Source organism: Apostichopus japonicus, chromosome 8 (assembly GCF_037975245.1).
Source record: "Apostichopus japonicus isolate 1M-3 chromosome 8, ASM3797524v1, whole genome shotgun sequence".
Lineage (NCBI taxonomy): Eukaryota > Metazoa > Echinodermata > Holothuroidea > Aspidochirotida > Stichopodidae > Apostichopus > Apostichopus japonicus.
In genome coordinates, this window is record NC_092568.1 from 31,943,059 (window position 1) to 32,519,774 (window position 576,716).

General features: G+C 37.2%; 16 protein-coding genes, 2 long non-coding RNA genes and 2 pseudogenes across 32 annotated transcripts in view; 10 read left to right on the plus strand and 10 right to left on the minus strand.

The window, feature by feature from the left end:
• Window positions 1-13,478: 13,478 nt before the first annotated feature.
• LOC139971604 (kanadaptin-like) lies at window positions 13,479-29,166 on the plus strand. 2 transcript variants are annotated; one of them, XM_071978228.1, is made up of 14 exons: window positions 13,479-13,687; window positions 15,052-15,881; window positions 17,865-18,033; window positions 19,959-20,087; window positions 21,650-21,719; window positions 22,698-22,840; window positions 23,226-23,386; window positions 24,268-24,337; window positions 25,761-25,950; window positions 26,300-26,402; window positions 27,068-27,281; window positions 27,915-27,976; window positions 28,236-28,470; window positions 29,008-29,166. In XM_071978228.1, the coding sequence occupies exons 1-14, from the start codon at window positions 13,609-13,611 to the stop codon at window positions 29,055-29,057; spliced, it is 2,505 nt and encodes an 834-aa protein (XP_071834329.1). In that variant the 5' UTR covers window positions 13,479-13,608; the 3' UTR covers window positions 29,058-29,166. The 2 variants fall into 2 exon arrangements, with proteins under 2 accessions (XP_071834329.1, XP_071834330.1); XM_071978229.1 differs by having other exon boundaries at window positions 13,480-13,687; window positions 27,915-27,968; window positions 28,234-28,470.
• Window positions 29,167-29,385: 219 nt separating this feature from the next.
• On the minus strand, window positions 29,386-37,896 carry LOC139971605 (protein FAM98A-like). Its single transcript, XM_071978230.1, has 11 exons — window positions 37,741-37,896; window positions 37,195-37,343; window positions 36,499-36,633; window positions 35,336-35,418; window positions 34,305-34,496; window positions 33,809-33,925; window positions 32,792-32,891; window positions 32,391-32,473; window positions 31,375-31,462; window positions 30,745-30,792; window positions 29,386-30,488 (listed from the first exon to the last, which is right to left on the minus strand). The coding sequence occupies exons 1-11, from the start codon at window positions 37,776-37,778 to the stop codon at window positions 30,244-30,246; spliced, it is 1,278 nt and encodes a 425-aa protein (XP_071834331.1). The 5' UTR covers window positions 37,779-37,896; the 3' UTR covers window positions 29,386-30,243.
• A 6,181-nt stretch (window positions 37,897-44,077) lies between these two features.
• On the plus strand, window positions 44,078-298,285 carry LOC139971612 (uncharacterized). 9 transcript variants are annotated; one of them, XM_071978246.1, is made up of 109 exons: window positions 44,078-44,225; window positions 47,186-47,403; window positions 55,218-55,279; window positions 57,803-57,898; window positions 59,080-59,163; window positions 61,179-61,271; window positions 63,559-63,782; window positions 68,995-69,203; window positions 70,901-70,992; window positions 71,719-71,850; window positions 72,402-72,713; window positions 73,069-73,353; window positions 74,081-74,174; window positions 75,458-75,663; window positions 85,105-85,266; window positions 88,588-88,743; window positions 92,001-92,330; window positions 93,175-93,318; window positions 94,225-94,464; window positions 94,987-95,127; window positions 95,661-95,984; window positions 96,898-97,218; window positions 98,505-98,816; window positions 99,731-99,892; window positions 101,789-101,932; window positions 102,940-103,266; window positions 104,823-104,984; window positions 105,374-105,568; window positions 106,627-106,953; window positions 107,499-107,639; window positions 108,453-108,617; window positions 109,535-109,861; window positions 111,086-111,241; window positions 112,494-112,658; window positions 113,393-113,719; window positions 114,433-114,588; window positions 115,049-115,213; window positions 117,905-118,231; window positions 118,874-119,032; window positions 120,475-120,642; window positions 121,550-121,876; window positions 141,021-141,176; window positions 142,195-142,371; window positions 143,592-143,672; window positions 144,441-144,581; window positions 144,988-145,164; window positions 145,723-146,019; window positions 157,662-157,780; window positions 160,844-161,051; window positions 165,213-165,416; window positions 166,152-166,271; window positions 167,966-168,086; window positions 168,786-168,991; window positions 169,382-169,524; window positions 170,168-170,354; window positions 171,824-172,129; window positions 172,701-173,027; window positions 173,598-173,921; window positions 174,675-174,995; window positions 175,885-176,211; window positions 177,024-177,172; window positions 177,630-177,816; window positions 178,338-178,640; window positions 179,162-179,488; window positions 179,946-180,254; window positions 180,714-180,929; window positions 181,496-181,618; window positions 181,842-209,567; window positions 210,208-210,378; window positions 210,991-211,173; window positions 211,777-211,947; window positions 212,489-212,839; window positions 224,585-224,812; window positions 225,649-225,786; window positions 228,905-229,063; window positions 231,073-231,285; window positions 233,594-233,701; window positions 235,645-235,665; window positions 238,935-239,129; window positions 240,070-240,195; window positions 241,038-241,340; window positions 241,828-242,151; window positions 242,703-242,891; window positions 243,111-243,248; window positions 243,735-244,067; window positions 245,019-245,327; window positions 247,494-247,627; window positions 248,386-248,584; window positions 249,269-249,397; window positions 249,962-250,159; window positions 250,622-250,924; window positions 251,741-251,934; window positions 252,448-252,580; window positions 253,768-254,088; window positions 254,533-254,847; window positions 263,765-263,931; window positions 270,982-271,144; window positions 274,526-274,713; window positions 276,424-276,571; window positions 277,072-277,392; window positions 278,170-278,370; window positions 279,222-279,281; window positions 282,641-283,108; window positions 283,758-283,863; window positions 288,460-288,665; window positions 289,651-289,980; window positions 290,521-290,739; window positions 291,962-292,020; window positions 294,869-295,008. In XM_071978246.1, exons 2-108 carry the CDS (start codon window positions 47,334-47,336, stop codon window positions 291,992-291,994), a joined length of 49,467 nt encoding a protein of 16,488 aa, XP_071834347.1. In that variant the 5' UTR covers window positions 44,078-44,225; window positions 47,186-47,333; the 3' UTR covers window positions 291,995-292,020; window positions 294,869-295,008. The 9 variants fall into 9 exon arrangements, with proteins under 9 accessions (XP_071834347.1, XP_071834348.1, XP_071834339.1 ...); XM_071978247.1 differs by lacking the exon at window positions 291,962-292,020 and adding an exon at window positions 293,387-293,409 and having other exon boundaries at window positions 294,869-295,004; XM_071978238.1 differs by lacking the exon at window positions 291,962-292,020 and adding an exon at window positions 295,883-298,285 and having other exon boundaries at window positions 44,079-44,225; window positions 294,869-295,017.
• Window positions 130,937-137,279, minus strand: LOC139971608 (uncharacterized). Of its 2 annotated transcripts, XM_071978233.1 has the most exons (3): window positions 136,803-137,279; window positions 133,669-135,679; window positions 130,937-133,607 (listed from the first exon to the last, which is right to left on the minus strand). In XM_071978233.1, exon 2 carries the CDS (start codon window positions 135,671-135,673, stop codon window positions 133,691-133,693), a length of 1,983 nt encoding a protein of 660 aa, XP_071834334.1. In that variant the 5' UTR covers window positions 135,674-135,679; window positions 136,803-137,279; the 3' UTR covers window positions 130,937-133,607; window positions 133,669-133,690. The 2 variants fall into 2 exon arrangements, with proteins under 2 accessions (XP_071834334.1, XP_071834333.1); XM_071978232.1 differs by having other exon boundaries at window positions 130,937-135,679; window positions 136,803-137,275.
• On the minus strand, window positions 298,077-311,827 carry LOC139971613 (activator of 90 kDa heat shock protein ATPase homolog 1-like). Its single transcript, XM_071978248.1, has 10 exons — window positions 311,670-311,827; window positions 307,863-307,942; window positions 307,144-307,254; window positions 306,379-306,464; window positions 304,934-305,054; window positions 304,321-304,406; window positions 303,089-303,232; window positions 302,339-302,440; window positions 301,370-301,421; window positions 298,077-301,146 (listed from the first exon to the last, which is right to left on the minus strand). Exons 1-10 carry the CDS (start codon window positions 311,747-311,749, stop codon window positions 300,974-300,976), a joined length of 1,035 nt encoding a protein of 344 aa, XP_071834349.1. The 5' UTR covers window positions 311,750-311,827; the 3' UTR covers window positions 298,077-300,973.
• Window positions 311,828-313,017: 1,190 nt separating this feature from the next.
• LOC139971614 (uridine diphosphate glucose pyrophosphatase NUDT14-like) lies at window positions 313,018-318,815 on the minus strand. Its single transcript, XM_071978249.1, has 6 exons — window positions 318,631-318,815; window positions 317,883-317,978; window positions 317,358-317,401; window positions 315,983-316,047; window positions 315,384-315,591; window positions 313,018-314,426 (listed from the first exon to the last, which is right to left on the minus strand). Exons 1-6 carry the CDS (start codon window positions 318,772-318,774, stop codon window positions 314,174-314,176), a joined length of 810 nt encoding a protein of 269 aa, XP_071834350.1. The 5' UTR covers window positions 318,775-318,815; the 3' UTR covers window positions 313,018-314,173.
• A 6,405-nt stretch (window positions 318,816-325,220) lies between these two features.
• LOC139971616 (uncharacterized) lies at window positions 325,221-328,675 on the minus strand. The gene is made up of 3 exons (XR_011794434.1): window positions 328,380-328,675; window positions 326,741-326,801; window positions 325,221-325,534 (listed from the first exon to the last, which is right to left on the minus strand). It is a non-coding gene; the product is annotated as an uncharacterized lncRNA (long non-coding RNA).
• Window positions 328,676-339,900: 11,225 nt separating this feature from the next.
• Window positions 339,901-357,517, minus strand: LOC139971617 (cytochrome P450 3A4-like). The gene is made up of 13 exons (XM_071978251.1): window positions 357,254-357,517; window positions 354,225-354,321; window positions 353,330-353,382; window positions 352,014-352,110; window positions 350,381-350,497; window positions 349,450-349,538; window positions 348,021-348,169; window positions 346,842-346,969; window positions 345,273-345,419; window positions 344,489-344,709; window positions 342,983-343,120; window positions 341,176-341,338; window positions 339,901-340,257 (listed from the first exon to the last, which is right to left on the minus strand). Exons 1-13 carry the CDS (start codon window positions 357,304-357,306, stop codon window positions 340,183-340,185), a joined length of 1,527 nt encoding a protein of 508 aa, XP_071834352.1. The 5' UTR covers window positions 357,307-357,517; the 3' UTR covers window positions 339,901-340,182.
• An 8,210-nt stretch (window positions 357,518-365,727) lies between these two features.
• On the minus strand, window positions 365,728-380,116 carry LOC139971619 (cytochrome P450 3A11-like). Its single transcript, XM_071978252.1, has 13 exons — window positions 379,951-380,116; window positions 378,522-378,618; window positions 377,614-377,666; window positions 376,674-376,767; window positions 375,622-375,738; window positions 374,538-374,626; window positions 372,454-372,602; window positions 372,191-372,318; window positions 371,139-371,282; window positions 369,967-370,187; window positions 369,667-369,804; window positions 369,006-369,168; window positions 365,728-367,587 (listed from the first exon to the last, which is right to left on the minus strand). Exons 1-13 carry the CDS (start codon window positions 380,001-380,003, stop codon window positions 367,513-367,515), a joined length of 1,521 nt encoding a protein of 506 aa, XP_071834353.1. The 5' UTR covers window positions 380,004-380,116; the 3' UTR covers window positions 365,728-367,512.
• On the minus strand, window positions 379,843-379,941 carry LOC139972686 (U2 spliceosomal RNA; annotated as a pseudogene).
• Window positions 380,117-384,735: 4,619 nt separating the features above from the next.
• Window positions 384,736-386,795, plus strand: LOC139971527 (uncharacterized). The gene is made up of 3 exons (XR_011794413.1): window positions 384,736-385,137; window positions 385,872-386,045; window positions 386,448-386,795. It is a non-coding gene; the product is annotated as an uncharacterized lncRNA (long non-coding RNA).
• A 5,869-nt stretch (window positions 386,796-392,664) lies between these two features.
• On the plus strand, window positions 392,665-426,915 carry LOC139971620 (spastin-like). The gene is made up of 12 exons (XM_071978253.1): window positions 392,665-393,366; window positions 401,228-401,311; window positions 407,687-407,770; window positions 413,025-413,182; window positions 414,254-414,416; window positions 416,970-417,109; window positions 418,211-418,358; window positions 419,554-419,645; window positions 420,419-420,541; window positions 421,636-421,786; window positions 421,990-422,030; window positions 423,636-426,915. The coding sequence occupies exons 1-12, from the start codon at window positions 392,988-392,990 to the stop codon at window positions 423,759-423,761; spliced, it is 1,689 nt and encodes a 562-aa protein (XP_071834354.1). The 5' UTR covers window positions 392,665-392,987; the 3' UTR covers window positions 423,762-426,915.
• LOC139971621 (RNA-binding protein PNO1-like) lies at window positions 425,440-433,027 on the minus strand. Its single transcript, XM_071978254.1, has 6 exons — window positions 432,802-433,027; window positions 431,471-431,620; window positions 430,075-430,158; window positions 429,772-429,832; window positions 429,225-429,413; window positions 425,440-427,759 (listed from the first exon to the last, which is right to left on the minus strand). The coding sequence occupies exons 1-6, from the start codon at window positions 433,009-433,011 to the stop codon at window positions 427,692-427,694; spliced, it is 762 nt and encodes a 253-aa protein (XP_071834355.1). The 5' UTR covers window positions 433,012-433,027; the 3' UTR covers window positions 425,440-427,691.
• A 1,080-nt stretch (window positions 433,028-434,107) lies between these two features.
• On the plus strand, window positions 434,108-449,658 carry LOC139971623 (KICSTOR complex protein kaptin-like). 4 transcript variants are annotated; one of them, XM_071978257.1, is made up of 12 exons: window positions 434,108-434,252; window positions 436,022-436,281; window positions 436,864-436,943; window positions 437,520-437,607; window positions 437,986-438,040; window positions 439,249-439,327; window positions 439,923-439,999; window positions 441,134-441,240; window positions 441,705-441,876; window positions 442,477-442,612; window positions 446,233-446,502; window positions 447,269-449,658. In XM_071978257.1, exons 2-12 carry the CDS (start codon window positions 436,056-436,058, stop codon window positions 447,344-447,346), a joined length of 1,368 nt encoding a protein of 455 aa, XP_071834358.1. In that variant the 5' UTR covers window positions 434,108-434,252; window positions 436,022-436,055; the 3' UTR covers window positions 447,347-449,658. The 4 variants fall into 4 exon arrangements, with proteins under 4 accessions (XP_071834358.1, XP_071834361.1, XP_071834357.1 ...); XM_071978260.1 differs by having other exon boundaries at window positions 434,139-434,252; window positions 436,150-436,281; XM_071978256.1 differs by having other exon boundaries at window positions 434,142-434,336.
• A 5,550-nt stretch (window positions 449,659-455,208) lies between these two features.
• On the plus strand, window positions 455,209-476,810 carry LOC139971624 (ras-related protein ORAB-1). The gene is made up of 7 exons (XM_071978261.1): window positions 455,209-455,378; window positions 457,514-457,586; window positions 459,168-459,215; window positions 462,828-462,875; window positions 466,104-466,199; window positions 466,643-466,774; window positions 472,563-476,810. Exons 1-7 carry the CDS (start codon window positions 455,365-455,367, stop codon window positions 472,758-472,760), a joined length of 609 nt encoding a protein of 202 aa, XP_071834362.1. The 5' UTR covers window positions 455,209-455,364; the 3' UTR covers window positions 472,761-476,810.
• A 5,342-nt stretch (window positions 476,811-482,152) lies between these two features.
• On the plus strand, window positions 482,153-493,171 carry LOC139971625 (uncharacterized). The gene is made up of 4 exons (XM_071978262.1): window positions 482,153-482,513; window positions 483,622-483,685; window positions 485,294-488,920; window positions 489,874-493,171. Exons 1-4 carry the CDS (start codon window positions 482,394-482,396, stop codon window positions 490,170-490,172), a joined length of 4,110 nt encoding a protein of 1,369 aa, XP_071834363.1. The 5' UTR covers window positions 482,153-482,393; the 3' UTR covers window positions 490,173-493,171.
• A 2,197-nt stretch (window positions 493,172-495,368) lies between these two features.
• Window positions 495,369-503,507, plus strand: LOC139971628 (spermatogenesis-associated protein 17-like). 2 transcript variants are annotated; one of them, XM_071978265.1, is made up of 8 exons: window positions 495,373-495,958; window positions 496,385-496,607; window positions 497,457-497,560; window positions 497,700-497,823; window positions 498,599-498,787; window positions 499,984-500,132; window positions 500,591-500,720; window positions 501,265-503,507. In XM_071978265.1, the coding sequence occupies exons 1-8, from the start codon at window positions 495,891-495,893 to the stop codon at window positions 501,346-501,348; spliced, it is 1,071 nt and encodes a 356-aa protein (XP_071834366.1). In that variant the 5' UTR covers window positions 495,373-495,890; the 3' UTR covers window positions 501,349-503,507. The 2 variants fall into 2 exon arrangements, with proteins under 2 accessions (XP_071834365.1, XP_071834366.1); XM_071978264.1 differs by having other exon boundaries at window positions 495,369-495,958; window positions 500,591-503,507.
• Window positions 502,141-514,723, minus strand: LOC139971627 (arylsulfatase A-like; annotated as a pseudogene).
• Window positions 514,724-515,088: 365 nt separating this feature from the next.
• On the plus strand, window positions 515,089-554,683 carry LOC139971629 (magnesium-protoporphyrin O-methyltransferase-like). Its single transcript, XM_071978266.1, has 4 exons — window positions 515,089-515,710; window positions 532,389-532,604; window positions 542,564-542,770; window positions 550,638-554,683. Exons 1-4 carry the CDS (start codon window positions 515,369-515,371, stop codon window positions 550,821-550,823), a joined length of 951 nt encoding a protein of 316 aa, XP_071834367.1. The 5' UTR covers window positions 515,089-515,368; the 3' UTR covers window positions 550,824-554,683.
• A 5,771-nt stretch (window positions 554,684-560,454) lies between these two features.
• The window catches only part of LOC139971630 (WD repeat-containing and planar cell polarity effector protein fritz homolog), a 25,354-nt gene continuing 9,092 nt past the window's right edge, over window positions 560,455-576,716 (plus strand). Inside the window, exons 1-19 of the mRNA XM_071978267.1 lie at window positions 560,455-560,626; window positions 561,533-561,643; window positions 562,106-562,150; window positions 562,901-562,942; window positions 563,405-563,475; window positions 564,326-564,385; window positions 565,388-565,508; window positions 565,916-566,052; window positions 567,987-568,064; window positions 568,745-568,845; window positions 569,140-569,202; window positions 569,605-569,707; window positions 571,103-571,139; window positions 571,955-572,025; window positions 572,518-572,568; window positions 572,929-572,997; window positions 573,533-573,624; window positions 574,158-574,256; window positions 575,179-575,284. Of these exons, the coding sequence (XP_071834368.1) occupies window positions 561,580-561,643; window positions 562,106-562,150; window positions 562,901-562,942; window positions 563,405-563,475; window positions 564,326-564,385; window positions 565,388-565,508; window positions 565,916-566,052; window positions 567,987-568,064; window positions 568,745-568,845; window positions 569,140-569,202; window positions 569,605-569,707; window positions 571,103-571,139; window positions 571,955-572,025; window positions 572,518-572,568; window positions 572,929-572,997; window positions 573,533-573,624; window positions 574,158-574,256; window positions 575,179-575,284 (1,410 nt within the window). The 5' untranslated portion in view covers window positions 560,455-560,626; window positions 561,533-561,579. The remainder of the gene's footprint in view (window positions 560,627-561,532; window positions 561,644-562,105; window positions 562,151-562,900; window positions 562,943-563,404; window positions 563,476-564,325; window positions 564,386-565,387; window positions 565,509-565,915; window positions 566,053-567,986; window positions 568,065-568,744; window positions 568,846-569,139; window positions 569,203-569,604; window positions 569,708-571,102; window positions 571,140-571,954; window positions 572,026-572,517; window positions 572,569-572,928; window positions 572,998-573,532; window positions 573,625-574,157; window positions 574,257-575,178; window positions 575,285-576,716) is intronic.

Sequence of the window (576,716 nt, forward strand, 5' to 3'; positions counted from 1 at the left end):
ACTTCTTTTGAAAGAAAATACAGTACGACGAAAGTTTATCAATTTTGTTTGCTTACATATTTTGCCTATATAGTCTGATATTTCGGTACGGGTGGAGCACAGAAGATTTGCTACAAAGAGAAGCTATGGAGCACAAATATTCAGTTTGTTCCGACAAGAAGGACAAAATTGAACCATAAACAAATACAATCGAGAAATCATTTTTGTTACCGATAGTAGAGGTATACCACGTAATAGAAGAACGTTTCTACTTTAATGTGGTGCTAACCGGACATGCCAGTAGACTCCATAACTAAAGTTAATCGATTTTGAAAAAAAAAAAACATTTTTTGGATCATTACACATTAGATATACAGAGCGTTTAGAGGGTTCCCGGACAATTCCCCCCTGGACGATTTCCCCCCGGACGATTACCCCCCGGACGATTCCCCCTCGGACAATTGCCCCCCGGACAATTCCCAACCCGGACAATTACCACCCGGACAATTGCCAACCCTGACAATTGCCCCCCGGACAATTCCCACTCCGGACAATTCCCACCCATGACAATTCCCACCCATGACAATTGTCCCCGGACAATTTCCCTCGGACAATCCCCTTCCTCGGAAATTTCGACGATTGATTGACAGCCGATGTAGGCGGGTTCAAGGCTATTATTCCAGTAAAAACGAGGGTGTGCAACAAGAGATTTCAGTTTTGGTTTCGATGACAATCGTAACCTATGCATTTATGCGGGCGGAGAGTGTGTATGCGTGTATGCGTGTGTGCGGGGGGGGGGGGGGGGTGTAACGCCTCGCTTGTAAATACGATATCTCAGGAAGTGAAGCATTGACCAATCTAATATTGGTGTATATGAGTATTACATTGGGTAGAAGAACCCTTTTGTTTTGTGGGTAGGTCAAAAATCATTTTGAGTCACCAGGGGCCAAATAGTAAAAACCTTGTAAAGACGATATCTCAAGGATATAAGCTTAAACCAATATCATATTTAAGTTCGTGAGTAGGGGACCACATTTACGAGCAAAAGCCTCTAGTTTAATGTGGAGGTCAAAGGTCATTTGGGTTCACCAGGGGTCAAATAGTGTAAACCTTGTAAATACGATATCTCAAGAAGGGAATGTTGAACGAATCTCATATTTAGTATGTAGTTGTTACACGTTCAGTACAATATTTTATTGAGATCAAAGGTCATTTTGAGTCGCCAGACGCCAAGTTGTGGAAACCTTGTTTATAAGCTACAGTATATCCCACCGACCAGCCTATCAGATAACATGTGCGTTACGCCTCGTACGAATAGGGGGCTATTGGCATTGGAAATGAGCTTATGGGCATCCGTAGAATCTAAAACTCAAAAACTGTAAACTCCAACATACTTGCATTTGCTTAAACCTGCTGCTTGGAAGCCTTACTTTGCGTGCAAAAGGTGTACCATTCAGACAACAGAGGATAGTTGTAGCCTTCCTGGATTACAAGCTGGGATAGGGGACCAAATGGAATATTTTTGCCACTGACTTGAGACTTGAGTTGAGCCCACTCTTTTTGAATTTCCTCCTTTATTTCTTCAAGCCATCTGGGTTGTTCTGATCATTTAGCAGCAAAGTACTACAATGATCAGCCACCCTCCCAATTTCTTCAACACCCGATGAATTCAAAGTTTCGTCTTTTCTTGCTGGCCATAATAAAGGTCAACAATTTGGTAACAGAACTGAAAGTTTGTGGACAAAAGCCGAAGCTATGCCTCATATTACTGACTTGTGAATTAGGATACAAAGTTTTATTGACATGTCAGGGAGGCCTTTCTATTCTGTGCAAAAAATATATTCTGTAAGAAATATATATATGCTGAACAAAGTACGGAGCTCTGTAAGTGCCAAACCAGATGTTGGTGTTTCAGTAACTTCAGTGAACAGCTTATTCATTATATTGGCAATAAGTGTGCAAGTACAATGCACTTTCTTGCTCAGAACCGAAATGCAGTTCAAAGTTAGTGGTTATGCGACATCACATTGCATATGATATTACGACGATACGATCGACAGCATAGCCTACTGTATCTAGCCGGCTTAACAGTCCCATTAACATATCATATAACCAGGGAGCTGTTAGAGTAGCAGCTCCCTGGTATAACATAGGTAACATATACGTATAGCAGCAGTACTGCAATCATAGCGAGTAGCGCGTTAGTAGGATAGTTGGTAGTGTGATGTTAACGTTAGACTACTCTAAACAGCATACATATTACTTACACTAGGCTAAGACTTAGCATATATTCCACTATTTGCTCTTCTCTAACCACAGTCTTTCAATAATTTGTTGCACTTCTGCAAGGACTCAATACATCAACGGAAAGAAAGTGGATGTGAAGAAAACAGCAATATGATGAATAAGCTGGTCACTGAAGTTACTGAACAACACAACATCTCAGTTGGCACTTACAGAGCACCGTACTTTGTTTAGCATATATATTTTTCTTACAGAATATATTTTTTGCACAGAATAGAACTTTGTTATTAGAGAATATATACAAAGAATAAAAATTTATTTTTGTACAGACAAAAACTTTTTCTATAGAATATATATATTTTCTGTCACAGAATTTATATATTTTGTTAGAGAAAAATATTTTTCGGTCAGAGAATTGACATACTTTTTGAAAAGGATATATATATTTCTTTAGAGAATACCTTTTTTTTTCTCTTAGAGAATAAATATATTCTTGGCAGAGAAAAAATATTTTTTGTGCTAGAGAATATATCTTTTTGACAGAATATTTACTATAAGACAATATATATTTTTGCACAGAATACATATATGTTGTTAAGAAAATACTTTCTGTACGCCTGGAGAAAATATAAATATATACTTTAAGGGAATAAATATAATTTTCAGGGAATGTATATGTGTAAACAAATATGTCTAAAATGTATTTTTGAAGTTAACCATGTATGTATTTCGCAAGTACAGCATATATATATTTGTACGTATATATTCCGCTTTCTCGCGCCATAGCAATTGTCCGGGGGAAATTGTCCGGGGGGAAATAGTCCGGGGGGAATTGTCCGGGAGGGTTATTGACCGGGGGGTAATTGTCCGGGGGGAAGTCGTCCGGGATGGGAATTGTCCGGGGGAAATTGTCTGGGGTGGGAACTGTCCGGGGTGGGAATTGTCTGGGTGGGAATTGTCCGGGGGGTAATTGTCCAGGGGGGAGTTGTCCGGTCACCGTTTAGAGATGTCCGTATCTGAGTTAAAACTTTAAGGCCACTTTTAGTCAAGAAATCATTTTTGTTACCGATAGTAGAGGTATATCACGTGAAAGATGAACCTGTCTACTTTAATGTGGTGCTAACCAGACATGCCAGTAGGCTCCATAACTAAAAATTAATTGATTTTGAAGAAGAAAAAACAATTATCAATATTTTAAAACGTTTAGGCCACTTTTGGTCCAAAAAATCGGCTTTGTTACCGATAGCAGGTATAACACGAGAAAGAAGAAATTGTTTTCTTTGATTTGATGCTAACTGGACCTCCTTACTAGGTCGAAAACTCAAATTAATCGATTTTGAAATAATAATACGTTTGGATCATAACACATTACCGCGCGTTTCGAGCTAATTTTTCCATTTGCATCCCACTCCTGTTAGGATCGAACGGTTTGTAGCCATCGAATTTCAATAAATCAAAGTGTTACTGGCTGTTTTTTCATACCACGTGTAAGAGGAATAACTTAACATCGTCATTGTACCCCTCTTGACTGTTGCATATTCTCATAAATTAATTGTTTAGACATTTGAAGAAAAAAAAGAGAAAAAATGGTATAAAAATTGCCGCAATTTACGCTTTTCTCCACAAGATTTGGTAGGATCACAAGTTTCAGTTCAATATGGATGTAGATTTCGTCCACAATTAAATTCCAAAATTATATTACATGAAAGAGCAACAACTCATCTCTCATATGGTGCAATTATTGGCATTTTACAGTATTCATAGCGTTAATTATTATCGCTTTAAAACAGGTACGAAAAAGTAGCAGTCTTGTTATTGTCCGCTAATTTAGGCTGCCCTCAGTAGCTGCTGGGGATCCACTTTCCCGCCACAGTGTACCCAGCGCTCGTCACAGTGTACAAACATCAGTGGCCAACGGCGTGTAACGTTGATGTATACACTATTGGCTGCTGTTAGTGGCTGCTCTTAGTGGCTGCTAGGTTCTTACGCGTCACGCTGTGAGTACAGTACAGTATGTCCAGTATAGTAAGTGAACAACTTGCTAGCACTCACTTTGGTATAGAGTAAATAAGAAGGAATTCCACATCATAGTCTCCAGAAGTTTAAATTTAAAAGGTTTGCAACTTTCTCAATACACTATCTAAGGAAACGTTCATACAAAATGAAAGTCATGGTACTTAATTCGAATAAGCAGTGGTTGAGGGAGTCACTCCACCCTATGATGTCATCATACTGACGTCAGGGAATTCCCCGAATTTCCCTGAACCATCCGTATGCACGATCGTACCAGACACTGCCTTAGGCTGAGTACAGGGAGTTGCCGTTTAGAATGGCAACTCCCTGTTACGGGTAAAGACGAACTTTTTAAGTCCAGCGTGAAGTGCACAGAACTGTCGGCTTTGTATGACCTGACGTGATGTGTCATCGGTATTTCTGTTCCATTGAATGCTTTACACTATAGACATACATATTTAGTTTCATCCCATCAAGTAGTTGACAAGAACATATGCATGCACAAGAGTTAGAACCCTTCACGAATCTACAATATAAAATACAGTTAACATTTAAACACTTTTTTTTTCGTGTCTTGAGATATTATCATATATTCGTGCCGATATGCATGTAACTGCCACAGAAGAGAATTTGTATTGTACTCAGGATACGACATTTACCTATATCACGTTTTGAGCTTCGCAAACATATACAACACCAGCTAAACTGCTAAAGTTCATTAGAAAGAAATACATTTGCTTTCAGCCTCGATCAGGTCATCAAACTAGTTCATCAAGTTTAAGCATCAATTGACATAATTAGAGTAATTAAATAAACACAAACTTTCGTAAACTATAGTCAAAGATGCTTGTTACGTTTATAGCATTATCGCATATCAAGAAGTCTCGTGAAAATGTTTATCATATAGCATAGATATTATGTTTCATGAGTTAATCATAGCTACTATACAAGGACGTGGTGTTTATATACGGTTTTGCGCTTTGAGTGGTATGTGGGGTGTTGATGTTTGGACTGCTCTGCGATGTGATCAGATGTATGAGAACAATGATATTTAGTATGTACGTCGTGTAGCTGTGCTGTACTCAAATTTGTGATATGTTGAAATTCTGTAAATATGGGACTTTTCAAGATGTATAGGTAAATTCAGTTACATGAGATGTTACATTCAGTTACATGATATATTGCATTCAGTTACATACGATGTTACATTCAGTTACATGAGATGTTTCATTAGTTACATGAGATGTTACATTCAGTTACATGAGATGTTGCATTCAGTTACATGACATGTTGCATTCAGTTACATGAGATGTTACATTCAGTTACATGAGATGTTTCTTTAGTAACATGAGATGTTACATTCAGTTACATGAGATGTTGCATTCAGTTACATGAGATGTTACATTCAGTTACATGAGATGTTTCATTCAGTTACATGAGATGTTATATTTAGTTACATGATATGGTACATTCAATTATATGAGATGTTACATTCAGTTACATGAGATGTTACATTCAGTTACATGAGATGTTGCATTCAGTTATAGGAGATGTTGCATTCAGTTACATGAGATGTTGCATTTCATTACATCAGATGTTACATTCAGTTACATGAGATGTTACATTCAGTTACATGAGATGTTACATTCAGTTACATGAGATTTTACATTCAGTTACATGAGATGTTACATTCAGTTACATGAGATATAACATGCAGTTACATGAGATTTTACATTCAGTTACATGAGATGTTACATTCAGTTACATGAGATGTTACATGCAGTTACATGAGATGTTACATTCAGTTACATGAAATGTTACATTTAGTTAAATGAGATGTTACATTCAGTTACATGAGATGTTACATGCAGTTACATGAGATGTTACATTCAGTTACATGAGATGTTACATTCAGTTACATGAGATGTAACATTCAGTTATATGGTATGTTACGTTCATTTACATGAGATGTTACGTTCAGTTACATGAGATGTTACATTCAGTTACATGAGATGTTACATTCAGTTACATGAGATGTTACGTTCAGTTACATGAGATGTTACATTCAGTTACATGAGATGTTACATGCAGTTACATGAGATGTTACGTTCAGTTACATGAGATGTTACATTTAGTTAAATGAGATGTTACATTCAGTTACATGAGATGCTACATGCAGTTACATGAGATGTTACATTCAGTTACATGAGATGTTACGTTCAGTTAAATGAGATGTTACATTCAGTTACATGAGATGTTACATGCAGTTACATGAGATGTTACATGCAGTTACATGAGATGTTACATTCAGTTACATGAGATGTTACGTTCAGTTAAATGAGATGTTACATTCAGTTACATGAGATGTTACATTAGCTTACATGAGATACGTTCAGCTAATTCATAATCGTTGGTTGTTTATTTTGATGGATACCCATAAGCTTGTAGCACACATTCTCATTAGATATTCATAATTATTAGTTGAAACATTGAAATTACAGGCAAAATTGTCCATTGTACGTAGCGTTTATTCATGGATGTGGGATATGAATGTAAGGATTGATGTATATATAGCCATATACAAGATAAGCTGAATGACAACATTTTCCTATTAATCACAAACATAATTAGAATTCTCGACAAGCTATGTATAAGGGCTCATTAAGTTACGACTAGTACGTTAATCTTTTTGACTGTGTAGGCTATCTTAGAATTCTTGTTTTCCTTCTATGTCTAGACATCAACAATATACCAACGAATACTCGAACGAATGAATAGGCCCACATACAATGACTTTCATACTGCCCCTGGTTGAACAAATAAATTTGAGAAGTCTATTCTCTCCAGTCGGTTCCTGTAGTCTTTCGAAATCTCCTTTTGTACATGACCTTCTCATCAGCTGGGAGCAGGATCCAGTACAACTGTTAGGTATTAGTTTGACTTGCAACAGAAAATGCATGTATATTTCGGCAAAACTTTCCACCGAAATATTCCCAAACGTACTTTAAACTGTAGGCCTATGTATATGATGGACATACTCCGATAGGCAGGAACCTAATTATTAAGGCATTTAATATTTTCACAACTTGTGTACCTCTTTCAGACTCTGCCAATCTTTAAAATAAATAAATATAAAAAGATTACGAAACAATTTCTTAAAACCCCCCAAAAAAATGGTAAGTTATAAAAGCAATCTTTTAGTGTGAACTGGCTAAAATAGTGGAGTTTACTACTAGCGCCATCGTTTTAGCCTTCGGGCTCATAGTCTGCAGTGTATCTCATTGGTAGACTCAGATAGCCTCTGTAATCTCTGTGTGAATTAGCTGACTTATAAAACAGGTTAATACGGAAACACAACGGCCTATTTCATTCACAGTGGCTGCTTCGTTTAGTCATCAAAATATCAGAATTCATCATTTGTGATACAACAATTATAACACTGATACATCAGAGTAACAATAATGCGGTTTTAACTTGTCCTTCATCTATAGCTTCATGGCACATTACCATTGACCAATTGCTAACTTCAGACTACAGATACATCGGTACATTTAATTCTTTATAAAAAGCAACAATTTATTTAAAACAAATTACTGCACTCTCATCGATATTTCATTTAATTACTAATTGATATTCTTTAAATTCACATACAACTGTCAACAGCAAAGAGCGAATGATTTAGTATCAAGCATGCCCACTGTTATAAAGTATCAGTAAATTAATGAATGGGGGAAATGTCGATGTAGTATTGACACGCCATTCTTTGCCGATATAACATTGCTTCGTGGTTTATTATACAGGAAGACTTGATTTACCATGCATGAATATTCATCGCTAATTAAAGTTGACTACCTGATCTGTAACATAACAGCCGGGTTTTGGGAGTCGTAGGGCGACGTTAATACCGAAGACAGCTGAATGATCTTTTAATTAGCCTAATTAATCTTGCTGGTATTGTAATTGTATTAAAGATGATATAATGACGTGTTTCGGAGATAATTTAATCTTGGGTCAATGCACTTTTATTTGTTATCGTTTTTTTTTTCATCGCGAGACTGTTAAATTTGCATTTTCATGGGAACCTTTCTACTTAGAGTGGATCATATTCTCGTTTGAGATGTTCGGTGCTTGTTTTTGCACATAACAATGTGTCTATTAATCATGAAAAATGATAGGGATATTGCATTTTATATAAATGCACATGTGTTTAATACTCATAACTTAAAACTGTTGTTGGTTTTGCTATATACTATTGACGTGAATGTGCTCATTATTATCTCAAGTACACACAGTGTTGGGAGATATAGTTAATTCAGCTGAAGGAGGAAAATATCTCGTACGAGACTATTAAATCCCTAAAGAAAAGGAATTATAGAATCTTAGTCTCGATGTATAGGGACTGGGGGTGCATGAGAGTAGATCTGTTAAGTCCTTGGTTTCTCGTGCCCAGGAATGATAGAGTCACAATCTCGATGTTTAGGAACTGGGGGTGCATGAGAGTAGATCTGTTATGTCCTTGGTTTCTCGTGCCCAGGAATGATAGTCACAGGCTCGATGTTTAGGGACTGGGGGTGCATGAGATTAGATCTGTTATGTCCTTGGTTTCTCGTGACCAGGAATAATAGAGTCACAGTCTCGATGTATAGGGACTGGGGGTTCATGAGAGTGGATTCGTTAAGTCATTGGTTTCTCGTGCCCAGGAATTATAGAAACACATGAGTCTCGATGTATAGAGACTGTACGGATTGAGAGTGGGTTTGTTAAGTCCTTGGTTCTTCTTGTGTCCAGGCTCTATCTTGAGTAATTTTTCTTAAATAGTATATCACAGACAGACACATGCCGGTATGAGTACACTCTTTAAGGTATCATGATATTGAGTATGTATTTAGTTGTTATGTAAAGAGTTATCATTATGTTGTATGTATAGTTTATGTGTCCTGATTTAAGCTTTTAATCACGCGTTCTACAAATCATATTCGTTCTGAGTTTAAAGTTACTGAAATCTATTGTCGCTATATAGCTTTACAAAATAGACTTATATACACGTATACTTTTATATTTATATAAATACCTAGACCTATATATACTTTAACAAGTATACTTTCATAAATATGTAAATACCTATATATTACTCTTACAAGCTAAAAAGAATTGGCTTCCGAAACGGCTCCAGAAAAACAAGAGACGGCCCCCGAAAAACCGGTGACTGCGGCTTCCAGAGGGGCATTCCCAACATAACGATGAAATCATTTCATCTATTCACGCGTTACAACTCGTTTGCTTCAATCTCTTTCATCTCTTTCATCTTGATGAACCTTGCTTCCGATGCACGGTATCTTCTATACATCTAACACTCTCGATAGTGCATTTGTGGGTCTTGTAACTATTGCTGGTTTGGTACTATCAATTAGTGTACAAACGGGAGCGCTAGGATCCTAGCGTGTACGAGTATACATTCCCTTCTGCAGTTTGTGTACCATGTAATGTGGAACTCATGTACTGTCTTGGAATATCCAAATATATATATATATATATATATATATATATATATATATATATATATATATATATATGTATATATATATATATACATATACATATATATATATATACATACATATATATATATATATATATATATATATAAATGACTGCACGTGATGACTGCACGTGGTGTATCTTCACATGTCAATCATCACCGAAATCGGGATTTGGAATATGTTAATGAGCTAAATCGATGATATGTCGATTTAAATAGGTATATGTCAATTTGAGTTGCTAGAAACTGGTATAAGTCCAAGGAAATTGACTTCTACCGATTTATTTTACATATCATCGATTTAAATTGGTATATGTCGTCTTCAATCGGTAGGCCTATATGTCGATTTAAAATGCTATAAGTCGAATTAAATTGGTATGTAAAATTTAGGAAGAGTTTTACATTTGTAGAACCAGATAAACGAACAAAATAAAACGAAACAGTTGATGAAAGTCATAGTAATGTATATTCAAACGTTTTCGAAGATTTCACATCTTCCTCGTCAGGAAATAGATAATAATATAATCTCTTATGTATAGTGCATGCGAAAGTTGTAGTATTAATGATGACTATGTATGTTCAAAGATATAGGAGGTTCTAAAATAAGTTGAGTATAAATGACGATCCATGTTGAAATAGTTGATTGTTTAAAACGGGTTTAAGTTTCTTGATGTACAGTGCCTCCTTAATTTTAATTTCAAAGTCTGTATAGCCGCTGTCTATGACACTAAAGTTGGTGATGTTAGCTGATCGGCAGTCTATACAGTGAGTGATATGCTCATAGATTGCAGATTTGTCAGATAAGTGCTCCTTGACCCTTGTAGCCAGATGTCTTTTAGTCTTACCGATGTAAGTTTGGTTCTTATCACAGGAACCTTCAAATGAATAGATGACATTGGCTTTAAGGGCCATGGGGGTCTTATCTTTCAAGGAAAAGTAATTACTGACTTTAAACGTTTTGAAAACTATAATACACTTCTTGTTAACGCCTCTAAAATGTTTAGTTAAGGATCTCTTGAAATTTAGTGAAGGGTGACCTATGAATGGAATGGTAATCATGTACTTACTGTCATCATCCTTATCCTGATTATCCACTTCAGAACTAAGTTTCTTATTGAGGAATTTGTATACACACTCTTCCAAAATCCTGCTGGGATAACCATTATGGTATAAAATCTCTTTTAATTTGGAGACCTCTGTATGGAATAAGGACCAATTGCTGCACACAACAAATTATTGACACTATGGAGATCTCAACGACACCCAACACCAGACTGTCTGATCAACTGCAGCCACAGGACCCTAACTATAAAAGAGGAAGAAGCACTCCGTTATGGCCTGAAGCACCACATCCTGCCCCGTTCATTAAACGAGATCGATGTGAAAACGGCAGTGGAGAAGCAGGTATACCACCTAAAGAAGGAGACTGGGGTTCTACCCGCCCAATTCCTGGAAGCAGTCAGACACTCGACACTGAACTTTTTGAACTCTGCAAAGCAAATATGCCGCAAGAAACAAAACAGAGAGTTACATAGGACGTTACAGTCTTTAAGCAAGGATGACAGCATCAAACTATGCAAATTTGATAAAGGAAATGGTTTGCTTATAATTAATAACCAGGAGTATTATGCTAAACTTGACACTCTGGTTTCGGATCAAGCAAAATTTAAAGAAATTAAAGTAGACGAAGGTAAAGTACACCCTATTATATCTAAAGAAAATTCGATAGTGAGATATTTGAACAGAAAGGTGAAGAATTTCCTGCCTGATATTATTTTTAAAAACCTTATCCCTTCTGGCAGTCAACCTGGGAAAATCTATGGGCTGGCTAAGGTTCACAAAGAAAATACGCCACTCAGACCTGTTGTCTCAATGATCAGTACTGCTGAATACAAACTTGCAAAATTTCCTCCATAAAGGGAAATTATACTGTCAAATTGATGGGGTAACAATGGGTAGCCCTCTGGGTCCAGTTCTGGCTAATTTTTTCCTTGCTCATTTAGAAAACATTTTCATGACTCATAATACTGATTATGGCCCTGTGTTGTACCTCAGGTATGTGGATGACATTTTCTGTGTGTTTAATTCTTTGGATCATGTTCACAGTTTCCTTGGTTTTCTTAACCAATTACATCCAAATTTGAAATTTACCCATGAAATTGGACCGAAACATCTTGCTTTTCTTGACACAGAGGTGTGTTTACCCTCTGAAACTAACTCATCATACAGTTCAATGGTCTATCGTAAGCCAACTAATACAAATGTAATTCTCAATTTCCATGCCATTTGTCCATGGGTTTGGAAGATCGGCTTAATTAATTGTTTCCTTAATAGGGCATTTGTCAGCATATTTGCTTTGCAGAGTTCAAAAAGTTCAGTGTCGAGTGTCTGACTGCTTCCAGGAATTGGGCGGGTAGAACCCCAGTCTCCTTCTTTAGGTGGTATACCTGCTTCTCCACTGCCGTTTTCACATCGATCTCGTTTAATGAACGGGGCAGGATGTGGTGCTTCAGGCCATAACGGAGTGCTTCTTCCTCTTTTATAGTTAGGGTCCTGTGGCTGCAGTTGATCAGACAGTCTGGTGTTGGGTGTCGTTGAGATCTCCATAGTGTCAATAATTTGTTGTGTGCAGCAATTGGTCCTTATTCCATACAGAGGTCTCCAAATTAAAAGAGATTTTATACCATAATGGTTATCCCAGCAGGATTTTGGAAGAGTGTGTATACAAATTCCTCAATAAGAAACTTAGTTCTGAAGTGGATAATCAGGATAAGGATGATGACAGTAAGTACATGATTACCATTCCATTCATAGGTCACCCTTCACTAAATTTCAAGAGATCCTTAACTAAACATTTTAGAGGCGTTAACAAGAAGTGTATTATAGTTTTCAAAACGTTTAAAGTCAGTAATTACTTTTCCTTGAAAGATAAGATCCCCATGGCCCTTAAAGCCAATGTCATCTATTCATTTGAAGGTTCCTGTGATAAGAACCAAACTTACATCGGTAAGACTAAAAGACATCTGGCTACAAGGGTCAAGGAGCACTTATCTGACAAATCTGCAATCTATGAGCATATCACTCACTGTATAGACTGCCGATCAGCTAACATCACCAACTTTAGTGTCATAGACAGCGGCTATACAGACTTTGAAATTAAAATTAAGGAGGCACTGTACATCAAGAAACTTAAACCCGTTTTAAACAATCAACTATTTCAACATGGATCGTCATTTATACTCAACTTATTTTAGAACCTCCTATATCTTTGAACATACATAGTCATCATTAATACTACAACTTTCGCATGCACTATACATAAGAGATTATATTATTATCTATTTCCTGACGAGGAAGATGTGAAATCTTCGAAAACGTTTGAATATACATTACTATGACTTTCATCAACTGTTTCGTTTTATTTTGTTCGTTTATCTGGTTCTACAAATTGGTATGTGTCGATTTAAAATGACATTTACCGATTTATTTTGACATATCATCGATTTGAACTGGTATACAGTAAGTCGATTTAAATCGGTAGAAGTCAATTTAAGCTGCTGGAAACTGGTATAAGTCGAATGAAATTGGTATATGTCGATTTAAATCGGTATAAGTTGATTTCCCACGATTTGCGACTGATGGCCCGCCATTAGGCGTCAGGTATCAAATTGTTGATCTGTGTAAACGACTGGAAACCGTATCGGCCTAACCTAGATAACCAAAATGGCGGCTTCCATGAATGAAAACATTGTATCCATTACAAAGAATTAATATTTACTTAACTACAACATTTATAACCGTTTCATCGCAGAAATTCTCAAATCTGGGTCAGTATGGATGTACGTGAAGAAATTAACCAGAGTGGAGCAGAACAGGTTCTTGAACAAAAGACCCAAGAAGGTTTAGCAGAAGGTTTGAACTTTGGTGCTGTGTTAAGGCTAGGCTAGGGCCTAGGCTAGTAACAATAACTCACTAAATAATACCAATGGAGCAATCATGTAGGCCTTAGCTTAAAAGTTAGCCTAATGTGTGTATACCACAGGAGTAACACATGCAGTACTAGAGTTAAATAGTAGGGCACCCAGCACTGTTATCAGCCCAAATGATACAATAGACATCATTCTTGATTTCTAATTTCTAACTTGGACATGAGCCCACACTCCACAGTAAGTGTTGGTTATGCAAGCCTTAGTGCAAGTGGGTCTAACAACAGAGATTGAAGTAAACTGTTTTAGCTTTGTTATCATTGAAGCTCATATTGTAGAGACTAGGGAGGGACAGACACAGGAACCAACATAGAGAAGACTACATACAGTCTCTGTCTGTAATCAACTGAGTCTATTCCAGCTCGCCTGCAGCTTTCACATGGCCTGATGTAATGTATTGATATTGCGATCATAATGTAATTCACGTAAAAGTAAAGAGCGACCTCTTTCAGATCAGCAATAAACATGGCGACCTCCGAAAAGATCTGACTTTGTTTATATCTACGTAAATAAGACATATACGTAAACATCAAACGTTACACCTAAGGCAGGCTGGTATGACTTAGCATCACAACACATACATTTACATAATAATACACACCAACAAGACAATAGAATAAGCAACAACCTAACTATGCATAGCAATAATACATACCAACACAATCTAATGTGAACTTCAAGTAACATGGCTATGTGAAGCCTAGGCCTACAAAAGGCTATAGCAGTAACATGGAACATTGAATTATGGTGCCTTGAATTATGGTGCATTGAATTATGGTGCCCTTAAGCTTAAAGCCTAAGAGATCATCAGTATTGTCCCCAAATATGCTAGAAAGTAAATATGTGGTCAATGATGCCAGATTTGAAAGAGGGTTGTACTGTCACCTTGAAGGATTTTATACTCAGTCATTGTGATATAATTTCATTAATTTTTGTAATGTCATAACAACATGTACATATATATATTTTATTTCATTTATGCAAAGGCTTTTCATTTCAGGGAATAGTTTAGTGTTGAACTATTATGTAACAGTTTGAAAGGCTCTGAGTTTTGTCTCTTATGAAATGTTTCTTATGGTTTCTGTGTACAAAGATGTGATCTACATCTTTGGACTTGTATAGAAATTTGAACAGTTTGCACAGTGTTTTGCCAGGAATTGCTAGATAACCTATTCCTTGCATTTAGCTATCAGGTTCAATTAATTCCATTGAATTCTTGATTGCATAACAAACAGAGATTCCTTCATTGCAGACATCTTAATATCTTTCCCATATATATTTCCTCTATAGCAGCAGAAGCCAGGGATGAACTTGTGCCAGAAAAGAAAACAGAAACCCCAAGTAATGTGGAAAGCTCCGAAAATGATTCAGATACTCAGGTGAAATCAAGTGAAACTCCCGTGCTACAAGATGAAGAGAAGAATACAACCACTGTCCAACCTACAAAACCAATCCTCAAATCTAGTGTTTTACCTTTCAAGTTACCCACACTCCCATTTAAAAAAGCACAAAAGTCACAGTCTAGTGAAGTGACAAGTTTGAACAAAGACAAATTAACTGATGATAGCTCATCCAATGAACCAAGGAAAATCTCTAAGGCCAATTCTGATTCCTCTAAATTGATTCCCAAAGCAGATTCAAGTGCAGTCAATGACAATTCTGTTGAGAACGCAGAGAAACAAGATGTTCCCGAAAGTAAACGCAAGACAGATAGAAAAAGGCAGTTACTCTCACCAGCTGAAAAACTCAAAATTCCCCCTCTTCCATACAAAGACCCATCTTGGGGAGGTATTCCAAGTAAGAACTACAGCTTGGAAGTATTAAAAAGTGGCAAAATCGTGGAAACAGTTGATCTCCGTGTAAAATCGTTCTATGTTTTTGGAAGATTGGAATGTTGTGATGTAACACTGGAGCACCCATCTATTTCTCGGTACCATTTGGTGTTACAATACAGAGCTGTTGGAGATAGTGAACGTGATCCAGGATTTTACCTTTATGATTTAGCCAGTACGCATGGATCACAGTTTAATAAAGGACCCATGAAAGCAAAAGTTTACTATAGGATAAGAGTGGGACATCAGTTCAAACTCGGAGGAAGCTCCAGAATCTTTATCTTACAGGTACATTACAAGTCGCCTACTTCTCCTCTTCCCCCTTATTGGTTTCTTTTCTTTCTTCTCTCCACCCTTTGTCAACTAATCGTCTTGCATTAATCTCTTTTGTGTTCACCCTGCTCATTAACCTATCTGTATTCTGTGTTTGTATTTTGTCCTTTGTAGTTGCTGTTACTTGTCATTCAGCCTCTGAAGAAGATCCAGCTAGGATCAAAATGTTAGGCCCACTTACTATATACACAAGTCATTTATGTCTTATTTTTTTTTTTTTTTGGGCAATTCTCCAAGGTCTGTTTTGAAAATTAAATTCTCTTACATACTGTGGCCTCATTCACATATTTGTTTTTCCGTGTTCTACATCCATGCAGTATTTATTGGGACTGAACACTACCCGCAGTGTTCACCAGTAAGTACATTATCAAGATGAATATTTATTGTTTGTGCAACATTTAGCTAGTGCCGCAACTCTCAATCTTAAGGTATTTTACCAAAAACAATCGCTGTTGCTTCGATTCTTAGAAGGATGCACAATAGGAAAGTTGATTGTTTGTTCCAAATAGATGGAATAGTTGAGGCAAATATGATACAATAGATTGTGAAAAGAAGAAACATCACTTAGTTACACTTGGAGATGAGACAACATTTTAGCTCAGGTTTCGAGTAAACTTTGTGTTCTTTAGTATTCCACTAATGCAGATCCTGAGTTATCATGGTGTAATTAAGTGTTCAAATCTTGGGTGCAGTTGTGGAAAGTTCTGAATTTTTTGTCTATTATATATATTATGGTATCTGACACTGCTATACATTATAACACTTGTATAGCAATTTGCTTAGCATTTTGCTATGTGATACTTGTTATGTAGTTCAGTTTTTTATTCTGAGGCAGAAGGAATCTATGTGAGTGGTGGTGCTGTGTGTGTGGCACTTGCTTGTTAACACCGTAATTCAAAGAGTTCAAGGTGGATTAACTTCATAAATTTGGTATGTGGATCCATCTTATTTGAGTACAAGAACCCTTTTCCTTTCTATGAAGTTCAATGGTCATTTGGGGTCAACAAAGGTCAAAGTATGTAAACTTTGTAAACAAGATAACTCAAAAAGTACATCTTTGTTGAACTTCATTCATGGTATGCAGATCCAGCTTGGTGAGTGCAAGAACCTGATTGAAATTGGTTGAGGTCAAAGGTCATTTGTGATCAACATTTAGTTCAAAGCCTGAAAATCTTGTAAACACGATAACTCAAGAAGTACATCTTTCTTGAATTTCATACTATGTATGTAGATCCAATTTGGTGAGTGCAAGAATCCTATTGAAATTGGTAGAAGTTGAAGGTCAGCAGGTGTCAACGTTTGCAAACCTTTTAAACATGATAACTCAAAAATTAAAGCTACAGTTAATCTGCGAATTCACCAATGATTTCGTTTGGTGAACATAGTTTGGTCAGATTCAGTTTGGTTTTGTGAAGGGGCTCTATAAGGCTTCGACAGAACATACAGTCATCCAGGAAATGAATCTGCCTCAAACAGTGGATAGCCTTGCTGTAACCCACTCACAAGGGCTATTTATTCATTCATCAACGTGTCTATATTTCACATAGGGACACAGTTCTTTCTGGATATCGAAACATTTTGGAAGAAAAATTCTTAACTGTAAAATCCTTACCAGTGAATGAAATGGTTGATGCCCACATGGGAGTGCTACATATAAGAGCTGGAAATCTCTGATCTTTTCTGTTTCTCACTTAATTCTTGGACAAAATGTAACTCACTTGCTCTACATTAGTCAGATAGTTATGTTTGATTTTTGAAAGAAAAAAACACAATTGTGCTGTACATTAGTCAGATAGTTATGTTTGATTTTTGAGAGAAAAAAAACAATTGAATTGAACAAATTTGCATAAAATGTTTGTTTGTTTAAATTATAAACAGGGACAAATCTCTTGTTTAACATATTTTGTGAAATTGTTTCTTTCTTTTTTCTATGTAAAGGGTCCTCCAGAAGATGAAGAAGCAGGGTCAGAACTGAGTGTGACACAGCTGAAAGAATTAAGACAAAAACAACTAGAAGAGCAAGAAGAATTAAAAAGGAAGCTGAAAGAGAGCAAGATGGAGACTCATGAAGAACCAAAGGAACAGAGAGGAATCAGCTGGGGAATGAGTAAGTCTGAAAAGAAGCTGCGTTGATTTGACCACAGGAGATAGTTATTTCATTTGTAAATATTTTTTCCCTACCCCTTTCCCTTAATCCTGTCATTGTCCCTCCACTTTTCATCTCCTACCTCTCCTCTTCCCCTGTTGGTTTCTTTCTTTCTTCTCTCTTTCTCTTGTTTACTAATCCCCTTATATCTATCTCTTTGTGTTCACCATGCTCATTAACCTGTCTGTATTCACTGGCGGATCCAAGGGGGGGCCAAGGGGGGCCATGGCCCCCCCCAAAGGTGAGCCAAAAAGTGTTTCCGAACATCCGCTAAATCATATGATTGGAAATTAAAAAAATCGAGAGGAATAGCAGTGGTAGACTAGTCTAAACCTTTTCGTTTTCTGGTTTAAAATTAAATGCAGAGCTCCCAACTGACCCGCAATTCGCGGGAATTAGACCCGCATTCTAACACCCAACCCCGCTGACCCGCACAAGCGTCCGAAAAAAACCGCATTGTAATTGTCAAGTATACATAAAAAAAAATGCATCAAATTTTGACTTAGCAACCATCATTTCTTTAGCATTTAGCATAATAGAGTATAAAACCTCCTTTACAGCATCATTTGAACCTCAAATTAGCCGATAATTCTTTTCATTGGGGCGAGCAGCGAACATTTTCATGCCACGGGAAAGAATGAATTATCACCTACTATTCAATTTATTGATGTTACACACAAAAAAATGCATATTTCTCAGAAAATTTTGGGTGACAAAAGCCTTTCTAAGTGCCACCATTTTACATGTAGGCATCACCAGGATTCCAAAAAAATTCAAAAGGGGAGGGGGACACCCCCTCCCCTTATACCCCTCCCCCAGGACGGCGATTCGTGGTATGGACCAGCATTTGCCTTCTCAAGAGTTGGGAGCTATGTAAATGTATGAGCATGAGGATTTACAGTTTAACACCATTTTGCAGTTACAGGCTGGTTGTAAGAAATTTATAACCTATGAGAAATAAAATTTCTTGAGAAAGATGATCCCAACTTTGTTTTATAAATATTTTAGAAAATTACACCTGGGAAACATTTTTTTTAGAAGTAAATTAACATCACCATTGTACACTTTTGTCGCACCAAATTGCATCTGAGGGCATTCAGCAATAGAAAATTTTCCAAAGGGGAGGGGGGCACCCCCTCCCCTTAGACCCCTCCCCCATATCACTCTAATGCCACTTTGGCCCCTCCCAAACAAAGGCCCTGGATCCGCCAGTGTCTGTATTCTGTGCGTGTTTTTGTCCCTTCTGTTACTGTTACTTGTCATTTAGCCTTTGAAGAAGATCCTGCTAGGATCGAAACGTCAGGCCAACTTACTTTTACACATTGTAAATATTTTGACGAAATTGAAAGTACCAGTGACTGATCTCAAGATATGTAGTACCAGTGTTATATCTAATTGTTTATCATGCATATTTAGTTGATTTTCTATTCATAAAGAGTGCCACATATGGCCTTAATTCTTAAACCAACTGCTTTTACATGCATTGCAGATTTAGGGGATTTGCCAAAAAAAAGGATGAAGATTTCGAGTGCAGTTGTGCAACTGTATATTCCCATCTGAAAAGAAAGATGAAATTGAAAGAAAAGTTAGAAACGGCTGAAGTTGTTGCTAACTACTGCATCCAGATTATTCTCCGAACGTTTGTGACCACAGAGTGTAGCAGTCCAGTATTTGCAATTCACATTTCGGTTTTGTTCAGTTTTTCGGTTTCTTAAAGTAAAAAATAGTACCAAAACTTGGTCGGAAAAAATGGTTTCGGTACTAAAACCGGTTTACCGTGCAAGCCTAAGCAGTATGCTAACAAGGCTAATACATTACGAATACTGTCTATGAAACGGGGCTCTAATAGTTTCCATCTAACGTTTGATATTTCTTTTCTCTTGCAGGAGATGATGCAGAAGAAGAAGAGATTGACATGGAGAAGAATCCTTATAACGTCATGAGTCAGGCTGAGAAGGAAGCATCTTATGTCAAGGATCCTAAGAAGACTCTTCGGGGATACTTTGAACGAGAAGGTATGTGTAGAAGGGAGGCCGTCAAGGTCGTCGATATTTGCCACAAATACTAACATGGTTAAGTTTCTAATAGCTTTCATAGATGCTATCCTACCTGGAGGTTTTGGAACTGTCCTATTAATTCATTAACATTGGAGAATGTGTAATAATACGAGATTTGCTTCTCTGATCTCTCGTTAATTAAGGGGAAGAGATATGAGGATGACAGTAATGCGATTTGTGACATTTTGTGCATACTTGACATGTTTTTTTATTTAAAGGTTCTAGCATATTTTGAGGGCAATTCTGGTGACATTTTACATCAGCACCATGGAGACTCTAGGACCCTTTTGTAGCTACTGTATAAATGAACAACAATATGGAGATCTGAAACAAGTGAATGTGCTAGTAGTTAGCAAAGCTTAGTTAACATTTGCTTTGCCATAATTTGGCTACTTATCACTAGCAAAACCAGTATGGTATAGTTTGGACCTCAGTTCTATGCATATCTGTGGATTTGACCATCTATGAGCTTAGCAGAGCATTTGAAGCATTGCTGCATTTGCTTTATTAATGTCGTAAAGACCGATCATACAGTGGACCCACACACACACACAGATTGAGTGAATAGAGCACCCAACAACTGTTTCCTGCTAACGACCGGAGCTTGTTAAGTTCACATGCAACTTGATTACCTGTGATTGGTTGCATTTATTTGTTAACATGTGGTCAAGTTTTATTGTGAAACACTGTTCACTGCTGCCTGCCAGTCTGGAGAACTGCTACATGTCCGGTCTCTTGTCTGAAGCCAATGGGACTCAAAACTGACAAAATCTCGATCTGTCGTAGTCTTAAGCACACGCTCACTGCCAGACTATCCACAGTTTTCCACATAGCAACAGTTTTCCACATAGCAACAGTTTTCCACATAGCAACAGTTTGCCACATAGCAACAGTTTTCCAAATAGCAACAGTTTGCCACATAGCAACAGTTTGCCACATAGCAACAGTTTTCCACATAGCAACAGTTTTCCACATAGCAACAGTTTTCCACATAGCAACAGTTTTCCACATAGCAACAGTTTTCCACTTAGCAACAGTTTGCCACATAGCAACAGTTTGCCACATAGCAACAGTTTTCCACATAGCAACAGTTTGCCACATAGCAACAGTTTTCCACATAGCAACAGTTTTCCACATAGCAACAGTTTTCCACATAGCAACAGTTTTCCACTTAGCAATAGTTTGCCACATAGCAACAGTTTTCCACATAGCAACAGTTTGCCACATAGCAACAGTTTTCCACATAGCAACAGTTTTCCACATAGCAACAGTTTTCCACATAGCAACAGTTTTCCACTTAGCAATAGTTTGCCACATAGCAACAGTTTTCCACATAGCAACAGATTTCCACATAGCAACAGTTGAGTTATGATCAGTCAGGCAGTGATTGTCTGCCTTTATGTTAAATGCAACAAGACATGACTAAAATATTTCACCTACTGTAGTCTTTACACATTCTTATGGTATGTTTAACATATACACAAGTTGTTTTTTTCTCCCTACTTCCTCTCTGTGTGTAGGGTTGGAGCTGGAGTATAATGTGGAAGAAAAAGGCAGTGGATTCAACAAGCAATATGTGTGTAAAGTGGAGTAAGTGCAACCCTGCTAATGACATTCATGTTCTCACTAAAATGATGATCTCTTTATCTTGACAGATGTTCTGTGACTTCTTATATGTGTTTCACAAAATATGTTAAATATAAATACTCCTCCCTTAAAATATTCCCATGCATTCTCTCATGTAAAATTTCAGTGAGTTGTATTGTTTTTTTTGGGGGGGGTGGGGGGGAAGAGAGAAAATTGATATTGTTGCTGAAGCGATTAGTGGAGTCTTTGAGTTTTGATGTTTGAAAGTATTTAACTGCTGGATTGGAGTAACTTTTTGTGCATATTCCGAAAAGCAACAGTTTGAAATGGCATACAGACAGTGTTGCATCTTAGTAGTAGAGACTTAAAGATATGATGAAATGTTTGATATGTTGTGGGTCAGTTTTGTTTTTGACACAACAGCGTTCTTAAAGGGTGTGAAGACTCGCGCACAAAGAAATGTCTCATGCCAGTTATCTGACCTAGCTTCCGAATGAAGTGTTAGACACCACCATCGATCGCAGAAAATACACACACAGCTTGCTACCATCGGTAATTAGACACTAGTGTACGGTCAATACATACGGTCAATACCCACAACACAGTGTACATAGCAGTGATGGACATAACAGGTCTAGATAAAAGATAACTAGGTATCACGTTTCATTACTGTCTGCATTTTGTAGTGACAAGAAGAAAATTTCACTTGCAAGCAACGGAAAGTTAACTTTTTCAGAGTGCGGCACGCCGTTTGGGGCGAGTCTTTAATGACTTTAAGTCCATATCTTGTCTACTCAGTTCTCATCGGTTCTGATAAGAAGATGAGGAAAATTTCCTGATGTTTATGACTGCAAATAATATCCACAAACAGTGTTGTGTATGCCCAGCCAGCAGAGATTGGCAAGAAAATTAAAAGGTGTTTCTGTAGTGAAGGTTTTCCAAAAATGGAGCAAACTCAAATTGTTCCTTTACTTTTTGTAGACTTCCTGTTGATGATGCAGAAGGAGACCCCATTACAGCTGAAGCTGCTGTATCAGGAAAGAAGAAAGAAGCTGTCATTGCATGCGCCGCGGAGGCATGCAGAATATTAGACGCTCATGGAGTACTAAGACAGGCCGTACATGGTGAGCATATTGTATAAAATCACGGCCATCATTTGAATCTGTTTGATTGTATTGTTGAGAATTTCAGAGACTTTTACAAAATATAGAAGTTTGTAAAATTACAGATCTGTAGTACCAATTATAACATTGCAAAGTCAAAAGTTGCTTTCAGTTTTCGGAAGCTTAAAAGTGGTTCAAAACTCAAGTCGCTTATAGATGTAAACAAATCAAGAAAACTTTGAAAAGTGTTGGAAATAACTGTTTAATTTTGTAATTTATTTCCTTTACCACCAACAAATTGTATCTGAATCACTTGTATATGTAAACAAAATGTCATTAATTCAAAGGGGATGAAATATTTGAAAATATGTCTCGGCCTGATTGTATCTTGTTTTCCCTGGAACAGAAAGCAAACAAAAGAAGAAGAAGAATTGGGCGGACGATGATTTCTACGATAGCGACGATGACTCGTACCTGGACAGGACAGGAATTATTGAAAAGAAGAGAACCAAGAGGATGATAAAAGCTGGAGTCATCAAACAAGAGGTTGACACCTACGATAGTCTGGTTAGTCAAACAGATGCCTCTTTTATTAGGGAAATGTTTAATATTACGGAAGTTTAATAATACGGAAGAAGATGCAGACTACTCAAATCAGAGGTTGACATCTACGATAGTCTGGTTTTCAAACAGATGCCTCTTTAACTAGGGAAATGTTTAATATAACGGAAGTTTAATAATGAAGAAGATGCAGACTACTCAAATCAGAGGTTGACATCTACGATAGTCTGGTTTTCAAACAGATGCCTCTTTAACTAGGGAAATGTTTAATATAACGGAAGTTTAATAATGAAGAAGATGCAGACTACTCAAACGAGAGGTTGACACCTACGATAGTCTGGTTAGTTAAACAGATGCCTCTTTTATTAGGAAAATGTTTAATATTACGGAAGTTTAATAATGAAGAAAATGCAGACTACTCAAATCAGAGGTTGACACCTACGATAGTCTGGTTAGTCAAACAGATGCCTCTTTTAAAAGGGAAATGCTTTTTTTTTAACTCACTCCCTATGTGGTAGTTTGTGTATTGCCTCTTGATGCTGTTTAGATCGTTGCTCTTGCGGTGTTGTTGTTAGTGTTACATAAAATATATAATTATTTTACTGAAAGGAGTTTACATCTTAATTTTCTTCAGGTAAAACATTTTAGATCTTTTTTATATACATTTTTATATTTTTTCATATGTAAAACTGTTTTCCATGATTTTGTATCATTTCTACTACAATGACAAAAACTAAAATGCCATGGACAGACAGAAGATACAGATAGTTTGACTTAAAATTATTTTGTTCTTGCATTTGAACTCTTATACAACCCGATAAACATGAATAATAAACATCTTCCAGTTGTTAGTTAACCTTATTAATACGCTGGTGGTTCATTTACAGCTGGTCAAACTATCAAATGTCGACGAAGAATTGAAAACAACACAAACGGAGCTGGATACTTTGAAGCAAGGTAAAAGTATTTATTGTAATAGAAGAGTAGAGGTAAGGGTGACTAAGTTGACACAGATCTTTTGAGCAGAGTTGCAAATAAATGGCCGATTTGTAAAAAGGTAATGTGCAGTTTCTGCTTTGATTTACTAATGGGTGGCATCTTCTTATAAAGATTCAAGTAGAGAAATGATTGGATTGAATGGAGTTTTAGCTATTGACTACTGGCAAACAATTCCTGTGCTGCAAATCTTAATAGCCTTTTCTTTCTTGAGGTGTCAGTTAGGAGAAGTTCAGAACAATACCTTTGATACTCTGTAACAAAGTGTCACATCATATCATGTCATATCATCTGGAAAGTATCAGGGAAGAGATTTCAAGCGACCTTTAGCTTATCTTTAACCAGTTTCGCGGTATGATTTAGGATCCTGAGATCCCTACTTTGTATCCCAGTCTGAGTGATACTACCAAAACTACTGCCGTCAATGGAAAGGATGAAATAGAGCAGTTGAGATTAATGTCATATTGATGATTTACATGTCATTGTACGTCAATGAGAGTGGTTGATGGAACCTGAAGGGTTATTGATTATTAAGGTGACTTTGATCTTCAATGAGAGTGGTTGATGGAACCTGAAGGATGAAATTATTAAGGTGACTTTGATGAAAACATTGTCACAGGGGCAATAAGGTGATATATAAGTGGAACCGACAATGTTATAGCTTCAATATTTTTTTATTTTATTTTTTTCTTAGCATAAGGGTACATCCCAGCAGGGTGGGTTTGCCAGGTTTGAGGCAACCTCCCATTATTTTTCCTAAGTAGTTTCCTTCTCTCTTCTAAAGCTTCCAAATGTTTGTGCTGCTTGTCTTCCATTTCATTTGTTACTTTAAATTGATATTGACTCTATTATTCCTCAAATGTTCCAATGCACCTGCAGGAGCTTTTATCATTCATTCTCTGGTTCTTACAAATGTCACCCCACCCCACCCCCCCCACCCACCCCCAGTTTTGCTATAAAGTTTGTCACTGGAGGGATAAGGCGGTATACATGTGGAAATATTCTCAACAAATTTATAGCTTTCATCATTCATTCTTTGTTTCCTGTAAGTTACCTTCTCCCCTCCCTCCTATGATGGGGTCTCCTCCCTCCTACAATGGGGTCTCCTCCCTCCTATGATGGGGTCTCCTCCCTCCTACGATGGGGTCTCCTACCTCCTCCGATTTGGTCCCCCACTCCCTAACAGTGAGATTGACCACATGTCAGTTTCTAAATGGTTGCAGAAAAGCATGATCATAAGAAGGCAAGTCCTTGTCTTTGGGAAGCTTGCCATGTTTCTGTGCTTGACTCATGTGAAGCACCAATGAGAGAGGTTAACATGGATTATTTCCTCTGATTTCATAATATATTTCCTCTCATGGTTGTGTTTGCTGCTACTGTTCAGATCAAAGTACCGGTTCAGAAGAGGATACACTCGACGCATTCATCAATCAGTTGAAGAGCGGTAAGACGGTGGATAAAACCAAGAGAGCAAAGATGAAATTACGGGTGATCGAACTCAAGAAAGAGCAAACCAGATTACAGAGGCTCATCAAATTGGTACAGCCTGCTTCTGTTACTCTGGGCATCTCGGAGTGAGTTTGACCTCTTAACGTCCTCCATTACTCTTTGACGTTACTGTAGAATAATTTGATGGTGTTTCTAATAACTACATATCTGTTTGCTTTTTGGCCTTCCATAACGCCAGGGAAATGAAGAACTTTGCACATTTGAACTGTTAAATCACTGTAGTTTATTTGTCATTTCTGTAATTAAGTTCTTTTCTTCTCTAGTCAACATAACTACCGAAATTATGTTTATAATCAATTTCTTAAAGAAAACGGAAGCTGCTATGCTTGATGTGTTTCACAGAAACTCATAATGAAAGTTGAGACTTCAACATTGTCTTCATATACACATATATATTGTCATTTTCTCATAAAGGAATGATAAATCACAGAGTAAGTTCGCTGCTCTATCCCAGAGGCTACCAATGAAAGGATTTATGAAAGGACGGAAAATACCCCAGTCGAAAGGGAAAAGTCAGGTAATTGAACATTCCTTTAATGTAATGAATGAGTGATTCATCTGAATATATATACAAGTTTCATGCTGTAAAACTGTATATATCTATTCTAAAATAGACATTTATAGTAACCAGAGCTAGTTCATTTGCTGGGGTCAATTATCTCAATTTAGTAGAAAATACATTGTTTCACAATTAATTCAGCCTTAATAATAATTTCATTTTACAATATTACCCCGGTCAACGATATCCTGTCAAACATAGAGACAATCCCTCCACATGGCAGCAGCTAAACAGCACCCAACATACAGTTTATCTCACAGGTCCCCATTTATACACCTGGGTGAAGAGAGGCAATGGAGATAAAGTGCCCTGCCCAAGGACACAATGCAATGATCTGGCCAAGACTTGAACCTGCAATCCTTAGATCACAAGTCCACTGCCTTAACCACTTGACCACAACTCCCCCACAACGCCTTCACTTTTTTTGAGACTTTAAGATGTTTCCCTTCCTCTACCTGTTGAACAAATTTCTGTTTTACACCACAATGACCATGGTTGGTCGATACATTAGTATTTTCAGGAATTTTAAGATCTTTCCGTCTTCTTCTCGACGAAACAATGAAGCCTTTTTAACATCCTTCGGAAATAGTTGAATTTCATTATTATTTGATTACGATCAACAGCTCAGCTTAGCTGACTCTAGTACTAGTCCAGCACCTTCCATAGTAGGAAAGACCAACAAGATGGAGGAAAACGAAGAGGAGGAAGATGATGATGATAGTGATGAAGAAGAGGAGGACAATGATAAAGAAGAGGTTGCAGAAAGAGGAAAGATGAGCAAGGCAGGAATGATTACTACATCACAAATACCTCAAGAAATTACAAAATCTGACACGGGTAAGGCACTTCTATCGGCCATCAAATCAGTGGCAATAAATATTGACACCACTTTCCACCTTCAGTTCATTCCACCTTTAATGTAGTCAGGCCTGTATCCAGGAATCATGAGCTGAAGGTGGCATCAGCAATTTAAGGAGGGGCAAAAATACTGGTGTTCTGTAACTTGTAAAGTATGTTGGTGGTACAGATTGGAGGGACGGGGGGGGGGGGGGGGGGAGGTGGGAAGAGGCTCCTTACTGTCCGCCTGGGTACTGGCCTAACTAGTGTTATGACAAGTTAGGACACAAGTCACAAGATTCAAAAAAGAATATTATATTTAAATTTATCTTCTCCAAAACATTTCTTAGCATTTTTTCTTTTGACCAAATCTCTTGGGAAACGTCCCAGAAGGACTTTGAGTGTAAAAATAAAGAGTATCGGCTAAAAGACAGTCGAATAATATTTACAACAGCCTGTAATGTTTTCAAAATTTGATGTGCATCAGTATTACAGTTAACTTTTATGCTTTTCTATTTGAATCCCTAAGGTATTGACAGGGACTTAAAGCCTGACCTAACCTTTAATGCCATTTTTAGGATAAGGAATTAAAAGAAGGAAACATGTTTTTTTTTAACGTCAAATTTCTTGCAGATTTACCTACAGCAGCAGCAAATCTTAACAGCAGCAAATCTGAACAAGAGAACAAGCAAAAGGTAAAGGATTTGGAGATGACCATGGTAACACAATTTTTTTCTATTGGCATTTCCTTTCCTTTTTATTGGGGGGGGGAGGGTGAAGGGGTTGCTTGTGGTTCAGTAACGATTTTTAAAGAGTACTCATTAACATGAGCATACATAAACATTGGCTCCCGTCTCCTGTATTCAGGAGGAGATTTATATTACTGCTTTCTTTTTTCTATGGTTAGTTCACCATTTTTCATTTCCAATATTGTGTTTTATTAATTTTCTCCAGATATCAAATGAGAAAATGCAGATGGAGACCAACAAATCCGTCAGTTCCAAACCACCAAGAGTCAGTCCCACCCAACAAAGAAGACCAAAGAGGGTCCTTGGACCACAAATGGGCCCCCTTATCAAGTTTAAAGAATTTGTCAACCGTGATGAACCAGAGAGCAGTACATCATCCGATGGACCTGATGCCAAAAAGAAGAAAGATGCAGACTTTGCTGACTGGATTCCACCTGATGGTAAGAATGTTGCTCTCAAAAGTCCAGAAGGTCAGAAAAAAATATTAGTTGTATAATTTGTATATTTTGTTGTGAAGCACATCCCTTTGAAATTATTGAATATTCGCACAGCTTTCCTTCCTTGAAGATCGTTCCAATTATCAAATTTAACCCCTGCAGTACCCCAGTCAAACCCACTTCTTCCTCCTCCCCCCCCCCCCCCTCGTGTCACACATCTGCCTGAATCGAGCAGCTATGGTTGCAGACTTGTTTGTGACACGTCACAACTTCCATCACAAAAAAAGTCTTTCCCTTTTACAGGACATAAAATATTGGATATGGGTAGAAGCTGATAGTATGGCAATTTGGGTGCAACACATTCCGGATTATACCATTTTTTAATATTGTTTTTTTGTTTTTTGTTTTTTTGTTTTTTGTTTTTTGTTTTTGTTTTTGTTTATTGTTTTTTTAATATTGTAATATTGTTTAATTGTATATTTCAGAAATGACAAATTACAACACATTTTTTCTTCACAATTTTTTTTCTTTCCTCGGCAGATCAAAAAGGAGATGGTCGGACGTTCTTGAATGAAAAATATGGATACTGACATTGAACTTATGATAAGATAATACTGAAAACTCTTACTTGTTAACAGAATGCCACTGCAATAAATAAATGAACAAAACTTAAAAATCGTTCAAAAACATTAATGAAAATCATGTGTTATTGTACTTGGATTTGTTATCAAGTCATTGATTGCAAGTAGTACTGTTCTTGTTCCTACTGGCTATTCAATATGCGACCTATTGTAGGAGAAGATAGCTATTTCAAGAGAGGCTCTACTCCTCATTGCTGAAATTCCAGCAGTAAAATTTCAACAAGTCCTCAAAACCTGTTATGCCTTGTTTAATAATCAATAAATGATTCATAAGGAGAGTGAGCCATCATTTTATACCATGTTCATAAAACAAAAAACATCTAGCCACTAATCAAATGTTCATTTGTTCACGCAGCAAATATTACTTCCTGCATCCTTATTCGGAAAACATGTTACAGCTCTGTTAATGCTTGGTTCCTCAGTTCAGTATTTTAACTGAACAACCAGAGGAACACAATTTCATTAGTCTGACACCCCAAGCCGCTACAAACCGCTTAAAAGTCAACCTAGGTTTTGATGATTTTAACACAAGATCACAACATCAATGCACATCTGTGCAATGTGTACCAATGAAAACAGTGATTTAAAGATCAAAATAATATTACAAAGGTATCTACTGTAAACAATCTGCAGTGGTATACATAAATTTATATCTGGCTTGAATTATGAAGACCTTTTCTTAAGTTGGGAACCAGTCCTCAAAAGTAGATATCAACATATCTTAAATCAAATAATGCCTGTTAACTTGGACACCTTACTGTTACTTCATTTGCTAAGAACGTTTGAAATACTCAACACAAACATAAATATTATCTTTATTATCTCCAACATGTAAGTTGATAAATTTATTAAAAGTAATATAATAAATAAGACTTTCAGGTTTAACTTAGTATATAATAATGTCAGAATCAACCAAATTGTTCCAAGGATTTTTTTTTTAAACTCAAGAAGTTCAAATACATGGGATTTCTTAAACCCCTTTGTTTTCTTCTATTGGTTTGACCTTATTTAATCATGCCAATGCATTTGATGCAAATTTTAATTTGTGGTTCCTTGCAAAGCTACACAAATTCTTGTTTTCTATACATTGCTACATGAAGTTTCATTTCTAATGTGGAACAAGTTTTCACTGCAATCAATACCTTCTTCCCCTTCGCCCACCTCTTTGATGTCCACCTCCTCCCCTATACCCACCGTTGTGTCCACCCCTCTGGTAATCAACACCACCACCACCCTGGTAAATGCCACCGCCACCACCACCACCGCCACCACCTTGATAGCCATCAGCTTGGTATCCACCTCTATCCTGGAAACCACCTTGGGAGTTGCCTCTGTCTTGTGACCAACTGCCTCTACTCTTGTCACCTTGATTTGACCAGCCTGCCAAGAAAAGATTAAAATACATTAATGAGGTATCAATGATGTTATGAGCAAAATGTTTAAGGAGAGTGGTACATCTTAAAAGTCACTTCTTAAGATAGAGTTCAGAAACTCTTCACTTTCTCACCACCACTACAAGCAATAAGGCTTTTCTCCTCATTATGAAGTTTTCTTGCACTATGAAAGGCAACCGTTCCAATTTCCCTTGTTCTCATGTCTGTTTACGAATATACATTTTATACATCGAACAGCTTACCTCCTTGAACTCGACCACCACGTCCCCTTCCTCTGCCACGACCACCACCTGATGAATGGAAATTAATGCTGACATAGATCCCAACGAAAATGTTTTTTTTTTTTTTTTTGATAATATGAAAGGCTCAGAAAGTGACTCATATCATATAAAACACAAACAAAACAAAGCATACCGAATGATCCTTTTTAACTTATTCTATTGTTGACACTTTTTTTATATTTATCATTATCCATTCAAGTGATTTGAAAAAGTGCATTGGCCAATAACATAGCATGTCACACACAAGGACTATAAACTAAAGTGATTTGATTTTCTAATTAAGTGACTATTATAGTACCTGAACACCATAAACCAACAACTACTACCACAGTCGTAAAGTTCCCCACAAGATAAAAACATCTCGGAGTTTCTTGAGAAACTATAGGGCTGTTATTTCATGATTACACTATTAGCCTGGAAGAGAGCAGACAATACAGTGATATGGAAAAAGCTGAATGACCCATAACCTTCACATCACATCTTGTCGCAAGCCACACTTTAGCTCATTTCACCCTTGGTACACAAGACTAACCCATATGTAAATAGTACTCCCTGACCTCCGACCCCTATTTCTTTACATTAATCTCTAACCTCTTGACCCTTCTGTCCTCTTCATGAAGGATGGCATCTCAGGAGGAGGTGGAGTTGCCTCGGTTGGCCGTCCGCCCCTGTCGGGTACCTATAGGAGTTATGGGTAACATTACCTAATCAATCTAATAGCTGGATATTTAAGTTGCATATTTTAAATGTAACTAATAATCCCTTGTGCCATAGAAAAAGTTTCATAAAAGAAACTACCGCATTGAGGCAAGATAATAGATGTAATCAAAAAGTATATTTTCTGTTTAAATTTTTTTTTTCTCTTTTTGGGCTAACAGCTCAGCTTTGCTGCATTTTCTTCTCAAGAATACAATAAAAATTTAGGCTGAATTTTAGTCTTGATATGTTATAATCCAAGAAAAAGGAAAATTTGAGAGCAAGTAGTTGTTCTATAGTTATTCCAGTTTTCAAGATATTAATATAATACAAATCTCTGGAATGCTCCGTTACAGCTAAAATTGGTGATAATGTCGGCTCTTCGGTGGTGCAGGCCAGAAAGTCAATGTTAATCCATTATAAAGTCTAATAACTCAACCAAAACCATTTCTTTTAAATTCATATAACTAACAGAGCACCGTTGGATGACATTCAACATCATCTGTCCTTGACAAATATGTAATACATTGCAAACTTGTCATTAGGTGCCACAGAAATCTTCTAATAAATGTTTCTCATTGAGTTTGTCTTGAATCAGACGAACTGACCTTATGGTCCTCCATTTATTAGACTAAGTAGTCCAGTCACTTTGATTGATGAACCTCAGAAGTTTAAAGGGTCATTTCTCAAAATTAAAAAGTGGTATACAAAGTACAACCTAACCTCATAGCGTTTTCTATAAACTGTATACAACATATACAACATATCAAAATGAACTGTATACAACATCAAAATAAACTGTATACAACATATCAAAAATTGTTGGCCTAAAGTCATATTTGAATTAGCAATAAAGAACAAAAAGCATGACATCCATATCGCACTTTGATTTCCGAATATGGGTTACTTACGGAGCCAATAAGTACTTTATTGATTGGACATTTAGCACTTTCTCTTGCCACACCTGAACTTGTCTTCTTCAGTTTTGCTAAATCTGTCAAGAAACAGAATTGATTCAACCGCACAATAAATCTACAGCGTAAGAATGAGTGTGGGGAGGGGGGGGCATTGATCTTAGCAATCATTGGGAAATGGAACTGCAATACTTGATGATAATAAATCAGCCCTCATTCTTACATGCAAATAATTTGCTTCGATTTACAGCAAAGTCTCTCGCACATATTAAAAGTTTGACATTCAAAATTCAATTTGCTTACAATTTATGTTGTGCTATTCTGTTTGCTTGGTAGGGAAAATTCCTGTTGACAAAACAAAGAATACAAATTTTTTTATGTTTAAAGATGATAAATACCGTCTCGTGCTGCCATCAAAGATGCCAGAGTTATGCCGCTATCTGCCTTCAGTGCTTTCCTTTTTGGCTGGAAAGTTGATGCTAACGTGTCTTCCTTCCCCTGAAACAAAAATGATGGATCAATATTTATGATGACACAAAACCAGTGGTTGATTTGAAATAATCATTTGTAGCAATGTAATCTGAGGAATCTGAGAAGTATGGGATTCAAAGCTTGGTCAAACAAAGTATGCTGGGTTTGTAAGTTTCACAAACAGAAACATCTCTCAAATTATTTAACAATGCAAATTGCAAAATGAGCTAAACTTGCTTACTTGACTGCTGTTAGATATAATGGCCTTTGGTCTATCCTCCCCTCAACCCCCTCCCCCTTCCTCAATATATGTATTTGTCTGGTATTGTAATATATGTACGCAATAATTTAACCTCCCACCACGTCAATTGGTGTACCAATTCAGTGCTATTTGACATAACTGTATTGCTATTCTTCTATAAGTAAGAAGTGTAATGATATTTTAATCTTTTATACCGCCCTCTGTTTTGTATGTTATTGCACAATCACCTTGGATCACAACCTGTATCTAACAATGCATCAACAAATTTTCAAATTGTAAATCCTTGTCATCTGCCTCAGTGATGCAAGAAGTAACCTATTTGTCTTCAACAATATACACACCAAGTCTAGTTTAATTTTTCATTATGAGTAACATATGTTGACTATGTCGTATTGTGTAGCATGGAATCACTTCACATGTGTTTATCGTGTAAACTTCCATATCATTGCAGCAACAAAATCGGGGAAGAAGAAGTATCTTTACATGATGTGTTTGTGAGAGAAACAAAACATTCCAAACCAAAGTATTTTCTATTGCTGATGGGAAATTTGCAAGATATTTAACTGGTTAGACTATACCCCATAACTTTAGTACTGTCATCAGACCTTTGACCCATGACCTTGTATTGACATATCTTCCTCTGGGATATACTAAAGTTATGATGAAGTGAATCTAGACTCACCTTGGCTCTATCAGACCACCTGAAGGACTGTACTGTTACGTCTAACCTCTTCAGCAACATTTTACGGCGTAACGTGTACTCATTCCTCATCCTTTCGTTGATCTTTGCTAGTTTTGCCTGAGTTGAGGGCAGTAAACAGAGATACAGAACTACAAAATCCAGTTTATCACTTAACAAAAAAAAACACAACATTGTATCTTTTTCAACAGAATAGACAAAAAGGTTACACTGATCAAAGGTACACATATCAAGTAAAAGCTGTATGAATTATAGGTCAACGTTGTTGGTAGTTAATATTACAAAACTGAAACAAAATTTGTACGAAGGGTTAACACATGACCGACTAAAAATTTACTATCATACCACTGATGCAGCAGAATTGTAGTACATTTTGGGCTCAACTTTTTGTGCAGTGATATTGTACATAGAGTGCTGCAACACAATTATTTCTTTAATAGGAAAAGTTCAAAAGTGTAGATCTTGCAGGAATACTCACCCACTGTTGTTCGCTGAGATTGGACTTTAAAAGAGGCGTCCCGACACCATGCTTGGATTTAGATACTGCAGCTCTAGCTTGAGATTCTAACTTTGTGAATAACATCTCCGCAGTGATGTTCGGTGGTGGTTTGGACAGTTGCAAAGCTCGACAAATTTGCCTTAAGTATTTGCTAGAGAGGTCCCAATGACTCTGTAAATGAACAAATTTCATCAACCATATGGGATTACAGATTATCCATGAACTCACCAAAATAGATGTGTGATATTTGTTTGAAGAGTACAGAAATAAACTACCTACAATAAAGACAATAAAGAAACATACACCAGAAGGATTGAAGTGAATTCTCTGCTCATTAAATATAAAAACATTGTGCAGAAACAAATCCAACCAGTGTCATTACCTTATGTGATAGAAATGAAGATAATTATTATTTGAAAGAACCATGGTTTAAAGATCTTGTCAAGAGTGGTTGGATGCCATCTTGTCCAATGTTTAATGTCATAGTGCTACAAAGAGGCAAAAAACAGCTTGTTTCCTTTCTTTGTCTGTTAATATTATCACAGGGAAAGGAAGAGTGATTTTATGGAATTTAAGTCCTCACATGTTAGCAGAAGCAGCACCTACTTGCTCATGCAATCTAACAGAGGAGCAAATAAACTCTAGATAGATAGAAACATTGAAAATGTAAGCACAAGTGGTCAAGAGATATTATTAAAATATATAAAATATCATTAACTTGGTATCTCTTAAATATGAAAGGAATAAGCCTGAGAGGACAATTGTTGAGACATTCAAGGAGCAGTAGAAAACTTAAGTTTGGGTTACTTCTACTGGACAATAAACCAGTCATGACTAACAGTGCATTTGCAAAGAAAGCTCCACTTGTTTCTAATAGCTATCGCCAAGCTGTATTGGTGCATCATGATTATGTGGAACTGCAAATAAAAGATAAGGAGAAAAAGACAATGCTAGTCATTGACAAACATAAACATAATGGTAAACTTTGACAGAATATTGGTGTTGCTTACATCTTCATCTGTTTCCATTTTATTCTCTGTTTCCTCCTTTAAGGCGGTAATTCTTGCTGCTTGAAGTTCTGTGGTTAAAAAGTCTAGCAAGAAAAGAAAAATGTTGGAATCCAATCTAGTCTATAATACTTCTCTACGATACATCTCTTTCATATGGATACAGGGTAAGAGCACAAAGAAAAAAACAGTCAAGGCAAAGTTAAAACAAAAGTGAAACGCTATTGGTTTCATCCTATCATCTATCATCCAAGAACTGGAAAAAGTTCTCCTGCAACATTTAAGCACCATTCTGAGTCTGATCAACAATCTCCTCAAACCTGCAGAGTATTTTCTCAAGTAACACTGTATTAGAACACACTAAAACAACCTCCTACAACTTGTTCCAAATAATTGCTAATGAGAACTACTGCATGAAATTGATTTGAATCTGAACTTTTCATCACCTAGCCACTCTCATAGTAGTAATAAGTTAATAGCATAGCCACTATTATAGTAGTATTAACACAGCCACTTTTCATAGTAGTATTAACTGTGCCATATTCATAGCAGTATTAACACTGCCACTTTCATAGTACTTAGTATTAACACTGCCACTTTCATAATAGTATTAATTGTACCATATTCATAGTAGCATTAACACTGCCACTTTCATAGTAGTATTAACACTGCCACTTTCATAGTAGTATTAACAAAGTCAATGTGTTTTGTTGAATTAACACACTTGTTACTGTTGAATTAACAGTCACTTTTCATAGTAGTATTAACAATGCCACTACTCATAGATGAATTAACACAGCCACTTTTCATTGTTAAATTAACACAGCCATTTTTCATAGTAATATTAACATAGTCACTTTCCATACTTAGTATTTACACACTTGACAGCATATTGGTTACTTTTGATATTTTGAGTTATAATTCACTATTTGAAATGAAACTTGACTAGTCATAATCATCACCTATTAACGCCTCTAAGGAGATGTTAGTTACCATCACAGGAAATTCATAAAATTCAACTCAAAAAAGGAGCACTGGTAAACCAAGAAATGCTTATTTTCAGTATGTGGTTATTCAGATAGGGACAGAAGTACAGATAAAACAATTTTATAAATTTATAATCTTTTCTATCAATTTATCCCAATTATGAAGATGACATATGGTACCTAATAGAAGCAGTCGATTTTTCTCATTTCCAAATCTATTTATCGTTTCGCCTTGTGTGAGGGATTCATGAGGACACTGGAGTTCAGACAGTAATCCACATAGCTCTAGTTCAAAGGTATCTGCTTCCTCCGCACCTGGAAAAGGAAAAGGAAAAGTTTAATAGCTCAAATAACCCACAACTAAAACTTATTAAGCATTTTTTCATAATCTTAAATTGTACTACTGTATGTTAGATACAATTTTCAATTTTGATTTCAAATTTATTTCTCATATGTTTGTGCAAAATTAATACAAGAATAACAAAAAATTACATTACAAAGGTTAACTGTCAACATATCAAGGACACTACGAAAACAGCAAGGCTAGTATCTCAGCTAGTGACCAAGTAGAAATATAAAACAATGAAATATGAAAGACATAGAGAAAACCTATAATAATAATTATTAATTTCATGCTTCAGAACAGTACAAATTTTCTACACAACTGAAGGTAGAGTACAAGTATTACAACCAAAACATGCTACCAATGACACTTTGTGCTAATACATAAATGACCACCCTTTGACTTTCTTCATGTGATGTGTTAGCCCCATTTCTTATCACTCGATAGGGCCTAGCTGCGCACCAAGTAACCTAAACTAGTTTGACCTGTAGCATCTTCCAACTTTGTCTGTTACTGCTAGTATGCAAACTTACTTGAGGTGGAGCTTACTGAGGCTTCTACATTCTCAAGCTTGCAGAGATTTTCGGCTAGCCATGACACCAAGCTTGTAAATAATGGTGAACATGGGCCTCCTTTCACTGCTTCACGGAAACTGGTTTCTTCAAGTAGTTCTCCTTGATATCTTATTTGAAGAAAAGTAAACAAAATATTGCAGTAACCTCCAGGCAGCTAAAACTAAGCAACATTGAAACTTATTTACATGCCACATGACTCAAAACAGATGATCTGTTTCTCCTGGTAATGTATATATGTCTTCTGTGTATCAGTTGACCTATACCCTGAAGGGTAGATGTCATCTGATTTGATGGAGGCTGCGGGACAAATAAAACTACATGCTGGATGAAATATTGAAATAAAAGCACATGTTGGAATGAACAAAAGATGTATTTCAATGACTAACAGTAGTAGCCTACATATGACACTCGATAGGGTTCAGTTCCACGACATACGAAATAGTGAATGAACTGTATAAACTCGATTGGAACAGTCTTATCCACGGGGATCCTTCATATTCTCACCCGAGATCTTCTAAACTATCCAGAATATCATTTTCCATCTTTTTCGGTTCCTTTAAGGCTATATGCGCTATGATTTGAAGTACGTTTCGAATGAGCCCTCACAACCTTCGTTTCGCCACCTGGTAGCAATCACACGACTGACCATATATCCGGGAAAAAATTATGCTAGATGTTGGTAACTTCTCGACATTCGAGAATTCCGTAACTTACCTATCAGTATAAAGTTTGTTAAACCGAACGAATATTATCAAGGAGACTCCCCCAACCGGTAGCAGGGGCGTAGTTAGACCTCTCTTTTAGGCAACGGGAATGTTTTTAGGGGCAGTCAGAACCTATTTTCTAAAAATAGCATTTATCTGACATTTGTTTCTTGGGAGATGGGGGCGTCGGGGGGAGAGGTTGGGACAAACATTGGTAGGGCCTACATTTTTAAGGAGGGGTCGAAATTGAAAGTTTTTATCAATTTTATGATTGAAAATTTCAACATTATCTTGCCTCCAGGACGTCATCCCCTCGGCTTTATGTTTATGAAACAAGGCTATTTTTACTGCAACAAGTTCATTGAAATCACAGACTGGGGCCTAGTGCAAGAGGCATGAATGAAAGATTTCCTCGAATTATAATGTACATGAGCGCCATCGATATTTCGCCCTGGTCGATTTGTTCGCAGTAGATGTATCTAAAATGTGTTAAATGACAAGAACAAATTATGTATTTCTTTGTGAATTATCTGTGCTGCGAAATCTTTGTGAATATAGTGCCGGCGGAGAAATACAACAGCAGAGTTTGCATAAAACGATGAAAACATCGAACAATATTGAAACATGAACATGAATCTTTGATAACTGGAACAAGAATCCTCAGCTGAAATTGTAACTTACATATTGTACGAAACTACAGCATCTCACAAAAGACTTGTTAGGGACTCTTTTGTCACATTACAAGGTGATTGAAACGGATCCATGAGCATTATCCTGTTATAACTGCCTCTCACGTTCAGTTGTGACCACGGTCATAATCGTATAAGCCGTAAGTGTGTCGCGTACACTTTTGAATAGAATTGAAAAAAAAAAAATTTTAAATCATGTTTAATCCCCCGATCAGCAGAGATTTGTTTCTTTGACAGCCAGCAAAAAAAAAAAAACGGGTAAAGGCTTGGTGCAGGGTTGTTACACTGCCATTAGTTTCCTGGTTCAAAACATCATCTATTGACCAGTACTCTCGACCTATTCAAAGTTTCTAGTGATGAACTAGTGTTGCATTGAAAAGGGGATTTCAAATGAGCCTTCTAACCATTGAGATCTAAACTCAGCTAAAATATTTATATTCCCATAATATCAGAATTTGTTTTAGTTGGTTGGGGTTCATCTCCATGGGGATGGGGAAGAGGGAGTTGAACACCCTAATATTTCCTGTTATTGATTGCTTAAAAACGCACTATGTGAGTAATGACTATACACAAGCCTGAAAGCAGATAAGTTAAGTTAACATAAGTGGTCCAAGTTCACGTGACACTTTTCGAAGCAAAAATGAATACAGCTATAGTTATTCAAATAACCGTATGTATTGATATGACAGTGTTCTATCCAACGCAACATATTATATTTGGTGAAATATTCGACATATCACGGGGAACGGAAAGTTGATGCGGGAAGGGCGACGGGAATACTTCAAAATTCCTCACCACGCTGAAATGCTGCTATACTTCAGCAGAGATATAATATGTGTTGTGTTTATTTACGCTCCGATTAGCAATTTGGAGTGATTAAATTATCACCATAACTAAACTGCGGTTGCGTTATTCCAATGTTTGCTTTGGGTCAGTGTGTTGCTGAGCTATGAAAATGTTATAAGTAAAACTTGAAATTCGGGTACAAATACTGTATGATAATTTTGCTGTAACAAATTGGCAAACAGGGCTATTTGGCTGCCTTTGAATTAAGGAAAACGTATTTCTAATATAAACTAAATTTTGAACCGTTTAGAACAAGTATAGCCTAGATAGTAAATAGTATTCCCCCCCCCCCCTCCATTAACATTGACTGTGCGAAAACACACACACACAAACGTGGTACTGCAATAACTCAGAGACGAACTGCTTTAATCACAACTTCTTCACGGTTTCAAAATTATTTCTTAAGAAAATATACATAGAATTTTTGCTTGACTTATATTCTGTAATAGAACATGTCATTGTTACCTTGAATGACTTCGTGAAATAAAACAAACTTTGAGGTTTCATTTGTGTGCTTGTCAATATAATTGTGTACAACGCAATGTGGAGAAGAAATGATAGCTCAAGATTCTACGAGTCTTATAACGCTTAACATTGGACATTAAAAAATGGCGGTTGAACCACCATGAAGTTAAATCATATGTAGTATCTGTTCTCTTTCGAGGGGAATGGTGATACCAGGGAGTTGTTCCTGGTGATACACACCCGACGATGATCACACAGTCACAGTCCGGCCAGCAAGGGGACTGGGGTTGAGAGCGGATCAGTCTTTCCTGGGCGACTTTTTTTTTTTTTAAAGTATATCAACAGAGTAGGCATTTTTGTTACTCGTATAAGGTGGAATATCGATTATCTATTAAGGATGCAATCTTGCTTATAATGGAAAGACCCTCATGCAGTTGATGACATGATAATAACACACCGTGTAGTTGTATAGAAGGTAAGCTACACAGAGTTAAAATTGCCAGGATTATCCTCTTTGTATGAAACTCTTGACGGTCCTAAACAATGTTCATCACGACTTAAAAAAGTACATATGGGTTGACGTGTTATTTACAAAAAGGTCGAGGTCAGTGTGATGGATAGATGTCAGTTAAAGTAACTTGAGAATATGTGTAAAAGTAAGTTGGCCTGACGTTTCGATATAGCAGGATCTTGAAGAAGATCCTGCTAGGATCGAAACGTCAGGGCCAACTTACTTTAACACATTCTCTTACACAGGCACTTTAGAGAGTCTAGAGGATAAGCAGTTTGCTAACAGTGCTTTCTATACTATTTATATTGTCACATTACTACAACGCATTTTCCATTTTGCATTTATAGCGCTTTTAAAATTTAAAATTTTTCACATTAATATATATTTTAAATTTTAAGATTTTGTTTGTATAATTTTCGATTTTCCATTTGCAGTTTTTATACAATTTATTGTCAGATTGTATATAACAAATTGTCTACCCTTTTTATACCTTACATAGGAGGGCGTTGTGGTCAAGTGGTTAAGGCAGGATTACAGGTTCGAGCCCTGGCCAGATCATTGCATTGTGTCCTTGGGCAAGGCGCTTTATCTCCATTGCCTCTCTTCACCCAGGTGTATAAATGGGGACCTGCGAGGTAACTTGTAAATATAGTTGCGTGCGCCGGTTTGTGGCTGCACCCTATGGGAAGTCCCACGGGGGACACGTGGTTGTGGTGCACTGTGGTGCCCCAGGAGAGATTGATTGAATTGTGCACACTTTGGTGTGTGGGTGTGACAAGTTACCAATGACCAGGGGTTAATAATAATCAGCGCACTGAGACTTAAGTGTGTATTTGCGCTTTATAAGAACTGTGTATTATTATATTACATTATCGATTTATATATTTGTATATCATGTTTGTATGTATTTTACTGTAAAGCGCCTTAGAGCAATTTCTGATTGGATAAGGCGCTATAGAAATTTTGTAAAATAAATAAATAATAAATAACAGTTTCATTTTATATTTAAGTAAAGAATAGTCACAACAGTTTAGAATAAAGGACGCATTCTCAACGCAATGTGTAGTTGCGAGCTTGCTGTATATAGAGCTCTATAAGGAATCGATATAATTTACTATACACATCGATAGTAGCGGAGCCACGACCACTGACTCAGTTGCTCCGGATCTGTCGACCACACCTTTAGTGCCCATAGATAACTTCAACAGGCATTTAATTTAAGTTTGATTGATTTATTTATACTTTATTTAGTCGAGGGTAACTCGGTAAGCCATATCTTATCTTCCCCAAAGCCCTCTTTTACGCGGAATATAGAATAACAGTTGCAACAACAACAAAAAGGAAAGAGTATAACAGAATTGTAAAACAAATATAACATTGCACGATATGAAAAAGCAGAATAAAAACTGCAAACCTTAGATGACCGAATATTGACAATTGGTTGTAGTATTAGAAAAGTAACATAGGCCTACTTAAAAGCAAACTTAATTATACTAAAATTAAGAACAGAAACACTATATAAAAACAGTTATCAGAATAGGATAAAAGTCGTTTGTATGGAATACTTGGTAACAAAAGTCACCCAAGATGGTGCCTGGGCCGCGAAAACCAAACAACTTGATTCACCCTTCACCACAGTCCCCTAACAATGAGACTGCTGTCGTACGATCAACTTTCGTTGTTAAATTAAGCATACATATGACTTATAACATTTGATTCCATGTTTGTTCAGCTGCCGGAAGAATAAGAAAACAGGCCTGGCGAAAGGTGTACATGTTTTCTTTCTGCTGCCATGGTAATAACGGAAACGGTGATTCCTATCCGACCGGAGGCAGGAGAAGGACTGTTGCGACCCCCACCCCACCCCTCTCCCAAAGCCGTTTATTGAAATGGCACTAATGGCCGTGATGGTTTATCGATGACCTTCGCTGCCGCACACAGTCAGCCTACTATAGGTCGTAATCATAGATCATTAATCTGGGTCGTAATGTAGACAAGCGCCATCAACTTTTCGCACTTTACGACATTGGTGCTAATATCAAAATGTGAGGGTTAGTAGGCTGGTAATATGGTCCCCTGTATATGGGACATCACAATCCGGTGACGGCTATTGTCCCCGGCAAAATAACTAAATTTTTACCAAGTGACCGAGGCAATAAAAGATAGAGAGAGAGAGAGAGACTGATGTGGAGGGCGGTGGAGACAGAGAGAATGTTTACAATGAAGAATTCGATATTGCAATTATTACTTATCTGCAACAGATTGAGACTTGGAGTTTGATGACGAAACACGGACATACACAATATTATAAGTAGCCTACTTGAATATCAATTAATTTGCAGGCTACATGCTAATAAAGTATATAAACACATTTAAAAAAAAAGCATACAGTTTAATCATTGTAATAATATGAGAGCATTATCAGTACATAGGGATGGGCAATCGGTAGTGCCTGTATAAGAAGCCTATAAAAAGCAAGGAATTAAAGAATTTGCTGGATAATGACATAATGATTATTTATCAAACGTAATTTCGCAATTTGCAGCACTGAATGAAAATTGATCAAATTTCTGCAATTCAACATTTTGCAGCAAATTGATGAATTATGCTCAGAAGGTAAATTATTCCAACATTTTTCAACAAAATGATAAATTGATCATAGAATTATTCTCGTTCCCATTGATTTTGCAACAGAATTATTAATTAAACTCGGATCAGGTCATCAAAATTGCAGAGAGAACTATAGAGCTTAATGCTTTTACGGCACCTCAGCGTTACCATAATATATGTACATGTTGTATATGTTACTCGGAGGCACCGCCATCTCATTCGAGATGCCTTATTGGGGGACCCAATTATCTTACTGTGATTCATGCGTGGAGAGCCAATTTTTATTGGCCCTATCGTTTTATAGTTCATTTGGAGTTCCCTAGTCAACATAATTTCCACAACCAACACCGCTACCCCACCGTCCCACACACTTGCTCATCGTTCTGCCCTTCACTGGTCCTCCCTCTCGCCGAGCCTCAACTGCTCACCACGTAAGTTTTTACCGGTTCCAGCATGGCGGTAAAACAGTTTTACCTCCATGGTTCCATCATGGAGCTATAAACCTGGGAGGTTTATAGAGCTCCATGGTTCTATACAGCACCACAGCGTCAAAAGCAAGGTCACAGAAAAAACAATTATGCATTTTGAATGAATCACAAGAAGCGGCACACATAGTTGCAAGGAGAGTGGACGAACTGATCTTGGACTTCACTGTCCACTTTCAAACACTGACTGTCTGCAAACGGTAATGTCAAGGTCCAAAGTCTGACCATACATCAAATACATTTATATAATGCACACGTGTGTAAACTGTAGACTACTACAGTTGTTGCGTGAATCGAAGAGATGAGATAATCACTCAGCACAGCCTCGGTAGGAGGCAGTGGAGAAGTTGACCTTCTGTAACCCAAGATAAATTGAACGCTTGATACCCTTGACCCTTTGGTTACCTGAGTAAAATTTGCTTTAATTTGAAGGGAAAGTTGTTGTTGCTACATAATCGATTATATAATGAAAATTATATTTGAAGATCGCGTCTAGGTTTTTTTTTCTAAGTAATGGATGTTCACGAAACTCGCTTGAGATGAGACGTCTGATTAATCCATCAGTCAAAGTTTCGGATTAACGATTTAGCCGTTTCTGATTTTCATTTTGGAATAGATCATGTACGGTAATCATCGAGTTACACTTGAAGTTGGAGTTTTACATTGACTAGAAGTTTAGGTCAGTAATAACAATAGTGAAAAGAGGTTAGCTTTTGTTACGTGAAAACCTTTTTTGAAGATTAAATCATTAACACTACAAAGTAAATACTAAAATAGCATCTAGCACTAGTTAAGCAATACTCTACTACCACTGAGTACTAATAATTACTAAGCCTATCCACTCGTCCTAACATTTTATTTTATGATTAGAAAACGGCTAATTCTATTATCGGCAAGAAATGTTGTCTTATTACCATTGTTTATTATACTGAGGCTATCTTTGCAAACTGTGATAATGAGTTTTAGGTTCATAATGAAAACGAGTCTATCAGCAACAATAGATTGAGTGTCATGTTATTGATTGGCCATGGAAGTAATTAGGCCTAGCCTAGGTAAATTAAGATATTGGATGATGTGTGAATATAAGATAATGTGGCCATATGTTTTCCTGGAAATCTGGGCATTTTTGGATGTTGAACCCCTCTCCTTCTTCATGTTGACATCAAAATAAAGTTTCTCAACACTGCTTCCAAAGGAGATCATTTGAGGGTCTCTCCTGTTTTGGTAGTCCTACATATTTTCAAATGCCAAAGGTTATCAGTTAGAACGTAGAACACCTCATCCAGAAACAAGTATTGGGTTTCCAAGAGAAATTGAGCATATCCAATGCCAAAACCTTTATGGTCATTGGAAGTCTTATTGTTCATCACTACTGTTAAGTGCAACATAATGCTTTGTGTGAATTAAAGACAATGAAACTATGCAATGATCTGGGTTTCCTTTATCTGTGAGCCATATGATATTATGACTGAAAGTTACTTTGTACTCAAATTGTAGCATGTAGTATTTACAAACAATCACTACTTAGATAAGGTACAATTATTAAAGCTGTCTCTGTAGGTGGTGGGCCAATCAGGTAAAATTGAAACTATTCCGGCCTTTCCGGTATATTCCAGCTTGGATGGTTCCTCAAACCAGGTGACATTTCTGCTGACACATTTAATCTGGGCATGGCTCATGAAATCCTGGGGCTGTCCCCAGAAATTGGGGACATTTGGTCACCTTGGCATAAAGACTACTTTCAAAACAGACCATCTCATTGACCACAGTTAATGTTGACTTTGTTTGCCTAGACCTGATATCATATTTTCAGTATAAATTTACTAAACCAAAGTTCAATTCTCTTTCTGTGAATGATGGCAGAACTTGATGTAAGTGTCTATAATGAATATGAATATAAGTAATTTGTTCAAACAAATACTTGAACAGGAGTGTTTGCTGTAGATATCTCAAACTAAAATGTGAACAAGTTACTGAGTAGCTCCTTAACTATATGAGATCTTCAATTGCTTAATATTGCTATATTGCCATTTATCAAACTCGCTATTATTGACTGTTGTGTCGGTTGCAGTTATAGAGTGCTATATACATGTGTCTTCTTATGTCCTAGCTGCGTAGGATTCTTTCATTGAGGCTGACTTTTTTTGGAATGGTAAGGAAACTAGATTTAATTTACCGGATAATAATTCATTTAATTTTTGAATCCACATTCTAGATTTAGGTTAGTAGGTCAATCATTCTTGTTTTAGATAGCTACACGGCAACCTCCAGAAGCTGATCTAGCTAATTGTCACTTTAATTTGAAAGAAGTTGACTTGAATGTTTAATGTGGATTGAGTACTGTCAATGATCTAAAATTCTTGTTCTAAATAATTTTAACTTCTTTATATTGTAACTTAGTAATCTATCATTCATCAAATATTTCCTTTCTAGCCATATGGCACACTCAAAACAATTCTGTCAGTTGTATGCTACTATGATGTAGATCATATATATATATCTCCTATAAGTCTGTAGCCTCAATGTAGTCTGAGCAACAGTAAGTTCTAAGTAATATTTATCTGATCTACTGTTTGTTACACATCTCTTGTTCTTGTGGAACCAGCACCGAAACGGTTCACATTACAATACAAGAGAAATGCTGGTACTAGGGCTTGTTATGATTTTGCCATTACATCTTTTTAATATACATCCATACAAGATTAATGGCTCAACAAGGTATATACTGTATCACATTTCCCGCTTCTGTAATGCTTGAGTGACTACTCACATGCATGTTGGAATTAATATGCTATATTGTACCAGCCTCCACTCTTGAGTGGCTTCACCTTTGTACTGTAAACTGTGTGTTCTTGTTTGTTATTATCCCCTGCAAGCAACTGATGCCTGCAGCATCCAGTGAAGGTCAGGTGATATGATAATGACTTGTCCCAGCTCCCACAGTCTGCAATGCAGTGGGGTTATCTAATATAGGATGAGAGCTATCTGGCACACAGTGAGGTTTATTTGCGATTATCGTTTCGACAGAAGAATTGAATACCCAGAGGTTTATAATCAATGAGGAAATGTACTCCTGTTTCTAGCTTCTGGTTTTCTTGAGAATTTATTGTTTCCTTTGGAGAGCTGTTTGAAGTTCAGATTCATCTTTGTAATTTTCTCTTCAATATTAACGAGTTCTTTGTTGTAGATGTTCTGAACATGCTGTCATGCTGTGGTTTCACGTGGAGCTACACCAACGATTGCTCGATACGTCTGCAAACTTCAAATTGCACAGCTGAGAACGTGTTGCGGTAGTTCAGACAAATGAAGAATCTTTAATTGATTCAAATGCTCTCGTAAAGTTTTGACTTAACGTTGAATAGTGTTGGTGGAGTGAATTTAAACCCTTATTCTTTGTCAGGTATGGACTCACTTTGGCAATGTCTCATTCATCTTTATAGTCTACTCTCTGAATTGCCTTGGAAGAGATCCTAAGCAGACTGTCATTTAAAGATACATGAAAATCTCAGTAATTAATCTAAATGGCAGGCAATATCGCAAGTTTTAAAGTTTTGTAATGTTTGAAGTTGTATTAATTGTTATGTTCATCCTTCTTAGAATTAAATGAAATTGTACTTACTTGTTTTTTTTCCATTTCAGATATTTTGGAACACAGACTATGGATATAATGGATTAATTTGGAATAAATGGATTTTCATATCAACTGGAAGATTTTTATGAAGTCGGAACAATGAGCATTATTGATGTTAAGTGCCAAAAAAACATGCTCAGATAAACTTTGAATGACATGGCAAGTGGAGCCAATCTCGTTGGACATACAGAGCCTGAAATCACCAATGTCATTGTCTTACTAGCTAGTAAGTTAGATTCATTCATTCAATTTAACTTTTTCTTATTCTTTTATTCTGGTAGCTCATGCAGTGATGTACATAGCAAGTCAAGTATAAACATGTACAGGCCTAGCTACAGTGTTAGAGTTGATTCAAAATCTTAATAAAGTCTATGCTACTCTTGTACTCTCATATCACTTTAGTTTTCAAGTCATTCAAAATGTTCTCACTTCTAATTTCAATAAATACTACATATGATGTAAGTTGACAGTTAAAATAAATAACTGTAATTGAGTAAATTTTTTTAGAATCGACCTCTCGACTTTGTGCCTTGTTTTTCGTATGATAATCTAAATATTGTTTCACCTTAAAAGGGACATACTGTTTATTCAGAATTGTGTCAGGCGATGTGACTCATATAGGAAAGCAAGCAAATTGTTCTCCATGTTGCAATTTCAAACGGCATGTCACTATCTTGTTCCTAACTCAAAATATTTTGTTTGAAAGCAACAGATTTCAAACTATTTAATGTAATGATTTTATCTTTACTCTTCTTTCTGAAGTCTTAATTGGTCTAATTAAGTCCCAAAGCTATTTCCAAAAATCATGTTTTGTGTGAAAAAATAATACAAAAATGAAAACTTAAATAAATTTCTTTTGCATTTAAATTGGTTTTGCTGAAAATCACACTGATAATGTCATACCTGCATATTTATAAGCACATGTATTTTTGCATCTAGAGCAATTGTCTGGTTTCTATGGGAACACAGCAAACCAAAACATCGACAGCTGTGTATTTATGGTTTGTTTATTTGCATTCTTCCACAACACAGTAAATACAAGCAACAGTTTACTGGTAAACCCCTTCTGTACCCTATGTGTTGATGTTTTCTAATCTCCATTGTTAGCATAGGTGTGAGCTTCAATGGAATTTGGGCACCTATAGTGGCATTGATATGAATGCATTGGGGCCCATTGCAGCTATAGTGTTAATACCAGGGATGCTGTTTACTTTTGTGTTATTAGAGGCTCAAAGAACAACTGAGGTTTAAGACAGTTATATGTACAATTTTCACAGTCTAAAAGTTCAGATCTTTTATTGCCAATATTTTCTGTTGAAGACCTTTCTTCTAAAGTATACCTGATCAAAGACTCCTTATAAATGTGGAAAAACCAAAATAACTAAAATATTGAATAATTGAAGTTACAATTTTAAAATTTTGGACATGCAATGTTTATATGTGGTATTAATGAAGACATGAAATATGAATGTACTTTCCTTTACTTTTCGCTTTGCTTAAAAGTTGGAGGGGGTCGTTCACAGCTAGAATCTTGACCAGTGACAAAGCATTGACCCTTGTGAATTACCCCTTGATGTATCTATGTTCACAAACAAAATTTTACCTTGATCAAAAAAAAAAAAAAATGGATCAAATTATTTAAAAATTTGCCACAGCTTTTTTGACTTGCACTCCTACATTTCTGCAAAGGAAAATAATCCAGATTATTACCATGAAAGTAATTTTGGTTTTATGTGCACATACAAGTCTAGAGTTTAGAAGGGAATTGAGTACATGATCAAAATTTATCCTAAATTTAAAATAAAATCTAAACAGTGAAAAGAACAATTCTGCTTTCATTTGTAGTCAAGGACACAATCCACTGAAACTACTGAAAGAAGGAAATTAGGGAAGAAAAATATGTGCAAAATAACTTGAAACATTCATAGTGATCATCAACATGAATGTTGTACGCTCACTAAAACATTCTATAGAACTAAATCTATGTCATACACATTCCTTGTTATTGATTCTGATGTGACATAAATAGCGATAATATATGTTACAGTGTGAAAAATAATCCCCCATTGGACCCATAGTAATGAAACCCTTGATTTCCTCCTAACTCTATTTTCCAGAAAGCCTTGTCTTTTGTAATATAGTCTATTGATTACTTTTGTGCAGCATGAGTAACTCCATTGAAAGGATAAACCTCCTAGGTACTTTGCCATGTGGTTGTTGATCCTCAGATAGTGTTACAGTAATCCAATGTTATTACCAGGGAAGATCAAACAAGTTTTTGTGGTTTTACTGGAATGGACATATTTGTGAGGTCATGCAGTAGTACCCTATGTAACCTTAGCCCTAGCAACTCCAGTTTGATAGCTAGCTAGCTCCTGCTTAGATGTACTGTATACCTAGCTGGTAGTACAGTAGTCGGTCTGTATATATACTGCATGCAGACTATAAAACCTGTCAGTATATTTCTTCTCATGCACAGCTGAACACAGTTCTTTGGGCAATTTATATGTTGCTCAGTTCATTCTTTGTGAGACTATATGTTCTTCTGTTTGGGAAAAGGCAGCGGATTAAACTTTGTCATATTCAACAGGAATTAATACGGAAAATACTCAGATTGTGGAATACTGTGACAACCCTAACATTTTTTATTCATTTTGACATTGAATTGAAGTGCATGTACACTCATTATTGTACATGAATAATATCATCGTACAGAATGTGCAGGGATCTATGAACACGCCACCGCCAGTTTACCTTTCACTGTACTTGGACGGTCATGGAATAATTATTCTTTAGCTGCAAGAAATGTTTTCTGATAGATTGAGCAGAAAGTTCAAAGGTACAGTATGTGTACATGAATTAACTGATGTGATTTGTTTGTATAAAGCTGCAGTTTGGGTACTGTTAGGTACCTTGAGGCCATAACAGTGAAGCATTTGAATCTTTAATGATTAAACTTTCAGTTTCCATGTACAGTAAATTTTGTTGATTTTCAGAGTTCTAAGTGATAAATTTGAGTTTAATTAGCCTAGCTGAATCACTAGTCTGACAGTCTTAGTTTTTGTGCAGGAGACTGTTGATATACAAACGAATCATACTGTGGCCTGTATTTATGTAGACCTTCTCAAAGTTAAAATGATTTAATTTAAGCAAACAGTATTATTTTTGTTTGTTTGTCTAGGAGTGATTAGTAAACTGTAACCTTAATTTGAAATTTTCAAGTGGCATGCTCATCCAATGGGTGTTAACTTTGGTGAAATTTAAATATTAAAAAAAAAATGAGGATTTTCTGTAGCTGTTACAGTACAAACTAAATTATATTTATTCAGAAAAATTGTGTTTGCAGTCGCTATTCCCAACTTCCGACCCCACTGCCCCCTCCCCCCAAAAGAAAAGAACAGGTTCATCCCGTTTCACAATGGTGACAGTGAAATACTGTAGGACTCACTGACTGACCTAAGTTATAATTAGTTCAGTATAAATTGCAACAAATTTGAGCAAACAAACAATTTCAATTGCTGTTAAAATTAAGGATAGTTATATCGTTCTGCCAGGAGCAAGCCTCAAAAAACAGATATTTAGCATTGTGTGTGTTTCGTAAGTGATCTCACTACACAAAATTGAATGCTTGTGTTCACATAAAATATATATGCTAGTTTCACACAGATTCCTGATACTTTTTACTCGCTGTATATATGTAATATTAAATGTTAATTTGCCCCTTCCTCTATATTTTAAAAATTGGTACAAAATAAGTCTTCTTGTGTTTGCTGACTTGCGCACTTCCATTAACGTATTTAATTTAATTATATACCCCGGAGCTACTCTTACTGTAATAAATTTCGGATCAAACCAAAGACCAAAAATACTGCATATTGGGAGCTATAATTAGCAAAACTCAGACAAAAAACACACACCTATAATGAAACTAACAGGATATTGATGTTGTGTATCCAACACTATGGTAGATAAGATTTCTTGCTTTGATCCAATTGATATCAAATCTACATCCCATTTGCCTGTGGGTGCTAACTGGTTTAATTCATACTTCAAACTGCAGCCGCCCCCACACAAATGTTGCCAATATTGGACATACAGTGGACTGTATGACCGTTAGTAACTTAGTAGAATGCTTACCAAGCTGCTGCTTTGCCCTTGTGCATGGCTTGCTTACTGGTAATGTTTGGTATCGTAACCTAGATTTTAGACAGCGCTTGCTGAAAATTCGAAGAAAATAGGAAAGAAAATCTTATGAATAGGTGTGTTTCTCAGAAAATGTGGTAATTAGTTTATAAAGTTTATACATGATACAGATCAATAAAGTATAAAGGTTACAACTACTGTATCATGTTACACAATCATGAATAAAGTGTTCACCATGTTTGTTTAAGTGGAAAATGTTAGTTTTTTCATTATTTTCATGTAAAATGAAAAGAAGAACAGCTGAGAAAGAAAAATATGATTTGAAGGTTTATATTAAGTAAGATGGAAAGGTTAATGCAATTTATGTTAGTTTAGTACATGTCAGTAGTAGAGTAGAGTTTTAGCCGGAAAGAATAAGTCCATTAATGGTGTTCCCTTACCCTTTTCGCATTTCAACTTATTAAAAAAGCTTTAGTATTCATAATATGGTCTTGTATGCGACTACTGGCACAGAGAGAATTTAAGTAAAGGTAAGGTAAGTATTCAAAATGGTGGCATTTTTATAGCTATTCATTATAGTACATTTGAAGTTACAGTACTGTACTTATACATTAGTTTTTTCCACCCACTTTCATCACACAAAATGAAACAACCAAGTAATAAGAACTATTATCTTCCATAAATTTAATGTACATTATATAGTTCTAGTTTATTTTGTCAATTTTAACAAACAAAGCACTTGATTAATATCTAATATAAGGTTATAATGGATCACATTATTACAGTGAATGCCTATACTGGTTTTTATTTCCAGTAATTTTATCACAGTTTCCAGAAATGTAGTTACTTCACAGTATGTCACTTACACAACACTCATCTGCATAAACTTTAAAAACAAAATTTGATTGCTAAAATTAATGAAGATGATTAAAATTGTTAGACCTGAATAGACCTGTGATTGTTGTGAATCTAATTAATTTGGAACTTTGCCAGTAGGACCTACTGCACTATGTAAAACTGATCAAGTGATTTTGAATGTGTATCAATTTAAGTGTACTATGTCACCTTTCACAAAGTACAGCTGTGTATGCTTCTTTGACTTTGTGCATTGGTTCATACCCTCCCCATTGTACTACATACTATACATGTTGTTCAAATTGTGCAGTCTTTTTATATTTTGTGGTGGCAATTTCATGGCCTTGTATTTTTGCTACTGTACTGTAGTACTTAATTAGTGTACAACTTGAATTGAACACATACAGTATGACACCCACTTATTTGTGTGTTGAACGTTAATGTACTTTTTCATACATATGCCATGTATGCCCTCTGCTCCATGTATATACAATATGTACATTTACAGCCTACTGTAGGTGTGTCAACTATCGTTGCTTCCCTGCTGTTTATGCTTTGGTGGTTGCTATGGTTACAAAAAAACAGGGTATCAAGTACTTTCTAGTTTATTCTGTTATTGGTAAGAATATTAACATATTTAAAATAAAACAATTAAAAAAAAAATACTCATATTAGTAATATACACTTAGAGGTACAGTACAGTCTATTGTATACAGTAGCTAAATACGTATATTTTCAAGACACATAATATATTCATTAATTGAATTAAATAATGTATGTCATTTCTACAACTATTGGTAATTTCTGTTTGACAGTCCTACTACTGTATAAACAACCCTGATTTCTGTAGAGAACATATCTTGCAGAGTTTGTTGATGTTACTGGCTAACATGAAAAATTCTATAAAAGGGCAAATTGTTAATGGTTGTCCCATTGTTCGAGACGACCATATTTCTGTTAGGACAGCCAAAATCAACTTTAAAAGTCGTCTACCCTCAAATTCAGATTGCATTGTAACTAAAGACCTCCAAATAGGTACAAAGATCAATTGGTAGCATCCCCCATCAACTTTGAATTTACGGAAGTAAACAAACAAATATAATGGTAGCTAGGCCTATGATCCACCTGAAAAGAGAAAAGATTTTTACTGGCCCAAACCTGTATTCCATTCACCAAACCTTTACACATCTCTCCTACATTCCATATTGATCATTCTTTGCTATTTTGGTACAATTTTTGGGTTGCCAGAAAATTTGGTGTTCTCTGCTCAGACAATCAAATGGCAAAATCCCTTAAACATTTGCCCAGTATACACTATACTAAATATTATACGTTCCAAACTGCCTGATTAAAAAATAATTACACATCAACGATATTTGCAAACACTTTTGTTCACCAAAGACTGAACATACTTATTTGTATTTTATCCTCTCACTATATTAGCTTTCTAGGTCAATGACCTTGAAAGAGGCTACAGTGAAAGAAATTAACTGCTGCTGTTCTACTATTCTAGTTTTCATTAATTCTTTAGTGCACTATGTACAGGTCAGCTGTATCATAATGCTGCTGTGTTGAGGTACTAAACCATATAGCGCCTAGCACATAATTAGGGATCAAAGCCTTTGTGTGTGTGTGTTTTGGGTGGCAATTGTGCTAAACCGAAATAGCACTGTAAGGGCTCTAGGTGTCCACACATGAGCCCACTTTGAAGTTTTTGTTTTTCCTTCTTGCAAGAAAAGAAAAAGAGAACAAGGAGTCTGTGACATGAGCCAGAGTGATAAATGATATCGGAATGTGCTTTGTGAAGTACAGTACCTGATTCTCTTGCTTGCATGACCAGCAAGGGTCACTTAAAAATAGATGCTTGTCATTACAAATGTAGACAAAGAATTATATTTCTGATGCTGTGGAAGAACAAAACTAAACTGAAAGGGTTGGGCATTGCTAGAGTAAAAGCTAGATGAGAAGAAAGGCTTTGTTCAATAAATTTGTTTGATCAACTTTAAGATGTTTGTTTAATGGAATATTTGCATTATTTTTAAAAGTAAAGAAAGACACAGTGCAGGGTGGTGCAGCATAAAAATTTTCCTAATTTTTTGTCTTTGAAGGTTCCTTCACAAATGCTAACGATAAGCTCCTAACATTATGGAAGAGCAGATAAATTGCAATTTTGCATGGCTGTTGACAGTATACATGAAACTGTTTTTGTCATGAAAGGAAAAATAAAATGGATAATATGTTTGTCATCAGCTAAACACGAAACAGAGAGAGAGCATGGGTAAAGGAATAAGAGGTATAGAAGATGGGGATGAGGAGGGGCAGAGACGGCTACATAGTTTTAATAAAATTACTATTCCCCTGTCAGGAACTTTTGTATTTAACTGAGTGAATTCTGCATTATATATATGATTTTGATATCCAATTGCTTTCCACTTTACTTAAATTCATATCTTCTAGTGCCTGTAATAGTAAGGTGCAATATATTAGGAGAGAGAACATTTCTAACAGTTTTGTTTCGGCAAGCATTCTGGAAACTCACTTCTTTTTATTTCTTGTTTGATCAAGACAAAGATAATACATAATCTAATACTAATACATTATATAAGTGTTCTATTATAATATTACATAGTGGTTTGTATAGTTACATTATTGAACTAATTGTTGTTGGTTATTGGTCCCAGCTTTTTCTCAAGTGGTCTGAGGATGTTTCTGTCTTTAGTAAGATTCTCTTACCTGTCTCCATTTGACAAATGTGTTCTCCAATCGATGTAGCGTACTGCATAAACAGTTTGGCTTTCAGCAGGTTTATGGAAAAGAAACTGTTGTTATGTAATTTTCAATATTTGTCATGTTTCTAAGTACAGCACCATATTTTGGAAAAACATGATAACAGACCAAAACCAAACAAAAAAGCTAATCAGCACAAAATAAGTTACTGTATTGTATATATTGGAGTATATTCTCATGAAATAAGTGCTTAATTGATCTTGAAGCACTGGCCAGTATTGTCAACTTATTTAAGTTATTCTTTTCTCTTGACAGATGAACAGGAACTAGTCCAGAAGCGGACCTTCACAAAATGGGTTAATTCCCACCTTGCTAGGGTAAGACTTATAATACAGGATGGAGACTTAACAGAAAAAAAGCATAAAAGAAAGGGACTGGAGCTTGGACTGGAAAAAAAAAAATAATACTAACGCAATTGTGAGACACCATTGTACAGAGGGTCTTATAAACATCTCTAATTGGGAATTGATGATGCAAATATGTTATGAATAGGATGAGTATTTATGTAACATACCTATTACTTTCCCACAAAACTAACCATTTTGGATTCATTGAAACATACAGGACTTAGCTTCCCTCCAATTTGCTGTTAGTATTTTGACTGTCATTGGTTTGATGTAAATTCTGGAAATTTCAATTTGCTGAAATGATTTCTAGATATTATGATGAAAGGGAGGTACAATAGGTTTACATGAATTCATATAGAGATACTGTAAATATGTAAGGTCTTAGTCTAATTTACTATTCTTGTAGTCCTTTGAGTGACTACATGAAAAGGAAGTCAATTGCCAAAAAAAAAAAAAAAAAAAAAATGAATGATGTGTATAGATACTTGTCATAGAATCTTTTTGTTTAATAATTAATGAAATTATAGCAATCAGGGAAGTTAGTGGGTGCAATTTCCTTTCATAAAATAGAAGAACAACTACAGCAATATTCTATAGTGCTCGAATGTGAAGAGTTATAGACAGGCCTCAGTCTAATAATTGTTCAATATCTAAAACAATAGGCCTACTGTAGATCTGTAAACCAGGCAACGAGGATGTAGTGTAGTAGGTTATTCGGCAACTAACAGAAATTTGAATTAAATTTTTTATTCACTGTCAAAGTGGAAGATATTAGCTCCCTGGTATATGGTCAATTGATTTTGCTCTAAATTTGTTGACAGAAATTTGTAACAAAAATTTAACGAGCTTTATTTGAAGCAGGAATTATGGTTCCATTTGAAGAGTCATACAACTTAGATCTAAACAATTCCAGCATCATGTACACAATTTACAAAAGTTCCTAATTATGTGAAATTTATGTCAAAAATTTCCTCTGGTTTAAGTGATTTCTTCTTCGCCATGGTAATGTCAAACATTACTAAACTGTGATAAAATGCCACGGCAGAGTCTACATTATTGCCAGGACTTGGTGCTGTATCCAAGATCCAATACTGTATGTGGGTGTGGCATTCATGTTAGTAGTTAATAGCCTACTGTAGCTTTCAGATCAAACCCTTATCAGGGTAATGTTTCTCATGTATACAGAATAATAATTTTCATGTGAATTGTGAAATTGTGTGGGTTGAGATGTTGCCTTGATTCATACTTGTTGAACAACCAGGATCCACAGAAAATAAGAAATCATGTGTGACATTCCAATGTATGTGTCTAGTTGCAATGCATATACCATGTGTTTATGCAACCTCAGCAACATGAATAGAACACACAGTGGGGTGCATTGATAGTCTGAGACATATGACCAACTTTTAGACAGACATAGAATTTTGTTGTTGTAATATAAGGATAGCAGCTGCTTGTCAGCCTAACCACTAATGATGTCACACAAAGTAGATCTCCATTATTGAACATACTGCCATAGCTACCCTCCATTCAGTAATGAAAACATTGATGATTAGGATGATGATTCTCTGAACAGGAATGTTATCAGCGTTAAGGACTTGATAAAATGTGGGGCCCTTGGTAGTTTGTTCTAGGGGTTGATCCAGCATATTAATGGCCAGCATGGTTGAACTTAGAAAGGCTCATATGGAAGACTAAACATGGGAAAGTGTTGAGGCGACAAAGGCCGTGAGTTGTCTCATCCTGTGCTTCTCATGTTATCAATTTGATAGTGATCAAAGCAGACACACACGTTAAAATGTTATATAACTGCCAAATTTAATAATCCTGAAATGCAGCGTAATAGTCTCTTGTATAAAGGAAACCTCACATTCATCATAAGAATGTAGACACTGGTTATATTGCAGTGTGTGTGTGTGTGTGTACGTGTATGTGTTGCATTTAGAGGCATTACAATAACTAATATTAATCAGTTAATAATTATACCAAGGATACCATTGATTTTAATAATCTGATTCTGACAGCTGTCTGTGATTAATTACAAAGCGTGTTTGTTCTTCCTCTACAATACTAGGAATTGCAATGTATGTATAAATTGTAGTACCTGTATATATGTATATTTAATTGTTTGTTGTGGAGTGACATATTGTTACTTATACATACATACTGTACAGCATGTCTGCACAGTACCTGCTCCTGCTACATTGAATAGAATGGAATGTACATGGTACCAGTGTGAAATTACAGTAGCCGTCTTGAGGTCTCTGTTATTGCTAGTAACATGATAATTAGCATAAATATTGTAATGTCAACATTATCCATATCAAAGAGAAAGAACCTTTATATAGTTAATAGTTTGCATTAGTTTGTAGCTAAATTAGCTAATTGTGTGCATTCTATCAGTAAGGTCAGATTGTTAGAAAGACATATAAAATTGTCATGAATTTGTACGGTACTAGTTAGTTTGACGATGTTGTTTCTTTATTCCGATAGTATGACCCGCCATGTCACGTAGATGATCTCTTTCTAGATCTGAGAGATGGGGTCAAACTTTTGCAATTGCTGGAAACTCTCTCAAAGGAAACTTTGGTAAGTTTTTAAGTGCCCTTATTCTTTCTTCCCATAACTCAAACTGAGTCCCCATCCCTCCCCCCCACCCCTCCAAAAAAAAAACCCCACACATGTATGTTAGTGATCTGGTCACAACATACTGAATATTTCTCAAGTTAAAATCACAATTGTTCAAACCGAAACATCCTCCAATGAGATCTTTACTTCCCATTGCAAATTACAGTCTTTGTTGACTATTAAACTTAAGTGTAAAAATAGAGACCTGTGCAACCTATTTGTTGTTTATTTTGCTTGTTACCAATGCTAATGCTACTAAGAAGCTTCATTATGACCATGGTCAGGGAAGTAATGAGTGCAAAGTTCACTGCAACAGTTTGACAGTGTTAAAATAGAAGAGGAAATTTATTCAAAAATGCATGTAAAGAAACAAATTGTGAGTGATATCTTCAAGGATTGAAAAAATTCAAACATCTTCCCTTTTTGGTGTTATCCTGTAGTTTTGGGGTCATAGACTAAAAAGTGGGATGCAGCTAAGCTGCAAAGTTTGCAAGAGCTATCAAAAAACATCCATGGTAGCATGGTGAAATCATTTTTTCTTTTACTTTGTTACACATCATTTAACCTTATTTGAGCTGACTTTAAAAGTGAATAACTACTCATAGCTATTGGTAAACACAACCCCTGTGTCCAAAACAGTTAGATTTGCTTCCTTTGATGGGACTACAATTTTACAAGCCAGTCCCTGACTTCGAGCTTGTCCCAATGAAACAAACACTCTACAGGTAGGACGTATCCGTTGTTGCTGCACAGGATGTAATGTGTGAAGTGGCATACATACAGTACAGTAGAACTCCTTTTGATGTCTTTGTAATCCAAATGTGCTTTATTTGAATCAAATTCAAAGAATGAAATTTACATTTTAATATAAATGTGATGATAACAGAGAGTATGTATAGTATAAAAAATACCTTTCAACTTAAAATAAATATGATGATAAGAGGCAGTATGTATAGTCTATAAAATACCTTTTAACTTAATATAAATATGATTATGTAACAGACAGTACTATGAATAGTCTAAAAAATACCATTCAACATAAAATAAATGTATTAACAGACAGTATGTATAAAGTCTAAAAATACCATCGAGTTAATTTTGCAGCTCAAACATCCTCTCCTTTTACTTTCTTTCCAAACCAGGCGAGAGAAAAAGGTAGAAATCTGAAAAGGATTCATTTTCTCAGTAACATCAACACAGCCCTAAGATTTCTTGAAAAGACAGGGGTGAGTAAAGCTGAAATATTGAAATGTCATAATTGGCTCCAAAATATGCTAGTAAGTCAAGAAATGGTCACTGATGTTCCAACTTCAACATGCAATTTACTGCCACCCGCAAATTTCTTTTTTTCCCTCACTAAGACACGTTATTTGTCTAATTTATGACTTTTTTGTTGTTGATGTCTCAGAATAATTTGACACTCAGAACCACCAGGAGGGTACTTTGAGAAATGTTTACATGAAAATTTCAATAACTGGGGAGAAGAAAAAAGCAGCATGTTGTTGTATTGATGATACCAAAATGAACAAAAATGTAAAAATACCAGTGAAGACTGGTTTGCTCAATTTTTTGTAACAATGGGAACTTGTGAATACAAAAAATGCCCCAAAATTAGGAAGAGCAAGTTACATATTGCAAAACTGTCAAAAGAAATACTCAAAGTTTGTTTCCTTTATGACTTATTATATGCAAAAGAGGTAGCTAACAGTGTGTGCGAGGCATGATGAGTCAAAGTCCAATTGTACACTGGACAAAAGTATTCAGTTTCCACTGGGCACCAATTAAAGTATTGCTTGCTTCTCAAAATTCACAGACAGCCCTTGTACTACTTAACTGTGACTGGCGATAAACCTTGTCACAGAGCCCTGCTGCTTTTTATAGAAGCTGGGCTTCATATTGTTACCTGGGTGATGGCCTTTATATGACCTCTAAGTCAGACATATCTTAAGGGTTTTCTTTTATTTTCTCATCTGTGAATGTGATATTAGAATTTAGGTATGATTAGCTCATAAATATAAAAAAATGTGGTATTTAGTGCTGCTGTTTGAGCATACCTATCATTTTTGCACAGGTCCCACTGGAGTACTTAGTGCAGTAGGTCAAAATGTTATTAATAGAATAGTTCCATTGCAATAGGCAAGGACAGATGGGTAGACTAAAGATGTAAGAAAGTTATTTACAATGTAAGGCAAGGGTAGCACCAGACAGAAGGTTGAGTGGTATATTGTAGTGTTTACAAGGGTACCAAAATTTGGGAACCGGGCACCCGAGGCTGTAACCCGTCGGGTATCCGGGTACCCAGAAATTTGTCTATTTACCTTCTGGTATATAGCTATTTTCAATAAATTGCAAATTGAATGCTATAATATATCAAGTGTATTTTTCTCTGACAATGTTTCCATGTTCATACATGTTCGTTAATTTCAATTTGCATTTGTTTCTTTCAATTAACCTGTTTTATTAAAAATTTGTAGCTTTCAAAACATATTTAAACTTCTTAAAAAGTAAAAGAAAAGGAATATACACATTCAATAAACAAATGTAAAGGATTCGGGTAACAAATTAGGAACCGGGTAGTAGAGCGTCGGGTGGGTACCCGGGTACCCGGATAACCTGTGCAAACACTGGTATATTCCATTAACCTGTTTGAAATGTTAAAATCCATTGTGAAGTTAAGATGCATTCAGTGATCAAGTTGTGTATTTTCTGTTTCAGACAGACAATGTTTCAGTCCTGTTTTCAAAATTGATGTCCTTAAACCTGCATGGATGTGCTTTGATGAGATTGATTCCTTTCAAATATAGTTAAAAGTTACAGAAAGGGAACCAGATAGAGAAAGCTACAGTAAATTCCTCACAACTTTTGGAACAAAACAACCATTCAATGATGGAATGTAGTGTGCATGATTTTGATGCTACATTTAGCAGGGCTTCAAAATTAGGGGAGGAGTAGGATGGCTAGGAGAAATTTCTCCCCAATAGTTTTCACAGCAATGATTTTCATGCAAGTCGTGTGGTTGCCATAGGTTGCAATTTCAACACCAGTTAACATTGATTGGTCAAACCTGATCCAGGTCCCTCTTTATCTGTCATCGATATTCTGTCTGCGATTGAAAGGTTTAAGCTGCAGATTCTGATAGAACCATAAACTTCCTTATAGTTTACAGAAACCCACCCCCTACCTCTTTCCTTGTTCCGTTGCTTTTGTATAATAACACTATTACCTTCTTGCTTCGCTGCAGCTGAAACTTGTGAACACAAATTCAGGGGATATTGCAGATGGGAATTCCTCCATTACTCTTGGTTTAATCTGGAAGATTATACTGTATTTTGAGGTCAGTATTTAAGTTCTTATAGAATTTAGTTTGAATCAGTTAAATGTCTTACCCTGGATTATAAACTTTAATATGGTTCCTTTGAAAAGAACTGTTGACGACTATTGAGTCATACTGTGTGTGTTGTTCCGTACATAATCACATAAGCATTTCAAAGTTGTTTCATTGCTTGGTTGACTAAGAAGGAGCGTTTTACATGGTGACTTGAATTATCATCAGTTGGTTCTAAAAAATAAGATAAAGCCACCTACATGCAAAATGCTACTTTGAGATCAAAACTGGTATAACCCAGATTTTTGATTGGTGAAGGAAATGGAAATGAGTTAGGGTATGGGGAGAGGGGGGAGGGGAGGAGGGGGTGGATGTGGTAGGATGGGACAGGTTTTAATTACTTTCTCTTCTTAGAACTTTTTAATTTTCAATTGACCAACTTGACTTTCGAGGGAATTTCTGGAAAGACAATTATGTAACAATACATATACATGTATCTTATATCTAGATTCACTTTAACACCACAATCTAGTAGGTCTCTACGTTCAAATAATATTCTTTATAAGCTGATCATTCCACGAACACAGAGCGTCACTTTTGCTTCAAGAGCAATAAGTGTATTTGGCGCCGAGCAATGGAATAAATTACCTAACCATGTCAAACAACCTGAGAATCTTGCAATTTTTAAAAGAAAACTCAAAACATATTTATTTCCTGGCTAATCACTTATATACTCAATTTTTCAAATTTTCAATATTTGTATTCATTATATTTCATATTTTTGAATTTTCTTTTATGTTTTATATAACATTTTGCATTTTCTATTTTTCTCTTTGATTTTCATAACAATTGTATATTTTTGTACATTCATCTAGTATATTTTTCTACGCCATTTGATATCTTATTTTTAGCTCATACCAGCATGCTGGTGTGAGCTATTGTTACAGTGCGGCATCTATCACTCTATCACTCTATCCGTCAACAATTGGTAAAACCGCTCCCACTCGCACAGTGTTTGATGGAATTTCATGAAACTTGGACACAAGGACCATTGGGTATAGGGCCATCAGAGATGGTCCAAAATTTGGGGTCAAAGGTCACCTGTGGGCTGTAATGGGCCATTTTGTGGAAATACGCAAAATGCTTCTTCTCCTACAGATTCCATGGTACAATGTTGAGGGTTTGTCAGGATAGTACTATGGTAGTTTTACCTTCAGGGTGTTCATGAATTTGAGATCAAAGATCAACTAGGGGTCTTTTGTGGCCCGGGCCGCGGCCCTATATTTTCAAATTGCTCCTGTTCGTACAGTGTATGGCCAGTTATTATGAAACTTGGTCACAATGTTCCTCGGGATGAGAGTTACGAGGGGTGTTCGGAAAATTGAGGTCAAAGGTCATTTAGGGGGTCATCGGGGGTCATTCTTTGTAATATTTTCAAATATCTCAATCTCCTCAAGATTTTGATGGATCATATTCAAAGGTGAACTGATGATTGTTGGATTGTGTATGAATAAGGTGATGCCTAAAATTTTGGTCAAAAGTTAATTAATTACAATTAATCCCCATTGTTTAAAAAAATCTGAGCCTTCACTTTTTGCCAAAGCTCCTTTAATTTGTCTCCCAGTGTCTGCAGTGTTTGTTTACATTTGTGGTTAAGCTCTGCAGAGGCTGTTAGTGGAATTAAAGCTGGACTGGGAGTTGTTATTAACTGTTGAACTGTAAGCATGAGAGCCCTATAGCCAATCAGCACTTCTGATTCTAAGAAGTCTTTGAGCCTGAGGTATGTAGGCAGCTTGTGAAGTTATGTCTTGTAGGGAGTGCTTGTGAAGTTATGTCTGCTAAGGTAGAGGGGAGAAAGTTTAATAGGGTAGGTCAGTGCATGGTATTGTTTGAGAGAGTGGGTAAAATAGGATTTAAAGGGGGAAAATAGGAATTATAGCCAGTGGTGTGGCCAGGATTCTGCTAACGGAGGGGGGGGGGTATCCCTCATGGGCCCAAAATTGGTTTTGTGGGCCCTACATTTTTCAGCTCGAAAAGGTATGAGCTTCTGCACCATTGGTGCTCTAGTCTTATGAATGGTTTATTTTTTCTTTGTATTTTGTTGTAAAGTGCAACCGAAAACTTTGTTGGGGTTGCGCTATATGAAATTCAATAAATAATAATAATAATGTCTCAACATAACGATATCGCTTTCTTTTTACTGAGGTTATGTGTTGGAAAGGATCTTGCTCTAAGCTAAGACACGATTGTAACTGGTTATCTTTTTGAAACTCCTTGCATCTTTTTATCGGTCTAGATTGAGCAAAATGCAAAAGCTTTGGAGCAAGAGTTATCCTTTAGCACTGACAGTGCCAGCACTGAGAGTTCTCCCTTCACCAGTCCACCAGACTCACGGAGGGGATCTGCAACATTTGCTGCTCCTCCACCAGCCAAGAAACCGACAAAGATAAGGCCAACGAAAGTTACAGCCAAAAATGCTTTGCTAACATGGACCAAGAATGCGTTGAAGCCACAATCACGGTAAGAGTCTGTGTTTCCTGATAATTTAAGTTTTGGTATTGGCCTATATATAGTTATAATCTGAAACCTTTACCGAAATTTACTTTGTGAAAGTGATAAATTTGATAGTTTATCAGTTTAAAAAAAAAAAAAACTTAAAACAGGACATAATGTGACACATGGCAAGTTTAACTTAAGGTAGACAATAAATAATCACATTCGCACATGAGTCACATGACTGCCATTAACAGGAGAAACATTTATAATTGAAGAATATTTTAGTGTAGTAGAATTTCTATGATTATCGTGATTTTGTCAAAAACCATAGATATTTCTTTTGAAAATCCCTTGGCAGGAACAGCTATTATAATCATAGCTACCGTATCAACCTGTGGGACTATATGTTGTTACCACTTCAAACAAGTCACATATACATTTGTGTACAGAATCTGAATGGCTTGTAGTAATTACTTAGCTATTCCATTGACAGTTTTCAACTAAGTGAATCCTTGCAGCTGTTAAATACAGGCTGCCATCGCAGAGTTCCAAATTTATTTTTTAAGTCTCAACGATTGATATGGTGTTGCAGTTTGTTTGTCGCTCTATGAAAAACTTATTCAACGCAACAGTATAACCTTTGGGAGGTGGGGTATGCCATGTGATGTATGCTACCACTATCTCTTCCCAATCCCGCCCCTCCCCCCCATCCACCCCATCTCTCAAAAAGCGGTTGGCCCCTGAAAGCATATGCTTTTCATTTATATAGTTTCTGCATCACTGACGTAGGTGTTCATCTTGATCATACATGTTTGAGTCGAAAGAATCAGTATTTGAGACCCCCTCGTCAAATCTTATGTCAATATGATTGCAATTCAGTAGCTCTCAGAATTGAAGTTAGGGGTATTCTTTTATTCTATATAATACTACCTTGATATCCATTAATGGCTTGTAATTAGCTAATTATCTTAAGAGATCATTTAGCTGTGAATATTGGCAATCTTTGGGATGTTGGAATATTCTCATATTTTTTTCTTAAATGACCAAGTTGAACATCTTTAACTAGTAGATTTAGTAATAATTCAAATATGGAAGCATTATGGTGGGGATCGAAATCCATCTGTCTATATAGCTGCTACCAAACAGACTTTAAATTTTCTATTTGGATTACTAGAGACTCACATTGAGAATTCTAAGCAGCCATTGCAATATGTTTGTCTCCTCAATTGCAGGTGTTAAATTGGTAACGCCATGAGGCATGACATGAAAATCAATCATTATGACACAACTAAACTTCGACTTTTATAGTAATTTCAAATCGATCTGACTCAGACTGCTGCAATAGAAAAATGGATTAAGTCAAACAGAATCATGTTTATTCAAGTCATTCATTTAGTTAGACTCATGCTATTGATCAGAATATTCTGCAGTTCATATAAAAGATCTAGTTTTATGGTGGTGAGGATTTTAAATATTTACTTAGCTGAAAGACGCCTGGGCAGTAAGAAATAAGATCCTTTGTCTGTTAGATTACAACTCCTAACCATATTTAGCAACAAAGCTGTCATCCCAAGACTGGTTGATTCAATATATGTTATGGATAGCTTTAATATAGAGGAACTGGATCAAACCAGTACTGAATAATCTTGAACACAAACATTGCACGTGGAAGAAATTCTTGCCATGTATTGGAAGCAATAAACTACAGACCCATTGCAGTTTGAAGTTGTTAGAATTTTTGTTTTGACGGGACGGATGGGTGGGGGGGTTGTGTGGGGTGGGGGGGGGGGAGAGCAGCATTGTAGGACTTGAGTCTAGACTTACACTGGAATCCATATCAATGATACAGATTGAGACTCAGCTATGCAGATGCTAGACTCTGACCTGGTTGTTAAGAACTAGGGACTGTCCGTGTATTTCTGAGGGATGGAACAAACAAGAGGGAAGAGTTCTGAGGGGCCCTGTCCCCTTGCCCTATTTTTATGCCTTGCAAAGGCCAAAAAAGGTCCAATTTTAAGAGTTTGACTGGGCTAGTATCTGAAGCTTTATGATGATAATAAAGCCTGGTTACCAAGTCATTGGGAAACAATGATTCAAACTTGGGCAGTCAATTTGTTTTGGTGTTGGGGGGGGGGGCGTACTAAAGAAGGTATTTATTGGTACTGCAATTATGAACCAGGGATAAGGAATGTAAAATGAATACTTATATACAGAAACGTTTGATACCTTGTGGGTTCGTTGATATCTCAAAAATGTCAGTTGTAGTCTGTACTTAAGCAAATTTACCAGAGACAAATAAATCTAGATAGTGTTCTAAACCCAATGACAGAATTTACTTGACATTCTGCCACCTTCACAGACTATTCAAGTAGTGTTATAACTGTTGTAAAAAATCCTAACCAATGTAATATTGAAGGAGTAAGTGCAGTAACAAAGTCTTACAGTTTCCCTGCCAACTGTTAGTGGGTTTTAAAATAGCTACAATAACCATGATTATGTGTACTTAGTATTTGGTTATCATATTTGAACCATGATACTCTGTCTCATGTAACTGTAAATCAAATGAGTTAAAAAGGAGTATTCCGAATTTAATGTCCAATTCCTGGTTACATGACAGCTTTTTCTTGGGGGAGGGTGTGGAAGGAGAGGGGAGGGGAGGAGCAGGGAGGGGACATCTTTTGTGAGTTCTATCATGATAAGCACCTCTGATGACTTCTGCTTTATGAATCTCAAAGGTTTTACGGTAAATTTAAGGAAAAATATGCAAAGCTTTTTAGTTGTGCATTGCATTTTACATGTAGTTTCCAATTTCTAGGAAAGAAGTACTCTAACTTTGTATGCAAGGATTTCCTTAGAATTACTCATTGTTTTGCTAAGATTCCATTACTTGTTTGTATTAAAGATTTAAACATGGTACCTGTTTGTATTAAAGGTTTAAACATTGCACCTGTTTGTATTAAAGATTTAACATAGAACCTGTGTGACTGAGGATCCTTCTCAAATGCGTTAATTCATGATAAATTTGAGAAATTAAACTCATCGTTTTGATCCTAGTGGCCTATTTTTCATGTGGTCAACATAGAAAATAAGTTCTGTAATGTTGTGTACATGATTCATCTGCATGATTACTCATTTACTTGTAATGTCTACTACATGATCAGCACCTATGATGACTGAGGTTATATCTTAAAAGGTGTTATTTCTGTTGAATTTGAGGGATAAATTACTTGACTTGTTGTTTCTTGGTGGCCCTATATACACTTGTTTGAGGAATGAGGTGCATATGGTGCTGTGTACGCCTCCCAACTGAGATTCCTGAGGTGAAATAAAATTCCGAATGCTGCTTTAATCTTAGTAATAACAAACTCAGCAATGCCTGAGCTCTTAATGTAATGGTCCAATGACAGGACATTTTAAAAGAGCCTTCCAAGTTGATTACCAGTACTTCAAAGTGAATGTTCAACTCCCAGTGGTGTCCCCAAATCGAAAAGGCTGGCCAGAGGGGTGGGCTTTGGTGGAAGGGAGGACAGGATGCTGAGGTGGAATAAGTTTCCCAAAAGTTTGGTGTACCCTTGGATGCCTCCCATTCACCAGAATATAAAAATTTCATGTTAACAATGTCATTGTGAATCTTAGATGTGGTGTGCTTCAGATAAAACAGCTGTATACAGTAAGCTAGGGGTTTTTCAAGTGTGGATACATTTGTTCTGCACAAATAGCAACATGTATCTTTTTTAATAGCCTCATTTGCTCTCTGATTTGGTTGTGAATTCACAGTGTGCTGCCAGTTACCCAGGTTGTCTGAAAATGTATTTCTGAATATTAATTATGAGTCCTACATTCATACGATCCATCCCCTCCCTGCTAAGGATCCTATAAGATACATGAAGTTATAGATAAATTGAAAAGAAAAATGCATCTTTACTTGCTATATCACTGGTTACATATAGGTGGATGAAAACAAAGTAAATATGCTAGTGATGTAAGAATTTATTCGTAGATCTACATACACCTTGATTGCTCGGGTAAGGAGATGGGGAGGGGGTGGTGGGGATGAGGGGGAAGGATGATGTGAGGAACATTGTGATGTGGTACTGAGTACAGAACGATCATCAAATGCAAGTTTATAGACTAACATTACCCAAATAAACTACTTTAACTGTAAATTGCTTCTTTCACCCCTTAGCGGTTAATATTACCTCAAGGGGGACTATTGCTCAATCCCTTAATGTCACTTTATTGTATTACATTCCTTGTGGTTGCGTGGGTGTGTGTACCTTAGAAACAGATTGCTGTCAAGGTTCTCCTTTCATTTCTTGACTTATTAAGACCTTGCCACAACAGTTTGGCGTTGTAAATTTTAACACCATTGCATTGTGTGCGTGCATGGCAGACAAAATCGAGAGTAAGTGCTGCTAGAAATGCTCCATCGTTGTTCCTTGACTGAAAACATAATTTTAGATTTATCTGTGTAATTTGAACCTCTCCAATTGTCTGGGAATATTTTAATGCTTTAGGACAGGGACCTGATAGGAGAGTCCACTTAAGGATGGTATGGAGTCATAGAATGTGTACATTTTGGAAGCTCTTGTGAGATTGTTAAGAATGTTATTATTTGAGTTCTGAGAGAATGCAAAACTATGTCAGAAAGACAAAACTTCTCTTAAAATCCCTTGCCCCTTTACTGATTGCATCATTTGAAATCAGGATGTTATCCCTGGTTTTAGTTGGTATGCAAGTCCCTGGGGTTATGGCTGGCTTAGTCAATAGGACCCCCTGGCTTGTATCCCAGGGGGTGGGGTCACTGGTTCAAATCACATGATAGTGAATTGATGTTTCTTTGCCCTTAAGAAAACCATCATAGTTTCTCATAATTGACCTAAATGGTTTGCTCATTTGGCAAACCATTTCGTGTCAGTTTAGGCTGCTTAGTTTACACTAAATCTAGTTATAGATAAATTGTCTTGAGTAGAATATAGCAGGAAATTTTTTCTTTTTTTCTTGACATGACTCATACATGTGTCATAGCCTTTTCGCTTTCGTTTCTTCCACTGGTAGTTTTGTATACATGGATGTTACCCTGTCATACTATAGCCTGTCTCTCCTGACTCCTTCAAAAAGACACAGATAAACAATTAATTATGTATAAACCAAAATTAATTTGCTTTTATAATTGTGTCGATAAACAAGTTATCCAGTTCCACGACTGTTTCAACATTGTTTTGCAATATTTCAGAACTGATGCACCTGCCCAACAGATTCAGGTGAAGGATTTTGGGCCCAGTTGGAGAGATGGCCATGCATTCAATGTTCTGATCCATAACATTCGACAGGACCTTGTAGATCTGGAGAAACTCCAAGAGAGGTCCAACAGTGAGAATCTGGACAATGCATTTAGCCTGGCCGAAAGAGAACTTGGAATCATGAAATTGCTGGAACCAAAAGGTTTGAACATACGAAAAAAATCATTTAAATATTGATCTGTTGAAGCTGCACATAGATATAGTTTCCATAATCTCTGCTATTTTTTATCAGTGAAGGAAAATATATTTTTACCTTAAAAGTGCTTCACTTCCCAGACCATCAAAATTGCACCAGTATCAAAGTTGGCAAAATAGTAAGCTATTATTTTAAACAATAGTAGATTTGTGGCAAAGAATCAAACATTCAATATATTTTGCTCACTAGAAACAGTCAAAAATATTCTCCCCAGATTGAGCTTGTGGTTGTCAGTGTCCAATCATGAGTAAACATTACTTGGCTTGGTCAAAATGATACAAGTGCACAATCAGCTAGTCACTCTAAAGTTGCTCATTTTGAAAAGAATTGATTTGGGAAAACATAGTCTTAGTTTTGTTTAGAGTCAGTGTCTTAGGAGTTCCTTAAAGATTAATAATATTGTCCTAAAATATGCTAGAAAGTAAAATATAATGGCCATGCCTACTCAACTCTCACCAAGCATTTTACTAAAGTAGTTTCCTCAATGAAACAGTTACTTCTCAAAATTTAACACATCCTTTCCTCATAATTTGTTGGTCTTTGAACCAAGTTGTTAATGATTGTCATGGGTCTAGCTAGCATGGCAGGGTGACAAAACCTTTATGATATCCATAACGTTCAGCAAATATTGAAACATTTCACCAGAGTAAGGTTCTGCTTTCTTGTTAAAGCAAATGTACTTTCCTTAGTAAATTGGGTTTGTACTTTGTTCAATTTATACTATGTAAATACCACAAGTCTTTCATTATGGATAGGTGTGATTGCGTGGGTGGGTGTTGTATAAGGATCAATGTGTAGATGACCTGAAAGTGAACTTTGATTTGCACCCCACATGATAGGAACTGTGCTCCAGAAAAAGAAGTTTTATACCCCCCCCCCCAGGTGATAGGAACTGTGCTTCTGACAATTGATCTAAATAGTTTTTACAGTTGGAAAGAACTAGTGTTCCATTAAAGCTTTTCAATCTTTCGAAATAGATATATTGATAAATTGTAACAAAATGTTACCTTTATTACATATGTTTGGAGATAGTCATTAGAAAATTATCAATATATTCAATAATTAGCCAATAGCTGTGATGTCAATGGTGTCTGTTATTCAGTCTATGAATTACCCCAGTCATATAATACAGTTTTGCTATGAAATAATATTTATCCTCTGCTCAAAATAAATTTAGGGATAAAATGATTACATGTATGGCAACCACTCACCAGAAGTAGCTAGTCAACAAAACTGTTTATCGAAAATAACACAAGCATCTGCAATATGAATTCATTCTTAAACTAAATAAACCATGCCTAAAATAATATTGAGACACTTTTCTTCAGAATTCATTATTGGCTTAACAAAAATCAATAATTTAAGTGACAACCAAGACAACTTAGTGTCGCCCTGGGTCGAAAAACTTTCAATCAGTAACATCACAATTGATTCAAGTTATCAGATGTGAAGGGGTTTTCAAATACATAGGATGAAGTATGAATCTGACAATTCTTAAAGGCAATTACTTATTTATTTGCAATATGTGGAGGAGATGGTTTTGTGGCAACTGCCCAAGGTGTATTCTAAGACATGGCCGTATTTTTTCCGGAGTTTATGAAAGAGCGAGCTAGGTTAATGTCTGCCATTTTCTTCATTTATAGATGTGGACGTGGACAAACCTGATGAGAAATCTATCATGACATACGTTTCACAGTTTTTCAAAGCGTTTCCTGAAACCGGATCTCACAAGAAGGTACGACGGTCTCAACCATTTTAATTTTCATAATCTGTTATATTGTTTTTAGTTTCCTCAATCTGTCAGACACGAGATAGCGATTCACTGAGACGAAGCTATTAGTTTGATCAATTTCTCCCGCGGTCAATTTTGGTGCAGATTTTCACAAATTGCGGTGTGAGCAGTGTCACTGTTTTGATTTCTTCTCAGCAATTGAAATATTCTGGAATGTTTAGAACACTATTGTTGACAGTTGATATTCATCTATGTTTTGATGCGAAAGAAAGTGATCTTTTTCTCCTGACACAAACGTGGTGTAGGTTCAGAGACAAAAGAACCAAATAAATTGATTTCATTCCTCTCTTGATGAACAACGGAACGTAAATATAAATTTCCCCGAGTCTCTGAAAGTATACTTTTGTTTTTCAGACCAGTCGGGAAAAGAAGCCCTTAATATGTCTCTTGCAAGTCTTCATGAAACCCTTGCTTCTCACTATGATTGATTTAGACAAGAAAAAATGTAAAAAAATTGTCATTATGTTTATCACATGTGTAGTTTCCATTTATGCTTCTGTTGTAGCCTGTAAAGGAATCCTCTTTTGGTTGGAAAAGTTACTCTGTCTTTTATAATTACTGTCACTGCTTTTACAAGATTTTGTGTCTTTAATAGTAAATGAGCAGTTTTCTAACAGGTTTTGTTTGTGTTTTATCTCTTTTAATTATTGATTTATTTTTTACCATCAGAAGTCACTTGCTACATCTGAAGAAGATACAGAGAAGAGTCTGGTGGGGGAAGTCAGCGATTGGCTCTCCAAAGCAGATGCGATGATTCAAATAGCCAAAGAAAAGAAAAGATCTCAACAGGATGAATATTGGGTTAGTCTCTGACAGAGGAAATAAGAAAATTTCTCTAAAATTCTCTAAAATATCCTTTTTAATGAATAATTTTGGTGGCTCTTGAAGAATTAATGAAAAGAGTAACTGCTGGAGGCGGATGGGTGTAAACTGTTTAAAGGTAACGTTACAGTTACACAAATGTTGATAATATGTATTGTGGTTGTCAACAGCTTAGTTCTTCCCATTTATAGTTAGTTTTTGGCATCAGTTTACTTGCTTTTAGGCCAAAACTACTTCCCTTTGGCAGTTTTTTTTATTATAGTTCTATATATATTATTTCTATAGTTTATAATTTTTTAGATATTTTTAGGCATCACATAAATCATCTCTCAAAGTGACCTTTGACCCACAGAATGACCTATGATCACCTTCATAGTATACATTTTGTTAAATCAAGTGTCATTTTTTGTGATTTAAGTTATGTGATTTACTAAATCAACTTTTTGTCAGGCTTTCTTGTGTATATGTCAATGACAATATAGAATTGAGAAATCCTTCTAATATGTGGGCGTTCTCTGGTCTCCCTACAGCAATTTGTTGAGTTTCAGACGGAACGCAACAAAACTCGCAGACTGATGACAATCATCATGCAGAAAAAGGAGAAGAAGGTCTTGGTCACACTCAACAAGGAAGAATGTCAAATCATAATTGAAAGATGGACAAAGATATCCCAGCAATACTCAGAGTGGAGGAGAAGCATTGAAGAGACCTTCCCAGCAAAACTGAAGGAGATTGCCGATTGGCTGACGAAGGCTGAAGATCTTGTGGCGACAGAAGTTCAACCGTCGAAAATTGATGAAGAAACCTTGAGCATCGTAAAACGGCGACTTGTTGAACACAAGGTATAAATGGTAGCATTGTGGGGGATGTCTCCAACTATGAGATGGATATTCAGATGCTAGATCGCAGGGCTTGCATCCCTGAGGTCACTCCCTGGTTTGAATCTTGTTCTTGCCAAATAAAAGTCAGTATCTGCCAATTTTGAGGTGTTCATTTGCTTACTCCAAAAACCCTAATTCCTTAAGGAATCAAATCCTCCGTCCCTTCCACAGAGCTCTGACTTTCTACTCACTGAATTCCCCATTTTTGCCACTCCATTCCCACAGGGAGAAATAAATGTGGCAATTCTTTTATGATTTTTTGCCATGTCACCTTTCATTTTTGACTCCTAATTCTTCATTATTTTTCCTATCACAGGATCACTTTAAAGAGGGTCCGAATGTCCAAAGAAGTTTATTTCACATCAGACAGACAAACCCAAAGTCTGGTGCAAATGTAATACCTGATGAAATACTCAAAGAAATGAACGAAAGATTAGAAGAAGTTCTTCCTGCAGCAGATACAAAACTGCACAAACTGATCTACCTTGAAAGGAAGTACAGGCTACTGGCATTTGCCGTCATGGCGGAGAAGAAGCTGGAGACGTGGACTGTAAAATATGGCAGCAGAGAGGAAACACAGCAGCTGATCAACAACTATGAGGTACCACTGATCCCCTCTACAGAGGATTACTAAAAATAGGCTTGAAGAGGTCGTCAGGCCATGATCAACTCCCTCCTCATCTTTCACCCCTGTAACAAAAGAGAAGTGAAAAAACATTCTTTTGGTTTCAGTGTATCCTAGCTATTTGTTTACTTAAAAAAGCTTAATGTCTTAGCCCGGAATCATTGCGTGTGCTTTTGTTCTTAAAGATTATCAGCATTTTCCTCCAATCAAACATTTAATTGTTTAATTTGATTTGTTTTGGAATAAGTTAAAGAATCAGCACCTGCAGGCAAGTAATTTGAAATCTTTTAGCAGTTTTTAGCATGTTAAAAGTGGGACCAGTGTTGATAACTGGTAAATTAGATGAAGCACTTTTTGGATTCATAAAGAATACAATTTTGAAACAAAATTGAAATATTGATAGAATGGAATAGTGTCGATAACAATGGATATCACCTTCCTCTATTCCAGTGTTCGTATTTTAAATTATCGTATTTCCAGTTTTACTAGCTTATGAACATGGTGTGGTTCTTTCACTGTTGCAAAATTTTCTAAAAATTTTACTTGACAGAACTCAAAAGTTATACTATAGATACCATATATTTGTGCAGATAATTAACTTTTTATGTAGAAATTGTTAATTTACAATCCTTAGCCCTTTGAAACATCAAATATTCAAGTTGTGTGTTGTTATATGATTTTGTTATAATTTTCTCTCTAACAGGACTTTCTAACAAAAGCAGATTACTTTACAGAATTTGATCAAAATTTGAGAGAATTTCGTGAAAATACCAGAGGTCATTCAAGTCAAGCTTCCGGTGAGTGATAGAACTACGTTGTTTGTCGTGTGCACACTTTTACTCATGAACTGTTGAATATTCAGAAGGAAGGGCTAAACCCATCAAGTACAGAACATTTGGCAATTGTCACCTCTACAGTATGTCATTCATAATATTATAAACAACGGTCGTTTTGCTTCTTTAAGACACCCAACTGTCGTTAGCACAGGAAAATGAACTGTTGCTACTTTAAATGTTCATCTTTATTCAAAGAAAACTACTGGTTTGTAATAGTCTAAGTTGCAAGTGTTGATGAGAATGAGAGAAAGTGAGAATTTGCATATAGATAAAGGAATAAGAGGAGTCATTCCTACCACTGATTGGTTTTTGTTGTGATTGCTCTTGTTACTCTTCTCATTCCTTTGGTCAGTTAAAAAAAAACAAATTTGGGATATTCTGGAGAAAGTATTCAATGAATAAATTTTAGTTAATGTCTGATTAATTCAATATCAGTTTCAACGACATGTGAATAAGGCCCGGTCTGTATGTACATATACATATATAATAGGTCACAAGTAAACATGCATGGGTTTTAATAATAGGTAGAATCTAAGAGCCCCCCCCCCCTTTAAAAAAAAAAAAGTACTAGATATGTATTAAGAAAGTATCTACAGATTGGAAGAGTCCTGTTTGACTCAGGTAAGATATGAAGATAGTCAATGGGAGAAGTTAGGTCTTGTATCGGCTTAAAATCTGACAGACGCTGTTGTGATGTTTAAGATTCAATTCTCAATAGCACAGGAAATCGAACAATGTGATATTTTTCATGTTGATCTGCCATTTAAAGAAATTACGATGTGTAATTGTGTGAAAGTGGAAATTATGAAAGGAATAAAAAGTGAATTTGCACATGGAATGAATAATATTATATAGTTGTTCCTACTGCTTGGTTGAAGCTTCTGTGACTAATTGTTGTATTGTTTGTTACTGATTTGGTTTCTCTCTGTAACAGTTGTCTGTTATACCAAGTTCTGATTCATTTTCTAGAGAAAGTATTCAATGAGTAAATTGTTTACAAAGAAGTTATTTTTTCCCCCCATTGAATTCTTGCTTTACTCAGGTTAAGGAAAGATGGAATATTTTCTTGAATCACAAAGAAATATTATATATTGTATAGTATCCAGATTGATTGTGGTTTATTCAATTTAATCACAGATGAATAATATCCAACTCACAAACTACTAAGTCAGTTTGACTAAACGTGATAATTTTGATCATATATATAAATATTTATATATAATTTTTTTCCTCTTCTCTTTAAGATGAAGATAAAAAAGAAGCTGAAAACTTTGAGCAAGAAATGCTAAAGAAAAAGGAGTTTTTGATGGTGGAAATGGAGAGCGTAAGGCCAACAATGAATCGGGTGGTCAATGCCTGGGAGATTTACCAAACCAATGTCTCCAGTCTTCAGATATGGCTGGATGGAGCAGAAAAAGTACTTAATATTGGAACAGCTGACCAAAAATCAGTAAGTCACTTTATGAGCTTTCAATATTAAAGAGGTTTTTTCTTTCCACTTGTAATAGTAGCTTCACACATCAACAAAACTTCCAGAAACTACTCAACACAAAGTAAGCATAATGAAAATTTGCTAATCAACATGTAAAAATTCACTAGCTTGATCGACTTAACACTAGTAGTATAGTTAAATGCTAATGAAAGTTCAAAAGCTAACAAAATGCATCTGACTGCAGCTATGTCATGCACCTTGGAAAGAAACCTTTGTAGAAAATATTCGATTAAAAGCCAAAAATATAGAAATAAATAGTCATATGACAGCAGCATGAACATGATGACTAAACCAAATGTCAAATTGGTGATAGCTTGTCTTCTGTAAGGTTTGCTATATTTACTAGCCTAGGCCAATTATGTTATGATATTGTGATCAACAAGTGTTTTTTCAATTGAATCAGTAGTAATGCAAGTTTTCAGGGAACTTTAACATTAGGCCTAGCTCTAGCTAAAGTGTGAATGTACATTTTTTTCCTCAAAAATATTGGTTTTCAGCTGTATTCTATCACTTATATTGAGAAATCTGGTGTTTTCATTGTTACAATACATTTTTTATTATGGTGAACAGAAAATAATAATTCTTAGCAATATGGTTTGCAGCAAAAGTGTCTGTACTATAAGTGTATGCTAGTAAAGGTAATGATAAACTGAGGTTTGAATAGCCTTCAAATTCCAGAGTATCAAACGCTACAGTGCATTTCTGAGTCTCTGACAGTAACTTCAGTTTGCAAATGGTAGATTGTAGACCATATTCGTCAAGGCCTAGAAAGCTGTAAGAAACAAGATGCCTGATTTTCTCCTCAGATTTAACCTCCATTTTGTTTTCGCGTTGATCAAACTTTTATTATAGGTGAATCAACACAACGTCTACATGAAAATGTTCCTATTAACAATAAGTATACTCTGAGATTTTAATGTGCAAGGAAAGTGTCCTTGTAGTCTTACTAATGAGCTCTGAAATGTGATCAGTTACACTAAATTGTATTTTCTATGACTTCAACTTAAATTCCAGGAGGGTGGTATCGATATTAACCATGTCATATCTATATTGTGTTGAAAAAAACAATATCCCGCATGTCGCTTTTATTCAGTGCAAGAGGACATTTATGAAGACATATTTAAATTAAGGTTGATCTAACGCACATTCCTTCCTCGGTGATGTTAACTGAAAAGTCAAGGGCAATTTCGAAAATAAACTGGTTTATCTGTCTGTGACATGCCTAGAAGTGAGAATAAAAGTCAAGATGAGAAAGGATTTATTCAGCAGAAAACTGACTTTATTAATCAATATGGTACTTATGTGTTGCAGTTGAAAGATTTGGTGACCAAGATACATAAGGTTGGGAATGGAATTTTTGTTTTGTGGTTTGTTTGCATGCACTAGTTTTACTTTTTTCATATTCAGGAATGTTGAATTTATCATAGAACAGAATTTAAACTTGAGTCGTTCATCTTTCACAATTTTTTCCATACGTTATACTTTCAATTGCAAGGTGATATGGTTGTGTTGATGTTTTATTACACAGGTTGTCTCATTTTTAATCAGGCTACAAGAGTGTTAGTGATGCTAGTTAAATCATTTCAAGTAATTGAATAACAATGAATATTCAGTGACCTTGATGAATAATTAAATACATAAATATTCAGTACCTCCTCCAGGGTACTCTTTCATGATGCATTGTCTGGAATCTTTGTTAAGTGGATGTAAAAAAAAGCTTGCTAAAGGTATCAGATGTTAGTTGCACTTTGTCTGAAAGCCTTAGAAGCTACAACAGTTTATGGGTCACAAAATGTCTACAACACTGTCACAGGGTCGCTGAAGAAAGTTTGGTTGTTATCTTGTTGGATATTGCCTGGAAATCTTTAGAACTATTATCCTAACACACAGAACCAAAATGTGTCATTTATTCAATTGTGACTTTTGTTTGGGTTAATTTCACCATTTTAGATCGCAAATAGTCACAAGTGTTCACTTCAGAATAAACAAAACCAACTGAAAATTGTCAGTTGATTGCTTAGTGTATGATTGCAAGGAAGCAGCATATCACACCATTGTAGCTTGTATGCCGTACACCCAAATATAATGTTTTGTTGTGTAGTATTTGAATATGATCTGTTCCCCCGTGTGATATCCTTTGGTGTTAGCGTAGGTACGGGGATGTATATAGAATGAACAAAGAGGCAGAGAACAAACAAGAGACGTGTGTTATGATGCTCTCTACCTACTATGTTCTAATCTTCATATTTATCGAACCATCTTTACTACATTACACTCCAGGGCTTTGTGTTATCAAGTGATGCTTGTGTTTGCTTGCTCTAATTGGTCGGTTTTTTTGCAAACTGTATCAAGTGGAGAAATTGATATAGTCCCGCCACAATAAACAAGCTATAAATATCTGTGTTCAACACTTTCATTTTCATTCTCTGTGTTTCTGGCTACATTGAAACCTCCAACAAAAATGCTATTATGGAAGTGATAGATGTGCTTCAACACAATAAGCAGACAGTAATAATATTTCATGCAGTACATTAACGTATTGGAAACAATGATATGGACCCAGAGTTTTGTATGCACATTTGCCAATAAGGCCTAGGTATATATTGACTATTACAGTTGTGTTGTAGGCTAACTGTTGATATACGGTTTGAAAAGTACCATATTTATCTGAAAGTATTAATATTTAAGTATCTGCTGTGACACTTAATATACAACAAACGAATAATACATTCATTCTGTGGCTTTAATCTATCAGATTATTTCTGATATATTCAAGGATGATTATTATATTGTTGAGATCTTCCGGTCACTCTGTTTCTATGGCAATGCTAGTAAAGTATTGGATTCTCATATTGGGCAACAAAACTAAGAGATCATGTCTTTTTAAAGTGGTAGGTTCTAAACTGGATCAAGAATTAAAAATATTAATTGTATTAAATTTCATTGTGGCAGATAGCAGCAATGTGCAACAATATAATACTGCTTGCTTAGTGTCAGAGAACTCTTTGTATATCTTTATACATCTCTGGTTTCTAAATGTCTCCCTCTTTATTTCCCTCTTTATGGCACGGTTCAGGATCATTTTGATCAGCCCAAAAGGTGAAAAGTTTGTGTTGTGCCTCATTGAAATGCAAGCAGTTTAGTTATTTTGTAAATAACTATATGTAATCCTCTCTGAAGAATATAGAAATAGGCTCAGTGCTGTGCTATAATAAGATCTTTCTTTGTTGTTTGTAATTAAGCTTTTTCGTATCATTGTGATTTGTGAATGTTTTCATTATCTCACAGAGAACATTGTGACTTTTCCTAATACTTTCTATTACTATTTAAGTTAAAGTCAGTATAGGCCCCAAATTATAGCAAGCTGTTATTGCAAGAAGTTTTCAAAAATTACTTTCCTGGAGGTCTTTACTCTCCAAATTGTTCTCAGACATTGTAAAGGAACACACAAAGATGACTGAATGTCCCAGTGAGGAAAATTTCCTCGAAGGTTGTAATAAACAGTTTAAGAATTTTGACCAAAGGTGACCTTATATGAATATCTAGCATATTTGGGGCCAATACAGCATACCTTTAAATACCGTCTACCGTCATTATTTCTAAATGAACCAAAAGGGAAAAAATATATATGAATAATGAAACCAGATATGTAGCATAGTTCATCACATCATGGGATAAAGTCAACTAATTCCTTTAAAGCTTCTCAAATTCCTATCCAGCTGTTTGGAGCATGCTGCAAATTATGGTCATGTTTGTCAATTTTCAAAACATATCAAATGACATTTAAGTATAACATAATACCTTTCATAAAGTGTGGTATGGCTTTGTTTGCCCAGTATACTCTGATTTACTATCACAGGATGTGTAATCAGGTAAGTATCATTATCAGGTAAAACAAAATGAAACAAGAAAATTTGTGAAGTTTGCATGATTATATTTGCCCATTCCTTGATACAAAACTGCAATTGTGCATATACATTTGAAAGTGCTTTTAAAATTGGTCCGTTTTTCAGAAATATATGACCTTTGTTTTTTTGTCTTGGTGCATGCTGTACTGGGTCTCATACACCTGTTTAAATCTGTAAACTAGGAGCACAGCAAGGTTGATACTAGCCACGGTTAAATGTGATATGTTTGAATACCTTGTGACAACCCATTGTGTCATTGCTCATAGCCTAAATTGATATATAGCTTAAATTCCACTCATAGCTTCTTGCCTGGCTCAAACTGTGCTGTCGTAATGTTCTCCTCTGGTGCTATCAGTTGGGTATCAGTGGTCATGGAGTAGTGTTGATGGTTTCTGAGGAGGACAGCATTTCAAGACTCTTCAAGTCTTTGCGATCGGTCGGCTCCCAGGACCATCAGTGTATAGTCTCTGTAATGAATTTAGAGAAAGTTGCTTAGGAGTTTAGGTAGAAAGATTCTCTGGTAAGTTGAGTTTTTAATCTTTAATTAACACAGTTACAGATGGCCACTTTGTGTTTAATTTAAGGCATTCTTTAATACTGTAACCAGTCTACATGTATTGGGATTTGTTTAGGTCGTCATTACAAGGAAAAATGTTTTTGAGATTTCTTGGGGGTGGGATAAGGCGGGGGTGGGCGGGGGGGTGGGAATCAGAAATCATTTTGTCTTAGGTATTTGAACAGAAATGAATGTAAGAGAATATTAAGGAGGCTTGTGTGAAGGTTGTTTAATCAGTATAGACTATCATAATTAATGAAACAATGATGCCAGACAACCTTTGCTTCGTTATCAAATCATTTAAACTGATTTAAGATTGAGAGTGATTGGTGTCTGAAATTTACAGATCTTTTGAGATCAAGACTTCAGTAAATAGGTGAAAGAAATTAGGAAAACTCATAATTGACTGTAATTTACAGAGGAGCCATGGCATAATTGAACATGTATATTGTTATTTTACTCTATGAGTGTCGGTAGATGACACATTGGTTACCCGAATGAAGTACGTTTCTGCTCTGTTCAAGTACTGTACTACCTTCGAAAGTAGTATGGTTTTGCTCACCTTAAACTAGAACACTTAGGAAAACGAGGGGTGGGAGAGGGTGGAGGGGTTGAGAAGTTTACTGTGCATTGAAAATAACTATTCTTGAACTCGGGAGAGGGGGGGGTTAGGGAGGGGTTGGGAAGTGGTGGCACGATGACTTTCCGTGGACAGGGACAGTCCAAGGGATAATGTATGTCTCACAAATAACAGCTTTGTTAATAACAATATTTTCTTTGAAGATCCCTCATGATGAGGGAATGATTTCTATTGTGTTTTCTTGGGAGTTAAAAAGGATATATCTTGAGAGGCAACACAGCCTCCAAACAAAATAAGTGCAAGGATTAGGAATCTCTTAATCCCATGGCTGGTTATTGATTAATTACAACTTTTAGAACATCATGTATGACTCAATACAGTATATTAGTGTATTGTACCTTCAGTAAATAATTAATGTTCTGGGATCGCTTAATATCACTTGCAACTTAACTCTTAAAGGTTTGATCCCTACCATTGTAGCAGATCTTCATCTTCCACTCCCAAAAGTAATTTTGTTGACTTTAATCAACATGCCTCCAGGCCGAGACTGATTCTCCATACATTCTCAATGGAAGCTTAATTACCAGAGAAAGGACAAAAGAGAGAAAAAAAACACAATTTATATTTCACACTAGCAACAATCTAATATTTGTAAAAGTTCAAGGCAATAACTGGTCATATTTATCGTCCATCTGTAATGAATGAAATTTTTGCTCCATTGTAGGACATGGTAGAATTCACACCTTATTTGTGAAGTCACATGTGTACAGCCACTGTATAGTTACATGTAAAATTGTTACTTTACCAGAAGTTCTTTTGTTTGGTTACTGCCCAGCCTGATATATATCAACATGCCATGGCTGAGTCTTTGATGAAGCATTTTTTTGACAGGTTTTCTGCTTGATAAATTCTATTTATGGCTATACTACATTTTAATTTTTACAGAGTTGAAATTAAGTTCAACTGTCCCATAGTGGTATTGGTAAAGTGGCTTAATATGGTATAGTAGTTGTATAACCTTTCATACTTCTCTGGAATTGCTGGAATTTGTTGCAACAATTTCTGTAAGGATAGGATATTTTATTTTGGTCGGTAGTCGTCAGATTATATTAGAGTCTAGGTGATAAGTGATGTTTGCTAACATCAATCATAAGCAGTCCTGTAACTGTTTGTTGACATGCTGATGGTGGTTGCTGTTTACCAGGTGGGAAGTATCCTGTTGGAAATTTTCAATTATGTAGCACCTGGATGTAGAATCTATTACAAGAAATCTGTGAATGGAATACTCCAAAACTTGCCCACTCTAAAATATCAGCTTTCATAAACAGTAAGTTTTGATAAAGTTATTTAGTTTATAACTTTAATAATTGTATTAAGAGTTTTTTTTTGTATCCTCTTCAGAGGAAAATAGACAGACAAATTTATATAGACATAAAGCTGAAAGCAAAAACTCTGAGATATGATCATGTAGCAAATCACATAAAACAACAATGATGTAGTGAGAAGATATTCAAAATATCTCAGAATACTCTACAAATTTTTAGTATTTTTAAGCTTTTATAAAATATTGAAGGAGATGGAGTGGAAGGGGAAGGAGGGGGAGGGAGATGTGGGGAAGGGAAGAAAGAGATGAGTTAGGGGGAGGGAAGGGGAGGGGGAATAGGGAGAGGGAAGGGGGATGACGGAAGGGAAGGGAATGAAGGGGAGAGGAAGGGAAGGGGGAGGGGGAAGAAGATGACAGGAAGGAATATCTTAAATAACAGTATTTGCATCCATTGGCTTAGATGTGATAACATTTTGTGTTAACATTATGTGATGAGCTGTGTTAAAGTGGAATGCTGTTGGTACTTATTTGGTTCAAGAACACTTGTTATAAACAAACACCTTGATGATTCATTGCCTTTATAGTTTGATAGATGGTTATCTTGTTGTCAATTAACAAACTCGTTCTTGGCGTAGTGGACAACCACTTAACCAAGAAAGTACTAGTATATTTAACCTCTGCATTGAATAGTCTAAGAGCATTATTGTTTCGAGACCGTGATTTAATTTTCGTGTAGGGGTCAGGAGAGGGGGTAAGGATGTTGGAGGAATGGTAATATGGTAGTTTGGGAAGTGGGCTTAACATTAAATGCTAACTAATCCTTGCTGTACCAAGACATGGACTTTCTTATGGTCATCACTGTTGATTTTTGGGATTTATTTTTTATGGTAGTGTATTAATTCTTTTTAGTACAGTATATGTACGAGAATAATTATTGAGATATAAATGGGACTATGAGCAGATTTGAAAAGCTCTGAAAAATAGTGTTAAGGAGTATTGCCCTCCTTGCAGCACACTATTAAGATGTACAAAATCCATATCATGTACAGTAGGCAAAGAATTAATCTTTCTTGCTTCTGTTCAGTTATCTGTCAATATTTTATAGTTACTGTCATTTCTACCATTAAATTTTGGCACAGTATACGGTGTATTGTAATGCCGAAGAAGTGGAACATTTGACCTAAATTGGCCAACATCTGTGCTTTAATAAAACTTTATTGATGTAAACCTTGTAACTCTGCACATCAGCTTGATATACTGAAATTGGTGTCTGGACTTTATACTGTCAAGTTCAGGACACTTCTTGAGCCACTTCAAAACAATTTCTTGGTTTTTACCCCTCTCTTAAATACTTTAGAGCTTTTAGAAGTCATAAACAAGCAGCTGTAGGTTTTAAAGTGATTCCACAGCAAACAAAATCAGAACTTTAGATTCTAGTTTGAGATGCTTCCTTTTAGAGGTTTAAAAGAGATATAAAAACAGCAGGGAGGTGGTGAATTATAATGCTCCTGGATATGGAAGTAGCAAAAATGAGCGAAGATTTTGACCAAATGCATAAACTGGCTGGTTGACTGATACTAGAATAAGTGTCTGCTCTTGATGTATCGGTATTAAAAGCACCATAGAAAATGCACACACATACAGGTTTAACAGACCAGGGAAAATATGGAAAACTAAGTTAGTTATCTTGATAAGTTGTCGCCAAGATAAGGTTCTGTTCCTTATCAACTTTAGACAAGCTCAGCCCAAGGAATGTATTTTCATTTTATAAGCCTAATTATCATAAAGATATATGATGACTTATTGGTCCTACTTTCCAAGTTTTAAAAGTTGTAACTCTCCCTAAGGTGTGGTCCATACCACCAGGCTCTCACCAGCATGGTTGTGACCACCAAGATGTTCACTAGGTACCATGGATACTACCACTATGAACCTGCTACCATAGTCCTCACAGCCATGTGTTCCACCACCATGATATTAACTACCATGATTTCTACCACTATTAACTTGTTACCATAGTCCTCACATCCATGTGTACTGCCACCATGATACTCACTACCATGGACTCTACCACTATAAACCTGCAACCATAGTCCTCACAGCCATGTGTTCCACCACCATGATATTAACTACCATGATTTCTACCACTATTAACTTGTTACCATGGTCCTCACATCCATGTGTACTGCCACCATGGTACTCACTACCATGGATTCTACCACTATGAACCTGCTACCATAGTCCTCACAGCCATGTGTTCCACCACCATGATATTAACTACCATGATTTCTACCACTATTAACTTGTTACCATGGTCCTCACATCCATGTGTACTGCCACCATGATACTCACTACCATGGATTCTACCAGTATGAACCTGCTACCATAGACCTCACAGCCGTGTGTTCCACCACCATGATATTAACCACCATGATTTCTACCACTATTAACTTGTTACCATGGTCCTCACATCCATGTGTACTGCCACCATGATACTCACTACCATGGATTCTACCAGTATGAACCTGCTACCATAGTCCTCACAGCCATGTATACCACCACAATGATACTCACTACCATGGATTCTACCAAGTAATGAAGCTGCTACCATAGTCCTCACAGCTATGTGTTCCACCTCCATGATAGTCACCACCAGTATTCCACATGAAGCTAGTTCCTGCCATGGTTCCTGCTTCAATGGTTTCCACCATCAATTCTTTCAATCTCCAAGAACATGGATGCATCAAAACCAATCATAAGAGACCTTTTATTTTGTATAGATGTTTATGCCTTTAGCTAATATTTGAAGCATGGTTCAATATGAAAATGAAATGCACTTAGCAACCATTCTAATTCCAGTGATGTCACAATACCAAGAAATACATATGCAGTGTATGACAATGAGAACAAGTGATATGATGTCACATTTTCTTCATATCTTCTTGATTCTGAGATATTTCCACCTCCGCCCCCCCTCTCCCCCACCGCATTATTTTTATCGTGCTTTGAATATTTTCCCTGTTTTTTTCAGGAATATTTCATAGCTCTTCCAGAGTATTCTGAACAACTCAAGCTGTTCAATAACTCAGGCAGTATACTTGTACATGCTTGTCGTGAGGATGTTGCCTTTACAGTTCAGGAGCAGCTGTCACTAGTCAACAAGAGGTGGCAAGATGTGTCTGATAGAGGAAAGGTACGTAGAAATATTTAAATCTGCACGAATGTGTTATTTTATACGTATTGTATTCTTTGATTTCTATTCTTTATGACATATTTTCAGTTTGTGTTCAAAGCATATATGGTATCAAGCTACAATTACCCTACAGTTCTGCAAATCAGGTGTTGAATATCTTGGTAAGCTAAATGAACCACCCAAAACTATTTAAATTCATTTAATTTCATTTAATTAATTTTTTCATATCGTCTGTATTAAACAAGTATATCCACAAGGCCGTGAATAGCAAGGACTGTTCTCACCTTATTGGTGTCAGCCTGTCTTTTGCTAAGACAAAAAGAAAATTGCAAGACTGTCTTGCTATTTAAGTATGCATATTCATGTAGAGTGGCACAAAGAACTGTTGCCCTTGTGGCAAACTGTCAGTGTTTGCTTCAGTATAGTAACCAGGGGAAACATTCCTTTAAAGGCATTGAAGACTCGCCCCAAACCGCGTGCTGCCATCTGAAAAAGTTAACTTTCCGTTGCTTGCAAGTGACGTTTTGTTTGTGTCGCTACAAAATGCAGACAGTACAGTAATGAAACGTGATACCTTGTTATCTTTAGCTGGACCTGAGATGTCCATCGCTGTATGGTTTGTACACTGTGCTGTGGGTATTGACCGCAGCTGTATGAACTGAATGCACACTAGTGTCTAATTACCGATGGTAGCAAGCTGTGTGTGTGTATTTTCTGGGATCAATGGTGGTGTCTAACACTTCTGTTACACCTCTTTCAAAACTAAATCAGATTACCGGCATTAGACATTTCTTTTTGCGCGAATCTTCACACCCTTTAACCTCTGACACTGCAAGTCATATATACTCTATATAGGTGTGAGCTGAGTTTGCATAACTGTTGGTTAGGAAAAGTTTGTGCTAAAATCCCAAGTTGCTGGTGTGGTAATGTGAGGGTTTTAATCTGAGACTTTGCTTAAAGATATGCCCTTCAATTTGGACTTCTAATTTAAATGGATTTCCACACACACAACAATAACAAATACCTAAGAAATGGAGAAAAAAATTTAGAGATGGCATGAATATCCAAGTATTTCAAATTCTGATTTAGATTGCCCAGAAAATCGCATTAGTTTGAAATTGTTTTTCCCATAAATACCAGAAATGTCCCCTCCCCTCCCCCTCCCCCTCCCCTACCCATTTCAACTGTTGTAACACACATTACATTTCTATGTGTTTGTGACTTACACTTGTACCTATAAACTTCAAGTGAAATAACAACAACTTTTTGTGACAGATATAGTCGTCTTTACATGACAGAGTGAATTTAGAATATCCTGGTGAAGTTTACTGATTGACTCTGTGCAAATATGGTGGTTGAGCATCAGGTTAGGAGGATATTTATACCGATGTGTGTACATTAAACATTTAACAATGAAGTAACTACAGGTACTTGGCATTTCTGAAGATTGATTCTATACACTCTGTCATTAAGGATCACCCTACTACTTACAAAGTTCTGCAAACTAAACTAACACACTCCATTAGTAGCTTGAATAGGTAACTTGCCGGTGGCAAACTAGTATCTAAGTTGAAGACATTCTGAGGTAGGGGCACTCGTAAGAGTAAGCATAGCTATCGTGAAGACAAGTATCACTACTAACCCAGGAGACAGTGGTCTGTAAAGTCTCCATGGGGTGAGTTTCTGTATTGCTAGAAGTAATTACTTTAAGCATAGCTATCGTGAAGAAAAGTATCACTACTAACCCAGGAGAGAGTGGTCTGTAAAATCTCCATGTGGTGAGTTTCTGTATTGCTAGAAGTAATTACTTTAAGAGAAAAAAGTGTTAACACACTGCTTTAATACCTGTTAGAAAGTAGATAAAGTATGAGGGCCTAACCATTCAATCCTAGCAGGATCCTCTGGAGAGGGAACCTCAAATTCACCTATATAGCTGGAGAAGATCTTCCTAGGATGGTAACATCAGGCCCTGTAACTTTTAAACCAAACTATTACTATTATATTAGTTTCTCAGTTTGGGACCAACTAATGTAATGACATCAGACCCTGTAACTTTAAATTATTACTTTAAACAGTTTCTCAGTTTGGGACCAACTAATGTAATTACATCAGGCCCTGTAACTTTAAACTATTACTTTAAACAGTTTCTCAGTTTGGGACCAACTAATGTAGTTACATCAGGCCCTGTAACTTTAAACTATTACTTTAAACAGTTTCTCAGTTTGGGACCAACTAATGTGACATCAGACCCTGTAACTTTAAATTATTACTTTAAACAGTTTCTCAGTTTGGGACCAACTAATGTAATTACATCAGGCCCTGTAACTTTAAACTATTACTTTAAACAGTTTCTCAGTTTGGGACCAACTAATGTAGTTACATCAGGCCCTGTAACTTTAAACTATTACTTTAAACAGTTTCTCAGTTTGGGACCAACTAATGCAGTGATACTTGCATGGTTTCTTCCAGAGGCTTTCTAAGCAAAGAAAAAAAAGGAAAAAGTTATAAAGCAAAACAAAAAAGCACATCTAATTCCCTGGTGGAATACTAGTAACAAAAGTGCTCTAGCATTGCTCTAAGTGTGCATGTTTTTTTGTAATTATTTTGATTCAATTAAAGAAATCATGGAAAGTAGAAATCTTTCCTTTTTTTGTTTAGGGTATTTTCCATAGCAGATCTGTTTAAAATGCAAAATTGTTTCATTATTTAGTGAGAAATCAACAACTTCATGTTTTGCACACTAAGCTGTTAAGGTTTGTATTAGGCTTGATGATATTAATTAAATGACGTTTAATTTTGATTTAATTTTGACTATATGTTTGTCTCAAAGCTGAGTTCTCAATCTTTGCACCAACAAATTGCAATTTTTAATGCTTCTTGTACTATTATAGCACTTTACAGTCAAAGAGAGTCCCTGTCAGGATCAGTAAAGATTAGAACCAGTTTTGTAATTGTTGGTAATTTTTAAAGCCAAATCAAGAAACATCATGATTTGTGCATCCCTGACATCACACACAGTATAACATGCCAAGTAGGAAATCTCTCTGATGACCTTGCAAAAAGACATATACTATATAACTGAAACATGAGTTATGATAATAAAATGAACTTTGTTAATTTAAGTAAATGACATGCAACCACTGGTTATGATGTATTCATTCTTTATGGTTAGTTTATATTCTGAATTGAAGTGCTAGAATTAATGCTTAAATATGCAAGGCTTGTACTTGGCTATACAGAACATTCCCAACTTCAAAATGCAGGAAAGGAGTTCTCATTAACCTAAATTATGTAAAGCACATCAAAGTTTCTATTTTCCAGGTGTACGTCCGGGACCCTGGAACTGTCCAACAACAGAAGAAGTTTAATGAAAAGTTGAAGAACCTACAAACATGGACCTCAGAAGTACACATATTCCTCTCTAATCCTGTAGAATGCACTTTTCCTGACTTACCAAGATACCAGGAGCAGTTACTGGTGAGTGGAATATGATTTTAGAACATATTTATCCCACTATCTACTGGAGGTTTACCATAATTGCTTCGTTGACTTACAGTCTAACTTTATCATTTGCCAAAGCTACTAGAACATATTATTTAACGGTTATAAACTCATCTGCATATCCTTCCCTCTATATGGTAGCTGCGGACTGGGCCTATTATGGCACCTGTGAGTTTCCATAAAAAAAAATTGTTAAGACTCTGTGCGAGAAGGGCCCTGAGCAAGTTTACACTATATTGGTTTCAAACTATTTTGACTACTTTCGCAGAGTCAACTACTAATTTTTCAAAAGCATTTTATTTTACTTCTCATTATCTTTATTCCCCCTCCCACTTCACACCTCTTCTAGTTTAATTAATATTATTGAGCATCTGAGAATCAATATGATTGCCACCTCAGTAAGTCTCCTATTCATGAGTTCAGTTTATTTCGGTCAGTCAGTCAGTAAAAAAACAAGTTGTCATTGTAATTGTTCCTCATGTGTGAAAAATGTTTGATTTCCACCCATAGAAGTTGTCATCTTGCTTTCTGCAAGAAATCCAAACAAACAAACAACTATAATATAAACTAAAATATAACTATAGTATAACTAAAATTAGTGCATGGATTCTGTAGTTTTTATTCATACTCTTGAATATATTAATTTTGAAGTACATCATGTTGCAGTTAATTTTAAATGAATTTTCCTTGACAATTCCAAATTGAATGAGAAGATTGTATTCCTTATTATTTATGATGTATCAATTAAGTGCTGCACTCTTAGGTAGTGTAATGATGTAAACAGTCTTTCCCAAGGTAGCTAGAACAGGTTTACCTGTAGTTTTTTCATTCAGGTTTGATAATTTACTTCTAATCTCGTAGCATCTTTAGTCTCACAAGGGACTTTAATTGCATATTCTGAGCTTGTTCTCGACAGTGCACTAACAGACAGAGGGCAATGTGTTAATTAGGTCATTAGGCTATTGGTATTCATTCCTATTCGTATTCCAATTCGTATTACAAAACCTAGGAATGTTGTATGAGGTTGTTGTACATTTCTGGATGTTACCTGACATTTTGAGATGCAGTTTTCCAGCAATCTTGCTGGATTGGCATGATAAATAATTTTACAAAAAAATTAAAAACCTTTAAATCATTGTGATTTTATTTCACCTATATTGCACTAAATTTTTGGAGAAAACAAATATTTGCAAGTCTGCAAGGGTTAAGAGTTCAATAATCACTGAACTGTAGAGAAGCTTACAGAAGGAACAAAAATTTGAAGTAGTAACAACAGTAACAACAGACAGTCATACATGTAGGGAATATGTCTGTTTGTTAGTGTATTCATTGGATGCCGGACTGTGGGACTTTGAATGTGTCATGACTACATGTCTAATGTCATTACTGCCTGTAATATCAGATCGGAGCACTGTCATAGAGAAAACCGTAACATGTGGTTGCATCCTCTTAGAGGGATGTAGCAAAACATTCTGTGATTTTCTACACATGAGGATCTTTGATCCTATATCAGTCTTCAATCAGATGTGATGGAAGTGCCACAGTTTTTATTTGTGTGAGCTGTTCCTTAAATATACTCTTGTGGTTTCATATGTCAAACTATACAGGGGAACATTCGCTCAAACGTAAATGTGTGTTTGCTCTCGGAGCAGGATTCTTACGTTGGATATTAAAGAGAGGTAGAAGAGACGATGCTACAGTTGAGCTGCTTGAGGAGTCGTTGAACATTGTTACGTTCTTTAATACAAACTGTATGTCGATACACAAAATAGTGCTTAGCATAGCATGTCCAGAAGGTAGTTTGTCTGAATGCTTTATGTGTAACAGAATTTTTCTAGAATAATTATCTATGTACATCATGATATACTCTCTATTCTTATTCAAAATTTAAATAGTATTGGAAGTTTCCTTCAATATTGGATACTTTGGCACATTTTAGCTTTGTGACGAGGAATTTTAGCATTGTATGTTCTCATATGATCATAGGAATAGATAGTATGATCAGTAGGTAAGTCAGGAGGAGGGGGTAGAGTGGGGTGACATTTTGTCAGCAGGATACTCTGTACTGCTTTGCTTATGTGTGCAGCAGGATTATGGCAAAATCGTAAATTAGAGAGAATATATAGTGTCAGCCTCCATATGTAGATATTTAGACATGAGAGTTCTACTGTATCAAGTTCATCAATCAGCATACTGTATTCTGTGGGAGAGTGGGGAGGGAGGGGGGAGGAAGGGGGGAGGGATGTGAATGCAATCGAAACGGAAGGGAACCTGATAACATTGATTTGAGATGATTAAATGTGTGAGTCTGTATGTTGATTGATGGTTGTATGTCTGTGAACCAGTCATAAATAATTTAAGCTCTGTGTTGTCATACAGTTTAATGAAAAGTGAATTGTGATTTCTAGGGAATGATTTATGGTTTGAAGGATGTAGGCCTGTGTAATAGAGTGAGATTGCATGTGACAGTGGTATCATCTGCTGATAGTATTACAGCGTACAGATGACAGCCTCTATATCGAAATGAAATTGTCAGGGATGTAGTCAAGTGCACCTAATCTAAGTCAGGGTTCCAAGTCTAATGCGAATTCATCTTGTTTCGAGTCTGCTACAGCCCTGGTCTTGCTCAGCTTCAAGTCCACTCAAACCAACATTACTTTCACATTAAATAAGCAAACATTGACAACCAACCTCCACACTCTCCTCCCACCCCCATTTTGTCCATGCTGGAGCTATATAGGCTTAGATGCTCCTTTGACAGTGTTTGAAGAGACGTTGGCATAAAATACTGTTAATGTTCAACTCTTTGGTGTCAAAATTTAAATACTGTGTGTTACAATGTAACTGCAAGGGTGTCTTCCTACTGGAGATGCTTGATTGAAGGTTGAGGCCCATGTGAAAGTATATCATTGCATGTAATTATAATGTTGGCATGAAGGAGGTTTAACTCTGTTAATAAGGCATTTTATGATGAGTTTATCTTAACTGTTCAGTCTCATAAACTATAGGCTATTGGAGTACACCATTATAACTACATACATGCAAACATAACAGGTGTTATTTTCCTGTCACTATGCATACATCACATTATCCATTTAATCATCTCTACACTAATTAAATGTTCAGTGCCAGTAATGAATACTTCCTTCTGTCTGGTAGTTTGATCGTTGCATTGAACGGTGACTAATCCTAAACTATCTCTAATAATCACATGTCTGGCTCAAACATTACAGAACATGGAGAAAGACATCCCTGCTCAAGAGCAAACATTCAAAGAATTGGCCCAGTTGGTGCAAGAGGTTGCCCGAAGTTCACCACCAGAACAAGCCTCAGCCATGGTGGAGTCCTTAAAGGATATCAAAGAACCACTCGCTGAAGCTCGCAGCGAGATCCGGACCAGAGGGGCTAATGTCAAACAAGTACTGGGTGCTATGCATCAGCTAGAGACAAAAACCAAAGAGATAGACACGGTGTTAACTCAAGAAGAGCTCTTATTAGCTAACAGGGGTGACGACTTAACCAAATCAGACGAAGAGATGCAGAGGACCAGGGAGGAACGACAAGTAAGTTTGAGGCGGCGGATCAAGTCAGCTGTTAGTTTTTGGTTCTATTTAATTTGTTTTTGGCCATGAAAGGATACAAGGTGTACAGAGAAGGGCATCCTCTTACTAATTTAAAGTTGTAATTCTGAAGTCGGCTAGTTTGAAGAGCATTCTGGCCAAATATTTTCAATCATATTCTAGCTAAAAAAATTCTTTGGCCTGTTTATTTTAAGTGTTGGAAGAATAAAGAAGTACAGGATTGAATGGAATCCAAACCAATGACCCACTCTTCTCTAAACCAGTGACCCACTCTTCTCTAAACCAGTGACCCACTCTTCTCTAAACCAGTGACCCACTCTTCTCTAAACCATTGACCCACTCTTCTCTAAACCAGTGACCCACTCTTCTAAACCAGTGACCCACTCTTCTCTACCACTAAGCTATCCTGCCCTTAGTTTATCACCATTCCCTTGCTGGAGATGCCATACAACTTATATATATATGTAAACAAGTCAACAATTCCCACCAAATAAAAAGGAAAAGAGAATGTTATACAGATGTGATAACTTTCACTTCAACAAACTGTGCAAAAGTAAGTGGGCCTGCTGTTTTGATCCTAGCAGGATCTTCTTCAGAGGTTGAACGACAAGTAACAGAAAGTACAAGGGAAAAATGTATATTATAAAAAAAAATATTATTTTATTTATTTTACTACAACAAACTATTAGAAAAGTCAGATCAATAATGTGCTTTATGTATCTCCATAATACTTGTCTGCTGTAGTTTCTACTATATATTTAGTGTAATGCTTGCCTACCACAGATGTCAGTATGATGTCAGTATGACTCTTTCCCTTTGTTCACAGGCATCAATGAGCCGACTTGAGCGAGTGCAAGTCCCAGTTAAGGAGAAGACTCAGCTGGTGAAGTACATCGTCAGCCTCAAGAGCACCTACATACACACAATGGTTCTGGAAACTAATTCAAGAAAGGTGGATGACAGATATCAGGTAACTTGCCAGTCTATTTCCTCAAGATTTCTAAACTTAAAGTTTATTAAAATGAACAAAAAGTGGGAATATTAACCAAAAGAGAGTTGGATTCCTTTCATCAGTTTCAGTAGGAAAAATACCCTTAATACTCAGTGAAAAACGTTTTGTGTAATAAAAGAGGGAAAAAAGGGTAGGCCCTCTGACTGTTATGTATGAGTAATATTATTTACATAACTCAACCAGCTGCTTAGCTGTGTGAGATTTTCAAGTTTGTAAAAAAGTGACCACTTGATTGCAAAGTAACAAAATTTAACTTTCCTTTGATGTTATTTTGTTTATTTTATTTTGTTTATTTATTTGTTTTTTCACAACATATATACAACAAATGTAGCGAATACAGAGAGTCATGGAATGTGAAAGGAAGTGTATCAAGAAACCCTTGTGGGCTTATCTAGTGATACATTCCCTGTACATAGAGTACACAAATAACTTACAAAAAGAATTAAGATATGAACTAAGAAAAAGAGAAGAAAAGGAGAAAGAAAGAAAAAGAAAAGAAGGAAAGAGGAACCTCAAACTCAGTATAAGTAAAATCTCTTTAATTTGTATTTAAATGAATTTCGGGAAGGTTGTGACCTGATATTAAGCAGCCAAGAATTCCATGTAATGCTTGTATGATGTCGAAGGCTATATTTTCCTACATTGGTGTGAATGCAATTGAATTATGAGCATGGAAGTTTATTGCTCTGTTATATGAGACTGTTGTATTGTCTCGGTCATTACTCCTGTCTCACACCTCACATACAATTGAGGCTCTACATTATAGATACAGATTTACTTGCCAGTAGTTCTCACTGATTCTTTGAAGTTATTTAAGCTGAACTGGTCTGCTGAAAAGTCTTCATATATTCTTCTTCGCATCAGAAATGTTTAGCAGACAGTGAAGTCTGCCAACAAGTCCAGATCAAAACAGAAGCATTTCAGAGTAAAGAGAAGGAGATTGAAGAACTGCTTGCAGATCCAAGAGACATATCAAGTGTACTGGCTGATCCAGATTTACTGACAGATTATGAAAAGATTTGTTCACAACTTTTAGAAGACCTCCCCCCGCCTGAAAGAGCTCAAATAGAGGAAAGAATTTCTAAGACCAAAGAAAATCTAGAGGTAAGTTTCTTTTTGCTTTCTTCCTTTAAGTACACATACATGAAGAAGTACATTTATAGAGTTCATTGACAAACTTTACAGTGATACGTCAGTAATTTTACTATTATTCTCTGTTTTCTTTCTTGTGTAGAAAACTTATATAATTTATTGTCTCTCCTTGTTTGTATTTTCTGAAGAGTTAAATTTGTGTTTCAAGATAAAAGTAAGATGAAAATTGATAAATTCCAAGATATTAAATTTTTCTTTGAGTGACTGCTATCCCAGACTGAAAACATTAACGACTGGCACGTAGTTAAGGGGGGGGGGGGGGGGGCACTGGAGAAGATTTAATGGTTGTAATTACTGGTGGACCAATCTTTCCTGTTTGATTAAAGAAAGAACATTGCACCAAAGTTGCAGCATGGCACCTCAGATATAGGACATCTCGTATATGAAACATGACATACGTTAGGAATGCCCCATCTTGTTTTTACGATGTTATTGCCTTAGTTATGCTCCAAATAACTTTTTTCTTCTCAACAGGACTGGAGATCCTTGTGGAGACAGTACCAGGAAGAGAAGTCGTCTCTTAAAATGCTTCTAGACAGAATTTCAGGCAATTTGGATGAACGGCATCCTCCAAACAGCTTACAACAGGTTCAAGATCAAGTACATCGGATGGAGGTATTCCTTACATTAACTTTCAACTTTACCAGTGTACAGAACTTTTTTTTCCCATCAAATTGTTTTTTTTTTAATTTTTTTTTATAAAGTGAATTCTTTTTTCCATTTGGGATGCTATTGTTATGATATCTTGTTACATGTGTACATATTAGTGTACAACTTTTGAAATTCCACATTTTTTCTACTCATAGAACAAGTCCATTTTCCTGTATGAACTTCTTTAGTAAAAATGTCTTTCTGGACCCAAATGCATTGGATTAACACAAGGTCCCAAATTTTGTGGACAAAAGATCTGTGTGTCACAGATTAGATGCATAGACGCTCATGACTTTTTCTTCCTGACATCATTGCAGGATTTTCTTCAGAGAGGAGAAGTTTTGTTCAAAACGTTATTTTTATGAAGATTAAAATGACAGGCTCTCTATACTCTTTTCTGAGAGTTTGAAGGATTTTCAAGATACATAACGCATAGATAAGTATGTGTAGTATTAATATGTTATAATCATTTAAAAATTTTCAATTATACATTTCAGGTATCGCATGAAGCCTTGAATAAATTGGAGAAAGTAAGAGGCTCTTTGACAGATCTCAGTCAGAGGATGCAGGACAAATGTAAAGAGAGAACCAGAGTCATCTTACAGGAGGACTTGAAGGAAGAGGTTACTCTCAGCTTTCAGACTGTTTCAAGCAAAGTTGAAGAAACCCTGAAAGACTTGAAAACATTGGAGCCGAAATGGTTAGACTTTGAGCAGTCTAAAGATGCTGCCACTCATAAACTTGATGAAATAGAAAAGAGGTTGGCAGATTTGGAAGGAGTGCAGGGTGGTAACCCTGAAAAGACCATGGAGACTCTAAAGGTGAAGAAGATGTTGGAACTTGTTTCTTTCTTTCTTATGCATTAGGTGAGGGAGGGGGTGGGGGGTGGTGAGGAGTTGGTATGGGGTGTGGAGAAAGATTTTGATGGGGTTCTGCTTTTGCTGATGAATTTATCCGTAGAAATGGTTGCTTATAGAATTGGAAATTGCTGTGACACTCTCAGTCTTATGACATCATGGAGAGGAGTAATATTTTGTGTAGCTTGGCTAAGTTCTTTTACTAAATGAATATCTTTTCTGTGCATTTCTCGTTGCAACTTATCAGGTTCACACATGTCCTTGAATTGTTTTAATCGGATATATATATATATATGGTTGCTTCTACCTGGCACCAATTAAACTTAAAATAATTTACTGATCATTTTTGTAAAATCTACAACTTAGAAACTTGCAAAATGCAGGAAGACAGTGTATATGGTGCACAGTAAAATGGAAACATGAATTTTTTCTTATTTTATCATCATGTCTTTTTTTTTCATGAAAAAAGCAATCTCAGTTTGTGACAATTTGGTGTAATTTTAAAATTCTGTTCGAAAGTTTGATCAAGCATAACTTCAGCATTACGGTACCACATGTATCATAATATTATTATCATGTTAAGGATATCAACGTTTAATTTAAAGTTTAATTTGAAAGTGCGCTAGACAAGTTTAAGAGGTGCAGTTCTTTTCTGATACTTGCTGATGAAGGTGAGTGTAAAGCACTGCCTACATCTTTCAGACAATGTTCTCCTTTAATATTTCCTTTGTCAATGCATCAATGAGCCTATCATGATGATGCTGCTGATGCTTTATATGTATTCCAATGTCTGTGGACTGTTGGAATGTCTGTAAATTGTTCTTTTAATTCTAACTGCTCAACTTTTGCTGTTTTCATACTTTGTCATTGATTACAGGAACTCATCAACGACATTGACAACCAAGAGGGCTCTTTGGAGTTACTGCATCTCATCCTTTCCGATTTAAGCCGTTCCAGTACTCCTATGGATGACACAGGCTGCGACCTGTTTCCTCTGTATAAACTGTGGAAGGAACTACAGAAGAGAGCAACTGATCTGGACGCAATGTTAAAGGAAGGTGCATTGCAATGGGGTCTTTATAACCAAGCTCTTGGTGATTTAAAACTGTGGCTGAAGCAGGCAGAAAAGAGGCTGGAAAGTGAGATGCAAGGGTGTGATTCTTTGGAAGAGACAGAGAAACGAAGGAATAACATTCAGGTGTGTCCCTAAGTTTGGTTGAATTAAAATTTGAGTTTTTTATGTGATACATCATTAACTCTTGAAGTTGATTTGTGTACTAGACAGGCTCTCTGTTAGAGAAATCGCCTCCCATTAAATAGAGATTAATTTCGCATGCAGCAAAGTAACTGTAATCTTTTTCTAATTGATTTTAATAGTTTAGTTTAGTTTAGTAGAAAAAAGGATCAGGAGGGACACTTAAGTCCCCATCAAGGACCCTATAGAGAGAGAAAAAAACTGAAGTCACAAACACTCAGACCCGATAACAATGCTTAAAGTGCTTGTCCAAAGCATTCTTAAACCCATTCACACTACTTGCAAGTACAACTTTCTCAGGCAAACCATTCCACTCATTCACAACCCTATTAGAAAAAAAGTTTTGCCGAATATTAATCCTACTATGCGACTTTTGGAGTTTAAGACAATGACCTCTAGTACAACTACTGTTAGCAAACAAGAAAAAGTCGGTAAAGGATAAATTGTCGAAACCATACACAATCTTGAAAACCTGGATCAAGTCCCCACATAACCTCCTAAGCTCCAGTGTGGTGAGATTCAACAGTTGTAACCGCCTATAATACTAATTCTACTTCACATAATTGTCCTTGACAGATTTTTGGTAGTGTTTGTTCGTGTGTCTGCCCGTGTGTGCAATTGTCTGTCCACATATCAATGTCATTTCAATGTTTGTGCAAGTTGATTCCAAAATGTGCTTTCCTTGTGTTTGTGTATGATATATGTTACTATCATGGTATTTAAACAATTTCTAGTTTTTCTATTTCTGTAGTGCACCACCGTCTTGGCTAGAATCTCATTTCTTTGTTTGTTAAGGCTAACAGATTCCTATAATTTATACTCAATATATCAGTGAGAGCGTGGTGGCCAATTGGCTAAGGCGTTGGACTCGTGATCCAAGGAATGCTGGTTCGATTCCTGCCTAGTTCATTACGTTGTGTCCTTGGGCAAGATGCTTTATCTCAATTGCCTCTCTCCACCCAGGGGTTAAATGGGTACCTGTGAGGTAACTTGTCATTGGGCGCAGTATATAACTGCTGCCGACTGGAGGGATTGTCTCTGGGACAGGTTATCATTGACCAGGGGTAATATAACGTCTGTAAAGGGCTTTGAGACCTATCGCCGGTATAAAGCGCTATATAAAAAAAAAAGCCAAAACAAAAAGGAAATTTCAACTAGTATTCTCAATTTCTTTTTTATTTGAATGCCATCAGAAAACTGATTTCATGTCATTTATATTCCTCCATCAGTCTCTGCAGCATGAAAGGACAGAGAAAGAACCAGTTCTCCAAGAACTGTTCAGAATTGCCCCTCAGCTTCACCCAAGGGATGTGGTCCAGCAGGAGGTAGCGGACCTCCATGAAAGGATCAACTCTCTAGATGCCAAGCTTGCCGGAAGAAACAATCAACTCGTCGATGTTGAGTCATCTTGGAAGAGATATCAAATTGATGGAGATGATTTTAATGTCTGGCTAAAGGATGAAGAAGACCACTTGGATAAGCTGGTCAGTTCATCTGGTAGTGGTACTGAATCACAGAGGCAGAACCTGGAGGAACTGAAGGCGAGTATCTCTTGATTTAGAAACCCTCATGACAATGACACCAAAGTAGAATGGTAGAGGGCTCATGCCATTGTTGTTACCATACCAAATACCTAGCCATATATTAAAGTGCTGTTATCATGAAATAAAACATGCTCAAGAGCACTGTACAAAAGAACCAATACCTGGAATATAGAATTACCAAACTTAAGAAAATCTTAAAGTAATAACATCTGCAGTAAAAGTAAGAAAATGATATAAGACAGGGTTATAAACCACAATAAAGAACATAAAAATTTAAATATGCAAAAACATGGGCACAGAAATGTGAATAAAACAATGTAATGTGAATAAGGCCCATCCTCAAACCTAAAAAGATAAGTTTCAAATGCTTCTTAAAAGTGTCAATAGATGTGACATTTCTCAAGTAATAAGGAAGAGAATTCCAGAGTTTAGGACCTGCTGCACTGAATGAACAATCTCCATATGTTGTTCACATCATGTTGAACATGTTAAGAATTGCAGTATTTTTTTGTATTCAAATTTTCATTTTGCGAGGTCATGTTTCAGGTCACAGGAAATTATTATTTATTGTTTCTAATTTGCATGGCAATTTGAGGTTCGTTTATGGAATATGATGGGGGAAAAAAACTTGTGCTTTAAGATGCAATTGCAAATCCAGTTCACTAAATGATACCCCCCTAAAAAATCAGAAATGCATAAAGGTATGGAATGTCGGATGAAAGATTAGGAATTTAGGTCAGGGCAACTTCAGGTTATTGAAGAGCCCTAAGCAATGGGATGGTATGATAACATGGCATGTTAAAGGTGTAAGACCATATTAAATAAATGATAGACACTATAAGACAATATTACATAACACTGAAAAGGATACCAGATGTATTTATGAGCATTTTTGGTTATTTGTATCACAGAAGCTGCAAGATGTTACCTCAGAGAAGAGATCTGCTCTAGAGGACTTGATTGGTCAAGCCGAGTGCCTAGGACTGAGCTGTACCCCTACAGGACTTGAGAAACTACAGAAGTCTTGTATGGAACGACAAAGAAGATATGACAATCTTTTGCACAAAATGAAGGTAAGATGGATTCTTCAAAAGTGATGATGAAGAACTAACTGGATTTAAGCTACTTAAATAACTTTTTGAGTAGTAAATCTTGGTAAATTTAGAATCATGTAAAAGTCTTCAGTTGGTTGCTTGTCCTTTATGTGTGTGTGTGTGTGTGTGTGTGTCCTGTTGAGGTTGTTACCCAGGTGTTTGCCAAGTAATGCTACTCATTCTATGTGTATACCTGATAGTGTTGTTCATTCTGTGTGTATACCTGATGAGGTTGATCCACCTCTGTTCCTGATAGTGTTGTTCATTCTGTGTGTATACCTGATGAGGTTGATCCATTTCTGTGTACCAGATGATGTTGTTCCTTCTGCTTGTATACCTGATGAGGTTGATCCACCTCTGTTCCTGATAGTGTTGTTCATTCTGTGTTTATACCTGATAAGGTTGATCCACCTCTGTTCCTGATAGTGTTATTCATTCTGTGTGTATACCTGATGAGGTTGATCCATTTCTGTGTACCAGATGATGTTGTTCCTTCTGCTTGTATACCTGATGAGGTTGATCCACCTCTGTTCCTGATAGTGTTGTTCCTTCTGCTTGTATACCTGATGAGGTTGATCCACCTCTGTTCCTGATAGTGTTGTTCATTCTGTGTGTATACCTGATGAGGTTGATCCATTTCTGTGTACCAGATGATGTTGTTCCTTCTGCTTGTATACCTGATGAGGTTGATCCACCTCTGTTCCTGATAGTGTTATTCATTCTGTGTTTATACCTGATAAGGTTGATCCACCTCTGTTCCTGATAGTGTTATTCATTCTGTGTGTATACCTGATGAGGTTGATCCATTTCTGTGTACCAGATGATGTTGTTCCTTCTGCTTGTATACCTGATGAGGTTGATCCACCTCTGTTCCTGATAGTGTTGTTCCTTCTGCTTGTATACCTGATGAGGTTGATCCACCTCTGTTCCTGATAGTGTTGTTCATTCTGTGTGTATACCTGATGAGGTTGATCCATTTCTGTGTAACAGATGATGTTGTTCCTTCTGCTTGTATACCTGATGAGGTTGATCCACCTCTGTTCCTGATAGTGTTATTCATTCTGAGTGTATACCTGATGAGGTTGATCCATTTCTGTGTACCAGATGATGTTGTTCCTTCTGTTTGTATACCTGATGAGGTTGATCCACCTCTGTTCCTGATAGTGTTGTTCATTCTGTGTGTATACCTGATGAGGTTGATCCATTTCTGTGTACCAGATGATATTGTTTCTTCTGCTTGTATACCTGATGAGGTTGATCCACCTCTGTTCCTGATAGTGTTGGTCTTTCTGTATGTGTGTCTGATGTAGTTGTTTCTTCTGATTGTAGATTGTTCTGGTTGATGTGGTTGCTATGCCTCACCTAAAAGAGGAAATAAAACATATACCTTCATGATGCATTGTATTAGGTTGCATTTGATCAATAAGAATGAAAATAGTCTTTTTGACTTTTGAAAGTGGTCACTAGAAGGTTAAATGTATTCAATGCTTATTACATTTAGAAGTTCTTTTCTCTTTGGTTTTGTCTGCTGGCAGGAATATTATACATGATGATATGCTGAGGGGGTTACTTTCCTTCTGTCGTTAAATTGTTTTTCATGTATTTATAGGTACTGTATAGAATTGAAAATATATATTTAGCATTTGCTATTTATAATTCTGCTTTGTAGGAACCCACCTTTCACCTTGTTCAAAACTGAAACATTAAGAAAATTGAAAAGTAACATCTACGGATATTTACTTCATATTTATATCAACCTTTAAGTTAAACAGAGCTCTAGACAAGTTTAAGAGGTGCAGTTGTTCTGACACTTGCTAATGAAGCAATTGAGAATAAACCGTTGACTAAATTTTCCCCAAAAATGTTCGATTCTAGGATTTCCTTCGTCAATGCCTCGACGAGCTCAATCGGTCGCTTCGAGAAATCGAAGAAAGGCAGAACAGACTCGCGGACTCTTTCTCTTTATCCGATGTCACAGGAGATAAAGATGCTTGCGAACAGAAGTTGAAAGCAGTTCAGGTAAGCTATCATTTTACTTCATTAAAATACTTGGTGCTGCTGTATAGAATTGGACGTGCTAAACAATTTAAGTGTCTCTTTAGATTTGAAAGAAGATTGCGGAATTAAACGTTATTTCGCATTTCTCACAGGCCCAAAGCAATTTAACAGCATAGCAAAATAACTGCTATGTCTTCCCTAAAATCTTTCTGTTTTACTTTGGTTTCGCTAGAGTTTCATGACTGAGGTATGGTATATAAACAGTGCAATATGTCCAATGCAGTGTATCCTTCGTTGTAGAATTCTTGAAGCTAAGGGAAACCATGGAATGATCTGTAACATCTAGAGAGTTGTATCGATGTAATAGTCCTAATTCTAACACTATCAATCAATGGTTCAAGTTATTCTTGGCTATGGACACTGTGTTTGTAAATCTTTCAAAATAATATATGTAAGTATTTGTGAAGTATAATGTTGAAATTATACACCGAACACATGATTTTCATCATGTTAGTCATGTACTTGACATTTCCTTAAAATAACCAAACGGTGACCACTTATCCTGGACATACGCCCTGGTTCCAAGGAATATTTAGAAGAACCAAGGTCCATGTCATTTTCTCCATTTGATGTACAGAAATATCAAAAAGCAATAATATTGAGAATACTCTTTCTTATTCTTTGTGTTCCTGTTGTTTGTTTCTTTCTGTTGAATAAAAAAAATCTTTTAAAGAGTGCATGATTGGCTGGCCGTTACTAAGCATCAAACAGCTCCTGGCATATTTCTTTTCTCAGGGATCCTCTAAGGAATTTTCTGTTGTTTGGCAAGTTACTTTGGGCCATTCATTCTCTGGCCTTGCATTAGTTTAAGTCTTGCCTGAAAAGTAATTTGTTCTTAAAGTTCTTATTTGTTCTCGTTAAAAATGTGCTTTGGTCACAGATGTTATTTGTTTGTAAATGCGACTAGCTGCTTTAATTTCAGACATGAAGTGAACACATTTAATCATGTCATGATTTATAATTCATAGGACGTTGAGACGAAGCAGGACGAACTCAAGGAAGATTTATCCGCAGTCGAAGCCACCGTGAGGCAGCTGATGCCATTCTTGCCATCCGAGGTAGTGAGGACCCTGGACGCCCAGGGTCAGACATTGCACACCAACTTGGACCAGTTAGATACTGACCTGAAAACTACAGAGGAGGCCTTGAAAGAGAGAACGAGAGGATGGAATGATTTAGAGGACACGGCCAGATCTTTCAGGCAGTGGATGGAGAAGATGGATGACCGACTAAGCGCAGCTGCAGAACTGAGACAGGATTTACCTGGAAAAGTAGATCAAGATGCACTAGCGAAGGTAAAGGGGATATTTGGGGATGGAGATTGGGAGGGAAGGAGGGATGAAGTGGGATGTGAGAATCAACCGAGACAACTGGAAAATACCTGTATGCACAGTACTCAATTGGTTCTATTGGAGGGGGAGGGTGGGGATTAGGTGGGGTGTGAGAATCAACCAAGACGACTGTAACTACCTGTATGCAGAAATTGATAACTTGAAAATAAAAGTTAACATATCGTCATTGTTCATCTACTTGGTAAAAACACCCCTGAAAACTAAAGAACTAATTTCAAGTTATAAACATACAGTTAATTGAAAACAGGGAATTGTTGCCTCTTTTGATGGGGTCATATCAATTCCTTTCTTTCTAAAATGCACACTAAACATCCTTCAAAATAGCCCTCTTACTGACCAACGCGTATGATTCATCACCTTGACCGAAAATCCTGTGGCTCTGTGCGGGCAAGTTGGTTGGACTATTCCATTCATCAGGGGGGTCTTAAACGGTGTTTCTATATAATTAGGATTGCATTAGATAAATAAATTGGTAGTTACTTGCTTCAACATTTAATGATGCATATTCTACGGTAATTTTCTTGAAAATAATATTAAGTTCGATAAAACATGACGTTTTGAAAGCGAATCTCGGCTGTGGCGTTGTAGGTGAGCACTGTGCATTGCGTGGCTGTACCCTATTGCAGAGTACAGGATACACATATAACGTAACGGCGTGCCCACCGAAGAAAGCGAAACTTATATTTTTCTTAGAAGACATTCTATTGGACTGTACTTGGTCCGATTGAAGATATTGACCAATGAAAATGAATTTGACATCAATTTAAAGTTAAGAAAAAATCCTTTCCAAAACCACTTGAACTAAATTTGTCAATGAATATTCAAGAGGATGGTTACGCAAACAAAGTACGGCTATCAAATGGTGATTTTCTTCAGTATTTACTGTGTGTTATCAATGAGGATTTTGAGTTCGATATTTATTAACCTTGCATCGTAAATCACCCAAGTCTGATGGAATTTTGAACTGTAATGTTAAGAAAATAACAGAACTTGAGAGACAACATATTTCTCTGTTTAGTGCCGTTTGAACTATTTTTTTTCGGTATAAACTTTTCACGTTATGGCTGTAGGAAAGTGGTCTATATGGTAAAGTCATAGGCCTAAAACTGCGGCGGTCAAACTCAGTTCGCGTGCCGCACAGGGAATGACGCTAAGGAATTGATATGGTGTAAGGAGAATGACAAGGACACAGCCTTTATAGTGTTGCTGAATGATGTTGGAATAGATGAATGTTCTCAGAGATCATGTTATTTTTAACTAATGTACCACAAAGTGTCATAATATGTACTACCTTTTATGGTGTATCTTTGCAAATTTATTGTTTTTACAAAAGCGTTCAGTACCAGATTCTATGAATCTGAGATCAGAGATAATGTTATTTATAACTAATTTACCACAAAGTGTATATATACTAACTCTTAAGGTGTATCTTTGCAAATTTATTGTTTTTACGAAAGCGTTCAGTACCAGATTCTATGAATGATGTTTCTTCATTTCAGAGCTTGCTTGCAGAAGTCCAACAGGGGTATGGAACATTAGCCCATCTAGAGAGGACTGCTCAAGAACTGACAGCTGGGAACACAGTTGATGTCAAAGACCAGTTAGAGGCCATGATATCACAACTACAAAGTCAATATCAAACCTTAGTGGACAGGAGTAAGGTAGCTGGACAAACCATAATGTAATATTAGATAAACAAATACCTCCTCTCTGCTCATGCTAAACTACTTACCTAAGCCAAAAATAGTTTATACTGCTTTTTTCCCATCTCCATGGCCTACCTTATCCCTCTATACTCCCCTCCCCAAGTTTATTTTTATTTGAGTATATGGTTTTCTTCTATAATGTTGTCTTGGCAGATTAATATTTTAATATTATATGGTTTGTTAAAAAATAAATGCTTCCTCCATTTTCTTATCTTTTCTTGACCTTTGTGTAATATATATTAACATATAAATTGTCATATGAGAAAATAACAATTTGAGTTTGAAAGCTTTTGCTTGTATAAACGATGTGATTTGATGCATAAATATTTCTGTTTAAATGATAGGATGTTCATGACAGTCAGGAGAAGTCAGTGGTAGAATTCAATGACTACCTGTCCAATGTGAAGACATTCGATGACCTCTTGGAGTCTCTTAATGATGAATTGGTATCTCTGGAGGATGTTGCAGAAGATGATGACATTGATGGGGAGGATGTTGAAGAAGAGGATGGATTGGAGCTGAAGATCAAAAAGATCAAGGTACCCTAGCCCCCCCCCCACCCCCTCCATCCCCTCTTCTGTCATAAGAAAAGAAAGAAGCAAAACAAACACAGAAATGAACAAACAATTCTACCAAAAGCTAATGTAACATGGATAATGCTAGTCCCCTTTTTCCTTTCCCGAAAGGGGAAACTGTGGGTCACTCTTACCGACTTTGCAAAATTGTGAGGGGGACCGTGGACTGCAAAGTCGGCAATGACTATAACACGGATTGCACAGTCGATAATTACTGTCATGGTTAGACTCGTCCAACACAGCAACATACAGAAACGTTGTACTCAAAGCCAAAGTGAATTAATCAAGTCACACATATGGAGTCTATGCATACTAAGTTCTTAAATACTCCCCTCATTACCTTTTGGGAAACATTTCATACTGCAGTTTTGATTCAACTATTTACTGTAGTTCAGAAGTGAATGAATAAATAAGTTAATGACTAGTGTCAGTGAATATTGCTGTATGAGTGACTTTCCTCATGAAAATCATTGGATTTAGGTATCATGAATTGAAACTATAGATGCCACTTTTAAGATTGATACAAAATCTGCAAAAGAAATGGTAAAATGTCTTTAGTCTATAGATAATAAGCTGAATGATTGTTTGTAAAATGCTGAATCAGTAGTTTATATTGGTTAAGGTTTTTATTCTCAAGTTTTACATACCATCCATGGGAATTTTTCTCTTGGGAGGAAAAAAAAATGTTAAAGATATTCACAACGTTCTGATTGATAACACTACAATAGTTGAGAACGCGCTATGTCAGCATTTCATAGGAAATGTTCTGGTATATCATTTGCATATGTAACACCATGGAGAAGTGGTTTGTATTGAGGCATGGTGACTTAGTTGGCAATTGTACAAACAGACCATGTGAAATGCTTCCCTGTGGTGAAACACTGTATTACTAACTTTTGATTGCATTTTGATTAGTAACAGAAAGATAAACAACTGTAAGATAACATGAAAAGATAACATGCCAAAATAAAATGATGCGTTCAATAAATTTATACAAAAGCTCTTTGTTATTCATTGTACAGGAATTGATGGAGAAGATTCCCGACGGTAACAAAATACTGAAATCAACAGAAGATGCAGCAATCAGAGCCATCAACTCTACCGCATCATCTGGACATGACCCTATCACCATGGAGACGGAGAGACTGGGTCACCGGTGGCAGGAATTTAAAGATAAACTGACTCTAGAGGAGACAGGCTTGAAGGAGAAGGAGAAACTCAAGATGGAGCTGGAATCCTTGGTATTAGAATTTGCAGCATGGTTGGAGGATGCTGCCATCCAGCAGAAAGAGTTAGAGGAGAAGAAAGGCAGTACCAAGGAGAAAAAGGAAACACTTGGACCATCTCAGGTAAGTTGAGATCCTGGTCAAGTTTTGCTGATTTAATTGTAATTAATTTTGATTTCCCATGAAATAAGTGAATCTTTAATCTTTTGTATTAAAAAAAAATAAGTAAAGAAAGAAGAAGGAAGATGAAAAAAAGAAGATGATAGCTAATTGTTAATATTTGTGATTGCATTTGTTGTAGGGATCAAAGTTGGATTTTATATGCTCGTTAGTGACTTAATTTTTGAAATTCAACATGCATATAAAAGTCATTCATTACATAACCTTCAAGTGTCAGAGAATAATACATCTTGTATCTTTTGACTTTGTTTTCAATGCTTAGATATATTTGTTTACAAAGTCGTAGTTGCTTCCTGTATTTGACAGAAGATAATGATGTATAGAGTGGGGGAAATGGTTCATCCCTGCATTTTATAGCCTCAAAAATGACATTTATTAAAGATAGACAAATAAAGTTACATATATAAATATGTATTATAAAATTATCATTATTATCACAGACTTTCTATGACAGAAATGGTGATATTATCTAAAATTCTTTCACACAGGCTCTGTTCGATGACGTTCAGAAGAAATCAAACACATTAGATGAGATCCTCGAAAAATCCAGGCAACTAGGGAAGGATTCAGACAAAGCTAGAATTCAAAAGCTGGATGATGGTTACCAAGAACTTAGCGATAGCTCTCAGGTTTGTGGAAGGGTTATAAGCAAATTGATTTCTACTTTTAGTTGATTTCACTCAAGGCACTTTGCACATATTGCAAAATCTCAGTTTGGACAAAAGTTAAGCAAAGCTTCCTGGAAGTCACTTTGTAGTTTAGGAACAATATGGTACCTCATAGCAAGATCAGAAATAGGAGCACTATCTAGTTTGAAAAGAATTTATTTACTCTTAATATTGTAAATTGATCTCAGATGATCATGTTTGGTGCAAAGAAAAAAACAAAACAAAAAACTGTAAAATGGTTGAAATTGCATCACAAGATGGAGTTAAGCAATCCTGGATATCTTGTTAACTAGTGAAACAGGCTCTTAATACGTAAGTATAGGCTTATACAAAATGTTGTCAGAAAATGTTTCTGAAGTGATATATAGATCATTCTTATCATTGAAGTACTGCAATAACTTGCTTTTACTCTCAGAGAATTTCTGTGGGAGTTGTAAGCAATAGTTGTATTTATTGTGAAGAGGATGGTAATTATATGAGAGTGTAATTTATTTCCTATTTAGTGGTTAGACTTGAATAAATGACTGACTTTGAGGTTAGTAATTTGAAGACTCAAAAGATGACAGATCAATCAGAGCAGTGAAATGTTGTTATGAAAGACAAAGCAGTTACCTCAAATTAACAAGAACTTACAGAAGTGTTAATTACCTGTAAAAATCAACAGTGTATAAACGTTGAACTGAACGTAGCATTTCATTTCTTCGGATACTTCCATCCTGTAAATCTAAAATTAAACCATGTATTTATTGATAGAATTATTTTCATTCCATTTAGGCTTGCTGTGAGAGAATCGAACAAGCCATAGCAGATAGTGAGTTGCTAGACCAGCTGAGTGTGGAATTATCAGAGGACATATGTAGGGCAGAGAAACACCTCGAGGAAAACTGCAGAGTAGATTTACCGAAGGAAGACATTCAGTCTCAACTTCAGATTCTGCGGGTAAAATTTGTCATTTTTAATAACCGCAAGATCATTTGGAGAGGGCTATTAGTTTTAAAATATGAAATGCAGCGTAATTACCTTATTTCATTGTGAGCGGGCAACAGCATGATTTTCTTTTCCTGTTGGCAATTGTTCTTCATCTCATCTATAAAAAAAAGAGTGAAAGCCTTTAAGATGAAAATATGAATCAGGATGATCCCATAAAAAACAATTATTATGATGAAGAAATGAATCAGTATTATCTGATAAAAAACAATTATATTGTAGCCGCATTTTATCTTTAGCTAGTTAGCAAAGTTTGTTGTAATAGTTTGTATTCTTCTAAGGGATTGAAAAGGTGCTTGTTCACATTTTATCTGTTCGGAGTATGTTAATGAAAAGTTTTCTTTCAAAGTGATTGAGAGAGTGTATGGACATTTACTGTGTTTTAGTGTACAACAAGCATAGGGTTGGTCTAAGGAAGGGGTTTTAAAGGAAAGAAACTTCCTATATCTGTTCTTGGGAGAACTATGGTAGGTAATATAGAGATTTAATTTTGCCAGTGGCAATTAGTGAATGCTTGTTCACCCCTCTTCCTCTTGATTGAAGCTATGATATATCACAGTTAGGAAATTACCTGGGGCGGCTTGGGCGTGTTAAACACAGATAAATTTGAGTCTTTAGGAGCATTTCAACTTTTGTTTTCCTTCTAAATTTATGGATATAAACTTCATGAATTTTCACCATGCAGCCTCTATGCATATTGATTTATTATAGATATACACTCAGACTTGAATGTGTTAACTGGAAGTGTACCAAAATGGAAGTTTGGTAGTCCTCTTTTGCAAAAAGAAGAATTTAGACAATTTTAAAATTTTATTGAAAATGAGATCAAGTAATCTTCTGATCTAATTTTCTCTTCTGGTTTTGCACAGGATTTAGAAAGCTCAGTTCCAGAAATGGAAAAAGAATTGCACAAAGTTAAGGATCAGGCTGCTAAAGTGAAACCAGAGACAAATGATATTGGACGAGTTGTAATACAAGACAACACCGGCAGGTTAGAGGAAGCCTTGAACCATTTACTTGCAAAAGTGAAGAAGACCATTGACCAATTAGATAGCTGTTTACAGACTCAAAGCGGCTTGGAAGAGGAATGTAAAGTTCTTTCTGATTGGTTGGAAATGGCTGCACCAATACTGAAGGCAGCCGAGGTACCATGTGATGACGTCGGAGGCAAGGCAACAGCAAATGCAGCTGTGGAGGTAACGTTTACATTTATTATACAGGAGACTATTCTTGAAAGGTACAACTTAGTAGGACTGACATTATCACAAATTTGGGCAAAGTTAGGATAACATCGGGATGATCATTTGTATCTCAATAAATACTACTAGGTATTGAGATAAGAGCCTAGATTTGACAACGGAGATACAACAGTCTAAACTGCTTGGATTTCAATCTTGAAAAGAAAATTGTTGCTTGTAAGTGGCAGCACACACATAATATATAATTTACAATTTTGAAATCATAGGAAGCTTCAAAGTCAGCAATATGCAAACTAAAGTTCTGTTTGTTGGGACTGGCCTTTAAGGTAATTAAGGCTTTATCTTGGCAAATTTGTCATTAAGTAAATTCTGTAGTATTTGTAATCTATTTTGTAACTTACATTCTGTGCATGAAAATGTCTGTAAACAAACATGCCTTAAAATAACTTCCACCTACAAGACCTTGAAATACCTGTCTTAACTGATACACCGAAGATCAAGTTACAAGCACATCATTAAAATTGAGACTCTACAGCTCTGAAGCTCCAGCTAGAAAATGAAATAGGAATAACTCATTTTCAAAATTCAGTTTTGGTGATCTTGCTGTGCTGCTTATAAATTGGTTCAAAATAGGTCATTACACTCACGACTCCCAAATGTGATCCACTCTCAATTTGGATGTAAACATACTGTAAAACTGCACACTCATCATTTGAGTAAAGCTATGTTATGGATATAGTTACAGTGGCAAACATCAGCACATTGATCAGCTATTCAGAATTGCCAACTATTGACCACAAAGTCTCAGGAAAACCCCTGTTCTCTTTAGCTACTTAGGTCAAAGGTTCATCAGTTTGGTTTCTATTTGTAGTGATTTATAGTTAAAGAACACATTCCATAATAAAGCTTACTGGAATGTTAATGGGCTTTGTATTGCAAAATTAAAACAGAAGTAACTGTATTTGACTCCTACTTAAGCATGTTTAAATTCTGATCAAGGTTTGCAGACAAGAATGTTCCTGAAGGTTTGGATACCCTATGAAGTTCTTGACACTGGAGTGTTAAATTAGACAGTGAAATGTATTAGTTTGTGAAAATTCAGACAGAAATTTGAATATGAGTGACCTATGCTTGAATATGTAAAACATTTGGCAGCAATACTGGTGACTTTCTATCAGCTGTTAGCAACGTTTTCTTCTTTGTCATTTCTTTGATCCGTAGGATTTATTGAAAACCATACCAGCTGTCAAAGCCAAAGATAAGAGGCTGATGGGAGAAGTAGATGAGTTAATCTCTGCTAGTAAGATGGATCCACAGCAAACTTACTCTACTGTGAATCTCTGCAAGAAGGTTAAAGAGATGTGTAATAAGACTGAGGTAATATCTGTGGTTTCATATTAAACACTGTAATAAGACTGAGGTAATATCTGTGGTTTCATATTAAACACTGTAATAAGACTGAGGTAATATCTGTGGTTTCATATTAAAACACTGTAATAAGACTGAGGTAATATCTGTGGTTTCATATTAAACACTGTAATAAGACTGAGGTAATATCTGTGGTTTCATATTAAACACTGTAATAAGACTGAGGTAATATCTGTGGTTTCATATTAAACACTGTAATAAGACTGATGTAATATCTCTGGTTTCATATTAAACACTGTAATAAGACTGAGGTTATATCTGTGGTTTCATATGAAACACTGTAATAAGACTGAGGTAATATCTGTGGTTTCATATTAAACACTGTAATAAGACAGGTAATATCTGTGGTTTCATATTACACACTGTAATAAGACTGAGGTAATATATGTGGTTTCATTTTAAACACTGTAATAAGACTGAGGTAATATATGTGGTTTCATATTAAACACTGTAATAAGACTGAGGTAATATATGTGGTTTCATATTAAACAATGTAATAAGACAGGTTATATATGTGGTTTCATATTAAACACTGTAATAAGACTGAGGTAATATCTGTGGTTCATATTAAGCACTGTAATAAGACTGAGGTTATATCTGTGGTTCCATATTAAACACTGTTAAATGACTGAGGTAATATCTGTGGTTTCATATTAAACACTGTAATAAGACTGAGGTAATATATATGGTTTCATATTAAACACTGTAATAAGACTGAGGTTATATCTGTGGTTTCATATTAACCACTGTTATAAGACTGAGGTAATATCTGTGTTTTCACATTAAACACTGTTATAAGACCAAGGCAATATCTGTGGTTTCATAGGAAACACTGTTAAATTACTGAGGAAATATCTGGGGTTTCATATTAAACACGGTACAAATTGTTCTCCTTCTTAAATCTCAAAGTGGAAAGTTATGTTCAGTTCAGATAACGGTGATGTAATGTCCTCAATTCAGCACACATTTATTATCACCGTTTGAATCTCACTTCACTTTGTTTATTTATGTAGGGCCAATGGGAATGAAAATTTTCTTGGAAAAAAAAAAACTTCTTTAGGGAAGAATAAAATACATATAAGATGGTTGGTTATTTAATTTTATAAATCTGTAGATGGAATCATAATTACACTTACTCCAAAAGATATTTCTCCTCAGTGGATATTTTGACATAATCAGTGTGTTTAATATATCATTTTAGGAGTTGCATTCACAAATAGGCCAACATCTTGAAGAACATCATAACCTGAAACATTTCATGGAGAGGTTGTCCGCATGGCTGAAGTTGAAAATGGAAGAGTTTGAAACTTGTAAAGATTGCAGAGAAACTTTGGATGAAAACAAGGAAAACCTTCAGAAGATTCAGGTTTGTTGTGCCGTTATATATCTCTTTAACGTGCCATAGTATTATTACGTGACGACTGCTTCAAAACATTCCAATCGAACATCGCCAGGTTGGCATAAATGACAGGAAGGAAGTTAGAAAGTGGTTCGGATAACCACAGGATCTCAGGTGAAAGGGTTTTCTTTGTACTCTTGCCAGAATGGTGTGTTTCCAAATGGTTTTAGTCTATTTATACTTTTGGGCTTTTTTGAAAAACTGTCAGACATTGCGTTGGGTTGGGGTGGGGAAAGGCTCCATTTTGTCTTTTCTGTAATGATCCATGCTTCCTGAACTTGTGTGATTTATATAAACTTTCCAAAAGAAGTCAAAGTTGAATTGACCAAAGGAACCTTCTCCTTTGGTTTGATCATGAGTATAATTTTTCGTTTCTCCTTCCAAGGGATGAGTACTCACTTGACGTAACGTCATCATGATCATATGGTTATTGTCTCAATGTTAGGACCTGCAGGGCTTGGAGTGGATCCATTTGTTTCGTAAATATGCCCGAACTTGATCTTACTTTAAATCGAAGGAATTCTATTTCCCTCTCTTTTGTTTTTAGCATTCTTTATCTTGGAATTTCACATTGCTCTACTTAAATTCTTATATCTGATCTTGTTTAATCTTATTATATCGTATGCATGAAAATTGAAGAGATATCACATACATGAATATTCACGAGGTAAAATGACATTCTATTTTGTCTTTCATTCAAGGAGCTGATGAAAACACATCCCGATGGTGAGGCTCTCCTAGCCGAGACAGAGACCAAAGCCAAGGCGGTCTTACTCCACACTTCTCCCACAGGTCAAGAGGTCATCCGGGAGAAACTTCAAGCTCTTGGAGGAACATTGTCAGAACTAAAAGAAGACACAACATTCAAAGCTAATTTGATGCAGAAGGTGGTGTCTTTGTGGGAATCTTTCATCAGATCAGCTGAGCAGTTTGAGGAACAGCTTGGTATTGATGACGCTACCTTAAGAGCAGCAATGGGGCCATACGGGGATGAAGAAGTCCTGAGTCGTGCATTGGTTGACTTGCAGGTAATGCCCCTGAAGGGATTTTATCAGATTGCTTTGGCAGTAATAGCAGTCAATATATGCAAGTTCAATACTTGGTCCTTAGGCCATGTAACCACACAATTATGGTTTCCTCTGAGATGTGATTATTTGTCCACAAGTTAGTTTTAATCACCCTGTTGACTGAGCAAGCTATATACAGGTGAATCCTCCAGGGCATAATCTGTTTTGTCTGTAGCGGTTTTGAGGTTTATCGATTGTACGTATCATAATGTACTAAACATACTCTGGTTCTTTGTATGTAATTGTTATACATTGTGCCCATTTAGCAAAACAAAACAACTGTTTTTGGAACGTTATGAATCAAATATCGAAAGAGCTTCCATTTACGAAGCCAAGTGATTAAAGGTTGGATCCAAGAAATTTTTAATTCCCGTTGAAGTTGTAATTCTCGTTTAAACCCAAAATTATCAGATGATACGACAACATTGAACATTCAGAATGTCCAACATTTTCATAATATTCTTAAGATGATGACAGAGAGGTCATTTCATCATGAGATGCCATGGCCAGGTACAACTATCCATAGTACTCTCAACATTGTAAAAATGTGTTATGCAATAAGGCTTTTGAGGCAACCCATCATTAAAAATTGGGCTCAGTGTTACCATGGTTACAATCATATTTTGAGAAAAAGTGATGTCTCAATTGGGCAGTCGTGTACTTTCTTTTGGCAGGCTCTGAAGGCTGATGCTAGCAAACATGAAACAAGTTTGTTAGAAGTAGCATCCATCAGGCAGACACTTACAGATATCGCCGGTCCAGTGAAGGTTCTCGCAGATCATGATGAGAAATTGAGCAGGGAAAACCAAGTTTTGATTGATAAGATCAAGGTCAGTATCTATAAAGCTGTGAATACTGTTTGGTGTGTCGATAATCAATAAATTTTTGTGTTTCAGCCTTTCAATCCGGGCAATAGATCTGTTATCCATTTGAAAGTGAATATTTATGTTTTTCTTAACAGTGCTTAAAACTTTTTGAAAATCAAAGCCAGAGAAGAATTTTGGGTAAAAGTAATATTTAAAGAGAATTCCATTTGTCTATGTTTGAGAACATGTTTCATTTTCCATTTAAGTTTGCCATAAGCCTTAAGCTCTAAAATTTGGGCATAATGATTGCATTTAGGTTCTGTTCATCCGAAGGAACAGACCTTATCATTGAGTTCACTCTAAGGAACATACCTTAGATTGTGTTCACCCTAAGGAGCAGGCCTTAACTTGTGTTCACCCCTAAGAAACAGACCTTTGGCCTGTTTTGTACCTTACGTACATTTTTTTCATAATCTCCATTTAGGAGGAGCATGATCATGTAGAGAGAGGTGTGTCTGATGCCAACCTTTACAAAATAGCCAAAGAAGATTTCTGGTGTTGGTCAGAAGAAATCAAATCTTCCATCAACGAGAACTCTGAAATGAGTGGTGATAAAGGAACTCTTGCAGCTAAAATGGATAAACTTCAGGTTTGTTGTCAACTGTCTATCTTTTGTGTAACAAACCTTAAGGATAGTGATATTTTGTCACATTTTATCCAATCAAAATGTGTGAATATTTTTTTCTATTCTTTAATCAACTCTGGCTGCAGACGGAAAAAAAAAACCTGTAAAGTTTTTCTCTGCTTTGTTCTCTAAATTTTATACATGTACTGTTTTGCTTTCATCTAGAGAAGTTGTTCAAATGGTTGAAATGTCCTGGGAGGGAGGGAGGGAGGGAGGGAGGGAGGGAGGGAGGGAGGGAGGGAGGGAGGGAGGGAGGGAGGGAGGGAGGGAGGGAGGGAGGGAGGGAGGGAGGGAGGGAGGGAGGGAGGGAGGGAGGGAGGGAGGGAGGGAGGGAGGGAGGGAGGGAGGGAGGGAGGGAGGGAGGGAGGGAGGGAGGGAGGGAGGGAGGGAGGGAGGGAGGGAGGGAGGGAGGGAGGGAGGGAGGGAGGGAGGGAGGGAGGGAGGGAGGGAGGGAGGGAGGGAGGGAGGGAGGGAGGGAGGGAGGGAGGGAGGGAGGGAGGGAGGGAGGGAGGGAGGGAGGGAGGGAGGGAGGGAGGGAGGGAGGGAGGGAGGGAGGGAGGGAGGGAGGGAGGGAGGGAGGGAGGGAGGGAGGGAGGGAGGGAGGGAGGGAGGGAGGGAGGGAGGGAGGGAGGGAGGGAGGGAGGGAGGGATTTTAATAATGAAATGCAACCATTCTTTCCAGAGGAATGGAAAAGAAAGTCAACCAATCTGGAATAGAGATCCTTGAAGGTGACCGCAAACCCTACAAACATTTTCAGATTTCCACTTCTCATTCTCTAGTTCCGGTTGTCAATGACAACCTGTCTGTGATAGCTTCACGGACTGACTACTTTGTTCAATCTTTTTTTTTAAGGATCCTTAGCAATTACTTCCTGTTTCCCAGTTGAATTACCTGAATCTACTAACATGCAGGGCTCTGCTTGTATATGGTCTGACGGATGACATTGTTTACTCCGGAAATATTTTCTCTGTTTGGTATAGGATTATTTGGATTGATTGATGTCAGGGAAAAGATGCAGGAACTTATCCTTCAATAGTGCCGGGGGGGGGGAAGGAGGAAGGTTACCGAATATCGGTGCTGCTGTGAGCATCCAGGCACAATGAGTCACCTGATCAATAGTTATAGATAAATGCTGGATTTGGGTCAAGCAGAAGCAAATAGAAAGTAGAGTAATATCATCACAATTGTTTATGATTGTCACAAGACTGAGGGTCCTTCATTGTTAGCTGTTCATCTGTAAGTAATAACTATAGGGATCCTGTTTTTTTGCAAATCTGTTCATTTTTGAACCAAAATAATGGTTTTTAAGTGAGAAGTGAATTTTTGAAGGTGAGATTGAGAGAGAAAAATTGTTAACCTTGAGAAGAACTCTTTAGCATCAGTCAAGGACAGGTTCAGTCAATTGTTAATGGCTTATTTGTTTAAGTGATCGTTTCATTAATACCAGCCATGTTGTAAGATGAGGACGGCTGTTTCATACTTTTGGTATTATTTCTGTTTTGACTTCCATTTCCCATGGTATTGTTTTGCCAATTGTGTTAATGCCTGGACTTTCGTGTATGCCATCTATGTGAAGTAACAACACATTGTTAACAAATGCAGATGTACTTAATTGTTCTCTGGATCTTCTCGTTCATTGTGATTTTAAATCTTCCCCTACCTCAATTCCCTGCTACCCCCGCCCTTTCCACCCCATGCCACCCCTGTAAAGAAAGAAATGATTGTGCAATTTTAAAAATAGAGATGGAAGTAAAATTTCGATTCAGCCTATCGAAGTAAAACATTTGTGAGCAGAATTCTTTTTGTTTGCTAGTTTGTTACAGCAGATGTCAGAGAGAGAACGACAGGCATCAACACTTTATTTTTAAGCCTGTCACAGTTCAGGGCAAATTTTTAAGGTTTTTTTTTCTTCTTTCTAATCGTCCCTCAGACAGCCAGGTCTTACTTTTTGGTTGTCCAAACAAATTTGGTTGTCCGAATAAAATGCAGCAAATAACAAAGAACGACCAATATGTACACAGGAGGAGAGAAGTGTAGGTTTGGTTAATGTCACACCAGCTATGGGGACAGTGAAACTCCCCTCTGAGTGGATCATTGGCTTTCGACTAGTTCTGTTTGATTTCATAATCTCCAAAGTGATTGGAGGGCAATACCCATCTATCATTTTCACCTATTCGTGTGCATTAAGTTACATTGCAATCTGAATTTGATGTTAACAACTATAGCCGTCCGCAGGACAACCTCCGAGGCTGATATTATTTGTCCAGAATATTGACATGCTGGGTGGTCATCAGTGCAATTGTCTTGACGGTGTGTGGTACTAAATGTATAATACATCAACGAACTCACACCTATCCACGAACCTCTGTTTACAAAATGAAATGCCGATCTCCCTAGACTAGGGTGCTTAATTATCTGCTGTAGGGACTTCTGTGAAGCCATTTCTTTGCAAAAGTTTGCTAGTAAATTAATTTAACCATATCTTAACACAGTAGCATTTGTTAATCCCACCACATCACCACTTACCATTTTTTTCTATGATAATTCCTGTAAAAACCTCAGGCACTTGATTTGATCCATTTGGAAGGACTGTTGAGTCACAGGTTTTTGAAGTAATTTTGTAAGAACAACTTTATTCTATTATGGGTTTGCAGAATCTACATTCATGTCACTACCACGGTGAACATTTGATAGAAGTAACTGAAACCAATGCTACCAAGTTGATGACATACCTAACAGATACCGGTAAAGAGGCAGTCGTCTCTGAGTTGGACAGGATGAAAATTGATCTCAGGAAACTGATGGAAGATATTGTCTCATCCAAAGACAAAGTGGAAGCTAAACTGAGAGAAATTGATCAGTTTGAATCGGAAGCTAATTCTCTCGACAAAAGATTTGATGAAATTCAAAGTCATCTGGTTACTGCAAAAGAATTGGAATCTGGACTACCAGAAAAGAAGGCTCAACTTGAAAAATGCAAGGTGAGGTTGCATCGCTTAAAATTAGTTTTGTAACTCAAGAAAGAAACAGTCACATAGTTTTTGTTCCATGTAGTTTCACTGTTATTGAATTAAGTATTATCTAAAGAAAGACACTGTTACTTTGAGACACATTCACCCCACCCCCCTCCCCCCACCATCTACATTCTTTATCCCATCCTTCCTCCAACAGTCCCTCCTCCCATGTAGACAGGGAAGATAAATACAACTTATATTAGATCATATTGTCTGCTGTTTCATGAACAGTTAAGAATATCTTGGTATTATTCTGACACCAATTGCCATACCCAACAGCTTCTAACCCCTCCCCCCACCCCCCCCAAAAAAAATCAATAAGAATAATCTTTCATGAAGCTGGTACCAAAAATGATGATTAACATTTGACAGGGAATCTTTTAATCATCTGAAAATGGTACCAGACCAGCCAGATGGTTATAGCAACAGGCCGAAAGCTCCCCTGCAGCCAAACGTCTCTCTGGCATGCTTCCACTTTTAAAGAGACTATATTCAGACAAACCATTACAAACCAGGACAGTCAAATTCTCATATTTTGAAGGATGGTGTTAAACATTCTGAATTATTATCTGGGTTACTTAATATCATGTTATAATTTTTTGTTTGAAGAACGTACAAGCAGACTTGACATCTTCTCCCAATGAGAAGTTGGACATGCTGAAGGAAGCAGCCTCTCACCTCCTGAATGAAAACCCTGACCTATCATACCTGCAAGATACCTTGGATAAGTTGCTGTCTCAGTATGAAGCTACTGCAGATCTTGCCCAGGTGGGTTTTTATACTGCTTTTCATCTTGTCTGAAGACTATATTTGTATGCTACATGTAATCTAAATGGTGTTTATCGGTAAAATGTACCTATTCACGTCATCACGTCCCCAACATCATCCATCTCTGTCATCCTTCTCATCATCATCATCCATCCCCATCATCATGATCCGTCCCACATAATCCCTCCCAGTCATCATCCCATCATCATCTGTCCCTCATCATTATTCATCCCACATTATGGTTCCTCCCCTTCATCACCCATCCCTTCCCTTCATCACCCATCCCCATCATCTTTGCTCTCTATTGTCATCTGTGCCCATTTTCACAGTTCATGTACACGCATGTTAGTATGCAAGAGTTGGCTTTTGGGAAAGGGGCAGAGTCTGCTAAATGAAGGCGTTAGACTAAAAGGTGATTTGGGGGGAGTCGCCCTTCCCTCTAAGAAATACCTAGACTGAGTGTTTTTACTCAATACTGATGAGGAAAGCCAAGGGGCACAGGGGCGGCCCTGCCCGGGCCCCTGTTTTGCACAACACTGCCTATTCCTAAAGGGGCTGTTTGTCTTCTCTGAACAAGTTAAAAATAAGGAAAAGCATTGACAGGAGATTTGTCACCTCAGATTGAATATTGTTGGCATGCTTAGTCAATACATGACCTAGCTATGCAATCTTATATTAAACTCTATCTGTGTATTAAGAAGGTCATTCCAGCACATGTCTTGTAGCAGTCTTCATTTATGATCAGGTTAATTGGGACAAGTACATATTACATACCAGGACCCATACCCGAAAAGTATTGGACAGGATGGAATTGCTTGGTTTCCTATTACCAGTAATTTATATTTTCTGTACTTCACATCAACAAGGATGTGAGTGATTTTTCAAATCATATACTCCCATATTTTATGCAGTAGGGGTTTAGTCAACTTCATAACACTGAAGGTTCAAGCAATTTACATGTTACTCACAATTGGGTTCCTCTCTCTGCATTTGTCAGTGGAATCGCACAAAGGCTCCTTGTTTCTCAGACACATCAATATCATGATTTTAGTTGATAAGGTAATATTCCATGTATTATGTACATTATATTTTATGGTGATTACAAATATTATTATACATGTGTCACATCACTTGTTACAAAGCTGTTGCTAATCGCCATTGTTTACAAGAATATTTGAAATCGAAACATAATGTAGTTTGTAATTTACATGTTGTATTAATATATAAAGGTAAATGTTAAAAAAAAAATTGCCTAGCTTATATCAAAGATCATTGTGAAACTTTTTTTTTCATTGCAAAATTTTCACACGGTAAAATTCCATTCAGCCTCACACTTTACCTGCCAATCATATCCAGGGACTCAATTTCAAGATTCAGTAGTTTCATTTCCTAGTATTCCTTGCCTCTTTATTCATGGAAAGAATTGTTTGCATACAATACAGGATGCGGTCACAATGCAACAGAATGCAGTGACAACCCATGTGTTATTCCAGGAAGCTCTTCGAAGCCTGGAAGAGGAAGTCGGCGACCGAGAGGATGAGCTGAATGGAACGTTGTCATCATTGAGTGGTTCAAAGGAAGATATTGAAAAAAGATTGGTACCTGTCAAGGTATGCATGTCTAAAATATTTGGATCCTTTGAGATTGGATCTTTGATGGACACATCTGTCACACATAAAAGAAGTCATTCACATCTGTTCAGGACTCAAAGGTTGTCTTATCTGCAAAACAAAAAGAGAGGAAAATATTAGAGGTGCAAATATGACTAAAAGTTATACACGAATCAAACATGTTTAGACATACATTGCCTTGATTGAATGCAACTCGATTCAGGCGCATAGCCAAGAGGGGGGGAGGCGAAGGGGGCAGCCTCCCCCCCCCTTTGAGCATATTTTTTTAATGTTTTTATGATATCGCTAGTAATTTCAAAAGAAAATATGCTAAGATGCAACTTACAAGGCCTGGGAAGTGCCATTTCCAGCGATCTGGGAGGCATTTTCTGCCAAAATTTTCTTGTACGTTCGCGCCAACCATGGTGGCGCTACGCTTGCGATAGTTTGCAATGCCGTATCTACGGCTCTGATAGTTTGCCTACATTTCGCCCCTCCCTTGGCAAATTCCTGGCTACGCGCCTGACCTGATTCTGTTTTTTGGTTCATTTATTTTGTATGAATTCTGCGGTCTATAATTGTTCTATATATAGAAATTAAAACATATGAAATTGTGGCTGCAAACATTACAAGCACCCTTTCCTGTGGGTATAATGTAATTTAGTTTGTCCAAACTTAAGTTCATAATACATTATTTAGCTGTAAATTATTTTTTGTCCTTCCTTTGGTTAACCCCTCTGCTGCAATTGTTAGAAAACACATTAAAAATGGAATTCTATTTAATGTTGTCTAATGTAAGTTACGATAGGCCATTCATGTCTCCATCGATCACCAAAAATAATAACAATGAAAAAGGAAAAGATAAAAAAACACGTTAAAATTTTGTTTTTCCCATAAATTTTCAAAGGAAATCTTTTACTGGGGGACTCAGTGTGAGAAGAATCTAACAGAACTTGAAAAATTAAGCAAGGATGCTTGCAATTTCTCGTCTCCTCCTGGCCAAGAGGCCATTGCACATTTGTATAATCAGGTGCAAGGAAGAGTTAATGGACTACTGGAAGATTCTCAAGCCACTCTAGGAAAAATTGAGCAATGTGTGGAGATATGGTGTGACTTTGAGAGACAGACAAAGGAACTAGGAAGGTGGCTGGATGATGCCGAGAGGAGACTCGGTGACATCAGTAAACCATGCAAGGACATGGAGGATCAACAGAGACAAGTAAAGGAGGTTCAGGTAGGTGCACCCCTCTACCTCTCTCTGGTATATTTTCGCCTGCCACATCACCTACCATATTATTCAATGTCAGTGCCAATGCAATGTCAGGGGGGTGGGGGTGGGGGGGTGGAGAACCTACCATAGTTATCCACTGTGTGCATTTTATGCACTATTTTCAGGCTAGGAAATTTAGCATGTTTGTTTGCAAGATCCAAATGTCAATAAAACTTAGATCAATTTATGGCTTTATGAGAGATTCCCTCCTACCAGTTTTTATATGATTATTTGGAACTTGTCTGTGTCCCTAACATGGCAAGTTCAGAGGTAATTGGTTCAATGTACTTCTCAGAATGTTGTGCTTCACCACAGTTACTGGTTCACATATCTGTTAGTTAGTCAAAGTTTCTGATTGGATTAAGTGTTGTGATAATTCAACAAACAGGATCCATTTCACATGCTACCCTTGTTTGATCAAAAGTTGTGCAATATACATTGTACACTGCCTGTTGTTATGCAATATGTAGTGTAGTCCTTCCCGGATGCACCTAGGCATTTTTCCCCTATCTATATATAGATATTTATATATCTATATGCAAGTTCATTACCATAGCAACCTTTGTCTGCATTAAGGCAACTCGGAACAATGGTGAATAGAGTATTGCTGTGTGCCTCTGTGTTTTACTGAACCCAATGAGAGGCACAGCTTTATAGCTAGTTTAAAAGTCATACTTGTATTCAGAGATTCTAACTACAGTACATAGTGAGTCTATATAAACCAGTCGTCTGTAATATAAAAAGTCAATGTCTCTTTAAGCATGGCAAGATATGCTTGAACCAATCTTTGACTGATAGATATATGCTATGTGTATACATATACCCATGTCAATGTTGAATCAGTGCTAGTTAAATCTTTGCCCAGACCGGTATATAGCCATGTACACATAGGAGTATCCAGATGATGGCCAATACTTAGCTTTTAGTAACTCAACGAAATGTTTAGAGTATTATAGAGACTTGTGATTAGGGACCTGTCTGTGGCCTATAAGAACTGTGGTTTTGAGGATGGTGTTCCCTGGCAACTTCCTGATGTTACTTACATTTCTTTGCAAACATATTGTATTTCAAAAAGGGTGTAGGCATTAATAGGTTGGTGATTGTGGGTAACTGTAGGTAAATTTATAGATCAAGCAGGGACTTAGAGGGGGTGTAGTTGGTAGGGAATGGGAAATGAGACAAAATGTTTTGAGGATGGTGTTCCCTGGTAACTTTCTGGTGTTTAATACTTACATTTATTTGCAAACATATTGTAATTCAAATCAATAATGTATGCGTTAATTGGTTGGGGATTGTGGTTAACTGTAGCTAAATTTGTAGATCAAGTAGCAATTTTAAGGGGGTAAAGAGGGTGGGGAATGGAATATTAGAGGACAAAAATTTTCTTTTTACATCGATCTGTTCAGTTTTGCAATACTCTCAAAACAATCTTTACCATATCTTGTAAATGTTGCTACCATTTCTTTAATAGAGATTCCATGTAATTCTAGCACTTTTATAGTAACTGTTGGGTCTGTAACATGCTATGATCATGCTGCTAGGTGAGTGCGTAAAACCCACTATTTCTTTGCTAATGAGGTGTTATTGTGCAGGTATTAAGAGGAAGTGTCCAAGCATGAATAATGAAAAATTCTTTGTTCATCAAAAATTCTTAGTCAGTGCGACATGTCTGTTTACCACAGATAATAAGGACAGCTTGTAACCACAAAAGTGGTACTACTAATTGCTGTTAATGTCTAACATCCCAGTTGGCATGGTTGCTCCATGGTTGTATACCATATGGAAGCAGATAATGCTATATTTATATTAAAAATGTCAATGAAAAGTTATTCTCTGATAGCCATTGATAACCCTTGGAAACAATGAACCCTGATAACAGTTGGTCATTGGTGTCAATAGAATATATTGGAGAATTTTGTCAAAATTTTAGTCAAAGAAGGCTATAAACAGCAAATGTATTGTATCAAAATTAATGTAATCCTTCTATTTATCGTCCCGGTGAATGATAATATTTTGAAAAGTATGTCAGGTGAGCTCTTCAGGGATGTAAGTGCAGCGCAAAAAAAAAAAACCGGAAAACTATTCGGAGACCCCGGGTGAATGCCGTCCTAACACATCCTACTCCTAGCTCTGACTATTTACACACTATCGTTATGTTAGGCTAGCTCAAAAGTATTAGCGCTAACACATCCTACTCCTAGTTCTGACTACTTACAGACTATCGTTATGTTAGGCTAGCTCAAAGTTACGAATACGTCAGAGCGAACTCCGGAATAAAAAACAGTGTCATGTTTGAATGCGATCACGAATATCGACTATCATATGCGTATCTCGTAGATTTCCACCGCTCACAAATATCACAAGTGTTAATTCCGAAGCTTATGTCGAGCACCAGCAGTTAAGAAGATGTGAATTAGGCAAGGTTTTCAACGACAGAAATGAGCTATGGCTATTTGAAGTTCGCACGTACGCAACGATGTTCACATGGCACAGTGTTGTACAGTGCAATGCAATGTGTAAAAAGAAATGGTATTTTGGTTGATCGATGAGTAAAAATTGAAGTTAGCTTGCTGCAACGGGCCAGGCATGTTTTGCCGCGTTGTGTCTTTGATATTCGTACAATTTTGTGGAAACTTTATTGGAATTTTTAAAAAAACACAGATTTCCGTAAAAATACGGAAGACTTACATCCCTGGCTCTTTTATTTGTGTAATCATGCATGATGTATGTAGCCTTCGAATGGGTTACCTTAGGCTCACTGGCTTGTAAAGAAGTAGGAACAATGTCATCCGTAAATGAAAGTTTCAGTGGAAATAAACCTTCCTGCTGCTAGTAACGTTAAACTGTTAACTAAATCCATTTTGACTTCCACCTTCCTTCCTACTTATTCTTTATAACATCAGCTATCTTTGGTACTTGCGCTCTCGTCTTCAAATCTGTATAATTGTTTTACTAGAAGCACCGTGGTGTTTATTTGTCACCTGTGCATGCCACTGGGGTTGCCCACACGGCGGACGTGTGATCCTGCACCGGTTAACTGTTTAGAATATGGTACATATATCCACACCTGCTACGAAGGTTAGCCACTGGGAAGTATTGAAGGTTGGGAACATTCCAGTCCTGAAGTGTTTATCTCTCACATGCAATTCATGGTCCCTTGGACCCATTGACCCCTGACAGTTCTAGAGGTCACTGCTAGTAGAAGAAGGTGGTGTAAGCTATCATGATCTTTCTACTCCAGTGTACTCCAGTGTACCATGATATATTCAATAATTGAAATCAAATATTATTTTCAATCTTTTACCAGGAATTATATAGCAAGTAAAATTGCTATATACAACATAAGACACTCATGCACCCTCCTACAAGTTTATCTCCAAGGCTGAGCAATTAATGAATTAGACTCAATTCTCAATGTTGTGTTGCCAAGACACGTTTCATGTTGTTAGTAATAATTTACACACAAATTGCAATTTTTCACAAACTTAAGTGTTTGATGCTTACTTTACTATTTGAGAGGAAACTTCACTGAAACGTGACAAGCTATCAAGCTATACACTGTTGTGTTGTTTTAGTGTTCACTAGTTACTTTGTGCTTATACACATAGGTGTAGCTATGAAAAAAGTTAATGATTTGATGTGTTTGCATCCCAGAAACTTGAAGCTGACAATTATGTTTTCATTGTAGTAATCATAAGGTAAACCAAACATACCTTTATGGAGGTGTGAAGAATTTATGTTTTCCCACTCGATTATGTGAAAGAGAAAATGATTATTTTACAACATAACAATGAATGTACATTAGTAGCTTACTCTTCAGTGTTATTTCAAGTGGCTCCTTTGATGTCAACAATATTGCATGAGATGCAAATAGGGTAATGACCACCTCAACCAAGAACATACTCTGCTCTATGCATAGGCCTACTCTACTCTATGGGTACTCTATTCTGTATACTCTGCTCTATTCCTATGCTATACTAAGCATACTCTACTCTATGCATAGGCCTACTCTACTCTATGGGTACTCTATTCTGTATACTCTGCTCTATTCCTATGCTATACTAAGCATACTCTACTCTATGCATATTCTACTCTATGCATACTCTATGCATACTCCATGCATACTCTACTATGTGCATATTCTACTCTATGCATACTCTACTCTATGCATATTGTACTCTATGCCAGGGCTGGAAAACCTTGCGAACCTTCCAAACTAGGTTGGCGGAAATCCAGCCTGGGTCAAAAGAACAAAAGTCGGGGGGGGGGGGGGTGTGGGGGGGTCAGAGCGAAAATTTGAAAAAGAAACAACGAACAAAAAGGGGGGTTAGGTAAACCCCATTTAAAATTTTATATGAAAAGTTTCAGAACCTAAAGGAAATAAATCAGAAAGCAGTGCACTCAATTTCAATCGCAATTACAACCAGTACGGTCTTGATGTGTTCCCATCCTACTCACAATGTCAATGGCTACTTTCGCACACAACAAGGTGTATATGTGTTAGTGTTTACACGGGTCCAAAAATCTGGAACCGGGTACCCGAGGGCCGTTACCCGTCGGGTATCCGGGTACCCGGAAAAATTTGTTTACCCTCGTGTATCACGATTTTCAAGAAATTACATATTGGATGCTGTAATAAATGCATTATATTCTCTACTGACAATGTTTTCATGTTCAAAAACGTAGGCAAACCTTTTCTTTCCTACCTTCCCCAGTGTTTCATTTGTTTGATGATTCAGCTATCACACATATTATCATTTCTATACAACTTCTCTGTGCAAAGTGTTAAAGTATGGCCGCTCTCGGACAAAAGACTGCAGGGCAAACTTACAGGAGTCCACCGTTGTACCGACTGTTACTTACACATTTACACATGGCAGCAGTGTTCTAGTCGAACATGCACCTGTGCTACGTATAAGATATTATACGGAATTGCCACTCAGGTATGACGTACTAGATGCAAATGTCTGAGATCTGGTCCTACCCATGGGCAACCCTCCTTATGCTAATGTTCTGAAAGCGACCCCTCAACATATTCGAATAAACTTTGTAGACAATTTGTTAAAAGAAAAGGACTCAACCAATTTGTAGTGGGTGTTGATCCAGTGTGATGAGAAACTTTGCTGAAAGTATGCCAAGATTTTCGTAACCCAAAAAGCACAGCACATATGTAGTAGTCTTTTATGTAAGTTACAGGCTAACATAATATCACTGCACTGCAGTTGCATATTGTACACGCAATTCAGTGTGTGGCAGTTTCGAAATGGAGTATTGCCAAACCATGTTTGTTTCATAATATCGGAAGTTTCGTAAGTTTTAATACTTTTAAAAGATTATAGGAAAGATAAAATATCTTTTCATTTTATAAAATTTGATCATAATGTAGCAACTCTAACTTGTCATTTCCAAGTTTTTCATCAGTTTTGTGACAATGTAAATTCGAAAAGTTGACATGCTTCTATTCAGTTTGTCATGTGCATAGTTCAAAGATGGCATTAATAACTAACGTAAATATTGACATATTTACACATTTGGCCACCACTATTTATTCTGGTCGAAACTGTTCCAATCCAAAACAGTACTTAATATCTATATTTCACATTTATTTCTTTCAACTAGAGAACTGTTTGTGAAAATCTGTCATGATATTTGCATATAGTGTACAGTCAGCATGTACAGTATATTAAACAACATATAGTTACAGCTTTGTTACCATGGAGACATTATTTTTTATCACCTTGGACCTTTGGTAGTATGGTCAGGTATTTACACTCTTGGGAATGGAAACACAGATAATTTTGTTATACTTCTGATTTCAAGTAGGTCTCAACCTTTGAAAACTTAACTAGGAGGTTAAAGTTTACTCTGGCTGCCTAAGTATATATGATGTTCATATAAAATCCTTTCAATCTCTATTTGGTGGAATCCTGGTTGTCACATCTGTTGTTGTCCCTGGTAGGGACACACTAAGATAGTCAAATTGAGGATACAACCATTGTGTGGATTTTCTGTCATCAGCTACTGAAGACCTACAAAATAAAACAATTATTTTACGAGAAAGCTACCAGTTTCATGAAGATGTATCGTCGTGTCAAAATTGTTACTGGAGTATGTTGTCGGAGTGTGAATGATGCAGATGAAGTCATGGTGACAAACTATTGGCTCAATAGTCAACAGAGCTAATGCATCCATCTGTGTTGTTTGTCTGTCTGTCAGGGGTGTAGGAGCCAGGGGGGGCACTGGGGGCACGTGACCCCCCACTTTATTCCAAACTAGCAAATGTGCCCTACTGGCAAAATAAAATGTGCCCCTTTGATGAAGAACTGTCGTTTTGATATAGCTAAAAGCCTTTGTTAATTTTAATATTTTATTTTGATTATTTATTTTTAGTCTGTACATGCTATTTTTAAAATGGCATCCTACATCTTTTTGTAGCACGGTTAACAATAAACAATCTCAATGAATTATATCGATAGCATACTAACTCATCATATATTTAAGTGATATGGCCGGTGTGTATTGGTTTATAACGAGTAGTGCTTGTGGAATGAGAAAGTGCCCCTCTGATGTTGTGCCCCTCTTTTTGGAAGCTTCCTACCATCCTGCTGTCTGTCTGTCTGTCTATCTATCTATCTATCGATATGTCTGTCTGTCTATCTGTCTGTAAAGTATAGTTCAAGTCATGGCCATCTACAGACTACCATAGTAATGCAACTACCGATCTATCTGCCTGTAAAGTTTAAAATCAATGAAGTCAGGGTTTCTATGGTAATAATGCATCTATCTACATTTCTGTGTGTCTTTAAAATTGATTTCAATTCCATTGATATGCAAATACCCAGGCAGTATGTTTGAACAATTTTTTTTGTAGGGCTAAAATGATCAAGTGAACACAATTGAATAAGTTCAAGGTCATGTGTTGTCTCCACAACATAAACTCATTGACTGCGCAGGGCTAGGGATTTTTTTCTGGTTTTCTGGTAGAACCCTGTCGTAACATTTTAAGGTACCTTCAATTAATTATGTCATTTTAGTCCATAAATATTCAGCCAGGATCGATTAAATATGTCATATAAACTTTGAAGACTAATAAAGGCATAAATATTGTATGCTGCCATATAGAACATTTGATGCAGCTATTTACAGCTATACTTTTATGACACACAGGATGTAGCACATGCTCTGTGTTGTTCTTGTACGTCACATGACGTGGAAGTACGTCACCATTAAACCGTAGCTCACTACTTCAGTCAGGGCTTCTGGTACGTAGGCTTTGACAATGCGTGTGAAATATGCGCCGAATGTCACATAAAGAAAAACAAGTGAGGATAACTTGCAAAACTGAAATTGTGTTAAGTACATCCTGAGTAGTGGAGGGGGGGGGGAGATGTATTTTTAGACCAAGGATTAAACGGTTTATAACTTCTTTCTTAATCGACCTAAAAGCGAAAGTGAGTATAGTGGTGGTACATGTACTAAAGTACATTGTAATATAGAAAAGAAAGTTGAATATTTAGGCTCTTGCATGGCTCAGTGTAGGTAACGCCATATATTGTCTGTAGTGTATGATATTAATGCAGTATACGTGTTTACGCCCATCTGTCCCTATGCTGATCCAGTGAGAGGATCATTACTTTGCCCAGTTTACCTGCTCCGTACCAAAAATGTATCGGTCCTCACGTCCAATTTTATTGCTCAAAGACAATGCAAATGATGATATGTTCTTTATTCACATAAATTCAGCTTAGACTGGGAGGTATTTATTTCAAACATTCACCTAAATAGATCTCCTACTCCAATGTTGGTATCAGTCAAAATTAAAATCTCCCGTTGTTAGTGGAAATTTGGTTTTTTAAAAAGTGAAATGGAATATATACCATTGGAAATTTTTAATTCTGAAAATTGTCACTATTGAAATTAACTGGCTGTGGCTACCATATTGTTCTGCTTTTTTTTCTTCTCTTTTTGAAATTCGAAGTAACTTTGCAAAGAAGCTATCCTCAATCTTATATATACTGGTGAATGGATTCACTTATCATCGAAAAAATTGTCAGGTTAGCCATGTCACTTGCATAGGAAGTTGATAGTCTCTTGAGGATCTCACATTTTGAGCACAAATTTTTTTCTAATTGTTTTGTCATCAATAAACTTTAAACTCATTCATATTTGTCAATTTGGCATTCAGAAAGATAAAACTGTCAAGTTTTGTACAGCATAATCTCCATAATCTCCAAATCCATTTGTATAGCATAATAGGACATCTCCATGTAGCCAACTGGAATCCCCCCCCCCCCCCAAAAAAAATATATTGCATTTAAATCAATAAAATATTCATTTCTCTTTCATACAGTGGTAGTCTAAATTCTCGACCATTGATGATTTTTACACCTGTGAACTTTGTACAAAATACATTATGAATGTCAACTTTTTTTCAGTTGCACTAAGCTCTACACAATAATAATGCTTTATGTTGTTTAATGTTATGTACTTATGTTACTATGTAATGACACCAAGATGGGACAATTTTTGTTCATACTGTTCTTTCATGTCTTGCTTCGAAGCACTCATATGGACAGTATGAGCAGTATGAATGTCATGTTTCTATCAAAAGGTCATGAACTGTTGGTACTATCAGTGTGGGTGCTTTGAAGCATGATATGGAAGGACAGTATAGAGCCTTATTTAATTGCAAAATTCTCCCCAACTGGCTGCATAATGATATACTATCTCATTAATATTCATGACTTGTGCAATGTCTTCCAGCCAGTTGGGACAATTTCCTAATGCTAATACCTCAAGTACACCAATATCATGCACTCAAAGCACTGGTGTTGACAATACAAACAGTTCCTAACCTTGATCTGATAGGAACATGATATTGATACTGTTTGTACTGATAATACAAGTGCTTTGGAAGCAGGGACATAACACTACAGTGTAGAAAAAATTGTCCCAATTGGGTGTCATCTTCTCAGCAGCTCCTAAAAACGATCATAATACAATAAAAAATGAGAAAAGTAATTATTTTCTTTTGTTTTTCTTTTGTATTTCTGTTATGAAACATACCTATTGTAGAAAGCCATATATATGTATATAAATATATACAAGTAATTCCATGAAATGGAGAGGGATAATAATGTGCAAACTGAGTCAAATTATTGCAAACATTTATGATGCATAATAAGCACAAATTTCTTCCCTTAAATGTTAAATAAAAAACCTCATGAACTTGTTGCAGAGATATTCAGTATTGTCTGTTATTTCCTAGAAATGGTCACATACGGAAAACATTACAAGTATCAAATTAACTGCCAACCTCGACCGGTTGTTGCTATTGCACATTGTGTTCTTTTGTTTTTGTTTAATTACAATTTGTTGAAATTAAGTCCACATTCTTCATTTCAAATATTTTTTCAAGTAAAAGAACCAGATGATTAAGACAGAAAGTCTTTTCCAAAGTTCTATATATATTTTTTGTCAAGATCATACAAAAGAAAACCTAATTTATATATTGGCCGAGATACTACCCGAAGTACTGTTTGGGTGCCGTGGGCATGGGGTAAGAGGCAGGGTAGTGGGTGGGGGACTGAAGTTTGTAAAAAAAGAATGGAGTCATGATTTCCACACAAATTTTCAATACTTATGAGTTTAATCCTATTGTGGTTAATCCTATTGTGGTTAATCCTATTGTGCTATGCGATTTTGAGTAATTCATGTTTTTGGAATAATTCTTATAAACTGCTTACAGTACTTAGCATACACATATTGCATTGTATATATGTGTATCATGGTAGCTCAGCCTCAAGCAGGTACATTTAGCCCAATTTAATTTAATTTGATATGAGATCACCCTTGAGGCCAAACTTCATTCGATTGCACCCACTGTCGTTCTACTTTGGTATGCAGATATTCAATCATCATCAGTTTACGCTGCCATTACTGTACAATTTGTTATAATCAAGATTAACAGATCTGAAAGTATTAAAATCACAGTTGTAAATAGTTTGATATTAACAATATTTTTAAATTTAAGGGAATAAAAAAAAACATTATTGTACTATATATTTAATGGATATGCCATGTTTATTTTAAGGCACTTACAAAATTTACACAAAATAAGAACCGCATTGTATGTATTTACATAGTATATATAGTGTTTACATATATACATAACTTATTCAGATTATACAAACTTTAGCATAAGCATAGTACTGTACATTTGTAACTATAAAATTATAAATGAAGTAACCAGGATGAGATTGTTCATGCATCTCCCTCTCTCAACAATCTTGCCTTGTCAATTTTTAGTAAAATTGATTAATGATATATATATATATATGAATTTAAATGTCTGTTTTTTGGGGGGGGGGCTGGGGGAGGGGGGAAGGAGAAATTTACAGCTTGGAATACTGGTGAGGTGAAGGTAATATATTACAATATCATATTGATAATTTTTCATTTAGAAAATTTAAATTTGAACCATTAGTGGGAGAGAGAAAATGAAGCCCTCATTTTAATTGTATAATAAATAATTAGGAGGTGGGGGGGGGAGGGGGATATGGAATGGGCTTCAGAGATTGATATGCTACCAATAAGTATGTGAATGCAATTAGAGTAAATACATTTGTGGTCATTCGCTATTTCTTTTTGCTTTGAGTGTAAAATAAAAGTACTCAGTAGTAGCTTCATCTTACCATATCACCAATTTTTGCGCTTTGATGCGGACATCTTTAAAGAAGATTGATGATAATCTAAAGTAAGCTAGTTGGCTTCCATAACCCAAATCCCACCTGTCATCAGATGCACTCAGACTTCATGTATGATTTCCACTACAAACTCTATAACGGTTTTCTTGTCGTGCAAGCACGCCTAGGAGATGTTATCTAAATCAGTTAACGACAACAACGGCTTCAGCTTTGAATTATCACTATAGGCCTATGTATCTGCATAGAAGGCCAGATTACCTCTGCTATTCAAGTATGTTAGGGCTAAGCTCTATGTGGATGTATCTTGGTTTAAAAATCAACACAGTTTTTCAAGATTAGTATCACTGTGACATTCATACAACAGAACAACAACAACAAAAACAAAAATTCCTTTTCAAACGTAACTGGATAGCCAACATGAAATGAAGTTACGAGGAAACCCAGCAAACTCCAGATCCATTTTTAAGGAACAGACAGTGAAAATGATGCAAGATTTGATGGAAGACTTCTCCAGTTATATCAGTTAACTGTTTTCATTTGTTTGCAGTGCAACTCTTGCATCAAATAATACATATGAAGAGGTTTGCATTCTCTTCACATTGCTATGCATCAGTATTAAACTTTTGAGGGGAATAGACAATAAAACAACCGTTAATAAATTTAAAGGGGACATAGTAAAAATAACCTAGTCTGAATTCTGACAATTTAGGATCCTATAGAATTGATGCCTGCATATCAACAGGAAATAGGAAGAATAAGCTAATCAGTACTTATTTGATCATTTCAATAATGCCTTTATTCTATCAACAGCATCTCTCTGATATACTGATATAAATAGGTATAAATAACATTAAAACATTTAATACCAAGACTTAACTTATTAGTCACTCGACCTGCAGATCTCGTCCAACTTTGAGGATATATATACAACAACTTGGACTGTAAGTTTTCTTGACATTGTGTAGTTCAAGCAGTGTCTCCTGGTAATGGTGAAGCCTAAAATATGCAGATTTAGACAGTGGCAGCTCTACTGTAGGAAAAAAGAAAAATGTGGCAACATTTGTTAGTTTCCTCAGCTGTTATCTGTCGGCTCTGAATTGTTAGTTTTGAGAGTTGAATTGATTGGTTTGCCATCTTCTGTTTCCTGTCTGATCATGTATGTGCTCTCCTCCTCCTGGCGTCCTTCATCGATGGGCCTACCGTCTCTGGTCTCCCTCCGCTGTGTATACATTCCAGGGAAATGGCGGGAGACCCTTCTCCGCCACTGGTGCACCTTTGGCAGACCACTGACACGCATTTGACGACAAGATCCCCCAGCAATGTTGGTCCCTATAACCGTAATGCTTTGGGATCTATTCACCTTGGCACTAGTGTCGGCCGATTGTCGTAAATCAGGGATGCTCATAGCAGGTCTGGGCGGTAACGTCTTATTGGGTACACGAAGGTCCCGCTGAGGAGGAGGATGTTGATGATGGTGCCGACATGTACTCTGAATGGTAGAGCAGGGTGTGCTTCTAGGTTGTATGTAGCTGGCTGTGGAGTTACTGCCGAATGTACCATTCATGTAGGGTCCCTTCACTTCTTCTGTAGGGGCAATATTCGGTCCCCTCTCTGGTACAGGTGGAGGGTCCCTCTCTAACACCGGTGGAGGAGGTACCGGACGCAGATTACGATTAGGGCACCGGGAAACGGTGTCCGCATCATGCGGATAGTTGTATCCCATATTATTCATTGTCCTTGCATAGTTTCTCCTTCTATACCTGTATTTCTTAGAAATGAAGAGCAGCAGGACAATTAATGCCAGTAGCACTGCCGCTGCTATGACACATATTGTAGTCAATGTCTCATGCTCCGTTTTATCACTCGTTTTGATGCGCTGCGTCGTTCTCGATAGTCTGCTCATATGGTCATGGTCCACGTATTCCTTCGTTTCATTCTCATCACAGAAAACAGTTGTATTATAAAGGTTTTGAAAGTCAATCACATATTCCTCACAAATTGGATTTCCAGCCAGAAATATTTGCACCTTTTCTTGTGAATTTTTGTAAAGTATCTGAATTGCTGAACCAGAGTCGTCGCTCAACTTGTTGGATGTCAAATCAACACCGCGCAGCTTTGAGAAGTTTATAAATGCACTTTCCTCTATGAGGGTCATATCATTACTTCTAGCTTCGAGATACTCCAAGCTTTCATGTACGTCATACAACAAACTAGCTCTGAGATGTTGGAGATTGTTGCCAGAAAGGTTAAGTAGCCGAAGTTGAAGTTGATACTGAAACATTTTATCGGGAATAGTTAAATCTGATAAAGAGTTGTAATCTAAGTGTAACTCTTCCAGTTTTACTAAATAGACGAATGCAACTATGTTGATATAGGCTATTCGATTGTGTGATAATTTCAAGGTAACCAAATCTCTCAGCTTCCCAAGGCAGTTGTTTCCTAGATGTGTAATCCTATTACCAGACAGGTCTAAATATTTGATTCTTGGCATCCTCCTAAAACTGCTTCGGTTTAATTGGTTGATTTCATTGTTCGATAAATTCAGTAAAATCAACTTTGGGAGATTGTAACTTCCGATGGCATTCAGTCGATTAGATCTTAGCTTCAGTTGAGTTAGGTTTGTCAAATTATTAAATGCACTCGCAGGAAGAGTCTGCAGATCATTCTCGGACAAGTCGATATCTTCCAGTTTGGTGTTGACGAAGCTGTCCGCTTCAATGGTATAGATACCGTTGTTCCGCATACTCAGAAACAACAAGTGTCGATAGTTTGCGAAGGCTGCTCTATATATATTGTGAATGGAATTGTGATCGGTTTTGAGTTCTTCTACGAAATTGCAGGCTTTCGGAACATCCGAAAAGTTGCTAGATGAACAATCTGCTGACCACTTGTTCTCATTCGGATGGCTGTTGACTTTGCACAATTGCGTGCACTTTGCAGTATTTCCTGGTCTGGTAGTAGTTGGCATTCCTACAGCAGTGGTAGTCGCTACGCCAAGTAGAATACTAAAAATCAACAGTAAATTCTGTTCCAACATTTCATCTTGCTTCTTCATATTTATCTGTAGGAGGAAAGAGCAAGAGAAAAATTTTTTAACCGGACATAAGATGACCTTGTGCATTCACTAGTTTCTCTTTTGATCTTATTTCTACCTGCAGTGTACCATTAGTTAGATGACAAGCTTTTTTATTGCCTAATCGATGCAGTGCAGACCGTAGGTGTCGATGTTTTCAGACAAAGAGAATGTTTCAGGGGTTTTCCGGTGGTTTGCCAAATCTTGTATGGAGTATGAACATCTAAAGTAACAATAGACAACTCTGCTAAAGTAATTTCACAACCTGGAAAAAAGCTGTTTGTTGATCAAGCCTCTTTTCTCAATATGCTAGGGTGCCAAATAGATTATAAAAAGTCAAAGTTTTGACATCCAATGTTTTTAAAATGGTTTAATTTGTTCGTTTATGAAGCTTGTCTAGTTTAAAAAATTCAGTCATTACTTTACAGTTTTCAATGAATAATTCAGTGTTCGAATGTTGTGTAGCAGTTTTGAAGTTCCACAACTTTGTCTCATGTGAAATACTACTGGTTCCTATGTGTACAAAAAGTGCCATCAATCTTTGCATTTGCATAGCAAATTTGACCATTTTGAATACAGGTAGCGAATAGAGCAAATGGTGCTGTGAGCGATCCCACAGTGAAATAGTGAAATTGCAAGATTCTGAAAATCTTTGCAAACAATTACAGCAAAAATCCTTCAATAATCCCAAATTTGGCACATGTATGAATGAAGTATAATTACCCATGCCATCATTTAGTAAATGCCTAATAGCAACGATCATTCATAATGTTTGCCCCCCCCCCCTTACTGTCTTACATGTAATACTCTAGACTGAAAGCATTTCATAATGGTATTATGTTAGTATGAAAGCAATTGTGTATCTGATCTCGCACATCGTCAGTTCCAAAAACAAAACAAAAAACAATTAAAAAATAAAAAGCATGTAAGGTGTTGAAGTTCATTATTCTCAGTTATTTTGTAGAGCCACTGCCTAACCGTAATGCCAACCCATACTGCACTAAAGAGTAGGAACTTAATTGTATAGATTAACACATTTCCACAGTGATGGAAACTTTATTTTAATAAACGCTCACGTAACAAGAAAACATGATTAAAATGGGTGAAGTACCTGAATATAAGTTTCATCAAAGTCACAAACGTTTGGCTGCCTTGGTATAGATTTGTTTGACTGGTAGTGGTATGGTTCTAGCTATATCCAGCTATCATCAGATTCCATTTCTGTCAGTAAATTGTTGCATGCATGGTTTCAGCAACATCCGTGGTCTTTCTGCATCGGTCTGTAAAACATATAACTTGTCTCTAGCGTTACTCGCTAACAACTGATTCATTCCACTGACAGTAGACACTATCAGCAGAGTAGAACTTGCTCCAGTTACTTTCAATTTGATTGTATCATTGGTGTGAGGGAGTTCCTTTCATATATGTAATGACAGCAACAGTCATATATGGAATTAGCACTGTAACCACCTGTAACACACAGTCAAGTAGCACTGGCCTTGCTGTATATACTGACACAGGTTAAATACTGTATTTGTTGAGCTCACTGTATGCACTAGACTCCTCCTGTAACAGATCAGTGACTAAAAATAAGTCTGGAAATTCCGGGTAGCTGTAGACCTACACTTTGGGGTTGACCTCAAATGGGAAGCTTGTTTACTCTGGTGTTGTTGAGCACTGCAGCAACATTTCCACCCATTCACAGGTACCTGGAGGTCCTGCCCAGTGTTGTTCTTTGCTACCATGGGTTTAGATGTATATATATATATATTGGAATATATATATTGTAATATATATCAATATATATAATATGTATGTAATATATATAAATATATATAACTGTTGAACTGTTGTTGAACTATTGTACTAGCTAAGTAGTTCCAACTTGGTGGGTACAAGAACCCTATCGAAATTGGTGGAGATCAAAGATCATTTGCTGTCAACATAAATCATAGTCTGAAAACCTTGTAAACACAGTTATTCAAAAAGCACATTTTTGTTGAACTTCATACTTGGTATGTAGCCTAGATCCAACTTGGTGAGTACAAGAACCCAATTGGAATTGGTAGAAGTCTGAAATTCTTGTAAACATGATAGCTCCAACATTAAAGCTACTCTACGTACTCTAAGTAATCTGTGAGTTCTCTGATGCTCCTATCACGTTATCCTTGGACAAGTTGAACTCACTTACTCTACATTATTAGTCAGATAGTTAAATCGAATTTCTGATAAAATTATGTGGCAAGGAATCACAAAGCCTTCATTGCTTTTTGGATAGGAACACAAATAACAAAAAACAAATAAGAAGACCATGATAGTGATGTATTTTAATATTGTTGATGCGTTGTATTGCTCTCCAACATTCCAAGTAACAGCCATCAGGCCAGTAGTAAACTGTATGTTTGACTTGTCACAGTTTGTGTGCATTTTTTTTAAAGGTATTATACATAACTCGTAAACTTTTGTCATATTTACCAACTCGTTGTCAAAGGTATCTTAGCTTGTCAATATTTTCACAGGGTACTTGGTGGTGAAGAAGTGTAGTTTATGTATTTGAGAAAATGGGGCAGGGGAAGGGGTAGGGTCTGGGGTAGGGATTGCGTGATCTTGATCTTCAAAGGCGAACAGCTGAAACAAAACCAGACTGTACACCTTTAAATTGGATTGATTGGATCATTAGACAATGAGGCAAGTGAAATTAGACAGAAACAAAAGGGCAATGAGATGAAAGGAAGTAGCAGAGATGAACTGGACTCTGATAAGTGATATTCGATCCCTCTGGAACCCTCTTGCACTGTGAAGTTGCCGCTGTTTTTTGTACTCCACAAAATGAACTCTGGACACAGTGGTAATTTATCCACACTCTGTTTAAAGGGCATTGAAGACATGCCCCAAACCATGTGCTGCGCTCTGAAAAAGTTAACTTTCCGTTGCTCGCAAGTGAAGTTTTCTGCTTGTCGCTACAAAATGCAAACAGTAATGAAACGTGATACCTTGTTATCTTTTATCTAGACCTGAGATGTCCATCACTGCTCTGTACACTGTGTTGTGGGCATTGATCGTAGCTGTATGTATTGACTGTACACTAGTGCCTAATTACCGACGACGGTAGCAAGCTGTGTGTGTATCTTCTGGGATCGATGGTGGTGTCTAACACTTCTGTTACACCTCATTCGAAACTTGGTTAGATTCCTTCGTAGTTGTATGTATTGACTGTACACTAATGTCTAACTATCGACGGTAGCAAGCTGTGTGTGTATTTTCTGGGATCGATGGTGGTGTCTAACATTTCTGTTACACCTCATTCGAAACTAGGTCAGATAACCGGCATGAGACGTTCCTTTGTGCGCGAGTCTTCACACCCTTTGACTAAATTGTAGATTCATTGCTCACAAAACTGGGTAGCAAAATACTGCAGATTGATCAAATTGTGGTGATGTTAAAGGTTAATTAATTTGAAATAAACACGTCCGTTTGAGCAGAAAGAGGTATGTTGCAGACTTGTCCGCTGGAAGAGGATTCAATTGACACATATATACATGTAGTAAATTACGACTTTCAATCATTGACATCACATTTCCTTCCCTGTTTGTGGTGGTCAATGAAAGTGATATTTCGGAAATTGCAAAGAAGCATATCCTGAAAGGACAAGAGCATCTTTACAGCCGAAATATATGTAGTTTGTTTGCATCATTGCATATCCGGCTAACACTCTTAGTTTAAAGCCTCAGCAATATCCTTTATGGATAGTATAGAAACTATTAAAAGCATCAATTTAAAAAACCAAATTATCATAATAGTTTGTTCTTCAATCACTTTTACAATATTCTTTCTTCATGTTGGCCTATAGAATTTAACGAGAGATCTATGGAAAGGATCAAGGGTAGCATTTTGAATACTGTGGGTATCTGTGGCTGTATACTCATGAAATATCAATAGATTTCTTGACTTGAACAATTTTCACTACCTCAGTCATAATAATTCTGTTCCTATTCCACAACCCCTCCCCAAGTTGTTCAGAATTACTGTAAATTACTACTAAAATATCTTTTTATAACATAATTATGTTTCTCTATTAACCCTCTCACTTGTTCATACATGTATAGGCATCCATACTGCACGTAATTTGTTTCATTGGCTGTCGTCACCAGCCTACAGTTTCAACGATAATGCCAGAGGATAGCTTTCAAGTCTCTATTGAAACCATTCACATAAGGTTTTAACAAGCCCTTTCACTTTTAGTATATTTCGCAGAAAGCGAAACACCTACGTAGTTAGATTTCCGGAAGTGTTGGACAAAGATCAATAAATCGAAGGTCTATCTGCTTCTATTTTCGAACAGGATATGACGTCAGACTTTTGATTTGCTACGTAAAAGAGATTTGTAGATCCGTGACGTGATAGTGTATCTAATAAAAGAAATGATTGGACATGAAAGGAGCATTTAACATACACGTGGTCATCAAAGGTCGTTTCATTATATTGCCCTTCCCCCCCCAGAGCTAACTTGAATGAAATGTTTCGAAACCGACACTAATATCGCGAGTAGTTTAATGGTTGGTAAATGTGACCGGATGGAAGCGGTCTGTACATGCATTCATATGGTCTGAAACCGACTCGAATATCAACCATTATAGGCGAGAGTTATTCATACATGCCCCAAAGAATAAAATTTATCTCAAGTATTTGCAGAGGTGAAATAGTTGATAGCACAACCGGATGGAGATGTAGGGGTGTGGGTGGAGGGTGGAGGTCTAATTAATGGTCTAAGGGAAATGAAGCGTATTTCAAGTCTACCCATTTGAATTGAATCCACTCTGAAATAGTACTGCACTGTTTAAGTTTATCTCGATTTTGGCACAAGTTTGAGCAATTTATGTTTTGGAAACGAGCCGAGGACTAGAAGGGGGTGGTTTTCATAGTACTAAAAATGTTCAGTTGTTGGAGTGGTAGTCTCTCTGGTATAACCACTTAGTTTGTAGGTGGGTTTCTCACATCCCACTACCATCATTTGCTACACCTCCAACTTCCTGACCCCCCCCCCACCATATCAATCCATTCCCTCTGAGTGATAGTTCAGCAAAGTAGCATTAGTAAAATTATAATTTGACTAATTACTAATTTAGAATACACATTGTAAATGTATACCAGATTCTTCTGTGACTGTTGAGCATTTTATGTATGAAATTCACAATTAGGAAAATGATGAGTAACGTTTCTAATGGTATCAAGATAAGTACATGAAGGAGGGGTACAGCAATACACTGTGAAAGGGGTTCAAAAGGTTACCAACTTTCTTACCACATGTTCGTTTGATCATTTTTGGCAGTCATTTATCGATGAAGTCGATGGGTTCCGTTCGAAACCAGAAGCTGTGTGTACCTTATCTCAACAATTGTTAGTCGTAGATGAAGGGAATGTTTCTGCCGTGACTGATGCAAACAACCTACAACGGAGATATGACAACCTGACAGTTCAGCTAAAGGTTTGTTGTGATAGCTTCTGTACTGTATTTGAAATGTGATCAAAACTTAAATGCTGGATGTAAACATATCACATATCACATTTTTTCCATTTTTTTTCTTTTTTTCTTGTGTCATCTTACAATGTCAATTAACTGACAACTTTCTGGCACAAACTGGCATCCCTTGAAAGTTCCCTTTTTTTTTTTTGGCATTAATTTTTTTAAATTTTTTGATACCACGCGATTATATGCACAATGCAGACTATTACTAGATGAAACTAGACCAGATTTCATTCAAACAATGAAAGTACTGAAGAAAAAAGTAGGAACCTTGTCTCAGTTTTGATAAATTGTAATCTTTAATTGTGAGCAGTTCTTGGTATTGCTGTGTTCTCAACGATAGAATGTATTGTTTACTTGGCTAGGACTCCCTCTATTGTTTAATTGTTTTTAATTAACTAAATTCTCCAAGAGGTAGACCTAAATTGTGTATAAACGACATAGCTTTGCAGAGATGGAATATCCTATTTGATTCCATGCTCCCTTAATGGTGGTTCTAGGGTTAAGGGTCAGATATGTGATATGGGAGGGAATTTTATTGGGTTAAGGTTCAGATATGAGATGGATGGATACTGCAAGGGGAGAGAATTTAACCAAACTTTACAGTATTTCACAATTTTGACAGGTTTAACTTGTTGAATATTTTCACAGAAGTTGGAACCATCTGTCTTTTGCAATTTGTTAAGTGTTTCCTATCTTGTAACTTGTAAACCACTGTCTTCAAACTGTTTATTACAGGAAATAAAATTGTGGAAATGAAATAGTAGAAATAAAATAAAAGTTTTACAGAAAGTTCGGTGGTAGGTATAGTAATCTGGTTGATTGTTTGGTTTCACTTTTCTCTACAATTGGCCGTCAGATCTGTAGAGACTTTTGTAATCAGATCATATCATATATATGTTCTAACATATTATTTTGACAGTTTAATAAACTAACTATATTAACTAGGTTGCTAAGTGGCTTTCATTTTCATCTGTAGGACGTCCTACTTAGTGTGACAGAAAACATTTCCAAGCAGAGGGCATTGGAAGATAAATTGAAATCTGCCGATGAAGCTTTACAAGACATCAGTGAGTTACTAGAACCAGTTGTAAAGAAGCAGCTAGCATTTGAAGAGAGTGCCTCACAAACAGATGGGACCCCAATGCCTAGCCAGGTAAGGAAATAATGGAAAAAATAAAGGAAGAATTCATGCTAAGACAGACTGTTTCAAGACTTTTATACACTTTCAGTTTCAACAGCATTTTCCAAGGACTGAAGGAAGTTAGACAACCTGACACCAACTAAGGATTTGGCTCTTCTCCCTCCTCCCCCAGATCCCCTCCCCCCAGATCCCCACACACATACAGGTGTGTAATCTGTCCCATGTATGTATCCCGAGGACAAGAGTATATTGTGAAACAAACAAAACAGATCCAATTAAAGAAACAACAAGAAATGTTTTGGTCACATTTCTTGGTTATAGTCTATCAAAATTGATAGTAGATATCGCTTAATCCGCTCAAAGCCTGCTTCTCTCATATATTTTATAGATTTTCAACTCTCATTTTGGTTTGTCTGGTAAACTTTATTAAGCATGATGACCCTGGTTTTGCTACTGACATTGGGATGGACTGTACAAGACAATTGCATCTTGCATGATTTTTATATTGACAAATCACATTCAGCCTGGACTGTAAAACATAGTTTATAGTTAAAGATGTAATTTTTCACTTGTGTTTGATCATTTTTAGACTTTCGTCCTGTATGGGACGTCATTTAGTGCTTATGCAATTGTCATTCATGATTTTAAGTTTACAGACATGGTTCTATGAAGATTGTTACTGGCAGACTTACCTTGGAAAGGAAAATTGGATAAGACTAAAATGATACAAATTATTAGTGTTGGTTCCATATGTGACGTGTGCACACCAGTCATAGGTGTAGGCTAAATGTTGCAAAAAGTTTCGGTAATAAGTTGAAAAGTATTGTAATAATTTAAAGAAGGAGAAAATTATTCACATGTTGTCTGTGGGACTATTTAGTTCATAAGAATGCCCACATATTTCCATTACCTTCAGTTAAAAAATACTTGTATTATGACAAATCATTGTTATAATACTTTGTATGCTTCAGTGAGTAATGTTCCACCTCCTCCCCTCCCTTCCCCTCCCCTCCCCTCCCCTCTCCTCCCCTCCTCACTCCATCCTACCACCACACAAATAGTATTTATAGGCTAGACTGACTATGTAAATATTAAACAATGTTACTACCATTTTGTGAATCAGTGCATAATGTTCATAGCAGACTCTATTGTGGCTGTATCATACAGTTTTATCTATGTGGAATTCCCCCAATTGTTCCAAACTGCTTTTATTGGATCCATAATTTTGCTAGGAGACTGTGCCATTACTACCAGAGGGGAAAGTCAGCACAACCAGTGAAAAAGATGCACAACAACAGGCCTCACATGTCCAGGTAACTCCAGTTTATATTGAAGCTCAAGTTTCTTGGAGGCCAGGAGGGGTGGGAAGGGTTGTTATCATATATGACTCGTGGAGGAATTTATGATTGGAATTATCATATGGCAAGTCTTTAAAACTTTATGGGGGTGTTTATCCATAGAAAAAGGTATCATGCTTATAAACTTTGTTGCAGTCTTGCATTAAGCAGTGGTTTGATATACTGGCAAAGGCTTTACTATGCATTACTATATCAATTGTTTCCCTTACATACAAGTGATTTGTTGTTGACAAAATTAACACACAATGTATCTATTCTACGTGCTTCCATCAGTTCACATTGCCATCAGTTCACATTTTGGTATGTTAGAGATGATGGTTATTTCTCTCAGGTTGCTTGACTATGGGTCTACATATCAATTATCGTGCCTTCACATTTGATTTGCTGTGACCATGAACCCTTGACAATATGGATTTTGTCTATTCAGAAGATTTAGGGTAGTATGTGAAAATATTCATACCATTTTTAATGCATGTTTTCATTGCTCCATTCAACGGGTGGGTGGAAATGGTAGGTAGGAGGGTTAGGGTGGGGTGTTGAAGTGAGAGTAGGGGTGGGGGGTTTGGGGTTAAAGGTGGGATATCGGCTACACCATGTGCATTATTGTGGTGAATATACAGGAGAAATATTCCTTGTTGCCCTATATTGCTCTATTATTGCTCTCTTTTATTATCTGTTGAATGGAAGTCTCATCATTAATTTGATACATTTTTGTCTACACAGGCTTTACAGCAAAAAGCAGATGCTCAAAGAGAAATTCTAATCAAAACAACTGAAGATATTGATGAGAATGATGGATCACTTAGTCAGGATGTTGATGAGATCAATAGATTGCTTAAGAAAACCCACGACTGTATACAGAAGGTTAATATTACTTCCTCCTATTGTAATTAATGTTTATTGCAGTATTGTTTGTAATTAATATGGATTAATTGTGTAAAAGATGTTGATGAGATCAATAGATTGCTTAAGAAAACCCACAACTGTATACAGAAGGTTGATATTACTTCCTCCTATTGTCATTAATGTTTATCTAACTGTGAAGGTATCAGTAATCAGGATACATGCTTACAGTATTGTTTTTAATTAATATGGATTAATCTGGTAAAAGTTTTTCTTGTCTTCTTTGATTTTTGAAACTGACTTCCAATGAGAGTCAACATTGTCTGGAGTCCAATTAGAGTCATTGGAAACAATGACACCAACAAATTATTGAAAGTAGAACACAGTTTACACTTTGAACTATAATGTTAACTTTGAATATTTCCAGGCAAAGGCTCGTAAGGATATTCTTGGACAGCATGCGGAAAAGTGGGCGAATATCGAAAGAGAAATTTTGAATCTCTCAGAATGGATGGAGAAACAGAAACAGAGGCTTCAAGACGAAGAGGAGAAACCAGCTGCTCTAAATATCAATGATAGTAGTGAGCAATGTGATGCTCTACAGGTAAGCAATGCATGGTAGTGTAAAACCTCTCAAAATCAAGGACAGAACTCTTCATCTTTTAATTATATGGTTAGAAATAAACTTGTTATGAAAGAAAGAAAGCAATATTTACACTGATGGATGTATTAATCGAGTGACCACTGCTCTAGAGCTTCCAACTTGAAGACTTTCTCGAATCTGTAATCTTCATTTGGGTTATATAACCGGTCTCGTAGGTCTAGTACATGTACATGAGTATGAGTAAATGTTGTGACCGACAAAGTATAATGAATACTTTATTCAGTGAAGTTTTCTTTTAGTGGACTTAACGTTAGAATTAATGTTTTTTTTGTGTAAATCAGTTTTTCTTTCCCCTCTCTGTATGCTACCATGACACCCTGGCAAACTCCAGCCATAAAATATGCAGAGTAGAGCAGAATGTTAAATATTCTTTGAGTGAAACCAACGATGTCAACAAACCAAAGCTAGGGACGGATGACAGTATAATCTGAGGAATATTAATATAAAGATGGAAATAAAAGTGAAAAAATTTTCACATTGTTTTGTTCAACTTTTCAGCCAATACCCCCAGAGTATACAGAGAAAGAGCTCCTTCTCAGGAAACTTCACCAGGAAGAGCAACAGCTCGGTTTATCCGAAGATCCTAACTTGAACAAGCTCGATGAGGATCTGGCTGCTCTGAGGAGGAAGCTAGAGGATATGACGCAGGGTAAGCGTGTACACCACCAGTGTGTGGAGGAATACACCGCTGCTCGTACAGACTGCACGGAGCAACTGAATCATCTGGAAGAAGATATGAATGCATTGCTTGCTGACGAGACTTTAGCCGCAGAAGAGAAACTGGATTCATTGGAAGTAAGGGGAATAATATTATTTTTATTGTTGTGTTGCATGTGTTCTTCTCTGTACATGTTCAATGGATTCACAATGGTTAATATTATTCATCTTTCTTGTGTATGTACTTGACCAGTCGGATGATGTATTTTTGACTTTTTTCTTTTTATTCAAATCCTTTCCAAACAGTTTTTTTTTTAAATTTTCCCTGAATATTTGTCATCGTTTTTGTAAGATTGAGAAGTCAGAATGTTTGCTGGTGGTACTATATGTTCTTCTCTGTACTTGCTTGATAGGATCAGAATTTTTGAGTATAACTCCTGTTTCCATGAATTTTCCTGTGTACATGCTAGATCCGTGGAAACTTGGTTTTGGTCTTACTATATATATACCAGATCAGTTAAACCAGTTGCTTGGGCTTACTATGTGTCCTCCTGTATATATATATACCGGATCAGTTAAACCAATTGCTTGGGCTTACTATGTGTCCTCGTCTGTATAAACCAGATCAGATAAACCAATTGCTTGGGCTTACTATGTGTCCTCCTGTATATATATATACCGGATCAGTTAAACCAGTTGCTTGGGCTTACTATGTGTCCTCCAGTATTTATATACCGGATCAGTTAAACCAATTGCTTGGGCTTACTATGTGTCCTCCTGTATAGATATATACCGGATCAGTTAAACCAATTGCTTGGGCTTACTATGTGTCCTGTAAATATATACCGGATCAGTAAAACTAATTGCTTGGGCTTCCTATGTGTCCTTGTCTGTATAACCAGATCAGTTAAACCAATTGCTTGGGCTTACTATGTGTCCTGTAAATATATACCGGATCAGTGAAACTAATTGCTTGGGCTTACTATGTGTCCTTGTCTGTATAACCAGATCAGTTAAACCAATTGCTTGGGCTTACTATGTGTCCTGTAAATATATACCGGATCAGTAAAACTAATTGCTTGGTCTTACTATGTGTCCTCCTGTATATATATACCGGATCAGTTGAACCAATTGCTTGGGGTTACTATGTGTCCTCGTCTGTATTTACCAGATCAGTTAAACCATGGAGGTAAAAACAGACCTCCATGGTTAAATCAATTGCTTGGGCTCACTATGTGTCCTCCCAGTACATACCTGATGTAAAGTTTGTAAAGCGTTTGTTTCATTTTAAAATGTGTGGCTCCTCTGGGTATGCTTGATCAATTGAAAGTTTCGTTGGTTTTATGATAAGTTCCCAGTATATCCTCATAATCATACAAATAACGTGAACATTATGCAAACGATCACATTTGTTTGTTTTATGATATTTTTAGTCATAAGGATACTGTAGGTTAGAACATACTTGCGTCAGAAACTGACATTTCCTCAAAAGTAGAATCCTGTGTGAAATGGTCAATCAGCATTTTATAGCTTATTTCTAAATATTTAATAATAATAATTACCCTAACATTGGCAATTTTGTTTATTTTGATATGAAGCAAACAAATTAATCTATGGAAAAGCTTAAAGGATTATTTTAATTTTTATCACCCAGAATGACCGACGATATTTTAAACTGTGTAAAAGTAAGTTGGCCTGACATTTCGATCCTAGCAGGATCTTCTTCAGAGGCTAAATGACAAGTTACAGTAACAGAGGGGACAAAAACACGCACAGAATACAGACAGGTTAATGAGCACGGTGAACACAATGAGATGGATGAAAGGGGATTATAAGTAGAAAGCAACAGGAGAAGAGGAGAGGAAGGAGATAAACTGTGGAGGGACAAAGAGAGGATTAAAGGCACAGGGTAGGGAATGAACTGGAGAGGGACAAAGACAGAAAGGTGTGAAGAAAAATGGAGGGGAAGAGAGCTGTGAGAAGAAGAGTGAAAGGGGGGGGGGGGGGGGAGGGAGAAAGGGGAGAAGGAGTAGGGAACAGAGGAAAGTTAGTCATGTCCTTCCTGAATGTTCAGCCCATGAGGTTTAATGGTACGAAGGCGTTGCATCCAGAGCCTCTCTCTGCTGATTCGTGCTAGGTCAGGACGGCTACCTAAGGATTCAGTCCCCTGTAGGGACATGTCGTTAATGGTATGGTTGGGAAGGTTAAAATGTTCTCCAACTGGGGTCTCAGTCTTCATGGTGTTGACTGTGGATCTGTGACCATAGAATCGCTTCTTGAGGGTGGTTTTGGTTTCGCCAACATACTGGAAGCCGCAAACTCTACAAGAGATCAGATAGATGACATTGGTGGTAGTGCAAGTGATGTGACCCTTAGTCTTGTGTGTGAGTTGCATGCTGTGGCTGGTGATGGAATTGGATTCAACAATGTGGTGGCTGCAGACAATGCATCTCGAAGTACGATCACATTTGAAGGTACCATGCTGAATGGGTGTGGGGTTAGAAGTTAGAGGTGGAACAGCAGCGCGTACAAGAAGGTCTCGTAGGTTGCGTGGTCGTCTGTAGGCGATGATGGGTTTTTCAGGGACGGCTCGTTGGAGTCTATCTGAAGTGAGTAGAATGTTGTGGTTGTTAGAGGTGATTTTCTGAAGGGGAGGAAGATTTGGGTGGAAAGTAACAACCAGGGGCAGCTTGTTGTCGCAATCTCGTCCCTTTTTGTCCTTCACTGCCAAAGTAGATGATCTGGAAAGGGAGCGGACTCTCTGAATGGCTTCACGCACCCTTCTGGCACTATGGCCCCTGGCAATAAGGTGTTTTTCCAAAGCATCTGTATGGCGAATGAAAGAGGAATTGTTAGAGCAAATGCGACGAAGACGAAGTGCTTGACTGTAGGCAATTCCAGACTTGCAGTGACGGGGATGGCAGCTTGAAGAATGGAGATACTGGTGTGTGTCTGTGGGCTTGGTGTATAAGTCTGTAGAGAGAGAACCGTGTTCCTTGCGAACAGTCACATCGAGAAAGTTAACCTGTTGGTGAGAGTAATCAGAGGTGAATTTGATGGTGCTGTGGAAAGAATTGATGTGATTGATGAAGGTGAGCAGGCTATCCTCATCACTGGTCCAAATGAAGAAGATGTCATCAATGTAGCGCCACCAGATTAGGGGACGGCAGGGAGCCGTACTGAGCGTGCGTTCTTCAAGGCTAGACATAAACAGACATGCAAAGGAAGGAGCCATCCTGGTTCCCATGGCAGTCCCGTGTCTTTGAAGGTAATGCTTGTCCATGAACGTGAAGTTGTTTTTGGTGAGAACCTGTTGCATGAGAGCTTTGATGTCAGAGATGGGTGGACAAGGGTGGACCTTCTTAGACAGGGCTGCACACGTGGCTGCGATACCTTCAGCATGAGGGATGTTTTAAACTATACAAATAATAATTGAGGTCATCAGGATTGCTTCATTAGTAGCAACCCTTTGTCATACCTGTAAATTCCGGTTTTTGAGATAAATGCTGTGAATATCAAATTCTAGATAGGAAGTGGAAGTTCTTATTGTGATTGTATTAATAATTAAACATTAGGCGTATCCTGTTCATCACATCAGGGTAACAGAAACGCTTTCAAGTTTAATTTTTTGAATTAATGCTGAAAACAAGAATTATGTGAAGTTCTGTTTGTTTTGGTATATATTTTTTTAATATTTAGTCCTTCTCCATCAATATTTCCCCTCTGCCTAAGTATCCTCAAACTCCAGCCAAACACCAAATGAATCAAAGAAAAGAGATGGTAGTTTTCTTCATAACCCAGTGTAAGATGTGTTCCAATTGTGAATAGGTAAATGTTAATATTTAATTGTTACTGTGTTGAAAGATCAGACCAGTTTGAACGTTGATTTTCTTTTAAAGGACTGACCTGAGATAATGTGACTTCTTCAACAATCAAAAGAATCCTGGAGGTTGTCCAATGTAATCATTCCTCATTAGTTAACCTTGCTGGAGAATCAACTGCTATGGTCTATATATATTTGGTTTATATATGGTCTATATATGGTCTATATATGGTCTATATATGGTCTATATATGGTATATATAGACCATATATACAGACCATATACAGACCATATATATAGACCATATATATATATATAGACCATATATATATAGACCATATATATATTTATATATATATATATATATATATATATATATATATATATATATATATTTCTCTTTCATCTCTACATCCCATTGGTTATTGGAAGTAGGTATTTAGGTGACAAAAGCATTACAAGTTAGATGAACAACAAGGACAATTGACATGTATTCTGTTATTTTATTTGTATAGTTTATTGACCACATCCAGTCAATAAGTGGAGTCATTGAGAGGTGACTGGAATTTACCTACTATTCAAAGGTGAAGAACTATCTGAGGCTTTATGAAGTTATTGAATTAAGTAAGCTTGTTAAGAATTAACAAGGTCTGTCAGAAGGAAGGAGGGATAACATATACGTGTGTTTAATACAGTGAGCTGGAAAATGAAGACATTAGTCTGGGCTATATGTAAATGTTTTTATGTCATAATGATTTATTAGAGAAGATGTTGGATGACAGAGATGTCCTAAAGTACTGTATGTAATATTACAAGCTCCTGAGTAAGAAGGAAGGTAACTGCAGAATGTATGTATCAGGGAAGGAAAAAAAAGGTTTATATTAGAGTTGGAGGTATGTTTCTGAAGACTGTTTGCCTGAGGTTGTTGTGTCATCTAGTGCTTAGGAAAGGGTGTAAATAGGTATTATGACAGAAATAAAATATTGTTTGTAGTTTGATTCCAAACAGTCTTTAATTGTTGTACGTTTTGAAATCTTGGTGACAGTGACTCAAAAACTAATCCTTGATAGACTGAAGTGAAAAATAGTCATGGAAGATGAAAGATGGATAACAACATTGGGTTGTTTACATTGCAATGTATAGGAAATAGCAAAAGAAAATCCAAGCAGGGAAGGAAAAGATCAGATTATGAAAGTTGCTGTCTTGATATGTAGGGATGATCGAATAGCAGAGAAAAGTATTTAGTTCTCTGAGCCAGAAGGAAACTATAGCAGCTTATGAAACTTGTTGTATTGGTTAGTGAGGAATATCAAATAACCAAAGCTGTTAGTTTGCTGCCCTTATGACATAAAGTAAGGTCATGCATGCATAATAATAATCATAATCATAATAATCATAATAATAATTATAATAATAATATTTATAATAATCATTTTTTTTTACGACGCTTAAGTATAGAAAGGGTGTTTATAGGTATTATAACAGAAATTAAATATTGTTTCTTGTGTGATTTTAGACAGTCTTTAATTGTTGAACGTTTTGAAATCTTGGTGACAGTGACTCAAAAGTTTAATCTTTACACTGGAGTACTCAATAGTCATAGAAGATGAAAGATGGATCACAACATGGGGTTGGTTATGTATTGGATGTATAAGAGATAGCGGGAAAAAAAATTTAGGTCTCCAAGCAGGGAAGGAAAATATCAGATTAAGCAAGTTGATGTCTTGATTTGTCGGGAATATCTAATTTAAACCAAAGCTGCTATTTTTTCACCCTATGAGAGAAAGTAAGGAAAACAGGAGGCTTAACTGGTTTCTGGTTCATTATATACACTCTAGGCTTTATTCACTATCAAACTTGCTTTATATGCTGTTACCAACATAATAATGAACTTTGGAAAGCAGTGAAGGAATGCATGAAGTGTAAATGTCAAAGTAGCCAGTTGCAATATGCTAGTAGCAACAGGGCTCCAATGTAGGTTTAGGTAGGGTGCTAAGTTAGTATATTACTAGTGTCAGGTGCTGTGACATAGTATCTATGTTATAACATAGTTATGAATGTTCTAACCAGTAACCAAGAATCAATGATGTGTAAGAAACTAGTATGCATAGGTTATGGTGGCTTGTGAGGGTCATCTCTCACACCCATCTCTGCCCTCTTCCTTTAGCTGAGAAAGGGGCCAATACTGGGATCTCTCCCCCCCCCCCCAAATTATGTGCTGCAGGGATAACTGAGAGTTGACTGAGATTACAGGACTTGTATTACTGAGGTCACTAGTTTCAATCCAGCTGTTTGCCAATTACTTCCATCGAACCTTTAAGAGAAATTAGCATCAATTACTGTCTTTTAAAATCCAGCCAGTTCACCCCATCCGGTCGTTTCTACGCTAGTGTTTACGATAAGGGAATTACCTCTCCCGATCAATGATTGTATTGTATGGGGGCTTGTCCTCAATCAATTCTGTCTCCCTGTAATCTGAGCTGTTAATACACGACTCCTTTGTTATGCTGACAATGGCTTGAGATGCAGAGTATTGCTCTCAAGATCAGATGGGACTACTGCATCAAACTCCCGCATCTCCCCCACCGTCTGTATGTGAGTAAACAGAGGAAAAGTTGGTTTACTCAGGAGAGGCAGAAGTGTGTGTTGTAGTGATCAGTGTGCTTGTTTAAGAACGCTCAATGTTGTTGGAGCAATGTTTTCATCCGCTGTCACGAATTGTTATAGGGTTTTATTACAAGAAATGGGAGCTGAGGTTTCCCACCCAAAGAGGAGACTTCAGAGAAGTGCTTCGAAAAGTGATACTCGTGAGCATGTCAGTATGAACTTCGATAATACTTTGATTATTATTCTTCCAATGCTTGTGAGCATCAGTATAAACTTAAATGTACTTTGATTTATATTCTTCCGATACTTTGTGAGCATGTCAGTATGAACTTAAGTCTACTTTAGATATATTCTTCCCATACTTGTGAGCATGTCAGTATGAACTTCAATAATACTGTGATTTATATTCTTCCGATACTTGTGAGCACATCAGTATAAACTTAGATGTACTTTGATTTATATTCTTCCGATACGCGTGAGCATGTCAGTATGAACTTAGATGTGCCTTAGATATATATTCTTCCATACTCGTGAGCATGTCAGTATGAACTTAAATGTACTTTAGATTTATTTTCTTCCAGGACACAATATACAGCAAAATTAAATTGGTCCAGTTTTATTAATTAATCCTCAATATGTTCTTATTTCTTCAGGTATCTCTATTTGATATTATCGTCATTAATTTATTTTTAGGCAAGGAACTCTTTCATTCTATCAAAAGGACTATAAAGTCTACGCCGTGATGTTTCTCTCGTTTCTCAATGTTTATCACTTCCTGGTAGTAGTTATGTTATAATATTGTTGCTATTTCTGGACAGTAATTCAAGCTTAAGTGAGCAAGATTTAATTGGTGATAGAAACTAATTTGCCGATGGCAAACATGTTGAGCATTGTTAATTAATGGTCTCATGATTGGTATCTTTCGGGAAAGGTTTTATCTGTGTGTGTTGTTTTAATATCAACACATACTTTTGCTAAATAAGAAACTACATAGGTAAGTTAGCATATGATAGAATTTTATAGCATCTCCTATTGTTGTTCGTTTGTCCGTCCGTCCATTCGTATCCATCAATCCATCCATTTTCAATGCTAGATCCAAACAATAATATCACATTAGACTGTATTTCATTAGCTTCACAAGTAGAGTCTCATTTTAAATAATGAAGTAAATGTTGGAAACTTTTTGAAAATTTTTAAGTTGTTTCTAAGGTGTGTATTAGTATGTATACAATGACAAGTGACCAGATGGTTGAACTAGAATCATTTAGCTGCTACTAACACATGATAATAACCTTCATTTGTTGAAACAGTTTAGTGATTGTTGTCTTTATTTGATCAATTTAAATTTTATTTTGAGTAATAGGTGATAGCTTTGGAAAGCAGCAATCCTCAAAATGTAACAATAGAACTAGTATCACCAGCATGTAACAGTAAACAGAGCATTTCTTGAACAGGTTGTTAATATTCCCAATGATAAATGCAGTAATGTGTTCAAACTGTCACAGTTTTTAGTGAACAAAAGGGTTAGGGGGAAGTCATACACAGCATAATTAATTCATACTCAGTATAATTAATTAATAATTAATTCATGTGTGTGTAGCTTAAATAAACCTGCTATACCCAGTACTTAAACATATCATATGGTTTACTGTTGATGCAGCATGAAAAAATTATCTCTGAAAAGCTGCAATATCCAAAAAACAAAATATGAAAAATCAATCATGACACATCAGGTAGGTCTTATGTTAGTTATGGTTTTTGGAAAGGTGAGATAGGAGTGGCCTATTCATATGTGGTGTCATGTGTAGTGCCATGTTTGTTTACATTAGTCGGTCACTTGCGCCCTTGTTATGATCACAGTATTGTGTGATATCAACTGAACTTGTGTGTGTCTGAAATTTCTCTGTAGTAAACTTGATCTCGAAAATCGTTAACACTTTTTCCCAGGGTACCATAATGTTTGATTAATTTGTATTGCATGGGACAAAGAAACTTGCACAAAATAAAAACTTTAGCAGCACCCAGAAATGTTAGTGTGTGTATTGCTTAATGGGGAGAGTTTGAGTTTAAGTTTGATTTATTTCCACATAATATGAATACAATGGTGAATAGTTAAATTGCAAGGTAGTGGAGGATCGAGTGCTGAAGAAGCAGAGCTTTTACGAGCAGTCCCCCTTTACAAACCCAAATGTAAGAATACAACTATAAACTATATAGGACTAGTGTTGCATTTAAGTTCTTTGTTGAAATAAATCCTCAAAAACAGATATTTGAGATGTTTTCAATTCTATTTCTCTAGATGAGATCAGACTGGTGGATTGCAACACATCGCTAACCAATGAGTGTTGGCACTATGAACATATTCATAGATATTGTTACAACTAGATAGAGCCCATATTCCTGCTTTTCGCTTTGTTGCGTTCAAGCAAATTAAAACTTCGAAGACTGTTTGGTATAATATTAAGTAGATGGTTATTGTCCGTCAAAAAGCAGAACAAAATATTTGGATGCTTAACCATACAGTCTAGAGAGAAAACAATTGACTGAAAAAAAAGAGAAATTAAACCCACCATTTGCTCTTGTTTGGTAACTTTATTGATATGTTTTAGGGCGAGCTCTATTTTCTGTATTCTAGATCTATATTAGGATGCCTATGGTGGTTCATTAATTAAGTTGTACGTTTCTTGGTTGCCAAGCATCGATGATAACCTGTCCTTCATCTTACTCTAGTCGTTTCAAAGATATTACTCTGTTTTGACCATGAGATTGCAGACTGCATTTTCAGAGAGAGAGAGAGCTAATTGACTATGTTGAGGTAACCTGCCGAGGAGGTGACGTTCGGTGTATTACTGTAGGTCGGGCAAGATGTTGTGACATGATTGGATGTATTTCATACATGGAATGCTTTTGTGTACAGGTCTCTTAACTGAAAGAATTTTGTTCACCAATGAATTGCTGTTGCTGTTTACGAAAGAGAAAACCTACGCAACGAGTAAGATTAAAGTTTCTGGTAACTTTGTTTAGATTAATTGAGTTAAAAGTAAGAGTGTTGAAGGGTGGTCTCATTTCATTGTTTGGATATTAGATTCAGTTAATCTTTGTCAGTTTTCTTAAAAGTCTGAATTTCAACTGTTTACACTTGTCTACTGTGAAGCTGTCTTGTATTTCTACTGAGTTATGTTTATCGAGGGTATCAAAGGTTTTTAAGCAGCTTGTTTAGCGTTGACTTTGATGAAGTTTTCACCATACTTGTTCCATAATTAAAATCCTGTACTACAATAGGGGTCATTTAATAGCTGGTAAACTCAACTTTCATTTCATGTAATGAAGATTTGTAAGTGAAAACATTTAACAATTCTTCAGGTTGCTCTTTGTTAATTCCAGTGAATGGAAATTGTCAGCTGATAAAATGTTGAGAATTTCAGTCAAATCAAGTTATTACCTGCTGAGTAATTAATATTTGGTAAAAAAAAGAAGAGAAAAGAAGAAAAAAAGAAGCTTAATACAATCTTTGCATATTGTCTTTTCAGTGATATTTGATTTGCTGCAATAAAATTGGTGGCCAAGCGTAATAAAGGGCTTTATGCTAGGCTATACCTAAGTAAGTTTCTTCATAACTGAATGTTATAACCTGTGTAAAAGTTTGTGCATTATTGGTTAGATGTAATGTAAGAAATAACATTAAGTGTTTCTTGCTTTTCGTTAGGTTAATTAAGGGAACTTTCTCCAATATAAGATATAACCATGAAAGACTGACCTGCTATATTATAATATACAAATTTTCAAACAGGCCAAAGAAAGTTTTTGGCCATAACAAAGTCGAACGGATGATGTCAGGATTGAATTTTAAAGATTGTGCTCTACCAACCGCTTGAGCTCCATCTTGAAGTTGGTGGAGATCCCTATATAACTGTCTCTTTCCTTGAACAGAAGGGTTGAGCCTGTCAAAAGAGATACTTCATGAGGGCGTTGTGGTCAAGTGGTTAAGGCAGTGGACTTGTGATCTAAGGATTACAGGTTCGAGCCCTAGCCAGATCATTGCGTTGTGTCCTTGGGCAAGGCACTTTATCTCCATTGCCTCTCTTCACCCAGGTGTATAAATGGGGACTTGCGAGATGACTTGTAAATATAGTTGCGTGCGCAGGTTTGTGGCTGCACCCTATGGGAAGTCCCCCAGGGGACACATGGCTGTGGTGCACTGTGGTGCCCCAGGAGAGATTGTTTGAATTGTGCACACTTTGGTGTGTAGGTGTGACAAGTTACCAATGACCAGGGTTAAGTACAGCGCAGCGAGACTTTATTGTAAGTTGCGCTATATAAGAACTGTTAATTAATAATTATTATTATTCATTAAGAGTTCAACCTGGTTAACCCTCGCTCTGTTTATACCCGGAAGAAAATACAGCGATTTGCCAGGTATCCCATGATGTACAGAGTAACCAAGCCATCTTCCTTATCTTACTCCTCAAGCTCTTTTGTAAAAGTTTATTCCTTCAGCAGCTGCTTCATTAGCTAAGATAAGGTAGATAGCTTTGGTTACTTCGTAGATCCTGCGATACCGGAAAATCGCCTTTTTCCTGGGTATTAAACAAGCGACGGCTAACTAGGTTTGGACTATGTAATGTTGTGACGCAACCAGGAAATAAACCTTTAGAGATGTCTCAACAGTTTCGACTGTCATCATTTTGCATGAATTTTAACATGAAGTGTGATTTTCATTCCTCATTTAATTCAACAACTTTCAATTTCAGTTTTGTATTGTTGTGGTGATGAGAGTTTTCCTGGAAGCATTTGGTTTGTATCTGTACTGCATCATATTTTGTTTTTCGTTTCACTGTCCAAGTTTTGGAAGATAACACTTTACAAATTGTTTTGTCACCATTTTGCAGAAATACTTCTTATAATTCTTTCATAATTCTTTCCAAGGCAGAGCATTTCTGACAAATTGGGGGGGGGGGGGGGGGATGAGGGGATGGGAACTTCAAAGAAGCAGGCTCATTGACTGGATTGAGAATTACTTACAATACTAGTAATCATGAATTTATTCTTTATTCTTTTATTTATTCTAATATCTCCTGGTGATTTCAAACTTTGAAAGTAGAAAATTGGATTCTCATCTTGTAGAAAAACAAAGCATCTTTCTAGTAGTTGGGCAGCTGGGACATTTATAACACTTGTTTGCCACAAACTCACAAAACATACAAAGTTCCAGCAACCAAATGTCGAAAGTGACATGTAGGAAATGAATGAAACTTCAGCAGGATGCTAATGTATTTAATATTTATCTTTTTACATACATGTCCAAGAATGAAGTCACTACTGAATGTGTCTCTCAATGTCCATTTCACAGAGACTTGCCAAAGACAGACACAAACGGTCAGCCTCTCTTGGAGTATTGGAGGACAAAAGTCGTTCTCTAGGTCGAGCAGCTAGTCCGGAAGGAAGACTGTCCCTCCAAGAAGATCTCGGGTGAGTTGATGAAAGTGGAAACTGCCTCAATTCCAGATACTGGCTTTAATATTGACCTTTGTTTTTTGTCTGTATTGGATAGTGCGTGGGTCGATGTTTAAATATTTATGGAAATTTCCATATATATATATAAAGTCTGTTCAAAGTATCTCTTTCGATAAAGTCTGTTCAAAGTATCTCTTTCGAGATCCGGCTTTAGGAATCACAAATGATTTCGAGTTGGTTAGCATCATGTTTGATCTCAAGAGTAAGGCAAAATATGTCACCAAAAACAGAACTAGTATTCTTCGATACAGGTGACAAACGCCTACAGTGGAATTACGACCTTCCTTACCGGTTTCAAACCTCTGGACATACAATCAGCGTCCATAGCCTAGTGGTTAGGGTGTCCGCATACAGAGCGGAAGGCCCGTGGTTCGAATCCCGGTGGAGGCTGAAAGTTTTTTCACTGTTCTTGATTTTCCAACTCATTACGATTTTCATTTATATGTATTCATTTACCTTTGTCGTTTACCTCCATTGCATATATATATATGATTTCGAGCTGGTTAGCATCATGTTTGATCTCTAGAGTAAGGCAAAATATGTCACCAAAAACAGAACTAGTATTGTTCGATACAGGTGACAAACGCCTACAGTGGAATTACGACCTTACCGGTTTTGAACCTTTGGACATACAATCAGCGTCCATAGCCTAGTGGTTAGGGTGTCCGCGTACAGAGCGGGAGGCCCGTGGTTCGAATCCCGGTGGAGGCTCAAAGTTTTTTCACTGTTCTTGATTTTCCAACTCATTACGATTTTCATATATATATATATATATATATGATTTCGAGTTGGTTAGCATCATGTTGATCTCTAGAGTAAGGCAAAATATGTCACCAAAAACAGAACTAGTATTGTTTGATACAGGTGACAAACGCCTACAGTGGAATTACGACCTTACCGGTTTCGAACCTCTGGACATACAATCAGCGTCCATAGCCTAGTGGTTAGGGTGTCCGCGTACAGAGCGGGAGGCCCGTGGTTCGAATCCCGGTGGAGGCAGAAAGTATTTTCACTGTTCTTGATTTTCCAACTCATTACGATTTTCATATATATATATATATATATATATATTCAAACCTCAGGACATACAATCAGGGTCCATTTTCCAACTCATTACGTTTTCAATTATATATATTCATTTCACTTTGTTGTTTACCTCCATTTCATTAACAAAAGTCTGTTCAAAGTATCTCTTTCGATAAAGTCTGTTCAAAGTATCTCTTTCGAGATCCGGCTTTAGGAATCACGAATGACTTCCAGTTGGTTAGAATAATGTTTGATCTCTAGAGTAAGGCAAATATGTCACCAAAACAGAACTGGTATTGTTCGATACAGGTGACAAACGCCTACAGTGGAATTACGACCTTCCTTACCTTCATTGTTACTTGATCACAAACCTCCCCATGGTGGGGACAAGCCGCAATGCAAGTCTGATACGGGTTGTAGTGTAATGTGTAAATTCATGACCTTGCAAAAAGTACATTGTGCCTGTTCTGTGAACCATGATCAGATGCATGCTTCAAATTTTTGCCGATCAAGCAAAATGTGAAAACAATTGGCAAGTAGCTGTCGCTGAAAACGAACCACTCTTAACAAAACTGTTTTTCTCAGATATTTCCCCTTTATTAAAGTTCAGTTTATGATAAATTTAATGATGTTTTCAAAAGATTCTATTAAACTGATTCTTAGCAATGAAAAGTTTACTCTGAATATCAGACAAATAGTGCATGCTACGGTGAGTGACTCTTTGAAAAAATTTCAATTCAAAAATTTATAGGAGGGATTAAGAAAATAAATTGTTGGAAAGACTTATCATGATTTGAAGGAAAGCCATGTCTCAAGTTTTCTAAAAAATATATATATATATTTATACATATTTTTTTGGCAACAAGAAGCGAGATTATAAAAATGATGTCAGATGCATTATCCTCTATGTAAAAGAAATTACCTAATACACTCAAGATAAAGTTTAAAGTATGAAAAAAGTACCAAAGACCAAAAGTCTTACCTTATTTATGTAAAACTATGTTACTATGACAATGATTTGCCATGATTACCCTCTTGGTCACAAAAATATGTTTTTTTTTGTCTGCAAATTTAGTATTTTCCACATTTCAAAATTTTATAGTATCATGATGAGCATTCCATGGAAAGACCCAGATATAATAAAGATTTCTAGTTATCATTTTATTAATCTCAAACATCTAATGACTGATAGCACTAGAAATAAACAAAATGTTGCAAACTTTCATTTGCAGATGTAATGAGACATAAAAACCTGGTAAACTTAAATCTTGCAATCTTTGCTTGTATTTCATTTGCATATGCAGCCTATTGATGCAGTGATTGTTTGATCAATCGTACATATCATATGTCACCATATTGTTCATTATTATCCATGTGAAGAATTATTGGATAATAGAGCACATTTAGGTTAAGCTTTGGAAAGTACCTTATATGTCACTTTTTGATGTACCTGAGGAAACAGCAGTTAAGGTCTCACTTAAAAGCTTAAAAGCCAAAGATGAAGAACAAAATGATACCCAATGTAGCTACTTTAGTTTCCTTCCACCATCCCTTAGGAAACAATGTCTTTAAATATTCTCTAAAACTTAACTTGACATATTGTCTCTTTCAATGTCCTTAACGTAAGGAGAAATGTTCATTTCATTTCACAGAAGTTGGCACAAATTTTGAAGGAATTGTTCTTCAACATTTCCTACAAGCTGTTCACTCCCTGCTCCAATCTCTAACCACAGAAAAGGAATGGTTATAAAATGAAGTGCATTATTTTGTAAGACTTCCAGGAAACATGAATATTCATTTTGATTATGGTCGGCAAGTCTTAGAGAGTACTACAATCATACGGAATCATGTAGAATTTAAACCTTTAAACCAATTTTTCTCTGTGTTATCATAGAAATGGAGTTATATAAATTTTCAAGAAAGTAAAGTCTGTTTAACATCTGCTTCTGGTTTAGTCTTATTGTTTTTTTAAATTTGCATATTTTATTGCAGCGCCACACAAGCAAGATGGAGCGAATTCCAACAAAGGTTGAAATCACACATCGGCAGAGTCGAAGAAGTCGTCACAGACCACAAGTCTCTGAAGGAAAAGTCTGAAGATCTCGCAGAATGGTTGGCAGAGCGGGAACAAGACCTCGTCAACGAAGAATACGTTAGTCCAGTAGTGGATGGTGTGTATCACCAGATTCATCGACTACAGGTAAGGAATTAAACCTCGGTTATTAGAGGGAGACATTACATATAAATGAAATAGTCTTTGAGAGAAACAGAGGTTTTAAATTGTTGGAAGAGTTTACAAAGCAGGAGTTGTAGAGTGATCAACACTCCATATATTTGGAAGAAAATGGCATCAACAGCTGATTATGGCTGAATCTTTCACCAACTTTGATCTCTACTCTTCTAATATTGAAACAATGGTCACTAGGTGTTGTTTGCTGTGGATGTAAAGACCTGTGTCGGGCAAGTCCAAGCTTATCTGCACATTTGTATGGGACATACAGAGCCTTTTAAGTGCTGTGTTTTTAGGGTTAAAAAGCTTTTCACAAGTTTAAGTATTACTTAGTTGATTATTGTTATGGACAACTTTTTGTGCAAATTTGAGCTTCCTTTACCATTAATTAACGATTTGGGGCTAAGTTATATGAGCATGGTTAGGTAAGGGACCAGAGAAAATGACAATTATTGCTACAAAGCATTCATGGTGGGCTTTCTCTGAAAGTTTTCTTCAAGTCAGCTGTTAACGATACCAGTGATAGATAGATTACTCGTAGACATAAATACATGTAAAGGTTTACAACAAAATCCTACTATTTGCATTGTGGTGTTATCTTGTAAAAAAAAAGTGTTTTGTATGGGACATGTCTCATTTGGGTTATTTGGCAACATTATAGAGTAACAATTTAATTATGGATAATTATCAAAATTAAACTCCTTCGGTGTAGTAATGCTTATCTATGGTTATTACATCTAATCCAAAGATTAAATATGAACACTAACTTAATAATTAAATCATAATTAGCAAATTTTTTAATTACATACTTCTAGACTAAGGTTTAACTATGTCATATACATTTTCTAAAATTGTGACTCCAAACAACTTCTATGATCGTGAATTAGTTTCTTTATGTCCACATTACAAATCATTCATATAAAATAAATAAAAATTACACATATTAAATTTACACATAACTCAATACAATTATGTAATCAACACAGCTACAATTCATTGTACAATACTGCAATGGACTGTTCAAGCTCTAGAACAATAAAATTGTAACATACATGTTCCGAAGGTTAAGGTGACAAACATTTGGTGTTGTAGAGAATGATCAACAAAGTTTGGCATTTAACAATTAGAAAACATGAAAGATGACATGATCACGCGGATCAGAAACTAAGTACTCAATGAGAAAATAATGCTCTTTAAAAATTTAATTTATGTTTTGACGTAATCGAAGCATTAAAAGTGGAACATCCTGAAAAGTCAAAAATTGCTTAATGCTTGAGGAATATTCAGTAAAGTGTACAATATGGCAAGAGTCCCAAGACATTGAAAAAATGTTCTTTTGTTTACTCGATAATGTTCATACCAGCAGGGAATATGTGGCTCTCACGGTTGTTGATGTCACGGTTGTTGATGTCACGGTTGTTGATGTCACGGTTGTTGATGTCACGGTTGTTGATGTCACGGTTGTTGATGTCACGGTTGTTGATGTCACGGTTGTTGATGTCACGGTTGTTGATGTCACGGTTGTTGATGTCACGGTTGTTGATGTCACGGTTGTTGATGTCACGGTTGTTGATGTCACGGTTGTTGATGTCACGGTTGTTGATTTCACAGTTGTTGATGTCACAGTTGTTGATGACAGGTGTTTCCAGTACTTTAATTACTGCACCAATCTCAACTGTACACTCTTGTTCACTAAACATTAACATAAACACAAACATAAACATAAACACTAAACATAATAAACTGTTATTGTGCATCTACAAAAGCCATTTTTATGTATTTTACTTTCATTACACCTGATGGGTCCTTCCTAGTCACTTGTACAACAAATGTTAGGAAATAGGGGGTTCCCTCAAAATTCAAGATCTACTGTTGAGATGACAAAATCTCCAACTTTTATCACTGACAATCTCATTCATAGTACTTCTTACGTCATTACTTGCAGCATTTGGATTTTTGCATAAATATATTACAGATTATGTGCAGTCTCAGAGCATCAGGCTGGTCAAGCAAAGTAGTATTTTACATGAATAGGGCTAAGTGTTTATACTCATAAAATTGTATGTTATTGTACCTTGCTTTTTTTCTGTTCCTTTCGGTGAATGGGTGGGGCTGGGGAAGGGGGAGGTAGACTTACACTGCAAGTTTTACTGAGCAGAGTAGATGTTGCATCTTGACTCACATTGGACACATTTCTAAATGTGTGCTACCCACAACAAACAAATTTGTCCGGTGTTACTATACAAACAGTATGATGATGTCCCATACGAAACGCATTTGTCTTATACGTAACAAAAACTTGATTGATTATATAACTTAAACAAAATATTTTAGTTTAGTATAATTATCGTATTTATGACTGGTGGTACATAAAATTAGAGGTTTTGAAAATTTGAAAATGCTGTTAATTCTGGCTGCAAATTAATTCACATACAAATTTTCCAATACGATACACTAATTATAGAAATTTGGCAATATGCCATGCCAACATTACATATATTTAAAAAAAAAAATTAACTTGAAAAAGTAACTTCAGAATTTTAGCTTCAACGATTTAAGAATTAATTGGTTAAAATTTAGAAGAAGTTTGAACATCTCTGAAGAGGTAAATAACCGTGATGAATAAATATGAAATCACATTGACCCATTATTCCTCAAGAAGGATACAGCTAACCGCAACGAGTTTCCATTGTCCAGCCAGTCTTTTAGATGACTTCTTGATTTTCCCTTCTTAAATATCTCACTTGTTATGAATCTTTGTTTGAAAATAATATAGTTTTATGTTCTATTGTTTGATTCAAAGAAATTCCTTCAGACGAGCTGGAACATATAGAGATATTTCAACAGCCAACTATTACTGCTTTTTGTTTTGTTTTGTACTTCAAACAAAAAATAATTTCTATTTTCCCATCGTTTCATTTCTTTTGAGAGAAGTAATTGATACTCGCCACTAGCCTATCTATGGTAATACAAAGCGAAACTCTGGCGATGAACTATCGCCGTAAAAGGGTTGAAACGGACGTTCACAATGGCATGAGAGTGAAAGCTCAGGTTCCGGTGAATTATATCTGCAAAGAATAAAGTATAGAATAAAACTTGGCAAGAATCTGTCATTTGAAAAACACTGAAAATTAAAAATAGATTAAGAAAAAAGCATAGCAACTTTAGAAACTAGTTCGCCCTCGCAGGCATCTGTAATATGATAGCCTGTATGAACTTTCATGTTCAATGAAGTATTTGGCAAGTGTTTTGTTTCTTAATTTCCAAGAATTCTGGTATAATTTCACTTTCTTCATGCAATGTTATATCTGTGTGTGATAAACATATCTTTACTTGCCTTTCTTATATTCTGTACCTGCTGTTCCTTCATACACCCCCTTCTTACTCCACAATGCCCCCCCCCCCCACCCCATCCTCTTCTTCTCCTTCCATGGTGAAAAAGCAACCATATTAACAATCTCACCCAGTAAATGCTTGGAGAATTCTATTCTGGTATGACACCATGTTCTGTGTCATGAAGTGCAGATGTTTCCTTTTTTGGTTCATAGATAATGGCAAATTCTGACATTTTATTAAGTTACAAATGTTTGTTACTTGGTTGGTACCCCTAGACTATTATACAAAGAATTCAACCGGTTTCCATAGTGTATTTTCTTTCAATTAGTCAGTTCAACAATCAGAAAATACATAATTAACTCTATAATGTTGCATTTGTTGTGCTGAAAATATTTCCTCAATTTCAAAGAGTTTTGTTTTGCATTCAAACTCAATACATGTTAAAATGGCTTTCATACAATATCAGATAGTTTTGTAATATATTCTGTAGACTAATTGTTCCATCCATGCAAGCTTGCAACTTTACAAATACACAATGAATTAAATGTGTCATTTCTTGCACGTTGTCTGAAGAAAAGGGGAGGGGTGGGGGTGGGACAGAAAATAACATCATTATGTATTAGCCCCCATAAAAACATTAATGAAAAATATTTTGAAAGTTGTATTCCTTTTTTGAAACAAACCATCTACACTTGATTTTAGAACGTTACTTTAAACTTGTCACCTATGTTTCTTTTGGGTAGGTGCTACCATTTCTTTATCAAACCATTTGCGATTTTACTTTCTTTTGTATAGGATGTGACTGATGGTTTACAAAGCAGAAGAGCTACTTTTGGAAGAATTTGTGAAGATGGAGATAAGATTCTGGCTGAGCTATCTTCAAAAGAGAGAAGTGAATTGAAAGAGGTCTTGAAAAACATTGAGAAACAACTGCATAGATTAGATCCTATCATCAAGGAAAGATCTCAAGTTTTGCACTCTGCTCTAACTGAAAGAATGGTAAGAGCTCCAGAATGTGTGCCCCTGTTTGGACTAACTTATGATGTGTGTGTGTGCTTTGGAGGTAGGATAAGTGGGGTGGGGTGGGGGTGGGGATGTTGTGGGTTGTGTGGACCTATCTGAACTGGCTTGTGATGTGGGTATTGTATTATATTTCAATTCTCCAGGGGGTGAGGAAGGAGTTGGAGAGGATGCATTAGGGATGAACAAAGCTGAAAAATTGATAAATCTGTCACAATAATTTCTTAGTTTATCATATTCAATGCCCCTGTTTGGACTAACTTATGATGTGTGTGTGTGCCTTGGTGTAGGATGAGGGAGTGGGGATGTTGTGGGTTGTGTGGACCTATCTGAACTGGCTTGTGATGTGGGTATTGTATTATATTTCAATTCTCCAGGGGGTGGGGAAGGAGTTGGAGAGGTTGCATTAGGGATGAACAAAGCTGAACAATTGATAAATCTGTCACAATAATTTTTATAGTTTATCATATTCAGCAGGTTTGTGAGTGATTCTGTACTTTTAAGCAGGGCTCATTTGGAAATGCTAACTAATATCGATTCTATAGCAAAGCTTTATACTAGTACTTACAGTTAGAGCCTTGTATTCATACTCTAACTCACAACACAATGAACACTATTTGTAGTGATACTCAAGCTGCTTGTACTTGCACTACAAGTGTGGTGTTTTAGTGGGTACTTGTAACAGTTAATATTTTATCATATTATATTTTCCAGGAATTTTGGAAGATGTATGTAAAGTGCAACAAATGGATCACGGAGACAGAGCAAGCAGACCATCCATCGGATCCTGCACTAGAAGTATCAGATTTAATCAAACAAATCTTTGAAGTTAAGGTACATCTCGGTTACTCTTATATGATTTGCTTAAATTGTTATTGCTATTTCAGAAACGTCCTGGTATTTGTGTTTATATTGTCAATGTGTGAGGTATCTCCTATGCAAATACACGGACACAATTTTTAAAACATCTTGTTAGTTTGTACCATTAGATGTTTGATACCTATACAAAGTCTGTCTCTTCTAACAGAAAATACTATGCTGAGCCAATATCACTTTCAGATGGGAATGTAAAGAAAGTTTTGGCTAGAACAAAATTTTTTTTGCTCAAAATAATGAACCGTAAAATTTTGTCAGGTGTTATTTTCTTGACAGACAATTAAACTAATTTTTCTCTTTTTTATAGTGTGAAAGCAAAAAAAATGCTGAACTGTACATTAGTTTGATGAGTAACGATGTACTCAATCCAGTTAGATTTGTTTTAATGGATGTTTAATGTTATTAAATGACACGCATGTTGCACCTTGCATAGCAGTTAAAATAGTTAGATTCTGCATTCAGACACTTCTCTGAATTTTCTGCACTTGTTTGGCAGTTTGTCTTTGTCCAATTAATATGTTAAACGAAGGGGGCAAAAAATAATTTAAAAAAGTGTTAGTGAACTGCTAAAAGCAGCATTTTGCGTCCTATTCTATGGTTTTTCTCAACCTCACTGATTCCACGATGCCATAACGACATACATAACTAGCTTATCTATTCAAATCTTACTTCTGGCATAAAATTCCAAAAATTTGCAACTTTCAACTCTGTTTTTCTCGAAGATATTTTCCATTAGGATCCAAATAAACCTCGCCCATAATAAGAATATTTAAAAGCTACGAACGTCATTGGCCAATACGTAGTACAACACCATGCTTGAGTTGTGTAGATTGTCTATGGCCATTGTACCAGGGAGCTGTAAGAGTCCAGCTCGCTGGTTGTACCAAGTTACCAACTCGACGTTTGGAATCTATTTTTAGCAACGGCTCATAACTTAACCTGCATCTCTGATTGGTTGAATTCAAACTAGTGAGTTGGGGGAGCTGTATGCGATTAATATTAAATGTGTAATTTGTCGGAGGACTCTTTTCTCATCTGCAAATGTCCTTAATTACTCACCAATTAACGCTTTTGGCAGGGAAAAAACTCAGCTAATATCGTATTTTGCTGTTTTGTGATTGATATATGTAAAAAACTTGATCAACTTGTCAAAAAAGTGGAAACGGCAACAAAACGCAAAATGCTGCTTTAATATCTACTGATACAACCAGTGTATGTAAATATATGAGTATTAAAGGGCCTGAAGGTTGGATCCTGTCAGGATCATTTCCAGAGACTCACTGGATACTTGCCTATGTAAAAGATCCTGCCTGGATGGAAATGTAAATCCCTCTAACTATTATAAAATAAATTTACGAGTTGAAATGCACATTGCCTTGCTCAAATTTGACTCAGTCCTTAGATGAACGGAAGAGACTGTATGAGTTTGTAAAGCCATTTAAAGTGTAGTTGATCACACTGTATATATACTGAAATGTGATGAAGTTTCAATAAGAAAACTATATGTTACTTAGAATCCCTGGTTTCTTGCTTTTTGCCCAAGAATGTTTCCATGTTAGAGATAAAGAACAGATTTTAAACGCATGCTTATACAGTTTTTCACTCTGTTGTGGAAGTTATCTGTAATGCCTTTTAAATGTTTCTTTGTAAAGGCTGCTCAAGACAGAATTAGATCATTTCAGCCAGAGGTAGATAGACTCTCTGAATCTGAGAAACCAATCGTAGAGGTGTGTCATGAGGAAGACAAGGCACAGATCCAGCCAGAAGTGACAGGTACTGTGACCAGAGTTGCTTTCTGTTCAAGTGCTTTTGATTTCAACTTTTTATTATATCAGTTTTCATCAGTTTTTTATTTTATTTTTTTATCAGAATGGGTGAAAGTTGCACATCTCAACTTGTGTGTTTTGCAATGATATACCATTTCTAAATGTTTTAGTTTATGAATGTTTTTGCAAGTAACAGACATGACCCTGACAAAATAGCTGTTTAAGATAAATCATGGTTTTCAAACAAGAACATTTCTTTAAATGGAAAGGAATTTCTTTTGAAACAACAAGGCTTTGACATTTTTGTGCACTCATGGTTGCTTGCAGTAGGCAGGCAAGTATCTGTTGCAGTCAAGTTGGTGTGTGTGTGTGGGTAAGCATCTGTGAGCATGTAAGCTGATATCTCAAGAAAGTGGTGTGAAGACATATAGCATACTTGACATGTAGCTTGCCCCTATGTGAGCATAATAAGATCCCTATTATTTGTTACCATAACATGAGCATCTGTGAGCCTGTAAGCATGATATCTTACATATGGCATACTTGACATGTAGGTTGCCCCTATGTGAGCATTGAGAAAATCTCCATTGTTTGTGACCATAATGTAAGCTGTGTTGAGTAGCATTTCTGAAGCACTATTTTAAATGCCTTTGAATAACATGAAGTTCTCAGTGTTAATGAGGACTTGTCTTTTGTATATATTCAGACATCCATGAAAGGTACAGGAAGCTCCTTAAAGACATTACCGGAGTCTTGGACCGTCTCTCAAAGGCTCTTGAAGAACGTAAGAGTTTTGAGACTGATGTGTCCAAGCTGGAAAAATGGCTAGAGCTTTCAGAGCCACCTACCAGCAAGACTCCTGTACTTTTGGTACCGTTGGAAACTCTACAGCAAAATCTGAATGCAATGCAGGTGAGATTAAAATATCAGGGTTTAGGAGTAGAAGGAGAACGGAGTGTCATGAGTTGACATAAAGGTACCTAAAGATGCCAAAGGTGAAGTTTAAACATAAGGGCGAAGGGAGAAGGGGGGGGGGCAGGAGGGGACAGAGGAGATTGGCCTTGAGCAAACAGAAGGCTACCAAACTTTATTTACAGGAGTCTTAAACCTTCTCTTGAGTGCTATTACAGAATTTTAAAACTATGAGACTGACTTGTTTGTACAGTACAAGAAGTATTTGTAAAATTATCTTGTTCCTGCTGGGGATACAGAGGAGATTTCAGGATTACAGAAGAGCTTCATACTCAAAAGGAAAAAGTTTCATGATTGTTAATATTGTTGTTTTTCATCATGGTATATTAGGTTATTTGTGAAGAAGCTGAAGAATTCAACAAACTGCTTGATAACATCACCAGAGAAACTCAGGTCGTCAAGGAAACACTGTCACCTGATGAGGAGGAAAAACTTGATGAAAAAGTTGAGAAACTGCAAGTAAATTTGGACAGGTGAGCTATCAATATGTGACCAGCAGAATGAAGGAAGATTATGCTCAGTTGTGTCTTTATTTTTCAGAGATAAGGAAACATACTACTGTTATCATTAACCTGTGGAGTTTGAACATTTTTGGGTCCGTCTCATTTACAAACCTCCAGTGGCTGTATTAGCACCATATTTAGCACTATGATGTCTATGTCATTTAATATTACATAATACAATAAATTAATAAATGTGTCCAATGTTCTAAATCCGGTTAGTCATATAAAGTCCTACAGTAGTAAACTGCAGACCTAGTTGTATATATGTGTTTCATATTTCAGTGTTCTTTTTGTGTTATTTGCCTCCATGGCCTGTTTGCAACACTATAGAACGGTTCAAAGGCATTCCTTTCACATCTCTTTATGACAATATGTAGCAATGCTCCCACCATTCATTTATGTTACACAGACAATACATTAATTTACTTAAAGGATAACATTTGGGAGCAAAACATAACATTTGGAGCGCAGGTCATTGTTCTGTAGTTTAACTTTTTTAAGATGTGTTATCAGTATCATCTAAGGTGTGTAAAATATATCTGGCAGGTCTGGAATGTTCCTGAATGTGATAATAAATGATCTAAAAGCCATGTTAATTTAAATATATTTTCAGAGTGTGCAATGCTGCACTCACCAACCAGAACATTCTCTCCAATGCTGTGGAGGAACGTATCAACTATGAGTCACAGATAAGGTTCCTCTCTGAGGCATTGTCCGAGCTGGAGGTGAAGAGACTAGCCCTGAAAGATGTGTTACCTCTACCATCTGAAGCTGCTGAAGAAAGGCTTGAACAAGTGAAAGTATGTAATTTGTAACAACAAATCTTCCAGAGATTTCTGCAGAGATCTGCAATTATTTGTATCTTGGAGACTTTAGGGAAGAGATGTGATTCAAAAGATTTTTCCAATATAGCTGACAGTGAATGTTGGTTTGTGGAAGCGGCATTGCAAGGATCAATGGGACCTATCAGCAATAGATGTAGTCACAAAATTCCACATTCTCACCCAAGCCCAACAATGAATTCGTCTTGAGTGAACAACTTGATTTTCGGCACCTCTCAGGTTTTGGTGTTGAGGGCAGGCTTTTGTTTGAAATGCAGTTTTCTGGTTCTGTACTTTGGGGAGTGGGGCATACTATAGAGCTGCAATACTATAGAACTGATACGTTGCAGCATTACACACTCTGAAAATACATTTAAATGGACATGGGTTTAGATAATTTATAATCACTAAAGTCCATGTTTGGCAGCAATGGTCTAGTTACATGTGGTTTGTGATAGCATCAGTTCTCAATTAACTGAGATTTTAAGTGGAAGGAGATTTTTACTAAAAAAATATCACTGCACTCATTTCTACTGAACTGACAAACCTTTGGATGTAGTTTATAAACAATGTTTATTAAGGCTTCTATGTAATTGTCCTTCAAGACAACTGGTGCTAACATGTTTGTAATGTTTACCTTTAACAGCAAGTTTGAAATTTGTCAAATATTTCTATGAGGTTGGTCTAAGGAAGTAGTGTTAGTGAACTGGTATTCAAAAGATGCATTCATTCATTCATTGCTCTGTGTATTACCAGATATAATAATAAATACCAAATATTAAAGTGCTGTTATCATGAAATAAAAACATGCTCAAGAGCACTGTACAAAAGAACCAATACCTGGAATATAAAATGACCAAACTTTACGAAAACCTAAAAGTATTAAAAAGCAGTAAAAGTTTAAAAAAATATGCTATAAGACAGGGTTAAAAACCACAATAAAGAACATAAAAATATAAATATACATAAAAATGGGCACAGTAATGTGAGTAAAACAACGAATAAGATTAAAGCCCATACTCAAGCCTAAAAAGATAAGTTTTTAAATGCTTTTTAAAAGTGTCAACAGATGTGACATTTTTCAAGTGATGAGGAAGAGAATTCCAGAGTTTAGGACCTGCTGCACTGAAAGAACAATCTCCATATGTGACTTTGTTAGTACAAGGAATAACTAGAGAAAGATGACTTTGGGACAGTAATGCCCTAGCTGGCGTGTAGCGTTTCAATAAATCAGTCATATAACTCGGAGATTGATCAGGAGATGTAACACTCCTAGTCTCAGATTCATTATTCTACTGCCTGTTGTTTGACTAATATACTGAAAACTTCCCTGACATGATTTCGCCTACGGCCAGGAGGGTAATTAACACGAGAAAATTTAGATAATACCAAGTTTCCTTGAAGACATTAATTCATCCCTCTTTTGTGTTCTCTCTTTTTACTTAAAGAACCTCCAGGAACAAGTTTCCTCACTACAGCCTCACTTGAACAACATTGGTACACTTCAGGTGCGCATGAACTCTACTGGCCAGGTTGACCATGCAGACGATGTGGCTGGCTTAGATAGTACAATGCAGGAACTTTACAACAATCTAGAGGAAGATAAAATTAACTTTGCCAGGTCAGCCACGGCTAGACAAGAGTTTGCTGATCGTGTTGCCATCACTAGAAATAATATTGAAGAATGTGAGATACGTTTGGCACAGTTGGAAGAAAGCCATCTGCCATCAGAGGATAAGGTGGATAAATGTGAGGTAAGCTTTCTGGTAGGAGTCGGGTAGAGGGGGTAATTGCTTGGTGTGTATGTTTTGCAGTTAAAGAATGTGAAGTCATGTAGATTGCTACACCATCCAAACATCATTTTGGCATTTCCACTGTTTATTTGCAAGTTTGAAATAAAAACTGCATAAGTGATCAGGAGATGGGTTTGATGTTTTATCTTGTTGGAAAGTGTAAGCAATTTAAACTGGACTGGAATAAAACTGACATTAATGTTGTTAAGTTTTATAGATTGCTTCTTCATCTTCTGAATTTGTGGATCAGAAAATTTGTGGATCAGATGTGGAAACCTTACATGAAGCATCACCCACATGTCAGTGAAAGAGTGGGATGATTGTTAAGCTAAGCGGGTCACCAGAGTGTTTTGGTATACAAATGAATAGATTACAGTTAATTATGTTCAAGAAGCACCTGTAGCAATACGCAAAATATAGTAATATGTTTCACTTACTGCAGACTTTACTACCATGAGTTAGTTTGGATGAGATGAAAATTTACAGTCCTTTTCATTTCATTTGTTTTGTTTTTTATCTTCTTGCATTAAAGGAAATGATGAAAGAAGTGGAACTTCTGTTGAATAGCTTACCTCTTCTGGAGACCCTGACACAGGAAATTAATGAGACCTGCTCCTTTGAAGATTTGAAATCCTTAGACCAGACCAAACACAAACTCAAAAACAAGCTGGAGGAGTTGATGAGATCACTCCAGCAACAGGTTGCAGTACTTCAAGGAAACACTAGCACCAAAGATGCACTACAGGGAGATGTTGCCAGATGCCTAGATTGGCTACAACAGACTAAAGCGATGCTTGAGGATGTCAAACCAATTGGTCTAGATGTCATTGAAGCTCAACAAGCCCTTGATGAGCATAAGGTAGGAACCAATAACAATGTATTTCTCAACCAGTTTTTATATGCCCAACATATCTTTTAGACAGTTTTGTCTCCTGAACTCCTGAAAAGAGCAGAATTTTTCTAAAATGAATGCAGACCTTTCTCTACCCTTTTGTCAGAATTGTCTTTGTACTGTTGGTACTCTTCCTTGCTGATATATTTTTGTTGCATCTTTTGATGTGCATTTCCATGAACATTTTTATCTAATTTACAAGTTACAAAGTTAATTAAATTCACTCCTGTTACCTTAACATTTAGACATTGGAACTTTGTAGATTTCTGTTAGAATGTTGGACAGTGGCTGTTAAAAAAATTGCTTGTCCTGTCCCAAGTTACTCAAAAGTTACTTATATGTCAGTCTACATCTGATGGAGATGCTGCTACAATAGAAACACCATTTCCTCTAACATTTTACCATAGTGTTCAAAGATGTTTAGCTGTATAGATTTTTCCGTTTTTGGATATCAAGTTATTTGCTCTGTAAGCCATTGAAAACCCTGTCAGGAAGGTAAGTGCTTCCTTGAAAGAATTCTTCCTCAATTTCTTATAGATGAAGGAAGCAGACATTGAAGAAGGTCTGAAAAAATCACAGGGGCTGATAATAACCACTAAAGCAAAGTATGCTGACATTGGGGAGGAGCTTCCAGAACATCTGCAGGACTCCCTAGAGACAATAGATGCCCTGCACTCTGAAATATTACGATTAGAGATGGAGAAAGAAAGAAAACTGGAGAAGGACGTGGTGATGATGGAAAAATTCTCTGATTTGATAGACGACATCAAGGAATGGCTGCAAAGAGCTGATGAAGTCTTAAAAGAAGCAGCAGATGGCATAGATTTTCATCAACTTGAGCTAGAAGAAAGGAAATTTAAGGTATGTGTTTCTGAAAACAATGCCACTTAGTGATTGCCCTTTCATTTAAAAGTTTTGTCAGCAGTTTCTAGTTACTGTTTGACATAAGTTGAAAGTTTTTACTATTGGAAGAGAAAATGAAGTGCAATGGACATTTAGGACGTATAAACACACTATCTTTTTGAAGTGTTTGAATACCTTTTGACTTAGTTATGATGTTTTGTTCAACTCACTATTGTGTTCAAATCGGCTTAGTAAAAACTTGACCGCGGCTGTGAATGTAACTGTATAGCGTGGAGGGTGGTTTGGAGAGAGTGTGCACTCAAGTGTGACTCATTATCTGCTTGTGGCTGTGCTCATTAAAGCCGCGGAAAAATCCACCGGCCCGGACATGGCGGTTAGATTTGCGAGGCTTCCCTTAGTACTGAGTTTTAAAAGATTTAAAAGCTTTCAAAACAAATCTGGGCAAACTTGGTAAAGTTATTTACTGTACATTGATTTTAAGGTTATCACATTATCAACTAATCTATAGATATTATTGAAGTCTCCCAGAACTCCATGGAATAGACTGCTAGGATAAAAATGAACTGTACATGGCATGATGATGCTTAACTCCTTGGTTAGATGTGAGTTTTAATGAATTAATTATCTCATAACATAACTTTCATTTAATATGCGGGACACACTTGTGGGGTGTTTTAGATGGGCTAAACCATTAACCTTTATTAACATGTATATCGTCAAGTTCTTTTCTGTTTTGGTACTGTCTTTCAGAAGTTACAGTCACAAAAGCCTACATATCAAGCAAAACTGACCAGTTTAAATGCCCTAGCTCAGGAACTCTCACCAACAATTTGCCCATCATCACAAGAGAATGTAGAGGAGAACATCACCCATCTCAATCAGCATTTTCCAAAAACCACTGCCACTGTGGATTCAATAACCGAGAATCTGCTAAAGGCATCAGATGCATGGCAGGATTTCAACCACTGGTGTGAGAAATTAGAGGACCTCTCTCAGGAGGTGAAAGATCAGAGGAAGTTCACAGCACCACTTACGATGTCCACTACAATGAAAAATAAACAACTCACAGAGGTTAGATGTAATTTTCATCTTATTGATGAATGGACTTATTGATGAATGGATTAACTTTTGTACATAATTTAGATACAACTTGTTAGTATTGACAAACCAATCTCAAACTGAAAATATTTTGCAAGATTTGGATGGTCTAATACGTCTACTTTCCTTATATAATTCAAAGAAACAATTTTTTTGGAAAATTAGGATAGTGATCTTAGCGAATTGAGGAGTGTGCTGAAGTGAGGGTCTGGATTAGTAGGTTATTTATGTAAAACTGCTGGTAAATATTTCAATGCATTCAAAGGGAAAAATATTTATATTTTGCCAAGCAGAAAAGTGCTACCAATGGTGGATGATTTAATACATCTACTTTCCTTATATAATTCAAAGAAACAATTTCTTTGGAAAATTAGGATAGTGATCTTAGCAAATTGAGGAGTGTGCTGAAGTGAGGGCATGATTAGAAGGTAATTTATGTAAATCTGCTGGTAAGTATTTCAATGAATTCAAAGGGAAAAATATTAATATTTTTTGCATAGCAGAAAAGTTCTACTTGGGGGATAGTTTCCTACTTAGTACCTATCATTAAGATATGTAATCTTGCACGGGAATCATGGAAGTTTGTGATGAGGTGATGAAAGTTACGGGGGGCAGAGGAAAACTACTGGTGGGCTATGAAATGTTAGTGGTGGGTTGACTGAAGTCAGTAAGTGAGTGGTGGGTTGTGTGAAGTTTATGGTGGGCTGAGGGATGTTAATGTTGATCTGACCGATGATAGTGATGGGCTGAGGGATAAGAGAGGTGGGCTAGAAGTTTGATTTTCGTTGGTATTTACCTCCCAAGGGTTTTGCCAGTGTGGCAGATAGGCTGCCATGTCATCATTTTATCTAACTGTCTGCAGGACTTGAACAGCAGGCTACTTTCTGAAGAAAATGGCTTTGATCAAGTCAAAGATACTGTAGAGAGACTTAGCCATCTTGGTAATGATGCTGGAAATGCAGCTGTTCAGAAAAGAAGAGACAGTGTTGAAACTCACTTCAGAGACGTTCAAACAGGGGTCAGGAATGACCTTGAGGAAGCAAGCTATCAATTTGACACATGGAAAAAGTATGAAGATTCCCTGGAACAGACAGAAGAAAACTTACACAGACTCTCAGAAGTATCTCTTTCACCATTCAGTATAAGTGACCCTAAAGAGGATCTAATTTCGGCACTAGAAGAATTAGAGGTTGGTGTCCTGGCTGATTTGATAATCTCTCTTTGCTATTAGCTGTTAATCTTCCAGCTATTTGGTTTTTCTTTTGAAATGGCAGACAGTTTCGTGTTGATGGGTTGACATTATTATCATCCACACATCAGAAAAGAATTGTGAAAATTAAAACGAGTGCTTGAGTCTTTTAAAAATATATGTTTTCATTCATGTTTCATCTTAAAGATCAAAGGAATATTCCGTAATGTCATAGAGTTATAGGGTGTATGGGGAATAGAGTGACAATGAGGTAAGAGATAATATGAAAGGGGGAACTGTCAGATGTTTGGCTGTGTGAGTGTCTGGTGGGATGTCTATGGGAGTGGATAAAGGAATATATGTTAATGATAATATACATATTTCAATCTATTGTGGGTGATTTAAATGGCTGCATCCATATATGTTGTCATGTGGGGATAAATCAGTATTAAAATGTAGCCATTTCATCTTCATCAGAAAGAGTGGAGTGGTTGCATGCATCTAGTCATAACAGGTGACCATAATACTGTGTACACACTGTTAGATCTGCATGAACAAGACATGTTGAATTGAATATAATTTGGATATGGCTAAGCTCAGGAGACTGTTGTGGCTGACACAATAGTTGTTATTTGCATTTTATTGCCTGCAGACTTGATATGACTTCATACATCTAAAGTAATATGTTACCATCAAACCAGGCAGTTTGCTGTTGATTTTAAGGTTGTGGAAAGTTTTCTTTGAAGCGATATGCAGATTTAAGATGCTCTGCAGGGCTTTCAAGATAATATTTTGGTTCTTTCCACTCTCAGGAGGTGAAACCAACCATTCAAGATTGTACACAGGTAGTGGACACTTTGAAGAAAGCACACGATGACCTTATGTCAAAGGTTATTAAAGATCCTGTTTCCTGTAAGCCATTTGATGAAAAGTTGGAATCTTTAGCAAAGCAAGCTAAACAGTAAGTATAGTGGGATGAAAGGATGCAACCTTACTCAGTTCTATCTATTTTGCAACACGTAGTTAAATAATATGTTAGAAACAAAGCAAGACCAAACTTTCACCATAGTTTGTGAAAAGAGCATCCAGCTCTGAGATCAATATGATTGTCATGAATAAACATGATGTTATTTGCTAGTAGAGAAAAGCATAATGGTTATTTATCCACCACCTCTTCCCCACTCCTTCTCTGACTCCTTCCACCCTATCCTTTCACCCTATCCTCTCTTGCACCCTTTCAACCACTGTCAGCCTTTCTCCCCTTGCTCCCATCATTTCCTCCCAAAGTAGAGTATGCCATATTGCCTGTATCAAATGTGTTTGGGTATATAACATGTTTTTGTTTCCTTACTTTTTTTTAATAAAAGTGTATTTGGCAAGCTAATCAATGAAACCACACTACATTATTGTCTTTGCAGGTTTTCCAAACACATATTGGAAACTGAACGTGAAATGAAAGAAGAGTTGGCCGACAGAGAACAGCTGCATTCAAAGACAGAAGCTATCCTAGAGGAGGTAGTTAAGGTGCAGACTAGGTCGGACCAGCTCTGTAGAAGGTTTGAGCCGGAGGAAGAAGATGTGGCAAGGAGACAAGTGGAATTGAAAGTGAGTTTATACTACAGTCTACAAATACTTTGATGAAATGAAATGAAGGTAACATTTTGATAGAAATGGCTGTGTAGATGTGTGGTATCAATGTTCCTGTATTACACACATATATATCTTCTACTGTGGCTCTATGAAAGAAACAATATATTTTCATCTTTGTACACATCATCAGGTATTTGCAGGGAAAGAGATGGCTTATGTGGAAGTAATAGTTTACTCGTATCTCATTAAAGTTTAAAAGACAAGTAGTGACAAGAGAGATTGTACTAGCTATCACTTCACACAAATGTTTAATTAGCAGAATCATGTAATCTGCGTTCATTTTATTATCATAGGTTATGTACACTATATAATGAATAGCACACTTGATGTACTTCAAAAGAAGCAAATCTTGAAAATTTATTTGTGGTGATGTATTTTTGATAAATTGGAAACAAGAAATCACAGGGTTGGATAAAAATTGAGATAAGATAATGCATAACCGTATTACTTATTTGATTATTTTGTTTTGCTAACAGATACTCCAAGATGAGATTGAACCAGTGTTAAATCAAGCTAAGATCCTCTCAGCACAACAGAGAGAGAAATATTCTACCAAACAATCCAATCTTCCATTTGATGTTGAGGAAGACATCCTAGCCCTAGAGGCTGCCAATATTTCAATCAGTGATGTATTTGAGAAGAATTCACAAGAATTAGAAGAAGCCAGGGAACAGAGAGAGGAACTGAAAAAGAAGGTGGTCATGGTGAAGAAAATACTTGAAGAGAACACTGAAGAGATCATTATCATTGATATCCCTGCTGCCAAGCATGTGGTCGAGGTGAGGATAACGTGATCATTTAAATTTGATGTATGAGAGTGGTCAGTCGTTAATACTGCAGCAATAGCAAGTGTTGTTATTTGCAGCATCATGCTATTGTGATACATGGCTTCATATGGTTTTACTTTAAGAAAATGGTTGGAGGAATTATAGCCACATACTATCACAACAATTGAATAATAGATCAAAAACTCCACCCAAATAGTTTACAAATATAGTCATAAATATAACTGTATTTTTCTAATTCTAGGGTAGGCCAGAGATTTTGCTGCTAGAGAGTCAACCTTTCCAAAGTTTGCCATAGTGAATGTTACATTGTAACCGTGGCTGGGATGAATGTTTTAGCTTAGTTGTAAATTTTTTAGATTTCTTGCCACGTAAATTGTTTGAACAATAGATGGAAAGCCTCAGTATGGAAAGTTAGATTTTGAAACAACATAAATAACTATGTCATCTGCTAGTATAATACATTTAACATTTACAAAATCAAAGGAACACATCTCTACTTCCTACCTGTCCAGGAAAAGCTGAAGTGCCTATTAACCTTGAAGAAAGATTTTGAACCTGCACAGAAATTATCAGATGCCATTGCGAAGGAAACTGGGGATCCTCATGAGCAGAAGAAAGTTACAGAAGATTTGGAAAACCTTCGCAGAGAGGTTGATGAGGTCATAGAGAAAACTGCAGCCCAGAATGAAATATTGCAAGCTTCTTTGAAACCATGGCGGGAATTTCATGATGCACTACCCATTGTAAAGGACTGGATAGACCGGGCAACTATTGTGAATAACAAGGATTTGGTGATCAGTGATCCCATACCTGTACAGGAGTTGATTAATGAACATAAGGTATGAACATGTATGGTATCTAATAGAGGTCATCAGTATTTCCTCAAATGTTTAAGGCGCTAGAAGTTGCCTAAAGTATTAAAAAAAGTACTTTCCTTGGAGACCTGACCCTCAATATCATCCCTCAACATTTAGTAGCATGAGTGTAGTAATATGCCTCATTGAGGGAAAATACCTCGAGACTGGTAATTACGTTTGGTTTGAGAATGTGCATAAGTAATCATTATTTGACTTTCCAGCATATTTTATGCTCAATATGGATGTGCAGTAATACTCATCTTACATTGCAAATTCGTTGCCATTAAAAGCATATATCATATCTTATAAGATAACAGTTAAAGGAATCAATATTCATAGGTTAATATGATGTAAGACTTAACTATCATATTTGTAAATGTTTGGAAAATCACATTTTGGGCATATGTTAAATTCCAATATCATATTTTGTTCCATGTAGGTTGTGCTAGAAGAGCTTCCAGATCTTGCCATGAAGTTGAATGACCTCACAAGTGCATCAGAAGATATTTCAAGAGTATGCCAAAAACAACAATACATGGAACAAGCTAGTCATCTAGAAGAGACAGTCCAGGACTTGAAAGAAGCGGCTGAAGGAAGGAAACAAGACTTGGAAAAGGCTGCAAAGGATTGGCAAAATTATGATGCAGAGATTCAAAATCTCACCAGAACTATTGCTGGATGTAAGAGAGCAATTTTGTCACCTGACATGGAGAAGAAGACCCTTAATGAGCAATTGGAGATGCAGAAAGTATGCACCAATAAAGCTTTGTTAGATATGTAATAAATGTGTATATTAGCTTAGGCTAGCTAATCATCCAAGGTGCAAACTATGCAATGAATGTTTTACCTGAAAGTAGTAGCACCATCATAGCTTAATTTTACCTCACTTGACTTTTCAAGCCAATGAACCTGTTGCTATGACAAAATGTCTGTCTTTCTGTCAAATTCAGTTGAAATGCCTATAGCTCATTTACTGAGAATTGGGCATTCAGGGCAAATTAGGTCAACTGTTTCACATCCTTGATTTGGCATGAAAGTGAGGATTAAGGTCAAAGTTAATTTAACATCAAAAGTAGAGCTATGAAGATTTGTCAATGTGTGTAACTAATAACAAATTTCATTTATATTTGTATTTGTATAATTATTTCTACTTTGAAAGAAAAGTTTTTGTACTAAGGTAACTTTTTTTTATTCTGTTCTATTTCAGGTGGTTTTAGATACAGTAAAAAAGGGTGACATGGAATTAGCTAAATTGTCTGTGACAAACAATGAGCTAAGACATTCAGATAAACCTTTGGAACCAAGTGATGGGGATGATGAAACCTTCCCTCCTTCATTGAGTAAAATAAGATCGGAGCTGGACACATTGAGAGATGTTGTCTTACAACATGGAAAGATTCTGGAAGAATCCCTCATTCAACAGGTATTGACATGAGACATTATTTCAGGAAATGGAAACAGTGTCAAATGACAGTATATAGGCTATGCATCATTCATGGGTTTGACTAGCTTCTTTAGAACAAAGAATTGTATTCACGTGTTACAATGTCACTGTATTTTAATACTATCCGTTAATAGTAGATGAGTGTTTTGAACAAATCAGCAAGTAAATGCAAAAGTAGAATGATAATAAACTACTTTTGGCATTAAAAAGCAATAGATTGTATACCTAAGGATTCTTTGATCGGCAAATTCTGGGTCGTAAATGCACTTGTGCAATACTCTGTAGAATGGGTACCTGTTTTGAACGTACCTGTACGTATGTTTTATTTGTTAATTACTTTTGCCTGACATTAATACCTCCCTTGATGGACCTCCATACTTTCCAACTTTCATAAATATTCACTTGTTATTTTTAGAATGATAATAAGCTACTTTTGGCATTAATTAAGCAATAGATTAAATGCCTAAGAATTCTTTGATTGGCAAATTCTGGGTCGTAAATGCCAACATTCATAAGTATTCACTTGTTGTTTTTCTTGTCCACAGGAGGATTATGACCAAAAAATTGAGGACCTCTCAAATAAGATTAAGGAAGCATTTGACAGAGAGAAACAACTATCAGCTTTAGGTCCAGGAGATGACTTGCAGCAGCAATTGCAAAAGAGAGAAGTTAGTATCCCTCATATGGATTGTTAAATTGCACAATCTGATTAAATTTGATTAGTTTGATTAAAGTTTCAGAATATTGTAACTGTAATGTGCTTTGCAAGTTTTTTGTATCATAAGAATGTCAAAGAATAATACAACACATATCTTGTATATTGTACCCCATGCAAGAAAAGATTGGTTACTTCAATGTTTTTTTTTATACTTTTAATTCTTGTTTCTACAGAGTTTGGAAGAGGAAGTGGAAATTTACCAGGAAGAGATACTTGTTCTGCAACTTCGTAGTAAAGAACTTCAAGAAGCTTCTGCCAGACGTGAAACAGTCAGACAGGTGTCTGTGACTAAGCTTGCAAGTACCCCTAGATCTATGACATTAGGATCCCCACAACATGGTGTTCAAGCTCAGTTGGTGCCTTCAAGCTGTCCTTCTGTTATGAGACCATTTTCCCCAGAACAAGGATTAAAAAAATATCCTCTTTCATCCAGTTCTGAGGAGGAGCCGCCTGTCAAAAAGACTATGTTTAGCAGTGATTCTCAACTTGAAGATCTGGAAGAGCTAATGCAAGATGTAACCATCAAGGCATCAGCAGCTGGTAAAGAAGATGATTTGAATGCACAAATTACCAGACAACCTGATGTGACTAATCTAGAACCTGTCACTGGACCTCATGAGGTTTCTCAAACTGCTCATAAACGTGCCTCAGAGGAAACTTCCTTCAATAACTCTCCAAAAAGATTGTGTCTGCTGAGAGAGCCTCTCTATAATATTGACCAGGTGTTGACAAGCGAAGGTCCTGCCTTTGTTTTAAGACCACTCACTGGTAGAGAGCTGAGAGAAGATGACACACCAGAGATAGATTACATGCTATCCAAAGAAAGTAATGTGAGCGAGGAGCCACAGGTGAGAGGTACGCAGTCGGTGACAGAAACAAAAGCGCTGATCGTGTGCGATCCAGACTCTCGGGAACTTTTTGCTGCCAGGCAGGCCACAGACCCAGAAGACCTCTCCAAGCTGAAGAGTGGATACTTGGCTCCAGACGATGCCAACAATACAGATGTCATGAGAGTGTACAACCCAGACACCAATGAAATGACCAAAGGTGTTCCTGCAGGGTCATGGCTGGAGAAACAGGAGACCCCTCTCTCCAAAACAGACTCAGAGGCACTGGAAGTGCAGATGGAGAAAGAACCGGCCTCTGCAGAAGAAGAAGATGTGCCTGTGAGACAACAGCTTGTGACAGAAATGGGACCTGCCTATACCTTGCGCCCTCTGGGAGGAGACGGCGTTGCAGGGGATGACAGCCCTGATGTGGACTACGTACTTTGCCAGGAGACCAGCCCTCGGGATAGCCCCAAAGTGACTGGCTTGAAAGCAGCTCCATCCACTGAAGAACCAGTGACAATCAGCGACCCACATACGGGAGAAGTCTTCGTGGCGGAACCTTGTGGTGATCCTGAGCAGCTCAAGTCTGGATTGACAGCCTATCTCCCTGGGGAGGAGGAGAAGAAAGGAGTGGTGAAAGTGTTTGACCCCAGAAAGGCAGAGTTGGCAGAGGCGGTGCCTACAGAGAGCTGCAAGGAGAAACTGTCAGCAGCACCCAGTCAGCGAGAGATTCCAGAGAAATCCATGGAGGAAGAGCCAATGGATGTTTCTGACCGGGACAAGACGGAAGAGGCACCTGTCACCAGGCAAATCGTGACAGACCAAGGACCTGCTTACACACTGAGAAAGGCAGGCCAAGATGGCGTCGCCTGCAAAGACAGTCCGGACGTGGACTACGTACTATCCAAGCAGACCTCTGGTGCAGAAACACCCAATGTCACGGGTGTGAGGGCTGTGGCCAAACCGCAGCCACTTCTTGTGAGCGATCCTCAGACAGGAGAGGTATTCCTGGCAGAGCCAACGGAAGATCCCGAGGAGATCAGCCAAGGAAAGATTGCCTTTGTTCCTGACGACGCATCGAAAGACGATAGCATCAAGGTCTACGATCCAGAGAAGGGACAAGTAACAGAAGGTGTACCAACCAAGGAGTGGATTGCCCAGGACTTGGAAAAGAAACCCTCTGTTGAACAAGTCTTCACAGACCAAGGTCCTGCCTTTATTTTAAGACCACTCACTGGTAGAGAGCTCAGAGAAGATGACACACCAGAGGTAGATTACATGCTATCCAAAGAAAGTAATGTGAGCGAGGAGCCACAGGTGAGAGGTACGCAGTCGGTGACAGAAACAAAAGCGCTGATCGTGTGCGATCCAGACTCCCGGGAACTTTTTGCTGCCAGGCAGGCCACAGACCCAGAAGACCTCTCCAAGCTGAAGAGTGGATACTTGGCTCCAGACGATGCCAACAATACAGATGTCATGATAGTGTACAACCCAGACACCAATGAAATGACCAAAGGTGTTCCTGCAGGGTCATGGCTGGAGAAACAGGAGACCCCTCTCTCCAAAACAGACTCAGAGGCACTGGAAGTGCAGATGGAGAAAGAACCGGCCTCTGCAGAAGAAGAAGATGTGCCTGTGAGACAACAGCTTGTGACAGAAATGGGACCTGCCTATACCTTGCGCCCTCTGGGAGGAGACGGCGTTGCAGGGGATGACAGCCCTGATGTGGACTACGTACTTTGCCAGGAGACCAGCCCTCGGGATAGCCCCAAAGTGACTGGCTTGAAAGCAGCTCCATCCACTGAAGAACCAGTGACAATCAGCGACCCACATACGGGAGAAGTCTTCGTGGCGGAACCTTGTGGTGATCCTGAGCAGCTCAAGTCTGGATTGACAGCCTATCTGCCTGGGGAGGAGGAGAAGGAAGGAGTGGTGAAAGTGTTTGACCCCAGAAAGGCAGAGTTGGCAGAGGCAGTGCCTACAGAGAGCTGCAAGGAGAAACTGTCAGCAGCACCCAGTCAGCGAGAGATTCCAGAGAAACCCATGGAGGAAGAGCCAATGGATGTTTCTGACCGGGACAAGACGGAAGAGGCACCTGTCACCAGGCAAATCGTGACAGACCAAGGACCTGCTTACACACTGAGAAAGGCAGGCCAAGACGGCGTCGCCTGCAAAGACAGTCCGGACGTGGACTACGTACTATCCAAGCAGACCTCTGGTGCAGAAACACCCAATGTCACGGGTGTGAGGGCTGTGGCCAAACCGCAGCCACTTCTTGTGAGCGATCCTCAGACAGGAGAGGTATTCCTGGCAGAGCCAACGGAAGATCCCGAGGAGATCAGCCAAGGAAAGATTGCCTTTGTTCCTGACGACGCATCGAAAGACGATAGCATCAAGGTCTACGATCCAGAGAAGGGACAAGTAACAGAAGGTGTACCAACCAAGGAGTGGATTGCCCAGGACTTGGAAAAGAAACCCTCTGTTGAACAAGTCTTCACAGACCAAGGTCCTGCCTTTATTTTAAGACCACTCACTGGTAGAGAGCTGAGAGAAGATGACACACCAGAGATAGATTACATGCTATCCAAAGAAAGTAATGTGAGCGAGGAGCCACAGGTGAGAGGTACGCAGTCGGTGACAGAAACAAAATCGCTGATCGTGTGCGATCCAGACTCCCGGGAACTTTTTGCTGCCAGGCAGGCCACAGACCCAGAAGACCTCTCCAAGCTGAAGAGTGGATACTTGGCTCCAGACGATGCCAACAATACAGATGTCATGAGAGTGTACAACCCAGACACCAATGAAATGACCAAAGGTGTTCCTGCAGGGTCATGGCTGGAGAAACAGGAGACCCCTCTCTCCAAAACAGACTCAGAGGCACTGGAAGTGCAGATGGAGAAAGAACCGGCCTCTGCAGAAGAAGAAGATGTGCCTGTGAGACAACAGCTTGTGACAGAAATGGGACCAGCCTATACCTTGCGCCCTCTGGGAGGAGACGGCGTTGCAGGGGATGACAGCCCTGATGTGGACTACGTACTTTGCCAGGAGACCAGCCCTCGGGATAGCCCCAAAGTGACTGGCTTGAAAGCAGCTCCATCCACTGAAGAACCAGTGACAATCAGCGACCCACATACGGGAGAAGTCTTCGTGGCGGAACCTTGTGGTGATCCTGAGCAGCTCAAGTCTGGATTGACAGCCTATCTGCCTGGGGAGGAGGAGAAGGAAGGAGTGGTGAAAGTGTTTGACCCCAGAAAGGCAGAGTTGGCAGAGGCAGTGCCTACAGAGAGCTGCAAGGAGAAACTGTCAGCAGCACCCAGTCAGCGAGAGATTCCAGAGAAACCCATGGAGGAAGAGCCAATGGATGTTTCTGACCGGGACAAGACGGAAGAGGCACCTGTCACCAGGCAAATCGTGACAGACCAAGGACCTGCTTACACACTGAGAAAGGCAGGCCAAGACGGCGTCGCCTGCAAAGACAGTCCGGACGTGGACTACGTACTATCCAAGCAGACCTCTGGTGCAGAAACACCCAATGTCACGGGTGTGAGGGCTGTGGCCAAACCGCAGCCACTTCTTGTGAGCGATCCTCAGACAGGAGAGGTATTCCTGGCAGAGCCAACGGAAGATCCCGAGGAGATCAGCCAAGGAAAGATTGCCTTTGTTCCTGACGACGCATCGAAAGACGATAGCATCAAGGTCTACGATCCAGAGAAGGGACAAGTAACAGAAGGTGTACCAACCAAGGAGTGGATTGCCCAGGACTTGGAAAAGAAACCCTCTGTTGAACAAGTCTTCACAGACCAAGGTCCTGCCTTTGTTTTAAGACCACTCACTGGTAGAGAGCTGAGAGAAGATGACACACCAGAGATAGATTACATGCTATCCAAAGAAAGTAATGTGAGCAAGGAGCCACAGGTGAGAGGTACGCAGTCGGTGACAGAAACAAAAGCTCTGATCGTGTGCGATCCAGACTCCCGGGAACTTTTTGCTGCCAGGCAGGCCACAGACCCAGAAGACCTCTCCAAGCTGAAGAGTGGATACTTGGCTCCAGACGATGCCAACAATACAGATGTCATGAGAGTGTACAACCCAGACACCAATGAAATGACCAAAGGTGTTCCTGCAGGGTCATGGCTGGAGAAACAGGAGACCCCTCTCTCCAAAACAGACTCAGAGGCACTGGAAGTGCAGATGGAGAAAGAACCGGCCTCTGCAGAAGAAGAAGATGTGCCTGTGAGACAACAGCTTGTGACAGAAATGGGACCTGCCTATACCTTGCGCCCTCTGGGAGGAGACGGCGTTGCAGGGGATGACAGCCCTGATGTGGACTACGTACTTTGCCAGGAGACCAGCCCTCGGGATAGCCCCAAAGTGACTGGCTTGAAAGCAGCTCCATCCACTGAAGAACCAGTGACAATCAGCGACCCACATACGGGAGAAGTCTTCGTGGCGGAACCTTGTGGTGATCCTGAGCAGCTCAAGTCTGGATTGACAGCCTATCTGCCTGGGGAGGAGGAGAAGGAAGGAGTGGTGAAAGTGTTTGACCCCAGAAAGGCAGAGTTGGCAGAGGCAGTGCCTACAGAGAGCTGCAAGGAGAAACTGTCAGCAGCACCCAGTCAGCGAGAGATTCCAGAGAAACCCATGGAGGAAGAGCCAATGGATGTTTCTGACCGGGACAAGACGGAAGAGGCACCTGTCACCAGGCAAATCGTGACAGACCAAGGACCTGCTTACACACTGAGAAAGGCAGGCCAAGACGGCGTCGCCTGCAAAGACAGTCCGGACGTGGACTACGTACTATCCAAGCAGACCTCTGGTGCAGAAACACCCAATGTCACGGGTGTGAGGGCTGTGGCCAAACCGCAGCCACTTCTTGTGAGCGATCCTCAGACAGGAGAGGTATTCCTGGCAGAGCCAACGGAAGATCCCGAGGAGATCAGCCAAGGAAAGATTGCCTTTGTTCCTGACGACGCATCGAAAGACGATAGCATCAAGGTCTACGATCCAGAGAAGGGACAAGTAACAGAAGGTGTACCAACCAAGGAGTGGATTGCCCAGGACTTGGAAAAGAAACCCTCTGTTGAACAAGTCTTCACAGACCAAGGTCCTGCCTTTGTTTTAAGACCACTCACTGGTAGAGAGCTGAGAGAAGATGACACACCAGAGATAGATTACATGCTATCCAAAGAAAGTAATGTGAGCGAGGAGCCACAGGTGAGAGGTACGCAGTCGGTGACAGAAACAAAAGCGCTGATCGTGTGCGATCCAGACTCCCGGGAACTTTTTGCTGCCAGGCAGGCCACAGACCCAGAAGACCTCTCCAAGCTGAAGAGTGGATACTTGGCTCCAGACGATGCCAACAATACAGATGTCATGAGAGTGTACAACCCAGACACCAATGAAATGACCAAAGGTGTTCCTGCAGGGTCATGGCTGGAGAAACAGGAGACCCCTCTCTCCAAAACAGACTCAGAGGCACTGGAAGTGCAGATGGAGAAAGAACCGGCCTCTGCAGAAGAAGAAGATGTGCCTGTGAGACAACAGCTTGTGACAGAAATGGGACCTGCCTATACCTTGCGCCCTCTGGGAGGAGACGGCGTTGCAGGGGATGACAGCCCTGATGTGGACTACGTACTTTGCCAGGAGACCAGCCCTCGGGATAGCCCCAAAGTGACTGGCTTGAAAGCAGCTCCATCCACTGAAGAACCAGTGACAATCAGCGACCCACATACGGGAGAAGTCTTCGTGGCGGAACCTTGTGGTGATCCTGAGCAGCTCAAGTCTGGATTGACAGCCTATCTGCCTGGGGAGGAGGAGAAGGAAGGAGTGGTGAAAGTGTTTGACCCCAGAAAGGCAGAGTTGGCAGAGGCAGTGCCTACAGAGAGCTGCAAGGAGAAACTGTCAGCAGCACCCAGTCAGCGAGAGATTCCAGAGAAACCCATGGAGGAAGAGCCAATGGATGTTTCTGACCGGGACAAGACGGAAGAGGCACCTGTCACCAGGCAAATCGTGACAGACCAAGGACCTGCTTACACACTGAGAAAGGCAGGCCAAGACGGCGTCGCCTGCAAAGACAGTCCGGACGTGGACTACGTACTATCCAAGCAGACCTCTGGTGCAGAAACACCCAATGTCACGGGTGTGAGGGCTGTGGCCAAACCGCAGCCACTTCTTGTGAGCGATCCTCAGACAGGAGAGGTATTCCTGGCAGAGCCAACGGAAGATCCCGAGGAGATCAGCCAAGGAAAGATTGCCTTTGTTCCTGACGACGCATCGAAAGACGATAGCATCAAGGTCTACGATCCAGAGAAGGGACAAGTAACAGAAGGTGTACCAACCAAGGAGTGGATTGCCCAGGACTTGGAAAAGAAACCCTCTGTTGAACAAGTCTTCACAGACCAAGGTCCTGCCTTTGTTTTAAGACCACTCACTGGTAGAGAGCTGAGAGAAGATGACACACCAGAGATAGATTACATGCTATCCAAAGAAAGTAATGTGAGCGAGGAGCCACAGGTGAGAGGTACGCAGTCGGTGACAGAAACAAAAGCGCTGATCGTGTGCGATCCAGACTCCCGGGAACTTTTTGCTGCCAGGCAGGCCACAGACCCAGAAGACCTCTCCAAGCTGAAGAGTGGATACTTGGCTCCAGACGATGCCAACAATACAGATGTCATGAGAGTATACAACCCAGACACCAATGAAATGACCAAAGGTGTTCCTGCAGGGTCATGGCTGGAGAAACAGGAGACCCCTCTCTCCAAAACAGACTCAGAGGCACTGGAAGTGCAGATGGAGAAAGAACCGGCCTCTGCAGAAGAAGAAGATGTGCCTGTGAGACAACAGCTTGTGACAGAAATGGGACCTGCCTATACCTTGCGCCCTCTGGGAGGAGACGGCGTTGCAGGGGATGACAGCCCTGATGTGGACTACGTACTTTGCCAGGAGACCAGCCCTCGGGATAGCCCCAAAGTGACTGGCTTGAAAGCAGCTCCATCCACTGAAGAACCAGTGACAATCAGCGACCCACATACGGGAGAAGTCTTCGTGGCGGAACCTTGTGGTGATCCTGAGCAGCTCAAGTCTGGATTGACAGCCTATCTGCCTGGGGAGGAGGAGAAGGAAGGAGTGGTGAAAGTGTTTGACCCCAGAAAGGCAGAGTTGGCAGAGGCAGTGCCTACAGAGAGCTGCAAGGAGAAACTGTCAGCAGCACCCAGTCAGCGAGAGATTCCAGAGAAACCCATGGAGGAAGAGCCAATGGATGTTTCTGACCGGGACAAGACGGAAGAGGCACCTGTCACCAGGCAAATCGTGACAGACCAAGGACCTGCTTACACACTGAGAAAGGCAGGCCAAGACGGCGTCGCCTGCAAAGACAGTCCGGACGTGGACTACGTACTATCCAAGCAGACCTCTGGTGCAGAAACACCCAATGTCACGGGTGTGAGGGCTGTGGCCAAACCGCAGCCACTTCTTGTGAGCGATCCTCAGACAGGAGAGGTATTCCTGGCAGAGCCAACGGAAGATCCCGAGGAGATCAGCCAAGGAAAGATTGCCTTTGTTCCTGACGACGCATCGAAAGACGATAGCATCAAGGTCTACGATCCAGAGAAGGGACAAGTAACAGAAGGTGTACCAACCAAGGAGTGGATTGCCCAGGACTTGGAAAAGAAACCCTCTGTTGAACAAGTCTTCACAGACCAAGGTCCTGCCTTTGTTTTAAGACCACTCACTGGTAGAGAGCTGAGAGAAGATGACACACCAGAGATAGATTACATGCTATCCAAAGTAAGTAATGTGAGCGAGGAGCCACAGGTGAGAGGTACGCAGTCGGTGACAGAAACAAAAGCGCTGATCGTGTGCGATCCAGACTCCCGGGAACTTTTTGCTGCCAGGCAGGCCACAGACCCAGAAGACCTCTCCAAGCTGAAGAGTGGATACTTGGCTCCAGACGATGCCAACAATACAGATGTCATGAGAGTGTACAACCCAGACACCAATGAAATGACCAAAGGTGTTCCTGCAGGGTCATGGCTGGAGAAACAGGAGACCCCTCTCTCCAAAACAGACTCAGAGGCACTGGAAGTGCAGATGGAGAAAGAACCGGCCTCTGCAGAAGAAGAAGATGTGCCTGTGAGACAACAGCTTGTGACAGAAATGGGACCTGCCTATACCTTGCGCCCTCTGGGAGGAGACGGCGTTGCAGGGGATGACAGCCCTGATGTGGACTACGTACTTTGCCAGGAGACCAGCCCTCGGGATAGCCCCAAAGTGACTGGCTTGAAAGCAGCTCCATCCACTGAAGAACCAGTGACAATCAGCGACCCACATACGGGAGAAGTCTTCGTGGCGGAACCTTGTGGTGATCCTGAGCAGCTCAAGTCTGGATTGACAGCCTATCTGCCTGGGGAGGAGGAGAAGGAAGGAGTGGTGAAAGTGTTTGACCCCAGAAAGGCAGAGTTGGCAGAGGCAGTGCCTACAGAGAGCTGCAAGGAGAAACTGTCAGCAGCACCCAGTCAGCGAGAGATTCCAGAGAAACCCATGGAGGAAGAGCCAATGGATGTTTCTGACCGGGACAAGACGGAAGAGGCACCTGTCACCAGGCAAATCGTGACAGACCAAGGACCTGCTTACACACTGAGAAAGGCAGGCCAAGACGGCGTCGCCTGCAAAGACAGTCCGGACGTGGACTACGTACTATCCAAGCAGACCTCTGGTGCAGAAACACCCAATGTCACGGGTGTGAGGGCTGTGGCCAAACCGCAGCCACTTCTTGTGAGCGATCCTCAGACAGGAGAGGTATTCCTGGCAGAGCCAACGGAAGATCCCGAGGAGATCAGCCAAGGAAAGATTGCCTTTGTTCCTGACGACGCATCGAAAGACGATAGCATCAAGGTCTACGATCCAGAGAAGGGACAAGTAACAGAAGGTGTACCAACCAAGGAGTGGATTGCCCAGGACTTGGAAAAGAAACCCTCTGTTGAACAAGTCTTCACAGACCAAGGTCCTGCCTTTGTTTTAAGACCACTCACTGGTAGAGAGCTGAGAGAAGATGACACACCAGAGATAGATTACATGCTATCCAAAGTAAGTAATGTGAGCGAGGAGCCACAGGTGAGAGGTACGCAGTCGGTGACAGAAACAAAAGCGCTGATCGTGTGCGATCCAGACTCCCGGGAACTTTTTGCTGCCAGGCAGGCCACAGACCCAGAAGACCTCTCCAAGCTGAAGAGTGGATACTTGGCTCCAGACGATGCCAACAATACAGATGTCATGAGAGTGTACAACCCAGACACCAATGAAATGACCAAAGGTGTTCCTGCAGGGTCATGGCTGGAGAAACAGGAGACCCCTCTCTCCAAAACAGACTCAGAGGCACTGGAAGTGCAGATGGAGAAAGAACCGGCCTCTGCAGAAGAAGAAGATGTGCCTGTGAGACAACAGCTTGTGACAGAAATGGGACCTGCCTATACCTTGCGCCCTCTGGGAGGAGACGGCGTTGCAGGGGATGACAGCCCTGATGTGGACTACGTACTTTGCAAGGAGACCAGCCCTCGGGATAGCCCCAAAGTGACTGGCTTGAAAGCAGCTCCATCCACTGAAGAACCAGTGACAATCAGCGACCCACATACGGGAGAAGTCTTCGTGGCGGAACCTTGTGGTGATCCTGAGCAGCTCAAGTCTGGATTGACAGCCTATCTGCCTGGGGAGGAGGAGAAGGAAGGAGTGGTGAAAGTGTTTGACCCCAGAAAGGCAGAGTTGGCAGAGGCAGTGCCTACAGAGAGCTGCAAGGAGAAACTGTCAGCAGCACCCAGTCAGCGAGAGATTCCAGAGAAACCCATGGAGGAAGAGCCAATGGATGTTTCTGACCGGGACAAGACGGAAGAGGCACCTGTCACCAGGCAAATCGTGACAGACCAAGGACCTGCTTACACACTGAGAAAGGCAGGCCAAGACGGCGTCGCCTGCAAAGACAGTCCGGACGTGGACTACGTACTATCCAAGCAGACCTCTGGTGCAGAAACACCCAATGTCACGGGTGTGAGGGCTGTGGCCAAACCGCAGCCACTTCTTGTGAGCGATCCTCAGACAGGAGAGGTATTCCTGGCAGAGCCAACGGAAGATCCCGAGGAGATCAGCCAAGGAAAGATTGCCTTTGTTCCTGACGACGCATCGAAAGACGATAGCATCAAGGTCTACGATCCAGAGAAGGGACAAGTAACAGAAGGTGTACCAACCAAGGAGTGGATTGCCCAGGACTTGGAAAAGAAACCCTCTGTTGAACAAGTCTTCACAGACCAAGGTCCTGCCTTTGTTTTAAGACCACTCACTGGTAGAGAGCTGAGAGAAGATGACACACCAGAGATAGATTACATGCTATCCAAAGTAAGTAATGTGAGCGAGGAGCCACAGGTGAGAGGTACGCAGTCGGTGACAGAAACAAAAGCGCTGATCGTGTGCGATCCAGACTCCCGGGAACTTTTTGCTGCCAGGCAGGCCACAGACCCAGAAGACCTCTCCAAGCTGAAGAGTGGATACTTGGCTCCAGACGATGCCAACAATACAGATGTCATGAGAGTGTACAACCCAGACACCAATGAAATGACCAAAGGTGTTCCTGCAGGGTCATGGCTGGAGAAACAGGAGACCCCTCTCTCCAAAACAGACTCAGAGGCACTGGAAGTGCAGATGGAGAAAGAACCGGCCTCTGCAGAAGAAGAAGATGTGCCTGTGAGACAACAGCTTGTGACAGAAATGGGACCTGCCTATACCTTGCGCCCTCTGGGAGGAGACGGCGTTGCAGGGGATGACAGCCCTGATGTGGACTACGTACTTTGCCAGGAGACCAGCCCTCGGGATAGCCCCAAAGTGACTGGCTTGAAAGCAGCTCCATCCACTGAAGAACCAGTGACAATCAGCGACCCACATACGGGAGAAGTCTTCGTGGCGGAACCTTGTGGTGATCCTGAGCAGCTCAAGTCTGGATTGACAGCCTATCTGCCTGGGGAGGAGGAGAAGGAAGGAGTGGTGAAACTGTTTGACCCCAGAAAGGCAGAGTTGGCAGAGGCAGTGCCTACAGAGAGCTGCAAGGAGAAACTGTCAGCAGCACCCAGTCAGCGAGAGATTCCAGAGAAACCCATGGAGGAAGAGCCAATGGATGTTTCTGACCGGGACAAGACGGAAGAGGCACCTGTCACCAGGCAAATCGTGACAGACCAAGGACCTGCTTACACACTGAGAAAGGCAGGCCAAGACGGCGTCGCCTGCAAAGACAGTCCGGACGTGGACTACGTACTATCCAAGCAGACCTCTGGTGCAGGAACACCCAATGTCACGGGTGTGAGGGCTGTGGCCAAACCGCAGCCACTTCTTGTGAGCGATCCTCAGACAGGAGAGGTATTCCTGGCAGAGCCAACGGAAGATCCCGAGGAGATCAGCCAAGGAAAGATTGCCTTTGTTCCTGACGACGCATCGAAAGACGATAGCATCAAGGTCTACGATCCAGAGAAGGGACAAGTAACAGAAGGTGTACCAACCAAGGAGTGGATTGCCCAGGACTTGGAAAAGAAACCCTCTGTTGAACAAGTCTTCACAGACCAAGGTCCTGCCTTTGTTTTAAGACCACTCACTGGTAGAGAGCTGAGAGAAGATGACACACCAGAGATAGATTACATGCTATCCAAAGTAAGTAATGTGAGCGAGGAGCCACAGGTGAGAGGTACGCAGTCGGTGACAGAAACAAAAGCTCTGATCGTGTGCGATCCAGACTCCCGGGAACTTTTTGCTGCCAGGCAGGCCACAGACCCAGAAGACCTCTCCAAGCTGAAGAGTGGATACTTGGCTCCAGACGATGCCAACAATACAGATGTCATGAGAGTGTACAACCCAGACACCAATGAAATGACCAAAGGTGTTCCTGCAGGGTCATGGCTGGAGAAACAGGAGACCCCTCTCTCCAAAACAGACTCAGAGGCACTGGAAGTGCAGATGGAGAAAGAACCGGCCTCTGCAGAAGAAGAAGATGTGCCTGTGGGACAACAGCTTGTGACAGAAATGGGACCTGCCTATACCTTGCGCCCTCTGGGAGGAGACGGCGTTGCAGGGGATGACAGCCCTGATGTGGACTACGTACTTTGCCAGGAGACCAGCCCTCGGGATAGCCCCAAAGTGACTGGCTTGAAAGCAGCTCCATCCACTGAAGAACCAGTGACAATCAGCGACCCACATACGGGAGAAGTCTTCGTGGCGGAACCTTGTGGTGATCCTGAGCAGCTCAAGTCTGGATTGACAGCCTATCTGCCTGGGGAGGAGGAGAAGGAAGGAGTGGTGAAAGTGTTTGACCCCAGAAAGGCAGAGTTGGCAGAGGCAGTGCCTACAGAGAGCTGCAAGGAGAAACTGTCAGCAGCACCCAGTCAGCGAGAGATTCCAGAGAAACCCATGGAGGAAGAGCCAATGGATGTTTCTGACCGGGACAAGACGGAAGAGGCACCTGTCACCAGGCAAATCGTGACAGACCAAGGACCTGCTTACACACTGAGAAAGGCAGGCCAAGACGGCGTCGCCTGCAAAGACAGTCCGGACGTGGACTACGTACTATCCAAGCAGACCTCTGGTGCAGAAACACCCAATGTCACGGGTGTGAGGGCTGTGGCCAAACCGCAGCCACTTCTTGTGAGCGATCCTCAGACAGGAGAGGTATTCCTGGCAGAGCCAACGGAAGATCCCGAGGAGATCAGCCAAGGAAAGATTGCCTTTGTTCCTGACGACGCATCGAAAGACGATAGCATCAAGGTCTACGATCCAGAGAAGGGACAAGTAACAGAAGGTGTACCAACCAAGGAGTGGATTGCCCAGGACTTGGAAAAGAAACCCTCTGTTGAACAAGTCTTCACAGACCAAGGTCCTGCCTTTGTTTTAAGACCACTCACTGGTAGAGAGCTGAGAGAAGATGACACACCAGAGATAGATTACATGCTATCCAAAGAAAGTAATGTGAGCGAGGAGCCACAGGTGAGAGGTACGCAGTCGGTGACAGAAACAAAAGCGCTGATCGTGTGCGATCCAGACTCCCGGGAACTTTTTGCTGCCAGGCAGGCCACAGACCCAGAAGACCTCTCCAAGCTGAAGAGTGGATACTTGGCTCCAGACGATGCCAACAATACAGATGTCATGAGAGTGTACAACCCAGACACCAATGAAATGACCAAAGGTGTTCCTGCAGGGTCATGGCTGGAGAAACAGGAGACCCCTCTCTCCAAAACAGACTCAGAGGCACTGGAAGTGCAGATGGAGAAAGAACCGGCCTCTGCAGAAGAAGAAGATGTGCCTGTGAGACAACAGCTTGTGACAGAAATGGGACCTGCCTATACCTTGCGCCCTCTGGGAGGAGACGGCGTTGCAGGGGATGACAGCCCTGATGTGGACTACGTACTTTGCCAGGAGACCAGCCCTCGGGATAGCCCCAAAGTGACTGGCTTGAAAGCAGCTCCATCCACTGAAGAACCAGTGACAATCAGCGACCCACATACGGGAGAAGTCTTCGTGGCGGAACCTTGTGGTGATCCTGAGCAGCTCAAGTCTGGATTGACAGCCTATCTGCCTGGGGAGGAGGAGAAGGAAGGAGTGGTGAAAGTGTTTGACCCCAGAAAGGCAGAGTTGGCAGAGGCAGTGCCTACAGAGAGCTGCAAGGAGAAACTGTCAGCAGCACCCAGTCAGCGAGAGATTCCAGAGAAACCCATGGAGGAAGAGCCAATGGATGTTTCTGACCGGGACAAGACGGAAGAGGCACCTGTCACCAGGCAAATCGTGACAGACCAAGGACCTGCTTACACACTGAGAAAGGCAGGCCAAGACGGCGTCGCCTGCAAAGACAGTCCGGACGTGGACTACGTACTATCCAAGCAGACCTCTGGTGCAGAAACACCCAATGTCACGGGTGTGAGGGCTGTGGCCAAACCGCAGCCACTTCTTGTAAGCGATCCTCAGACAGGAGAGGTATTCCTGGCAGAGCCAACGGAAGATCCCGAGGAGATCAGCCAAGGAAAGATTGCCTTTGTTCCTGACGACGCATCGAAAGACGATAGCATCAAGGTCTACGATCCAGAGAAGGGACAAGTAACAGAAGGTGTACCAACCAAGGAGTGGATTGCCCAGGACTTGGAAAAGAAACCCTCTGTTGAACAAGTCTTCACAGACCAAGGTCCTGCCTTTGTTTTAAGACCACTCACTGGTAGAGAGCTGAGAGAAGATGACACACCAGAGATAGATTACATGCTATCCAAAGAAAGTAATGTGAGCGAGGAGCCACAGGTGAGAGGTACGCAGTCGGTGACAGAAACAAAAGCGCTGATCGTGTGCGATCCAGACTCCCGGGAACTTTTTGCTGCCAGGCAGGCCACAGACCCAGAAGACCTCTCCAAGCTGAAGAGTGGATACTTGGCTCCAGACGATGCCAACAATACAGATGTCATGAGAGTGTACAACCCAGACACCAATGAAATGACCAAAGGTGTTCCTGCAGGGTCATGGCTGGAGAAACAGGAGACCCCTCTCTCCAAAACAGACTCAGAGGCACTGGAAGTGCAGATGGAGAAAGAACCGGCCTCTGCAGAAGAAGAAGATGTGCCTGTGAGACAACAGCTTGTGACAGAAATGGGACCTGCCTATACCTTGCGCCCTCTGGGAGGAGACGGCGTTGCAGGGGATGACAGCCCTGATGTGGACTACGTACTTTGCCAGGAGACCAGCCCTCGGGATAGCCCCAAAGTGACTGGCTTGAAAGCAGCTCCATCCACTGAAGAACCAGTGACAATCAGCGACCCACATACGGGAGAAGTCTTCGTGGCGGAACCTTGTGGTGATCCTGAGCAGCTCAAGTCTGGATTGACAGCCTATCTGCCTGGGGAGGAGGAGAAGGAAGGAGTGGTGAAAGTGTTTGACCCCAGAAAGGCAGAGTTGGCAGAGGCAGTGCCTACAGAGAGCTGCAAGGAGAAACTGTCAGCAGCACCCAGTCAGCGAGAGATTCCAGAGAAACCCATGGAGGAAGAGCCAATGGATGTTTCTGACCGGGACAAGACGGAAGAGGCACCTGTCACCAGGCAAATCGTGACAGACCAAGGACCTGCTTACACACTGAGAAAGGCAGGCCAAGACGGCGTCGCCTGCAAAGACAGTCCGGACGTGGACTACGTACTATCCAAGCAGACCTCTGGTGCAGAAACACCCAATGTCACGGGTGTGAGGGCTGTGGCCAAACCGCAGCCACTTCTTGTGAGCGATCCTCAGACAGGAGAGGTATTCCTGGCAGAGCCAACGGAAGATCCCGAGGAGATCAGCCAAGGAAAGATTGCCTTTGTTCCTGACGACGCATCGAAAGACGATAGCATCAAGGTCTACGATCCAGAGAAGGGACAAGTAACAGAAGGTGTACCAACCAAGGAGTGGATTGCCCAGGACTTGGAAAAGAAACCCTCTGTTGAACAAGTCTTCACAGACCAAGGTCCTGCCTTTGTTTTAAGACCACTCACTGGTAGAGAGCTGAGAGAAGATGACACACCAGAGATAGATTACATGCTATCCAAAGTAAGTAATGTGAGCGAGGAGCCACAGGTGAGAGGTACGCAGTCGGTGACAGAAACAAAAGCTCTGATCGTGTGCGATCCAGACTCCCGGGAACTTTTTGCTGCCAGGCAGGCCACAGACCCAGAAGACCTCTCCAAGCTGAAGAGTGGATACTTGGCTCCAGACGATGCCAACAATACAGATGTCATGAGAGTGTACAACCCAGACACCAATGAAATGACCAAAGGTGTTCCTGCAGGGTCATGGCTGGAGAAACAGGAGACCCCTCTCTCCAAAACAGACTCAGAGGCACTGGAAGTGCAGATGGAGAAAGAACCGGCCTCTGCAGAAGAAGAAGATGTGCCTGTGAGACAACAGCTTGTGACAGAAATGGGACCTGCCTATACCTTGCGCCCTCTGGGAGGAGACGGCGTTGCAGGGGATGACAGCCCTGATGTGGACTACGTACTTTGCCAGGAGACCAGCCCTCGGGATAGCCCCAAAGTGACTGGCTTGAAAGCAGCTCCATCCACTGAAGAACCAGTGACAATCAGCGACCCACATACGGGAGAAGTCTTCGTGGCGGAACCTTGTGGTGATCCTGAGCAGCTCAAGTCTGGATTGACAGCCTATCTGCCTGGGGAGGAGGAGAAGGAAGGAGTGGTGAAAGTGTTTGACCCCAGAAAGGCAGAGTTGGCAGAGGCAGTGCCTACAGAGAGCTGCAAGGAGAAACTGTCAGCAGCACCCAGTCAGCGAGAGATTCCAGAGAAACCCATGGAGGAAGAGCCAATGGATGTTTCTGACCGGGACAAGACGGAAGAGGCACCTGTCACCAGGCAAATCGTGACAGACCAAGGACCTGCTTACACACTGAGAAAGGCAGGCCAAGACGGCGTCGCCTGCAAAGACAGTCCGGACGTGGACTACGTACTATCCAAGCAGACCTCTGGTGCAGAAACACCCAATGTCACGGGTGTGAGGGCTGTGGCCAAACCGCAGCCACTTCTTGTGAGCGATCCTCAGACAGGAGAGGTATTCCTGGCAGAGCCAACGGAAGATCCCGAGGAGATCAGCCAAGGAAAGATTGCCTTTGTTCCTGACGACGCATCGAAAGACGATAGCATCAAGGTCTACGATCCAGAGAAGGGACAAGTAACAGAAGGTGTACCAACCAAGGAGTGGATTGCCCAGGACTTGGAAAAGAAACCCTCTGTTGAACAAGTCTTCACAGACCAAGGTCCTGCCTTTGTTTTAAGACCACTCACTGGTAGAGAGCTGAGAGAAGATGACACACCAGAGATAGATTACATGCTATCCAAAGTAAGTAATGTGAGCGAGGAGCCACAGGTGAGAGGTACGCAGTCGGTGACAGAAACAAAAGCTCTGATCGTGTGCGATCCAGACTCCCGGGAACTTTTTGCTGCCAGGCAGGCCACAGACCCAGAAGACCTCTCCAAGCTGAAGAGTGGATACTTGGCTCCAGACGATGCCAACAATACAGATGTCATGAGAGTGTACAACCCAGACACCAATGAAATGACCAAAGGTGTTCCTGCAGGGTCATGGCTGGAGAAACAGGAGACCCCTCTCTCCAAAACAGACTCAGAGGCACTGGAAGTGCAGATGGAGAAAGAACCGGCCTCTGCAGAAGAAGAAGATGTGCCTGTGAGACAACAGCTTGTGACAGAAATGGGACCTGCCTATACCTTGCGCCCTCTGGGAGGAGACGGCGTTGCAGGGGATGACAGCCCTGATGTGGACTACGTACTTTGCCAGGAGACCAGCCCTCGGGATAGCCCCAAAGTGACTGGCTTGAAAGCAGCTCCATCCACTGAAGAACCAGTGACAATCAGCGACCCACATACGGGAGAAGTCTTCGTGGCGGAACCTTGTGGTGATCCTGAGCAGCTCAAGTCTGGATTGACAGCCTATCTGCCTGGGGAGGAGGAGAAGGAAGGAGTGGTGAAAGTGTTTGACCCCAGAAAGGCAGAGTTGGCAGAGGCAGTGCCTACAGAGAGCTGCAAGGAGAAACTGTCAGCAGCACCCAGTCAGCGAGAGATTCCAGAGAAACCCATGGAGGAAGAGCCAATGGATGTTTCTGACCGGGACAAGACGGAAGAGGCACCTGTCACCAGGCAAATCGTGACAGACCAAGGACCTGCTTACACACTGAGAAAGGCAGGCCAAGACGGCGTCGCCTGCAAAGACAGTCCGGACGTGGACTACGTACTATCCAAGCAGACCTCTGGTGCAGAAACACCCAATGTCACGGGTGTGAGGGCTGTGGCCAAACCGCAGCCACTTCTTGTGAGCGATCCTCAGACAGGAGAGGTATTCCTGGCAGAGCCAACGGAAGATCCCGAGGAGATCAGCCAAGGAAAGATTGCCTTTGTTCCTGACGACGCATCGAAAGACGATAGCATCAAGGTCTACGATCCAGAGAAGGGACAAGTAACAGAAGGTGTACCAACCAAGGAGTGGATTGCCCAGGACTTGGAAAAGAAACCCTCTGTTGAACAAGTCTTCACAGACCAAGGTCCTGCCTTTATTTTAAGACCACTCACTGGTAGAGAGCTGAGAGAAGATGACACACCAGAGATAGATTACATGCTATCCAAAGAAAGTAATGTGAGCGAGGAGCCACAGGTGAGAGGTACGCAGTCGGTGACAGAAACAAAAGCTCTGATCGTGTGCGATCCAGACTCCCGGGAACTTTTTGCTGCCAGGCAGGCCACAGACCCAGAAGACCTCTCCAAGCTGAAGAGTGGATACTTGGCTCCAGACGATGCCAACAATACAGATGTCATGAGAGTGTACAACCCAGACACCAATGAAATGACCAAAGGTGTTCCTGCAGGGTCATGGCTGGAGAAACAGGAGACCCCTCTCTCCAAAACAGACTCAGAGGCACTGGAAGTGCAGATGGAGAAAGAACCGGCCTCTGCAGAAGAAGAAGATGTGCCTGTGAGACAACAGCTTGTGACAGAAATGGGACCTGCCTATACCTTGCGCCCTCTGGGAGGAGACGGCGTTGCAGGGGATGACAGCCCTGATGTGGACTACGTACTTTGCCAGGAGACCAGCCCTCGGGATAGCCCCAAAGTGACTGGCTTGAAAGCAGCTCCATCCACTGAAGAACCAGTGACAATCAGCGACCCACATACGGGAGAAGTCTTCGTGGCGGAACCTTGTGGTGATCCTGAGCAGCTCAAGTCTGGATTGACAGCCTATCTGCCTGGGGAGGAGGAGAAGGAAGGAGTGGTGAAAGTGTTTGACCCCAGAAAGGCAGAGTTGGCAGAGGCAGTGCCTACAGAGAGCTGCAAGGAGAAACTGTCAGCAGCACCCAGTCAGCGAGAGATTCCAGAGAAACCCATGGAGGAAGAGCCAATGGATGTTTCTGACCGGGACAAGACGGAAGAGGCACCTGTCACCAGGCAAATCGTGACAGACCAAGGACCTGCTTACACACTGAGAAAGGCAGGCCAAGACGGCGTCGCCTGCAAAGACAGTCCGGACGTGGACTACGTACTATCCAAGCAGACCTCTGGTGCAGAAACACCCAATGTCACGGGTGTGAGGGCTGTGGCCAAACCGCAGCCACTTCTTGTAAGCGATCCTCAGACAGGAGAGGTATTCCTGGCAGAGCCAACGGAAGATCCCGAGGAGATCAGCCAAGGAAAGATTGCCTTTGTTCCTGACGACGCATCGAAAGACGATAGCATCAAGGTCTACGATCCAGAGAAGGGACAAGTAACAGAAGGTGTACCAACCAAGGAGTGGATTGCCCAGGACTTGGAAAAGAAACCCTCTGTTGAACAAGTCTTCACAGACCAAGGTCCTGCCTTTGTTTTAAGACCACTCACTGGTAGAGAGCTGAGAGAAGATGACACACCAGAGATAGATTACATGCTATCCAAAGAAAGTAATGTGAGCGAGGAGCCACAGGTGAGAGGTACGCAGTCGGTGACAGAAACAAAAGCTCTGATCGTGTGCGATCCAGACTCCCGGGAACTTTTTGCTGCCAGGCAGGCCACAGACCCAGAAGACCTCTCCAAGCTGAAGAGTGGATACTTGGCTTCAGACGATGCCAACAATACAGATGTCATGAGAGTGTACAACCCAGACACCAATGAAATGACCAAAGGTGTTCCTGCAGGGTCATGGCTGGAGAAACAGGAGACCCCTCTCTCCAAAACAGACTCAGAGGCACTGGAAGTGCAGATGGAGAAAGAACCGGCCTCTGCAGAAGAAGAAGATGTGCCTGTGAGACAACAGCTTGTGACAGAAATGGGACCTGCCTATACCTTGCGCCCTCTGGGAGGAGACGGCGTTGCAGGGGATGACAGCCCTGATGTGGACTACGTACTTTGCCAGGAGACCAGCCCTCGGGATAGCCCCAAAGTGACTGGCTTGAAAGCAGCTCCATCCACTGAAGAACCAGTGACAATCAGCGACCCACATACGGGAGAAGTCTTCGTGGCGGAACCTTGTGGTGATCCTGAGCAGCTCAAGTCTGGATTGACAGCCTATCTGCCTGGGGAGGAGGAGAAGGAAGGAGTGGTGAAAGTGTTTGACCCCAGAAAGGCAGAGTTGGCAGAGGCAGTGCCTACAGAGAGCTGCAAGGAGAAACTGTCAGCAGCACCCAGTCAGCGAGAGATTCCAGAGAAACCCATGGAGGAAGAGCCAATGGATGTTTCTGACCGGGACAAGACGGAAGAGGCACCTGTCACCAGGCAAATCGTGACAGACCAAGGACCTGCTTACACACTGAGAAAGGCAGGCCAAGACGGCGTCGCCTGCAAAGACAGTCCGGACGTGGACTACGTACTATCCAAGCAGACCTCTGGTGCAGAAACACCCAATGTCACGGGTGTGAGGGCTGTGGCCAAACCGCAGCCACTTCTTGTGAGCGATCCTCAGACAGGAGAGGTATTCCTGGCAGAGCCAACGGAAGATCCCGAGGAGATCAGCCAAGGAAAGATTGCCTTTGTTCCTGACGACGCATCGAAAGACGATAGCATCAAGGTCTACGATCCAGAGAAGGGACAAGTAACAGAAGGTGTACCAACCAAGGAGTGGATTGCCCAGGACTTGGAAAAGAAACCCTCTGTTGAACAAGTCTTCACAGACCAAGGTCCTGCCTTTGTTTTAAGACCACTCACTGGTAGAGAGCTGAGAGAAGATGACACACCAGAGATAGATTACATGCTATCCAAAGAAAGTAATGTGAGCGAGGAGCCACAGGTGAGAGGTACGCAGTCGGTGACAGAAACAAAAGCGCTGATCGTGTGCGATCCAGACTCCCGGGAACTTTTTGCTGCCAGGCAGGCCACAGACCCAGAAGACCTCTCCAAGCTGAAGAGTGGATACTTGGCTCCAGACGATGCCAACAATACAGATGTCATGAGAGTGTACAACCCAGACACCAATGAAATGACCAAAGGTGTTCCTGCAGGGTCATGGCTGGAGAAACAGGAGACCCCTCTCTCCAAAACAGACTCAGAGGCACTGGAAGTGCAGATGGAGAAAGAACCGGCCTCTGCAGAAGAAGAAGATGTGCCTGTGAGACAACAGCTTGTGACAGAAATGGGACCTGCCTATACCTTGCGCCCTCTGGGAGGAGACGGCGTTGCAGGGGATGACAGCCCTGATGTGGACTACGTACTTTGCCAGGAGACCAGCCCTCGGGATAGCCCCAAAGTGACTGGCTTGAAAGCAGCTCCATCCACTGAAGAACCAGTGACAATCAGCGACCCACATACGGGAGAAGTCTTCGTGGCGGAACCTTGTGGTGATCCTGAGCAGCTCAAGTCTGGATTGACAGCCTATCTGCCTGGGGAGGAGGAGAAGGAAGGAGTGGTGAAAGTGTTTGACCCCAGAAAGGCAGAGTTGGCAGAGGCAGTGCCTACAGAGAGCTGCAAGGAGAAACTGTCAGCAGCACCCAGTCAGCGAGAGATTCCAGAGAAACCCATGGAGGAAGAGCCAATGGATGTTTCTGACCGGGACAAGACGGAAGAGGCACCTGTCACCAGGCAAATCGTGACAGACCAAGGACCTGCTTACACACTGAGAAAGGCAGGCCAAGACGGCGTCGCCTGCAAAGACAGTCCGGACGTGGACTACGTACTATCCAAGCAGACCTCTGGTGCAGAAACACCCAATGTCACGGGTGTGAGGGCTGTGGCCAAACCGCAGCCACTTCTTGTGAGCGATCCTCAGACAGGAGAGGTATTCCTGGCAGAGCCAACGGAAGATCCCGAGGAGATCAGCCAAGGAAAGATTGCCTTTGTTCCTGACGACGCATCGAAAGACGATAGCATCAAGGTCTACGATCCAGAGAAGGGACAAGTAACAGAAGGTGTACCAACCAAGGAGTGGATTGCCCAGGACTTGGAAAAGAAACCCTCTGTTGAACAAGTCTTCACAGACCAAGGTCCTGCCTTTGTTTTAAGACCACTCACTGGTAGAGAGCTGAGAGAAGATGACACACCAGAGATAGATTACATGCTATCCAAAGAAAGTAATGTGAGCGAGGAGCCACAGGTGAGAGGTACGCAGTCGGTGACAGAAACAAAAGCTCTGATCGTGTGCGATCCAGACTCCCGGGAACTTTTTGCTGCCAGGCAGGCCACAGACCCAGAAGACCTCTCCAAGCTGAAGAGTGGATACTTGGCTCCAGACGATGCCAACAATACAGATGTCATGAGAGTGTACAACCCAGACACCAATGAAATGACCAAAGGTGTTCCTGCAGGGTCATGGCTGGAGAAACAGGAGACCCCTCTCTCCAAAACAGACTCAGAGGCACTGGAAGTGCAGATGGAGAAAGAACCGGCCTCTGCAGAAGAAGAAGATGTGCCTGTGAGACAACAGCTTGTGACAGAAATGGGACCTGCCTATACCTTGCGCCCTCTGGGAGGAGACGGCGTTGCAGGGGATGACAGCCCTGATGTGGACTACGTACTTTGCCAGGAGACCAGCCCTCGGGATAGCCCCAAAGTGACTGGCTTGAAAGCAGCTCCATCCACTGAAGAACCAGTGACAATCAGCGACCCACATACGGGAGAAGTCTTCGTGGCGGAACCTTGTGGTGATCCTGAGCAGCTCAAGTCTGGATTGACAGCCTATCTGCCTGGGGAGGAGGAGAAGGAAGGAGTGGTGAAAGTGTTTGACCCCAGAAAGGCAGAGTTGGCAGAGGCAGTGCCTACAGAGAGCTGCAAGGAGAAACTGTCAGCAGCACCCAGTCAGCGAGAGATTCCAGAGAAACCCATGGAGGAAGAGCCAATGGATGTTTCTGACCGGGACAAGACGGAAGAGGCACCTGTCACCAGGCAAATCGTGACAGACCAAGGACCTGCTTACACACTGAGAAAGGCAGGCCAAGACGGCGTCGCCTGCAAAGACAGTCCGGACGTGGACTACGTACTATCCAAGCAGACCTCTGGTGCAGAAACACCCAATGTCACGGGTGTGAGGGCTGTGGCCAAACCGCAGCCACTTCTTGTGAGCGATCCTCAGACAGGAGAGGTATTCCTGGCAGAGCCAACGGAAGATCCCGAGGAGATCAGCCAAGGAAAGATTGCCTTTGTTCCTGACGACGCATCGAAAGACGATAGCATCAAGGTCTACGATCCAGAGAAGGGACAAGTAACAGAAGGTGTACCAACCAAGGAGTGGATTGCCCAGGACTTGGAAAAGAAACCCTCTGTTGAACAAGTCTTCACAGACCAAGGTCCTGCCTTTGTTTTAAGACCACTCACTGGTAGAGAGCTGAGAGAAGATGACACACCAGAGATAGATTACATGCTATCCAAAGAAAGTAATGTGAGCGAGGAGCCACAGGTGAGAGGTACGCAGTCGGTGACAGAAACAAAAGCGCTGATCGTGTGCGATCCAGACTCCCGGGAACTTTTTGCTGCCAGGCAGGCCACAGACCCAGAAGACCTCTCCAAGCTGAAGAGTGGATACTTGGCTCCAGACGATGCCAACAATACAGATGTCATGAGAGTGTACAACCCAGACACCAATGAAATGACCAAAGGTGTTCCTGCAGGGTCATGGCTGGAGAAACAGGAGACCCCTCTCTCCAAAACAGACTCAGAGGCACTGGAAGTGCAGATGGAGAAAGAACCGGCCTCTGCAGAAGAAGAAGATGTGCCTGTGAGACAACAGCTTGTGACAGAAATGGGACCTGCCTATACCTTGCGCCCTCTGGGAGGAGACGGCGTTGCAGGGGATGACAGCCCTGATGTGGACTACGTACTTTGCCAGGAGACCAGCCCTCGGGATAGCCCCAAAGTGACTGGCTTGAAAGCAGCTCCATCCACTGAAGAACCAGTGACAATCAGCGACCCACATACGGGAGAAGTCTTCGTGGCGGAACCTTGTGGTGATCCTGAAAAGCTCAAGTCTGGATTGACAGCCTATCTGCCTGGGGAGGAGGAGAAGGAAGGAGTGGTGAAAGTGTTTGACCCCAGAAAGGCAGAGTTGGCAGAGGCAGTGCCTACAGAGAGCTGCAAGGAGAAACTGTCAGCAGCACCCAGTCAGCGAGAGATTCCAGAGAAACCCATGGAGGAAGAGCCAATGGATGTTTCTGACCGGGACAAGACGGAAGAGGCACCTGTCACCAGGCAAATCGTGACAGACCAAGGACCTGCTTACACACTGAGAAAGGCAGGCCAAGACGGCGTCGCCTGCAAAGACAGTCCGGACGTGGACTACGTACTATCCAAGCAGACCTCTGGTGCAGAAACACCCAATGTCACGGGTGTGAGGGCTGTGGCCAAACCGCAGCCACTTCTTGTGAGCGATCCTCAGACAGGAGAGGTATTCCTGGCAGAGCCAACGGAAGATCCCGAGGAGATCAGCCAAGGAAAGATTGCCTTTGTTCCTGACGACGCATCGAAAGACGATAGCATCAAGGTCTACGATCCAGAGAAGGGACAAGTAACAGAAGGTGTACCAACCAAGGAGTGGATTGCCCAGGACTTGGAAAAGAAACCCTCTGTTGAACAAGTCTTCACAGACCAAGGTCCTGCCTTTGTTTTAAGACCACTCACTGGTAGAGAGCTGAGAGAAGATGACACACCAGAGATAGATTACATGCTATCCAAAGTAAGTAATGTGAGCGAGGAGCCACAGGTGAGAGGTACGCAGTCGGTGACAGAAACAAAAGCTCTGATCGTGTGCGATCCAGACTCCCGGGAACTTTTTGCTGCCAGGCAGGCCACAGACCCAGAAGACCTCTCCAAGCTGAAGAGTGGATACTTGGCTCCAGACGATGCCAACAATACAGATGTCATGAGAGTGTACAACCCAGACACCAATGAAATGACCAAAGGTGTTCCTGCAGGGTCATGGCTGGAGAAACAGGAGACCCCTCTCTCCAAAACAGACTCAGAGGCACTGGAAGTGCAGATGGAGAAAGAACCGGCCTCTGCAGAAGAAGAAGATGTGCCTGTGAGACAACAGCTTGTGACAGAAATGGGACCTGCCTATACCTTGCGCCCTCTGGGAGGAGACGGCGTTGCAGGGGATGACAGCCCTGATGTGGACTACGTACTTTGCCAGGAGACCAGCCCTCGGGATAGCCCCAAAGTGACTGGCTTGAAAGCAGCTCCATCCACTGAAGAACCAGTGACAATCAGCGACCCACATACGGGAGAAGTCTTCGTGGCGGAACCTTGTGGTGATCCTGAGCAGCTCAAGTCTGGATTGACAGCCTATCTGCCTGGGGAGGAGGAGAAGGAAGGAGTGGTGAAAGTGTTTGACCCCAGAAAGGCAGAGTTGGCAGAGGCAGTGCCTACAGAGAGCTGCAAGGAGAAACTGTCAGCAGCACCCAGTCAGCGAGAGATTCCAGAGAAACCCATGGAGGAAGAGCCAATGGATGTTTCTGACCGGGACAAGACGGAAGAGGCACCTGTCACCAGGCAAATCGTGACAGACCAAGGACCTGCTTACACACTGAGAAAGGCAGGCCAAGACGGCGTCGCCTGCAAAGACAGTCCGGACGTGGACTACGTACTATCCAAGCAGACCTCTGGTGCAGAAACACCCAATGTCACGGGTGTGAGGGCTGTGGCCAAACCGCAGCCACTTCTTGTGAGCGATCCTCAGACAGGAGAGGTATTCCTGGCAGAGCCAACGGAAGATCCCGAGGAGATCAGCCAAGGAAAGATTGCCTTTGTTCCTGACGACGCATCGAAAGACGATAGCATCAAGGTCTACGATCCAGAGAAGGGACAAGTAACAGAAGGTGTACCAACCAAAGAGTGGATTGCCCTGAACCCGTCATATTCTGTCACTCCAGAACCTAATTTGAACTTGTGCGACCAAATTGTAACAAATTTTGGACCAGCTTTTATATTGAATCCTGTTGGTGATAATGAAGTGCCATTAGATTGGGAAGAATTTGTTCTGTCCCCTAGTAAATCCCATGTTCCGTTAGTGTATGATACTGGTGATAGAAAGGTTCCAGATGAAAGGAATGTCTTTCTCCATGATCCTCGGTCTGGAAAGAAGTACAATATAGAACCAGCTCGTTTAACCGAAGATATTAGAAAGAAACCTACATTATATATAACGGATGCCCCAGAGGGTACAACCTTGCATCTTATAAATCCCAAAAGTCAACAAGAAAAGTTAGCATTTCCAATAGAAAAACAAGTTGACAAACGTGGTAATGTTACAGAAGTTGATAACTTACCCAAACCATGTGAAGAGAATTTGGAAGAAAATCAAGATGACACAGCAGATCAAGAACTTCAACAGGTTTTAACTGAGTTAGGTCCAGCTTTCATTATACAAACTTTACCTCGTGATGGTAACTTTACGTACGGTGATGGAGCCCAAGGTGGAGCATCTCCTGGTGGTGATGGAGTCACTGAACTTCCATCTGATTATACTGTTTTGCAGACAACACCCATGACCAGAGATCCCCCTCAAGTTGTTGGAAAACGTCCTTGTGTACGTGATGAGCCCATCATTATCACTGACCATTCATCTGGAGAGAGAGTGTTTGCTATTCCAGCAAAGTGTTCTGAGGAACTGGAAAGTGCACCCGTAGTAGCTACCAAGGAAGACAAACCAGGTGCTCCTCTTTGCATTTTTGACAAGGAAAAGGGACAATATTCTGTTGCCAATTGTAGCAATGTCTTGCCTTTGAAAGATGCTTTTGATTCAGGTTTTGAGATTACACCAGTTGATGAGAATAGGAAAGCTCCTGGTCTCCTGTCACCAACAGAATCCAGTGCATCTGCTTTTTCAGATGATCTTTTGGAGAAAGATTCACCAAGTCTCACTGCCGTTGAATTACTTGACCGAACACTAAGTGTACAGCCATCAGCCACTGATGAGAATTTCTCTGAAGAAGAGTTTTTCGATGCAGTCGGAGATAAAAGAACTGAGGAAGAATACTTTTTGGCACCAACACCTAGGGATGAAACAGCTTTCAAATCCAGTGGTAGCAAATTAGATGAACTGAATAAGTCTCTCGACAGCCTCAGACAGCAGGTAAGTTCATCAACTGGAAGGGTATTCAAATTAAAAATTAATTGGAACATATTGGTAAACTTCAAACATTACTCCAAGAATGATAAACTGTACACAAAATATCAATCAAGAATGTATTCTATAATACTATCATCTTACAAGGTAGTGGGGGCGGTGTGGGGGCAGTATAATATCAAAGAGAAACTGCAGATGTTTATGGATGATATGTAGCAATGCTAAGAATGTAAAAATCCTTCTGCCAGCTACTACAATAATTGATGATCTGTCTTGAATGAAAATTTGTATATCGGTGAGTTGAATGTTTCAGAGAACAGCTTCAAGTGTCTCTAACGGTGTTATGTTGTAAACAACAGATTTGACTTTGATTAAAGGTAAGTTGTTTACAAATGTAAAGTCTTTCATTGTGTATTATATGGCATGCAATGAGAAAGAAAGCCTTGATTTTTGAAGTACCAGTGTAGGTCTTTCCAGTTTTTATTTGAAGGTTTTCATTGGCAGATTTTAGAGGAAGACTTTCTGCATTCCATTAATTTGCCACTTTCTTAAGAAAATTTCCCCGTCATCTATTACAATAAAGAGGTTAAGTTTTTCCTGTGAAAAATAGTTTTTTTCTTTATTTTGACGTATTCCTTTACAACAGATGGAGAGGAAACAACAAGACCTACGGGATGCCATAGCACAACAAGAGGACATCCAGAAGAACTTGTCCAGTCTGAAAATAAGATCAGATGCTGCACAGGAGCAACTAGATGACTTCCCTGTGGCAGCTGACTGCACGCTCAGAATCGAAGACCGTATCGATGATCTCAAAGTATGTTTGTAACTTTTTGATGAGTTTTTGTCATGATAAATACATATTAATTGCCTTTATGACTGGTAAAAATTAGATACTGAAGAATATACTTTATCAGGATGACCTTGTGATGTTGTTGTTTAGGTGGGCTACTGTATAGTCAAGGTAGAAGTTGTTCTTTTTCTTAATCAAACCTCTAACCTAAATTATCAGGCATCAGATACATGTCCGGTGAAGATGGTCTGATACTCTGTCACTGTAAGCACGGAGGACCTTAGGAATTAAAACTGGTTATTCGGCAAATATTTTAAAAATAGAAATACAAAATCTAAAACTTTTGACAGGACGAATACGAAATAAAGTTGTTTCGTGACATCAAAATGAGTCATTTTTATTTGTGTAGTGGAGAGGAAGAAGTCACTCAACACATTGAAGCTCTTAGATTGGTGTTTTTAGCATCTCAGGTACCAGACAATATAAGATTGTGACAGCTGAGGTCCCACATTCTTGCTCTTTACATTTCATACATATACTGCTGTAGTAACTGAATGTGGCAAACCACAAGATATTAATGTATTGCATGTTTTATTCAGAGTGAGAGAGTTATTTTACTTTCTGTCCTCTTTACAGGATCTTATGAAGGAACTTGATGCCTTGGACAGAAACATCAAAATTGCTGAGGAGCGAGTCAGCACTCTTCATCTTCCAGGAGATGAATCACTCAAAGAAGCATCCAGAAAGACATTGAAAGATCTGAAAGCCAAACAGAACAAAATGAAAAAGGATGCTAACGATAAACTACAAAATTTACAGGTAGTTAAGTTCTCTAGTGTATCACTCTACTTGTTTTGGTGTTTGTTTTTTGGTGTTTGTGTTTTAATCCTGGTTAATCCTTAATTGTTCTTAGAGTATATATAATTGCCATGCAAATCTTCATAGTGGAGGTAGTATAGATCAGTTGCTTCTGATACGATCTGAAGTAAATGTATAACACGTAGTTGAGCTATATGAGATATATGTATTATATTATATTATATATATATATAATAATAATATCATAATAATCAGCAGTTATTTTTACGACGCTTAAGCGACCACAAATGTGGGAGAAACCTGCAAGGGCTTATGGATTACAACTTACACGTCGGGTGGCTTCCAATTCAACATTTTAACTCAAGTTTGAAATCTTTTCAATTTAGAAAGTCATTTCATATATTTCTCCATGGGGGGTTGAGGTGGAAAGGTGGACAGGATATTTTTGTGATTAACCTCACAAAAAATTTTCCTTTGTTACTGACATTGGAATGATAACTGAAGAACACTTGACTTAAGTCTACAATCCATAGCAGTTTAGCTTTGACAAAATTGTCAGCAAAATAAATCTAAATGGTCATTATCATCTTCTGTACCGATCAGGATCTCCTAAAAGAACAGGATAAGCAAATGGAAAGGCTAGAGGACTGTCGGGAAAGACTGAACGACCTGCAGGCATGGCTTCCTGAATTCCGGAGGCAGGTGACACCACTGACTGAATCAGACGAAGATGAACACAACCCTGAACTACACGGGAAGATGGTAGAAAATCAGGTAAGGATGGTGATATCTTATATAAATATTACTCGAGACAAATGTTGACATATTACTTCCACTAATTATTACTAGATGATAAATACCATTCTGGTTACAACCATCTCCCCCCCTCCCCCCTCGGCCATAATCCCCTGTCAACACATGTTCCCCTATTTGTTTTTTAACTAAACTACTACGTACAACTTTTCAGTGATTGAAATGAAGCATTGCATATTATTCTGCATTGATATCGGGGCTCGTTTTTATTATATTAATTTTTAATAGCTCAGAAGTGATTTAGAAGATTGATTAACTGTGCCAATTATTAATTGAAGTCTCATTCAGGTTTACTCAGAATGGTCGCTGTAAAAAAAAATTATCCTTTTGGTACAAGTCTAAGTCCCCACTTGTGCTTGTGAAAGATGCCCATATTTTGGAGTTAACCTTCAACATTATTTTTAATTGTTTGCCTAATGTTGTATTTGTTAGTTTTAGATCTATAACCCGTGAAAGACATTTGTTGATAGTTCAACACCTGTTGCGTTTTTTCATTCCCCAGAACCAACAGTTAGAATTGTTTCGGAAGATGCAGTGCCTGCAGAACTTACAGAAAGAGATTTCTGATATTTTGGAGGAAACAGTCACGCCACCTGTTCTGGGAGTACATTTGGAAGCTCAGTGCAGCGACCTGCAAGCAAACATGGAAGCCCTAAAACAAGCCTTAGAACAGGAGACAGAAAGTCTGAAATCTCGAAAAGATACAGAGAAGCTAGCCGAGGCTTATCAGAGTGACATGGAGAAGTTGCAGGATTGGTTGGATGAACATAGGAAAGATTCAGAGAGTCTATCCAAAGACCTACCTCCAGGAATTGGATCAGAAATGTTGCAGAAACAGGCTGAACTCCAACAGGTAAGAAGTTATACTTTTTAGATCTTGTGTTTCAGCACATTCGTTTTGTCTTTTTTGTTTGATCAATTACAGTGCGAAACGGTTGTATTTATTTTCAACTTGATTTCAATTTTCCACATGATCCTTTGATTTTGTAAAATGTATACAAAGTACACTATGGGTCTAATCCATTCTTTGTGAATTATTTCGTGATGACGGTTTCTCTTGGTACAGGTTTCAAAGTTTGAGGTATGGCTCTTACAATTTGCCAGAACTTTTTGATGCATTGCATAGCCATATGGGTCAGATATTCTCTTATGCAGTTTTATGGAAGCTTATATTTTAGACTTCATGTTCTGACATTGGGAACATCAATTGTCATTTATATGAACTGTGGCCAAAGTGTGCTTTGGTGATCATGAAGGAATGATATCAGATGGTAGGATACATTTTCAATTATAGCAGTATATATTACACAGCTGCTGGGTAGTCAACATGGATGATGAGAATAATGAAATAATACCATGAAAATCCAACCAGAGCTGGATCCACTCTTCATCAAATCCCACTCCCCAAACCCACATAATGAATGGATAATTCACATTCACAAATCAGTAATTGTAATGATTAGTAGAAAGCAGTACATTGGTGTTGTAATATGGAAACTACTGTGTTTGTGACAGTATGTAGGGATGCACCGGATCCAAAGTTTTGGATCCGGCCGGAACCGGATTTTGCCGGATAGTACATGAAATTCGGCCGCATAAAATCCGGCCGGACCAGATTTTTTCATGACACAAAAAAAATCTTTAATAAGAAGTAGAAGTATGAAACAAGGAGCAAATCTTAGGTGAGGTATACGCATATTGAAAAGAAGGTGAAATTAAGACCCCATTTATGAGATTAAATATAAATTAAACATGTTAAACCTAATTTTTCCTTACTTTGAATGTTTTTATTAATTTTTGGAAATAGTTTATATTGATTTAAGTTAATACCAACACCTTTTAAGGAATAATTCAGGCCAGATTTTGAAAAAGATCCGGCCAGATTTTGAAAAAGATCCGGCCGGATTTTTTTCAAAATCCGGCCGGAAACGGAACCGGATAATTGCTCACTATCCGGCCAAATAGTCCGGCCGGACCAGATATCCGGTGCATCCCTAGTGCCTGCAGAACCTACAGAAAGAGATTTCTGATATTTTGGAGGAAACAGTCACACCGCCAGTTCTGTTTGCTGTCAAAGCATACAAGTAGATTAAACAAAAAGAACGGTCTTATTCTAGACATTTTCGTGTAGAGACCAAGATGTTTGCCTTCTCTGTTCAATGAATGGTATTGCAAATAGTACAGTGCAGAATAGTACACTACAGTACAGAACACTGTTGCACAGAACAGTACAGAATTATGCAGTACAGAACACAACAGTACAGTACAGAACAATACAGTACACTACAGTACAGAACGATGCAATACAGAAAAGTACAGAACAATACAGCACATTACATAACAATACAGCACAGTACAGAACAATACAGCACAGTCCAGAACAGTAAAGAACAGAATCAGTACAATACAATACAGTAAAGTAGGCCTTCAGAACAGAGCAGTATAATACAGACCAGATCAGTACAGTACAGTGCAGTACATAACAATATAGTACAGAACAATACAGCACAGCACAGAACGGAACAATACAGCACAGTACAGAAAAACACAGCACAGAGCAGTACAGCTCAGTAAAGTACAATACAGTACAAAAAAATATAACACGATACAGAACAAAACAGTCTATGACAGAACAGTAAAGATCAGAATCAGTACAATAGTACAGTACATTCTAGGCAACAAAGATATAAGTTTAAGCAAAAGTGAGGATTGACAGTCCATTTTTCAAAAATTCTTCTTTTGCTTGCTAGAAAGAGTTTTTATTACTTATCACTTAATCAGACAGTTCATTCTAATTAAAGTCTGTGAAAGCGCAAGAAATTTTAGAACAAGTTTTGAATGAATGACTATGGATTACAGGTCTGTTGCAAAATTATGACTTAGTTTACTTAGTAAAAATGTAAGAAGGTATGATACAGTAGTGAAATAATTATTTCTAACATATCGTATTCTGGTCTTGAGAAAGTGTCATTTTGGAAATTGCTATATCACACAATTTTTATATGTTAAGTACTTCAATTAAAAGCTTGTGCATTGTCTGTACTGCTATTTTGATGATGAATCACAGAATGAACACACATATTAGAGTCACTGTAATTAAATCTTGAGAATCAAAGTGGGTTGAGAAAAGTGGGGTTTTACTGCATGGTGCATTTTGCTAACAAAAGCATAAAAACAGTGATAATAAGCATATACATATGTGATATTAGAATAACATTGCATTCATAATCATATTATTCCTGTAATGATTTAGTAAAAAGTTAAGTTTGATGATGATATCTAGTGATGATGCTAGTTTGGGCCAATAATGATACTTTTATGTAGAAATATTGATTATGGTTTATACCAGTGATAATCGTATACATTCCAGGACTGTTATTGTTCATGACATAAATAGCATTAATTAATTTGAGGTTCCATGATATACTTGACAACCAGTAGTTCTGTTGAGAGGCTTTCTAAATACAGAAGGAAACCATGGCCTCTGTGTCATATATGTAAATGAATAAGTGCGTCAAAATTTACTGTCGCAGAAAGTAGTAGTTGTATAAATAGTGATGATGATAGAAAAGAACAGTGATGATACAGCATTTCTCCAGTATTGATGACAGCAGTATTAATGGAGATGATGATGTGCACAATGTCTGATGTGTGTTATGAAGTGATAGTTGTATCTTTATAATTAATAGTACTGAGAACACCTGTGTTGAGAACATCTATATTGATGATAGTGCATATGTCAGTGTTGATAGTAGTATATTGGGTTAGGATAACAGTATACACAGAGAAAATATGATAGTAGTATAATAGTGATGATGATAGAAAAGAACATTGATGATATAGGATTCTTTACCACTGATGACAGCAATCCTAGTGGAGATGATGATGTATGCAATATTCTGATTTGTGTTATAAAATGATAGTATTATCTTGAACAATGATTGCACTGATCAGCTAAATTGATGATAGCAGCAAATTTCAGTTATGATAGCAGTATGTATACATATCAGAACCACAACCACAACAACATGAAATTATTTTTTTTGGGGGGGAGGGGGAACATGGTTCTCCCAGTATCCCAAGACTCAAGACTTGAGTTTTCTTGTATCCAGAGACAAAATATTAATCTTCAAAACAAAGAAGAGTATTTTTTAGAATTTTCTGAATGATTCTATCAAACCTTCTATGTACAATAATTATGTCAGACAGTTTTACTGCCATTACAACCCATACGTATGACGTTGAAAAGGTTCAAATTGTTCATCTGCTGTCAAACTAGGCTGTGTCTTCTTCAGAGAGTCTCACTTTCAAGAGGCATTTAAAGCAATGTTATACGTGGCAATGTCACATCTTATCTTTAAGAGAAAATAGTCCACACTCTTACGGGAAAAACCCTCTCAATATATTGTGCCTATCAACTCAAGTTATGGTTAATATGTAACCTATTTTGATTGGCTTAACCCTTGCTTCTTCCCTGCAGTTGATCAGAGTAGGTGGTCAGTGATGGTAAGGTTTACTGATATGTTAGTATTACTTGAAATGGGAAAGGAGGGGAGGGGGTGGGATAATGGGGAGTGGAGAATTCAGAAAACTGGTTGGGGTTGGGATCTTTCCCAACCCCAACCAGTAACTGTAACTACAAAACTAGGACCCCAGAAGGGTGCTAGTTTTGTAGTTACAGTGCTCAATTGGACATTTTTCTGTTCTTTCCATTCCATTCTTTTTGAAAAGTTTCAAAATCTATATTATTTGTTTACTTTTTCTTGATTTTTCTATTTATAATAACATTTTGAATGTTTATTTCCAAATGATGGCAGAGGTATCTTGAAGTATTGACTATAATATTCAAACGTTTTCTCAAAATGTTTTGAATTTATATTCTCAAAAGTTCCACGATTTTCTGGAAATTTTGAAATGTCTCAAAATGTCTACATTTTGTCTTGAAATACTGCATTTTATTTGGCCTTTTGATGCAGAATTATTTATAAACATTAACTGGCCAAAAAGAGGGGACAAAAGTTCAAACCAAAATGTCTCTACCTGAGAACTTTCCTGTCTGCTTAAAATTGAATTTTATTTTCCATTTTTTTTTTTCGTGATTTTTTTTGGGGGGGCTAGCTCATGTGTTTATTTCTAGACCTATTTGACTTTATTTATGATTGATAAACAATAGATGAACAAGGGGAAGCTGCATGCTGATTAAATTCTATATACCTTCTGATTTTAATCTGTCTGAAGGATAATATATCTCTTGATCAGTATAATGAATAATTGCCCTTTGTAGTTTGCACTAATAAATATCAAGATGATATACCCACAGATTTGAAGCAGTTTATTAAACCAAAAATTAAACATATACAGTAAAGTATTGACTCAAGTGGTTAAATTAGATTGCCAGCATTCTGTTAACCACACAAGACAATAGAACTCTTTCATATCAGCAATTTGCTTTGCCGCCAGTGGTTCATTGAGGGCTTCTGCTCAATCAAAATTCTCCACAGACTCTGTTTGAAAAGCCAATAATGAATAACATGTGTCTCATTTTAACAGAGTTTGTCATAGCTACCACAAGCTAGTTCTGCCCATTGTGATTTCAGCTTTTTTTCTGAGTGATATTTCTCAGTTCAAACGAAGTGCAGGGATTCCTTTTATATTCTTATTATATTATATTATATTCTTTTATTGTGCATTTGTTTGAGGTTGTAGAACTTTTGTCAATATCTTGCGTTGTGTCGTTTCTGGAGGTGTAATAGGGAAGTTGTTGCCACGAATCATAGTCGCTCTGCAGCCGGCAATCTTGTTCCAAGTCAGTTCTGTATTGTGTGTTGTGTCTCACACACACTCCATGAAGTCGTAGTGCAAAGTGCTGCATAAACAGCTACAATAACTGCTGTCAAAGATATATGTCAACTGCAGTGGCTTTTGTGTTTATGAATTAAAAAATTGGAGTTTTTGATCTTGAACAAAGTCGTTTATTTTACTTTGTGTGAGCTGGCGTGGAACTTGCTGATGAATTTACTCTAGCATAAATTATCTGCAGCTATAATGTGTCTGCATTTAATGGAATGACGGACTATGTTGACCGTTACAGTATAATGGGGAATCATTCCTTTCACTGACCGCAGGATAATGTCTGGAATCTTTATAAGTTTATTTGCTGAGAGAGATGTTTGTTGTCAACAAGACACATCATTTTCACAGAAAGATTGGATAAACATTTTTGCTCCGAAGAGGGTTTCTTGTAAATTTTTTTTATTCCGCTATGAATGGCACCAAGGCTGCTGCCCTTTATGCCTTCACACCCCTCACACCAAAGAAGAAGAAGAAAACTGCCCGTCAAGGACGCCATGTAAGCCATTTCACTTCTTCGTTGGTGCCGTAAGGATTTCGGTCAAATTAGTTTATTACATTTTCCATACTTGTTCAGATCTTTATTATATAAACATATGTTTTTCTGAATTGATGTCCAAAATAGGGTTCACCATTTATGCAGTAGGCTCGTTATATAAATTGTGATAGCTATTAATATTGTAATTGAAGGGTATCAATTGTAGTAGTCTTGCACTCTTGACAAAGTCAGGGATCATATTACACTATCATTGGGTAAATTATGAAGACTAAATTTAGTACTCATTACATAGTTATATCAGCGGAAGATAAATGTTCAAATATTTTGCTCATCATTTTGAAAGATGGAAAAAAAAAAAAATTGTTAAATTCCATAGCAGGCTGTTTTATTTAAAACCATAGTTTTCCTATCAAATTTATGAATTTGTCCGTAAACCTAGGTGTAAAGAAAAGTGCATCCATGCCATGATTCGACAGTTTATAGACACACCTTTATAGTGTAGTCAGCTTGTGTGTGTATATTTCATACACGGTTGACAGTACGTTTATGTACTGAGCATACACAACAGACATTGTTAGGTAACTCATTCATTATGATGATATGGATTTGCTCCTAGCCCGCACGCACACATCTCTGAAACTATCTCTGTGTTAATTACATCTTCTCCTACTCACCATGTGCGTGCGAGCCGGCGAGATGGGTATAAATCCTTAGATGTATTTATTCAGCCTTCAGAATTCTAGGTGCTTATGAAACTCTTGAATAAATTTGAGTGATAGTGATGGTCTATATGAAAAGGAAACAATATCAAATATTAATTTGTTGATTGCACTCCTTTTTAAACAATAAATGCTGAAAACAGATAAGACACTTGTACAGTTTAGAGAGTTCAAAGAAATTTATTGATGGGAATGCAAATCGAACCAAATGTTGCTCAGTCAGTTTTATGTCCATTAAATGTTTTTTTTTAAATGCCCGGGGGGGGGGGGAGGGAATTGCCAACAAAAACATCATGAGAGGGGAATTTGCTTAATAAGGTGGGGGGGGGTAGTACTGGCACTACCCTTTGGCCACTTTTCAAATGGAGTGAAAGAGATTTAAGAAATTTATAATAGCACATATAAGTTTGTGAAAATGATCTTTTCATTTGTTCCATAATACATTCCATTGTAAACATGTACGTATTGGTACACGTCCACACTATCCTATCCATGACAATTAATACAGTCTTTGCTTTGAGCCGTGTATGGTATATCAATAATTACAGTAACTTAAGTAAACAATACGGCTACCAGTCTGTCAACAAAGCCTGGCACCAGATTAAGGTATCACTGAATTTTTAGTTGTTCATTTTATCTTCACCAAAGAACCAACAATACCTTTGGAAAGGAAATGTGATAGATGGGATTATGGGATTATCTTAATCTCAAAGATAGGATAGACGAAAGAGGATGCGTCTTTATGTCTGGAGCCGCAATAGTCACAGTATGACATATATCATTTGTGTTTAGAAATGCACATTACTTTATGACTCACATTGCTATCATTTCAGGTCACATTTAAGGATTTTTCTGGTTGTCCCTAGGACAATCAGTTCTTATTTTTTTTTGTCCAAACAGCAAATTTGATTCTCTGAACAAATGTAGCAAAATAACAAAAGTGGCTGATATGTACACTGTAGGAGAGATAAAGGTTTGGTGTTTATAACACCAGCGTTGGGCCAGTAGAACTCTCCTTCCAGTGGTTCATATAGGCCTACCACTATTTCTGATTTATTTGGATATCTCCAAAGTGATGGAGGGTGATACCAATTTATCCTTTTATCAATTTGGGGATATTAATTTACTATGCAATCTGAATCTGAACTCGATTTTGGTTGTCCGAACAGAAATTTGGTAGTCTCGGATGACCAGAAAGCCATATAAAAATGCCCTGAAGTTGGCTAAATTTGCAATTAACATGCTTATGGCTTGTAAAAGCATTATTTTCTCCATTTGGTATTAAAGGAATAGTAATATTTTCCCTTTCCTACATTTGTAACGTTTTCCTTTTACATTTGGCTTTGAAGTAATTGTTAAATGCTGAAGACCTGTGTTGCATTGTCTTAAAAACAGCTTTGTAATACCCATTATCACTTAATGAACACTTACCAAATGTGAAGAAGAATTATAAAGTTTCTTTCTTCTTCTGGCTTTTGTTAATTCCTTTTGGCAATTTAATGTATAAACCTGCTGCCTCAAAAACCCAGATCCTCTGTTTGTTTGTAGAAAGGACATACCTTAAAGGTCATATATATGCTAGAGACTCAGATATTGGTGAAAATGCTCATATTTTCTAAAGCATTTTGCTGTCATGCTTAAGGTAGTTAATCCGCGCTGAAACTTTCATTTGTCTTTAATTAATCCATGCTTTCATTTGTCTTTAATTAATCCATGCGCTGGAGCAACTTGTATGATCAGAGCCTCTAGCAAAGTACTTTGAATTTTATTTTTAGCGTACTAATATTTGGGTCCTCCAAATGTAGTGATCGTTTGTTATTTGGTCAACAATTTTACTAAACCTGCTGAAAATATTTCTCAAAATAGGGTTTCAATTTATTGTACTTTTAAACATATCACTCTCCAGTCTCCCTCTTGTCGATTTCTAGTTCAATGAAAAGAAGATAAATAAGGGAGTAATTATTGATTCCAGCTGATAATGAATCCAGTAAGAATTGGCTTGACCTAGTCACATTCATTACAAGGAAGAATTAAACTAAGACAAAATTCAAATTACCTAGATTTTCTTTTGTAATTTAAATTACCCACCAAAGGACAAATTTTTTTTTTAGCTAACAGCTATTTGGTTATACTGACTTTGACCTCTCGACTCTCGTATTGACATTCAATCAAAAACATGGCAAGAAGTCTGTTGAGGTTTATATCTACCTCATGGTGAGAGCAAAATTGGTGATGTATTAGTTACATGACAATACAAACCACAAGGCATGAACTCGGTGTAGTTAGGCACGTTGACAGTGTCCTAGAGATCAGTCCTGTGTAGGACGAAATAAAATGTTCTGAATCATTGAAGGCAAAATACCCTTGTTTATGTGAGAAGTAACCACCTCTGGTGATGGGGGTATCTGGGTTATATTTAACTTTGATTCTCAATAGTTCCAATCTTCTTCTGGAGGTTTGAAAACTAAATGCAAACCAGATGCATTGATCATATAGACCTCAAGTCTGAGTCATTGGCTGTCATATATGGGGTAGGGGAGGTGGGGGGGGGTTGAACCTGTAGCGTTGGAAGAGTTAATGGGAAGGTGGAGGTTTAAAGAGCTTAATATATTTTTTCAGAACAAAACAGATTTACATAGTCACAACTAAGTCCAAGGAAATGACAACTTGCGTGACTTTCACTCCCTGCGTGCCTCTCCCACCCCCTTTCACATCCCATTCACCTGTCCAATATTTTTCTTGAAACTAGCATCTTTAGCTATGGTTCCATAGGTTAAAGAATTATTTAATCACTCATAGCAATATTGGATATGGCCAAAATATCATTTATATTTATGTATGTATGTATTTTAGATCCTCCTGCAAGCAGGAACACACAAAGAAGCCTCATTGGCTTATTTAAGCCGCAAGCTGACCGAAGTCAGTCTCTTAGATTCATATTTAACGTCCATGATTATGAATTGTCAATTGTCAACAACTCTGTTCTTGGACGACATACATTAATCTTGGAGTGACTCGGTCTTTGATTTGATATACAAGGAACTTAAAGAATGAAGTAAATATCTTTCAATAATCTGTCAAGTTCGACAAATGGCCCTCTTTCCACGATATAGTGATGTAACAATGGAACTAGTTTTAATATAACAGCCACCTTAGTTAGAAATTTATATACTATAACTTCTGTTATAATTTCATAAGGAAGTAATTCAAGTACTTTCATTGGCCCATATTTAGTGTGTTTTTTATTCTGATTTATCTTGGTTTATAAGTATCTTGTCACCCCCCAAAAAGAGACCCCCCAAAAACAAAAACAAAATTGTAATCCTGACTTTAATTCTTCCCTTGAACAAGTCATTACACCTTTTGTACGTACATAAAAGGTGGATGATAAGAAATGCTTGTAAATTTATGCATTAGTACGACGCAGAGATGTGAGTGTTTCGTACAGCTTAAGACTGATGTGTGTGGACTGTCTCTCTGAATAGATATTGATTTAGTTTTTCTTCCGATGCCGAGAGGAACTCTCCACGGATGTCTTCACAATCAATTAACGCCAATAATGATGCAACTAAGACCTGTACCCTTCAGAAACAATTGCTGTGATTTATCGGAAGGAAATATAGACAGTTTGAAGCACAATGTTGATAATTTTGGTTTTCCATGCATGTTTTCATTTTGGTAGTGTTGGTCTAGGAACTCCAGTTGTCCATTTAGGGATCGAGAGGGATGATTAAATTATGCACTGTAGTCTGAAAATGAGTGTAATTAGTACATATCGCAGCTTTCATGCTAAATTCAGCATCGGAAATGTAAAGCAGCTGCTCCTTCAAGGAAAGAAAATCTAATGATGTTTCAAGATTTGTTTGTTCTCTACTCCTTCTTTAGAACTGAGTACAGTATAGCAGGCATTGGAATCCCTAGCATGAGAATTACTGTCAAAAGTGATATTTAGTTACTCAAGTCGTTTGGGAATTATATATGTGGGGGAATGTTTGAAAGCTGAGAATGCATTCAGTACTAGAAACTATCTCTGAAGTTTGTCTGAAAGACTAACCAAGGATAACATAAAGTATTATTTTGTTAAGAATTAATTTCGCAGAAAATGGATCATGACAATCTGAATGAATGATAATTAGATCATCTAGCAATCGACCCAAACGGAGGTTGCAAGTAACGTCTCACATCACATATAATTATGTTAATTGTCTTTAATACACACCGTATACCGATTGTACTCCTCGGTGTGTGAACCAAACTTTACCATTACGTGTATGTACGTGTATCATGCAGAGTTTCATTTATTCTAAAGTTTGAACATTGACTAGTATACGGCTGCCTGGTCTATAGTATTATACTCCTACAGATTATGTCTGTGTGTGGTGGACCGATTTTGATTTTGTTGTTCAAGCAATCAAATATATTTACTCATTGACAAAAGATGCCATCGGAACATCAAGATGGTGAACTGTGTTTGGATATCAATTGGATTCTTTATTTGCTTGGTTAGTCACTGACAACTCAGCTAGTATTCCGTAAACCAGCTGTAGGGCCTCAAGAATCATGGAAGTACTCGTGATTTTTTTATAGCAATTCAAACAGGATGTTACATTTATTCAAGTTACATGTGGTGTGCTTGGTGATATGACAGTTTCATTTTACAGTTGGCATATTAGACGAACTTAGTAGTAAATAAATACTTTCAGTAAGGACATTTCTTCTTACTTTACAATTGGGTACATGCAATTTTCCATCATATTCTGTGAGCGTGCATTTCATTTCCTATTGGAATTTTATTAAACTATTGTGTATGTTGGGGCGGGGGGTGGTATGTTGGGGGCGGGAGGGGGAGGCCTGGTTTAAGGATTATTTGATTTTGCAACAGACATCCTGCTTTTCCAATAATCAAGCGGACTTTTTATCGAAAAACCATCTAATGAGTACGATTTGAAGGTTCTGTTCTTCATCATCAAAATTGAGAAATTGAAACGTAGTTATCCTGTTATTTTTGATCAAATTCAAATTTTCTCAGGAATCCACCTTATGCATGCACAACCAGCATCCATTAGTTGATGTCTTTTAATTTGATAGGAATGAAGAAGATGCATGTCATTAAATGTCAGTTATAGGCAGTACCTCGTTGATAATTATACTTTGGAGGCTTTGTTTTGCACTTCACTTGAAATTCCCTGTAATCATTTGACCTCGAATTGTTTTTGAAATGTGGGACAATATTTTAATCTCCTGAGCTGAGGGTGGTCGGACTGACTCACTTTAGAGAGTTATCTTCCATTTATTTAAAAAAAGAAGCAAGAAAGGAATAATTGTACCAGAGCTTCTTGAGTTGCTCGCTGGGCATATTTTGATCTCTCAGAAGGACTTACGAAATATTCAGTTTGCAGAATTTGTATCCGGAAATGCATATGTAATTTTAATGAATTTTGATCCTTCAAAGCCGAGTTCCAATTGCTAGGTATTTTTGTATCCTTCTTGGAATATATTTGTGTGTCTGTTTGTTTTTCATGTGAAATAGAAACTGGAAGAAGAGCTCTCAGCTCACCAAGAGACTGTCAGATCCGTACAAAAGAGCGGATCCAATAAGAGACGGTCAGATTCAGAGGCGACTGTTACATCTCCAGATGGAGAAGAAGAAGAAGATTCTGAATTAGCGGCACTGAGAGCAAAGTGGGAAGACTTGGTCTGTCAAGAGGCAGACAGAAAGAGGAAGTTAGATGCCAATTTGGAATACATTAGACCCAGAGTAAGTTACTTGTTTAGATACATTTAGATATAACAAGAATAAAGTTTCTTTAGTATATCTGGAACAGAGCAGATCTGCCAAACCTCCGAAGGTAGTTTAACCTGGATGCTTTAAATAAAAAATGGCGTTTGGTCCCTAAACCCCGTAGATTTTGAATCGTTTTAAAGTATAAATATACTCGTCGTTGTCACATTCTAACGAGGGGGAATATCTACACCTCGACCTCAATCTGCTTTACATTGTTTTACGGGTGTAGATTAATGAGTTTGCTTGTAGGACTTAATTGAAGATCTCATTGTGTGAGAAGATACGTAAATCTATGAACGACATGTATGATTAAAAATGCCATTGGAGTTTGAGTTTGCTGGTATGAATACAGTTCAAGATAGAAATGAAGAGCAAAGTGTTCAAGACTTTGCATGTGCATTTGAGAGAGAACAAACCCAACCAAGAACCCATACATAGTTGGAGCTCTTTATGTTAAAGGTTGGATTGTGTATCTTACAGAATGTACCTTTATCAACATAAGCCTAAAGTAATAATTCACATGTGCAGATGTAAGTAAATCAACATTTCTCCATTTGGAGCAGATAAGTTGCAGTTAATGTAGGTGTATATATAAATAATACCATTTCTAGGAATAAGAATGTCACGGAATAGACCTTAAAAGTAGGGGAAAAAATATGATTTGGATGATTTGGCTGACCACAATAACAAATTGCATATATGTTTGAATTGAATTTATTATTTAATAACTGCATAATTCGATGCTGATAGTATCTCATAGTACAAGTTCATGATTGGTTAGCTTGTAGCCTTTTTTTATGTTCTCGCAGCATTCCACACCAAAGCAATTGCCTACTCATCGACCTTTGACCTTTGACATGCCTGGTGACCATGAAGACGTCCCTGAAAGTGATGTCCAGTCATCTCTAAATGCATTGAATAACTGCTGGGAAAAGTTACAAGATCAGGTTCGGATTAATATCATGATTTTTCAATCCTCCGAATTAGCATGTATTGAACATTGCATAAAGATGAACGGCGTCTTTCTGATCCCATCAATCCACATGCTTAGGTTTACAAACACAGCTAACGAAATACTGAAAAGGAAAAGGAATGATAAAATTCTCATTTACAATCACTCTATTACCTCACATCAATCAAACTGATAACCCTTGCACTGATATTTTGTGAATTTTGCACTGTAGTTGTTCTCATTTAGAAATACATATTTAGATAGAGACACATCACTGAGAATTGCTTTGAGGAATCTCTGACGGACACTTCTGGGCAAACTACATGCACATTCCCTAATTCACACATAGTAGTGTGGCTTATATTCGAGCTACAGTAACATTTAAGTTTACCACTCTATAACTAGCACATCTTGGCCACAAAATGTTGACCACCATTCAGTTGGCAACTTTACACACATCTGATTGTCAACCAGTCCGAAAGCTTCTTTGACATATACCTGTTATCACGTCTGGTTAACTGAAGTCTTTGAAATATACTGCATATATACAGGGATGTGCCCACACTGGGCGGCCCCGCCCAGCACTAAAAATTACCGCCCAGCACTGTCTTAAAAATCATTAATCCCGCCCAGCACTATTTTCATCTAAAATCCTAACATTCCTAACAATATATTTCACTAAAAAAAAATAAAAAAATGTAAATTGTTAGCAAAACTAGTGTATGTGCTTAAAAAGCTACACAAGTGCTAGCATTTGGCATCTGAGCACCTTAAAAAATCAACAAATTTCTCAAAGGGCACCCCCTCCCCCTTAGACCCCTCCCCCAGGCACTCAGGAAATCCTGGGCACATCCCTGTATATACCTGTGATACCTTGTTGATAACTAGTGGTATATATTCCAGTTTGTTTGTGAGTATCGAAGACAAGATCTTTTGAACCATATTTTCACAACTAGCACATAGATTGTGATATACACACATTTCTAAAGATTTCCTCCACTCTCTTTCATCTTTGTAATATGTTTCAATCCCTTCATCTATTTCATCTCTGTTAACTGATGTACAGTATACACACCATATGCTACATTTTATTAGTGCCAGCCAGTGTGATGTATTTCTGTTACTCCTTGTATGGTAGTAATATCAGCATCAAAACACCTTCAATGCTTCAGGGTCTGACATCTTTGTGTCAGCTTGGTGTCCAATATTAATACTTAAAACTTGTCACACTTTAAAGGAGCTGCACTCCTTTAAAATCACTACTTTCGATTGTTAGTAATCTTTTATTCAAGTTGTGTAATTAATTGTTGTTTCTAGAAATGTGAAACATGCTGAAAAGATATCATTGGACCATATTATTGATATTTTTGTTTAATATACTACACTTTGCAACACACAGAACTGACTGAATATGAACAAGGCAATAAGAACTATTTAAAAAAAAAAAAGAGTTTCTGCACTGTACCTTTAAACTATTGGACAAGAGGCAATTCCTTCAAGTTATATTTACGGTCACTTTCATATTTTCATTTTGGCCAGCGCTTTGGTTCAAATGACAATTTTATACCCAATTATCATTCTAGTGTAAACCTATACAAGAATTCTCATCAGGTGGCCTTTGTAGCAGTATGAGAAGTGAAGACTATTACCACTTTCATAGGGGGGGGAAAGAGTTTCCATGGCAACATAGCTGCCAAGTTTATTGCACTTAATATGAAACGAACACGTACATACATTTGTTTCTTCATTTGTTTATTAGTCATTGAGGCATTGTAAATGCAAAAGATGACTGGGAGACCAGAACTCAGAGATAATAATAACCTGAAAAAGCTGAATCCTTACTCTGCTGTTTCCAACTTCATAATATATTGTCATGTGCTCTGATGCAGGTAATGTGTAAAGTACATGCTTATTAAATAGTGTTTTGCAGTTTTTCAAGCAACCCTTTCATGATGTAAAAATTAAGTTTACCACTCTGCATTTTATAGGATTTGTTTTATGATTCCATTTTCTGAAGGTACTAAATCTTAACAAAAGCCTGTTGCTTGTTTTGGAGTAACATCTTCAAAATAACCCTGTTAATATTAATTTAATTAACATTACTCCACCTTTCCCCTACATAATCACACCCAAACCTACCCAAATGGGTATTAGGCCTAATAGACCTTATGCAGGTTAAGTGTAGCCATCCAAATCAATTTATATAAATTTGACATTCTCATATGTGTATAGGCATTCCCTATATCATATTATGGTGAGTTATGAAAAGATAAGCAATGTTTACATCCATTGGTGGTTTGAACCAGTTTGGTAAAGGTTGATACAATGACACTCATGTATTGTCGTGTTAAAACAGTGAAAGAACGGCTTTTGCCAAGTTCCCCAAAACCCATGAGTGTTTTGTCCATTTTGGTAAATCTAACTTAGAAGTACAGCCAGGAGGCTCATTTTTGGTAGGAAGGGTTGTCAAAGGTAAGTTCTAAGTGTGTTTAGTTTTGGTAAAAGGCAAAGGGTCATTTGAGGCAGATATTGGTCAAGATCTGTAAAAATAATTCAACAAGCTCATACAACATGCACAGCCTGATGGATTCTCCTTCATTAAATGGTTCTCAGTACAGGGTACAGGTCACAGGTATAGGTCACATGTGCAGGTCACAGGTGCAGGTCACAGGTGCAGGTCACAGGTGCAGGTCACAGGTGCAGGTCACAGGTTTGTCATTAGTAGTATATTACTGAAACATAATCACAGCTGCATTAAAGAAGAAAAAAGGGATGATGAATCTCATACTGTATAGAAGTTGCTTTAGTAATGATTTAATTTCTATGTTTTATGGTAAAGTTCCAATGTCACTGTAAATGATGGTAAACAGTGGTCACAATCCTATACCTAATTTCTAACAAACTAAAATTCAGGTAAGTACAAAATTTGTGAACCTCATAGTCATACTGTGTGGTGAGAGATTTATAACTTGGGCTGCTCTTATGTCGTTTCTGTTGGTTGGCAGAAATTGGTGCAAAGTGCTGTTTTCCTCTATGCATCAAATTGCGTCTGATCACGTGATTGACTCAGACAAGAAAACCATGATTGTTTTGTTTTACTCTCAATTTGATAGGTTTCGGATCAACAGTCCAGACTCGAGCAGTCATATGACTTCCAGAGTTGCTACCAGGATGCACTGCAGGCAGCATCTAGTTGGCTTGACAACGTACAGTTGAAATTATTCTCAGAGCACTGGAACAAAGACACCGACTCTCAAGCAACGGAACATGCTGTGAGTAACATGATGAACTCATGAATGCATTTGATGGCTTTGTTTAAATTATCTAGACTATCTTGAAAATCTGAGCAAGTTGGTTGGACCTTTTGACCTTCACATTTTACTTTCAACATATATGGTGTGTAAATTATCAGCTAAAACTCAACCGTTAGCAATTTTGCCCAAAATAATTTTAATTTCCCAAGAAGAAAATACTATTAACCCCCAAATAAAAGGGGAAGTTAGCAAGTATTTTTTGTGGCAAGTGCAGTAATTAGATTGCTTGATATAGAGAATTTTATTTACTTTCACTCCTCGCTTACCTGTCTCCTCACAACCTTAGCACCACGTTCTACCGTGCCTGCTCTTCAACAGAATTCTGTGCCGATCATTAATCATCCACTGTGAATTACAACCTGGTCAAGTTCAAGGATGCTGATCATTTTGATTAGATTCATTTGGTGACCATTTCATGCACAGTGAACTAACCAAACCTATCGTACACTAGTTGCCCAGTGAATAGGATTTTTTTTCCATTAGCCTGGACTAAATTAAAAAATTACCAAAAGCTTGAAAATAGCTCATTATAGAAATGAAAAAAAAAACCGAAATCTTAAACTTTGAATATATACATTTTTGCAATTGGTAAAACAGTTATCATGTTTGTATGGTTGTTGATTGCTGAGCGACTTATCATCAGTTTTTGTCTATAAATTCATTATCTAGCACATTCTAGCAGATTAGACTGTTTTGTTTGTTCCGTGATCCCTCTTCTCTTTTCAAGATTAATGTTACTTTAAAGTTACATATCAGTGAAATTTTGTTTGAAAATTTCAGAATATTGATGAACTCTGCAAAGCAAAAATTGTTGATGCTTAATATAAAGTATTTCCAAAGTGATCAATTCCTGTTTCCTATTTCGTTGACTTATATTTTACAGTAAAAATAGTATGCAGTGTTCGTCTTGTTGATAGGTCAAAGGTCAAGGTAAAACCAACCAGGGTTTGGATGAACAAAACAGTGAAACGTGAAATAAACATCAATAAAATCAATATTCCATTGTGATTAGTTAAATTTGACAAATTCAAGCACAAGTGTATATATTACCACCACTGTATGCACACAGTAAATACATATTTACTGGCATGAATGGATGGAAAAGCAGGAAGATCAATGTCCATTGTTAAAATTGTGTTTTGTCAACCAATTCACAGGTTTCACGATGATTGGAAAATGGGATAAACCATTGATTTTTAAATACACATAGTGCTGTGTACGTTAGACTTGGTGGATGTTCATGTTATCACTGGCTGCATGTAGCTTTCCCTATCAGTTTTTGTGTTATTGGCAGTGTTAATACAAATCTTTACTGCAGATATTGAAAGCTTATAGTGTTTGATTTGTTGAGTCTTGCACCTTGACTGGAAAGAGCAGTGAAATTAATTTAGAAATAGCTAATGAGACCACCGTAAGTTAATTTTGTTTAATTCAAAAAGATTTCATCTGTGAGTTGATTGGAAGATTTTGTAACACTATTTGAATATACTGTACCATGTAAGATTGTGTACATGCTCTTACATGCTACATATTTGTTCAATCCTAATAATGTTTTCTCGTGATGTGTAGTATTAATGGTTGGTTTATTTTGTAAATCTTGTCATTTTTGAAGAAACATTTGGAGGGTTTGGGTAAGAGATGGACATGAAGCTCTCAAAACAATGCAAAGAATGACAGTTTAGTTATATATTCATAATCTGAATGATTAGTGAATATAATTGTGAGACTTAAGTAGAGATCTGATCGGATACTGTTCTTTATTTCCAACCATAGGTCAGCAGCCGAATGACCTGGAATCATTGAGTTATAAAATTCATGATTTGTCTGATCAGTTTCAATATTATGCCTTGATCATTCATTCTTGTGTATATATTCATTTGTTTCATTAACACTTAGATCAAAAAATCTTCTTTTTGGACAAATGTTTGGAAGGAAATAAGAATATCTCTTGTTTGGTTTTTCATCAGAATTTGCAAGATGACTTGAAAAATCTCCAGGAGCAACTAGAACAGACAACGGATGCCTGTCAGATTTTGCTCACAGAGACGGGAGCCCAGAACAGTGAATTGATCAAACAAGCCTTGTCGGATATCGGGCATCGTCTAGCCACCCTGGAAAACGAGTATAAGAAGAGGGAACAGATGTTGAGCGAAAGAAATGGAAAGCACAGAGATTTTCAGGTAAAATTATTAGCTTTTAGCCCTGTTTGATTATTTATTGTCAATTTTGTCTTGTTGCATATCAGTGTTAACAGCTAGACATCTGTATAAAATAGAAACTTATGTGGATGATTTTCCAAAACATTTTGTGAAATTTGCAAAAATTAGTACAAGCTGTACACACTCGTGAATCATATTCATGCTTGGATGGTAAATGGGTTATAAACTGTATGGATTAATCTTGCATTCTGCACAAGTTTAAGAAACAATTACTCCATATGCTCGTTTACTTTTTGTAGAAAAAATTGAATGGATTTAGAATTTAGTTAACAGTGGTTTATTGTAATGTGTATTTTCAATTTTGTATTTGTATTGCATTGCATTGTATTGTACTGTACTGTATTGAATTGTGCATTGTATTGTGTTGTATTGCATTACATTACAATGAACCAGGAAACATAATTTTTGAAGTATCTTATTTGAATATGATGCCATTCTAAGAAAGTTGACATGAAGTATTCCTATCAAGAGAAGTGATCAAATAAAAACCTAGATGATGTTTCCTTTGTCATCGAACCACAACGCATTCTTTTATTGTTGGTTCTAATATGTACCATTTAAGGCAGTTGACGATATTGCATTCCTATCAAGAGAAATGATGAAGAAACACCCCTAGAGAATGTTTCCTTTGAGCAAGTATTTGGTAGACGATATATGATCAAGATATCCTACAAGCCATTTTTTTCCAGTCTTTGTGAATCCTGCATTCTTAGAGAGTGATGCATTTTTAAGACACAGCCCATTTGTAGGTCATGCATGTTTGCATTTCACTTCTTTGAGAGGATTGTGGTCTCAGATTCCCTCCTTGTGTACATGGCCGACAACTTGTAAACAAGTACTGTTTAAATAAGTGGAGAGCTAAGTGAACTATGTGTGGGAGGCTGCTGTTAAGTGCTATTAACGTTATCTATAATATTGCAGGCTTACAATGGTGTGCATCCAAGGCTGTACTGTATTTGGTAAGATGCCAAAATTTGGACTGGTCAGAACTACTGCCAGCATCGGCAGGCATTCGTTGCCTGTCTGTGTCGTTCTATTTTCAATTATTAGGTATCAGCTGGAAAGATTGATATTGTTACCTATACAACCCTGAAATGTACACATCCAAACAGTAATATTTTAGCTAATATAGTCTGCTGGCCCTAATGGTGTTGAAATCTGAAACAAAAATGATGATTTGAATATATGAGTATCTGAATTTCACACAGCCTTGTTTGGTATAAAAAATGACATTTTTCCTAGAGCATCTTACATTTATAGTGCTACATCTACCCTTCTGATAACAAAAGTCAAAATAAATCAGATTTTATCAAGGTTTATTGATTTGCCATTTTACAATTTCAGTCAGTGTTATCAAAACGTTTGTTTCATTCATTCTGATTTTTTCCACGATGGTAAGCTAGGTTCATTTGATTGAGTTGCAGTTTGTTTTTCTGGCTTGGCTTATATATTTATTCAAAGACGACCAAACTAATTTCATCTTCTTCATGATCCATCGCTATTATTTCTGCTCCCATGGATGTATATTTCTTCCTCATACAGTATTGATTGTTGTCGTGAAACTCCCAGTTGAATGGCTGTTGAGCTAATAGGATGAGGCTACACTGTGTAGCGTGAGTTTTTGGGTGTAACAGAAAGCAGCAGCAGAGGGAGTGTATAATGCTGTATAATGGTTAATGTGTATAATCTATGTGTCACCATCCCCCTGGTCACATCTCTTCTCACTGACCAGGTTTAGCTTTAGCAATTAACAAGGTATTTTATACCTAACGTTGAAGTTTGCATGGAAAAGCTAGGAAACAGATATTATGGATTCCGGATGTGAATTAATATATTTTTTTGCAAAGCCATTGCTACATGTAAAATAAATATTGTACAAGCACAAAACCTGAATTTTGGGAAGGCAGATGGCATTGTGATGTTCTATGCCAGCAAATTCCTTTGTCAAGATATCAACAGCTTTGTCAACATTGCGATGATGTGTCACATCCAACCGAATGAATTTATTTGTATTTCAACTTTTTTGCCTAACAACCATTTGATGAATTTTTGATCCTGTGTCAACAGGTGTATATATAGTTAGTTGTCTTGTATGCAGTGTAGCCTCATGATAGGAATTAGCTATGGGTTTGCATTGGGCAGGTATTCTTCTGGAATGAATTTTATGACATTAATTAATCAATCAATATTTAAATAGCTTTAATAATGATTCTTAAATTACAATATTAAATTGTTTTGTTATTGTTTGGTTATTTTTTAAATCTTTCAGGATGAGATGAGGAAGTACCAGCGATGGATTAACGAATCTAAGGGGAAGCTGACCGTACCAGACGATCTCCATGATGCTTCACTGGAGGAAAAAATTCAACAAAATCAGGTAATTTTTATTGCTGCTAAAATGTGGGAAATATTAGAAACATATTCGAAAGCATGAAAAAGCAGTCTGTGTGCTCTGCGCATGAGTGTGTATTTTGTATCACAAAGTTGTAACTTAGTGAAGGAGGAATTAAGTGAGAAGAAAAACTGGACAAGGGATGGAAGTTCAATATAATCAGTGATAAAGCTGCAAACTTCAGATTTATAAGGATCGGAAATGGGATGATAATAATACTTATTTATATAGTGCATTATACGGGCGGTCTCAATGCGAAATGTCTGCCAGGTTTCTTCATTCTGCTCCGCTCTGTACTCTGCAATAACTGTAGTTATTTTGATTATACAATAAAAGTGGAAAGACAATAGCAAAAGAGGAATGTAGTAATAGGGGTGATGGTGGGGTCAGGGGAAAGTATTGTCCTTATATCAATTTTTAATGTTACAGCTGATAAATGATACCAATTCTTTATCTGTCAAAACTGACAAAGGCAGGTGATCATAATTAATCCTATTATAAATATTACAACGATATTTGAGAACCCTGGATGGTGTAGAATCATTTCTGTATTCAAAATTCAGGGAAATTATTAAGCAATTGTCATGATTATGCAGTGGTAATGGACATCATCTATAGTTGGTTGCAGTGCTTTTTCCTTTTTTGGGGGATAATCTTTTTAAAATTTTTGTTTTAAATTTGTATAACTATAAATAAAAACAAAAGGGAATGAAAATGAGTCTGCTTTTGCTGCTTTGTGACTATGGTTACATTTGAATTAGTTAGAGAAACAAGGCTGTTTTCTTCAAACGTAGATAATGTGATCTTAATGGCGGTTAACAAGTTGCTTGATTAACTATTTCATTTGCATTTTTTGTTTTTTAAACCAAAACTTTTTTCACAGGTAGAAGAATATTTAATTAACAACAGCAACAAACTCGCTAACACATAGTCAGATATAGTTTGCAAACAGCAAATATCAAAAGCACACCTTGCTATTAAAGAAAAATATAAACAAAATGATGTTACCCTTCAATGAGCATGGTACTTTAGAAGGGGGCTTTGTTACAAGTTTGTCTCGAGAAATACAGTAACAGGACTAAAGATTTATAATTCCATTTAATTGGCAACATCAATTTTTTTTGGGCCAGACAAGATTAGGTAAAATAAATATCTCACTTGATACGAAGGCAGAGATCATATTTTCACCAGAATAGTACAAAATCTGGAAAAACTTAAAATGAAACCTTAGGTATATAGTAGATATGACATGTTACTACTCAACATATGTACATTGGTTTAAATTTGGTTTGTTACCATTACGAAACATGAAACTATTAGACACTCCTTATACTCCAACTCGCACACTTCGTTCCTCCAACAAACTGTTTTTAACTGTTCCAAAACCACGATTGAAGAACTATGGTTACAGAAGCTTCCAATACTCTGGGTCTTATCTCTGGAACAAGTTACCAGATCACATTCGAACATGCTATAAACTTTCTACTTTCAAAAGTCTACTTAAGACCCATTTTTTCACTTGTTCTTTTGTAAATTAATTTACTTTCTTTGTAAAGCGCTTTGAGCAGTAACTTTTGTTTACTGATTTGGCGCTATATAAGTCTCATTTATTATTATTATTATTATTATTATAAAACTCCATAACTAAGTCTACTGGAAACGTTAACTGAAATTAGAGTTTCTCATTAAACAGTTGTCGTCATAAACAGGACGATAACACTACATTGAAATAATATATAAGCATATTTGTAAAACTTAAGTCCACCATCCCTTAATTTAGGCCAAAATGGAATCATTTTTGATGGAAATTGAGAAGAATCGCATCTGCTTTATTCCTCTTTTGCAACCATCCATAAATTTCCAATCTGTGTGTATTGCATGATCTAATGTGATGTTTCTTTTCCCCATTTTCATGTTGATGTGTCTAGCTCTTGGTTACAAATTTGGAGGTTAGACCAACTTTTATCTTCCTCTTTTAGATGCGAAGCATTAGTGCCCCATTTTTAGTGCCACTCTTTTTTCTCAGCTTTGCTTCTGTATTTTTTCTTCTTTTTTTTACGATATTTTCTTCGTTGGCTTGTAAGTCATTGCTTCTAGATGTGCAGCAAATTGTGTTTCATTTTGCATGAGATTTTAAGACTGCTGTCATTAAGTAGTTTCCATTCACTAGTCAGCAGAATGTTTGTGATAATAAATATATTTATCCTGACAGTGATTCCAGGTAGCAAAGCCACTGTGCTAAATATTTATCCTCAGGGAATTTGGAACAGTGTTTGTCTGGTTTCATATAGACATGGTTATACACTTTTCGTGGAAAATCAGAAAAAATTCTGTCATTGATTTCAAAGTTAAACTAAAAAACTTGCGCTCGGCTTATCACAATATTTGCTTTCATTTGTATAAATTGCGTGTAGATCAACTCCCAAAGACTTTCTTAGTAATCACAAATGAATGGAAGCCAATAGAGTATTTAATGGTTCTACCAGTAGGCTGTAAACATATGTTATTGCATGTTGCAAGTGGGGAAAGTAAATAAAACTAGAGTATAAAGCAATGAAACAGTAAGAAAAAGAAGAAAAGAGCATAACTTTAAAACGACCTTTGCCCAGAACATGAAATGCTCCACTGCTTGCCTAAAAGGTGGAACGTTCTTTGATGCAACAACAGTCACCTTTGATACCTTTGATAGTTTTCTGAGTATAAATAAAGCTTCCTTCTATGCATGGTTACAGTGCAAATAGATAGAGTCCTGTTTCTCAAAATTTGGCTGGGTTAAAATATGACATCACCGTACACACCTGAAACAATTTCTGTTTGAAACATCGCTGTACGTCATTGTGATCTTGTCTCGTCCATTTATGAGATATGCTAAGCTGAAGATTCAATTGATAGCAGTTCCCACCAAGATGTCACATCTCGATGTGTCTACTAATATCTGTATAAGGCATTGGCTACTATTATTCTTTTACTCTTTGGAAAGTCTTTTAATAAAGACTAAAGTGAAGTCTCAACTTTCTTGAAATGAAGTCTATAAGTATCTTTATTTTGCTAAATAACAAAGGAATAATGAGTTTTTAGTTCTTTTTTCTTTTTTGTGTGTATGTGCATTGTATTACTTCTGGTGGTGATGTCATTTTGCTGTAAGATCTATTTTGCACCATGGAGTCTCCTTTTCAAGGCAGAAGTATTGTAAAATGGTTTCCCTTTACTCTGTATTTGTTAAAAAATGCATTTTCCCTAGTATCGTTACGAGAGATCATTAAATTAAGACTTTATTGGATAATTTAGGGATTCATTAAAGTACCACAGATCAAGCTATTAGGCCTACACTTCATCCTATCATATTAAAGTAGACCATATTGCATTTGTATTCTAGAGATCCATCTTGCTGTCATTCTACTATTACTATGGTATGCCCCTTTGTGGTAGCTTTATAATTGCAGATATATTTAGTAAGATTGATGTTTGTAAAATTGCTCAAAATATCATCCCATTTATCCATAGCTATTAAAAAAAACAGAGTGAATTTTGTAATCGTACATGATATATGCCATAGTATTTGATAAGCTCTGAGCATATTAATATATGTTGCTAAGGGAGAAAGCTATAAGCCTGAATTAATAAAATGCATCATCTGAAAAAAAAAGCAGATCTTGACAACTTGAATTTCTCGATTGCTTGCCAAAAAGGTGAATCTTATTTGACAAAACAGCAGTCATCTACCAACCTCCATTCAAATGACTAAAAATATTACAATATATTTAAACTGTATTATTTGTAAAATTATAAAATGTATTTATAGTATGACCTTTTGTCTTGAACACTGATCAATTGAAATGTCATCCAGTCTAATAATAGCTAAATTAGTGAAATTCATTGAAAAGTTGAAAGTTATATCGACTATTCAAGGGCCGATGAGGTAACCCATTCTTCCTGTCTGGTTAAAGATTAAAACTGTGTTGTCATAATCTATGGAGAAATTTGTGTCAATTTTTAACAACTTTATAATATGAAAGTGTTTAATTTTGCTTGTTTTGTATTCGTCATGCTTTTTCATCCACTGAACCATTACACAGGTGCTGTTCCATTTCTCTTTTAGTTGTCGAATTTCATTTCTTTTACCCCCTGCACAATTTTTTATCATTTTAATTCATCATTTCACAAAGCACCCTGGCATATAGGGAGTTTAAAGTATGTTGACCCTACGAAATTCATCAGCTTGGCTCTATGTAATAGAATGTCAACTTGACCTTCCTGGTGATTGGGATTTGTCATTTAATCCATGCAGAACATTTTTCCTAATAAGCGGCTCGTAGTTAGATTAGCCTTAATTGATACTTTCTTTCATGCAAATAAAGTCTGATTGATTGATTGATAGCTTATCAATGAAACAAACATTTTGGCATGTCACTTTTCTCCCTAGACTCTCACCCTTTTTTCCACTCTGCCCTTGAATACATAATAATGTTTGTTTTGTAATCAGCAAAGATGTAGAGATAATATTGATAATGTCTTTAACCCTCTCATTGCCACATAAAGGGCTGTAACCTTAAATAAACATGTGAGTGAGATGTTACCAAACCCCAAGTGGACATATTTTGTGATCAACAAAACTTTTAAAATGAAGAAAGATTGAGTATTTACGTCACTATCAAGAAGAGTTTACTTGATGATGAGAATAGCATTAAAGCACATAGTTTTTGTAGCAACCTTATCTCGATTTATGAAGAGAAAAGAATGGAGAGATAAGATGTATCTCCTCGCCTCTCATCTCCTCCTCATCTCCCCTCTTCTTCACGTTTTTTTCCTTATGACTTCATTATCACTATCATTACAGGTTTGTGCAGTTTCCAGACTGTGTAAATACTTTTCTGTAAACATATTGTAACAGGTGGTGTGAGAGATATCAAAACGTGCCATTAGCAGTGTATTCACAGTCACATCTTATATGGACTGGGAAAGTGGTTTGGTGATTGTGCAAGCCAGATACTCTTGATAAATTGTATCTTGTGGCAAAGAGTGGACGTGATATCAACTAATGTTTCATTCAGAAGGAGCTTATAATTGCTTCCTCACGGTTTCTGGACATTTATTTTTATCTTTGCTCTTTCTTGCTTTAAAAGCTATTTTAAAGTGTATTTAGAACCATATTTATCTTGTAGTGTGGTGAGAACATGTCTTAAAGCAATATAATTTTAATCTGTTAACATCTTCTTAGATCATTGAGGAAGAAGTCCAGGAGAAGGAAGAATTGTTTCGCCAACTGATGGAGCAAGGCGAAAGTTTGCTGTCGCAAGACCCCCTCAACACTGGATTATCCAATGAGATCACAGCATTACAAACAGGATGGGAGGAGCTTATTAGACTGCTCAACTTTCGAAGAAATCAGCTTACCAGAGCAAAGATTGTCAAGGTAAGATTTAAGTTAGGGTAACTTCACTAACATTTTGGATCATATTTTTCTGCTTTCCTTAAATTTCCTTTTACTTTCCGGCAAAAATCTGATATTGTTATTTCAATTTTCCAATTTTCATCCTCCTTTTCCAAAATGAAAAGTTCTGAAAAGTCTTAATTTGTTGTTTCTGTCTGTGCTGCCATGCATACCATCTGTCTTTAATGTATCTCAATAATTTACCTGTTTTTGCAATATTCCTTGGTTGTCAAAAGTAATTTGTCGATGTTTATTTATAATTAATAATTTAATAAAAGACGCTGCAAAAATATGCTGAATTCCTGCCTAGTTCATTACGATGTGACCTTGGGCAAGATGCTTTATCTCACTTGCCTCTCTCCACCCAGGGGTTAAATGGGTACCTGTGAGGTAACTTGTTATTGGGCGCAGTATATAACTGCTGCCAACTGGTGGGATTGTCTCTGTGACAGGTTATCATTGACCAGGGGTAACATATCATCTGTAAAGCACTTTGAGACCTATCACTGGTATAAAGCGCTATATAAAAAATAAAAAACAATAAAAATCAGGGCTACATATCATTATTTTCATTGATGATGTTAAAACATGTAGATTTATACGTTACTTTGAGACGTTACTTCTTAATGATTTTGCAACACAATTAAGTGGATAGCAGGTAATGTAGTACTGCTGTCAAATAAAGGGGGAAAAAATTAGAAATGTAATTCTATGATTCCATTCTGCTTCTTCATTGTGTTGTAAAACATCAACAGGAGCTTACAAAGTTTTGTGTAATTACATCTTTTGAATATCCTTCTGCACAATCCAAGGAGAATATAGATTACATCATTGTATTAACATCATTGGTTTTCAATGATGTATGCTTCACAAAATTAATTATTTTCATGTCCTGCATTTGGTTGATTATTTTCCCCCTCAGGATCAGTACCATAAGATTCTCCAGGATTACATGGACTTTCTGGACACAGCAGAGCAGAAGCTGACCCAGACAGACATATCGGCAACTAGCGCAGCTAACCTTGAAGAACAACTCAAAAAACACAAGGTACACCACATTCCCTTATATCAATTCTCCTTGTGTTCACCTTGCTCATTAACCTGTCTGTATTCTGTGTGTGTTTTTGTCCCTTCTGTTACTGTTACTTGTCATTTAGCCTTTGAAGAAGATCCTGCTAGGATCAAAACGTCAGGCCAACTTACTTTTACACATTGTCCTACACAGGCTCTCTAGTGGATAAGCAGTTTGCTACCAGTTTTATTTTGTTTTGATCAATTCATGGCAACAGATTAATTACTTCCTTCTGTAGATGCTATCATGTTTGGTATTTTCTGGGTATGACATGAAATTTGTCAAAATTGGTAAATTAAAGTCATTTAACTGTAGAAGGATTCAAACTAGATTTTTTTTTCCCCTTCTATTTTTGCTGAATAAGTGTCACAAAAGTTACTCAAACTAGAAATATATCAGTTTTTTTTTTTCTTTTGGTAGATTATTGTGAAAATATTTAGTACCTATTACTAAGCAGCAGCCTACGGGGATTTTCACAGCACATATACGAAAAGATCTAAAATAAATGTGTCTTTAAAACCTAAGTTGAAACTGTTTATGTTTACCAGTAATTACCAGCTGATTACATCTCTTGGGGAAGCTAGCTGATTCAGTATACGAGCATAAGGACCACATAGGGCAGCCACAAAGGCAGTAAGGAACAATAAACTAATGTAAGCAGTGAAAAGTCACTGCACTTTCTGTAAAGTGTACTAGGGTTTTATCATGATAATGAGCTGCAACCAACCTTGAAAGAACCCTTTGAAGACATGTTCTCCATTACTTTGTTGTAAAATGCGATTTCTTTGTTTCAAATTCCATCATTTCTTCTCATTCAGGAGTTCTTTAGTGACTTGGATACCCACCACATCCTGATAGAATCCATCGCTCAGAAGGCAGATGCTCTTACTCAGCAACTTTTCGACCAGCAGAGAAAAAATCTCGACCAGAGAAACAGGAACATTCTAGCCAAGGCTACGGTCAAAGGTCATTTGTTGGAGGGCCTGGTCAATGAATGGAAACTGCTGGAGCGGAGCATGAAGGAATTAAAGAACTGGTTGGGACACATAGAGATGCAGGTACCAAGCAGCATCAGTGATGATACACAGGAAAGTGTACAGAAGGCCATACACAAATACCAGGTGAGAAGTTAGGCCCACTGGTGGGTCTTTGGAGCCTCACAAGAGGGGGAGAATACAGCCCCTGGGCCCAGGAAAGTGTAGAGGGGACCAGGAGAGTGTAGGTTGACTAATATTGTGTTCTCATTTTGATAATATACTTCAGGAGAATATAGATATAGAAAGGGCCTGGTGACATTATTGTTCCCGAGACCTATAACCTGTCTCTCAACACCTCGGTGAGGTCATGCCAATATACAGATATACCATGTGTGTGCAAGTGCACAAGAAGTGAAGAATTAATTGGGTTAGGTATATATAGGCTATCAGTGGTTTGCACATTGCATAGAATAGGCATGCCATGGCACTCTCAACTTGGAAATGGCCACAGTGTAATCATGGTACATTACAATCCAGCATGTGCACAAACTGGAGGATATCTACGAGAAATGTTGAACTTGAAAGAAAGTAAATTGTCTTCAGAAGGTATCTTTCATTTCTATATCCTCAGTCGATGAAGACTCTGCTGGGAGATCGTCAGCCTTCTCTACAGCAAATCTCAGATCGCAGTGAAAACCTCTTGGGGCAAGTCAACTCTCCTCAACTCTGTATGAAACAGAAATCCATGATGGAGAAATGGCAGGTTCTACAAATGAGAATCAGACAAGATTTGAACTCACTGACCAAAGAGTTAGAAGTATGGAAGTCATTTGAATCTGAGGCAGCCGAACTGGTTCCGTGGTTGGACGCAGCTCAGGAGAAGGTCAGAGAGTGGAATGACCCAGAGTATCGCAAACAGATAGGTCCGGTCACGATCCAGATTGAAGAATTCAATGTAAGCAAAACTGTGTTTTGTCATTGCAGGAGGAATGAAAAAGGTGTTGCTAGTGGTGGTAGAGGAGGGAGGTGGGTGATAGAGGGTGGAGGGGGGGTGACAGAGGGGGTGACTGGAACAGACCGATTCTAGCTGTGTCCATAGTCAGATCAGTTCAGTTAATTCCAGTTTAAATTGTACAAAAGTTCATAAAATGGGAAATTAAAGGATAAAAATTAATGATAAAAAATTAAAAATTAAGACAGGAAATTATAACCATCAATATTAAACACTCAAGGTATTCAATTTGTCATTGGTGGCAAGAAGAGGCTGTGGGGGATGGGTGGATGTTGAAAGACTGTTGTGTGCACAAGTTGGAAGTAAAACGTTGTAATTTGTCCATGATTAAATACCCATTGTGTCCGTGAACGGGAGAAACAATGGCGGTAGTGGCAGCTGGTGAAATGAATCTGTCATGGTCCAGACCGTCATAGATGGTGGAAGGTAAGTTTTCGAGCAGTGCGTCTGTTATTCTCACCTAGTAAAAGCAAATCGGTTTCCTCTTTCATCAGAAATTCCGAAAGGATGTTGATAACCATGCTTCTCTAAAGAGAGACGCTTGCATGCATGCCCACCACATGTTGAAGATGAAGAAAGTCAACACACAGCCCATCCAGTCCACTCTGAAGAATATTGAGAACAAGTGGAGTGATCTGGAACATGAACTACCAAGACTGCAAGAGGATATTCACCAGGTGTTGGTAAGGAAACCACTTCTTTAAGCTGCCTGTGATCTTGCAGAAATGCAGAAATTATTGAACAATGTGATAAATCTAAATGAAAGGTAAAAAAAAAGGATTGTTACAGTTAGGCAAGATCTTGTTATGTATAACAGCTCCTTGGGATCATCAATTGTTTACAATGATAACAGATCTTTGATAGCACGTTTCGATAGATAGATATTCTATTTTCTTCTGCAGAATGATAACTTACCTCACAGAGTAGCAATGAAGGAACTGTTAGCCTGGATTGAACAACTGACTAAGGTCCTTGATAAACTAGAAGCCAAAGATAATGCCACACTGCAAGATGTGAAAGACCACCTACAGACATACAAGGTAGGGTATTGTGTGTTGGTTTAACAATCTGAAGTCTGTTACATTGATTAGGACATGGATGTTCTTCAATGCAGAGCATTATCAATGCAGTTTATTGTTTCAAAATACTTTTCTTTGACCCATCAGAAGACCCATGCTTAGCCATCACTTGTTTTGTGTTAAATTTACTTCAGCAGCTGTTTACCTTATGCAGAAATTACTTATGCATTTTTGCCAACCGTTCGCACCCAACATAGTCAGACAGCCTGAAACACTTTCACAGTGACAAGGGATCCCACCCTAGCTGAGACACCAGGAAGTTTGGGCCCAAGAATCTGCCCATTCTATTGCTGTGACTAATGTGCAAACCAATCTATTTACATGTTAAATACTACCCTTCTTTCAGACACGCATTGACAGATTCACTTGTTATGTTTAACAGTAAAATGTATAAAATCTCTCAAAGGGCAGATACCTTCTATACGTCTTTACCTTTCAATTCTGTAGGGATACAAGGTTGACATGAACACCAAGATGCTCACCGTGGAGTTTGTGAACCAATCGGCATCCAACATGAGCCAGAACCTGATGGGTAAGAGGTATGACAAGACGGACATGGCCGAGCTGCTGGGCAACATGAACCGGGAGTGGCAGCTTCTTCACAGCAGGATCAACGACGGACAGAAACGCACCGAGCAGCTACTGGACAGATGGAACGAGTTTGAAAGGGAGCTCGAGGAATTGGAAAAATTTATGGAAGAGGAGAATAACAAACTGCAGAGACATGATGGCAAAGTCGGTCAGGTTGCATATGTCATGCAGGTGCTGAATGTGTGCCAGGTAGGTGAAAGGTCAAAAAGAATTTTTGTTGTCGTTTAATTTTTATGATATCTACCATTTTTCGATTTACAGAGTTGTATAACCTGTCACTTGATTTGAAAGTACAGTCAGGTGATTACCCGGCTATTTTCCTGACTCAAGGCAGGTTTCGGACTTGAATCATCTGTCTCGGGGAAAAACTTGTTCAAGACACATAACACGTCATGATAATTATTGACTCTAGTCTCGACTCTTTAAAACACTGTTATATTAGTTAAGATAACATTTCTTGATAGTGAAGTAATACAAGATTTTATGTGAATGTCAGGAGGACTTAAGGGGTATATTTTGTAATGCGATTTACAATTATTGAATGTAACTTTCTACGGAAGATTCAATTTAGATTTTTACTCTTGATTTATAAGTTATGGGACATTAAGAATATTAAAAGGAAACATGCTGTCACCATCATGATCCAAACTTTGATAAATTGATAAAATAACAACTAAGGCAAAGCATTCATTATATGTCTTCAGAAAATATTATAAAATATTATATTCAGTTGCTGTAGTGATTCTTTTAAGACCCGAACATAATTTATACATTAGTACATTTTGTCTTCTTTGCGGACTTAATTTAGGGAATAAAATCTTTCATAGACAGTGTCTATTACAGAATGCAACTTGGTTCTGATCGCAATGTCATGAAATGTAAACCATCTTGCCTGTAAGTTTGCTTGCCTGTGAGTTCACAAATTTTCTAAAGAAAATGACATTTTGTAAAGTTTAGACACTGTTACTTTAATATTTCTTTTTTTTTACTTTAAAAGTAAGTGCATCTTTATGAATGAATTTTACCCCGGATTTGCCTTCCATTTTTTTAACCTTTGCCTGATCTTCTTGTTGTTAGAAGTGTTTTTGTTTTCTGCCTGTAGTAAAAAGTGAGATTTGTTTCACCGTCCATTTTCTACAGGCTACCACCGAAGCTCTTCCACCTAAGAAGGAAGACATTGAACATTTGAAAGACACCGGTTCTCAGCTCACAACAGAGAGAAACATCACTGCAAGACTACTACCTCTTGATAAGTCTGTTCATGACCTAGAGAACCAAGTAGCAAGACTCAGAGAGAAGCATAACAAGGCGTTAGAACTGTGGAATGTTCACAAGACCAGCTTAGAACAAGTCCATGAGAGTATTCAGAAGGCAGAGTATGCCACCAGCCGGGGAAAAGTTGTAATGGGATCTGCTGGTTCTCTGCACGCTCAAACAAACAAGCTGAAGGTGTGTATTAAATAATAATAATAATAATTAACAGTTCTTATATAGCGCAACTTACAATAAAGTCTCGCCGCGCTGTACTTAATCCTGGTCATTGGTAACTTGTCACACCTACACACCAAAGTGTGCACAATTCAAACAATCTCTCCTGGGGCACTACAGTGCACCACAGCCACGTGTCCCCTGGGACTTCCCATAGGGTGCAGCCACAAACCGCTGCATGCAACTATATTTACAAGTCACCTCGCAAGTCCCCATTTATACACCTGGGTGAAGAGAGGCAATGGAGATAAAGTGCCTTGCCCAAGGATACAACGCAATGATCTGGCCAGGGCTCGAACCTGTAATCCTTAGATCACTGCCTTAACCACTTGACCACAACGCCCTCTTAATAATGTTGTTTTCATTTATTTCCTTAGTCTTTAGGCTCAAGTTCTACCAAAGAAAGCCTAACTAAGCAATCTATTTGTTTAAATATTGAATGCAAGTTTTGGCCTTAACCTTATATCTCAAACAAGTGAAATGAGATGAAATGTTTAAAATTACCGAAAAGAGTCACACAAATTGATGTCTATACCATCTTTTCCTTTCTTGATAGTTTTTGTATCATTTGAATCAAATTGTGTGGAGATTTTGTGATAGCAAACTGGTGCTATTCGGTATTTTCCATTTTGTGCTCTTATTAGCGCTAGCCAGATATGTCAGTATCACTATTAAACCAATGTAATCCGTGTTTTTCACTGTACACAATCACAGGCAATTCAAACATATGACAGATAGTACTCTTTGCCAAAGGATTTGTTATTGGAATCATTACTTTTGGAGAATTTGACAATGAACTTTCCCTGATATTGAAGATCAATTTGTCGACACTTCTTGCAAATTGTCGTAGTTTTTCGTGATGTAAAACGACACACCACATTTATTATATGACCTGAGCACAGATAAACACTGTCATCAATACCCCTTTTTGTTTTACACTTTTGATTTGCAGGTGTTAGATGATTTGAAGGTTTGCATCTTGGAAATCAATTTTATCACAACTTTTTAACTGTTCTTAGTGATGTCTCTTGAAGTAACATCTTTAATTTCCCTACGTCAGATAGAAGTTCTGTGTACAATACTAATTTTTCTAAGGATTTGTTGTTATTCTCTTCACTCACAGAGTGTAATCATGTTTCATTTTCTCCATCCCTTCAGCTCTATCACTCTTCACGTCACTTTTGCAGTGTTACTTTTTGTTCCCTTTTTCTCATCATTTTTGACGATATCATTTTGTCAAGCCCAGCTATCTGCACACTGAGAACTAACACTTTCCAAGCATCCATAAGTATTTAAGTCAAGAGTCTGTCCAGGGATGTCTCTATGTTTTCATAAATGTGACTTTTTTTTCGGGCGGTAGTTAAAAGCTGGCTTTTCTCAGGTTAGACGTTACTGTTTGTATGTAGTCAGCATACATTTAAATACTGAAGCCAACTCAGTTATTTGCTTAAGACCTAAACCGTCACTGTCAACTAATTTTTTTTAAAAATGAATAAAAAATTAATTAATGAAGGAATAAAAAAATAAAAAGTAAGCAATAACATTATTTTCATTATCATGAGCTTTGGCTGACATGGGACATATTACAAGCAAGTCTTATGATAAAATTAATAGACTTAGCAGTCCTAAAATGCAGATCAAGTAATTGATGACTTAATAGCTGCTAAATTTAACAGAGTATTTTAGCAGGAACATGACATCAAAGATTCTGTCCAGGGATGTGTCTATGGTTTTCATGCATGTGACTTCAGATTAATTCTGTCTAATATTTCTGAGATTTTTGTTTATATTTCTGCTATGACTGAAGAAGGATTTCTGTCATTATCCACTTTTATCATCAAGCCAGAATTGAATTGCCGGACATTGCTATGTCAGTTGAAAGTTATAGGTAAAACAATTACACTCATTGATGCAGATAACTCAGTAATACTGTTATAACATGGCAACCCTGAGATCCTTTGTTGTAAATTTCCTAAATTATGAACCGACACCTACCTATACTAGCGATAATGTTCATTCATTACATATCGATTTCGTGCTGTTTTACTAACAGAAAACCAAAATAACATTTTAATCCGGATAATAAATAATTGTGCATTTATTGATCTTTTCTTCCAAAATTTTCAGGAATCTCTGCGACATCTTCAAGAGAGCAAACATCAGCTGAAAGATTGTAAGAAGAAGAGCACGCAGCTTCAGTCAATCTCAAAAGCGACCGTCTCCGAGGTGATCAGTAAACGGTTGTCAGACGTAGTGGAAAGGTAGGCCAACAACTCTCTGAACTGTAGCCAGTGTTTTGGGGGTTTTTTAACCGTCCTACAGATTCGCTCCAGTTAACAACAATGCAGTGTTCTTGTATAGTGTATCTAACGTTGATTCTCATTTAAACAATGTGGAAGGATCTGATACTGCTCGTGAAGGGAAAAAAATTTAAAATGTAGTGTTGCAAAAAACAATGCATTGTTGGTCAAAACAATGCATTGTTCTTGTATAAGGTATATCAAACGTTTCTTCTCGTACCAAAATGTACAAGGTGCTTTGTCTAATACTACGTCAACTTTAAGCAGTATTGGGTTCTTCACATTGAATATGCAGACTAGATTAAATGACTTTTTGTCCCAGTCACTGTCACTAGACTATGGCAGCTTATAAGTGCCCTCAAGATAATATCTTTCCCCCAATAATTTTTTTTTTTCAGAAAAAAAGGTTCACATTTCAAGAGCATATCTTGTCAAAAAACTGGAAAAAAAATGAATTGGTTGCATGGTGGTATTTTGTCGTTTCAAACAAGTTTTGGCAGAATGTTAAATTGTTGACTTTTTTGCCAATGTGTAATTTAACAAATTTTCTGAAACATAGTTGAAATGACTGTTTATAACAGCTCATCCTTTCAATAATTTTCCTGAAAAATGTAATCTTTTGTAGGGTTAGATGTTCTTATCATGATGATGGCACTTTTAAGCTGCCATACAAAGCAACACATATTTTGAAATACATTCAACTGTTTTGATTGTGTCAGGTGGAATAACGTTGAGGAGCAACTTAAAGATACGATCCAGCTCTTTGAGAATAATCTGGTGATCTGGAAGCAGTTTGAGGATAACTATGGTAAAGTTGAGAGGTGGCTCTCTGAGAAGGAAGAAGAAAGTGAGGGTAAGAGGGAGGCAAGACCTGAAGAAACTGGGGAGGAGAGGTTGAAGAGACTGCAGGAGTGCAAGGTAAAAAAGATGATCTTCACAGTCATTAATAAATGTGTCCAGTTTCAGATTAAGGTCAGTCTAACCGGAGTGTAATATGTCTCAAGGAAGAGAGTTGCTCTAAATATGGCCAAAAAATGTCTTGTTGAAATTTGAGCACAAGCGCTCAATATCATTCCTGAAATATGCTCAAATGAAATTGCTAATTTGCCGATTGAATATCACCACAGACCAGAGCTTTCGGTCGAATTTGTCACATTCTTACCATGGCGTGAAGAAACGGTAAACAAACTCTGTAACTTTATTCACCAAAATTATCACCTGAAATGATACAATGTAGCAAAATACTAAAAACTATACAAGTTTTCAGAATTTGAAGAATTTTTTCTCTATTTTCATTATGTTTGCAAATAGGATATAGGCGTTTCAACTTTCTCCGTGATTTTTCTAAGTACTTCATCATTTGAAATGAAATTTCATGAGTCGAGCTAATGAAGTAGATTAATGTGGGGATTTTTGGTATGGGAACAAGCTTCAAAACAAAAAATAGAGAAGAACCCAAATATGTCAAAATTTCATTTTCAGCTGAAAAAGTAATATGGAAGCAGTATTACCCTTAAGCCCATGTTTGGATTACTGTGTCGCATGAGGTTAATCTGCTGGTTATCTTATCATCAAGTTTGCGATAAATATTTTAATCTTCAGGATCTTCTCTATGAAGTTGAAGAATACCAGGAGGTTGAGTCTGTCATGAACCTCACCCCTCTCCTGACCAGATATATGGATGATAGTACCAAGAACAATATCACTTCCAGATGCAAAGTACTAGCTCAGGTAAAAGTTTAAATGCTTCATCCGCAAGAAAACTCACCTTTAAAAAAGAACGCATTAATACCGTGTAAATACCAACGATAATGCAAGTGTTTAAAATATAATTTTGATATTGAGTGGGAATTATACGAAAGAAGTGGAATGAGTCGTAATTGTATCAGAATACAGTAGTGCAAAAATAAAGGGCCTGTGGATTTCACATTAGAGGCGCTAGTATTGCCATGGTCTTTTAGGATGCCCATTAGTTCCCCATGCAAAATAGATAAGAGTGGGTTCCGCACTATCTTTGGGGAACAATTCCATAAACTCACCTGTTCCATTATTTCAAACTTTGATGTAAAATTCAGTATCACTCTCATTATCTAGAGATACCCGCTTGAATAAAATACTTCATTGTATACTTGCTGTGCTGGATTCAAAATTGCATAGATATGAAGCAACCTGAAAGTAAATCATCTATCCTTCCCCACAAGAAAAATATGACAAATAAGTGCAAAATACAGACATACATATTCATAAAGAAATGTGATGGTATTTAATTATTGTTTGAATTTTTTTGTTCAACAGAAACAAGAAGCTATTCAAGAAACTCTACAGAGACATATTAGCACAGAAGAGGAAGATGTCTTGCTTCAGAGTAAAGTCAGAGATGAGGCTGCCGGACTCATGGCATGGTTGGCAGAGGAAGCCGCGGTTATCGAGGAGACAGACCCTAGCTGCTCTGAAAATGAGAAGACCATCAGAGAGAGAATGGCCACTTTGAAGGTACAACAATAACTACTATGTCACATTGCTCTCTTCCACTGGAAATGGCACTTGTTGAATTTCGTTGAATTATGTTTGACGTATTCCCCAACAATATTTACTTGTTAATTTGCCACATTGAATCTTATGTAACGGAAGACCACCCTCCTCGCAACAAGCAAAATATTTCTGACTTAATTTTGTGTAAAACTTATTGAAGATCGAAATTTGGGTCGAAAACCCTGAATCATGCTTATTATTCTTATACATTCATATAAACTGATTGCTAGCTTGGTAAGATTTTGTTTGAGTTTAAGGGTAAAGCATTTTAATGTTTGCAATATTCATATAGGTTTTTTTTATCCCTTCAGCAAAACTCTTCATTTCAGTGACTTGTTCTGTCATAGACTTACTTTAATTTCTAATGAAATCATCATTGAAATTATTAAAAACTAACCATGTGACAATTGTTTACTCTTACAGACCATCTCACAGACCATCATGGAAAACCAGCCAAAGTTAAATTCCTTGAACAGCAAGGGGTACAGACACAGCCTGGATGCCGAGAACACCAAGAATCTGACCGACCTAAATACTAGATGGAGCTACCTATCTTCACGTCTTTCAGAGAAGTATCGCCGACTCCAGGCCATCCTTCTCCAACAACAGAATTTCCGACAAAAGTGTGAAGCCTGGAGCTCTTTCTTGACGAGTGCAGAGGAGGACTTGGCTGTAGATATCGCAGGAAGCTATGAGGGACTGCTGGAGCAACAGAAAGTATATGATGTAAGTTTATTATGTCCTGACAGAGAATTAATGGAAGAAACTATTATAAAGCATAAAATGGATAGCATATCACTCAACAAAAGATTCAACAAGGTTGCAAAAGCATAAACTGGATAGCATATCACTCAACAAAAGATTCAACAAGGTTGCAAAAGCATAAGATGGATAGCATATCACTCAACAAAAGATTCAACAAGGTTGCAAAAGCATAAGATGGATAGCATCTCATTCAACAAAAGATTCAACAAGGTTGTAAAGGCATAAAATGGATAGCATATCACGCAACAAAAGATTCCACATGGTTGCAAAAGCATATCACTCAACAAAAGATTCAACAAGGTTGCAAAAGCATAAGATGGATAGCATATCACGCAACAAAAGATTCAACAAGGTTGTAAAAGCATAAACTGGAGAGCATATCATTCAACAAAAGATTCAACAAGGTTGCAAAAGAGGATGAGTATTACCTCAGCAGTATTATCCCCCAATGTTCAGCTCGCTAAATTGGCTAAATTTTCTCAAGATAACACTTTGAAGAGAGTTTAAGTGTAAATCATGTGAACCTTAGTTATTTAAATTTGGAGATTTTATGACAATTTTGGTAATATGAAGAGTTTGGATCAAATTATGTTCATCAAATCAAAACAGATTTCCTACTTAAATTGGGATTCATCATTTCTTTTGTTTTTCAAATATTTATATCTGATATACTCTGTAAAGATTTTTCCGCAAAACAATGGATCCTATCTAATTTTCATGGTAAATGTGGGGTGTCTTCCCTGATAAATAGTATGGACTCGTTCTTCTCTCCAACAGCTGTTTGAGTCGGACATCTTCAACCGTCAGCAGATTCTCTTCTCCATCATCAGTGATGGCCAGAGGATGATCACAGAGGGGCAGGTAGAGGACCCCCAGGAATTTCAGAACAAACTGGGATTGCTCAACGAGCAGTGGCAGAGTGTGATACGAAGAACAGGACAACGCAAGGACATCATCGACAAGAATATCAAGTACGTATCGATCAATAACGTCCAGTCGATATATTTAGGTGTCTTGGTCATGTAATATTAACTGTGAATTATGTCAGCTCTGAATTACCTGTTGTTACAAATGGTGACAAATATATTTAAAAAGAGCACCCTCTATAGGAGGATATTTTACTACTCAATGATCAGAGATTTGGTTTACCAATCTAAGATAAAGAAAGAAAGCAGCATGAATTATTGAAATATTTACTCTGTGTAAATTCATTTTTCTGACTTTTATGAGATGTCACAACCCTTGTGATGTCTTTTACTACTACTTTTTTTTAACTTTCTTTTCCTGATGTTAAACTTGTAATTTTTTACTTGTATTTTTAAAAGGTTAAAAAAAGATAGAACAAAATATGAAAACATATGACTGTCAGAATGAAGAGCAAGATATTTAAGTGATTTATCATGTCTTTTTTCCCTTTTAGGGTTTCTTAATAGTTGTTAATTGTGTAATTCATGTCATTGATTCTGTATTTTGTTTTTTTGTAGGAAATGGCAAAGTTACCAGAAAAGTCTTTCCAAACTGACTGAATGGCTGAAACACATGGAGGCAGCCTTCCCAATGTATGAAGTAGGAACAGAATCACTGCAGACACTCAAAAGTCTTCATGCACAAGTTAAGGTGAGCAATTTAGAAAGTAACCTCCCTGTAGGGAATGAAATGTGCTCTGTGCAGTACGTGGCATCGACACAAGGGGTCAGCACAGCTCGGTCCCCCATCACTGCAATCCACAATGTGTCTCAAGACAACCAGTGGGTGACCTTTCATTGTACAGCAAGTCTTGTATATAGTTGATAAACCAGCATGATGTACTTATAACACTCTCTAGACCAGGGGTGGGCAACCTACGGCACGCGGGCCACATTCGGCCCGTCAGTGAGTTTTTTTGCGGCCTGTGCGATGTCTCAAGAAAAAGAAAAAATCAATCTATTTTACATCATCACAGAAAACGAGCTAGCTGCTTAGAATTTATCGGCACTAATGATGCTGTCAGGTAGGCCTATTATCACTATTAATTATCAACTGTACTGTATTGAAATTATGTTTTTGTGAATACAGAATAGTACACACACCTATTGCTTAAAAGTCCTCGGAATCAAAGGTTTGAAATCAACAGCAGGTCGTTGGTTAGGTGCGGCCCTGTTAATCTTTCACTCCTAAAATCTGGCCCATTCATTCAAAAAGGTTGCCCACCCCTGCTCTAGACAGTCACTGGGCAAAGCGATTTACTTACCTTTACAAATGGTATTATTCAGAAGCCAGGCTTTTTGAGGAATGTGATATGTTTGCCATAAAGTGCTGTAAATATACCAAATATCTCCATATTGTTGTGACTGCAGTTTCACAATACGCAGATTTATATGTTAAACTGTGTTGGTTGACATTCTTGCAGTGACTTTGATTTATTTCAATCAAAATTTGATTTCTTATTTTTAAAGATAGGGAGGTTGAGTTAAATAAATAAGATTTGACAAGTTTATGAAATAATTCTAATTGATATGAAATTGATAAGTTTGTGTGATATTTTGTTCCATAATAATACAAAATTGAATCAAACAGAAATGTGAGATCACGAGGAATTGTCCATAATGTAATAGATAAAGATCTAATGGAAGGGGAAAACATGCTCCAGAACAAATAAAGAAAGAGGAACAGGTCAATAACAAGTAGGATTAGTATCAAATAATCAATGGATATTTTTAGCATTGTGAGTCATGGTATAAGTTTTTTTTGCAGTTTTCATGTGAATTTTTACCTTCAAGTTGTATGATTTAGTGTTTTTCTTTCTCGTTCATTGCTTCATTTAGGACGACCAAAGACAGTTCTCTATTCAAGAGGGTTCTTATCTCACTCTCAATGAAGATGGGAAAGAACTCCTACAGAATTCAAATCGCAAAGCATCAGAACAACTTCAGTCCGAACTGGACGGCATCCAGAAACTTTGGTACAGCCTAAACAGCCGCATGAAAAGGTGCGCTGCACATCTATCCGACATTCTGAAGGAATGGCACAGTACAGACGACAACATCGTAGAACTGCAAGACTGGCTGCAAGAAGTCAAAGAGGAGACCTCCAGAGAAGTGACCAGCCAGTACGACAGCCTCTCAAAACATCGCAAGGCATGCAGTGTAAGTAAAATGAAACATTGAGAGAAATTTGAATAAGTAAATAAAGAAAATCTATTAGTGTGAGATGACCAACTAGTTAATGAAGACAGTTCATTTAAAAGAATATGTATCGTGTTTTTACTCCCCCTCCCTCCATCCCTCTACCCCCCCCACCCCCCCTTATTGCTAAACACATCAGAACTCATATGTCTGTAAGTAGCAAACAAATAGGGGTTGAAGTGATGGGTCAGTTATATTATTTGAGACTCAGATTTCAATAAGCAAAATACCTTCATCAGTCCAGTAGTCATCATACTTTGTAATAAATATGTGAAAATGCTTTGATATTAAAATTATTTTGTGTTATTTCAGTGAATATTTTGCATAGGTTTGACTCAAGCATTTGAAAGCCAAAAGGCCTCTCCTTAACTGTTTTGTTCCGTCTTCTACTTCCAAACCGTGCAGAAAACAGAAAAGATATTCTCGATAAAGAAATCCGAGCTGGAGAAGTTGCATAAGTCGGAGCATCGTTTGTCACAGGCTGTTAGTCCCGATGACATTTCAGTCCTCCATGAACGCTTAGTTTTACTTTCGAAACAGTTGGATGAGCGTCACTTGCAAAATCTTCAAAGGAAGCAACAAATCACAGACAAGCTTAACGAATGGACTCGATTCTCTGACAAGTGCAAGGAAATGTTTGATTGGATGAATGGGATGCAGATGAAAGTATCACAGAATGGAGACCTAAGCATGGAAGATCTGTTGGATAAACTCAACACCGTAAGTAGCAATTTTTGGTTCTATTTTTGTCCTGCAATCATTAAGTAAGTGAACTTTTCTTAAATTGGCTGGGAGGGGGAGGGGGGTGGTGGTGGGGTCAGAGGGGGTGACCTATGTCAAACAAGCTAATGGAGGGAAGGGGTCAGGAACATAACGAGAGGATTGGTCAGTTTGATGCAAAAGGCTTATCACCTGTGTGAATATTCATGCTGTGAATATTCATAAGTATATAAATATTCATAAGTATATAGAGCAGGTAAGTAACTACAAGAATCTCGGAAAGGAATATAACAAGAGGATTTCCCAGCAGTGAGAGATGTTTCCCAATTAAAGTTTTGTATCCTGAAGTCATTAAAACAACTTATTTACAAGTGATCCTGCCTCCAATCAAGAAAATTGATTTACATTTAAGTGTTACAGTGAAATCTCTTTGTACTGGATATTAAATTTGTAGGTGTCAATTTGTTTTGAAGCCTGTCAATAGGTCAAGACAAAGGGCCATCCATTCTATCTTTCTGGTTCAAAATTATCTGTTTGCTGGTGATTATTTCCAGTTGTTAATATATAAACCATTTAAGACATTGCTGAAGATGGGCTAAAGAAACTTTGAGATTGGAATGACAGCATCGATTTTCCGTTTTCTCACTTTTTGTCTTCACAAAATGACAGACTTCAAATTTAATTCCACTTTATGAAAAATTGTTTATGTTTGCAATAGTTAAGTATCTTAATGAGGTTCTTAAATCAAGTTTAGGGCAGATTTTTCTAGTATCAGAATGGATAAATGATAAATGATGACAAGTTTAGAGAAATAGATATTTACGTGAGTTTCGTTAGACCCATACACCAGAAAAAGTACTTTAATAATACTTAATTCAACATCCGCATTTTGTGAGTGAACTGTTAGTGTCAGAATGAGTGAATGATCACAATTTGAGAGAAATCTGCAAATCTATTAAAGTGAGTTTCATTGAGAACATTCTCTTGAGTAATACTTTCAAGAATACTTTCTCCCTTAATTTGGGGATTCATTGAGGATTGTTATCATATTTCAGCTCCATCAAAATATGATCACCTTCAACTGCATAGTTATATTTGCCATCTCTCTGACATAGAGTTAGCATGACACACAATTAAATCTTACCTTATTAAGTCATTCAGGAGTTGAAAGCAGACTTTTTATAGTCACAGAAATTAGGCCACAAAGATGTTATTTTTGGATCAAATGTGTTTGGTGTCTTTTCTCTGTGAACAAAATTTGATGTAAATAGTGAACTAGCTCCACACATTCAATTCCTTTCAAATTTAATTGAAAGTACCTGTCATTGCCATGGTGACTGTCAGCTGATCATTCTAAACAGACAATCAACTTTCAAATTAAAAACAGATTTCAGGATTAATTTGTCATAATTAGCCATGTTTTTATAGAACAGCAAAAGCATAAACATATATGGATCATTGAAAAATGGTGATGTTCATTTTCATATCAGTGATACTGTAAAAGTATTCTGTGGTTTGGTAGATCCTCATTACTCAATACGACTCCATCTACCACCCATATCTTAAATTTTGTCTTTATATCATAAGTTTTAAAAAAACATGTAAAGTGAAGAAGGCCTGACCTTTCGGGTCCGAGCAGGATCTTCTTCAGAGGCTAAACTGAAATATTTACCGACACAGGATTTTTGTAGTAGGTAAGCAGTTTTCTTCTCACTTTGAAGTTAAGAAGAAAAAAATTCTCTTTGCATATGTCTCCTCCACTTGTTCCATATGTCTTTTTTATTTCAGTATCAATCAGTTTTTCACTACAAGTTGTCTTTCTTATGTGAGAATTGCACATTTCCACTTAAGTTATTTTAACAGTTATTGTTTATTGAAAGGCATTTGGTTATCTTTATCGACATTTCTTTCAAAGAAAACTAAAGTTACCAAAACATATAATATGGTCACCCATTGGTGTTATTTTTGTGACATATGTTGGGGCAATATACCTTAAGTTTGTAACAATAAGCAGCAAGTGGCAAGTGTGTTTCTAAGTTAACAAAATGAAAGCCTTTCTGTAATACTGCCACCTATGAAGAACATGTCTTCCATGAAAACAATACACTGATGCAGTAGGGGTACTCATTATCATCAACTATTGGAGAAGGAAAAATCTCAGTCTATCTAAGAAATGCGTCCGGAAATCCTTGACAAAATGTATAGGTATCATCTAACAGGTGACTTGTGTATAAATTGACACCTTGAAAATGTGGAATGTTTATTGAAGCTAAACTGACAAGCAGGATGATTCTGAAATATTATAGGATTATGGTAAATGCAGTTACCATATCGCTGACTGTAATCTCTCAAGGGGCTTGTAATAATGACTTGTTTGTCTCAAATAAGCTCCCCCAAGACTGGGTAAAAAGTACCAGTAACATTGAAGCCTTTGACTTCTGTGCATAATCATATAGGGTTTCTTAAGGTATACAATTTAAAGGGAAACTATCATGCCAAGGATTTGCATAACATCACAGATGGGAACGACTTTGTTGTGCTTGAAACAAATGTGTTCATGGGTGGAGTGAAAACGTCTGTTCCTAGCCTTCTTCAGTTTGGAACTAAGGTGCAAAGGATCTGGATTTAGGGTGTTCATATTTGACGATGTCAGACATCAGAAATTGAAATTATTAATGGTGTGAATTGTTGTTTTGTGCATAAAATAAACTGTCAAATTCTTTTGACAATCTTACTTGCACCATCAAGAAAAGAGGTTTAGGTGACACTTGTAGGTCTGTAGACAATGATATAGGCTACACATACTAACTGCACAATTCTCATTGGAATTCCACATTGAAAATCTTGGTCTCTGTAGGTGTCATAGAGTGTACAGTGTGTATATCTGTATATTTTCAATAAACACGGGCATAGTGATTTCTTCCTGATGGATATGGTGAGGTTTCATGCTTTTGAATCAAGTTTGTCATTTCTTGATCACTTTAAACATCAGTTTACCGTTATTTGTCTGTGATTTAGAACTACACTCTATAACAGGGTTGTCCAACCTTTTGCAGAGGAGGGCCACATGGAATGATTATGATGAAGGAGGGGGCCGCATGAACCCTACGCTCGATTTTTCGATTTTTTGGCCCGAAGCCCAAGGCAACAAAATGTGAGCACTGCGCGCGGAGGGCACTGATTTATTTTCCTTCCTGATAAAACAGATGAATAAAGTTCAGCCGCCCCCCCCCTCCGCTAAGAGAGTGTCACACAAACTGACCTGTATGCAGTTTTTGGACCCAGAAGGTTCGAATGATTTATTATATAGCTTCAAATTGTTATCAATAAATCTGCTCACTAAAATTTCGCACCGTAGAGCATCTCTGGCGGGCCGGACGCGACCCTGCGGCGGGCCGTACTGTGGCCTGCGGGCCGTAGGTTGGACCACCCTGCTCTATAACCATATGTACAACTACACTCTATACCATATGTACAACACAGTCATTTTTAGTAACAACTGGGTACAAAAGGAGACTTTATCATATATATAAACAACATTTTGAATTGATTTTGAGCTTGTCAATACTAAAATCCTATAATGATGTACATAGTTCAATGCAATGACAAATCAAATTTCTTTTTAACATTATGAAGTTTAAAAACAAACATTTGACCAAAAAAAAAGTCATTTTAGAGTGATGTCTTCATTTGATTAAATGTACAATTTTATTTTGTGTTTCTTGCTGACAAATGCCAAACAATGCTTTTATAAAAATTATTTTTTTTTACAAATTTCACTGATTTATGAGGTAGTGACACAGGAATCCCCAACCCTGATATGAAAGTACTCTCCATAAATCAAAATCCCTAATTCACAGATTGCTATTTTATCACAATGTTTTTGCCCAAAATAGCAAAATGTATGCATTGGTTCTTTAATACTTGAAAATTTATTGTCTTGACTCCACTAGTGGTATCAAAATATGAGAAAGTGTACCTTTGGTTCTTTCTGTGGTGATCATGGTGCCATTATAGTAGCCATTGAGTAATAGTATAGAGCGCATCAACACCCTATGCCAGCTGCTCCCTTGTCACCATTGAGTTTTAAAGAGCTAGCATTCTGCATACATATCACAACGTGACAATTTACAAGTGTGTGCATTACCCACAGCGATGAACTTATGGTTGCCAAGGGCCCCAAACTGAATATTTACTGTGCAAAAGATCTAGTGCTTTGCAAGTGATAACGATTGTTTGTGATACATTGTAACGACCGACCATGGAGCTTTAGATTTTCTTAGTGTATGCCTATATTTCTTTAGGATCTGCCTTTTATTCGCTGTGATAACCAGACTGTCATATTCACATGTTTGTCGAGAATGGAAGAGAGACTATGTACAGCAGTCGGAAAAACCTTTTGTCTAAGCAGCTTATACAACGATCAGGAATTCTTGTGAACTGAATAATGTGCGAGTGTTGTTTGCGGCATTCAAGCCTCTTCGGAATGAAAATGTTTACTCGTTCGTGTCGTTTTCTGACTAATACCCTCTATGCTACGCTGACTTGATATATATTAACTGCATTTTGTGAGTGATTAATTGAGTGGGAGGAGAATATTAATGAGCATAATTATGCAGAAAGCAAACCCAAAACCCTAGTCTCTATCACTAGACACAAATCAGACATTTTGGGTTAATTTTGATGGTGGATTGGAAATTGTGTAAATTCTTAATCGCTATACGTATCTGGCTTTAATCACTTGAAATAGCAACGTGCGCATAGTCCATTAAATCCTACAGTTTATTGTATCAAACTATGACCAACATTTTGTAGAATCCTTTGCCTTTTGAAGCATAAACTAGGTTGGTTTTGGTGTCTAGAGTAATGCAATATGTAAGGATTAGAGTTGAAGCCTATTGTGAATAGATCTTAGCAGTGTGTAACCTGTTTTTGGAAAGTTGATTCAAGTTTTAAATTATTTAATACCAACATTATCTTGAAAGGAAAATTTGTACAAAAATATCTGATAACTTACTGCATTAAGGAGCAATAGATTTTGATATCCATCAATATTCAGATTTGTAGAATTTGCTATTTCTAATTAGTTTCAATAAGATTAGAACAATTACACACTCATGGGAGAAGAACTGATAGCATTTCAGAGAAAAAAAGTAATATTGAAAAATAAAAACACTTTTAACAACAATTAAATTCTAAATCCTTCTTTAGTTTGTCAATGCACTGTTGAAATGATTTTGTCTCAACAGGTTTTTGAACAAAATCAAACATCTTTAGGCTGCTGCCATGAGATCAGAATTCTCATTGGACTTAATTCTAACACGTTTTCAGTTTGAATTTAATTTGACATATGATCATTGAGATTAATATTCAGTAACATTATTTAAATCTCTCTCTATAGGCTAACCATTTTAAAGTACTCAAGCAGATCTACATAAGTGTGAATTGTAATGTAATGTAAATAAAATCTTATATAGCGCACTTCGCGCGATGCATCTGTGCGCTTTACAAACAATCTAGAAAATACAATGACAGAAAACAATAAATAGAAAAAACAGTAAATACAAAATACCAACTACAGAAATATACAGGACTATGAGATCGAAAAACTATTAAAAGTACTGGTGCAGCGAAAAGCGATAAAACAGATTGACTACAAAATCTACAATTTGAATGCTAAAAAGTGAAAATTCCAATTGAAATTAGAACCTAAAAAAACCCAACACAACAGAACAATATATAACAGATATAAACAGGAATATGAGATCGAAAAACTATTAAAAGCACTGGTGAAGCGTAAAGCGATATAACAGAATGACTACAAAATCTACAATATGAATTGGTGATAATGCTAATTTTCTATGTATGTACATAGGTGATTAATTAATTTGTAAATTAAAATAAAAGCCAATTATGACAGGTACTAAACCTATACTCAAGAGTAAAATGTTTTATACATGTATGATCATTCTTTTGAATAATGATAAATAATAAAAATAAAAATTACTGAAAAAGTTTTTTTCATAAAAGATGGAATCTAAGTTAACCAAATAGAAATGATTTACTGGTCGAAGAGTACATGAACCCTATACGCATGAAAATACTTTATATTGATGTATCTTGATCTTTACTCCAAATTAACCTGATTTTTTTTATTCAGTCAGTCTGTCTCCCCTTCAAATCCAATCTTCTATCCAACACACGATTCTCAGTAGAATCATAATAAACAGGCAAACAAGTTGCTGGTGGTAGTAATTAATAACATATTGTGAGCAGATGTTTTGCAGTATTGGCATCAGTATTAGATCAAGATCAATGCTCGAGAGAGGGATTTGGACAATCTATGCCAGCTAACTCATACAGGACAATTCTAGTTTCTGCTTAAAATGTATAAATTCTAACCAGCTTCAATCGCTATATTTACTGTTTCAGTTTGCGATATTTGGTTCATTTGTTTACTGATCAGTCTGTAAATTTTACTTTGGAAGCGATTGACTTCTAGGTGTCCTAGCAATGGCTTTGGAGGGTAAACATATCGTAAGATTATTGTACTTATTACTCAGAGTCTCTCATCTGTGGCCAGTGATGTAGCACTGCAAGATCAACTGTGCTATCTTTAGATACAGACCCAAGCAAGTCACGCCACATAGCTCGGATCAAAGAAAACAGCAGATCTTGAAGATCCAGTGTATTGATTGATCTGTCAGAAATATGTGGAGGAAGTAGAATTGAAAATACATTTGCAGACATGTTTAATATTCTGGACGTACATTAAATATTTTTACAGCATGTAGTTCACTTTTCAATCTCTCCACGAAAGTTACCCCAGCTGAGACAAGATGAGGAAAAGTGTGTGTGTGTGTTTTCTCATCTTAAAAGGTTTTGCTGCTCTTGGAAACAGAATGGACGTATCATATTTCACAACAACATGTGACCTGACACTACAGACGATTAAAATAATAGAGGAAGGTGTCAGTGTGTAAAGAAGCTATATGTGAACTTCACTTTAGTTGAAGACAGCTGCTCAGGGGTCCAAGTTGGATCAAGCGATTTACATGTTTATATATTGTGTGCAAGAACTTGACCTGTTTACTTGTTTATAGTATGCCAGTAAGCATCTTGTTTGTGGAATAGAATTTTTAAAAAATGTTTACAACTCTGAAGGAAAAATAAAAATCTGATTTTAGATTTAATTTTATCTTTATGGAAGGATTATCATCATAGAGAGAGAAAGATGTATTTACATATTTTTTGATGGACTTATATAACTTTGTGTAATTTTTGCTGACAGTTTTCGTCCAAACCTTTTGAGCATCATTAATTGTTAAAGTGCATTATCGTAATTCGTTCACACGTAACAGGAAGTACATCTAACGGGGAGTCCATAAATAAATGTTTAATAGCAAGGTTGTTTTTTAATCTGAGTGATTTGAAGGTTTATTATGGTACGTGTAAAGGCTTATAAGCCCTTATATGGAAAGTGGTTATGTCATACGGGCGATGACTGCATTGAGCAATATTGCAAGAGTTGAGTGCTGCATATAACTATTGGTTTCACTGCCATAACAGAGAGTATTACCATAAGTCGTAAATGGCTTATAGGACATAATACAAACTCTAGTTGTGTCAGCTACTCCTATGGCAAAGACAAAAGTTTGTCAATATTTTCTAATCAATTTTTTCTAATTACTATACTCATGAAAAGAATGAACAGAAAGCAACTAAAACACACCTTGTTCGCTATTTCATTTATATGCTATGTCTTAAGTGGCAGATGTTGGAATTTATATTAGTTGAGGAAATATGCTACCTCACAAAACAACATGGAACAACTATGGAAATTATATATCGCAATCGGTCTGAAAGTACAAGATAAAACAGTGGTTGACTGAGCCATATATGTGGTAATTTAGAAGTCTCTGAACTTAGAATTCTTGAATTTTTAACAATTCAGGTAAACATCAACAGTTAGAGATGGTTTAACCTACAATTTGAATTCGATCATTATTCATATGCAATGGGAAAATAAGTGTTGCTGTGTTTGTGACTATACAATGATAAAAATAAAAAACATAAAAATGCTGGATTTCGAGTTCTGTTCAAGTGAGAAAATGGAAATGATGCCATCATTGCCATGGATGGTCATTGGGATGCATACATGTTCAACTATGAAAAACTTAGCAGCGTGTTAGTGCATGGAACATGTTACCATAGTAACGCTATGGCATTTTTCAATGTACTCCTAGCTGATGCTGTTCCAGACCATGAGGTATAGTGGTATATTTATACTATTGTGAATGTTAATTATTTAAGTTAATGCCTCCTGGCATATTAGAATAATGGAATAAATATGACATGTATGCCAGTTAGGTATATATAGTCCTTATTATCTGAGTAGCACAGGTAAATCCTTATGGCCTAGCTTTCTCCTTGAATATCTGTCATCCCCATCCCCACCCCTAATCCTCTCTCTACCTGTCCTGAAGATTTAGATGAAATCACCTCACTCATTCTTTTGATTTGAATGAATTAACAGAGAGTTGTGAGTGGTGCCTCATATTAGGTTTCTTTAGTATTTTCTTCCTCGGAATACAAAAACAAGAAGAATAATATGCAAACATGGGGTAACAACTATTTAAGAGGAATTTTTCGATTCAAATATGATAGTTTAAGAACCAAAGATTTCAGTTATAAATTTTCAAGCATTCAGGTAAGACATGCAAAATAATGTTATGGAAGGCAGATTTTTCCAAACATATGCAAAGGAAACTGAATCTTTTGAACAATTGTTATCGTGCAAAATTAATAATTGGTATTAAGACACTATTTTGAAAGGCACACAAAATGTTTGAAGTGGTAGAGAAAGAAAAAAACATTTATAGAATAACATTGTTTTTTTCATTCATACCCTCTATAGGATCACCAAGAAGAAATTACAGCTCAGGAAAGTAACAGGAATTATTTGAAAGATCTGGGTGAGAGACTGGTTGAAGCCAGTAATAAAGCCAAGGCGAGCGACATTGAATATAAACTAGCCAAACTGGACGATCAGTGGCAACAATTGTTGGACTTGAGAGAAGCAAGGTGAGTAGGAAACCGCATTTCTACATTATTCCTCCATGATTTGGGAAAGTTTTGGAATATTTTATCATCACACGGACTGCAGACATAGAAGCAGATTAAGATAAATTGTTATATGTTAATTGTAGTCTCCATGCAGCCCATCTTCATCCCTGCAGTAGCTGTTGCCAACAACCTTGAAAGTACTACCTCTGAATGTCTTCCCAATCCCACACTCCTCTGTAAAATAAAATCAGCCCTTTATTTAAGCTCCCATGTGCTTCCATCACAGACCCCCCATTAATCCCCAAGGACAACAAAATCCTTGACCATAATAATCTAAAGTGAAGCCAGTGAGCTTACACACACAGTGACACATGCATGCAATTACAGTACTACCTTCTGTTAGGCCCCACAGATAGTGGTCTGTGGTGGAATGATTTCTTCATTAGTAGGGAACTGCAAACCCACACAGTAAACACAGTCTTGATTGCAGTAGCACAGTGGTAGTATACAAGTTCCTGCAACACTGGGTTTATACTGTCAGTCACTGGTGCATTGCGTGTGTGTGTGTGTGTGTGTGTGGTTTTATTATCGTAAATTCAGTTTTCCTTGCTGGTAGCACCTCATGTGTGACTTGGCTGGTAAAGGACTTAGTACACAGTAGTCAGAATGTGTTTGGAAGCTGCTTGGATTCAAATTGAAGATGTGTTTAGATGATACAGTATACTGGGAATTTCTGTGTGTAATAGACAGGCATAGAGGGGATGTAGGATATTAGCCTGCCTGTGTACATATTTGTGTGAGGATGCAATCTCTGTTGGAGAACATTGAGAAGAGCAGAGTAGCAACTCTCCAGGGGGGTGTCCTTAGTTTGAAGGAACCTGATCATTTAGCATCTATTCAAATTGCAAGGTATGTTTGAATTAAATGTGTAGTACCAATTACTGTACATATTGCACAGCTGTATACTATATATATATATATATATTTACAGTATATATAGTTGTATGCAGTAACCATGTCCACTTAATTCATAATTGTTTGGAGGTACACACATATTGCTGTAATTATCCTTGTTTGTATACTGCGTGAATAGTACAGTTTCATGTACACTGTAGTCTAATATGTTGATGTGTATCTTGAAATTATTGTTCAAGTCATAGAGAACATCCGCATTATTTATCATTTATTTATTATTATTTAGCCTATATAGAAGTATCTGCATTATTTATTCATTTTCCATTCCGGAGAGGTGGTTCTCAATAGATTCAAACCATGGTTATTTCATGATGAGTTTTTGATGGTTGGGATATTTTGAGGCCGTAGGTTGAACCCTTGTACAACAAACACCTGTTTTTCATTCAACTGTAAAATTTATATGTCTATTTAGTACAGTAAGCATACTGTTACTAACCTACTAGTAATACAGAATGTGTACTTTTTTGATGCATGTGATTCTGTTATTGAATAATCAATCGAAATGATTCTCTTCCCTTGATCTCCCCTAGCAAACATGTATCAGATTTAATTGATTTTTCTTGTCTAGTTCCTTTGTGTTAATTGATTTGCAACCTAATATTAACACACATCTTCATTGCACTGCAGTTTATTATGTAGGTTAACTATTTCTTACTGTCAAAAAGCAATTTGTCAGCCTGTTACTGTGTTATACTGCTGGTAGAGGTGTATCGGATTACACAATAATTTTAAGAAGTGATTATTCTACTAGTAGCTCAGCCATCAAAATAAAGTAATAATTGTTTGTTTATGGTTTTGAACCAGCAGACATCTTTTAGCAGGTTTTCACGATTTCATTTCAAATTCAGAGTTTTCTCCTGTACCTTTCTGCAACATTCGTAGTCAAGTTAATTGAGACAAGCAGTCACAGCACAACAAGCCATCAAACAATGGGCCTAATGCTCCCAGATTTTAGCATATTTTTGCTAAAAAATTGTCTAAAGTTGTGACATTTACTTTTTTTTAAGGTTCTGACTGTCCAAATTATTCAAAGACATTGATGTCAGGTTAATAATTAGACAATTAAATGTGTCAAAGCCCTGGATTAAACTCTATGAGAGTGGCAAGAACCATGTAAAAGCTTGAGAATGAGTGACCATTTTCATATTTTCTTGAATATTTGGTGACCAAAGACCTTTAAAAGTCCTTTTAACTTCTTATCACTTTAAGACAAAATTATAACGCATTCTCTTGAAAATAGTTCATACATGACCATGCCATAAAAAGAATGACCAGAAACTTGATTTTAATGTGTATACATGATCAATCGTTATGCTTGATATATGCAATCAATCACGCATTTTTCAAAATAATTGTCACATTCCTTAGAGTCAGTCATGCAAAACCAGAATCAACTGAAATCAAACCAATTTGACCATGGAACAAAAATTCCTTAGTAGTTTAAAGTAAATAGCTTCCATGCACTGCAGTATGGATGCATGTGAACCAACAGTTCTATAACCTGTATATACAGTATATATATATACAGTTAATACATTTGACTGCTTCTATATAGATCCAGTAGGCATGACTGGTTATACTTAGTTATATTGTAGTGTGAGGAATACTATTTTAATATGAAATTCAAGATCCCACTGTGAATATTCAAATGAATATGTCCCTTCGAGTTGATAACTTATTGCTTAAATTTATTATTTACTTGCTTCTTGAACTTTTACCTTTACAACAACCATGTCTGACACTTGGGAATGCAGGAGTTTGCATATTATAATTATCATAAAACTACATTTGTTTTCCTCCCATTTATTTTCTTGTTCTTGTAAAAGACTCTGAATGGCCCCTAGAGTAGATGACATCCACACAAACAAGTGAAAAGCCCTTTGCATGTTTAGTTCAGAGTGAATTTTGCAATACTTAGTACTGTAGTTATCTAAATTTTCCTGTAGCATAATTTATACATTCATGAACCATCAACATACATGTGTTAGCTCAGTGGTTAGCTCAGTTGTCAGTGGTTAATGTCGATGCCTTTCAATCATAAGGTCCCGAGTTCGAGTCACTCCAAGATTAATGTATGTCGTCTAGTTACACAGTTGTTGACAATTCATAATTGACGTTAAATATGAATCTAAGAGACTGACTTCGGTCAGCTTGCGGCTTTGATAAACCGGGCAATGATGGCTTCCTCGCGAGTTCCTGCTTGCAGGAGGATCTAAAATACATACATACATGTGAGGATGTATATTTACTGGAGACGACCCATCTTTTTATCATTAAGTACTTCAGTGTGAACATTAGTTTTATCATAGTAAACTTGAAGGAATTTCTTTCTGTTGCATCTTGACATTCTTGTTGTCATGTTGCCCATAGCAACATGAAGCCTTTATGTTGATGTTTCTCAGGAGAGTGGTATGTGTACCACATTCCACGAGCCAGACAGCTATATGTTTACATTTCTTACTGGTACTGTAGCACTTTATAGTCCATCTGTTTTCCAAGCCCATCTCCTGAAAGCTTATATGTTTCCTGTACTTTCTGACCCTGTTTTTCTGAACCATGAATGTATCAGGCACTATACTGTAACTGTCCAGTAGGCTGTATTTATACCAGATCACTGGTGGGCTAATTTTCCTTTTGTTCACTGGATAATTAGTGACAGAGAACAAATAGGGCGTAATTTTCCCAATTGATGTTTAAATAGGAAACAGTTGGCGGACCAGCTTGGCCTATAACCTATGACAAATGGCTCAGAAATTTACTTGCTATTCAGGCAAAAGAAAGGAGAAATTTTGTTGAATTTTTCCTCAAAACTTGGTCTGACTAAAAACTAAATGGTTTTTACCAAAGATTATACAGCAAGTTTTTAATCAATTTAAACAGTTTAAAAATGTTCCAAATTTTCAAGCTCTTATGTCGTTATTTCTAATTTTCTACAAAAAAAATGAACTTGAAATGGCCAAGCTAATGAACTACATTGTGACAAGATTTTGTATCAAGTAATAATATTTAACCAAAAATAAAATCTACTTTTGAAGCTTTCTGAATGGAAGCTGCATACAGTCGCTCCATGGTACAGCACAGTGCATTTAATCGTGCAGACAATTACTTTGTGTAACTCAGAGTTTGTCATCAGCTGTATCTTAAAATCTCTACCAGTTCAACTGCTCCAGATTTGATACCATCTTGGTGAATGACAGCCGATGAATCATCTCTGAGTTTTATTGATTTCATTCTTTACCCTACATCCTCTTCACCTCTGGTGTACATGTACAGTAATTAAAGACAAGCCTGTATATTCGGAATAATTACATCAGATCCCGGATCTTCTCTCCCCTGTATGACGGTCTGCTTTCATTATCTTGTAACTATAATTATTCATCATTTTTGTCATCAAGTTCGTGGTTCCATTAGCATTTATCGCTGAATTGTTAATCTACAAGAGATGCTGCTGCTCCCAGCAGGTCACTTAATCATCTCAGATGGAGATGGAGTCTGTGAGAGGTTGAGGGCATTCTCCTTTATATGACCTCATCAGTGAGTTATCACTGCTCCTGGTCACAAAAATGCATGATTTTATCAATTATTGAAAGTTTTACGATGTACTGTATGAATAATACCCCAACCAGTGGTTTGTTTTGTGTACATTATCTCTGTGTGCGGTTATTCAAATTCTGAGTTTGGTTATGGAAACAAAGTTCAGTTTGGGCTGTAAAGTTGTATTAGGGCTGACTGTTTAAAGAAATTGGAAAGCGATATCAGAGGTTATGTTAAGGGTTTTTAAATTGCAGAAAAATTATCGACAAATTCACTCAGTTGCATGATCACAGAAAAACAAAATGTGTGCAGCTAGCCATTACCATGCAGTGGCAGTATCCAACATTAGCAAGTGGGGCATATATATTAATGTGGCCTTCACACAGTATGTAAGCTGATCAGTACTGTGCGTAGACTTCCAGGGAGCAAAGCTATAGTCAATGATGCATTCAATAAGATGATATTAGTACATACCATATATGCTGCATGCAAATAGGAATTACCAATATTGATGTCTACAAGTCAAGCTATTAACACTGTAACAACTTGGCTGAGTTTGTGCTTCTCATGGATCATAAAGTACAGTCCTCTGTGCAAAACATTTGTAACGTTACTCTCACTCTCATGCAAACTGAGATCAACTTTATTAAACCACAAGGGTAATTGCATGCTCATATAAAACAGGATATGAGATACAAACATTAATATACAGTATGTAAACCTAAAACGTACAGTATCAAGCAATTGTAAGAATATGAAAACATACAGTAAGCCATTTTAAAACAGGATATGAGATACAAACATTAAAGTATGAAAACCTAAAACATACAGTATCAAACAATTGTAAGAATATGAAAACATAAGACATTTTAAAACATGCAGTAAAACAATATACAAAGCTCAGGACAATGGCAAGAGAGTACAGTCGGAACAGAAGAAACAGCCAGACGAGATCTAACGTTAAAAGTCTTCATTATAAAGTTTGATGCATTGTGAAATGAATGAGGAAGAATGTCGTCTGGCTATTTTTAAGAATATATGATCTTAATTCACAAATGTCATAACTGAAATGGTGCAACCTTTCACAATAGTAGATGCAAGCATTAACAGAGAATAAATGCTCTTATGCAAAAGACAATTATCAATGATACTTTTAATGTTTTTTATGATTATCTCTGCATCTAAGCTGTTTGGTTTCTCAAGATGATATATACTCTACTCTGCTTATTGGTTTGATGCCTTGCAAACTCTCATATGAAAGCCTGGAGGGACAGAAAGAGATGGAGAGGGATAAATTTTGCCATGATTCACCGTCGTTAATCTTTCCTCACTGACTGTGATACCGTACCTGCAGTGTAGATTATGTACCATGTTTACTGTAAATGTCAATGTGTTTACAATAAATGTGAGATAATCACTCGGAGCAACATGTTGTGTAGGATATTAACATTTCCAGTAATGATGTATACAGTGTGCTCCATTCGATCTGTTCAGGTTTAATTTCAGATTATCAAAGAAAGGTTCTCTGTATCTCTATTTGTAAATGTTAAAACTCTCCACACTAACTCAGGTTCATCTATAACACTGATGACTCATTTGCATCTCTGTTGCATTACAATCCCTTCTTTCTGGCCTCCTCCTTGTTCAGTTACTAGTATTGATTCTCAGCAGGCATCTAGTCCAACAAGCCATGTATTGTAATAACTCTCATCCATTTGCTGTTCCTTTGAAGACGAATAGAGATAGCTTTAGGTATATATATTGAAGGGTGCCTTTCTACTCTCCATTCAGTAAATATAAAGTTAGAAAGGAATGTAGGCTGCTTGAGGGCCTCCCCTGAGTTATTTGGAATTGTCTTACAGACTAGGGCTCCTTCCTTTTTACACATTGCAGCAAACTGTAGACTGTGTATATGCTGGTTGCTATAATATGCAGGGCTCAGTTAAAATTAAATCAGTGAGAGATATCAATGAGGATGTCTGCATACTTGTATGATGAGTGATTTACGTATTTCACCCAAACACAGTGTAGTACTTATACTGAGACTTGTATAAAGGGAAAGGCAATTAGTGTAGTGTTACTCAGCCAGTGTGGATGATGGCATTGCCTGTATTGGACACAATTTTGCACTGAACCATTCCAGTCCTTTAGTACTGTAAGCCTTGCAGATTTAATGAAAGCTTGTAGATGCACTATGGCATTATTTTAATCCTGTATATATCTTTACCTTTCATAACTTTATTGGTGTCTGCTGTGTCCTGATCACAGCAGAATCAAGGGAAAGGTGATGCAGACAGATCCTCTCCCATCCTCTCCCCTCCCTCTCATCCCTTCCCTCCCATGCTTGCTTCCCTTGCCCACCTAGATCCCTCCCTAATATACCCTCCTAATTCCCTCTTCCTCTCCTCACAATGAAAATGGTATCACACAGATTGTTCATTGTACCAGTGCTTACTGTACTTATAGTTTAACCATTATTGTAAAAACAGTTATTTGAATTTCATATCCTATACTATTATGATATATATATATTAAATTAATTTGAAATTTATTTTGCAGAGTAAAGAAGCTTGAAGATACCTTACGAGCCGTGCAACAGCTTGAGAAGGACACCAATGATCTCAGACGGTGGTTGAGCAAAGTGGAAAGAGAACTGAGTACACCAGAGACTTATACAAGCTGTAACTTAGTAGAGATACAGGCCAAGCTGAAAGTCCAACAGGTATACATTATAACATACTATGATAGGAACCAATACCGAGAGTCAAAAACCATTTGTTACCCTGATAGGTGCTATTTAAAGTCAGTTTTAAGTTGAAAAAAATGTCACATTAAATGGTGTTGTTTTCCACCATGTTCTGAAATTCAAATCCGGTGAATGGATCAACACTGAAATATGTTTATACGGTAGTAACTATCTAATACTGCAAAATGTAGACAAAAGGAGAAATAAGAATCTATATATATATACCAGTGTTGATCATTAAATCAATAGCATCCAGGATTTATCCTTGATAGTTGTTTCTTAGATTCTATTAGAAGCAATTTATTTGTACAACAGAAAAATATTATTAAACTGCTTGTGCATTGACATACAGATAGTAGTTGATTCCAAATTAAGATGCAATTTATAATTGTAATGCAAACCTGTGTTACATTTTATGTTGTCTTTAATTTTGTGGGAATGGAAACTAGAAGCCAAGGGCTTTGAGGTTGGGTGTTAATGTGTTGAGAGTTTTAAAGGCAAATATGTGAAAGAGGAAACATTGTAGTAGGATATGAAGTATTGAACAGTCCTCCAAATGCAAGTCATGGCAGTTAATTTCCCACCAGTCATAGTGGTGAACAGTTCTCCAATTAATGCAAGTGTGTGGCAGTTAATTTCCCACTCGCAATAATGGTGGAGAACTCTTCTCCAATTAATGCAAGTGGGTGACAGTTAGTTCCCCATCAGCAATACTGGTGACCTGTCTCCAATTAATGCAAGTGGATGGCAGTTAATTTCCCACCAGCCATAGTGGTGAACAGTTCTCCAATTAATGCAAGTGGGAGGCAGTTAATTCCCCACGAGCAATAGTGGTGAACAGTTCTCCAATTATTGCAAGTGTGTGGCAGTTAATTCCCCACTAGCAATAGTGGTTAACAATTTTCCAAATGCAAGTGTGTGGCAGTTAATTTCCCACTCGCAATAATGGTGAACAGTTCTCCAATTAATGCAAGTGGGTGACAGTTAGTTCCCCATCAGCAATAGTGGTGAACAGTTCTCCAAATGCAAGTGGGTTACAGTTAATTCCCCACTAGCAATAGTGGTGACCTGTCTCCAATTAATGCTAGTGGGTGACAGTTAGTTCCCCATCAGCAATAGTGGTGAACAGTTCTCCAATTAAAGCAAGTGGGTAGCAGTTAATTCCCCACTAGCAATAGTGGTGAACAGTTCTCCAAATGCAAGTGGGTTACAGTTAATTCCCCACTAGCAATAGTGGTGACCAGTCTCCAATTAATGCAAGTGGGTGACAGTTAGTTCCCCACTAGCAATAGTGGTGAACAGTTCTCCAAATGCAAGTGGGTTACAGTTAATTCCCCACTAGCAATAGTGGTGACCAGTCTCCAATTAATGCAAGTGGGTGACAGTTAGTTCCCCACTAGCAATAGTGGTGAACAGTTCTCGAATTAATACAAGTGTGTGGCAGATATATATATACACCATAAAACAATCTTCTCTGCTTTTGCAGTTAATGTTGTGGTCAAATTGCACTGTATGAGTTTAGAAGGTCACTACTTATTTCTTCTTGTTTGTTTCATTGTTAATTTTGGGGTAGATTTTTTTTTTTTTTTTTGTTAGTGAAAGAATCTGTAACCTATTTAGGTATTGAATTTCTTAAAATACCCATTAAAGGTCAACACAACAATATTTACCATTCAATAGAATCAACAATAACCTTGAATTTCTTTAATTAGGGAAGTTGATAGATTGTTTACCTGTTTACCATTATTCCATGCAGATACTTGCACCCACTCCGTATCACAAATAATGCAATGGACAATTTATAAAGCCCTTCATTAAATTCTAAAATTTGAATACAATGTACCATTGTATAACCACAAGTCCACTGTTTGAAAGTATTTAAGAGAGACATATTAAACCCTACCATCATTATTGGTGTGTGTGATAGAGATAACTGCCATGAGCAACTTTCCCAGTTAAAAGATAATCTTAATCCATTTGGGAGATACCATAGATTTAGTGTTTCTTCACAAGTAAAGCTGAATTAGACTTGATCAAGTCTAAATATGACATCATTGAGCCACATGCACGATTGCACGTATTTCATTTTTTTTTTATTTATGTTATGACAATGTTTTATATATTTTCTAATGGAAAGATGGGTTATGCAAATGATGACTCTAAAATATTGAACCTCTTAATATGACCTAATGGTTGTATTGGTTTCAGTGTCACTGAAACTTTCTCTTGAAAATATGAAAAAAATAGTCTAAAAGAGAAAGTAAAATGTTTCAGATCAGACCAGCACTATGACATCACAGATTTACAGTGACACTACTTTTGAACTACGATATCTCTCAACGGAACAAGATATTTCATGGTTGTTTGGGGGAGTTTTTCTTGACAATACGCTCTGTCATATAAGCCAAAGATAATAGTTGGGTTGTTTGTTTCCCCTGTAGTCTTAACTGTAGCTATCATGGATGTATTAACCAGTGTAATACTTTCATGCTCCCATACATAATATTCTTTATTAAGTTTATTGCTTTACTGCCGTAATATAGCTGCAAAACTTAATTATCCTATCTGGTTTCACAACAAATGTTTTTTTTCAAGCTATAGTCTCTTTAAGTCCATGATACTTGCATGAGTGTTCCCTCCTGTGAGATGCTAAACATCTTGTAGAAAATGTGTAAATAAATATAGTAGAACTGGAACATTTCAGGGGAATTTGCAGCCTTGGAACTCAAGAAGAAGTTGCAATTTGATAAAACAAATTTTTAATCCAGAAACAGTCTCATTGTTAATGTCAGGAGTGGTAGAATATTTTGGTACTGCTAGGAATCACACTGCAGTATCTGCATAACAAGACCAAGTAGGAGTCTACATATATATTAATAAATGTATGAAAAACCTCAATTTAACATCATTTTGCCACCATAAGATTGCATATCTGATGGAAAGGTTTCTTAAAGTATTTAATAATTCAGTTAGCACTAAGCAAGAAACAAATATATAAGAATGTCATAAAAAAAATTAACTTGGATATTTAAGGCTGTAAGTTTGAAAAGGAACTTTTCCTGGATCCAGCAACATCTTATCATCAGTAATTGATCTAATCCTTGAGCTTGTTTACATTTATTCTTAAAACAGTTTTCTCTAGCCAATATTTTGTAAATTATTAAACCAAATATAAAACTGATTTCAAATGCGTAGCATCTTTATGATTACACTGTATTCATTCCTTCAAATTACATAAATTTGTTGTAACATAAATCCTGGTGGTTTTTGTCCTCTGTCGAGGATCAAATTTAATAAGCAATGATTTTTTAACAGCCAAAATATCTCATATCGTGTTGTCGTACATTTATTATCCAGGAGCTTCAGAAAGATATTGAGAGGCACAGCAGTAGTGTGTCGTCGGTGTTGAGTCTTTGCGAGATGCTTCTCCATGACAACGATGCCTGCTCTACAGACGCTGACAGTGAAGCCCTCAGGGTCACTGAGAGGTCATTGGACCACAGATGGAACAATATATGCAAATTATCACTGGAACGGAAAACAAAGTAAGCACTTACCACACGTCGTCTTAATGACAATTACTGGGGCCAGGGCTTTTAAATATTGTTAAATTTCAGCTTCATAATGTAATGAAAAAGGTTTTTGATAGGAGAAACTTAATTTACAGTAAGATTTTGCATGATTGCTTTAACATCACATTGAAAGTGTCAGTTTTATTCAGTTGTGATATATAGTCTTCCATTCTGTACTCATTAGCTTAAGTGCTTGTTGGATAATTTCATGTATGATGGAGACAATGTTGCCGGTATATGAACTAGTAGTATTGTTGTGAGTGATTAGTGATTACCAGATTAGTGATTAGTGAGAGTGATTACAGGTGATTAGTAGTGTACAGTACCAAAGATAGGGACAACAGATCTGTCAGAGTGGTATCTTTAATGAAGACACTAATACGACTTCTGTTTCAGTAAATGTGTCTTCAGTTTCATAACTGGCAGTCATCTTTTGAAAAGCATTTGGGACGCAACATCCGTAAAATCATCAAAGTTTTGCCAAATGAAGAAATAGTGCATTGCCGTTAAGGCCACAAAATTGTCTGTAGCAAGTCACATGGTTAATATGGCACTTATTAAGTAGTCAGATAGTTGTAAGTATACATATCTCCTAGACCAAGCTGTATAAAATTACGTGCAAATAAGAAATTGCTTGATCAGAGTTATGCGAAGTGACAAACCAATTCAATAAAATTAAGCTGTATAAATATCCCAGGCTAAATTTTATGTTCTAAGACTGCAACTAAAAGTAATATAATAGACAATCAAAGCTACTTTTACCTAACAAGACTATGTTACAAGATTACCTTGCAAGGTTTCCTTATAAGAGTGGCTTACAAGTCTAATACAAGATTACGTTACAAGACTACCTTACAAGATTACCTCTCAAGATTACCTCACAAGACTACCTCACAAGATTACATTACATGATAACATTACAAGATTACCATACAACGTCCATACAGACTACCTTACAAGATTACCTTACAAGATTACCTTACAAGATTGGCTTACAAGACTACCTCACAAGACTATAATTACCTCACAAGACTACCTCACAAGATTACCATACAAGATTACCTTACAAGATTGGCTTACGAGACTACCTCACAAGACTACCTTACAAGATTACCTTACAAGATTACCTTACAAGATTCGCTTACAAGACTACCTCACAAGACTATAATTACCTCACAAGACTACCTCACAAGATTACCATACAAGATTACCTTACAAGATTGGCTTACAAGACTACCTCACAAGATTACCTTGCAAGATTACCATACAATACTTCCTTACAAGACTACCTTACAAGATTACATTACAAGATTACCTTTCAAGATTACCTCACAAGACTACCTTACAAGATTACTCTACAAGATTACCTTACATGATTGACTTACAAGACTACCTCACAAGATTACCTTACTATTGCCTTACAAGACTACCTTACAAGATTCCTTACAAGATTACCAGATGGTCAGCCATCACCAGGAGCAGCTACTACAGATCTTCTGTCATTCATGGATCTTGCTGTAGAATCGCCAACTTTATATTCCAGTGGATGGAAACCTACTTCCCACAAAATGTCTTTTAATTCTTAGTACTACATGACTTTTTGCATGAGATATACATCTTTAGAACATAAAGCTCATGCAGTCGCAGAATGCCTAATTTGTTATTTTGTTATTTTTCTATCAGAATTGAAGAGACCTGGAGATTGTGGCAGAAGTTTCTTGAGGACTACTCAGGGTTTGCTGATTGGCTAACGAAAAGCGAGGATATGCTGTCACACCCCTTGACGGTAGCTCCATTTGTCGTTATCAAAGAAGAAGTGAAGAAATTTGAGGTAAAATGATTTATTTGGAAAGAGAAGCATAACTAAGCTCATATCTTGCTCAACCGATAGTCCACAGAAAATGCTTTCTGTGATTTGGTGGAGAAATTGCATGGTTTGAATATGGAATGGGCATTTTCAGGTCAGGTGTAACTGGTTTTGATAAATAAATACATCAATCAATCAATCAATCGCTTGTGTACAAATAGCATACGACTTTCCATATTTCCCAAAATGGTACTTATTTTGTATTACTCTTTCTATTTTTATCATTCCAAATTATGGAAAGTAAATTTCGGTAGTTTATTTTGAAAAAATAATTGTTATGACAGTAATATTCATTTAATATTCAATATTCCATATTTAATATATATTATATGTGTATTTATATATATATGTACACACACATATATACACTTGATAATTTGCTCCTTAATGATCAGGGCTCCGAGATTTTGACTCTACTAATGTGTTAATCAATCCCACATTTTGATTTTGAAATTATTCTACAGGCTTTCCAAAGAAAGATCCACGAAAATCTAGCACAACTCGAGATGATCAACAAGCAGTATCGTAGGATGGCGAGAGAAAGTCGCACGGACACCAATCTTCAGTTGCGTAAGATGGTTCACGAGGCCAACAACAGGTGGGACGACGTGGCCAGGAGGTGCAATAAGGTGTTACGGAGGATGAAGGCCCTCCTGACTCAGAAGGAGGAGTTTGATAGTACCAGGGAGAGCATGATTGTCTGGTTAACCGAGATGGATCTACAACTCACCAATGTTGAACACTTCTCTGAATCGGAAGTATCCATTAAAGTCAAACAGATGAAAGTAAGTATTCTGGAGTTTGAAACTTGAGTCAGTTTTGAGTATTTTACACCCTCCCCCCACAACCTCAGCTTCCCTCCCCCCACAACCTGAGCTTCCCCCTCCCCCAGGACTTTCTTCAAGTGGCGTGTCCTACATTTGAGTTCGTTTAAGTTTTAAGTATGCACTAAGATTACCATAAACGCGATCATATTTTTCTATTACGGCCAAGGAAAAAACTCACTTTTGTCGTTCAAACTCTCTTCACCTGAAGATCTAAGATAACTTAAGGAGGTCAAGAATGTAAATCATTGATACATATATTTATGCATCCAAGCATGATTATATTATATGTATCCCATCAGATCTTGGGACAGTAATGGTATCATTTTGCTAACCTTTCCTAGCCCGTGTTTAGATGGTAAGATAACTTAAGGAGGTCAAGAATGTAAATCATTGATGCATATATTTATGCATCCAAGCATGATTATATTATATGTATCCCATCAGATCTTGGGACAGTAATGGTATCATTTTGCTAACCTATCCTGGCCCGTTTTAGATGGTAAGGATTAGGATTAGTCTGATAAGGATTAGTCTGATTTCTTCAGAAACAGACTTTTAATGTCTATTCCAAACCAATTGAGACAGTTAGTCCCCTCCGACTAAAACCTGAATCCTTCTTATTTCCTTATAAACATAAACTTTCCTTTGAGGATGTCTCTCACCATCATGTGTTAGCAATTATTGTAATGTAATTGTTAAAATCTTTCCTCAACCATTTTTCTGCTTATTTTACAGGCCTTCCAGCAAGAGATTGAACTCAACAGATCCCGAATGGATGAGATCGATGACTTCTCGAAAGGACTGATGCAGAGATGTGACCCATCGGATGCAGCTACCATTCAGGAAGACTTAGATGACCTACATCGGTATGCGGATGAGGTCTTTGCAAGGGTTAGCAGATTCCAGAAGAAATTACAGAGGTTATCATTTGCAGAGGTAAATGAGAAATTAAGCTATAACAAATTTGTTTTTATTGAATTGAAACGATTAAAACATCATTTTTAAGTAATTCAATTTTCAGTGTCCATTTATCTGTTATTTTAATTTGTAATGAGTAGTTGTGGTTCTTAATGGGAAAATTAGCAAACTGAATTAATTACGTAACAGAAGAAAGGGTCAAATTGTGAAATTTTATCTCGGCTTGTGTGGGCATTGGAGCCTAGACAAGTTCTAATAAAGACTCAGTTTTGACTAATACATATGTACTATTATAAAAGTATAGAGCTGCTTGCAAATTAATAGCAAGAATGCATACATTGACTTAAGGAGTAACTGATGCAATGGGCCAGTGTTGAGGTATGCAAACTTGATGATTTTGTCCCCAGAATTTTGTCTCGTGGCAGAAGAAATCGTTGTTTTTCATCTTTTCCGAGTGTTCACAGTTATGGAACAACAAGGTCTAACTCACATATTCAGTCTGCATCAAATCACTCAAGAGAATATGATACTGTAACGAGAATCATTAATTATAACATACTTTATTTTACTGTTTTTGCTGCTACTGCATTTGTGATTAACTACCAGAGATTTTTTTGTATGCAGGTCACATTTGTTGTAGTTTGTACATGTATCATTAACTCTATAACCATATTACCAATTTCACCCCAACTTGTTATCTGGATTTCTCAGACCATTGATGTATTTTTATAACACACTTGAGATCGGATTGGTTACAGTAGAGTAAGAGTATATTTGATTTTACATTAATGTAGTTAATCATAGAGTGAATTGTGTCATTAACTTTTTAAGTATCACCAATTCTCCCAACCCGCCTCTCTCGTCTAAAGCCAAGCGATGATGAAGCTGACAGTTTTGCAGAACTTCTTCCAAGTGCTGTTCTCAGCGAGGTCAGAGATGGAGTTATTATTTAGTTGTCTCTCTCTCTCTGTCTCTCTTTGCTAGATGTTTCATTAGCTCGATGGTCCACTCTTTCCTCTCCTCATAGTCGTTTCTCGTTGATGTTGTATTTTCCTCGCTGATATTCAGGGCAAATTTTTAAAGGGTTTTTTTTTCTGGTTGTCCCTTGGATCACCAAGCCTTATGTTTCTGGTTGTCTGAAAAGCAAAGGGGTTGGTTGTCCAAAATAACAAAGACCAATATGTACACTGTAGGAGAGATGTGTGTTGTCAGTGAATAGCTAGAACACCAGCTGTAGGGGGTGATACCAATTAATTATTATACCTTTTTGGAGGTATGTACTTTCACTGCAAACTGAATTTGATGTAAAACAACTAGTCTTCCCTCGGACAACCTCCAAAGCTGATTTGGGTTGTCCGGACAGAAATTTGGTTGTCTAGGACGACCGAATGACCCTTTGCACTGGTGTTGATGAACAATGCAAATCTGGTTTTTAAGATTAAAGATTGTGTATTAGTCAAAATGTTAAGAATATGGATATTGTTAGTAGGTCCTGTGTTGCAAACTTAGGCCTTCAATAAGGGTTCGTTTGAAGCCTGACGAACTTACTAGTCTTAATGAGAAGGTTTGTGTTCATCCACAATCATCACATGGATAGGCTTACAAGTGAGCTTCAGTTGTCATCCTAACACTTGGGAATACTAAACTAAACTAACTGGCTTACCATGCTACTGTAGTTGCATGAATTTGAATAAGACACAGAAAAAAGAATGACAACCTTTCCTGACCTCATCCCTGATTTAGCATCCTTCCTCTAGCCCTGGGGTAGGGTCACTAAGATGCTCAATATTTTTACATTAGAAACTTTCAAGTACAGAATAATTAAAAAAATGGTGTTGAGTAGCATTGCTGTGATCCACTTTCCAATCCTACTCTCCTTTCAGTATTGTCATTAAGCTTATCATTATTGTCCTAAATTTTCTGGAGACACAAGAATGAATACAGGTCTATCTTTTTCTCTACTACTAATTGCTCAAATGTTCGCCCTCCCTCGAACCAGATGATGACAGATGGAAACTTTGGGAACGTTCTGTTGCAAAGTTTTTCCTAAATTTTTGGGGCCTATTTACAAGGAAACTAATTTTGACTATGCTTTTAAGTTACCAGCTATGACAAAATTTGCCATGAGTCGATCCTAATTCGCTTTAAAGATCTATTAACAGGAAACATGGGGATGAACATAGTTCTCAATATGTAACTTTTAAATTCAGGGTGAAAAAGCTTCCTAAGTTTAATGTGTTCAACATTGCATTTTGGAAAGTTGTGTCTCACAAAATTAAGGGTTTGCTTGTACACACACGTACAGTATCCTTTATCATGAAATGCACATGAAGTTTCATGGGTGTCATCCTATAGAAATTGGTTTTGTGTAAAAATAAGAGGGCCTGACGTTTCAATCCTAGCAGGATGTTCTTCAGAGGCTGAGCGTATCTTACAGTAACAGAAGGGACAAATACACACACAGAATACAGATAGGTTAATGAGCAGGGTGAAGACAAAAGAGAAAGATGTAAGAGGATTAGTAGACAAAGGATGGAGAGAAGAAAGAGTGTAGGGATGCACCGGATATCCGGTCCGGCCGGACTATCCGGCCGGATAGTGAGCAATGTTCCGGTTCCGGTTCCGGCCGGATATTTTTCAAAATCCGGCCGGATCTTTCTCAAAATCTGGCTGGATCTTTTTCAAAATCTGGCCTGAATTTCCTTAAAAAGGTGTTGGTATTAACTTAAATAAATGTAAACTATTTCCAAAAAATAATAAAAACATTCAAAGTAAGGAAAAATTAGGTTTAACATGTTTAATTTAATTTTCTCAATGGTCTGACCCACTGTTTCTAAAGATGAACCAAAATAATACTCCTTGTTTCATACTTCTACTTCTTATTAATGATTTTCTTTTGTGTAATGAAAAATCCGGTTCCGGCCGGATTTTATCCGGCCGGATTTCATGTACTATCCAGCAAAATCCGGTTCCGGCTGGATCCAAAAATTTGGATCCGGTGCATCCCTAAAAGAGTGTGTATTTGTGTGTGTATTTGTCCCTTCTGTTACTGTTACTTTAGCCTCTGAAGAAATCCTGCTAATATGGAAATGACAGGCCCTCTTATTTATACACATTCTCTTACACAGGCTATTTAGTGGATAAGTAGTTTGCTAACAGTTTTCTTCTATTTAGAAAATTTGATTATTATTCTAACAGTTCTTTCTATGTTTGAAGTTGCATGCTGTGTTGAATGTGTTCACAAATCACTGCTACATGTACTTCGACCCAACAGACTTAAATTAGAACAAGTTTACTTTCTGGATTTATTCAAAGGTTAAAACCCTCAATGTTAGGATGTATGCAAACAGTCCTTTAGATGAACCGATCGGTTGTGTATTTTGAAACTTGTGCGTTTTACTTATGTTGCCTGCTTGTTTTCACACGCATGATTCTTTGCTGTGCTATCTGTAGTCTACAAACGAGTGCATGAATATATGTAAATATTATTCTCCATGTAAGTTGTCTCTTGGTTAAGATGTCTGTTTATGTTCATTGTAAATCATATCTGATGGATATCATGCAAAGAATTCATGGGCAGTAACGTTCATACTGTATGTGCAGTTTTGAGGTGTGTTGGAAATGCCGGAATACTTCCCCTGAACACGATCCACCTCATCATGTATTACTGTCTTCTATTAGATTTAACTTTGAGAAGCACCTCACAGTGGAATGAAATGAGAAGGAAGATTTAAAAGTGTTCAATAAAATACTTCTTATACATAAAGAGTAAAGCTGCACATTCTTTATGATCAGTTATAACCACTTCCAGGAACAATGAAGAAAACATCATTCCATCATTCTATGCCCGTCTTTTATCCTACTCCATTTAGTAAAATTAAAATAACTTTTGTGTAGAAACGTTTGCACTCTGTGATGTAGACCTAGGCTACCCAGGGTATAGTAAAAGAGAATAGCAAAGCAAAGAAGACACGAACATCCCTTCAGAGTTTATTAGATATTCCTGGACAGTTCTCATCTTTTCATATTAGTAAAGACCAGTAACTCTTTGGGAAATGGTCTGCTTGGTTTGTAAAATTATAATTAAACATCCCATAATTTTCTCTGCCAATTGCATCAAAGAATTAAAAATTCAAACTCTTTGAAAAGAGGTACTCATAGTTATGTAGGTTGTTCAAAAATCTGTGGTTGAGCCACAGCTAATATATATGTTTACCAAAAGATGACACTGTGGACATTTTGTGGACATTTCAGTTATGTAATCATATTGTTTTCTCTCCGATAACAGCTCGCAGATATCGACCAGATGTCTTCTGGCGATGATGGGGGCGACTACGAGTACAGTGACTCATCAAGTCGTGATTCTAGCCCCGAGAGAGGAAACAGTCTCGACCAGGATCGTACATTCCAGCCATTGGTAGTACCACAGGGTGAAGCAGCAACAGCAGCTTATAGTATGTTACCCTCAGTCTCTCAACAACAGTCCAGTAGGCCTGGTAGCGGCACCCCTCACCACAGGGGCGACTCCGGGAGGCAGACCCCGACTGCAGGGGGAACATTAGAGTGGGACACGTCTTTCGATGGTGCCGATGAAACAGATTCCAAATGGAAGTACCGACCAAGGTTAGAGGGATTGAATCAGAAGGACTTGCCCGACTTACTCGAAGAGTGCCAATCAAGAATAGAGGCTCTTGAAAACAACCTCAGATGTCCGATGCCAACAGGACCAGAGTCGGAGAAAGAGTACGAAGAATTTGTAAGTATGAGATGGTTGGAAGTTTCCTGTTCCCTCACATTTGAACAAAGTTCACCAGACAATAGCGATAAAAAACTCTAGCTGCTCATATTCGTAGAGTATGTTGTTAGATTAAGAGAGTGATATGAATGCTAGAAGTAACAGATCGTTTACATCGTCCACATTATATTGTTTCCTCATTCATGGTTTGCTTTGTGCCAGCAAAGCTTTAAAAGCCTATTTGCACCGTAAAGACAAAGTTACAATATTTACACATAATTGAACACCCCTCAACACAATTAAGAGATCTTTAAAGTTACAACAAGTTTGCTACTATACTTAAATGATCATTTCTTTTATTTACCATTTAATCCAGTATAATTTTGTCTGTAACAAAATTTGATATTCATGTTTTACTGTCTTAATGGCAAATCTTTTGAAAATTTTTCTTGATTTCATCAATGCTGATCTGACTTTGGTGGACTAAAATAGCAGACTACATACTGTAATTAGGTTCCTTATGATCCTTGCCTTCCATCTCCTCACGTCTAGTAGGGTTCTGCTAGAATGTGATAAATCACCATCACAAATGTAGACACCAGACTTAGATACGTAAAATGTTAAATGTTACAGTCATCACTCAAACATATTGCTATCTGTTGATCCCCAGGCTTCACTTGTAAAGGACTGCAGGGTAAACATTGACGCCTTAGAGAGACATCAACCTGGAGAAGATAATGAAGATGAAGATGAGTTACTCAGGAGTAGAGCTACAGGTACAGTACCGCTCACATAAAATCGGCCGTGGCATCGTGTATCGTGACAAAATATGAGGAGACTCGAGGAGTCTATCGTGATATCGTTTCCATTACGCCTATAGCAAGTACCTAACGTGATATCGTGTGTCGCATCGTGGTCGTAATATCGTGATAATGTGTGCATCATTTCACTGGCACTGTATCTTATCGTGATGTTATCGTTATAGCGTGAATCACGTTGCAGAACGATCGATCGTTTCATCGTGATTTGAAAGAATTGGGGTAGGCTTCTTCCCGCAGTAGATGAAATCATCAATTCAACGCAATGTGCAATAGATTTATTGCAAATTCTGATCAAAAAGTTTGGTGTGTCACCAAAATTAAGTGTCAATCGACATACAAGTTTCATAATCGCAAAACTAGTACGATACGCCTAATGAACACACTGTAGGCCTACTCATCCAAACTCCTTCATACAAACCCCTTCTTTAAAAAAATAGCGGTCGCAAAATATTTTCAGTTTGAACAAAACATTCGTTCTGAACTTCTTGTATGCAAGAATATCAGCCCAGGCTTTAATTGTACTAGCAAATCGTCCCAAATGTTACGATAGGGTTAATATGCATTTGTAACGCTGAATATAGGCCCACAGTAGCTTTTTCACCGTCCGGGATGCATAGGGTGGCATACTTTAGTATGTTTGAACATTGTTTTCACGATCGAATTTTGCAAGATTTTCGAGAAAATTGTTTGCTCAAATAAGCAGTTTCTTTTGCATAGCATCAGTAATTGATATGATCCTTATGGCAACCCGTATTGACGCGCACATTAAACATTATACAAAATTGGTCATAACTTCTGTTAGAAGCTTTTTTTATTTAAATGTCATAAAGTCATTTAATTGCTTTTGGCCGGACAGTTTTGTATGGTAGCAACCTTACTTTCTGAAAATACTAGACGGTCAAGTTGATCACGAACCTCGTAGAATTTTCAAACCAGTCCAGACATGTTTAGTTTCACCAAATCCTTCATACCATGCAACAAAAGTATATTTTTTGAATATTTATGTGGTAATACTTGAATTTTTCATTTTGTTCAAACATGTGTTTAAGCATCATGTAACGTAGTTAAATACACATTCGCTCAAAATGCAATGATTAGGGGTAGACCCAGTATATTTTATGGGTTCCGGCGTGTCTACGTTCCGACAATTGTTGTTTACTCTGAAGTTCTTTTGACCAATATTTTTGACCAATATGTTTTCGGAGTTCGAACCAAATTTTTTTAAGACCCATAATTTTTTGGACCAAAATATTTTGATGACACAAATTGTTTTTACTCTAATTTTTTTTATGACCAATTTTTTTTCGGACAAGCACTATTTGGGTCATAAAAAACTCTGGGCCCTTTTATTTTTTGTTTCGTAAATAAAAATTGGCGCGTCCGAAAAAAATTAGTCCCCCCAAACAAATCAGGTCAGAAAAATTGTGGGTCCAAAAAAGTTGATTCCACAAAAAAAAATTGGGTCCATATAAAATTGAGTCCCCCCCCAAAAAAAAAATTAGGCCGGAAAAAATTTGGGTCCAAAAAAAATGAGTCCCCCCAAAAAAATCGGGTCCGAAAAAATTGAGTCCCCCCTAATAAATAGTTAGTGAGACAAAATTTGGGTCTAACAAAATTGATTCCACAAAGAAAATTTGGGTCCAAAAAAATTGAGTCCCCCCCCCAAAAAAATAACTTAAGCCAGACAAAATTTGGGTAAAAAAAAATGAGTCCCCAAAAAAATTCGGTCCGAAAAAAATTGAATCCCCCAAAAAATTAGTCAGACAGAATTTGGGTCTAACAAAATTGAGCCCCCCCCCCCAGAAAAAAAAAAAAAAAAAAAAGTTCAAAAAATTAGAGTCCAAAAAAATTGTCGGAACTTAAAGAGACGTCGGAACATAGAGACGTCGGAACAGAGTATGTCACCCTTCTTAATACATTGAGAAAATACTAGTCAAAAATATTTTCTGAAGAAAAACCGTACGATATATTTCACAAATATTGATGCTTAGATAAGTGCTTCCTCACAATCAACGAGCCGCCCCGAAATTCACTCCGCTTACGTAAAACTTCTATATATATTTATAACACATGGAAAAAACACAAGTTTTTACACACATAATTCCCGTTGACATTGTTTACGGAACATAAGTAGGTCAACGACATTCGAACTTGGCAACTTGCCCAAGTTTATTGCACCGTGGGAACGACACAACAAATTGTACATGATTGTACATTTTCCCGCCATCTGGACGCCCGAGTGTAACTTTTGATGTAATATGCAAATTATTAATGGTACTGTGCGGTTAAAACTCAACCTATTGTGACACATACAAATTTTGGGAAGTTGTTGTAGATGTTACTTTTGTATCAAATGTTAAGTACTGTATGGTACTATAATTTATAAAAGACGCTTTTCCTCAGGTGGTAGGGAAAAGGGGTATTTCGGTGAACTCGATCTCTTTGTATAGTATTTGACCATGTACTGTACATGCAGTTTCAATTCTATTTAGTAAGCTGTTCTTCGCATTTTTATCCTTTGTGGATCTTTATTGGAATAAATTCGAAATGTATTTTTGACGCCAGTATTTAACGGTAAGCATTTTTTAAATTATTGACTGAGCTTCAAAATCCATTTTCTAAAAAGTCGGTTTTCATGAAGGTTTTATCAAATAATAGCTAGGGTAGGAAAATATTAATTAACCACATAAAAGAAAGTTTTTCTATTATCCAAATAAAATACATGTTTCTCGTACTGAGATCTGAAAAAAAAACAGGCTGACGTTTTTCTTCTTTTCATGCGCTAATACTAGTTTGGAATATGTGGCAACCTTAACAAAATAATTTTTAAGGTTAGATTTCTTGAATCCGAATAGAGACTCGGGAATCAGGAAAAGGGAGGCCCCTTGCGCGGACGATGAAGATGTTTTGTTTTTAACCGGCCCTGCTTCAAAGTTGTTAGGGTGGAATTTTTTTCCCTTTTCATTCTGTTCGAACCAACGATAAATTATATAAAAAATTAACACAAGAAAGGCTTAGTAGTACTTTATTATTCTTCAAAATGTTGCCAACTATTCAAAGTAACGTGGAACATAAAATCTACAACTAACACTACTAGTAACAGAAAAGTCGCTATCCGTACGTAACGTTACTGTTGTTAAATAAAAAGTTAAACGTGTAAAGTTGTGAGCTGACATCAAAAAGTTTTCAAGGCGGAACTCCTGTAAAGATCGATTTTCGCACAGTAGAGTAGGAACTTCATGATACACGATATTACGACTTAACGAAATAGCGTGAATAATAAAAACCCAAAGCCCAAACGAAGTTACGAATTGTGTTGCGCTCAGCTTGAAATCACGATCTCACGATATAACGTGTTAGCGTGAATGTAGCAGTCATGTTTGCTATCGTGAAGGCTTGGTATCACGATATAGCGTGTGATCGTGGTATATCGTTATATCGTGGTAGCGTGTACAAATAATTTACAGTAGTCAGGTTTCACGATAGAAAACGATAGAAAAAGATAAGGGCATCACGATACACGATGCCACGGCCGATTTAATGTGAACGGTACTGTAAAAGTTAAAAGTGAAGTGCCAAAGTAGGATTCCTTACATGTGTGAAGTGCCATAGTAGGATTCCTTACATGTGTGAATTCTTTTAAATGAAAAACAAATATGTGGTTTGTGCCTCACTTGCTCAGTCACTCACATTATGTGAATATTGGATGTGAATTAATTACATATTTCTGAAACTGTGGTTACTCACATTACATGAATATTGGATGTGAAACTGGTTACTCACATTATGTGAATATTGGATGTGAAACTGGTTACTCACATTACGTGAATATTGGATGTAAACTGTGGTTCCTCACTTTACGTGAATATTGGATCTTAAACTATGGTTACTCACATTACGTGAATATTGGATGTGAAACTGTGGTTACTCACATTACATGAATATTGGATGTGAACTATGATTACTCACATTACGTAAATACTGGATGTGAAACTGGTTACTCACATTACATGAATACTGGATGTGAAACTGGTTACTCACATCACGTGAATATTGGATGTGAAACTGGTTACTCACATTACGTGAATATTTGATGTGAAACTGTGTTGAATCAGTTTGTATCTGCTTCACAATCCTTTATTTCCTGCTTCAAAATCCATCACAAACCCAGATTTTCTTGACTAGTTAGTGACAGTGATTGGTTAATATGCTCGTTGGAACAAGGATAGTTGGGAAGAATATCCACGGGTAACAATTAAGGCATTGTGTGAGCTGGGTGTTCATCCACATTCACTGTATGAATAGGGTTTTGAAATTAGCTTCTCTATTGGCTTTATAAGTATTTGGGTTAATTAAATTAAACTTTGAATGTGTAAAACATTACAACAAACATTGATAGACTTCAAGGGATGTCTTAACACTTTGGTCCTATTACATTTTTAATAAAGTCAGTGAAACTAAACCACACTACTGTAAGTTCATATATTTGCGTCTTAATACATATTTCAATATGCTAATCTGAAACTGTAAATATATATTTTGTTGTCTCAGCAGAGTTGGCAGAAAGATGGCGAGGCATACAGGATGAATTGGCGGATAAGATGAGTCATTATAAAGACAACAGCAAACAGTGGCAACAGTTTAAGAAAGACTTCAACAAAATCAACAATTGGCTGGACAAAGCTGAAGATACGCTCAACTCACAGGGTTCTGGTGTCGGTATTGAAGACCTGGAGGACAGTTTCAGAAAGTACAGGGTAAGAGAGGTTTTGATATTTCAAGAGAAAGATGTAATGGCTTTAAAGTGTGTGAAGACTCGCACAAAAAGAAACGTCTAGTGCCGGTAATTTGACCTAGTTTCGAATGAGGTGTAACAGAAGTGTTAAACACCACCATCAATCCCAGAAAATACACACACAGCTTGCTACCGTCGGTAATTAGACACAAGTGTACAGTCAGTACATACAGCTGCGGTCAATACCCACAGCACAGTGTATAAACGATACAGTGATGGACATCTCAGGTCCAGCTAAAGATAACAATTAAGGTATCACAGAAAGTTAACTTTTTCAGATGGCCGCATGCGGTTTGGGGCAAGTCTTCATGGCCTTTAATAGGAGTAACTAGTTTTGTTGCTAAGGTGACATCTGCCACATTGCAATTAATCGAGCACTATAAGAATATTCTTGCCTTATTGCAATTTAAATTGAGAAATGGAAATATCATGCATCCAAACAAAATATCAGTATGGCGGCTAGATCTATAACAGTTTTTTTTTACAGATGCACCTAGGCATGCATAGCCTAACATCCAGGCAAAATTCTCTGCTGATGTTATCGCTACTATTAGTAGGATATAAAGGAGCCCTGATAGAACCATTGTGGGGTTTGAAATTTGTGGTATGGAAAATGTACTTGAAGGGCACATCATTTATTTGATATCGCACTTGCAAAAAGCTATGCAATATTGGCAAATTGCCACGCGAATGCAAAGATTTATTGCAGGTTTAGTACACAGAAACTGTAGTAGTATTTTACATGAGATACAGTTCACAGCCTTCTCAACTGCTACATGAGATCTGATTACTAAATTATTCCTGGTTTTGTTGCTTCATTGTTGCTTCTCTGTTGTCAAATATCAATATATACCTTGAGTTTGCTAATGAAGGCATTTTAAGGAACTGTTTCATGCTAGGGATATGGGATATGATGTTTTCTACTCATCTTGTTTTTTTGTTCACAGGATTTCCGGTTAGGTTTAAACACGTGCAGGACTCTCCTTCATTCCATCAAGCTGTGCAGTAATGAATTCTTAGATCCAGAGACTGAAGAGGGCCAAGAATTACAGGAGAAACTTGAAGTGATGAACCACAGATGGGAAGCGGTCTGTCTCAGAGCAGAGACCTGGAGAAGAGAATTGCAGTTAGCCATCATGAGGAGTGAGGAATTCCACCAGAGCATCAGTGATTTGGACCGAAAACTCAAAGAATGTGAAAAATCTGTCGATAACAACGAGCCCATCGATCTTCAGGCAGACCAAGATACTCTACAAGAAGCTTATAATCTGTTTGTGGTGAGTCCAGCATTACCGCTGTATACTACCAGGATTATTCTAGAAATATAATTGTTTGGGTTTACAAGCCATGAAACCCACCATGATAGCAATATGGCAATATAACGCACAATATACCCCTCTGTCTTTTAGTGGTTGTAACATGTAAATACCCACAGCCTTCAATACGTACATTGTGAGATATTTGCCGAATGAATGTATTCTGTACCCTGGTTAAAAGGTAATCCCCCCATGTAGATACTACAGTTTGAAATAACAGACAATCCAGTCAGACTTCAACCGCATTTGTACTTAAAAGCATTATCCTTCAAGCAGACAGAGCTCATTACCAATTTAACACTCGTCAATCACCGGTAATAATTTTAAGGGTCAGAATTACCTCCAGCACAGTACTTTTGAGACGTTTTTTAGCAAACTTAAGTACAATTAAATGACAGGGTGGGGGGGGAGGGCTTAAGCATTTCTTTTACTGTAGCATTATTGGACACTTTGTTTCATCTGCTCATTTATTTGCGTTCTTACTTTTTCGTCAAAATTCAGCAAAAGAAGAAATTCCTTGAATCGTCACAGCCGAGGGTTGTTTGGATGAAAGAAATTGCAGATCAGATCTTTGCTGATGTCGACTCGGAAGATTGCAAGTCCACCCAAAAACAGCTTCATGAGATCTCAAAGAGGACGTCTGAATTACTGAAACGTTGCAATGAGGATATCGACATGCTAGAAACAGTTGTGGATCCAACAGTCTTTGTTCTAGACGAGGTGAGAGAACGAGTGTGGTCTTGTCTTCTGCCCAAATTAAAATTCAGTTTTTTAAGTAATCAAAGGCCAACCTGTTTTGTTCATTCATCAACGTTTGTATCTCAGTGTCAGGTTTGGGAATCAGTTTTATCTCTGCCAGGTTTACTGCTTGAAATCACCCTCCATTTGCGGTTTTATGCACTTCCATTATAGCACGGTTCTGGTGCACACAGAAATAACATGATGTTTTGCACATCTTTCAAGTTGGGAGATTGACATAACATGCACCTGACTGTTGTGTGAGAGTCACATGTCATGCATAGAGAGACCTACGAACACCACGTGACATGCACATGACCATGGTGTGAGAGTCACATGTCACACAGTGATCTGAGAGCATGACATAACATGCACATCACATGGCTCTTACATGTGGAAGTCACAAGTCATGTCAATATTACAGTGCAATCCTTAATGTAAATTTGAAAATATTTTAGTTGAAAAGTACATAAAAAAGAAAGCTCCATATAAGTGACCAATTTTCTCAATCCCTGTTACATCTTACAACTGGAGATGGATTTGTTTCTAGATATCAGGGATTTTTGTTGAGTTTAATTCATTTAGTAGTTAAGAATGAGCTCAGATCATGTCATATCGTTTATATGAAAATGCATTGGTGAATAGGAATTCTAACCTTTGGTAGGATCACCAGATTCATCTACTACTTCACTCCTGAACCAATCTATAGTGTACTAGCAGCTCAGTTAATACAGGCTCATTCAAGAACAAACATGCTCTTTTTTATTTATTTCCAAACTGCTTGTGTGTGGAGTTTTGAAAAAAGAATGGCATGTTGTAAATTTACACATATACCTTTTCAGAAAACTCTAAACTGTTCTCCCGCCTTCATGCTGCTTGCTGCTTACCAACTCTTCTTTATTGACTGTAGGGTGTTCCAGTGACTTTCAGAATTACATTTCCCATCAAAAAATACCATTCCAATCCTTCCTTTTCTTCTCTGACAAGAACCATGTTAAGTGCCAAAGTGTGCTTCAATATTAGCATTTAAACAATCAGGGCTACTTTACCCTGATTTCTCACCATTTGAGTAATATCTGTTTTGGTTCCGTGTAAGTCAAACTGTGTGTTTGTGCAGGTCCGTCATCATTCATGTTGTAGTCTACCATCGTTGGAAAGTTAACGTCGACTCACCAATGTTTCAAATGTGTATTTTCTCCTGTAGAAAAAGCGCAAATATCCATGGGTTGTTCGCTGAGCCTGAGTAAACATTTCTCAAAGAGGGTAACTTGTCCACTTATACCCTGCTTCAGCTGCAACATCATGTATATCATCCCATAGAGCTGATTTAACAGAAGCAACAAAAGTATTAAAAATCATAGTCCTGGTGTAGTGCATCAATTTTCATTGAATGTGGAAACAACGTTTATTTATAATAAATCATTGTGTCATGTAGTTGATTCATGAAGTAGTTTATTCATCTCCTAGATTGATCTTGGTAGTTGATTTTTTTTTCTTTCCCCAACGAAAAGGATGTAACACTGTCCTCTAGTAAGATCTCGTAACGATCTGTTCCTGAGATAACTTGTTTCTTCTGGGACAAACGTTTCGTATTTTAAGTCCATGACATTTTAGAAACAACTGGAAAGCACTGAAAAAGCAGTGAAGATTGATTGTTTATAAATTGAGAATAACATTTAGATTCTGATGCTGTAAGCATGTCTCACCTTGTACTTCTTTACTCAGCATGAATTGATGCTTGCTCCGTGTGATAAAGTTTGTTTGTTGAAGTATTACTGATTATCAATGTGACTGAAGTGACATCTGTATTAGCATGCTATGTCTGTGTTTATCTTTTTGTAAGATATTACAAACATTAATCAATAAACTAATCAAAAAATTAATCCTAGAATATCAGACTGACCGTTCACAGACGACAATTTTATCTAAGTGCTACATTTTATGTCATTCATCGTACACGCCTATATATTTATATTATAATCAGGTTATAGTTTTCGTTGATTGTTTCATAGATTTGTTTCCATATTTCACATCAAATTATTGCAAAATACAAGTTCTGTTAAGTAGCAGTAGTATTTCTACCCAGACTTTTTTTCATCAGTGTGATTGTCCATCAAAACATGAAGATTTTTTATCTTATGTTTCTCACATCACTCAACCTGTACTGTTTTAAGTAACTTGTACAGTGGTTCTGTTGCAGACTGGCACTGAAGGGAGATTTTAAAGTTAACCAAGGGTGACGGACTATTTCATTTGCTTGTAGTATGTACCTTCCTTCAAACAAATTGAAATTTAACATAAAAGTATTTTCCCCTCACTAGCAATTCAAATAATCCGTTGTTGCTAACTTCTGTGGAATTATTAGGAAGATTACAAAGAAGAGTAGAAAAATTGTTTCTCTTAAATTGAGAGGGGAATTTAAGGCTTCCAGTTGTGGCCCCCAGAGTCTTGATATCTTCTTGGCCAAATCACATTGGTATTCAGTACCCTGTATCAAGTCATGTATCAAGTATTGTGATATAAAACCTTCACAAATCACCAATATTGTTCTCGTTGGTTTTCTTTTCCCCCTTCAAATCAACCTGACAATTTTGTGATACCCTTTTTTGTTTGCATGTGTATCCCATAGCAAGATTGTTCAGCTAGACTTGTGTAAGTGACATAATAAGGTTTGTCTTGTTTGATGTGAATTTACATATCCATCTGCATAATTTCTTTTAGTTTTAGTTTCATCTTATTATTTGTTTGATTTTTTTTTCTGTTGATGTTTCTTTTATCTTTGGTCGTTTTTTAATGTTTCATTACCATCGTCAACATCTCCACCAATATTTGGAACACTGTCTAACTCCATAATTAAAGCAGACATATATGACATATATGATATATATATATATATATATATCTATAGGAAGATTAAATCAAAATCAGTACAATGTCCTTATTTTGATTTAATCTTCCTGAAGGGAATCATAGAATCATCAACCCAGGTCCTGACAATAACTCCCAGAGAATTATTACTTAACTCCATAATTATACCTAATGTTATCTAGCCACTCGTATACAACACACATTTTGTTACCAATGTTGTTTTTTAAGATGTATGTGATGTCACAGATGACATTGAGTGTTTCTGTTTAGGGGTTGATTGTTTTGCTTTGATTTGACATGCATGATTGACTTCTTAAATTTGTATTTATTTTCACTTCCTGTTTAAAGATTAATTTATTGAGCTTTGATTGCTGTGTTACTAATATTTCTTTCCGCTTAAAGATAATCAAGCAAACACTATACCGTGACTGAAATGAGTTTAACACAATTGAATTGATTCCGTTTATGATTTGCTTCTATCTATATATCTTTGCTTTTCTTTGTGACCAGTAACAACCATTTTGTTCCATTCTTTGAAAGATACCAAGTTTTGGGTAATTCAGTCCAGTAGCTTGATTTTCAAAAATGGGGATGTGCAGCTTTCATTGCTTTGCGACCATCAACTATTTTTGTTGCATTCTTTGAAAGATACCAAATAAAGCAATCAGTTAGTCTAGTATTAAACTAGCTTCTTTATAAAGTGGCTGGCCTTACACTGAAGGTCATCATTGAATAAAGAACACCAAACAAATACCAGACTTATCAAAGTATTAAACATGTAAAGCAATCACTGTCAGTGAAGTACAGGTCTCCAAATATTTTGCTTAACAGTGGTTGAATTGAGCCGCTGTTTGTCACTTTTTTGACCCGCTTGCAAACGTTGAGTTTGCAAGTCGACCAATTCCTTCTAGATACTGGCCCGAAAGAAAGTTGGTGTTTATTTCTGCTAGCTTTATGGATTTTAGAATCCTTTGAAAGTTTTGTTTCCTGCAGTTATAATGAAATAGATACACAGCATATATTCCAACTTATCAAAAACATATTCTCCAAGGTATTATTGAGAGATCTACAAACCCTAGTGTTAGTACCAGGATATGTTTCTTTTTGTAAAAAAAAAGCTGCCATATGAAGAAGTTATGCTTCTCCAAGTCTTTCAGATCTGTTGAAATTGTTTTCCATGTTGAGAAGAGGATTTTCTAGGTTCTAAATGTTGTGTAACTATTCCGTTTTGTTTGATCCACAGCCGATGACAGACACCAGAGTCCATCCAGTGCAAGCACCATACGGCAGTCTTGATTCTCCATCACCCCCTGGCTCTCCTCTTTACTCATATAAAGTGTTAACAGGTGCGTCCAGCAGACCGCTGGATGGGGATGAAGCAAGAATAGCTGCGTAAGTTATCTTCTCTAAATGACTTAAGTTGGATGTCTCAGTGTTATAGATGGAACTGTGATGTCATTTCAGTTGATGATTAGAAAGTATTATTTGGGGATGGTTAAAACTTTCCAAGTATTACACATATATATATAGATGTATATTTTTTTGGTGTGGGGAGGGAAGGAGACATTAGAGGAGACATTAGGAGGGGAGGAGCGGGGAGGAGATATTATTATGACATTATTCATAAGCCGTTTGCTTATAAACATTATTCATATTTTGCATTTTTACTCCAAAGATCTTTCTTGTGAAAAACAAACATGTTTGGAAAGAACTCACTGTTTTTTAAATTTTAATGTTGAAATTGTTCTTGCTGTCATTTTGCTCATATTTTGGCAAAATCTCTTATGATTGAAGTCTGAATATGTTTCCGTTTGATACTGTCATGGTGTTGTTAGCTTCTCATAGTGATTATGAAATTATGTGAAACCTGGATTCCAGTTGGGAGAGAGGGAGATTGTGATGCCATATGTCAGTTGTCTCATTAGAATAAATTGTACTTGTCTTATAAAGATAGTTAACATTTCATCATCGTAACTTCTGTCTGCTTGCTTATGGACATTCAACCTTGAACATGCTTTCATCCCGTCTCAATGTTTGAAAAGGATGTATCCCATTCGAGGAGGAATACCTTACGATAATCCTGAGATGGATCTGTTGAGATTTTTTCACATACTTCACTTAAATAGAAAGTAACTGTATACTTTTCAGACAAAATTGGTGTTTTTTTTTTCCTGTTCCCTTTCTTGAAATTTGAATGATTCTTTATAACACTGATCATCAAAACTGTCACTGTAATTATTTTCCATTTTTTCTTCAGTTTACTTGCGTCAACGCCCAGATATAGAAGTCGAAGGGCGTTTCTGTCCAGAGTCTGCTGTGCCGCCCTTCCTCTACAAATTTTGATGCTCCTCCTTCTGGGCGTGGCTTGTTTGATTCCATTGACTGATGACGAATATTGCTGCGAATTTGCCAACAACTTTGCCAATTCTCTTCAACCGATGCTACATTATACCAACGGGCCCCCTCCGACATAAAGCATTTATTTATCTCAATGTGGAATGAACATAACACATATCCGCCATATTTTATAAAACTGTTTCTGTCCAGTGATTAAAGCCAGTTGCTCCGTGCGGTAAGGAAACACTTTCGTCAATGAGGAATATATATAATATATATTTACATTCTATCATTCTTGTGGACAGTTGAATGACCGATAGTGGACACATTGTGTAAGGGCTTCTAACTGTTGCTTTGCTCTCTACCATCCTGTGCCTGGAATTTTGCTGGTATGAAATTTTGCTGGTATGTGCTGAACTGTTTCCTCTCTGTTCAATCAATGTAACAGTGGTGCAGTTTTAGTTCATGACATTATTGTAAACGTGAACTGAATTCAATGACAGTACTGTTTGTATTTAGCACTGTATGTATGTAAGTGAATATAGCTTATTTAGAATAATGTACAAGAAAAAAGTAACAATGTATAACACAAAAAATAAAGACCTCAGTTGAAATTCAGTTTTGTCTTGAACGGCCGACTTACCAAAGTGGTTCCTCACTTTTATGCACAAATAATATACAAAATTTAAAAAAAAACTGTTAGCAAACTGCTTATCCACTAGAGAGCCTGTGTAGGCGAATGTATAGAAGTAAGTTGGCCTGACGTTTCGATCCTAGCAGGATCTTCTCCAAAGGCTAAATGACATTGAAAAAGATCCTGCTAGGATCGAATGTCAGGCCAACTTACTTTTATACAAATAATATACAGTAAGAATCATGCGGTACAATTATTTGACTGAAGAAAGAATATTCTCTTGTAAGGAACATTTTACTTTATTTCAGCACAAAGTCAAAATTTTCTTTTTTTTCATTTTAATTATAATCTAAATCATAGAAAGAAAGCATCTGACTTATAATTTGACACCTTACTTTATACTATCTATACTTACTTTGAGAGTTACCTTAGCTTGTGTAGGGTTTTATTATGACTTCACGGTATAGTTCTGATGATAAGTATTAATCTGCTTTCATTCATTCATTCATTGTTTAAGTAAGTTAGCACCCATATAATGTATTCTATTCAACTATTAAGACATCCCATAAGGAAAGTTTTTCGCTCTTACAAAACTGGAAATTATCTTCCTTGAGTTTGCGAGCTACTAATTCATCTTTTCCATGTCTTTTATTGTCTTCTTGTTTTCTCTCTTTTTTATTAAACTAATATTACTCCTGTTTCTTCATTTCTGGTGGCATACAGACTCTTTGGAATATGTGCCTTGATAGGCAAGTTTGTTTGACCGGTAGATATCACATAAGCTACGAGTTAAATTTAAATGAGAGCTTCAGAAATAACCTATATTTTTTATAGCTTAATTAAATTATTAATTTATTAAGTAAACACATTTTAATCTTTCAACAGCACTGAAATCATAAATAGCTAGAAAATTTAAAAATATTTATCTGATCTTTGATGTTCATTATTATGTTTAATTATCAGATGTATTCTTTCTTTCATTGCTTATTTATTTAACTGCATATCTTAAGAGTTTTACCTCAAAAAAACATTATGAAGAGAAAAGAGTAATTTTAAACAGTTTAAACCTACTGCTAAGATATAGAAGTTTTATAATTATTTCATTGTATCACAAATATTACATTAAGGTACATCCCTCCTAGGTAGCACCCCAATTTGTGTATTTGCATAAAATTTGATATCATTTCTGAATTTGTGTGGTCAATAACTTGTATTTATGCCACTCTTTGAACCAAAACCTTCCTTTTATCCAAAGAATTTTGATGCATTTAAGTTGTTCTCTTGTCAGTTATTCTCAAATCAACTTTGAGATTTGTTGTGAATTTCCTTGCAAAGGAATTCTCCTGCAAGTTTATATTCCTGTCAACATTTTCATTAAAGTTTTTAAAGTAAATTTCAGTTTGAACCTGTTTGTTATCGTCATGGTTTTTAGTGCCCCATTCTATTAAGGTCATGTATTCAGATAATTTTCGGCCCCCCTCCAGCCTTATGTAATTGTGATCTAATATTGTTTAGATCTTTCAGTTTTATATCTCATTGTATTTTGTAATGTATTTCTTGATCATGTGTTTTATGTATTCAGAATGACTGTTTTTATTATGTAAATATTTATCAGAACCAAAGGATTAAATCAAGTTTGTTTGCAATAAGGTAGTATTCAAATAAAAAGAGAAACTATCTTAAAACTGATTTCAAAGTTGTGTGTTTTATTTCATTTGTTTACAGAAGTTAAGTCACACAAGGTTGTATTCATAACAGGCTACTGATAAAGGTCAATTCTGTAATGCATTTGCATAAAGATGTAGTGACCTAATTGCTGCCCTCAACCTCAGTCAGTGGGCACATCTTTAAAGGGTGTGAAGACTCACTCAAAAAGAAACGTCTACTGCCGGTAATCTGACCTAGTTTCGAATGAGGTGTAACAGAAGTATTAGACACCACCATCGATCCCAGAAAATACGCACACAGCTTGCTACCGTCAGTAATTAGGCGCTAGTGTACAGTCAGTTCAAACAGCTTAGGTCAATACCCATGCACAGCACAGTGTACAAACGATACAGTGATGGGCATCTCAGGTCCAGCTAGAGATAACAAGGTATCACTTTTCATTACTGTCTGCATTTTATAGCGACAAGCAGAAAACTGCACATGCAAGCAACGGAAAGTTAACTTTTTCAGAGCGCGGCACAGGGTTTGGGGCAAGTCTTCACTGCCTTTAAAGGCATCATGCATAGCCAACATAGGCATCACTTGATGTGATCACTTGATCACCAAAAAACAGCCAAACAAACACAAAATGAGCAAAACTGAAGAAAAAAAATTACACTTGAATTTTTCTTTATTCCTTACATTCAATAAAACAACACAAATGAGAACCAAAGCAGTAAGTAAGCTTTACAGATTACACAATCTTCTACATACATACAAACAAATCACTCCTGGTGGATGTGCTCCCTATACATATGCAATTTATTCACATTCGAAGCAAGGGTGGTTCACCTGGAAACATGACGAATTAAACTGATTGTCAATATATATACCTCTTCTTCATGCTATTCAATTAATTTCATATTTATATCATCGGAAGGTGGAAAAGGTTTTTCTTTTCATCACTAAAACAAACCTTTCGGTTCTCCTCGTTCTTGTTTTGATGAGAGAAGAAGGAGAGTGATGATTGCTCTCCAATATCTTGTTTTACTAAATTGCATAATGGTTTTTAAAGCCTCTTCTTCAAAGTGGTGAGAAGCACCAAACACAATCATCAATAACTTTGGACACATCATCAATAACATATATCATCAATAACATTGGACTTTATGTAAAGATTGTGAACGATTCAAAGTACATAGATGTAAACATTACTTGATTGTTGCTAAAGACCTGCTCACCACTTAGCCAATCACAACTTAAACACGTATGATAGAACCTCACACATATTCTCTTTTGATCTTCAAAAGCAAGGACTTTTGGCCAACAAAGAAGGAATTTTCCCTCAATTAACTTTTGTGTGCAATTATTACACCCAAGGAGCAACCCCGCATTTCCAATCAACCCAATTTTCACTGATTTTATTCTGACCCTGTCTAGTGAGCAAACATCCACTGATATAAACTGTATGTACAAATAGAAATCATGTTTTGCTGCTACCATCATGAAAAAACCATCAAACAAGATAAGAATCACATACTATGATGAGTTAAGTAATCTATGAAAAATCCTGAAAAACTCTGTCAGACATGGTATGTTTCTTCCAAGTTCACATCCACCTGTTAGCAACTCCTTATTTTTAATAAACGACTATGCAAACATCGTCACTGGACGCAAGGTACGACAGTTTGCTTAATTCATCTCAGAAATGCCTTTCATTGCACACTAACGTTCTTGAGTAAGTCCGTTTTCCTATCTTAACAATGACTGCTGGTTTTAAGCCACCTGAACTCTGTGATTATCAAACTAGAACAGATACCAGTTTTGACCTTGAACTTTGACCTTTTTGAGATTTACTTATAGTCCCCCCCCCCCTCACTATACACATCCTAACACTGACTCTGGTAAGTATTTACACAAGATGTTATGGGTGTGGCTCACTATAAGCATTCTTCTGGACATCAGCAACTTCTGATGGCTAAAAATTGTAAAAGTCAATTGATAATCATCTAACAAGTTAAGAATACTGGCCTGAGCTCTTAACTTCTACAAACCTAACTAAAAATGTGCGTTTTTGAAAATTGTACATCTATTCTACACCACATCATGACAACTTGCTAATGAATAGTTAAATAATATTTAATAATCCTTTATTTATATTTCACATAATGCAATGGGAGGATAGGGTGATTTACAAGGTATACAACTGGCAGATGTACTATGTTCAGCTGTTGATAAATATTACTGTGATCTGAGCTTGTGATAACTCTTGCTGCATCCCAATCATGTTAAAAGCTACTACAGAGTTATTATCATTGCAGCGTCCCACACTGACGTGATACAAGTAAAATGCATATGTTGTGGTGTGGAGATAGGGTGTAAAGATAAGGTGCTGACAATGGCTAATGAACATTGCATTAACATCTCTTTTAAAAGGCTATTGTCTTTCTGTTTTGTCTTCTTTTGTTTTTGTTTCTTGCAATCAAATACTGCACAGTCATTGAGATGCATTAAGCAAATGAAAAGGCTGGTAAAATGTTTCTCATCACCAAACATTAACATTCATAGCTCTTTGATATTTCCCTAATGATTGAAGAAGCTTTAAACATCTAAAACATCTCAAATGTTTTCAAAGCAAAATTCTCCTTTCCACCATGGCACCCACATAACTTTTCCACTGTTTCTATCGTTTCCATTCATTGAAGTTATTTTCTACTGGTGTTGCCTTCGTCAAAACAGACTTGCACCAAGTCCAAAGGTGCTCTTAATGCTTCTCCAGAAGTGATTCTTCCATCCTTGGTACGTTCGTTCAAAGTCATTGGCAGGCACCTCGGTCTGTCGTAGCTTTAATAAGGTGTGGTCTGGCTTCTGTTCGAATTCTAAGGTTACAGTGGAGTAGTGCTCTGTAGAGGAGGTCAAACAGAACAAAGATTAAATATGAGTAAACAGAGAAAAGTTAAACATTTTTCCTGAACATGAAACAGTCCTGAAAATATTCCAACAAAAGATAAAATACCACCACAATCAACTATAGACAAATGTTCACTAATTATTGATAAACATACAAATTTTATTAATTATGAAATTTGTATTCTGGTTACTCGAGTATATAGGAAAAAGCCTCACCGTCTGGCCAGGATTTGAACCTCCACCTTTGAACAATTTGCTTCTTTCGCTCCTGCAAGATGGAATCAAATAAAAAACTGTTAGGGCCTGAAATTTTGGATGAAATGTTGATCAAAATTAATTAGAACAAATATGTATACAATTATACAAACCAATTGGGTTAAGGGTATGCAGAAAGAGATCCTTTAGTCATACTTTTTTGTTGAAGTCTACCATGCATACTGTATAAACCTAATCGTTTAACTTTCTTGGCCTGATACGTAATACTCGTAGCGTTCAATATATTACAAGAAACTTTCAGGAGCAAAATTTGTCAGCATAGTTTAATGACAGCCTTATAACAACTATTTTTCAGCTGGAGATATTTTTGTCTTTTCCAATACACAAATCATTTATCCAAAGAGGAAGATAATATTTTTGATTAACAAATTTGAGGTTTTGATGCATTTCTCAACACTGCCTATACTACAGCATTAGCCAGGTGAGCCTTCCAATGTAAATTTTTCAGAATGATTCAGAATGATTCAGAATGATTCAGTGGAAATCGAAGTTAGACCTACCATGCACATGTATAGAAGATATAACCAACCCTAGCCTAATTTAAATTTGAAGAAACAAGGTGAATCTGCTTTCTTCATTTACTGCAGTACCAAGTCACCATTTGGAGTTTTTAAAAGAGGTATACAGAGGGAATACCAAACATTAGTAATTTGAGTAGTGGGAAGTAAGATACAATATGAAAAACAATCATAGCCTTAAAAAAAAAACTCACTCCGGGTCCAAAAAGAATAAAAGCAGGATGATGAACGATTGCCACCCCTTACATTTTTTTAACCACTTCTACTTGTCAGTCTTGCAGTTTATTATCTAAGGAATAGGATGACAGTCATTGAACAGCCAAGTCTTGTTCCCAAACATTATAGATGGCTCTATTTGTATTTGTTTGTATCTCTATTTGTATGTACTCACCAACTTAACATAAGTGCCACATACGTTCCCGTCAAAAAATACGAATTTACCACCCGGTTCCAACTCCATTGTGACATCCCCTCTGGTAAAGGCTCTAACCCTCTGTAAAATAGAAACAATAAGAAACTATTCCAATGAGGCAGTAAGATATGTCTTAAAGTAACAACGAAGAAAACACTGCTGCAGAGGTTCAAATGAAATGAGATTGCATGGTCACTTATTATTGAACATCCAAATTTCATCTCTACCTGAGTAAGTAAAACATCTTCTTATTTTAGACCTAGACTGTGGGGCCAACATTACCTTTGCAAGATTTAGGATTGCAAAGAGTATTTTAAGACAATTCACGTAATTTTCAGAATAAGAATAGGAAGAGAAACAGTAACTTGTACTGCATATTTCTATTTTATTAAATCATGGCATTTTGATACTATTATTTTCTCATGACCATCTCATAACAAATGGAACATATGAGACTTTTGGCGGCTAAAAATCCAATGGTGACAACATTATTAAAACAAGTGTCAAGGGCCGGTGGTGGCAGATTTCATACTTTAGAATCTTGTCTTGGACATAAAACAAAAACAGTACTAAAAACAATAAAACATACTTGAATCAAGAATATTTACAAATGCAATAACAAAACTTAGCAAAGAGATAGTATTCAAATCTTATGAATCCCTGCTTCTGACAACAATGAAAACAATTTAACATGTACTCTTTTTTTTTTTTACAAAACTTCAGCTTTACCTGAGGATCGGTGAAAACTTCATACAGATCTTCAGCTGAGCATTTAAACTCTTCTTGAAGAGTCAAGACTTTAGTATCAATTTTCACACCGATTCCCATGTCGGATATTTTCTTCACATTTGCACTGTTTGTGTTGAGAATCATCTGTAAACAAAAGGGAAATAAAGCTAGACGTAATCAGAGACAATGACAAAGAGAGACAATTTGGCTGCATTTGCAAATGAAAACCATCATGCAGCATTCACTGTTTCTGAAAAAACTTTTGAACGCAATTTAAGTTTGGAGAAGGAATAGCATGAAGGAGGAAAAAAAAGCAAACTTAAGATGGAGTGTGTACTTTGAAAACCACAAACTTCACCTGAAATAACCGCATGACTATTGTATCAATATGTCATTTCTATGGCAGACCATTGTTCAGTTCGTTAAAAGAGTAGTTCAGAGGTCTTTCATACTTACCATAGATAACCCGAAGCATCTAACACAACACTTCACCAAAACATATACTTACCTCATTTACAGGTTGAGTGGAATGACGTTTTGTAGTCAACCTAGGGTTGGATATGCACGCAAAGTGATTCTGTGATGTCATAGCCTTTTCAATAGAGTTTAAAATTTTTGGATGGTCAAGGTTATATTCATATGTCATATTTTTCTGTAATTCATATGAGTACATGCTTTGGTGTGAAGTATTGATTGGCAGTTTTGGGCTAAATTGCATTTAAATATGAGAAACCTCAGAACTATTCTTTTAAGTGATTCAAGCTTAAACCACCTGCTTGTATTCAGTAGACCCTTTCCTGCATTTTGGCCATGCCTATCAAGCAGTACCCAACATAGTGAGCGGTCAACTGCAGTTTCATACAGCCTTATTACAAATGTACATAATTACCATATAATACAAAAGCTTTTTAAAGCTAGATTTGAAAACATTGGTCTACCTGACAAGTTTCCCTTTTACTAATAAATAAATTACATATAAAAAAAATTCAACTTTCAATGTTTCAACTTTTTCTCTCAATCAGCCCTCATAAACTTTGAAGTATCAATCAGAATTGAAGATTACCAAACCGATGCAGAAAAGTCGCTTTAAGAGTTAACAACTGTAATTTCATATCATCATCTAATTTCACAAAACGATATGCAGGAATTAGACAAAAATCTGTCTGTTAATCAAACCAAACAAAACAAAATTGAAACAAAAATTCCACATTTAACAAAAAGTAACCTCTCACCTTGTCTTTAACCGTCTTTGCAACCTGATGACTGGGACTGTTTTCGGAGCTCTTACTTGAAGGTAAAATCATTCCTCTGGAAAACTCTGCAAAATTTGGGATGAAAACAGAAAATGGAAGCTGAAATTGCAAGCTGCTGGTATTAGATCTCACGAACAGAATATAATTTGTAATTTATAATGTTGTAGTTAATCACTACCTTCATCTCAAACTCAACTGTAATAAGAATGTAAACTTACTTCCTTCGGTACTTTGCATATCCAAGACTAACATGGTTGTAACCCATGTATTGAAAGTGCTACATTAAGTATGAAGATTACATTACAATACATTATTTACTCAAATTCACTCTTTCTACAGTTTTCTTTTTCTCTGTTACAAAAGAAAAATGTATATAGACAATGGTACTCACGTACATGCACACATGCAATTCAACAGAAAAACATTTGGCCTTCAATGTCCAGAATCATAACATATTCTTGGCATTCAGACACTGACATTTTTACAGGTTGAATGTGTACACGCAAACCAGTATAGAGCAATAGGTGCCAAAACCCAACAGAAAATCTTAAACTATAATCAGAAACAAACTAAATGTGATCCTTGTACTGACCCACTTTTAAACTGTCGATGTAGTCGCCCAATTTCTCTTTGATTAATTTGATGCCATCTTTCCTCATCATGTCCTTTAATTTATTTGCTTCTTCAGTGTTGGTCTTTACAGTTATGGTAACCTGTTGGCAAAACAAACAAGCTTAAAAACATCTTCACTGGGTAATTCAACCTTTAATACTCCTTCCATAATGATCCATCGCTGATCCCGCTTGTAAGTGGGTATACACACATGAGCAACTCATATGTGGGTTTGCAAAACAGGAACCATAGCTTATAATTAAGACACATGTGTAAACGCGCTCATACGATGTGTTGTTTGTGTACTGTTACGAAGTGTGCGTCATGTAAAGTTGCAGTGCTACTGCGCGTGTGCGTGTTTGTGCGAGTGTGCGTGCGTGCGTGAGTATGTGTTTGAAATTTGTTGTTTTCATTGGTTCTGTCTTTACGGTCATGTACCGGTATATGAGTTCAGTCGATATCAAGAACGTATTGAAGCAAGAAGTATTTTCCAGTGTTAAACCAAAGATTTTATGTAAGTTGTGCTTTTATTGATATAACGTTTATTTGTTGCATACATGATTATTTATTCTGTATGATTTGGATTTATGTATTTATTCTTCAATAATTGACTTATTCATTAATCGATTTCCTGGTTGTTTAATTACAAACGTATGTTTCGTTTTTATTTGTTTAGTTATCAGATTACCAGATAGTTACCAGATATCATAGAAAATAAACCACGAATCGACTCATTACATCTGCGTTGAATAATCTTTGGATTACAGGAATACGGAATAAAGAAATCTTTATTGATTTACAACATGTAGCAAAATGCTAAACAGTATGTGGTGTGAAAAGTACATTATCAAAGACAATTTATTGTATAAACCTTAAAGCAGAAATCAGGCTTGGACACAAACCTTTGACAGGATTTTTATGTGTTTCTGTAATGATTGTCAGACATTCACAATTAGACATCATTGATGAATTTTCTAACCTTTCTTCCCGGCAAGAGAAAAACTAGCAAGAGATCACTGTAGTCCTAAATGTCCACTGCGATTATTAACAAACCTTTAACAATTAAACAACAGGTACGGCGACTTGTTGTCTTCAAGAAGTACCCCGGACTGAAATTACAGGTCACTTGAAAGAAAATCACTCTTAAAATATGAATTTCTTCAACTTTCCCTGATCTTTCTTCCTCCGCCCCCGCCCCTCCTCCTCCTCCCCTCCCTCCCCACTGAAATCATATATTTCTAGATCATTTGTTTGACCATCAGTTTACAAAGCTACTCACAAATACAGCATTATTTACTTTTCGTTAGTTCCTTCATATTGCTGATTAAACAATTGTTAAGTTTTCAACCTGATCAAAATATTGAATTTTTAAAAGTTGACTGTTTTAGCGATCTATTTGAAGACTAAACCTTCACTTTGACTTACATCTACGTCTTCAGCATCATTCTCATCACTCAGGTTCGGGATTTCTGCTTTACCAGACAGTTTTGTTTCGCATCCATTCAAGTTACCTGCAAAAGAATTACACACATACATTAAACCAGCAGGTCACTTTTACAGCAACAAAATAGCTGAATGCTCATTCCTGGCATTAATGAAAAAACAAAAGGTTATGGTGTTGGAGAAGCTGGTTCATTTTTTTTTAAAAACAAAGATTAACACTTAGCCTAGATCTCTAAGTTTCATTGATACTGTATTTATTACCCAGCCTTGTTTACTTTACATATCAGAACCACGGCTGAAGTTGTATTTCATGAACTGTTATGGATGGTTACTGTACCAGTACATTTCATAGCAAGCAGAACCCAGAAGGTAAAGGAAGAACAATGAATGATAAACCTGTAAAATTAACATGCGGCAAATTTCGCATACTGTTCATTCTATTCCAGACTTGAAATTGTTTAACTGCAAACTTGAAATATTCAATTCATTCAATTCAATTCATTCATCCATCAAATGAGTGGTGCAGTACAAAATAACATATACTACAGTATTTGAAAATCCGGAATATGGAATGTGAGTGACTCTTGGCATACATGACTGTTCAACATTTAGGAAAATAAAAGACATAACATCATCATAAGAAGTTCAAAATTAATCTTTCTGAAAACATCTAAGTGATTGAATTACCCAGTATGCTACAAACACCAACATGAAGTGATATGAAAAGGGTGTTTTGCCATTTCCTACCTTGCCACTCTAAGGTAAGCACCCATTCATAGAAAAATATTAGTTTTCCCTTTCTATTGCTGGCTGATGCCTCTCCTTCTAACTTGCTGACTTCTGTAACTTCACATTCTCCTGTCAAAAACAAGAAGTAAAAAAGGAGTTGCCATGACTACAGAATGGACAGAATGATACATACAGTAATACCAGATACAAACAGTCGTTTATGTTGTCTGTCGGTGGTCACCTTGAATATGTATTGATCAGTTTGTTGACAAAGTGTTAATGTATCTTACTGTTTGATTTATCCATTAACTTACATTTTGAATGCTGACAAAAGTTGTTTTAAGTTGAGAGCAGCATCCCCAAAGCACAAGTTGGTTATTAATACAAATTTTACTCATTATCAGATTAATTTTCTCTAAACTGTTGTAAATATGCAATTCATTACCCTAAATGACTAACTGCATTTCAGGTACTTTGATCAAAAAATATTGACTAAACTGTGTCATTTCCTGTGAATTATTTTCATAATTATTCCTTATTTAGTTTTCAAAAATTAGATCCTAGTGTCACTTCATTCTTGGGAAACACTGCAGTACATTTGTTTGTAAAATGTATGTTGGACTTACTTCATGAAATTAGAAATTACTGAATCATTTTACAACTTACTGTGCTATGCTAGACATTACTATGAGCAAGACTAAAGTTACTACTGTTTGTCCAAGTTGCATAGTGCTTACCTTCACTGGTGACAACTTTGAGGTCTAAAAGAAGATCCTTTAACTTAGTTTTGGACCAAGCAGAAGCATCTTTCTCTGTCCTGTAAAATGAAGAGGAAACTGATACAATGAAATTCATCACTATAACAAATATTAATGACACTAGTCCCTGTCACATATTCTGTAGGTGCCATTCAAAATAGTTATTACTTTTCACATACCCCAACATTGTAGAAAAGAATTGCTCAAGTAACTGAGAAAATTGACCACAATTGTACTTGTATCAGATGAAGAAGACATACTGTACCTTATATAGTTTACTTTGCACAAGGTGCAAAATCAATGAATATATTTTGAAGACATTTGTTGTCAGTTGTATTTTATCTTATGTTCTCATTAAAGTTTAAATATTCTTGAAAAACTTCATGATGGCTTTTTTCAAACTTAGATTTTGAATATGAAAGATCAGCCTTATCTGAGTGTATCTGAAGCAGGTTAGGACTGAATTTTCCAATAGGTAAGACTGTGAGGGAAAACCAATCTTTAACTAGAGTACCAGAGCTGCAGTAGTTCACACCAGATTTATCATTTGGACAAGTGTGTCTCATTGAATGAGCCTATTGGATATTTTTAGACACCAGGAATTCATATAAATTTGGTCGCCTCCAGACACTACCTAAAACAATTTAGTGTTCGACTGGAGTAATATGATGCTTTCCCCTATTTTTATGCAACCCCTGTTTTGTGCAGTACTCACATGGAGTATTAAACCTACATCAAATTTAGACTAGCTTGACTGCACAAATATAGGGGTCTACATCCTACACTTTCTCTGAATGTCAGCAGACATGTGCATACATTAGCAAAGTATCTACTATCTAACCACAAAAACATAAATCTTGGTGAGGTCGCTCAATGGGACTTCTCCATTGAATTAACTGCCATGCGACGGAAATCAAACACTAACAGCCCATCGACTAGGTCACGTGAAATCAAACTTGCTTTAGCCGATTTAAGTTACGGTGCTCAGTTACAGTATGAACTTGAGGGTAATTATAACATCTTAAAACATCTAACCACCTATACGTGAGGGGAAAGTGGCATAATCCATATTCATGAACTCTCCCCATAGCAACTATTCTGACCTATGATCTCACAATTTGCCTGTATCTTTGCACATAACACAGTGGACTCTATTGTTTATCTGTCGTACGACTCACTAAAACAGTGGTCCCTATTGTTTTGAAGTGGAGTACCATTTCAGTTCCAGCTATCGTGAGCGTTGCTTCCGCACACAAGCCGTCAAACCACTGTAAGAACAACACATATCTTGAAATTCTCAGCCATTCGTGTGTTTAGCCATTTTTGAAGTAGTTACGATCAAATTATGAACAAGCTCTGTATATAACACTGTATGCTCAGTGCAAAGGTAAGATCTCATGTGTCTGTGCTCCTACTGGCCTACAGGTACGTTTCATTACATTATATCACATTACATTATGAGGTTGCAGAACTTGATTGCTACAATGTAGGGGAAATGCGTGAACAGTTGATATGCTTGTTATCAAAACATGCCTGTGCCTGTTGATTTGTCTATTAATTAAACTTTAAATTTTCAAATGGGTTCTTCCTATGGAAAAGAAGTACCTCATCATAATAGTGTGATCGCAGGGAACCTGTCAAAACTGAAAAAGATGATTTACAGTTGATTGTCACCATAGGCAGCCCTTTGTGAATCTAATACTGTATATAATTGGACTTTAACTTGTTAAAAAGGCCATGACACGAAAAATCCAACTAATCAAGAGTAACTTCCTCTGAATCTATCAGAAAATCTATGTTCAAAACAATCCTCATCACCTTGAAAACCTCAAGGACTAATTAGAAATTAACGTTTTAATATTCGCATCCGAAAATAGATATCTGAAAATGGGATTTCAAAACAAGACAATGATGACGTCATGTTAGGAACACAAGTGCCAAGCCCAGGCACATACCGGATGCGCGACGATCTTACCGTCACACATACACGCACATTTACACTGAGAGAACAACCAAAGTATTACGCTATATCGCTAGAAATTTCAAGTTTTTTTTACAACATGTTGTAAAATCTCCCAGAGATATGCCGGTCCGTTGTGTTGTTGGGGGCTGCACAAATGTCATAACCCATGCAATTAGCCTTCATCAATGGCCGAAGGACGGAAAAAACACGGCGATTATGACCAAGTTAGTGTGCAACACCAGCGCCGATTCACTGAGCCTAGCCAGTATACAGCTCCGCATGTAGGGAAAACTTCTTGGAAGCATACTACGATCCCTCCTTTTCTTATGAAATAAAACAAATGGACTTTAACGGGTCGACATAAACAAGTCGTTCTTCTGTCAAGTATTCCACATTTAAAACTCGGAAGACCAGAATGGAGAACAGGAAACCTCCAATGGGCAAGTGGCGATCCTTGTACTATGAATACATAACCAACACACTATATATATGGGTTGTAGTTCAACGTAACACAACACACAATACCGTTTAGGGAGTTCCGCGAATTCCAACAACACAAAATGGACTGGATTTTGTTTTAAATGCTTCGTTAATAAATTCTTACCACATTGTATGTTCCTTGCAATAGTTCCAAACGGGTTTGTTCTTTGATATGTTGTGGAGCTTCAATTTTGGCTCATTTAACAGGCTCGAACTGATACGGTTCTAACACCTCAGGTCCACCCACAACGTTCGGTTCAATATTGGCATGATCATCGCCTTCACTTTCTGCTTCAAATATGAGAAAGGGCACTCTAATTATAGCCCAATTTCACTGCCTTGTGAAGAACCACCATCACTTTGAACTTCAGTTGCCTCATTTGGTTCTAAATCTGACATTCCACGGGAAATTTTGATCTGATTTCGCGCCGACTTGTTATCGATTGTTATGTGTATTTATATACACTTGTCATACTGTAAGTATGATATGTTTTTGGAGGAATCAGCGAGAGCAAAATCGTGTTTAAAACATGACGTCACATGACGTCATGAGATTAGGAAAATTTTCAGCCAAACCAACTTTTCAAGCCCGAAGAGGGTAAAATAAATCTCAATTTTTGAAGGGAAAAATGAAATCCAAAAAGACAGGACGTTGAAATTTTTGTGTCATGGCCACTTTAACCAAAAAGTTGATAAATTCAGATCATAGATCTTGTTATTGTTTGATTGTGATTATTTATGGAAAGGTCCAATATGGCTTTAGATGAATTTTCCGGCTTTGCCAAGGGTCAAATTCACTGTAGACTACCTTGGGCAGAGATAGCATGATTGAGAAAATATCTGGAGGAACCTTAACTATTCAGCTGATTAAATAATCTTGCTTCTTTCGTTCCAATAATTATATACATTTTAACTGTTTTAGATGTTTAACTACCTTTTGAAATTGCAACTTTAATCAAGCTGTGTTTTTGCTTCAAGAACATCCTCTGTACAGAGAATGAATTTGTGGTAATGTAACCTAGTAGTTACAGCCTGAGCCTAGTTAGTTTGGTGGTTAGGATAAATAGATTTCTTCATGATTCACTGACTTTTTGACGAAAAAAGAAAATGGACGATTCGCGTTTTGGTCTTGCATTACCTATCTTTCTACAGTGATAGTAGTAGTACTACTAAAGTAGACTGACTAATCAACTGAAAAATACATTTTAGTACCTTGTCGTGCAACTGCTACATTTGTCGTTGCACGACCCGGAGTCGGACAAACTGTCATATCGGCTCTGGTCTTACCCAAAGATATAGTCGTGAATACAGAATTATGGAGTTAAACCAAATGTGACGCTTACCAGTGCCAGTTATTAACATTTGTAGCATCGGGTCTGTCCTCAACGATCCACCTTGGATCTCCTTCGCCCCACTTTGCCATGTTGCGTTTTCGTTGAGATGTGCTCACGTTGTGTAATGGGAAGCGTGTAACTACACACTTTGTTTAGCATGATCAAACTATTCACTACTGAACGAGAATTTTCTGGAATGTCGTCTGCTTCAACACAAAAACAGTGATAGTTATCAATACACTGTGTGGTATACATATGGATGTGTAGGTATACGGCAGGAATGATATAAGTAGAGAGTGTTTTGATTTCTCCGAAATGAAAGCATTTGGCTAAGGTGATGTGTAGTATCTGTTCCCTTTCGAGGGGAATGGTGATGCACATCCGACGATGATCACACAGGGGACTGGGGATTAGAGCGGATAGTTTGGTTTTTGTGCCCAGGTTCTTTCCTAAGCGACTTTTTCTTAAAAAAGTATTACAATAGAAAGTAGGCAGTAGAGAAGGGGCGCAATGGAGTATTAAAGAGAAACTTATCTTGTAACACATGGTGACTAGCCTAATAAAATTTTCCAACTTACTCTACAGTTACCAAGTAAGGCGTAAGAGCAGAGGTAATGCGGAGAACTCGCCCCACCCCGCCACCGTTCTCCTCCCTTCACTGTTTAAAGTAGTCCAACTTAATATGTTGATCATAGGCCCTATTTTCATTTGGGTCTTTTTGGGTCGAAATATCTCATTAACAAAAATTTGACATGAAATTCGATACTTTTCAAGATAAAAACTAGAAATTCTTAAACAGAATGCCAAAATTTTTATATTTTTCGACATATCATGATAAAAATAAAAATATTGAAAAGAAGTTTCGAAATAATTTGACTTTGAAAATTGTTACTTTTAAATTCAATATGCGATACAAAATTCAGAATTTTGATCTAAAAGGTTGAAAATTCATGTTGGGGGAAAGGGAACAGGGGTCTTCTGTTACCCCACCTCAAGATATGATAATGATCGAAAAGTAGAGGAAAATGATTCAGTCGGGGGATTTTTGCTCTCAGCCGGGGAAGAATTTGACTAGCTACTATAAAGAGTATACCATCCTGTTTCAAACCTTCGAGTCACCTGAATCAGACAAAGGAAATTTGGAATTTGCCCCTCAATGCCCCTACACCTTGGTAATCTATGCACGCCACTGATGTGAAACGTTAATCACTATAATAATAAAGAAGTAGTCTTCTTCAAGTAATTTACCATATATTTATCAGTCAAATTGACAAGAGCTGAAATATTTTGAGCCAATCCATAGTGCTTGGGATGCTGATGTGTCCAAAGGGGCAAAGGAATTTCCTTTTTAAAACAAAAAACAAAAAATACATATGAAACATATATTTTGCACCATTATATATTCCTTCACTTTCTTTTGCAAAGAAGAAAATACATACTTTGAACATCATTGAACAGTGCTATGGTCAGGTGGATGAAAGCAATAGTAATAGAAGCGATGAAACATTTTTATTGATAGAGCTGCACTTTTAATTCAAAATGGAGTTTTGAATCCTTTCTTATGATAGTTTGAAGTATTTTAATATTCATAACCTCTTGCATCTTTAATTTTCTTTTAATCTGTCTCTATTCTAATCACTTTTATTACTTATTTGTTTTTCATATGTTCATGAAATTGATCCTATTTATAAATTTTATATAATTTATACTGGAAATAAAGGAATTGAATTGAAACTTGAACTAGTTACAACTACAAAATGATTAAATTATGGACATATCTTTTAGACCAGCAGTCTGAAAACTTTTAGGCCCAAGATCCAACACCTTCAATGACGACATAGCCACGACCCAGAATTCCCTTCTCGGAATGCATAGAAGCTAGCTTTAACTATGAACTTGATATTAAACAAAATAACTTGATCCTCCTGTCAGCATGCTTCAAAAATTGTAAATAATTTTCTTAAGTCAAAGAAAACATTCTGTGGCTGGGCATAGTTTAGAATAGGAAAGTATCTACAGAATATCATCAATATTCATGAAGTACTTAGCTCTCCCAACAACGCTTCAATTTACGACTACTTTCTGACCATTATCATCATCATTTGGTCAGCCTTCTGACATTCTCCAGACAGGTTAACATGCAAGATAGTACTCTCCAGTTCAAACAACCTCATTCAATTTCTCTCTTGGAGAGGATGCAACCACCCCCCCCACAGGAGCATGCTTCAACAACCCCCAGACCCAAACCCCTCATTTATAAAATCCTGAATCTGCCCCTTTTCAACAATACATACAATCTTTCATCAGCCACATGAAACTTTTCACAACAACCATATCTCTATAATTACTGAATAGCATATTGGTATCCGAAAAAAATCCCTCTCTACACAGTTGTATCTTACTAAAATGAATACAGTGATGGCTGGAGACCTCTAAATTACTGCAGATATCTTCTCTAAGTTGAGTTCTCTTGAAAACAGATCTGATATAGCTCTGCTTAACCAAATGTATGATTATCTGTCTTTAATTTGGCCTCTCTGGAACCATCCTTTCTCTCTAAAGTACCACAGGAAAGCAGCAATAAGTCCAACTGGCTTTTGGAGATTGTTGTCCCATAAAAACTCATCTGCTCCATGTTTGGGTATTTCTATAACTTCTATAGATTCTCCTTCTTGCGGGAGTCCTCCACCAGTTGATGATTTCATGGAGTCTGTCACTTCAGCGTAGAATAGCATTTGTCTGCTGCCAGTCATACCAACGCTACTCCTGTAAAGACATTACAAATTTTATTTTATACCTTATATTTAAACGTTGTTTAAACATGCTCATCCAACAAATTAATTTCAACGCTAATGTTCGTCAGAGTAAGCAAGTTGGAGACAGTGTTTTTTCATACCATATTCAATGCCTATGATTTGAAAGTCTTCATTTTCATATTACTTTTAGAACAAATAAAGAGACTTTTTACACTCTCTTTTTTTTTTCTTTTTTTTTGACAGGAGACAATCTAAAAATTTGTATTGCTAAAACAATTTTTAGAAAATGGCCATTTAGCAATGTTATGAATCATTAGAACATTTTCTTTCTTCAGTAAGATTAGTATAAATTTATTATTGATTTAATTAAATGATACCATTAAATTTTAGTATTGGTTTGTACTTGCAAAACTCAATTTATGGTGTTCCTACATTCTCCATAGATGTTAAGTGTTTTTAACGACGTACACACATTTTGGTTTTGTTTCTTGTTGTTTTTCTTACTTCGTTATTTAAAAATATACAAATATATATTTCCATAAATAAATCCTTGTCATGAACAAGTGATTATGGGGACCATAACAATTCATGCAAGGTTCATAAAGTACAAGATTTTCAAGCAAATGAGTTGTGAAATGTCCTTTCACTATTTCCTAGCACAAAGAAGAATTTCTAAGTTTTGAGGTTGTTAACAAATAGTACTAATAATAATAATCAGCAATTATTTTTATGACGCTTAAGCAACCACAAATGTGGGAGAAGCCCGCAAGGGCTTATTGATTACAACTTACACATCCAGTGGCTTCCAGTTCAACTTTTTAACTTTTCAATTTAGAAAGTCATTTCAGATGGAAACCTGTAGATTGCTCTTAGATGAAAAACGCAGCTGACTATGACCCGGCCGGGAATCGAACCCAGAACCTCCCGATTGCTAAGTCTCGTTACCTCAAATACTTGTTCCTCTTACCTAACATTCATCATCTCTTTGATTTTATCTAGAGGCACATCATAACCGGTTTCTTCCAAAATTTCTTCCTTAGCTGTTTCCCTCAGTCCTAACTTTTTGTCCACTATACCAGCACAGAGTTCATAGGTCAAGCCTGACATACCTGGGTGTTCTACGGTATCGACATTTTGTCCTTCTGTGACAGCATTAGCATTGACTGCAAAGATAGCTACAACACAAAAACAGAAAAGGTCATCGAAATGCCAACAATGGAATACTGAAAAACGGAACCTGTAACATAATTAATTTCGACAAGTATCCTTAGCTGAAATTCTGTAACCACAGTATACCATCAAAAGATTATATATTTACTAAATTGTCTAGTCCTGAACCCCACTGGAATCAAGTCCACCGAGGAGGCATGTAATACTATCTGTTTAGTGATAGGGGGTTCCATATTCTCTAAAAATATATAGTTTTTTTTTTTATATATATATAAAGTTTGACCACCTCTATTGAACACTGTATATTAAATGCTCAGCAGACAATAAATTTTTTTTCTTCAACTTTCTGTGTTTAACAAAGAAGCATATTTGTTATTAGACATCAGTTTCTCTTACCTGGTCTAAACTGTCTGACGAGTATGAATACTGCTCTGTCTGTGTTGTAAAGTAAAACAGCGACACTGCATAGAAAAATGACGATGAGAAGAAGAAATGACTAATTTACAAAAATTTGTGTTATTTTGTTTCTCATCAGTTGACAAATTTATCGGAAAGTGTTGAAAAAGAGGAGGACTGGTTGACATATTAAAACAAAAAGTCAGGAGCTGTCCATTTAATATACAGTAACAACTGAGAAACCAAAAGAAAAGGTAGAATCTACCCCCCACCCCCCCCCTCTACTCCTCCAGTTTTGCGGGGGGGGAAGTGAACGACACTGAATGGATTTTAAATAATTAGCTCTTTGAATAAATTAAGTAAAATATGATGAGGAAAATAAATCCTTGTTATTACTATCCTCCCAGGAGAGATCATCTTGTCAAGGTTTACACAAAATATGTCTGCTTTTAAAGGGGGTACAAACCCAACCATCATCTTTAGCTATAAATATGAAAGAAATCTGAGAAATACTCATCCAGATAGTGAAGAAATATTGTTCCATTTGAGACGGAGATATCATAATTAAAATGTCTTGTCTGGTAGCTGTGATGTCACAGTGCCACTAGGATATGAAACCTTTTACTTTTAGAATGCAAAGAGCAGGCATGTAGCCAAGGGGGGGGGTGAAGGGGCGACCACCCCCCCACTTGAGCAAATTTTTTTTGTACGTTTTTATGATATCGCTAGTAATTTCAAATAGAAAATGCTTAGATGCAACTTGCAAGGCCTGGGAAGTGTCATTTCCAGCGATCTGGGAGGCATTTTCGGCCAAAATTTTCTTGTACGCTTAGCGCCATCCCATGGTGGCGCTACGCTTAGATAATTTCCAATGCCGAATCTACGGCTCTGATAACTTGCCTACAGGTTCGCCCATCACTTGGCAAATTCTGCGCTACGTGCCTGACGAACAGTATTGACAATGAAACCAATGCCATCATTAGGTCATTTTGATAGGTTAAATATGCTAGATACAATATTTGCAAAAACATCTCCATTACAGAAAATAAACTAAGGTACTAAAAAAACAAAGAAAAATATGAATAATTGAAGCCAATGTGGCTCAATGATGTCATACCTTAGACTTGATCAAGTCTCCCTCCTTCAGCTTGTGTGAAGAAACACTAAATCTGTGATATATGTTTGGGGAAGTTGTTGTTCATGACAATTATCTCTATCACAGAAACTAATATTTATGTTAATTATGTCTCGTTTTAAGGATTATGTCTGTGAAAGTAACAGATAACAGAACATGTTGACATCATTCTTGGAAGTCCATTTATTGGCAGATACTGTCAGATAAAATCAAAAAGAATCAAGAGAGACATGTACATACCTATCATGTACCTTCAAATAATCCCAAGTTTTAGAAACATCATTCTACAAATAAGAGAATAGAAATACCTAGTAAGTACAATTTTCTTGTGACAAAGAAAACCCTCTTTATGAAAAAAAAGTACAATATTATCCCAGGCACTCTCAAAATAGAGTACATACTTTATTAAAGTTTAGTGACAGGTCATGACCAAAACCAGGGGCAGATCCAGGGTTTTGAAAAGGAGGAGGTGTTGCCCTATTATCAGGGCCCTAAGGTCTTAGCAGTTGAATCCCATGTAAATGGGAAAGGGAAATGGTGCATTCTTATTTCTGAGATATTTAGGCTACACCTTAGGTACTTTGCCTCGTTGGCATCCCTAGTTTATAAGGGTACACAGGAGTGCAATACAAACTTGCTTGAGAAGACCTACAACAGGTGATGAAAAAGTTCATGGAAATTTAAAAAACTACCAAATACATGTATTTTACAGGGGTTCAGAAACTGTTGTATGGCATGCTACGAGATGAAATGATGATTCTCCACCTGTTTGTACTTCAGTCGAAGTGGTTTTAAGTATTGAGATGATTCACAGGAGTGAACCTGCACATCTGATATTGAGGCTGCTTGGTTTTTATTGACCTGAAAGAAAATAAACATCAAATTAACGACGGCACACTGTAGCTTTTATAAAGTCATCTCTTTTTTACATGCTTGAATTGTGTATAAACTTGTGCATCCATATTTATTGTAATTCAGGTCAAACTAAGTTAGGCCTAAGCAGCCTAAACAACCTTCCATTTGAAATTCTAAGCCTAGCTGTTTTCTTTCATCCCAGAACTAGCCCTTCTAGTCTACAGTAGCTGTGCTAGGCCTAACCAGGGGCATAGTGAGAAATTTGTGAGGGGAGGAGTGAAGCCTACAGGCAAACTATCTAAGCGTAGCGCCACCATGAGTTGGCGGAAAGCGTACTAGAAAAGTTTGGCCGAAAATGCCTCCCAGATCGCTGGAAATGGCACTTCCCAGGCCTAGCAAGTTGCATCTACAGAAAGCATTTTCTATGTTGAAATTAGGAGGGGGTTTGCCCCCCCCCTTGGCCACGCACCTGGGCCTAACCAATTGCACTCACAACAATGCATGGTAAATCCGTGAGAAAACATAATGCTAAGTATACTATGTGTAAGATCCTCCATAATATTAGGCCTAGGTTTCTCTCACTAAGCCTAGGTCTTAAGCCAGTAAGCCTAAGTAACGCTACGCTATCAACATTCACAAACCATGTTATCATGCCTACCACGGAAAATCGATCCGTTTGCTGTAAAGTAGAAGCCATATTTGGAAGAAATGAAAGTACTACGCGTGTTCTGTTGCAAACTTGCTGCCTTGGTGAGGCAAGAAATGAAAGAGAAATTAATGGTAAGTTTAACAGTAACACCATGTCATATCCATGTTTAATAATATAGGCCTAGTCCTGTGCAGTTGTACCGTAAACTCGAATCCTTGTCCCTTCGTGCAGCAAGGTTGTGGCAAAATATTGCGCAATGTCGAGGTAGCAACAAAGCAGTCGATTTTTTTCCGCCGCACATCACTCAGGCAAAAGATGACTCCAGCACCACAAACGAGAGGCTAATCCGTGGAGTTGCAGATCTCATCTCCTAGCTTCATGACTTTACTCTTGCAATACTATTACTAAAAGTAAAAGTGTGCCATTTGTTCACACAGTTAGTTTGAACTTGAACGGACTTTCCGTGTAGCAGGAGTTCACCACACATTTTTTCGCACAATCTAAGCCAAATTGACCTTTGACGTCCATATTGAACTTTGACCCTTAACAACCACATAAGAACTATTTTGAAATCGTCCCATCATTCTCTACATAGGATGTGGTTTATTGAAGGTTTCCTACATGTTGACAAGCAGAAAAAAAACATTTTTATGTTTATTGAACTCTGACCTTAGACCTATGACGTCATCAGGCACCTACCCACTAAGTTTGAACTTGATCGGACTTACGATTTGGCCTTTAACCTGAATTGACCTTGGAACCCGATTCGAAAAATCTAATCTGTCTTATTTTAAATTTCGTCTCATCATTCTCTACATATCACGTGGTTTAATTAATTCCTTTTTCTACATGCTGACCAGAAGGTAGGAAATGAGTTCAATAAACAATTTGTAGGGTTCTTGACCTCAAGTATTCATAAATAATAGCATGTTATGCAATCAATTTGGACAAGGCAGTTTCAACATCATTTACAACTTCACGATCATGAAGTTGCTTGTTACTAGCCATGATGTATTTTAATTAAAAGTAGGAAGGTTTTGAAATTTGCGAGCATGTGATTAGTAGCTAGCTACTGGCATGGGAAGTATTGACGAGATACTTAAATTCATTAACAAAAATGAAACACATTTAAGCAGGTAGTTTTTTACCACATGGAAATCCTATATTTAGTACCACCCAGGTTTGGTAAAATTGCAAACAAAATTGAGAATTAATAACTGCTTTTCTTCATACACTATATCAATGGTCTGTATTTTTGGCAGTTTGGCTACACCATCATTTGCATCCTTCGTGATCATGAAGTGCTTGAAATAAATATGAGAACAGATCGATTTTACTTTCCTGGTTTGTATTTTTAATGTTCCTTTCCTTTTATATTTGAATTGATGCACCAAGGAGGCCACTGAGAAGAGACACCCCTTTGCATATCTGCCATTTGTTACAGGACCTAGAAACTGCATAAAAATGCGATTTGCTATGTCGGTTCTCAACTATACTGAGATGCATTGTCAGGGTGGTTCAAAAATGTTCAGTTTGAGCCTTAATAGCAGACACGAGTAAGTAAATATTTCTTATTGAATGAAGGTAAAATTATTTTCTGAAGAATATATTTAACATGTAGGCTATACTATAATTAATATTTAAAAAGCATGCCTTTGTTTAATATACTTAGAATGTACAGTTCCTAAACCTGTTATTCTGACTGGTCATATTGGAAATTTGGTCATTTTACCTGTAATTACGTATTAATAAATATGTGGAAAAGTCACTACCATAAGACTGTTAAGCATGTACAGCCATGTATAACATAAAAAGCTCTATAAACATTGAGATCAAGGATCTTCAGAATTGCATTTTTTTTTTTTTTTTGGTTATTTCAACAAAATAGCTATTGAACAGAATATGCACAAGGATGTCTTGTGCATATGCTGTACAATAGCTAAATACATTGTTGCATTTCCACACAACAAAACATACTTAAAATTCAATACGTAAATCGGGTTTAGCACAAATGGAATTTTCACATGACGATTGATAGTTTTATTCTAAACATATATGCTTTAAGTTAATCACCTCATAGGACTTTGAATATAAACTCCGAAAATGATATGCACTTTTGCCAAGCTATTTACTTTCGTTGTCCATTTTTTTTTCCAATGCAGATTCCAATTAAGCTTGGGAAGAGATCAGTCAGTTATACCACACACCGGGATAAAAATTCGGGTTACCACAAGATAATGAATTACTCTCTGTGTATTTGTTTACTAATTCAGGCATTACTCTCCATTTGACACTCATTGCCTCTCACTACTTGTCTATCATGAGTTTGCTTGCGGCTTTAGCACTCACTTTGCTTTTATACATTGTAAGGATCATCTGAGACATTAAGTCTTTGAAATATTTTGCACTGTTGATTCTACCAACGGTTTCATCATTTTTGTTTGTTTTATTTTGTTTTCAAAATAAGAAGCAAAACTCAAAAAGTGGCAATTAATTATCGTTTTTTCTTCCTACTTTTGCCTATACGTTACAGATTTTTTATTGTAAGGAAATTAAACACAATTAATGGAATTCAGTAAGCACCAAGCATGTTACACCAGGGAGCTGCTACTCTAACGAGTAGCAGCTCCCTGGTGTAACTATGCTACTCTTGAATGCACGCTTGTTGGCGGAGCTTACATGGAAACTTATCACCGTCACTCCTTGTGCTTCATTCTTTGGAGCTTCTTTTTCAAAATATAAGATTTATCAGGTGTGGTTATGTATTCAACCAATCATGTATTAAACAGCATCTCATAACACTAGTCTCCCCAGAGCTACAGGATAGGTTTTCCAACATTCAGGCTTTGTTCAGATTTGACCTGTATAACTTCTATAATCAGGTATCAGGTGATTGGTTTCCTTTTAAAGCGCTTTAATCGCAGGCCATACAATTTGAAACATTCAACTTTTAACATTCGATATATTTTTATTATAAACTTTAGCCTAAGTCAGAGAAAGAGAATAAATCGTCAGCAAGTCAACTTTTAAACGCTGTATTCCATTAGGGGATGATCAGGTTTCGGAAGGAGTGACCCTCATGCACAAGAACGTTCAACAAGCAACTGACGGGAAAGACGAGTCAGCTAGGTTTATTCCTCTTAATGCTAAGTATCAACTCTCATCAACAATGGTAACCCTTTTCATTGCAGAGAAGAAAACAACCCCTGTAGAAACTGAACACAAACAAAGGAGAAGTCATACACTAGTAACCGGCCCGCTAAACCCAAATAAAACCTATTCTAAGCTAACAATAGGCACACTTGCCCTAAGAAACAACCCTAATAATCCAAACGAATGCCTCATATTCCCAAGACACAATGAACTTTACCGCATTAAAGGTAGACAACACAACAGTTTATCCTGCACCACCACAACGAAAGATAATACCCCACAATGCTGCAAGTTACAATGAAGGAAAGGATAAAAGCACATAAAAGAATTAAATAAAAGAGTTCCAACATAATGTATATATTCCCTACACTTTTATAAAGCAATGTATTGAACTAATAGTGAAACATGAAAAAATCAATGTAAGAATAAGAAAGAACACATGTATGCTGGTTTAAAGGAATAACTTAATTCTCTATCAAACAAAATGAGATTAAACTTAAAGTGATACTGGAGATCAGGTTTGTCACAACCTATACATATGGACTCACTGGACCGTCAACCAAGCAACCCCGGCTACTCTGCCCGTATAGAAGCTGAATCATCTGCACCTTAAACCGTCGTACAAACTACCTATAGTACATGGTAGTGACAATTAAATAGTATGGTAGATCTATACATAAATGAAATATCATGTACAACATGGTATACTTACCCCAAACTCCCAAAGCAACACTATATGAAGTATAAGTCCCCAAATGAACTATGTATAGCCATACAAACTAATGAACTCAGAATATGTAATTAGTGAAATTGTAGAATAACGACAATGGCTAAAATAATAATCCAAAAGTCAGCATAAAGATAATAAGCAACGGCAACGTAATAATAATAATAATATCAATGTAAGTACAAAACAATGAACATAGCAAACCAGCTTAAGTTCAAATAACAAATCTCCCTATATACACAACCCAAGCAAATGGCAAATAATGGACCCCATCCATAAGCAAATTCAGAGGCAAAAAGGCCCAAAGCCATTGAACACATTCGTTCCCACGTTCGTTTCCCACAGTATTACTATACATGTAGCATATGCATACACCGTCTCCTACACTACCTCAAGGAAGGTATAGTTTTGTTCAATTCGGAGGAAGAAGTTACAATAATATTAAATAGAAAATTTCCTCTTGAATACTGGTCCTTTTTTAACATGGTAGTGGACTATAATTTGTTTATTTTTTGTGGGGGAATGGGGAGCAGGGGAGGTGAGGAGGGTTGGGTAGCTAGATAACTATGTGACAAAAATGGGTAATCGGTGTTTTGGCATCAAAATTTCTTATCTTGTCTCTCATTGATGGTATAACGATGCAATCGTTGCAATTAAGAATAAGAGCTACAAATTTACGTTCTTCGCTATTTAGGAGTCTTGCATTTGGATCATATCATCATTGTACAATACAAATATACATAATCATCATGCAGGCTTACAAGTAAAAAACGTTTTACCAGTGCTGTGGGATTTAATTTCTTATGAAGAGTCCTGCTGGTGTAAAAAGCTGAATATAGTGGGTCTCGGACTTGCGAAGTCAAAAGTTGGATTATTTTCATTGAAAATGTAACCTGTGTGGTCCACTCCAATATGGATTGTTCTCAAGTTCCCATTAGCATGGAAAAGGTTTCGACAGGTGGTGGAAAGGTGGAGGGGGGTCACAAAAAACTGATGTACTGTAGTCTACAAATTCCAGTGATTGGATGATTATGAGCAAACCGGTAACTTTTAAATAATAAAAATTACCAGTTACTTGAACTAAACAGGGAATATTATTATATTTGTTATTAATGTATCTCATTAGCAAAATTTAGCAATGATAAGGTTCTATAGTATTATTCAGCTGCAACTTTGGGAACTTAGTAAATTTCTTCCCATTTCAATAAATGTTGAATCATTAATCCTCGTTTATAGGAATATGTGCTCTCAAACTGCATTTGATTGTCTAATGGTTAACTGTTCCTCTAGTATATAACGAGGTCATTAGTCCTTTTCATCCACTAAAGAGAATTTTGTGTCCCACAAATTCAGTGTCATACTTTGTTAATTCAGTGCAACACTTTCAAGTATATACCTATGTTCAGAAATGTTGGTGTAATATTGATGGACTAGGGTAATTAACAATGACTTCATGTCTTTCAATGGGGCCAACGGGGGGAAAGTGGAGAGGTTATGGAACCATTAATTAGTTAATTGAAGAAAATATATATTTTCTGGGGTTGATGGCAAGAGTTTCCTGTTTTTAATGGTAGGATTAAAAACTTACTAAAACTTACAGAAACTAAACTTACTTTCCACCCAAATCTTCCTCCCCTTCAGAAAATCACCTCTAACAACCACAACATTCTCCTCACTTCAGATAGACTCCAACGAGCCGTCCCTGAAAAACCCATCATCGCCTACAGACGACCACGCAACCTACGAGACCTTCTTGTACGTGCTGCTGTTCCACCTCTAACTTCTAACCCCACACCCATTCAGCATGGTACCTTCAAATGTGATCGTACTTCGAGATGCATCGTCTGCAGCCACCACATTGTTGAATCCAATTCCATCACCAGCCACAGCATGCAACTCACACACAAGACTAAGGGTCACATCACTTGCACTACCACCAATGTCATCTATCTGATCTCTTGTAGAATTTGCGGCATCCAGTATGTTGGCGAAACCAAAACCACCCTCAAGAAGCGTTTCTATGGTCACAGATCCACAGTCAACACCATGAAGACTGAGACCCCAGTTGGAGAACATTTTAACCTTCCCAACCATACCATTAACGACATGTCCCTACAGGGGATTGAATCCTTAGGTAGCCGTCCTGACCTAGTACGTATCAGCAGAGAGAGGCTCTGGATGCAACGCCTTCGTACCATTCAACCTCATGGGCTGAACATTCAGGAAGGACATGACTAACTTTCCTCTGTTCCCTACTCCTTCTCCCCTTTCTCCCTTCCCCCCCCCCCTTTCACTCTTCCTCTCACAGCTCTCTTCCCCTCCATTTTTCTTCACACCTTTCTGTCTTTGTCCCTCTCCAGTTTATTCCTCACCCTGTGCCTTTAATCCTCTCTTTGTCCCTCCACAGTTTATCTCCTTCCTCTCCTCTTCTCCTGTTGCTTTCTACTTATAATCCCCTTTCATCCATCTCATTGTGTTCACCGTGCTCATTAACCTGTCTGTATTCTGTGCGTGTTTTTGTCCCCTCTGTTACTGTAACTTGTCATTTAGCTTCTGAAGAAGATCCTGCTAGGATCGAAACGTCAGGCCAACTTACTTTTACACAGAAACTAAACTTATTAAACACCAACACCAAAAGGTCTCACAAAACTTGAAAACATATAGGTCTTTTAATTATTTAAAAGCAATTAGGCAATCGGCCTCATTCTATAAATTTTTAAAGAAAGCCCGCTCCCCCCCCCCCCCCCTCTAAACAATAATAATAATCTGAAATTGAATATTTTTTAGGCCTCTTACAGATTGTGAGGCCCTAAGCTGTAACTTGTTTAGCTATGCCTAAATCCGCCATGCACTGCCTGGAACGGATTCACCCACCACAAAATAAATCGCAGAAGCACTCGACCACTTCTATGCATATACAGCAACACGATATGAAGGCTTCTTTCTCCTCTTCAATGGGCTCGTCGGCGACGCCATTTTCTGTCACGTCAACGGTTAGGACATCCGATGATGTGGGTTGGTCTGTTATCACGTCTGCATGGAAAAAATGTAAACAATGGAATATGGTCCTTCTCTCAAATTCCCTCCCCTCTCCCCCTTCGAAATAGAGAATGTGGTTCAAGTCCCTCGGTGGGGGGGGGGGGGGTATAATCATTGGACTATAGCATGTGATAATAGGTTGGCAACGAGTTCAACATTGGATAATATTTTGGCATATGTTATTGAGATTTGTGGTTGTATTTAAATCATGCTTGGTTCTGTACGTCGTTTTTATGATATGTAATGTCAATGGTGATAGCTAGTGTAAATGATACCAAAGTAAAACGTACCTTTTGTCTCTGTTTACGTTTGCATTTAAATCATGGTTTATTATGATTTAGCCAATCATACATACATACATACATACATACATACATACATACATACATACATACATACATACATACATACATACATACATACATACATACATACATACATACATACATACATACATACATACATACATACATACATACATACATATATATATATATATATATATATATATATATATGTGTGTGTGTGTGTGTGTGTGTGTACCGTGTGACCGTGTGAGATTGTACATATAAAACAATACAACCGACACCTCTCCCGTAATAGCGGAATATGGAATTTTCTTGAACAGATATAAACTTTATTAAAGGAAGAAGTTGCAGGTTTCGTTGTTGTTTGCAAAACCTCATCGAAGTATAACAAACTTTTGAAAAACTTGTTCGAGAAGAACTTGAGAATGGAAGTATACGTTATACCTGGCATTAGTCATTCTGTAGGAATCAAGGTGTTACATTAAAAAACGGGATGGGGTGGGGTGGGTGTTAATGGCCGACATCCTTCATCGGAGACAAAACGTTCAATTGAAGGATTTCTGATTACATTCAGTCGAGGAAGAAGTAGATCGTTTTCTACTGTTTAGACCTAAACGTGACTTGGAGGTAAACTGTCTAGAATAACGTTGGTCTTCGAAACAAAATATTAGAATAAAATGTTATGAGTGGGCCTAATTCTAAAAGTGAAGTACAGTAAGAAGGATTTAGAAAGAAGGTTTTGTGTATTCTTTACAATGGACACAAACAATTAGCAATTCAGTTGCTATAAGTAAACTTACATAAGAAAGAAGAAAAACATGGTTACTTGATAATGATGATTTAAAACTAGCAATCAAACAAGGACAGCCATGCACGTGACTCCGTACCCTACCTCCGTTCGTTGTTGACTCGCTCATTCTTGCTTCTTGCGTTTGAGAACACGAAACTTCTATCTACATAATAAATATAGAAGATGTTAAAGTTACTAAATATACTCATAAGTCGGTTGTGGAGGTAATTTACCGGTAGCAAAACCAATTTCAATGAAATATTGATGGTATTATTTGAGTCGATGTGACAAAAATTCAGCACATGAAAGTCCCTATACACGTCTTGAGAAGTGCAATATTTCCGTAAAACTTTTTTATTTCTTAGTTTATTTTTTATTTAGTTTATTATATGCATATTCAAGAGGTTCAAAAAAAGTTTTCTTCAGTCGGCATTGCTCGAGCTTTTAGGAAGCCTGCGATCAGATTTCTGTTGTCTGTGATTAGTGCTAATACGATTAGTGCTAATATATGAGAAAGTATCTTTACGACGAAATTCTTACGTTTGAATACAAATAGTATAGTCTACACGTTGTTTATGTATTCAGCTATACTGTTTACGACCCTGTTTTACTACATCAAACCTAACAAGGTATTCTTTCAGAAGCTGTTCATTCATCCATGAACTCTATCTCGTGAGGTCGTAAACAAAAGAGTGAACAAAACATCGTCACAATGACAGGTTGTTATACGATGCAGTAAATCCGGAATGCTTCGCGGAATTTTGAATAGCAATTAAGGTCCGAAACTATTTTAGACGATTCTAAAGCTTTGCTTCATGTGCATATTTTGTCTATATATCTCTCTATGTGTATTTGTGCGTGGATATAGTTGTTTTGCGTTCAGACTGGACTGAAAACAAAGGATTTCCAAGTCACACTCAGACAATTAATATGCATATTGGCAATATCGTGTATATGTTAAAATGATTTTCCCTTAGTAGGCCTACTCATCAGTTTCTTTACTACTTGTAAGCCATTTTCTGCAGTAAGGCAGTAACAATCCTAACAAATATTCATGACATTGATTTCATGTTGAAGTTGACACAATTTAGTATTTTGTCATTAAATTTAATGGCAAAATACTCACTTGTTTCGTAATCATATTGAAAATTACATAAAATTGAACATTATAACTCACTATTAAGTGTGATGAATTTACCTTTCGTGTTAACATTTACATTTTGTTTCGCAAATTGAGGAATACCGTAACACACAACGGAACATCTAAATTGCCGAGATGAAAACAAACAAACAAACAACAAATCTGTATGTGACCGTTTCAAGTTTACAGAGAGGCCTATTTGCAACACAAAATGAATTTGAATGACAATTTAATGGATCGATTAATAATGAATAGTTCCTGCGCTTTAAAATATTATTTTCTACAGTTTCCATTTCATTTTCTGTCCATAATTAACATTCGATAATATATCAAACAAGCTTTCCATGTTACATCGAAGGTTATACAGTAGGCTCTATATGCAAGATAATATGGCTTCTGTATAGTACCCAGCTGCGCCATCTACCCCTCCCCCATCCCCCTCTCCTATACCCCTCCCTTTAGCTTTTGCTGGATAGCTCATTTGGCATAGCACAGGTAATTGTGTGGTCTCAGTGACTCGATTCTCGTTCTAGCTAATAATAAATGGATCGGCTTCGAAAATGCAAGCATCGATATAGTCTGATAAATGACAATACTTACCGTAAATCAAGTCTGATGAGGATTCAGTTTCTGCTGATACTGTGCAAACACTACCAGTTGGCTGGTTATCACCCACAGGGTTGTTCTCGTCCCAAATAGAATATATATACACTTAACTAATATATTGATATTCACCTAACTAATATACATGAAAGTAATGTTATAGACTACAATGCACCTTTTATTTTTATGAGTAATAAAGGGAATGACGAAACTAATCACCGATTTGAATCGGTGCTTCAAAATTATGAAAAATCTGCTTTGTTAACCAATGAATTGTTGATGGTATAGTCTGCAATATAGAGTGATGTCTGCCCGATATATATGCCTAAATATTCCTACACACACGGTCAATTGCATTGTTGTGACTCACTAGCTTGTAACCATTTCCATGTATCGCTGCGGTTGGCACTTATTATATTAATATATATGCTATGTTTTGGAAACTGAAACAATCATGACAAAGGTAGTCTATCTAAATATGAAAAAAAGGAGGGAAAAGTAGTGATTTTGAAATAGCCTATAGGAATTTGGGTTCGCGGGCCTTACGCATTATGTAAACGGCCGGCTTAAAGGCATTGAAGACTCGCCCCAAACCGCGTGCCGCCCTCCGAAAAAAAAAACTTTCCGTTGCTTGCAAGTGAAGTTTGTTTTCTTGTCACTACAAAATGCAGACAGTAATGAAACGTGATACCTTGTTATCTTTTATCTGAACCTGAGATGTCCATCGCTGCTATATGTACACTGTGTTGTGGGTATTGACCGTAGCTGCATTTATTAACTGTACACTAGTGACTAATTACCGACGGTAGCAAGCTGTGTATGTATTTTCTGGGATCGATGGTGGTGTCTAATACTTCTGTTACACCTCATTCGAAACTAGTTCAGATTACCGGCATCAGAAGTTTCTTTGTGCGCGAGTCTTCACCCCTTTATGCTAAGTTATAGCATTACGTCATACTTGAGGTGTGATAGTTGAAAGTGAAAATATTTCTGTACTACTCGATGTTCCAACAATGAATGGTGGTACTAATTTGCAGACTGACATGGCTTCGCAGATTGGGGAGTCTCTTACTCAAAGTACTAGGCTACCTACCATATTTTAAAAAAAAAAATTAAAGGAACAACTTTCAATTTTTGAAGTGCAGGTCCGGTGCAGTGACTTTGTCAGTTTTGAATTGGTATTATGGGTTGGGTCCGGCAGAATATTTGATGATATCTTATGTAGTAAAGCAAATCCCGCTTACTCTACGTAACCTATCGCATGTAATGCGTCGTACAGCTTTGCTACTTAAAATTTGTTTTCGTCCAATATGCGTGTCAACGATGGCATTGAACATTGGAATCGGCGACGTATCGCATAGACAACATTGGAATCGGCGACGTATCGCATATATATGGGTAGCCATCAGCTGTATATTCGCTGTACACGAGTATATGTGTCTGTTCACGTTAAAGCGCCCAAAATTAGCATCCATGGCATTTATAGTATTGTAACAAAATAGCTAGAGATTCTAGAGACACAACTATTATCCCCATGGAGAGAGTCCACCTAGCTGTACCTACCATAGCATAGACAATTTCCTGAGATATGCATATTGTATGCTATACTCCCACAGGTGCCAAAATGTGGACGGAAAATGTTGCCGTATTCAAACTGCATTATTTGTACTTGGGGCAATTCTCGGCTCCAAAAGTGGATTACTCCAAATTTTGTCATGATTGAACTTTGTGGTTATAGGTTCCCTCTCATAAATATTTCAGAAAATTCACAGATGAATTAGCGAATTATTGCGAAACCGAACCAGTGTTTCGGACACCACTTTTTCCGTCCACATTTATGCACTAATTTTCGTGTGGCGTAGTTTGGGGTTAAATAACAAATGTTGAAAATGATGTGAATTTTCAATACTGTCATATATAGTTGTAACAAATAAAGTATATATCAGATGCATGTCCATTCAGCCACCTCGTATTACACAATAAAGTTAAACAACATGCAAAATAGTTTCCGTCCACATTTTGGTGATGTCCGTAATATCACGGAGCAACTAATATTTTGTTACTCCCTTAACTACAGTATGTAAATGACACATTTCCACTCATCCATTTTGATTTTATAACTATTTCAGTTTTTACGTCCATGTGTGTGATGTCCGAAACAAGTTTTACTTGAAAAAAGACACAATAGATGAGCACTTCATATATTATGAAAAGTTCTATTGTTACAAACATACATACTGCACTATTCAAAACTTTTCTATCTTTACCAAATATTATAACAAAATATCCTTAAAAGTATATTCCGGACATCACCATATGTATTTCGGACATCACTTTCGTGAATCCAACATAAAGTAAAACAGCACACGTTTCAATTGAATGATTCGAGTGGTTGATTTTAGTGTGCTAGAGTACACTAAGATCCTACAGCAGAATGCTTCTTAACTTTGGTGTCATTTGACCAAATATTTATTATCTTTTGATGACAAGTATAAAAAGATGTACTACGTATTTGGGTATGAATGTTACTGGGAACATCAAGTTACTTGAATTTTTCTAGATCTGACCTCATTAACACTACATTTTTCCATCATTTAGTACTGAAGGAGTAAAACCGTTTGGTGTATTTATTTCTGACAAAGCATGTATCAGGATGGCATCACATTATACAGTACATTAGAAAGTAATGCTGCAATTGTCTACTATACAGGCTATTTGTCACAGCCATAGAAAGCCTGTTTATAGGCTAGAAAAACTACATCAAAGGACACATGGTTACCATGCATGGACTGTCATGTGATGTGTTCCAACTTCCAGGGTGGTAACAATTTTGATATTTCCCAATATCAGTTTGAGAATTGTAATTACACACAATTGGAATAGGCCTTGACGAGTTTTGTATTGGTCTACATTGGTCTACGGCACAGTATCTCAACGTCACTTTCACAAAACAAACACCGTTCAGTGTCGTCTGCCGCTCTATATGTATGAAATCAGTGTGCATCTATAACACCCTATGTCAGAGCAGTTTAACTGTTGATGGGAACTTGATGGTTTTCAAGGAAAGTTACCAGTACCTTGGGAAGATGCTAGTTAAGTAGTACGACTGTGGAACGTGTCTGGTGATCTAACCTATAAATGTTGGTCAACGACTATAACTATAATGTTAAGGTACAGACATTGCTAGGTAACTGTGTGTTGTGAGCAAGGTAGGGTCAGAAATGAGACAGTTAGGACTATCCACCTTCATAGTTTCAAATAAATGTGTGTTACACTTGGAAGAAAAGAGAGCACAGCGAAATGTTGTTTCTTATTTCATTTAATTTAACAAAAACATCTGTTACTACAGAGTCGATTCTACTTTAGCAATAGCTGTAATTAATAGTTTGCTAATTGTGATGGAAATAATAATGTCAGTTCTGATGTCATATATGTCATTTACTTCGATATATATCTGTGTATATATGTAAAACAAAACCAAAAAAAAAAAAAATTAGCTACTTTACTATCAAAGAAACATAATAAACTTAAATAGGGCCTACTGGTTACAAATTAGGTGCAATTACCTGTGACACAGTTTAGTCATTAGTCTATCGTTATTAATGGGTAAAATTGCTATAATTTAAAATCGAAATATATGTGTTCTTAAATGTAAAACATAACCAAGAGAAAAAATTAGTTACTTGACTGTTACAGAAACATTATAAAACTATATAGGGCCTACTGGTTAAAGATCAGGTGCAATTACCTCTTACACAGTTTAGTCATTAGTATATCGTTATTAATGGGTAAAATTTTCATAATTTAAAATCGAAATATATGTGTGTGTAAATGTGAAACATAACCAAGAGAAAAAATTAGTTACTTGACTGTCAAAGAAATATTATAAAACTATATAGGGCCTACTGGTTACAGATTAGGTGCAATTTCCTGTGACACAGTTTAGTCATTAGTCTATCTGTCATAATGCTCCCACCTGGAACATTGGGTTGAGAATGTCCAATTCACACACAAAAGAAATGGAGATGAACACCAATAATAGGGTAAAAGCTACATATCTAATTTATTGAAAATCTCTACATAATAATCTGACAAGAGTATAAGAAAATACTGCTTCTCTCCTCCCTAGCTGCAGTCCACCCTCTCCTCAAGTTAATTACACTCTCCCTCTCACCTTCTCTTTTTCCCCCCAATCTCTCCTCCCCAACAGGTCTGGACTTGTTGATTCCAAAAATAAATCAAAGTAAAACAATGGTGTCCTTTGTGACCATGTGACACACCATGGTCTAAACAAGGATGATGTAACAGACCCATGTCAAAGGTCACTTGGTTGTTACTATGGGCAGTTGTTTATCCTCTGCCCACCAAGGAGAAAACTATGGATGCCTTTAAGTGATACATCCTTACACCCCCATACTTCAAGAGAAAAGCTGTGTCTTTTCACAAAACAATAATACACAAGTTAGGATAATTTCCATTAAAAATAAAAAGGGAAACCTTAAAAGCAAATGACAACATTCTTTTAATTAAAAGAGTACATGTTTAATTAATGTATAAAAAAAAATACATGAGATATCCTTCCCATAAACTAGGCCTAAGAGGCAGACAGACAGTTATAAGCAAAACGATGCGGAAATGATAATCAACATATAAATGTACTACACCCCATAATGGACACCATGGCAGTTACCCATTAACAATGATAAAAACGACTATAACTGAGTCTACTTCTAGTGTTTACGAACTATAAGTACTACGATACATAACATGAAAACTCACTTTAAAACATCCTAGACAAAGCATCAGCATTAGAGTTATCTGTGCCCTTCTTATGTTGTATGGTAAAGTTATATTCTTGCAAAACTATTGACCATCGAGTAAGTCTTTTGTTATGCAACTTCATTTGGTCAAGCCAAACTAACGGTTTATGATCAGTCTGGATCAAAAATTTTCTGCCAAACAAATAAACATACAATTTCTGCACCGCCCATACAATTGCTAGGCACTCTTTTTCTATAGTGGAATACACTTCTTCCGAACGAGATAACTTCCTGCTTATGTAAATAATAGGATGCTCCGATCCATCTTCCCCTATTTGGCTAAGTACACTCCCAATACCTCTTTCGGAAGCATCACATTGAAGAATAAAATCCTTCTCGAAATCTGGACTTTTCAGTACAGGTTTGCAAGTGATCAGTTTCTTTAATGACAAAAATGCCTGCTCACATCCCTCTGTCCATTCAATAACAGTAGGCTTACTTTTCTTTGTAAGGTCTGTAAGGGGACTGGCAATTTGAGCAAAATCCGGTATAAGTTTCCGATAATACCCGGTTAATCCAAGAAACGATCTTACATCTGTCTTAGTTAGAGGGGTAGGCCAGTTAATAATAGCTTCCACCTTACACTCTTCTGGTCTTACTTCTCCACTACCAATTACATAACCTAGATAAGGAACTGTAGGTTCACCTATCCTACACTTATCAGGCTTTACTGCCAATCCTGATTTCTCCAATCTATTAAACACTGCCTCCAAATGACACAAGTGCTCTTCCCATGTCTTACTGAATATAACTATGTCATCAATATAGGCCTTAGCAAATTCCTCACATCCTTGCAAAACATTATCCACAAGACGTTGGAAAGTTGCAGGTGCGTTACGCATTCCAAAAGGCATGACTAGGTATTCAAAAAGACCAAAGGGAGTAATAAACGCTGACTTTTCCCTGGCTGCTTGAGATAAGGGTACTTGATAGTAACCCTTCGTCAAATCAAGAGTAGAAATAAACGGTGATCCACTTACGTCATCGATGATGTCATCGACACGTGGTATGGGATATGCGTCAAACTTGGTCACTTGATTAAGTTTTCGGTAGTCTGTACATATCCTAAGTGAACCATCCTTCTTTGGAACTGAAACAATGGGCGACGCCCATGGACTAGACGATGGTTTGATTATTCCTGCCTCTAACATTTGCTCTAGTTGTGACTTAATTTCGGCTCTTTTAGCCTGGGGCAAGCGGTATGCCTTTTGTGTAATAGGCACTTCATTAGTTACATAAACATCATGCTCAGTACTTTGAGTTCTACCTGGTACATCAGACAGTATGTCATCAAACCTCTGTAGAAGTTTTGCGACATTATTTCGTTTCTCCTCTGTTAACCTCTCTGAAATATTTACACTTTGCCAATCTTGGGTTCTGATTGGTTGATACCCTATCTCTGAATTACCATCACTATTAGAGTCACTTTCTAATACCTGAGCATATAAACAATGCCGTTCTACCCACGGACGAAGCATATTCACATGAAATATTCTGAACTGCTTTCTCTTTGTACCTGTGTCTATTTCATAATCTGTATCACTTATTTTATTAGTGATAGGGTAGGGTCCTTGCCATTCTGCTTGTAGTTTCCCAGATGCTGTGGGCAGAAACACTAGAACTTGTTGCCCAACCCCATAACATCTACTCCTAGCAGTTCTATCATACCACTCTTTCTGTTGACCTTGAGCAGCAGCAAGATTTTCTTGAACCATTGCTGTGAGCTCTCTCATACGATTTCGCATATCTAGCACATACTCTAAGATATTCTCGTTACGACACTGACCCTCTGGATTACATATCTCTTCTTTCAATACATCCAGAGGTCCCTTTACTTTTCTACCATAAAGTAACTCAAACGGACTAAATCCTGTGCTGCTTTGGGGCACTTCCCTATAAGCAAATAAAAGATAGGGGATATAACGATCCCAACTTTCCGGTTGTTGAGTAACAAATGCCCGTAACATTGATTTTAATGTACCATTAAACCTCTCAACGAGACCATTGGTTGGAGGATGGTACGGACTGGACTTCAAATGGTCTATTTCTAACAAGTTACAAACTTCTTTCATTAACTTTGAAGTGAAGTTCGTTCCCTGATCTGAAACTATCTCCTCAGGAATACCAACACGGGAGAATAATTTCACTAGTTCCTCGGCAATTGTTTCCGCTTCCTGATTTGGAATGGGAATTGCTTCTGGGTAACGGGTAGCATAGTCCACTACGACTAAAACATAACGATTACCCTTCTTAGTTCGGGGTAAGGGCCCTGCCAGATCCATGCCAATCCTTTTAAATGGTACCTGTATAATGGGTAAGGGGTTTAATGGGGCCTTTGTCACATCCCTACGCCCTGCTGTTTTTTGGCAGTTAGCACAACTTTGGCAGTATTTTCCAACATCGCCAAAAATGCCTGGCCAATAAAAATTATTGAGGATTCGATCTCTTGTTTTCTTGCTACCTAAATGTCCTCCCATGGGAATATCATGAGCAAGTCTCAAAATAGAATCCCTATGCTTATGAGGAACTACCAACTGATGGTATTCTTGGCTACCAGTGGATTTCTTTGACTGCCACTTCCTCATTAATAAGCCATCTTTCAAATAAAAGCATACACGGTGCTTGTCAATGTCAGGATATGGTACAACCCTGTCATACAAGCTTTTGAAATTCTGTTCATTTCTTTGAAGAAGTTTTACATTTTCAGGATCATTAATTAATTTGGGACCAGAAGGGTCATTTCCATCAACTACATCCTGAATCTCATTACTTATTTCTCCCTTTTCCACATCATGAGGTTCATCAATCGGTTTACTCTTAACCCCTGTCAAGGTAACCTCCTCTATATCTGCCTTAACCTCAGATTCTAACTCTTTTCGTTTACTGCGAGTAACTACAAATACACCTAGTGGTTCATCAAACAACTCATTTCCTAACAGGACATCTTTCTGTAGGTTCCTTGAAACACCAACATTGACCCATTTGGTCAAATACTGACACTTAAGAAAAACTCTCGCAATAGGAAAATCAATCGGTTCATTTTCTACATCAAGAAGAGTAATAGACTTACCCTTAACATAATACTTTGGGTCCACGAGTCTACAATTCACAAGTGTATGGTCACATCCTGTGTCTCGCAACATAACCACTTCTCTACCATTTATCAATCCCTCACACTCATAGCGATTAACTGCCTTATTACACAACAATGCTTGTTTCTTGTTATAACCGCTCCATTGACTGCTATTGTCCTTGTTGACTCTTTGAGGGCATTGATACGCAAGGTGAGCTGTATTACCACATATGAAACAGGCTCGGTTAGCGTTCCCCTTAACACTTGAATTAATCTTAATATCAGGTGCACTCTGTTTCACAACAGGCTGTTGGTTTGATTTTGAAGCATTTTGGTTAAATCTATATCTACTCTGAGATGGACCACTATACTTAATTCCTCTCACAGATACATACTCATCTGCAAGTTTTGTTAGTTCTGTCAATCCCTTTGGCTGTTTCTCCCTTAACCAAATACCCAACTCTTTAGGAATTTGTTCCAAAGCTTGCTCTATCAGGATTAATTCCTGGAAATCAGGGGATTCCCCGGACTTAACGCCTGCTGTATCAAGCCATCTCTCCAGAAAGCTTTTCAGCCTGACACCCCACTCTTCATATGATTCGTTATTCTCCTTTGTAGAGTTCCGAAATTTCTGCCTATAGGTTTCAGCGTTAAGCTGATATCTTGCCAATATGGCACGCTTTAGTTCACTATAACTATTTAAGCTTTCTACAGGTAAAGAGGTATATGCCTCTCTAGCCTTCCCAGTTAAACGAGGCGCAATGTGACAGGCCCACGAATCCTCGTGTATGTCATGAGCAATCATGAGGTGTTCAAATGCCCTCAAATAAACATCCACATCATCCCGGTCACTAAGACGGGGTATATCTAATTTAAAGGGGGTGTCTCTTATCGGTTTCCCGCCCTCTAAAGCTGATATACGCGCATTCAGCTCTCTGCGCTGATCCTGAATTAATTTCAATAACTCTAATTGAATTAAATCACTCGGAGCTGCATTAGCACCGGCAATTTCATGAGGGCCTCTGAGCAGATCCTCCATGGAATTGTTTGATTGGGTGGGGCCCTGATCCTCACCAACCCCTAAAGACGTGAAAGCATCCTCAAGATTCGAATTGGGTACCCCCTCATTAGCTTGCGATCTCGTAAACGGACCATTGCCGCTACCAGAACTACCTTTACTGGCCATCTTAAAATATGAAAATGAAATACAGTGTAATGACTTAATATATACTCTTAAGTCTACTGCCTAATGTCTGCCTCATACACTTAAAGGGAAGGATACTCACTCTTCCGCTTATATGATGAGCCTCTCAGTCTCAGTCTTCCAGTACACCGAGTCTGCCAGACACTTCCAATTCCACAGATTAACCCTCAGCTAGGTTGCCATCGACTACCAGCCACACCAGAAAGGAGCCTCACTCCGGTATCAAGAAAGCCAAAGCTTATAAACCCTGCACAATTGTCCTCGACATCACGCTGGCCATACACCCGTACGAAACACGCAATCAGGACCAAACTTCCAAGGACTACCAATACTCCACGTACAACATAACGCTAGACAAATATTACTTTCTCGAACGAACATGTTCAGATGTACGAGTACGTCATAAGCATGACATAATATGAACTCCCCTTCACCGTTGTGATCAAGTTCATAGTTCACAAAACGAAAGACTCACAGACTGAACAACAAAAGTTAACACCGTTGTGATCACGTTCATAGTTCACAAAACGAAAGTCTCACAGATTGTACAACAAAAGTTAACACCAGTCATTTAAAAAAAAAATTATGACCGTGTAATGATCGAAGATTTGGTGATCTATCCATGTGTGCAGTGTGTTACCGATCTCCACTGTTCCATTATATTAACTTGCACCAGAATTCGACGCTGAAGGTGCCGTTCGGCTTTACCAGTTACACTTAACAATAAGGTTCCTGGCTGTAAATCCCAGTTAGCTGCCACCATGTCATAATGCTCCCACCTGGAACATTGGGTTGAGAATGTCCAATTCACACACAAAAGAAATGGAGATGAACACCAATAATAGGGTAAAAGCTACATATCTAATTTATTGAAAATCTCTACATAATAATCTGACAAGAGTATAAGAAAATACTGCTTCTCTCCTCCCTAGCTGCAGTCCACCCTCTCCTCAAGTTAATTACACTCTCCCTCTCACCTTCTCTTTTTCCCCCCAATCTCTCCTCCCCAACAGGTCTGGACTTGTTGATTCCAAAAATAAATCAAAGTAAAACAATGGTGTCCTTTGTGACCATGTGACACACCATGGTCTAAACAAGGATGATGTAACAGACCCATGTCAAAGGTCACTTGGTTGTTACTATGGGCAGTTGTTTATCCTCTGCCCACCAAGGAGAAAACTATGGATGCCTTTAAGTGATACATCCTTACACTATCGTTATTAATGGGTAATATTGCTATAATTTAAAATCGAAATATATGTGTTCTTAAATGTAAAATATAACCAAGAGAAAAAATTAGTTACTTGACTGTTACAGAAACATTATAAAACTGTATAGGGCCTACTGGTTAAAGACCAGGTGCAATTACATCTTACACAGTTTAGTCATTAGTATATCGTTATTAATGGGTAAAATTTTCATAATTTAAAATCGAAATATATGTGTGTGTAAATGTGAAACATAACCAAGAGAAAAAATTAGTTACTTGACTGTCAAAGTAATATTATAAAACTATACAGGGCCCACTGGTTACAGATTAGGTGCAATTACCTCTTACACAGTTTAGTCATTAGTCTATCGTTATTAATGGGTAAAATTTCATAATTAAAATAAGAGCATTGAAATTCTGGTAACTGCAAAGCAGATACAGCCCTTTCTTAAATAAAAAATCTTGCTTGATCATGATAGAGTAATCCTGCTACATTTAAGCAAAAAATAATAAGAAATGAGATTAAAGTTTAGATTAAAAGAGATAGATTAAAAGAGATTTTAGATTAAAGAGATTTAGATTAGAGATAAAGATTAGAGATAAAGATAAAGAGATACAGATAAAGAGATAAAGATAAAGATAGAAAGAGATAAAGATTTAGATTAAAAGAGATTTTAGATTAAAAGAGATAGAAAAAAAAAGAGATTAAAAAAAGAAAAAAGATTAAAGATTAAAGAGTAAATGAGATGTAAATCTTGCCACCTTCACTTATAAGGCTTGGAATGGACTCCTACCTAATGCATTTCATAATTATTTAATCAGTAATTCGGATATACATCACCACAACACAAGACATGCAAATCATGCGCATTATCACAACACGAATACCTCAACAGGAATGTTAAGCCTCAGAAATCGAGCAATAAAAACCTGGAATTCTATTACTGACATTATTAAAAATAAATTATCGTGTAGGACATTTAGAAAATGTTATATTAAAGAAATAATTGCATCATATTAATTAAAATATCATATAATTGATTTATTGTCGAAACGTTTAATTTGATCTTTAATTTTTTTCTTCTCTTTTCTTTCTTCAGGGAGTCTTCTACATTGTTAAGCTATTGTATGCTTTATAGAAGACTTCCTTTCACCTTGTATATTTGCACGTGAAAAAACAAAATAAATCAAATCAAATCAAATCAAATCAAAGTTAGCATGATTTAACTTTCTTTATCTAATAGAAAATTTAGTATCTGACATTGGAGTTGTTTCAGATGTTTAATGTTTATTCAAAGACATTACAAGGCACTTCTCATGTATGTTGAAATACGCATGAAGAAAATGAGTACATTCTTGCAATGGAGGGAGCTCCCATGCAGAGTAGAGAGAGAAACATGATATAAAAATGACTACTTAAACGTACAAGTGAAAATCAAATAAATTTGAAATACAGAGGCATTCCCAAGTCTGTGAACAAGCACACGGAGTGTCTATTCTCTGGCGACGACACGAAGTGTAATCCCTTTATCTGGGCTCACTGATCTCTTCCCAAACTTAATTGGAATCTGTAGGACAATATAAGACAACAATAAACTAGTAAATCATCTAAATATGTTCCTGTCATAATTTGTTTTAGCATTCAAAGCCATGAGAATATATAATTAAAGAGCATACATTCAAAAAGTCGAACCAGATTTCCTGATTTAACTGATAGGAAGGTGTGAGCCTATCCTGTCCAAAAAGCTGCTGTCCATAAATGTTGAGGAGCATCTGCAAAACTCTGCAGCTACTTGTGACATGCTTGTTTATAACACTGTTTATACCTCAGACTGTGTAGATGTATACCTCATGCAATAACTTCCATTTATGCATTGCTGCAGTGAACAGGCGCGTAGCCAGGGGAGGGGGGGGCGAAGGGGGCAACGGCCCCCCCTTGAGCATATTTGTTTTGTATGTTTTTATGATATCGCTAGTAATTTTAAAATAGAAAATACTTAGATGCAACTTATAAGGCCTGGAAAGTGCCATTACCAGCAAACTGGGATGCATTTTTGGCCAAAATTTTCTTGTACGCAACAAATGGTGGCGCTTCGCTTAGACAGTTTCCAATGCCGTATCTACGGCTCTGATAGTTTGCCTACAGGTTCGCTCCTCCCTTGGCAAATTCCTCACTTCAGGCCAGTTACATTTCAAATATGAACTCAGAAGGCTAACAGGTATTAGGTGTTGCTGATTGTTCATATTTCAAACCTAACCTTGTTCTTCAGAGCCACAGTTTGCTGTCACTCTTGTGATATGTATTTGTTACATACAGGTTTTCATTCATCAGGCAATAGCTTTCCCTAAGGTTGTGAAATATCATCATTCCATACAACCTGGGGTTTACACTTCTATCAACATCGATAAAAGAGAATCTTTAATCGTGCTAGTTTCGATGATAAAATTCCACTCAGAAGATGATAAACATTTGCATTAATACCTACCTGTGTCTGTTCACAAGGCTCAAATTGAAAAGTTTGAACCATTCTGACAATCGCCATCTTCAGAACTAACAGAGCAAATCGCATCCCAATGCAGTTTCTGGGTCCTGTACCAAATGGCAGATATGCAAAGGGGTGTCTCTTCTCAGTGGCCTCCTTGGTGAATCTATTGAAACAAAAGAAAGGATCATTAAAAACACAAAATCAGGACGGGTAAAATGATGGAGCTGTTCACCCTTTTATTTATTTCAAGCACTTCATGATCATGAAGGATGCAAATGTGTAGCCAAACTGCCAAAATTACAGACCATTGATTGTGTACTTAAAACTGGTGTATGAAGAAAGGCAGTTATGAATTCTCCATTTGGTCAGCAATTTTACAATACCTATTAGATTTCACATGATAAAAATTTCAAAATCTAAACATTTAATTCCAATATTCAAATGCATCATAACTATTTAAGCAAATGAGCAATTATGCTAACAATTTTTTTTTTACATGTGGGAAGAGCACTAAGAGTTGCTTTACAATTTTATATTGAATTGAAGTTCTTGCCAAAACCTGGACACAATGCAACAGCTCAATCTCTTAACTGTCAAATGTCTTTTCCAATTTTCAAGAAATGGACTTTTTTATATGATTCACGGTTTGTTCGGGCTTTTTAATTATTGATTCTACTGTAACCAAGTCCTTGAAGCAACAATTTTTGTTCAGAATTTGAGTGGAGTCAGTAATTGCCAGTTCTCTGGTTAGTTGATGAGTGACGGCAAAACCAGGTCTGTGTCATAGTTTGATCAGTTCCGATTATACAGTTTAGTTTAGTACCTTCCAAGGGTTAGAAAGACACCAGAAGCTCATTTCAAACCCTATTCAATGCCATTGCAAGTTCATTACAAGTTCAACCTGGTTAGCCCTCGCTTGGTTTATACCTGAAAAAAAAAACAATTTTCTGGGTATCAGGTGATCTACAAGTAAAAAAATCTGTCTTCCTTATCTTACTCCTCAAGCTCTTTAGTGAAATTTTGTTCCTGCTGCAGCTGCTTTATTAGCTAAGATTAGGAAGACAGCTTTGATTACTTCATACATCACATGTTTCTCAGGAAAATCACCGCTTTTTCTGGGTAGAAACCAAGCCAGGGGTAACCAGGTAGAACTGGAAATGATGATTGTGGATGAACGATGGTTTAATATCAAGCCATCTTTTGATGAGTGTTCAGAGAATAACGACCTGCTCCAGGGACCACCGTTGAACGTCCTCAACTGAGGCACCAGAGTGTATCCCAGCATATGACCACTTTATGAGATACTGCGGTAAGGGAAGAAGGGCGCCATCCATCATCACCTATGAGCAGCTATAGTGAATGAATTTGATTTTATAACCATTGAAAGAACAGATCCACACACCATTTTTCAAACCAGGAATACCACATCCACATAAGACATTGTTACTCAACAGCATTGCAAAGCAGCAATTTTGAAGAACCTGGTTCCTTGTGAGGTTGTCAACCTGGAACCAAATGGTTGTGTGGCAGACATTATAACCCCTACATCATGCCTATATTTTTATTCTGTACCCTTTATATACTACTTCTATACCCAACTGAAAATCACATGACAACTGTATTACTTGAGTCATGCAAGTCCAACAGGGCTAAGGAGCAGATATCAATGTGCAGGTTTGACACAAGTGCTTACATAGCCGGTTTTCGTAGCTGCGAAGCGCATGGCTTTACCAATCTGAGACTTAGTCGAGGGATTACATTGTTTGTTTATTTAGTTCAGTATGTTTTCTGTACTGAAACATCCTACCTCTCAGGATCAAACTTCTCTGGGTCCTCCCAATAGTCAGGGTCATAGTGTATGCCAATGATGTTGTAGAAGATGTCCATTCCTTTCTCAAAATGAAAATCACCAACCGTAACAGAGTCCTGACAGACACGATCAGCCCTGTCAAAACAAAGAAAGTTTAAGAAACATTTCAGGGAATGCAAAACATGGATTGTATATGATCTTAATCCAACCTCTATGCTGAAGAATGAATTAAGTAGTATAGTAAGTCACATGATGGACAATACTGACCAATAGGAAGGAACGATTAACTAATTCAAGTCCATTAATGTTACTATTAGATTCACTCATAGAGAAAGAAATAATATTGTCCGCATCTACAGCGTTTGAATAATTAAAATTCATGGGTGGTTTTATTAAGGTCTGGCCTTGAGGCTATAACAAGATAAAAGAGTTTAAAAGAATGCTGGATGTTCACAGCACACAGTATATGCAAATTTAAACTTCTGCCCATTAGTTAATTTGCAAGACACGAGGGCTGAAAATAATACTCAAACTTTATGGAAGATGACAAACGCCTTTTGGATAGCGCAACTGTCTATTATGCTGTATACAAAAGATTTGTACGAAGATGAAAAGTATAACTCTTTCATTTGTATGTATGTCAAATATCAGACAAAAGTGCAGATTGTCTATAAGGCTAGTAGGAGGGGTGGAATACGTCTTCATCAATTTAATCTTATTATGAAAAATTACGAGAAAACAAAGTGAGGGTTGCACAACAAAGAGAGATAGAGAGAGTTCACATATGGGGGGAAAATGATCACAAAATTCACTTCTCTGACAGAAATAGAAATTCAAAAGGATGAAATAAAATTCAAAGCTAGAAACTCAGTGATGCATTTCCTCTTTAGCATTACAACATTGTCTTTTACCGTAATACAACTAAGCTAACAGCAATTACCCAACATGATGTGCTCCTGTTTCACTAATCCTGATACTGTCTATCGACTGTAGAAGTCATTTTTTATGTCAATCAGATTCACAATTTTCCCACGCAGGTTGAAAAGTGTTAAGCATACGATGAACCAATGTACTGGTGCAGTATTTTCAATCAATTTTGTGAGGTCTGTCTTTTGTGATTCCTTAATTACAAGGTTAGTTACTAACATTGAACTCAAAAATGGAACTCAAAAGCTCTTGAATGGTGATTTGTCAATTTAATCGGCCTTAATATAAACTGAATACACAAAAATAAATTGAATGTAAGTATTCAATTCAGCGCAAATTTATTTTCTCAAACTACAATACAGATGTTTTGTTTACAAACATAAAAATAAGTACATCAAGATGGACACTAGAAAAACAATTGACTTGACTCAACTCGAGTCCATCACTTGACCCGATGCACACACTATTTAAACATTTTTTCTCTCCTTTCTTTTGGCCCCGGTGATATGACTTGATCTTAAAGTGAAGCATCTCGTGACAACTGTGCCATTTTAATTTATACACAATACTACTTACACAATACCGGGGGGATATAATCTTAAGGTTTCACTCAAGAACTTGTCCAAGTACTCCATCTTGTTCACTGTGTCGTAATTCACAGAGTCACGATCGGGGGCCATTTCTTGAACTTCCTGGAAAAGCTTGTCTTGCAGTTCAGGGTGTGTAGCAAGGTTGTAGGACACAAATGATAAGGCAACAGTGGTGGTTGAATAGCCAGCTAAAAAGAAGATCAGGGACTAAAAGGAAAGAAGATGAGATTTATAAATTATTTTAATTCATAAATGAGTTTATGTCAATTCTAAATTTTGTAAAATTGTTGTCTAGTGAAATCAACCTCAAACCAGAAAAAAGCATCATAGAAAATGTTGACTCAACTGAATGAAGATGTGAATATATATCACAGTTGTGTTATTTTTATTTTTCTATATTGGAATATCACCTGTCTTACTTACAAGTACTAAAAAAAGCTTCCAAGGAAGGGGTGTGGGAAGGGGTGTGGGAAGGGGTGTGGGAAGGGGTGTGGGAAGGGGTGTGGGAAATGGGTGTGGGAAGGGGTGTGGGAATGGTGTAGGAAAGGGTATGGGAAGGGTGTGGGAAGGAGTGGGATGTAGTGGGGAAGGAGTGAGGAAGGAGTGAGGAAGAGCAGGTGTGTGTGTGGGTTCTGCATCTCACCGTTTTAACCTCACACAAAAGAGACACATCCACCCCCCTCCCCCTGCCCCCTTGTAAAATCCTGAACCCACTCCTTATGAGGATGAAATCACCTTAACACCATCACTCAGAATAAATGCAGCTTTACCTGAGCCATGATTTCTGCTTCAGTGAGTTCGGTCTTCCGATGAAGGCCCTTCTCCTCTCCTCCAGCAATCTCAGGCATATCTTCACTTTCAGCTGGACTGTCATCAGTCTCCTGGGCGTCTACCATCAACTGTAACACATCTACTCTCTAAAATAAAATTATGATCAAGAAATATATCATTTTTACAGATCTAAATATATGTAAAGTTAACATCAAGTTTCTTCAATTTTTTCACAAAAATGTGCACTTTCTAAATACACTGCAAAAGCTAGATGCGTAGAAATTAGAGAACTTTAGACAATGAGTAAAAATTTTGTCACTTCAAAGTCTTAAAGGATGACTTTAGGCATATAATCAAATTTGATATGATGTAAACACTGCTATAGTCCATGTTGTATTACTATTGCACTTTTAAATTACAAGTGTGAAATGACCCTTGAAACTTCTGAGGTTCATGCATGGTCAGAGTGACAGACCTGTTCTGAGGTTCATCAATTAAAGTGACTGGACTATATAGTCTAATACACAGAATATTATGTTAATTCCTCAGGTTCAATACAACACTCAATGGGAGAACCTATGGGCTCAAATGACATGTTTACCATGTATAACAAATTTATCAAGGACAAGTAGTGTTCAATGCCATCCTTGAGAGCTCCATGTTTACAAGCAAGTGTCACATACATGCACACACACACGCACATACGCATTACCATCCCATAGATTCCTTGTGCCCTCCGGCAAGGAATCAAACAATGGATTAACATCAACATTTATGCCTGCACCAAGGAGCCGACAACATCATCAACATACATTTAAAGAAGTTATCCCGATACTTTAAAAGTAAATATCTTGACAAAAACTATCTTGAAAATTGAAATAGCTAGATATACAAACAAAAGTAGCGATCAACACTTTCTTTTTTCTTGACATATGAAGGCTAAAATTCTGCTTAAAGTCATTCTTTAATTGCATCATAATTGCACTTATTTTGCTAAAGGCAATAAAGGCATTAACACAGGCCAAACATTACTGCTAGAGAGGAAGTAAATTTGCCTGACTTGTTTTAACTTTATTCATCGGTCTTGTTTAATGCCGAACCACACACTACAGTAAGCGCCTCCGGCAAGGCATCAAACAATGGATTAACATCAACATTTAAGCCTGCACCAAGGAGCCTACAACATCATCAACATACTTTTAAAGAAGTAATCCAGATGCATTAAAAGTAAATATCTTGACAAAAACTATCTTTTAAATTGAAATACTGTAGCTAGATATACAAACAAAAGTAGTGATCAACACTTTCTTTTTTCCTTGACATATGAAGGCTTAAATTCTGCTTGAAGTCATTCTTTAATTGCATCATAATTGCACATATTTTGCTAAAAGGCAATAAAGGCATTAACACAGGCCAAACACTACTGCTAGAGAGGAATTAAATTTGCCTGACTTGTTTTAACTTTATTCATCGGTCTTGTTTAATGCCGAACCACACACTACAGTATGTGCCAGAAGACTAGAACGATTTTGTAAATCATGAGATCTGAAGTTTGTGTTCCTTCTCACCTTGCTGGCTTTGTCATGCCTCATGTGCATTGCTTGTTGAGTAACATCCATGAAGAACTTCTTAGCTTTAGTTTGGGTAAGTCCAATTTTAAAGAAGTTAAAAATGGGAGCCACTTGGGGTAGGAATACTGGAAGTGAAAAGTGAAAAAGAGGCACTGTTACTCTTGGAACATCAGTTTTGGGAAGGGTGGTTTTAATAGAGTGGAATGGTAACATATTAACATGTCAGCTTTTCACCATTCAATGTTTTGCAACCTAAAGTTAGCTTGGAACCTCCAACAAACTGCCTTTGTGGAGATTTTGCACCCACAGGCTTAGTGGTTCAAAAATACACACATGTACTCACAAATTCCCTGCGCCCTTTGGCAAGTAACAACAGCAAAATAAATTTCTGGTCGGAAAAAGATCCCAATAAGACGTCAACATTTTACAACATTTTTCCTGAAATAGTATTCTGTTCTACAGGTTAGTATTCTGTTCTACAGGTAAGTATTTCGTGCTAATGGTTAGTATTCCGTTCTACAGGTTAGCATTCCGTTCTACATGTTAGTATTCCTTTCTAACGGTTAGTATTCCCATCTTCAGGTTCAGATTCCCTTCTACATGTTAGTATTCTGTTCTAAAGGTTAGTATTCTGTGCTACAGGTTAGTATTCTCTCCTACATGTTAGTATTCCGTTCTAAAGGTAAGTATTCTGTTCTACAGGTTAGTATTCTGTTCTACAGATTAGTATTCCATTCTAACGTAAGTATACCGTTCTAACAGTTAGTATTCTGTTCTACAGGTTAGTATTTCATTGTACAGGTTAGTATTCCTTACCACAGGTTAGTATTCTGTTCTACAGGTTAGCGTTCTGTTCCACATGTTAGTATTCCGTTCTCAAGGTTAATATTCCATTCTAGCAAAGCAACTTCTTTCCTGTTTCCTTCTAATTTGTTCCCAGCCTCTCCCTTCCCACACCCACAACCCCTGGTCCGGTTAATGGTACAAAATACAATGTGACACAAAATTGTGTTCAAACCTCTCCAGCTGATTTTCCTATTGAGTAGAATATCTTGCCTGCAGAGTCTGTTTAGGAGACCATTCTACAGAGTATACATGTACTTAATGTGATACAAAATCAGTGGTGCATATGAACATAATTTGAACCATAGAAGTAAATAACGTAATGATGCTCACATGCAATTATCACGCGAGGATTCAACAAGTTCATGTTAATTATTGCCTTTGCATGATTGACAAATGGATCGTTAGGATCTTCCTGTGAGTCGACTTGGAGGCCAAACCCTCCTTTGGCAATGCAGTCCATAGTCATGTTTCCATACATTCTGAATATAATAAGGATGGGAAATGAAAAGAGGTTTCAAAGTGACTAGAAAATGCAGATGTTTTTTTAACAAATTATTACAGTCAACTAGCACTCGATAGAGAGCACACCTCCATCTCTCCAATTTCCAACATCTTCTCATTTTGACCTTTGACTCATTTCAGTAAGTTCCTGATTTTGGGGATATGTTGTGTATTTGATATTCATATTGTGTGACCTTATAAAGTTTCATCAGTTCTTTGGGTTGTTAAGTGTACCATTGAATCACACATGTTTAAACATGAGAGAACTTAAACAAGTAGACAATGCATGGAGTGGCAGATGCCATATCCAAACTATTGGTATATGATGATTGATAACAATAATATCATCACTCTCAATCACCCACCAATGTTTGAAGAAAATGAACCTCCTATAATGAGTGACCTTTGATCATATCCAGCAAGGTTGAAACCCATCGGCCTTATGGTTTAGAAGTAGTTTTTGGAATGTTCTTTTGCACAAATTTGGTAATGGTGATCTTTCACCTCCATCACATGACCTTTGACATTTTACATTAATTAATGCACTGTTGATATGCATAGGTTTACAAAGGTTTTGAGGTTTTTCGGCATTACTCTTATTTTGGTATATACATGTAATAACGAAAATGCTGCTTACTGATTATTTGATGTTTGACCTCTGACATCATTAGTCATGAAATGGAAGCACCACATCCCATGACCATGCATACAGCCACCAAGTTTGATATCAATCGAGCCTTCGGTTAAGGAGGAGTTTGTAATAACTTTTTTGATCACATAAATTACACAAAGTACAAATGTTCACCAAGGAAGATGAACAAATCAAGATAATCATAGGTGCTAGAGAATAAATCTATGCAAAATGAGAAGGAAAAAATAATAATTAAGGCTCACTCTAAGTCATTTATGCATAATCTATAAAGATACTGAAGAAACCAATTTTGGCATAAATTGTAGAGCAAAATGATACAAGTTGTAACCATTTTGATCAACTTGAAGTGACAAAAGTTCTTTGGAGCATCTTGAATGCAAAGTCCAATACTGTACATGTATAAAAAGTTTTCCTTGTGGTATCTGCACAGTGGGTATGAGAACTAGCCAGGGCTTTGCAGTACTGATGTAGGCACAGTGAATCTGTGACTTCACTGGCATTTCTTATATAGTTTTTACTTTGTCTGTGTTGCATCTATTTACAATACGTTAACATTGGGATTTATGAGAGGGTGTCCAATCATAAGTACAAGCCATAATAACTTACTCATTGACCTCAATATCTGGATTAGTGGCTACTTTAGCCTTCATGTGCTTAATGAGGGCATCACAGCTGTCATTGAGGAGAGCAGCAATCTAAACCAAACAAAAAATAAACAAAGAACAACAATTGTACAGGGAACTGTAGTAAATACACATCTTTCGAAGAAGTATGGATAAAATCATAAAGAACTAAGAAGCTTTTATTGTATGCTCTTAATATAGCTCTTGAAGAAAAGTTCATACTCTGAACAAAGTTCTTATAGAGAACTCTCCGTGATATAGAGAATGCTAAGCAAAGACTAACATAGACTGCAGGGTGGGGTGGGGGTGGAGGGGAAGAGCTCTGATGGAGGTCCAAGTGTGATCCTATAAGCTGCAGCACTTATTTCTTGTCCTCTCACAATTGTTTTCTTAAGAGCAAAGCCAGAAAAAGGTATAAGAAATTTCTTGGGATTATTATTTCAGACCCCCCGGTGGGGGTGTCTAGTGGCAAAGTCCCAAAAGATGCCAATGTAGAGTGTGTTACAATCCCTTTGGCACTTCATACACTCCTTTTGGCATTCAAAACACCGTACAGAAAATAACAATACACTGATACCCCCTCGTTAATGATCACTCGTGCAAAGAAAAAATATATTACACTATATACCTCCAAATGTTAATGGACCATGAACATGAAGGATCTACAATTTTGAATTAAAATAATGAGGGAAATTGCAGGCTGTTATCGCAAAATCTTGTCCACCTTTGTTGAATATCAATCCTCCTTTCCCAGCTTCCTGTTGCTATAAAAACAGCCTGCTTCACGGAGAAAATTACATCGTTTATAAACTCAACAAAACGAAAGAAAAAAAAGAAAAGGATGAGAACCAATGCTTTGATATTAGTGTCTTACGTTCGCTTCCAACTATCTTCTCAGTTGTCTTTTACCTTACCGGTTTCATTTTGCTGGCACTAAATGCTGGTGTAATGGTGTTTCGTACTTGCTTCCATCTTGCACCTTCCAATCTAGTAAGTGCCTTATTCACAGGGTAATCATCAAATGCTTGTGGCTGAAGAAATGACATGTCACATCAGAATACAAGATTTAAACAAGAATCAGAAAGAGAGAACACATTTCTTGCCATGTATTGACAAATAAACGACTATATTAAATACCGATATCAAATACAAACTAAACACAAGAATAGTACTCTAAAGATGTGAGCGTTTTTTTATAAAAAATTTATGTCGCAAAGTGACAGTGCATTGTAAATTGTTCCACCAAGGTAATCATCAGGCAGAATTCTGACATTTACAGCAGTAATGACCTAGCTACAGTTGTCCTATCATGAGTTGCTGTGCAGTGCAATGTACAACACTTATAGCTGTACGTTGTGTACGACTTACAATTCTTAGTGTGTTTTATTTAAGTCAAGGACCCTAAAATAGGTAAGCAATTTAGAAAGCAAACTTGGAGTACTAGCTATCTACAGTTAAAGTTGCCTACTGGCAGGCAGTCAATATGGATCCTTTCTTTATTGTTTTGAGAATAACATCAGTTGAAGTTGACAGGTTTTGCACCCAAAGTGAGCTTGGAGGAAATATTTGTTCTGTCACAGAAGCACACTGAACAATTTCTATTTATGGTTTTTCTTCATGATTTTCATCCAATTTCCTACTTCAAACTTGGAGTTCATCTCAATATGCACACAACTAAGTTGTTGGCACATAGTTAACATCAAATCTCCTTTGGGTAAAGGTGGAACTCCAATCCAAGGTCATGACAATAAAATGAAAAATAGAGTAAAACAACATATTTTGTTGTCAGTATGCAACTATGATATCCCATCTGTCTTTTTGCTTTTAATTTCACTTTATGGTACAAAATGTGAAAATTTCAATTGTCAATAGCTCAGTAAGAACATGAAGAAATTTCTGCAAATTTCACCGGGATGCTTTAGAATACGTTCCTCTTGAATGAGTCACAAATTAATTTTTCTCTGAACCATTTGTTTCAGAGGCAAAATACTTCACAGGAAAATCTGTTTGGTCTGATTATAAACTGAAAAGATAAAGCAACATAAACCTTAAATAAACATATATAACCAAGAGCCTTGTATCCTAGATACGAAGGGTGAGACAAATACAAACATTTCAAGCTGGATTAACTTAAATACCAACAACTCTGTCAATGAATAGCTTGAACAAATAAAACTGGCTCACAGAAGTAAACGTTTGAAACTGATATCCGTGATAACGTGGGACGAAGGCCATGTTCCCATTTGTCTCTAGCTACTAACAGTAGCAGTATAACAATCTGTGTGTAGGGACGTTGTAATGTGTATGCTTGATATTACAGCTCTGTACTGTATAGCCATTTCATCGTTATAGTCTGATCAAAATGAACAGATCATGAAATATTGTGTTTAAAGTTTCACTCAAGTGAAGATTTTAAATTGACATCCTTGGCTTGATAAGTCCATGCATGCTAGTTTCTTTGACCTTTTTGTAAACCAAGTGTTAAATTAGTTAACATTGAAATGAAATGAAAAGACTGTTTTTCTTGATAACATAATGGCATCTTACCCGACGATTGTGAAAACTAGAAAACTTCCGGACAAGGATTTCTTTCAAGATGTCTGCATCGCCAATAACAACAACGGGTGAACTACCAAGTAACATCCTGTAGAAAGAAGAGATGACCAAAATTCAGACTGATTTAAGAGGGTAGGGGAGGGGTGGGGGGGTGAATAGATTTAGTTTTAGGTGTGAAGCAGACCAATTAAAGCAACTTCCCTATCTGCAGAACTTACATTTTTGCTTATATTCATGGATCATCTGGTGTCAGAAGAGATCCCATTTAGCAGGTACAAACCCCATCACAATATCTTGTATTATAAGCATTTTACAAGTGTAGATAAACCTATGTTGTTTGCAAGCAACATATTTTTGCCAGATTAATTGTTGCTTTATTGCCCCAGGAAAGATGGGCATGTGTTGCCATCATGCCACATGATTTCAAAAAAATTGTCTTTACATTTTTGTTTAACATAATTTGTTGGTTTGATAATCTCCCTGAAATGAGACAAGTTTTTGGATTATTCTCTATGTTCTGAAATCAATGCTTCATCAAAAGAAATTGAGTTTCATTCAATTCTTTTGCCCTAAATAATCTCACTCGCTCTGCTGTTGCCAGGTACAATGCATCATCAGTTTAAACTTCCTATCTTCGGGATTAAAGATGCTTATCAAGATGTGATTTAGTGCAGCTAATTTACAGCATTTGCTTTTCAAAGTTACCTTGAGCTTTGATGAGAACTTTGATAATGATGAGTACATTTAATTGCGCAGCACTACGTAATCAAACCTATGGCTGCACTGTAGAGTGCACCGCTGTAAGATAAGGTGACCAGACGTCATACATTTCCAGGGATGTACAGTCCCCTGATTACATCAACATCGTCAACAAGTCCCCTGATTTATTGGAAACAAATATGGTCAGCTTACAATATGACCTTGCACAGGCTGCATACCAGTGCATCAGTTGGGACCACAAACAATACCATGCAGGATACTGTACAGTAAAACTATTGCAAAGGTGCTTCATCTGACATGCTCCAATATAAACCAATATCCCTAAAGATGTTGGGAGTAAATCCATGTGAATACCCCTGAGGCATACTAAATGACACTTAGGCAACCATAGTCATCCATGTCTATAATGAAAGATCACACTTTGGAAGACACATTGCATGCTGTGTATAATTCTACTTCAAGGAGTGTGTCAACACTGAAGTTGACATGCCATTGGCTCAACGGGAAAAGGGACAACATACAGAGGAAAGTTGCACAAGAAGCACAAGACTAGAAAACCAAACTACAATTGCTACAGACTGACTTACCCAAATATTTTACCATGTTGCTTAGCCGACCGATGAATAAACTCTGTGAAACCCTAAAATAGGAAAAATTGCAAAATAATATTTTGTGAGTTTCTCTCTCGCAATATTTCATGGGAACTAATGTCATCATGAACCATGTCATCCTAAATTCAATGATGACATCATTTTACAAGTTGTAGTTTGAAATGTGTTTTCTTTTCTTTTTACCAGCAAGCAAGACTCTTCTAGGTTCAAGCATGAAAGACAGAAGCAAATCAGATCCTACAAATTAATGAATCTATATTTTTTATACTAACTCAGATATTTACTTGAGCATCTAATTCACTGATTCACTTTCAGAGAGAACAAAAAAGTTTAAATATGATCCTAAGGGATTTAGAACCACTGTTGTTTACCAGTCACATCATTTTGAGTCCACAGGTCGAGTCAAGTCATTGACAGTGAATTTCGTGACTCGATGGATTCTTTGACTCCAGTCACTATTTTTTTTAAGAGGTAATTAATTTTTTTTTTAAACATAGACTTCCTTCATTTTTTGAAATTGAGTGACTAAAAGTTATCGCTCATTTAATATACAACGATGTTCAAAAGGTTTCTTTACAATTTGACAAATGCATGCTATATGCCAAAGCTCCAGGTGCAGTTGTTTTGGAGAGCTTAAACACCTCTTCAGAAAATGTGGTTTTCATTCAGTTTACACAATGGATATGTCGTTGACAATTAATGCATTTAACTCGGGCTACACATGCCACATTTGATGCAAGAATAGCTCTCTTTGGAAGAAAAATCCTTGCTTAGGTCTGTACACATTTCATTCGACATTAAACACAGAAATATAACTATACTCCTTGTAACAATGCCTACTGATGTACCCCAATAACGATGCCACACATACCCCTGATATGAACTTGTGGTAATGTCCAAGGAATGGCAAGATGGTATCACATGGTATACCCCTTTGCTTAAAGTATGATTTCCTCCAGTAATCATAGCTTAAAAGAAAGAAAAAGAGAGACAAGTTCAATCATAATGGTGACATATTACATGATCAATGACATTATTAAGAGAGACCAATTATGCAATATTCTTTAGACCATTTCAAGCCAAATGAATGTGCGAATGAAGGGATTAAAGTGTGAAATAGTCAGTGAAATATTGAGTCTGCTGTTGAGATTGCAAGCTCTCCAATGAAACATGATTTGATTTTGCTTTGAAAGTTTCAATATATCCAAATACTGAGCAAACTGATAAACAAAGTTATTAACCCAGGTTGTAAAGTTCATCATGCTATGGCCAAGAAATGTGTATTATTGCAAGACTAGTGGTTAAGTCACACTGTACGCTTAAGATGATAAAGCTCTATGTACAGTAAATCATGATCCCTCAGTCACTCCTCGAAAGAAATTTGCAGTTATTTTATTTATGACGCTTAAGCGACCACAATTGCTTATTTGATTACAACTTTCACGTCGAGTGGCTTCCAACTGAACATTTTTAACTCAAATTTGGAATCTTTTCAATTTAGAAAGTGATTTCAGATGGGAAAATCGTAGATTGCTCCTGGATGACAAAGCCACCTTACTATGACCCGGCCAGGGATCGAACCCTGAACCTCCTGGTTGCTAAGCCTCATTGCTTCAAATGCCACCGCCTTAATTCACTCGACCACAGCACCGGTATTTAGACCTCAATATACAACATAGGTTACACTATAAACAATTCTTGCTAAACTTAATACAGTCATGGATTCAACTTCAAGTAATGATTGGAGGGTAGATCTTTGTGTCACTAGAATGGCTTGCTTTGTTACATAATGTTATTTGACAGAGTGAGACTGGCATTATACAGTGGTTCAAAGCATAGAGATTCTGTTAAATCCATACTCCAGCATATAGCCTTTATATTGTAGAGTTATCAAGGAAAAAACGTTAATACTGTACATCTACCCACATATATATGCGTCAGATTATTGTTTTGGTTTCAATCAAACCTAGAAAGAGATGGGACATCAATGGTTTTACTTGAATTTTCATTTGGTACAATCCTTGCAAATGGGCCATAAGTTTGTCAAAAAAGTATTATGATTGTGCGACTATATATTACACAATATTTCCCCCTAATTTTTTTAGACCGAACATTGGAATTGGGTGCTTATAATAAAGGCTTTCATAGTAAGTATATGTCATCCCATGAATCTACTGAACAAGGTCATGCATGTATACACTACAGTAATAAACATAGCCTAGGCATAACAATTGGCCAAATCAGGTACTGTAGGCCTTGAAATCTTTGAAATCTTTGAAATCAAATCATTCTATGTAAGAATACTAATGAGGTAGAATATTTTTGCTGTTTTCCACCATTATCTCTATCCTTTAATCCTGTTTCGCAATGTCCAGTTGATGAACCCAATTGTTTCTTTCTTAATACACATCTCATCACACCTTATGTTAAGCCCCAGCTGTGCCCAAGCTTAGCTTAAAGGCATTGAAGACTCGCCCCAAACCATTTGCCGCGCTCTGAAAAAGTTTCCGTTGCTTGCAAGTGAAGTTTTCTTCTTGTCGCTACCAAATGCAGACAGTAATGAAATGTGATACCTTGTTATCTGTTATCCAGACCTGACATGTCCATTGCCCGCTATGTACAGTGTGTTGTGAGTATTGACAGTAGCTGTATGTATGCTGTATACTACTGTCTAATTACCGACGACGGTAGCAAGCTTTATGTGTATTTTCTGGTATCGATGGTGGTGTCTTAGAACCCTTCTGTTACACCTCATTCGAAACTAGGTCACATTACCGGCGTGAGACGTTTGTTTGTGCGAGAGTCTTCACACCCTTCAAGGACTAACCTTATAGACATCTATAGGTAAATACCTGTTCCCCTACTGAATACAGGTACCTGGGAGTTTGGTTCAGTGTACAGTCTACTGTAGGTTGAATACAGTGGTTAAAATGTAAGTGTATTGTTCGATGAGTTATATGTTAATGTTTTACTCCTACGATCGTCTTACGACTTTCAGTGTTAATATTTTCATCCATCTATGGTAGTGAATACATACTGTATGACTACCACCATACTCTTGTGGGCTGACATTATTTCTATTCTAATTTAACTAAGACAACGGTCACACATATAAAATTGCATCTTCCGACCATCGTTTCTTAACTATAGTCCGACCATATATTAAACTAACTACGGTAGCGGTCACACATACTCACATGACTTTGTAATATATTCGGATGATCGTTGTTCGCGGACACAGGCATCAGTGAGTTAATTATGCTTTTACTATCATGCGCAGTTGCATTGGGTCGGTGAAGGGTCACGGTTTTGACAATGTTTTGACGGGTTTTTAGTTGTAAGTAGTAGATGATGTCGGTGTTTACGCTAAAATGCATTGTCGGACAACGCAATTGCGGTCACATGCACGGTTCTTCCTGCTAGTGCATGATGGTAGGACCATGGTTAATTCGGGGCTTACGATGCTAATTACCATCTTTAGTGGACGATGTTAGGACGATCGTCAGACCGTAGTAGAGAGCGGTCTCACGCAAACCGTACCATGGTCGGCCCATGGACCATCGTTATGTCTGAAAACATGTACGTGTGACCGGGGTCTTAAAATAGCCTGGCTACTTGGGTTAAGTAACTTAGTATAGCTGACGGCTACGGGATCTAATTCGTTCAGGCTACAACAAGAACGGTAACAATATTTAAGCATATAAATGAGCACAATTTAACAGTTGAGAATTGAAATGAAGTCTGAATTTGATAGGCTACATGCGTTGTGCTAGTAGGCGCAAACCATCCCGACCTGTTACTGTGTTACGTGATGTGAACGAAATTTGCCTCTGACGCAGTTTTCATTATAACTTGAAACCCTTGAAGTAGCAGTTCTCGAAGCACGTAAAATATACTCACACGCACGCTATGATGATCACAGAAGCGATTAAGACCCACGTAGTCAGCTCCATTATTGACTCTATCAGCTTTTGCTAGCTTCCTGTTCGTTTCTATCTGTACAAATGTTATGTTTTACAAATTGTGACCAAAGATGTTTCACCTTCGCATCTTTGGTTTGACAAAGTTCCAAAATGGCAAGAAATCAAACAGATTGCGTAATTATTTGTCTATATGGGTGGCATACTCCTATTAGAGTCTATATCAATCCGCCGAGTGTTCTCCTGTCTAAGTGCCAACAAGCAAAGCAGTAAGAGAACAACTTTTTTTATATGTTACCAACCATGATTTGGTTTTCATGTGGCTTGTATATTGAAGAGCATGAATGGAGAACAACTTTTTTTAATATGTTACCAATCATGATCTGGTTTTAATGTGGCTTGTATGTTGAAGAGCATGAATAGAAGTACAATTGATTTGAATCAATTGAGGCAATCTTGGACCCTTTAGGAATCCCAGGAGCAGAGTACGAAAATTGTTTACTTCTGAGTGAAGAGGTTTCTTTACAATACAAGTGACGAAACTTCAGGCTCACATAGCAAAAAAATCTGTACGGTCATGATACGGAAAATTGATGGTGCCATGAATGACCAACTTGTCAAGTACCAAGTGATGGGATGACGTATAGCTAGAGAACTTTTAGTTACATTACTTAGTTTTTAATTGTGTAAGTCAGTATGGCTTTTAATAGGTGTTTGTTACCTTACTGTGTCATACCAACTGAACTAAAATAACGTCTCGTCAATGCTTTAAATTACGGTAACCGAAAATGACGGCTGGTAGGTTTCTTGTCTAAATGATATTTGTCAGCATATCAAACATGAGGTCTGTCCAAGCTTCCCTGTCTTGAGATACTGAGTTCACAAGGTTTCCACATCTGACCTCTGTGGACCCAAATGACCTTTGACATCCATAAAGACAATAGGCTTTTGTACTCTATGTGGTACACCAACATACTAAATATCAATCTGTGCAAGCTTGCGATATCAAGATATCTTGTTTACAAGGTTTTAATAATTTCACACCTTTTTTACCCAAATTAACCTTTGACTCTCACTAAGAAAGAAGGCTGTATTGACTCGAATGTCTTGAACAGGGTCGATAAGAAAACAAACAGTTTTAAAGATGAAACTATTTCACCTTCACTGTAAGACTAACTATAACATGCAGTTAGCATTCTTATGCAACGCCATAATGTAGTGCCGGGCAGTGAAAAGGGGTCGATCTTATAGGCGGATCGAAGCAGTTTATAGGCTACCAGGGACTTAAAAGTACCTTCCTGTCAGACTGTAGGCATACCACTAATATGTTCCTCGGTTGAACCTTGATCGGATCCTATTCCGGAAAGGCAATGATACACATCCAAACAATGATTTCCTCATAATAACATAACATGTAATGCTGGTGTGTTTTTAAAAAAAATTGTTAGTCGTGTAAAGTTCGCTTTCAAGGGGAAACAGCTATTATGATCCTAGAAAGGACGCTCGGTTAGTTGAGACGAATTATACATTTTATTATAAACATTCAAAATCGATGTTTATTATGACTGACCGAAATCGTGATCCAAGATAAAGTATAGCTGTGATATTCATAAACACACATATTCACAAACTGTTCTTTAATGTTACGAAGGAGTCATTGGTAATTTTGAAATACATCGATGATTCCTATTATCCAAGTGGATAAAACTGCCAAGAAGCCATTAAATACATTTTATATGTAACAAACTGATTTCATCAAATGTTGTAATTGATATGCTTGGTAACATGAAACATTATTGACTAAATAATCTATACGGGACACTGACATGGTGTTAGAGCGTGTCAGTATGCTGCATAGTTGTATAAGAGATTTGAAATACAATCTGTATAGGCTAACGGCTAAACCTTATAGGAACCGTTTCAGGTTATTATTTCAACAACAAAAATCGTTAAAACATTAATATAACATTAATATCTCATAAAAACGTTATGACGACGTTTTTATAACACCACGTTTAACGTTATAAAAACGTATTTTAGAAGCTCTTTTAATAATGTTATGATAACGTTTTGTGTTTGCAGGGTAATGACCTAAGACAACATAAGACGTTTATTTAGCTCCATGAAGTTAAACAAATCGACCGTGTTATTGTTAATCTGTGATAAGTTATAAATATTTCCAATGAGTTTCGAAACTAAAGTCCTTGATCAAAAGTTTACATCCAATGTAGTATACGACTTGATCAGTTTGACTGTGAATAAGAGACAACCATTAAACAGTATAAACTGAAGTGTGTTATAACACCGTAACACATGTAGACCTGCCAGCATGCAGATGCTACTGTGGGAAAATTACTAACATACAAAGTCATTACTCAAAAGGTTATTTCAACTAATGAGCTTAGGAGTCTAAACCACTGTCCCTACATTTGAGTATAGTCCTACCAGTATTAGTCCAAGTATATGCCTACCTTGTAAAGATGCAGATTTTAAGCATTTTGCAGTAAAGTGTCATCCACCTTCTGTTAAATGAATAGGCTAAATTATTGGCGAAACATTTAGAGTAGTCTGGTAAGTCCAGTAAATCATTATGCATTTAGGATTGAGTGTTCAGTAGGCTATATATAGCAACTGGCCATAAATGTAACACATGTTAAGAAAGTATAACACACATCAGTTTTAACTGAACCATTCGTCGTGAAAAGTTACACAATTTCGATAAAACTTAAAATAAAATGTGGCTAAGATATAGAACTTCCAAATTTCGAGTTAACTGAGACATATCTCCACATTTCGATATATAACGTCAATAATTTATGACTTACAAAATATTTGAAAATGGACATTTCAAGAACAAATTTAAGTTTGACGTAGAAGGTAATTCGACAATAATTGAGCCACAGTTGTCGACAGTTCGAGATTAAATGACTAGTAAAATAAATTCGATTTATTTAACAACAACAAATCCAAATTTTGAGACACAAGAGTAAAATGTCTAGAAAGACCTCAAACATGAAAGAAACATACTGAAGATGTTAGAAATTTCGAGAAACGAGTAGACGTTTCATGCAAAAGACTTGAAGTCTGAAAAGAAGATGTTATTCTGTTGGGAAATGATATCAGAATTGTTTCGCTACAAGCTAAATTGGAATGCGGGAGAATGAAAACTAATCGAGGGAATAATGGCACCTGAAAACGGCCCATGGCTTGCATTTGTACGTGCACTTGAAATATGTGAAAGATAAATATGTGGATATTTAATCGATTTGAAAATCTTAATTCAAATATTTCTGGGTGACCGAGATTCAATCTTCGACATGAAGAATGTTTACAGTTGCGTATAAGCAGCAGTAACAGCCAAGGTATATGTGCGCAGATATAATGAATAAACAATTATTTCAAATGTTTAATCATCTGAACAGAAAACCTTGCTGCTTGTTTTATGGCTATCCTTTACATTTGATGCACTGCAAAATTCCACAAAAGTTGCTATTCAGATCCTTGTGCAGGAATTTTTATCATGGGGTGCTTAAGATGTGGAACTTTTTTATTAAACACAGTCCAGGGGAAGGAGTCTAAGTTTGGAGGGGGAACAGGGTGCTATATATCTTGCAATTATTTCAATTTGACATAAACAGTTAAATCAATTGCACTTTAAAAACAGGAAATAAAGTGACATAGATGCATTAGATTTAAATTTGCAGAAATTACGCAGAAATATTTTTCATATTAGGCGTCAGCTGAAATAACTAAGCTTGTTTTTGCCATTGTTTTCTCTCTGTTCACACTCTCTCTCTTCTCATGGATCTGACATTTGTCCTAACCATTCTATTCCCAATTTCTGTCGAATATACCTGACTCTGACTCCAGAACTGTGTTATTCAAACCTTGTAGCCTGGTGACCACAATTTCTACCTTGGTCATCTTGGCGTCCCTCCAGTGGCAGATCTGTGGGACGGGTTAAGTTTAAGGGGAGGGGAAAACCCCAACTAAGGTCTTTTGCATAATTAATAGTGATTACATGCAAAATAGTAACGTATTTTACATGATTTGTCGTATTTATGTCCCAAATTCTCAAGGGTGGCCCGGCGGGGGAGGGGGGGGGTGCATATCTCAACCAATTCAATGTATCATGTTAGTTTATTTTAATTCTATAGATGCCTCCAAAAGCAAACACACACATAGTGCTTCAACACATTTCATACACCCAAAGCCATCAATGAATACTGGAATGAATGTGCCGCTTAGCGTGATGCAATCGAAAACCACGGGCGCAAACTATAAAAGGAATCATGAGGTGGGAACACTCATCTTTTATACTAGACAGGGAACACCTATTCTTCGATTGGTTTGTAATGAACTTACCTCAAACCTGTTCTCGTGTTAAGAAACCAATACATTTATCATTGCCATTTAAGCTCTTTTTGAATACCACTCAAATAGAAACATAAATCTCAACGATTACAGTCCACGAGACCGAAGGTCCGCGAGACCGAAAATATAAACAGGTCCACGAGACCGAAGGTCCGCGAGACCGAAATTAAAAAGGTCCGCGAGACCGAAGGTCCGCTAGACAATAAAGGTCAATAAAGTACAATAAAGGTCCGCTAGACAATAAAGGTCCGCTTGACAATAAAGGTCCGCTAGACCGAAATTGAAAAAAGGTCCGCGAGACCGAAATTAAAAGAAGGTCCGCGAGACCGAAACTAATACTAGGCCCCACGACATCGACGTAGCCACAAATTTAAAGTGCCACTTTGGGCACATTTTGAGATTGATATGGGGGGGGGGGGGGTTCTGTTGAGATTTTTTTGAACAATGGAAGGTCCTTAGATGCGATCTGGTGCAATGTTTTGCCAGTTTCATCATTATCATATGATATCATATTATCAGCAGATTTTGTTTCCTGTTTGAACTCTTTTACATGTTCTTTTACATATTATATCACAAAGACAAACATAGTTCTCTTTTATAATGTCTCCAGTAGGATGACTCTTGTTTATTGTCAAATGTCTGGACTAAATTTGACGAAGTTAACTGATGGACAATATAAACTTTCATATTTTGTAAGACAGCCAGAATTGCAGTGGCACCCCTCCCCATATCAATCGCAAACAGGCTCCCCCTTTCAAATTCCTGTCTACGTCATTAGGATATACATTATCTCTATGGTATACAATTAAAACACTCAATGCTAATCTACGGAAGTTTAAAAGTGCCATCAACAGAAGTAAAAACTTTGCCCCATAAGGTACAAATGTATCAAAAAAAGTTCGGAACAAAAGTGCAGTCGCGAAAGATGGGGTTTCTGACTGACACTGACCGTATCGTTGACGATTAGTGTGTAAGGGGGGGGGGGGTACATGGCAGCAGTCGGAATTTTCTGGCTCCAAAACCCATCCAGTTGGAATTTTAGCCACTACACCCCCCCCCCCCCAATCATCAGGCCTTAGCTACGTCCCTGGTGGTGTATACAGGGTATTGAGATATGGTGGGGGTGGGTGGGTAGGAGGGGGGACTCATAAGCCTACGGAAGAACTTCACTTTAGGAAGGGGGCATGACGTTCTTTGCCCAAAATTTCCAAAACCTTGCCCGAAAAATGGAAGCGTCACAATAGGTTGACGCTACGGGTATTTCTTGAAGAAAAAAATACCTGTCACATTGCCAAAAACCAGAAGCATTTTTGTGTGTTTGTGCCAAAAAATGTACAAATATTTTAAAATTTTATTATGAGGAAATTGTGTCAACTGTTACGGGATAAAAGTTAAAATTTGACCCCTAATGAACTTCTGTCTCGCGGAACTTCGGTCTCGCGGACCTATTTTTAATTTCGGTCTCGCGGACCTTTTTGTAATTTCGGTCTCGCGGACCTTTTTGTCATTTCAGTCTCGCGGACCTTTTTGTCATTTCTTTCTCGCGGACCTTGTTTTAATTTCGGTCTCGTGGACCTTTTTTCAATTTCGGTCTCGCGGACCTTTTTTTTAATTTCGGTCTCGCGGACCTTTTTGTAATTTCGGTCTCGCGGACCTTCGGTCTCGCGGAATTCCCCCATCTCGATTAACACTGGGAAACATACATACAGTATTTACTGTTCAAAAAATGTGTGACGGATGAACTTGTTTAGGCCTGATAAATGTGATCGATTCTTGGTGGAACTTAGTGTCACTCTCAGGTTAGACAGGTTCAATGTTTTCTGTGGAAAGCTTGTTACGGGCCTTTGTTTGGTGCTATACCACGACGCTAAACCACTCTCTCACATTCAGGTGGTGCTAAATGGCGACAAAAACTTCACAGCCTTGTCAGACTATACTGGGTACTCTGTCCTGATGGTCAACCTATTGCCTACGTGCGCGCTCGCGGCGGAATAAAGCTGTCAACGACCCATCACACTTCAGTTCCAACAAAGAAGCCATCTCTTCAATGGGAGGGTGGGGTTACATTGTGAGGTAATATTGGTATTTAATTAAGTTTAAACGCAAAGTTGTGCTAATAATAATGGTGTATATTTTCCCCGACTGAATTAACGTTAAGTTCCAACCCTAAGTGTCAATGGATAAGGAGTGGGACTAATTAAGGAATCATTGCATTATAGTTACTCTAGATAATCAGGCTTTTATGAAATACATATCATATGGTCACTATATATTTTATTGTTATAGTTATTTTGAAGATATAAATATTATAGTTATGAAGCCAAGGAACAGCTACTTTGAAAAAAAAATTAAAACAGCTAATACGGGAACAGTTAATTGTATGCATTGGAAAATGCGGGCTCATGATTTCAAATTTCGATGGTGATTGTCAAAACGTTAATGTCTTTCTCAAAAATTCATTTTTTTTCGAATTTCGATATTATACATGTCGACATGAAGGCTCAACTTTATTTGAAAAATAATCAAGAGCGTGGATTCAGCATCCAATACGGTACGCTTCGTATTTGTCGTTTTGGAAGCTATGGTGTTGTCGAAATGTTTGAGACTTTCTGTAGGGACAAACATATATTTTGTGAGCCAGCAGCCACCCCCCCCCCTCCCCAAACTCTATCTTTGAACCCTAGTCGGTGACGCTTCTACATTCCATGTTTCATTGTAAATTACACTAGAAGGATATATTAGAAATCAGGATTTGGAATATGTTAATGAGCTAAATCGATGATATGTTGATTTAAGTTGGTAGTCAATTTAAGCTGCTAGAAACTGGTATAAGTCCAAGGAAATTGACTTCTACCAATTTATTTTGACAAATCATCCATTTAAACTGCTAGATATTGATTTAAATTGACATATGCCGATTGATTTTATATATCATCGATTTAAATTGGTATATGTCGATTTAAATCGGTATATGTCGATTTTAACTGGTATAAGTCGAATTAAATTTAAATTGGTATATGTCGATTTAAAATGACATATCCCGATTTAATTTTTTTTAGACTATCATAGTTTATTTCGTCCTCTTCAATGTCAAAATGCAACGAAGAAACAAAAAAATCACTGCATTAGGTCACTTTAGGGCTATTTTCCGACAAGGGTTTAACTTTCAGATGGAGGTGCACAACGCTGATTGTGGTGCGATACCAAAACGGAAAAGAGACTTGTGTTGCTAAGGAACAACGAATCCTGTCGTCTGCTTCTTGTGTATGTATCACTGTGTGCTGTCCTGAAAAGCTACCTGCGTCCTAGTAGCAGTTCGATTGTTGGAAAGAAAATGGCAATATCCAATGAAATTGCGGTAAACATAAAAACATGTACATGCTCTACTAGATTCCGTTGTTTGCATATTCAAGGAGTTCTATAAGAGTTAAGTGCTGCAATAGAGCATGGCACATGACCCTTCATGGTTGGTTCATTCTTTTGCGTGTCTCCCCATTGACATAGTTGGTCCAGATTATGTATACGTCAATGTACTGTTATAAAAACTGACAGAGGTTTCACCATCCCCCAAATTCAGTAATATGTTGAATGACGAAGGAGTCACAACGCAACTAGAGGTGGCCAACACCTAGAGCAACTGATACCTGACTCCAAAATGTGAGGAGTCGCCCAAACCTAGTTTGGATCTTTGATATATTACAGTTATTTGCAGGGGGGTTGGAAGCTTCCAAAAAGTGGGGGGGGGGGCACAACATCAGAGGGGCACTTTCTCATTCCACAAGCACCACTCGTTATGGTCATGGAAGAATGTACAGCTTCTGAAAGAATACCTTGTTAAGTTTAATGTGTAGTAAAACAGGGTCATAAACATTATTTACTGCGAAAAAGACACTGTTCAGGTGACTGTTTCACAGAAGCAAATTACACAAGACCTTGGGGTAGGAAGGTTCCAAAATTGGGGGATGGGGCACATCATCTGAGGGGCACTTTCTCATTCCACAACCACCACTAGCTATGCTATAAACCGATTCACACCTGCCATATCACTTAAATATAGGATGTGCTAGTATGCTATCAATATTATTTATTGAGATTGTTTATTGTTAACCCTGCTACAAAAAGATATGGGATGCCATTTTAAAAATAGCATGTACAGACTAAACATAAAATAATTAAAATACAATATTAAATTTAACAAAGGCTTAAGATATCCAAAAGACAGTTCTTCATCAAATGGCACATTTTATTTGCCAGTAGGGCACATTGACAATTTTGGAAAAAAGTGGGGGGTACGTGCCCCCACTGTCCCCCTGACTCCTACCACCGTGGTTATTTGTTCCTTGGTATACTGGTTTTGTATACCAAGCTCTCATTTTCAGGGAGACCACCTAGTTCACTCTCATTCTTTATATGTTTTCTTTGGTACCTTGTCGTTGGTTGCAATGTCATTGTATTCAATAAAAGTTAGCATAGAAAATTATACTTTTTATGTAAGCAAAAACAGAACTAGTAACAAATAGCAGAGACTTGACATTTAGTTTCTGAAGCTTTTAGAATCATTTATTTGCTATTGTTCTTTTATGAACTTAAGGAAGTTTTGAATATTGAATTGATTGTCCACATTCTGAAATTTGTCTTACACAGGTCGTAAACGAAAAGAAAATAATTAAATATATGGATAGAATTAGGCACAAATGAGTACCTGAAGTGGCCCCTAAGTGTACGTGGTGGGCATAAACGCAGTGCAGACCGGTTGAAAATGTAGTGCTCAAACAAGGGGTGTCTGGGTCTTGCATGATTTGTTTCACTTTATTGCAGACCCTCTCATGATACAAGTACTCTAACGATGGTAATTGAGCACCGATTACCCGCTGAGCAACTTTCCTAGATTGCTCTAGCATCTTCACATCGATTCTTGTACCATTGGCAAAGTAACAAATTATGTTATACATCGAAACACTGTGAAAGAGGGATTTATAGAACTAGGTCATGATTGTTTTATCCTCTCTGAGGGTCTTCAGTGTTTCTTATGTACAATTGTGGCATTACTAGACCAGTCAATTTTGTTACTCAGCATGGTTCCTAAGTACTTATATTTATCTACTTGTTCTACTTGTGCCCATGAACATAGATGGGAGCGTGAGTTACTGGCTTGCGACGGAAATCTCTAATCAGCTCCTTAGTTTTGGTCAAATTAAGTTCTAACAAATGATCATCGCACCACTGGACAAACCTTGCAATCGTGGTGGCGTATGAGTCAATGATAACATAATATACCATGTAATTCAAAATATACCATATAATATAAAAATTTCTTGTGAAATAATGAAAGACTATTAGGAGGAAGCATGTTACGATGCAGTGAATTCTGTTCCAAATGCTACCCATACAAAATTTAAAAATACGATTTATTGAAAACATTGTCAATTACAAACGTTTATCAAACCACCGACCCATTTGTTTTCATAAACATGTGCTGCTATATATGATCAATGCATGAATAAAATAATTTACCACAGTCCAAACATGTGAGGTTTATGGCATCAGCTGATACCAAAAAAATTAAATGTATAAAAAACTACGAGGCAAAACATATAAACAAAGGTCCCGAGTACTCTTTCAAAAACAGTTTAAAACAATTTGGTAGACAATTGATAAATAAACCAGACCAGCCGTGGATGAACTGCTAAGGCTACAGTTTATATCAAACTAAATTTAAATCCTTTGAAGATGCTACAGATGTAAGTAACAGGAAATTTTTATGATTGATTTAAGGAAGACGAAAATTAACAAAGTGATAAGAAGTGTGATCAAGAAACACAAAAATATCTATCCTCCAACAGGCAGATGACCACAGACAAGTCTTTATTCTCTGGCAGTAACTCGAAGTGTTATGCCTTTGTCTGGAGTAGGGTTCACCTTTCCCATTTTAATAGGAACCTGTGGGAGCAAATAGATGGATTCATTAAGCAACCAAGCCAAGAGACTGAATGATTATTTGACATGTTTATATGAAAGCATTTAATAAAATGTAAGTAATATGTAAACGATACACACCAGATTTCTATTGTTGTATCATTGACTCAAAGCGATCGGCGAGGTCACTGCACTTAAGTTCAACCAAGAGCTACATATTTACATGGACTACAGACTTTGACCTTTGTTGATCTGTTAACCAGCACTGACCTCATCCCAACCTTTGGCCTCCACTAAAAACAAAAAGGGCATTGTGCTTCACAAGGTCGCTTCACATACCAGCTCATCCATATACCATCCATATACCATTTCCAATTATGGAGTTATTGTGTTTAAAAATCAAGGTGTTACATACACTACACTGTGATTACAGCATCACATCAATTCATCTTATCTACAGCAAGTGTTCAAACATAACATCCTCTAATTTTGTTTTATTATGTGTTGATAAACGTCAGAATATTAACTACACATGTACCAGGTCCAATGGACTAATTCATGACATGCAGTACATAATCAGTAGTTCAGTACATAATGCTTCAGGAAATAATTAGTTCATTAACATGACAGAAATAGGCTTTCCAAATAAATGTTTCCAAGTAATAAATGTCGAATGTAGTGGCATGTCAGAAGCCTCCATTAATTGAAAAAAAAATGCTCACAATTTATTATGATAGGAATCAAGAAACAACATCAGAATTAATATTCTATAACATAAGCAGCTTTACATGCAAACTACCTGGTCAATTTCTGGAATCTATTTATCAATCCAATTCCTTGCCAACTGCTTACCATCACATTAAATGTCTACAGACTTCACACTCCATAAGAATGCTAATCATTTCAAACCAAACCCTGCCCCACCCCTCACCAACTTGTACATCCCAATAAATTCATTTCTTTATTGAAAAATCATCAGTTTGCAACTACCTGAGAACAAGCACCACCAAACTCAACAATCCTAATGGGAGGGGTGGTAGGGGGGGTGGGAGGGGTGGAGGTGAAGAGAAGATGGTTATCAGTGTATCATTTCATTAGCACCTCAGTGTTAGCACATATGTGCAGTCTGCTTTGTTTGACCAATGAAATGTTTACTTAAGCAAAAAATGACGGATGAATTTATCACTCAATGATGGGCAGATGACAAAAATGGAAGTTCTTTTCTAATTTCTTCAAGTCATGTTATCATGCATGGATATTTTCCTAACTACTAAAACCACACATGTTAGTTGTTAATAATATCTTGTGCTTAACTGTCAGAGTACTGAAAATATATGACCATAAAGCTGGTTCGGCAACAACAGAGGTATCCTCAACATCACCTCATGTTTCCAAGAAATTCAAATTATGGTTGCTGATATTTTGTCTTAACAATTACTTACATCTGTCTTCTCACAAGGCTCAAACTTAAAATTTTGAACCATTCTGACCAAAGCCGTCTTAAGAACCAGCATAGCAAATCGCATCCCAATGCAGTTTCTAGGTCCTGTACCAAATGGCAGATATGAAAAGGGGTTTCTCGCCTCTTTGGCTTCCTTGGTGAATCTGCAGAAAATTAAACCAGAGATATAATTAAGAATCACATCTATCAATTACTAGAAAGCTAACAGGCTTACCAATTCCTTGTCATGTTGCATACATCTGTAGTTGAAGTGCAAGGACACACATGACTCTTTGATTTCATCCTAGTTATGCTTATATGATATAACATACTGACAATAAAAATACAAATATGGTCCATGAATTCACTGTTCCCTTGATAATTTAATTGCAGTTGTACCTAGTACTTAATCTGTATTATATGTAGACTGACATCATGCCATAACTCATGAACGAAGCACTGATGGATCTCAAGTGATCAACTGAAAAAGTAGCTGTCACCAAACACACAGAAGGGATCAAAGTTCACTTAATTCAAAACATTTGTTCAATGCAATCAACCCAACAAGCTGACTGAACTGACACACAAATGGACACACAAAGAATACAAAAATACATATATGTATGGGATTTGTGGTCAAGATAAAATGAAATCGGACTTGCCTCTCAGGATCAAATTTCTCTGGGTCCTCCCATTGGTCAGGGTCATGATGTAAGGCCATGATGTTGACAAAGAGCTGCTGCCCTTTCTCAAAATGATATTTGCCTATCGTAATAGGTTCCTGACAGACACGATCAACCCTGTAGAATAACAAATATCTTCAATAAGTTTGTCTACATTGGCAAATTGACCCGTTTTGATGATCATAAATTAAAATGGCAGTCTACGAACACTTGAAAGCGACCAGGCATAAATTTACAAGGATGAAGCTGTTGTAGTAGAAAAGGGGAGAAAGCACTTACACAGAAGCTGGTGGATAGCATCTTAAAGTCTCACTCAAGACCATGTCCAAGTACTCCATCTTGTTAACAGTGTCGTAGTTCACTGAATCCCGATCGGGTGCCTTCTCCTGTATCTCCTGAAACAACCTCTCTTGTACTTCAGGGTGGGTAGCTAGTGAGTATGCCGCAAGGCTTAAGGCAATATTGGTGGTATCATAGCCAGCTAAAAAGAATAATAAGGTCTGCAAAAAGACAAAAGGAGAAGAATAAAATACATACAATCCAGGGTTAACAATTTCCATATATTCATCGTGCCTGAGACTGTCAGCATAAGTTTGCTAGCCACAAAAACAAACTTCAAAAACAGAAAGAAAAGTGATTGGACTATTCGATCCAAATCTTTTATTCTTATTTCATTTAAAAGTGAATGATCGAGTCCCCCGGATGCCTAAAGTCTAAGTAAGGCCCAAGTCTGGTCTGTGGACTGAAGCATTAGTAGTTATTAACATGATCATGAATTAGTGTAAATTCAAAAGATCACAAGCTCCTTGTTTTACAGACATTGCTAGTTAGTAAAATTCCTACTTTCTCTTCTTTAGTGGAAACAAATCACTGAACTTCCAGTTTTGATGTCTTTTTCGTCCGTAACAAACTTGAAGCATTTAATGCCTTGAATCTAAATACAGATAATGCAGTATGTTCAACAAGACTGTCTTCTAGTTTTATATCACTAAATTAAATTGACATGGACTATTTAAACATTTGAAGTATGAAAGATAATAACTGCAATGATGGACACATATTATACCACTCTGTACTGTAGTACCTCAATCAAGACTGTAATGGCTTGGATAGTAGAGACAAAATTAAATAAGTTTCAATCAGAGAAACATTTTGTTTCTTCTTCGTTGCACTATGACCAAGGGTAAAGAAAAATTGGCATCAAGAACCAAATAGTGCCTCCCACATTTTGTCAAATGGCACCCTGAAAGTATATTTTAGGCCCACTTTTGGAAAGGGGCTACTTGATTCAGAAAAGACCTAAGGTTCTTGAAAGTTTCTCTCACTCCTGTCATTCACCGAGTTAGGTAACACATCACAAAGGGAAATTTTGCAGGCAACAACGCTCATCAATCTTCTAAATTCTTCGAAATATAAGATCTTTGCGAACAGAATCTAAGGCAACAACTTACCTGAGCTATGATTTCGGCATCAGTGAGGTCAGTCTTATTACTTTTGCCTGAATCTTCTCCAGCAATTTCAGGAATATCTTCACTATCATTACTCCCTTCGTTGGTCTTGTGAGCATTAACCATCAATTGTAAAATGTCCACTCGCTGCAAATAAAGAATGCAATGGAAGAGATTACAAAAGTATAACATGTATGTACTCTCTTGACAAATATTGATTGATTGACTGATTGATTTGTTCATTCATATATTGATTGACTGATTGATTTGTTCATTCATATATTGATTCATTGATTGATTGGTTGATTCATTGATTGATTTGTTCATTCATATATTGATTCATTGATTGAATGAACGATTCATTAATTAATTCCATTAATTGTTTCAATTATTTATGTGTGTGAACCATCATCCTGAATGATCATAATTAATGTACAAATATTGAGAACACTTTAAACTGAATCCATGCAAATGATTAAAGCAGTACATCCTAATGATTTCATCAATACCTTCCAATTTAAAGGAGATCAGTATTGCTACAAAATCCACCACTTTGAAAGTTCTCCATCAGTTAGTTTTGAAACCACATAGTGGAACAGCCGTTTGCATTTGCCCAGAATGTTTGCCGATGGTCCAATAGTACGACTGGATAGGATTCATTTGATCGATCAGTCAGATACTATCCTACATCGGTATGTTGATCCATCTAAAATCTGCATCAAATGCTCTCGTATAAAATGTTGAGAGGCATCACAAAGCCCGTCGGCTTTCTGCTTAGTACAATGTCTTGACACACTCACTGCATTTGAATATTTCTTTCATAGTGCTCAGAAATAGAGCAGCCACTTCCGACCACATTGAGGAACCACATCGAAGAAACAGACAAAAATCAGCTTCAGGGAAGTAAATGAACCGTTCTATTTTTCTCTGAGGGATTTGCGGAAGATTAATTATTACGGCTAACCAAGTTACCCTCTTTAAAGTTTAGATGAATAAATGGGTTTCCAACACACAAAAAGTAACATCAAGATTACCTTATTGACATGATAGCTCACCTTGACTTCTTCATCTTGTCTTATATGCATGGCTTGTTGGGTAACATCCACGAAGAACTTCTTGGCTTTATTCGCAATGAGCCCAACATCAAAGTAGTTGCAAATAGGACCAATTTGGGGAAGAAATACTGTAAGAGAGAACAACAGAGAAATAGCTGACCTTTTTCTTTCTTAATTTCTATGGGGCTATGAGAAGTGGAAACGTCACGAAACACTGGCATGTGTTAACATATTTATGCATTGATTCATGATAACAAACTTACTTGAAAGTATCAGGAAAGGATTGTAGAAATTTATATCCACAAATGCTCTTGCATTCTTGACAAAAGGACTGTCGGGATTTTCCTGTGAGTCAACTTGAATGCCAAAACCTCCTTTAGCAATGCAGTCCATGGTCATGTTGCCAAAGATTCTGAAATAAAAAAACCCATTGTTTTAAAGACTTTGACCCCCTGATGAAACTCAAGTGATCATGTGCATAATTCGTACAAGCTTTACTTTTGCAGTTTTTGTATTCACAAGGTTTTCAGACTTTGAATGACCTTTGACCACCAATATTAATAGGGGTCTTAAACTCACCACGGGATCTACATACTAAGTACGTGTTTCACCTAAGCTTCACTTTGTGACTTTTTGTATATACAAGATTTTCAGACTGTGACCCTGTTGGTCTCAAAGGACCTTGACCTTTGACCAATTTCAATAGTGTTTGTACACAGTAAGGTATGGGGTATCTGCAAAGGGGCACTCCCCCTCCCCCCTCCCCACCTGAAAATCATAGTAAAAAATGCAAGAATTATCTTGTCCCCCTACCTGGACTCCCCCCCCCCCCATATATAATCCAGTACGCTGTTTTTGCTTTACTGAATCACTATCAGAGATTGTTGAATATTACAAGTACCAAAGATCACCAATACACTGACCCAACCTCACTAAAATATAGATAAATTCTATAAGATCCATCAAAATAAGAAGTCAAAATAGATCCTGTCCTCAACAGTGAAAGCCAGAGAGTGTCATATCCTGGTGTCTACAGGTAAAAAGGTCCCCACACATTATGAGATTCATACAAGATTCCCTTCTTGAAGCATTGTGTTTTCAAGGTTAACATGTTTTTCTCTGCTGGCCTTAAATTACCTCTGATCTCCACCATTAATTACCAATAGTCATCTTGAACTCAATTAATTGTGAATCCCCTTCCTTTCACTTTAAAGGCGATGCCTTCTTTAGTTGCTATTAGATAAAGCTTACAAAAGCACTTCATCGACATGTACTAGAACTGCAAAATGAAACTGGGGGGGGGTAGGTGGTGAGGGAAGGGAGAGAAGGGGTGGTTCTGTTTGTTTTGTTTTTTCCGTTCTCTTTTCTAATTGTAAATTCTGTATTTTTTTCAGGGAGTGTCACTACCCGACAAGCCCTATAGGATTTTTTAGTACACTTCCTTTCACAAGTTTTGTTTCTTATCTCCTTCTATGTCATATGTCATACTTATTCTTGTGATAGAACAAAAATGAAAAAATGAAATAAACTAATAAGTGATTCATAAAAGATCTCCTTGATTGAGATATCATGTGTACACGGTTTCCATTCCTGGTAAGAGCTGATAAGGAGGAAGATCTTACTCAGTTCCATAAGTGAAGCATTGCAGAATCGGATTCCACTTATCTGTGTTTCTTCAATATTTGTTAATAGGCCTCTTATTGAGCAAAGTTCACAGCAATACTTCAATCCTGGCAATTTTTGTTGGAGATACCTTACTTCCTTTTTAACATGACATAATATAACAGAACAGGGAGTTACAACTTTGCAGTGTGATTTCACATATATACCTCCACACATGACAAGATAAAGTATCATTCTCTTTAATTCCAATTTGTTTATGAAGAGTCCTGAGCTAAGTCTATGCCACTGCTAGCAGGCTTTATCTGTTTCATAGACAAAATGTCAGGTGAAAATACTTCTAAAATTGAAGCACGATACTGATGCTTACACATGTATCACTGACCACATATCAATACATCAATGAACAAAACGCCATTACCAACCTTCCATTCAGATATCACAAAACACAACTTTACACGTTCACATTCAAAAGATGGTTGCCTTAGATGCTTGGCCACCTCCCATTCAGCCATCCTCCTCCTCCTCCCTCCCTCCCCGACCCTCTACCCTCAACTGTGAGAGAATAAGCAAACTAAAACTTGACTTGGTGAAAACAACATATTTCCAAATGATATTTTAACAGCTTTACAGAGTTACCATTGATGAAAACCACAAACTTTACTTTTCATTAAATGATTTAAATCAGGCACATGCTTTCTTGACCAGTGATATGAATCAAACTTACTTTTTGACCTCAACATCTGGGTCAATACTTATTTTAGTCCTCATGTGCTTGATGAGTGAATCGCAGCTGTCATTCAGGAGAGCAGCAATCTTTAAACAGAATGAAACACAAAATTTTGGGTTAACTTTTACCGCTTACACAAGTTAGTGTAAACTTCCCTTGAGCAAACACTGCACACAATGTGAATAGTCCCTACAGTACACTACTATACTGTAGAACAGTTCTCTGCCTTTTGGCTAAGATCATGTGTAGTATCTGTTTCTTTTGAGGGGAATGGTCATGCACACCCGACGATGATCACACAGTCACAGTCCCGATGCAGGGGGACTGGGGTTAAGAGCGGATCAGTCGTTCGATTTTTGTGCCCAGGTTCTTTCCTGGGCGATTTTTTCTTAAAAAGTAGTTCTTGAAGACAATCAGTGCATAACAGCAATGGGTTAAAGCCTGTGTTTGTTATAAAGACACAAGAGGAGCAATCTCAATACCACTGATATGTAATTGTTGAGATTTATGCTGCGGTGCACACATTGTAAAATGTCGATGTAAAATTCTCTATTTATCACTACTTTTGACCAAGGAAGTTGTGAAATAATTCCATCAATATTTTTTTTGTCTTATTGATGAAAGGGAACATGAGATTGAAACGAAAGTGGACAAGATTCTTTCATTCTGCATTTATAATAACACTGACTATAAATTCATGATTTTCAAACAATTGTTGGCAGAAATATCAACATCCAAAATTTATCACACCAGTGTGGCACTAAGAAAGGAATTTATAGTCTGTGTGTACTGTATGTTAACATTTATTCAGCCGCTTCCAGGGGCGTCGGAAGCTATTTGGGATTGGTACGGCAGATCAGAGCGTGGCCATCTATCATAATTATCCGGGAGACGTTTGTTAGGTAAAACTACGCTACGCGCCACCATGGTTATCGAGTAGTGTAATGGAGAAAATTTTGAAAAAAATGCCTCCCAGATTGCAGGAAATGGCACTTGCCGAGCTTGAAAACAAGACCCCTTACTTTTTTTTTTTTTGCGCCGTGAATATTGGTCCGGCTCCGACGCCCCTGATTTCACTTACCGGTTTCATTTTGCTGGCACTGAATGCTGGTGTAATGGTGTTTCGTACTTTCCTCCATCGTGAACCTTGCAATGCTGTCAGTGCCTTGTTCAGAGGGTAATCGTCAAATGGTGGAAGCTGGCAAAATTAAAGTACAAACCCTGTCTATGCCAAAAAGCTTCTTTTTTTTTTTAAATTTCCTCCAAGAAATGAGCATAATGAATTTTACCTTCATGTTTCATTAGCTCAAAACCTGAAGTTACATCTTAAATTATCACTGTGTATTATCTGCAACCATCTATGGATGCTGATACCACGCTTTCTTTGCATCTCAAATAAATTTGTAACACTTAATGCACCAGATAAACTTGGTCCCATGGACTTTAATGATAAGGTGGTCATGACAAGCCCCTTTTGAGATGTAATAATCGGTATATGTACAGTACAGTATATTCTTCAGATTAGAAAAAACTGTTACATTGACTTTCTCACAGATGTGCTTAATAAACGGTAGCTAGCACTGAGAGTGAGAGGTTGTGTACCCAGTATTTGCAATTGGCCTACTGTACGTGATAATAGTGGGGCTACAGTAGAAGTTTCAACTCATTAAACAGGTGAACCAATAGTCATGACCAGGCTGACATTATAGTAATTTTGTTGACACTACAATGGTTCTGGAACGTGTGTGGTATAGTTAGGTACATGGTACTTGGTTATCTTGTTGGCTTGATGACAGAAATCACAGGAAAATGTTAAGATAATTAGAAAAAATTTGGAATTCAGAATTTCTAATGTTCTAATGGGGAAAATGATGGGGCCAATGAAATCAACAGGTTTAGGTTGTTTTCAGAAGTCTTTCATATAATAAATTTCACACAATAGTTTACTTCTGTACTGTATGCCAATTAGACCTGGCCAGTTAATTGGCATGAGTACCCACAGCTCTCATAAAGTAATACCATCTACTGTACTAGACAAAATTGCTCAATTTCATCTCCTAGGCTGAACAAGTTTGCACTGTATTTGTCAATTCTTGTATACATACATGAAGGTAGTTTGTTGTTGTGACTCACCGTACGATTATAAAAATGTGAAAAGTTTCTGACCATGACTTCTTTCAAGATTTCAGGATCGTGAATTAAGATAAAGGGGCTACCAAGGAAAAGCCTGTATAATGACGAGAGAGAAAACAAATGAAAACCATATGCTGGAATTAAAAATGAAATATTACTTTATCAGTTGTTTTTTCTTGACATGTAACTTCCAGAATAATACTTCAGTTTTAAAATTATTTAACAATTTTGTGTTATTCTGAAAAGAGGAAAGAAGAGATCTCAAAAGTTTTCTGGAATGAGATTCAAGAAACTCAACTTAAAATGCTTTCTCTTTTTCTACTTTGTGTTTTCTCTGTCATAAGTATTTTTTCTTTGTCACAATAGGATTAGATTCTAATATTTGATGCAATGATAATTGTACTTCTCTTAGCAAATGTTGCAGAATGGATATTGTCGGAACTACCACTCACATTAGGCCCATTGAGCATTCTATTGGAAAATGCAAAGATACTGTAACCAACTGAATATTTCCCTTTGAAGTTATATATAAAAACTCATATATTCTTGCTAGTTGATTACAACACTCTAACCAGGGAGTTGTTTCAGTAACAACTCCGTGCTCTAACAAATGAACAAGAATGCTTTGGTGGATAATCGTGTGTTCCTGATTTTTGCAAATAAGGTTCAAAAGATCAGTCCAACTTTTACTAAAAAAGGACCAATCATATAAGAAAAACAGAAAAAAAAAACTTCATTGCCATTTACAGATCTACAGATATTCTTTTGGAAGACATTACTAGCTGAGTAGTTTCACTATATATCCTTGAGAAGCATTCCAATCAATTCCTATCAACTTATCAGGTGTCTCTCACAAATAAATTACGAACTACGATTTTTGCTTGTAAAAATCATGCCATTATTTACAAAAATAAACACTAGACAGTTAAAAGAAACTTACCCATGGACCTTACTGGGATGCTTGCCCATATCCAGTGTCACCTGGATCAAACCCTAGGGATGGGAGAAAAAAACAACAAAAAACATGTGTGTGTGTGTGTATAGCTCTGTCTAACATTTGAACTACCCAAGACATTGAGAACCAAAGTGGAAATCCTATAAATAAAACATTTTTTTTCAATATTTATTTGGCTGAACACTCATACAAGAACAAGTGTTTTGTGCTAAGAAATCAGATGTAACAACACATAAATTTAATGAAATATAATGAAGTTGGACTGACATTCAGGATTGAACTGGTTGTTTCTCAGACAACCTTCTTAAGGTTTCTATGTTGTCTGAACAGCATGAGGTAAGTTTGCTAACAGAATGAGAAAAAAAAGAAGAAAAAAAATCAAAATTTTTAATAGATTGTCGTACTCAGATAAAATACTCACATGGACAGATTGAGTAGACTAACTTTATAGGAAATTAAGTTGTCTCATTTGCCTAAAACTAAAATGAACCAAATAACTACAAATTTTGAATACATTTATGTTATTAACACTTCTAATATGGTACCTAAAGTAGTAAAATGTATCCTCTGTTATAATGCATACTGTGCAGTACGGTACTACTTTGTTCATCATTTTTGTTCAGAATGTTTTTTGGTGCAGAAAGTTCACAGGTAGAGAAGTTTAGAAACATGATTTATACTTTAGCAGCCACACATCTGCTCAGTGTAGGGTGGTTAAAGTGGTATGACGAAATGAAATTACCTTGCATCATGTACTGTTTATACATAGAAAATTGTTCCAGAACTGCTGAAAGCTGTCTAACAAGCTACTAGTTTACCAAGCTGAAATTAGTCACCAACTGTAACTTAATGCAACATGCCAATGGCACATAGAACATAACACATTTCAGTACCTTTGTTAACATCTTGTGGTAATGTCCAATGAATGGTAGTGGTCGTTCACATGGGATACCCTTCCGCTTAAAAAATGATTTCTTCCAAAAATCATACCTGTATCCATATATGGAAGAGACATAAAATTATGTAGTTTGCAAATCAATTTATGCTTTGAGGGAGAGGGAAGGGAGAGGGAAGTGGGGAGGGGTGGTATTTGTGAGTATTAAAGTGACTATAAAAGCCAGCTAAAAATCAGTTTAAGTTAATGATATAAAACCATACATAATTCAGATACACGTTGATGCTGCCATATCAATGCCAAAAATGACAATGATAAACACATGAAAATTAAATTTAAAATATTGATAAATTTGTTAACATTTTATGCATTGCAATTTAAACATACACAGATTTGACAATATTAAGTAAACTTTGGCAGTTCAAAGTCCCATATTAAACACCATTCTTGAACCCACATGCATGAAGTACGTGTTGGTTACTTATCACAGGCGCTCTCAGGGATTGCCACATTATTTTTTCATTAGGCTATCATCAGTATTTGTTGAAGACTTTTGCACACCATTTCTGCATTCCACTCATATTGGTTTTTAGTAAATTTATGAATGAACATTATGTTCCTCAGGACTGGAGATCTTCCTAAGGATTTGCCCTAGTTTTTTATATAAGTGGGAACTCATATTGGTCAGAATAGCAGGACCCCAAAATTAAGTTTCCCTTTGTATGGGTAGATTGCTATGGTGGTGGCTTGGTGGAAGGATTGAAGGAGAGACATAGGGAGCAGAAAGAGAGGGCATGTGTACACTCCAGGGTCTGGTGCAATCCTGTTTATTGACATACAATCACAATATAGTACTGTAGGCTACTCTAACAAGTAACAGTAACATATCCCTAGCTAACTAGTAATACTCACAAGTTTATAACCACACCCAAGCAACCTAGTTGCCCAACCACAAACATACAGGAAGATTAACAGTTTACCATAATATAATACAATGAGACCAGAGTCAGCAGATGATTACATAATATTATCTTGGCATGGAGACATTGCAAGTAATTACTATACTAATAAAATAAAATAAAACTGTTAGCAAACTGCTTATCCACTAGATAGCCAGCTGTTTAGGAGAATGTGTAAAAGTAAGTTGGCCTGACGTTACGATCCTAGTAACAGGATCTTCTTCAAAGGCTAAATGACAAGTAACAGACGGGACGAAAACATGCACAGAATACAGACAGGTTAATGAGCATGGTGAACACAAAGAGATAGATGTAAGTTACAGGTAAGTATCAATAGGCAGTAGATACATGCTACAGTATGTAGGCTGGAACCCTACAGACTTAACAGTGTATCACCGTTCCCCTCGAAAGGGAACAGATGCTACACAATTGATCTTAGCCAAAAGGCCGAGAAGCGATCATACTTACGAGATTACGACTATAGCAACTGCTCCAATTAATGTCCATGTTAGGGTCTCCATCTTTTTTGCTACAAAGGAACGGATTCGCAGTTCCAAACAGCACTATTGAAAAAACAGACTGTTATCGTTCACCTTCACCGCTTAGAGAAAATTACTGCGCAGTGCTATGTCAATTTTGCTATGCACTGCCCCAAGAATTACGTAATATCGTAATATTACGTAATCGCGTCACAAGCTAAATATAGCTGAATGCGGCATACTCTTATATAGTCTAGTTTAGTAGCTAAAAAGGATCAGGAGGGACACTCAAGTCACCATCAATGGCACGATAGGACAGAGACAAAAACTGAAGACACAAACACTCAGACCCGAAAACAATGCTTAAAGTGCTTGTCCAAAGCATTCTTAAACCCATTGACACTACTTACAAGTACAACTTTCTCAGGCAAACCGTTCCACTCATACACAACCCAATTAGAAAAAAAGTTATGCTCCTATCATATCATACGCAATTGTTAATTACGTGCAAAACGGCAAGAATTAGCTTGTTGCTAAGGACCAGATGTGAGATCATCGCATTAATGGTTGTCAAATATATGTTCAAGGAGTACTATAAGTGCTACAAGGGGGCACATCACAGGACCCTCCATGGCTGGGTATACGTTTTTTTACGCGTCTCGATCCCTATACTGACGTAGTCGGTCGAGGTTATTGTACAGGCCCATGTCTGTCGACCCCTACGTGACCACGGTACTTCAAGACCACCATAGGGTCGTGATCACGGATCTACGCCAAGAAACTATTAATTTGATAACAAGTTGGATCTTGAACATTCAGACTTCAAACTACCCGAATTTCTCACTGTTTTTCGATTTTCCGAATTCTGCCAATCGATCATTTTACCCAATGGTGGCACCAGAAAATCCATGGTTGGGGGAGGAGTAGAAATGGGCAGCAGGTCAACACTTTTTTATGTAGGATTGGAGGTACTTTGGAAATGCAAAAACGCGCCTGTATAAAGTACGCATCGTGGAAAATTCTATTTGCCTACAGGAAATACGTCATACAATCTATCCCCATACATCGGTGAACCAAATTTTAATGATGAGGGGTGTGTTGATCGATTTCGAAACCGAATCGACTTGGCTTTTTGTGACCGACTGTAGTGACTATATCTGAGTAAACTTGCGAAAAATAAACCAACAAACGCGGGTGGAACTTACGATACTTTGTAATTTACAACTGTATAATTTACATTCACTGTTATTGGCTGGGAGTGCAGGGCCCCCCGGAAACTGCAGCACCCGGTGCGAGCTTGGAGCGCAACAAATAAAATAAATTTCAGAAAGAGGAATTACACCTTATATATATATATATATATATATATATATAAATGAAAATCGTAATGAGTTGGAAAATCAAGAACAGTGAAAAAACTTTCAGCCTCCACCGGGATTCGAACCACGGGCCTTCCGCTCTGTACGCGGACACCATAACCACTAGGCTATGGACGCTGATTGTATGTCCAGAGGTTCGAAACCGGTAAGGAAGGTCGTAATTCCACTGTAGGCGTTTGTCACCTGTATCGAACAATACTTGTTCTGTTTTGGTGACATATTTTGCCTTACTCTAGAGATCAAACATGATGCTAACCAACTCGAAATCATTTGTGATTCCTAAATATATTCCTATATATATATATATATATATATATATATATATATATATATATATATATATATATATATATATATATATATATATATATATATATATATATATATATATATATATATATATATATATATATATATATATATATATATATAAATATATATATATATATATATATAAATATATATATATATATATATATATATATAAATATATATATATATATATATATAAATATATATATATATACATATATATAAGTAGTATGTATGCCCTTTTCGCACCTTTTTGGGAGGTGGAGGTGGAATGAAGTAGTATAGTTGGGGCGTCCTTCGTGAATGATATTATTCGGTGCTGACAGCCCTATGAGAGATGCGAACAATGCACTCATTTCTTTTATTATAATTATTATTTTTAACTTTGCTTTATCCTATCTAAGTATTAAAAAATAATAATATAATAATAATAATAATAATAGCTTATTAAACCTCAGGATTGTTAAAACAAAACAAAAACGCATGACTCTTGGTTGACCCCTATACACTTGGACATGTGGAAAACCCTATATTTTGAATACAATGTCAAGTCAAAATGCAAAGAAAGCAATTACACAGTTTTTTTTTGTCTATTTATTATTTTATTTTATTTTATTTGTGTGCAACACCCCGTCAACCAATAAAGTACTGGTGATACAAATAACAGTGATATATAGTACGTGCCCCACTACTTTGGTTACCATAACGGTGAGGAGACGGAATTAAACCAGTTCCGACATAACTCATTTCGAATAATTCATAATACAATTATTACAACAAAACTGCAGAGTAAGCACGAAAAGTAATGAACCCGTCAATATTCAAATGATGATTCTTCAAAGATACAAATATGGATTAATGAAGTCATATACATGATGTATATGACTTTATTAATCCATATTCATCTCGAATATGACGGTGACCCCTTATCAGTAAACCTTCCTACGATATCCTTCATATTTTGTCTACGACTCCGATGTAAGAGATAATACAAATAGTAATGTGATAATACAAATAGTAATACAAATAGTAAATTTGATCTGATGTAAACACGGAAGCGAGACGTGTTATTTTCTAGCTCCGACTATTCTAAGTTTTTTCTCTGTTCGTTTTGCTATTATTGCAGACTTTTCAAAAGTGAACTTGGAAACTCATCTCATGAACTCTCTGACCAGCATCGGTAACACTTTACTTCTATTTTGAAGATATTTTCATCAATTTGTTCCAGGCAACGACGCCTTCTGGCGTACGTTCGCTGAACCAAACCCTGAAATGGGTTCCACGAAACCAGAAACGAAATTTAATTTAAAGGAACGTAGTGTACGTATATCCTCGATAACAACTTTGAATTGTAAGATGTCGTGAGTGCTATAACTGAAGATCTCGGAAAGGACAAGATCACTACTTGTTTCAAATCATCTGGGTATTGGAATATTACCCTTGATCACAGAAGCGATGCCGACCTTCTATTGGAAACGGGAGTGATTATTAATGACCTGACGTGCGACGTACTTGGCGTATCAAGAACTTTTTTAACGGTAAGCCTATTTGGGGTACCACAATACATTACTGATGATGAACTTTCTGAGAAACTATCCGAATTCGGCTGTACCCTTATAAATAACTGGCATCGAAATTCATACCCTGACTATCCGAAAATTGAAAATGGGATACGCTACGTAAGATTGGCGCTGCCCGCTGACGTTAAGAGCCTACCCTACGCCGTTACTATAAACGGCGAACACATACGCCTGAAGCATAACAGTCAATCGAAGGTATGTAATCAGTGTCTGGGAACGGATCACATCAAGAAAAACTGCCCAAAGTACGTATGCCGAATTTGTAAAACCCAGGGTCATAGAGAAGCAAGTTGCCCTTCTGTGGTATGCTTTAACTGTCAGGGACTCGGGCATAAAAGCTTTAATTGTCCGGAAAGAACAGAAGTAGACGACGAATACAATAGCGATGAGACCGATGAACGAGTCAATCCCAAGACAACCGCAGACAGATCTGAGCACACAATAGAGCATGACCAGGCTAATACAGATCTTAACAGAATGGACCTGCCCCAAAACATCCAACAAAAGACATCTTCAATGGAACACAGCCGAGCAAACACAGACAAACAACAGGAACCAAAGACTGGTAAGAAAGCTTCGCAAAAGGAACAAAAGGCAGCCACACCGACACAAAGAATATCAGGAAGCAGGCAAAATGCAGAGGTTTGAGTCACTAATCAAACCACCAAGACAACAGAAAATCCACAACCCCCCAAAAGGCAAATGTCATCATGTGATGCAGAGCAGTTCATGACGGTCAAATACAAGAAGAAAACGCTAATCCCAAACCTGAGTAGAGCGAGGAATTTCAAACCAGGTGAGACCAAGGTGACACCGAGGGCTTATCCAACTGGAACTTTGCAGAAATGAACCTCATAACAAATATATTCATTTTGATGGCGCTACCAGTTACTACTGCGAAAGCTGACCGGAGACAAAGTACCCCGAACGAACCGGAACATACTGATAAATTCAATGCTGTTATTTTAATTGAGCACAATATCTCATGTATGCATTACGACATTACATCATTTAATAATCTCCCTAGACATGATGATTTATCTATTTTTCATCACAATAGTCGTAGTTTGAATCAAAATTTTAATGATATTACAACTTTTCTCTCTCTACTCAGAGATGATTTCTCAATTATCGGATTTTCTGAAACTTGGCGAAACGACAGTATCTCACCTCTGATAAGCATTAATAATTTCACGTTAATAGAACAACATCGCAGCGACCGAAGAGGAGGCGGGGTATATATGTTTATTTGTTCATAATACCCTGAGTTTCAAACATAGACCGGACCTGTCGATATTCAATCCGACGATTGAATCTATATTTGTTGAGATAACAACACCTAGTAAAGAGAAAAGTATTATTGGCGTAATCTATAGACCACCAAATGGTTCGATAGATGATTTTAATGTTCATTTACAATGTATTCTTAACGTCATAACGCATACCAAATTTAAATCCTATATCATGGGAGACTATAATATCGATCTAACCAACAAACACAAATCCGCTACACTGTAAAAACACCTGGGTCATTTTGTGTGACCCATCTGCTGAGTCAGCCATACTGTACCCAGAAATGGGTCGTATTGGTTGAGTTATTACGCAAGATTGTTTGAAATTGTGAAATAGCGCGATGAAAGTTTGACTTTTTGCACTGGGTCATTCTCAAAGACTTTTCTCATTGGATAAGTTATGTCATGTGACCACTATCAGCGTTTTTGCATGACGCCTTTCGTAGACAACAGCTGAACACCGTCACACAAATCTACAAACCATACGTAAATTCAGGACCAAGAAGGCAGTCTTAGTTGAATCAAAAACTTTGATGGGCTCTGAAAATGGACACGTTTGTTAGTCCCATCCTTGATGACTGGGGTTTGCCAATGTAAATACCAATATTCAAAGGTAAGTATACGCCAAAGTATAACTGACTAGTTCAGGCCACAGGCGCTCGCAACGTTAATTAGTTAAATATTATATTATAGTATGCCATTGTAGATATGATGATAGGCTAGGCCTAAGTAACATGTTATTAGTGCTGCGAGCGCCGTGGTTCAGACAAGCCCATAATTACCCTGATACAGTGATAGTGATACTGATAGTGATACATAGATAGCTGTAATGTTAGACCTAACGTTTGGTTTTTGATAAAGCATAGGCCTAACCTCACTACGTAAGTTTAACTAAATATAACGTTAGAGGCTAAGACTAGTATAATGTTACTTGTTAATAGCTATCTTGCTGAACAGAGAGTTAACAGTGTGCTATTAAATGTAGTAAAACAGTAGTATAATCAGACTTTTTAGTGGGGGTGGGGGAGAGCTGAAGGGTAGCAAGGAGTCTGTGCAAGGGGAGGGGGACAAGATATGGGGAAGGGGTGTAAGGGGAGGATAAAATTCTTGTATTTAAGGGGTGGACAAGATGTAAAATGGTTCATCATTTCTATCTTACTAATTTACTTGTATGTCAATTTGGGTGGGGGGATGGGGGTGACCAATTTGGGGCTTTTCCCCTACTGGTTATGCCACTGCAGTAAAATATGATATACTCCAACAAACAGTCTTTGCCAAAACTATAGTCGGTGTAATTGAACAATTGAAGTTAACTATATATGTCCTATTTTTATCTGTGGACTATAGGTAGCATGGTACCCAAAAGCCCATGGGAAACATCCTGCTACAGGCTATGCTACAGACTATCTTGAGGAAAGATTGCCCGAAAACGATCCAATGCCTTTAAGAAACAAGAAGCAACACCGAAAGAAGTAAAGAAGCCTACACCTGTAAAGTTCAACATAAAAACAGATCCAAAAGGTACTAATACCATTATCTTGAACAGTCTACATACAATATACTCAGTAAGGGATATGGGTCAATTTCTTTTAACTGTCTAGGCTAATTAACTGATATTCCTACATCCTCAGTCATTCCTACTGGTATGTAATTAAATCGCATAAAAAGTCATGATGATTTTTCACTTATAACAGTCAGGTGCCAAGTTCAGTTGCTTGAACCTTAAAGTTAGTATGTAGGTAGCCCTTTGTGAGTAGATGATCCCTCTATTTTTTCATGGAGGTCCAAGATCATTTGAGGTCAACAGAATCTTAAATCTGCTATGGTAATGATTCAAGTGAAAAGATTTGCTAATTATTTAAATTAGTGACAACAGAATTAATTGTGCATTGAAAGCAGCAATTTATTTTCTTTCTTCCAAAGGTTGGGACCAATCTTCCTCATTTCATGGAAGATGAGCTTAAGCAAGATAGAACTCGAAAGCAGCCATTCGTCCTTGCATTTGGTGATAGAAGGTATCCGACTCAGTCATTCGTGATCATCGAAGGGGTTGCTTTGTCAGCAACAGATTTGATTGCAGCTTTTGATATTTCTTTCAAATCATTGTACTTGTTTGACATAGCCTACCCCTGCCAGTGTCAAACAACCTGGGAATTTATACACAAATTCCTCATTAAGGTTAGTGAAGGGAAAGGAAAGGTTTCGACATCCCCTTCAGTAAGAAGCCTACATGCTTTTTTAAGTAGTCAGTAAGAGAAAAAAACGTATGTAAACAACTTTTCAAAAGTAGTTTTTAATATGATTTTTTTTTTATACAGCAGCTTTTGATATTTCTTTCAAATCATTGTACTTGTTTGACATAGCCTACCCCTGCCAGTGTCAAACAACCTGGGAATTTATACACAAATTCCTCATTAAGGTTAGTGAAAGGAAGCCTACATGCTTTTTTAAGTAGTCAGTAAGAGAAAAAAACGTATGTAAACAACTTTTCAAAAGTAGTTTTTAATATGATTTTTTTTTTTATACTGCAGCTTTTGATATTTCTTTCAAATCATTGTACTTGTTTGACATAGCCTACCCCTGCCAGTGTCAAACAACCTGGGAATTTATACACAAATTCCTCATTAAGGTTAGTGAAGGGAAAGGAAAGGTTTCGACATCCCCTTCAGTAAGAAGCCTACATGCTTTTTTAAGTAGTCAGTAAGAGAAAAAAACGTATGTAAACAACTTTTCAAAAGTAGTTTTTAATATGATTTTTTTTTTTATACATTGTAACCTTTTATCGTATAATTTTCTCAAAACACATATAAGGGATATGAACATATCTCCTGTAAACCTTGGGCAGTGCAACATCAGGTTAACACTTAGTTCATGGTCATTAACATGATGGGATGATTACATGAGGTTTTTAATTTACATAATGTGACAAAGTTGTTTGCTATTTATGTTTGCATGTTATATTACCTTGAACAAGGTTTAAGTTTCATTTGGTATTTGTTATTGTTAAGTTTAGAGGGACTAAAGAAGCAGAACTGCCTCACAAACAGTGGTACAAAACTAGTGTTCTTCCATACATCATACATGCACAACTAGCCAAAAGTATGACTGATGTACATTTTTTGCCTGAGCAACCGAAAATTTAATACATATTGTAACATATTGGTGGTGCAAAAATATTTATTCACAGTGTTTCCATTTATTGATGACTTTTCAGTGATTACTAAGTCTTGTACTGTATGTTTTAAACAGCTTTTTCTCATTCAAATCTAATGCTGTTTTGGTACAAGAACTACTGAGGAAATTATCACCTTTGGGATATGCTTGCAAGATTTTATTAATTGGCAGCTGGCCATAGGGTTTGTCTTGCCCCACCAACCCACTGCAAAATATGTTTGATATTGTCTTTGACTTTTGACCATGACAAAGCCCCCACCAAACATTGAGCTTTCCAAAATATTTGATTTCTTACAGCCACCATTGATGTACTACATGTCTTCTTTGTATACCTAACATTTTATACAATTGATAACTATGGAATGTTGTTTATTTATATTCTTTAAAAACAATTAGAAATGCTAGCTAATAATCAGATTACTACAGTGACTAAGGATACAAGTAGAGAGTGAGTGCATGCTCCAGTCTTGGTTAACTTAATATTACAAACACTGCAGCAAACCTAGCTGTGAGATCAACAATTAAAGTCTTTCAAGAAGTACAGAACATATTCCTCAGTGAACTAAAGTTTGTGCACATGAATAAATGATCAGTTGTTTTAGTTAAGTATGTTAGGATTTTAAAGAACATTGCTTAGTTTCCAATGATTCTCAATTGGTACATTAGCCTTAGCCTATGTTCTTGTGTTCATTGTTTGTTTAGTTTTATGGGTATCACATTACTCTGATTTTTACTGTTACTCTGATGTTCTAGTTGGAATAAAACAAAAAGAATATCGATAATTATATGTGAAATAGAAGAAATTGCATGCTTTATTGTAACACCACTTTGTGATTTGAATAAATTAATTTATCATTAGGAATCAAAGTCTTATGTCATTTCTTTTATAGACTTCCTGCAACTGCAAATGTAAATTCAGCTTTGACCCATTTACGTGGTTAATTTTTTTGACCCAATCTGCTGGGCTGGTGGAGATTGCACTAACCACTGGGTCAAAAGCTGGGTCAAAGTAGCATATGGGTCAAAGTAGCGTATGGGTCAAAGTAACCCAGTTTTAAGTCAGATGTCAAATGACACAGATCCTTGGTCAAATTGACCCAAACCTGGGCTGGTGGAGATTCCACTAAGTTGCTGGGTCAAATTTGGGTCAAAAAATGACCCAAGTGTTTTTACAGTGTAGTTTCTTAAACACTATTTACGCATATGGATTCACACCAACAATTAGCAAGCCCACCCGTATTAGTAGTAATTCGGCCACATTAATTGATAATATCATCACCAATGTTACCTCTACCATTACATCAGGAATTCTGATTACTGATCTTAGTGATCATTTACCCATTTTTATCAAAGTTCCCGCAAGAAAATATATACCAAAGAGCCCTATTCACGCTAGAAATTGTACTACCAATAATATAAGACGATTTGTATCAAGCATCAAAGAAAACAATTGGGACGATGTCCTCGATAAACATGACGTCAATGTTGCTTATGATAGATTTTATAATATTGTAGATTCAACTTATAATGATTGCTTTCCATACCGTAAAATAACTAAAAGAGGTAAAAAGAAACATCCTTGGATCACAAAGGGTATACTAACCTCTATTCAAAGGAAAAATAAATTGTTCAAACGTTACATTAAGAATTCGACAGAAAGTAATAAGACTTCTTATAATACCTATCGTAATAAGCTTAATCATGTTATTAGATTCTCTAAGAGATTATATTTTAATAACAACTTTTATGATGCTAGAAATAATTCGAAGAATACCTGGAATATCATTAATGAAATTCTTCATAATGACCGCAAAAAATCAACATAGGCCTATCCTGCTTCTTTCAAAAATGGCGATCAAGAGATTACCAATGACATCGATATTGCAAACGACTTCAATAACTTCTTTATCAATCTTGGTCCTTCATTGGCAGACAAGATTACGAGCAAAGGGACGCATAATGAGTTTATGCATAAACTAGTCACAACAATTCGATTTTTACATTTCCTGTATGTGAGGAGGAACTCCTTAACGTTGCGACTGCTTGTCTAAAACCTAATAAAGCAGTAGGATATGATGATTTTAAGCCATGTATCATTAAACACATTATTCCTTTAATTACTAAGCCTTTGACTCATATTTGTAACTTATCTTTTAATACTGGAACATTTCCAGATTAGTTGAAAATTGCAAAGGTTATTCCGATTTTTAAAAAGGGCGACGCAGATTTATACGAAAACTATAGACCCATTTCATTGCTTTCATGTTTCTCGAAAAGCATTGAAAGAGTTTAATCGAATTTTTAATTTTCTTAACAAATATGACATTCTATGCAACCAACAATATGGCTTTCGACCACATCATTCTACTGAACTTGCACTGGCAGATGCCGTTGACAAATTGTACAGCAGTCTTGATAATAATAGATCTTGCTTGTGTTCCTAGATCTTTCCAAAGCGTTCGACACTATTGATCATACCATTCTACTTAGTAAATTACAACATTATGGCATCAGAGGAACGACGCTGAACTGGATCGATAGTTATATATCTAATCGGCATCAATATATCTCTTACAAAAACACTCATTCTCATCTTGCAGAAATTCAATGTGGTGTTCCACAAGGCTCAATTCTAGGGCCTTTACTGTTTATTATATATGTCAATGACATCTGCCACGTATCAGAAATCGCAAACATTACGTTATTTGCCGACGACACAAATATTTTTTTCGAATCAAATGAAAATGAAAATTTATTTCATATTAAAGTGTCTTCTGAATTAAATAAATTTAACGACTGGTTTGCCTCTAATAAGCTATCGCTTAACATTGGCAAAACGAATTATATCGTTTTTAATACATCCCGAAATTTTAGCTGGGATAAAGATATTTTTATGGGAGGTAAAATTCTCAAAGAAGTATTTGCTAATAAATTCTTAGGTGTACATATTGATCATAAACTTTCATGGGGTGATCATATTTCCATAGTATGCAGGAAAGTTGCAAAGAATATAGGAATATAATCGAAATTGAAACACTACCTGCCACAACACATATTAAAGACTCTTTATCAAACTTTAGTGGTCCCACATTTTTCTTATTGCTCGATAATTTGGTCTGGTACACGTGATACTAATCTTAAGCCACTTATTATATTACAAAAGAAAGCTGTCCGCCACATATCACATGCTGCACCACGTGATCACACCAACCTTCTATTCAAGGATTTGAATGTATTGAAAATTAATGACATAATACGTGTAAATCTTGCCACCTTCACTTATAAGGCTTGGAATGGACTCCTACCTAATGCATTTCATAATTATTTAATCAGTAATTCGGATATACATCACCACAACACAAGACATGCAAATCATGCGCATTATTACAACACGAATACCTCAACAGGAATGTTAAGCCTCAGAAATCGAGCAATAAAAACCTGGAATTCTATTACTGACATTATTAAAAATAAATTATCGTGTAGGACATTTAGAAAATGTTATATTAAAGAAATAATTGCATCATATTAATTAAAATATCATATAATTGATTTATTGTCGAAACGTTTAGATTGATCTTTAATTTTTCCTTCTCTTTTCTTTCTTCAGGGAGTCTTCTACATTGTTAAGCTATTGTATGCTTTATAGAAGACTTCCTTTCACCTTGTATATTTGCACGTGAAAAAACAAAATAAATCAAATCAAATCAAATGTCCATACACGTGAGAGTTAAACGATTGTAATGGCCGTGTGTCGTAACAAACAACTTCGTTTCGAAGAAACCATGCACTGCCTGGTACCGTTGTGATTTGTCGGCTAAATGAATCAAAATATTCCATATATATATATATATATATATATATATATATATATATATATATATATATATATATATATATATATATAATAATAATATATATTATATATATATACATATATATATATATATAAATGAAAATCGTAATGAGTTGGAAAATCAAGAACAGTGCAAAAACTTCCAGCCTCCATCGGGATTCGAACCCGGGCCTCCCGCTCTATACGCGGACACCCTAACCACTATAGGCCATGGATGCTGATTGTATGCAGAGGTGTGAAACCGGTAAGGAAGGTCGTAATTCCAATGTAGGCGTTTGTCACCTGCATCGAACAATACAAGTTATGTATAGTCTTTACTTAATCTATATACTGCACCTTACACATGTCTTTTTATTGTATATCCAGCTATGTATACATTGATTATGCAGGTCATTATATTGTGTTTATATTGTTTTATTAAACTAGTACTTAGGTGGGCAACCTACGGCTGGCGGGCCACTTGCGGCCCGCCAGTGCTTTTTTGCGTCCGTGTGAGATGTCTCAAGTAAAAGAAAGAATCAATCATTTTTACATCATCACAAAACACGAGCTAGCTGCTTAGAATTTATTGGCAATAGAGATGCTGTCTGGTAGGCCTTTTATCCCCATTAATTATCAACTGTATACTGACATGTTTTTGTGAATACAGATTAAGTACACACACCTATTACTTGAAAGTCCTCGGAATCAAAGATTTGAAATCAACAGCATGTCGTTGGTTAGGTGCGGCCCAATCAATTTTTCACTCCTTATATCTGACCCATTCATTCAAAAAGGTTGCCCACGGGCCCTGGGCCTCGACTCTAGTACATGTACATGTGTTCTGTGTGACTGGACTCATCTCCTGTTCAAACGTAGAAGCATCTGTCAAATCCGAACGTACTAACCTGTCAGGCCTGTGATAATACATCCATGGTCTTCAATTTCAGTTATATGTTTTGAATTCTGCTAGATTTGTATAAGTATCAACTCTAAAGTTCCTATAAATATCGATGATGAACTCTATTATAAATCACGAATTTCACAAACAGCGCCATCATTTGTTGATTGACCTTTTATAACGCATACCTGCTTGAAGGTAGCAAACGCATTGCCTCTGTCGATGTTTCCAAAAGTTCACTGTGTATCAGTCATCATCTCTGTAACGTTTTTAAGGCGCGAATTGTTTTGAACAAGGAACCATTATCCGTACATTGATGCAACTCGAGAATGCGTCGTAGGAAATAATTATCTTTGCCCGTTTCAAAGCTTCAATAAAATTGTGAATAACCGGATAAAAATGAACGCAAACAGAAACCGTCACAATGTTTTATAGATTTAGCTGAAAATAATACGAACGGGAAGAATAGATCAACAGCCCTGTCAGTAGCAGACGACAATACAGTGAGTAACCATTCTGTGAGGAGTTAAAACAGGAGGACGATGGTCTACAAATGCCTCCAAAAGGCCGCCCGAAACCCACAAAGTCCAACGTCAAAGCAAAAGCAACTGCATATGTTTATACTGAAGAACAGCAATCCCCTCATAGGAAAAATCTTCGAATTGTCGGATACCCAGTTCTTTTTTTATTCGGCCTACTGCGGTTTCTTCTCTTCCAGTTTTGGGTAACACTCGCACCGTATGTTTGTAAAAATAACTTTTTACAGACCCCTCGAACGGAGGTCACAGATTCAGAAAATCTGACTATGGCAGAGGAAAATACAAACGCAAGTCAGGGCGAAAGCGAACCATCGTTGGTAAGACAACGATACCACCACAAGAAGGCATTTGAGCTCATATCACAGGCCCTTCAGGTTGACGAATCTAAAACTGGTAGGAACTATTTTGCAATATTTATGTTTCCAGACTGCCTAGCGTTAGAACTAGGAAGGCCTAGGCTAGCTTAGGCTTCATTACTGTAGGCAAGCCTAAGTCAAGGCTCATGGCCATAGGTCTACTGGGTTCCAGTGCCATTCCGCCATGATAGGTACAAACTGCCATACCATTCTGCAATAGGTTTCGATCCTTTTCGCCTTGGCGGAAAAGCTCGAAAGCTAGCGGAAAGGTACATATTTTAGGAATGGATTTTACACCTGTAGGATTGTATCGAGTGAAAGGATAGGTACACTGTCTTCAAATGTTCGCTGGATAGACTGAATTGTAGTTAAGACAAGATTGGGGAAAAGATACACATGCAGTCTTTAATGTACATCATGTACAACATGTACCACATGTATGACATGTTGATTGTATAGTTTTGATTCTAACTAGTTCGTAATCTGAGTAGACACACTCAATATACAATGTATACAACTATATAACGTAGTTGGTTGAATAAATCAAATTAAGTAAGGTTGATTGTTTATTAAATAGATCAGTTCTGATTGTTGATTTAAATGACTGATTTTGTGGATTTTTCAGGCCTAGGTAGTGTGAAGCGAAGCAATATACAGTGCAAATAGGCATACAGTGCACCCACAATTATATGTGCTCTTTCTGCCACACAAAAAATGCTCTACCGCCATCGGAGTACATGGCGGAATGGCACTTTTTCTATGGTTTAAAGAGCACATTTTCTATGGCAGAATTTACCAATGGCGTAATACACGGTCCCTGGTCTACCGTACCTCGGCCTAGTACTTAAGTACTCGAGGATGGGTTCCACCAATGATAGATGCAATATTTCGACAGCAATGTGATCACAAAAGAAATATACGTACAGTACGCCTGCCACGAAAGTACAATGATAAGATTTAGCCAAGTGCTTTAACAACTTTACCTGAAATTATAATTTAAATCCATCAATATGATTCCATGAATAGGCTACAAATAAATTAGTCTTAAGCCCACAGCGCACTGCTCATCTGATCACAAACTGACATACCTCGACTGTCCTGATTTTCGAAAATCATGAAGACCCATAGACTGCCCACATGCCTACACTGACTGACTGTTCAGTGCACACATGCCACACAACGACTGGTTGCTTTTTAACGACAAGAGCTCATGTAGTCACTTGCAGATTTATAACCCTGTGAATGGATACATCATTTTTTTAAACTGTGAAGTTTTATTTGTTAACCCCACCTGACATCAAGTCGGCAAAACCTAATTTTTCCGACTAAAGCTGATGCCACTTAAAACTAGCTAATTTTTTATCAGGTTTAGTCTTTTGCATACACTCACTCCCCAATTATCCACAATATGTAACAATGATGCAGTGGAGGCATATATCGCAATGTATTAAAAGCTGTTGGCAAAAAAAAAAGGTACATTTTCTTCTTTCACTGTCAAGTACTGTATGTGATGACACCCTACCTTACTGGTCCAACTACGGGACAGAAAAATTGAAGGTACACCAACTTATTTGGCTAGCTGTCCGTTTAACAGTAGCTTGATCGTTCGAGACAGATTAGTCTCACTTTGGAGGAACAAACTCAGGTTCGTTGGTCCTGAGGCAGAAATCTAGTTGCTTACATGAATTTCTGGTTGCATTGAAACTAAATACCCGAAAATAGGCATGGAAATTGTCATCCATCACTTTGGAAATACTGAAATAAACAAACTAGTGGTAGAATTATATTAACCTGAATGGGAGTTTTACTGGCCCAAAACTACAGTATGTTCTACAGTATTCACCAAACCTACACATCTCTCCAACAGTGCACAATTATGTGTCATTCAAAATTTCTTTAGTCAACCACTGTTGCTTTTCGGACGACCAAAAAGGTGAGACCTGGTCGTTTGAGGGACAACCAGCAAATATCCCTAGAAATCTGCCTTGATACTAGTTATCTTACAGAGTGAATTACAGAGTGAAAAGGATGGACCAATACCATAAATATTGTAATAGATCCATTAGTGTTACTGGTGTTGTATCGATCCATTTATGAAACGTCTATTGTTGTGTACTGTAATGGAACTTATGATTTGGGTCTAGGTAATCTCAACTTAAAGCATTTATCAGAGAAGGTCTTGTCTACTAAGGATGCTTAAATCTATGGCAGTTACAGTATGTCTACTTCCTGAGTACTTAATTGTCTGGACGGACAAAAAGCTGTTGATGTCATCTTTTGGAAACCTTTTTGTAATGTAATGTTACAAATAAAATCTTATATAGCGCACTGTGCGCGATGCATCTGTGCGCTTTACAAACAATCTAGAATATACAATGACATAAAACAGTATACATAAAACAGTAAATTTTTGTAAGGTACTGTACTCATCAGTGAAACTTGTATCAGTTAAACGCTATGTAAATTTTTTATATTCTACTTTAGGCCTAATAATGCCAGAAAGCTGTTAACCAACTATGCACATTGCTACCCTATCTTGCTTCATTCGCAATAACAACTCTAATTAGACACTCGTAAGTCGTAACTGAAACTGCCCTAGCTACAAGTACAACCATGGTTGTCTGACCAGCACAACAAACTGTAGTAAAATAACAATGCCAAAAAGTCCTAGGCCTATGTACACTATAAGAAATATGTGTTAATTTGTTGAGTAGAACACCAGCTTTGGGGTTGTACCAATTAATCATGTTACTAATAGATTTGAATTATTTAGTCACAATGCAATCTGAAATTTATGTACGCAACTAGTCACCCTTCAGATGATCTCCATTCTCCAAAGCTGATTTGGTCGTCGGAACAGAAATTTGGACAACCGTATGACTATGACCCTTACAAATTTGCCTACTGAGATTGTTTGACTTCTAGACCTACCTTGTATTGCTTACATGTAAAACCAGGATATTTACTTAACAGATAGTTCTGGTTCCCAGAATGAACTTTGCAAATACAAATTTGAAATTAGTATTGCCACTTTTTAATTGAAATTTGAATTTTAAATTCTACCTATAAATAATGACATAAAAGTCTTGTAAAAATGATTTACTTCCTATCTGTTAGACTTAAATCTCTACTTATCATGACAAAAATTGTATACATTTTGGGAAAATGAGGGAAGATTGAGAGAAAAAATTGAGAAGTACAGTACAGTACTGTATCGATTGTTTTGCAACATTTTGTTATATTTTATATGCAGAGGATCTGTACAGTAGCATGTATACAGAAAAGGAAGTTTTATTAGAGTTTGTATTGTCCACTAACAGCTGTTTGATTAGCATTGCTGTACCCAAATATTTTGGAAGCCTGAGGAAAGCAAGTGAGTCCATGATTAATGTACATATAATAAAGATTTAAGTTGTTCTTTCTGTTCTATATTTTTGAATGCCAAGTATATTGAAACAATTTCAGTAGTAATTGACACTTTAGGTCTGTCTATAAGTATATACTGTGTGGTAAACATTCATTTTTGGCAGGTGGGGGCTGGTGGGGGCAGAATCTGGGCTGGTATGAAACAGACTCACAAGTCTGTTAGCATTTAAAGGCATTAAAGACTGGCCCCAAACGGCGTGCGGTCATCTGAAAAAGTTAACTTTCTGTTGCTTGCAAGTGATGTTTTGTTCGTGTCGCTACAAAATGCAGACAGTAATGAAACGTGATACCTTGTTATCTTTAGCTGGACCTGAGATGTCCATTGCTGTATCGTTTGTATACTGTGCTGTGGGTACTGACCGCAGCTGTATGTAATGACTGTACACTAGTGTCTAATTACCGACGGTAGCAAGCTGTGTGTGTATTTTCTGGGATCGATGGTGGTGTTTAACACTTCTGTTACACCTCATTCGAAACTAGGTCAAATTACCGGCATTAGACGTTTCTTTTTGTGCCAGTCTTCACACCCTTAAATGTTAAATGCTAACAAACTTGTGTGTCTGTTTCATACCAATCCAGATTCTCCAAGCGATTGGCTGGCATTACGTCATTGCCTGCGGCTTCGGCCTGAAAGTCATCGTCGTCAGATTCATCCGTTCCTGGCTCTAACATATACTGTTGGGTTGTATGTGGAAATTCAAAATCCTCATCCCTTTCTTTTTCAGACAGTGGAAATTTCATCAGATTCTGAGCTGTCTGTGTCAATCTCTAGAGGAAATAGGGCTGTCTAATTTCTTGTTGTGCGCAGAAGTGTTATTTTTTGGACTGATCTGCGCTGCAATACTGCATGTCTTCAAATTTGCATATGAAAGGTCAATGCACCTAACGACACATAAATTGTCTTCAAATACCACTAAATTTCTAATTGATGGATTTTAGCAATGCAAACCTTCATGAAAGAGTCAGGATTGGCCACTAGATTTTCGTTTTTACTGTAATTGTTGCCAGACCTTTAAGGGAGATACGTATTTATACCCAACCATTCTTGTTATTCCACGTGATAGAGTCTACTGTCCTGAATAACTTTCCAAAATGCAAAGAAATATCTGTCTCCATTTGGGCATACATCCCAGATTTAATGTTCCTCCACACACAATGTTGAAGACTTGATCAAGTCTAACCATGGCATCATCAAGTATATATTGTGTATATTCCTTGTAATGGAGATGGGTTTTGCCAATGCTGAATCTAAAATAATAAACCTCTGAACTCTGACCTAATGATGGCATTGGTTTCAGTGTCGAGGTCAGTGGCGGAGCGTCCATACAGTCAGGGGGGGCGGATGCCCCCCCTGACGGACTCAAATGGACTGCTGGCGCCCTTTTAAGCTCTTTACCACTTTTTACTTATTCTAGATTATTGACTTTTTTATTGTGCTCTCATCTACTTATTGACATTTGTCACATTTTGTTGGTGTAATTTGGCGATGACACCTATTTATTCTTCGTTTATCTGCAAATAAGCCAGGCCCGGAAAGGGTAATTTCCGGCGATCTAGGGAGTATCTTTACTCAAAAATTTTTTGTACGCTACGCGCCAACCAGTGGTGGCGCTCCGCTTAGATAGTTGTGAAAGCGCCCCTACAGACCATTCTCGCCCCTCCTGACCAATACCCCTAGCTCCGCCACTGGTCAAGGTCACAAGGTGGTTTACATTCCACCTTGAGAATGTGATAAAAATGAAAAGAGAGATTAAAAGGTTGAGATCATATGGGCACTATGACACAGACCTACAAAATGATGTCCCAAATAGCACACAAACTCTTTGAAAACAGTTTGAATGACTTGTTCTTCACGAAGATCTCTGTAATATAAGCCAAAGATGGTTGGGTTTGTGTCCCAATTAACTAATGTTTGACAAGGTTGATTAAAGAATTGTAATAATCATTACCCTTAATAGTCTCATTCATATTTGATTGCTATGGTAAACAGGGAGACACCTCTTTTTATGCAAAATTCCTTTGATGTACAACCCCTCCTTTTTGTTCTTTTTTATTTTTTTCCCCTCTTATCTGACCATTATGATATTATGGTGCTCTGTTTTGATTTGTCCGCAAGTCATTTATCCCATGACTCTGAAACATCGAAGTCATCTTTGCCCTGCCACTTTTTCATCTTTGGTTCAAGCTTTGATAATAAAGATCTGGTAGCAAAGCTTTATATGTCACAGAAATACTGAATATTTGAATGAATTCAACTCTAACTCATTGTTAATCATTGACCTTGCATTAAACAGTACTTCAGTGCAACCTACATATTGTAATTGTTGCTTGCATTGACTTCGAAATTTAGACATCTTACCTGAGAGAGTTAACCTTTATATATCATTGATTCACTCTTTCTTCAAATTCGTTACACCTTTATCTGAATAATTCATCTCTAGGGTGCTACAAACTCATCAGTGTAACCAGCTGATAAGGTATGAGTCAGTGATTGCATATTGCATAACAACTTGAGGGCTTATAAATACTCTCTGCTAATGATCACATGGTACTGCAGCATTACAGGACTTTTAGTGCTCAAGCTGCGATACTGTATATCACTCTTAACTAGAATCTATGTTATTGATTATCCTGGATGTCCAGCCTATTTGGCTCTAATTAAAGTGGATTGTATCATGGCTCACTGCTATTCTCACATCTCATGGGAAATGATTCTAAGAGGAAATTTTAAGTTTCTATTTACAGAGAGTAGAAGGTGAAACGGACTGAGGTGGTCGATGGAAAATCTGACCCGAAGGGTGAAAGTGAACTATGACTGTCAGTTGTAAATCACACATCTGTGCTGCAAGTCATTACATATTGGCAAGCCTCATTAGCATAATTGTGTGCGTGTGTGTGTGTGTGTGTGTATGCTTCGCAAGGGTAAAATTGTATGTTACAATAAATTGTTTATAGAGTTTAACATATTGTAAATCTCAAACTAAATTAAGGAAACTTTCTGGACCAGTTCTCAGCTTCACATCTTGTTCTGGTTCGAAGATATGATGTACATAAGTTTTCCAAATTATTTTACTGGCAAAGCCTAGATGAACTGTACACAATCCAAGGTTCTTATTGTCATTTTTTCTGGGTTTTTTCCTGAAAGTCTGAAAATCTTGTAAACATGTTAACTCCAATAGTAAGCCTAATGCTTAGATGAATTTCAAAGTTCTATAATTAACCCTACCGTCAAAGGTCACTTGAGATCACTACAGTCCAAAATGTAAAAATGTTTAAACATCTTAAAACACTAAAGGTAAAGTGTGGATGAGCTTTGTACAGTTTTTACTATACATGTAGATCAGTATCATTATTCTATGCATGACATGTACTGTACATTACAATCAACAGACATGTAACCCTATTGATTTTATGGAGGTCAATTATTAACAAAGGTTAAACCTTGAAAATGTTGTAAAGTTGGAAACTTTCAAAGCTTGGATGAACTTCATATGTGATATATGCCCATACATGCACATGATCATTTTTGTAAAGTCTTGTTATAATATAAACTACTTTCAGCACTATTTATATACATCTTCATTAGAGGTGTGTGCAATGAAGTAAAAATTTGGTATTTGGTACAAGAAGATTAAAGATTATGTGAGAGTGTATTGAACTAAAGAATGAACCTTCATCAGCACCATTAAGTTCAAATATCAAATTAGACATTACTTTCTGTTCAAATGCTGAGAAAACATTCAACTGGCAAACTTTACATTTAGGCATGTTAGTGCTTTAATGTGATGCCAAGGTTGTAATCATAATATCCCAGGAGTAAACTGTACATGTATAGGCATGTTAGTGCTTTCATGTGATGCCAAGCTTGTAAACAGTAAATTGTACTAAACGTCATTCCTCATATGTGGCCGACCTGTATTTACTGAATTTTAGAAACCACCAGGTTTTTGGTTGAGGTCAAAGATTAAGGGTGGTCAAAGTGAACACCTGACTGCAATAGCTCATTACCTCAAGAAGATGAACTTGGATTAACCCAAATAGATAGTGTCAGCCAAAACTGTCTTATACTCAGAGGAATTCTACTTCAGCTTACATTGACTTCAAATATGTGAAGAGCTGATGCCAAATATGTTCACTACACTGGGTTACGTATCACATAGCAACTACCTGATTGTATCTCCAAAGAACAAGACTGTACAGTAGTCTCATTTATCACTCCATTGTAAGTGATATACTATTATAATTGACAAGTTGCTTGACATTGTAGTGCAGTATGCCATCTTGTTCTTGAAAGCTATTTATAGATGAACATAGCTCAGAGCTTTGTATATTACTGTGTTAGGCAAGTAGGCAAGTAACGTAAATCAGTACGCATTTATATTGCATTCTGGGTACTCTTTTAGTGGCGATATATATCATAGAAGTTATCACTCTATTTTTGTTTATCTTTCCTTCTTGTTTTATTTTTGCAGGTACTAAGAAACAAGCCTTAGATCTATACAGAAAAGGTGTCAAGGAACTGGAACAGGGTATTGCTATAGACTGTGGCAAAGAAGGTTTGTATTCAGAATTTTGTATTTTGTTTTCTCCATATTAGTTTTCAGGACTGTAGTTGAGTCCAGCAGATCTGGGTCCAGTCTGAGACAAGTCTGAGTTGAAAACATACAGAGTCTATTAAGTCAAGGCTGACTCCAGAGCCCCTGAGTCCAATTCGGAGTCAGAGTCCAGGCTATGTACATACTGTACAAGTATGCATTCTATCATAATTTCACATATATCTGAATTCCTCCCATCTCAATCACACTTTTGCCCATACCATACTATATTCTCATATAACATGTTTGAGGTATTCAGTTAGGATAGATACATAATTGCTGTCTCTTCCTAGCGGTTTGGAGTCATTTTCTCAAATTTTGTGCTGTCTCTTCATAGCGGTTTGGAGTCATTTTCTCAAATTTTGTGCTGTCTCTTCATAGCGGTTTGGAGTCATTTTCTCAAATTTTGTGCATAGTTTTTTCCTGGACGTTATTTTGTAATTTATGCTTTCTTGCATAGGTCATGGATTAGATTACAGTGCAAACTGGAGGCATTCCAAGTCAGATTAAACAAAGGGGGGGGGGGGGGGTATAGCATTTAACATGTGGTTTATTTCTTTATTTGGACATCTCAGTTGAGATGCAGATTTTTAAGAACAGCAAGGGTAAGGGTGAGGTTTAAACAGTTATTCTAAGTAGGCTCAAAGTTACACACTGGTTATGTTTTGTTCTTCTTTTTATTATGTTAATATTTTTCTTTCAATTCTGTTATACTGTATTTGGTGAAATAAAAAATATAGTGCTTCTCATACTAGTTTAAAAGAAAAATATCAACAATGAATGTTGTTCAAAAATTGTTTACTTCTGTAAAAATAGTTGCAGTACATCAAAAGTGTTGATTTTAATAGCAGCACAGAAAACCTTCAGTTGCACACATACCACATTGGACATTAACACACACAGTATAATGATATTAACTTCAATTATAAAATTTAAATTCAGTTGGAAATATTTTGTTCTAAAGCAAATATTCATTATGTACATCGCCATATTTAAATGTATACTACATTGTTCTGTTTAATCATGTGAGAAATTATAATAAAATTTAAAGGTTCCATCGATTATCATATTGTGACTCATTTTAATTGCTGAGTGTACACTATACATATTTGAAATGGATTAGTACTTAAACATGTATACCATCGACACTTCAGCAGACCCAGGCAACAATTTCAGATTTCCTCAGGTGCTGAGTGTCCTTGGACTACCTTTTCTCATATTAAATCGCTGCCAATTATTTCTGATATCTGAAGCAACCAAACTACCAGCTTCACAGAAACCTGTGTCTTTCACTGTTGTTGATGTAAAAAATTGTCACATTAATTCAAATAAGCGTGCAATTATTCATTATTTATCAAGATTTTTCCCAAGACTATCAGAGTGGTTTTTTGAGATGGTATTGCCCTAACCAAGTAAAACAAATGCAATAAAAACCACTAAAATTGTAGTCTTAGAGACTGAGATAGCAGGTAATGAGTTGAGTGAGTAATACTCTGTCTTTGTGTGGCCTCTTCATCTGTAGCCTCAGGTGTTTTTCTGTTTCCATCATCAAGATAAGAGTAGAGCTCTTCTTTAGACAATTATAAACAGTACAAGACGAAGCTCGGTGCAAGGTAGATTAGCTTGCACACACAATACCCAGGGAGAAAATGTGTGTATTTCTATGCAGTGTGTAAACGTTTATGGTAATGGATTATATATGGTCTTTTGATTTTATTTATATGAATGTGGCAAAAACAAAACGGGAGAAATAACTGTACTGTAGGAATTGTTATGACCTGATGAGAACGTTGTGTCTTTTCATACATTTTCCAACTGAAACTACATGGAATTGGTAAAAAAATATATAAATATGTTTTTAGGAAGTGAGTTAATCCTTTCAATATTCTCCTCATTCATTTAATCTGAGGTTAGGGAAGTCAGTAACTTGGGTTGGCCGGGTTTGAAGCTGTTATATTGGAGGCTGTTTCTTGCATATTTTTATTATTATTATTGTTGTTGTTATTATTATTTTTATTATTATTTTTGTTATTATTATTATTATATTTTTTATTATTATTATGATGATTATTATTATGATTATTTTTATTATGATTATGATGATTATTATTATTATTATTATTATTATTTAAGCTTCCTGAGAATTTGGTTAACATGTCTTGTAATAATTTTGTCAGAGGCAAAGTGTGTATGTCATTAACTATGCTCCAAAAGAGACATCTTACACTCAATGATGATCCTATCATTCAGAATAATTGGAATACCAATAGTCAATTAAATTTTGAATATTTTCTATATTTCCACATGATTACTCTCCTTGATATATAGGAATTTATGTCATGATGTTATCTCTTGCTTATAAATATATGACTTTTTGCTATACAGATTAAAGATACTAAAAACTTGATATTGAATGTAAACATAAAAAACCATAGTAGCGTACATATAAATGCTTCTGGTTAGGGACTTCGTTATATGGAACTTTGTGAAATTGCAGTCGACTTCTTTCAATTAACCTAAAAAGTCAACATTAATTTTACATTCCCTTCTTGAACAGCTAGACTCAGAGTCACCATTGTGGGTGAGTCATAATCATTAATAATAATATTAAAAGAAACAGGAATAATTGGAACAGTCCAGATCTTTAATATTACAATGTGAATAATCAATATTAGAAATCCCACAGACCAGAATTGGCAATCTGAGTAAGTTATGAAAGAGATATGAACAAAGAATGAGAGTGAAGGCCATATATAGGAGAGAAGAACTTTAAAACTGGGTGAGATTATTGATGTAGAGATGAGGAGAGATCTAATGACTGGTAAAAATGATTAAATGAATAATGAAAGAGTGAAGAAATTATTGACTGGAACAGAATAAAAACCACAGGACTTAAAAGTCCTATGTTGAGCACAACTGAATTATCTATCAGCTGCTCTTTTTGTTGGTATCAATCCCTATGATGCTTTTTCTAGCTATAGTAGGAAATCCAGCCAGAATAACTTGTGCGAGTGGGGGGGGGGGGGGGGAGGATGACAGAGTTTATATGGTTCAGATACCGTTAAACGAAAAACAATCAGAATTTTTACAGACCTGCCAAACCTGTCACAAACTCAGGGAGATTTATATTTCTCCATGTGAAAACATCTGGGCAGAGATAATAATAATAATAATATTGAGGATTTATAAAGCGCAGACATATCCACCGATAACGGTGCTCAAGGATTATCATAATATTACCCCGGTCAATGATAACCTGTCAAACGTAGAGACAATCCCTCCACATGGCAGCAGCTAAACAGCGCCCAGCTGACAGTTGTATCTCACTGGCCCCAATTTATACACCTGGGTGAAGCGATGAGGGAAAGAATAGGATGAATTCAGCGAATCTGATTAAAACAAGAAAGCGATATGAAAACTATGGTAGAAACATTTTGGAGTTTAACATGACACCTCCGCATTTATATGGGCTACTTAAAAGAACTGTTATTTTCACGTTATGAACCTTTTCCCTACACTCTATGGGAATTTCATAAGCAACTTTTATAATATTATCCTGAAAATGAAGAGGATTTCTCCATTTTCCTATTGAAACTGTAATGCATTCCATTTCTGATCACATTTGTTTACAAATTAGAATCAAAGTTTTTTTTTGGAAAATTGGCACATTAGAAATAAGGAGAGTGTAAGATTGCCTTAAAAACCGAGAATAATCCTGGTAAAACTGGGAGAGTTTGCAGGTCTGTGTTAACCACATTTAGTTCTTAAGTTCTGAAGCATTTGTAAAGACATTGCCCATTGTTTCTTGTTGGACACAAACAATAGGCAGCTGTACCCTTCTAATGATCATTAGTAAAAAGCATGATATATGTGTGTAAATTTTTAGAGACTTTCCAACTTCAGAAGCAGAATCAAAGTTTAACTCTGAGCTCTGGGTGCAAAATCTTTAGAAAGTCACAAATTCATTAAGGCGACAAACATTTGTGCTCAAGTTATTTGAAGTTCAGCTGGTATTCTTTCTTTAATATATGATGTGCAATCATTTATGTTATCTATACAAATCCACAGAAAAGGTCCTAAAACTCTTCTTATTACTAATAATGTGCTATTGTTTCAAAAAATGTATTTAAACTTTCATCAAAAAAAATTTAGCTAACAAATAATTGGCAGGTCACCTCAGATCAGGGCACGTTAACTTTTGTCTAATGACTCATAATTTCCACCATCACTTACTGTATTTAGCAAAGATCAGTCACTGGAAAATGTGTACATATCTCGTCATTCCTCAAGAGAAATCCCGAAGGTGAATTCTGAATACTACAAAGTGGTCTTCGCCAATAAGATCGAGAACATGCAATTCCCTTGCAGTGCTTGAAAACAACTAATCAGCGGGGAGTTGTGATGCTTGAAAACTTAAAGGGTATTCAAATCAGTATGTCCTGCAGACTATATGTGCAAATAATGAGCGTTACTTTCTAATTTTGGATTAGATCTAAAACATGTTTTAAAATTGAACATTGAATTGTGAACTTCCTTTGATGGATGAGCATTTACATAAATCAAATTATGATACTCATTACTTTACGAAACCTGTGAAAGTACAAGTTGATTGTACCATTTTTCTTGTGAACAATTTTCATTAGTTTGTTTGTGCTTTTCACCAAGGTAATGTACTGTATGTATGTAATTGCCATTTCAAGTGAACAATTTCAGAACAAATATTTACACCTCAAAATTGGATTCCTTATAGCGATACACAAATTAATGTGAATTTTTTTTGAAAATTAAATTTCATCAATCTGATTACATTTAGTAGAAGAAAATTGCCTTCCACTTTACAGTATGTGTTAATGGTTATTACAGCTTTTTTAGAATGTACTCCAGGTTTTCACTGTGATGAAAACCTTTGCTAGACTAGTAGATATGTCTGGTATCTGTCCAAATCTTGTCATGAAGTCGTCTTAAATGCAGCTTTCAAAGTTTGAAAATTTAATATTTACTTTTCTGCAAAATTCCTTCTCAAATGCTTATTGAAGGTAAGATCATGTCAGTTTCATCAATTATAGTAATAAGCAATTTAATAACTGTTTACTTATGTGTGAAAAATTACTGCAATTTTTAAGTAATTACTCTTCTATTTTCACTGGCACACTAAATAACTGTAACCCAGCTAAAAATAAGCCTGTGGCATCTCCGTTTCCCGTCAAATGATCTTCAAATACTACAGCTGAGCATTTGACACGTTGCTGTTTTACGTGATTTATTATGAGTAAAAGTTTGTTGTTGTGACAAATAAATCAGAAGATTTACAGCCTCATGTGTATCAGATGTTTGAGTATCAGGTGTCTTATTAGTAGTACCCTAGTGAAAATAGCAAAAAAAGCAAAAAGCATTACTACTGCGTGTGATGATTGTGCGTTATAATTTAAATACGCTGAGTATCCTATTTCATTGGGTGTACCCTTCTAACGAACCAAGCGAGCAGAAATTAAATCTGACAGACGAGGAAACAAGAGGGAAAAGTACCGTTTGGCATTTTCTGTGTTAGTATGCCATAGTACCTTCCTTCATTTCCAAAATACGCTCTTCAGGAAGCTTGGAGTGATCGTCAAGAAATTTGAGAATGACGCGGAAACTTTAATGAAAATCCATCTCAGTGAGATGTACTTGTCAAAAGGAGAGTCAGAAGTGTTAGGTGATTTGGAATTGTGTGCGTATATATACGTAGTTAAGTATGGTAAATGATAGGGTGATAGGGAGTCTATGTATAGAAGTGTACAGGATGAATTATGATACCACATCTAGTGGATGTGTCACTAATGAGTTTATTGACCTGTCTGCATATACAGTAAAGCTACTATCATGTATGTGTTGACATCGACATTGCATGATACATTAATTGTGTACAGCAACTCTGTTTTTCATGAGTTATTAAATTGTTGTCAAAACACAAAATTTATGATCAAGAAAAGCATGTTTGAGGTCTGTTTCCTTCCTTTTTCCATTCTTTTAACTTGAGTTCATTTCATGTTTTCTCAACTGATTTCATTTCATAGCAATTTATTTCATATCATTTTATTTCATAGTATATTATTTTATTTTAGTTTCGTTTTATTAAGTTTATGCAACAATCCAAAATCAATTTTGATTTTATGGAAAGTACAAAAATGTCGTCTAAAAAAGTTGATCAGTGGGAGTTAGATTTTGTATGTAACAATACTTCAAATTGTGTTAAATAAAGCAGAGCGTAAAGGTTAATACTATTATTTAACGAAATTAACGGTATATTCATCTAGTATTTTCTCTTAAACATTTCCTCATTTAATTTATTGATAGGACCAGAATGGCAGAGGGCAAGGAGATTACAAGAAAAGATGAAGAATAACTTGTCCATGGCAAAGGAGAGGATAGAGATATTAGGTAAGTCTTGCTGGGTTTTTTAACTGAAATTAGCCGCAGAGGAACTCAAAAGTTCATAACAAAATTTTTGCTTGCATAAAGCGCATTTTCATGTAAAGACAAAACACTATAAAAAATGTATCAACATTTGCGAACCGAATAGCATGAAACCTTTGGCATCTGATGATTTTAATTGTCACACCGTTAATATGTTTTCAAACTGTATTACGCTACTTCAGAGCAATTTCCCAATGCTGGGTAAAATAGAACCACAGTCTGCTTATTATGTCGAATATTTATTTTGTAGTACCGTGTAGACTTCTTCCTGAATGGTACATAATTCATAATGCTTTGTCAGCACAAGACATGTACTAAATTTACCCAATGGAATATAATTTACAGCTCAATGTTGGCTTTTTTCTATAAAAAAACAATCAATCCAAGATTTACAGAATGAAAAATGTCCTCTGACCACTATAAAATAAATATCTCTCTCTCTGTCTAGAGATACGTAAGGTATTATGCCAGCCTCTCCCATTAAGGTTTATTTGGCATTCTCCGTGTAAAACTACAGGGTATCGTTAGCATTTCATTGACATGTGATGAATCACTCAGAAGCATTATTTGACAAGTGAAATAGGAGGAGAGTCTAATAGATCAATCGGCAGGTCGTGGACATTGACGTTTGATGATGATGGAACAGGGTTTAATACATGATATATGCTACTTGTTGGATTCACTCTCAAAGATAAATCTTGAGGACTTCTTGACAGCAATTATCATGTATTTGTTTTGGAGGAGGATATTAGTATTAACAATATTAGTTGTGTTCAGCTTTTAATATCAGTACATTTAATTCTTCTGAATCTATATAACTTATTATTTCAAATTATCCTTCCAGTATCAAGGAGGATTTTCTTAGTATTCCATCATTTATTACAAATAATCCATTTAACAACTAAATATTGGCTTCTTACCTGTACATCTGACAATTTTAATACAGAAAGATGGGTGAAAGATGCACCATTTTACTTTCAAAAAATCTTTCACTGGGTTCATTTTCTAATATGTGCAGATCGGCATTGCCCTTATCATGCAATCAATTAAATGGTTTTAGTAGATTTACCTCTGATTTGTCCTAAGGGATCGCTGAGCTATACTTTTTCTCTCCCTCACTGATTTGCCAGCTACAGTAGCTATGTTCATCTTTTTTGCGCCAAAATTGAAGAAAATCGGTCAAACTTGTTACAGGTGAAAAAACTTGACGCTTAGTAGAGTAGAATAAAAGATACCCTGAAGTGTGAAGCGTATGACTCACAGATGCGAACATTGACACAGCACTAGCCTGGGAACATGATTTGCATCGATGAATGTACGAAATTGCATAGGTACGTCATCTTGTGGCGATGTCTTGTTAGATTGTCAAGAACTTCAGTATCAGATGACCAGGTGACCTGTTTCCTTTGCATCCAGTTCTTTTCTTTAAATATACTGTAGACAATATTTGGGAGGTAACTTGAGTTTAGAAGGAATAATGGGAACTCTTCAAGGAGAGTAAAAGATCCCTTTTCCCAAACTTGCCAATTCTGAATTTCTGACTGCATAATTTTTTTTTTCATAATATACAGTGGTGATCTATAGTTTGATCCATTCAAAAGTATCCAACTCAGAGGTATTTCAGTAGTTTGCAACACACAGCATTACGGTGTAGAGTACATCTGTTTAACATAACTACACTACCGGGTGTCTGAAAGCAGTAGTCCACAAACCATGTGACATGAATATTTTGGGTGGGTCGCAGGATTCTTTCAGACACTGAAAACTTTATATCTCATTTTTTGGAGCTTGCCAACAGAGATCGATTAAGTCTTCTCTCTTTAACATCAAGTCAATGGTCCAAGCTAGCTTTTATACATTCTGAGTATCAATTCTGTGGGGTGGGGTGGGGGGGATGGTGGATGGTTGCTCAGTACTCATAAAAGACCCTGGGTCATGGGCAAAATGTTAATGGACCACCTTCTTATAGCATTGTTACATCAACTCAATAGTCCAAGCTAGCTTTTATACATTCTGAGCATCACTTCTGTGGGGTGGGGGAGATTGGTGGATGGTTGCTCAGTACTCATAAAAGACCCTGGGTAATGGGCATAATGTTAATGGTCCACCTTCTAATATAGCATTGTCACTTAATAGTAATGTCATTAAAAGCATTGCCATTTGAAGTAGCTTGTTGCAAACAGTATTCTGCAAACTGCACTAAAGGTTGTTGTTATCCTTAGCTGTTTGTTACTAAGTCTGCTTGCTAATTGCTGTTTTGTGATTGGGAAGAAATTTATGATTACAGTAATATTTTTTCGTACCAATCAAGGTGCTAGCAATATTGACGTGTGACGCAGAAATGGTTACATGTAAATAACTCTGTGTTTTATGAATCTATTTGCCTTTTATGATAAAATATGTCAAAATGTCAGAATTTTATATTCCTCTTTAAATAAATTACTGTCACAGTTATAATAATTTAAGATATAAGATAGATAGATAAAGAGAGACTTGAACAGTCATCACACACTAGCATCTGTCTTTTACCTTTCAATGCAGCAAAACTGGCAGAAAGATTTTAAAATATTAGAAATTAAAAAGAAAATATGATTTCACTTTAGACCATTTATGTGACGTTTACATTCGATTCATTTGGCTCAGAGGTTATAATGTTCTTTGACATTAAGTTTGAGTTGGTGGTAAAATCCATGACACTTTTGTTTTACTAATCTTGTTAGAATGTTTGAGAGAATATGAAGCCTGTGCATCGGTTGAGGATGAAACTGTTAAATCAGTAAAGATCAAAAAGACAACCAACTCAGGCCGACTCACACAGACCAGCTCGGATGGACCATCGTCTACTGGACCAAAAAAATCTAAACCATCTACTAATGAACCTCATGGTTGGTGCCAAACCCTGGAATAAATGCATTCGTTCATGCATGCATGCAAATTTCCTGATGTGCAACCGCTTGGCATTATTTGTACATATCTTGCTTCCCTCTCCTGCCCTTTTGTGTCTATTGCATCCTTTTTTTTGTTATATATAATATAATAATATTTGCTTTTTATAGTGCTTTATACCAGCGATAGGTCTCAAAGCGCTTTACAGACGTTTTATTACCCCTGGTCAATAATAACCTGTCCCAGAGACAATCCCTCCAGTCGGCAGCAGTTAGATACTGCGCCCAATGACAAGTTACCTCACAGGTACCCATTCAACCCCTGGGTGGAGAAGGGCAAGTGAGATAAAGCATCTTGCCTAAGGTCACTATGTAATGAACTAGGCAGGAATCGAACCAGCAATCCTTGGATCATGAGTACGATGCCTTAGCCAATTGTCCACCACACTCTTAATTTGGCTTAATATGACCATTTGCATATTTGTGTACTTTTGAGAGGGGAACATGGAATGGCATACTGTAATAACACCATGCCTGGTAGTATTTTAATTACAAGCTTGGTAATTAAATTTTTTACAAGCCTTAAGTTATAATTATCCTGGATAATATACAGTTTGAAAAGTAAAATGTAACTTTAGCATCACCATCAAATCTCCAGTGACTCACTGACAATATTGAATAAAATTTCAACCCCTCAAGTTAATTTGTTTTGCAAGCTGCTTGGGTGGTAATCAGACTAAGTGTTTCCTTTGCTTAAAGCCATGCATGCATTTGCTCTTCTACTGTACTTGAAGCAGACCACTTATGAACTGTATTAAATACAGTGTATATAACTTTTACTTAAAAAATTCTGAAATATCGTTCCTCTTTCTTTGTAGCTCAATTTAGGTTTTCTAACTTTTCTAAAATTATTCAGTAGAACCTCCATTCTTGACGTGTCCTTGCATTATTAATGTTTTGTTTTCATAAAATTTGTAGACAACAGAAGTACACCGAAACCCTAAGTAAAATGTAGCAACAAATTACCCCCCAAATATGTGAAGTTATATTTGCTGCCAACCTGTGCCTTTATAGTCTGCTTGGCTTAATGTTGGAATATTTTCTGTTTTTCCATACATTGTTAAATGTTAGATGTGCTTTATATTTAATATGTGGGATCAGTTCTATAACCAATGGAAAATCATTTACCCTTACAAAATAGTATTACATTAAATTTCTTTGATTAATTGCTTTTGTTGAGCAAAAAATCATTCTTTCTTAACACTACATCTTTGGAAGAACATCGTCTGGGACTCTATGTCACTTTTAAAGTACGTTTTCCTGTTTGCAAACAGAGGGAAAGAGTAAACTGAGTGGAGCAGCAAAACAAGTTTTATATTTTATGCCAAGTGATTCAAAGCCGAGTTGTATTGCTTTGTTAGCATGGTTAGTGTTTTCCTCACATGAAGAACAAAATTAGATAAAATGCTGGTAAGACTTTGCAGGCATGACACTGATACCGTGTATAGCAACTTAATTAAAGCAGATGTATTCTGTAACTCACATAGATGATTCCTGAGCACTGTTTATTTTTTGTCCAAAGTGATGCTGCACAAGAAACATGAAGGGCCCTGATAAGTTGCAGTATTGTACATAGAAACATTTTTGAGATAGCATTTCAATGTTGCTATTGACTTTCTCTCTTGTATTGTTCAAGGACTACTAATTTAGTTAATTTGGAAATTTTGTGTTCTGCAATTTTCTCCATACAAGCCTTGTAATAGGAAGCTCCTCAGTGCTGCATAACATATTATGTATTAATCAGCTCTAACATCTTAAAACAGATACAGCAGATCAGGGAATAAAGCTAGCACGCAGACTTTGTCCAGCCAGGTCGAGGTTGCTTGAACTCAGAGAACACTGATAGTACTAAGTGTCTCTGTTCAAAATATCGGTGTAGATACATATTTCATATTATGTAGCAATTTGCTCATCTTGGGTAGCATTTGACATTAGACACAGGTATTTCCACTCCATGGAAACTGACTCTAAACCCTGTTGAAATTGGGAATGGAACTGTATTTTCTTTAAGGTTATTATTTCTTAGGTAATTCCTTACCCTGCATACTGTACAGTATGTGTTCCAGCAGCATCTTGGATGCATTTATGCAATTGTTCACTATAAGCTTCTGCAATCTTTCATTTATTCAATAGTTTTTATTAAATGTTGACCTTTTCCTATACTCTAAAGATTCATCCTAATACATACAGCTCACAATTTTAGCATTCGGGAAATACAAACTTCTTTATTTTCTTCCAATTTGAATTATAATTCCCGGCAATCTGATTTGCAGGACCCACAAGTAAACCGCAAGTGCCAAAACTCACAACTAAGAGCCACAGTCTACCTCGGAGCGTCAGTGATTCCAGCGACAAGAAAAGTTTGACCCCTCCAGCACAGAGAAGAAGGCTCCAGGCCCGAACAAACAGCAGTTCATCAGGAAGTAGCCGGGTACACTTTCCTTTATTTGATTATATATATATTCCGTTTATATCTATTCCGTTTGGCGCAATAATCATATCGGTGTCTTTTCTTTAAATGGTCCCAGTGAAGGAGAAGTAATGATAAAGTCGCATTATGATTACAGTTTTATAGTACTGAAGCTTAACACTGCATTAAACTGAGAACGTGGGAAATTATATCAGTAATAAATTATTTCTAAGGCTGACTATAAAGTTGAAACCGGTTAAAGCACAAATGAAAAAGAAGTAGTGTATGAGATGATTATAACAGTGACTCATTTCATGTATTTAAGAAGGACTCATATTTTATTAAATTTGGTTTGGGTGGTGGTTGTTCGTGTATGAGTATTTGATATGTTTATAAATAATTTTGGTTAAAATAACTTAAGCTTTCAATAAAACTGCAAGATAGCATTTTGTTTGACACTATTGTTTGTAAAAGCAAGTTAAAGGGAACTACAGCTTAATGCAGATTTATTTTTACACTTGATTTTAATTTGGAAATGTTCAACCAAAGTAGTTCCAAAGTAAACACAGACTAGACTTCCAATTTTTAAAAGATTACTTTCTAAATTTATAGTTTATACTTAAAGTACTTATGTGATAATTTCACCTAATATGGTTATAAAGTTGAGAATCTACAGACATGTGAATATTCACTGTAAGTCTGGCATATTACCTTCTCTAGCCTTTATTTCCAGCAGTGTTCTGTTATCATCGCTCTTTTATGTAATAACAATGTGACATTTGGAAAGAAAGATCAAAACTTGTTGGTTTACCTTTGAGGACTGTTTTTGCTGTAATTAACTGATTGATATCTATACACAGTCATGCATTGACAGAGTCCATGGGTCAGAATTTCCTATAGAATTTCCTTTGAATCCTTATAGTTAAACCACATATAAAAAAATATCCCTATTAATACATTTAAAACTTAAACTGGAATTCTGTGACTATTAGAGGGAAATATTTTACTACTCTGGTTTTATGCTTAAGTTTTGGAATGTTTCATACGACACGATGAAGGACAACCTTATTTTTTTCTCTGTCGCATGCTCAGGGAAGAGGTGGTTCACAAAAAAGAAATGGCAATTCATCCAATCCATCTCAACTGTCTACAAGAGAAAAACTCAACCGTCTCAAAAATGTTGATTCTGATCTAGCTCACCGAATCCTCGATGAAATTGTGGACAATGGTTCTCCAGTGCAATTTTCCGATGTGGGTAAGTCTGAGCCTTTCTTACAAGTAGTAAATAATGAGTTATCTGCGTTTTTGATCATCAAATCATATTTTTGATCTAAACGAATGTGTCCTGTAGTTTTTAGTAAAAACAGTTCACTAATTGTTATTACTTTAAACAGGTCAGTAAACAGGTCAGTAAACAGGTCTGTTCCTTTGCTTCGTTCAACATGAATGGTGAAGTCGACTGCTACTCTCCTTGTGAGGCCCTTTCTGCTGCCTTTCTCCTTACAAAACCTACCACTGGTTTAATGGAATGGGTGGTGGGAAGGATGTGGGGGAATATTAGTATCATGTGTACCTGTTGTGTACCTCGATTTGCCTTATACCCCATATCATTCCATATTGCAAGAAATACTCTTTTCACAAGTTACAGGATATTGTTCTCGCTTCCTTTCAACAGCTTTTGCTAGTTATTGTTCTCTTGTCCCCACCCCCCTCCCCCCACCCCCACACGCTCCCTCCATCATCTATGTGCAGACATGAAACCTCAATGAAGGGAATAATAACTGAAAACCAATTTAGAAGACAGTGTGAATTTTTTCTAACCCATTTTTCCCGATTCTAGAAGTCTCCGAAATTAGAAAAACAAACCTCAAACAAATAGCTTGCACTGGCAGAATAAACAACGCAATTATTAACAATGATATTGGAATGGAGTTGACCTAGTTCTTGCATATACTGTTCTTCATTGTTAAGCATTTATGTATAAAATTTGAATTTCTTGAAATAACCGTGGAGAACCTAAGGATAAATGTGTTTGGTTTTCTTGAGTGAGCAGTGAACTGGCTTGGAAGTGATTCCATAGACATCTTGGAAGCATAGTTGTATCTTCTTTATATCTTTATTTGGCATGAACTTGTCAGTTGTTATTATTGTTAATTCGTCTGTAAGAAAAACTAACAGAAAACTGTCTTGATATCTCATTCTTGTTGTGAGGATGAACTGATTGTGGGTAAGGGAAGGATGTTGAACCACACAGTACATCTTTCTATTTGTATTGTCCTTATATGTTCATTCTTGTTGTGAGAATGGATAGGTTGTGAGTAGGGGAAGGATGTTGAACCACACAGTACATCTTTCTATTTGTATTGTCCTTATATGTTCATTCTTGTTGTGAGAATGGATAGGTTGTGAGTAGGGGAAGGATGTTGAACCACACAGTACATCTTTCTATTTGTATTGTCCTTATATGTTCATTCTTGTTGTGAGAATGGATAGGTTGTGAGTAGGAGAAGGATGTTGAACCACACAGTACATCTTTCTATTTGTATTGTCCTTATATGTTCATTCTTGTTGTGAGAATGGATAGGTTGTGAGTAGGGGAAGGATGTTGAACCACACAGTACATCTTTCTATTTGTATTGTCCTTATATGTTCATTCTTGTTGTGAGAATGGATAGGTTGTGAGTAGGGGAAGGATGTTGAACCACACAGTACATCTTTCTATTTGTATTGTCCTTATATGTTCATTCTTGTTGTGAGAATGGATAGGTTGTGAGTAGGGGAAGGATGTTGAACCACACAGTACATCTTTCTATTTGTATTGTCCTTATATGTTCATTCTTGTTGTGAGAATGGATAGGTTGTGAGTAGGGGAATGATGTAGAACCTCACAGTTAATCTTTCTATTTGTATTGTCCTTATATGTTCATTCTTGTTGTGAGAATGGATAGGTTGTGAGTAGGGGAATGATGTTGGACCTCACAGTTAATCTTTCTATTTGTATTGTACTTATATACCTCAGTCTACCAATCATTTAAGTTATTTTTCATTATGGAGGTCACTTTGAGTACACATTAACAAAAAATTAATTGTGGCAAGAATTATTTTTTGGGTCTTGAAAGCAGTTGTTTCACTAGTTTATCCTTACAAACTAACTCTTTGAATAACTCCAAGTTTCCTGACATCCAGTAATTGAGATTGAATGTAAACATAAAAATCCAAGTGAAAAAATTGTTCATTCAAGCAGAAGTACAGGTCATCCAAAAATAATGCTTCAATTACTTTAATAAACCTGAAGGTTAACCTCATTGCTTTCTATAACTTTGTGAACAAAACTCAAAATAATGCATGTATCAATCAAACTTTTCTGTGAATATACTTTTAACCGTGTTTTTTGTTTAGCTTCAATAAAAGTTTAAACTTGATGGCATGTGTGTGCTTTCTGGTTAGTGAATTAACCAGGATGACACAGTCGTAGTGTATTATATTAGTGCATGTATTTGTATTTTGTGTTATTCTAACATATTTCTTCCCATCCGGACAGTATCTTCATGTATCCGATGGTTCGAGTCACTCCAAGATTAACGTATGTCGTCCAGTTACAGAGTTGTTGACAATTAACAATTCATAATCATGGACGTTAAATATGAATGTAAGAGACTGACTTCGGTCAGCTTGCGGCTTTGATCAGCCAATGAGGCTTCTTCGCGACTTCCTGCTTGCAGGAGGATCTAAAAAAGACATACATGTATCCCTGAACTAACATGTTGTTTTTCTTGACAAAGATTTTTTAAATTTTGTTTTATTCCAGCTGGACAAGAGGCAGCAAAACAAGCCTTAGAAGAGATTGTTATCCTTCCAGCCTTGAGGCCAGAACTCTTCACTGGGTTAAGAGCCCCAGCTAGGGGTCTGCTATTGTTTGGTCCTCCAGGAAATGGTAAAACCATGCTGGTGAGTTGTCTCTGAGTGGACCCTTGTACCTGTTAGATATGGTAATACAGTACAATGCAGTGTACATTAATCCCTTGCAGGTTTCTCTTACATATGAGGTCGCTTAAGCGTCGTAAAATTAACTGCTGGTTATTATTATTATTATTTTATATATTAGTTTACAAAGAATTTAAGTGCAGAGTTGCAGCTGAGCCTAAATATGCCAGGATCAAGTCCGAGCAGTACTCAAATTGATGGTGTGTTCTATTCCAAATTTGTAATTAACTGAGAATATGTCAAATCATTAAAAATTAACTGTGCTCAACCTCCCCCGCACTTCCTACTCCCCTCCCCCTTTCAGCCACAAACAAACACACACACAAATGTACCACTTTAACCTTTTTGTTATTTTCTTCACTACTAAGCTATTGCATCATTCTCTATAGAAATATTGGCAAAAGTAAAAGGGCCACTTAACAGATAATCCATGCCTTGTTACTTCATGTCTTGACAATGGAAATGGACCTTTATTTGGCTTACCAAGCATGCCAATGTCTCTTCTTCAGCATGTTCAGAACACAGCAGCTCATATTTTAACTTTGTGGAAAAGTTCTTGTCATATCATGCATTGGCTTCCTGTTACTTACAGAATTGTTTCAAGTTAAATGCTGATTGTCTCTTCAAGTCTCTTCACAATGTGGTGCCTATATACATCTCTGACATGCAGAGAATATATTCCAACCCGTAATCTTCGTTCAAATGATGAGTGACTTCTGGGAATGTAAATCCAACCATTCTTGGGGGGATAGATCTTTTACAGTTTCCACTTGAAATCAAGATGGCTTAGAGTATCTCCTCCTTTAAAAAGAAGCTTAAAACTAACCTTATGTGACAAACTTTTGCGCCTTGAGTACCCATTTCTGCGTGGATATGTGCGCGTTATAAATCTTTGTTATTATTAATTATTGTTATTATTGTTTCAGAAATTTTGAGTGTTGTTCTAAATTTTGAAGCCCCCAAAAATTGGGTTCTATGTTTGATGACTCTTTTTATTATGTGTGTATGATTTGTGATATTTTTCTTGAATTTCTTTTCCTTTTTCCCTAATTTTGTGTTTCTCAGGCTAAAGCTATTGCTCATGAAGCAAATGCTACTTTCTTCAGCATCAGTGCTTCCACTTTAATGTCCAAATATTTAGGAGAGGGTGAAAAGCTTGTGAGAGCATTGTTTGCAGTTGCAAAGGAACTTCAGCCTTCAGTCATATTTATTGGTGAGTATATCTAAACAGGATAAGTCCCCCAAAAGAAACATTAGGGAGGCTTATTCCCTCCCCCCCTCCCCACTGGCACTAGCATACAGAATATTACAAATTTTCTAATTGTACAGTACATATATATATTTATATAACATTTAAAATGTGGTTCAACCTAAGCAGTCGAAAATTCTTCAACATCGTTTCAAACCTTTCAAAACATTTTGCATCTAAGCACCCTAGATTTTGCACAAATTTCTCAAAAGGAGAGGACACCCCTCCCCTTAGACCCCTCTCCTGGACAAGGTAACATCATACCACCCCCACCCCCTCTCCCGGCAGTACAAAAAAGGTCATTGCTCAACTGTGTATACTTGAACTGTTGCCTCAATTTTGATCTTAAAACAAAATTGCATGGGTTCAAAAAGCATCCCTAGATTTACTACATGACATTTTGATTGCTGGTATAGAGATAAGAACAAGACAAAAGAGAAATCTTTTCTGCCATATGCAGTGCTTGTATAAGATAGAATCCACCTGTCTCTTGGCAACCATGCAATTATCTCAATTAAAGATTAAGTATAGAGCAGTCATTGTCTGATACATATCAATATAAATTGCAATGTTTGTCTCTTCTAATAATACAGGGCTTTACCTTCTCTGAAAGGTTCTAAAATGACTGTTAGAGTAAGGTGGACATAGTTTTAACATATTAGTCCTAATTTTCCTTGCATGGAAATCTTCAAGGTTTGTTGTACCAAATATCTAGTAGTCAAACTATCATATGTGTTCAATGGAGTAGTAAAGCCATATTTGGATAATCATGAAAATAATAAAAATAATTTGTCCTGGAAAGCAATTGTTGTAGAAAGCTGATTAGATACATATATGCATGTGATAAAATTAAAGGGCTTGTTGTTGTTACTTTACATCTGTTAGCACACCAGTTAATAACAGTTACAGCAGCTACTTTTATATTTATCTCTGAAAGATCTTTCAGATGAAACTAATAGTAGAGTACTTGTCGATGAGAAACCCACCTTACTTTACACATCAAGGGCTTTCAATGTGCACACAATATCCCATATAGTCCATGGCATTGATTCTAATGCAACATCGTTTATCCACTTGACAATAAGCATTGGTATATAGAAGCCAACAAAATTATAAAATTCGGATGAAAAATTTTACCCACCTGTCTTGACTCTTCCAGATGAAGTTGACTCCTTACTGACCGAAAGAAGAGAGGGTGAACATGATGCTAGTAGGAGGATGAAGACTGAGTTCCTAGTTCAGTTTGATGGGGTAGGTTCCAATAGATATTATGTTATGAAATAATATTATTTGGAGTATCACTGCCCTTGGCCGAGAAAATCTCCAACCAACCTTTATGTCTTTATCTTTTATTTGGTTGCCTCTTATATACCTTTTCATGGTAAAAGGCTTGATAAATGAGAATATTATTAACATAATTTAGGTTGACACAAACCAAAATTAGAGAACCCTGTTTAAATTCAGGTTTAGTCATAACCTGCATTTTTGGTGATTCAAGTGATGTCAGTGACAGGTATCACTGTACTAAATGAGGATCTCCTTCAGAAAGAAATCCATAAATTTGTTTGATCTATTCAATCTGGGGCTGCTTCTATTGAGTCAAAACTCAATTCTAATATTGTTAGTTGCTAATGTTTACTTTGAAATTGGTTGTGGAATACCGAATTCTATTAAACTTTTGGCCACAAGACTGCAATATGGTTAAACAGGAAGATTGACTATGGGAGAGATGAGGTCTAAGTGGCAGGGTAAAGTTTGAAGCAAAATACTTCATTTTGAACTTAGTGTACACTTTATGAAAGAAAGGTTTCCTCACATGCTATTTGAACACAACTGCTGACAATTGTCTTGTCATTCCCCTGAAACTGTGGGATGCTGTATTGATCGTCCTCAATTTTGTGCTAATGATTCCTAACATTCAGTGAACAAGGAACTGATAAATTTTAGTCACAGTGTGTTTAATTTCTACAGAATTTTGACAAGGATTATTTGTAGCTTCTACAATAACTGCTCTCTGTTGACAGGTTACAGCTGATAGCAATGATAGAGTCCTTGTAATGGGGGCCACTAATAGACCACAGGAGCTGGATGATGCTGTGCTGAGAAGATTTGTAAAAAGAATTTATGTAACAATGCCAAATGTAGAGGTAAGAGAGAGAGATTACTTTAGATCCTTCCAGGTGGGTGCAAAATATCTGTTACTTGATGCTAATCTCAAAGTGACCAGCCAGGGTTCAAACTCCACTTTGGCCAACTAGGACTCAAACCCCACAGTGGTTAGACAGGGTGCAAAGGTACTTTGTCTCAACATGTATAGCTTCATCTCACAGAAGGCCACTGTTCACTAGACCCCAATAGCTATTGTTTTGAGTTCCTGCCTATATTTAATCTGATATGAAGCCATCTGACCCTTGGATCAACCACAGTCTTCAAGACCCCTGGTGTGCAAACTTGTTTCCATGGGTACCCCAACTCTCATCTCAATCATCTTGGTGTGACACTCCTACAGTGGTGGATATTGTGTCCTGGAGGAGAGGCATATATGGATGAGATATCCCCCTCTTCTTTGAGAATATTTATATGATTAAGGGTGGTTATATAGTTGCAAAGTGATGTTATACTTTGCTACTTTGGGAGTGAATATAGATCTTTTCCACAAAAATCTGGAATTGTTTTCTTCTGAATATTTTGGTGACCCTAAAAAGGTGAGCGACCCTCAAGATTTGAATACCAGGGCTCAAGAGTATAATTTCTGCCCATTTTAGCTAATCTGAAACTGATCCAAGATAAAGTAAAAATTTGTGTGACAGTTGTATGGCATAATATATAACTTAAATTAATTACATTTTTGTTCATACATTGATATACTTTTGGTTCATAATTATATTGCATAGCCTACTTTAATACACTTTGTTTTAATCATCACAATGCATAATCTACATTGAGTTAAAGGCCATGTTCAATCCAGGATAATCTCAAATTTAAAGAACCTTTACTCTACAAGGTGATTTGAGGTCCTATATTCAACCCTGGTCTTGAACGGCCCGAGAAAAATGTCTGTGTTTCTCTATGCAGTCAAAATTGTGTTTGAGCTAGTGATTTTTTTTTTCTGGGCGTTAAGTTGAAATCGAAGCCGTGGGTCTGATCAAGCTCTAGTGATAGCCGTTTGATGAGGATATTGTAGAGTCTTGACTAAAAAGCAAGAATGCAGTGAATAGCGGAAATTCATTTTCTTACACAGACCAGAAAACAGCTGCTGTGCCAACTCCTTGGCAAACACAAGAATCCTTTATCAGATGATGAACTCACCAGACTTGCACATGGAACGGAGGGTTATTCGGGCAGTGACCTCACAGCTTTAGCCAAAGACGCAGCTCTTGGTCCAATAAGGGGTAAATATATATCTATTGATTGTTTCTGTTTTACTTACATATACAAAACTACTTGATGTATACCATCTGGCAAAGTTTTGCAAAAAAAAAAAGGCCCAAAATTGCAATACAAAACATTTTACCCAAATGCAATTTATAGGTTACATTCACTTCTCAAGAATATAAGCAAATCAAAACCTGATTTTTTTTGCTCTGCCCTCTAGATTTAGGACCAACAAAGGTGAAATCTACAGCTGCTAATGAGGTAAGTTTTGTACTTTTACTTAATATTTTCCTGTATTGAAGTAACATGACTTATTTTTGAAATTTTCTACACCTAAGAGTTGTGTGATATTAGAAGTAGGAAATAACAAGAACAGAGTTCTAAAAATATTATCTAACCACATCTTATAGCAAACTTATTACATTAGTATTCCAAACATTCCTAAACATGATTCATTAAATGTAACAAACATTAAACTTAACACAGTCCTCGTTATTGATTTACTTGCCTCAAGTTGCCTGAACAATAGAGGTCAAGCACTGACACAATTTATCCAAAGCTGCTTATAATACCAAGAACAAAATGACTGATACAGTCTGTGGGTGATATATTGGTAGTTTTCTAAAAGAGCCCTCGGGGAAAAATAATTTACTGCTCGAAATATATTATATGCCATTGGCAAGCAGCTGCTCTCTTGCTGTGAGTTAAACATTTCATTAAAAAAAGTGTTTTATTTAAGTTAGAAATTTATCTTGCAGGCGTCTTACTACCAGAAAAGGAAACAAAGGGGGTGGGGGATGGGAAATGAAAACCTTAGAAATAAGACAAGGTGTAGTTACAGCTATTGTATTGTACAGGTAATGTAGCCATGTAGATAGTATTATGGCTGCTTGCTAACTTTACCATTTGAATAAAGAAGCATTCTATTTTTATTTGATTTTGGTGGCAAGTAGACATATCTGATATGTGATCCTCATAAAGGGTTCGTTATTTAGTAGCACAGACTTAATTAGGTGTTAATAAGGTGTTAATTTCAGTGATATGTTGTAATCGATAACTTAGCTACAGGTTGTACGTTAACTGACAGTGGTTAGGGCTCCTAATATTACTCTATTTCCTAATTATGTCTCTTTCAAATACTCATAAACTTTTCTATGAAATGGGAATACAAACTATAAAATTGATGTTGAGGAAAACTGGGAACAAAATTTTGTCATTCTACAATGCACAAAAGTTATCACTGTATTTACTCTATGAATGTTAGAATTTGTTAAAATACTTGGATAATTTTTTGAATAATGTTAATAATGCCCTGTTAAAGGCAGCAGCCTTACAATTTGGTCATGTGACTTTGTGTAACATGACTACTGTAATTTTCTCTATTCTATATTTAGTATACTATATTTCAACAAAAAAAATGAACCTTGAGTTTCCCATTGTTTGTCCAGCACATTGCATTGAAGTTATTGCATAGCATTAGGAGATACATGTAGATATATATATCTATAACTTAAAGGCACCCGACCCGGGTTTATTTGAAATGTTTTGTCTCCTACCACTGAAATAGACTTGGACATAAAATATGTGGTAAATTTGGGTGCATTAACTTAAACCGTAAGAAATGGTTTTATTTTTCATAAATGTATATGGACAGACCCAAGGGCCGCAACTCTTTCAGGCATATGTACCTATTAGACTATCTGACTTTTCATATTCAAATTGGGTCCAAAGTTATTATTTAACTGGTAAAACCAATTTGCCAGCTGCATGAATCCAGATATAATGGCACAAACTAATATTTTTGCAAATTCAGTCTTTTTTTCATCAATTTTTTTATCATCTCTCCATTCCTATTTACTCTTACAGGTTCGCAACATCCAGTTAAAGGACTTCGCTGAAGCGCTAAAAAGGATTCGAATGAGTGTAAATGCAGATACTCTTGCCTCTTATCAGAAATGGAATGCTCTGTATGGTGACGTGGCCTCAAGCTAGCCTGCACTATCATTTGGCCGTCTAAACTTGTGTAATAATTCTAGTCTATTTATCATTACATAGAATTACATGATGAAATAGTAATTTGATCATGTTTAGGTTATCTGTCACATTATAATGTGAACTACCGTGATGTGACCTTTTCCACGCTGAATGAATGGTACCAGTAGATATTTCAGACCCTAGTAAGAATGGTCCAAAAAATGTGCCTCCAGGCATCACTTTTTGAGGAGGTTCTAAAAATATCATAGAATACAAGTTCTTCAAGTCTATGTTTGTTTGAATCTGTCTGATCTTCTTGCTAGAGAATATTATTTTGCTTATTTAAAGGAGGAAATTTGTGAAAATGAAACAAATATTTTCATTACTTGCCTGCCATGAGTAATCTGTACACAATAAAAAATCAAAAGGAAGGCATGGAGCTCCTTTCACTGTTTTTTTTTGCATTGTGCAGGTGAACCCATTTTCAATCCTTAACCCTTCATCTCATCCCTAATTACCAACCCTGATTATTAATCGTAATTCTCTTCTTCATTGTTAAAGAGCTTCCTTAAAAACAAACAGAATAGGCTTTGCTTGCAGTAGAGAGGTAGTACAAAAAGAGGATGAATGGAGATGTATTTCATTTCTAGGAGACTGGAATGATTTGCAGTTTTTATTTTCGTTTTGTTTTCCGTGAAAGGTTTCTTCAAATACTTTAAAAGTGTTTTAGTCTTTAATAACAATATAAGAATTGTAAAGCGCTTTTATCCAGTTAAAAAAAAATGCTCAGAAGCGCTGCAGGAGCAAAGTAAACAAAATGGACACAACAGTTATCAAACAAATGGATACGCATTCATGAATAAGAACGTCTTTAGTTCTTTCTGGAAAGTTGACACATGCTGGATTGTTTTCAGATGTAAGGGGAGACTGTTCCAGAGCTGTGGAGCTGATCTAGCAAAGCAACGTTCCCCATAGGTGGAAGTGCGAACAGTAGGAACTTTAGAGTTTACTCATGAGGTTCCACCCTCATTGGTCGCATTTTGTTAATGATTGAGAATGTAGGACACTACTGTATCTCATGGTTAATTAATACACTACTGGCAACAAAGACTTTGCACCAAGCAAAACAGCAAATGAGTTAACTAATGTATCACCTTGACATGGTGTCTAGTAGGTAAACGGTGCAGGCATTAAAACACATGATCAATGGAGGAGAAATGCAGCAACTGGAGAAAAAAATTCAGAGAGGTCATGATTTGTCTATATTTATGGATACTTTAATGTTCCTTTTTCATGTGTAAGTCTAACCAATTAAGTAATGTTTTGTATATGTATGTCTTGTGTAAAGAAATTAATAGGTTTTTTGCAAAACTTTTTGTATATTCTTACAAAGTCAATTCAGTTGTACAGTATATTGTTTACATTTTTTCTTCTTTCTCAATTAATCTGCTTTTGCAACTTGCAATACATACCAATGATTTTAACGATATATTACGGGACAGTTATCAACCAATGATGTGAAAACAAAACACTGTGAAAACAAAAAAGTGAAAACAAAAATGTATTTGACTAGCATTTATCACTCACCTCCAGGATTCAACTTACTCTAAGTCTTATTGATGAGAGTTGGTCATGAAATAATTTTTCTGGAATTTAGCAGTTTTTCTCTCTGTACTTCTTTTTCTTTATATATATATTCAGTTGGTCTCCCAATGTTTTGAGGGTTTTAGACACAAACTGGCATTCCTAATCTTGGTGTGTGTTCAGGGAAACCCAGTTACTGTAATTGGCAAATGGTGTTTGTACACAGCAAATATACGAATGAAGTTACTAAGATGCTCTTGTTGTGTCTGCTGCTAAGTGTGATAATTGAAGTTGTGTCAAACACTGATTAATTCTTTAAAAAGGTTACAAATCCCGTCAATTTCCTGTAACTTGTTAATGTGTTTACTAAACATGTTTTAAATAACATACAATGAAATATTGAGTGCATTTCCAGAGAAGTATGCAGATAGCCCTGAATAAAGCCCCCTTTTGTGTAGATGTTTTATTGGGTATGCAATAATATTTGGCAAGTGCAGAGTCTTTCTGCAATATGTGTAAGAACAAGCGATTTAAGGGTCCATAATGCTGACCAAAAAAAAGTACATGTGTGGGTTCATTTATTTTCACAATAGATTACTTGAGTTTTAAGAACTTGACACAAAATTCCACAAATATTGTTGTAGTATGGTGATTACTCAACTCCTGAATTCTTCATGCTTCAGGGAAAATTACAGAGGCACTAATTCCTGGATCTGTAACTCGTATTAATGTAGGTTAGATTCATTTCAGCACAACCACTTAAATAAAAGAAGAGACCAAAGATGTAACACATTTCTGTATTGTTTTATTGTCACATATATATTCTTACATGTTGATGATCATGTCTGTGGAAGAATATTGATACCATTCAAATTTAATCCATTTTCAATTAAATTATGAACCGGCCTTATTGCTTTTGTATTCAAAAAGACCCCAAACAATGTCAGAGTCCGACCATGAGTTTATGTCTGAAAACTGTGAATTAATATTGGTCAACATTTGTACAAACTTTTGCAAAGTTTGAAAGCATGACCATCCATTCATTGTGGCTAGTAGACCATACATCTACTAGATCAAATGGCATAGGAAACACAAATAGATCGTTAAAACATGATAAGGATACTTTTAAGTTTAGGTAATCATGATCTCTCATATTGTTCCTTCATGAACCTTGTAAACTCTTACAACATGTGCCATGTACATCATTTTCTGTACCATGCCAGATGCAAAATGCCAGAAAATATTGATGAAAGGTTGTGTCTGAATTATGCCAATCTTTTGAAAATAATAGCTTAAGTTCTGGAAATTTGTGTATTGTTGCTCAAGTTAAGGATATTTTTTGGGAGGGGGGGAGTAAATGTTTCCTGCAGCTCTAAAAAGCACCGTACCCAAATCATCTCGAGTTTCTATTGTACATCACATATTTTAAAATATGAAAGAATGCATACTTAGACTGTAAGTTTACTTTATATCAGTATTGTTATGTAACTTTTATGTTTAACAGCTTCACTAGTTTACACAGATTCTATGTTTATCACAGTACTTTTTGTAGCTTTCCAATTCTTTAGAAATAAAAGAAGAAAAGGTCTGTTTCTTGTCAGATTAATGTTGTTTCTACTTGTTGGTTGCTGTTATCAGAACTTGGATATAACAAAGGCTAACCAATAATGCTCTTTCAGGTACTTTGTGTTTGTCTTGTTTTGTTCCAATATTGTTTTGAAAGGTAATGTTCGTCAATAACTAAAACACATTCATATCATCGGGACATCTAACATGGAAAGTTTAAGTTCCTCTCAACTTGAGAACCATATACAACGACTATTCCAAATGATCTATTCTGAGAGTTATTAAACTAACTTACATCAAAAGACATAGCTAAACTTGTAGACTACAACTGTCCTTCATACCAAGACTTGATGACCATAGACTTCTAAAAGCCATTTACCAAATGAAACAAAGTCTCAGTACATGGCAAACACTGATACGTTCAGAAAGTACCTATAAGAATCGTTTCTGTTCCAAATCAAGAAGTAAACATTGGTGGCTTTTCCACTTTCTTGTGATGCAAGAACTCTCTCTGAAGAACATGATGTAAAGATCATTTGCTCCTGTGAAATGAACAAAATTCAATTCTCTCCAACAAGGGACTAGATTTCCTCTGTCGTTACCCACTGGACTTTATGAAGCTTGTATCTCCCAAAGACTGAAGTTTGGTCTCCTGGAAAGCCTCATTAGTTTGCAGACCAATCAACAGATGACCTGGTTTACGGGCTGGAATGACCATTGTTTGTTGTTTTGTGTTACATCATCCAGTAGACAGACCATGACCATTTGATCTGCTAGATCCATGCTCGCAGTCATCTGCTAGAAACGCTCTGCTGATCTAGTGGCCACAGCTCTCATGTTACCGTACACCTTGGAAGGTGGACTCCCTGTAAAGCAAATCATATGGAAAAATCATTTACAATTAGCAACATCATTTCCACCCCACCTGGTATGAATATACACATATGTATTTCTTTCACTCTCCTGCTGTAAACTACTAAAGCTTATCTCAACATATGAATGTCATGCAAGCCAACATATACTGCTACACCCTATTAACACACAAATATATCAAATGAACAACAGTATATTAACAATTAATAATGTATACGAACCATCTAGGGAATCTGCCAGATGTACTAAATAGACATGCTTAACTAGAACGTTAGTATAACACAGAAGGCTTGATTGATTTTATACATGTAGTTTTACATTACCATATATTAGTTCTCTTCAGAGTGTGCTTTACATAATTCTGTTATGGCTTTGATGTGAATTCTTTATCTACCAATACGGTGTACACCCTGCTTGCTCAATGTTAGTTACATGGATCAAGATATTTATATTTCAAGTTCACACACATTATTGGATGGCCCTAATTCATAGAGATCTGTGTAGTTTAAACTAATAATTTTCCTTATTTAAGTGAATTATGAACTACCAAATCCAATAAATCAATCTTTGTTTCCCTAAAGATAACACACTGAAAGATATTCATTTGTTTAGTATATTTTGCAAACTACAAAGTCCCTATGATAAAATCAGATTGTGACAAATTCAACATAAAATATATAATTTATGATACAAGTTGTTTTGAGTTTGTAACTTTGCTTCCATTCTGAGAATTCCATTCAACATTAACATTTAGTTGGACAAAATACTGAAGAGAGACAGGATCCTTGGAGGGTGGCTATAAGAGTACTTTTTAGAAGTATGATTATAGGTGACCATTATTGATAGTTCTCGCATATTTGGGGGAACTATTACACATTAAATTCTGACTTGAACTTATCCTGTCAAATTTAATGAAGCCATGTTATCTGAAAGCCTGAAAATGCATTAAAACTTGATGGTCTAAACAATATCGTTTTGGGCACCACTGCGTAGTAAATAATCATAGAATCCTTCATGAATGTCATTCTACTTTCTTGGCCCATTCATTGAGATCGAGAAAGCCCTTCAATGGACACATTAGACAAATACCCTTCAGTTATTAGATGACTTGCTGGCAGTTGAATCCATGAATGTACTGAGAGAAAATCATTCAGTTAACTTTCAATTGTTTTTCAATATCAAGGCATGACATAGGTCACACATATGGATCCAATTAATGCTTTGAACAAGAAGCATTACTTCATTAGTAAATAAAGGTAATGTTAACATAAATTTTTGGCACTAGATTGTTACAAATGGGCCACAATTTTGGCAAAAAAGTACATTTGTCATGAACCCATGATTATTTAATCATTTAGTATACATCAGTGCCAAAAAAAAAACAGATTTGAATGCACACAAGGGTTCAACTCGTCACTGATTTAATACAATACATGAACTGTGCATCACAACACTCACCCAGTATGAGATTACAAATGGCTGTCCGTGCTATTTTGATATTCTGAAATGAACCAAGTATATGAACCTTGGAGTTAGCTAATATGATCCTGGTCTTGGTGACATTTTCTATCGTGAACTTCGTTTTACCTCCCGATCCAGCAATTCTTCCGATTGCCCTAGAAAGATGATCACCTTTTAGTGATTTAACTGCCAAAGAAAAAGAAGAAATTAACTGGTAAGTGGTATTAACTAAGAAATGCTTTACTCCAAAACGCCTTGAATTACAGAAGCAAATGGCCTGTAGAACTGGCCTGTTCTGTACATCACACAACACCATTTTTTGGGTAAATTAAATTTGAAAGCAGAGAAAATATTGCAAACAGCATTTTCTTAGTTTTTTTACCATTATAACATGATAAATTCTTTTACCAAACTTTTAGATGTTTCATCATTGGATGAACGAAAAGAAATTTGGTTGAAATCAGATTTTCTGCATGTATGTGATTTAATAAAAAAAATCTTCAATCATAAATATACAAAATTTATTTCATATGAAAGTTCTCACCGTCTGTAACCTCAAATGACTCAATATAGAGTTCATCTAACCTCAAAAGAGCAAGGGCATCCTGGAAAAGAATATATGAAAATATTCTCCATTAAAATACTGTACAGATTAACCAGATTACATTTATTGGAAGAGTATGTTATGATCGTTGATAAAAGCAACAAATGTTCCAAATAGATTACGATGGCTGGAAGTTGTAGCCAATTAAATTTGCAATAAACAATGAAATTTTCACATATTTTTAATTATGGATATTGAATATGGGTTCTAAAGTTCCTTCCAACATTTTCAGAATAAACTTACCTCAACATCAAATCCCAGAATAAATGCCTTTACAAAATCTTGTCCTTTTTGAAGAGCATTAATTTCTTTTGTATCTTTTGATGCCTGCATAGGGAGAGATTACCAACAAAGTCTCATATGCACAGTACAACGTTACAAAAGTTATGCAACCTTTATGATGGATTCATAGGAAGAGTAAAGCAAAAATTATAATGATAATCTTGAGTAAACTTTCTACTTTACCAAGTTTCACAGTATCTTTTCATTTCATATAGTTTATATTCTGACCAAGATATACCGGTCACACTAATTAGCGTCAACAGGCCGATTTCACGACAACTCAAGACAACAAGTTTAAAATTACAATTGATGTTATCAGAGTAATAGAGTATATCTGGAAACACGTTTAAAACTGACTGGAACCAGCGTGCATACATATTTTTCACGGGAAAAAATGTTTTTGTCGTAAAATTCGCCAACTTTTTCCTAACGTTGAATTGGACGACGTGATGCTATTGCGCTTGCGCAATGCCATCGGACCGAACCATTATAATATGGGTGGGTTTGTGCTAGGTTTGGGAACTACCTTGTGTACAGTGTCGGTAAGGTGGGTTGACGTAGTAATAAAGCACCAAAGTATGGTGAATGAACTCCAAATCAAATTATTTAATGTTTTAAAAATAATGAATATTTATTATTGTTTTCCATTGTAATTTACATATGTGATTATCAACTTTACAGAGTCTTGCTTGCTATCATTTTGCCTGGTTTTATTATTCTCTACGTAAAATCATTGAATGTTTTTAAAATAATGAATATTTCTTTTTGTTTTTCTATTGTAATTTACATATGTTATTATCAACTTTACAGAGTCTTGCTACGATCATTTTGCCTGGTTTTATTATTCTCTCCGTCAAATCATTGAATATTTTTAAAATAATGAATGTTTCGTATTGTTTTGAAATGAAATGAAATGAAATGGGGTGTAGCACAAACCCATCCATATTATAATGGTTCGGTCCGATGGCATTGCGCAAGCGCAATAGCATCACGTCGTCCAATTCAACGTTAGGAAAAAGTTGGCGATTTCTACGACAAAAACATTTTTTCCCGTGAAAAATATGTATGCACGCTGGTTCCAGTCAGTTTTAAACGTGTTTCCAGATACACTCTGATAACATCAATTGTATTTGATGGTATTTTAAACTTGTTGTCTTGAGTTGTCTTGAGTTGTCGTGAGTTGTCATGAAATCGGCCTGTTGACGCTAATTAGTGTGACCCAGATATACTGTACCTATAACTGAATAACTTAAATATACAATTGTGAGAGAACGCATTCTGGGTAGCCTTGGAATTTCACAAAGAAGATCATTCCTGTGCAAAGAAATTAAAATGATTGGTACTACTTAGTACTTACCCTCAGTTCTACTGTTCTTGCTCTAATGTTGAACCTGATTTGAAGCTTTAAATGTTCCACTACAGGAGTGAAAATTTTCATCCAATTTTCTTTTAATGGGGTGTATCTGTTTGGTGGTACAGCAATTTTTCTAACTTCTTTTGAGTTTTCCTGAATAAAAGTAAAATTAAAAAGAAATAATGTCTTACTATTAATTGGCAAAATACTTCTTCACAATTTGACTGACAACCAGTGCAGAACCAGTGTGGTGCCTACAGTGAAGTTTGTATTGGTAGCATATCTGAATGGGTTAAGTCGGTACAAATCCTACTAGAGGACATAAATGCCAACCAAGTGCTACGAAGTTTGATCAAGAGTATAACTTATTAGTTAACAAAACAAGAGCTAGTAAGCTTGCCTTTGAAACAGTCTAGACTAGGGGACAAACTAAAACGAATGACAGTGAATGACCGAATGACAATTGACTTTGTACAGGGTTAATTATCATTTGCGAATGACTGCGAATGACAGCGAATGACAGCGAATGACAGCGAATGACAACGAATGACAACGAAGGACAGTGTTGAGAAGAGATGGAATGATTAACGGAGTGGAGTAAATGCGGGTTATTGGTTTTCTGCGCAAAAATGATTTGAGGAAAATCGCATGTTACGTGGTTGCAGGGTTTTGGTGTAATTTACGGATAGAAACCACAGGGAAAGTTTTTGTGTGAGAATGCGCTTGAGTGCTGTGCTTTTTACCTTTGTAGATTTATGTAGAAAGATAACTGAAGCCGTTTCAAGATTATAGTATTGTTAGTTTCTAACAATTAATTTCGGAAAAATGACGTTAAATTTACTTTTTAAAATCAGACTTTCAATTTCGCTTACTATAAGGTGCGTATTTATCTTGTCCGTACTTTACTAGATCTAGATACCCACGAAGTCTGAACTGTGATATCCAGTTGAAGCAAATGTCTGTGCTGTCATTACTGTCATTCGTTTTAGTCAACGCAATTTTTAGTGTGTACAACATATTGTCATTCGTTATGTGTAACGCAATTGTCATTCGTTTTAGTAACACCCTAGACTAGGTGCATGCACACCTAGTGTAGACTTTCAAAGATGTGGGTGATCTCTGATCTGTATGGTTATGAACCATGCATTTATGCATTCAAGTTTATCAGGAACCCATAATATTTCAGTAATGGGCAGAATGCAAATTCATAGACCAAAGATCAATGCGTTCAAAGTGCGTACAGTAAGTTTAAGTTATGTAGGCTACACACCATTCCATTAGGTACGATTTGTTGCGCAATCGGCCAAACTCACACTAACCTACACTATACGTACCAATAATTTATTTCCTTGCAGTGGTGGAAACTGTGGCCGTTTCTTTGATTCTTTCCCAGAAACGACATCCATTTTCTCCTCTTCGACCTTCCTTTTTCTTCCTTTCTTTTTTGTCACTTGGATGAAGCCATCTGTGTCTTTAGAAGGATCAGATTCTTCCATTTGTTCTGACGTTTCTGGAAGTGTGGTCTCTTCTGCGGAGGCTGCCATTTTGATTTTGCCATACAAGATATGGAACGCCAAATAAGTGGCATGAGAGAAATGAGATTGCCCAAAATATATCGAAAAGAGAGAACTGAGATTTGAATTCGGGTTATTTCATGCTTCAAATATTCATTAAACTCGGACACAAAGATGCTGAAGATATGGAGAAGGAAAAAATATGGAATTATAGAATTGCTAAGTTTTTTTCCCTTTCTTTGTCATATTAATCATATATGAAAATGGAAAGCAGCGTCAGTTGTCAGAGTTTACCAAGGATATTTGACAGTATTGATTGGAATTTTCTGTATCATACTTTGCAATTGTTCAGTTTGTCATGAGCATAATTCGATAGACTAAAGCATTTATTTGAAATGTTCTGTGTGGGTGTTAAACTATGGAGTGTCTACCGCTTTTTCTCAGTTGAAAGGAAAATGCGTCAAAGCTGCCCCTTGAGTCCTTATCTCTTTTTGCTCTGTGCAGAAAATATGTTAACCTTACAATTACGAGCTGACCGTATATTTGTTGGTTACGGGATTGGTGACGTTAAAATTTAAATCTCAATGTATTCGGATAATACAACTTTTTTACTTGATGATAATGATATCTCATTAAAATGAATTATTTAAATTTGAACGATTTTTACAGACTTTCGGGTCTGAAAGTAAACTTTAGCAAATCAAGAATTTTCCATTGGTGGCATATGGAACATTTTCAGAATGTTCTGCCTCATTTAAAATATCTCACGTTTCTTCGAGTTACCATAACTAGTGATAGGGATGACTTTAAGCCTTGAAAGCAAGCTGTGAAAGTGCACCTAATAAATCAAGTTGGTGACTAGACAAGCGTCATCTCGAGTCACATATTTGTTGATTTTGATGCTACAATTGTTTCAATACTGCAATTGATTTTGATATATCCAATCATTTTGACTTGCGTGTATTTTCATTCTTCGATTGCTTATATTGGTAATATTGTTATTTATACTATAACATTTGAAATTGCGATTGTGTTTTATCCGATGGATGTTACTACGCTTGGTGAAGTTGCAACATCGGTTACGTTTTTGCACTTTGTGCGAGCCATACTTCACCTTCTCATACAAGTTTCTAGCAGACGACGGTTCAAGGAACACGGTTGTTGTTGAATGCATTGATCAACGGGTAGCTGAGCCTAACAGCGGAAGAATAAATTAGAACTTAGAATAGAAACTCAAGACACAATTATATCTGTTGTTGCAAAGAAAAGTTGTAAGACGCATCGTTTCATCCAAGAAAGCCCTTTTAGCCATACGTTAGCTGTACTAGTAAACCATTCAATTCCGTATCTTTACTGTAAGCAAGAATGAGATTGCCCTTGCCTATGCTAAGTGTTTAGACCTAGGCTAGACATAAACTGCCACACGTTACTGTTAGTATGTTACTTCACCGACGAACACTAGCTTACTCTAGACATTACACGGCTGTCAACGGAAAGGCAATGTAGACCATCAACTGTGTAGGACCCCTCATAATAGCTGTACAGACCTAGCTGATGTTGCTTGCACTTTGGAATAGCCTAGTGCTGTAGCCTAAGTGACAGTAACACTCACTGAGTAACAGTATCCCCAAACAGTAGGCCTATATGTATGTATCTATGTAATTTAGATCCTCCTGCAAGCTGGGGGCAGGAACTCGCGAAGAGGCCATCATTGGCTTATCAAGCCGCAAGCTGACCGAAGTCAGTCTCTTAGATTCATATATCAGTGAATGCCATCTGTGGCAAGACATAGCATCATGTCTGTAACTTAAGAAGTCAAGTATGCACCCTTGATAAGTTTTGTGAAGTCACTGTTTCCTAAAGGTATCCAGTCAAAACGTCCCTTTACCAAAACGTCCCCGCTTTTTTGAGACTAAAAGGTCCCGGCTTTTTGCCAAAACGTCCTCACAGTCAAAACGTCCCCATGAGTCAAAATGCCCCCGCTTTTTTAATCAGTTGGAATGCAAGTGTCGATGTTTTTAGTTCAAATCAAAGAGTAAGGATAAGTAAAGTTTTGGTTGACAACACAGATTTTAGGAGTGGGAAGTGCTGGTTATGAGGGCAAAAACATTTTTCAGTATAATTTTCTGAGGTAAGATAATATAAATATAAAAGGGAATGCATGAGGGCTGAAGGGTAATAGGATTTTTTAAACACAAGTTGGTTTCTCAATGAATATATACGATATTGAGGGAAGGGAATAGAAAATGTTTTTTTTGTGTTTACGTACAACAAGTTACTTTTGGAATATGCGAGATGGGTTAGATGAAAGTGATATATAGTTTCCTACAGCACATACGTTTATTTTTTTTTATTTTATAGTATATGCATCCAAATTCTTTTTTAATTCCTCTTGTATAAAATTTTTTGTTTTCCTTAATTCGTTAATTCACTGAAAAACATAAAGCGTATACCTTTTTCATACCAAATATTATTAAATGATATGAGCGCCTGTAATCCAACTTGCATGCCGATAACTTAGCCAAATTATAACTTAAAATTAATATATGTTCACTACTGTGAATGAATGTGATAGACTGGGACGTTTTGACTTACGAGGACGTTTTGACCAACGAGGACATTTTGACCAAAAGCGGGGACGTTTTGGTACGAGGACGTTTTGAATGGTAAACTTCCTAAACACTTCGTGGTGACTGCCTCTTTCGTATAGGCCTAGGGCCTATACATCGCACATACTTAAAGAAGGTTACAGCATGCAACCCAGTGATTAAATCATCACCAACTAACATATTTGCAACCATGTCAGTGTGCCATAATCATAGCCATGTTTTGAAATAGTATGCCAGCATTTAATCAATATTTCCTAGGCCTACAGCTACAAAGGCAACATTTGCATTACAATATTCTAGTTGTAATAGATACAAGTTGTATTGAAATCACTGTAAATTTGAATCATTACATTTACCATCTTTACTAAAATGGGTAAAAATACTTCATTTTTTCAACTGGCCTATGACGATTGCTATTGGTATATTTTCAGCTTGAATGATGGGACATTGACACTTCTAAGTACCATGGCTTTATTGCAGAAGACTGATCCCCACTCATACTTTTTCCATGAGGCTCATTTTGCAAGTTTACCGCACAAAAGCAATGTTTACCTACTAGCAAACTTGAGGACTGCAAGTGGATACAGCAAGGTTTTGGTAGCACCAATCAAAGGAAAGGCAGTTACAGTGGAGTATATGCAGAGCAGAGGGGAATTCAAGCCTGAAGAGGTTGAATTTGCATACATCCCTGGTAAGATATTTACAATATATGAATGTAATGAATTTATTAACATCCATAAGTTTCATGATGACTAGCCTAGTTACCATCTTGTCAAATGTATGGAGACTAGATGAAACTGTGTGGATGTGAAATATTCCAAATGCAAAGGAAGATATCTGAAGGTGTGCAATTAGCTAATGGTTAATAGCCCCTCCCTAGATGCTAGAGCCCTATTCTGTGTACCTTTGTTTCCCGCAGAGATTTTTCTTTTCACAGTGACATACATTATCTATTGTAGGTGGTGGAAATTCAAACATGCTGATTAATTTATTCTGAATAATAAGCATCTTGAATCAGGTCAAATTTTTGTTACCTGATTAGAAGTAAAATTGGGAAGATCACTTATTGAAGTAAACAGTATAAAGTAACTGATTAATAAAGTAACTGATGAAATGTTACCCTGTAGTTCATGATATAAACAAGGGGCTAATAGCCTGTGGTTCTTGGTAATGTGACAAGCACACCACTTATAGCTATGAAGATTTCTTACTTTCCAACTGTTATATTTGAGAATATATTTAATGTTTCTTAACATGGTATTCTCTCCTACAGATAATGCTGAACTAATTGCAATCCACAGCTTCTGTAAATCAAAAGACGAAGGACTTGTGATAGCTGTTATTCTAGTAAAGGTAAAATATCTTCATTCGATTACAAAGCAAGGCTCAGTACTGATCAATGTTAATAACACAACTGATCTGGGATTAAACACTCAGGAATGAAAACTGGGGCTTTGTTAAAAATTTTGACATAATTTGTTTGCATGACTTTGATTTTAATGAGCAAAATTGTTACTACTTATAGTATGTAATTATTCATAGGATGGGGTCAATGACAATGGAAAGAACTTCTTGTTCATACCATTGTTCCTTTACTTTTATTAAATTTATATTTTCTCAAAAGACGGTATGTACTCACTTTTGCGGTATATAAGGTATGCTCTTACATTTGCAACACTGTGCCAGGCCATTTTTTATAGACAGCTTATAAACAGCTTAGTCACAATTCATGTTTGGAACTCTTAAACAATGAACATTGTATACAGTAATACTTCCGAGTTTGACTTTTGTATATACAAGTTTTCTTTGTAGATATTCCAGGTTTTTGCAAAGCTTTTTAATATTGTCTGTTAATAAACTAGTATCACATATTTTAGGAAATAGAAGTTTTCTGCCAATTCTTTTTCCCTCTACCCCTACCCATCTCAGGATTACAATGCTGCTAAACCTACCTACTGTTTGAACATTTATCGCCCTTGGGAGTCTGGCTCAGAATTCAATGTGGAGAGTATTTCAAGTAAGCACAGTCCACCAGATAACGGTAGCACAGTAATTGATGACACAGAAAGTCAAAGAAATTGTGAACATTGTTAGTTTAATAATGGTCACCCTGTCTTGTCCTGTAACCTATGTTCAAACTAGAGGTGCAAGCTACGCAAATTACGCAATTTATGTCAACAAATGCTTCAGAGCGAGCAATAAAGCAGACTTTAAAAATTGATGATATGTGACTTTGTTTCCAGCTTGCATTTTTAAGTGATGTGGAAATTACAGCAATCCCCATCTTGTATTGCCATGACAGCAAGCATTAAACAGATCAATTCAAGTTGTAACTAATAGTCCATTTCCTCCATGGTTAGCAGTTAATATTTTTTTTCTAAAAATCTCTCAACAGAAAATTTTTGCACTCTTGAGTTGGATTCCATTCCATATTTCATTTTCAGTGGCTTGTAAGTATTGAAATATACAGTAAACATATATAGGTGTATCTAAGCACATATAGTGATTAGTATACACCAGCAGTGACAACGGTTCAACTTTAATGTACATACTTAAAGGGTGTGAAGACTCGCGCAAAAGAAACGTCTAATGCCGGTAATGTGACCTAGTTTCGAATGAGGTGTAACAGAATTGTTAGACACCACCATCGATCCCAGGAAATACACACACACAGCTTGCTACCATCGGTAATTAGACACAAGTGTACAGTCAAGACAGACAGCTGCGGTCAATATCCACAGCACAATACAGCGATGGACATCTCAGGTCCAGCTAAAGATAACAAGGTCTCATGTTTCATTACTGTACTGTCTGCATTTTGTAGCGACACAAGAAAGACATCACTTGCAAGCAACAGAAAGTTAACTTTTGCAGATGGCCGCACGCGGTATGGGGCGAGTCTTCAATACCTTTAATGGAATGTTATAATACATCAAAAAGCATAGAATTGATTAGGAATATATATCTAAATAATTTCATGTTCATTGCTACATGCGTAATATCATTCCACCTCCTGCCAGATTCTTGAAAATAAATATTGCAATCTTCTAGAAAGATACTACGAAATATTTTGATCTCACCAAAGTAGAAGCAGTTAGAGCTTATAATTAGCTTTATCAATAATAGTTTTGCTGCAATTATCATATCCAAAGTACAGTAGATTAAGTTAGCTAGACTTAGGTGCAATGGCTGTAATAGTTTTGTAGACTAAGGTAATAAGCACTGATGTTTTGTTTTGAAAAAATTCATTTTCACCACATAAATTTTACTCAAGTTTATTTGTGGTAAGTAACTGTGATGTTAACATAACAAATGAAGAAGTTGCATGAAGCATTTTAAATTTGATAACAGTTTGTGTCCATCATTACATGTTGTGAATGTAAATATTGAGATATGGTGTTTTTGTCCTTGAGGGCCTACTGTTCTCTATATTGTGCTTGCATTGCTTGTTGCACACTAGCACATTTGCTTGTAATAGCATGCCACCTATGTGGTTATCTAGTTTGTAACTTTGACAATAAACAAACCCAACTTTGCAAGTTTCAAGTGACTCACTTTGATGTTGCTATCCAGTTTTGGGTTAAGTCTGACATGAAATGTATCTTTATCATGTAATATTACCAGAAATATTTTATGTTTATTCTTTCTCTTATTGAAGTATAACTAATGAAAAGGAAGACAGAGAAGGGGTAATTCTACTCAGCAACAGCAATAATCAAGTTGTAGTTTATAGAGAGGTTTGTTTATCATTCATGATTTCTGCATAATATCAGGTTTTGGCATTATGGATATTACTTTATTAGCCACAGTTTTGAAAGAAAAATGGAAAAATCAATTTGTCAACAAATTTGAGAAAAATTCTCAATAATGCAAATTTTATAGGTATAAGTTGAACAGAAAATTTCATAGACCTTTTGAGTTATGAAGAGCTGATGGTGAGGTCATAATCATTTCACCAGCGTAGATAAAAAAGAGTGAATTTCCACAAAGTATCTGGATTCCTTTGATGGGAGTGCCAGGTAGCATCTTTACAAATCTTTATATTCGTCATCTCGTCAGGGTCCTCTCTTAATTGATTCATCAGTGAGAAGTTTAAAAGTTATTCTGAGATGAGTTATCCATGGAGAAACTCTCTTCAATTTCAATCAATTATGAAATGCAATGAAATACTTTGAGAATAGCAAAAAGGTTTGGCATCAAAGAGAGACACTTGAAGAATATGTTCTATGAGATCAATGTGAGTTAATTCTAGACAATGTCATGGAGATACATATGCATTTCATGGTAACTCTTGAATTTATACTAGGGTGTGATTCTGCTTTTTTTGCGCAGGATGCAGAAGTTCCTAACAGATGGATTCGATACGATGGCCCGGATGCCTTCCCGGAATTTCATGATTTGCCAAGTGTGTAAGTGATTTCAGGAGTTTCAGGTATAAAAACAGTTTTGGAATAATTTGGATCCTTTTCAGCATGCTAACATGTTTTGGCAATATGGACTTGCTTTTACAAAGCATATATTTGCTCCTGGATTGTGGATATCTGCTTGATAAACAGGATAGGAAGGAGCGAGATTGTATGCCCTGCATGAACTGTAGCAGAAATTTAACAAAGGAGCCTGTTCCTCTGTGATTTGTAATAAACTATCAGTGTATTTACATTGGGTACTAAAGTTAGTGAGAATATGTAAATAACAAATGCTTTATTGTTTATTTTTATGCCACTAAGATCATCGTATTTACTGCATTATTACACAGAAGTGTCTAATTAAGTATTATTCCACACAGGGTTATAGCTAGGAGATTGTGAGTGCTGGTTAAATAAATTTGCGAAGCGAAGCTCTCGCATCTCACGGCCGGGGTCCAGGGGCCCGCTTAAGGGCCCCTGGTGGGGTCCAGGGGCAACGCCCCGGTGGGGGTCGAGGAGGCGAAGCCCCCTGAAGCCAGAGGGTTTTCCCCTTTTTGTAAGGGTTTGGAGGGCTAATTTTTATACCATTTTCTTCTAATTTTATCATTCGAAGTTTTATACATTCGAAGTACAAAGTACAGCTAGACTTCGTTTTACACTGATTTTAGCTTACTTTTCATGATGATTTTTGCTACTTTTCAGATTTACAATTGGTAAATAACAGAAAAAGGTGACGTTATTATCATGTTTTACGGCAAGGAAAAGATAAATTTGTTACTTTTGTTGTATTTCACAAGCATTTTACTATTTTTTTGTGCCGGCCAGTGGACTGTTTATTCAATCCCAATGCCGGCCGGCAGGCATGAGTGGCGGTTACCACCGGCCGCCGCCGGCCGGCGTGGCTATAACCCTGATTCCACACCAGATGATCAGACCTGTACATTACTCACAGGAAGATAAGGACTCTTCTCCTACAAACATCTCTTGTATCTCTTGTAACCTACCATACACTTGCATTACTACAAAAGTGTCATTTGTTGGGATTGTTTTACTTAGTTTTTATGTTTTGTTTCGAAATTGTCTTTTAGAAAAAGAAACTGTTTGTAAATGAATCTGCAAAATTATGTTGAATTACAGGATCTTGTGGTTCCATAGTAAGAATCTAGATAGTAACCAACGGCTTACTGCAATGGGTTGTCAAGATGGTTACCTAAGACTCTGTCTGGTGTCCCTGGAATCAAATAGTAAGTGTAAGGTTTCTACTAATCAGCTGTTGCACCTATCTTAGCACAGGGTCAGAGTAAACACAAAAACATTGAATATCTCCCTTCCAATTAGTATATGGACTAGGAAATCACTCTTCAATTGTATTGAATGATTTTAGGCAGAATTTTAGTGTTTATCTGCATATTCAAACAAAATGTAAAGTTTTGTGAAGTTGCAATTGTAGTGCTGTCCTCTCGTTTCTTGTGTAGGTTCTGAATAAAGGTAATTTCATATTTTGTGTTTTTATACTAGGTAGTACTGCCACATTAACTGACAAACCTCAGCTCTTTAATTGACCTTTCTCAAAATGCACCCTTCTTAAAAGTGATACTGCATTGTAACCTGCACTGATGGTTTTTGCTTTTAATAAGATAACTAACTCAAATATTTGCCTGAAGTTATGCTTTGATGACTGTGCATATCATTTCACCTGTATAAACAGCTGTCGAGAAAGAATGGGAGTTCCAGCATGATAGCGCCATCACCTGTGTTGTTCTCTTCACACCCGAAAGCTGTCAAGCACCTGCCGTTTTACGGGATGGCGGATCTGCCTCAGCCGAGTCACAATTCCATCTGGTAGTGACCAGTGCAATGGAAATATCGGTGGTATACAGGTAAAGGGAACTTTCAAAGTAAGAGCGAGTCTCTGCTATTATCAGATAATCTTGTAAGTTTGTAGGAACATAGAGTACACAGTGAAAGAATAAATAAAGAGTTACAGAGAGCATAAATCAATGTATAGTTATTACTGTTAGAAGGTAGGACCAAGAGCAGCTAAGGGTAACTTCTGTTTCATAGACCAGATCCAGTATATGACATGGATGCACTGGTCTTTCAAAGGCATAGGAGCTCAATTTGAGTTTAGCATTAATTAGATGCATGCTAACACTGTGAAGATAGTATCAGGTTTTGCATACTTTATTCTTTATTGTCCAACCAAAGCCATCCTTGCACTTGTCAGTGGATTTAAAGTAACAGCATTTAACCTTTACTATTAGCCTGTTGGATTTTCTACTGGGTGTGTAATCAGCATACAAAACACATACCTAGGTTATAATCTAAGGAGCAACCAGCAGATTTTCTTCCAAGGTCAACCCCATTCATTAGGCTTGTATACTACTTTGTAGTTTGACTGGTCACTAAATGAGGGTGAATCTGTCTTTCAGTCTTGTTTTGGTTGTTAGTATAACCCTCATTGTTTTAATTAATAACAGGAATGTATTGGAGAATGGCTTCACAGAACAACTCCTGCTTGAAGACAGTGATAAGTACGACTGTACCTTATGTGCTTGTGTAGCAGACATAGACTGGGATGGAGAGAATGAAATATTAATAGGAACGTATGGACAGGTAAGCACTTCATACAATCAAGAATACATGCGTTATATTTATTAATGTGACTAGTTTGTGTATCAATTTGGATTTCATGATTCATGTATTTATTAATGTGACTAGAATGTATTTATTAGTGTGACTAGTTTGTGTATCTGTTTGGCTTTCATGACTCATGTATTTATTAATGTGACTAGTTTGTGTATCTGTTTGGCTTTCATTACTCATGTATTTATTAATGTGACTAGTTTGTGTATCTGTTTGGATTTCATGATTCATGTATTTATTAATGTGACTAGAATGTATTTATTAGTGTGACTAGTTTGTGTATCTGTTTGGCTTTCATGACTCATGTATTTATTAATGTGACTAGTTTGTGTATCTGTTTGGCTTTCATTACTCATGTATTTATTAATGTGACTAGTTTGTGTATCTGTTTGGCTTTCATGACTCATGTATTTATTAATGTGACAAGAATGTATTTATTAATGTGACTAGTTTGTGTATCTGTTTGGCTTTCATGACTCATGTATTTATTAATGTGACAAGAATGTATTTATTAATGAGACTAGTTTGTGTATCTGTTTGGCTTTCATGGTTTATGTATTTATGAATGTGACAAGAATGTATTTACTAATGTGACTAGTTTGTGTATCTGTTTGGCTTTCATGGTTTATGTATTTATGAATGTGACAAGAATGTATTTACTAATGTGACTAGTTTGTGTATCTGTTTGGCTTTCATGACTCATGTATTAGGCTTGCACGGTAAACCGGTTTTAGTACCGAAACCGGTTTTTTCCAACCGAATTTCGGTACTATTTTTTATTTTAAGAAAACCGAAAAACCGAAAAAAACGGAAAAACCGAAATGTGAATTGCAAATACTGGAAAAAACAAAGTTTGTTGACTTTGGTTTCTCCTATTTACTGTTCTTTTTGCAATATGAAAGTAAATTGCAACAAGAGAAAGCTTTTCTGAAAGACGACATTGTCAGCTACGATCGGCACACGCCATAACCAGTGCTTGAGGGTGGATAGCTAGGCCTAACATTAGGCTATGCAGCCCTTATATGCATGCATCAGTTAGGTACCTTGTAGTAACTGACCTTGGTGGCCAACGTTAGTAGTTGTGAGAAGTACACACTCAAATGACGAGATGCAGTTCATATCCGACGTGTTTGTCCTCTTTGTTTTGTTCTTATTATTCAACTTCAATTTAATAGTAGAGGATATGGAGAAAATCTTTTCAAACACATTGATCACAGTTCGTGTTCAAAAAATGAACGTTAAAACTTGAAAGGTACATTGCGCAATCCACAATACCATACGACATGTACAGTAGCAGGGGGGGTGGGGCTCTGGGAGTTTAACAACTAAGATGCAACAAGTAACATTAGAACAATCAACAATCACAGGGGGGGGCTCTGAGTTTAACAAGTAAGATGCAACAAGTAACTTTAGAACAATCACGGGGGGGGGGGCTCTGAGTTTAACAACTAAGATGCAACAAGTAACATTAGAACAATCACAGTCCATTATTGACAAGAGACACCTGGCGTCAGGCTTGAGTCAAGGAATATTAAAGGAGTAAAAATGTTGCATACATGGCTGGAAATTACAGATGCTGCTGTTGGGACAATTCTCCTTTGTACGCTAATAGATTTTATTTTCTTTGTAAGTTTCCTTTAAACATTTCTTCTTATCAGTTATCAGACAAGGCGTCTCTCAGTTGGTTTTTCGTTTGCGTTGAAGAACACATGTTTCCAACTTAAACGTTAACAATTTATATTCTTTGCCGACCTAATCCCCGCTTTTGCCAGGGATATTTTTCAACTTGTACTTGAAAGTGTAGACGGTATATTCTCTTCACTCCTTGAAGAGAAATTTATTTTACCGCCAAGATACCACCCGCGAACATGGCTAGAGGGCCGAGCGTAATACGCTCGGCCCTCATCTCCGAAAATATAACATATAATATTACATTTAACATGAATGTGATATTTTTTTTCTGAACACGAAATTGAACTTCGTGAGGTACAGTAAACACAAGACAAACGATACGTGTACGTGATGTTAAAACTTTAAGAAAAAATTTTACTAACACATATCTTTTCGACATATTTACTTCAGTTTAGTTAACGTGGGTTATAATATGAGAGTCGTGAAGGCAGTAACATTTCTTGAATTTATTCTTCTTAGTTTTAACAATTTACTGCGAATGAACATACTTGAACACGCTGTTGGTAAAGCTTCAAAAATACGCATCTTAGCGATCGAGATTTGGATGGTTTCAATGCAATTTGGGAGGGGGAAAAACCGGTTTTTGAGCCAGATTCGGTTTTTTGCTAGAGAAAAACCGGTTGTAAGTTTTCACGAAACCGTGCAAGCTTATCATGTATTTATTAATGTGACAAGAATGTATTTATTAATGTGACTAGTTTGTGTATCTGTTTGGCTTTCATGACTCATGTATTTATTAATGTGACTAGTTTGTGTATCTGTTTGGCTTTCATGACTCATGTATTTATTAATGTGACAAGAATGTATTTATTAATGTGACTAGTTTGTGTATCTGTTTGGCTTTCATGACTCATGTATTTATTAATGTGACAAGAATGTATTTATTAATGAGACTAGTTTGTGTATCTGTTTGGCTTTCATGGTTTATGTATTTATGAATGTGACAAGAATGTATTTACTAATGTGACTAGTTTGTGTATCTGTTTGGCTTTCATGATTTATGTATTTATGAATGTGACAAGAATGTATTTACTAATGTGACTAGTTTGTGTATCTGTTTGGCTTTCATGGTTTATGTATTTATGAATGTGACAAGAATGTATTTACTAATGTGACTAGTTTGTGTATCTGTTTGGCTTTCATGGTTTATGTATTTATGAATGTGACAAGAATGTATTTACTAATGTGACTAGTTTGTGTATCTGTTTGGCTTTCATGGTTTATGTATTTATGAATGTGACAAGAATGTATTTACTAATGTGACTAGTTTGTGTATCTGTTTGGCTTTCATGGTTTATGTATTTATGAATGTGACAAGAATGTATTTACTAATGTGACTAGTTTGTGTATCTGTTTGGCTTTCATGGTTTATGTATTTATGAATGTGACAAGAATGTATTTACTAATGTGACTAGTTTGTGTATCTGTTTGGCTTTCATGGTTTATGTATTTATGAATGTGACAAGAATGTATTTATTAATGTGACTAGTTTGTGTATCTGTTTGGCTTTCATGGTTTATGTATTTATGAATGTGACCAGTAAATGTTTCTGTTTGAATTCCTTTTTTTTTTTTTCACTGTATTTATTTACAATACCGTAACACATAATACAAAAGAATCAGCAAAAAGACTTGCATAAGAAGCTTACATAAAGAAATCATAGAAGTCGTTAAGGTTACACAAATTGGTGTTTTGCCTGTTTGGATTTCAAGGCTCATGCTTTTAATGTGATTATTAGTTTTGCACATCTCAAAATACATATTAAGACCCCAAAACTCACACTTTGGGAAGTTTCAGGGTCTTGTTAAACCATTATGCCATAATGATTTGCATTTCAAGAAATCAGTGAGTGTTTTTCAGATGACTATATAAATAATTGGTTTGCATTTGTACTGCAGGAGCTGTTAGCCTACAAGTTCAAGGAAACTCCAGAAAACAGTGTTGTTGAACCATCAACACCAGAAAATCCAACCAATCAACAATCAGCAGAAGAAAGCACTCAAGACAATGAGGCCTTGCGTACAAACACTCAAATTAAGTCCTCTTACGAGCTAACGTGGAGGAGAAGTTTTGGGCATCCATTACTCACCATGCAATATATGGATGTAACTGGAGATGGATTGTGTGAGCTGGTGGTAGTCTCAACGAAAGGGATTCATATCTTGCAGGTACTACTGTATATCATACCAATTTTTAGTCTTCTGCATATTTGAAATAAAAACACTCCCTGATGTTTGCTCCCCTAACTTACTATACCAACTCCTAGACACATCCTAAATTCGCAATATAATATTGTGATTATCATCATGGTACTACAATTCATAGCCAATCAGTAACGACAACTCCATATACCAAACAAACAATGATCTTAGCAGACTTTTTATCTCACTCCATTTTTGCAATATGATTGCATATTTTGTTATATTTTATATAAAAGCCTACTGCTCTATGGTTCTACTACTATAGAAAGTAAGAGTCCATTCCTAAGCTGTCAGAAACAGCAACACTCTGTAGACCAAAAGCAAGTGATGATTTAAGTGGACCACTTATTTCAGTATGATCACATATTTTGTGTATTTCATATAAAGGCCTACTGCGCTATAACATTTCTTGTTGAGGAGAATTTAGACGAAATTTAATCTGAGAATTATCAAGTGTTGTAACTGCAGATACAGTTTCCTGTCTCCTGTAACAGTTGAGGGTTAGTAAAACATTGTGTTTTCACCTAGACACAACTCATGCATCCCTTCCTGTTAACTTAATGCAGACATTTCTGCTGGGGTAATTATTCATGTTATCCAACAGTTGTTGTAAAACCAAAAGATTTAATCTACAGAAGTAAACCTCATTAGCATGTTTATCCTTGGCAGTATTATCTTATTCTTAGCTCAAAAGATTTCCTTTGACTTACTCTTTGGTTATTTTATTCCATAGCACAATTTATCTATAGCTGCAGAAGTTCTCCTAAAGCGCTTGATGGCCAAAGATGAGGAGAGGCAGCCAAAGGGATGAAGGAAGGATTTAATGAGCAACAGGATTGGTATTCTTCTTCATCTGGATACAATGCCTAAACAGCTTCATACCAACAGTGAGGCAAATGGAAATAATGATGAAATATGACGAAAGTATCAGTAACAGATCCAGCATCAACTTCACTTGAGAAAGTGTCATTTGAAGTGAGCTTCACATGGATTTATTCACTGTGAGATGCACAACTGTTTACTAGTCACACTTTGAACATATAACAAAACAGATTGGTTACAAGGAACAGCTCTTTGTTTATAAGAATTATTTCAGAGGCAGAGCTATTTTTGATCATGAAGAGAATGTTAATCTTAGCATGCTGGTGGATTGTCCATTCCATTCTTATGTGCAGCTTTTGTTTTCTTTTAACAGAAGAACTGATTTATTTTTGTGGAACTGATATGGTCTTTGCATAGTTGGAAGTTGGGACAAATATGCAATTGAAGAAGAAGAATCTATAAAGGATAGTGTGAGAATAAGCCCAAGTACTAAAGTGATTTGCCTTTGTGAAGAAATCAAGGACATATCATATGAGTGTGATGTAATAAATTGTAATGGAATCTGAATCAGAACAGACAAAATTGTCACTTGTTTGATATCCTGGTCAAGTCAGGAAGCCACATTTCACTGTTCCACATGTTATCATAAAAATGAAATTCACATCCATTGTTAAGCATTAACCATTGAATTGTTGTTGTTATTTTTTTTCCTGGTGATCCAGTGGATAGATCAATTTTTTTTTAAACAAATCAGACTTGAAGTCTCAAAATCTGTAAAGATAACACAAACCCAATATTTACATCTCGTAGATGGTGGGGATCATGAAGAATTCTGCATCCCTCTTTTATTAATTATGACTTCAGAAGTCATCATCATCATGATGTTTAGCTTATCATCTTTTACAGGCAGTGTCTTCTCTGTGACTTTTCTGTACAGGTTAAACAGTAACAGTCTATTGCAATGTTATACAACCATACAATATTTCCAATAGTAAAGTCAGTTTGTTAAAAAAAAATCTGAATTTCAAAATACCAGTGTTCACTATCATGATTTTTACCTTATTAATGAGTAAAACATGGTTAAATTCAATTCCCAGTAAGTATTTCAGGCCTTATATTCTTGTAGAATTTCCATTACCATGGCTACACATAAGTTTGTTAAGAGAGAGTTCACAATTGTTTTCAGGTGTGTATGTGTTATTTCTACCAAATGTCAGCTATTCTTGCATAAATTAAATCTGAGGGACATTAGTGGCAACCTTTTAATTCAAAACTAATGTTCAATATCGGAAAGACAAAGCAGAAATTATGTGTGGTGTTATAAGTTGGTGAGGAAGTTTGTTGTTAAAGGATACATCATTTTTAAAAGAGGTAAAGTACCCACCTGGAGTGGGTTCTGGTTTTCATCTGCTTCTGGTTTTTGCATTTGACCTTTATCAGGATGCAGAATCTCAGAACGAGTTACCAACACAGTTTATTATCTTGTCAAGTTTCATTTTTCAAATAATGAAGAACTGTGGAACATTTTGTGTTTGTTCTTTGTAGGTGATTTATCTAATATTTAACAATGGAATCATAATTATGCGTCAAGTGTACAACCACCATATTTGTTATGGGGAAGGGGCGTTGTTAGGATGTTATGTCCTGGGGGAAGGAATTTGAGAAATTGAGGTATTATGGAGGCTGCTTAAGAGCAAAAATATGCTCTACTTTGGAACTTTTCAAACAATGTAGGGGAATTTCCAACTGGTTAGGTTGGATCATACATATATACAGTGGGTAGGAAGTTATCAAAAAGTAAAGGCACAGATAATACAGTGGGTCTGGTGTGTTCCAAGTAAAATTCAGTCTTGTAGAAGCTACCATAGTTCCGATGGGATATTGATAAATTTTGTGGCCAAATTTATACTTTTACTAACCTATCAGTGTTTCATCAAAATTTTCAGTTTTCACATCTAACATTACCGAAAAAAAAACAATTAAAACTTGATAGCAGATTGCCAGTTTTGTGAGTTACATCGAATGAAAAAGTATCAGTTGATTGCCTACTAAGTCTTGAGCTAATATAAAGGATCTAACTGATTGATTTAGCACTGCTGTGAGATGCATCGCTAGTTGATGCCAAAGAGAGCGTGTCTTGTCTTCATAAAGTACACAATCTCCTGTTGACTGTATATGGCTAGTCTTAGATTATCGAAGTTAAACTATTGTCAGTGAAGTGGAGTTTGCTTCAGCTCATCTTTCGTCAGTTTGTTGATAAATGTCAATATATTTACATGATTAATAAGTACTAGAAATGAGTGTTTCTTCGCTATCTCCACCTCTTTCATTCTCTCTGTTTTACGAAGTACAACACTTTTTTTCCCACCCAATTCATAACGGTAAAATGAAGGAGATTCGTCATCGTGGTGGACAGCAATAGTATAGCCTATGGTATGGTGGATTGAATAGGGACAAAGGAAAGAAAAAATGGAGATAAAAAGCCAAATTTTGACATTAAAAGTCAAAATTTTTTTGATTTGGGGACACTTTTTTTCTTTCCTATGTCCCTATAAAGCCACCGTACTATAGGCCTATTGGCAATGAAAGTTTTTATTTTATCTAGCTATATTGAGAGAATTAACTTTCGGGATTTTAGGTCGTTGGAAAGTGCTCTCACTCGAGATGGCTTTGGTAAATATGATGATGGTTAATAGTGTGAATTTCACGTTTTAGGAATAACTCGCCAAAATGGAAGTGAAGAAACTTGTCTGAACCTGAAGCTCAGAATCGAATCTCTTTACTCTAATAACGTTACCTGATTTTACATTCCCAGACATTGGCGTAAACTAAAGTGGTGGTGGGGTAGGGGGCAATTACCAGAGCAGCCTAGCTACCAACAGTTTATAGAGTATACGTTACTAAGTTTGCAATTTGCCTGACCCACCTTTACCAGGCGCGTATCCAGGATTTTCAAACCCGGGGGGCGCGAATTACTATCTAAGCGGAGCGCCACCATCGGTTGGCGCGCAGCGTACAAGAAAATTTCTGGTTTTGAAACCCCCCAGATCACCGGAAACGGCACTTCTCGGGCTTGAAATGACCAATCAGATGTACACTTTTTGCCTGAGAACCAAGTATTTCCTAATAGTTTTTTTCCATCCATAACCTTTTTGAAGATTGTCAACCCGGCACACATCATGTTCGACCTGATGGCATCTCCTGTGGGTCTTTGCTTTTGTAGGTGATTCTACGTCGCGGCCCACAATACCCGTCAGCCCCACTTTTCAAGGTTTTAAGCCCCATATTTGTTCAGAATTTGAAAATTCACATTCCTCGTGAATAAACTCACTTCAAAACATACCCATAATCTTGTACAAAATTTCATCTATGGACAACCAATATAGAAAAAACTTCCTTCAACCCCTAACAGACCGGTGAAAATTGCACGAGTAGAGGGAAGTGTGATGTAGAATGTTGGTCAGAAATTATGTCAGCAGTCCATTTGAGTCCGTCGGAGGGGGGGGGGGGCATCCGCCCTGACCGTATGGACGCTCCGCCACTGCGCGGCGGGGGTGCAGCCCCTAATTCGCCATTACTAATGTAAAAGAGAATTTTGACATAATTGGACCTCCATGCTTTTTATACATCTACATGAGACATGTCGTTGTTAACATTAGCATCCCGCGGTATACTGCGCAATTTGAACGGACCGTACGGTACATGATGGCATGCGATGTAATAACCGATGCTTGCTTATATGATATCGACATTAACACGTTGAACGCGCGCTTCGCGCGCGAAAATTTTTGGTTATTTTTTCAGGCAAGTCGGACAGTTTTGAGGCTTTTCATCCTGGAACGCCATTTTCATGCTCACTGGTATGATGGGATATCTGCTGTTTGCGTTACAAATTCGAACAGGCGCGTAGCGAGGAATTTGCCAAGGGAGGGGCGAAGCCTGTAGGCAAACTGTCTAAGCGTAGAGCCACCATAGGTTGGCGCGAAGCGTTCAAGAAAATTTTGGCCGAAAATGCCTCCCAGATCGCTGGAAATGGCACTACCCAGGACCATTTGTTAGCGCGAAGCGTACAAGCAAATTTTGGCCGAAAATGTCTTCCAGATAGCTGGAAATGACACTTCCCAGGCCTTGTAAGTTGCATCTAAGCACTTTCTATTTTGAAATTACCTAGCGATATCATTTAAAAAAAATGCTGAATGGGGGGGGCGGGCGGTCGCCCCCATCCCAAAAATCGTCATGTTCCCCGACGACACGGTCGAGTTCGAGACCAGCCACAGTTGGTTTCATAGCACAATTCTACACACGCGTTATGATAGACCATATATAGTATATATATATAGATCATTAGTGAGAGAGGAAAATGGAAACGTCAAAAAATGGAGTTGTCGGTGTAAGGGGTAGGGTGAGTCACACTTTTACGAAATCATTGATCCGTCACTGGCTACCCTTCAGCGCTGTAATGATGTCACTGTTCCTCTTTCTATTCGCGTTTTTCTTTTACTCCCTCCTTTTCTCCTTTTTCTCTCTTTCTTCTTTTTCTTTTTCCTTCCTTCCTCTCCTCCTCCTCTTTTTTCCCCTCTTTTTTCCTTTTTTCTTCCCTTTTTTTTCTCTCCTCTTTTTCTTACCCGGGGGGCGCGCGCCCCCAACGTCCCCCCCCTGGATACGCACTATACGGTCCGTTAAAATTGTGCAGTATAACGCGGGATGCTAATGTAAACAACGACATGTCTCATGTAGATGTATAAAAAGCATGGAGGTCCAATTATGTCAAGGAGGGAGTATCAAAATAAGAAATTTTCTTGTACGCTGCGCGCCAACCGATGGTGGCGCTCCGCTTAGATTGTAATTCGCGCCCCCCGGGTTTGAAAATCCTGGATACGCGCCTGCGTACGGTACATGATGGCATGCGATGTAATAACCGATGCTTGCTTATACGATATTGACATGAGCACGTTGAATTTTTGGTTATATTTTCAGGCAAGTCGGACAGTTTTGAGGCTTTTCATCCTGGAACGCCATTTTCATGCTCACTGATATGATGTGATATCTGCTGTTTGCGTTACAAATTCGAACAGGCGCGTAGCGAGGAATTTGCCAAGGGAGGGGCGAAGCCTGTAGGCAAATTATCTAAGCGTAGCGCCACCATAGGTTGGCGCGAAGCGTACAAGAAAATTTTGGCCGAAAATGCCTCCCAGATCGCTGGAAATGGCACTACCCAGGACCATTTGTTAGCGCGAAGCGTACAAGCAAATTTTGGCCGAAAATGTCTCCCAGATCGATGGAAATGACACTTCCCAGGCCTTGTAAGTTGCCTCTAAGCACTTTCCATTTTGAAATTACTTATCGATATCATTTAAAAAATGCTGAATGGGGGGGGGGCGGGCGGTCGCCCCCATCCCAAAATGCGTCATGTTCCCCGACGACACGGTAGAGTTCAAGACCAGCCACAGTTGGTTTCATAGCACAATTCTACACACGCGTTATGATAGACCATATATAGTATATATATATATAGATCATTAGTGAGAGAGGAAAATGGAAACGTCAAAAAATGGAGTTGTCGGTGTAAGGGGTAAGGTGAGTCACACTTTTACGAAATCATTGATCCGTCACTGGCTACCCTTCAGCGCTGTAATGATGTCACTGTTCCTCTTTCTCTTCCCGGTGTCTTCGCGTTTTGCTTTTACTCCCTCTTTTCTCCTTTTTCTCTCTTTCTTCTTTTTCTTTTCCCTTCCTTCCTCTCCTTCTCCTCTTTTTTCCCCTCTTTTTTCCTTTATTCTTCTCTTTTTTTTCTCTTCTCTTTTTCTTACCCGGGGGGCGCGCGCCCCCAACGCCCCCCCCCCCTGGATACGCACCTGTTTACATCTACCAGTTAATTTGTCGAACAATTCTGTATCGGGTAAACTTCGGATTATCAGTCAGAAAGCGATCAATAATACGGCCGGCCTGTACGTAAGTGGCCATGGGGAAAGGTTTGAAGGGATTAGTTATTTTCCAGTATTGGGTATATATATAATACGGGGTCTGCAATCAACCACCTACTTCATACGTTTGAGTGTTCCATTGTAAAGAAATAAAAACATTGACAATTTACTGAATAAGTTCCTTGTATGTGGTATCGTGCTATAATTATAATCTGTGATATCATACTGATCGCTGAGACCGTACAAGGAACTTCTGGGTATAGTATTATTGATATGATGATGCAACCTTCGAAACAATGCTTTTGTTGTGACGGGGTGCTATTTATGTCGGTTAGGTATGATAAAGTCACTTCGCAAAGTTTAAACAATGACTTCACCTGAGGAGGGTCGTGATATATTGCATCACTTGAACAACAAGGACAATTTGACGTGTTGTCCATGCATATGAATGACGTCGCAAAATATTTCACAATTTTTTTAACCAAATAGAATGAACAATGAAGTGAAATACATAAATGGTAGAAAGACCACTGATTCGTTTTCACTTGACTTGGTCTGTCTTGTATCATTCTAAATGTTTGACACAAAAGTGTTATCTATCATAGTGGAGGAGGGCACTAAGATTTTGTTACGTTCGGGCCGGAGAGCCGAGTCTAAAATTAAGGCCTTCTCTTTGAGAAGTTTTGGTGAAATGTGTTTAGATATTGGTGCTATATTTGGCGACTTTTGAAACAATGTTGAGGGTTTTTAAACTGTTGAGGTTGCATACCGTTATATATACATTTTATGTATTAATGTACTGGACACTATTAGTTTTTGTACTGTTGTCTGTCAGTGGGGAAGGGGGGGGGTGATTTTATTCTGAGAGCTAAATTAAGCCCTTAGTATAAAGTGTTTGCGCCCTTTTACCGAAGCACTGTATTCGGCGGCTGTGTATATCAGACCTACGTACGTTCCTCAAAGCCTTTGACAAACATTTTACGGAACAGAGAGTTCCGCGGAATAGCAACTTCCTGCCTCTATGCAGTACGTGTCGTAAGGAGGTATAAAAAAGTGGGGTAGGGGTAGGTCGGAAAATGTTGGCGTTGTCTATATCTCAAAATTTCGAAAATTCTTTCCAAATTTTCCCAAACGTTCGAAGTTTTATTCTGGAAGCTGTGTTGACTTTTATATCTAGAAAAGTATGACCTTTTAATATTGAAATTTCGAATGAGATCCAGTGAGCAGGGAGACAGATTTGGAGAACGCACAGCGACCTTTTTATGAAAACGCTTCCTTCCATCTTGCCATCAGCATTTCAAGGCGCACCCATGTGAGTAGCCTCACTATAGTGAGACATGACTCCAAGGGGTGAACTTCTGACTGGACCTGGAAATCGAGGATCTCAAGCTCACGAAATTGATTTTGTTTTTAGTATTTGCCTGCAAGTTCTTATCGGCAGACGTTACTAAGAGTGCAAAACTCGAACAGCGAGCACCTTACTTCGCAATTCCCTTTCCCGTTCCAGTTTGTGATTGCGAGCTATTGTATTTTCATCCAATGTTCAAGCGAATATGAAAAGTCGAGTCCCGGAGTGAATGTCCTGACATGTACATACGTTACATATCTTACTACTCTTGAAAAAGTTGTAGAAATTGTTTCTTCAAGTTGCTTACAGTACTTTTTTAAATTGCAAAATATTAATATTTGCTGCCCTCTATTACCGAAATTTGTGAGTCGTGTTTATCAGCTACTAAAAAAGGTTTTTCTTCAATGAAAACTAGTTCTCAAAGAAACAAACATAGTTTTGAAGATATTTGTAATAGTTGAGAAGTACAAATTTGGGGATGTGATTCACTGATTGAGAAACTTGATGTAGCCGTCATCATTTTAGTCAGCTGATTGCCACGTAGAATTCATTACGTCAGCTCCGGCCAATGGCAACACCCCCTCCAAGTTGTTCACCTTTGTATGTAACCACCATATTGAAACTTCCTCGTCACAATAAGTAGTACGAACTCTATCTAGATTTGAACTATTTGCCGATTACTGAAGAAGAAGAAAACACATTTTACAAGCTTGGATAATCCTGCACATATCAATAATGAATCCCGAATAGTAAGTTTCGTGAAATCAAGGACACAATGGAGAAAAAGAGTAGAATATCTACGAGGGTGTTCTTGCAATTATCGACGTTCAACAGCCTAATGTTACACTTGTGTTATGCGATTTGTGTCATTAATATGGATAGCCTATCTCGCGTAGCCGGTATTACGACTAGTGTAGAGAACAATTGCATGTAGACGTAACGTAGGCTGTGACGCACAGTTCTCTTCAAACAGTACACTGTACATTACTAATACTGTGCCTATAGGAGCAGCAATTGCACGCTATTGATACTAACGCTGTGTGTACTTGTGTTGAGTGTAGGCCAGTAGTACTAGTAGGCAATATACCCACATAACGTGGAATGACGGTATGACAAAAACTATTTGTATTATAGAAAAGACTAGGTTAAGATCTAGCTTGATGGATCATTAAATGAGTTTAGTGCATAATTGTAGAATAACCTGCAACTCTTGAATCTCACACTTCACAGATTATGTTCAGAAGTTCTGACGTATACCTAGACTAAACAATGTAGGCCCCAATTGTCTTTCTCAAAAAGCTCAGTGTGAGTTGCCGGTATTCTAAAATTGCTCCAAGGTTAAGTCAGAGTCAAAGCTGATCCCAGGCAACACATTTGTCATAAATGAACTGCCAAAAGGGGTTTAGGCCTATACTTTGTTTGGCCTTTCTTTGCTACCTCACAGTCTAAAGTGAGCTTTCTGTAACTTGACGTTAGGGTGTGTACTCTTTGTGAAATGAGAGGATTCCATGCTGTGGCCTTGTTGGGCTGAAATTGAACATTTTCATGGTACTAGATAGGCTTTACAAATAGATTGTTTAACATTAGTGTGATCCAAACATTGTCACTTCCTAGCCAAAGTAGTGACAGTATTACTGTATAGCTGCCAGCTATCTTTGTTAAACAAACATTTGTTGGTTCACTTGTTGTCTATATTGTAAGGCCCAAGAGAGCTGTTGATTAGGTGATACAGATTCAACAGTAGAGCCCAAGCCTCGAATTTTAGCTTTTGGCGAATAGAAAATGCACTACACTCAGCATTTGGTGAGTGGCTCGTGGACTGAGTCCAAACCCAAATATTAGCAAGAGTATCGTTGCAAACACTTCACAGTATGATAAAATCAGTACCTTGGCAAACTTGAAGCAAGTTGAACAAATTATTCGCTGAAGCCCAGTACTGAGTGAACTACACGTGTCTCTTTCAATTTCACAAAATTATTTGACAAAAAATGTTGCTTAAGTCTAATAGTCTTAGGTTATTGATATAGCATTTACTTTGTATTTAGGCTTAGCCTGCCAGCTTTCGTTTCTAATTTATCAAGACAGAAGACACTAGTCCTGTTGTCCTGTAGGCTGCCTTTTTGTACTTTCTCTGTTCTCCTTAGAAAAGCTATAACTTTTGAGCCTGACATCTGTACAGGTAACAAAGCTGACTATCTATCAGGTCTATCAATTTTGTAGTTAAAAAGGTCTAGTATCTTGACGTTGTGGCACATTCGAGACTTTGAACTGACAACTTTTACTCATTGTGAAATCATTTCAGCCAATTATTATTTTTCTTCAATGTGGTCCCTACCCTGTACTTTAACATTTATATTTTGATAACAATTTGATGCCTAGTTGATAGATCTGTGAAGTATCTGTGTCAGTAATGGCACAATGTTACACAATGTCTACCTAAATGAGCATAGTGCATCAGAAATTCACGCAGTATGTGAAGTTACAAATACTGTTTTTAGGACTAGCTAAAAACACATGAAAAATACAACAGAGAAACTTTAGAAAGTAGAGTTTGGTGTATTTCTTCATTTCCATTGAGATAGCAAGTTGAGATAGAAATAGAGGTAGAAATTGAGAAAGTTTACAGGTGAAGCAACTACTGTACCTATCAAAGGTATTAAAATTACACAAGTGTCCCACTGTTTCATGGTATCATGATGAACCCAAATTTGAAAATAACCCATAGATCAAGATTTAAACTTTTTCGAAAGAGACAACTTGTGTATTAACATAAAATAGTTTAAAAAGTCATTGCACAATTCAGTATGTTTGAGTGAACATCATCGTCACATGTATGTCAATGGTGCTGATCACGTCATGTAACGCTATGTTTTCTTTCTTACAGTGACTACCTTTTCAAGTTGTTGCTTATAGGAGACTCTGGTGTCGGAAAATCTTGTCTTCTGCTAAGATTTGCTGTGAGTATAACTTTACTTCAAGATAGTTAATGAGGTACCTACTTGCATCTTTACTCAATAGCTAAAAGCTGTCAAGTTCCCTTTGTGCTCTTGTCATCTTCCTGAGTGAAAATTCTGTCCAAATTATCAGAATTGATTCATTTGTTAATGACACTAAATATTGAAGTCTGCAAATACAGTATGTGAGGGTATATGTCAGGATCAGAACACATTAAGTTACAGTAACAGAAGATGATATGCTTTGTGCAATCTTTCTAATTTGTACAGCACTGGCTGTATGTTAAGGTTAGCTGGTTGCATTTCATATCATCATATTGTACTTCCCTGCAAGATTCCCTTGTTATACCAGTGCACTGATCTCAAAAAGTAATTGCATCCAGCCAGCAAATCCTTGTATCTTCTAGCCCAAACAACGCTTAAGTGACAGCAACAGTTTAAACACTTAATACTTTCTGCAATGATATCTCGCAGTAGACTTTTGTAATGGTAGTATACAGTTCTAAATTTAAAATAGTACTAGACTAAGACTTGCTTCCATGGAAACTTGAAACTGATATGTAAAGTAGAAAGCTGGAGCCTATTGTTGTAGCCATAGTTCATCAAAGGTCCTGTACTTCTGTAATGTTAGAGTGACAATGCAAACAACACTTGAATTATTCCAGTCGTTTCAACTCCTGTGGTCATTTACATTAAAAACTTTCTGCAATTCCTGTTTATATTTGCTTTTCCTTTACACCTAGAGATGTGCATACTGAATCAACATTACCTTTTCCTATCATTTCCTGTAATATGTTTGTAAATGGTACAGTACATTATAGCATAATTAATGCATAGATTCTCCAGCAGAAAATAAAAAACTTCAATCATACTGCAGAATCGATATCAATTGATCTCAGGCAAGTTGTGGAGCACATGCACAAGAAATCTCACCCAGTAGCAGAGGCCACACAGCAACAACATGAAAGAGAAAAGTTAGGCAGTGGGCTTATTTCAGCACTTCTTCCTTTTTCGTCAAGTGACAGCAAGTGACACAGATAAAAGGATTGTGCTAAAAATTGCTTCACCAAATCAAATAAAGATGATAATTAACTAATTGGGAAATTAATTTGTCTTAGTTATAATCATCTCACTGCCCCAGAAACCACCTAAGAGAGGAAGGAAATAAATACATACGGTAGTGTCTACCTTAATTATGTCCATCCCTTTTCAATTATTAGAGTATTCTAATGATCTTAAAAGCTAACTACTGTACAGTAGGTTACTAACCTACTGTTTTAGAGTGTGGTGGTGTTTTGTAAAGCGACACTGCATATAGTTTCTATAGAATTGAGTGCTATAGAAATGTCATTATTATTACGGTACGTGCACAAGCAGTTTAACGACTCTGAACCTGGGGAATATCCCATCCTTTACACAGGATCATCCCGTATTCATTAAAAAATTCCATTGTTTCTTCATACATGTCACCATTAATGATACTTAGTGTAATGAAAGAGAGATGAATTATGGTGGTATTGTCTTGCCACTTTAACAATGCTTAATTTCCCTTAATTTGAAATTCTTTTGTTTTCTTTCTCACAGGATGACACCTACACTGAGAGTTACATCAGTACAATTGGTGTAGATTTTGTAAGTATTTGTTCAGTGTTTCTACATTTAAAACCAAATGCAGGCATCCAACACTGGGGGTGGGCCAAGGCCAGCCGCAGGTAGCAATTTCAACACCACTGAATGTTGATCTGACTCTTGTCAACCCCCTTCCCCCACCCCAACCCCCCCCCCAACCCTGCCATCCATTTCAAGCTCTGTGTCACTGACTTGTGGGCTTTATTGTCCAGTTTCCAAATGTATGTTTGCATGTATGTTTCATATACATAGTATTAGTATATCTCACTCAGGATTATTTCCTTGTGCCATAATTCACAGCAGGACTATTTCCTTGTGCCATTCTGCAATTGAGGTTCCAGTTTATTTTGGCCTCTTTCATGTTTAAGTAAAGTTACAGGTTTGATGCAAAAGAAATATAAGTATTATCAGAAACCATCTAGGTACAGACAAGCTGCTGCTGTTTTTTTTTTTTGTGTATTAGCTTTGATGTCCAGCCAATGTTTTCATTGTAATCAGTGATGGGATTTAATTGATCAGGAAGAAAGATTTCAAAGGGGGTTTAAAATTATTAATTTGAATGACCCTGAGTTGTTGTTATGTTACAGTCTAAAGGTAGGATTGTAGATCGAATGACAAACCGGTGGTGTAGCTTTGGTGGCCGGCATCTGCCAAGAACTCTGTAATATTGACCAGCACCAATCAGATAACAATACCTTACCAGTCAGTACTGGCTGATGGCCACAATCATTACATAATACAGTAGGTCCATTAGTAGGGGGAAATTTCTAGACATTTTTATATAATCACTCAAATTAAGCAGGACATTGAAAAATGATGACCAGCACTCAACTTGTCCTGGCTAGGACCTTCATTAAACTTATTCAAAAGAGTCAGAAACATGACCACCATTGGGCTATGTGATAGAGAAAACTGTGATTGAGAAAACTGTGATGAAAATCTTCCTGAAAGAGCTACAGTAATAAAACATTTCCATTTAAGAGGTATCACAGGTGTCATGTTAGTTCACACATTATAAGACTGAAGCCTTGAGAAAGTGTATTTAAATTGTCCTCATTGCTTCACTCATGGGTTTCATTACTTTATTAAGTACATCGTTTACTGTCTGTGATGGAAGTGAGTCTTGCAAATGCGAAATATTGGCATTCAACTGTTACTGGTTTCAGTATCATCACTGTTTGTGTTCATGAAAATATCAAACAACACAAAACAGAAGGTCAAAGATGATACATCTTTGTGGCATTATGCCATCACACATTTACAAAATAAACCATTTAATAAACCATTTAATAAAACATTTAAGGAATCCTGTTCATCAGTGACCATATTACCTTGCATATAATTTCATACTTGTAAGCAGTTAATTTATTTATTATGGAACTGTACACCTTTTAAACTTTTTTCAGCCTATAGTGTATCAGTTTCGTTTAAGAGTAAGTTGGAGATCAGTGAAACAGAAAACAAAGGCAACCCTGGTTAAAACACCCAGTTTTCAGTTGATGTTTGAAATGTTTATGCTGCAAAATTCCACTGCAGTAGTATTAGGTTTCATTAAGTTTCTAGGAAGCTTGTCTTTAAAAAGAAGTGTTCTATTTTTCTTCCTTGATTTAGTGCAGAAGTATGCTATTGCTAATATCTTTTTAACTATATGCCACATCGTTAAGCTTCAAGTAAAACTGTGTTGTTAAGTCTTCATTTTAGCTAACGTGACCCTAACATTTGACTCAAGAAAATAAAACCATTACATGAAAACTGACGGTAGAACAATAGCACACTGTATATGTTTAGCCCACCCAAGCCAAAGTAGCTAATAAGGAAGCCCAATGCACATTTTCGTTTGAATGGGCATACTTACAGTATACATGTATTGCTTTGTCATTTTCATTTCTTCAGTAGTTGCACCAAATGTGAGCATTTATTTGATGCAGTCTATCAAAGAATGGTATTGGTTTTCATATAATCCATCACATATACATACATTTTAAGTTTAACACCAATTTATATAGTGAGATAGGCACAACACTATGTAAGGTCTTCATACCAGCATGTTTGAACACTACTTCCACCGTAAAGATGTATGCTAGTGACTCCTTGCTTTATGAGGCATATAGCTTCAAATAAAAGACAAATAGCATAGATTGCGTTCTAACTTGTAGTCTAATGCATGATAATCCTCATGATAGCGACCTCACTCCTAACGTCAGCCAGTCTACTTGTATTGCTGTTATGTACATGTATATAATAGATTATGCACTGAAGGTCTACGGTAAAACTGCTATATTATTAGTGAGTTATATAGCACTGTTAAAGCTACTGACATATATAACATTTGTCTACTTTAACCCAGTGGTACAGAATATATCTGTGGATAATATACTGTACAAATACCTGGAAATGTACCTTGTATTATTAATTTTGAAGTGAAACAGAAACCACTTCAAGTTTTACAAATTTTTAAAAAAAACTAAAGGGTAATTAATAACATGTACAGGACACAGAATTCTCTACGCAAAATATTATGCCCTGGATTAAACAGTTGATAACTTGTTATTGTGGAGTAGTTTAATGGTCGCATCCTCGATACCACATGGGTACCCTCAGTTACAGTAGGTTGAGGGTCAAGTTAAATGTGAATATCACATCATTTGCTCAGGATGACATAAAGTTCTAACCCAACACAAAATGCAGCCTTACAGAGTTGAGTTTTTTCATGATCCAAAGAGGCTATCCATGTTCAATTTGATCATTTCTTTGTCTGAGGTTTGTTTACTAAACTGATGGTCTTTGCTACATTTCATGTTTCAGAAATAATGGATAAGTGGTGCATTTCAATAGATGCATTATTTCAACCATAAATAGTGGATTCTACGGATAGCGGAATACTGTAGAATGTTATATCTGCCTAGAATATTGGTGGAACTGCCACAAAATCATTCATTTTACCAAAAGCACCCCAAAAAAATATGTCCCTCTCCTAACTCTTCGGTTCTAAATCTTAAAGTTCTCAAAGTAGAGCATTGCATTGCTTTATGAATATGAAATGATACGTGAAACTACACTGCCATCTGAAATGATGGTTGTTGACACTTAACAGTATACATTACACAAAATGAATAGTACATCAAGTCACCATTGGCCCAAGTTGAACAGTTTTAAGGCCGTTGCTCAAAGTTAGTACATGAAAGTACCATTGATCAGTGTGTACATGTATGACAACATTATTCCAAACTAAAATAGTGAAAACCATTGCCATCATGGGTACAATTAACCATTTAAGCACAGCTGATACTCTAGGTAAGAGAACATGGAAATATTTATTTTTCTTGTCCAAGGTAAGCATTACATGTACGTTGACCAGGTTTGGTACATTTACACCATCAATGAAATAAGAACATGAAAACACCAGTGTTCAGAGTTAAATAAAACATACTGTGTTTACAAACACCATTAATCATTTGCATTAATACATAATCATAGATCATTGTGAAACTCCCAATAGTAAAACTATCATATTTTGTTTTATAGCTGCACAGGAGCTTCCACATATTAATTTATGCTCTAACTTTGTTTCCTTTTAAATCAATGGTATTGTTTCTTGTTTCCTTTTTGCTACAGAAAATTAGGACTATCGAACTGGATGGTAAAACAATCAAACTACAAATTGTGAGTATAACTAGTTTCATTGTTCTCTCTCGTTTCAATTTGTTTGACTTTCGGTTAAAATGAAAGGTCAGCTGAAGAGGTTTTGTTTGGGTTGTCATCGATATCTAGTATCTTAAGGACATAACTCTATTTGTTTTGTTCTTATTGTTTTAACATGTTCATATATCACTGCATGGATTACATAAGTTATTGTCCAACTTGACTGGGAGTGCGCTTCGTATAATTAAGTATGTTTAGATGTCCATAATCGTTTAATTAGGAGATGAAGTAGGCCATGACGGCACTCCAAGTGCTAGTTCAACTTGTCGCTGAAAGACTAGTGAGTAAGTCAAAGGATAATCATGCCGCACTTGAGTAATATGTTACGTAACCTTCTTCAGGATGATGAAATCCAAAACAGAAGAAAAATGGTTAAACATCTGGGCTTCCTAACGAGAGTAATTGTCACTAAATGTAGGTTTCTTTAATTCGGTAGATTTGGAATGAAGAGATTATGATGGGTGTCGACCTACAGGAGGGGTCTATGGGGGATTAGTGCTAAAACCGTACCAGTTAATAGGCTAGGTACTGTAGATGGGATAGTGCAATAAGATCGGCGCTTGTAAACACCCAAACCAGGGAGTTTGAGGTTTTCTTGAGCCCTCCGTTGCATCTGTATTGGTAGTCGTGCTTTGGTGTTGTTGTGGAATAATCAATTGTTGTACATACTGTTTGTACCATTTTTATCTTCACTCTGTCAAATATTACTACACACTGGTCAACTAGCTGAAGTATCAAGCCTTGACCTGTGCATCTCATTATAATTGTTCTCTACAAAATGCTGTCTTGATGCTAGTAGTTCATATTACTGTATGTAGCGATGCTAGATTGTTTCTATTCTTATGTGTTGGTATAAGTTGAGTCTATATATACATGTGCCAGAGATCTAGAAAGAATGAGGTATTTGTATAGCCCACTTTCTATCTATGCTGAAATGACATAGACATGTAGACATGCACTGGTGGGCTGGTGAGAAACAAGTAAATATACGAACAAGGCAGAAACTTACATATTAACCTTATTATAAAATTCAACCCTATGAGACCGATGTTTATGCGAATTTATAGGTTAGCCTACACAAAAGTTATGCCATGAGTGATTATTCAATCTTGGCTTCAATCAGTTTTGTTAATACCTCAATTTTACCAATGCACAACGTTTCCCACCACGTACAGGTATCAGCCTTCTCAAAGCGTTTCATTGTTACTCTTTATGCTAGTGAATTGTTTCTGTCACCTGTCTAGTCAGATCTCTCCTATCTTACAGTATACTGAAATCTATCCTAACATGCTGTTTTAATCAAACTACCATCATTGAAGCTACTCATGACATTTTATATACTGTATAGTATAGGATATATATTTAAATAATTCAGGTCTGTAAGGGTTGTACATATAGGATTGCATATGGTGGAAACTTTGCAGTTTAAGTCTATTCAAACCAAAACATATAACCTTAGTGGATGATACCACTATTAAACTGTTAACTTTGATATCTATGTGGTTACAACTGTGTAACTGCTTCTTATTAACATTTAATGTTGATGGAGCAGACTAATATATGTTACGATGCCAAAGACTCAGTAACCTTGGCAATCATGCTGGCGTGTGTGTGTGTATGTGATGGACAGCCTGTAAACACGATATCTCAAGAAAGCACAAGTTGTGTCAATGACATGCTTGGAAGGAAGATGCTCCATGATGTTTAGATGTGCCCTATTGTTTGTGGTTCCCATCTCATGCATACTGATTAGAAGGCGGGGCTTAACGTAAAATTCTTGTAATGGCAATATCTCTTCAATCGTATGTCCGATTTAGTTCATACTTAGTATGGTGATGATAGGTATGTGATCATTTAATCAGAAAGTTCATTCTCATTATTATTCATGAATGGGCATGGCTAGATTGTTATCACAGTGGAAAGCTTGTAAACACGATATCTCAAGACCAACAAGTTAAACCTCTGTCATTCTGGGTAGGTAGATGCCCCATGATGTGTAGATGTGCCCTATTTATTGTAGTTCTCATCTCATGAATATTAATGAGTGGATCGGGCTGAACATAAAGTTCTTAAAATGTCAATATCTCTTAAGCTCATTCATATGAGTTAGTATGGCTTAATGGGAAATAGTCAAAAACTGCTTGTAAACACAAGTTCTCATCAGCCACAAGTTGAATCAGTGTCATACTGGTAGGTAGATTCCCCGTGATTGAAATTGGTTGGTGTCAACAGGTGTCAAAGTTTGAAAACCTTTTATTCATGATAACTCCAAAACTAAAGCTACAATAAATCTGTCAATTCTCCAATGGTATGATTTTAATTTTGGTGGACATAGTTTGGTCAAATTCAGTTCAGTAAGTTTTATGAAGGGACTCTTTAAGTCTTTACAGAACATACTGTCATCCAGGAAAGTTCAAGGAAAGTTTATATAGTTATTGCTTTAAGCACACTCTAAGTGGCCAGTTAGCCACTTTCATCCTCTGAGCTTCAAGTTGTCAACACTCAACAGGTTATCCCAAATGGTTGCAAAATTGGTGTCAAAAGGTTATAATCTCAGTTGTTATCGAATTGGCAATTTGTGTTGTGATTTATACCAGATGACATGTAGCTTTCCAAAATATTTCATAGTGGATTTAAACAACATCTTTAGAGCTCTGTCTAATATTAACAAATCTAAAGGGATTTGTAAGCTCAAAATTGATTACAGAAAATTTCCTTTTATTCATATGATCTATTTGTCTACATTTCACATAGGAATTGGGAATAAAACTTACTATACTGTTAAATCCTTACCAGTGAAATAAATGATTGATGCTTGGTCAGCATTCTAACTGATAACCTTTATATGTTGCCACATTAGTCAATAGATAATCCTCATTAGTTTTGGTGCGCACAAGTTCATGTACTGTACATATTAACATACATGATGTATGGGTTACCACACTATGAATATGTTTAGGCATCATAACCACTAAACATTTGGTTTTCTGGTTAACTGTGTAAAAATATATTTTTAATACTGTGGAGTTCTTGTAGGACCAGATTCTGGCAGAATCAAAGAAGATATGTAGCTTTAGATGAAATGATTTACTGTTTTTAATATGTATCTTAAATTATGTAATCACTTTGGGTAATTGTTTTCCACTCTTAATTAATAATTTATGTTGTTCTTTTATGATCTTCTTTTAGTGGGACACAGCTGGACAAGAGAGATTCAGAACTATCACATCCAGCTACTACAGAGGTGCACATGGGATTATAGTCGTCTACGATGTAACAGATCAGGTAAATTAGCTATGAATGCTCTCCGTATTTTATGATGAACAAATAATAATAATAATATAAGAATTTGTAAAGCGCTTTTATCCAGTTAAAAAAAATGCTCAGAAGCGCTGCAGGAGCAAAGTACCCAAAATGGACACAGCAGTTATTGAACAAATGGATACACATTCATTAATTAGAACGTCTTGAGTTCTTTCTGGAAAGTTGACACATGCGGGATTGTTTCAGATGTAAGGGGAGACTGTTCCAGAGCTGTGGAGCTGATCTAGCAAAGCAACGTTCCCCATAGGGTCAAATGGTCAAATTGTTACTGTATACAACAAGTCCAATGAGATGAAATTCTGAGCCTTCAAAACTGGTACACAAAATTTGAGTTCTAGGTTATTCCCTGATCATGAACAAACTGTGAATAAATCGTTATTGCTCTTTCACTCTTTTCTTTCCAGGAATCTTTCAATAACGTGAAGCAGTGGTTACAAGAAATAGATCGTTATGCATCAGAAAATGTAAACAAATTGTTAGTCGGCAACAAATGTGACCTGACAACAAAAAAAGTGGTAGATTACACAACAGCAAAAGTAAGTATACTTCAGTATAATAGAATGAAGCATAGTGTAGTATAGTTTAATATAGTACAGTATAGCATAGCAGAGTATAGTTAAATACTAGTACAGTATAAGATAGCATAGTACAGTATAGTATACTTAAATTCATTATATTCTTATAAAAAAAATATGTGAAATGGTTTTAATACTGAACCCCACCATTTTAAAGCAGTATGTTATGTTTACAGTTTGCAAAGTGGTACAGAGTATTGATCCATGATTAATAACAATTGAAGAAACAAAGAAATTAGCGTGACTAATTTTACTCAAAGATAACAAATAAGACAATTTGTTTTCACTCAGACACTAAGGGTTGCACTGGTTAAACATATACAAGCCCCAAATGAATGAACTCTGATTCAAGTACAAACAACTATTGCTCACATTTTGAAATAAACCCTAAGCTAATGAAATAATGTGCTATATTGCAATGATATCATGATGAAATATTGACTAAATTATGCTGTTTTAGAGCAAAATTGAATGGATTCAACTTCCCATCCTGTTTTTCTTGAATTTCCATTAAGCTTCATAAAATTATTCTAGAGCAGGGTGGGAATTTGGCAAAAAAAGTTGGTAAGCATTTTTTCATTTTTTGATGAAATGTGCTTACCAACATGAGCCAAGATTTCTCAGTTGGTAAGCACAATTCATGAATCGGTAAGCACAGCACAATGGCCTGAACGCTGTTATCCTTTTGTGAAAACTTCCTGATTTGCGGCACAAGTGCATTTATATCGAGCCGACAGCGGCGGCGCAGATAATCCAGTTAATGCATGTTCGATCGAAATAATTACAATCCCTGTCCATCACATTGAACTCTCCCACCAGACAATACCGGGTCGAATACTCGACTTGGTATTAGTTATTCAAATACATGATCAAAGGAAATGAATCGACTGGAGATCGTAAAAAAAAACTCTGAAAATCAGTAGAGAAATTACCAATTGTGTACGAAAAGTAAGTTCGGTCCTTTCAAATTTTACGAAAGATCCAGCAAAACACTTTCGAAAAATTCACGCAAAACTGGCATATCGTGCTACATGCAACTAATGTCATGTAAACAAGGCTCTAGTACACCCATTTATGAATAAAACCGTAAGACCACATCTGGTGTTAAGCGGGGGGAAAAGAAAGTATTTTCTAGAATTTCCAAAAATACGGAAAAAATAATGTCCTACCATAGTTAAGTGTATAGCAAATAGCCTAACCACCTCGTCTGTTACGGATCTCACGTAACTACAAAAACACAACTAATTGTATTTTGCGAACTTGACGTTTTCTACAAGAACATAGAAATAATTTTAAGCATTAGTTAATCATGCCGTGTGGCCTAAAACATATTTTATTACAAGGCTTACTTTCATAAAGATGGCTATAGCTTGATATCTTGTGCTGCGTGTATGAACTGTGCCTCGTGTATCATGGGGAATACTCCATAAAACGTTTCTTGGAAACGTGCCAAAAATGTTAACAAATAGGTGTTAGACAGGGGATGAGCGCACAGTTGTTTGGCAGGGCTACGCAATTGCCGTCTGCAATTGCGTAGTTCATGTGTAAAGTTGGAATAATTTGCGATGCATACATAGTTAGTCGTAGGTATGTGACGGTCCAGGCACGATCGCTGAGCTAGCAGCCAGCTGTGTGCGGCCTGTTCGTTGGTGCTTTTTGCTAGCTGCGCGACAAATTAATCCTCCGTAACTTAGAAGCAGATTGCAGATAAGCCTACTACAGTCAGATGCAGTCACTTACGGTCAGAATTTTTGGTACGCTCATTACAAGGGTGTGTAGTACTAGGCCCATTTGGTTTTCTTATTTTGGTAAGCCATATTGTCATTCCAGTACGCTAGCGTACCAGCGTACCGTAAAATTCCCACCCTGTTCTAGAGTACAGTACAGTTAAGTACAGTAGTGATATTCTTATATACTGCCATAGTCAACTATAGTTCATATTGTTCTCATATTTCTACTGGCATTTAATTTTTACTTCATCCCAGTAATGACATACTGAAAATATAAGTACCCAACATTCTAGTCTGCAATCACACTGCTGTAAAACATACTGCTAATACTGCACACCATGTGTCTCAGCCGCCTCCTGCTCACTCGTGCAACATCTCTTATGACATTCTCACAGTTGAACAAACCGTCGTTAACAGTGTAGCAGCACCTGTACTTCATCCACCTGTCACTGCTGCATGGTTAATTATCATGACTGGATATTGGAATTAAATTAACTGAAGTAACCATTTCCTGTAGTGTATTTTAAGCGTGTACATTTGAATACAGAAGCCACACGGGAGGGATTCTCAAATGGTTTACCAATCTGACTTGTATTACAATCATTTAACATGTTAGCAGCAAAAAGTGCAAACACCTGTTTATATTATTATTATTTATGTCGCTATGCTTTAATACAATTACCAATACTCTGTGTGTTTCTTTGCGGTATTACACTTACTTTGTGTACATTTGATTTTCGATGAGCGTAATCCAGCAGGAATTATAAAAATAAAAACAAACAGCACTGTGGGACATTCTGCTAGCATTGGCCCATCAAGAACTTCACCTCAAGTTTAAGAGTGCTCAGTTGAATGGATTTCTTCTTTGAAATTGAATGCAAGTGTATGAAAAGGATTGTTATTTGAAGTAGTTCCTTCAGAAAGAAGCAGAAAATTAGAGTACATGCAACACATATGTTATAGGTGATATAAGAAGGCTTAAGAGTTGGGCTTCAAGAACATAATAGAACAATAATGATAACCATTGTAAAGTTCAGTAGGTGTTTGTGAAACAATTAATTGAGCTGTGTGGTTCAGTGTTGGAACCCGATATAGTACATTGACCTCTTCTTTCTCAGCAAAGTGAAACTATGTCTAAGTTTGTCATCCTTAATTATCATTGGAAGTCATTAACTGTATTGTAAGAACTATTGTAGACTGTGGAAGTATACTTCCTAAATTAAGGCAAGGTGCCCCATTTTGAAAATTTATTATGTGCTGTACAAGATACCATGTGACATACAGTAATTAGTGCCATAATAGGAAACAACAAAATATGCCTTGCAACTGTTGATTGTGAGGGGGTGCATTGATAATATGTGTCATCTTTCTATGTTTAAATGTAATGATTACAAGTTACAGTAAAGAAAACAAATCTTTTTTTGAACTTAGACTACTGCGATATTTATAAAACACATTCACAGTGTAGTTTTGTAATAGGTGTATGTAGCTATGTAATAAATGTCAAAGGACACAAGAAGCGGGTACTTACTATCATTCCATTTGGCGTAAAGTGATTTCCTATAGCGCATATTAGTTGTCTTTCCTAGAGACTATTGTTCTTGTAAACGTCCCTGATTGAACAACAATGGAACCAATAAAGAGTGGCCTCAGTTTGTGAATCTTTGTCACATTTATATGCAACTAGTTTCTTCACGACAGTTAGGTCCTCTGATTTGGATAACTGTCTGCATTTTCTGGCAATTCCCATGTGTTCTTACAATGTACTGGTTTTTCCGTCAGGTGCGGTTTAATCGTTGAGTAGTTATTTAGCAGTGTTTACTGACAAGTGAATAGTTTTGTACTCTTGGGTGTCACTGACACACACTCTAAATCCTTGCCATTGTTTTCAAGTGAATAATTTTTGTACTCTTCGATGTCACTTACACACACTCTAAATCCTTGCCATTGTTATCTCAATACATTACATGTATAGAGATATTGTAACAGTAAGTGGGACTCTCTCCTCTCTTAAAAATTTTTCAGCGTCTTCATATAAAGTTCTTTTTCTCTGGAATTTTCAGAGCAAGCATATATCATATAGGCCAACAAAAGTTACCATTTTTTATTCGAGAATTTTATCTCATTCTATGACTTTTTCACCGATTTATGTCCAAATCGGGCCAATTTGGTCTGAAATCCAGTTTAAACAACCCATTTTTGCACACGCTCCAAAACTTATGTTTTATGAAAGAGAATAGAATAGAATTGTCTGTCAACAGTGGTATCGTCTAAGATAGGGTCCTATGTATTATATATTTTATTAACATTTGAAACTTTCATTTGTTGTTTACAGGTAGGTATTAATAAGAATTTTACCAGCTGTATATGACATTTTATGGCTTTTATTTGCTTTATTTGATGTTTAAATGATTTTTCTTTCTTAAAACAACACTGAGCTGCCGCCCCTACTTTTAGTAAAAAGGTCCGTTTTTGATGATTAAGCCCCGCCCCCAAGTCTGTTTTGTAGCAGATTGGCTATGACTCATGGCAGCTACATGTTAGATATACGAAAATGGCTACCCTCGCGACCAATTTTTGTATTGTAGTTAGGTACGCCAGGTGTAGTGTATTGCATGCTAATTACATATAAGTGCATTTTATATCAGGCCTTCGTTTTTGTAACCTCCATTTAAGGATAGTACTGGTGTTCAGGTAGCTTTTCAGAGCAAGGGCCATGATAAGTTTGTTTGATTGCCCTTCATGTATTTTGTATAATTACGTATACACATTCTTGTATTTCTGAAGGCTACTTACTGTAGGCCTAGTGCATTTAAAACAATATATATATAGGCCTAGCCTAGGCCCCCTAGGTCTATTAGGCTTTCAGTGATAGCCACATTAGCATTGTACTGGTGTTTAGACAGCTCTTCCTAGGAAGGACCAGGGTAAGTTTGTTGATGGGTACGTATAAAAGAGGAGCCGGCCATAGCATCACAACTTTTATAAGACTATAAAAATTGTATAAGGTTATGTTTTATTTATAAGGATATAAGATGTATAAGGTTATAAGAAGTATGTTTAGCTTTCTTTTGAACCTGTAATGTTTGACATCAAATGTACAAAGAATTAAAATAAAATAACAAAATGGAGAGGAACTGAGGTGGCTATTAGGGGAGGAAGAGGCCACCCATCACTTGCATATAAAAACTTGTAATCTTCTTTTACATTATTTTTCCAAGTCATAAATCCATGAAATCTTCATGTCAGAAAAATTGAGATGGAAAAACGTGGGTTGTTTTGATATCTAGAAGTGGACACAGTTTTGATGGTAGTCACCACTGCAGTCTACAGTAACATACAGTAGGTCAATAGGCCTAGCTCTCAAGGCAGGCATCAAGAATCTGGTCGAGTTGTTCGCCTCTTCTTATTTGGCCGTTGTCATTGACGTCAAACTATATGACCAAAAAGTCCAACAGAGACTGACCCAAGATGAAGGATACCACATAAAAATCAAGTTCTTATATATTCTATGACATTACTAAACCTTGCAATGTCGTTCTTTCGACTAACAGGCAATGAGCGCTAAAGGCAAGACTAGCAGGATAAAGTGTAACCTGCAGAGACTATTCGTGGCAAAGTAGCAAAAATGCAAGTTATATATTTGTTGTACCATGATTGATAATTGTAGAGACAGAGCAAAGATTTGAAATTAGGAATCAAAATTAAAACTTCCAGTATTGAGATACTGCGTCATTGATGCTCTTGTTTTCAAGTAATAGTTTTTGTACTCATGGATGTTACTGACACACACTCTAAATCCTTGCCATTGTTTTCAAGTGAATAGTTTTTGTACTCATGGATGTTACTGACACACACTCTAAATCCTTGCCATTGTTTTTGCAAGTGAATAGTTTTTGTACTCCTGGATGTTACTGACACACACTCTAAATCCTTGCCATTGTTTTTGCAAGTGAATAGTTTTTGTACTCTTGGATGTCACTGACACACACACTCTGTATCCTTTTTATTGTTTTCAGGAATACGCCGATCAGCTCGACATCCCATTCCTTGAAACCAGCGCCAAGAATGCTACCAACGTTGAGCAGGCCTTCATGACCATGGCAGCAGAAATAAAGAACCGAATGGGACCAAGCAGCGTACCGTCAGACAGCAATCGCGACAAAATTAACCCTGCCAGTACGGAAGTGTCCGGAGGGAAGTCCGGCTGCTGTTAATATATCAGAGTTAAAACAGAGAAAAAAGAAAAGATAGATTTTCCAATCTGGAACAAACACTAACTTTCCTGAGGGTTATCTCTAACAAAAAACCAAACAAAAAAAAGGTAAAAAAAGTTAATCAGAAAGAATTTTGTGATCAGTCCAAAATTTCTCATCATCGTTTACTACTCATGGAATTGCAGCTTTGATCATCACGTTAGGATCAAGTGATCCTCGACTGCCGATGAACTGCTCTCCATCTCTGTCTCTCTCTATCTCTCTCTTGATCTTTGCCTAGTCATGGTTTTTGGTTTCACTGAAGATTGAATGTTTGGCATTTCCTGTATTCTTGCCTAAGCAAATTTTAAGCAACTGATCGTTGCCAAAAGCAAAAAGGAAAAGAGAATTTATTTTGGGCAGTCATTGAGGGATTGAGCTGAGCGTGAGTCCTTGGATTTGTTTCATTCGGAGCTCTGGAAATTTAAAACCGTGGATTTCATTCGTAACAAATAAAAAAATGTGTAAGAAAAGTCAACAGTTGTAGATTTTAATACGTTGTTGCTGTAAATTTACCTACGTTCAAAATGGAAGAGTCCTAGTGTATTCTTGTTTTGAGATTTTAGTCTGTCAAACCAGTACCATTCCTTAGAAATAATGTGATAAAAATAGTTTAATGGCTTGTATCTATCTTGTACAGGTTTAAAGCTAAAACAAAATAAAAATAAGAAACAAATCAAATGAAGGCATTTTCGTCGAGGGAAGTTGCTTTTAGGAAGTTCCTCTGTTACGCCGATGGGTGTTCTAGGAGCTTGTTAGATTGTCCCTGGTGAGAATGCTTGAAAGGAACATCAAGACAGGAGCAATTACTATCACTGCTGCTGTCTTTTATCATCCATTGGTACTGAACACAGACCATCTATGGTAGACAGAGAAATTCAAAGGATTGTGGCTTGAAGTGATTGGGCGCGCATAGTTTTGTTCCATTTTAGTTTTCTTTTTAGAGAGTTTAGTATCCATCGTCATCATCATCACCACCACCAAGGTGTTGAGCGCACTGTACCACAAATTGAATGTACATAATAATATACGTAGAACACGTTTTCCAATTTTTGTGTGTGGTTTGTGGTTAAAAAACAAAGATCGGATAGCACGTCTACTACTCCATATTAAGAAAACTTTGTTGCTTTGAGTGAAGTGGCAAGTGGTTGTTTATCCTGGTGATCTTTGGGGATTGTCTGGAGGGTGGAGTGGGTAATGGACGGAGAAGAGATGTGTGAATAAGGGGCAAGTCTCCCAGATTGTAACCCAGAGCAGTTATCACCCGTAAATCACATCAGCAGGTTTTAGAAAATTCCATTAATGTGACGTGACTAAACATTAATGTTCCATCAAAGACAGGTGCTGGTAATGCTTGGTGTTAGAGATTTTATGTTTTGTCTTCATCTTCCCCCCTCTCCCGGACCCCCTCCATGTTAATGCATTTTGGCTAAAATAAATGATTGAATGGTACTGAATGTGGCCAGATTGGAGGTGCGCTACTCTTCTATTTCTAGCAAATTCCATCTTCATTAGCACCATCTTTAAGATCTTATCACATCTTGTACATTTGTGAGACAAAACATTTTTACAAAGAACTTCAATGTTGTAATTTATGAGCTAAAAATTGACAACTTTTTGGGATATTTTCAGTAGTTTGTTCCTTATATCTTTTTTCCTTCTTTTCCCTGTCTTGTTTGTGTTCTCCATTAGTTGGTAGAAATTGCTGCATGCATAATTGGAGGTATATATATTTCTGTAACAAGCTAGTAAATGTAACTATTTTGATTAACTAACACACACACTGACACACACACACACTCATGTGGAAATAAATCAAAATGACTAGGATAGTAATCGCCCTGGCACGACCCCTGCCGACTTTTTTGTTAAATATTTAAAAAGGGTAATTTTTACATTTTGGTCCGTTTGGTTTCTTTTCCCATTTTGTCAATATCATGTGAGGATATTGTAAATGGGATTTTTTCTTAAATGCTAATTTGGGTGGTTGTGCTGTGGGTGAGAAAATGTGTAAATGCTTGTAAACATGATCTAGTTAATGTCACCACAACAAGGACCCTCATGTCTATTTTAAGAGGAAACTTAAATGTTTTTCGGAATTTCAAGGACAGAGGTAAATGACAATTGGTTTACTCTATGTGGTTCCCAATACAAGAAAAATGTTTGGAAGGATGGAAAATAATCAGCCATTTATAGGACATATAGATAGATATATATATAAACAATTATTTAAAGATAACATTTGTACTCTCTGTTCCCTTATCTATCTTTTTTTGTGAATTGTTAATACCAAGTGGATTGCTATTTTAAATAGATCTATTTGATTTTGCTAGATCTTTGTTCAGCTACTTTGAAGAGGCGGATTTGTATAAAACTCATGGTTTACTCAGTACTTTATGAATATCTGCCGTATCCCAAAGAGAATGAGGAAAATATAAGTCTCTCAGATTTAATTTGAATGTACACTGCATTGTTCTTCTCTCTGCTATTAAAATAATAATGTGTCACTTTCTCATAAAGGGAACATAAAAAAAAAACTGGGATGATAGTCTTTTTTTATTAATCAGAATGTTCATCTTACTCTGTTAGACATATCATTCCAAATATATTGCACAGCTTTGAGAGATTAGAATTTCCTACACCTTAAGTGTTGATGATTGTAAATGTAAACCCCCTACCCCAACCCCACTTTCCCACACACCCCTGTGTGTCTCATAGTCTTTATCTGAACGTTATTGACCATACTCTCTTGTCATATTGTAAGATTAATATCCAAAATAATAAAGTTGGCCTCAGATCTTGTTTGCTCTTTTTGGAATATAGATCTAAAACGACATAGAATTCCATGCAGTTTCCATGTAGTAGCTTACCTTTGTGTTAGATTTTATTTCATCCTCATCTGGCTGTACACCTGGTTTCTACCATCACTGTGGCTATATTAAAATTGATGCAAACCGATACTTCATAATTTGTCTTCCAAACTTGCCTCGTCGTCATCGTGTGAGAATAATAAGGAGTAAAAGATACTTGCAAAGCAGGCTTGGCTTCTTGAAAGCATTGTTTGTTAATGACGTTAAGAACATCATAGGTCTGTTTACCTGCCTGACTTGGCTAGTGTAGACTGTGTTAGTACCAACTTGTATTCTCATGGTCAATTCTTAATAACCGTAACCGAATTACCGATTAAATTTAAAAAGTCTGGAAAAAGTAAAGATTCCAATGAAAATCTCCAATTAAAGGGGGGGGGGGGGCGTGATTAGTGATTATACATTTGAATAAATATAACAAAAGGGAGAAGAACAAAGATTTTGTCAGGACAATACAATGTCTGCATTGTGTTATAGGTTGATGATTTTGTTCTGTGATTGAGTATTGTTGCACCCATTCTTCCTGTTCTGTGGCAAGTGAACCTTTGAAAGTAATTATGGTAGTTTGGTTGCTAATGGTGATGATTTTGTTAAGTATTATAACTGATACTTCAGAAGAAAGATGTACACAATTTCTGCCATTGAGTGTCCTCTAAGACATGTATCATTTATTTAAATAAATTTCTCTACTGCTATGAGTTGGTTTAGCCGGCCTTGGAGCCACTGTCTGAGGTTCCCCGGCCCCGGTCGATCCTTCGATATCCTCCGAATGAGGTTATACATTTTGTTGTGTCATGTGATAAATGTGAAAGCAATATATGTATCACCAATTCAAGGTAAAATAATGATTAGCATTAACAAAATAGTATCCTAAATTTCCTTATTCAGTCTATAGAAGTCATTCATGTTTCATGAGTGAGGTGTCAACATAAGCCAAGTGATATTTTTTTTTGGCTTTTACATGTCCTTTTTTAGTAATCATAGTGTTACTTTAGCGAGTTATTTTTCAAGACGGATGAAGATGAAAGAACAATGACATGAAATGGTCTCATTGTTGTAAACCCTATTGTTCTAAAGACAATTGTTGTTTTTACATTGTTCTCCAAACAATGAGTTGGTCCATTGGAGGTTCTACTATGTGAAATACAGTATAGGGGTATACATTGCAGATGTTGGTCCTACAGTTATGATGGTAAACTGCAAAAGATTTGGTGATCCAAGCACAAATTTAAAGCTTAAGAGGAAACAAATCATTGTAACATTTTTATGGTGTGTGAATTGTGTTAGATGAATTAGATGCACCACATAGATGAGTTTTTGTTGTTGCACTAAAGCATATCTGAGTGTAGGATGAATAGGATTGTCTTATTTGTGGGACGACCTTTAGTGCCAGAGGTCACTTTTTTTTTCTATATGTATGATAAACTTGCACCAGTTGGGGAATGTTGTGTTTCAGTAAGTGGTTTCAATTTCTCTCATAGTGTTGACTATAAAGTTTATTCAATTTCTGAGACTAGCTATTTGACAGTACAGCTGAAAGTGTGCTGGAATCATACTTGTCTTTGAGACTTATTTAAATTAGTACAAAAATTAAAAACTTTAAATTGGGTGTTCTTATGAGAAAATTGCATGATTCTGTACAGTCTCTTGTGCATGATCTTCAATATAATTAACATTTTTATTTTGCGCTGCACAGACGTAGTTTTGTTATAATATGGGGATTGAAGGGTATAGCAGCAATGCTAGATTAAATTGTTGTCTTTGGCAATCGGTAATTGTATCACTGTATCATTATTATTATTATCGTTTTTTTTTTCTTTTTTGGTTCTTAATTATTTTTTTTTCATCTTCACTCTGCTATTATCCCAAAAAGTAATAAAAAGATTACTGCTATTCCTATCTTTTTGATGACATGTTTGTTTTTGTAGTCTTATATTGCACACATTTTGTGATCCATAGTAAACATATTCCATATGGGTATGTTATAGATTATGATGATGTGGTGTTGCACCACCCCCCCCCCCTCCCAATCCTCCCTCCACCTCTTTCATTCCTCTACAAGTTTCATTCATTTCCAGAATCAAAACTTTATTAGGAAATAGGTCCCCCTTCGCCGAACTATCGCTACTCAATTGGGGAGTGTCCAGTTGCTTCATGCCTCTTTGTGTGGATTCAACATGTCATTCTCTCAGCGAACAGTGTGTATTCCTTCTCTTGTTCAAGTATTTGATAAATGGTTTGAGCTGCCGGAAACGCTCTTGTCCGTCACATGAGGAAAACTAGGCTGCAGTCTCTGGAACCGGAAGGTGGGTACCTTCATCATTGCTGTATGCAATTATCAACAACTCTAGATATCATAGCACTGCATACACAATAGTATAAGGGGAAAAGGCCCGGGCGAGGTGGATGGGGAGGGGGGAAATAACCATACGTAAACAAATAAGCAAGTAGAGTAGAACACTAAATTGTTAGCAGTAGTGTGATCAGCTTGTGATTTTACGTTCATATCAAGATAATCTTAGTAAATCTCGCCATTATACAAGCTTTACAGTATGTCCACATTAACCACTAAACTAACGAAATTTCCTTGTATATTTGAGACTTGCAACTTTTTCCAAGCCACAAAAAGCAAAGCATGTTCACTATACATGCTATTTTTTACCCCCAGCCCATTCCTTATTTAATATATTTTCATTAACCTAATTATCAGTGTTGTAGTCATGCAGTCATACTTTCATCCGAGTACTTGAGGTTCCGAGGACCAAAATAGCAGTGTCCGTATACAGCATTTTAGAAGCACAAGGTACTCGTAAAGTGCTCATCCTGAGCGAGTATCAAGGACTTTAAAGCGAATACAAATTATGAGTACTTTCCACCGAGTTTGCAGTATACCGAGTATACTTGTGAAAGGTACTCGAGTTTTGAGTACTACAGCACTACCTATACTTGTTTAAAATAGGAGACCTCTGTCAAAAGCTGGATGACAGGACTGCATAATGCTAACGCTCTTGCACATCGAGTAATTTCAAAACCGATCATCGAATATTTAGATTAAAACAAAACTTTTCATCTGCAAATTTTGTGTGGTGCCTTTCCCTCACATTCAATACTCGCGTTCTTTCTCAGCGGACCCACATGGCAGACAACGGTGTTTGGTTTATTGGTCCTATACCAGTGACGTAGGAAACTATCAAAACGTTAGATGGGTGGCGAGTATGGGAGGGGGTTCGGGGATGTTCCCATGGCGAATTTCAGTTTTAGGGCCTATACGCTGGCCCAGATCGCGAGGAAAGTAGTCGGAATTTCGAGATTTCATGCCATTTTTTTTTCTATACAAGATTTCGAAAGTTTATCTCAAGTTTCCGCTCTTGCGTTAGTTGGCAATATCCACTATTTCACCTCGATTTGATTATCTTCGGAAATGTTCTTGTCGGGAATGTACTTGTCTTTCTTCCATACAGAAGTCAAAATTTCGGGGAGCAAATCAAAGTTTCCGATTCTCGAATTTACGACATGCTATCTGCGACATTTTGGCTAAATTATGTAAAAGTTTGTCTCTAAATTTCGATTATTTTACCACGAAATTTCGAGGGAAAGAAAATTATCTCAAAACGGTACGACTACATTCTCAAATTTAGGATCTTTTTATCGAAATTTCTGACTTTTATATTCAAACTTTGATTGTGTGTATACATCTATACCCTATATAGGGGCGTCTTTCCAAGTATCCAATTATCGACTTGTGCCTTAAAACTTTCGATTGTTAAAGTCCACATTCGAAGCTAAATACCGATATAAGGAAAATCTCCATATAAAGAATATATATTATATTGATGTCAAAATGTCGTTTTTCTTCTTCAAAATTTCGAAAAATTGTTATATCGTTACTTTGAAGTTTTTTTTTAAAGTCGTGGAATACATCACTTGTTAGGAAATTCGTGATAGGAAAATATTCCAGCCACCCCTCCCCTCCCCTTCCCTTCAAAAATCGAGGAGAAACTTAAAGTTTCCGTTCTTCGAAATTAAGACTTGTTATCTCGAAATTTCGGGGCAATTTACCTCGAAATTTAGACTATTTTCAGGGGCGTATCCAGGATTTTCTAACCCGGGGGGCGCGAATTACTATCTAAGCGGAGCGCCACCATCTGTTGGCGCGCAGCGTACAAGAAATTTCGGGTTTTGATACCCCCAGATCACCGGAAATGGCACTTCTCGGGCTTGAAATGACCAACCCAAATGTACACTTTTGCCTAAGAACCAAGAATTTCCCAATAGTTTCTTTTTCATCCATAACCTTTTTGAAGATTGTCACCAGTCACACATCCTGTTCGACCTCTTTGCATCTCCTGTGGATCATTGCTTTTTGTATAGGTTATTCTACGTCGCGCAGCGTAAAAGAAATTTCGGGTTTTGATACCCCCAAGATCACCGGAAATGGCACTTCTCGGGCTTGAAATGACCAACCCAAATGTACACTTTTGCCTGAGAACCAAGAATTTCCCAATAGGTTTTTTTCATCCATAAACCTTTTTGAAGATTGTCACCAGTCACACATCCTGTTCGACCTCATTGCATCTCCTGTGGATCATTGCTTTTTGTAGGTGATTCTACGTCGCGGCCCACAATACCCGTAAGCACCATTTTCAAGGTTTTAAGCCCACTATTTGTTCAGAATTTGAAAATTCACAATTCTCGTGAATAAATTCACTTCAAAATATACCCATATTGTTGCACAAAATTTCATCTATGGACACCAATATAGAAAAACCTCCTTCAACCCCTAACAGACCGGTCAAAATTGCACGAGTAGAGGGAAGTATGATGAAGAATGGTGGTCAGGGAATTTTCGAAAATTCAGACACAGTTAATTTATTGGTGTACAAATATTAAACCTCTTATAACGGCTATTATAAAACTTCTTCGTTGCAGGAAATTAAAATATACCAGATATTTCCGGAACCGAACACTACGCACATCTACTGTTTTGAGGCTGTTCATCCCGGAACGCCATTTTCATGCTCACTGATATGATGTGATATCTGCAGTTTGCTTTAAAAATTCGAATAATTGAAAATGAGACTGAAATAAATAACTATTATCTGTTTATTGTGCAATGCTCAACCAGGGGCCTCCTATCAGGAGGCCTAGCAAGGGCGTCCGCAGAAATGTAGTACAAGGGGGGTGGGCAGTAGATCATATAGGTGTTACACACTACTTGCTACTATCTAAGCGGAACGCCACCATCGGTTGGCGCGGAGCGTACAACGATTTTTTTGGCCAAAAAATACTCCTAGATCGTCGGAAAAGACACTTCCCGTTCAAGTTGCATTTACTCATCGGTTATTTTGAGATCTCATGTCTTAGGATTTTGACTTTCAATAATTTCAGTAATGCATTATGGGTCCGTATGCAATGAACATAACTAGAGAACTGTTGGATGGGGGAAATCATTGAAATGTCAAATGCTTAACTTTTTTTTAAATTTTCCAGGGGTGGGCAAGTGCCCCCCCCCCCCTACTGTATGGAGTATAATGGAGACTACTGTACAAATACAGTTATCAAACCTAAGCATAGGGCCCATAGGAGCCCATAGGAGTTGCGCCCCACATTCTTTTCATTTCGAAAGACGCACAGTTTCAAGTTCATTACACACTGAAGGCTTCGATTCTCTATCTGCCTTCAGTTTAGGGAAGATCTTGGGATTTTCATCCCTAGATATCGCTAGATATTGCTAGATGTCCATACAGTACAGTGCCCTTTGGATTTTTCGGGGCCTGATCTTGGGAAATTGCAAAGTCGGGAGTGGTCACACTCCATGTAGGTCAGTGCACGACCTCTAGACGTCACTAATACACAACCCAATCACTTGTTATCGATGAAGTGGTGTGTTGCCGGATTTTTTCAATAGGTCTTGGTACTACGGGCGAAGGTCATTAGTTAAATTTAGTTAAAACTCATCGGTAAGCGATGAGAGGGGAGGGGTGGGCGTAGGGTTGTGGGCGCGCGTGTTCATGCAGATGGGAACAATCTCAAGAAGTGGTGGGTGCGTCCTTTTCTCCTTTTTTCTCTGTCTTCTTTTTCTTTTCCCTTCCTTCCTCTCCTTCCTCCTTTTTCCCCTCTTTTCTTCTCTTTTTCTTCCTCTCCTCTTTTTCTTACCCGGGGGGCGCGCGCCCCCAACGCCCCCCCCTGGATACGCGCCTGATTTTGTCTCATAATCACAAATTGGTAGCTTTTCCCGCCCCTACCTCTGCCATTATACCTTTCATGTACGCCTGTGTCATAACTATTTTCGATGTAACCTATTGTCGTTTTATAATGACGTCTTGTGAATTTCATTGAAAGTTAAGCATCATCCACGGAGGGCCGTTTATTTTTTTCCCTATTGTATCTCTCACAAACTTAATCAGATTTTCGTATTCCAATAGTCAACCTACGTGGCTGATCAAGACATGATAAAACGTTTATCTTGTTTAGAAAGGAATCACAGCCGCTGTGGTATTCCTTTCTCATTGATATAATATTTGCATAACAATTGGATGTTGAATTCTTCTCTTCGGAATTTCTTTTTACGACAAATTTGCTGTGAAGACATTGCGAGGTTCTAATATGGCGGTCGCTTCTTCGCCTTGCTTCGTCTAAGGTTTGTCTAAAAATCCTAAATGGATTCAGAATACAAGTTCATCTATTAAAATATCTGGCTTTGGATTGTGTACTACAATTCTTTAAAATGAAGATTACTCGAAAACAAGGATACTATTTCTACGTTATTTTCGGGTTAACAACTCTTTGTGCATTCGGGGTGTATCATTGTGAAGGCAAACATCCACAGGCCTACCCAATGCAACAGGTATGTAGCTTAGGCTGTATGATATTTCATCTCAGTATAAGCATTTAAAATGTCTAACTTCATATCAACTTTATCATTGACATATCCTCAAATATACTCAACCGATTGGCTCTTACATTAAGTCTAAGTTTTTTTTATTGATCACTAGGCAAATTTCTTGGGACAAAACACTTTAGCATGTGGGTAAATATAGATAGCGATGTGTCGCCTGGCTTGCAATCAATCACATCCAAGGCATTATCGCTAGTGCATATTCAGTTTTTATGCACATAGAATAGAAAATTTACGTTCAACTTTGCAGATATAATCAAACACCGTTGTGCTTATTCTCCCAACCCCACCCCCCCCCCCTCACACAGCCTTTCTCCCCTCTAACCCTCGAAGCGATTGTTCTGCATGCATGCGTGTATAGTTGTACATAACAAAAATTAAAATTCTAACTACAGTTATACTACACCAATGTCAATTCTGCACTTTCTTAGTTCTTCACTTACTTGACTTGTGTACATATTGCAGAGGGGTGAGGTCTGTGTGGATTCGGGATTCACTCACATTAAAAGACAACCGCCTTACGCCCTTATGTTATATAGACGTTAAGATGGAGGAGAATGACGCCAACTTCCACTCCCAGTGTTTCGATGCTATGTTACAATGCTCTGAACTGAATGCATTCTAATGATCCATTTTACACATGAGAACCAATTGCGTTCACAATCTGGAATAATATCATCCATTGTTGGCTTTGCCTTTTGTATTAATAGGTTTAAGAAGATATCTAAATACATAGCTTCAATTTCTTACACTGTGTCATATTTATTTCATCAGCGAATATTGATAACACTTAATTCGAAGTAATACAAGTTCCTAAATTGCAGGTGTTATGTCAAAAGAAGTCAAAAGTTATAAACAGGATAATATGGGACACGAGTCATGTCGTCGACATTCTTTAACGCTGATGGTAAAGTTTAATTGAGGGAAATAAAATATCGTCTGTCAAGCAACCTAACAAAAGATGGCTAAAAGTAAACTTACATGTAGGCCTACTGAATGAATGATTTACATTAATATTAAGCTTATAATACAGGATTCATATCTTTTCTTGCTCCAGATATACCCACAAGATACCAACCATGGAGTGAATCAAGGACGAGCAAGGAGACAGACAGAGGCTGGTAAGGTTACTTCAATAATTCTTTTATTCATTCAGGAAAAGGGTCATCCCCTTTGCAGGATTCCCCATAACTGATGAATTTGACATATGGTACATTAGAGCGCGGTGGACAATTGGCTAAGGCGTCGGACTCGTGATCCAAAGATTGCTGGTTCGATTCCTGCCTAGTTCATTACGTTGTGTCCTTGGGCAAGATGCTTTATCTCACTTGCCTCTCTCCACCCAGGGGTTAAATGGGTACCTGTGAGGTAACTTGTCATTTGAGCGCAGTATATAACTGCTGCCAACTGGAGGATTTTCTCTGAGACAGGTTATCATTGACCAGGGATAATATAACGTCTGTAAAGCACTTTGATACCTATAAGCGCTATATAAAAAATCAAATATCAGTATTATTATAACATATTCTATGCTTCCTGGGGAAATTGCATTTGAAGATGACATATTATATTTCAAAAGTAAACTTGAAGCAAATATAAAGTTATTATTGAACACTTCTTTTTCTTCCAAATTTGAATAAGCCCCCTTAGCTTCGTTGAAATTCTATTAAGTTCAAGGTAAAAACAACAAAGGGACAAATCAAGCCAACCAATAAATTTGCTGCACATATTAACGTGCAGCTACGATATCATATATATATATATATAGTATGCTGCATGTAAACTTGCAGAATAACTGTAAGTCGGATGTAATGATGCATGGAGGTAGATTGGTATGAAATATGAATATCCCGTCACACATACACATGTGACACCAGATTTACTTCGTTAAAACCAATTCAGTTTTATGTAGAAATAATACTGAGAAAATGAATAAATAGTATAACTTTCAAGTGCATGACTATCCCTTGGGTGTCGAGAGCCAGGCAATTATACTATGAAATTATGAAAAATGATACTACACTATTATTTGTCACGTGTTGCCAGCCTTCCTTATCTGAGCTCGGGACAAGAGATGTATTCCCCTCGGACCCTCAGGAATACCTGGCAAATGTCACTATGCTCGTCTCGCGTTTGTGTTTTCACTTCCATGTTGTAGTCTGCTTTCATAATAATCTTTGTTTACTATGCATTATGTTACTTGGAATACTTTATCTCGTAAATGTGCATGCCCAGTGTCGTGTATGTATATTTTTCAAAGTTAAGTAAGGAGTGCTCTACTCGTTAAACCATAAAGATTTCACAACTCTTTGTTTGTTTTTTACTCTTAGTATTATGCGGCGGAGTGTATAGCCTACTGGTTAACGCCGGCGTCTCCCAGTCATGAGATCCCCGGTTCGATTCCCCGCCGACAGCAATGTGTGTCGTCTGGCAAGGGTGTTGTTCAATAACAACTTCCTGACATGGACGTTAAATGGATGTGTGCCGAGAGATTGGCTTCGGTCAGCTTGCGAGTCTACAAGCCTCAATGGCTTCTTTCGCGAGTTCCTGCATGCAGGAAGATCACATATACATACATACATACATACATTATCACCTGAATGTTGTGATAAAAAAAATAAATAAAGGACATGAAATATGGTTCTTGCTAATACGTGAATTTGTGTGAGAATTGATACTTTTGCGATTATTGTTCATGATTTTCACGTTTTCGTTCATTCCCCGCACAGAATGCAGGGACATTTTCAGGGATCCTCATGCCACCATCCAGTCACCGGGCTATCCTGGCAGTGTGGAAGATGACATATTTTGTCAATGGTTAGTGATCACCAACGAGGAACCAGTCACCCTTACATTTAACTTTAAGGACCCAAACATTTGTCCAAACAAGACAAATGGATGGATCTTCCGTGATGGTCCGGATCCGCGTGGCGTAAGACTTCTTCCTGATTGTCATCAACAGATCCCAACAGTAAAAGCCATGTCCAATGCAATCTCCATTATCTTCAACTCTTCTTCCTGGGACTCTCAAACAGCATTTAAAATAAATGTAAGCCGAGGTGAAATCCTGACTTCACACGACGAAACTCTCCAAAGTTCATCGAAAAATGTGGTAACCTCTTCAGTGCCAACCACGCACGATTTTCCGGTTTTTACTATATCGGAAGTCCGCAGAGGACCACCTGCCCTAGAGCACGGTCGAAGTGACGTTGGCAACTTCCCATCGGAACATGAAGAGGAGGTAACTGAAGACAGTGGATTTCTGCAGTGTTTCTTTCAGGAGACTAGTCCATCAGGTAAAATATCTTCCCCTGACTACCCCGAAAAAGTGGAGGGTCCAATGTGCACTTGGGCAATCACTGCATTTAGTTCTGAGATCATCAACATAATTTTCTCTGATATTGACATGGGTGGCCGGAGGACCCGGACTGGCGCCTGCGACCAAAAATACTCGCACTTAAAAATAACAACTTTTGACCGAAATTTTAACAAAATGGAACATTACTATTGTAGCCGAGAATCTGGCGTTATTGAGCATACCTCGCATGAGAATCTTTGGGTCGACTTTAGAAGTAATTTCGGATTCAGCCGTTTCGCATCGCAATATACATCAACATCTGAAACTATGGTTACTGAAGATAGCACCCCAGACGGAGGTAGTGAGGTCACTGGGAGCGACTCTTTAGATCCAGTTTGTAACCTCGTTCTCCATGACTCCATGGGGGTTATTCAAACACCCAATTTCCCACGTCCTTATGGGCAAAACGTATTTTGTGTATGGACAATATTAACATTCCCTGGTCGTTTGATTAGACTACAGTTCAATGACTTTGATATCGACGGTCCGATTACGGGCGATGGTAAATGTGACATTAGCATGGCTTATAAATATTCATTCGTGAAGATATCTTATTATGCAGTCAATGGTTCGCTGATTGACGAAACGTTTTGTGGGCCTGATAATCCAGATGTAATTATCTCTAATTCTAATCGGTTAAGCATTTATTTTCAAAGTGGACACAGTATTGGTAGAGGTTTCGAAGCAACGTACAGGTCCTTTACAGAGCAAGAATTGCAAGGGTTCGGTCGTTCCTTTGGTAATTTCGACTCTTATGCCGATTGCGTTATCTTCATGAACGAAACGTCAGGTGATATTACGTATAATTTATTAATGAACGAAACTTGCTCATGGATTATTCAACCGAAGGAAATGGGGATCATTATTCTCACCATTCAATCTCTGTCGTTTAGAAGCATCGCTGACGAAACTAATTGTGTAAGTAGTTCTCCTCCGATCAAAATTGAAGGTCTTGGACATCTAAGCGGAGACCCAGTCACCTGGTCTGTCTGTCAAAATGTCTCCGATAACTTTATGAGCTTTCAGTCACTTTCACAGCTGAATATAACGTTAAACCTTACTGTATGGGAAATTCTTAACTTTGCCGCGTATTACGATCTAGGAGAAGAAATCGAAGGCGTAACTGATAGGATAGGAACTTCAGAGGTCGTACCTATTACAATGTCAACACAAATGATGGTACCCTCCAAAACAAGCCCAGAAGAGCCAACAGAAACGTCAACAGTTTCGCTAAGTTCTGAGAAAACCTCGACTTGCAACGAAACTTATCAGGCAACTGATGGATGGATAAATGTGCAAGGATATCCACAAGAATTAAATACAGCTTGTATTTGGACTTTGGTATCGTCTGATATCAGTTGGCTTTGGCTGTCGTTTTTAGAGTTTGGTTTCGAGCCAGTGGGAAACAAACCTTGCGGTCTCAGTGGGAACTATTTGACCATTTTACAAACGAACCACACCTTTCAGACACGTGCAGTAAACCCTACTCGATACGGAACATATTGCGGGTCAGTGAATCCTGGTCAACTCTTTCTTTTCGCAAAAGAAGTGAGGCTTGTTCTCCGAGATTTTGATTCAATCTACCGAGGTTTCAAAGCATTCTATTCTTGGGAGAGCTCTCGGCCGACGGAGACTATTGCAAACTTGTTAAAGGACGGAGACACAACGACCATATACGACTTGTCAACAGCAGGAAGAGATCTCTCCGCCGATGATGATGATGACGACGAAGACGATGATGATGATGATACCGCCTTAAAGATGAAGAGTTCGACTTCTCTATATAAAACGTTAAAAACCGATTTTTCAGCGCCCACGACGATTGCAAACTTGTTAAAGGACGGAGACACAACGACCATATACGACTTGTCGACAGCAGGAAGAGATCTCTCCGCCGATGATGATGATGATGATGACGACGACGATGATGATGATGATACCGCCTTAAAGATGAAGAGTTCGACTTCTCGATATACAACGTTAAAAACCGATGTTTCAGCGCCCACGACGATATCAACAATTGCCCATGAAATATACCAAGCACAAGAAGCATCGACTACCTTTAATACTGTTACACAAAGTAAGGATGCTGTAGCTCGTTATGCCTCCAGCTCTACATACGATGCAGACAAATCGACTCAAATGTCGACCCGCCGAACTATCGATGAAGAAGAGTCTACTACGTTACCCTCCATCACCGATAATCTACCGAGGAGCTCGACAAGTAACGTGGAGAAGGGAAAGTATGGCATCCCTGATTCTGAAGCTGTTACTAACGCCATGCTAAGAACTGAAATATACACCGAGATCATAGATGAAGACGAATTGCTAGAGCATCACTTAACACCGGAGAGGTCTGTTATGGATTCGTCGACACCATTGTATGATACGCGGGGTCTCGATGATATATCACCTTCGTGTGAGTACAGAATAACGGGTAGCACCCATGTAGGAAAAATACTCTCACCGGGACACCCTTTATCCACTCCACCTAATTCCAAATGTATTTGGATTTTACCATTCGAACGCGTAATTAATCTTAAGATATTGTTTACGGAATTCCAGTTATCCTATGATGTTACGGAAGGAGAATCATGTGAGCAGCAACCATCGCTTTTGCGAATCACTTCGTGGTCTGAGCAAAATGAAGAATTGGAAAGGTACTCTTTCTGTGCAGAGAACTATCCGAGCGTTATTGCCATGCAAGGGAAAACATTTATATTTCAATTTTGGTCCGGTCCAAAGCAAGAGGAAACTAATCGCTTTCAGTTGGTTTATTTTACCAAAAGGTCGTTTTATAGAGGTTTCATCGGCGGCTTTGATAACTCTTCTGTTACACCAAACGTAACTCTTACTACCATTCAGCAATCGGATGTTACTGAGAGTAAGACACAAGAAATACATCCGCCAGAGAGTGACAATGCCATTCCCGATGTTGTGGGAACATTACCCCCCATTGGCGTGTCGCCAACACACCCACACGTGACTGACCCAAGAGGTGAGTTTTTCCTACTTGATGGAATTAGTAATCAAGACAAGGCACCTCTCACGCCATAAGCTGTCTCCAGAGAGAAAAATTTATCAAAGATAGTTACAATTAATTTTCATTCCGTCCGATAAATTTACCTGTTTACCTATGTGCATCGAGGTCATTTAATGTTTCCCAAAGTGTAATTGACCCATTACTCAACTTTATCGTTCTATAAAAGTTTGGTCACCCATATAATGAGTGTTAACTCATGTCTTCACTTGAACCTTCGATATCCTGCATAGTCTCAATGAATGAGCCTTCATATGTGAGGAAAGAAAGTAAATGTGTGAATATGTATAAACGTGCATTCTAACCAGAAATATAAAAGATGTTGTTGACCTTCAGAATGCTTTGTTCAAATTCAAATTCAAATAAACTTTATTAAGCAACAAAAATGGCCAATTAAATGCTCGCAATAAGACAATACAATGATAAGATGGAATAAGAATAATACAAATAGTATACATGAAAATACACTAAAAGGATACCATACTATGAATTGCACATATTAATTTAATAGGATAATAAGAATTCAAACTAATAAGAAAAATAAGAATTGCAACTGATTGAAGGAATAAGATGATGACGTAATATGCACGGTCCTGGTGGTATTTGTAAAACACTACATACCTCACGTGTCATATCATTCTTCCAGTACTTTTAATACATCCACGCTTTCGTTATAAAACGAATAATAATGAATTTTATGGACGGCTGTTGTTTTGGAGAATCTTGGCTACGACATCGAATTAACTATCTGTAAATTTAACAATATAAAATAGAATGGAAACTTTGATTGTCTGTATGTAACTTGTTCTGCTACTTCAGGCATCGGCCACCGAAAGGTCAATTCGGAGAATTTACATTATAACAGTGTTTAACTAAGAACACTAATATTATGTATTTCTTTTGATTCCCAGCCTTCCCGGAATCCGAGTCTCGGTTTCGTCTGACCATCTTTGTATGTACTGGAGTTGCTCTGGTTCTGCTGACCATACTCTTGGTGCTACTAATACTCTGTGTTAGGAACAGAAGTAGGTCGTCTGCTCTCTCTCTTGGGCCCGAATTTCCAGCTCCTGGTGATTATTGGTCTAACTATCGCCAGTGGGCAGGGACTGATTTTCCCGCGTCTGTCAAGCCTTACTATGACGCCGGTCAACCCTCAACATCGATGCATCCTGGCCATATGCGACCAGTTGGACAAGAACGATTGGTATGATACCCATTCCTAACTTCCCGACTATATATAGTGAAAAGTGAATCACAAACCCCTGCATGCGGACGTCAACGTACAGATTTGAAGGTGTGGACCTTAACTGAGAATGAAGGAAACAGCCAGTCTTTCAAGACACCGGTACTGATAGAGAATAATATATAATCTACAAGACTACAAGCTAAACATGAATAATGTCAAATTTATGCCCTCAAAGTTTATATTTATTATACAGATTCTTAACTTTATTAGACGTACTACTTGGCCCTATTTAGCACAGATTGGAAGGAAGTGAGCAGTAGTACTTCGTATCCATGGTAATTTGAGCAAAACAAGAGGAAAAGTTATGTAAACTATGTCTACGTAACTGCAGAAGACACGTGACAGGAGCAAAACCATATCCTCCTCAAACATGAAATTCTAGGTAAAATATATCATTACTTGAGCATATTAGGGGCTTTTAAAGGATGCTGAGCAAAGTTTGGAATTTAAGACAAGTTATAAACTTGCTCTAAAATCAACTGTTGCCACACGTGCCTGTTTGTACCTTTGCTTAAAGGACTAGGTTATCAAGTGGGGTAGGTGCCGCAAGGGTACAAAGTACCTTTAACCGGTAGGACTGAACCCCCTTGAATTGGTTCGTGGCGCTCCTTTCCAGTCGTCTTTGAACTGTTTAAATCTGATGGCCCGGTATCCAGTATTCCTTTTATATGATGTGAATGTCCATCCAGAAACACCAGGCAATGAACAAATTGATAAGGTGGCCTAAACAGTATGCAGAAAATAGAAAGAGTAATATTTGGTTAGCTAATATCAATTAATTAATTACTATTAATAATTAAGATAAAAGGATATGCATATTTAACCTGTTTAAGTTATCTTTATTAATTTAATAAGAAAACCAATTTATATACGTTGTAGATCGCATAAAATATCATTTCTTGAAAACCCTCAAAGTGTTCTTTATTAATGGTAGTACTAATGATTAAGATCTTAGATAATTTTGAAATTATTGAAATATTAATTAATATTTATAACTAAGGTAATATGGTTTACATTTTTAATGTGTTGTACGTTACCCAATGAGCACATTTCTATACGTGACATATAAAAATCATTTAGAATTCATATTTGTTTTACAGTTACCACAGAAATGAAAACAGAATATAAATCTTAGATTAACATTAATTGTAAATGTCTTTGCGTTCGATAGAAACTGTATTTTGATCTTTCTGTTACGTTATAGTGCATGGAACCAAAAGATTCATAAAAGGTTGTCCAAGACGCATGTGGCGGATTGTGCGTGATCTTGTTAATCTTCTGCTTCTGCGTTCGAATAAGTGTACACTGATATTTAACCAATCTCTTTAGACTGAAAATGCACAGCTAAAAATGATTTTGATTCTTTCAAGGAAGAGAATATAACAAAGATAGACTGCTAAAATGAACGAAATTCTTAATAAAAGATGTGTTCCTTTCAATAATCTTTGTAATAATATAGTTTACCCTATAGTCGTAACGTGTTGATGTTTGTCTAAAAGACATATTAAGGCACTTTAAGTGCTTAGGTTAAGAAGAATTAGAAGGAAAATTATTTAAAATTGCGATTTCTTTTTTTTCCTTTTTTCCCCCGTATATTTATGTTGGCTTCTGTGAATTTTTCTTTGTGATATATAGTAGCTTTTGTTATCTTCTGTTTATTGATTGTGTTAACTTGGTGATATTTATTTCAAACTATGGTAGATCTTTTCTATAAGAATTTTGGCGTAAAGGTGTATTTCTCTTTACCTATAGGCTATGTGAATTTACGTAATATAGTTTGAACGTAATGACATCAATTTAAATACCGGTAATTATCTACAGAGTGTTTATGAAATGAAATGTACATATATTTTGGCTTTATTGCCCGGCTAGATGGGAGAATATATCCACCCTATATAATATATATTGCAAACGTGTTTCGGCGCAACGAACCTCTTGCGCAGACACGTCATTACAAAAAAAACGTCAGCTTGGTATATGCAATATTAAGGAGTGTTAGCTCAGTGGTTAACACCGGTGCCTTTCAATCATAAGGTCCTGAGTTCGAGTCACTCCAAGATTAATGCATGTCGTCCAGTTACAGCGTTGTTGACAATTGGCAATTCATAATCATAGACGTTTAATATGAATCTTAGCGACTGACTTCGGTCAGCTTGCGGCCTTGATTAGCCAATGATGGCTTCTTTGCGAGTTCCTGCTTGCAGGAGGATCTAAAAATACTTACAAATACATACATATAGTCATTTGCCAAAGTCGTAAATCTCCATTTTATTTGACAGAGTCCTGTTCAAAATATCTCTTTGAGATCAGGAGGATCTAAAATACATACAATACATACATAGTGCATAAAGGCTGGCGGGGGGGGGGGGGGGGTGGCAAATGATTCATTTTAAAGATAACGGGGGAAAGAAGGATCAGGAATATAGGAGATGTGTAACATGATAAGTGTTTGGGTCTTTTTCAAACATTTGCAAAAGGTTTTTAAATTGCCGTTATTAAGGGTATCATCAGCTCTTGTTGTCGTTCTTGTCTTTGTTCTTGATGTTGTACGGTAGCGACTTAGTAGTTACTGTTTTTTGATATTCAATGTTGTATATGATCGTACAGTGTTTAATATTTTCAGTTCTGAGAGGATTTTCTAAACGACCAAAATAAATGATGTTGAAAGTTGTCATAAACTCTTTGGAACAATGCATGAATATAACGATATTTTTGCTGATGCACGTATATAATGAATGCAGTTAGTGTCAATTAAACTGTAGACACTAAACTGACAAGAAATTGAATCTATCAAATGCGGTAAATGAATAAATATTTATATACATTGATGACTGGTGATGTTAATGCACCTATCTTTAACATTTAAGCTTCAGAATTAAAAAGAAAGAAAGAAAACCGTTTCAATGCCTGGTAAGTTTTTGAATGCATCAATAAACAAAGATCATCGCATCAGAACAATATAAGAGTCATGTATCTGGAGATTCGGTGTACTGCACATATTTCACTTCATGTCCAGGCTTTCCAACGAAACATAGTTGAAGTGATGGGTAAAACGTTAGTAAGTGAACAAATTTATTGTTTAAACGGCGGGCTACTGTGCAAGGTTGCTTCCGATAGGCTCAGCAGTTAGTCAGTTTTCACTCGTTTACGACGGCGCTATATTGTTATGATTTTGAAGTGTATATGGTAAATTAAGCCGTGAAAAAGCCATCTTTATTCCCACGATGACTGTGTACATAATACCCCCCCCCCCCCACCCCAGCTCCAATCCTAACCTGCCAAAAGAATGATCTATTACTATTTTGCAACTTTGTCGATATCTAAGTCTCTTCGGCCTTCGTTTTCGACAGCTTGGTCTAAGACACATCCACGCAGTGATTAAGCTTCCGGTAAGAATGACTTCTAAGATCAAACTCCATTTTTGGAAACAGATTATCCAATGCTATTTTCTTTTACAAGTATGAAACCAAGCATTTTTCATGTACTAGGGGGTAGATGATACGACGGGCCTTCAATGACGTCATAGTGGTCGGACAGATTTGATTTCGTACTAAAGAAACTATATGCTATATGACCGACCATGCATGCTAATCAATTACTGGCTAAAAGACGGCCAAATACTAATAAAACAAAAACAAATTGAGCACGAAGATAAATAAGGCTCGCTGACCTCCCTTCACCATTAAACACATACATTCCGAGTTCAATACTCAATTTTGCGTCTTCGCTGTTCAGTTTGACAGTGGTGTTTTAGATAACACACAGTGTGTGTCCAAAACGAATGTCTAGAACGAAGAACGTTTTAGTCATGTTGATGGGCTTCTCTTTAGCTACATCCATACTGACAACAGTGATAAGATGAATGCATGTGTCTTGTCCATTTACTTTCGAACCAATAATAATGGCAAAACATGTGAATTGGCATGATTGAGATTCTCATTCCATCTTAAACCCCATCAGCGTTTGAAACCCCGGTCTGTTCATACTTTTTAAGAAAAAGTCACCCAGGAAAGAACCTGGGCACGAAAACCAAACTACCAAACGACTGCTCCGCTCTCAGCCCCAGTCCCCTTGCATCGGGACTGTGACTGTGTGATCATTAGACTTGCACAGGGTGACAGGTACGAACCGGTAAGTTATCTATTTCATGAAGTATGCAATGTGTAGAGCATCACATAGTCTTCTTCTGGGGTACTGGTTCGATGTCACGACATAGCAGTTCATTGATAACGTAGTCTTGGAGGGCATGACGTAAGAGAGACATAAATATATGATCAAATATTCAATGTATTGCGTACAAATAATCAATAGGTCAATACGTCATTTTATACAGAACGCGATATCGTCTGACCAGGTCGCTGCCATTGACTAAACCCTTTCCTACAATGTCCACCCAATTTCACCCGTTACTTTTGTGTTTATATGAGGAACTGACCTTGTGGTCATATGTGTGTTTCACTAGTACATCTCAAATGATAATAATAATAACATAAACTTCTTATAAAGCGCTTTCCATGAAATCTCAAAGCGCTGTACAGCAAAATATGTTAAAGCTTAAAATTATAATAAAAATGCACATTAGCATGAAGAGAGGTGAGATAATAAAAAAACAAGAATAAATCACTCTAAGCATTTAATAAAATAAGTCTTCAAATTCTTCCTAAAATATTAAGATTGTTCATATCACTACTAATAGGTATGGAAATACGACCTATGCTAATAAGTAAAATATGTCGGTGCCTTTCAATCATAATGTCTCCGGTTCGAATCACTCCAAGATTAATGTATGTCGTCCAGTTACATACTTGTTGACAATTCATAATCATGGACGTTACATAAGAGACTGACTTCGGGCAGTTTGCGGCTTTGATGAGCCAATGAGGCTTCTTCGCGAGTTCCTACTTGCAGGAGGATCTAAAATACAACATACATACACACATACATGTCTTTCATAACAGTCTTAAGAAATCAGAGTAATACTATGCCTAGAGCAAAGAACTATAAAGGGCTATTTCTATGGCCTAGGGTCATCCTCCAGAGCCGTATATACGGCTCTGTCATCCTTTAATCCATCGCGCCCTCTATTGAACGTTTACTGTAGGATAATTTGGTCGAACTATTCTCCCTAGCAACAGTTGCTAATCATCAACTTGATAGGACTTACACTGTCACGTACGGCTTCTGCACTGAAGTGAACGATTGATGAATAGTGCTAGCCTAGCGCGTAGGCCTATGTACTGTAGGTTCGGAATATCTAGCAATAATAAGATTTTGTGTGGTTAATTCCGTACTATACTACGCGAGTATTGAATACTACTCAACGGAAGGACGAGTGCAGGACGTTTCGAATGGAGAACTTAGTTTCTAGTCCGGGCCTTTGTAAATAATTTTTCGAAGAAGCATGGCAAAAGATCCTGATATATTGTTGTTGTATTAGTTAAAGTCGTCGTGATCGTGGTGTTGCTTGTTTCAACCTTAGTTCGGACTAAGCTATTGACATGAAACAAGAATCATTTTCTTGACTTAAACCTCGGTGAAGTTATCGAATTGACAATAGGCCCAACACTACGGTAATACAGTTTGGCTCAAACCAAAATCTAACTTAGTAAGGCCCAAAGTAGGACAAGGGTTTAACCTCAGTTTTGTGGCCATTTTTATTGAAAGCCACAAATGTGAAATGATATGGCATCTCACATTCGATTACAAGGACGACTGAATGAAATTATGACAACAGTTTTTCAAAGAAACAGGTAAGCCGGTTGTATGGTGGTGTACCATAACATTGCATGTTTTTCACCCATTTTCCCTACTTAGACAGTAAAGTTCAATGAATGAGAAATGTAATTTCTGGATATGGAACTACTCAATGGTCTGGGTCGCCTTCATCAGTGAGTAATGAGTAAATACACTTTACGTTTGTGGTTGCAAACAGTGACAGCTTAATTAGGTTCAAGTCTGTGGCTACGCACAGGAGGCTTAAACAGATCAAGTTGAAATCTACAGTAGGAACATTTCCAAGTTTATTTGTGATCGGGGGACGGTAGATGAAATGCGTGGACTTTCCCTCGAAAACGGGGACGTCTGGTCACTTTAAGTTGATAATAGGGATGATGGATGATTTTACACTTGTGACATATTTAGTACTAACATGTTGTATGTCTTTCACATTATGACAGCGTGGCAGAGGAGAAGAGGTCTGCAGAAAACCAGGCGGCAGTCACAATCCAAGCATGGTTCCGAGCAGTCAGAGTACAGAATTATATTTGTCATCTCCATCAGTCTGCAACGCTGATCCAGAAGCACTGGAGAGGTCATCAGGGAAGACGTGTGTACAGAATCCTCATTAGAAACTTAGTCTTTGTCATGAGACACAATTATTTCAATGCAATGGCAACCAAGGTAGGTTCAAAATTCACCCAGTAGACTTTCATTGGTACAGTGAATTTGATTGACTGGAACTGACAACTGTAGGGAGGAAAAAGAGATCCAACATGCGTCTTCCTTTGTGTGTAGTTGAGGTCTAAATTTGGGGTCACTATTAGTCTCATAAATCATCAAGATTGTTCGTTTGAGTTGAAATTAGAGAGTAGTGCCCCAACGCTTGTCAAGGTTTGAAGAATGATTTGATGCTATAAAGTTAATGATAGTGCTTTGAAGTGAATAGTGGTAATGAGTGACATTTAATCAAGCATAGCCACTTTTTCACAGCATTCATGTGAAGACATTTTTTCCTTCCTTATATCACATTATGAATCCTGTCAAATATTCTGGAAAGAACCAAACCAATGGTAAAAGGAGAGCAATTCCCCCCCCCCCCCCAATCGGTACTTTTTTACCCTCTAGTTTCTTACACATGTAACACCAACAACATACTATAAGAGAAATCTGAAAGAGGCTTTTTTTATTGTAGCATATTATGAGACTATCCTTTCACAATCATTCACATAGTGTCTCCACTACAGAGAAAGCCTATTGTATCTTTATTAAAGATTTCGTTTTGTAATGCCTGGAGACTGCCATTGTAAATGTGCTCTTCTTGAATAGCACGTGAATTCTCAATTTTCTCATGGATTTCCATCACAGTCCTTAATAACCTAGTCATTTTTCCCTCGCTGAAAATTATTACCTGTTAATGGTTATTTATATTTTTGTTTCTTTGTTTGGTAAGTCTACAGTAACAATACACAATTATGAAAGCTGCCATGATGTACTCTGAATGTCTCTTACTCCATTGTTTTATATTTTCAGATTCAGAAAATGTGGAGAGGCTTCTATGTAAGGAAATATGTATTCGACTATTATAGCAGAAAACAATACCTTGAGGGACTGATAGTGAAAAATGAAATTATAAGGTGAGCAGTCAGTTTTGTAAGAAGGATGTGAGAGCGGGGAGGGGGGTGGGTGGAGAGATATGCTTTGAATTGCTTGAATAATATTCCCCAATAATACTTCGCATATTTGTTATGAACATTGGTATCATCTTGTTTCTAGGAGAGAAATTAAAGAATCAAGAGAGCAAAAGGATGCAGACAGCTTGAGAAAAATGGAGCTAGAGGCCCAGAGAAAGCTTGAAGACTATGCAGCAAAACACCGGTACCTTCTCAGCACAGAAGTGGTAGGTAGCAATTGGACTGTATTTTTATTCCCTTTTCACTTAGACATCCAGTACCTACTTGGTATACAAATTTGCCAAGCATAGCTCTTTAGTTTTAGTTTTTTTTTTACCGGCCACCCCTCCCTTACTCTAAACTATGGTGAAGGTGATTGTGTGGTGTTGTGGTTAGAGAGTCCAGCCTACCATCAGTTGGTTTCTGGTTGAATTATCCACCAAAAGCCACATTTCTCTGCGCCTAATAAAAACGCTGCTGTGCAGTGGTGATGAGCAGAGTCTTCGTAGGTTTTGGCAATCTGGCTTGTGAATTGGGAGTGGGGTTGGGGTTGGTTTTGGTTCTTTCACTGATGTTTGAGAGACAACTTACTTAATTGCTACTCTGCAGTGATGTCGAAGAGGATGCCTTCACCTACATCAATATTTGAGAAAGTGGTCAGTTGTTGAGGTAATCACATCCATCAAATTGGGATGTTAATTGGCCTTCCACTGAGCATTCATAGGTGCGACAATGGTGGTTCTTACTCATTACTCCCTGAAAACTCGTCGAAAAAGAGAAGGGCTTCATATCAGCTGGTATTCATCCATGCTCATCCCATGGAGAACATTTCAATTAAACTACTGTAGGCTTCCTTACCTTAGGATTGCAATAAACTTAAACTCTCTTTTTATCTAACTGGCCTTCTTTCAGTTGTGCTTGTCCTTAAATACATATTTTACAATTTAGGTACAATTAAGGAATAAAGTCAAATGCTATGCATTGTTATTTGCTTCTTGTCAGGTTCCAGGCATCTACAATTCTCCATTTAAGCCATATCCTGATGAAATGGAGTTCGTACTCAGGAAAGTAAAGCCCCATCCACCAGAGAAAGCCAAACCCAAAAGAGACAACAGATCTGGAAAGATCATTGCTGATAGTCCTCCATTACCACTGACAGAGCCTTTACCACCAATTGGTCAAAAACTGCAGGTAAGTTTGAACACATCATGTCATTGCTTAAAGGCATTGAAGACTCGCCCCAAAACGTGTGTGCCGCCATCTGAAAAAGTTAACTTTCTGTTGCTTGCAAGTGAAGTGTTTTTCTTGTCACTACAAAGTGCAGACAGTAATGAAACGTGATACCTTGTTATCTTTTATCTAGACCTGAGATGTCCACCGCTGCTATGTACACTGTGTTGTGGTATTGACCGTAGCTGTATGTACTGACTGTACACTAGTGTCTAATTACTGACCGTAGCAAGCAGTGTGTGTATTTTCTGGGATCGATGGTGGTGTCTAACACTTCTAACACCTCATTCGAAACTAGGTCAGATTACCGACATGAGACGTTTCTTTGTGCGTGAGTCTTCACACCCTTTATTGACACTGCAAGGGTGGGTGTGGTGTTACAAATGTATCACTCACATAGGTGATGGCAAGGTTGTCTGGATGGTTAGCTCACCATTCAAGTGGGGTGAGGGGGGGGGGGGGGGTTGCAGCCATTGCTTTTGTGCCCTTCACCATTTAGAGATAAACTCTCATGAGAGAGTATTTTAACTTAAAGTAGTAGAATTAGTGTTAAGCATGAAATTCGTTATGAAAACAAGTAGCATTTTGGGAAATGAACGAAATGTGTGCATTCTATGGTGAATTGTTGCAGTATGATAAGGAAATATGGGGACATTATATTGCTGTTAAGGGAAGGATACATTTTGAGGATCTCTAAGTGTTTTGGTACTTTTATGTTTCAAGGGTGATGGTCAAATGCCCAAGTTAAATCCATTGCCAAAAATATGACTGTACTGTTAACTTGAAGTCCAATTATTCATCATTATTCATCAAGTGCAACAAGATGCTGTTGATATGAATTACAGGCTATGATATTATTCAATAAACTTGGTTGATTTTATCTGTGAGTCAAGAATAAACTTAACGTTTGTAGTTGTAAACGATCACTGCTTATGTCCAAGCTGTCCACTCTTAGAACAGGAGGCCAAACATGTCAAATTGAAATAATTCAGGGCCTTGCTTCAAGTTCATGGATATTACCATGACAGTAAATCCAGGGACATTTCTGAGGACATCAGGGAATCTGGGGACATCTGGTCACAGTATGAAACGGTAAAAACAATATGTGTGTCTACCAATTTCATTTGAAGGCTTTAATTATTTCCATTTGTTTGTAGGGTCCATTTCGTGCTCCAGGAGAAGTTCAAATGCAAAGGTTCAAACCTTTCCAACCAACTCTGAGGGTAGCAACTTCCTATACTGCAACAGAAGAGGCTAGGGCTGCCATGAAAGCCAAAGAGTGGGTGATGAGGGTGAATGATAACATGTAAGTAGCATGACAGATTGGTATTCTTGATTGTGGGCATTCCACTTATAATTTCAACCATTCATTGAGAAATAACACTTTTGACCAATCTTACTGGTTAGGGTGAGATTTGAGCTATTTCAATTCTTTTTGGTTTCTTTTCATAACAACATTGTACAAGTAGGAAAGGAAAAGTCAGTTAACAGAACATCAGGTTTAATAGTACATGTTGTGACAAGAGAAGTGTGCTAAAAGACCATGGTAAGCTTCACGCGAGCACACTCCCTGAATGTAACAGAATCAAAAGAAATACATACATTACATAACATACAAAAACAAGTTACGTAACTTAACATATTGCCTGCTTGAAAAGTGTGCATTTCAGATAGCATGTTTATGTTGAATCCACAACCTATTACTGCTTCCTAACATTTTCAGATTAAAATATTTTTCAAATCACTTGCCTTTCATTTTAACAGATTTGAACCATTCTCACAGAGAGACAGAAAGTATGAGCCTCTTCTTCACACAACCTCCAATTATGGCCATCTACAGTACGGTACAAGATTTTTCAGAGAAACAGCTGAGTCCAAAAACATCAGCCATGAGGTGAGTTCTCTCGATGTCTGGAATATGTTTGAATTAAGGCTGGTAGAACTATACTTCGACCTTGAACTGGCATCTGTAGAAAACTGTGCAGAAACTTAGCTTCAAGCTAATGGTGTAATCAAGTACCGTAGTGCAACCTTACAGATCAAGAACACTATTTGATAGCATGTAGCTGTAGTGTAAAACATTAACTTGTTGTAATTTCACCTTACCATAACTTCCACAGTGGAAAGTATTCATATCAATGGCTTTTCACAGAGTTAAAATGGCCACAAGCAGATTTTTGCAGGTATTGCATAGAGATATCATATTTGTGTTAAATGTTTTTCCAGAACAGATAGGGTCTTCAGCCTTTCTTACAGCAACATTGAAATTTGTACATTTGTTCAGCAGTGACTTCCAAAGAGAGATTGCTGTTACCTTTTTTTTAACATATAATTATTGACGATACTTAAATTAAGAACACGATTTAAAATCAAAGGGGTTTATTTTCAGTTGTATTTCCAAAATAATGTAATAAATTACTCTTTTCATTTGCCTCCAGAGATTTCAACCTGTGGTGTCTCCCATTCCAGTCTTTGATAAGTTGAATGATACTTACTCCAAAGGAACAGAAACGGTGCCATAAATGTATTGCAAAAAGAAATATGATATTGGTGGAAAGAACAAAGCATTACATGTCTAGTTCTGTGGCCAACCACAAATGTTGCCGTCCAGTAAAACAGAGGAATCACGCCGGATTTCAGAAGACCAAACACATGTGCACTGTTACGTACCACTTGTATGAGAATACATTGAGCATTTGGATATAAATCGATATAATGTGAACACACGCTCTTCCAGTTACACTTTATTTTTCATTACTTACAGGAGTTGTCATTGCAAAGCCCATGTCATTCAAACCACTTGAATACTTGTCATAGTTTAAAATGTTCAACATTAAATTTTTGAAAGCAAACTCAATATAAGCAAAATTGTCCGTTAGCACAGTAGAAGTCATAACAATGTCAAAGTTGCAATGTAAGGATAAGCACCAATGTAAGTTGAAGGGGCAATGTTACCAATCTAGCAAACAAGAATAGAATTGCAATTGATCAAACTTAGACAACATAGCTATCTGTTGCTTATTCAAAGGTTTCTAAGAAGCCAGTAATTGGCAATTGCATTGGATTCTGATCAATTTAAAATCTGCACATGTTACATTTAATTCAAATAACAAGAAACCTAAAGTATCTCAAACCTAAACAGTAATTATGGCATGGAGAACTTCAGAGTCAACACAATATGCTGTTGATGCAAATGTACCTACAAATATAGGCAAGTAAGAAGCAGTACCTACTGGGGAAAACACATTTAAAATAGCCTCTTGAGGCTCAGACTCAAGAAATAAAAGAAACAAATTTAAAGGAAAGAATGTAGATGCCAATTTCACCTGTAAATATAATTTTATTTCTTTGGGTACATGGTTACATTGTCATCACAGAATAACAATGGAATATTAACTTGTCATGTCTTCATTGTTTGGCGGTAACTCTATGAGGTAGAGGTTCTTTGCTTATAACTTATGACAAAGCAAAAAATTAATTCACAAAAATATTACACACATTTCTTAAGTCATTCCATAAGTCAGAATTTCATACGTATACATAAGATTTACTTGAAATTTGGGGAAAAATTTTTTGGGCTGGTGAAGAGTAAAGGATGCTTCAAGTTCAAGAAATCCTTTTGTCTGTGACAATAACTGTCTCTTATTGGGAACTATATTAAAGATATGTTAAGCCTTGTTGTCATGTATAAAACTCTGAAGAATTCAAAATCAAGTGAATGCACAGTAGCAACATTCATTTGGATGCAGGTTTGGGGGTCAGGAAAGAATATGAAATCCTAACAGCTATGGAATTGATAAATTCATTGCTTCAATGTAAAAAAAAATGTATAAAAAGATTGTTATTTGTACTTCTAATAAATTGTTGCAAAAGCATATATGAAATCTATCCTTTTTTGTTAAATCTATTATTCAATTTGAATTAAATTAGTTAACTTGCATGTGAGAATTGTGTTTCAAAATATGCTGATATACAAATGAGATTTTTACAGGTAGGTTAGGTTTTCTGCAGAAAAAAATCAAATAAAGTACATTTCATCAAGTTAGTGCTAAGTGAGAACTATAAATGCAAAAGTTAAATAAAATACACATTAAAAATAACAATGTAAACAAAATTCCTCATTCCAGTTCCCAAATCCTTGAATTTATGCTATGGTTGGGATATGAAATACTTATTAAATTTTCCTTGCGTTTAAGGGAAAAAGGGCATTTGCCAACTTATATCTGACATTTGGTGTATGTGGGTCAGAGGTGATGAATACAGTAATGTACACAACTGAACCCTAAGTATAACTGTTTTGCAGAACAATTTCAATAAACTTTATGATTTTGTGTCTCATCTACACAACAAGCTATGAACTTAAGAGCAATAAATTTTGTATGAAACTTAATTGCTTATAGGTGTTCATTTGCAGCTTTTTTACATTTTCTGATTTCAATTAAAGATAACCAAACCACTTAGCAGAGCAAAATGAAATATCCACACTTGGACCTTTAATGCAGTACTTAAGGTTGTCATTCCTAATATCAAATAAGAATGGTAATTTGTAAAGAATAAACATCAGAAGAACTTTATCCTTCATTTTACCTTGAAGGTCTAACTATTGGTAACTTAACTGGAAACACCTTATTCATATTTGAACTGGTCCTCAACAAAATTTAAAATACTGTGTTCTGTCTGACACCATTTTCCATGTATACATTTTTTATTTACTATATATATATATTTTTTAATTTTAATTCTTTTTGTCAACGTTGTTGTCATATGAACTTTGTAAGCATATTTGTACTCTACATACCCCACACGAGTGAGGTGCAGAGAGATTGAATAACCTTGTAAAACTTGTAAACAAAAAGAAATGAAAACAAAATGTTTTATATGCTGAGTATGCCTCTTTGGTTAATTCAGAATCAAGGAAATCCTCAAATGGTCCATGAAAACTAATAAGTAAATCAAGAGGAGTATAAAGCAATCAAAAGTTCAGCATTGAAATTATTACACATAACCAGAGAACTCTCACGAAAAAAAATGAAAACGTGTACCATATACTGACATAATGGAAGGTACAAAAATAAAGCTATGATTAAATGTCAGTTTGACCGTCTCTCAATATACTGAACTCTGGATATGATCACTAAACCTTCTTACCACAATGAGGGAATTAAAGACCCAAACTAATCCTACCTCTTAACTAATAATTAAAAGGACTTATAAAGTGATACAAAAGTTGGTAGATATTCTGACCTAACCAGAAATAACAACAACTAAAGAACACACTTTTACATTTCCACATTTGTATATGGTAGTCATAACAATGTTTCTGTTGCTTCATTTCATGGTTGGTCTGTTTGCTGAATATAAGTGATGCATGTGTGATTCAATGAGGTTGATGTGGACTCTACAAGCAATTACAAAAAATTTTTGGGAATGTAAACATGGTGCAAAGAAGCTCACTACTTGTGATGTAACATGACAAAATCTTTCTGTGTATACATCGAAATCTGTGTATACATTAAATTAATTTTATCAGTAACTGCTGTCCCTTTTGAAAAACCAAAATAATAAAAGTGTAACTATTGAGCAAGAAGATTGACTCTGAAGGTGACAAATAAGCCTACTGCTTTAGAACACACTAGTGTTTGAGACAAGTCAGTGTCATACACCTAGTTCTAAAAAAAGTGCCAGTGATAAAAGTTACCAAGAAAAATTTCAATTTGATTAGCTTAGCTAGTTTAAATACTCTGTGAGTCTTCTATTTATTTAACTAATTTCTCAAAAATTATACACCGTAATGTGTGTGTTATGCATATTATAAACTTTGTAAGGAACAAATGCATAGTGAAAGAAGGAAGGTGGAATTTTGTGAGTTAGATTCTATCAATCGATGGTATAAATCTGAGATATTCAGGCTCTGAGTACGTCGATGAACACTGACAACATGCCGGGAAAGGCTCACAACCAGGGTTACAACAGGGTTCCAGAGAAGAATCAAATCCCTTTTCCACTTCGCTCTCTCTCCACACCATGTTAGCCTCGTATTTCACCTTCAGGTCATAGATTTTTGTCATCACCTCCTGATAATCTGCATTGTTATTTAAATTAAATTGTTCTGAGGGATCTTGGTAGAGATCAAAGAGCAGTGGAGGCGCATGAGGTGTCATTTCGGCCGACGCTCGGCAGTCTTCGTCATGGTTTTTGTTACCAGAGTTGCTGTTGCCTGCGGTGAGGTAATGAGCTTTGTATTGCTTATATCGTACGGCAAACACACCGATATATGGCAGCGAGAAGCTTGGATAATAGAAGAAGGTTTCTGTGTTACCCTGCAGAAGAAATAGATATTTTCATGTTACTGAAATTTCATTGACTACAATGAGTTAATTAAATACTTGCTTTAGATAAATGTTTTGAATTGTTAACAGCTAAGCTTGTTGCAAAACTCCCTCCTTTGTATTACCTCTTATCTTAAATCATAGTTAAAGAAATTCTCAGCAAAGGTTGTTGTGCAACTAGCCCCGAATTGATGAAGACATATAGGTATCTATTAGTTCATCAAAAGCCAGTGCTGCATATATGTAAAACTTAACCAACCCCTACATATGTAAAATGTGTACTTTCTGCTCCTGTACATAACGGTATTGCATGGATGGCACAATTACATACTCAATCTGCATGGAATGATATTTACAATGGCACTGATATGGATATTCTACAATCTACAGTTTTAAAAGCTGTATGAGACGTTTTAATCTTGAAAATTACCCAATAATGACTTTACACAATGTAAGAGTTGAGATACAGTACAGTAGAACCCTAAATGAACAACACTCGACCCTGAAATGTGTATCAATTGAATCTTTTGACTTAACACCTTGAATTTGAAATATGCAAACAAACTTTATGAATCGACCACAGTGCAACACAGAGTAGGAAAGTTAAACAATTCATTCCCTAACTTTTTACAACTATAGTGTACATATCAACCTGGTCCATTCCTTTCTCACTAGGGTGACTAGTCTAATAAAGCATTGTTTTGCATGACTGATATGAAACATTTCTCTTGCTTTGTTATGAAATCAGTTCATAATTATAAATATCATGTTGCAAGTTATTTGAAGGTATACTGTGGCTTTAAACCAGGGTTGTCCAACCTACGGCCCGCGGGCCACAGTCCGGCCCGCCGCAGGGTTGCGTCCGGCCCGCCAGAGATGCTCTACGGTGCGAAATTTTAGCGAGCAGATTTATTGATAACAATTTGAAGCTATATATTCAATCATTCGAATCTTCTGGGTCCAAAAAACTGCATACAGGTCAGTTTGTGTGACACTCTCTCAGCGGAGGGGGGGGGGCGGCTGAACTTTATTCATCTGTTTTATCAGGAAAGAAAATAAATCAGTGCGCTCCGCGCGCAGTGCTCACATTTTGTTGCCTTGGGCTTCGGGCAAAAAATCGAGCGTAGGGTTCATGCGGCCCCTTCCTTCATCATAATCATTCCATGTGGCCCTCCTCTGCAAAAGGTTGGACAACCCTGCTTTAAACCCTGTGTTTATATCTTTCTTTTCTCTTTTTTTCATCACGTTAATCTCACTGAATGTGTAATTTGTCCTATATTCAAATCCAGGAAAACGTTTTTTAAAAAAGAAAATTTGGATTCTCATTTTACTGTAGTACAAAAATGGAAAAAACAAACGTACCTTGCCAGTACCAAACAGTATTGGTGACATGTCAACCCCATCTAAGGGGACACTGGGTAGTTTAGCATTGGTGATATTCGCAATGGTTGGTAGTAGGTCCAAAGTGCTGGCTATTTCTCTCGTTACTCCAGGTTGGATCCTTCCAGGCCAATAGGCGATACCGGGGACCCTCTGACCTCCCTCATAAGTTGTACCTTTACCACACTTGAGCAGACCAGAACTGCCTTGTCGAAAGGGGAAAATCAAACATGGGCTGAAAAGAAATTGAAACAAACTTGTGAAATTGCGATATCTTAATATCTTTTCTCTCATTCGTGGGCAAAACATGCTGTGTCGATTCTTATTAAGGAATTATCTGGAGCCTGGACTTGGAACTTTTATCAACCTAATTTCCTCCGCATGTGATGGAAGTAACAAAATGCTTCTGTCTTTACTTAGAAAAAAACAAATATGGTTGAACCTGTCCCAAATGACAATAACTGACAAAAATTTGCAATATTTTTGTACTAAAGCAGCTTTTCAAGATGATATTGATACATTCTTTGATGATGACATTCAATTTCATAAAAAAAATGAAGGTCATTAAGCTTGAAGAGTTAAGTGTCATCTCACATTTACAAAGTCAATGTAATTTTTCGGGGGGGGGGGGTATACTACTTGCTTGTCCTTTTTACAACTATGAAAATGTCTGAGGGAGAATATGTTGAGTATTGAATTAACTTCTGTTATTGATCCTTTATTAACCTTTTTTTTGTGAATTTTGTTTGTAAGTCTAAGAGGGTGTAATAGATTGGTTTTTAAATTAAAATCTTAGTTTAAACAATTCTGAGCAGATTTGGTAAAACTGACATCCAGAATCTGAAAGCTGCTTCAAATTCACATCTCATTTCTTCTAATTGCACATGTGTTTAAAATTAAATGCACAACATTGGTGTGCTGCATTTCACCAAATTATTTTGATGTGGGTGAAAATAAGACAACAAATATTTCTGTTTAAAGACAGGCATTTACAAGGTTTTCATGGTGAACTTAGGTGATCGTTAGCCTTTTCTACAGATTTCTGAATAAAAAAAGCAGTAACTAGTACGCCAACAGTTATGACAACTAAATAAGGATTTAGAATGGAATAGAAAAACCTGTTTCAATCATGGCTGAACAGAATCAAGGAAGTCTGGGATGCACTGCAAGATTAATAATTATTTGACAAAAGCATCCTATCAACACTCTACAACTTTTCAGATGTACTAAACTTTTATTTCTTTACAATGTTGTACTCCTCATAAGTAGTACAAATATGACACTTCACTTTGAGAAATGTTCATTCCCTTTGATTATATTCCGTCTTCTTACCCATTGTCAGAAGTAAAGAACACAAACGTATTTTCTTCGACACCACTCTCCTTGAGCTGGCTCATGACCTCGCCAATATTCCAGTCCATCTCAGCTAAAGAGTCTCCGAACGACCCCCTGACAGTTGAATTTCGGAACTTCTTGCCCGCAAACTGCGGATTGTGAGTGTGATGAAAGGCGTAGTACAGGAAGAAGGGTTGCTTCTTTGTCACGCTATCTGCTATAAAAGTCTTGGCCTTTATCACCAGATCATCTGCTAGAGTCACAAAATCCGTTGGTTGTTGAACGATCTTTTCATTTTCAAAGAGAGGGCACGAAACTACTTTAGTGTTGCAATTGTAATAGCAGGTATCATTAGGGTAGAAACACGTGACACATGGGCACATGTCATGTGTGTATGGGATGCCGTAGTAATAGTCAAATCCTTGGTTGGTAGGCATAAATGTATTATTTTTACCGACTCCGAGATGCCATTTACCAACAATAGCAGTTCTGTAATTGAGAGGTTTCAATATTTCAGCGATGGTGACCTCCTCTAACGGCAAACCTCCTGATGACTGGGGTACAGCACTCCAGGATACATGCCAGTACGTGGTGGTTGTCTTCCAGTCAGCAATGCAGCCCTTTTGGACAAAAGAAAATGTACATCTCTATTGTTCTCAACAATAACAAGTTTTAAAATAGTTTTAAATAGTATAATATAACTTTACATTGGTTTTTTCATTAGATTTTAATGGGCACTATTAACTGAGAACATATGTTCAGCAGCTCTGATTCGGAAGAAGCAGGATAAACTTTTTGATACGGATGTAATTTGTCTATTGCTACAAACCCCCACCCCCCCCCCCCTACCAGCAATAATTACTATTCAGGTTGGAAGAAGGAAATCCACTCAGAAACACAATATAGCAACGCTCTTATACTTGCAATTAAAACAATGGCTATGTAAAATAGAAATAATGAAACGAAGCAGCACTGACAAAAACGAGTGTATACAAGTACGCTGATTTTCCTTTACTTATATATAACAGTTTACACTGCTCCAGTCTTAAATCAACCAATGTTCTCCATTATGACAGTTAATAATCTGCAAACACAGCACTGCACTTGAATCACATACATGACTGTGGCTCACACATAATCTGTCTCAAGTGCTGCCTTAATTAAATTTATCTTGGATCAGGCAGGAGAATGCTTCAGAGCACCAAAACTGCAGTCACCATAGTGTATGGGTTATATGTACCTCTAATACCTGCTGTTGTTACTCTGTATTTTTTAATGTATCCATCTTTCATTACTGACTGTTTTTTTCATTCTGTCTTTCTTTAGCCTATAATTCTTTGTTCTCTTATCAGTATTCCAGACCATAGGAATTTCACTGCCAACAAACGTGCTCCAGATGGACCTGATGATATTGTGCTTCAATTCCATATAGTTAGCATCTATAGGCTATGTGGGTGTTTTCTGCATTCATCAAAGTCAGACAAAGATCTTTTGGGAGTGTTTGAGGTTTACATGCAATAATCCATACATTTTGCTTTGATGGTGACTTGTGTATGTTTGGCTATGTTGACTGTATTCGCAAATAGGCTAAATTTGGTACTATAGCAGTCCTAATATTACTAATGTAGGCTAGGCTATGCAAATACTTGGTAACCTCAACTAGATTAGAAGCTGGGCTGTGATGTGATGGTTTATTTAACTCTGAAATAACTCTTGTTTTTGGCCAAAATTGTTGCTGCATATTGTCACAAGATTGTGTATTATAGAAAGCTACCAAGGTATTTTCTTCATGCATGATGCAGAGCATGACCTGGATGACCAAAACTAAAGAAGATTTTGAGGACTGGTGTTCAGGTTCTACTGGAGATTTGGGACATTACTGAAGTACACAGGTACCAGTTCTGCAATACAGTTTAGTATAGCCTAGGCTACATACATGTACAGTAACCATATGGAAACAGCCTATCCTAATGATAGTACTACATAGTAGCTTGGATACTTGAACAATTATGCAGTGATCAGTTATCATTTGTGAATTATATTCATAAACAATGTCAAGACAAGAAGAGACAATATCCCCGCAGGGTGCTCACAGTGCCCAGGATTGTGCAGAATGTAGACAAAAGGTAGAGGATGACCATGAGGGATTGGAATGCGAGTACTGCTCAGGGTGGTATCACATAGGGTGTGTTGGTGTTTCAGCAGAGGTGTATGACTTATTGCGTGAAGGAGGTGATCAACTTCATTGGTTTTGCAGAAAGTGTAATGACAAAGCCGTGGATGTGTTAAAGTTAGTAAGCCAGCTGAAAGAGCAGCAAGACCTCCTGCATCAGAAAATGACCAGATTGGATAAAAGAGTGGAAGAGATTGTCAACTGTAAAGAGCCAGAGTTCACGAAAAACCTGAGAAAAGTAGTGCAAGGAGAAATTAAAGAAGGGTCTCACACAAAGGAAATCGAGAAAAGGTTAACTGCATTGTCAACAGTACCACCAACTGCCATAAGCAAGGAAGAAATACAGAAAGAAGTAAACGAGGCTGTACAGAGAGAAAAGAAGAAGAACAGAGTGGTCATCAATAATCTGACAAGAATAGAGGATACACATGAGGAAGTACAAGGAAAGGTGGATAACCTGCTTCAGAAATTTACCATCCCACCCACTGAAGTTCTGCAGGTGAACAAACTGAGAGATGGCAGATATGTCAGTGTAGAAATGAAGCAGTCTGAGACAAGGGCAACATTGCTCAAAAGAGCAAAGGAACTAAGGGAAACAGCACAGTATACCAACGTGTACATTCGGCCGGATTTGACGTATCAGCAGAGACAGGAGGGCAGACAACTAAGAGAAGAAATGAAGGAACGGATGAACAGAGGTGAGACAAACCTGAAAATAATTGGAGGAAAACTGGTCAAAGTCTACGAGATTAGTCAGCCGACACAACAGCGGCAGGCTCCATCAAGCCAAAGGAACAGATCGCAGACTTTTCGTGAGCAGAGAGAATAAGGAGCAAGGGACAAGTAACAATCATGTAAATAGCAGTATTAAGTGTATATATTTTAATGCAAGGAGCCTCATAGCCAAGATGGACTTACTGCAGAGTTATGTGAGTGCATTAGACTTCGATATTGTAATAGTCACAGAAACATGGTTCAATCAGAATATAACGGATGGAGAGGTAGCAATTGAAGGCTTCAACTGTTACAGACGAGACAGAGAACACAGAATTGGAGGAGGTGTAGCTATTTACGTGAAAATGAAGATCCAGCTTACAAGGATGGACAAGGTTGGAGAGTTTAAAGAAGCGTTGTGGTGCAGACTTACCATTGGAGATGAGCGAATAGTGTTAGGGGTAGTTTATCGGAGACCAAGTATTATTCAAGAAGAGGAGGATGTCCTGGAGCAAGCACTAAGGATGGCGGGACAGTTTAACAGAGTGTTGGTGGTAGGCGACTTTAATTATGCCGATATCGACTGGATGCAATTGTCAGGAGAAGTGCCGAACTCAAGGACATTTTTACAAGTAGTGCAGGATAATTTCTGGCATCAACATATTATGCAGCCAACAAGAGGTGATAATATTCTGGACTTGCTTTTGACGTCTGAAGAAGAAATGGTGGAAAATATTGAAGTTGGAGAAACATTTGGGAGTAGTGATCATAATTGTATCACATGGACGATAGTTATTACAAGGGAATTAGAGGGGACAATACAAAAGTATATGGACTGGAAAAGGGCGGATTGGGGAAGGATGAAAGAAGAAATCAAACAAATCAATTGGGATGAAGAATTCAAGGATGTCAGTGTACAAGGAATGTGGAATATTTTTACAGACAGTTACAATCGGACAATCAAGCGGAATGTTCCAGTAAGAGAGCGAAAAATACATGATAAACCGAAGTGGATGACTAAAGCATTGAAGAAACTCATACGAAAAAAAAGGAAAGCATGGCAAGACTACAAGAGGTTGCAGAATTTGACCGCTTGGAATTATTTTCAGACACTGCAAAGGCAAGTGAAAAGTACAATAAAGGAATCAAAGAAGAGCTTTGAATTAAAGTTATCTAGCAAGATAAAAGAAGATCCAAAGACTTTCTATTCATATGTGCGGTCAAAACAAAAAGTTAAAGAAAGAGTGGGTCCATTGAAAAATGAGAGTGGCGAAGTGATAATTGACAATGGAGAAGCAGCAGAGGCTCTCAACAAGTTTTTCTCCAGTGTCTTTACAAGGGAGGAACCCAACATTCCAGAAGTAGGGATATTTGCGGACACAGACAAGTTGGTGGATATGGAAATCACAGAGCAGATGGTTCTTAGTAAACTACAGTGTATTGAAAGGGGGAAAGCTGCTGGACCGGATGACATTAAGCCAGACTACTTGAAAGAAATGGCGAGTGAAACAGCAATGCCCCTGAGTAAAATTTTTCAGAAGTCTTTGCAAACATCACAGATCCCAGAGGATTGGAAGAGATCAAACATAACTCCATTGTTTAAGAAAGGTGACCGTGCAGATGTTTCCAATTACAGACCAGTAAATTTGACGTCTGTTCCGGGGAAAATAATGGAGATGCTGTTAAAAGACCAAATTGTTAACCATCTTGATGATAATGACTTAATATTAGACACACAGCATGGTTTCAGGAAAGGACGTTCTTGCTTATCAAATATGTTGGAATATTGGGACAAGCTAACAAATTATATAGATGAAGGAGTGCCAGTAGATGTGATTTATCTTGATCTGCAAAAAGCATTTGACACGGTTCCACATAGACGGTTGATTACAAACCTAAGAGTACACGGAATTGATGGCCTAATATTGAACTGGATTGAAGAATGGTTGTGTAACCGACAACAGAGAGTAGTATTAAGTGGGGAAGTATCCCAATGGACAGAGGTGATAAGTTCGGTGGTACAGGGATCAGTGTTGGGACCTGTGTTGTTTACAATTTATATGAATGATTTGGACATCGGAATGCAATCTGAAATCAGCAAATTTGCTGATGACACGAAAGTGATGTGCCCAATCAGAAATGTAGGAGATCAGCAAAAATTACAACAGGATCTGAATAAGTTGATGATATGGACAAAGAAATGGCAAATGAAATTCAACGTGAACAAATGTTCAGTAATGCATTTCGGTCATGCAAACCCAAAGTTCAAGTACAAGATGGGAGATCAGGAATTACAGGAAACAGAGGAAGAAAAGGATTTGGGAGTGTATGTCAACTCATCTATGAAGTTCAGCAGACAGTGTGCAGAATCGGTAAAGAAAGCAAACAGAATGATAGGCATCATCAAGAGAAACTTTACAAACTTTGACCGTAAAGTGGTGTTGAATTTATACAAGCCCTGGTTAGGCCTCACCTAGATTATTGTGTACCTGTCTGGAAACCATACTTGAGAAAGGATATTCAACTACTAGAGGGTGTACAGCGGAGAATGACGAAAATCATCTATGGTATGAGAAATAAGACATACGAAGAGAGACTGAAAGAGTTGAGACTGATGACAATAGAGCAACGCCACCTTCGTCAAGACATGATAACATTTTATAACATAACACAAGGAAGGATAAACATACAAGTTGATAACCATGTGGACATCTTGAGAGAGAGCAATACCAGAGGACACACAATGAAAATTAGGCCCTCAAGAGTACGGTTGGAAGTACGAAGGAACTCTTATTTTAAAAGAATTTGGAAGGTGTGGAATACACTACCACAGGAAGCAGTGACAGCCCAGACACTCAATAAATTCAAGAACGGAATAGCAGATTGTGGGATCTTCAAGGGTCGTGGAGACCTCCTATCCCGATGAGCCATTCCTTCAAACAGACTTGACTGAAGTTGAGGGGATGGCTGTCCAGGTAAATCCAGGTAAATATCAGTTTTCATGCTGATATTTGTATGACATTAGTCCCGAGTATCTGAAGTTAACTTTTTACCAGATTGAGTGACGTTCACAGGCACAGAAGATACCAGGGGTAGCCCATACAATTTTCTTGCTCCCAGAATTAAAGGTCAAGCAGCTCCTACATTTTTTTCCACTGCTAACAAAACCTGGTTATTGGAACACGATCGGTATATAAGGCTTGGGCTGCCCCCATCCTTTACACCAGTGCAATATATGTTCAAGTATATACGTGCATTTGTTTCTTGTTCCGTCCATTCTTTAGGGCCCCAATGGAAAAACAGATTTTTTTAAGGTTTATGGGCTATCCTTGTTACTGTTTTGTATCCTATCCTCTTACTTTGCTGAATAAAAGTCAGTCAATCTTAAACCGTTCTCTATAAGTTTCTCCAATGACGGTGCTATTTCTGCCCCTTTATCTCTTCTTTTTTTTTTAAATTTCCTGTTGCCTTTGTTTTATGCAAGTAGGCTTATGTGACAGTATGCAATAAATAAACAAACAAACACATAAACTCAATTATACCTGGACGGTGTGCACACAGGATTTGCTGAATAAAAGTCAGTAAATCTTAGACCGTTCTCTATAAGTTTCTCCAACGACGGTGCTTCTGAAGTAGGATGGCCGTATGATGGTAAATCGCCATAACCGAAGTCATCTGCAAATAAGATAACTATGTTAGGTTGACTCCCTTGTGTTACACTGGTCGCAAACGAAAACAGAAATACTAACGAGCTAAATACGGCATGATATCTTTCCAGGTCCTTCATTTTTTTTTACCCTCGCTAATGCCACAAACACTTGAAAGAAACTAATCCAGTTAATCAAGTTGCTAAAGTGGTGACACTAATGTGCTGTACATTTGAATTCGGAAGTTTTTAAACCAGGCCTAGCCTAGGAATCAGCCATACAAATACATAAAGCACAACACAGACTAAAGAGCTGCTGTTCATACATGCATAATTCAGACTTCAAAACTTATACCGAGTGCAGTTTTCAGTCACATGATATGGTTTACAATTGCTTTTCCGATTAGAACAGGTCGACGACCCTCATCTACGGAGTTGGAAGTTGTTCTGTATCAGTCCACCAGTATAAGCTTGAATTCTGCTAGTAAGAATAAATATGATCTGCTGATAATGAGATGCAAATTTAATCCTTAATTTCAAGTATACTGTTAATCAAAATTACTTTTTGTATGTTATCGAGGTAATTGATATAATAAACGTTGATCAATTTTTGGGGGATATGTCGGTTGCAGATACCGTACGTTACTGCTTGTGAACTTACAATGTACACATGTGCCGTGTGTAGTCTAATGTACGTAGTAAGTTGAGAAGTACAGTGTACACACGAGGCGAGCATTAACGATAGGTCCCACTACGTTACTGCTCATTCATCGCTATTACCGTTAATTCACTGCCTTTCTAACGCAACAGTTAGTGCAGGTGTGCTCTACGGATATTTACTACTCTATTTCATGCGTACCACTTATTTTTAGCGTAACACCTTACATAACGGTATTGTGGAGACCTCGATCGAGACTTCATTCAACTGGACTTGCCGGCTACATTGCAGACACCTAGCACCAGCTATGGCAAACATCTTTCAGCAACATAAGTACACTATCGCCATAGCGGCAACTGGCGCTGTGGCAGGATTTGCTGCTGCTAAATTGCTCAGCAGTCATACTCATGCTGTTCCTGTACCAGAACAGAACCAACACCCGACACCGATCCCAAAACCTACTCCTGATCCAAAAGATGAAGAAGAGAACAATATTTACGAGACCCAAAAGTACGTGAACGAATATCTTCTACTACATTATGGTGAAGCAGACGAGGTTCTTAGGCACAGTTTTGTACCAATGGACTCCCTTGAATTTCCCAGAAGAGTTGGGAAAGAGTGCCTTGATGCATACAGAAGTGTTGATAAGGTATTTATTTTATTTGAATGTACGTTCAAAAATGTAATCCTGTTGTAAGATCAGGAGGTTCGGTGCAAACAGTCATAACAGTGAAAGCTACATTGGTGTTGGTTTGTAACTCATGACATGTGTATTAGTCTGTCCACCATCTCTGGCCTATCGATTATTTGGATACCCATTGATTTAGGCCTAATTAGTGGTTAGAACTATTTTTTTAAATTTATTTCCAAATTAAAGAATTAACTGTCTAATCATTATTGTATTGTAAACCTGAAGCATTGGGTATGCAGTTTCATCTATCTGTAATGGTGTTTGGCATGCAGTAGTGTAGTCTAGCATATAGCCTACGTACTGTACTTAACAGTTATGAATGGAAAGTGAAATTAAATGATCGTGCGATTATTTATTATTTTATTATTAAACACAATAGTATCAAATCAAAGATACCTTACAGCAGCATCCACTTGCATTGTGTAGGAAACTTTTCACGCCTTGTGTTTCATTCTTGTGGAGGTACTTTGAAGTCGGAAAGAAGTTTCTTCAACTACAGTAGTCTCACAATAGTATCAAAACAAATTATTTAAGCCTTTTAGATTTGATGCATAATGAAGCTGTAAAATGGACTCCTACAGTGCTACAGTGGCGGCGGAACCGGGGGGGCTTGGGGGGGGCTCAGCCCCCCCAATAAAAAAGTTGAGGGGGCAAATGCATGATAAGCCCCCCCAATATTTACCAAGGCTCCAAAACGTGCATCTGCCCATTTTTCAATGCATACTTGTCGATCTGTCCGATGCACACGTAAACTATATAGGTGTAATAATTTTAGTAAATGCTGGGGGACCCTCGGCCCGTCCCCTGGCTATAGACCACATTGTCACCCCAACCGCGTCTTCACGCCCCGTGAAAAGTGGAAGCAGTGCGTACCGGTACACTACGAGTACACGTAAGGCGTGGAACATGGCTCTTTGTTTAAACGCAATCAATTATTAAACGAACAAACTCACAATATTAGCATTTCACCTGTACTGTATAGGGTACTAAATCGCGACAGTGCGTGGTTCATAGAAATTTGTTGGCAACTGCACATAGTTTTGGACTTACCCATTTGTTGACATTAAGAAATGCTTTCTGTTTTTTCTTATGACATTTATTTAATTATTGCATTTAATTGCAAGTAGTAATTTACTACACTCAAAAACGTCTTTGCGAGTACACTACGAGTAATAGCTACTCTCTTAAAACACCATCGAATATACAAATTACAATGTTTTTAACAGATTTTTACGTGCAATCTGAGAAATTTCAGGCTTGAGACCAGGGGCGTAGCGAGCGGGGGGGGGGTGACACCCCCCCCAATAATTTGTGGTCGCTGTCGGCAAATTTTGGGTCTGTCGGCAAAAGGAGAAAAGGTGAAGAGAGCGGAAGGGGAAGAAAGAAGGAAAGCTGAATAGAGAAAGGAGAAAGGGAGCTTCTTCCGTGCTAAATTTGACTTAAAATATGCACCAGATTGCATCTAAGGACGTTTCAAAACTAAAAATTTTCCAAAGGGGAGATGTAGACCCCCTATCCTTAGACCCCTCCCCCATTTCAGTCACCACTTCCAGATCCGTCGGCAAATCAAATTTGACTTAAAATATACACCAGATTGCATCTAAGGACGTTTCAAAACTGAAAATTTTCCAAAGGGGAGGGGGACACCCCCTCCCCTTAGAACCCTCCCCCATTTCAGTCACCACTTCCAGATCCGTCGGCAAATCAAATTTGACTCAAAATATGCACCAGATTGCATCTAAGGATGTTTCAAATTCAAAACTAAAAATTTTCCAAAGGGGAGGGGTAGACCCCCTATCCTTAGACCCCTCCCCCATTTCAGTCACCACTTCCAGATCCGTCGGCAAATCAAATTTGACTTAAAATATACACCAGATTGCATCTAAGGACGTTTCAAAACTGAAAATTTTCCAAAGGGGAGGGGGACACCCCCTCCCCTTAGAACCCTCCCCCATTTCAGTCACCACTTCCAGATCCGTCGGCAAATCAAATTCTCCACACCCCCCAACAAAAACCCCTTCGCTACGCCCCTGCCTGAGACCCATATTTTAGGGCTAGGTATTCACAGCATAAAACACTCGGGAAGTGCCGTTTCCGGCCACCTGGGGATTTGAAAAACCCTTGTACGCTCTGCCCCAACCGATGGTGGCGCTCCTTTTAGATTGTCTCCACACATTAGCCCCCCCAATAATTTTCCCGTTCCGCCGCGCCTGCAGTGCTACTGTACCTGGTGTTACATTCTTGTGGAGCTTCTTTATCAGAAAGAAGTTTCTTCAACTAGTCTCATGAGGCTCTCACCTAGATACAAATCATTAATGCTTTAAATATGTATCCTTGAATTTTCCATGTTTTTGATTGCATACATGTATTGTTTACTTTTAGGATATTGTAACTTTGTAAGGCTCATTTTGGATAGTTTCAGGTTGTTATAAGTTGGTAACAGTAAGCCGGGCCTTACACAAGTAACATTAAACCGAGCGTAAACATGAAAGTCTTTGTAGTCTTCAAAAGCGGATATTTGATTATAAGTTCCTTTTTATGAACTCTTAATATAAAAAGTCAACAATGAATGCAACTATAACTTTGGATGATTAAAATACACGAGCATAAATGCTGATTATAAATATAAATTAAGAAGCCCTGCACTGTTATACGTCTGTAGGCTTTGGGAGACAAACGTAAACCCCCGATTCTACAATAACAACTTACAATGCCAAGAACAGGGCACCCGCTCTGCCCTTGGACCTGATTGGTCCAAACTTATAGCTGACCTCTCACCCAACTCTTGATTGGTGAGTGCCAATCTGATATGCAGATGAGCACATGCAAATGAGCACTCAACCAGTTTGAACCGGCTTGGCTGTCTTCCAGCCCCACAACCCGAATCATTCAAAACAAAACATCTGTACACGCTTCTAATAGCGCGTGATACACACTACACAGAGCGCCACACCACAGAGCAAACCACCAAGATGGGAGCCATTTGGGATCGGAGTAAGGTTGATAGCTGGGGTATTTTGTTACTCCCGTGGGCCATCCGCTATGACCCAATCTATGGGGTTCCTACCACTACACCCAGACCACCAGCAATCCCACTCAAAGACAACAACTTCAATTTTGTCGCCCTGCCATTCAGACAGTCTACTTTCCTTGGGGTATTTACTAGAGTAGCAGAGCTCAGGTGATAAGGGATTCCCCTCGTTGTCTACCCCGACGACTGGCTCATTCTAGGAAAGTCAGAACGAGAAGCCACACACAAGTCACAGTACACTTACTCAAGCACATAGGATGGATTGTCAACAAACAGAAATCCCACCTGTGAGCATCACAGTCAGTCAAGTACCTAGACAAGTTCCTCAACTGCAAGGATTGCTGGGTACTTCCATCCCCGGAAAGGGCCGAACGACTCAACATGACAATTGCCACATCGATCCTAAAGAATCTTCAGTCGCAAACAAGACTCTGACTGCGAATGCTGGGGCTGATGGTCAGCCTGTTAGACGTTGTACCAGAATGTAGGCTACAAAATGAGCCCTGTGCAATGCCACCTCCCAAGTTACTACAAACCCGACAAGAGGGATCTTTCATACTCTAGTCCCACTCCCTTCGTTTGACCTGGCTCATCTGCAGTTCTGGCTGACTTCCAACAACAGACTGGTCCTTACACCAACAACATGCCACTCGTATCAATCACCATGCGGATGCATCTCTGACGGGCTGGGGCACTCTTCTAAAGGCCCAACTGTAGCGGGGATGTGGTCTCGCCAGTTTGTCCAATAACACAGCAACACGCTTTAGCTCAAAGCAGTGAAATGAGCTTTGAAACACTTGAGGGAGGATGTTGTGGGTCACCACGTAACAGCTTATTAATTCCCTCGTCTCTGCCTAATACAGAAAATCCTGAAAATGGCTACAAGACCAAGGATGATACCACCACATAGGAGGGCATCCAACATCACTATTTCTAGGTATTTTGTTAACCTCATGCCTCCCAGGGGGAGAAAATTATGGCCCACGACATCAGGGCCCAAGCATCATCTGAAGCACTCACAAATAGGACGGATGGCCGATGACTTTCCATGGGTCTTTTACATCTCGTCTTGTGACCTGCTCTCTAGATAGGGTCATTGGGGACGCAGTTCAAGAATGTTACCAGTTAATAGGGTAGATAGGTGCTCATAGGTAAAGGAGACAGTTATAGTATCATCGTTTGTAAATACCCAAACCAGTAAGCTCTGGGAGATTTGAGGGAAATGCCAGTGAGAACTTGAATTTAGCCAGTAGATTTTATTAGCATATGTGTGCCTTCTTTAGTATGTGCCTGAAATTATGAAATTGAAGGCATACAACACATTTGTGGTTCAAGCATAACTTTTGCATGGTTCTTTGAAGACAAACAACACATTTTGTGGTTCATGCATAACATTTGCATGGTTCTTTGGAGACATACAACACATTTTGTGGTTCATGCATAACATTTGAATGGTTCTTTGAAGACATACAGTACAACACATTTTGTGGTTAATGCATAACATTTCATTGGTTCTTTGAAGACATACAACACATTTTGTGGTTCATGCATAACATTTGAATGGTTCTTTGGAGACATACAACACATTTTGTGGTTCATGCATAACATTTCATTGGTTCTTTGAAGACATACAACACATTTTGTAGTTCATGCATAACATTTGAATGGTTCTTTGAAGACATACAACACAGTTTGTGGTTCATACTAACATTTCATTGGTTCTTTGAAGACATACAACACGTGTTGTGGTTCATGCATAACATTTGCATGGTTCTTTGAAGACATACAACACAGTTTGTGGTTCATACTAACATTTGCATGGTTCTTTGAAGACATACAACACAGTTTGTGGTTCATACTAACATTTCATTGGTTCTTTGGAGACATACAACACATTTTGTGGTTCATGCATAACATTTGCATGGTTCTTTGAAGACATACAACACAGTTTGTGGTTCATACTAACATTTCATTGGTTCTTTGAAGACATACAACACATTTTGTGGTTCATGCATAACATTTGCATGGTTCTTTGAAGACATACAACACAGTTTGTGGTTCATACTAACATTTCATTGGTTCTTTGAAGACATACAACACATTTTGTGGTTCATGCATAACATTTGCATGGTTCTTTGAAGACATACAACACATTTTGTGGTTCATGCATAACATTTGAATGGTTCTTTGAAGACATACAACACATTTTGTGGTTCATGCATAACATTTGCATGGTTCTTTGAAGACATACAACACATTTTGTGGTTCATGCATAACATTTGAATGGTTCTTTGAAGACATACAACACATTTTGTGGTTCATGCATAACATTTGCATGGTTCTTTGAAGACATGCAACACATTTTGTGGTTCATGCATAACATTTGAATGGTTCTTTGAAGACATACAACACATTTTGTGGTTCATGCATAACATTTGCATGGTTCTTTGAAGACATACAACACATTTTGTGGTTCATGCATAACTTTTGAATGGTTCTTTGAAGACATACAACACATTTTGTGGTTCATGCATAACATTTGCATGGTTCTTTGAAGACATACAACACATTTTGTGGTTCATGCATAACATTTGAATGGTTCTTTGAAGACATACAACACATTTTGTGGTTCATGCATAACATTTGGTTCTTGGAGGGTCACCCTACAGACATAACCTGTTGCAAAGACAACACATCATTTGTTTCCTCACAGAATGTCCAATCAGTAGATCGGTAGTGTATCAGTTTGCTTACTACAGTATCTTCTTTGTAAACTCATCCTTCAGCATGTATAGTAGATACTGTGCATTAGTTAACCCAACCCAACATTTTCAGTATTTCTTGTATTGTAGTGCTGAAGATTCGTTTGGGAGGGTGGCCAAGATTGAAACAGCTTGTATCTTTCATTCTAATTGCATGGACTTAGTGATGGTTCATGGATCCTATTGCTAGCTGTGCTGTATTCCTTTCTTCAATAGTTATTTGGGGTATTAGCTGGCAGTACCATACAAAGAGATGTCCCAACAGCTCAAAAGAAATCATTTTAATCAGGCTACAAGCCAGTGTCCAGCTTGGAATTGTTTACTACAAAGCCACTACCATTATTGTAGCCATACATGTGTACTTCCCTGTTGTGAAATTTGTAACCTAAGGTTGTTCACGATACAGAAATTTATACTACTGCAGTATTATATATATAATCCAAGACATGATCTAACTGCATAAATGGCCACAAAGACCTGGTTACAAAACACATTAAGGAATCTTTTAACCGTTGTGGAACATTTACTTAAAATATTTTTGTGGTATTGTATGCATCTAGTTCTAGCAGGAACCATGAGAAATGGCAACTTGAGTCACATGATCTGTTTGTACATGAAATTTGGCATACAGTAGAACAACGGTACGGTTTTGTGACTTTGGTCCCTCTTGGCCAAACAAATGAAAGGCTAAGATTCTGAACAATGAACTTTACCACAGCACTGTCTATGCTCTATCGGTAAACAATGGTCGTGTTCCAACCATGTAGGTTTAGTTATTATATTTTTAACTCAGTAGACTTCTTTACAAATACTAAAATCAATTTTTTTCTGACATGGTTTTTATTACACGTGTGTTTTTTTCCAGTTTTAATGGAAGAAAATACAAGAAACACTTTCTTTTCCATGTGGAAACACCTGCAATATTTTACTACATCCGCTCCCCTCCCAACCCCCACTTTGTTTTCTACAGACACTTTTATGAATTGTGTTATTGAAGTGGCATACTAGACCATGCTGGAGCCTCCTCTTAGCTCAGGCTTCTTCTTCTGAAAGTTAGAATATATATACATATATCATTATTGTGAGACTCCACGATCATCACGATGTTATATGAATAACCCTGCATGCATCGTGTTGATAAGGCTGCCATGATGCACTCTAAATGGAAAGTAAGCATGTACTGTTAACCTCTTTGCGTATGGGTTATCAAAACCTGTGTAACCAATACAGGGAAGTGATTTGTGTTCAGTAGGTGAGTCCAGGGGTACCTTGGTTTAGTCTAGAACTGTAAATCAGCCTCTGGATAATATACAAGATGTTTAGATGAATCAAGCTGTGAAAGGTAAATTTGTCACCAGTGTGTATATACTGTACACTGTACACCTGGTGATGCTTAACACTTTTTACCAGTTCATACATAACACTACTTGACTTTATACAGTACTTTTTTTGCTATCATTTTGCCTTGAATAGTGCTGCATCCCAGTAGGCTATGGATTACAAATTTGAAATTTTGTTTCTATATTCTTGCTTCTTGAACTCACTGTAAGACGTTCATCGTACCAAGCCGAAAAAATTTAAGACTATTGCTTAAAGATGTTGCAAATCCAATCTGATCTGCAGTATTGCACAAGTTTAACTGTATTAGTTTTAACTGTTACCTACAAAAATCAACACAGATTCTCTTGCAGTGTGGTATTTGGCTTCTAAGGTTGGATCACATGATATTTTTGTAGATGTGAATACTTCAAAAGCTCACTACGGTGACATACTGTATTTAGCAGTTCTTTGGAGTTTTTAAAATATTTGAGGTTTACCATATCAGGTGAATATCTACCATCATCTGTATAGGTCTACAGTATTTAAGTACATTGTATTCTACTCTTACTTTCCTTTCCATGCAGAAACTGACAAACTGTGTCCGACCCATCATTGCAGTTTCTAATCTTTGCCCATGGTGGTTGAGTGTAGATCTGATAAAAACTTGCTCATTCCAAAGTAGTTTCAACATTTTTCTCTTGCAAATTGCATGCGTATGATCTGATTTCCTACAACCTAAATGCTCAAATCGGTCCAATTTTGCTTTGGCTTTGTACAAATGACATGGTAACACTGTTTGTCAATGGAAATATTTCAGGAGTCAAGTATAAAATTGCAAAGGATTTTTTTTGGGTCTAACAAAGCCTCATAACTCAGAGAGTTGCCATTCCCATGACTACGGTAGGTCTGTATTTGTGGTAATTGTGTTTATAGCTTAAAGGTGGGCTCGCTCGTAAATTCCTCGTAAATTCTGTCCTTCACACCACCCGATTCAAAAATAATATAAATACTACCCTCTACCGGTTCGTCGCTGTTGTCTCGTAATTTCTTAGCAATCCCGTATTTACTGCTAATAAGCAATAAACGGGTTTGGCTACCTGAAGCGGTGGCCTTGACGAAATTCCTGCATAGTTTCTTATCTATGGCAGTGCCAGTAGTATGCGGTACATTATTACACCGTGTTTTCGTGTGTGTTTTGTGATACAAAACTCTGCAGTAGTTTGTTTATACGTTCAGAACTGTTCAAGACTAGTGGGCTGTACAGTTATGGTCGAGTTTTGCATCAGGCGTAGGCTGTAGTTTGACCAGGGAGCTGCTACTCTAGCAGCTCCCTGGTTTGACTATTTTTATGCCTACATGGTGAGCAGTCGAAGTCCGACAGGTTTGGGTGCCCTGGTTTCGTAGTTGATTCACCCATTAGGAAAGCTGTGCATGCTTTATCGAATATTAAAAGTTAAGCCCATAGAAGTACAGTAACCTAATGCAATTTTACTGTAAAAAACCAGTGTATTTCAAACGTTTACAGATGCGCCAGTCTTGTACTAACCTGAGTAAAGTATTTGAAATATTGTAACCGAAGTCGCGAGTCGACATTTTGTTACAGCTCAAGAAACTAATAGTGAATATAAGTCCGATACACACTGACTCGTGTCACAAAACTAAAAACGCAAATACAAAGTGAAAAAAATTTCTGAAGTGATTACAACATTGGGTATCAAACGTATGGTCAAGTCCGTCATTTGTGAACAATTGGTATTTCATTCAATTTAGGTATGAATTATATATAGACACAGTCTGTATTTTTTTTTTTTATATATATGCATTTTAGTTCTATATCAGGAGGGAAAGACAAAGTATTTTTTGTCATATATCATATATAGATAAATATGTAAATTTACTTATATTTGGGCTTCTGGCCACGGGCCCTTTAGGCGATCACAGAGCACTTGCCCTAGCTGCACCCCATCCTCGTAACCGGTGCACCGAATTAAAAATAACGAAACTTGAACGGTAAAAGGGAAGTAAAAGACGTTGCCATAAGGCGGCTCCACCCTCTTCAGAAATGATTGGCATTTGGCAAAAAGGGAATAAGAAATGAACAATAAATTAATAGTTATTTCCACTGAACTACTGTACTCCAGAATTGAATATCCTGCTTCTTGTTCCGAAAGGCTCCCAACGAAATGCCAAAAAGTCGGCAACGGGGATGAGGGTGGGAGGGGGGTACCCAGCCCACCACGGGGCTACCCCTGCACCTCATCACGACTGACTCGAATTAAAACTCAATTTGATACTAGTCAACCAAAAATTGTCCCAGAGTTGAACTGAGATTGGATGGAATTGAAAAAAAAAAAAATACTAGCTGTCTGCATGGATCATACTCTATACTATTGTGTGACCATATAGGCGTACGGGCTCTAGTCAACCAGGAGGAACACTGGGGGAAGCTCTTTTACTTACCAGAGAAATTTAAAAATTGACCGAAAGTTCCTAGCATGATTAATTCATTTCAAACTTCGACGTCAATGAAGGACAAAAAGAACCATACAGGCCTATGCCTGACTATAAGATCATTGAACCATCACAAAGAACTACTTTTTTAGCTCTTGGGAAAACTCCGAATAATCTTCCATTTGCCGAATCCTGAAACTGGGAAGTACGGGGTGGGGGGGATCCGTCTTGATCCGCAGGTATAGTGAACGTTCACCACAACAAGTGTGTTTAGCTTGGGACTATAGAATTGTCAACCTTGTGAACATATATTTTTGGGGGGATGGGGGGGGGAGGGGAGTCGGCAAATTAAAAAATACAGGGTAAACAGAGGGAAGGAAATACATCAGTGCATGAGAGGAGGTGAGAGACAGGACTGATTGATCGTGTCGATAGTTTTTTTTATATATATACATGTGATACACGAAGATAGACGTAAAATGTAGCATCGTTTCGACACTACAAAGGGGACCCCCCTCCGCCCCCACCCCCCCCACACACCCACCCTCCCCACGTTCAATATCATATACCCCCTTGCCAACGGAAATAAACACAAGTATAAATAAACCGATACAGATATTTGTACCCGCTGTTAATCCGCAACTATTCCGGCTTGTTAAATCGTGTAGATTGACGGCTTCGCCGTCCTTTACTGCTTGTAGGCCTATATACAATAATACAAAGCTGAATGTTTCTCCTTGATCGAATTTCCCCAACCTTGCCCGCCTTGAATTAGAGGGTGGCCAAGCGACTGCTTCACAGTCATAGCTACTATCGAACAAAATGGACGAAAGCAATTGATCTCAATCTGGAGATGCAGATGTATCAATAGCTGCAGATCCAACGGTTTGTGAATGTCGCACGACCTGTTAACGAAAGTCTGGGAAAAGTGTTTGCCCCTGTGGTATGTATGATCTCTTTTGTTCAGATACGTTCTTTTACTTTCTCCGGAATACGCCTCCATGTTTAGCAACCTTTCGTGCGTCAAATTACAATCTCGATACTGTGTTACTGCAAACTGGCTGTATTCAAAATACGTACGAAAACACTGTGCTAACTACCTATCAACTTGAATATCCACAACACTGACCAACGTACAGTAAACCATGGAGGTAAAAACACCTCCATGAGTAAACAAACGTACATCACCCGCGGCCATAGCTTGCAACACGATACCGTTCACAGCCAGGTACAGCTACGATCAGGTGACCACTCAGAAAAGTCATGTGAGTAAAGGGTGACACGCAAAACCACTGAAATCAAAGCCCCCTATTTCTAAAAGTATACGAGCGCCCCCACCTTTAAAAAAACAAGGGCAGTATTCTTGGTAAAGGTCATCAGTGATCATTTATCCCCTCTTCTCCCTCTCCCTCTGCCACCCTCAGTATGCTAGAAACTCAGATTCTGGTCACTCATGCTCAAACTTCAACATTGCATTTGATTGCTATCCTCAAGCATTTTCACTCTTAATCATTTTATCCTTCTCAAAGCCTGAGATAATAATAATACTGAGGAGTCATAAACTACAAAAACAGACTTCTGTATGTACACCTTCAATCTATAGCCATCTCTTGCATGCTGAAAACTGTATGCAGTACCAACAACCTTTGAAGCTAGGAAATCGATCCTATGGCCGAGGTTTTTCACATTCATCATTCCTCTATAGACACCCCTGCAGTCTATGGATTCTAAAAATAGCAATCTGAAATCCCAGAGTAGCAATTGTGTGTATGGTAAAAATACAGCATATTCCATTAAGTCTACTTCTGGTTTATCCATGCATGCGATTGCTTCCTGTCTTTCGTAAGTCGTAAAACATTTTCCGTTTTTTAAATATTTCCACATCTTTTCAAATTTGTATTAATGACTGAAGGTAATAAATTGTAATAGTATTGTATGACCTCCAGATCTGACCGTGCCTAAATTATCTAAAAGTTTCTGAGTGAACCTTACCTGGTGAGGCTTACCAGTGGTTGTAATAATGCCTTGCATAGATTTTTAGAAGGGTTAAAGGAAATGCTTAAATGCATCTGTTATTTCCTGAGAGTAGTAGTAAAAGAAAAAACTTGGATGTTTTGGTTGTATGCATGACCAGTTTTGATATTCCCAACATATTTGAGAGGATAATCTGAGTGATTTCAGCTAGGTGAAATGTCGAAATGGTAGAATGATACCTGATCTGCTTAGTGGTGCAGCATGATTTTGCCTTTGGTTGCAAAAACCAAAATTTAAAATTAATTTCTGTCATGTTTGAAGGGTTTGCCACTCTCTTCACTCCCCCAAATGGAGAATGTCCAAACATTAATTGAATCTACAGTATGGGATATTAATATTTGGAGGAGCGAGGTAGAACCTCCCCCCACCCCCCCCCTCACACACACACACACATACAACATCAAATTGCTTGCCCCATCCCACCTGCAGCTTGCTTTTTTGCTCTCCCAAAGAGAGAGAGAAAATATATAAAAATGGCAAACACAGCTTATAATTACTTTAAATGGTAATCCAGGTCAATTTAGAGTGAAGATTCAATGTGGTCTTGAGGTTTTCACTGTTGTGGACAACTCATTAGAATTTTTTTATTATTTTTTTTATCGTCAGATAAATGTAATATTTGGCTATATTGAAGAAAATCCTTTTTTCTCTTCCTACTCACCCCACCCACCCTACCGCCCACCACCCCATGATAGAAAGATAAGAGTGTTAAATGGCAAAAAATGCTCAGGCAGTGGAGATGACAATGAATTTTGTGTTTTCACCACACTATGAGAGAAAAGTGCAGTAGTTGATTATCCTGAGCACTAGATAATTCATAAAGGAAGCTTATCACAGGTAATTTTATCACCACCCATCAGGGTGCTTCCTGGAGGAAATCTTATCTTTGGTAACTGACATAGTTGTTGACACCATTTAGACAGGTAAATGCTCAGTGGTTCAGGTGTTTAAAGGTAAATCAATGAACATTGTTTATCCAACCTGATGTGTTCTTACCATTCAAATATGCTTCCTTTTAATAGGTCATTGTCACCAAGTTTGGGGCACAGTTTTACCACATGTGGCAACTTTCAAGTGCACAAAGATGCCACTCATGTTAGCATTTTTTCCCCTCCCTCCCCTGTTGTTTGTTATCTTAATATAAAGGCATTAAACGACCCTTTAATGTCTGGCAGAAATTTTGGTCGAGTGGTTATTTTAGATGGGTGGTTTTCACTTTAGGAGCCAGCCACCTGTGGAGAATTGCTGCGATAATGACTCTTAAGATATCATTGCTCAGACTGCTGTGTAATCAAGTATCCTGTCATCTTTCGTTTCTCATCCTTTGGAAAGCTAATTGTGATATGGCATGTTCTTATTTTGATCTTTATTTCAAATTTGACAATGATAAACACCAACTTCAATTCAATACCATTTAGTGAGCTAAAATTTAGTCTAGTCATTTACATGTATGGAGATACTAGTGCTTCTCTTCAAATTTTCAAAATGTATTCATAGTGGTGGCAAAGGATCTACTTCATGTTAGATTGCACAGTTTCGAGAAAACTCAAACCCGTTTCTTTTCTAGCAAAAAAAAATGAATCTGGCTCATAAACCGGCTTTTTTCCCCTCCCGAATTGCATTGAAATCATCCAAATCTCGACGTATGTATTCTGAAATAAAGTTGTCATTCGACTCCTCAAAACTGTATATGACATACCAACCTTACGCATTACAAGTAAAACCCCAGTGACAAATCTTATGTGGTACAGGTAGGACCCTTGCAATGTCATCTGCAAATTAATCAGGTCACACATCCAGAGTCTATGCATGCTAAGTTCCTCAATACTGCCTCATTTCCTTTTGGTAAACATTTCATACTGTAGTTTTAATTACATCACTGTAAACCCATAGCATCCAGCAACTCTAGGTTAGCGACCCTCCTTATGCATATTGTGACATATCGCTGACCAGTCACTAAGTTTTGGTTTCGTTCTGTCAGGCTATACGTGTGTGTACAATGGGAACACCACTACAGCCAAATTTTATTCAGAATTAGTGATTGTGTTTATATTGTTTCCAGTTATAGGTAGCTTGTAGCTATACATCCAGATAGAGTTGAATTTTGAAAGATGGCATTTTCTCAAAATGTGCTCATAATTTTGCATTCTGTTTTTCATTGATGTTTCACTTACAAGTATATATCCAAATTGATATGATATTTCAGTGGGTAAAGGTGTCTATACAGTAGACTAGTGATGCCTCACATTGGCATTTTCCCCACTTGCCAAAGTAGTGAGTCTAATCCTTTCCATTTAATATTTCGTATATTTTCATATCTCATCATTTTAATAAAGCCACAGGAAAATCATTACATTATTTTACCAGTTTGAGATTATTGACGATGAGATTCAACGGTGAGACGATAAATATATATCTGTGAGTCTCAAGGTAAAACCTGCAGTGTGTACACAAATACAGGAGGTCGATGAATATTTGCCTAAATACGCTCAGCAATCCCGCTAATATCTGCTGTACTGTACATAAATGTCCTTGCTTTAATCTTCTACAGCGACAGAATTGAAATTAATTCATACATGTACATGCCTACATGTATGTAATTGATACCATAGTGGCAGTATGCTATGCTTGGAATAACTGGTTTGTTTGTGCTGCATGAGTCATTGTCACATGAATCCCTTACCGCATTTTGTATGCTGTACAGTCCAACAGACCATATCAATTCACTCGAGCCTTCCTTACCTACTTATCTCCAATTAAAGCTATACACTTCCCCCAATATACTGTATCTGCAAGAGAACGGTATCATTTAGTGCACTGCACCCCCACTGACCCTTGTCCGGGTTACCGCCACATCCTCTTCCTATCACACATATATACCGTTCCAAAAGTTCAATACCTTGGTTTCATATCTATAGAGATTTTCACTTTGTCCCAATCCATGTCTGATGTAATTTGTCTGATTAATATATAGGTATATGTGAATGTTAAAGATATAACTGATCTCACCCCCAATTTATGTGCATAATATCTCTGACATTGCATTAGCAGAGAAATTCATAGTTCATACCCCCATTATTCCTACAGTAGATGAAGGACAAAATGATAAAGAGATGCAGTTGTTTTACTGTATGAAACAATATATTTATATAGTTCATAACAGTCATAAAAAGCACCCTCAAATAGTGTTAAGTATTTGAGACCCTGGTTTTGTTTTTCTTCATTCAACCTCAAATAATATTTTGAATAATGTTGGTCCTCCTGTGGTGAAAAGTCAAGAGATTATGTAAATAATTACGGCTCATTTGTGTTTACCAGGAAGGAGCAAAGATAAGGGGTGATGATAGTGGTTCTTTTATTCGTGGTACAGTACATCACTCTGTGGTGGTGGTTAGGAGTTGTGGCTTAACATAGAGTATGGTAGCTTGGTAGATCCTGACGCACTTAAGACTTTGAGCTGGCAAAGTTCACTCTTTTTTTTAAAATATTTTTAATTTCTACATATCTACCCTTTGGAGTATATATGTTACCAGCATGCACAGATCTACAGTCTTCGTATCTTGATGAAATTTGGACAAAATTATGGGTATAATTAGAAAAAAGAATGGCCCCATGCTGAGACCTAGTAAAGAAAGAGCAGAACGCATCCAGAATTTTCTTGGATGATCTTAATTGTGTTGAAATACCACCATATCCTTTGTTTCAATGATGTAAATACAACAAGCACAATAAGAAAGGTCTAGAAAGAATATTTGAAGATTTTTTTCTTTTTTTTCTTTCATTCTTTACAATGGACACAATCGAGTAACAGAGTTAAACGATTTCAGAAAACATATTTCAATGTTAAGTCATAAGGCTGATTCAAAAAGTAGAGTTGGTTGCATTCCATAAATTGTTTATATCCCACCAGACTGATTTAGTAGTGTTACGTTTTGATCGCATTCTGAGGATTTCTTCTCCACCAGAAAAGACAATCATCTTGTCATCAGCCTCAACAGTTACAACTAACTTTTGAAAAGAACAATTTCAACATGATTATCTTGTTAGGTATAGGCTGTGTTAAAGTGCATGTATCTACTATGTCAGTTTAGCACATGTACACTACTATACTGTAGGTTACATTAAGTGTTGAATTTTGTCAAAACAAATGTTAAGCAGAGGTGTTTTTTTTGGGGGGGGGGGTTGGCATTTGATCAACCATTTTAGTACCAAACATACCAAACAATTACACAAAAATAAACTTGTATTTGTGTGAATCAAGGAAACCATTTATATTAATTTGGCATTTATAAAAAGATGTTAGTTTTATGGGAGAGTAATATGCTCAAACTACTAAATACAAACTACCAGAAATGCTTTTTTTCAAACAGAAAAAATTAGGTGTAACTTGTCAGTATAATTACTGCCATTGTACTGTAGTTCCCTAAAGTCAAATTAGCATATATTTAACTTTCTTAGAATTGTCTGTAGCATTATGAATAAACTACATTTATAATTCACCATATAGAAGTTGAATGGATGATAAGAGCACACAATTGTGTCTTTACACTTCATTTTGGGGAACATATGAGAGAGCACATTATTGGCAGAGCGTGTGCTGTAGTACTAGTCATTCCTATCATTTGGTGTACAGACTACAGAGGCATGGGTAGAAAATCAATAGCCTCAGATACTTGTATATTGACCTCACTCCCTGTCTCCCCACAACAACTGCACACTCGCTGTACCGTTTATTTCAGCTCTTGTTAACCCTTTAGCCCCCGTTTCCTCCTGGTGACCAGCCCATTCGGTGTACCACCCTCATTTGACCATCCAAAGTGTTTGGTAGCTCTTTAGTGTTAGGAATTTTCCATTTCGGAAAATCACACATGTTGTAACCAATCAGGACTTATATTTGTACAGCTAGGTGTTAAATATGATTATAATTGAATAACTTATGATATGTATTATTTAAACAATTGTTGTAAGAAAAAAGAGTCAAAAAGAAAAAAGATCAAACTTGACTATTCAAAAACAATATCTTTTTCTTCTTTATCAGTCAAAACTTCCCAACAGAGCGTTTGATGTTGGTTGTGGTCTCGGCAGAACGACATTTGAACTGGCCAGAGAGTTTGAAGAATGCATCGGACTGGAGCAGAGTCAGCCTTTCGTAGATGCTTGCAATAAGTTGAAGCAAGATGGCGAAATGCCCTATAACGTGTGTGAAGAGGGAGATGTCCATTCCACGTACACAGCCAGAATAGATGCTAGAGTAGTAAGTGTTGTGAAATTAATAAATAATTAGTGAGACCTACAAAGGTGCCAACCAGCAAGTTTTTTTTCCTTTTCTTATAGTACTCATTCAAAAGATAAGGCCGATCATGTGATTTTATTCAATTTACCTCGCTTCTCGCTTACCTGTCTCCTCACAACCTTAGCACCACGTTCTACATTGCCTAGAATGTCCTTGTTCTAAACCCCTTTAACACTGTGCACCCTCTATGACTGGCTCCCGGTCATTGCCCTTCTCATTCTACCATTTTAAGTGCCTACATGCGTTTTTTTCGATCGGAATATTTCCTTTCGATTTCATCCTTACGGTAGTGGAAGTTTCGGGAGATTTTTCTTCCATCCGATTCTAGATATCCTAAACGTCCTTTCCAGCCTGATAAGTATCCTTTTCTTGTAAAGGGAGGGATTTGGGGGCTTATCCAAACCAGTAAGGTTTGGACTTTTCTTAAGATGTGACCATTAGATTGTAGTATGATTCAAAGCAATCTAAAGACTGAAAAAGGCAACGCTACTTTAGGAAGCTCATTCGAGTTGAGGTAAAATCCTTAGCAAAAACCAGGCTGTAAGCTTGGGAATGGTACCTAAGGGAATGCAGAGGGCATTGACCTCAAGAGATTAGTGGGACTGGAGACTTGCAGTGCAAATTTGCTTACATATTTGTATCTTAGTAAGTAGGTCTGGGTGTACATATGATGTATGTACCAAGAGATATATGTCAGTACTGTATTGTGGTAAATACCCAAATACCATACATTTGTGGGTATTCCTTTTTTATAGGCTCAGTATGGGGGTATATGCAGCTTTGTGTTTTTATCTTAAAGAGGCATTTTGCTTTGCATCTGACAATTTATATTGCTCCCTTCTTTACATGCATGCATGCCTATGTTTACTCTAGAGGCCCACAGTGTCTACAGTTGGGTGACCTAGCAACCTTACTGTCACTGTTTTGGTTTTTAATCGGTAGACATCAATAAATTTAACAGTACAGTCTGGTGTGTCTAGATTGGCAACAATTCTTCTGGTTCACAATATATGAAACCATCAGTCATTTTAGCTTTCTGGGGCATTGTGATAACTGTTCCAATGTAGACCTACTGTATTTCGTAGGTTAGGTTGATGTGGGAAATGGCATGCACAGTGTGGAGACGGGTAAACCTCATCACTCCTAAATTACCAAACCAGTAAGTTTCGATGCAATGTGTTGATCACATGTTGATCTTGATTACAAGGAATGAAACTATCAGTCATTTTAGTTTATGGGCTGCACCGTTCGATAAGATTCCAACCAATGAAAAATCCAAGACCAAGCAATCAAATGTTCTTAACACTTTGGCTGGTAGAATAAGAGAGGATGTCTTTGACCGGGGGGGGGGGGGTGTTCGGTCATAGAGGGCACAGGGTGTTAAATGGTTACCAGTTCACTCGAAACATAGTAGAGCAAGAGTGCTGAGGTTGTGAGGAGACAGGTAAGCTTGTCACTGGTAAATATCCAATCCTGGTGAGTTTTGGAATTACTGTTCCAGTGTTGATGGTGTCCTGGATGTAACATAACCACTTTTGTGTGTTAGGTAGATGTGAAAAGTGCATGCATAGAGTGTAGACAGGTAAGAACATTTGTCACTCCTAAATACCCAAACCAGTAAGTCTCGGTTGCGATGCGATTTTGAACAATTTCTGCATTAATTCCGCAAAGCCTTGTGGGATATACTGTCTGTGTCAGTTTGAAAGATTATTTGAGAAAAACAACGGATTAACTTACTTTAATTTGCAGGTCTTAGTTTAGCTGTCTACAACATGTATATTACGCACGTGTCCTAGTTTTATCAGAAACTATTTTCTATATTTTAAATTATCTGATCTTAATATCATAACAATCCCCAAGTCATATCTTGGAATATAACTGATGCTGTCTGACAGGAAGACTGATAGAATTTCATCAATTTAAAGCAGTATTGTACAGAATCGCAGACATGAACGCTTCGTTAAACTCTGCTTCTTGTTTGCGCCAGTTTTTAATATCAGTTCAGTTTGCATTACCAGGCCAAAAAAACATGCATCACTAATTTGTGAAATTATACACTTTGATATTGAAATCACTATTAGATTTTTCTAACGCATTCTATGCAAGAATAGGTTTGCATACTTTGCTAATTTAAATCGCTCATCTCCTGCCTCCTATGTGTGATTCACCACCCACTCCAGGATCGTTTTTATGGTTTCTCTCATATTTTACAATTTTTCATATCCAATTCTGCAAATTTGCTTAACTATTGGGATTTTTGGTTGTAGTACCAACAGAATACTGCTCTAATCTTATCTCTTGGCATAAATGAAGAAAAAATGTTGTGTACTCTTAAGGATGTCCAAATTTACTTTCCATTTTGAAGGCTGAACCAAGCACAGCACATTAACATCCTCCCCCCTGCTCCCCTCCCCTGTCTCTTACTGTATATATATTGGTCACCTTCATCTGGTACTTCATGTAGAACATTATCATTTTACGAACATCAGAATCCTGTAACTGTTTCAGTTAGCACCGGAGAAAAGATAAAACAATATCCCACATTGTTTGAATTAGTGAAAATTTGAAAATCATTCTGACAGCTGCTGCCAGCAGGAACTCTCTCGACCAAAGGTGAACATGCAGACCGGGCTGAGATCATTGCCAAACAAATGTCTTTAGCTGGCAAAAAAACTTTCTAAAGCATCTAAACCGTTTAACAGCTTAGTAGAGATGACAGATGGTTTAATTATATTCTATATATTTTACTTTGATGAGTGCGGCTAGCATTTAGAATGACTAAATAACTTCCTGTATAATGCAAGGACTATCTCCCCGAGGCCTGAGTGGATGAAGCTGTTTGTAGAATCTGTTATAGATACAGTGCGGTGTACAGTCGTATATAGCACCAAAGATTACAAGTGATTGTAATACAGTAATACCAGTTTACCCACAGTACTGTTTTAGCATAGACTAATTTGTATACTGTGTACATGAACACAATGGAATCACTACAATGGTGGGTATATGCTGTTGAGAATATTATTAAAGGGCTGCACAGTATCGTTTTCATATTATACAACAAAAAACAGTTACCGGTCACCTTCATTGTCATCAAGCCTTTCTTTATCATTTCTAACGCCCATTTGCCTACATTTAGAAATTAAACTGTCTACGGATTAATATCATCTTCATATAAGGGAATTATTTTGAAATTAAGAAAACCTCCAGGATTTCACATTTGGACAGATTGGCAAACTTTGAAGAATTGGAAGGCATAACAGTTGACCTTTTAATATCAAAACTGAAAATATTTTTCAATTTGTCAAGCACAATAGTAAAGATTCATATAATTATTAACTAATTATAGTATTGCAATTGAATGTTTGTATTAGTCCCTTTTCAAGGACTCAACCAATAGCTACTGTAGGAGGTAAAATACATTAATACTTGTTTGAAAAAACAATTACTTCAAGTAAATTAGGTCAACCGAATTCTCTGAAAAACAAATTTAGGTCATGAGAGCTATGTTAAATTTGTTCGGTAGGAAGTAGTAAAAGATACCATGGGAAGGGAGGGGATGTGGAACTTTGAAAGGTTACAATGAGCAATGAAACATTACTTCGCTTTTGATGATGAGTGACAAGCTTACCTGTCTCCTCATTACATCATCAGTCCACTAAAAAGAAAAGACTAAATATCACTCTAAGACACTTCATGTGGTACAATGAGAAGGGGGGGGGTCATTTGTTTAGTGACCGTTCACTACAAGTGTATTAATTGCTATTAAGTTTACTAATTTCACTCGCGGCTCAGTAGAGCAAAATTGTTGATTTTGTTAGGAGATGGGTAAGCTTGTTCCTCATTAACGGGATTTCTAACATCTCTTATATCGCCATTAGTCCATTACTTAGTGTGCCGACTCTCAAACAAACATTTCTGGTGGAAACTAACATTGAAATAATTTCTACTGTATGAATTCCTACAAAAGTCAAGTTGCACCATTCACTAAAATAGTGGTTAACTGGCAACAGCTATATTAAGCTAAACAACATGCTAGACTTAATGTGTGTGACCCAATGATGTATCAGGAAGTGGATGTTGACCCTGAAGTAAGTCAATGGGGGGCACAGTGCTAAAATGTTACCAACTTTTGTAAGCTAGGTAGATTTGGTTGCACATATGGAGAGTGGACATGTATGAGTATCGTGGTTCATAAATATCCAAACCAGTAACTTTTGGGGATTACTCTTAATTTTAAAGTAACTTTCATCCGAATTTAATTTACATACGGTACCAGTAAAAAAAAACTAACATTGTGTATGGGCTCTACCTATAAGTACTCTAGATTGTCCAGTTTCATAGCAGTCCAAAGAAAATCAAATTTAGAGCAGTCTGTTTTGAAATTTCCTTTCAAATTTTCCACCTCCAAGTGAAAGAACATTCTTCGTATATTTCTCATGTTTACTGTCTTATCCATTAAATATTTTGTGCTCCATTTTCGATTGAGTCTAAATGCTTAATTGTATGTCACTAATTGACACAAAGTGTTGGCAGCAACAAATTTGACAATGCAGAGTAGAATAATTCAAAGTTTTCTGCAGCTAATCAGTGTTTCTTGGTTGTTTCTTGGCTTATAATGTAACTTGCTGGTAAGGTTGCTGGTTCTGTCAAACCATCAATCAACTACTGTTTGAGTTGCTTTATCTTGAATAATTAAAATTACATTCATTTGATCCTTGATTCATGTGGGCTGTCTAATGGTTTTCATGCAATGGTGTGAGTCGCATGGGATTGTGACACCAAAGACTTGTGTTGAAAAAGTGTTGTTGAACATAATTCACGGTCGCTGAATATCTATTCTTTTTGCAAGATTTCAAAGTGCTCAGGGATTTACTGACTCATGGTACAGGTTTTTTAACCGATTTTTCCAATTTTTGATACTGTTTCGATGCTGATTTTTAGGTAAGCCTGAGTCATCAAGTGTCACGTCATTTGCACAATTTCGTCAGCAATGCTGGAGATTCTGTTGTTTGACATCACACCTGTTTGCTGCCGCAACTCACTTGGATGGTACAAGCTGTGATAAGTTGAACTATCAGTATCTCGAAAATGCAATCTGGGAATTGCGCGTTAATTTCACCAGGGTGCTAAGTATATATATTTACTTAGCTCCTCCCTTACCTGTCTCCTACCACACTAACGCACTTTCCTAGTCTACTAAGACGCCACTGGTATAGTTTTTGCACGGCGCCCTCAGTGACATGCCGCTACGGTTCACCACACGCTATCCCTTCCTTCCAAATTTACCATTCCGAAGTGAAATGCGTGTTTTCCATCTCCGTTTACATATACGCCCTTACTGACATTTTCTTGCGCGAATCTTGCTGCTTGTGACTGACAAAGTTTCAGAACGAAGTTTGCAGCAAGATTCCTCAAGCCATATATATGTTCTCCTTTCATTAGTCAACAATATAAAATTTCCTCTGGAATATTCTTTTATCTTTGTGCGAAACAATGAACATTGTTGTACCCAAAAACTTTGTGGATAACTCTAAATTTTTTATCATTCCTCTCTCAAATCAAACGGTTGGAAGCCAACAGTACAGTACGCTATCTGAAAGAGATTAAGTGATATATCACTACTGTATGTGTTGATGATATCTATGACCTAATAGTCAGAGTGACTCAAAGATACATTTCAATCAAAATCATGCTTTAAGGGATAAAAAATTGATGGAAATTGATGGCATGTGGTAATTCTTATATTACAGTAGTTTCATCTGAGTTTTCCCACAGTATATTGATGTTGACAGCTGACACCCCCTGCAAATCTTATTAATGCCATAACAACTGCATAGACTTTTTTTACATTGGAACCTGTGTTGGTTGGGAAGCCTCACTGATGATCATTGTGCAACAAACTGGTCATTCAGCTTCCAGAAATATGAACAAAACTGATAGCAAAACAAAACAAAAAAACAATGGATGGTGAATTGTGTGTTTTATGTGTCTCTTTGTTGTCTAGTGGGCGGTTCCCACAAACTATCAGGTCAATAAGTACCAACAGTACCACCCTCAGTTATCTGATCGCAAATTGGTTCAGTTATCTGGTCGCAAGTTAGTTCAGTTAATTAGCTCAAAATGGAAGAAAACGTTTTAAAGTTTCTTTGTTGTGGTATAAATTCACCAGGACCCACTTTTTGTCAATTTTTCTTTCTGAATTTAGTTTTGCAAATTTACAGAATTTATAGAGATCAGTCTCAAAATGTACATTTTGTGAAGTCCCGAGGAGATTAGGTTGACTTGTCCATCTATACAGAACAAATTTTTATCAGAATAAAACGTGCCTCTAAATTTTACTTCATGGTTTTGTTTGAAATTGATATAAACGTTTTTATAATAATATTATAGAACAGATTGGTTTTATGACTTTCTTCACAAAGATGTCTATTAATTTCTAGCCAGGGGTTTGTTTACTCACTCACATTGTTCATAACAAATGGAAAAAGTAGCTCTAGAAACCGAACATAGCGCAACCATTTGTTGTAGGACTGTTCTCACTCTCCGTCCCTTAATATGTTCTAGCTCTAAATCCAAGATTTCTCAGCGTCCAATCAACAGAGAGAAAATGGGATATTCTGAATTTTGAAAGTTAGATCTCTCTGTCAGCTTGTATACCAGCACAAGTTTTGGAGAATGAAATAAAAGGTGTGGTAAACTTAAGAATTGACGTTGCCCAAAAAGAAGAAACTGGAGAAGTTCCACAGGGAAGTTCTTCTCCGATTTCAATTCCAAGGATACTCTACTGTAACTACAGAACTGTTCAAAGGGCGACCTTTGCCAGTTTCCCTGCACTTGTATAGATCCACAGAATACAGCTCTTACTTTCCTTTATAGCCATTACAAATCAGAAAGAGGTAAACTAGATTTTGTCATCCAGGTCTTCGACCCTACTGAAGCTTTTGTTTGATCATACAAAATTCATTGATTGTTTTGCAAAAAACTAATACTCATAGAAACTGTATCTGAGATGAAGGTAGAACGTACCCCTTGCAAATGTTAAATCTCCAACTATTGCTTTCTTTGCTCATGCATCTTGTCATCATCATTACTGTACTGTACACTACAGTGTGTCAATTCAGTGTTTGCTTTGAAGACAGTGAGTGATATATACTATTCAACCAATTTCGAAATTAACAAATTTTTACCCGCATGATAATGCTTAAAAGATATAGGGTGCTATTACCCTCAGTTTAATACCGTAGGCTAAATTTCCATTACGTGATTTATACTGATTAGCAGTCTCTTTTTTGGCCAATTCCTGGAAATTAATTTCCATTTGGTTGAAGTTTCTGTATGCATGTTGAGATAAAACCACAAGCACTTGGTTGTATCACACAGACAGAATCACCTCAACAGGAGTGCACTGACGCTTGACTAATATGGCTGGAAGAAATTTGAATAGAATCATCTAGATGTTAATTGTTCCTTTTTTAGTTTGAAGTCACGTTGTTCCCATGAATGCCTACATCGCTTTCCATCCGGTGTCTCAAGAACTTGACATGCATGTCACGCAAGACTGAACATTTGATTATATAGCTCAGTTTACATACAATATGGTGGTTTCCTTAGTACAAGTACTTGGCCTATTGTAACATACATATTGACTTCACTCCTCTCTTACTTGTCTCCATTTTACTTATGCACTTAATCTAGGTCCTAGCTGCCTTCAGAAACTTCACCATAAACTTTCCAATGGATGTAAATCACACTAGAGAAACAGTTGTAAGCCTTGAGGATGGTAGATTTGGAAGGAAGAGGTATTAGGTGTTATGTGGGGGCGCAGTGTTTAAATGTTACCAACTGTTGTAGGCTAGGTAGATTAAGTGTATGTAGAATAGAGACAGGAAAGCACCATTCGCGAAACTTGTATAGAAGCCTATTCTGGTGATAGTCTTGTTTCACTGAGATCACACGTTTTTTCAGACGTTTTCTGAGTGCGATATTAGATAATATTCACATGTGCTAGTGTTTGACCGATAAAACGTTTTAGAAATATAGCAAGTAAATAATACTAAATATACTCAAATGTGGATATAGTGAAAACAAAATAATGGCTATATAACATGCACATGGATTGCTAGTATGCAGTATGATGTATACAGTACGGTCTGTGAGACTTAATTGTATGCATATATGTTAAAAACTTGCTGGTTGCATTTTTGTGTCCTAACATCCTACTTGTAGTTAACATCAGCTCCACTTCCTGGCACCCAAGTATAGTAAATCTACTTGTGCATTTGTCAAGGGTCTAGTCTTGAAGTGAGTGACTCTGAACCAGTTGTATACATCTGGCTCAGAGTGATGATAATATTTAATAATATTTGATTTTTATATAACGCTTTCCACCAGCGATAGGTCTCAAAGCGCTTTATAGACGTTATGTTACCCCTGGTCAATGATAACCTGTCCCAGAGACAATCCCTCCAGTCGGCAGCAGTTATATACTGCTCCCAATGACAAGTTAATACCTCACAGGTACCCACCCATTTAACCCCTGGGTGGAGAGAGGCAAGTGAGATAAAGCATCTTGCCCAAGGACACAGCGTAATGATGAACTAGGCATGAATCGAACCAGCAATCCTTGGATCAAAAGTCCGACGCCTTAGCCAATTGGCCACCACGCTCTCACTACTGATACTGAGTTTCTACCAAACAAACAACATTTTAATCTACCTAGTAGAGCACTGCTGCTCTTATAGCAATATAAATACTGGTATTGGTTTTCTAGCAGTCTGCTCAAAATTGTCACCCAGAACCTAAAGATATTTATATCGCCGATTCTTTACATGTAAGGCAGACATTTTGTTATCTCGAGTTGCGATTCATTTTGTTACTAGACAGGACTAGACAGGGTGACTCACTAATAATTAATAATAGATAACGTGAGTTATTGAACACAATTGAGGGTTAAAAGACGATTAAATTTGTACTAGGGGGGGGGTGGGTGACGCACCTTACTGTATGTTCAATCTGGGAATTTTTTCAAAATTCAAAGTATTCATTAGGGCAACTTTGCATTAAGTCCTAATTACAAATCTTATTTTTAGTTGAAACATGCCTTCGAATGCACCATTTGATGTCTTTGAAACTTTCTTAACAGGGAACACCCACTACTACATAGGAGTCACATTGAACAAATCCACAGTGCCTCCCCCCCCCTCCATCGTAAAATTGTTTATCCACCTACAGACCGCCAATAAAAGTTCATGCCCCCCCCTCCCCTATAAACAAAATTGTTCAGGGAAAAAAAAATCGTAAATTGCCCCTCACCACCTTTGCAAACTGAGCACGTAACTGAGTTGCAAAGACATCACATACTGTAGAGAGAATTATTTGATATTCCTGATAAATATGATTTTGTTTACAGCATCCTTGACCATGAAAATACCTCAACAAACAACTGACACCTGTCAGCTTGAGGTGATAAGCTACATGCTGTGAGGCCAGCAAACTCTGGTTAAAGTAGCATGTTTTCATATATGCTTGTGCTTAGTCGGAATTTAAACATTTCTTGGGAGTCCTTCAACTTGAAAGTACTAGTTTATGTGCAACTTTTGAGATTGCCTTTATCACCAGCAAAGTCTTAAAAAAAAAATTACAGAATGAAGATGTCGATAAGTCTTTAATTACTGTATGTTATTCAGCATCCTATTATGATGTTTCATTCAATACTAAATACTATTTTTCCACTATTCAGCAGATTCTGCAAAAGAACCCACAAGTAGTCTCGTCGTACAAATGCCATGAATTTCTCGAACCCAGAAATATCATAACAATTGGTATACAACTATAATTATAAAAGTGTCAAGTTTTTCTCATGTTGGACATTTTTTTTTAAATCTTCTTCTTCTTCCTCTTCTTCTTCTTCTTGGTAGGACAGAACTAGAACAAAGTTTGTTCAAGGTGATGCCTGCGATCTTTCATTGGACTTTGGTCAATTTGGCTGTGTGGTGGCAGCAAATCTCCTTTGTAGGTTACCGAATCCATACAAGTTTCTAGAGAGATTACCAAACCTGGTTGCATCTGGAGGGTTGCTGGTCCTTACTACACCTTGTACATGGCTAACACAGTTTACTCCTAAGGTGAGTATCCAGATTTAGAGAGTTTTAGATGTTTACTTCACTCCTCTCTTACCTGTCTCCCACTCCACAATTGCACTTTCCTATTTACCTAACTACAGTATTTCATTCACTGCACTCTTTATCTGTCTCTGTTCAACATGGTGCAGATGTTTGCTGCAACCAATCTATCCAGTGTGTAGTAGCTTTTAGCATTTTTGGCTAGCACTGTGCCTTTGCTGAGCCAGCCTGGAGCACAGCTGCATGTTCTCTGTCTGCCAAATGTACCCATCTGAGGACACCTGGTTTATCCTATTGTATGTTCTTATCCACATGAATCCAATCGGCTTCTTGTTGTGCTCACAGTTTGTTATCACAGCGAGTTCTCTATCACCAATCATCACTGGTTGATAAGCCAATGATGGCTTCTTCGCGAGTTCCTGCTTGCAGGAGGATCTAAAATTCATACATACATACAAACACACATACATACATAACCCTCTATCCTTTACATTATCCCTAAGAAATGTTACTTAAAACTGTTTCAAGTGTTAAAAGGTGTAATAAATTTCCTCAGGTTCTTCCCTGTTCCTCATTTAGTACAGTAGGTGTTTGTACAGGTACCGTACGCCGTTCTGCGATCACACTTTAAGGAAGAAAGGATCATGTAACTTCCATGAGCACGTGGGTGTCTAAGGGTTGTCTTCTCAGTTCCTTATTACAGTATGGTAGCTTTGTGCTGAAAGTGTTGTTTTGCCTATGTATAGTCTGTGGTTAGAAATAAAATGCAGTTCTCATTAAACTTGAACACTCACAGGGGCAAATCCAGGATGTTATAAAGAGGGGGGTGTTGGGGTCGTTGATGGGGTAGTCTGAGAGCTTCCTACACCAGAAAAGTAAAACACTTGTGATAAGAACTACTTTTTGAAGCTGTAATTTAGGTTGAAAATGGAGGGGGGGGGGTGTAGTGGAGTGGTGATGAATATTTCTTCAATTCTTACAGGGAATAAGTTACTGTTCCAACTTTGCATAGCAGTTTTGAAAGCTCTGAGCTTTGTAAAATACTATGGTTCCTGTGTTCAGAAACTGCTATGCATCTTTGCCCATATGTAGCAATTTTACTCAGTTTGAATTGCATTTTGCCATGCGTTACCGGATAAATTATTCCGTCTTATAGTCAACAAGTTAAACAATAATGAAAAAATGTCCAAAAAATAACAATCCTTAATTCTGAAAGATTTTCCAAAAATCCTGAAGAACTGTTAGGTGTCAATAATCACAACATGCATCACTACACTTTGGGTATATCGGTAAAAGAAACATAAGAGACCCCAAAAATTCCTGATAGTCGTCTTTTCAGAAAAGCCCCTATAAAGTGTACACTTAAATATTAATTCCGTAAAGATGAGCTAATGACATCAGTTGTAGTTCTGACATCACTTTGAGTGTCTGGATGCAAATAACTCACAGCCCATTCAGATCCGTGAGTTAAAGACTTAACATTGCAAAACTGTGAATAGCTGTAACACCTGTCTATTAATGTACTAAGGTGACAATATGCTATGCTATGAAAACATTCTATCGAACCATTCCAAATATTTTAGTATCAGTTCTATTGAACTTGGATATAACAACCAGTAGAAACACATACAACACCTATGAAGGCTTTATATATAATGTATTAACGACATATAGTTTATCTGTAGAAATAGAACGAAAGAGAAGGATTTATAGAAAAATAGAACAGACTACATTCAGTTTTTAGGAACATAAGAATAATTGTAGCTTTTGTCTGAGGTCATCTTTAAAATGTTTCCCAACTTTTAATTCATCTTAATTACTCCAAAACAGTTATAAACTATTGACAGTTTGTAAACATGAAATGTCAGGGAGAGTGGAACGCACTGGTATAAATACATGGTTTATATTTGAGCTAACTAAGCATGGCATAACGTAAACAGAGCCGTCTGCTCCACGGTTGAAACTTGAAAGGGCGAACCGTCAAAACGGGAGTAATGATTCAAAGTTAGTGTATGGATTGATTACAAACACATCTACTGTAAATGTAAACTGTCTTACTTAGTTCAAGGTAGCTGCTGTTGTTGAGGAATTCGTCATTTGTGTATATTATTGTAACGTTACTCGTACGGTATCCTTTGATACCTGGTTAAAATAAGTGGAAATTATTTATTTTGATATAATATGAAGAAAAATTAAATGAAAGTAAATAAATTATCAGAGTGGAAACAGTAGGCCAGTGTAGCACATTTGTTGTAAAGTGGCAAAGTCTTTGAACCACAGGCTAAGGAGGAACAACATAATAAAAATTTAACATAGAAATCAAGTGTTTTGAAGGAGTAAGGGTATGCAAATGAATTACTGCCACTTTGTACTTGAAACAGCTGTTCCTAATTTAGCTATTAACATCAACTTTAATAGTAAGAGTAAAAATACCATATATGGTTAACACCAGAAGAAATTATTTACTTTTCAAACGAACCAAAATTATTCAAGCAAAACGCTAAATCACCTTGGACAAAGAAGATTACTAGATAGTAGATAAACCTAGTCTAATTTTGCATATTCATATTGGGGCTGAAGCATAATATTACCATCAAGTGTTGTAGACAAACTTAGTTACTTGTTAAATTTTTTGGTTGAGAAGAATAAATTCATAGTGGATAGTGTGTACAGAATAACTCACTGATCACTTACAGAAGTTGTGGGTTTCTGGTGGGCAAGGACTAGACTTGCAGCGTTAAACATTTTCTGTTGAAAAAAACCAAGCAGGTTTATCGATTATGTGGGGCATCGCATACTCATAACAATATTTTAATCATTGCTATTTTTGAAAAAACATATTTGTAACATACCCAGAAACTACCTGGTTTTGGTATTTACAAGCGACGATACTTACTGTATACATCTGTCTGGACTCTAGTCACTCTACTAAATATTGTTGTTAATTAATACATTGATGTGATGTTTAAGCAGCTGTTCATTCTAGCTAAATATTGTCAGTTTTCCATTGTCTTCTCTCACAAAATATTCTTGTTTTCTTTTTTCAACCATTATATTTAAATCTTTACGTTACCTAAATATAGCTTTTAGAACAAGGTTGTTTGGAGATGGAAATGGTTAATTGTTGAGCAAGGTAATTGTTTGTTTGTTCAGGCTACACCCATCCTTGATAGAGCATGTATGAGAGTGTTAACCTTCACTGATTTGTGGAGAGTCTGTGGCTCTGTACAAGTGATAACTCGCTCCGGTATTAAGTGCAATAAATTGAGCAACATACTCTACAGGTAGGAAGAGACATTATTACTGCATCGAGAATAAAACTAATTGTATGTTGCCAACTTGCCAGTAGAAATATTAATATGGGGAGCCAACATCTCACTAGATTGAGCAATGTGCAGGTTTGATACTAGTGTACTGAAGTTCTAAGCCCTTAAGCTATATACAGTGATAATGGCCTGTGTATGTGTGGTGTGTGTATGTGTTTGTTTGTGATGCCTAGCTTGTAAACATGATATCTCAAGAAGGGTACAACTCTATTGAAAGGAAGAACAGTTTTGTTTTTGGTGGAGGTCAAAGGTCATTTGGGGTCACCAGAGGTCAACGTAAAAACCTTGTAAACATAATATCTTGAGAAGGATAACTCTAACTTCACACCTTGTATATGGATGCCTTATATTGAGAGGAAGTTTTGATGGAGGTCAAAGGTATTCTGAGGTCAACAGAGGTTAGATATGTCAAGTTAGAAAGCATGGATACTTTTCATACTTTGCAAGTGGATGCATTATATTGAATACAGTAGATTAATTCAATTGTTTCAGGTGGAGGTCAAAGGTCATCTAGGTTGCCAGTGGTCAAACTATGAAAACCATTTAAGCATGATATCTCATGGTAGAAATTATGGATGTTTAATTATACATGGTATATGGATTTTCCATATTGAGTACAAGAATCCTGTGGTTGTTGGTGTAGGTCAAATGCCATTTGAGGTCATCAGAGGTCAAACTCTGAAAACCTTTAAACATTATATCTCAAGATAGGAATCATGGATACTTCTCAGTTTGGTGTATGGGATGCATCACATTGAGTACAACAGTACCCTGTATTGTTTATGGTGGAGGTGTGTATCGCCATATACAGTTGACTGACCTGCATTTATCATGCCAATAGTGTAATTGAACATCCAAATCACTAGTGGTTGAGGACATTTATATTATTAGAGCTACAGTATTTCTGGTGAACAAGTAGAAGTCTAGTGTTATGAAGTCATTTAAACCCCAATGCATTTTGGCATTCTGGAATCTCCATTATTTTCTTTGATTTTTTTTTTTTTTTTTGTGTGTTGAGAGGAATGAAATCATTTGTGTAGACCTAACACTATGATATAATCAACCTTTTTTGTGCTTTTCATTTCATCACAACTGTTTTAAAAGAAATTGAAGAAAAAATATTAAAAACCAAAATCTTTGCATTCTTACTGGCCCTAAACTCAAATATCATCAATTGTTGTAGCTTCATTTTGTCTGGATTGACTTATATACTGTCATATTTCTGTATAAACTACTATACAAAAGAATTGTTAGTGGCTTGTTTGTCATTGAAGGTGACATACATGCGTTTACATGTGAATGTGATTAAAAGTTCAATTCTATCTTGGAATATCTCCTTTGAAATCAGTTTTATCAGCTAAAGAGAGGAGGAAGTTGGCAGTCCTGTTAGAATACAATGTCTAATTACAGAAGTGATGATCATGTAAGAGTGGAGAGATGGTGTCACATATATGCGAATTGACCAAAAAATTCCACCCCTCATAAATATTTATATTCAAGTCTGCACTGTATAGAGCCTCTTTATCCTTGCTTTTATTTATTTTTCGTCTACCTTGAACAAAGTCCATGAACTTCAGATTGCCTAGCGTAGCGAAAGCATTTCCTTCGCTCCTCACTTACCTGCGTCCTAACAACCTCTGTACTCTTGCTCTAAGTCAACCATGTCTAGAGTGAACTGGTAACATGGAGACAAATGACAAATGGAGTCAAGAGGTGACTAATGAGCACCATGACAGTGGCATGACAAGGAATATTTTATAAATGTGTTGGTCATACATAAAGGAAGGGTTTCAAAAGGAAGTAACTTGTAAAACCATTGTGAAAACCTGGCTCTGAAATAGAAGGTTGCTGTACAATACCAGGAACTAAAAATATTCACTATTCTTCCATTATATTAATGGTTTAATGGTACAACAAGAAATGTGAAAGGTAAAACTGATCTCCTTGATTTTACAAGACAGTAAATGATTAAAGTATTAAAGACAGATCTGAAAGTGGTTCATCTTAACTTGCGCAGGATTGTTTCAGAGGCTGTCATTAATTTTAATGTGCGACAGCTGATTCGAAACACCATTGCCATCCTATGTTACTTTGCAATACAATTTTGCAATTAACTTCTTTGAGAAATGACCCTTTGATCAAGGCATGTACAGTTGCATCCTCTGGTTAATTATTGGATGGATCCATGGTCAAAGTGTCTCGTGAAATACACAGGTCATGAAGTCAGCTCGGCAAACGCAAACATGAACAGAATAAAAAAAAGACCCAACATGTTATCTCTGATAACATGCTGTATTAAATTTAATCTTTGCTGCCTGCTGTTGACATGAAGCTAACAGATTTATTATACCTGTAAGCTATAACACACACAAAAAAAATGATTGTCGTCTATGATTTTGAACCCAAGGAGCTGATGTGACTTATCAGGTTTGAAGGAGCTTTCTACCTGTCATTTTTCTTTCTTTTTTTAACATGCCATCGGTGTTAGAAATGTAAATTATGTGTCCTCCTGCCAGGTAAACACATATTGAAGTCAAGCTATATTGGTAGTTTGTTATGTTTATGTCATAACAGATCGGTTTATATTGTTAGCTAAGTCTGTTACTTTTTAAGCAAAAAAAACCCTTCAGTCTGAAGTTGCATAAAAAGGACTGTTACATTTTGGCGGCGGATGTGTCGTACCTATAGGCCTAGTCTAGCAGCCTACTACCACATAAACCACATGGTTGTAGTTCCATGACATTAACGTCAATAGGACAAACAAGAGACTAACTCTCATAAGATTCAGATAAGATGTTCATTTTAAGTTGGAACTCATTGTGTTTATGACGGTAGAACGTTTTGTGGTCTTGAGATCACCTTAGAATATAAAAAGCGTAGATAGTTTAATGATCAGGTCTAGACTGAAATCTTCCCGTAACAAATTATATTTTGACGAAGAATCTCCCCTTACACAGTGAACTTATTGCCTGACCAAATATCAGATGCTGAAGAAACATTAATTATTCAACTGTATATATCTTCTTAATAGTTAGTCATGTACTGAAGATGGAAGTTTTAGTGAAGTATAGTGACTCTCCTTGTTTAACCAACTGGTTTTTTTCCTATTAGTGTGCAATGGTTGGTGGTTTACAGGTATTATTATCCATCTAATGGTAATAACAGCTGTCAAAACATGACATGAAGCTCCCGATTATTTGATTTGGCGGTGTACTGATAGTGGTTCAATCAAATGGCAAAGGTGGTAGGATGATAATTCACTGCAACTCACGATCAAAACTCCTCATGCAAAGCTCGGAGAAAGCTCGGGCGTCCAGATACAACTATAGATGGATTTCTTTCGAGCAGCTTTTGAGGCTGACTTGGACAAAGTGATGATAAAATTTGGTTTATATGCTAACTTGAGAACTTGTACTCGTAGGTAAAGCCTGTGTACTCTTGTGGTACTCATGTCAACCAAACTTTGACCTTTGTACTCGTACTCCAGCTGTTTAATTTGTACCACATTCAAGAGTGTTACAGCAGAGGAGAAGTTAAGCTTGCTGTCTTCAGTGGAGCAATAATTAGAAAGAGACTGGAGATCACTCATAAAAGATTCCATCATGAATATATTAATATTACTTTGGTCTCTCTGTGAGTGCTTCGGTTAGTTTGTCATCACTGGACAAACTGGACATACTGTTAGTGCAATACTTATATCAATTTGTTTATTTTGGGTGTCAAGATAGCTTTCTTTGTCACTGATCCAAAGATTTGAGACGTGTACCTCTATCTTAAATCAAATAAGACAGAGACTGGAAATATAAATAGGTGAAGTCTTGTAAATGCAACCATGGACATGACAATACATTTTGTGGGACACCAGTTAGGAGCCGTCCAACCATTGTAACCGCAAAGAGATGTTTTAGTTAGATCTGAATTCCGAATTGCCTGTAAAAAAAAAAAGAAGAAGAAATTGTCAAATAGTTAATTCAACCAGCGCAAAACCTATTCTAGTTTTAACTTCCCTTTCCCCCCCCCCCCCCAGCCCATTGGTTGATCAATGATGGAGGGCAGTATTTCCGTACTGGCTGCAAAAAAACAGTTTAGTGAGAATGATAAGAAGATAAGTAGGAGAGTGCATGAGAACACACTGGTCAGTACATGATTACTTATGAATGACGATACTTACCTGTCTCCTACCACACTAACACACTTTCCTAGTCTACCAAGGTGCTAATGGTGTAACTGGTGTAATTTTAGAACTGCGCCCCCAGTGACCTCTCCTACAGGTCACCGCACACTATCTCTTCCTTCCGGTTTTACCATTCTCAGGGAGTTTTGGGGTATCTCTTGTAAATATTACCAAACCAAGAGAGAGCTATTTATAAGAAGGTACCCACTGTCTCATTAATATGCGTCTTCCCACTATGGCAATGCCGATATACTCATAACTGTATAATTAAATGCCTGGTACTGTCAGCCAATAAACTCTGTTTGTCCTTGCAATCTTCATCAGTGCTGTCTCTAACTCAGGATAAATGTTAAAACCTTCATCTTTTCAGAAATATTGGCTGGGAGGTCACTACGATCAGAATGGGAGACCCGTCACAACATTTGACACACTGAAGAGGGTACTTGGAACAGATTTCATCCTTATCGAGGAGAAAAATATGAGGTTTTTCATCCGTGAAACAGCTCGTAAAAACCAGTGGGTGGTCACACAGGCAACGATTTGGAGGCGGAGATGAATGCCGTGTCTGGACGAATTTCAGAGAATCACTATGGACCAAGAAAACCGGTGTTTATAGTGATCTTTCTAACATATGTCTTCTGTTTTTTTATAGTTTACTAAAAAAGCTTTCCGGTAAAAAGAATGTCACCTAGATGAAAAAGAAACTGAAAAAAGTGAAATTATATAAAGATAGAACAAATATGACGAATGATTTAATAGAAACAACATTTTACTATTTGAGGAAAAAGCAATTTTTTTTTTTTTGGGCCAGGCAACGTTTGAGGTAAACCTCAAGTTTTTCTAATATATTTTTCTTGTGGAATAAACTTGTCAAGAAAGTCAAGCATTTGAAGGTTATGTATTGGCTTAAGTTTTAACCACAATAGGGAGCGACAAATAGAATTTATAGATGTGAATGACCCGTAATAATAGAAGCTTGCTGATTTGGGTAAATATTCAGATTATTGGGAAAGTTTTACATAGGGGAGGATAAACATGATGGGAGGGTGTGGGGGGGGTGGTTGTTTTAAGTTTAAGTTGGGCTGCTTGTGGTTTGTCTAGAAGAGGAATCTAGAGACATTATCACTGTCATCAATTTATCAGACTAGAGAAACAAATATATATGTTATCAAATGCATCAGCCAAACAAAAAAATCTTTTTGCAAACAATTGCTGTTTAATTATTGTACATTAACCTTTCTCAATTATGCATTCCTTAATAAGTTATATCATATAACAACTAGAAGAAGTTCCATGGATTTCAGTGAGAGTAATGTTATTCATCAGTATGGTGATGCTTGTATTAAGCATCTTGGATTTCCTGACAGGTTTTTTAAAAGATATCACCACTGACCTAGATAAAAAGGGTGTTCCCAAAACATGGAACTCCCTTATCTGCCACATTGTGGTCTGCTTTAGACCAAATTTGAATGAAATTTACAGTCAGGAATAACATCCCTCCCCCTCCCTAAAATTATAATTCTTTTAGAGTTGTCATGGGTGCAGTTATGATTTTGCAAAAATATTAATTTTTAATGGTTCTGGATGTCATCAGAGCCAAGAATATTGATCAAACTTCTTATGATATTTTTTTGGCAATTTGATAAATATTTTGCAATTGTGGCATTAATTTTGCAAGAGTAGTTGAAGAGAATTTGTAGTGTTAACTAAAACAAGAGGGCTTCACTAATAATTTTTAGCAAAGTCAGCAAAACGTGTTTTCCGTTTATGTACAAACTTGTGATGTTTAACAGCGATAATACCACAACAACCACACACAGACTATTTCCACAGAGCCGTGAATGTACATACATATTATGGATGTAATTTAAAACTCTTATGGTGTTATTTATCTTGTAAATCTTCAAAAATGCAGCAGCAGAAGCAATTGTGTTGAACCACTTTTGTCCAGTTTTGCTGGTATTTTCATCTGGGTCTTATTCTTTTTGGTTACTATTTCAGAAACAGCTCACTCTCTCTGTTGAAATTGATGTCCATAAACTTGACCTCAGCAGCTGTAACAATGATTAACATGTTTATGAATTTAATTGAATGAATTTAATTTATTAGTAATTATGCTGTATACAGATTATTGCTTTACCAGACTTGTAAGGCAATAGAGTATCCAGCATGATGAACCTGTCGTCAGTTGTTATAGTGCATTGAACGGTCACAGAAAGTGGTGTTCGGTGCACACACATAGACCTGTATTAAGGTATTGTCATGGAAGATTAACATTAGTCAGACTTACTGGTACTTCATATCTTTATTAAGTGTAGGATAGAAAAATACTGTTTGCCGAACTAGACAGTCTAAAACTCAAGTTTGAAAACTGCTATCTTTTCATTACATTTGAAGTTTTATTTTTTTATTATTTTGTTTTTTTAAATGTTCGTAAGAAATACTGAGTAACCATGGTAGCTTCTAAATGTTAATTCATTTTTTGTTTGTTTTATGCAGTATGCACTAGTCATATTTGCATATTTTCTGTGGTTATTTTCCAGTGAATTTTCCTCCTTACTATAAAATAGTTCATCAATGTAATCATGAATTTTCATTCAATCACTTGGTTGGACTTCATTAGTGAACTGAGTTGTGCCATGTTACGTACAATATTGTGAAGTATTTCATCTCCCTGAAAATAGTTGCATAACTGATAGAAACAAACAACATGTTTAGTGCTAACTGTTACATACCCAAAAAGGTTAGCTTTGTGGTACATAACTGTGTGGAAATGTTGTATGCCTATGTAAAGTAATGTATGTTTATGTAAAATATTGCTGTTTGCCTACGTAAAGTAATGTTGTATACCTACGTAAAGTAAGTTGTATGCCTACGCAAAGTAATGTATGTCTACGTAAAGTAATGTATGCTTACGTAAGGTAATGTATGCTTACGTAAGGTAATGTTGTATGCTTACGTAAGGTAATGTTGTATGCCTACGTAAAGTATTTTTGTATGCCTACGTAAAGTATTGCTGTATGCTTACGTAAAGTAATGTTGTATGCCTATGTTAGGTTATGTTGTATGCTTACGTAAAGTATTGTTGTATGCCTTCGTAAAGTAACGTTGTATGCCGTTACATTTCCCTCCTCTTTTATACATCAAATCACCCCCCCCCCCAACCTCCCTCCCCTGGATAGGAGAGGACAATTAGAGGGCATTAACTAGCAATAGGAAATTGTCCTAATGGTGTTGTCTGGAAGAATAAACATTGCATATATAACTTGACAATGGCTTCAGAGCTCATGTGCAAAGATTATGGGGTTGCCTCAAGGTGGTGGGTGTAGGCGCAGTCATTAAGAAGCTACAACTCATTCAGAAAATTATTTTGTACTTTTTCTGTGTCTCATTTTTGTTTTTTCTAAGCATTTCTTTAGTTTTAAGTTTTTGTATCAGCAATAGCTATTGTTACTTTAGGACAAAATATCGTAAATGAAACCATTTTTTTTCTTTTACTAACATTACTAATTGGAGATCTTAAGATAACATATTACATTATCGATATGGTGCTCTCTGTATGTCTGTTTTATTTAATCACCAGTAAATGCAATTTCAAGTTGTATATATATGAACTTTTCCAAAATATAAGGTGATATTATAACTATTATTATTATGATGATGATTTTCAGATATGTGCTTTATTGGTTGTGCATCTTTGTTGATATACTAACAGTGCAAAAAATTGCTAGAATCCATCCAGCCCTTATTAGTCTGTCCGTTAACAAAATTACAATTTACAGTAGGATAATGTTTATTCATTAGTACCTTTTGAATATTGATCAGTACCTGTATGAATATTGACAACAGCCGTGGTGCAAACCAGAAGCAAATTTTTTGGTGTGGGTAGGACGTATTTAGGCAATTGGGGTTGGAGTGGAGATGGAGGGGGGTGTGGTGTGGATTGGGGGAATGAAACTGATAAGTGTGCATTTTGAGTTTGCATCTGGAAAATAGCAGACATGAATCATTTAAGAGATTTTTACCCATTTGTACTGTTCTTATTCGAAATCAAGTTCTATGATCTTTCATTTTTTCGTTCTTCCTTAATAAAATGTTTAAATGAAACTAAGTTAAATATATATCCAATCACTAACACCAGGTATATCTGAAAAGTTCCTTTTTCTTTCTTTGTTCTCTTTTTGGTACAACACTAATTGTTGACATACCTACCATGTGACAATATTATGATCATGTTCACTTCGAATGGAAAATATCCAATTTTCATTTCTTGTGACTCAATATGGCCATTCAAGTTGGGTACCTTTTTTGCTGCATTTTCAAGTTATTACGGTTGGTTTCTGGTTATTAATGGGTTTCGTGGATTATCACGTATGACAAATATGATTGTAAATAAACCTTTGCCATAAAAGGAAACATGTCGGTTTTGCATCTCTTTGATGTAGTTGTGTCAACACATTATCTATAAAAAGTGATAATTAATTGGTGAATGACATTTCTAATCACAGGAAGTAGAAAGGTCAAAGGGACAGAATGGTTTGTATCTTTAGAGGATTCATTCAATAAAATACTTTGAAACAATGAATACCCTGCAGGGTGCCTAGAATAGTTTAGATGTCAATTTATCAGATCGTATTCCAATTTAGAGATAGGAAAGTCCAAAGTAGATGGATTTTCAAGCAGAACCCCATAGACATATAGATTATGTTAACCATATACAAATATGACTCAGAGATTAATGTGATTAAGGTCCATAAATTTCAGCCCTGCATCTGTTTAATATGTAAATCACGACTTCATTTATATTGTTTACAAAGTAGACTTATACACTGCAAATACACTATGGGCTATAGTCATGGTTGACACTGCTATCTCTCCTCCATGCGACATTGATTTGTGATTCCGTGTTAATGACGAAACAATCTACATGCGTGTGTGTGACAGCTGGTTGGTATGTGGATACTCATTTGAGAATTCTTGGTTCGTTCATTCTCAACCATCCATTATGGCTTTGTTTAATGAGGCTGAGTAGTGCCAAGATTCTCAACATCCATTCCGTGATCTGGTGAGGTCCATAACATGATCAGTGACGCTGTTACAGATCAGTGCCCTCCAAACTTTACCCTGCTTGGGGCGCTGCAGCTACAACGAGACTCCACCTCCCACCCCCCACCCCCCTCTAATACCCTATACGGTGGTATATTCGTTATGAACACTGCACACGTACAGTTCTCGATATTTTGTAATTTTAGTCATATCCAACAGACTCGGTTATCTGTATAAGCAACACGGAGGATGTACCTCCCCCAACCCCCCCCCCCTCCCACCCCATTGTACTGCCGCCTGCATTATTTGGCTGAATCTATGGCAAACGGCAGCAGAAACGTTTTAACAAATAAAGAATAATCTCGATTAGTACCATCATATTTTTGTAACAATTGGAGAAAAAAAATTCAGTACTTGAATTAGCCAATCACTTCAGTGATGGATTTTGATTATGCACATGACAGGCTTCATACATTTTGGAATCGATATTGATCGGTTAGCACAATATATTGGTCTCGGAGCGAACCCTACACACACACTTCCCCAAGACTTGCTTGACAAATGTCTGAATTTCCAACTTTATTTATGGGTTTTGATGACTCTGGTCGTTAAAATTGTCGTCGGTCATCCTCAGAGCTTAGATAACTATCCGCCGTATGATTTCATCGACACTCAAGTATTGTTCTATTTACAACGAGTTTGGCTGTTGTGTGCCGCTGCGAGATATAGAGCTATCGCAAAAACATGGAGCTAAGCTTCTGAACTCTGAGGATAACACTAACTCGACAAATATCTGTTATGTTCTTTCTGTTCTTTGCCAAGAATCTTCGCCTTAATTATGCCGCACACATTTTTGAGTCAGAAGAAACTGGAAATACCGAAGCCATTTCCCGGTTAATGTGAAGACTTGTTATGAACATCGACATTGTGCAAATCTGCTTCCTAATTTGACAGACAGTACCCAATTAATCGATGCTTCCAGACAATCTGTGGATGTCGTCTGCCAAGCTCAGTACATCCAGGACATGGATTTCTGCTATCCATATGGCGAGCCGTTTTAACATTTACCACTTAAGTAGAATACAATTAAGCTTAAGTGAAATTAATAGCACTTAAGTAGAATTGCATTTTACTTAAGTTTAATTGTATTCCACTTAAGTAAAATGACCACTTTCTTTTAAGCTTAAGGTAAATTCAATTCCAGTTAAGCTTAATTGTATTCTACTTAAGTAAAATACAATTCTACTTAAGTAAAATTTAATTTAGCTTAAATAAAAGTGTCTTTCTTTTTCACTTAAGCTAAATTAATTTTACTTAAGTAAAATTGTATTTTACTTAAGAAGAATACAATTAAGCTTAAGTGAAATTGAATTTAACTTAAGCTAATTTGTATTCTACTTAAGTAGAATAAAAATGCACTTAAGCTAAATACAATTGCATTTTACTTAAGTAAAATTCTATTCAACTGAAGTAAAATACAATTTAGCTTAAGTGGAATTGAAGGATCGGTCGTATGGCAAGCCGTTTTAACATTTACCTCGTGCGGAGAAGTGGTTGGTCTGGGGGCAATGTTTACATGGGTACCATGCCTTGTGGTACTACTACTACTAGTACCACTGCTTGATGGTATGTCGTGTTGTAGTCGTTCCCTTGCCCTCAAAATTGCCCTTCCAATTGCATCAGCAACAGTTTGCAACGATTGATTGGCTGGCTGATGTCTAACTTTCAGACTCGGTGATAAACATAGCTTCGCTTCATTTGCTAAGGGTAAGAAGTATGGTGTTATGTTCGTAAATACACAGCGAAAGCTGGATAAGTATCGCAGTATGGGGGAATGGCCGCAAATAGTTACGTAACTAGTACATCCTGAACGTGACCCTATAGGTCTCGCACCACAATTAATTGTTCCATTGACTTACACACTAAACTCGTCACTTTCAAGACCTGCCAAAGCATAGATAGAAGTTTTCAACTGGTATACCCTACCCACCACATGATTGCTGAGATCTTGGCCTATCATGGCACTTGCAAACTTCCATATCATGACCGTTTAGATTTTGAGCTAGAAGAGGAGCAAGTTTAGAACCACCACCCTTCCATCTGCTCGTTGAGAGAAATATCAAAATTTAACCAAAGATTTTCTAAAATGGTTTACATCACCTTTGATCCTCCCTATTTTCACAGCATCTGTACTTTAAATTATGCTCTTTCGTATAAAGGCAGAACAAACGATGACAGTAACTGATAACATGCTTAAACAAGCTTTACCTTAGGTACTTTTACCTCTTTTCACTGACAATGGATATAACCTTTTGAGGGGATAAACACTACTCTAATTGTGGTGAGGTACCCATATAATAGTATACAAAGTCGGACTTCGCGGCAAGTACAGTGACGCAATGAGTAGCATACTGATTGACCAATCACATTTCACTTAAGCGTCATTCTATTTCACTTAAGTAAAATGCAATTTAGCTTAAGGGAAATTGAAAAGCCATTTTGCTTAAGTAGAATAGCATTTTACTTAAGTAGTATTGAATTTTACTTCAGCAGAATTGTATTTTACTTAAGTAGAATTGTATTTTACTTTAAGCTTAATTCAATTAAGCTTAAGCTGAATTGAATTTTACTTAAGTTAAATACGATATAGACAAAAACCTTTTGAACTTAAGCTAATATAAATTCCGCTTACGTGGAATACAATTAAGCTTAAGTAAAATGTAATTCTACTTAAGTGCAACTTATTTCACTTAAGCTTAATTGTATTCTACTTAAGTGGAATTAATTCTACTTAAGTAGAATAGTGAGGTAAATGTAAAAATGGCTTGCCATAAATCCACGGGTAGTACAGGTGGATAGTTTCAGGGGTTTAATTGATACGGAAGATCACGAAGGTAACCACCGAAAACAGATGCGCTTGTTTAGAAAAGGGTCACTGGTGGGTTATGAAAGATGACACAGGGAGATTATTCGTGCGAGAGCAAACCGGTGTGGTACTTTTCGTCTTCAAGACTGGATCTATGATTGGCTTTCTATGTTGAGACAATTGAACATGTGTTCTATTATTGCCCACTCTCAGTTAGGCTTTGGAATCATCTCCAAACTATGTTAAATAATATAGATATTGGTATAGTACTAGACATTAAGACAGTGTTGTTTGGTGCGGACATTTCCAGAGGGCTGAATTTGATTATAATTTTAGTTAAGAAATTCATTTTCAACTGCAAAGTACGGAAAGAAATTCCACTGCAAAATAAGTTACTATTTTTTCTGAGGGACTATTTTCTATTACAAAAAAACATTTTGTTGCGTAATATGAAAAGCAGTGTTCGGAGGAAATATTGGTACCCTTGGTATAATTTTTTACAACTTCAGAATGTATTAAAATATATACTTTTTAGTTTCATCTAGGAATTTTCCCTAAGTCACCGCTAGAGTGCTATATTATGTTAAGTTATAGTTGCAAGAGAAATAAGAAAAAGAGAGAAAAATAAATAAAAAATGATTGGCTTTCTGAACAATTTCTTGATATTCGTCACAGAGTGATGGTAACTGGAAGGGTTGGGGATCGACGATACCGTCTGGGTCTCGCTTTCCATCAACGATTTGCGTCTAATGAGCTACTTTTACATCTACTACTACTTCAATCGTAATGATCAGCTTTTCACGCGATTAAGTGAATTCAAGATTTCAAAGAAAGAAGACAATATGGCGGATCTATAGACAGAACGATTCCTCTTAGAAGTGAAACAACCACAATAGGTGAACCACAATGGCGGGAATTTGTTGTTTGGCCTAGATGGATACCTCTATGTGACACTCGGGAACGATGGCGGTGCACAAGGGCGTAGGAACCGGGGGGCTGGGGCGCCAGCCCCCCCCCCCCCAGTGAAAAGTGTGGAGGGGCGGAAGTATCATTCCGCCCCCCGGTTCGCAAGTCAGAAAACCCCTTTTTCATTTCCAAATGAGAAAAAAAATCTCATTTGGAGCACCAAATTGCATCTAAGGCCAGGTGAAAATACAAAATTAAGTTTACAAAATGGAGTGGGTGTTGAAGTGTGCTATATTGCACCAAATTGCATCTGAGGGACACCCCCTCCCCTTGGACCCCTCCCCCAGGCCGGCCATCAGTCTTCAGCCCCCCCCCCACTCAAAAGTACCTTCCTACGCCACTGGCGGTGCACATGATCTACATGTTGACCATGATAACGGACACAACCTATCAGCCCCCCCCCCCACACACACACACACACACGTACACATACAAACAATATCTATCAAAACTAGATTAAAAATGTTCACAATGTAAAACTCCGCTCGTATGTCAATTTTAATCACTTGGCTTTACATCATGCATGTGTTACGTGGTGGGAGGGATGCGGAACGCCCCCTCCCCCAAGGGTACAGGGTTACAGTAACGAATAGTAACAAGAAGAGCCTTCATACGTTCTACTGCTGATATACGATGGTCCTTCATATATGTTTATATAGGCCTATGATACATTTAAATAATTGTTTCAAACGGCGACATAGTTTTGAAGTATTATTGTGGTATTACAAGGTTGTTTACAGATCTTTGTGATTTGGAAGGTGAAATACTAATATAAACCCGATACCTATCTATAGCTGCATGTTAACAGAATAATTTCCATGTCAAACATATTAATTTGTTTCTCCGAATCCCAAAAGAATTTGTAATTGAATGAAATGATTTGACTTTTTCAAACAAGTTCAGGGTAGGGGTGGGGACAAGCATACTGTTTGTGGGGAAAACGCACCTGTATAAAGTGCACATTACGGGAATAAAGTACATCCGATACAAAGTGCATTTCCATATACTAAAAAACACACTTCCTTGAAGAAAACTGTGCTTGAATGAGGGCGTTTTACCCAAGTGTTATTTAGAGTTCCTCCATCTCTATCAAGGAACTCTAGTGATATTATCGTACAGAGTGCAAGGCAAGCCAAGCCGTAAATAAGAAATTAATGTGTAGCAAGCAAGTGGTATGACACCCCAATGTGTAGGTACTTATATATCCTATGAACGTTACATGTTGATCTTCAGGTAAATCGGCATATAAATTAATGTTAAGGTAAGAAGTGGGCGCTATGCACCTTTACACCTCTTGCAAACATTTGCCTTGAAGAGCTGGCCTGGAAATTAAACGACTTGTACAGAAAACAATTCACAGGTTTATGTGTATAGGCATTCATACGCCCATGATCTGCATTCAGTTCTCTGGCCCCAAAATCACCTACTAAAGTATGTTTCTTACACTGCAAATGTTTGAGCGTCGATGTTGAATTCATGTTGTAAGTAACGGATATAATTTTCCACGTTCATTATTGTATTCTTATCTTAGTCATTTCTTTCCCTGTGTTGGTAGGCCCTACCCTGACTCGAAACATTGAGTTAATAGAGTAGGCCTAGTTTCACGAAATTCCGAATTAAGTGACCAAAATGGATCCGAAAGGATCAGACAAAAACGTAAAGAAGTCCAAGTTATGACATGAGCTCAAAATCAGACCGATACTTTTGCACAGATGTACCCTGAATACATTGATGTAGATGTAAGGAATGGAAACTTTGCTAAGAGTAGACTGAGCCATGGATGGGCTAAGTGAGACACCAAGTTAATTGGTTGTTAGGGGGCCAGGAGGGCCTATTTAGTCAACAGACATGCCAACCCAGCGAACATTTCAACTAGAGGATATCCAATTGAAAGACTTGGAGATTGGCGCCTGAAACCCCTAGATTTGATAGATGTTGTGGCTATGCACTTGCCAGCCAGCTGAATAGCAATGTACAGTAGGGCTATGTTTTCTCTTATTCCTTGTTTTCTCTTATTCCTTGTTTAGGCGCAACGCCACAACCTTTCATAAAGTATTCTAAACCAAGCTAATCGGCTTAACATTAAAATATCCATGACTCTGTGTAAATTGGTTTCAGCAATCTCATTGAAGATATAGACTTAGGGTAGAGGTAGTGTTTTTATTGACAAGAAAGTATGTACCTGTAACGCCCTGGAACTGAAGAGAACTTACCTTTAATTTGTTTGAAAAGGAAATCACATTGCTGTGCGTAAAGCCTTGGGTTTTGTACCCAAGGTATTTGACTGAAACTGCAGATAATAACAGCCTTACTAAAATGGCAATGAAGATGTTCTTCCAAATGTTGTGATATTGATTGACTACATGTTGCGTCTTTGATCTGGGCAGGCTAAAGGCTAGTGAATGACGATCACAGAAGCACAAAATTCGTAAAAATGGCGGACTGTCTTCTGGAACTTTTCTTGTGGCACATCCAAACAATGCCCAACCCTGGAAGAGGTACGTACATTAAGTTCTTCAATTCTATATGAAGAAAGTTTGACATGCATTCCCTAATTTGAACTTGGTGAGTATTCAAAGTTACATTTTTTAATTTGTTTTATTGAAATGGGTTGGGGATGGTACTGGGAAGGGATGGTAAAGCTCAAAGGAAATATAAGGAAGACTTCTAAGGATAGCTAGCTGGGACTTGATCCAGCAACTTAAGGAATACCACTACTCTGTTCTACCAACTGAGCTATCCAATAGTCTTTATTAAGCCTATCTTTGCTAAGGATGTAAGTCAGAAGCCACAGTACTCTGTAAATAGCATCACCAGGGATCGCAACCCCCTGTTTCATTGGATACCGCCCAGATAACTTGGAGCAAGTATGTTTTTTCTCTCGCTCTCTCTCTCTCTTTCTCTCTCCAACTATCTCCACCCCCTCTCTCTATTACTTTCTTAGTTTCTTCTCTTTGCAGAAACAGATGTCAGTTTCCATGTATACCATGATAAAGATGATATTGGTTAGTATTGACTGACACTCTCCAGTTAGTAAATATTGGGAGGATGGTATATGTACATATGAAGCAAATCAAAAGGCTGTGTTTATAGCAGATAAGTTATGTTTGATATTAACATCTGTTATAGAATCCCTACGACTTTCAATTCAAAAGCCTCTTAAAAAGAGTCGTAAGTGTTTCTTCTTCATATATGAGAATTTACTTCAACAACAAAATATTCGCTGTGAAATTTTAAACTTTGAAATTTGAAAGATCATAGACATGCTTAGCTAGAATCTGATTCTAAGCATGAACCTGAAGACACTGGTTGCTAATCCTAAGCTCACTGATTTTGAAATTTTTCATAGTCAAAACTTTCTTGACCTTTGCATTTTTAATATATTTCAATATATCTTGACGTTTCTGTAGTCTAGTTTAATGCCCACTAAAATTAACATGTACCAGATTTAATTCCTTGTGAACAGTTGAAACTCTAGCAGAGAACATTAAGAAGAATTAATTGACAGAAATGGAAGCAAATTTTGGTAGCACAAAAAAGTGATATTGATTGGTTTTAATCAAGTTAGCACTGCTCCTTCTTTACAATAGCAGTACATATGGCCATGTACCATTGAGATACAATATGTTACCAAAACCACAACCAAAATAAAACTCAATTTTGCAAATGCTTTAAATTTTTGTCGAACTAAACTCTGGCACCCAGTGTGTTATATGATAGCTAATAACTAGTGTTTTGTCCTTTAATATTTTCAGTTCCAGGCAACTATCTGTCACAACGGCAAAGTTATGATGAGAGTAAGTGAAAGGTTTCCTTTTTGTATGGTCACAATTATCTGAACAAATCACTCAAAGAAAAATGAAAAACTTCCCTCAAATCATGTTTCTTTTGTTACCTGGTATAAAGTATATATACTATGTATTTCTTTAGGTATCTATATATTGTCTTAGGTTTGTATATATGTATTGCCTGTATAGGTATATGTATTTGTATTCTCCTGATCTGACCTGATACTGGGACATGTCACAAGTACAGTTTGATTCCTTCAATAGCTTGATTTGAAATCGTACTGTAATACTTGGTAAATTAAAGGTAAAAGGTAGGGTTGTATAGTTCAGATTCCTGACAAAAGACTCGGAGTTTGTAAACTGTATTAAATATAAAAGGCATCATTACCTAGTTGAAATGTAATCTATTTAGACCCAAAGGATGTTTTATTTCGATATTACACAAGTTTCTATCATGTATTACATCTGTAGGTAGAGACATTGCTTGGACTCCGAGGAATCGACGGCCGGAGAAGGTCAGGGATGCATTGAAGGAGATGGAGGTGTGTTAGTTACTGCTTACTCCTAATCTTGATCAGTGTGAAATTCTTGATAGGTTGTATAGTATCACATGCACTGGAAAATGATAAAAACTGAACTGGTACATGTCTTGTTGATAGAACTCCTTCCCAGTGTTGAAGGCTAATATGTTGATGAATTACTATCTATGTTGGAATGACTCCTCATTAGGGACAATTGCTGTATGGTGGAGCATACTGCAGACTGAAAAAGCATAATGTCAGGTAATTCCTCCAAAATAGACTAGGGTGCAAGATACATATGGTTGAGCACACTGCAACGATAATAATGAAATTTTTTGATTCCATACTTTAAGACCACATAGAGGAAATACGTCAGTGTTCAAAATTTTGTGTAACCGTATTGATGGCTCTGAAATTTGTTTCTTATAAAGACTATGGTCCTGTGTAGAAATAGTTGATGTATATCTTTGCACCTGTGTAGCAATTTGCTCACTTTTCATAGGTAAATTATTCCCTGACATAATACTGAGCATCTCTCTTATTACTTCAGCAATGTTCTGAATTGTAAAGACTATGGTTTATATGAAGAAATAGTTGATGTACATCTTTGTACCTGTGTAGCAATTTGCTCATTTTGCATAGGTTAATTATTCCCTGACATAATACTGAGCATCTCTCTTAGTACTTCAGCAATGTTCTGAATTGTCAAGCACACTGTGCCCTGGGGAGTAATATTGTCAAAGAGTTTCCTAACATATAGCTCATTGTTTAAGACAGCATGTTCGTTTTAACCTCTCTCTATTATGTAAGAATATAAAGTGTTAAACCTATGTGTCCTGGCCACTAACAGTTTTATTTGTCTTATTCCTAGGACCACCTGTCATCGAATAGAGTTGTCTTCTGTGGATGGAAAACTCAAAGACATCTCAGGGCAAGTAATATAATAATAATAATAATAATATAAGAATTTTTAAAGCACTTTTATCCAGTTAAAAAACACTGCTCAGAAGCGCTGCAGGAGCAAAGTACCCCAAAACGGACACATCAGTTATCAAATAAATGGATACGCATTCATGAATAAGAACGTCTTGAGTTCTTTCTGGAAAGTTGACACATGCTGGATTGTTTTCAGATGTAAGGGGAGACTGTTCCAGACCTGTGGAGCTGATCTAGCAAAGCAACGTTCCCCATAGGTGGAAGTGCGAACAGTAGGAACAGATAGCGTATGTTATACGCTCGAGCGTATCGACATCAGGAACATTTAAAAAGCTCTTTGCATGAGGTTTGCCAAATAACAATTACATTATAAAAACTTACCAAATATAATTGCAAAGTAAGGTTGCAATTTAATCAAGTTAAGAGAAGATTTTATCACGTAATTATCATAAATTAGCAAACAATTAATGATTCTAATCAGATCTATACCTTCATCGCCCTGACATATTTGCATGTAGTATCACATACAAAAATGAAAAGACAAGTTGTTGAAATCTCTAATTTTCTCTATTTGACTGGTTATAGGCTAATGAAATGCATTGCCATACAATGTTATTTTCTGATGGCACCACAAGAATGACCGAAATGAGGACAAGCTTTAATAAGTTCTAGCGGTTAAACCTAGGGATTTGTAAATTGTATTTAGTAAGTAGGTCTCAAACATCAATGTGTCATCAATATTAAAGAAAGCGTTACCCTGAACTTTCTGTATCACATTCTCTCTCATTGTTATTTTATGGATATGGATTATGGATATTTTCACATTCCGATGTAAATGTTGTCGTACTTCACAAACAGAGTCATATTTGATGAATATAGACGACTGATCATATTTGGGGGTGTTACATTGAAGACAGGTATGATTGGGCATTTAACAATATATAAACAGTACATTAACAGTACAAGTAATGGTTTTCTATACCTGCTCTGATTTCAGGTTCTGCTTTCGAACGGCGTTCACTTCTCTGTCCAAACCACCAGCCACAACGGAGACATTGAACGCATTCTGGTCGATAAAACCATCCAGAGTAAGCTAGGGCACGATGTCATTAGTCAAGGTAAGCTGGGTCACTGAATATTCATAGAAATAGTTTAAAGAATGACTTCATATGAGGGATGCTAGAAGGGTATGGTATTACTGGATGAATGGACAGGCGGTGCTATCATAGTGATATCATCTTTGCTTTCAACTGTCTCGTATTTTGATTCATTGTTATTGGATATTTCTGTCCTCGTACTCTCGATATTAACGCCAAGTATTATAATAAGCATGTCAGGGGTCATAGTGATTATCACGATTAAGTCAACCCTTTCAGTAGTGTGTAAAACATTACTGCATTGATTATAACCTAGTAAAGTCTGGCTAAAGAAATGAACTGTACATTTTTAATAATGTAATGCCTGTGGATTTATTAGTTTTTTATTTTTTATTTTTTTTATGCTATATGTCTTTTTTGTTAAACAGCCGTCTTAAGAGATGGATTCATCGTGTACTTGGTGCCTGAGAAGAACAAGGTAGGCCTGGTGTACTTCAACAAGAAACCAAACCAAACACCAGACACTCCCACAAAACTGGAGAAAATATCTACATGGGATCCAAAGGTAAATATAATACAAGTTTACAAGGGTTAAGTAAACTGATGCAGAAATTGTCACCGGTAATCTTTTGGCAGATGTCGGATTGATGTGAACGTGATAGTACAAAGTAGAAAAGTAGTTTTTGTGTTCGGTTTGTTGATTTCTGGCAACTTTAACCAAAGATTCTGGCTTGACTCAAAATAAGTTTAACAGCTTCTAGACCCTTTTTTTATTCATTAAAATAAATGAATTTCATCACCTTGACAGCTTTAAATAGTAGCATAGACTCACAGAGAAAGCAAAATAGAAAATTGAGACTTTCTTGAAGTATATGAAACAATAATGGGATTTTAGCATCAATATAGTATCAAGCATGATTAACACAAAACAGCTTAAAAAAACAAAACTACAAATGTTAAACTTCATCTGACAGGAGTAAATGTAGCTTGGAATTAAGGATAACTTCTAGGAAACCCATAATTTGTTTAATAGTTCTATTGGACTCTAGTTGTTAATTATCACATGTCATCCTAGCATTGTTTGGCAATGTTGTCTTATCTCCAGTAGGCATGGGCGGCGATCCTGGGGGGGAAGGGGGGATATATCCCCCCCATGAAAATGGGTGGAGGGGATGTAATACACCATATCCCCCCACCAAATGCCAGGGATAAGAATATTTTCATGCCTACATTTATGCATCGTGAATGTACGGCTCTTTTTTAGCTTCATTTCTCGCCTACTATAAACGCAGTGCGATCTTTTCAAATAAAGCGCTTTATATAGCAAGTATATTTGACTGTAGGCTTCATTGGCCCTATAACCACAAAATGTATTATTGCGCCCACGGTATTGATAAAGTACATATATGCACCCTCATAGTATTCATATAGGCCCTATAGTAGGCCTACACACATACCTGTTCCCTCAAACAGCTGAGAATCTCATGTTACCAGGGTAATGCTTAATACACGTTTCACCTGGATGCCCTAGCAATCGGTACCTAGGAATGTAACTATGTGTAATTGTGTATTGCATGTGTACAGGCCTATAATAGCCTGCATGAGGCCATTTTCTTCATCGAATAATATAAAAGAGCTCTCGAACATTCTAACGTAGCGCCTGAAACAAGATTGACAGGGGCAATTTTCCCAAAATAACACTCGAAATTAAAAAAAAAAGTATTTTGGATCCTGATTATGAGATATTTCGGACATGATATCCCTATTTTAAAGTTGGGTATATGCCACTTGGAAACCTCGGGAAGTGCCGTTTCCGGCCATCTAGAGGGTTTGTAAATCCCAAAATTTTCTTGTACGCTTCGCGCCAACTCATGGTGGCGCTACGCTTAGATAGTCAACAAGGTCGTATCCCCCCCACTCAGAAGTACGGATCGCCGCCCATGCCAGTAGGTCAAATGTCAATCATCACACTGTGATTATTTCAGTCAGGCTTGACCCAGAAATAGTATTTCCTGAAATTAACTCCAAATTGCAAAATCTTTAATCAGCTGAATTTTTATAATCGGCCTTGAAGGCAGTTATTCAATGATGCTAAGGAGCCATAAATACATATGGGAGAATTCAAAGTGGCTTACCATTTATACTTCATGTGGGTTAGTTACAGAGTTTACACTTTCAGCTCATTTCAGATTTTTTATTCTCCTTCAAATTTGGAAGAACTTTTCAGATGGGACGCTCCTGGACGAAAAACCCACTTAACTTTGGCTAGCCAGGGGTGGAGCCCCACGACTTTCCAGATGTTTAGGTTTCATTGCTTCTAATGCCACCCACCATTATTCAGTCAGCCATACCACACTGGTGATGGGGAATATTCATCCAGCATTAGGGAATGCAGATCATGCTACAAGTCTTGTTACATCTGAAATGTTTTCATATACATTAAACTATAACAATTTATTATACTTGTTTAATATGATTTTCATTTTTCCCCCCTTTTAGACAAGCTTCATAGATGTGCCAGGGCCTCAGGGTAAGCAGGTTGTTCGTGAAATATCAGTCAACTCAACAGATGAACTGGTACGACTTTTGTGACATTCTTGTCAATTTTTTCAAACTTGGGACAGATCTCGGGTTTAGCCCGCTAATCCCTCATTAAGACCACTCATTCTGAAGTTGAGTAGAGTCTTTTGGTGCAGGACAATGTTCCTGTTCCAGTTTTGCAAGAATATGTGGATTGAGTTAGGGTTGGATATTTAGTGATGTGAAACCTGAAAATCAAACGAATTGAATCTGTATTGTTTATGTATATATGATTAGAGTATTAATATTTGGTTCCCTAGATTTCATATCTTGTGTCCTCTCTACATTAGGTGTTAGTCTGGTGGTACTGGAGAGGCGATGAAGCTGTACCCTGGGCTAATCTGTATTGTTTATGTATATATGATTAGAGTATTAATGTTTGGTTCCCTAGATTTCATATCTTGTGTCCTCTCTACATTAGGTGTTAGTCTGTTGGTACTGGAGAGGTGATGAAGCTGTTCCCTGGGCTAATCTGTTTTGTTTTTGTGATTAGAGTATTAATGTTTGGTTCCCTAGATTTCATATCTTTTGTCCTTTCTACATTAGGTGTTAGTCTGGTGGTACTGGAGAGGCGATGAAGCTGTACCCTGGGCTAATCTGTTTTGATTATGTATATATGATTAGAGTATTAATGTTTGGTTCCCTAGATTTCATATTTTTTGTCCTCTCTACATTAGGTGTTAGTCTGGTGGTACTGGAGAGGCGATGAAGCTGTACCCTGGGCTAATATCCTGGGAGATAGGGATAGGTCAAACCTACTGATTTTAGCAACTAATGGGTAAGTTGTTTGGTTAATCTTTCGGTTATTCATATGTTTTTACTAGGAGACATTGATATGGTAGTGTTAATAGTGATAAAACTGTGAGAGTACTGACTAGGGTGCAGATTTGTATTTTGCAATATTATTAAGGTATTCAACATGGTATTGTTGTAAAAATGTAACAAAGTCAATAGATGTATGTTATAAGAACAACTGCAGCATGTTTAACATAGAACATTTTGTATGTGGAATGTACTATTACCAAGGTTTGTTGAAAGTACACTGTGTGTTTTTTCTTCTTTTTTCTAACAGCTCAAAGCTGGAAGAAATATGCTATGGTAGCACAGAAAGGAAACCATTAGATGTTAGTTTCAGGTAAGTCAGAAGACCAGTGAGTGTAATCAAGACAACATGTCATATTATGCTGCACAGAAGCATATGGCAAATGGCAAGTTTGGAATTAAAAATTGCATTAAAAATTGAAAAAAATCTACCATCACTTAACTAGATTCCATTGTTTGTGTAACTTTACAAGGAATGTGGAAGCTGTTAGATTATGACTTTGGTTGTTGTAGAATATACTCCAAGGAGAACTGTAAGAGTTGCTACAGGGAAAAACATCACATGACCCTCCATGGTGGGCTCATGTTTTCCCTATTGACATAGATTTACATATACTTTGATATTTCTCTTTTCCCTGTTCATTCAAAGAGTTCAGAACTGGGGTCATTTGGTTTCTTGACATTTATTATGGTCATCTTTTTTTCTCCTGCCTAGTAACTGTCAGCCCCGTCGCATTCACACTGTGGAGCAGGCTGCCAGCACTTCAGAAAGAGAATTTGTGGTGAATTGTTGCATGTATGAAATATCCAGGAACAGGGTAAGTTGAAGTCCCTGTAGATAAATTAATTCAGTACTACCCAGCGTCCACTTTTTTCATTTTTATTTTTCATTTTTTTGATCAATTGCATTTTTTTTTTTTTTTATCAATTTGATCAATTGCAATCCTATTTGAAATTATACTTGTTAGATTTGTTTTTTTTTTATTTTTTTATACTTGTTGTTGTTGTTGTTATTATACTTGTTGTTATACTTGTTAGATTTGGCAATAATATCATCAACCAGAACAAGAATCTGCCTTAATAATGATCCTTATCAGAAGATAAAAATTGGTGATGTACAAATCATAAAAAGGGCTAGGTATTTGCAGAGTATGTAATTGAGCTACCGGCATTAATTTTTTTTTTTTTAATTAAATGAAGATTTGTTCTGTGTTTTTATTAATTTATTGATATTAAGTCTCTAAAAGTTTTTGAATTGCATCAGTGTTAGCAGAGTATTATAAGTACAGAGTAGAGCTCTAGTAGTTGCTCGTACAAAGAATGAATTGCTTTAGGATGCCTGTTATTCAGTGGCGGAGCTTTTGGTCAGGGGGGGCGAGAATTGTCGGCGCTTTAGACACTATCTAAGCGGAGCGCCACCACAGGTTGGAATTTTTTTGAGTAAAGATACTCCCTAGATCGCCGGGCCTTGCTAATTTGCAGATAAACGAAGAATAAATAGGTGTCATTGCCATTTGTGACAACTCGGAAGTTTATATGGGTGTTGAAAGTACATGCGTTTTATCACAATCCCTGTGGTATCTTTGTGAGTGCTCATGTTTTCGTAGCAGCGAATAACGTACACTGCATGCCGACTTAATGTTTGGTGTTTATTACTATTTCAGCCACTGCGCGTGGCGTATCGTCTAAAAATAGATCGAAAACCCTGTACAGTTCTTGTAAATAGTTTCATACAACGCAAGTGCCGATATATTAACGACCGTCGTTAGAGCATTTTGTTAGAAAATTACACCAACAAAATGTGACAAATGTCAATAGGTAGATGAGAGCGCAATAACAAAATCAATAATCACGAAAAAGTAAAAAGAGGTAAAAAGCTGAAAAGGGCGCCAGTAGTCCATTTGTGTCCGTCAGGGCGGTCATCCGCCCCCCCCCCTGACTGTATGGACGCTCCGCCACTGCTGTTATTGGTTAATAAACAGTCGTGACTTTGGGCCTCCACATTTTGAAAATAAATAAGAAATGATTTTAACCTGTTTAATAGTTGATATTCAGTAAGTTCCAAGCTCATAATTTATTTATCTGACTGACAAGACTGATGAAATGACAAACCTTCCTCTACTCAGTTGATGAAACGAGTAAATATCCCCTGAAACCTGCTCGTTGGGTAGTCTATTACTGACTATTTTCTGCACTCCATTTTCTTTTTTTAGGTTCAGAGAGTAACATTAATACAAGTTCCAGTCAAAGGTATGTGTGTGTTGCTAAATACCACAGGTATATGTGTATTGTGTGTTGCTAAAAACCACAGGTATATGTTTGTGTGTGTGTGTTGCTTAATACCATTACATCTCCACTGAATTTTGAATGCCACCATTTGCTTCTTAAAGTTGTAATCTGACCATACCATGAAATATTCACACCTAATTAGATACACCTCCAGCTAAAGTAAGAAGTCTATGTGAATGAAGCCGTTTTGTGGGGTTCCTAGTTAGCAGGTTGCACAATGTTGAAAGCCATTTAGAATATGCTTTGTCCCACACATTTAATGTCATCTGTTTACTTCTTCATTTTTTGCAAATGTTTGAGTTTTTCTGCCTAATTTCATAATTTCTGCTGCGATTTTGGTGAACTAAACTTATAGATTATGATTTTAGGTCTCTTAGCTCTGCTTTTTGCCGGATTGGGAACAAAGAACCTTAGTATTGTAACCTTTGTCAAAAGTGTAACAAGACTGCAGTTTTATTGTTGCTAGTGATATGTAGAATATCTTTCAGTTAGACAAAACTTGTAAGACGATAGCACTTCACTTAGAACAGTGGTGCGTTTCTGAGAAGATCTGCCTGAATGGGAAACAAAAGGATCAGGATTCGGACAATGGACTCTTCCACTTAAAGTTCCAACGAAGGATATTCTCATGCCTACAAAACTTGGAATAATCCAAATATAGTTTGCAAATAATTTCTACTCAAAGTTCAACTTTATTAATACGAACTTTTTGTCCCTGCAGTCAAACTGTCTCTCGATGTCGTCCTAATATTTTGTTGTTTTTGCTTGATCGACAGCTCCAGTGGTCGCGCAAGCTAAGAGTCACTCTGAAAATAAGTTATTACTAGGCTGTAAGGACGGTAGTTTGGTGAGTTCAAAATATATTCAGCCTTAGATCTGATTTTCTCTATATAAACAACTCTCTCTGTTACTTCATATACTTCTTGCTCTTATGTGTTTGCACACTTATGTCATGGTTCAGCTTAAATTGCCTTTTTCAGTTTATAGATTGTGAATGATACATAAAGATGACAGCCAGTTTCTTGTGCAATCGCTCAACTGTATCAATATGTATAATGAAGCATGTCGTCACCATGGGAACCATTGCTTTAGGCTCTATCCAGCTTAATTATATGCATTGCAGTGTTTTCTTGCTGACAAAGTCAGCAGTAGTAAATAATTGGGCTTTGGAATTTAGATTGTGAAACTTTTCCCATTTTTTGAAATATTTTCCCTTCAAGATATTGCATGTTTTAAAAGCTGAGCCAAAGTAATTGTATTCTTATTTTAATACTCTGCATGGTTCAATGCACTCATGAGATTAATGCTATTTTTATACTTTCCTACCCATATCCTACAGATTCTATTTGATGAGATTAAAAAGGTCACCCAGCACGTCCAAATGGAAATGGTGAGCGGGGTTAAGAATTACTGTTCTCTGTGAGAATATCTCATCCATCTTGAAATCTGCTGTGTACATTTTATGGTTTTTAAAGGAGCATGTTGCCATAGTAATTTACTTGCCGTCCAATTTCCTGGAGAATTTTCGACGGAATCAAAAATTAAATTCCACCCTATTTTTGGAACATTGTGTGCTTGATTTACATAACTGTTGCACTCAGCACCATTACTAAAGTTAATGGGTGGTTTACTCTTCTCATGTGTTAAGTAGGGGGGTTAATGAACGGTCTATTGTGCCATTCTCGAAATATAATGCATGAACTAGGGTACAGTGCCAACTTAGTTTGTACTTTTATTCATTAATTTTCAGGTTCCTAATCATCTTGTATGGCACCCAGAAGACTCCTTAATTGTAGCTGTTGGAAGAACCGACTTGCAGGTAGACCTTGCAGACATTCTGTCCCATTTTTCAGAGGGGGGGGGGGGGTGTTGCTGATTTTCATATCTGTGTGACCATTTTCAGTCAATGGTTACATCTGTGTTCTGTTATTGGTCTATAAAGAATTTAAATACTTTTGTTGTGTTTTCTTAATAATAGCCGCTGTCTGCCGTGTTTGCAATTGAGAATCATAAAACAGTAGATCAGAACAAGCCCTAGCTTGGAGACCTTACATATTAAAGCAAACTGAATATATTCAGTGTTTTTAAGTCCAATAATACTCTCTGTCTGTTGTCTCTGCAACAGAGGATATCATTAAGGATAAATAAAATGAAAGAACTCACTAGTTCTAATCATTTTTCTTATGGCTTGTATGTTTGAACACATAGTTATCTGAGGAATTTAATTATTTTTTCCTTCTAAAGAACCCATATTGTCCATTTATAATATGTTTAATAACTGACAAAGTGTTTGATGACACTGCTCTTCTTGGTTACAGTCTTTTTTTCTTTTTTTTGCCTTTTGCTTTCAACAGGTGTTTGATTTAGGACTGAATACACTGAAGATCGCAACGATAGGAGAGAACTTAAAAACTGCCTCACTTCTCAATCTAAACCTCTACTACAGGTGAGAGTACAGGCTCATATATATCAAAATTATTATTATTATTATTAAGTAAAATGCATCAGTCCCAGGATAAACATTTTTAGATTTTCTGGTCTAATGTTTGACTGCTTTAAACTTACAAATGTTTATACAAAATCCAACCTTTTTTGTTGGGGGGGGGGGGGGTGGGGGATGTTTCCCATTTGATTATCCTTGCTAACTTTGAAAAAGTAGATATGAACTGGAAATGACATCTCAATTGTAATGTTCCGTTGCTAAGGACGGACACTGAAATTGGTATTACTGGGAAAGACAAAACAACACTTCTGAGTAAATATAGTAGTTACAAACAACTAATACTCTGGGAAAACTGACAGGGAAATAATAAACAAACTTTGAAAAAAACGGAAGAGAAATCACTAATCAGAGCAGGATTTGAACCTTTGACCTCAGCCTGATGTTGGTGGCAAACCCCTAATATTCTAAGCACTTCTGATCTCTAGTGTATTATAATATAAACTTGATCAGAGTTGTCACTTTTCCTTCCTCACCAGACCAGCTAGTAATATCAGTCACTGCGTTTGGAGTGAATGTACCAGTCCAATGGATAGTCTAGCTGAGGCCACACATTCTTTACTTCTGTCTTTTGAGTTGTAAGTTGGAGTAATCTTTTTTTTTTTACCCCTGACGCGATTGTTTTCTTGTTTGCAGTTTTACAGTAAAGGTCTTCTGTTGCGACATTTATGCAGCAGACTAAAAAAGAATCTTTTTTTGGTGTATATGTCTTGGCAATGCAAACACTTATGAATACTGAACAGTAACTGACTGTATCTCATATAATCACAAAACTGTTGGTTGCATCTCGGCATAGTCTTTACTAAAGATACTTGACCTATGTTTCTTAAATCTTATTGGTTACTTCTCCCAGTGTAATGGTTATGCCAATTAGAATGATGAACTGATGTCAATGGTTCACTTAGACAAGTTGGACTCCTGTGTTCACTCTTGATATGTGTGCTGTATAAGTGTTGTGTTGAAATTTGGCAATGGTTCACTTGGACTCCTGTGTTCACTCTTGATATGTGTGCTGTATAAGTGTTGTGTTGAAATTTGGCAATTATTGACTTGGGACTCCTATGTTCACTCTTGATACGTGTGCTTTATAAGTGTTGTGTTGAAATTATCCAGTGGTTCACTTGGATTCCTGTGTTCACTCTTGATATGTGTGCTGTATAAGTGTTGTGTTGAAATTTGCCAGTGGTTCACTTGGACTCCTGTGTTCACTCTTTATATATCTGCTTTATAATTGTTGTGTGGAAATTAGCATGGAGTGGATAGATCTTTCTGGCAAACATAAACTAATTAGAGTCAATAACCGTATGTTATGTTAAGTATATATGTTAAGTATATGTTATATATAATTATAGCAGCAATCGTACAATGTATCTCTGCTCTCCAAGTCTCTTCTTTTCTTCTCCTTTGTTATTGTTGTTGTTGTTACCCTGGCAACATAACCTTCTTCAGCATCATTGTCAGCTGACATTACTATCCTCTCTTTCCTCTATATTCGTCCAGGGGACCTTTAGCGGTGCTCAAGTTTCATGTCGGTGTATTGAGCAGGGGAAGAATTGGCCCTCATGAACTGATAAAACAATACCTTCATAACCAAGAACCACAAAAGGTGAGCAATGGGTGTTGGATTCCAATCGATGATCATTAATTTTATATATCTTCTTTACTGGTTGTTATATAGTGTTGACAAGAAGTCTCTGAGATAGATCTTTAGTCCATCAATAAGACATGTTTAAGAAAGGCTGATAGTGTTATACTTAAGTTATGTTTGTTGTCCCCAATTCCATTGCAGTTTTTACCATCTCTAACAAGAATTCATCGATCCCTAACAAGCATTAATTGATCCCTAACAAGAACTAATTGATTCCTAAGAAGCATTAATAGATCCCTAAAAAGCATTAATTGATCCCTAAGAAGCATTAATTGATCCCTAACCAGCATTAATCGATCCCAAAAAAGCATTAATCAATCCCTAAGAAGCATTAATCTATCCCTAACAAGCATTAATCGATCCCTGACAAGCATTAATCTATCCCTAACCAGCATTAATCGATCCCTAACCAGCATTAATCGATCCCTAACAAGAATTAATCGATCCCTAAGAAGCATTCATCGATCCCTAAGAAGTATTCATCGATCCCAAACAAGCATTAATGGATCCCTAACCAGCATTAATCGATCCCTAACCAGCATTAATCAATCCCTAACAAGAATTAATCGATCCCTAAGAAGCATTAATCGATCCCGAACAAGCATTAATGGATCCCTGACAAGCATTAATCGATCCCTAACAAGAATTAATCGATCCCAAAGAAGCATTCATGGATCCCTAAGAAGCATTAGTCGATCCCAAACAAGCATTAATGGATCCCTGACAAGCATTAATCGATCCCTTACAAGAATTAACCGATCCCTAACAAGCTTAATCGATCCCCCAACAAGAATTAATCGATCCCTAACAAGCATTAATCAATCCCTAAGAAGCATTCATCGATCCCTAAGAAGCATTAATCGATCCCAAACAAGCATTAATGGATCCCTGACAAGCATTAATCGATCCCTAACAAGAATTAACCGATCCCTAACAAGCATTAATCGATCCCTAACAAGCATTAATCGATCCCTAAGAAGCATTCATCGATCCCTAACCAGCATTAATGGATCCCTAAGAAGCATTATTCGACACGATATTGCACTTAAAGAAAGACACCATCTAAGAAATTTGCACCAAATATATCTTAATTAACAGGTCGAAGATTCCATTTGATTCCTAACATTCCATTGCCAAGACATTATTTCACATTTGTGCTAATCACATGAAATGGTGAAGAAAAAAATAATAACAGATGGGAAGTTACAGGACTGTTACTTGTTATTTATTTTCATCAATTTGTATAATCAAGTCAAGCTAATAAACTATCATTTGCAACTGTGGGATTTTTTATTATAGTTGGTAAATGATTTTACAACTTTATGGATTCAATGTTGAAGCAGGTTTTTCTTTTGATACTGTTTTGACTAATTTGGTGTGGTAATAAATT

Bases quoted from the DNA above. Each gene is read 5' to 3' on its own strand.
- LOC139971604 (XM_071978228.1), top strand. From the start codon at position 13,609: ATGGATGTACGTGAAGAAATTAACCAGAGTGGAGCAGAACAGGTTCTT. The intron at 15,882-17,864 runs GTACATTACAAG...TTCTATGTAAAG, and splicing joins CCAGAATCTTTATCTTACAG to GGTCCTCCAGAAGATGAAGA. The intron at 26,403-27,067 runs GTAATTGAACAT...TACGATCAACAG, and splicing joins AGTCGAAAGGGAAAAGTCAG to CTCAGCTTAGCTGACTCTAG.
- LOC139971605 (XM_071978230.1), bottom strand. From the start codon at position 37,778: ATGGAAAATGATATTCTGGATAGTTTAGAAGATCTCGG. The intron at 35,419-36,498 runs GTACCATATGTC...TTTTCTTGCTAG, and splicing joins AAATCGACTGCTTCTATTAG to ACTTTTTAACCACAGAACTT. The intron at 32,474-32,791 runs GTATTTATCATC...GTTTCTTGACAG, and splicing joins TTTGATGGCAGCACGAGACG to ATTTAGCAAAACTGAAGAAG.
- LOC139971612 (XM_071978238.1), top strand. From the start codon at position 47,334: ATGGCAAGTGGAGCCAATCTCGTTGGACATACAGAGCCTGAAATCACC. The intron at 120,643-121,549 runs GTATGCATGTCT...AAATTTTCAAAG, and splicing joins AAAGATTGGTACCTGTCAAG to GAAATCTTTTACTGGGGGAC. The intron at 172,130-172,700 runs GTAAGCTTTCTG...CTTGCATTAAAG, and splicing joins ATAAGGTGGATAAATGTGAG to GAAATGATGAAAGAAGTGGA.
- LOC139971608 (XM_071978233.1), bottom strand. From the start codon at position 135,673: ATGAAGAAGCAAGATGAAATGTTGGAACAGAATTTACTGTTGATTTTT.
- LOC139971613 (XM_071978248.1), bottom strand. From the start codon at position 311,749: ATGGCAAAGTGGGGCGAAGGAGATCCAAGGTGGATCGTTGAGGACAGA. The intron at 305,055-306,378 runs GTAAGTCAAAGT...TTTTGCCAACAG, and splicing joins ATGATGCTGAAGACGTAGAT to GTTACCATAACTGTAAAGAC. The intron at 302,441-303,088 runs GTAAAGCTGAAG...TCTATTTTACAG, and splicing joins AAGTTTTCACCGATCCTCAG to AGGGTTAGAGCCTTTACCAG.
- LOC139971614 (XM_071978249.1), bottom strand. From the start codon at position 318,774: ATGGTGTTACTGTTAAACTTACCATTAATTTCTCTTTCATTTCTTGCC. The intron at 317,402-317,882 runs GTGGAGAATCAT...TCTTATTTGTAG, and splicing joins TTCGACTGAAGTACAAACAG to AATGATGTTTCTAAAACTTG. The intron at 316,048-317,357 runs GTATGTACATGT...TTTTCTATGCAG, and splicing joins TATTTGAAGGTACATGATAG to TGTCGCTGTTTTACTTTACA.
- LOC139971617 (XM_071978251.1), bottom strand. From the start codon at position 357,306: ATGGAGCTGACTACGTGGGTCTTAATCGCTTCTGTGATCATCATAGCG. The intron at 353,383-354,224 runs GTATGTGTGGCA...TTCCTATTTTAG, and splicing joins ACCACAAGTTCATATCAGGG to GGTTTCACAGAGTTTATTCA. The intron at 340,258-341,175 runs GTAGGTATTAAT...ATTGTCCTACAG, and splicing joins AGCCTTGTGAACAGACACAG to ATTCCAATTAAGTTTGGGAA.
- LOC139971619 (XM_071978252.1), bottom strand. From the start codon at position 380,003: ATGGAGACCCTAACATGGACATTAATTGGAGCAGTTGCTATAGTCGTA. The intron at 375,739-376,673 runs GTGAGTCACAAC...TAATTTTGCCAG, and splicing joins CACATTTTTATAATCGTACG to CTTCCACCATTTGACGATTA. The intron at 372,603-374,537 runs GTAAGTTTGATT...TTTTTATTTCAG, and splicing joins CCAGATGTTGAGGTCAAAAA to AATCTTTGGCAACATGACCA.
- LOC139971620 (XM_071978253.1), top strand. From the start codon at position 392,988: ATGCCTCCAAAAGGCCGCCCGAAACCCACAAAGTCCAACGTCAAAGCA. The intron at 393,367-401,227 runs GTAGGAACTATT...TTATTTTTGCAG, and splicing joins GGTTGACGAATCTAAAACTG to GTACTAAGAAACAAGCCTTA. The intron at 413,183-414,253 runs GTACACTTTCCT...TCGCATGCTCAG, and splicing joins GTTCATCAGGAAGTAGCCGG to GGAAGAGGTGGTTCACAAAA.
- LOC139971621 (XM_071978254.1), bottom strand. From the start codon at position 433,011: ATGGCAGCCTCCGCAGAAGAGACCACACTTCCAGAAACGTCAGAACAA. The intron at 431,621-432,801 runs GTACGTATAGTG...ACTTTTATTCAG, and splicing joins TGCAAGGAAATAAATTATTG to GAAAACTCAAAAGAAGTTAG. The intron at 429,414-429,771 runs GTGAGAACTTTC...TTTCTTTGGCAG, and splicing joins GTCATTTGAGGTTACAGACG to TTAAATCACTAAAAGGTGAT.
- LOC139971623 (XM_071978257.1), top strand. From the start codon at position 436,056: ATGGCTTTATTGCAGAAGACTGATCCCCACTCATACTTTTTCCATGAG. The intron at 441,241-441,704 runs GTAAGTGTAAGG...CTGTATAAACAG, and splicing joins GGTGTCCCTGGAATCAAATA to CTGTCGAGAAAGAATGGGAG. The intron at 442,613-446,232 runs GTAAGCACTTCA...TTTGTACTGCAG, and splicing joins TAATAGGAACGTATGGACAG to GAGCTGTTAGCCTACAAGTT.
- LOC139971624 (XM_071978261.1), top strand. The intron at 462,876-466,103 runs GTGAGTATAACT...ATCTTCTTTTAG, and splicing joins AAACAATCAAACTACAAATT to TGGGACACAGCTGGACAAGA. The intron at 466,200-466,642 runs GTAAATTAGCTA...TTTTCTTTCCAG, and splicing joins TCTACGATGTAACAGATCAG to GAATCTTTCAATAACGTGAA.
- LOC139971625 (XM_071978262.1), top strand. From the start codon at position 482,394: ATGAAGATTACTCGAAAACAAGGATACTATTTCTACGTTATTTTCGGG. The intron at 483,686-485,293 runs GTAAGGTTACTT...TTCCCCGCACAG, and splicing joins AAGGAGACAGACAGAGGCTG to AATGCAGGGACATTTTCAGG. The intron at 488,921-489,873 runs GTGAGTTTTTCC...TTTGATTCCCAG, and splicing joins ACACGTGACTGACCCAAGAG to CCTTCCCGGAATCCGAGTCT.
- LOC139971628 (XM_071978264.1), top strand. From the start codon at position 495,891: ATGGCATCTCACATTCGATTACAAGGACGACTGAATGAAATTATGACA. The intron at 496,608-497,456 runs GTAGGTTCAAAA...TTATATTTTCAG, and splicing joins TCAATGCAATGGCAACCAAG to ATTCAGAAAATGTGGAGAGG. The intron at 498,788-499,983 runs GTAAGTTTGAAC...ATTTGTTTGTAG, and splicing joins CAATTGGTCAAAAACTGCAG to GGTCCATTTCGTGCTCCAGG.
- LOC139971629 (XM_071978266.1), top strand. From the start codon at position 515,369: ATGGCAAACATCTTTCAGCAACATAAGTACACTATCGCCATAGCGGCA. The intron at 515,711-532,388 runs GTATTTATTTTA...CTTCTTTATCAG, and splicing joins CATACAGAAGTGTTGATAAG to TCAAAACTTCCCAACAGAGC. The intron at 542,771-550,637 runs GTGAGTATCCAG...TCATCTTTTCAG, and splicing joins TAACACAGTTTACTCCTAAG to AAATATTGGCTGGGAGGTCA.